Genomic DNA, 485,465 nt, shown 5'->3' with positions numbered 1-485,465 from the left:
CGCGAGGTCTTAATAGTGATGACTTTTTTGTAGTAGGAACCCACATAGAGATGTGTAAATTCTTTTTATCCATAGCGCGCGCTATTCTAGAAAATGCGCGTTTTGTCAGTTGTAATGTTTTTGCGTCTCGCGCCACTATTCTGATGTAAATAAGCTTGTAACGATTCACCTTCTTCAGTCTGCCCTGAAGAAGTCTTATTAAAGACGAAAATTTGGCAGAGTCGAATTCCAGTTTTTGGTGTATTAAATAATTATACAATGATATTTAAAATTTAATCATGGGCTGATTTGCGTTCAAGGGACCAGGCAATAGCTAGACATGATTTAGGGATAAGAGAGCTCTTCTTTCCTCCTTATTTTTATTTCTTGTTTGCCTGATTCGTTTTTACGCCCTGGGTTTCATGGGGAAGAGAAGAGGGGGAATTGAATTTGCTGGGCAAGTTAAAATGTATGTAAATATGAGGTGCTGAAAATTGAGTTATTTTGAATGCAATAAATCAACACGATTGAGATTATGTGTACAGACCCGGTACAAATTATCCTCTACCCCCATTAGGCCACCCAATATCAATATCTATTATTGAAATATGCTGTTGGCCTCTGGAATCAGGGAAAGACCATTGCATAATTAAATAACATCTTTGAAAATGGAAGAGGCTTTGTGGAAAACATAGCTGTCAACTCACCTGCACCAGGTGGGCACAGGAATTTAGACCATCGCAAGCCTAATTTTTGTGAGAATGTTTATGCATTTTCTGTATTCACCTGCATTGGCTCTCTTGGGTCTTTTCACATATTTGCTATATTTCGACCGATTTCACAAGATTCCTGTCCATAGTTGGGTTGACAGCTATATGGGAAAAGGCCCAATATATGTTTTAGGGCCTTTGTGGCAATGGCATTAATTTCCATGGACCATCTTTTATATTGAGGGTGCTCCCTAAATCCTAAAATGTTTCTATACCAAAACTCTCACTTTAAAAACTCGAGCTGAAATTTACGCAATATATGTAGGCCTTGAAAAGTAACTGCCTATTCGGCTTGCCGAGGTTTGATGGTGGAATTAGCAAGGTGCAGGCCTCCCGGTGCGCAAGGAACGCCGGTCTGGTGGCATGTTTGGAATGTGCATTGCTCCTCCGTGTTATCATGGCCGCCACTAGCCAGTCGGGACCGCTCGAGATTTTCATTAAAGACGGGTGGCGACGTGTTCTTGCTACACTAGACGATGATCTCCTAACGCTTAACCTTGAATCTCCACCGACAACAAACGGGGACATACAAACACCGCAGTCCCCCAAGTCTCCCGATGGAAATGAGCGAACAGAACCACCAGATTCGATAGGGAACCAGATTCGTACAATTCGCGTTATTAAACAAGAAGTTGGCGGTCTAGGAATTAGCATCAAAGGAGGCAAGGAAAATAGGATGCCTATATTGATATCGAAGATTTTTAAGGGTCTAGCAGCTGACCAGACTGAAAGTTTGTATATTGGAGACGCGATTCTTGCTGTAAATGGCGAAGACTTACGGCACGCTACTCACGATGAAGCGGTGCGAGCTCTGAAACGAGCCGGAAAAGAAGTGGATTTAACGGTCCGACATGTAAAAGAAGTGACTTCTTACTTCCATAGAAATGCAGAAATGGACAACGAACAGTCTACGGAAGGGCAAGGGGACAATAAACCGGAATGGGGCGAGGTGAAAAATATTCCTTTGAAACTGTGTTTTGTGACGAAGACTGTTTCATCCAAGGTTGAAGCGAGTCCCGGGAGAACGCTAGAGCTCTATACTCCCGATGGAAGATCTGGATGTATATTAAAAGCAAAAGATGCGACTTCATTGCAGGAGTGGTTTGATGCTATTCACACGAATATATCAAGATTGATAGTCCCAGGTTTGTGTAAACATTAGAGCCTAGAGCACAAACAAATTTTCTGTTTCTTTCGAATACATTACGCGAAGTGTACTACATATGACTGGGTTCTTTTAGGTCCATTTAAAAACCTGAAGATATCTTTAGTTTATGTTGTATAAACTGAATACTTTAATCGTTGAAACATCCCAGTGGAGTATTGAATTTGATGGCAGGGGTTATTTCATTTTACATTATTATGTTCTTGGATACGAGTTAGACACCCTTGCCAAATGGGATGGGAAGATACAACACCAGTGTAGTATTCTACTGAGGGTGATATCAGATAATGAAATAACCACCTTGAAATTCTGACTATGTTTCTAGCGGAAGTGAGCTAGCGGGAAACCTTTATCAATCTCCAATTACCCTTTATTTCGGAGATTTAGCGGTGTCTTGTTTACCAGACCTAGTTAATCTTTTAGTAAATTTCGGTTGTGTCTATTTTTCCGTGGCTTATAAACATATGTTTCATTCTATCAGCATACTTTACTGACATGTCATTAGAGTTTTCAACCGTAGCGCTTATTTTTGTATCATAAAGTAGCCTCCGTTGAAGCATAAAGCTTGTAAGGATGCAAAGAATATAACAATTTCCATATTATCAAACAAATGTTTATGCAAAGTAAATATGATTCTCTTAAAGGTCTACAAATGTTTTGACTGTCTGCTGTTTGAAATATGATTGGTGTAAATTTGTAAGCTCTGCCCAACTATAAATCATAATCCTTCTAAGATCCACTTTAACTCTTGAGGCGTACTCTTAATATTGTACACATATTTCACCAAGACCAAACTGGTGAAAGCATTCGTCCATAACATGTTTTATGTATAATACAAGACAGTAGGAACACAGCAAGTATTATCTGTTAATCTTGACACCTTCGTGACTACACCAGTTTGCTATGGCAATAAAAAGTCAGGTTTATTGTTTGACTCAGATACGACCCACTGTGAATGTTGTAATTGTTTATCATATGTTGTTTCTGACAGTGTATCTGTTGTGTTCCTAACTGTTTCTAGTTTTCTTTATAAAAGTGATTATATAATGATGTAAGGCTATAAATTGATTGAGGTCTATTGCCAGACATTCTGGCAGCTTATATCCTCCTTGTGTACTTTTAAAAGAAAACAGACATTGTATTCACTTTTTTCCTTATCATTTAAAAAAAACAATAATATTATTTTAGATTATTAAACATGTAGAATACTTATAGAATTTCATTTAGCACTTTATCATAGTGTTTGAAAAACATGAATAGCATGCTTTCGAAAAGTGTTAAAATTCTATATTTTTCAAGGGTGCTGAGTGCCACCTGCAAGCCTGTGGCAAGCAGAAGATAAAACAACCTCAAATTATTTACCAATTTACAGTTGTTCCTATCAACCAATGGTCTGTCGACTTTGAGGCAGATCACCTGCTTGTGTTATTGTGGTCGGACCGTTATTCCAGTGTGAATGCTGTGAATTACTTTTGTCTTATCATTATCACTTTCTAAATGCAAAGACACCTTAGAAAATAGAAACACTTTTATCAGTATATGATGACGTTTACTGTCAGTTGATTTAAAAGTTAAAGTTATGTATGCTTGATTTTCTAAATGATGTTTTGTTACTTGAACAGGTAATTTTGAGCATGTAGTGTTTCTTGCTAGTAACAGATGATATATTTGAGCATACGTATCTGCCATTATATAGCCTCACAATTGTAAGTATTCCATCAGACAAGACGACATGGTCTAGTGGTCCTATTATCTGTCTAGCTATCACAATTTATTTCCTCTTTAGTTGTTGGATTTGATTCTTAATATTATACTGTTGTATGCTTGGTTTTCTAAAGTATGCTTTTAATGCTTAAACCACAAACATACTTTATTGACCGATGGAATATTTGATAAAATATATAATCTATCACATTACTGAATGTCTCTTTAGCTATTGAATTTCTTGTTTATAGCATCAAGACCATGTTTTTGAGATTTAAACATACATTTGACATACTTTCTTGTTAAATGTGCTACTATTATTAGCATTGTAACCCTTATATAAAGGACAGTATCCTTGTTAATATTAATTTTTAAAATATAAGATAAATACCAGTTCCTGGCTTAATCTTGTAATTGCAAAATGGATACCAAACCCTTCCCTTTTCCGTTCCCCAAGCCTAATAATGGGATTTGGCTGTGAATAAATTTAAGTTATGATTTATTTTATAGTCCCCTTGTGTATGCCTAAATGCAAGACGAAAAATCTTCACATTTTTCATTAATATTTTTGTTTATTATTCCCATTTATTCTTTTTTCAGCAACTGAAGAAGTGAATGAAATGCTGAGTTCTAGTTCCGGTTATCGCGAGATCAGGACGATGGGATGGCTCAGTGAACAGGTTCACCTTGGTGGTGACAGTAGTTGCATGGATTGGAAACCTGTGTTTATGGCGTTGACGGAAAAGGACATGCTGCTCTATGAGGCAGCACCTTGGTCAAAAGAGGACTGGAGTGCTCCTTATCTGAGTCACCCATTACTAGCTACTAGGTAGTAACTTTACAACTCTACACCTCTATACAATGGCCACTTTTTAAGGACCCAAGGGTGTCTGTTATATGAACACCTCCCTACAATGGACACTTTTTTAGGACCCAAGGGGGTCACTTTCATATAACAGACATTTTGACCCAAGTTGTGAAGATGCAACAGCCTATAGAGACATTGATACATGGGGGGTGTCAAGTAGGGGGTCAGCACCTAATTTTACAAAACAAAGACATCACCCTTTAATTAAAGAGGGAAATGACTTTTTTTACACAAAGAGAACCATATAATGGACATCCGTTTAGTGGATAATCTTTTTATAACAGGCATTTTCAAAGTCCTTATTTTTATGACAGGCATTTTCAAAGTCCTTATTTAGAATCAATCTATTCTTGTTTCAAAGGCTTGTCCACCCTGGGCGTGGCAGTGGTCAAATCCAGAATGTTGAATTGTCCTTTGGTACAAGAACAGGCTCCAGGAAGGGAGTGGAGGCACATCTGTTCCGTGTAGAAACTCAGCGAGAACTTGCGCACTGGTCACGCTGTATCGTCCAGGGTGCACATGATGCTGCCCTGCTGATCAAGGAAATCAATTGTGGTAAGTTTTTTTGTACTTATCCTTTATGTTACGCATATGCTCCTGGCACATTGTAAAAAAAACTTTCTTCTATAATAAACTGATTTTGAAATCCTTCCTGCGCTATCCTGTATAAGCTCCAACCCAAATAAGCACTCCACCTGGAACATTACAAATTTAATTAGCTCTCATCACTTATAGTACAGTACCAATAACCCTGTTACTGATTGTAGTTTGTAGCTCATGCAGCCACCACCCTGAAAACCCATCATCTTTATTGTTGTTCTAGCACTAAGGCTATTCATCAAGACTTAGTACCGCAGTTTGACCTTGGTTTTTATGTAATTATTCATCAAGACTTAGTACTACAGTTTGACCTTGGTTTTTATGTAATTATTCATCAAGACTTAGTACGCAGTTTCACCTTGGTGTTTATGTAATTTTAGCGGTAACTTGGCAAGGTCAAGAGGCACGTCTAACCATCCATTTTGAGAATGGTTTCTCTCTCACTGATGCTCGTTCTGGCAGTGACACCATTAGCAAATCACAGGTTCTGTGGTACTTCCCGTTTGAGAGACTGAAGATGTCTGCAGATGATGGGCAACGACTTTTGTGGCTAGACTTTGGGGGTGAAGAAGGCGAACAAGTAAGTCAGACTTCCCCAATGGTTGTTCAAAGTTTAAAAAGTATACAACACCATCATTATCACCAGTTTACTTTTGAAGGGCCAACGGAAACCTCAACCATTAAGAGACAAAAGAATCTATTAGAATCAGCGCTATTTAACAACCCGTCCATTCTAACCATTAAAGAAAGTTCAAATAGACAGACTGCTTTTACAACTTTAAAATATTTTTCGTGTTTTCTGTTTAAAATCATCGGAAATGGTTACATAAACGACAGGATGTAATCTGGTGACAATGCGGATTTAATACCCTGTGTAAGGTATTTCTCAAGCTGCCAAAATACTGTAGATGGCTATTAGATTTTTGAATATCTGTATTGCCTCTCACAATTCCTAGTTGTCAAAAAAGTGTGCCAGGTAGTAGGCTTTTCTAATATTCCATGCCTCTTTGCAGTCCATCTTAACCATTCAAGTTTTGGGGTTCGTTTATCCAGCTAGTTATCTCTTCTACCTCATACTTGGCACAAGTTTTTTTTTGCCCTGCATGGTCCTCTTTTACTACTCTTCGCAAGCCTTCCATGTTTTGAAGATTCTTGGTGTGGGGAATGCAGTCCTGCACAATCACCTCCCAGTTCATGTTTATACAGGACAGCACTGCTACTGTAACCTGCATTAAAACTTACAGCTTCCTCCTTTATTTCTACAGGAGTTGGACCTTCATGGCTGTCCCAAGCCGGTTGTGTTTGTTCTTCACACATTCCTATCAGCTAAAACAACACGCCTGGGACTCTTTGCCTAATTAAATGACAGTTGCCATGGAGATTCCTTGGACAATAAGTATGCAAATAGACATGCATAGTATACTTAATAAATTTCTAGTGTATACAGCTATTTTTTTACCAAAAAGTATTCTGGAATGAAACCTCATTGTTGTCAACTTATGGCAGAGCCTAGTGGGCTGGACAAGGTCCTTTAATTACTGCTTTTAAAGGGGTTATGGAATTATATTTTTATCGCTGGATCTGATTGGAACTAAATATAAAAAGGGGCAGTATGGAATTTAGCAATCATATAAAGTCTGTTTTATTATTAAAATCAAGTGCAAGTAATAAAGGACAAGAAAGGAAACGTTTTAGTAGCAAAAGCTTGAAGGTTCTTGGCTTTTCCCCCCTGAATCCTGGTTAAGATTCCTTATCATTTAAAAAGACACCAGGAGGAACAGAGTTGTAACCAGCATCTACCACAATTTATTGAAACAGGAATATCAATATAACTATAATCTAGATAATTACTGTAGTAACTCCCAGCTACCAAACAGTAACATATGTATAGGAAGTGATTCAAAATTTAACAATTATTATATTCAGCAATGTTTTCCTTTACTATCATCAGACAAGGGCAGATGGAGCTTTTTGCTAAAGGGGGGGGGGGGGTTGGCTCAGTGACAAATGGGGAGGGGGTATTTTTCGTTATATATGGCTTTCTGGCAGCCCAAGGGGGGGTTAAACCCCATAAACACTCCTCACTACTGTCAGATATAGAGGTTCTGCTTAATTTTGTTTAGTTTTTGTTGCAGTGGTATTCTAGATCCCCCCTCCCTTAATTTACCTTATTTAAAAATGCTGTCTTTGTTCTGTGGGGACCAATAACTCTATTTTCCCAGGGATTGTTATATCTAGGTTTTAAAATGGACTTGCAAGTAAGCAAAATAATGATGATAATACGTTTTATACATAGAATGCATACATCATTTGTTATTCAAATTTGAATACAAAGACAGTCTAGTGTAATCTTTTCTAGTGTAATAATCTTTGTCTTTTTTTTTATCTCTAAGTTAATGGTATCAGCATTGCTGGCACTGTTTAGAAAGCATGTGAAGTAATTGCCGTCATTTTTTTGTGACTAACCTGACGGAGCAATGCTTGCGCTGTTTACACATCCTTCCTCTGCCTTTTATAATAGAGTATGTTTACACTTAGGTATGTTAAATTCAGTGTAGACAAGTGAAAGAGATGCCTCAATTAGTAAAAGATCGGTACCCCCCCCCCCCCCCCCCGATCTCCGCAACGCCCTGGGTTCCCGAGGATGCCAAAAAGTGAGCATTTCTATTTAAAAGTTCATGAAATACCATCCATTTGCCATACAGTTTACATTTTTTTACAGTTAGGATCTTGCAATCGTTATACCGTGTGTAACCTATGCCCTCCCCCCCTCCCCCTCAATAAATCCTAGGTATGAGCATGGAAAGTTTCTCAAGATACCCCTACTCCCCAAAATTTCACCCCTTCATGTTGAACGACATCTCTGTCTGGAGACAGTTATTTTTCACCCTGCTGTGTATCGGAACTGAAGACTGTAGCTCTGAAATTCCAAATTCTCCTGTGAGGGGGGGGGGGGGGTTACTGCAATCACGCAGTGTTAAGCAAATCCCCTCCTTGCTAAAGATTGGAGGAAAAGAAATTAATCATACCATTGATTCCTAAAAAACGCCTTTCTTTCCACAATTCAACCAGTGAATTGTTTTATGTTCATATCGAATATATATAATTTTATGTGAAGGCTTATTGAGGTTGTAATTCTACTCGTATAACGAGAACAAAGGAAGATGATAATGTAATACTGTTGTGTTTTTTATCTTCTCTGCAGAACGTATCAAGGCTCTTGCACAAATATCACACAAACAGAAAAATCGAAAAACGGTTTTCCCAAGAGCTTCCTACCCATAGTGGAGGGTCTAGAGATAATCCTGGGATTGGGGGAGAGGGGTGGGGCGGTGCCAAAAATCCTGGAATTGGGGTGGAGGGGTGCCAAAAATCCTGGAATTGGGGAAGAGGGGGTGGGGCGGTGCCAAAAATCCTGGAATTGGAGGAGAGGGGGTGGGGCTGTGCCAAAAATCCTGCAGTTCAAGAAAATAAATACAAAGTTTTATTAGGAATTCAGGAAACACGGGAAATTTTTCTCCTTACGTTTACATGGCTTGTAAGGATACGCAAAACGATGTATGTATACGAACTTGCGGTAGTTTCTCTGATTTCAATTTCAGTTCTCTGAAAGAGATAAAACCGATAATGTAGCTTTAAGATCGGTCTGAAATAGGCCAACAGCTTACAACAACAGACGCTCGCAACTTCCAATTTAAACTCCATAAGGCAGCTTGTTAAAACTCGAAAATGCTCAATAAGGGCGGATCCAGGATTTCCCGAAAGATGGGGGACCGACCCAAATGAAGGGGTACAAATATATTAAACAAAAAGCGGATTGAATTTTCTCACATACATTGATCTATCCTGGGTACCAGAGCCTCCAAACTTCGCTCGTCACGGCATTTTTGGCTGAGCGTCACTGGAAGAGAGAAGTCTGGAGACTCTGGTACCCAGTGTAACATTGATCTATTTACTGTTGAATCTGTTGTACCGCGACGCCGCATTTTCAAAACATCGATTTTTTTTTTTGGGGGGGGGGGGATTTTCTGTTTCGCCAGTCAAATTATTACAAGTCAATCAGATCCTTGCCATTTCGCCTGGTGCAGTTGACTGGCTTTCTGTCTCTGGTTTTCGTCCAGAGGATAGCCAGGGAAGTGCACAAAGCGAGACTCTGATTGTCTCAGAATCGTTTTACTGACGGAACAGAAAACCAAAACAAATCGTGTTTTGAAAACGTGGGTCGCGATTCAACGGGATTCGACAGTTACTTCCGTTCTCTACCGCTCTGGACTTGTCAATCAAGGGTACGCTTTGGGTCCCAGTAAAAGTCAAACAGCATCGAGGGAGACTATACCCACTCATCCGGTCGTTTCCCCCGCCACTGTAAATATTTCTGTTAAAACACAGTGAACTAAAGTTACGTTAACAATTCCTTCAACAAAACCACCCTATCAGATTCGACGGCAAACACCAGTAAATCTGAAGGAAGAAAGTATGACTCCAGATAACCCTCTGAATAGAGGGACGACGAATCACCCCGCAGTTCATGGAAATGTTCATTGAATGTCTGCGAAACCCTCAGGGGACCTTTTTTGGCGGAATTCCGTAAAAAAAAAACGAGATATAAATTTTGGTTAGTGTACAAACTGCAACACTTAATTTCAAGTTTAAAGGTGTCAGGTGCGTAGCCAGGGGGGTGGCCTAGGCCCCCCCCCCCCCCTTCTAGCAGCCAAAAATAAATTTGACTTGTTCTTTTTGTCATATTGTTTTGCGTCATACAATGCGAGGAGCGTACGAACTGAGCATTTTGCTGACTTGTCTACTTTGGGATTTTACTCTGACATATACTATATTACGTCTTGGTATAAATTAAAGTACCTATCTACTGAACATTGTAAGACATCTATATCCGTAGGTTCGACTCGGCGACAACGAAGCAGACGCCATCTTGGTTCGCTACCGAAGCAGTCGACGTGTAGTGGCCCTAGGAAAGACAAGAAAAGCCGTCACAAAATGAATAGAAAAGGCATACATGAAAGAAAAGCCATCATTAAATTAATAGAAGAGCAATACATAAAAGAAATACTCAGTATTGCTTTTAGCTCGTATAAGCGCCCCCGGAAATAACCGCCCCGCCTAAGATGACATGTATAAATAAGCGCTTTCCCCGAATAAACTTTAATTTTATCTTGAGATAAAACGTGTTCTCAAATAAGCGCAACCCTAAAATTCCCCCCCCCCCCCCCTGGCTCAACCACTGTTTCGCCTGCGCTTATCCGAGCAATCACCGTGAACATGCAAATAAATAGCCCCAACCAATCCCCCGGAAATGCATTATATCCCACGTGGTGGAAGTATCGACTTTTACTGGAAAGTTCAGTAAGTACCTTTGGGATATATTTGGGAAGTGAGAACGTCTCATAAACTCGCATTACTTGACCTGCAAATAGCAGAAAACAACAAAAATATTCAGGACCATTGCGCGTGTAACATTTTGTAACGGGTTTTCTTTGGGGAAATATCGACATCTACAACAGTGCAATTGCTTTAATATTTCTGCAAAAGTTGCCCGTTCATCGAGGAGGCGATACACAAACTAAAGAAGGGGAAATGTGCCCGCTTCGATCCAGGCGTCTCTCTGTAAAACAAAACTCTGTGCTATGCAACATGGGAAGGTTCAAACGTTTGTAAAGGACCATCGTGTCTTGCGTGCTATCACTCATACACCACGCCTGGTTAGGGAAAGGATTAAAAGAAAGGTCTCGCGTGAGTCAATGATCTTCCCGCCAAGGTTTTTCCGCCCTAAATTGGAATTCCCGGATAATCGCCCGCGCGCTATACGATCATATTGTGTTCGTTTCCTCTCACTATGAATATGATAGAGGGTAGGGTATTAAAGTAGACAGTACCTTTACTAAGTGGGCACTTAAAAGTGTCGACTTTCGCTTTGCAGAGCTTGAACTTCTGGTCGAACATGGTCCGACCATGGAACTTGGAAACAACATGAACTGTGCCTTTTTTGACGGAGACAGCTGAAAGAACAATTATGTAAGCTTGTGATGAATAAGAATACAAAAGTGTAGCAAATGGGTTGGTCGAAAAGTGCGTAGCAGACCTCAAAATATTAGGGGGGTGGGGCTGGCACAATACGGAAACATAAAGAAAATAAAAGGGGGCACGGCCACGCCCCTACTGGTCCTCTCCTTATAATTTTTGGAAATATTTAGGGGCAAGTTATAAGCACGTGCGTACCATACCATAGCAACACACTCCGATATTTTTCACATCTCAACGAGCTGTGCGTGGCGTAACCGTATAAAACAGGCCTGGGATCACGGTTATTGCCTCCCTATTAATGAGCGGGTACCTCAGGTTCCTTTGTATTGTACAGTTCACTAGATAGCGGTGCTTGGGCCGAAATCTCCAGTCTAACCGTAAAAGCTTTAGCTGCCATATGATGCTTCAGCACATGTCTGCGCTGAGCGACAAGTTCGATTCTTAGCCAATGCTCACAATTGTTTTTCCTTTTTTAAAATTTCATTAATATACGTTGTGCTTATCGAATGAAATGGTTGTCGAACGACAAATTATATACAAGTCTCGGTTATATCAAATATCGTCGTTTCAAGTTATTATCAAAATTGTCAGCGACGTTACTTTACTGTTCATTGCCGATGTAGTTTATCTGAGGCAAACCGGCTAATGAGTCCTTACAAGGGCAATGATGTCAATGGTTGTCGAACTACACGAGTAATAAACTGTGCTAGCGTCCTGTCACTGGCCCAACTGGTGCCGATGTGTTTATAGCTAGTGTCTTCTTTAAAGTTCCACTGTATTAAAGAAAACACACTATTCGGAGATTCCGGAGCATACCCCCCTCCCTACCCCCCCCCCCCCCCCACGTCCATTCGACCCCACCCCATTACGCCCTACGTAAGGATCAGCATACACACACCCCGCATAAACATCCTCTACGTATGGGTCAGCTTGCCCCTCCCTTTCTCATCGTTCCCTTACCAACACACAACCCATATATTCAATACTCACGCATTGTGAAGTTGCATGCATCTGTTGCCCCTCCCTTTTCCATCGTCCCCTTACCAACACACAACCCATATATTCAATACTCACGCATTGTGAAGTTGCATGCAACTGTTGCCCCTCCCTTTTCCATCGTTCCCTTACCAACACACAACCCATATATTCAATACTCACGCATTGTGAAGTTGCATGCAACTGTTGCCCCTCCCTTTCCCATCGTTCCCTTACCAACATACAACCCATATATTCAATACTCACGCATTGTGAAGTTGCATGCAACTGTTGCCCCTCCCTTTCCCATCGTTCCCTTACCAACATACAACCCATATATTCAATACTCACGCATTGTGAAGTTGCATGCAACTGTTGCCCCTCCCTTTCCCATCGTTCCTTTACCAACACACAACCCATATATTAAATACTCACGCATTGTGAAGTTGCATGCAACTGTTGCCCCTCCCTTTTCCATCGTTCCCTTACCAACACACAACCCATATATTCAATACTCACGCATTGTGAAGTTGCATGCAACTGTTGCCCCTCCCTTTTCCATCGTTCCCTTACCAACACACAACCCATATATTAAATACTCACGCATTGTGAAGTTGCATGCAACTGTTGCCACGACTGTACCATCGTTCCCTTACCAACACACAACCCATATATTAAATACTCACGCATTGTGAAGTTGCATGCAACTGTTGCCACGACTGTACCAAGTTTCCGATCAAAATGCACCATCACTTTCCCGACTTTTCGCCTATTTGGTTTCGGTTCTGAAAGACCAATAAGTGCAGGAACAGTTATTTCTCAATAACCAGACGATTAGGCCCCAATAGTATCACCACCCTCCCCTCCCCTGTACACTCCCAATTCATTTTTGCGCCTTTTAATCCCGCCCCTTATTGCAATGTTTTTTGTCAAGCGACCTGGGGTGAAGTATTTTAGGCTTTATAGACACGACATTTTTTGTGAGTCTTTACTGTCGAATCCGTTGTATCGCGACCCGCGTTTTCAAAACCCGATTTGTTTTGGTTTTCTTTTCCGTCAGTAAAATCATTCTGAGCCAATCAGAGTCTCGCTTTGTGCACTTCCCTGGCTATCCTCTGGACGAAAACCAGACAGTGTCGCGACAGAAAGCCAGGCAACTGCACTAGGCGAGAGATGAAAGAATCTGATTGGCCTAAAATAATTTGAAACAAAAACAAATCGATGTTTTGAAAATGCGGCGTCGCGATACAAAAATATATATTCCTAAGGGGAGTGGGGGTGTATTTGCGGTGCTGTACCAGCCGCAAATTTTATGGCTACAAACCTAAAGCCTCTAAAACTCACTAGGCATGTATCTAGGATTTGCTGGGGGATGGGGGAAAGGGTGCACAGATAAAGGTATCATATTGAAATTAAAAATTTATCCACTTATTAGCGGCCAAGTTTTAAGTGAATATTTGAAAGCTGGGGAGTAGCTATGTCTATTGATTGGCTTTTCCTGATAGCAAACACAAACCTGACCTCAGGTCACTGTTACTGCAGGTATGAGGACTTCCGCAGCGGCCTGTTCTCTAAAAAAGTACCGCTTAATCTTGCGTGAGTACAGCATCGACTGAATAGTCACGCTACTTGTGCATTTGCCAGTTCCTATTTCCAGTACAGCATTGAGCAATAGTTACCAATCATCAGATCATGACACTACATCATGCATTGCTTGATATTGTTGCTTGAGAGATTTCAATCAAAGAGACCGATTACTATAATTGAGTCACTGAACTCGATAAATTTGCGATAGAGTCACAAATGCTCTTGTTATATTATGCTGAACTGTCAAAATCGTAACAGCGTACTGATCTAGTTTGTAAAAGCATGTAAAGCATATTTTTTAGAGTAGATACAGAAGCATTGAAGTTATATAAAAATAAGAGAGTTTCTCTACGTACCACAGTAGTCAAAAGCGTCCCCAATCGAGCGGTAATCCTGCATCTCCATGCGCCTAGACCATATATCCCAGTCATCATTTCCTTCACCGCGGCTTCCCTCTTGGACCATCGTCATATCAGAAAGATTCGCGAGAAAATACGGCCTCAAGCAGGCTCCAATCACAACAACCGACACAAGCGCTAGGAAAGCGACGCGCTTTTTGTAACCAATACTAAAAAATCCCAGCCTCAGGCAGGCAACTAGACGGGAAAAGAACTCCAACATGGTGCTGTATCGAAGATCAACAGCGAAACAGCGCGGAGATCAGCAAAGTAGAAGACTTTTTTTAGCAGAGCGCATCTAGCAATAATTTTTTTTCATGAAATTGAAATGTGATAGTACTGTTGAAGGAAGACCGGAAATGGATGATACTCCAAATAAAAGCGCGTGACACAGTAGATACTAGTGGAGGGGGAGGGGGTAACCTAGCCTAATTACACTTTACACCAACATGCAAAGCGCATGCGTGACACAGGTCAGCGGATGGGCGGCTGCAATAGAGCAAGGGCGGACTCAGGGGGATTGATTAAGTGCCCCTCCCCCATTTTGATACATTTTGGTACATTCTTTGCATTGTCCATTATTCAGTGAAGCTAAGAAGAGTCGTCCTCGGGGACCCAGGGCGTCGCGGAGGTCAGCGGAGGCGAGCGCGGCGGAGGGGGAGGGGAGAAAGAAGAGGGGAGAAAAGACGTCTTTTCTTTCTTCCTTCCCCCCCCCCCCCCCCCCCCCTCCCCCTCCGCCACGCTCACCTCCGCTGACCTCCGCGACGCCCTGGATCCCCGAGGATGGCTCAGAGTCCGTTTTACCCACCCACAAAGCAGAAATAGACTTGTTTATTCGTTTCGCTCTTTAACTTTAACAGTGCATCTTTCTTTATCACAATTACACAATTACATGGTGACTAATGCATCAGTCAATTGAAACCACGGCACCCCGACCCCCGGGACATAGCGGGGAAATTAACCTTCATCTGGTGTGTGAAATGCGCGTTACTTTCCCGGCGGCCACCGGGGCCTGTGACGATGTTAAAACCCCCGATACATGGCCCCGGTGTTTTCCGATAACGTCCCATTACCGAAAGCCATACTTTTCTTTGAGCTGCCATGTTCAGTGAACTAAACTTCGGCGGTGCATCTCTAGAATTTTTAGCACAGGCTACCCCAAATTTAAAAATCAACAGACATCCATAGATAGCGAGTAAATTATACTTTTTCAGTCAATACTATCAGAGATTTAGATTTACAAGTATCTTTGTTGTAAGATCATAATTTTAATACTCCCCCCCCTTCCCGGCCTGTTGAGGGCTTCTGTTAATCGCCTGTGGTGGACTACAGGTGTTAAATAAGTCACTAGTATTAAATCCCCCGCATGACCGCGTTACCTCCTCGGTATGTCCCGGGGGTCGTGGTGCCGGGCTGACAATTGACTAGTGCATAAAAAGGGGGAGGATCGTCAGCAAAATCAATTTAAACAAAGGGATGGAACTTTGGGTGTGGTGGGCAGCAATTCGAACCCCTAGAAAATAGCACCTTTTTGTTTCCCGGTCTCACACAAACTACGCATGTATGTTAATACAAGCAGCAAAATCGTTCATTTTTGGTGGCAACATTTGCAAAAAAGGTTCGAAGGCGATTTTGCGCGTTTTACTACACCGGCGAACAAACTTTTGTCACAGCAAACGATAGACTGGTTCTATCTTGTGGTTGATCCGCCATCTTTTTTCTCCGCGACACTGATGTGCGACTTTCGTTCAACCAATCACAAACAATCAACCAAACCAATTAACTTCTCGCGTATGCCTGACGTCACTTTGCTACAAGACAAGTTTTATCAGGGGCTCATAAGTAGGGGCAATCATCTGTATTACATAAGTGTCACCGCGTTTCCTATCTTCAGGCTATTTTAAGACGCGCGAGCACGGACGGGCCAATCAGCTGCGTTGACGTTGGTCGCGCGCGCGAGTGATGTGAGACTGCACGCGCAAATTTTAGTTAGGAAGATTATTTTTTGTCCATCATCCGTCGATTTTGTTTGTCAGTACTAAAAGAATTGCAAGCTAGAATTTGAAGTGGTAGGTAGGGTTGGATTCATATTAAAGAAGAGAGCAACAAAAGTCAAAGTACCGAAGAGAGAACATATCATTTTGTCTGAGACTGCGCGTGTAGTTGAGCTCAGCCCAAAGAGCTTAGCCAAAACATCAACACAAAGGTCGAATCTGATTGGCTCATCCGCGCGTCTAAAAATAGCCTGTTCCTGGAAAACTCGCCGTGACACTAATGTGATACAAGAATGTGGGGAAGTTGATTGCCCCTACTTATGAGCCCCTAGTTTTATATTATGCAGTAACACGGGCTGCATCTCCGAGTTTTGCTGCAAAAAGTAGAACCATCTTCTACTTTCTGCAGCCACCTTTTTTAATTTGCAACAAAAAAAATTGCTGCGACAAAAGTCGTCACTTAAGAATTTTTCACAGCAATGCTGCCACAAGAATTGTACGATTTTCCTGTTCGTATTACCGTACATTTACTAACTACTCGCTTGAAAAAAATCCGTGCGTATCACGATAGAATGTGAATGGTTATGTCGCTTGCCATTATACGCAAGCGAATGCGAATGGAGTTTTACCATCCACAAAGTTTCGGTCTTTCAATTTTCAATTGTCTCATGTTTATCTTTTACAAATGCTGAGCTTGGTGGACACGGGCCAGTCCGTTATTTGTTTTATTCAAATTACCGTTCCAAATGATTGCGTGACCTGTGACTGCCTACGTCACGCCTTATTGCAAGTCTCCGGATGTGCAACAATCGCCTAATGGCGCCCTTAAAGGCCTGGTTCCTGTAAGCATAAACCACAGGGTTCCACAACGCGCAGAGATTGGCGAGAAAATACCCTATGTTGGTTAATCTCCGATAGGTTATCGAACTTAGCCGCATACGAAACAGCTGTAAAGATAAAATTACCACAAGTGGCAAAAATGAGAGTAGAAATAGCCCAATGATGATCGCCATCGTCTTTGCCGCTTTTAGGTCACGTGCCTGTCGCCTTGCGTGACTTATCATGTGACGTGTGCACACTTGTTTCCGCTGACGAAGTGAGACGCGCGCGATGTATACGTACGACACAACGACCAACCAGAAAGGGAACAGGTAGTGCAATACGCCCGTGAAGTAGTCCAGAGCCTGGAACGAGTATTCTGATTGGTTCTGCTTGCAGTAGGCAAGAATCCCGCGAAATTTGTCATCCACGAAGGCCGGGAGCGAGCTCATGACACACGTCACCCAGATAACACATAGCGCATTTCGAATGCGTGTCACAGTGACTACGCGATTGTAACGCAACGGGTGTCTTATAGCATATACGCGTTCTGCACTTATCAAAGTCAGGTGAAAGATAATAATTTTGATCACGGTGGAATTCAACATTGCCACCGCGCAGGCGAGAGTGTACTTAGAGCTTGCAATCATGATCGCAAAAGCTAGCAGTACTGGTGTTATTATCATGTCTGCCCACGTTATGCTAAGTAGGACGATGTTAGAGGGGGTGCGAAGTGACTGGAACTTGTACATTACTACCGATACCAAGCCATTCGCGAAGGCTATCACCATCCCTTCCAGGCTAAAAAAAATGGGTGCTACAATTACATATGCCCTACTTCTATTTTCACTGGTTGAATTTATACTATTTTCACTAGTTGAATTCATTTTATATTGCGCCCCACTTAATTGCCTTTAATTGATTTTGCTTTTTAGCATAGAGTTTCTTTTTACCAAGCAGCTGAGTAAAGATTAAACGGCGGAATGTTTGATGTTCCACGCTAGGAAAACCCCTCTTTTCGTAGTAATCGCCAGCTTCTTTTTAACAAGCAGCCGAGTAAAGATTAAAAGGCTGAATGTTTGATGTTCCCCGCTAGGAAAACACCTCTTTTCGTAATAATCGCCAGCTTCTCTTAAACAAGCAGCCGAGTAAAGAGTAAACGGCCCAATGTTTGATTTAAGACGCTAAATAACTCCTTTAGATATCGTTTCGCAAAACGTGAAGATGAAACGGTGCGGCATGTGACGCTAGCATCCAGTTGTTTCCTTGAAATCGCAGAGAAACTCAGAACTTTTGTTTTAACCAGCTAAATAAACAAAACTTTGTTGTCTTCTTTAAAAACCTCCTTTCAGTTGCTCAGCAAATTATATACCCTTAGCACGTCATTGTACTCTCGGCGCATAGCTTGCTGTTAAAAACGCTCTCTACAAACTGCTACGATTTTCGATCCTCCTTGCCAGGAATCTCCTCCTTTTAGAGTGTTCAACAAAGTTTTGGAGTGATTGGAGAATGCTTTTTTCAGTTTGGCTCAAACGATGACCGCTGCCTTCTTGAATCTGTTTTCAGGCTCTTTGTCGCTTTCTTTGGAACTCTTAGCTCTTTTTTCGCGAGAAACTTCTTTTGATCTTTGTTTTCCTGTGTTACGCATTTGCGTTATCACTTTTGGTTGATTTTGTCAGATTTTTTTGCCATATAGTTGTTTAAAAAGCCTTTCAACATTCATCTAATATACACAAAGCAAATAAACAAAAAGCACATTGTACTTCCTGAAAGTTGCGCTATAACCATAAGCAACTACTTTCACTCGCGTTGCCCGAAAAAGATATGCGAAATAAAAGCGAAAGCAGCCTGTTTAGTAATGTGCGTCATTGGGATTAAAAGTGATTGAAAAGCTGAATTTAACGATCCGAATTAAAGGTGGACGGACTTATAATTGCTTACTTCTAGCGACTGCTCCGAAAAGGTGATTTTCCATGGACAATTCATGCGCAATAATTTGCTACTCTTTTCATCTAGCTGTCTAGAAAAGCAAACATCACGATAATTATGGCTTTCGATAAAAGAAGCATCCTATACAGCAGTCATCGGCAAAAAAATGTATCACAGCTGAATGGACATTCTATGAGGGAGAAGTGTATGACTTCGTACACTTCCCTGTTGTAATAAACTCTGAATAGCAGGTCCTGTGTCGCATTTATGGAAGCCTTTATAAAATAACATTACACGATAGTTAGGTAGGTAGTTTTTTTTGTCGCCCTAGAACTGTGTACGTCGAGGATTTCCACATAAACTTGCAGGGAATCGTGTTTACTAAGGATTTTACCAGGCCCTAGCATTTTTAGTACAACACAGGTTTCCCGCGGGCTCGTCCCAGGCTTTTTTTGGACTATTCAGAAAAACGCCTGCCATTAATTGATCGTGTTTTCCTTCTGCTGTCAATCCACTAACATTATTTACTGCTCTTCTATTGCTAGGTTGTTTTATTTTGAGATTCTTCATATAATTTATGAATGGAAACACAATTATGTGGCTTATTATTGCTTTATAATGTCCGTCCTTTAAAAACGGATATTGCAATACTGACATACTCAATATCCTAGTCGATGATTGAGTCTTGACTTTGTATCCGTTTTTTTTTGGTGACTTCCTTCGACAGAAAAAGAAAGTGCGATGGCGTATTTTGGTGTCGGGGGTGGGGAGAATGGACAAATTTTTGACACTCTTTTCTATCTGCTTATTTCTCCGCATATAGTTTCTACTGTTGGCGACTTCTATGTACTCTGTTTCCTTCTGTAAGATGTAAGATGTAACATCTACATCAAACGTTCAACGATTCTATACAACTTAAACAAATACAATAATCCCATAACGCATTGCATAATGGAGAGTCAAGATAATGTCACTCAGAAAATCCATCAATCCATCGCTTTTCTTCACTTTGTGGCATCAATTATTCACGGAATCCAAATAATTGCTGTCATACTTTTTGGCGATTTTTCAGCCTCTCCTTGGAGACATCGTCTGTATGCAACTGGAATGATTTTACAGTCCTTTTCGGTATTTTGAAGCCTTCTTTACAGCATTACGAGTCCCCGTTATCATACTAGGATAACTCTACGTCGTGAATTCCGCTTAATTGGAGCATTCTCCTACAGAGGGAAAACACACCAAAAACGCGTTAAGTTTGACACTTTTCCTATAGTCTAACGAATAGCGTTGGCATGGCAGCCCTCATGCACACTTTGGCCCCAACTGATGCGAAGAAATTTTTAACTCCACTAACACCACTCCCTGTTTGTTAATTAATTAGTTAATCAATTTGTTATTAATTTATTGGTTCATTAATTTGTTTGTTTGTTTTTTGTTAGCTAATTATGATAAAAAGCTGTACATATCAGCTGCACACATGCCGCTGAAGAAGGAAGATTGTCCTGCCTAAATATCGTATACACCTATTTCAAAAAAGTTGCACTTTCGTTATTGCGGATGTGTGTGTCGTAACCTGCGGTGGATCACGGGATCTAGTTTCAGACAGGCAGGAGATTGAAGATATGGCACCCGTCAACTTTTGCCACAAAGTTCTTTCGGCTCCTAAAAAGTCTGAGATTGACAGCTATAGATTTATGGATGTGAAAAAGTTCGTGTTAGTGAGTGGAAAAAAATGCACTTTCACAACCCAGCGGATTATTGGCGGAAGAAAACTTGGAGATTGATTTTTACTGGGATCCTGGAAGACTGGAAAGACCGATGAAACTGTGGCGTAATTCCTTTTGATTCGTTTTGTCTTAGAAGATGAAAATAATATTAAAACACGTTTTTAAACGAAAGAACGACTGACTGTTCGTTAGCCTTTTTAAGCGATAACGAAAAGCAAAACAAAAATTTATCATTTTAGTGTTGTTTGTCGAGAGTAAAAACTAAAAACAAAACCAGATTCGTCCAAAAACATCAGCATATATGGGTCAAACATACTGGAAGACAAATCACGTGAAAAAAAATCTTGACATAACAATCTGAAAAGATAGTTCATATTTTATTAAACAAATTCGATCGAAAATATCGCGCTTCCTTCATCGTCACACCGGTTTGTCCTTTTTAGATTATGGCCCTGCATTTCCATCCCTCGGTCTCTATTTCCGTCGCAGAAATGCTTGCTATGCAGGTTATAATTTAACGTGATCCTGACTGGAATGAGAACCACACTACACTTGGTTTTTGTTATATTGTTATAGTTTAAAATGAACGCCCCTTTTGAATAAACGCCTCATATCTATTGAACGCCCCCTCGGACAATGAAATTTAATTAACAGCCCCGGCGTTTTTTAAATCATTTAACGTAGGTTGTCCCTCGTAAGATAAAGTGACGGCTGACAAACATTCTTTAGTATAATATCTTAGTATCTTAGAATAAAAAATCGTGCATAAGCGGATTAAAAACATGTTGCAAAAAGTAGAAAACTTACCAAAGTTGAGATAGTGATCGCTGGAAGAGCCTACTTTGTACAAATCGTGAGAACATGCAAGTTTTTAACTAAGGATGATGTTTCTGTCTAGTACTTCTCTGTGAATGTCAAGTACCTCGGTTGTGGGTTGCACACTCTGATAAAAGAGCACGGCGAAAACTTATTAGGAGCGACCAGTTCACCCTTTTAAGTTTCGATAGAAATTACTAGATTTGATGCGTCCATCATTAAGCAAGAGTTCAGACTCAATATTTTTACCGAGATATGCCCATTAATCACCCATCAAAACTGTCACTTAGGTCAATGTTATCAACACTAAGGGGAGTGTTGTGTAATCGAGTCTAAGAAGCTTGGCAAACGAGGTACACATATAAAGAGGGGCACTTGGATTCACGTTTGATACAGTAGATAAATCACTTTTCATATACGTTTTCATAAGTCATGAAAACGTACGGAGGTTGCCTTTGATCTAATCAATAGAATGCAAAGTTAAACGTTTTTTTAATAGTAGTGGTAAAATGCAAAGAAATTTATCTTTCTCGTAACCTGGGACGTGTGATCTTTTAAGATTTGACTTAGATCTAATCAAAACGTTGCAAAATATTTTTTAAGGGTAAAGGAGAAAGGTGGCTTTCTCGTACCCTGGGAGTTAAGACTAACATCGATGAGTATAATGATTCTTTTTTTTAAGCAGCGACGGCCCACATAGATTTTCGGGCTCCATCATGGGCATCGAATGGCTTCTTTGATAAGTCTTTGATGATTGGTTGGGACTTGTTGATTGACAATCGGATAGGCCACACACAACACTCGGATTCCACGCAACTCTCACGCAAATGTTTGTTAATAAGTAAATGTTCTTCTCCAACGATAATTGTTAGCTTTTTAAAAAAAAGCTTATCCTATGATAAAACATAGACACTTGAAAACTACGCAGTGTGAGCCGATATAAGGGATTTAAATCTGGATTGAAAAGAAAATTTCAAGTAAACTCAATTCGTTTCCGATATCGAAGGACGTGAACACAGTGGCAGTAGTAAGGGGAATAAAGATTTCAATATTGATGGCTTACGCAATATTTTTAATAGATACTTTTAAACCATTAGTAAAAATAATTATTACAAACAACTCGAAGAATAAGACTAAGTCCTGTATACACAATCATGAAAGACACGTATACATTGTTGATAATATGATGCCTTTTATCTTATATTCCACGATAAAGAAGAAGGGCTAAATAGCATGGCAGAGGCATTGACAAAACTTTGGGGGGAAAGCCACGCCCTTTCTGGACTCTTTATTCTTAAAAAAAAAAACTGGAACCCCTGTATAGGCGTAACGGCCCTGTAAAGATATTTCAAACGCTCATACCTGGATGAAATGTCGCCTTCTTCGGCTGAAATGACGGCGTTTCATGACTTTTCCAACTCCAATGTGAAAACTCTCGACATCTACAATGGCGACGCTAATAAAGAAGAGTAATACGATTACTAATGCAACTGTCCGCACCATGTTTGAACGCGTAAAGATCGCCCTTTATGCACGCTTGGATTAGTTTGCACTTCCCGCGAGAGAAGACAAGCGTGGAATGTCACTATGCGTAGCTGAATTTTAATCGAAAAGATAACGGTGTAGTTGATATCGTGCTAGTTTAGGGGTCATGCATAATAAGTCATAGCGCTTTTATCAAAAATTGTATCAACACCTATTCTGGGTCTATGATATAACCGACCACCGGGAAAGATGAATTTCGTAGTCGCAATAACACGATGAGCAGGTTGTAGCAAATAGGCACGTAGTGAACGAGCCCAGGAGTAAGCAGTAAACAATGTTCAGGGGCGGCGGAAGGGGAGGGGCAACCCCCCCCCCCCCCTCTACTCTACTATCCCCACTTTATTGAGCGGATCTTTCTTTAGATATATATAAACGTTTTTTTAAACCAACGTGTTTCAAGCGGTTTATGTGCAACCGACAACAAATTTGATGAACAGTTTAAAATCCCCGCGTTCTTATAAAATAGGATTTGGAACCCACCCCTTCCCCCTGAAACCACCAACCACTCCTCCCCCTGAAACCACTATTTTGTCTTAGGTAGCTTTCCCTACCTCGCTACTCAATCTTCCTTTATTAGAGCAGATCTTTCTCAATCTTTCAATAGAGTGGAGGGGTTCTTCCGAACCCCCCCCCCCCCTACGGGCCCGGCATGAGTTCTATAGAAATGGCCTTAGACACGTATAAGCAAAATACGGTGAAACATTTTGCCTGCAAGCAAACCGTTATCAAGTCAACCATTTGATATCTGGCGGGTTAGTAACGAAAATTTAAAAAAGATATATTATCCAGCAGGCTGATATCTCGGGAAAACAAAATCGAACAAGAAATCCTTGGCTAAAGGTGACAGCGACATTCTTGAGAAAAGAAATCGTGCAAGTCAACTTGCCGCTAAATAAATCCATCGGGAAAAAAATCGTAACCCGTAGGTCAGATATCTAATGGTTGGTCCCAAAGGTTTGGAAATGTGTGTGACGCTTGAGGGTTTGGATAGGTCTCCTCTTGTTCACTAGAAATATGCCATACTGTATATAGTGAGTGATGCTTGTCATAGCCTGCTTGCAGGCGGTACTCGGTTATCATCGCGGAAAATCGGTTCGGCGCTCGCCCCCAGGAACCGTGCGGCTTAGAATACAATATGGCGCCCGATCATCGATCGGAGAGGGTTTTCCGCGATGATAACCGAGCTTAGAATACAATATGGCGCCCGATCATCGAACGGAGAGGGTTTTCCGCGATGATAACCGAGTATCGCCTGCAAGCAGGCTATGCTTGTCATAGCATGTATATTGTCCTGATAACGAGAACTCGAGATATCAAACAGCTCTTTCAGAAAGGGCGGGCGGAAGGGTGGAATTCTTAAGCCCTTTACCATATAGCAATGTCTTTGTTTATAACAACCACAGTGCTTTAGGCATAACTTGTTTGCGTATACAAAAATCAAAACGAAGATCTTAAGAGGCAAGTTACAAGACTAACGATATGATAATCTTAGTACTTGAAGACTACTTGTGATAAAGTTGAAGGGGTTTTTTGAGTGCTGTGTTAGGCATTGTGTTCATATTTTGTTACTTCGAGTAGGTAAAAAACTTGATGTCCTAGAAACTGCTTGACTTTGAACCAAATATGTAAAGAATGATATTACACGTAGCTTATCATGGAGTCAAATATGGATATTTCCACTAGGTAACTTTCCTTTTTTCTTTCACGCTCTTTTTTGCGCAGTTTCAAAATGACAAATTCGTGTTGAAACCTGTTTGCTTTTCAAATATATTCAAGTCACTCTTTGACGTTGTATGATAACGACATAGATTGTTTACCCTTAGATTACACCGAATTCGCATCTTTTTTCCATCAGTCTACATGACACGTATTCACCAAGGACGGATACACTCTAGTGAGCATGCGCAAATTGGCATTCGAAATTGGCGGGAAATTTTCGTTGTTATGTGTTTCAGAGGTTTTACATCTTGAATATTTGGACGGGAGCTTTTGGGAAGCTTCGGTTATTTCCACTCTGGAGATTAAGACTCGAATAGCGCTAACACCCACTTACACTCGATTTATCGATCGTTTAAAAAATTTAACCCCATTCCCTTCATCACCTGTACTCCTCAGAATTAGAAATGCTTTTCGATTTGTTTTTGTTTGTTTGTTTTTTTGGGGGGGCATTTTTATTATTCTTGGGTAAGCTCTATCCGCGCACACTATAAAGATACTTTGTAACCAAGCGCGTAGCCAGGATTTGTTGACGGGGGGGGGGGGGGGGGGGGAGGGGACAGTTTATCCGTTTTAGGGGGGGGAGGTGCGCAGTAATATCCGTTGTAGGAAGGGGGTACCCTGGCTTGGGAATTTTGAAATGCGTCCAAGCATTCAATTCGCTTATCAAATCGAACCAATCCCCCGCGCAACGTATGAATTTGGAATAGGAAAACTTTGAGCAGCTAAAACATATATTTTCTTAATCGATAAGCTGAACCACGCTGACTCGACATGGTTTTTATTTTTCTTAAAAATTCGAGTTAGCGAGGTTCTATTTTGAAAAAAGTAGGAGAACTAATACTAGGGGACTAATACTGACAATTCGTCCCAAATGTACTGACTCTTAACGAGTGAAACCCTAACCCTAAAGCCGATTGACTAAAGCTGCTATTTGACAATATTATGGCATCACTTTCTGACAGCAGCAGGTGGTCCAGAATAACTCCCTCAAGTCCATTGGCGGATGGCTCCGTTTTGGAAATGTGTTCTAACTTCACTTCTTGATACACCACCTTGGGGTACCGCTTAGAGACAAACGCTTTGATGTCGTAACTATCTGTGGCCAGAAACCAGTTGACATCCGCGGATTTAAGACCAAGAGTAGATTTTAAAAACACCTTCTCTAGCTTTTTAGCGCATTCTAGAAATTTCTCTGCAACCCGTAAGGATTTTGGCTTTGCTTTTCTTCCAAGTAGAGCATAATCTCCTGTCCGAAAGTGGATCCCAATGGTTGGCTTTTTGTCGAAACCTAAAGAGGTTTTCGTCCTTGTGAGTAGTTGCTTGATGTAAGAAGTCCTAGAGAATAAATAATCAGAAGCGCATCCAACCAGAGAATACCGGTGTCCCCTTTCTTTTATCCCAAATTGCGCTTTATTCCTCCTTTTGAGAAATCTATTCATTCGCACGGACTGCGCAAAGTACCACTGAGATGTGACCATTTCTACGGGGTAACTCAAATAGGCGTTCAAATCCGTATCTTGAATCCAACGCTGGAAATCCTTCGCATTTAACCCAGGATCCTCTTGACTTTCACCGTTCACATCAACATGATTTCCCCTTCCCCAGAAATGCGCTCTTTTCTTAAAGTCCCGTAACTTTTCAATACTTAAATTCCACCTGATACTCCTTGGCAGAAAGTAATTCTCCAATGATACACTAGAGTGCCAGTGAATGATAAAAGCTCTTTCTGTAAGAACAGCAAGGTAGAGCAACGACGTGATTCCTCCGATGCGATTTCCGTATCCACCACATCCATGGTCCACACCTCCGCAATAAAACACAAGAAATCGCGGTGGTTTGCGTCCTTCTAGTATGTCTTTGTGAAGCTGTGCGTACTCTTCCTGCCATTCTGTTCCACAGAGTCTTTCTCTCAAAATTTTTCGTTTTATTTCTACAGAAGTTTTGTTGAATTTCGAGGCTATTTTTCGACGCAATATTTGGACGGCGCGGAGCTCTCGTTTTGGGTTAGATGGATCGCTTGTTCTCGTTGTCAGAGATGGCATAGAAACTGTAGTCCAACGTTTTGACTCTGGTAGGAGAATATTAAACTAGTTTTCAAACAATTGATATTCGACAACCTGAGAAGACGCACAGCTCTCCCTCATCCATTTTATATAAAATTATTTAAAGAGGCGTATCCAGAAAGAGAAGGGGGGGGGGGGGGGGGGGTTAGGAGTACTGATCCAAAAAAGGGGGCACGAATGCTAATTATTGCTAATAAGATGGCGAATTTATTAAATTTAGCTACCCACACACTACTTCTGAAAATTTCAACAGCGGCGGGGAAGGGGGGACCCCTGGAACCCTCTGGGTCCGCCCCCCCCTGAATGAAGTTTTTCCTTACCTGCCGTCACTTGCTTGAATGTGTTCCACTCGTAGACCGTGATGCATAGCGCGCACGCTGCCACTGCGAACACTACCAGTCTCACGCTCACTTTACACGAGGCGCGGTGCCCTAAGCGTCCGCTCGGGGGGAAAATCATCACACCTAGAAGTCGCGAGCACGAGATGTTGTGACATTCATTGTCCGTGAAATATCATTGAAAAATCTGTGCTACGTTTTCGCCCTTTTTCTATTTCATCTCATAGGTGGTAAAGAAATAAGGTATTTTTTTTTTGGAGGGGGGGGGGGGCACTTTGTCAAAAAAGGAACCGAAAATATTAATAGAGGCAATTAAAGGCATATAGTCTTAGTATAAGGTATTCATAAATGACAAAAATATTCGGACTGATGTAGGAGCCAGTGGTAAAAGTAACCAGCCAGCGGCCTGTATTGCAATAAAGTCTAAGCAATTTTATAACAAGATTCCCTACGTAGTCCTTGAGTCCTTCGAAAATGCCTAAGTCAACGCTTCCAATTGATAGGTCGCCGACGCGAAAACTTTCCGATAAGTTGTAAATTTGCGGTTGACAATACGCTTGCATCGCATCGAGTTCGGATGAAAACTGATTAGAACATTTTGCAAATGAATAATAGAGGGATTCCACCACCAACTGGTCAATTTCCGCTCAGAAGAGAGCCATCAATTACAATAGCACTCAAAGACAGAAAAATCAATTTTTTTCCACACAAGGTTCTTGAAGAATGAATCATAGTTTTTTTTCTAATGTCATGGGTACGGATTCAATCAATGAACTAAGTGTTTTTATTGAAACTTAAGTATTGGAAACAATTAGTGTAAGTGTATCACATACTTCACTTCCACCAAGTAGCTGTATTTCACACACAAATTTCAGGCATTTGAGAAGCAAGCAAACTATCAGCTGAACTGTTAGCTACAATCAGCCGACTTTAAAAGCTAGAATTAAAGAACTACTCTTTTATAGTCGTTGAATCAATTACGTTTCCTATTAGAGAAGAAGAGCTGTTTTGGAATTCAAAATTTGGCCAACTCGGAGATATCCCTGCAGAGAGTTTCCCGCATAACAAACAAAAACTGTGCGTCTTGAAATCACATGCTATGATTTAATCTGAGTACAATTTTTACCACAAGCCTAGAGTCCGGCATAATATTTTTGATAAAGAAGAGATGAAACGTGCCACTTATTTAGGTAGTGGTTAAAACCTTTGCATCTCTAAGGAGCTCTAAAGAAATGACGGTATATAGTCTAATTTCGGGAGCTTTTTGTTTCGTAGAGGGCTCCATATATGAAAAATTAAACCCAGAGAAAGTCAAAAGTTACAGTTATGAATTGAATTTAGATATGACTTACATATTACGGAGAAATCCGGGAACAAGCCGAAAAGCACACTCACAGATCTTCCCCAATCTTCTAATTCGAAATAAGAAACCGAAGCAGCAAGTAGCACGGCGAATAACAAGTAACTTTATATTTCAACACAGCAGGATGCTCTGAAGTAATGTGATGAGATGAAGCTCGGCGGATGATAGTGTGGTACAGAAACAGGACACGAACAAGACCGATGTTTGTTTTCACAAGCGAGTACTTAGCAGATAACATGATTATTGCCACTTCCCATTTAGTAACCCGGCAATGATAAGTGGTTCAAATTACTTTGCGCGCAGGAAAAAAAACACTACTCAGCGTCTGGTGGCCCTGTGTTTTTTTTGTTGAAAGAGTGGAATGCTGAATACTGTATGCGGGATTGGGAGAGTAAGAGAGGATAGGGAGGAATGTTATCAAAACACAGCGGAAACCTCAATAACTCAAACCTGAGGAGTTAGCAATCTCCGTTGATTAATCTCAGCTAACTCAAACTGATTTTAAATATTCACCATAAACAAACTCCAAATCATTCTACACGGCTTGCTTGACTTTCAGATTAACTCGAATTATTTTTTATCTTTCGGGCTTCACTTTATTTAAAGTTCATCAACGGCCAACGAAAATTAGTGACAATACCTCCCAACCCCCCCCCCTCCTAGAACAACCATTTGACCCCCCCACAACCGTGGCCTATAATGAATCGCGCACAGACGAAGATCTCAAACTGACTTTAAATATTCACCATAAACAAACTCCAAATCATTCTACAAGGCTTGCTTGACTTTCAGATTACCTCGAATTATTTTTTATCTTTCGGGCTTCACTTTATTTAAAGTTCATCAACGGCCAACGAAAACTAGTGACAATACCTCCCAATCCCCCCCTCCTAGAACAACCATTTGACCCCCCCACAACCGTGGCCTATAATGAATCGCGCACAGACGAAGATCTCGGGAAGTTTTTTTTAGACGAAAAAATGCTCACTTGTTGAGTTTGCGTTATGCAGTGATGTATAAATGGATATGCATCGCATCTTTTATTTACAACTTCATCGTTTTAACAATATCATAGATAGGCTCGAGTTTTGAGAAATGATAATGATTTGCGGCATATTCGTCTCAAGGTGGTCACGTGATCGGAAATGTGCTCTACTTATCTTGGTTTCCGTGCAAAATACGACCGTGAGATGCTTTCACAGTTCATAGAAACCCAGGAAACCTACTTTCGAGTAAATCGGCTTGCGAGCTCAAGTTCTAAGAACAGAAGATAATTCCAACAAGAAAACAAAACAAAACATGAAAATTGTGGAAAGTACGTTTGAAATTTACCGTTTTGCGCCCGTTTATCAAAAGGTCACGCAAAAACTCTAATCTTTGAGGAATGACAAGAAATCTCATTTGTTTTGCGGTTTGCATAATAGAATCCAAATTGGCTCAGACATAAACATTCAACGTGCCACTAACTGCGGTTTAATTGTTATGGTTCCATTTGCACTGAAAACCATTTGTAAGACGTGTGTCAAACAGGAGAAATTTTATTCTCGCGTGTTCTTTTTTTTTATGAGCTAATGGCACAATTCATACGGAAGTCTAAATGTCTTATGATTCATAATTTGAAGAATTATAAAATATCTCTGACTGTCTGTTCGAAAGATTGAAAAATGTTTTTTAACAACGAAACAGGTACTTTGCAAATAATTAACATCTAGTAAACTCTCTTGAGTGTATCTACATTTTGAAGCTAGTTTTTAGAAATTATATCGAACCAAAAATTGGAAATAGTCTGCTTTTAGAGAAAGAAAAATAAAGAGAATCGAGTAAACAATTCTAACCTGATGCCGACACATATAGGTGAAACTCGCATTTTCATATAGTTTACAGTTACTACAGTAAATCCAAAATATTTTCTTAGCTTTATCTGCAGTATTCCCTTTGCTTTCCCTAATCACATGATTATTCAGAAGCTTCAGCTAGCTTCCTATTGTATTTGAGATTTGTTAACTAGAAAATTTGTTTATATATACAACTTAATTGAGGGAAATAGGCCAATTATTGTGTTTTTCATTCTGTGACAGAAGTTTCTTACCTAGATATGATATGAATGATATACAATTTAACAGCTCATTAGTTTGCCTTTCGTGGGTTCGTTTTTGTGCAACTGAGTAATTAACTGTGAGATTCTATTCATATCTTGCCTTTTAAGTCAAGCTTATTTGACATAGAACCATGTACATTTGTTCAATCTACATCTTACCTTGAGTAAATAGTGTCTATGTTTTCCATACTAAAGCGTCGTTGTCTGAAAACTGTCCAGCATCCTGCTGTAGTGAGACCGATACGAATCTTATTTACTTCTGGGCGGGAAATGAGTGACAGTTTAGTGAAACCACTGCAAGCGTCCATCCATTGTACTATTGTAGCCCTTTCGGTAGTGAGATTATCTCATTTCCTGATTAGGATCTCGCGCATGCGCAACTGAGGTTCCTTGGTGACCCTGAGCTAGGAAGTATCCGAATTTGCTAACAAAAGCCGATTATGAAAGCTGGATTATCAGGACTTGTTATTACTAAAAGCTTATTAAAAATTTAGGATTGCTTAAGACATTTATCAGTGAGTCTCCGTGAACACTATTTCTGCCAAGCTCGCCTTTATCCCTTAGGGTGTAAAATTCGCCCAAGTGCTACCCTTAGGATCTTTCATAGGTCTACTAACACTAAGTGTGTTTCCAGCCGTTTGTGGACAAGAAATATATTGATTTGCTAACTGATTATCATTGACAACTAAGTCTAGAAAACCCCCAAAAATCTATATAGGGTTAACATTTTTATGATACGCTCTGGTGACCTTGGGGGTGAAATTTAAGTGAACCACACCTATTTTGCAATCCCTCAGGGTCATAAAATCTATTTTCTCGACGAGCATATGACTTTTTCAGGGAGTCCCCTACCCGTTTGTTGTTGTTTTACCCCTTCACAGCTGATCATTTTCTATAATGGAATAAAAAAAAAATGAATAACACGACTTATACGACACGACTATAACCCATAATGTGCACAATCCCATCAAGAAACACCCACGAACAATCGTATTAAAAAATACTAATATGTTTCGTATATTTTGTTTTATTCATGAAATAGAAACATACACTCAGCAAGTTGTTAAAACAACCTCTTGGTATGATTTGAAATTAAAATATTAAATATCCAGAAACACCTTTTGATATTATAAATCACAACAAGAAAACAACAAAATCACACCCTCTCCCACACGTTACAGTAACACCAACAGATAAAAGACAACTCGACAGTACAAAACAAACGAAAACGCGCTAACCGCACCGCTATAATCGTGGCATATCGTTAGCACACGATACACAGATGTCCCTTATTGTTTTTGCTCTTTGGCTTCTGCTCGTTAGAGGACTGGAAACTAAGGAAACAGCATCGAACCCCGGTCGTGGGCCTGGGGAGAGATGGAAGTCTCTGCCATTCTTGGGTCGTTATGTCGAAATTCTCCACGGAATTGAGGCTTATCCCATCCCACCCGGCCACTAAGTAAATCTTCTTGTTAAACACCGCGGCGCCCGCATTGGATCGAGGCACAAACATGGACGGCAACGGAGTCCACTGATTGGACGAGAAGTTATACATTTCCACGGAGCGCAACGTGTCGTTACCATCGTAACCACCCATGACGTACATGCTGTCATCACAGACCACCGCGCAAGGGAAGGAGCGACGGTCTCTCATTGGCTGGACGTCTGTCGAGCTCCAGACATCCCTCGTGGTGTCGTATCTCTCGACAGTGTTGAGGATGCTAGATCCATCATGGCCGCCAATGACGTAGATAAATTTCCCATGAGCAACTGCGCACACACATCTTCGCCTCGTCGGCATTGGCGCACGAACTTTCCATCTAGATACATGTAAAATGAAACTCGATTTGTAAAAGAGGGGATTTTAAGCCACCCTGGTTCTCTATTTCAATCCTCTCATACCCAACAGACCAAGGTATCCCATAGGATCCAGTGAGCTTAGCTGTTTGCTCGAATTTATTTTCATGAAATAAAAGAAACGGTATCTCGTCACCACTATTGACCCTCTTTCGTCCCCACTCCCCCTTATTCTCATCCATTTCTACCCTTCTACCTTGATAGAAATGGATGAGAATTGTGTAGTTCCAGAAAATATCCATACCCCCCGCCATGGAAGTGATTGGAATTCCGAGGGGTGGGGGGTCAAACGCAGGGGAGAGGGGGTGGGGGGGGGGGGGGGGTAAAAGGGGTAGGGGTATAGGATATTTTCTGGAACTACACAATTTTTCACGTCTCCCCCTCTCTCTCCCGCCCCCCACATTTTACCTATGAACTCCGTTCATACTTTCCCATACCATGCTCTACTTTGCTTTGCAGGCAGAGGGGGGCGTTGGCATGGGTGGGGACACCGTGCCCTCCTTTTTTAACCATTCTTTGCTTCCACTCACCTCCTGGTAATCAGGTAAACCACTTTTTCCGTCTCCTCTTCTCTCACATTTTCTGCTACCATCTCCTTATTCCCTATCCCTCTTACCTATTAGTCTGCACGCTGTAACTCTCGACTGTGTTGACTGTGGTCGTCCCGTCGAACCCCCCGATGACGTAGATGCTCCCGTCCACTTCCACCATCCCGTGTTTACTTCGCCTCGTGTTCATTGAAGGGACTGGGTGCCATTGTTTCTCCCGAACGTCGTAACGTATAACTAAAGAAACAGGACAAGGATTTTAAATGAAATGGTTTGTGTTCACCCCCGCAATATTTTGGTTTTGATACAAAACGTCTCAAAGCAGGACCCTTATCGAATGGTCATCTCAGCAAACAAGGTTAAAAAAAAAAACTATACCAATAGTATGAAGAGAGGGGCGTAAGGGTTTGCGGTGATGCAGTTTTCCTTAAATCTGGCGCGGTTTTTCGTTTTTTATTCCGCGGTATTGCTGTTTGTCTAGACTGCGCGGTTTACGGTTATAGACTTATTTTGACGGTTTTGCGTTTTTTTTTTGGCGTTTTTCTGTGCGTTTCTGTGCGGTTTTCGCAACCCCCTTACGCCCTCCCTCTATGAACTTCGATCAGAAGCAAAAGGTGAGGCTGCAGTAATATTTTTATTTTTTGCGCTACCTACGGCCATGTTTGCTTAATTTGACTGCAAACTCGCTGGTACTATTAATAAACTCGCCACGGGTGGGAGCGGAGGTGGCGAGTTTACTGGGGCTTGACCATATAAATAAATAATATATAAAGACTTTATTTAAAGAGGAAGCACTTAATAGCCAATTGGCTAATAACCTTGTGGCCCTCACCTAAAATGTCACACACTAAAAATTTACAATTACACTTACTAAAAATATATGATAAAAACGGCAGAGATGTATATATAAATATATATTTATATTAAGCTATATAAAACTAAATAAACATAAATCAAACACTATAAAAATTAAACAATTCAAGCTTGATTCCATTCAAGCTCTACGGAGCATCGATTTCCAAACTGCGAGTGTGGATTACAGGTACACGTTTAAAAATGCGCGAAAACTTAGTAATCATTTAGAAGCATATCAATTTCTTCTGTAGCTGGTCAATGGAAAGGTGGCTTATTCGGGGCTTAGTTTTATGAGCAAAAGTTACGTAAAAACAAATGGCTACTCTGCAAAAAAAAAAACATTTTCATACAATCAGTAATAAACCTACTGCGTTAAAAGTTTTAGCTTCTTCTTGACTTTGAGCTCACCTGAATCCAGCGTTTCCGAGTTGACAGTAGAGTACCCCCCAGCGACATACAATTGTCCCCCCAGACCTGTCACGCCATGGTAACCACGATCTTTGGGAAGTTTAGGAAGGTCACTCCACTGGCTAGTGATGACGTTGAAAGCGTATGCTAATTAAGAAAAGGTACATCTTGAGGTTAAACGTCCAATCGATATAAGAGCCCACATACATCTTTTTCCCCAAGAAAATCGATAGGTGTAATAATCTATTTCTGAAATAGTTTGCCTCAAGGCCCGCAACAATATAAACAAAATTTTGAGAAAACATTTCTCTCACTCGGATCTGACGTAACTTCAGATGGAAAAAAATTATAGAAACAATCACATACGTTGCCTCGGCATTAATATATCACAGGGGTTGATCCAAGATTTTCTAAAGACGGGGGGGGGGAGGGCGAAGGGCGGGGCCCACCCCTGGATCCTCCCCTGTATCTTACTTTATTAAGTCGGTGCCTTAGTGTTACCTTTCCCCAAACCACACCCTATTTTATCTTGAGCCATATTCCAAAGCCAAATCTAAAAAAAAAATAACTCAACCAAAACAACTTATATGGTCGGGGGTAAAATGTGCATTGTCGGTGTTTTGTAAGGTGCCTAACCTGTGGTGAAGTTAGTAAAATCCCCGTTGCCGCCGATGGCTATCAACATTTCGTGAAAGCGCTCATAGTTCCGGGGCTTGGTCCGGGCGTTATCTAATGAAGATCGACGGTCCGGGAGCATGTGAAAATGCTGTGCTTCCAGTAGGAGTTCTACACAACGAGGTGACACCGTCATCAGTTCTTCTTTTTCGACGACGTCTACTAAATAGTATGGCGATACAAGCGGGAGCCTGATAAGCTCTAAGAGCTCCGGGAACAAGTCTCGTCTTTGTGATAAATCGTGGTTTACCCACCGCACCAAGGCTTCGTAAACTTTTTCCTCGTTTTCCACGCTAATTTCGTCACTGGAAAACAAGATGGCGACGTTCTTTGGTGACATTGCAAGAAACTCGTCGCTTTCTGATACATGGACGAAGTTCTGGTAAACATAGCGGCTCGCTATATGCCAAAGCTCGTGGCAGGCGTACGTTTCAGAGAATGACTGAATTCCTAGGCAGTTTGATACGTTTAGCCGGCTTTCTAAAAACCTACAACAAGCGTCTTTGACAGATTGCACAAGCATCAGATTAGCGCCTTGCAATATTAATTCCACGTTATCCCAGTCAAGTACAATTTCGCCGGTATAGATGAAATTAAGAATTGATCTCATACTATCTGGGGTAACGCCCGTTATCGTAACGACATCCTGACTGCTTTCTTTCATGTTCCCATTGAACATTGCGAAAAAGTAATCTGAACTGGCAGACAGTATGTTCCTGTGAGCGAGAAACTCTGTATCTTCTGCCTTAATAACCACATCACACATGGCACCATGATGCCGAAGCTGGTTAATTCGGTGCAGTATGGCTTTCGAGTACTTGTCATCGTAGAAAGTGAAGCTGTCATCTACTTTCACATCCATTGTTTCAAACTCATTCCTGTTACCTCCAAATTTTAAAAGTTGATTGAATTTGGGCGTTATTTACTCGACACTGTGGTGACTAGTTTGGTGTTTATCTGGGCGCGCGCATGGTTCCCTTTGTGACGTCATTCCAGTTGAATGCTGAGCGCGCGAACTTAGCACCAGTCTCTCACCAACGGTTCTTCGCATTCTTGTAGAGACGCGCACGTGAGTGCTGCTTTTATGTAAACGACCCGAATCTTTTCATTTTGGCCCATCGACAAAAAACGTTTTAGCCCGCTTCCGTCAATCAAAAGGTTTGAACTGTTCTAATTGTCCTACACTTGAGTGGCTTCCAACCAAGCCATCCAACTGTAATTCGTTGACCAAGAAAAATGTACGAAAAAAACCCACTTACATTTCGTAGGTTGAACCACCCCTCCCCCCTACATGCACCGTTGTCCATCTCACAAGGACAGAGCACAGGACGCCTTTTGGATCAACTTCTCGTTTACATATAAAACAGGTAATTCAACAACCTCTAATGAAAATCCATAGCAATAAAGATCCCAGCTTTATTCACGCATCTTTGTTTAGTTTTGTTTACATCTTTGTTATTTCAGATAATTACATTTTTAAGTCCTTTACATCCTTTGCTTGCCATATTTGGGACGGTAGTCAACACGAGTCTTCTGTGAGGTGGCTCAATCTCTTTCAAGGAAAACGTTTAAGAGGTTTGTAGAACCGAGGTCAGAGCGGCTCGTGAGAAACTATCAACATGACAGCGTTATTTGCCACTGCGTCATTGGGACGGTAAAACCACCGTTCTTCAAAAACAGTCATAATCCGATGCAACTAATATTCGGTGGACACTGTTAGTCGAGTGAAATCACTCTTTGCATCTTGGAAATTCGTGCATGTGTTAACTCTCTTAGAGTCTGGCTATATTTTTAGGGCCGATAGAGACTTGACTTTTGAGCATGAAATAATTATACTGCGAGTGTTTCTAAATGTACCCAAAGAAAGGCATGCAAACTATCTCAACAGCTTACTTATGTTTGCATGACTATGAACTTCATCTTAACTTGGAGCTTAGTGAAAAATATTGCGATTCGGGTAGCCCTAGAATATGTGGAGATTGCAACCCTAATATTTCCCTTTTGTTATAAACAATCCATTTTCCCAGCTTCCAATGTTCGGTCAGATAAAAGAGTATAAATCCATATTAACTTTTGACCAGCAAACCACATCCACTAAATAATATCCGCATTCCAAGTAAGGGAAATTCCAATTGGATTCCACTTCCAAGAACCTCAAACTAGCTTTCACTCCCCAGAACTCTCAAAATTGCTTCCACTTCCAAGAAATTTAAACTGGCTTTCATTTCCAAGAACTCTCAAAATTTCTTCCACTTCCATGAAATTTAAACTAGCTTTCACTTCCAATAACTCTGATCTCTGTATCAAATGTCCACTTTCACTTCCTCCCGATTGGCCTATTGTTGTTTATTCTTGAGCTGCGCCCTCTTGCCTGTGATGGCCTGGAAACCGGACTTGATGCTTGCCACAGAGCACCGTGACCCACAAGTCTCGCACTGTAGAAAGAACAGACGGGTCTCCTTCTGTAGGATGGTGTCCGGCGATCTGCAGGTGTGACACGTGACGTATTCCTCTGCGAAGGTAAGGAGAAACTGGTCAGTGATCTCGCAATTAGATGCAGTTTTTACTTGAAGGGGCTCTGTCGCCGCCATTTTGTAATTCTAGTAGAGGTAAAGCTATTGGAAAAATACATTTGCATCGGCTTTTATATAAAATCCTAGGAATTTTTAATGATTGAAATTGGTCCACAATTATGAAGCTATGTTTTTTAAATGATGTAAGGTTAAACAATGGTAAGCAGCTATGTCTTTAAATAATGTAAGGTTAAACAATGACAAGGGAGAAACTGCTTGGGTCCCTTTGATGCAAAAATTGTCCTAGCGCCATAGACAAGTGGAATATTTTCTAGGTAATATGTGGATCACTTTACAAATCTACAGTATGATAAATCTGTTTAATTTATCATACTCCTGTGAACACAGGGTGTTCATACTTACTTATATATCGTCTCAAGACACTTTCTATCTGTTTCTGCTGGAAGCGACCTTTGATGATGAGTTGATTATTACCGTCTATGGAGCCACTAGAAAGAAAAGACGACAATAATTTTTCACCTTTTTATTCCTTATGTACATCATGATGGAGAATGTTACACCTAATGGTTATAAAAAGCTTGGACCAACAACCTGCTTCTTGTCAAACATTATTCTGCAATAAAAACCCTTTTACCTTGTGCCCAACTCAGCCAGAAGGAAGGCCAGTAAATGTTTGGGTTGTCGATGAAGTCTGCAAACAACAAATACAATTAGGGATTTACTATAACAATCTCAGATAGGAGTTGTATAAAAGGCATGCACAAACAAAAAGGGCCCAGACAACAAGATAATATACAGTAGTTCTCCGTTAGAATCGACCTTCGTGAACTTCTTCATAAAACATTGTTTTAACATTAGAAAAAGCAATGTTTGAAGACGGTAAATGTTCTAACACAATGAACAAAACAGTAAGTGCATATGTTTCATACTGTACAAATATAAAACCACAGACAAATACAGCCTATATGCCAGAGTAAAAAAAAAAAGGCATACTTTACATGGCTAAGTGTTAATAAAGTGTGGTTTGGCCTACATTCCTGGTCGAGACTTGGGTAGCATCTTTTCTTTTTTGGCCCTGATTTTGACTTGTTAAAACGCATGAGGACTTATTATAAGCTTGTGTTCCTCAGTCCAGACATACACATTTTTAATACACATCAGGATTTTAAATTAAGTGGTTTAAAACTGCTTGCAGGCGGTACTCCGTGTTACTATTGCAGAAAATCCTCTCTGTTCAGTGATCAGGCGCCATCTTGTATTTTAAGCCGCGTGGGTCCTGAGGGCAAGCGCAAAAACGGATGCAGGGCAGAAGGGGAAGGAGAGAGAAGAGTGAAAAACCACCTGCACTAATACCCGTGATTCTCAGGACAAACTTTTGTGGTTTGAATCTTTTGTGGTTTGTGATTGGTCGAAAAACAATGGCATGCTTTGATGAGAAGCAGAAACTCCTGAAAGGTCACACATTCCCCAAACAAACTTGAATTAGAAAATGCCCTAAGGTGAGCGCTGGAGATTTCGAGAGCAGAATCTCCAAAGTACTCTCTAAGTTCTGCGTTAACATTTTTCTGCCAAGAGATAAACAGTTCTGGTCGCAGATCCTTGTTTTTACTGTACGGAAAAATAATTGTTACTATCGCCTGGGTAGAGGGTTTGTCTAGGAGATCCTTGATATTTAGATGCTTGATGGTTGCTTCTACTCCAGAACCCAATGACATTATCACTGCAGTGGATTTCTTAGCTTTAAAGCTAGGGCGCCTCTCCAGAGAAGTTGTAGTGAGCAACTGTTTCTTGAATCTTGCGGGAGGAGAAATCTAATCCGATGTTTGCTTCAAATCGATCTCAAGGATAGTGCTAGCATGAGGAGCTTCTATATTCTTTCACTGAAGTTGGTTCTAGAAGCTTATAATTTTTATATGTCTTCTGAAAACTGTGGGTGCAAGGCTTATAAATTATGTCTTACAGTCTGGGAGACTAAAGCATGGAACTTTCAAACACCTCACAGCTGACTCGCAGGTTTTCCTTCGAATTCTGATTGTTTATCCATACAGAGAGATGTTTTTTCATTTGCCATAGTGGAGATAATTTTGATTTGCAGAATCTACACTCTTGGTTTGATTGATTTGCTTTTCTGTGACAATATAAATTCTCCATGTCCAAGCTCGCTCAAAACTCCTTGTGAACCTTGTGGTTTTGATCGAACGTTTGACAGTTCAAATCAAAGGAAAACATTTCTCCATTATGATTGGCCCGGGGGGAATATGTGACAAGACTACCAGAAGTCATTATTAGTTGGGGGCGGATTTGTGAATCATGGGTATTAGTGAAGGTGGTATTTCCCTCCTCTTTCCTTCCCCCTTGCCCTGCATCTGTTTTTGCACTTGCCCCTCAGGAACCTCACAGCTTTAAATACAAGATGGTGCCCAATCAACGAACTGATAGGGTTTTCCGTGATGATAACACCGAGTACCGCCTGCAAGCAGGCTTCTGTGTAAAAGGTGCTATAAATGCTTGTATTTTTACATATACCACTTACATTTTACAGATGTCAGTAAAGTTGGCAAAAGAAGTTTTCTTAGTTCCTATCCTCACAACTTGGGGTGGTTTCATTACGAATTTCCTTTTTTCTCCTGCCACCATGTCTGGGTTCTTTGCCCTCATAATGTCAAACACTCTTTCCAGTAGCTAGGCAACCATGGAAAGACATGATCAAATTTGTGATTTTAAAATTTTGTTACATATAAGTATTTGGATTGTTTATAGATAAATCAGGGCTGATGCAGGCCACGTATGATCGGGGGGCACAATACAAAAACATTATGAAAATATTTGGGGGGCACAGCCACGCCCCTACTGGTCATTTCCTTATAACTTTTTTTAAAAATATTGGGGGGGGGGGGGGACGTGCCCAGGGTTAGTTGGGCATGTTGCCTACTAACTGCCCACCAACCCTTTTTAGGGTAGTTTTATGCACTGACCTTAATCCCATAATATTCATAAAACTGTGTCAAAGACTAGGTACCTGTGTAAGGGCTGGGTGCATATGCGAGTGATTTTATTCATAAAACTGTGTCCAAGATGATTTGACTTATAAATTGCATGGCAAGTTTGTGTGATGTTCAGTTGACTGTACTGAAAAAACAACAAACTCACCTCCTCATATGAGTACTCTCTGTCATCCAGAGCCATTATATCGTCACCGTCATCACCCTGAACCTCATCGTCACCTGACTCTGTGCCATTCTCTATGGCTTTAGCTTCTGCCTCGACATCAATGGCGATCTATAATACAGATGTAGATGATGTAATGGAGAAATGAGACCTTGCCATTCTTTGTATAATTTATAAAAAAAAAAACAAAATCAAACATAAGAAATAAAAGTCTGCACTTTTGGTTGTGGGAGCTGAGAAAGTTTCCAGTAAAAAGAAGGCCTGTAGCCATTTTGAGCAGGGTTCGTTTACCCATTAAGCAGACTATTTTGTCCTAGGGAGCTCATCCTAGCTCATAGCTGTACTTAATTTTCCTGCATTAGAGTGGACCTTCGAGTCATCCAAACCCCCCCCCCCCCACCCCTAGCTACGAGCCTGAAAAGGAAAGTTTTCATAGTGAGAGATATTTTCGGAATTATAAATCACCTTCTTTTTCTTCTTTTTTTTCTTTGTAGGGAGACTGAAATCTAGCTCATCCATCTGCATATCAGCCATTTCATCATTCTCTTTTGCAAAGGACTCCTCTGTTTTGTCTCCTAGAGAATCCTAGAGGGATTAAAGGGCATCTTGGTTAGAATCACAGGGTTGTCCTTAAGGAATTTGTCTTCCTAGCACAAAATCAAGAAGTGTTCCAAAAGTCATATCAGCCAGTTTTAACCATTTTCCTGCTGGTGAATATGGCCAGCAGTGAAGAAAGTCCAAGGCGCACACAACATCTGGACTGTTTCATCCACAAAGTCAATTACCAAAGGAAAAGTTTCTAGACAAAAAAAAACATCAGGGTTTAAAGAATTGGCCACTTTTTAGCATGCCCACTGATCACTGTAATACTCCATGTTCTAGTCATAACTATTCCCATTGCATTGCCCTGTTTACTGAACACTAGCGAGGCTTCAACCAAACTACGACTTAAGCAATCTTGTGATTAGGTATGAATGCCTAATCAGCAGGTTCTTGCATTCGGACCAGTTGAGAGGTATGAGTAAAGGCCTTGCTAAACTAGGACACTTGTTTAGCCACCCAATAGACGTTGTAGCATGCAATATGTTTCCTTGGTTTCTAGTGTAGCCACACACACACACACACACAAAAGAAGTCTTATCAAAGACAAAATTTGGCAGAGTCAAATTCCAGTTTTTGGTGTATTGTATTCATTGTTCTGGTAAGAGATCACGACAGTTTGGGCTTTTTGATTCTATTCACACAAAAAAAATAGATTATGAGTGATATGTCTTGTAGTCATGGTAACACAAAAATATTTCTCTGATTGTTGAGAAACATTTTTCTGTCATTTGATGCATGGTACATGTTCTGATTAGTGGCTAAACTTGGAATTACGATTGATTGAAAGAAGAAAAGTGATTCTAGGCTTTTAATGTCCGACTTCTAATGCCTAGTGCACACTAGCAACATAACAACATAACCACATGGGCACGCACACTCTGTTTAGCCCGACATAACGACATGGACATAACGACATAAGAGAAAAAACATGTTTTTTCTTTTATGTCATTATGTCCATGTCGTTATGTCGAAGATAAGAGTACACGCGCCAATATCGTTATGTAGATATGTCGCTAGTGTGCACTAGGCATAAGAGACCGACCTGTATTGCTTCTTCCATGGCCTCCATATCAAATGGCTTTTTCTTTTTCTTCTTTTTCTTCTTCATTTCTGAGAAATCTTCAGAATCCATTGATATTTCTGAAAAAAAAAAAGATATCATTAATCAAAAGGCAGCAAATTTGTCAAAACTAGAATGGAGATTTTTAAATAAGATTTGAGTGGTTCTTTAATCAATTTAATAACACATGCCTACTACTGAAAAATATTTTGTGTGCGAGCTTTGTGTAGTTTTGTGATAGGGACTTTATTCAATGACGACAATGGTTATTGAATGTATTGAACATTAAGCTTTTAACTTGTTCAGCATCTGTAATGTCGTGTAATGTAATTGTACCTTTCTCCTCCTTATTATCAGTTGCTTGCTCTTCTGGGGCACTGTTACTAATAGTATCTTCAGCATCATCAGCATCTAAATCAAGCTCGACCTTCTTCTTCTTTTTCTTCTTTTTTGTCGGGTCAAACGACTGATAGTGAACGAGGGAAACTCACTTTTGGAACACTCATGCGGCCACAAAATCGAGGAATTTAACCCCGAAAAACAAAGGTAAATTGAAAAAAAAAACAGTTGCTTGGACTCACCATTCCATCATCTGCCATGATTGCGCGTCGTTATTATGAAAAAGTTCCTAATTCTTCAGTAATTTACGATGAAATTTCACTAATTTTGGATTTCTATCGATCAAATTTTCCACATGCGATAGCGATGTTGCATCAGCCAGAAAGCGCATGCGTAACAGTGTTCACCCCAGTCTCTATTGAAGGGATAAAATAAAGGATACCCACAAACGTCTCGAGAGAGGGGCACGTAGCCAAAACATGAATGAAAAAACCTGACAATGATCGATCAAGGCAAAGGGCATACAACGAGACCCCTTTTCCCGAAACACGTTAAAATGGCATATTTCCTCGTTTGAATATGTTCTGCCGTAAATATCCATTTTAAAAGTTGCTGGGGAAAAATTATCTGTTCCTCCGAGGAGGGATCATTCCTTTGGAATTTTTTTCCCAGGTAGCAGTGGTAAGGCATTTTAGCACATGAAAAATTGCTCGTATAACCAATCGGGATGATTTTTTCTCCAAGAATCCTCTACAGCGCCACCAAAAATATTCCCAGCACAACAAGTTCGACTCCTGCCAGCAGAACCATTTGGGACGGGTTTTTTTTTTTTTCAGCAACCGAGGGTTCTCACATCTTCTCAGCCAGCCAAAAAACGGGCTGTGGAACAAATCCGCCTCGTGATTACATAAAATTTGAACCCCCCCTAAATGGAACAAAATAAATACCGCCGTCGGTTTGAGTGTTGGTATGCGACATCCTCGGGCACCCTGGGCGACCTATCTCGTCCCCAGAGCCCTTCTTATTCCTGCGAACGAACGCCCTTCGTTTGGCCAAGCATGCGCAGAAATAAAAAAGGCTCTAGGGACGAGATTTCCAGGGCGACGCGGAGACCGGAGGCGAACGTACGCGGGAAGACGAAAAGAGGGGGGAAAGACGTCTTTTCCTCCTCATTCTTTCGCGCGCGTTTCCTGTGTCCCAGATCTCCTCGACGCCCTGGGTTCCCGGAGGATGGCATGCGACAGAAACGTCTGTTTTTTTTTTTAAATAAATCGAAACTAATGAGCAAATTATTGGGACATGCGAAGTGTATTAGATATTCGACATGATCTGCTCTATCTGTATCCTTCTATCAGGGCCGTGCCCCCCCCCCCCCCCCCCCCCCCTCACCAGTTCTTATCTAAAATCATAGGGATGTGGTCGTCAGCATTGTGGCTGCCCCTCCCGCCCTTGAGCTTTTTTATTCAAAGTATCCCTAGCCTTGTACGGCCTTTTTTGTATCAATTTATTCCATAGCGGTAAATGTAAAGCACCGCATCGCATGGGTGTGGCCATGGCTCTGGGTGTTAATAAACAACAACATATACGACAAATCAAACTGGGTGTAAGACAACATATACGACAAATCAAACTGGGTGTAAGACAACATATATGACAAATCAAACTGGGTGTAAGACAACATGTATGACAAATCAAACTGGGTGTTAGTCAAGACCTGGGACTCTCTTTGCGCTCGACATTTTGGCTCGCGTTAAAGAGGGTCCAGTATTTATTGCATGCGCATGCGCGAACATGTACGAATCAGCGATCTTCACGGCAAAAGTTGAAATACGAGCGCGCGCAATAACGGACGTGCCTAAGGAGGGTCGATTCCCGCTAGACCTTGTCGAGTGCAGAGCTCCAAAAATCGAATGTTTTGTACATGTGAAGGAATATCAGCGAACTGCTTGGGAAGTGTTTTCTATAAAAACGCGATAAAATGAGATTCAAAATCAAATTCCAAAAAAGCGCGCGCGTGAAAATAACGGAAACGGAAAAGCTCTTTGATTGATATATTTTCCAGACTCTAATTTTCATATGTCCTGTTCTCGGAAAAGACTGACAATCAAGTATTTACCCACGACCAAAATCAGCGTATTGTTTCTGAAATAAACCCTCGCTCGTCCCTTTCGCAGCCATCTTGAACTAAGCAACCAGGCCACACCGCATATATGCGGTGTATTTTCGCGCATGCGCATGCGATAAATACTGGACCCTCTTTGACGCGAGCCAGAATTGTCGAGCGCAAAGAGAGTCCCAGGTCTGGACTAACTGGGTGTAAGACAACATATACGACAAATCAAACTGGGTGTAAGACAACATATACGACAAATCCGGTTTTTATTAAACTCGTGTTAATTTTTAACACCAACACTGGATACACCCTTTCAGTGTTATAAATTGTGCAGAGATTGTAAAAAAAGAAAAAGAAATGTAAAAGAATAATACAAAATCATATTTTTAAATGCATGATTACTTTACGAAGTTATGACCCAGAAAAGTAAAAATGGTATAGATACGATCAAGTTAGTAATTACTATAATCACCAATTACTTAATGAATTTGTTACTACTTATTAGTGTGATTAATTATCTAAATTGATATTATTTAATGGTTATTTGCAAACTTATCTTTCACGAAGATAGACAAGCAAGCATGTCAAAGACATGACATCATCTATTCGGTATAGAATTGATTAAATCATTTACTTTCACAAAACTAATTATCCACGAACATCTCAAACTACAAAATTCTCCAGGTTAATTCATTTTTTTTCTATCTAATGTCTAGTAAACAAATCTCAGAAATAATACTCAAGGATTCTATATCAGAAATCCACAAGAACTGCAAAGCAGTGCAAAAGACTCGCAAGCAATCATCCCACTTGGTAACTGCTACCTTTCAATGCTCCCGTGATACCAGTAAATGATTACTGAATAAGTTAAATTGTGTGAAAGATTCAATTATTTACATTTTTTGCATTGTTCAAAAAAAATTTTTTACTGCTGTTGCTGGATTTCATCAAGCAGTAGAAATATGTACATGCGTAGCTTCTGTAACGCAACGCTTAGAATGGAAATGATCGATTAATGCAACTAGTTTGACTAATCTTTGTCATCTTTGATAATAAAAAAATTAAGAAAAATATGACTGTTTCAGAAAGAATAGAAAAGTAACAAAAATACAAAAACGAAACTTTTTTTAAATAGGTATAGACAAGGACCATATAAATACCTAAGCCCCAAAGCATCAATGTAAAATTATGAAGTTCTGAGAGCTTTTAACACTCTGTCTCATCACCTCGAAAGATATGATTGACAATACCAAGACCGCCCCCCATTCCAAAGCGGACAAAGTTATCCCCAACAAGAGGTCCCAATGCATACAACCCCGATTCATTAGTGCTCTCGTAAGTGAAAGGGTTGATGTCTATTGGATTAGCCTTGCTGTCGATGGGCCTGTCTCTTTCTAGACCCAGTCCACTTAGACCACGGAGATATGACAAGTCAGGAGATGCTCCAATAAGAATGAAGACATAGGAAACCTTTTGCTTGAAGTGAGTTCCATCGGGGTTTCTAAGGATGCACTCCTTGTCACGAATCTCTACAAGCTTTGTTTTCGGCAAAGATCTGTAGGCGGAGCTTGGCAGTGTTGTATCTCCCCGCATCATCATACTTACACTTGCGTACTCTGGGTACGCTCCTTCAGGCAGTTGATTCAGGATGATTTTGGGGTCTTTGGGTGCTCGGCGGAATGAATGAATGACAGGGATTCCTCTTGACTGAAGAGCAAGAATGGCATCAGCAGCAGAAAGACCAGCTCCTACCACAAGGCAAGGGTCCGCCTCTGATAAAGGCAGCTCGGATGTGTTCACAAGTTCATCAATGTCCGTCATCTTGTGATAGACAAAGGGCTGATCCTCTCCAGGGATGGCAAGAACTTTAGGGATGTTATTGCCTGTTGCTATGACAACATTATGCGCATGCACAATGAAAGGTTCCACCTTGTCAGGATATGACCCTTTAACTCCCTGAATCTCCCAAATGCTCGTTCTGTCATCGGAAAGAACATATGGGCCGAGAAAATCCTTAGTAAGACAGTGCAACCGTTTCACAGACAGTACCTTTGCGTTATTCCAGAAATTTTTTGCTAGTCCCATTTTGTTCACATAGTCACTATAATATTCGGCGATGTGACTTGTCGTAGCTCTATCATAGGTGTTCCCATCACTTTTGATGCCATTCTTGACAAGCATACATGGCTTCCTAACCGTCTCACATCTGTGTTCTCTCAGCCAGGTCTGGAACTCCCATCCTGGTAATTCGAGCCAGTTATTAAGGCTCAGGGTGAGTTGTGAACCTTGCATATTGTGCCAGCTCCCGCCAGCGGGACCTGTCCCCAGGACAAGGTGATTGACAGACTTGCTATTATGATGAAGCCATTTAAGGCAAGGGCCCTCGTCGTATCCAAAGTCAGTGTTAGGTCTTTGCAGTTGATCAAAAAGGAGCGCAACAGGATTGAATGATCGTCCCTCAAGTCCTTCGCTTAGGTAGTCTAAGTCCTAGAAAACAAAAACAAGTCAGCAATCCAACAATTGTAATTGTTGGCTTCTATATAATCTCCCTGACTGCGTAAAACATTGCCACGAGGTGTGAGGTTTGGCTCCCTCTCCCCAATCCTTTGAAATGAAACTTAAAAAGAAATACATGTGACATAATATCCACAATTTTGTCTTCTGTTGCATGTTTTAAATATTTGGGCCCCCTTTTGAATTATCATGGCAGTCAATAATGAATGATTAAATGCTTTTCAGAACTGAAAATTCTTACTCTGATTTCTATATTCATTCTCATATCAACCAAATAGTGTGCTGGCTATTGGGAATTTGCTTTATTGGAGAATTTATTTTATTTGCGAAGATATTGGCCTTACCATTTCAATTAGAGATTTTCCAGACTCTGAGCACAGTTTGTGGTCCAAAAGGGGGTCTGGGTGCTGGTGGGGCATGTAGTATGGCCAGTTTCCAGACAACATGTATGACAAAGCCAGTGCATTAGGTCCATTTCCTGGCAAAGGCATTATCGCAAGGTTTAAAAATTATATATATATATTTTTTTTGCTTTATTACAAAAAAGCTGTTTGTCTGGAATTAACAAGATATGAACTTGCTAAAACAGGGCCATATCCCCCAATGATTTAAAAAAAAACATATGTAATAAAATGACCAGTAAGGTGCCACACCTCTGTAAACTATTACATCATTCAATATATGCAAATTGCTCAAGCCTTCCCAAACTGCCAAACAAAATACATACCTATGACAACAACTTCATAGTCCTCTATGTCATTTACTTGGTAGAACGCCATATTGTTTGAAGCTGGTCTTTACTGAATCCGCTGCAGTTAGGGCTTGGACTCTTCAATGCTGTGATGTAAGCAGCACCTGCTTCAGCCTGCTAAAAAAAGAAAGGCATATGTACAGTAATACTGGTAGTCTTTAAAGTAAATGGAGTATGATGGAAAATATAGATAAAAATGTCAAAAATATCAAGTCATCATATGATGGTCAGACAATGTCATTCTTCCATTGGTTAATCAAAGCATAAAAGGACAGTTTTAATCAGTTATGACAGTTTTGATTGTTACAAATACTGTAAGTGGTCTAACTAATTAAATCTAAATTCTTCAATGCGACAGAGTAACTAGAAAAACTACAGACACTGTAGAACAACTAGGTGGTTTGTGCAGACATGGAGGAATTAGGAAAACAGATTAACACAAGGTTGAAATGGTTTATTTAACACCTGTTCTGTTGAAGAGATACAACTTGAAAATTCAGTAATATAAACAAATTGTACTGATTCAGGGTGATTACCAATAATGATATTCTCTTGTCTTATTGAACTACTTTTATTTGAATCTATATATTTGGCACTATTTATCTATGAGCATTACAACAGCTAATGAATAGCCATTGGAAAATTAAGAGAAACACACTTTAGAAAAGGGTGAAATATAGTGAGATATTAAGTATTGTCTACTTGTCCAATTAACACTTTTTCTCACTACAAAACCAATGTACACAATGTACAAAAAAAAATATTCAAGTCAAGCTTAGACATAAAACATAAAGGAGATAAAAAAATATTTTACATAAATAATTTCTATATGGATTGTGAGTGTGCAATCTTTATCTTACAAGAAATAACTAGATAGACATGAATCCATTTCAGACATTTTGAATCCTGAATTAAACCATGGAACTCAGCGATTGTCTCTGAATGACGAGCGAACATAGTGTGTGGTCCTGAGGATTCAGGCCTCCTATTATATAACACAGTGATTGTAATTCTCTAATAACATTTTTCTTTTAACCCCTGTGGTTTGAGAGACCAATCGATAGCTACAGTGGAACTTCAATTCTTGATTTAGAGATATTCGTAGTTTGGTGACATTGAATTCTAGATTAACTAACCATAAAACTTAAGGGAAATTAGCTTGATTTAGCGACATAAAAATGTGATTTTTTGGTCTCTTGCCATATCGAGATTCCACTCTATATGACAAGTTTATTCTTCGTGGAATATTACTTAGTGTAATCTACTCTCATTATGAACTGTGATATGCCTAATTAGCTTAGCAATAATTATTAAAATCGTGAAAAAATAATTCCTCCTGTAGTAAAAGTGAGGAAACAAATTATGAAAAGGCCTTGCCATTTTCAAATGGTATTTTAGGAAATTGCTTTGAGATGTTTAATGTTTGCACAAACTTTGCAAATTTGCAACTTTGCAAGGCTTTAATGTTTAATGTTTGCACAGGGGGCCTTGGCCCCTTATCAATATCAATTAAGCCTTTTAAGTTCTAATGTACATATGCCACAACAAGAAAAGTAAATACAAATATGATGCAGAATGGAGCTAAGAGAATACAAAAAGACCAAATAAAATAATGTTGACAAAAAATATATTTTTATGGATAACCATTTTGATTGACATGCTTACAACTATTTGAACTATTTCTCCGACAAGGTTCAGTTGAAGACCATAGAAACCTATAGATAACAGCATTGGATTATCTGCATACTCTTATTTCTAGTTTTCTGGGTAATAAAAATGTAAAACATTCTATAGAATATAATCATCACATCGAAATATAATATTTGATTAGATATGCTGTTTTGCTCAAGCTGTGCTATTTTATCAATGTTCTGACCACAAAAGAATTACTTAAAGGAAAATCATAGGGTGCCGTTCGTTGATCACTACTCGATTCATTTCTGTCCAATTGGATAGCAAAATATAGTTGGTAATCCCCTGAGAAAGAGCCTCTAAAAGTAGGTATTGAATAAAGCCGGTAATATTGACCAATAGCAGGCTTAAATATCCATTCTCAGCTTGCATCTACAAAATAAGGCTATAAATATTGCAGAAGTTTGATCTTGGCACATAGATTCTATTTTTTTATGTTTTTTTTTCTTTACAGAATCAGACGATATTGTAATTATTTTTCCAGACCCTTTTGTAAACTAAATGTGACAATTTTTTGAGTAATTAAGCCGGTTGGATCAAAGGAGTAAAATTTAAGTTAAAATCAGAGAACATTCGCTGCAAAATCCAAATATCTTGAAAAATATGACATAGCATTGCAAAGCCAGTATCGGGTTTAGTATTGCTTTTAAAAATAGAACATGACAACTAGACCGTGTTAATTAAACCATTAAAAGCGACATGGTTTGCATGTTCAAATTCATACGATACTCAAATGTTTCTCACAAATCTAGTGAACACATTGTCGAAGATACTGAAATCTCAAAGACATGATTTCAGTGCTTTACAAGTGCTACACAATTACGTAACTTAAGATTCTTCGATACAGACCACTGATCTCTGATACTGTCGAGTCACGTTGGCCGTACTTCCCATCCAACCCGAACTGTAAACACAAATCTTATCGTAGGCCGACTTCAAACAAACCAAAAACTCTTGATCTTGGAAACTTTGATCTATATGAATTACCAGTCTCACTTACATTTGAAAAAAACCCGACATCTCCAAGCGATGAGAGCGAGAGTTCGATCGACTCTTACTCCCAGGTGACACGGGCCGCTTGCGATGCAAAAAGGAGTTGTAAAGCCCAACGGAACCCTTACGTGACCACGTGACCAATCTTCGATTCGGCGGACCCAACCACGTGGTTAGCCTGTCGAAACTCAGTAATAACCGTATTGCCTTCTTTTGGTTGGGTCTTTAAACAAGAAGAACCGCGCCATGAAGCTAGAATTGAGGCGATTTTTACATGATATATTGGCAGTTGCGCTTGATTAAAAACAACAACAGGAAATAGCACCAACCCATCCATCAATAAAAATAGATTTGAAGTGGTTCGGATTTGACAGACCCAACCACTTGGTAAGCCGGCCTAAACTTATTGTCATCTTTTGGTTGGGTCTTTACAAGAAGAACCGCGCTATGAAGCTAGAATTGAGGCGATTTTTACATGATATATTGGCAGTTGCGCTTGATTAAAAACAACAACAGGAAATAGCATCAAACCATCCAACCATCCATCAATAAAAATAGATTTGAAGTGGTTTTGAAGTACGAACAAACAACGCGTATCAGTACCGTATTTTTCAAAAATATACTATTATTCTTTCATAAGATAACATATTGTGCTGGGATACCAGGTCACAAGAAAAGCATCTCTTCTTTTGCAAGATTCATCTTTGTTCACGTGACCATCAAGACATGATCACGTGCCTTATGTATACAGTATCAGTAAGTCACGTTGCACTAGTAAAGAAAAGCGTGCGTTCCAAATAAGTTACAAAAATTAATACAAGCTTTTTCCTGGGGAAGATATACCCTGTTTTTTTTTTTCGGAAGAAAACACCTGATATTCTAAAAAGTAGTGTAGATAAAGTGATATTCTTAGCATCAACAAAAATCAAAATGATTGCGGACCGGTAACTGACAAAAAGCGTACACGGGGAAAAAGATTAAGAGACAATATGTCTTTGTGTTAAAATAGTGCAACTCGTGTACGTCCCTGCAACCCCTATGTTAAGTTTGCTACAGTATTCTTAACTAAACTTAAATAAATTAAACCTAATTAATAATCCTTGAAATCAATTGAAAAGAGAGGTCGAATAAACCGAAATGGCACTGGCATCCATTTTGGAAATGGAGCCTAGTCTCTAACGTTTTAGAATATCACAGGTCTCCCGCGCGCTCGCCCCATGCTCTTTTAGACCATTTAGAAAAACGACAGCCACTGAATGATATGGATCTGTAGCAAGTAGACTACAAAAGAGGTGGACTACTGCGCATGAAACGCAACCCTTCGCTAACACTTTTACAAGCGAGCACAATTCTCAAAAGCCACACGATAACAAACATTGGAAGATTCTGCAAAGCGGATTAACGGACCCAAACACATACTGCTATTTCAAAAAACGTTGTCCATGGTAGTATGGTAATATATGTTGTTTTAGACTTTGCAATTCTTCACTACCGGGGCAAATTCGTTAAGCGCTGTCAGAACAGACAAAACAACAGTCTATTTAATAAAGGCCTGAAAATAAAATAAGAATTCTAAGCAACAAATTATCCATACCGCCTCACGGTATAGGTGAGTAAGACTAAGCGCTTTTCGACAACGTTTTTTTGAAATAGGTAGACAAGAGGTCGGTCAGTTTACCGGAAGAGGTATGTGCACGCGTCCCCAGTCCTCTGCGCACCCCTCTACTGAGCTCTGAGATATGTAAGATATGACCTAAGTATTGCGGTCGAGAAGTGCGCGCCCTAGTTACGCGCCTTATAAAAATATGAAAAACGCTTACAACAACAAACTGACAAACATGGCCACCATGCAGCTATCAACAAAAAGATTAATGAAATGGTGTAGTAGTGTACCGATGATGAAAATAATACTGTTGTGTACATTGTTGTGTAAATTACAAGGTGTAGCGATGGGTAGACCCGTGTTTTTCAGAATCCGAGCCCGAGACTTTTGTGGAATTTCGGTACCCGATCCCGAGATTTCTCGTTCTCTTGAAAACCGAGCCAGAGCTTTTCAGGCCTCTTGTAAACCGGATAAAAATCTGTGATATTAGTTCCTAAGCTGCATGCTCTCTGGAAACTCGTACAGGCAGCAAGCTTTTGTTTTTCGACATTTGTTGAGTATCAGCCGGTGACCACGAAAAACATCACTTTAAACATCACTTTAATAAGTAAAGTTAAAAAACAATCTTGCTACAGTAGCTAAAGTTCCTGTTTAGAGCGGAAAGGATAAAGACTCGAGACTCAAAAAAGAAGATGAAACCCGTAGCATGGTAACAACATAAAACAGATCGCGTTTAACAGAGTAGTAAGGGACTCCGAAATCGCGTTTAAAAATCAGAGACCCCAAGAAAATGGAAAAAAGAAGCGAGGCTCCGAGAACCCTAAAATTTGAAAAAGAAAAACCCGAGACTTCGAGACTTGCGTAGAAAAGGGCCGAGCTTACGAGACTTTGCGAAATTTTGCGAGACTTTCAAAATTTCGTGGTACTCCTAGTACACACGCGTACTCCTAGTACACACGCGTACTCCTAGTACACACGCGTACTCCTAGTACACACGCGTACCCCTAGTACACACGCGTACTCCTAGTACACACGCGTACTCCTAGTACACACGCGTACTCCTAGTACACACGCGTACTCCTAGTACACACGCGTACTCCTAGTACACACGCGTACTCCTAGTACACACGCGTACTCCTAGTACACACGCGTACTCCTAGTACACACGCGTACTCCTAATACACACGCGTACCCCTAGTACACACGCGTACCCCTAGTAGACACGCGTACCCCTAGTACACACGCGTACTCCTAGTACACACGCGTACTCCTAGTACACACGCGTACTCCTAGTACACACGCGTACTCCTAGTACACACGCGTACCCCTAGTACACACGCGTACTCCTAGTACACACGCGTACCCCTAGTACACACGCGTACTCCTAGTACACACGCGTACTCCTAGTACACACGCGTACTCCTAGTACACACGCGTACTCCTAGTACACACGCGTACTCCTAGTACACACGCGTACCCCTAGTGCACACGCGTACTCCTAGTACACACGCGTACCCCTAGTACACACGCGTACCCCTAGTACACACGCGTACTCCTAGTACACACGCGTACCCCTAGTGCACACGCGTATCCCTAGTACACACGCGTACTCCTAGTACACACGCGTACTCCTAGTACACACGCGTACCCCAAGTAAACACGCGTACTTCTAGTACACACGCGTACCCCTAGTACACACGCGTACCCCTAGTACACACGCGTACCCCTAGTAGACACGCGTACCCCTAGTACACACGCGTACCCCTAGTACACACGCGTACCCCTAGTACACACGCGTACCCCTAGTGCACACGCGTATCCCTAGTACACACGCGTACTCCTAGTACACACGCGTACTCCTAGTACACACGCGTACTCCTAGTACACACGCGTACCCCTAGTACACACGCGTATCCCTAGTACACACGCGTACTCCTAGTACACACGCGTACTCCTAGTACACACGCGTACTCCTAGTACACACGCGTACCCCTAGTGCACACGCGTACTCCTAGTACACACGCGTACTCCTAGTACACACGCGTACTCCTAGTACACACGCGTACTCCTAGTACACACGCGTACTCCTAATACACACGCGTACCCCTAGTACACACGCGTACCCCTAGTAGACACGCGTACCCCTAGTACACACGCGTACTCCTAGTACACACGCGTACTCCTAGTACACACGCGTACTCCTAGTACACACGCGTACTCCTAATACACACGCGTACTCCTAGTACACACGCGTACTCCTAGTACACACGCGTACTCCTAGTACACACGCGTACTCCTAATACACACGCGTACTCCTAGTACACACGCGTACTCCTAGTACACACGCGTACTCCTAGTACACACGCGTACTCCTAATACACACGCGTACCCCTAGTACACACGCGTACCCCTAGTACACACGCGTACCCCTAGTACACACGCGTACTCCTAGTACACACGCGTACTTCTTGTACACACGCGTACTCCTAGTACACACGCGTACTCCTTGTACACACGCGTACTCCTAGTACACACGCGTACCCCTAGTACACACGCGCTAGTAACCAAAGCTCTGTTATTCGTCTGTGGGAGCACCCATATCTTATATTTTCTACAAAATGCCTAAATATATTGTTGTATCCTTGTCAAATCTGGCGCAGCTTTTTTAAGATTTTATATTTTAAGTATATTGAGCATTTTAAGGGGCCGTGTCATGAGTTGCGCAGATCTATGCGCGCTTGGCCCCTCTTGTATTATATCTAAAAGTGATTAAATTTCATCGCAAACCTGTGATATTAGGTCCTACGCCGCATGTTCTCTTGAAACTCATACAGGCAGCAAGCTTTCTGTTTTTCGACATTTGTTGAGTATCAGCCGGTGACCACGAAAAAAAAACAGGCCACAGACACCTTAAAGTCGAGCCATTAAATTCTCAACGGCTCATGTCTGCCATTTCACTTATGCTAGTAGCTCTAATTCACGCCCCGAAACTTTAAACGTATATTTCTTTCTCATGATGACTAAGCAACTTATATTCAATATTTATATAAAAAAAAACAACGACTTGGCATTCAGTACGATACGTCATAAGGGAATCATGACTTCGCTACAAGAGGAGTATTGACAAATTGTGACATGCCACCAGCTGGAAGACCGAAATTGCACAGGGGCGCACGCCCGTTTCGTCAGCATGCGGCAAATCACGCAGCGAACCTCAAAACGAGACGAATGACAAAACGAGTAAAATGACATGAAAACGAGTGTTATAAACGGTATAATATTATCGTTGGGACATGGGAACGAGCCGAGTTGAGCTACAAAGGGTATGGTATTATACCTGTATGGCGTGACAAGCTATAAACCGCTCGACATGCCAGACTTCACGACACACTGCTTACTATAGCTCCTAACTGCATGTTACTCCGTATTACTGGCTTCGCAACGCTAGGGAAATATCTGAAGACTTATGACACAAGAAAAGTGACGGGAAACATGAATCTGCGCACGGGAGAGTTTCCACGACGCTACGCATGGTACAAACCACGCTGATCAATAAACTGTATTGACTGTACCGGAAAAGAAGAAGAAAAAAATCTAGAATATCACTAAGAAAAGACGAGCAAAATGACTAAATATCAGAATATGAAGATACTGTGTCGTTTTAAACCAACCTGTTTCTAGAAAGGGGACGTTTTCGCTTACGCGTTTTTTTGTTTATCAGTTTACAAAATACAATGTTTCTTGTTCCTGCAACTGTCTTGGTCTCATTACTCGTCTGTATGTCCAGTACAAACTCACCTGCTTATCTCTTCAGTTTTTTCTCACAATCCCATAGAAGCTAGGACTTTATGGGTATTATTTCTGATCCGAACTTTTGTTACCCCTGTAGAAAGAAGGAAGTAGTTTCCTTAGCAAGCCGCTGAGCAGACATCACCACACCCGACGCTCCCATCAATATTCGATTAGTGCGTGTTTTAATGATTCTCAGGTCACGCTCTTTAGAGTGAAAATGATCTAACGTTGTGGTGAGGCTTGCATCCCACGTGACCAGAGATTTGGAAAAACATATCGTAAATAATACCTCAGGATTCCTTCAACGTTTTGAAATAGCAAAACTTCGATTTTTCCTGATAAATTCACCACATTTCCCACTCTAGAGCTTTCCGTGTGGATCGAAGGAGGAGAGTTAAAAAATTATCCAGTGACGTTAATGTGCGGCAACTATACTTTTGCGAAAAAAGCGGGAAATGTAAAATTGGTTCTTTCATTACATAAAAATTAAAATTTTTAGACGTTACAGTGACGAACGCCATGAACAAAAAAGCGCAGCAGAACTTAGCCCAAGGCTATGATATATTTGCTAAACTGTGAACTCTTTTCCTGAATAGAGTACATCTTTGTGTCGATAGTTTGAGTAAATACAATTTGTCTTAAATATAAAATCCTTAACGAAGCTTTCCATCTGTCGTAGCTTGACATTACTATGACGGACCTGTGAGAAGTTACATAAAATTCCGTTTTGTTAGGGAACCTGTTGCTTTCTTTGCATAACTTATAAAAATAGAAACACGTGAAACGCCCCCAAGCGGAGTACAATATTAAATTATAGAAAGAGGGCTCGTCCATATTACAAATACAAGATATTCTCAGGTATTTCAAGCGATCTTGCATTTTTGCCATTTGCAAACGCAAAGAAGATAAGTCTTTAAACACACTTTTCGGTGAAGTGTATTATTATATTATTATTAGATAACCTATCCAGAGTAAACTATTTGGGACTATTTGTATATTTTACTATATTGTTAACCTCACAAAGAACGTTTATATGTAAGGTTTTTTTTGGATGTTTTTCACCGCGCAATCATCCGTCTTAAAATTACCACTGGTATTCAAGTTCAACTGACATACCCGCTATAGAATAGAAATCAGAAGTACAAAAAACAATATTTGCGATTTGGGAAACTCATGGAAAGAAGCTAGCTCACAATAAAAAAGAGAATATGATTAGATTTACCTTTGATATTAGAAGTCGTATCGTTGACAATATGCCAGTCACAGCAAAGAAAACAGTAGATTCGGCGATCAACAGTACAACCGGACTTCGGACTTCTTATGGCATTTCAACTTATTGTGACGCAACAAAAATAATTTGCTTTTTTTAAATCCTTTTTACATAGATGATACGACACCCGATATAATACGCTGAATCGATCGGGCAATTGGCCAGGAATATTGTTTATGAGTTATTTACTCGTGTTCAAGCAGGTACCCACAACAAGTAATGGGTATCCTGTGGTTGAACACACTTCTTAGGGGTTTCCCACAAAGTAACTTATACCATTTTTTATTTACATCTCTCTACTTCTTAAAAATGAGATGATGTCGTTATAAAAAGGTGCCTTTTTTATAAGGACATCATCCTTTTGTCCAAAAACTCTTCTGAATGAGAAATTACATGTACAGTTCCATTAGTTTGATAGTAATACAGGAACGAAATTGTACAGTTTTGTTAGTTTGGTGGTAATACAAGAGAGGCATTTATTTGATTTATATGAAGTATTCATTACCTAATGTAATAAGGCGAAGAGAGGGGTATACCGGAAATTTGGTCCGCTGAAATGGAAAAATGAACCATCCCGCTCAAAATCCTTGCTACAGGCCTGATATATTCTGCACAGAGGAGGACCTGTGGGTTTTAGGATGGTTGTGTGTGGTGAAACACAGTAGGAGATCTTGGTATAGACCAGAGGGATGTAAGCTGGTGGCAGTCTGGTGGTATTTCTAGAAAGCACAGAATCTTCAAAAAAATTAACATTTAATACAAGTGGATTTCTAGTGTTGTTTAGCACATGCAATATCATTTAAGAGTGTCAAACTCATAGCTAGTTTTTCTACTGTGGCTTACTGATTTTCACTCCATCTACCAAGGCTGTTGCCATTCTTTGACTAAATTCTCTCTCTCGTTCAAGGGACTCCCTCAGTTGGCGCTCAGTAGTTGGGAAGACCCCCTCTCTTATGACCTTCTCACAGATGAGTTTCCTCTCTCCGTCTTTTTGTATCCATTGCACGACATACTGCCAGTCTGGACCTTCAGTTGGGGTTATGGGGAAGTGTATGGGGCTGGCTTCAGTTACTGTGATCACTGCATTTGTTGTATGGAAGACATAAATCATTTCAAGCTGGTTAGGCCTCTCTGCATTGATGGCCAATGTCTTGGTGTCTTCGGCAGTCAAGGTGCTTACCTATAACAAAAAAATCAACATATTAGTTATCCATTGGCTTCTTATTTATGGTTGGTTCCATGGTTCTAGCAATACTACTGTTTTAAAGTAAAATAATGATTGTCCTTAGAACAGACAATTAATGGCTTGGAAGACTGATATATTACTATACTATAGTTTTTATAAATGAAACCATCCTTTGAAAAATCCTGAAACAGCCACTGCTATAACCAAAGACTAGGTTGCTTTCATCTGCTTGCCCCTCCAACTTTTCTGAGCAGATTTTCTTTACCTAAACATGGGGCTCAGGTGCGTTACACAACGGGGGTGCAGGGCCTTGTCGACCAAAAAGTGGGTCATTTCTTATTAAGGAATCTTCAAATAAAATCCTATTTCTATATGATACCTATGAATGTGCACCCCCCTTGGGTATGTACACGCCTGTGGCTTACATGCACAAAGATGTGTATCAAGAATTATATGTATGAATCGTTTCTTAATAAAAGATGATATTACTTGTACATCTTTAAAACTCACAAGTATATTAACCTCATTTTTATGGAGAGAATCAGAAGCGGCGGAAGGGGAGGGGCAGGGGAAGGGAGGCGCCAGCCCCCAACCACTTTTCTGATCAGATGCTTCTCTAGATATATATGAACGTTTTTTTTAACCAACGGTTTTCAAGCGGTATATATGCAACCGTTCTTATAAATAGGATTTGGAACCACCAACCACCCCTCCCCCCTGAAACCACTACCCACCCCTCCCCCACAACTTTTGCCCCCCCCCCCACTTATGGGACCACTCCTCCGAGAACGCAAGCACAACATTAAGTTTTAGTGATAAAGGATTTGCATATTTGCTGCTTGGGTAGTCTTCTGCTTAGCTGTCCTTAGTCTTGGGCTCAAATCACTCAAAGCGAACGGGAGTGGCTTTGAAGGAGACTACATAATTGGAAGACCATCCTCCAGCCCTCCCTCTTTCCCCCCATACACACTCACAGCCCCACCTCCGTGTTTCATGCTCCCATTTTGACGGCTATACAATAGTTTGATATGTTTTATTAGTTATCAATGCTATCGCTACAAATTCTCACCTTGCCGCCCTCCTGTAAGTTCAGAGTCATGTTCTCGCAACGTAGGAGCTCCATAGTTCCACTAAGCAGAGAATTTCGAATTTTAAAGACACAATTTTTGCAACTATCCACGAACACTTTGACGGCTTTCTGGTTAAGCGAAAAGTCGCAGTTTTTGCAGTTTTGGACGAATATCATAGCATTTGGCACGCCAGAAGTAAGCTCGATGCTCTCTCCATCTCGATCGGAGATGGTGTGTTTTGGTCGAGAAGCCAGGAGAAAAGAGCCCTGAATTTTGTTCGCCTGTTCTTGGCTCATGTTCGTAGTTCGTCTGTTACAAAAATCGACGAGCTTTCACCCCCAGAAATGATCACAAGCTCAACGTCAAAGCTGCTTTTATAGACAGATTGGGTTTGATTCGCCGATTTTGTTTTAAGAGCTGCTATGACTCCTCGGCATAAATAACAATTTGACGCAAGGGAATTTCACGAGGTTTTGAAAAAAAAATAAAATCAATCACTGCTATTTATAAACATGGGATGCCTGTGGGGTACCGAAGCATTTCAAACCCTTACGAAGATGTAACGAGCTATTATTGAAATTCTTCGGGGAAACACAGGCTACCCAAAATGTAATGGTTATTGTAAGATTTCGTAATTGTACTTGTTTGTCACAATAAAAATGTTTTTATAAAAGTTTTTTATATGCTGAGAGTTGCATCTATTTTCCATGAAATACATAATGAAACAAAGAGTGTTTTTTATTATTGGGTTGGCTGTGGATCTCCGAAACGTTATCGACCTCTAATTATATCGGACACCTAATATCATTCTGACATTTTGATATTTTAGGATTTTTTAGTTAAATTTCTTTCCTCTTTCGGAAAATTGACTCAAAATGGAAGTAGAGGAATCACCTTCTCCAAAGTAAGTTTTTCTTGGGTTAATTTGTGCCGCTTGGTTTGATGATGATGCTAGCTTTCCCCGTTATGTTAGCTTTTTCACACACAAAAATCATGGCTATCGGCTTTATACCTAACAGTTAACGCTGCTGGAACGCCAGACTAGAATAATGCCCTTCTATAAAAGGGAATGGTTGCTTTTAGATTTATGAACAGCCTTCGTCAGGGGTCAGGACAAAAATTGGTTCAGGAGTTTGGGGTGAGGCGAAATGGGACATACTTAAGTATATAATACTTAAAATGGGGACGATACGGGAACATTTAAGAACTTTCTTGTTAATAACAAATTATACTTATTTTCAGCATGATAAATGACAAGATGGATGGTTGTGATTGGCCCGGACGTTGGAACCATATTCAAAAGTTGCTTCTAAGACGAGGGCCTCTTGCGCACTTAGACTTTGAACCAGGACCTCAGGTAAGCAAGCATTTGTCAACTTTTAGTAGCCTCTACCTTAAATGTATCACCTATATTCTCAGAGATTCACTCTAAAGGTACCATAAATGATCTAATAAATGTCTGGTGCGTCCATTTAATTTTGGTGGTCCTAGGGGGGCGGCATTCAATAGATAAAAGGCATTTATTATAATGGGGCATTCTTTACAAATATGAAAATATTACAAACCCAAGTACAGTGGGGGTCTTGTCTAAGCCTGCGTAGCAAGCATTCTTTGACATTAAGCAAGTCTCACCCAGTAGAAGCGAAGCTCAGATTTAAGACTTTTGTTTTTTAAGCATGGGAAGGAGGGTGGGGAGGGGCGCGTTAGATAGAGGGGGCATTTATTAAAGAGCATTCAATATAAACTTGTAAGCTTAGGGGGGGGGTGTTCATTATATAGGAGGCATTTTTTAGATAGGGGGTGTTTATTAGATTATTTACGGTATATTAGAAAACCCAAAGAAGAAGAATGTTCCACTTTTCTTTTTTTAAATCCTCCCTCCAGCTTCCATTTTTTGGAACTTCTGGGTCAGACCCAGCATTCTGAGACTTGAATAAGTTGAATCTTAAGCAAACTAAATTTTGGAAGCAGGAATCTAGCTTTGGAAATGTGATGTGTCTATTCATGTGTTCTTTTGCTCATTTCCCCAAAAACTGATCAGTTATTTAGACCACAGATGTTGTCTGTGGCTAACAGTGAATAAGAAAGTATTTTACAGTTGGAAGCAATCTTCATTGGGCCACACAACTTCTTATTGCTTGGAATAGCTGGCTAGTTTCAATTATCTGACCATGCTTTTTGCAAACAGTTTAAAAAGCAGAATGTGGCTAGACTATTAAAATCAAATTTCCAAGCATATTTTAGGAGAGATTTTGTAAATCATAGTTTACTTAGTTTCTGTTGTTGTTTTACTTTTTCAAGGTCCTCCAGTTCATTCTGGAATCGGCCAAAGTGCTAGTGATTGGAGCTGGGGGGCTTGGCTGTGAACTATTAAAGGACCTGGTAAGTTGCCTAGCAACACACACGGCATGCTTAGATTCCCACCAATATTATGAAATAAGCCAGGAACTGAAAGGTATAACAAATAAATGTTGCAGGAATGCATCAGCCTTGGGTAAAAGGAGAGGTAATGTTAATTTCATTTCATATCCTGAAAGAGGCTTATAATCTCCTTGCCATTGCTTACTTTACAATTTGTGCATGCCTGAAGGATTGTGGTTGGGTCTACCCAGCATTGAAAGCTGTATTTTCCCTCCTTACAGGCTCTTTGTGGCTTTAGGGATATACATGTCATTGATATGGATACAATAGATATTTCCAATCTCAACAGACAGTTTTTATTCAGGTCAGTATTTCATTTTGCAGCTTGCAACTTTCTTTTGATATAGTTTTGTAGTTACTTACAATTGTGCGAAAATTCCAGATTCAGTTTTCCATATCACTCTTATTTATAATTGTCTTTGTGTGCTTGTCTGTGCTTTCAGACCAAAAGACATTGGCAGACCAAAAGCTGACGTGGCCGCAGAGTTTATCAACAGCAGAATAGCAGGTTGCAACGTCACACCGTATCTTTTTCAGCTTCAGTAATCAGTAGAAATCATTTGTACTTTGTTGTTTTTGATGGACAGATCACTTGAAATTCCCCCCTAAAATTTCTATTTTTTTATGTATTAATATTATATGTATATTACTGTATAATGTATTATTATTCTATGAATCCATAACCCAATCATGTTACAGACACTTTAGAAAAATACAAGACTATGACACTGGCTTCTATAAAAGTGAGTACAAGTTTGGTTGTTCTGTTGCACTGTTGTCTACCAACAGAGCGATGAGATGCCAAAGTTGAGGGAAGAGCTCGCTGGTTGTCTATGATCCTTCTACTATCCACTATGTAACTTGTACATTGTCAAGCCTGTAAATACTTAACATGTCCAGCATATTATTTTTTTACTCAGATTTCCATATTGTTGTCTGTGGTCTGGACTCTATTTTTGCAAGACGTTGGATAAATGGGATGTTGGTAAGAAAAATTTTTTCCACACTTTTATTAGTCTCCTTTGCAGCCGTCTGCGTTTGTCAGAGCGCTTTCATGACTGACAAACGCAGACAACTGGAAAGGAGACTAAACTTTTATTTGTAATAAAATATCAATAAAACCTCAAAAATCCCAAGTTTTCACCTCCAAAAATACAACAGGTAAAATCTTAAACTCCCTTTAATACTGAGTAAAAATCACTCTGACCCACTTCTTTCATGCTTTTATTTGCCAAAAGGGGTTGAATATCTAACCCACCTTTTGAGTAAGAAAAGTGAAAGACATCTCCCACCTGTATAAATTACCTTGCAAAGCGAATTTTGGGATCATTTTTTATTTCTTATTTGATTTCTTATGAATACCTGAACTAATGTTTTCTGTGATTATCTCGTGAGTATAAGCCACCCTCTTTTCAACAAAAGGTTAAAGCTAGAATTCAGGGGCAGATCTAGGGGCAGGCTGAGCAAGCACTGCCCCCCTATTTTTGTAAATTTGGCTTAAAAATAACAAGAAATATATAGGGAAATCCACGGAAGATCAATAAATCCGGCCTCCCTTTTTGTAAACCCTTGCTTTGCCCCCCTTGTTGGAACTTCTGGATCCGCCCTGGAAAGTCAAAACTACTCCGTTTTCCATAACAACCTTGTGTTGATTTATTTTCTGCAGATGAGTCTTTTGGAGTATGATGAGGATGGAAATCTGGACCAGTCCTCACTAATACCCATGGTAGATGGTGGCACAGAAGGTACACTGTACAGTACAATATATAATTGATTAATAAAGATTTAGAGATGTGGGGAGATGCCACACAATCTCCTGAACTATGAGAGCTCATAACTCATACTTAAAAACACTTTTTACATTCTCCTATTTCAAAAAAAGGTTGTTAATGCAAAAAGCAAATTACTGTTGGTGCATGGAAGTTCTACTGCCAAGGGTCTAATGGGTTCATTATATTTATCATTATATTAAAATCTATTAAAAGCCATCAGTGGATGGCTTTGGCATAACTGGAGTTCATTTATAAACTTTAAGTTTGTGATTAATTAGTACCCATACCTATTGGTCTTGTAACTGACATTTGCTGTTGCACCGACTGTCAACGTTTTTTTGAAATTGGGTGAATAAATTACGGTTAAATCTATTCTCCGACTGAGTGTTAGTAAAAGAAATTGCATGCAGTTACTGCATTGACAGCCATGAAGAATGTTACTTCGCATGAAACTCAGGTTGCAGCACTGTTTACTATGGGACTTTGATTCCTCTTTCCCCCCCCCCCCCCCTCTCCCCCGGCAAGTATTAAACAATTTATATTATCCCCCATAGGATTCAAGGGAATTGTCTGTTTTTCTAATTTTTGTTTCCCCCAATAGGATTCAAGGGTAATGCGCGTATAGTAGTTCCAGGGATAACGGCCTGCATCGAGTGTACATTGGACCTCTACCCACCACAGGTAACCCAAAACAGAGTATCACAGCTAGCCCATGAGTAGAAAACAGATCAATTTCTTTTAAAGAAAGAGCATGTAGCTAAATGCATTGTCCATATATTTCATTTGTTTATTTTTTAAAGTTTTTTTTTCACTGTACCCTTCACGTAAATGTGCCCCCCCCCCCTATATTCAGAAGTTTTGAGTGCAGCACCAAGCCAGGGCCGTAGCAGGCCTCGAAATATTGGGGGGGGGGGCACAATGCAAACATTTAGAAAGTATTGGGGGCACGGCCATGCCCCTACTGGTCATTCCTTATAATTTTCTAAATATTTGGGGGGGAGCACGTGCCCCCAGCTACGGCCCCCTGCTACCTGCCCCCTGCTACGGCCAGGTTTATCTTTAAAAGCCATGGCAATCTCTAAATAACAGTCACTCTAAGGAACAGACGATTGCACAGACACCTTATTTGACTCCAGGGGGTAAGATTTATCTGCGTATCAGGTTTATTGTTTAAACAGGTTTCATTCTATGTTGTAGGTTAATTTTCCGCTGTGTACCATAGCACACACACCTCGGCTTCCTGAACACTGCATTGAGTATGCTAAGGTGCTGTTATGGCCTCAAGAACATCCATTTGGCAGTGAGTTATGTAATTAAGTCTTGAACCTTATTATGATTAGACACAACAATGAGACGAGAATTTAGTTTAGGCTAGATTTATTCGGAATAGTTGTGTTGCAATCAAGCTAGACCAAGGGAGCTTGGCAGAATGATATTATTACGAAAATAAACCACTTTGTGTGTTTGGTTTGTAAAGGGGAATCATCGGTTGCGTTGTTGGGGGTGTGGGGCTCCCATTTCGAAGTGGATTATGTTTGTCAACAGGGTCTTTGTTCGTTTCATCGGTTACAGATCACCTTGGAAAGGATTCGGCATTATACGAACAAAGACACTGTTGACAAACATAATCCACTTCATAATCTGAGCCCTACACCCCGAACAGCACGACTGATATCTCCCCTTACAAAACAAACACACTACCCATTTATTTTCGTAATAATATCAATTGCGCGTTAAATAGGAATGCATACTGCCAAGCCCCCTTGGCTAGACTTTATAAAGTTATTGTATCTTATGACTGGATCATTGGGATAGTGTTACATTGTTCGTGCCAGCACATAGTGTTCAGACTGTCACGCATGGCACGGCATCTCGTTACAAGTTATATCCCCAAAGAGGTTGTGTGTGTTAGGTGGTGGGCAAGGGCGTTGAAATTGAGGTGTCCGGATAGAGCAGCTCTTGTACAATATCAACTAGCTAGACAATAGGGTATACCTGTCAAAAATTAATTATTTTCACCTCCTAGTTTGTCTCAGTGACACCAGGTGCATTTTAAGGTACATTGCGTTCCATCACTCCATTTTCAGATGGTGTCAGTGTGGATGGGGATGACCCGTCCCATATACAGTGGATATTGGACCGTGCCAAGGAAAGAGCTGATGAATACAATATAAGGGGAGTCACATACAGGCTTACACAAGGTAAAATGTGGGTCTAAGGGGATGACGTCAGGACCCTGAGATGAAGATGGTGGCCTAGGGGCATGTGCCTCTCAATATTTGTGCCACCCAATATTTTCTTAATGTTTCTGTACATATTGTGCCCCCCAATATATTGATCTTTAAAGCAGCATTGTCACCAGTTTACTTCTGGTCGATTACCTAACAATCTCCTATGATTTTTAAAGAAAAACGCGAAAAAATATTTCAAAATATTGAAAGCATTGTGTTTATTGAAAGTTTCTTTGAGGATGTGATTGATAATTTAGAGCGGATGGCCTGTTAAATATCTCGGATTATAATAGATTCTTTTGTCTTTTAGCGGTTGAGGTTTCCGTCAGACCTCCGGAAGTAAACTGGTGACAATGCTGCTTAAGGCTAAAGCTATACTATAGAAGTAGACTACAAGATTCTACCATGGCCTGTTTCAATTTTCCCCACTTATCAGGGAAATTAACATCTGTTTTTAAAGTTTTATTTTATTTCAAAGTCCCAAATCTTAAATGCATGTCATGTTAATCATGATCATGTTTTTTCTTTTGCAGGAGTCGTGAAGCACATCATACCAGCGGTAGCTTCTACAAACGCTGTTATTGCTGGTAAGCTCTGCTGAAGAGTTTTGGGAAAGGTTTATAAACATAATCACCCATTTACTTGCTTTCCAGCCAGTCAAGCTCAGCCAACATTTTGTCATCAGCAAAATAGCAATTGTGAGAAAGCATCCATTTTCATCGGCTGATTTGGGGAAGCAATTTTTTTTAAATTGGTAAATAAAGTATGGATGGATAAATTGAAAAAAAAAAAACATACACAAGCAAAATTTTGGTAGCTGGCTCAGTAATGTCCCAGTACCCATGGGAATTAACAATATTGCATTCCTCATTTACTTGTAGGTTCTAAAGTTTCATGCCTTTGATGTTTTAGTTCTTTCTTTACTTACATACAACAAATAGTTATATGATAGATATCATGGTTAAAATATCTATTATTTTATTGCACCTTTCAGCTGCTTGCGCCCTCGAGGTTTTCAAGATTGCAACAAGGTGAAAAAAGTGGCAGTTTGGTTTCTAGTCTTGATATTTATACAAAATTGTAATAGTTTGTAATCCCCCCTGGCTCTTTACAGTTGACGAAAATTAACATCAAACCAAAGGAAGGAATTGCTGATTTTGAAAAAAAACTGAATGTTTGTGATTTCAATTTGCAGTTGCTGCAACCCTATCAGTAATTATGTAGTATTCAATGATACGGATGGCTTATACACCTACCCATTTGAGGCAGAGAAAAAGGTGAGGGGGAGATTCTTTTATAAAAAAAATATATGTAAGATTAGAATATTGAAAAATCCATGCATGAAAAGCTGGTACTTTTTTTTCAAACCATGCTAAACAGCTCAACCCAGCATCTGTCATTTTTATTGGTAAAATGAAATTATATCTGTGTCCTCTAATTATGACCTGGAAAATATACCTTAGATACTCATCAAACTCAGCCAACCTCATAAAAAACATATACAAATGTCAATCATTTATCTAATGCTTAATGAAACATTGCTCCCATCCAAAAGTATCTAGTAGACTTTATCTATTATCTATAAATATAAAATCATTATTTTGCTGTGATCAGTAGACTTTATCTATTATCTATAAATAAAATCATCATTTTGCTGTGATTAGTAGACTTTATCTATTATCTATAAATATAAAATCATTATTTTGCTGTGATCAGTAGACTTTATCTATTATCTATAGATATAAAATCATTATTTTGCTGTGATTAGTAGACTTTATCTATTATCTATAAATATAAAATCATTATTTTGCTGTGATTAGTAGACTTTATCTATCTATTATCTATAAATATAAATCATTATTTTGCTGTGATTAGTAGACTTTATCTATCTATTATCTAAAAATATAAAATCATTATTTTGCTGTGATTAGTAGACTTTACCTATCTATCATCTATAAATATAATTAAATCATTATTTTGCTGTGATCGTACAGGAAGACTGCCCTGCTTGTAGCCAGCGACCTCAGTCCCTAACATTCCAAGAGGATGCTACGCTTAAGGATTTATTTACTTTTCTATGTGAAGACCCTAAATAGTAAGTAACAGATTGGAAAAAAAAACTTAGGGTGGGTTTGATCTGGTATCCTTTGTAGCAAAGATAGAGTTGCACATAAGGTTTTATTTTTTTATTTTTTACTTGGCAATGGAGTACAACAGCATTTCCAACCTAGACAATATGGCACACTGGGCCCACACACCACACAACAAATTGACCATTTTCACATCGCCTAGTTGTCTCCATGACATCAAGTGCATTTCTGTCACTGAGGTGTATTGCATGAATTTTCTTCAGCAAATGAGCCAAACGTCAATAGAGATACAGTGAATTTGTCTTTAAATTACATTTATCTCACCTCCTTGTAAACTGAACAAGATCTTGCGAGCAAGATTTTAGTCGGGCTATTGTCTGAACATAGACTAGTGAAGACAGCTTAATGTCTGACTTATTACTCTAAACACCAACTGTCATGACGTGTAATTAAAAACAAGACGCTTGGAAGGCGTTTAGTGGGGTGAAGTCTGTAAAAGATGGAGTGTTTAGAACCTAATAAATAATTTCCATGATAAACAAATGCATCTAGGGTTTATGAATTCCAGTAACAACAGAAAAGCAAATGGAATAAAAAGAAATGCACAGCAGCATCTTACAATACAAAAAAAATGTTTTCAAACCTCAAGATTTCAGCCCTTATTATCATTTTATTGATGACAGGAAACTCCATGACCATGCATTGATTGGTTAATATAATTAGTATTGGCAGATGCTTCAATTTGCATTACACCCTTTAGCTAAATATGTAGTATGAATTATTATAGAGAGCTCTGAAATAGTTTATAAAATCATTTAACGATGATATCTTTAAGAATACACAAGATCCAAGAGAACTGGCCATACCGATTAAATCTCTGGAATGAGAATCAAATGTTTTAAATCTTCCATCGGCAGTACAATAAATAGCCACAGTATTTGAACCAACAGTCAAAATGAAAGACCTGTATTTTTCTCTAATAATGTTTGTAAAACATTATCAAAAGACATAGAATAGTCAAAACCTTCTGTCACTGTTCCATGTAATACTGTCAGTATAGCTTGGACTATATTGAAGCTGATAGTTAATGTCAAACATTGTGATTGATTTCAGGCACTTCTGTCAACATCAAATATGATATTGTCTTGATAAAGCTGATAAACTTATATACAATTCATTACCAAAGTTCATGATATTGACCAAATACAGTGAGGTAGAATTGAGTATTATGATCTTATAAATGAGGGCACACAAAGACTTAGCCTATATCTGTCAACCTCGCTACCTAGATACAGTGAATGTATCAGAAGCATCAACATAGCTGAATACAGTAAAAGTATGGATATTTTTAAGAAAATTGGGCTTGAGAATAGGTTCAAAATCTTGAGACACCCGCCTAATGCGGGAGAGTTTACAGCTATGATAGCTACACACTGGCGACTACATTTGATTTAAATAATGCTACATTTCCTTCACTATATGATGCAATTGTTGTTTGTGGAATCAATAACAGGGCCAGGATAGTTTCTACAAAGATTAAACTTGCAACAATTCTCTCTGTGAGTGACATTTTAAAATAATATGGCTGCCGCTGAATTGATAATTACACCCACATGGGCTTCATCGACTTTTCCATTTTACTTTATTATTCTTACTCTGCCTCTGTTTATATAAATATACCTTAAGTTACTTTGAAATATGCTGACCAGACGTTGTGCTCACAAATCCTTCGTGATAGAATGAATATTTCTTCGTAATACCGGTAGTCATGAATTGGAGATGACTTTGGTAAATTTTTCACAATATTTTTTCGAACAAGTCTGCTTAATGTATCTGCTTTAATGAAAAGCATGTGCAAGCTGTTTCTTTGGAATCCCACTTGGTTCTCTGCTTCGTTTTCTTACAACGAGAGAGCGATGGTTACCAAACAAAACAAACTTTGCGTATCGAGATCTAGTTCCATGATCGTGAATTAAAGATAACTGTGCAGCTTTTTCAAATATATCACAGTCATTTGATGCATCCAAGAAAGCTGGAAAGTAGAGATAAAACAAAAACACCAAAACTAAAATACACGCTTGATAGATAATGGCGCATCTAGAAAGTTGGAAGCGTATGACGCACGCACGTGGCTTTGGCATATAAGGGTATTGTTGCGCAATGTTTCAATTTTGTGGCGGAGGAAAAAACGAAAAAAAACCTAAATCTCAAGCAGAATATGCATGAAAAACATTGACATTAGTGAAGTTGGTATCTTAAACAAATCAAGTTAGCAAATCCATCAAATAATGTTGGTTACGGTGCTTGTCCCCACAAGGTTAGATTCAGCTCTGTCACAAAGCTTCATGTATGATTTGTCTTCTGCCAAATATCCCAAAAAACCTTGTTGATAGAGTTACGCTTGATCTATCTTTGTATGACATTAACCATTCTCACATTCTTGTTATTCCCAACATATCAGTTGCATTGTGCATACTCTATATTTTTTTCAGCCAGATGAAACAGCCAGGCCTGACAACAATGTTCAATGGGAAGAACAAGACACTGTACATGCCTGTGAGTGTTGGGTTTACAAATCAGCAATGCAATTAGATTTAGCTTGCATTGAGGCATTTGGCTGCATTTTTTATTGTGGCCACCCTCTTGAATTTTCAGCTTTAATCCTTCTTGTTTTTTTTTTTTCGATAAAAACACCACCAGGCTCCTTCTTGCACGCTAAATTAAATTACTCACAAACTTTTCTTTTTTGCAGTCTGTAAAATCTATAGAAGAGAAAACAAGAGTAAATCTGGCAAAGCAACTAAAAGGTTACAAAGCTATTTGATGTGAAGTTAATTTTATCTCATAGTACGTCTTTAACATTTTCTTTCTTCAATCTTCTTTTCTCTTGTGCATATCAGATCTGGGGATCAGTGATGGGCATGAGATTGTTGTTGCTGATGTAACCACCCCTAAGTCTATCATATGCAGGATTTACTACTCATCTAGCATGGAGTAAATAAGTAGTGCAATTTCAGAAGAAGAATCCATAAAAGGGCTCACCCATACAACCTTAAACCTGTATACTATTTTTATGCTTTTCCTTGGATACACTAAGACTACCTCTGACAGAGACCCATACACCCCGGCATCTATGCTAGGGGTACAAGGCCCCCTTATGAAATCCCATGGCTGTTGTAGACTGGTTGTACATGTTAATAATGAATTATAGAACTGTCATTTGTGTTATTAAGACACAGACATTTATTGTGTTCATGGTTAGTAACAATTGTCAAACTTTTTTTGTACAAAGTTATTGTAGCTTATTGTTTCCTTGAATGTAATGTATCCTACTGTATATACATTGAATAAAATATAAAGTAATAACTAGTATATGAATTTGGTGTTTTCAGTATCTGCACCTTACTGTTTAATGAAGGGTTTTGCCCGTGCAAGATGAACTAGGATCTCTTCGCTCCTCTTATCTTATCTCTTATATATTTCCTTATTCAGAACAGACCCAAAAACATCATCTTCCTAGTTTTGCAAGGTTACTCAAATAGTTGAACTTCATAATTTTACTGACATTGTTCCAATAGTGATTGTCAAATTAATGCTGTAATTCATGACTCTTCATTTTTAGGGTCGGTTGTGTTCAGAAGTTTACCATCAGTTGGTACCAAGTTTGGTATCCCTTGTTCTATGGAGAATGCCACTCCAATCTCGTCACTGATAAGTTCATTTGTCTCTGCATTATACCTTGAAAAATTAAAACAAGAGGTCAGTTAATTGAATCTGTGAGGCAATCATACAGGCAAACAAGGGAACATGCGCTCCCTCCTTGGACCCTAAAAGTGGGTCATTTCTTATTGTAGGATAATTGAATACTATCATCTTGATAAATGACATCTATAACTGCAGCACACTTCACACAGCAAATCTTCGGTAACAATGTGCTATGAACTTACGGGTCGTCCACACCAACACGGATTCAAAAGTATCTGGATTCGTTTTACCGAAAACGCATCACTTGATTCGTGTCAACATTATCGTTTTCGCAGCCTGTTCGCCTGGATCCAGCCATCCACACTAACACAGATTCAAACGTTTGAAAATGCTCAACCGTACGGGGTGACGTAATTTTTATGATATGCGCATGCTCAAAGCAGCATGCCCCTGCGATATGGCGCCATCGTTTTTATTTTGGTACGGATTTGACCGTCCACACTATGGACCAAAGTACACAGATTCACTTTGTTCACTTTCAACTGCGTTTTCCAAAGTATCTGGGTTCGCTGGATCAAGCGCGCGTGTTAGTGTGGACGGAAGGCCTAAATGTATCAAAAAGTATACAGATTCAAACGAATGTGTTAGTGTGGATAGCCCCTTAAACTCCTAGCTACAGCCATAACATGAAGACAGCACGCCTTGTTTCAGGGGAAGGCAGGGGTCACAGAGGTGGGAAGGTAACAAGGTCTATGGCTAGAAGCGGGTATTCGTACCATGGCACCTGGGGAGAAGGGGGACATAAAAGGGGGATAATGTTTGTGATACGGGTAGTGGTAGGTGGCAGGGGTGAGGGCGGGAGGGTTTTTGGTTAAAAGCTGGTATTCGTACCATGGCACCTGGGGAGAAGGGGGACATAAAAGGGGGGTAATGGTTGTGATATGGGTAGAGGTTGGTGGCAGGGGTGAGGGCGGGAGGGTAATTGTGGGGATAATGCTACAGTGAGTGGAGTTGGACTATAAGGAGTGTCCTGAATAGTGATGCAGTTGTTCTTACCATGGCGTATAGGGTGAATGGGAAGATTAGGAAAGAGGTAGTGGGTAGGGAGGTATAAACTGGAAAACAAAAAGGCTGATAAGGGGTAATGTGTACATGCTGGTGGAGAAAGAAGTGAGTTAAAATATAATGAAAACAACAAAAGTTCATAAACATGCACATAAATGTATAATAAATTACGTTAAATAAGGAATAGAATATTTCATAGAGCTCTTTGAAAGGTTAAGCAGCCTCACGTTTGTTCTAGGGGTTTATCATCAGGAGGTAAGACCAAGTACTAGTCAAATGCGACGGGGAGAATGGAAACTGGGAGCCGGGGGATGCTAGGGGAGGAGGAGATGGAGATACCTAGTAAGGCCTGTGAAGGGTATGAGACAATGAAAGTAGTATGAAGTATCAGCCTTGGGTAGAAAGAGAGAATGATGCGAGAATGGTATCCCCTCCGCCAACCACACTTAACGCATTGTTGTTAACCCAACTTGGACATAAATCTTGTGAAATCAGGTGAAATACAGTAAATATTTGCACCCCTGAATATACCAGTTATAGCTGTAAACCCAAATTTAAAACAGTAAATATGTGAAAAAGAAAACAAGAGAATGTATGAACATTCTCACAAAAATTAGGCTTGTGATAAGGTACAAGATCTTGTGACACCCGCCTAATTATCAAACTTCAACAATTGTCTCTAAGATAATTATTTACCAACAAATGGTGGGTTTTGGATTCTCGCGTTGTTTCTTGTCTTTTCCTGAAAATTCCCCCACAAAATATCGAGAACTCAATGTAACAAATCTAAACGAGATTTTTAAGTCCTTATAAGCTTACCTGAGAGGTTTTTTTGATAGAGGACACACCAAAATGTCTAGCAACTTGACATCAAACTTTTGTTTTTCCTGGCTCGATCTGTTATTGCAAAAGCCTTTGAATAATACCACTTGCCCAGCATATTGAAGGGAGATCAATGAGCTTGCTTGGCGAAACCTTTGCATCAATGCCGCCATATTTGATTCTACCTTTCAAAAAATAACTGTCCCTACCCCTCAGACATATCAAGAAATTATCTTCAGCACAATATATTTTCCTCCCCACCACTCTGTTTCCTAGGTACGGTCGGATAAAACTACAATTCCTACATCTTTAAATAAAAAGTAAAAATAGAATGAAATTTGAAATTATCTTGAAGTTTTTATTTCTGTGGGAGGGTGGTAGAGTAGATGTAGTTGCCCTCACTGGGCCTCCTGTGGTAGTGCAGAGCATGTGGTTTGATTCAAAATGGAGGATCTTGGAAGACTTTCTTGCGGCCGCGACTTAACGTCTATTCCGGACCTTGTGGTCGCTCTCGGATCTGCTTCTCAAAGCGGGTGAGTTGTATAGATGCTTATGACTTTTGTATTCGTGTAGAACTGTCGGCGATCCAAAATCCCCGAGCTGGCGATCTGTATGTGTTTGACAGCTGAAGCTTTCCCGAGCTTTAGAGCTTTAGAGCTCATGGCGGATTCAAGAAAAAGATCACTTATAACCTATCTCATGTTTTAGCGTTTACTGTTCTTAAAGAAGTTAAAAAGTATAAACATGCATGCTACTAATTTAAACAGATTTATAGGGATAAAATCTGGAAATTGATGGATCCAGGGGGGCTTCTCTCCCCCTTTGGACAGTAACTTAGATGGGGGGGGGGGGGTGAATAGGTTCGCGGATCGGGGATTCAGCCACGAAATGCTCACGGATTACGGATTTTGATGATTATTTCAGCGGATTGGCGGTTTCTGGAAATACGGCGGATCACGGATCTGTTGACAATTTGGCCACAGATTTCGGATTTTGACTGCTTTGACGGTCGAATTTCGGATTTTAAATGAATTTCAATCGATGCTATTGTTTATCTGTGAAACCATGCGGACCTAAAAATATCTGCGGATCCACGGATTTGCCCCGAAAATGTTGCGGATCGGCGGATTTACATACCCCTATTCACCCCCCCCCCCCCCTTTAGAGGAGACCATCATATGATTAATTTAAGAATTCCAAATCTCAAAAAATGGGTTCCCTCTTTGACAAATCCTTGGTCCTTTGTTATTCCATCATTATCAAGTTGTTTGAGTTAATCAATTTGAGATCAGATCATTGTCTATGATTTAAATTTATTATTTTAATTATTTTAATTATTTAGGAGTAAAAGATTTTTCTGGGAGCCTCATATTTGACGAATGCAGGCTCCTTTTCCCCACCACAATTATTTGGAACCACAAAGCCAGCCAAATCTAGTAAATTAAAAAAAAAAAATTATTTGGAACCCTGTGTTCAGCCAGAACTGAAATATTGTTATGACAGTATCATTATATTAAGGTTCCAATGTTATGGGAAATGTATGGCTTTAATACAGTCAGCTGTTTTGTAACCCGATAGACATCACATTAGACTATTTCATACAAGAGAGTTAACTGTGTATTATTTTTTTTCCAGGTTTGATTTTATCTGTGCTCCAATTTGCCATCCTCGTTACAAGCGTGAGTTTTTAGAGGAGATTCCAGATCGAAGCAAATCTTTTACTCGGGCAGATTTGGTCTTGTCTAGTCAAGGTCTGTCTGATTTTGTTGTTTTTGTAATTTGTTTCTTGGAGTTGAGATGTACAGTATTGTTCTGAGAGATAGTTTGTATGCACATTTGTATAAAATAATAAAAAATATAGAGGCTTTTGTTGATTCACAGGAAGGAAACCACTCTTTCATGTCCTACCTAAAGTTGAAAAGGTTTTTCCTTTTCCTATGGCTTCTTCAGAGGCCCAGCCAAACTAGCACATCCATTCTTCAAAATCGATCATTTTAGCGATGTAATGCAATTGCAATAAATATCAGAATGTCACTGTTTGTGAGTTTTAGAGTTTTCATATAACTCAGTTCCCTGAATGGAAAATAAGAAATGGTGTTTAATTGTTTCTTTAGACTGGAGCAGTTTAATTGTTGGTAAAATCTCACCTTGGATAAATGTGGGCTCTCTCAATGAAGTTGTCAGGAAAAACTCTGAAAAGGTAGAAAATTGGACTATATTTTTTATCCTCAAATGGCCTTCATTTTAAGGAGTAGCAGCATAGCAAGTTGCTATGGTTACCATATTGCAGTTTTTTTTAAAGTAATCCCTAATAACTATGCTAGCAATATTCTTTCTGATATACACCAACTTTGTTAGCCTACCAGGGAGGCAAAGAAATAAAAAAAATACTTCAGTGCATATCAAAACGTGATGGGGACCTTACTTGTAAAATGTGTATCAATCAAAGTTGTGATTATATGCTATATATCGGTCGAAGGAGGGGGTGTAGACTCCTAGTGGTTTTTAATGCAGAAGGTTTTATAAGAAGGGTTTCACGAGGAGGGTTTATAAGGAAAGTTCTTGGCTGCCCCCCCCCCCCCCCCCCCCCAGTTTTCTTAATGTCTTCTGTTTTTTGCCCCAAGTATTTCAAGGCCCGCTACGGTAGTGATTATTACTGTATGTTTGAGATTAGCTCCTTTTTCATACAACAGGCTTTGATGCAAGAGGTGAACTATGCCATCCATCTCGGCTTGCCGTCAGTCATGTTGGAGCTGGGGAACTACAACATTATCAACTTGGCGCATTACGTCAATGACATCCTGATCAACTCTCATGTGCAGCAGGTATAGCATGGATACATAGTACTACTAGTACAAAAACAGTATTTCTGCACCCCCTTATATGCTGATCTTCCTTGCCACTATATCAAGGAACACAGTGATCCCGCTGCAGGACCTGTTTTTATGAAAATTCTTTCTCTATTTTCTAGCTGTGGATCAAGGTGCCCATGCGATGCTCTGAGGACATGTGCGATAAAAGCTTGTTTGATGAAGAGGATTCTATGGTAACACATAGCTTGAGACCTACTGTAATTTGATTTGGTTAGATCCCTGAATAGGTGGCACACCGAAATAGACACTGCACACGAGAAAGGAAACATGAATAGATGCTGCATCTATGTAGATTCTATGTAGTTTAGTCGAAACTATATTTCAAGTTACGGCAGTTAACAGAAATAAATTTATCAAGCTGATCACTCTCATAAAATACAAAAAGAAAGAGATTCTTGGTTGGGTTGGCAAAGAAAGGGGCCTCAAAGGGCCGACGTACAATTTATGTCTCACCACGAAACACACTTCAGATTTTATTTTTTAGTGAAGAGTCTAAAATAGCCCATGTCCATCTCAAGCTAATTACTTGCATGTGCAACATGTGGTTTAAGAACTAAGGCTACCTTACCACTCCTCTAAAATTATAGTAAAAAGATTATGGAAAATTCCATAAACCAAGCAGTTTCTACACAGGAAAATTATGTTAACTACTCATCATACCATTACTTTTGGTTAACAAATTGTGCATGCTACATTTCTAGGCTGAGGTGACAGAGAAAGAAAAATTGGAAAAAGACCCATGGCAGTGGTGTGTTAAATATTTGTAATTTTAGGATATAGTCATATGCATTGCACTGTGTTGCCAAGACCCTTAAGGGGAATTTTATATTCAGGATATATTGTAATACTGCCCACAGAGAGGTGCATTTACAGGAATTGCTGTGGGGGGCTTGGCAGTCATACATAGGTATTGCATGGAAAATGAATAGTATTTGAAGATTCTTAAATAAAATACTTTTTGGCAGCCAAGGGTGGGGTGGGGGGATTGGCCTGTTGTGCCTCCCCCCTTAGGAACACTCCTGAAGAGATGTCAAAGGCGGATACAGGGGGGGTCGATTGGGAGGATATCCACCCCCCTTTTCGAGTAAAAAATGCTTGTTTGAAGAAAATAAATGCCTTCACCTGCTTGACTTTGCTGAAGCGAAAAATCCAATTCAGCGGGAAGTATTTTGAGATCTATGTAGTGACCTACAAAGAACAGAAGAGCCACTGGATCAGTTGTAAGCCGCTTATCCGGCCATCATCCACCCCCCATTTTGAAATCCTGGATCCGCCCCTGGATGTACCCCTCTTTCAATCCTAAAGGGTTTCTGTAGAAAGAGAGTTCACCAGAAATTGTTGTCCTTTACCCCTAGGTGGAATCTGTTCAGGACAGTTTGCGGCAATAACAGAAAGGCAGGCATCGGTAGGCTTTTATTCCTCATAGACTGAAAACGAAGATATGCCGCCCAACAAAACAAAATTGGATGCAGTAGTATCATTAGAATTGTTTCTTCTTGCCAATGAAATGACTTTGAGATACAAATTGATCCAAACAGGTTTGATGCATGTTAAACTTGGCAATATACAATCCATTTGGCCAATAATACCTTTCGATTGGATGTTCATCATCTTTTCATTATACTGGAGTTTTTTGTACTTTATGTTTAAAACTGTTGTAAATTCTTTACAACCAAAAACTGGTATTTGGCTCTGCCAAATTTTCATCTTTAATAAGACTTCTTCACGAACACAACAATTAGAGCTTTTTGTTTTCGTTCATTCATAATCTGACGTCGTGTTTTTATGCCTCATGTGACCCCCCAATTAGCAAACATGCTATTGTTAGCCACCATCATCTTGTTCAGCCTTGTTTTCATTCTTAGTTCCTAACATGATCATGGTGGTATTTTAGCGTTAGAGATACCTGCTGAGCTGCCCCCTGACGTGGAGCTAGAGCGGTGGATTGGAGAGCCAATTAAGGCATGCATCTTACCAACTGACGTGTTTCTTACTAACAGAAAAGGTACTGAAGCATGACATTGTTATTGTTATTATTATTGTTATTTCTCGAGAAATCAATCTCTAATGCCAGTGAACTTGCATTTTTAGCTCACATTAATGTCCTCATCATGACATTTTTTCATAGGATTTCCAGTTCTGCCCAAATCTCATCAAGCGTTCCTAAAACAGCTCTTTAAGGTATTCTATCACCCTACATTTTGATATCATATTAATGGCTACTCCTTCCTCTCGCAGCGCACATAATTTCCGATTCTCACTGGAATGCAAGCGCAAGAGGAAGTGCAAGAGAATGCTACTGCTCGATTTTCTTGCGCTTGTGTTTGACCGATTCTCACTGGTGTTGGACCGCTTGCATCTTAGTGAGAACCAACCTTTAGTTTCACCTCCACCTCAATTCCCAGACTGCAGCCTGTCCTATTCCTTTTTTTTCTCTCCCCCTTTTTCCTCTTACTCCTTTTGGAGTGCATTCAGCCTTCTACTGACAGGCACTTCAACAGATTTTCGAAATGTGTAACAATATTGTTATGTTCAGTTAGTGATTTGTTATTAGTGATATTTTGTTTTGCAATCAGTCACTGCCCTCCCACGTGCTGCGGATATCACAGTAGTGCACCGGGGTCAGTTTGTAAATAGCCAGAGCATTAATAACACACACTAATCGACCACGAATCCTGAATAAAGCCCATAGAAACTTTTACTAGCTTTTCGTTACAAAATGTGTTGCATTCATATCACTATTGGTAAGTATTTGTTGGTGTTTTATTTTATTTTCTGTATCTTTGCAGCTGAACGTCCAATTAATCCTCTCTGGTTGCTGTAAACACAAGGGAAAGGTATTTTTTCATGTTCACTGACTTGGGTTTGGGCATGGGAGGACATGATGATTTTGTAGAATTTTAAATTCTCAATCCCCAATCAGAAATTATGCCATACTGGGGCTATGCCAAAACTGAAGATTGACTGTGAAAAAATCTAAGAGCCTCTCTAAAATATGTTCATTGCAATGTTTACCAAAGAACATTTTGTGTTCGTTGAACACAACAACTGGACTGCTTAACCTCCATGATGGCTGCACACAAGGCCAAATAAGGCTTACAGTCCATTCAACATACTACATTTTACTTCAATGCTGTCATCTCAATAACAATCATCTTTGTTTATAGAGGGTTAAATTTTAACCTTTGCAAGTTTTCTAACTAATAGCCATCATCTCCTTTTTTCAGGGAGTTCAGTTCTACTATCAATACTTGGAACACCTGTACCAGACACAGGCACCACTAGATCCACTGGGTCGCTTTGCTAAGGGTTATGAAGACTACCTCCAGTGTCCCTTGCAGGTATGGAATATGATATAGAGAAAGATAAAATACCCCCTAGTGGAGATATATTTACCCATTCAAGGCACTTTTTCCCCCTAAATAACTTTTACAATCAAGGTGCATTTTATTCACAAACATGTGTTTTTTTTGCAATTGGTAGATAACAAAAAAAGAAATACTAAACAGTTCTTGTAAAATTTCATTTTTTTGGCAATTATTAAAACTTGTTTAAAATCTCATTTTCTTTCAAGGCTCTTTAAGGAGCCTTGAAAATTCAGATGCAAGTTACACATGATTGTTAGCATCTTTTATACAAGAGCGTCTTATGCATAGGTTAGGGTTAAAACCTGGTTTGCTATCAACTTTGTTCACAGCCCCTGTCAGATAATCTGGAGTCTCAGACGTATGAGATATTTGAGCGGGATCCTGTCAAGTATGCAGAATACCAAAAGGTAAATTATGGCTAGAATCTTGAACTGTAACCCACTCGATTGCCTGATAAGGAGAGGGGGAGTACACTAATATGAAAAAAATGAGGACACCTTTTACAGCAAAAGTGAAATATGGCAGAGCATTTGTAGAAAAATGGGTCATTCAAAAACATATATTGGCCAAGCATTCAGCAAAAAAAATACAGCCCACTCAATCAAATATCTAGTGGCCAATCTTTAAATCAAGTCTTGGTTTAGTATTGTCAATTTTTCAGTATATTAACTTTACCCACTTACCCAGGCATACACAGCGAGATACCTTAAAATATATTAGGTTGGTATAATTTGATATTCCTCTTCCTAGGCTATCTATGAAGCGCTGATTGACCGTGTCCCTGAGGCAAGCAAAGATGCAATTGTAACGTAAGTCAAAACTAAGGACTAAATAAAACTTTATGTTATTGCCAAACTGATAACCCTTTTTGCCAGGCTCTAGCCTTAGCATCTTGGTTATAATTAGTGGCAACTAGAAAATAAAAGAAGCTATAGTTCGGGGGCTTTGTTTAATTTGAAGATCAGTGCCTGAGGGAATAAGTAAGGAACAAATCTGTCATTTATTATGATGTTTGGGGGACTGCATTTTGGTAATTTTTTTAATGAACCTGAATCATATGTCACTAATGGTTTTAGGCAATGGGTGTGGCTCACTGATCGTGCCAAAGGGGGTAAAGGGGTGCAATAGATATTTGAACTACATCCTGTTTCTTCATTTCTTGTAGAGTCATCATGGTAGTTGGTGCAGGACGTGGCCCACTTGTAAGGGCGTCTCTGACGGCAGCAGAAAACGCTGGTCGCAGAGTAAGGTTGTATGCTGTGGAGAAGAACCCAAATGCTGTAGTCACGTAAGGAGTTTGCTGCTACCGTAGATAAGTGAACTGCGTACTTACAATAATAGGTAACTTGTTTTTCTCAGACTTGAAACATTGAAGACAGAAGAGTGGGGCGACAAAGTGACAGTGGTGTCGTCAGACATGCGTGAATGGGATGCTCCTGAAAAGGTAATGCAGGGTATGTAGAGCCATAGCAAGGGGTGGGGCACTTGAGACACCCCCATCCCCCCCTCAGGTATGTTTAGAAATTATTAGCGAATGACCAGAAGGGGTATGGTATACCCCAGAATTTGTCTCAATGTTTTTGTATCTTCCCCACCCCCTACTAACCAGGCATGACATACAGTACATCCGTGAAACATGCACCCCTGAAATGGTAAAGTGACACATGACACAAAATGACTCGGATTGTATTACAGTCATGGAAGGGTTATCAAACTTGTGCATGTTCAATGCCCCTGAAAAGTAAACATAACGTGATTATAATGAAGTGGCCCAACTTAGTCAGTGCCAGATCTTGGAGAGGGAGGGGGGGGGGGAGGGGGGAGCTGTCTCCAATAGAGCCTGAATTTTCCAATCAATGAATCAATCAAGTTTATTTCATCAACTAATGGTGCGTTTTTTTCCTATCACTCTGGAATGGGAATGGTTGGAAAAGAATGTTCAGAATGGCATTCGAGTCATTCTGCTTCAGGTAGCAGAATGGGTGGAATGGCCTTTATTCCATTCCGGAATGGGAACACGGGATAAATGAACAGGTGCTTTCTCTATTCTAATTATTCTCATTCCCGAATCACAAGTAAAAAATTCATCCTAATAGTGACGTTTACATTGGTACTTTATTATATTGTTGATGAGGAGTCTACTTAAAACCAAAAATGCTAATATTCGGTAGACCCAAATAACATATGGATGGAAAATTGAAAGATGGTCTCTTTTCCAGGCTGATATTCTTGTCAGTGAGTTGCTGGGCTCTTTTGGGGACAACGAACTATCACCTGAATGCCTGGATGGTGCACAGAATTTCCTCAAAGGTTGGGATACAGGATAACAATATCTAAGTTGCCATGAGGATTTTGTTATGCTTTAATAAACAGAAAATAGATTTTGAACTCCTAAAATGCACAACATTCGAGACATGCTTGCGATTTCAAAGATACAAGACGTTCTCGACATGCATGCATAATTTTAGCCTTGAGTAATTCTAGACGCCCATTTAACTCTAGTCAATTTCTTGTCACTCTAGTCACTGTCCAGTCGAATTATTGTATCAACATACCACTGATTAATGATCATACCATATTACCGTTCTGTTATGTGGCACCCTAAACTTACTTGAGATTCTTTCCCTTTAGATGGTGGTATAAGTATACCCTGTGATTACACGTCTTACTTATCACCACTCTGCTCACCCAAACTTCATCAAGAAGTCTCTCAAGGATCCAAGACCGACAGCAAAGGGCCACAAGCGGTAGGTAGCCTGCCATGGAATGAAGTGGTGCTTCATTAATCGGTTAAGTTGACTCAGTTGTTAGCAAACTAGTAATTCTCATAATTTTTCACTCAATGAAATTGACTCCCAGATCTGAGCCAGATTTAAGCTTTTTGTCCTTTTTTACTGTACAGTAGTGTTAGCATAAATCAACCAATCGCAAAGGATGCTTTCCATAACTTGGTATTTTCTATAATGCACAATGGGCTGTCAGATTAAGTTTATTTCTCATGATAATGAGATGATAATGAATGTTAACATATTCGCTACTGCACCGGCCTGAACACTCTGGGTTTCAAGGAACCACTGATAAAATGCTTTGAGTCTAGATTGAAGGCATCAAAAGCCCGTGGTAGTTATGTCCTGGTAGTGAAGTGATGTTCTTCTTCTCAGCCCTTTGAAACCCCGTATGTGGTGCGTCTTCACAACATATTCGAACTTGCCAAGCCGCAACCCTGCTTCACGTTTTACCATCCCAACAGAGGTAAATATTGTAGTTGACTCAACTTTAGTTTATTATTTTACGCTTCCACTCTTCTTATTTTGATACAAATATTACGAACAAACATTTCGAAGTCTTTGATAAGTCTCACACATGGGCATTTTTTCTATTCTCTACAGACTGCTTGTGTTGGATAAGGGCGAGAAATTGCGTACGCATGTCTGAAAAATCTCTTTTGTTGCACCGTTTGTTTTAAGCGGGTAAAAATTTAATGATGATTAATAAAATTTCTTTCAATTGAACGCCCTTTTTGAACTCTTATAGTACAATTCCATTGTTTATCATATTCCTTATTGTGAACAATAACAAACAAGCAGAGACTCAAGTTGTTCCCTCAATACGTTTCTTTTTGGTTACCGTACAAATAAAATTGAGATAATGTTATGTGCTTCAAATTCTAATATATTTGTTGTTTCTTTCAGGGAAAATTGATAATTCTCGTTTTATCTCTCTGGAATTCTCGGTCAAGGCAAGCGCCATGCTGCATGGCTTTGGTGGTTACTTTGACGCTACCTTATATGGCAATACTAAAATAAGTAAGTTACATGTATCACCTTACAGGCAATACTAAAATAAGTAAGTTACATGTATTACCTTATATGGCAATACTAAAATAAGTAAGTTACATGTATAACCTTGTATGGCAATATCAATATAAAGAAGTCACTCGTATTACCTTATATGGTAATACCAAAAATAAGTAAGTTACATGTATTACCTTATATGGCAATATCAATATAAAGAAGTCACTCGTATTACCTTATATGGTAATACCAAAAATAAGTAAGTTATGTATTACCTTATATGGTATAATCAATATAAAGAAGTCACTCGTATCACCTTATATGGTAATACTAAAAATAAGTTAGTTACATGTATTACCTTATATGGCAATAGTGTGGTTTTCAAAAACCCGTGAAATACTATTTAGTTTATTTAGTACTAATACACTGTAATGTCTTTGTTCTCTTTTGTTCTGGCTTGACTATTACACTTTAACAATTACATTTTGTTGCACGGGATTTTGAAAACTACTCTATCCAAATAAAGGAGACACTCGTATTACCTTATATGGTAACACACATACAGCCGTCTTACATTTGTTTATTTCTTCTTCGATAAAGCTTAAATATCGAGGTTTGAGATGCAGAAATTTAGTAAAAAAAGTTGTTAGGAGGCTGTAAACAAAATCCGACTTAACAAGGTCCTCGCTTTCACGCTAAAATTCCATCATCTGGAAAACGGCTCATTAAACATGACATGGCATCTTTGCATAGGATTTCATATCATCTTTGTTATGATCACATGTATATCTGGTATTCTCCGTAGGCATTCACCCAGACACCCATTCACCGGGAATGTTCAGCTGGTTTCCATTCTACTTCCCAATACAGGTAATAGCCAGTCAAACTGGTTTCCATTCGACTTCCCAATACATGTAATAACCAGTCAAACTGGTTTCCATTCGATTTCCCAATACAAGTAACAACTAGTTAAACTGGATTTATTATATGGAATAAATAATGGTTATCGTCACCCGTTATTTGTTAGAAGAACACTACATTCTTTTCACCTGACCTTTCATCTTACTTGACACGTCACGCATTCACTGATGAAAGTCGTTTCACGCGATTATCTAATCCCCCTCCTTCCCCCTCAGGACCCGTTTGACGTGACACGCAATCACTGATGACATTCGTTATACGCGATTATCTAATCCCCTCCTCTCCCCTCTCAGGACCCCTTGTACGTGGAAGGGGGCAAGACCGTTGCGTTGCACATGTGGCGCAAGTGTACTGGTAAAAAGGTCTGGTATGAGTGGAGCGTCTCCAGGCCCGCTCCAGTCCCCATACACAATCCCGGTGGACGGTCCTACGTTATCGGGTTATGACGTCATGTTTTAAAATTAACCTCGGATGTCGATCGATGCTAGTTTGGGGATACTGACGTCTGCATTAGGGAATAATGGTATTACACCCTGTAGCACCCTAAATGATAAAGTACGATATGTTAATAAATTTACGTAATGCGTGTTACGAATGATGAATGGTTAGATCAAGGTCGTATCTTGTCTCTTTGATAATTAAATGTATTATTTTTACTTTCCCCTAACACATACACACACAGAAATACAACCCAGAAAGGCTCGATAAATCCCTCCCCACCCACCCATACACCGATAGCCACAGGTGGCCCAGTATGCTTGTTAGCGTATGGGGCATCTCGCCACAGGTGGCCCAGTAGGCTTGTTAGCGTATGGGGCATCTCACCACAGGTGGCCCAGTAGGCTTGTTAGCGTATGGGGCATCTCACCACAGGTTGCCCAGTAGGATTGTTAGAGTATGGGGCATCTAACCACAGGTGGCCCAGTAGGCTTGTTAGAGTATGGGGCATCTCACCTTTACCAGTTTACTGAACTTCAGTACTGGTACGGCTCCCGGTCGAGACATGGATAATGTCTTTCTGTTTCTCGGCTTACTAGAAGCTTGTGCTCCTCAGCTCCTGGATGGGCCATTCTTAATGCGTATTAGGATTTTAAATTTGAAGCGCTTTTACTCTAAGCGCTATATAAAATACTTTAAAGAAAAATAATATTTTTTTTGCTTGTGTGGTGAACCGAGGCAAACTATTTTGGATGGTGATTGATGTGTTCTTTTTGTGCTGTTTGGGTCAATAATACTATGTTGTTTTCTCTGCCTTTTTGAATGCGTAGATCTTACGTCATGCTTTTGGCATGTGGAAAATGTTCCGCCTCACGTGCGTACGTCGTTTCCCGCGAAATGTAATGTTTGCTTTCCTTGATCTCTGGGGAACACTACAAAGTTACTCATTCCGATAACTGATAACTCAAAAGCACAAGCTAAACCAGGATAGAGATATCTATCTTCTTTGTTTTTCGCGAACCTTGATTCGTATCAAGATGTTGTGCAGGGTGCATTTTCCACAAGCTCCAGATGGAATCATGGTGTCCGTTTCTCTCTCGAAAAACGCAACAGGACGCTGTCTTTTGGAGGAGGTGAGAGTTTTAGTCCAGACCTGGGACTCTCTTTGCGCTCAACGCTCTGGCTCGCCAGAATGCCGATCGCAGAGTCCCAAGTCTGGACTAGTGAACGCATGAATCGTATGTAGTCTAAGCTTTCACTGCACGATGCTAGACTATTTATTTTGGTTTAGATTTTGAGAGAGAATAAGATGCTAATACAAAGATGAAGTTTTCAGTAAGGATGCAAGGGATTATCTGGATACGGAGATATTAAACTCTGGATAACAAACAAAGTATAATACAAAGTACGGAATATTCAGGTGGAAATCAATCTGTGCTGGAATTGTTTTGTGTAGATTGATTAAATAGAAAATTCTTCTAAGGTTAAGCAAAGTTTTATATGAGCTTTAAACCCAAGAGGGGGGCTTTTCAATTTTAAGCAGAATTTTCTCATGGTAACTGGCGTGCAGATTTTTTCTTATATGTATTTGTTCTTTGGACCCAGCGTTGTAGGGAGGCTTATGAAAAAGTACGACTATCTCTGTTCGTTTATGCAGGTGTGTCGCAAGCATGATTTAAGTGCCGAGGTCGACTATTTTGGTCTGCGGTATGTTCAAGCTGGGGATGCGCGTTGGATAAACCTGCGCAACTCACTCCGTGAACAGCTGAGCCCGGGTGTATTAGGGTCAGCGTTGGAGCTCAGAGTGAAATACTTCGTAAACTACAGCCAGTTGCTGCTGGAGGAAACTAGGTAAGTGGTGTTTAACCCATTGACTCCTGGCTATTTTTAGCTGAATTTACAAAAAAAAAAACAGACTGAAGACAGATACCTCCCTTCCCCCCCTATTCTGAGTTCTATACAGCCCGTCAAGATCAAACACAGCTGCACCTAGTCAGCGGTATCCAAGCTTTCCAACAGTGCTTTGCGGTCCCCACTTTTAATCCCTCGTCGTTGTGCTGAAGCCAGCACAAGTTGATGGTTGCTTGTATTTTTCATCAGAAATACAGCTATGAGCATATTAGGAGAGTGTCTCAGGACATCATGAAGTCTATTGGGGCATAATTGAGTGCTTTGCTTATGGATATTTGCAAGCAAAGGTGGATTCATGATGATTTTTCTTGTTTGGCTTTGCCTGGATGAGAAAATAATTTTCTAATGAATCACCACAGCTCTCCTAAATGCTGTCTTTTCTGAAACCAAATTGATTCTAAAATTGTTTACACTGCTATTCTGGGTCTGTATGACCTGGAATTGATTTGTTTGGCTTCGGGGTGAAAATACTTTGGGGAGAGGACTGGGGGTGATGACTGGCCCTCCCCTCGTGAATTTTTCCCTGGATCTCCCAGAATGCTTTGCAATCCGTAAAAGCATCTTCGTGGTTTTACAAGCCTTCAATTTCGTTCGATTTCTTTATTTTCTTGGAGGAAAAATCACATTTTTTTTTATTCAAAAGCAAAATAAATTGTAAAACAAAAATAATTCAAAAGCGAAATCGATGTTAAATGCAAACTTAATTGTAAAACCAAAACAATTTCAAAGCGAAATCAAAGTTAAAACCAAAATGAATTGTTAAACAAAGTATTCTGAAAGTGAAATCAAATCAAAAAGCAAACTTAATTGTAAACAAAAACAATTTGAAAGCGAAATCAAAATTAAAACAAACTAGATTGTAAAACAAAAACAATTTGAAAACGAAATCAATGTCAAAGCAAAATGATTGTAAAATCTCGTCGGCCTATCGCTGCCATAGTATCCCATGGTGCACATCGGCCCTAAGCATAATAAAAAGCGAGGAGTACAGACTATATTCTTCTAAACACTTATTCGAGAGACCCCTTTCTTAGAGATCTGTCCCATTGGGCCTTGTTTTTGTCCCTAGAGAAACATTGCAAGGGAGCACGACAACGAAAACCCCTCACGTGTGTTTGTTTTGTAAGGGAAGTTAGCTGACTTGCGGTGTTGGGGGCGCGGGTCTCGAATTATGAAGTGGGTTGTGTCTGTCAACAGGCACAATCGGCAAGTGTCGGTTGAAGACCGCCCGATGATGTCGGATAGGCGAAGTATGTCTAAACATGGCGTCCAGTGGAGGATACTTTCGTAACGATTCGTGGAAGGAAGATACACACCTCAAAGATGATCTAAAGAAATATGTTAATCAACTTTTGAAAAGAAACGAGATATTGAGTTATATGCAGAGGGATTATCCTCATTACACATGGAGTATTCGCTCCCTGGATCGCCGGCTTCGTCACTTCAGTATTTATTATACCGACACTACCGTGACCCTTGAAGAAGTAAAGGATGCAGTAAAAGAAGAACTGGACGGGCCAGGGAAACTGCTTGGTTATCGCGCCATGCATAAGAAGATAAGACAGCAGCATGATTTAAACGTCACGAGGGATTTAGTACATGACGTAATGTTAGAGTTAGACCCAGAAGGTCTTCAAAATCGTTCCGTTGTTCAGAAGAAGAAAAAACCAAAGGGGTATTCACCACCAAGGGTACCGATTTCGTGCACTCTGTTGATGGTCATGATAAACTCATGGGTTATCAAAACAACACTTTTCCCCTGGCTGTTTATGGGTGCTTATATACATGTAGCAGAAAACTGCTTCGGAAGGTGGTATTTAGAACATATTTACGAAACCATGTGTATCCCAGCCTATTTGCGCATGGACAAAGGTACCAAAACGGGAGTCAGGGCTACCATGCATGCCTTCCTCAGGCGCCATCATAGTGATCTTGACGATCCCATTGACTCTGTCATCTATGGTCCATCAACATCCAATCAGGTAACATATTCTGATTTCATTTATTTACATTATTTTGGTCTACATGAGGCAGAATCTTTCCCACAGGACATATAATTTGTTTTTAAGCTTTTGCTAATTGAGGGCGATATTATTTGCAATTGGTAAAGCTTTGGAAGTGAATATGATTTTATTCCCTCAATATACTATAGATTGTAAGATGGTGGAGAGAGCTCCATGAGCGCCTAGAAAAATATTTCAAGGAATACCTAAGCTGGCTGAAGGGGCAAAGATACTATGATCCGCATAATGATACTGATAGGTACAGCTGGTGGTAATTGACATGAACGTTAATTAATTACGGGGCAATCATAAGTTATCCTTTCAAGTATTTACAGTCCATACAGTCAAGTAGTTGATATTATGTAGTTGTCTATTGGATCTTTTCCCAGAAAGATTTCTTCCAAGGACAGGAGACTGATACCACTGTATGAAATTCTTTTACTTCTTTTAGTTGATATTATGTAGTTGTCTATTGGATCTTTTCCCAGAATGATTTCTTCTAAGGACAGAAGACTGATGCCACTGTATGAACTTCTTTTACTTCTTTTAGTTGATATTATGTAGTTGTCTATTGGATCTTTTCCCAGAATGATTTCTTCCAAGGACAGAAGACTGATACCACTGTATGAACTTCTTTTACTTCTTTTAGTTGATATTATGTAGTTGTCTATTGGATCTTTTTCCAGAATGTTTCTCCCAAGGACAGGAGACTGATGCCACTGTATGAACTTCTTTTAGTTCTTTTAGTTGATATTATGTAGTTGTCTATTGGATCTTTTTCCAGAATGATTTCTCCCAAGGACAGGAGACTGATACCACTGTATGAACTTCTTTTAGTTCTTTTAGTTGATATTATGTAGTTGTCTATTGGATCTTTTTCCAGAATGATTTCTCCCAAGGACAGGAGACTGATACCACTGTATGAACTTCTTTTAGTTCTTTTAGTTGATATTATGTAGTTGTCTATTGGATCTTTTTCCAGAATGATTTCTCCCAAGGACAGGAGACTGATGCCACTGTATGAACTTCTTTTAGTTCTTTTAGTTGATATTATGTAGTTGTCTATTGGATCTTTTTCCAGAATGATTTCTCCCAAGGACAGGAGACTGATACCACTGTATGAACTTCTTTTAGTTCTTTTAGTTGATATTATGTAGTTGTCTATTGGATCTTTTTCCAGAATGTTTCTCCCAAGGACAGGAGACTGATGCCACTGTATGAACTTCTTTTACTTCTTTTAGTTGATATTATGTAGTTGTCTATTGGATCTTTTTCCAGAATGATTTCTTCCAAGGACAGAAGACTGATACCACTGTATGAACTTCTTTTAGTTCTTTTAGTTGATATTATGTAGTTGTCTATTGGATCTTTTTCCAGAATGATTTCTTCCAAGGACAGAAGACTGATACCACTGTATGAACTTCTTTTAGTTCTTTTAGTTGATATTATGTAGTTGTCTATTGGATCTTTTTCCAGAATGATTTCTTCCAAAGACAGAAGACTGATACCACTGTATGAACTTCTATTACTTCTTTTAGTTGATATTATGTAGTTGTCTATTGGATCTTTTTCCAGAATGATTTCTTCCAAAGACAGAAGACTGATACCACTGTATGAACTTCTTTTACTTCTTTTAGTTGATATTATGTAGTTGTCTATTGGATCTTTTTCCAGAATGATTTCTTCCAAGGACAGGAGACTGATGCCACTGTATGAACTTCTTTTACTTCTTTTAGTTGATATTATGTAGTTGTCTATTGGATCTTTTCCCAGAATGATTTCTTCCAAGGACAGAAGACTGATGCCACTGTATGAACTTCTTTTACCCCAGTCAGCATAGGCTGTTATTTTGCAATTTCAAAAATATTTCATATCCTCACCCAAAAAAAAAAATGGTTGAGATTTGACCTCTCCAACCTCTGGTATTTCCATTAGAAGACAGTAAATATAATAAGAGTTGTATTTGCCCCTTCCCCCCAACTAATCTTTTGTTAAATTTCTTTACTCACACGGTTTGTATTATTTGATTTATTGCAGAATTCTTCTTTCATACATAATAATGCCTCTTTTCCAAAAAGAAGTTGATGTCTTTAAAGACAGTATCTGGAACAGCCATAGAATAAGACACCAAAAAGAAACAGCGTTGCCTGCTGGTGTTCCCAATCACATATACAGTTTTCCAGAGGAGCTAGAACAGTGCGGTAAGCTCTTTTGTTTATTTTCTTTTTCTTTTTTGTTTATTTTCTTTTTCTTTAGAGAATGACTGTAATTATATATAGATAAATTCTACAGGGTTCAAGATATCAGAGGAGCAACTTCAAGAAGCTGCTGAAAAGTCAGAATTTAGGCACAATTGTGAGAGCCTTATCCCAGATGTTGATGATATAAAGGCAAAGGATTGCAAGGAAGCATATCTTTTTCTAAAACAAAACTTCAACATTTAAATAAAATATATGCCAATCAAAATGATGAGGAGTCACTACACTTCAGCTTTATCTTTATCCGTTTTAGTAGGGTGTGCGTGTGTGTGTGTGTGTGTGTGTGGGGGGGGGGGCTAGCGTTTTCCTCGAATCAACTCTATCCTATATTTGTTCTATATTCTCAGCATCGATTCAAGATTTAATTCGAACAAATAAGGCATATATTTTAACGCATCGATTTTTTATGTGTTATACAAAAAAACAGTAAAAAATATATAACATTTGTCATCTTCTGTAACGATTAATATTATTACCAAGCGCAAAAATCAATTATGAATGCTTACTCTTGGAATTATTATGATTGTCTTGGTTTTTTCCTTTCTCAAATTAAATTTATTAAGCACGATTAACTTGCAAAACATGTTACAATAATTTTGTACAATTGTGCAAAAATCAATTATGAATGTTTTACTCTCGGTATTATTGATTGTCTTAGTCTTTTTCCTTTCTCAAATTTTTTAGCCCGAGTAACTTGCAGTACATGTTACACTCTCGATGCTGAGCTAGGAAGTTATCATGACAGTCTGCGATAGATTTCCAGCGGCAAACAAAAATTTACCGTCTTTTGTGTGATCTCGTGAGGCAATCTCTGGATCGTACAGCGTGTGACCACTCCCCTGCAGGTCTACTATCAATAGCAACCCCAGAGAATGTTCAATAGAAAAGTGGGCCAGGCTTGCACACTTCTGCTCGATCTCCATGTCTCCATCCTCTGAATCGCAGCTCGTTCCGTCATTGGTAATGTACTTGACAAAGTCTCCCTTCACATACTCCTCTATGGTTACCCACTTGTGCTGTCCAAGCTCATTTGTCATCCGCCCCATGTATACGGTATTGTAAGACAAAGTCTTGCAATACTCTTCAAGGCAGTCTCCCTTGACTAGTTCATCGCGCAGCTTTTCAGCGATGTTTTTAGCAAGCATATGCATTTGCACAACTTGCCGCGTGTGCTGTTCAGCTGTCAGATTCAACTTTTGCACGTCCTCCAAGGTTTTAGAGAGGAATTTTTTGACAACCCACGTCTTTCCAGCGAAGCCTTTGTCGTGGGACTTGGCTTTAAAGGCGAGCCGAAACCCGCCACTCGCAAACGGCTCCTTTTCGATACTGAAGTCCACCTCCCGTGGACGACTGCAGTATTTCATTTCGTTGATATCAAATTCATGTATTTGTTCTAGTTTGTCATTGATGGCTGTCCCCAAACGCACCATTTCAATAATAGACAAACTTTTGGGGTATTTCTTCACGCTTGCATTGGCGTTCCTTGAAGATTTAACGGGGCTTGAGTTTGGTGCAATTCCGGAGGCGGCGGCTTTCCTCTTTCTCGTCCCAGCACCGAGGATAAAAACAAACGTTGCCTTTGTTTACAAGCATGACGCCTGACTTCGATTTCATTCGCGCGTCGCAAAGAGCTGTGGGAAGGTGGGAGGAAGGTGAATTAATTCATATTGTAAGGAGAATTTCCGTATTTAGTCACATGTTCCCTCCCCAGGAGGCAATTTTTGCTGAATGTAAAGTCCCACCTCGCAGAGGGGAAGTACCACGAGACTATACCTAACACACCACGTGTCATGGCTTTACTGCTGCGCTGTGAGTATGGCGAGAATGCTCTGACGTCATCCAAGCAGCACGTGCTGAACACGTGGGCACAGGCGAATGACGCCAGAGCCCTGGAAAGACTGCGCATGGAGGATGCGCTGATGAAAGGTGAGACTGCATCGCAGGCGCGTTTGTAAAGTCACAAAACCACCATGATCATTTTAATACAGTCACCCGCCATTTTGTCATCCAAAACACTCATTTCCATTTGCTCATTTGAGAAGCTATTGTGAAATTTTCGATTATGCTTAAAACGCAGTAAAAAAAGTTTGTTTTATATAATTTTGTCGATATATCTTGCAGTGTTTTCTTTCGTTTTAAAAAGGACACGCCTTTTTCAATGCATCAAAACACATAAACGGCGCTTATGCTTTCATCCTTGCCACTCCAACTCCAAAATTTCCCATCATCTCATTTTCGCGACACTCATTTCTCATGTCACTTTATTTTAGGATCACAATATTATATTTGTTAAAGAAAATAATTCAATTGGTTGATGGTTGTGTCTGTTGTCCGAGCTATAATTACCTGTTTAAGCCTGTACCAAGGGGGGAGGGGAGGGGTGCAGGGGGCGCGAACGCACCCCCCACAACGGCCGAAGGTACACTTTCGGTTCTAAATAGACGTGCTTTTTGTAGACAAAACTATAAAGCATAAGCTAGATCACTCTAGTATGTAGTCAAATCCGACAATTAACGTCCCATAGAGATACTGCAAATGCATTAAGAAATCCTTTTTTTTTCGGGGGTGGTCAGAGAACTCACTATCCCCACCCCCTCCCCTTCCCCCCCCTTCCCCCCCCCCCACCACCGCACTCCCGGAAAAGTAAGGTCCACTTTTTTGTGTTGGTTCCCTCCTAGGGGTGTCCTCGCGTGAGGCGGAGCGTCTCTTGATGCAGCTCGTAGAGGAATCACCATTACACGGCGCCGCGACCTTTCCCGCCATCAGCAGCATCGGTGAGGAGGTGGTAGTGGCGGTGTGTCGAGACGGGGTCAGGATGTATGGACAAGGAATGGCGATGATAGACGAGTAAGTAATATGGTATGGGGGGTGTGATAATGGCGGTGTGTCGAGACAGGGTCAGGATGTATGGAAACGGAATGGCGACTATAGACAAGTAAGTATGGTATTGGGGGTGTGGTAGTTGCGGTGTGTCGAGTAGGGTCAGGATGTATGCACAAGGAATGGCGACGATAGATGAGTAAGTATGGGGGGGTGATGTGGGGGATGTGATAGATGGGGTCAGGATGTATGGACACGGAATGGCAAAGAAAGACGAGTAATTATGGGAGGGGTGTGTGGCGGTGTGTCGAGTGGGGTCAGAGTGTATATTAATGGGGTGACAATAGGGGAGGTGGTAATGGTGGCGTATTGAGATGAGGTCAGAGTGGATGAACTTGGCGTTATAATGATAGATGAGTATGTCATACCCTCAGACGTCACTGTCTTGCATTGATCCTTTGTAAAATTCCCATTGTAATGAAGGCGGGAGATGGCCACGTCTTTGTGGATTTAATCAATAAGTGTAAATGTAAAACATGTGAAGGATTTTGAGTGACGGAAGTCAAGTTAACTGTTGAAAATCGACGGGAGAGTTCGCAGAATATTGAAAGCCCCAGTAAACTTTTCTGGGCCAATCACTGTGCGCGATTTACATGTTTTCTATGAAATATGATGATTATTTCTTTCCGCAGACATCTGTTCTCTGACGCATTCTGCGCGTCGCTGAAGGGCAAGCAGTACACTCTAGAGATCGGCGAGAGTTTCCATGGCTACAAAGTGACGTTCAAGCTCCCCACCAATGAGAGCGCAAGAAATATCTATCATGCGACTGTCGAGATGTACTCGTTCTTTTACCTAGATAGCGTTGGAGACTGGGTCCTACATGCCACGAGGAAGCGAAGCCGCCTCGACAGCCTCTCTAACCTGATACAGTCGCCCAAGGCCTCCCCGGCCAACCCTCGGTATGTGTTTGACGTGGAGAGGACAGAAAACGAAGTTTACGAGCTAGCCTGGCGGGCCATCGCGGAGCAGAAAGCTGCTCAATTACAGAGCGAATTAAGACCATCTCTGCCGCCTGCCTTACCAAAAACCCCGCGAGCGCTTGGACAAGTTTTCCAGTTCAGCTCGCCCTCCACGCCGCTGACCGCAAAGAACCGGCTCCTCGAGGCGACGCGCATGCGCCTGGCGAGCGGGTACTTAACACGTGACCGGCTCATGACCAATCAGACATTCAATGGCTTCTTCTCGACAGTCTCCTGCATGAACCCGAAGCAAGACCTGTCGCTTTCCGCCAACTCGGAACAGTCGGAATCGAACAAGAACGTGTTCTCGGGCTTACAGGAGTTTTCAAGAACTGCAAGTGAGTTAAGGGAGATGTACTCAGTTAAAAAGCAAAAGCAGACGCTGAAAAGCGCGATGTGTTGTAAAGTGTGCGAGAAGCGGTGGAAGAACTCTACTTACTTACCCTGTTTGCACACGGAAGCGTGTATAGAGTGCGCGCTGAAGAGCATGACGTGTGGAGTATGTGACACCGTGGTCACCCGTGTCACGCGTAACAGCTTCCCGTGATCATGTTATTGTAGGAGTAGCATCTACGAAGTGTGTGACACCTAGGTCACGCCCGTCAGGCGTAACAGCTTTCCGTGATCATGGTACACATTGTAGGAGTGGCATCTATGTAGTGTAAGACGTCACGCACGTACTTTAACTGTCACACAAGTCACGTAGTATGTGAAAGCTCTCGCTGTGTTTGCATTTGACTCGTTAAGGGATTATTCATCTGAAGTTCTTACCAAGAAAAGCAAGAATCATTCTATAATCTACAAAATTAGTCAGGACTGGCCTCGAGAGCTTGTCGGTATGAAATATGATCTTGACTGACTGGACAGACATCGAGACATTTGTTCGTCCCGCTATTCTAACTCCGCCCTCTCTTTTAAGCCTCTAGAAACCAGGCCTCCACTCGTTTCACAATTTGCAAATAATATTACAAGTAGCATAACCCAAACGATAATAATCAAAGTACAAGTTTATTTATTTAGCTCACATTTTACTGTTATTCAAACATATACTTAGTATTAATTTAAGATTCTATTTAGCTTTTAAAATATCAGTAGGAAATAAAGTTCTATGCAAGGATTACTTTGACTGTTTTATTGATAGAAAAGTGAATGATGGGATTTGCATTTTATAATGAATAGATAACACCAGATTAGTTCCTGGCGATCGTGAGGTAAAAGAGGCTGGGGCTAGCAATGATTCCTGTGACGTCATAGCTCTTATATTACAAACCGCAGGAAACCCTTTCAGAATCTGTACAAGACGGCAGGGACGAGAATAAAGAGTTTTTAATTACTTTTTTGCTGAAAAGCATATTTCTTAGACTTTCACGAGTTTCAGTGCGTGTATGATCTTCTCCTTGATGGCGCTGTTGGTAGTCTGTCGCTCTGTACGGCCTCTGATTCTCACTACTGGGTTCCGGATTTGATTCCCGGTCCCAGCGTGAGTTGAGTTTGTTTGTTCTCGCCTCTGCTCCGAGAGCTTTAATCTGTGTAATGTGAATTCGCTCACTCGCAAAAGCCAGGCTGCACCTTATTCCTTTTTTGCCTCCGGTTCTACCTCAACAATTTTTAATTTGACAATATTTTCGTTTTTCAACATAGCTTTTAGTGGCGCCATTTTTCTCGTGATCACATTAACAAATGAGTATATCAAATTATCATTGATTATATAATCCTTTTTTATTCAAGTGTTTCAAAGCTTGTGACAAAATCAAAATAAGAAACAAATCTAGAAGAATAACCAATGACTTTCTGTCACATGGCGCGTCTTTACGCACACAAAAATACGCTGGTTCAGGTAGAAAGCTATAGAAAAAACACTCTGCCTCTAATATCCGGCTCGCAGGACCAAATGTCAGGGGTGGGGGTCTTTGCACACAAAAATATGTTGGCCCGGAGAGAAAAATATAGGAAAAACACCCCGTATCTAATTTCCGGCTCGAAGGAGCAAATGGGGAACCACGGGGCACGACTTTACACAAACAACAATACACTGGTTAGGAAAGAAAACTACAGAGAACTTTCTCTGGAACTTTAAGATACGAGTAGGTTACGAGTACGGCGACAATAGAAAACAACGGAATGTATTTGAAAATTGAAAGGCTACCCGTAAAAATGCATTCTGTCTGATGGATTTCCAACCGTTCTCCGCCGAAACACGACGTGAAATTCCAAGTTTTACGGTCTGACGAGTACGTGGTCGGTTTGAGTATAAGTTCGCCTTTCTCCGTTTGCTAATGTAGGAATGAAGTTTGCGGTTAATTTTGTTTGTTACTGAATATAAAGTCTAAGTTATTCCCTTGAAACTATTCTGGAATTTGTCGCCAAGCGTTTAAGTGTTTTCTCGGTCACTGTAGCCGTTTTCGCATCTTTAGCCCCGTGCAAACTGCGCCGGCACCTGCCAACATTGCTGGCGAATTTTCGCTTGACTGACTATAGTACAAGGGAAATGTCAAAATGGGAAATGGACTTTCTGACATTTCCTTTGTCTTGTGGTCAGTCGAGCAAGAATTCGCCAGTAATGCTGGCAGGTGCTGGCGCAGTTTGCACAGGGCTTTAAAGTCCTTACTGAAAACACAACAACCTCGTGGTCGCACTCTACTGTCAATCAAAGCGACTGTCATCCAACGTGACTGTCAATCAGCGCGACTGTCAATCAACGTGACTGTCAATCAATGTGACTGTCGATTAAACTTGAACGTGAGCAGAAGCAATCTAGCATGGACCCAGAAGTGACGTGCTCAAACCAAGACCACATTTATTTTCACTTTTTGCTTTTGTCGCTATTGTCGCTATACTAGTTGTCGTCTCGCTAGTGTACATGACATTTTTCTCTTAAAAACATCGTATACACGAAACAGAATTACGGCGAAGCCTACAAATGTATACAACAAACCATTTCCATTTATCTCGATATTACCACAGGGCTCAATTGTTTTAGCATATTCTATTCTTAAACGGTTCCGTCTGCGCTTTTAATCGCTTGAAGCTTACTTTTTGTTGAACAATGTCTGCCTTTTTTACTTAAACAGACGATTTGACACAGAGCTTAAGACTTGGTTTGCATACACAATATAGTTTTTCCTATTCAGCTGTTTCAATTATAGGGCTGTTTTTATTTCAAATTACCACGGAAGTAATTCATTTGTAAGTCGCGGTAAAAAAGCTTTTCATCTACGTTTCATATCGATTATTGTTTTTCTCGCAATAATTTTCGCAGAAATTATACTAAATGACTCACATTTTCAGATTTGACTCTTAAAAATATGGTACTATTTTAAAATTCGTCTTCCCGTGAATAGGAAACGGAAGCGAGAGCGCCAAGGAATCGTATATTTTTTATTCCTCAAAAGGACTTATGGAGCCCGTAATATAAAAAGGCGCGCAAATAGATTAACAATATGAAATCAGTAATCTATTTCTGTTAAAAAGTGAGAGGTGTTAAAATTTCCAAATGATGTTCACGATAAAGTACTTCCTCTCAAGACGAACGAAGCCTGCCTTATTGTAGCATTTTCCATCCGTTTTTGGGTCTTGGTTAATTCATATCTCTCTCAAAAACGTTTTTGCTTTCAAAAACTACTTTTTTATAAACTTTTTGTTTGTGTTTAAAAGGTGAGGAGGTTTTTTATAAGACTGACAATTTTACCTCTTCAAAAGATGTAGTGCCATTAAAAGACGGGCAGTTTCGTGTCTACTTAAAAGTTCCGGAACGAAACAGCATTAATTATAGCTGTGGGGTGTTCCGGGAAAAGGCAGATTTTGCCATTGATGTTGTGTTAGAAAAGATGTAATAGTCATCATTACAAGAACTTGTGAAAGAGAAATATTTCAGCGAGGAGCTACACTTGTAGTTCCTAATACGTGACTCGGATGCGCATATGTATAGATCAGGAGAATGAAAACAAAAAAAGATACCCAAAATATGCCAACGCTTCGGACATTTTCTGATAAAATTTGCTTTTTTCCCTTGAGGCTTATTACCTTGTATTTTATTTTGGCAACACCTAATCGTGCATAAATGTTTGCTAACTCGAACTCCGCGCTAACTCGAACTCCGCGCTAACTCGAACTTGAATAACTCGAGCTTCGCGCCAACTCGAACTTGAATAACCGAGCGCTCCCCTAACTCGAACTGTCTCCAAGTTCTCTTGATGGATAATTCTTAGTCATTTTTTCTTGGATGTATTTTACACGCTCACTAAGAATGTTTTTTTTTGTCTTCCTTCAGGATTCGAGTTAACGTGTGGTTCCAAAATAGTCTAAAAGAGATGGATAACTAGTGAACTACCTAATCAAGTTATGTCATGTTACAGAGATTATTATACAGCTCACTTTGTTGGTTTCCCCTTTTCTGTCTGACTGGTTTGACTGGATTGACGAGTCTGGTTGTCGAAACTCACTTGAGTGATGTTCGGGGCTCGGTGAATACAATGACTGTCGGTGTGGTCTCCTGCTCTTTTCCCCCTTGAGTCTGTCCCGATCGTCCGCTCGTCGGAACTCACTCGAGTGATGTTCGGGGCTCGGTAAATACAGTGACCGTCGGTGTGGTCTCCTGCTCTCTTCCACCCTCGCGTCTGTCCCGATCTTGATTGTAGAAAAAGCTGAAGTTGGACACTATGACCGGAACCGGAAGTGCAAGAGTTAGGACACCAGCAATAGCACACATGGAGCCCACAAGTTTGCCCCACGTGGAAAGCGGTGCCTTGTCGCCGTATCCCACCGTTGTCATAGTAACGACGGAAAACCAGAATGCTTCGGGAATGCTGGAAAAATGCGTGCTTTCGGCGTAATAGACTCCACTCGAAAAAACTATGACCCCCATAAGGAGGAAAAAGGTGAGGAGAAGCAACTCGCGCAAGCTTGCCTTCAGGGTGAGCCCAAGGACTTTCAGCCCGCGATAATGGCGGGAAAGTTTGAAGATCCGAAACACTCGAACTAAGCGAAGAATCCGCAAGAATGCAAGCGTGCTTGTGTCTTTCGTATCGCCCAACCCCAACATGATGTAATAAGGCAAAATAGCGAGGACATCGATGATATTTAGAAAGGAGATGATGAAGTGAGGTTTGTTTGGACACGTGAGAAAGCGCAGTAGCAATTCCAACGTGAACCATGCCACGCAAAGGATCTCGATGCTGTATAACGCGGAGGATTTCTCGGTTCGTGTTTCGCGTAGCCCTGGTAACGTCTCGATACAAAATACGACGATAGACAAAAGTATTACCCCAACAGACCACACGGCTACGACTTGAGCAGTAAATGACGAATGTGGCAGCTCTAACACTTCCCAAATCTTCCGCTGAATTGCATTATCCGGCATTTTAGAAACTAAAGAAGTGTCCGATCCGTACGCTTCTATGAACTGATGCGAAACGAGATCTTCCAGTTCGAAAAAGTAGACCTCATTCACGAATGTTTTCATGTCTAGATCGACCGGTCTTAGGAGTTTGCCATTTGATTGATAGAAATAAAGAATAGAATCAAAAGCCACGCGATTTCGATCAAAAAAATATTCCTTTTTCATTGAATCAAAGTAGACACTGCGTTTCTCCCGGCATCCTAGCAGAGATGTCGGGAAACGATCTAAAGTGCTTTCGAGTGTTTCATAAACCATCCCACTAACATTTATCTTAACTCTTTTTTCCTTTTTTTTCGGCAGTGTTATGATTTCTGGTTCGGGCTTGTAGATGTTGATCGGGCAAGCGCTTCGTATGCCCAACTCAACGCTGTGGTTCTCGCGGTTCTCTTCCTTAAGTCTTGTTGGCGAGAAAGTAGAAAATCGTCTTTCCGATGAAGTTCGCTGTTTCCATGCGCCGTCATAGCATCCATCGGCAAGTCCATAGTTGTCATTCTGAATCGCCTGTGCGCCCGACACAAGTACAGCCTCCATTGTAGGCGTATTAAATGCGACGAGCAATGGCTCGCTGAATGTGTGGTAGGAGCAGCTTTGCGTTGCGTCCTTTTATGTGGCTCCAAGTTGTGGGTTCCGCGAGCGGGATAGAAACCGCCACTGTTCTGACAAACAATTTTCCAACAGTTAAGTGCAGAGCAGATGCTCTACTCCCCAAAGGCAAACTGAATATTCAAATATAAAAAAAGATAACGCTATTACAAATATTCAACTTAGACGTCCTTAAATTGGTCAGTGTGCTTTCCCTTTGACAAGCGAGGGACAAAAACTTATGTTATAGGTATAGATTGGGTTTGCTCTCAGTAAACCCGCAAGCACATTGATTGTTGCACTCTTTGCTATTATGCATGTAGAATCAGTATCTGTCAAGCCACGTGACTTGTCAAATGTCCACAATGGCGCCAGCTGGAAAATTCGTTGTTATATCATATCAATCTAGCGTGTAGGACTCTCAACTGTAGGAAATTTTAAAGCGGAAAGACCCAAATATCTTATACTATCTGTAAAAACGAAACTGGGTTTCATTTCAATTGGGCACATGAAAGGGCACCATTTTTTTTTTTTTACTTTGGTTAAAAATAACAATTAGAATCACAATAAGAGATGGGTCGATGGTGTTTTTTAAAATAAATTTTGTTGAGTGAGAACATTTAAGGCTCTTGGAACGCAAGCTGATTTCTGCTTGAATATATTTTTGATTCCCTGCGCGGTCAGAGATGATTGGTTTGGGCAAACCGCAGTTAAAAAATTCAACCGCTTTTTGCTGACTATATATAAAAAGCATAACAATCTGAGGAAAGGTTCAACGGTTCTAGAAAAGTAAACTCAGTTTTATTTGTTTAAATCCAGATTATTACAAATCTGAAGTGGCGTGATCTGTTATTTTTAGAAGAGCATTCCCCCCGGCTTGAAGCAATAAGAGAATAAATCATTTACCAGAAGTACGCGTTTCTTTAGTGAAAGTGTACACAAAGTAGGCAGTTTGGTAATTCGGGAATAAAATGTCATGGTTATCAGCTTATCAGTATGGATTGGGCAGCTTGTCTTAAAAGGTTTTGAAGCCTTTCTTTAGTTTGATATTCACGTCGAATAAATAATGAGAAATGCCTCGGTCATCTCCGAAAGTGACAGTCTTTTTTCATTTAAATAATTAAAAGGAAAAGGAAAAGATTAAAAGGAAAAGATGGCGAAGAACAGATAAATACAGAAAGAATAGCGTAGTAGGGAAATAATTGGAAAGACTTGAAAATTTAATTTTCTGATTTCTCGGGTCGTCAGCTAAGCAAAAGAAGTCACTTTTAAGTAAAAATTAGAAGTGGAATATAGTTATTTCACACGTTTTCCAGCGCTCATCTAATTTGCGTATCTTCATTTTCCGTCATTACTGAGCTCGCAGCTTGCGGGACGGTAATTGCTGGCTCGCGCTATGCAAACAAATGAATTAGAAGAAGTATACAAAAGGTTATAGCAAATTAAGCTGGAAATACAGAAAAGTCAAGCAATTATAGGGAGCCCTCGAAGATGAAGTTAAAGGGAGAGTCTATTTATCATTAGCAAGAGAGCATAATATCTAATGCTCTCTTGTCATTAGGAAGACGGCGGGCTTTATTAGTTCTGGTGACATTATTTAGTTTGTCAAATAAAAGGGAAGAACAATAATTTACGCATCTTTTTCTTGACTCCGAGTCGTATCATGATAACTAGCATAGTCAATAATGATATAGATTGTAGTTGGGCCTGATTCACCAAAGATGGAATTTCCCGTAAATGTAAAGAGTGCTGAACGCATTTGAAATAGATTGATTTAGAGCCTGTAGACTTATTGGTGATTTATTTAGCTATCACTCTTTGTTGCCTTCTCTTTTTGTTTCCTGTAGTTCTATGGTGTGGGTGGTGGTGGTGTGTGTTTATGTGTGTGTTTGTGGGGGGGAGGGGGGTCGAGGTCATTGGGCGTGGCGAAGTCATCTGGTGTTTGCGCACAGTATTAGTAGATGCGCACCTCTGGTTGCGCACAAAGCAAAATCGCAGACCACACATGTGGGGAGGTGTGGGGGTGTTATGTTGAACACCATGTGGGGAGGTGTGGGGGTGTTATGTTGAACACCATTTGGGGAGGTGTGGGGGTGTTATGTTGAACACCATGTGGGGAGGTGTGGGGAGGTTATGTTGAACACCATGTGGGGAGGTGTGGGGGTGTTATGTTGAACACCATGTGGGGAGGTGTCATGAAGCAGTGTGCAAACACTTTTCAGTACCAGCAATGTTGGCGCTTTTTGTACAGTGCTGAAGAAATATCTTTGTTTTTGCTTGTACTCCACCTACAGATTTCTGCATTGGTTTGCCCGTACATTTTATTTTTTCATACTCACTTAGCGTAATTGCTTTTGTTCCATGCGAGGCGCTAATTCGATTTCTTATTTTCCAGAAGAGGCGCCACTTCAATCTCCTATTTTCCAGGCGAGGCGCTATTATTCAATCTCTTATTTTCCAGGCGAGGCCTTAATTCGGGGTAGGCCCTCCAACGGGGCAGGCTCTTATTTCAAGACACGTTTACTGTAATGATTCGAATAAGCGCCCTCCTTTAAAGCAACCCCCAACGACCTCGAATTTTGAAATAATCCCCCCCCCCCAATAAGCGCCCCCTTCCCAAAGAGTAAAAATCCTTCCCGAACCATGACAAAACAACCTTCCAAGGAGGGTACAGTTCTCGGCACCGGACTTCAAATGTGCAGCAGGCTCACAACTCGATCGCAACAGGGGGTGCGCGCGCACCCCCTTGGCTGCCAAAAGGCGGTCATTTCTTATTAACGGATCTTCAAATATCAATACTTTTTCCATGTTAACTATGACTGCGCGCCCCCCTCAGCCAATCCTGGGTACGCGCCTTCCCTCGTCATTGGAGCCTTAAGTACAATACGTTTAGATGAGACGATAAGGGGGGGGGGGGGGGGGCGCTTATATCCATAATTTTCATCTTAGGTTAGGCGCTTATTCGGGAGGCGAATGCTCACCGCCGTGCCACTTTTCCACGGTTATTTTTTTGGATTTTTAAACACATTTTTCACCATGTTTATAAGACTCTTGCGCATTTCTGAAAAGTGCTCTTTTACGATTTTCGATCACAAGACAGTCGCGCCACAAGTCTAACTCTGGTAGCAACCATGTACTTCATGTAAAATAGCCCCCTACAGTGCTTACAGACCATAGGATGAAGGAATTTATTTGCGTTTAATTAACCGAACTAAGTTAAAAGAACTCCAATACAATATATAATACAATAATAAACTTTATTAAAAATGCTACAAATCTGTATATCTATAGAAATAATATAATTGCTCTCCCTATGTACTATTCCTCTCTCCCTGTTAAAACACCTACCAAGCGTGCGTATTGAAGTGTTTTTCGGTGTTAAATGCGAAGTTCTGGTTGCTTGCTGGAATTTTGTTGGCCTGCCACAATCATCCATTGATATGGAACTTGGAAATTTCTTATCAAAACCTTTACTTTTACACCTCAAAACCTATCTGTAAACCAATTTCTATATCTTTCTGTCAAGAGTCATCAATAGTCCATAGTTATATTATATACCTCGGCCGAGAGTAGCTATGGTGCAACGTATTTGTGTAGCATACCAAGTGCCAAGTCACTTAATTATAAATGGTTTAAACTGGAAAAGCTGGGTTGCGACCTAGTTGGTGTATCACTAACATATCACTTATCATATCATTATTTGCTTGTACTAAACATAATCAAAACAGAATGACGACTGCAGTTTTTTGTTTGTTTTTTCTATACTATACACTTTAATGATTCAATGCCTAAACTTCAACAATGATAGTTTTCATTGCTGGAAATAAAACTTTGTACCGTTTTTATTTTATTCATTTTTTCTCTAGAAGTACGTACCGATATAAAGAGAAGACTTAAATATTACAGAAATAAGTCAGAACATCCTTTAAAAAAAAAATCATAGTTTTATAAATTGAGGAATTCTTTATATTGATCCATTGGCAAATGCCACTTATTTCCGTGCAAGTTTTTCTTGCTGACTGTGAATAAATAAAAATAACCTTTGCTGATGTTTACCTATAAATAAAAGAGTTGCTACCTTGTTTACAGGCGTCAGAAAAAAAACCCTATGATGATCATGCATGTTGAGTTTTCTCTGATACATCATCAGCAATCGTCTGCATGTGGACTAAAGAACTGAGAGTTCATCTATTGTTGCAGGTGTACAGCCAGGAATTGACCTTATCAACCCAATAAACAAGTATTTTCATCTAGAGGAGTTGTCTAATGTTAGACTTCACAGATTATTTATATGAATGCGTACCCATATTTTAGAAAACCATGGCTACACGGCTTTCATTGTTTATCATATTAATATGGATTTGACATACTGTAGAACTGGATAGACCCTATTGACTTATTTGTATAACTTGGAAAAAAGGATTGAATGCTTACTCTAATGAAAAAATAAATGGTATTAGCCATGGGTTATCAAAACTTTCTTCACCTGCACTACATGAGTTAAAACATACTAACTAATTTTTGCCCCTTTTTCTCATACATATCACTGGATGGCAACTGGAAGAAAAGCTTTCTGTACATGATCAATGGCTCCCCGACAGACTGGACATGCTTCCAAATTCATTGCGCACTGTTCACAACAAACCATGTGACCACAAGGAATCAGTACAGCGTTGATCTGTTCATCCATGCAAACCTTACATCGTAGTCCATCCTCTAGTTTACTCAGCTTTTCTTGCAGGCTGTAATCACTTGAGGCGTTTAGGTCATGTGTGGGTGGCTCAGCCTCCCGGACATTGTTAGTGACTCCATTGATGGGGTCGCACCCCTGGTTGTAGAGCACTCTCCGATAATAATCATAAACCTCTTTACAAGTCCTTTTTACATCAAAAATGTACTTTTTGTCCGATTCCTCCTCATTGAACAGAGAAAAGAAGGTCTCTCTAAAGTCTCTTGTGAACTGACTCTTGACAGAGTTCCGCACAGTCTCGCAGCGATAAAACGCATGATATTCTGTAATGGATCGATATAGCCCACACGCGGCTCCTTGAGTAATGAGTTTAAACTCCACAACATTATCTTCCCCATCTGTAGTCATGATTGTCAAGAACAAACTCTTGGCGATGTGTGTTGCCATCTTTAGAACATTGTAGGAGATTCTGAGGAACAAAATAGCAATGGTAGTAAGAAATAAACAGTTTTTCCTCCCAAAAAGACATTTCTGAAGTTGAAAACTTCATCATAAATGACTGATATATCTATTTAGGGAAGAAAATGTCTGAACCTACAGTGCTTCGCAAGCAGTATATAACAGAACAGTCTGTAACAGATATTCTACATGCATCGAAAGTAAATATATAAAGGCAACTGGCTTGGGCTTGCTACATAAAGCTGATATTGGGCTGCATCATTAAAGAACCAATGCAAACAAACAACCACATTTATATTAGGGGTCTTTATATTCTTGTTCACTCTGGTGCAATTATTTTTTTTGCTTTGTAATGCAGGCCCTTATTAAGCCTGTTTAAGCTCACATTGTCTTTGGGTTTCTAGGTAAGAGTTACTGTAATGCCTGCAGTGGCTCCTTTTTTGAACTAGTTTTTCTTGATCTCATACTAGAGTAATAATTTGACAGTTAGGCAAAGTGAGGTAAAGTGTAAGCAGAGGTGACATAAGGCAAGAAAAGTTGGGGTAACCAAATATGTCACGATTACCACATCAAGCAAAAGGAAACCACACCAATAAACAACACCGCAAACTGCTCTGTATAATAGGAATTGGGGGCATAAGTGGAAAAAATCTAATAAAAATGATTTTACGTCTTATTTATGCTTTTTAGTAGTGGTTTTTTGGTAATTATCAATATGCTATGCTGAGAGGCTAAAATAAGGAATAAAGCCCCATCTACAATAACAATTTTTAGTTGACAACTTTTATTTGTAGTGTAGATGGGTCAAAGTCAGAAATTTTATGTGGCAACTAAAGTTGCTCAAAAGCTAGCAGGTTCGCTTTTTCTTGGCAATTAAAAATTGTCACACATGCAAATTACTAGTGTAGATGCCAACAAATTTAGTTGTCAACTAAAAATTGTCAACAAAAAATTGTTGGTGTAGATGGGGCTTTAGCCTATGAAGCAGAAAGAAATTCAAATTAATCTTATTGTTTATGGCTTCAGCACAAGTCATTAAAAAACATAGTAAATCAGCAACTTTTGGTAGACATGCGCAGGCATGAAAACGGCAAAATGAAAGCAAAACAACCTAACCTAACACTTGATAAGTATTTAGTTATTATTTTAGATGACGAATATGTAAATAGTACATTGTTTGCTTGTTCACAACATGGCTGGAAGCTTGCCTGACCACTGGGAACACCGAGGGGTTCCTATATACTTTAACCATTATTCTCTACAATATTCTCATTAAAAGGTCTTCTCTCTAAAGGTTCTTTTAAGATTATTCAGCACTCAGTAATATAACATACATGAGCATTTTAAGTAAAAAATATTTATGTTGATATTCTAAAGCTTCCAAGGGTTACATGAGAAAATAGAATTTGCATTTTAACAATACCCACCCGTCCCAAAATGACATACAATAACAACAAAGCAACAGCACTTTATTGCCTCAGAAATTATCAATAAACGTCCCACAGATTAATCTGAAGACTAATTTGAGACCAAATGTTATGAGGGCAATTTGTTCTTAACATTAGAGAGTGGTCAAAATTAGTATGTACGTCACGAATTGAAAATGGCCAGCACAATGTCAACAGAAACCAATTTGGAAAATGATATAAGCACGTTCATCAAATACGTTGCCTTTTTATCATATGTTTTTTTCTACATAAACCTCCATAGGGAATGGAGAGTTACACAAAAATGAGAGATATCGGTCCTGAAATCTGCAGGATAAGACGCGAGTTTGAGGGTATTAGTGAACAATACCCGTGAAATAATGGGTCATTTTTCTCAAATGCAAAATAAAACCTGCTTGTCAAGTAGGTTGTTCGTGAACTAAAGGGAAAGCTGAACAACATACGATAAAATTCATGTAGAAAGACCAATGCGATCAGTAAATGTCAAAATCCCATAATGGATTTCGGTGCAATAAAAGCTTTGGATATAATAATGATGTTATGCACAGTCAAAATACACCATACATGCTCGGAAGGATTTAGATCTGATGATCGATTAGAGGATTCAATAGGGCACTACTTTCAAAGCCAAGGTTAGAGCAAAATCTGATACAGAGATAAAAAAAAAATAAGCAGAAAAAATAATAAAGTAAAATAAAAAAATCTAACTATGTAATTTCTACTGTAAAACTGTGCCGTAATATCTAAAGAAACCCATTTAACTGCTTGTTATTGTTTTCGACATCAAATCCGATGCTACTCAAATTCCAAATGACCTCGTCTCTCGTGCAAAGCTAAAGCACATGGAGTCAAGGTTAATTGTTTTGTTTCTCTGTAGGACAGCTTTATATTTCGACATATTCCGCGGCCAAAGCCAATGAAGCAAATAGCAGAACAATACAGAAAGTCACAAGACACGCATGGGAATAAATATAGACGATCATACTGTACCTTTCGATGAAGTTAAACTCAGTATCGAAAATGCGCAATTCTTCGCTTCCAACTCCTATGTGTAGCTGTTGTCCAATGTTATTTCTTGCAGTGTGAAACTCTATTCCGAAGTCCTCAAGTTCAGCGATTTCTTTTAGAAAATGATACTCTGCAGTGGAGGGCTTTACCCCGTTGAGTTTTTCGTGTTCTTGTGTTATATTTGTCCGAAGGTCCGAAGTCCACTCGAAACTGTTGTTCTCAGTGTTTTGGCAAAATTTGCAAACAAAGTGCGAATTGCAGTGATCTCCAATAGTCGCTTGAGCCAATAGTGCATACATTCGTGCTGATTTTACAGGATTTGTGACTACTTTTCTGCCTTCAAAATCTTTTCTCAGGTGAAGAAAATGTTGATGCCTAAAACGGAAATGAGAACAAGTCAGATTTGACAGCTATATGGCCCATTAGGGGTAAGTTGAAAACAGAGATTTCGCTAGTACTACACAGCTAGAATGTTAAAAAAGTAAGTTTTGATAGCATACCTAGATGCCTCCTGGAGAAGCAAATGAGGTTGGACAAAAAATTTTACTCGGAACTGCAGGCGAAGTGGCGGGCCACCGGAAACTTGCCGATTGATTCGATTCCTTGTGTTCAACCACAACGTTTCCCCCTTCGTCCCCGCGTACTGTAAGCCAAAATAGTCCACTTCTATGATCCCCAGTCGCTTGCAAACCTGACAAGGAAAAGTTATAAATACATAAGATACAACATGAACTGTTACATTTCACGTTTAAAATTTATCCGCACGCTTATACCGCGCTTGATCGCACAAAAACATACCGCATCGAGTAACTCCTGTCCCCTTGCCCTCTCTGGAAGATCGAATTCACTGACTGTAGAGTCTGGTAAAGACACAAAACACCACATGTTTGGGCAGAGCTAGGAATCTGACATTTCAAACGGGCAACACAAGTTTGCTTTCCCGCTTGATTTCTGTTGCAGAGCACAACAATAATTTTTTCGAGCTCAATTTCGGATCGAAGTCCACTTGTAGGTCACGTGCATGACGTAAGCAATAACCAATCAATTGCGCGAATTTTGTCTTCATTAGCCAATCGTAGTGCTCGCTGGACTTAGGGGTTTTCAGGGCGGTAATTTTTGGAAAAAATGTGCAAGTTTGCGAATAATAGCATGTCAGGAGACCATATCCCCCACATTGCATCATCGCTTCCTCGTGCTAAATTACTACGCCCAATTCAAGTTCTACGCACTACGCCCAATTTGTATATATTTTCTCGTAGGTTCTATATATTTTACGCATCGGGAAGTTAATTTTAGACTCAATTATCCTCACAAGCCTTTCCTCTTCCATATTTTATCTTTTATCAGTTCTGTTAAGATTATCTTTTCCACTGTAAGTTAATAATCTTTATAAAAAAGTAGAAAGAACAAAAGAAAGCTAAAGAAAATCAACCATGCACCGTAAAGTCAGGGAATGCATCCTGGTATGGACACTAAAGTAGCGTGAATTAGAGATCTTGTTTTAAATATTTACATTCAAGGTGACACTTTTTCAGCTGGTCTTGGCGAAATTTTTCAAATACAACCAAATACTACCCCAAGTCATGGGATCCCTGTTCCACCACCACAGGCATCCCAACGTAGCCTCGCTTTTGTGTAGCATCATGGTGTATGCGCATGAGAGCAGACTCCCAATATCTTTCGCCTTCGCTTAGAACACGTCCTGTATTTCTCTCTCTAAACTTTTTTTAACAGCAAAGAACAATCCATAGACTACTAGAAACGCCACCATGTCGACCGCTATCCCAACCTTTGTTAATGTTGATCCAGATGAGATGTTTGTCTGTCCATACGACCCAGTTCACCGCATTTCGGCCAAGAGGTTTACTTACCATTTGATGAAGTGTCGTCGGGTAAGCACCCTGTAAAATACCCTAGAATCTTTCTTTAGTTTTGCAAAGCATGCAGAAACTTCTTTTTAAACTGCAAGCTTTCTTTTCCGTCTCAATTATTGACACTTGTGGCCCTGAAGTAGCCAATTTCTGCCTGGATAGATGGACGCATTCTACACGCGAAGTCATTCAAGAAACGGAGCAACTGCAGAATACCCGTCCACAAAGAGTTAACAATGAGACTTCACACCTCGATTTCTAAAGAACGAGGCAGTAAATACAAGGGAAATGCAAATAAGTGGACGGGTATACTTAAAGTTAACTTATTGATGATTTTTTTCTAATCTTCTTGAAAAGAAAAATGGGCAGACGTTTTAGTATAAAGGTTATAACTCTCTTCCTAACTAACCTTCTCGGAGATTAGTATTTTCAAATATATTAAAACCCATGAAATGACATCCTGTCAGTTATCAGGGCTCATTGGCAGAAATGGGACACAACCTGCAGACTCTTTTTCAAACCCCTATTTGACACCTTATTGATCCTGGGTTTCAGTCGTTTAAGAATGCAGATGACCAACATCTTTTTGACAAATTGAAAACCATGATCCGTGATTGCTGTCATCAGCATTATTTAGTGAGGTGAAGTACCAAGTGTTCACCCAGTCAGTTATTATACCTCTTTCCCAACTGGCGTTCTCTGATGGCCAACAAGCTAATATATTTTACTGCACACTTTGAAATGTTCTACTTGCACACGAATGAACACTTATCTCGCTTTCTTGCTTGTCTTGTTTACTATAAACAAGGTTTTTTTTTGTTTTCTATAGAATTATAGCTCTATGGAGTTTGTAAGATGCCCATTCAACGCTCGGCATGAAATGCCAAAAGAGGAATTAGACTTTCATGTTGCAAGATGCCCAGACAAGGTGAGTTTTGATCAGCTTTTTTTGTTTAGTAAGGTGCACAATAATTCACCATGAAATTGTGAATTTTTTTTAGAACGTCATTAGACAAGACATAGAACGAGGTATGTACAAATACCCTTCGTTCTTGCTTTGATTTTCTGAGGATTATTTATTGATAGTGAGACCTCAAATCATGTCTGAGACCAGGGGGTTCCTTTGATCCCACTATACTAGATCCACTGGCATTGTTACAGCGAGAGTGAGATAACTAGAGAGAAATGGTCTGAACACTTCCCAGGCCCCTAGGCAGGATTTTGAGCAGGGGGATTCATTTTCCCATTTAGGGGACCAATAGGTACAGCTCCTGTTAGCTTGCGATGGTGCTTTATTTTCCTTCATGACAGTCAAGTGGGGGGAGGATTAAGGCATGTTTTCTCTCAAAACCTTGGCTACAGCCGTGAAAAAAAATACTACTAGAAATTTGAATTACATGGCAACAGTAACACCTCTACATTTAGAAATCAAATTTGTAAGAAGATTAATGATGATAATGTAAAAGGTCTGATGCTGCACATCCCACAATACACCCAGCACCCAGGATAAAGCCCTCTCCTGCCAGTGTGTAATCATCAAGCATATAGAGCACCAGGTGCCACTACTCGCACCACACCTTGCTTCCAGAGATTGGTATGTAGGGTGTCAAGTATAAGGCGCCGGTGTTGAGGCGTGGCTGGACCAGGCGTCATGTCTTTAAGCTGCTTGTTGAGTGTGATTGGGTGTGTGGCGCTCACAGTGATAATAGCGCAGATATCTGAAATCATCTTACAAATGACAGTGACACATGGTTGATTTTCTATGAATGAAATACTATGTTTTGAAACTGTGCTTACACTTTTCATAGAAACTGCGGAACCTCAAGTTTTCCGAACATCCAACAGGCCTGTAACTCCTCCACCTACCAACCGTGAGTTTGGTGGCGATGACTGGGATTTAGGTAACACCTGATTTATCAGATAATTGTTTTGACTTATTACACATTGGTTTGGTTAGAAGACTAAGTGTTTTGGGTAAAATCAGTAACAAAGGTCTGGCTGACAAGGGCTCTTTAATTCTTTCCTCGTAGAGGCAGACAACCAGCCGTTTGTAGCACCTATTGCAGTTGGTCTCACTGAGGAGAGGGGTGACAGCATCAGTGTCATTCAAAACCTTCAGCAAGTTCAGCAGCAGCTTCATGGCAGCGGTGAGCCAGTCCCTGTGAACTTAGCCGAGTAAGTAAATACACTCTGCACCCCCTCATCTCAGCGGTGAACCTGTTCCTGTGAACTTAGCAAAGTATGTTACACATTTTGCACTTTGAAACTAATCCCTACCATTTCTATGCAATTCTAGCATGACACCAGCCCAAAGAAAGAACTACAAGCGAGCACAGAAGAGACAACAGAAAAGGCAAGCAGAGACAGGGTATGTGCACTTGCATTTTCTTCTCTACGGCTTGCCAATCAGTGTGGATTTTCATCAATCATTCACACTTTATGCTTGTTTCAAAGACCTTCAACAAGGCTGCCTTGATCTCAATTATTTGTAAAGCACGGTGTCACCCTTAGAGTTTATATGCATGCTTACCAAACATATGAGCCAATGAAATGAAATGTTTAGAATTTGTATAGTGCAGATTAACATCGTGTGGCATGATAAAAAGCACTTCACATGTGAAGTATCTTCACATCATCAGTACTGTATGTATTGCTCCACAGAGTTTACAATTCATGAGTGTTGGTTGTTGTGTAAGCATTGCCCTTGAAGATGGTACCACAGGCGAGTTTCCCCAGTTGTTTGGGAAGGGACAGGATGTCATTGCAGTACCTAAGAAGATGAGGAACTTACGGTCCCCAATGTAGGGATCCAAGTTCTTACACCTCTGAGAAAAAAAATTCCATGTTGACTTGACCTGGGGTCGTACCCTGGTCCTCTTGCTTGAGAAGCGAAGCCCGAACCACTGAGCTATAGAGCCATGATTATAGTCAGCCTGAGCTTTAGCTATAGCATTTGAGTTACATACAATCCCAATTGGAAGCCCTGAGTATGTTATTTGCTCGTCTAGTGATCCAAGTTGTACACAGGTAGCTATGTGTGCGATAACTGATACTGATACTTCCTTTTAGGGATGAGATGGGAGAAGCTGTGGCTTCTGAAGCGGAAAGACGGCAAGAGCTGATGCAGCAGTATAGCATCCTAATGAATGAAGGTATCCTATTCATTCACAATCGGTTTGGGAGGTTCGGACATAAACCCCTCGCCCGGCTTGAAGGTCCGCTCAGAGCAAGCAAAAAATATATACTGTAACGTTTGGCAAGATTACCGTGTACACCAACATGTCTTTAAAATGACTATAAAAATCTTTTTTTTTATATTTATTTTCATTATTATCGCTATATTTTAAAAAGCATGCTATTAATAGGGAGCTTTAAAATATATTTTAAATACAAGATTGAATTTATTTGAAGTATTGATTGCCTAATGTAATAAGGCGAGGGAAGGGGTATACCGGAAATTTGGTCCGCTGAAATGGAAAAACGAACCACCCTGCTCAAAATCCTGGCTACGACCTGTATATGGCACACCAAGATTATCAGATGGGTTTGTGATAAGAAAAGTAGCCTCCAAGATGAATTGGGTCTGGTTGGGACAAGCATTTTAAGTCCATGCAGGAGCGTACATAGGGGGGCTGCACAGGGTTTGGGCGCACCCTCTTTAGCGGCCAAAAAGTGGGTCATTTCTTATTTAGGAATCTTCAAACACTTTTCTTTTTCCATGATACATACATGACTGAACCACCTGCCTCAGTCAATCCTGAGTACCTATGTAAGGGCCCAACATGCAAAAGTTTATACAGTAAAATATGGCTGTTTATGTAATGAAGCTGTATGTTCAGGGCAGACTTTCAAGTCCCCCTAAAGAATTTCTTACATGACAAATGGAAACAGCCCAAACTTGTGTTGTTTAGGGCCGCAGTTTTTTTGTTATCCCCATGCTATATGTTTTCCATTTGCAGGAGGTTTTGTAGACTTTGTAAGTATACTGAACCAATGGTGTCAGAAAAACAAAGTAAATCCTCCCAAGTACACTGAGGGGCCTGGTGTTGCTGGAGGCTTTGGTTCCAAAGTGGTCATTCGAACCGATGTATTCAGCACCAACAAGTACTGCAAAACAAAGAAAGACGCCAAGCAAAATGCTGCTATGGTCGCTGTTGTTGCCTTGAATGTACCTATCGGTAAGATGACTGGCGCATACACAGGGGATGCTTGTGCACTTCTCCTTGGTGGCCAAAAAGCGGGTCATTTCATATTAAGGAATCTTAAAATACTATTCTGTTTCCATATGATACTTATGACTGCGCACCCTGCCTAAGCCAATTCTGTGTACATGCCTGTCAAACTTGAAAAGAAAATAAATACTGCAAATAACATGCATGAACACTAACTCAACTTTGAGCTTGTGCTGGAGTTTTACCTGTTGGACATTGCAGGCACGAAAATCCTCTCCTTCGCCCCCTCCCCCTTTGTTTCGTACAACAATAAAGTGATTTTGTTTTTTTGTTCACAATGAACTGTAATCACCAACTTTTCCAACAAATTGGAGCTCACATTTTACTAAGAAGCAATGTTACTGTTTCAATTCAGCTTTTTTTTTAAATTGTTCAGGAGAGGAGGGTCACGATAAGCTGCTTGGTCTTCGTGCAAGGTCAACAGCAGAGAAAGATCGCTTGCGGCAGGTTCACGAAGAAAAGCTGTTGATGCAAGCTGGCTACAACAATCCTGCCCCTGTACTTCATCCCCCAAGCTCTTTTGCAGCTCGCTCCCAACCAATCGCCACTGCACCCCCGGCATATAGTGAGCCGGCCACGGCATACACAGAGATGGACAGGCAAATGGGTGATATGTCTCTTGGCCAACAGGTAACCTGTTCTTCTTAGTCACCTCAATGATAATAGAAATTATAGTAATAGTTTTGAATAAGAATGATGACTACAAGGTTCAAACCTTTGTTTTATGTGCCATACCCAAATACATATGCATATGGACATAATGCATATGGACTAAGTTGTTTGTTTGTGTCATCTTCATTTACATGCATTCGCATTGAATACAGCTCATGGATAATTCAATGTTTGAACTAAGCTTGAGTGTCGGGTTAATAGAGCTGAAATATGAACAGATCAAATTCAGTGACTCAGTTAAGTTTAAAACCACATAAAAATTAATGCTGTCATAAAAACATATTCAAGTTTCGACACAATACAGTTTGTATAATGGTAAGTCATGTTCTGTTTAGCTTTATAGTACATGTATGGTGCAACGGCCGACTTTTCCACCATTGATTTTATTCAAACTGTATGATGGATTAGTTTAACTCTGCAAATTGTTACAGTAAAAGTTGAATCATTACTCAAAGTACAAAACCACATAAACAAGCACAGACGATTCTAAGTGGCGATTCAATGTAGTAAAGTCACAACTTTCTGAATATTTATGTTTATTTTAAGCAGTCAGTGGATGACGAGGGCTGGAGCACAGTCGCAAAGAAAAACCCAACAGGTATCGCCTTGACAACACTTTAAATTACAAATTATAACATTGAATTTTTATTTGCCCATTTTGTACAGAATCAAAGCTCTTTGGCTGGATTTTAAATTATAAGGAAATCCACAAACAAACAATGAATCCTTACCCCTCTTTTTTAAAACTCTTGCTTTGCCCCCCCCCCCCCCCCCCGCCATCTTTTTGGAACTTCTGGATCTGCCCCTCTAGTTCACACTTAAATAACAATTTACAACATGTGAGTGTGTGCTTAATACTCATTTCCAGGGGTCAAGAATCCTGTATATAACACCGCAATGAAAGTCGCTGGCCGAGGTAGAGGAGCACGGAGATGAGACACTACCTCAGGAGTTTTGTTATTTCTCCACATCGAGGACTTCAACCTTCCCCCCCCCCCCCCCCCTGTCTGCCAAACCAATATGGCGTTGAGCAGTTAATGGGAGGGTGGTTGGGTATGCTGAGCTTTTTACCATGCCCCATGCTGAAGTGCAAAGAAGAGTGAAAGAAGTAAGGACATTAATGGCTGACTACATAGCTTTTCAGAGTCACTATATCTTCAGTCTTACTGAAGATATAGTGTGATTCCAGAAAAAAAAATCAATAGATTAAAGGTTGTTGGGGAAGCCTGCTCAAAATTCTTTATACTTTGGTGCATTTTTTTTTCTGGAATGACACAGCTGAAAGAGATCTCATTTGCTATGTGTATATTTGAAAGTATTGTAATTTTATATTTTTAATTTTATGAAATGATCTTGCATGCAAAATTCAACAAGATCCTTGCAAAAGCTGATTCAGAATAAAAGATTTTATGAATTGAGGAGAAATGTTTAGATATTTTGATTTACGCTATTAGGCCGCACAAATATTTCCCTTGATCTGTATTATATTTTTAACATTTCTGTTGCAGTTCATTTGTTAAAATAGTTAGTTTGTATAAAGCATATGGGTTTGCAGAAAATTGAGACCTAAAAGACATTTTAGAAAATAATGAGGTCCAAAAAGGAAAACAAAAAATGTCTATCAGGGTTCTAAAATATAGGGGAGGGGATTTCAGATATGTAAAAACAATTGGCTTTGTAAAACATGTCAATTTGGCTTTGTTTGATGCTAAGGCTTCATTCTTTGGTTTTCCATCTCTGTTTTCTGCACACCCAGAGATATAGAACTTTAATAGGAAAAGGGCTTTAATAAAAAGAAGAATCAATAAATATTAAATGATTGACTACAAGTGTCCTATTCATCTCTGTGAGTGTATTAGTAGTAGCAAGTTCGAAACTTAAAAGCAAGAAGGGAAGCTTTACCAGGCACCATTTTTACTACTACTTTTAGGGGGACTTTTGATAACGTTCCATTATCATTTCAAGGGAATAAATAGAATTCAATACACAAAAAAAGAAAAAAAACTTACTTTTATTTGGTTGAACCTTCATCTATTTATAATAATTAAAATAATTTTAATATTCACTCAACTCTAGATGTTTGGATATCCATGTGTAAAAACATTGCTTGCAATGTTATTCGATCAAAGAAGTCACATGACCTGGTATACTTGGTCATAGGGCCCCTTGCTCTCTAAGTCACATGACCTACAGGTCACATGATCATACAGGTCACATAACTAAACAAGTCACATGACCAGGGATACTTGGTACTAGGGCAGCTGTCTGCATCATAACATGATCGTTCAGGTCACATGACGAAACAGGTCACATGACCAGGCATAGTTCCAGGGTCCACTATTGACCAGGTCACATGGTTAAACAACATGGTTATACCAGGTCACATGGTTATACCAGGTCACATGGTTATACCAGGTCACAGGTTATACCAGTTCAAAGGTTATACCAATCAACCTTTTATAAACACACAGCCTCTGTAGTGTTTAGGTGGTATAGCTCATCTGAATCATAAGTCACATATCAGCTTTTATGAACACAGCCTTTGTAGTGTTTAGGTGGTATAAATCCTCCATCACGTCAGCTTTTGTGAACACACAGCCAGGAATCATCAGCATTAGATGGGAAATGCCAAGAATCTGCTGCCCTCTGAATCACATGATCATAGGCAGGATGTCTCTGTAAAGATTCAAAATATTCTCTATTTTAGGACTACAAAACAAAAACATCTTTAAATAATGTAATTGAATTAGCCTAGTTCTTGGTACTGTGCTTTTCCATGAGACAGGGGCTGGGCAGAAAGGTCTCATCAACACATTTACCACAGGGAACCTGAAACACAACAGGGAGCCCACAAAGAACACATGGCAGGGACTAGTTTGGTACTGAACATTTCTTCTCACTCTCTATTCTACTTCAAGCATTCTTGTGAAAAAATATAATTGGTTTACAGTTGTGGGTATGGTTCTGGGGCTCAAGAACCAAAACCTTGGCCAACACTCTAAAAATAAAAGCCAACTCAATTGCCAAATGTTTTACTCCACTGTATCCTGTTAGGCACCATCGGGTGAACTGTTTGCAAATTACCAACAAAATCATGAAGAATTAACAATTTTGTGTATATCGTAAATGATCTAATAAATGCCCGGGGCATTTAATGAACTTTAATGGTCCGAGGGGGCGGGGGGGGGGGTGGGGCGGCGTTCATTTTAGATAGTAGGCATTTATTGAGAGGGGCGTTCTTTGCAAACATTGAAAATATAACAAATCCAAGTGCAGTCGGGTTCTAGTCTCAGCCAGGATCATGTTAAATTAAAGCCTGTGTATTTCTTGACATTAAGCAAGTCTCACACAGTAGAAGCCAAACTCAGATTGATTAAATTTGATTTATATTACTGAAATCACCATGACGCTTGTTTTTTATGCTGGGAGGGAGGGAAGGGGGTTATTAAATATAAGGGGGTGTTTATATAAAGAGAGGGGCGTTCATTGCCCTCCCATTGGGAGGGCGATTATTAGATAAGAGGTTCTTTAGATAAGGGGCATTTATTAGATCATTTACAGTTATAGTCTACGCTCCAAGGGGTCTTGCCTGGTATGCACATGAAATTTGTCCCAACCTGAGGCTTGCAAATGTCTTTATGCATCTTTAGCAGGGGCGTAGCCAGGGTGTGGCCAAGGCCCCCCTTCTAGCAGCCAAATATACAGTATGAATGTATGAGACATTATCTAAAATACAGGGGGAAATGCCTACCTGTCATCTCTCACGCATTAGGCGGGAGTCTCAAGATTTTGGACCCCTTCTCCCGCTCTCCCGCATTGAGCAAAAAAACTCCTGCTATTTAGCTATTTTTTATCACTTCCGAAAAATTATTTATTAGAAAATCATCATTTTGCCTATTTTCTATTAACATATTTAAAACAATAATTCCCTTGTGTAGCGCAATTTATCTAACACCCTCGTGAGATCTACTGGATTTGTTTGTGAGAACTTTCTATACGGCAAACGCCTCCAAGGTTAAACCCACCCCCCTCCTCCCAAAAATTCTCAAGCCTTGAGAATTTCGGAGGTTGACAGGTATGAAAAATTCCTTGAGATTTTGGGCCCCCTCCTGGCTATGCGGCTTTTTAGTCCATCTGTCCAGCAGAAATAGTAGGATTTGAAACAAACAAATTCAGAGCATAGATTCAGGATGGGGGAATCCCTGAAATAGCTCCCATATATCCACTTTATCACCTCTATCTGAAGGGGGGGGGGGGGGGTAGGTAGGGCTAGGCTATTCCTGTATGTGATTTGATACAAAGGTCTTCTGCGACCCCATCTGGATTTCAATAGATATAGCACTCCGTACCTTATAAGTAGGCTTCACTCCTTTTGTTGCAGACACTATCACCTGACGGCAGCGCAGCCATCGGCTGAAGAGTGAGCGGATCTCTACTGGGAGACTGTGCATGTGATCATGAAACATGTCATTAGAGACTAGTAGGGTGTCAATCCCACAATGCATTGCCGCAAGGAGCATGTACATGTCATCTGGTATACTGCAAGGGAAACAAAATATTTATTTAATCAAAGAAAGCCTTCAAGACCTTTCTGAAAAGCATTTAATGTGAGAGTGTTTGCTAATAAAAGATTAGAACAACTACTTCCTAATTGCAAAGCTAATTCAAACAGTAACAATTCCAATAAACAAAAAACAAATAAAAGTCATGTCTCTGTTTTGTAAAAAAAATAACAGAATATCAAACTTATGTCTGGACCTTTAATCAACCGCCTTTTATGAAAGTCTGATATGTTTATTTAACACTTCTCTACCAAAGCAAGGCCAATGATAATAAATCCGTTTAAAAAGTGAATATTCATCACTTTCCTACGTGTTATCCTATGATATTTTATACTTCACATTAAAGTTTGAAGAAGCCAACCCTCAAGAGTCAAGTATGGCTTTTAGGCCCAGTCACTTTGACAAGCAATTTATGACCACTGTAAATCTGACGGGACCTGGGGTTTATCCTTTTTGAGCCAAAAAATCTTACTTCTTACTGTGGTTTGTACAACAATGATTATGAAAAACAATAAATGAGAGTGTTGTTTATCATCGTATGCTGGCATTCCAGCTCTAATAATGAAACAAAAGTATGAGAAGTTAGATACTGAAACTACACAGTCTAAAAACTAGACACTAAACTCAAACAGTAACAATTCCAATGGTTACCCAGATTTGCGCCTCTTCTTGACAGCACTGGAAAGGAAGTAATCAAACACATGTCAGTCATCAGAGAGGTAGTGAGAAGGGAAATTCTTTCCTATATGCTTTGAACTTTATACAAACAACATGAAATCAAAGCAGGTAAAGTAAAACATAAGGGAGTGGCAAAGGGGGGCATATTTTATTGATAATTCCTTAATATATTTTTCAACTGAAAGGGGTAAATACAACCTTACTCCCCCTGGGACACACCCATAAAACTAAAATATAAAAAGAAAACTCTAAAACATCTTCTTAATCTAAAAAAATCAATTGAGAACAATGATCAGTAGCACAGTCACCTATCCATTTTGTGTTACACTAGGTTAAAAAACCAAAATGCTTTAATTTCCTTATTCAAAGGTTCTACAGGCTAATTATGAAGTATGTTTTGACAAACAGTTGAAATTATTTCATATTTTACATTACTTCATGATTTTTGCGATTTTTTGTGTTTTACCCACAATGCTTTGCGGGTGTGGCTCCCACTACAATGTCACACAGAATACAGTATAAGTAACACTAAATACTTTAAAATGTCACTTTTCTCAAAGAATGGCAAGGATGGCTTCATTTTCCTTCAATGGAAGCTTGTAAATAAGTTTCTTGCCTCTTTTCTTAGTGGGGAGGTCACCACAAATATGGCGGACAGTGGCCGCATAAACAACTGCAATCCGTTTTTCGTTTAAGGTGAAAGTCATGTCATGAATATTATCACGGAGATAAAAATGCCCTTTCAAGACAGACTCTCCTCTCAGTGCAGTGTTGTGGTAATCATCAGTGTAGTCATGTTCTAGCTCCTCAACACCTGCTGACGTGACTTTGAGGAGATAGAAATCGTACATTCTATCACCTTCAGCCTCAATGGCAACAGTGCTGCCGCACGCAGCCAGATCTGCCATGTGTGATGCTGTATCATGTTCAAGAGCAGGCTGCTCTGTGGCTTGACGAGTGATAGCAACTGAACCATCTCTAGGGATAGTCACTTCTTTCCACTCATCAAGCCATGCCTTATTGGTACATGAATCTTCATCTTTCACAATGCAGCTCACACAGTAGCATGTCCGATGCCGTACTAGGACCTTCTCTTGCTGGGGAAGTGTCTTGACACAGTGCCATTTTCTTATGCCCTTTGCTTCCTTGAACTTTCGCCCATCACGGTTCCTGGAGACTGCACCCTCTCCTTTTGCCGGAACATAAAAGAAAACACGGCGCGTCAGCTGGGTAGCCGTTCTACGAGCAGCATAGCTAGTTGCTGCTGGCTCTGTAAAGTTTGCAACCAGATAAGCATACATGTCCTTTGCAGAATTGATTTTAGCTTTTCTGCGTAGGACGGCTTGGCTGGTTTTCTGCTTTACATGAGAGCCAGCAGCATCTTGCTCTCCTTTAGCATGGGAGGTTTCGAAAAAGCTTCTTTGGATGGGATATCCAAAATCTGCCAGAGAACATGACAAATCTCCAATGCAGTGTCGTGACTTATATTGTGCTGCGCACCCATCTGTAAATTCATGCAAGAGCTCAATGCTATAGCCCACATCGTTGACCAGGTAATCATGAATAAGCTCTTGGGCTTTGTGCACACTGTCATGGTCTTGCGTCGGATCATCGGAAACCACAAACAAGTGCTCTTTGATCAAGTGTGGCTCAGCCTCTGTGCTTGTGATCCCGTCTTTACTTTCAACAGCATGGCGATGTAAGATGGTAACATGTAGAGAAGCCTTGGCTACGTCAAAGAACTCTGATTGGATCTCATCTTGCTGGCGACACGCATACCCCTCAGAATAGTCGTGAATGCACACGACATGGCCAAGTGGCAAGTGTTCCAAAAGATTATCAAGTTGCTCACGTTGCCATTTAGCCATGAATGAATGCAGGGGATAGGCTTCCAAAAGCTTTTTGAAATATTTAAACATTTCTGAGGGTGGTGTTTCTTTGGGGACCAAGGCTATCTTCTTTTTCTCTTGACCATTGGCAAGGAATTTTCCAGTGGGTAGGTACTCGTACCTAGACCAACAAACACTTCCTTCATTGCTAGACTCCTCTGGAAGTAGTTTTATTTTCTCCACAGAGCATCTGTTGCAATCTCGCTCCAAGCACTTGATTTTATGGTGCTCTATCCCATCTTCCTTTGAGCATAAGGTTGCATCAGCCGCTTCTGTCAACGTTTTGAAAATGGGCGACTCTTCGCTCTCGTTTCCCGTCGTCTTGACCACACCCTTTCGAAACTTCATACATGCGTCGAAAAGAATTTTCGTTTCGACATGTTTTCTGCAAAGGCAAGATTTTCTGTCCCTTTCTCTTGCTTGTTTTACAAAGTAAGGTTTTAACATCTCGAATTTGCGTTGCGCTACTTTTACTTCAGGGTGAAGCTTCGCAAATTCCTGGAAAGCCTCCGTTTAGCTCGTTTCGAGAACATGCTTGGGGTGGGTTAAATACTGTTTTTTGCCAACTCTGTTTTTCACAAAGTCACTTTTGTCTCCTGTAGGACGACTAGCCGAACTGGCCCAGAAGCAGTAAATTTTTTCAACGTCTTCTTCTGGGAGCGCATCTCGTCGTGTTTTTCTTTTTACATAAAGCCAACTTTCTCCTTCTCCCTTTAAAATCTCCTCCCTTGTTTTGATGGCTTTACTGATGCTCTTTTCGTTAAGGCCGACTAACTTTCCTAGGGACTTTTTTGCTCTCGACTTTTTTATATTATCTCCAAAGGCAAGTGATTTAAGTGCTTTGTAGGCAGCGCGTTTTTCGTTCGATCCCGAACGTTTGACGTGTTTCAAACCTTCAGAGATGTCCGACGCGAGGGCTTTCAACGTGTTACTTTCTTTTTCTTCTTCTGGAGTTTTCACTACCCCTTGCCTGGAAAGTATTTTTCTTGTTCTCGGGCTGTTTATCAAAGTTTCTAGTACTTCGGCTTTTTTTCTCGGGAGTTTGCGGAAGTTTATCTTTGACCTTGTCAGTAACACGTTTTTTGGACGTGCGGTTCTTGAATCTCTCCCCAGTGTTCTGCAAATTTTTTTTCTCCTGTCCTTGTTCTTCCTTATTTTTCTGGCGGTATCTACGGACCCTTTCCCTTGTCTTTTCTCTTGCTATTTGTCTTTTTCTTTCAAGTTCTTCTCTGGCGGTAGCTCGTTGTTCTTTGCGTCTCTTCTTTGACGCAGCTTTCTTTATTTCCGTTCTTGTTCGTGACTTGCCTTTTGTCTCCTCTCGTCTCGCTTTTCGCCGCTCGATTACTTGAGCTATTTTCTTGTTGCGATTTTTCTCGTAGTAATCTTTGTCTTTTGTCCTTTTTATTTCTTTTTTCTTGAGTGCTGCAGCTTGCTTACGTGAAACAGGATTTTCCATATGAATATTCAAAGGTTAGCTTGTGTATTGTGTTGCCGAATGACCGACTACACGTGCTACGCACTCTCTGTGCAATACCCGCGGGCGTTTATTTTTAACTTATGACGCACAAAACCCCTGCATTTTGTGCTGGGACCCCCATAAATCTATTGTTCTAGGCATGTGATCTCGTGGAAGTCTTCGAGGACGAGGAAAGAAGCAAGCAGAGACAATATTTTGAAACATTTTAGCAGTTTTTCTTCGCGTTTTCTTCCAGCTGTAACGCTCGTTACGCTTTGTGAGCACTGTAATAATGCACAAAAGTGTTTCCGAATCATTGGAATTTGATTTTCTCGCTCAAAACTATTGCAATTCGGCTGAAATCTTTAGGGATGTCGGCTAAACACAAGCCCAAAGCGGGGATGTCGTAGTGAGTACCGTTTGATAAAAGTACTATTACTAAATTTTGTGTTTTGTGATTGCGATGGTGTAAAATTAAACTCATTTTCAATGTAACAGAAAGTGTTTCCGAATTATTGGTTGTCTTTTTTTCGCAAAAACTATTTGGTGGATTGTCTGAAAACTTCGCTTACAAGGAGTTTATTTGTTGCCCATCATAAAATTAAAATTTAGTTTATCACATTTGTTTTAATAGTACCTAAAATCGGTCATTATTTGTGGAGCAGGTTTGTTAATAACACGAGCGTTACATGCTGTTTAGACGCATCATCGATATTTTGTAAATCTTAATATCTGCAAATACAATAAATGAATTTGTTTAAAATTACTTGTATATGTTTGTTATATTATTATCCTTATTTATGTCGGTTCAATTTAGCAGATTTTTTAAAAGCCTTTAAGAAAATTTAACTAAAATGTTATTTTGTGATGCGGTGTTAGACCGGAAATGTAACGCGTTACATTCTAAATTTGCTGTGTTTATTAAATTTCTAGATTTTTGTCAAGAAATGTCTACTCAGAAATATAATATTTTTTCCTTGGTCTTGTAAATTGGTTATTGGACTACAATTATAAAAAGTTTCATGTGAAAAGCATAAGAACTGAGAGAGATGTATACTATTTTGTGCGACAGTTTGTTGTTTTTGCTAAAATGGTGTCATGATTGTGCTACTGATCATTGTCAAGTATCAGCCAGGAGAATTCAGTTCAATGAATAAAATAAATGGCAGGAGGAAACTTTTTTTTATGTTAGCTGCTATTTTGTCATCCTAGCAAAATACCAATTGTGATAAAGTATTCATTTTTGTTGGCTGATTAGTGGAAACTATTGCGACGTTTTAGATTGAGAATACAACATTGTTTTAGATATTAATTTCAAGATTTCTTTTATTAATCTGTCTTCTAATAGTGAATGAAAACAATAACTTACAAGGCTATTTTTTAAAATTATTATATAATTTCATTCTAAAGTTTGTGTCCCTGAATGGAGCCAGGGCTTTGGATCAGCAAGAAACTCCTAATGCAGATTCCTATAACATACCTGTCAACCTCCGAAAATCTCAAGGCTTGAGAATTTTTTTGGGGGAGGGGTGGGGTATATTCTTTTTTGGGGGGAGGGGTGGGTTTAACCTTGCAGGCATTTGCTGTATAGAAATGTTGTGGTTTGAAATGCTTCCTCGGTTTGAAATTGTTAAAACTGGTTTGAATTTTTCAAACAGGTTTGAAAAATTTCATACTAGTTTGAAAAATTCATAGTACCTTAGGGCTAGGTTTAGGGACAAGGTTGGGTACGGCTTTATATTCATAGTACCTTGGGGTTAGGTTTAGGGACAAGGTTGGGTACGGCTTTATATTCATAGTACCTTGGAGTTAGGTTTAGGGAGAAGGTCGGGTACGGCTTTATATTCATAGTACCTTAGGGTTAGGTTTAGGGACAAGGTTGGATACGGCTTTATATTCATAGTACCTTGGGGTTAGGTTTAGGGACAAGGTTGGGTACGGCTTTATATTCATAGTACCTTGGGGTTAGGTTTAGGGACAAGGTTGGGTACGGCTTTATATTCATAGTACCTTAGGGTTAGGTTTAGGGACAAGGTCGGGTACGGCTTTATATTCATAGTACCTTGGGGTTAGGTTTAGGGACAAGGTCGGGTACGGCTTTATATTCATAGTACCTTGGGGTTAGGTTTAGGGACAAGGTTGGGTACGGCTTTATATTCATAGTACCTTGGGGTTAGGTTTAGGGACAAGGTTGGGTACGGCTTTATATTCTAACTACAGTATATAGTTAGGTAGTTGGTTAAAAAAGTGATGAGTGTTTTAACCAGAAGGCAGTTCATTGACAGTTATGATTGACATTGTTTACATGCATATGTGAATGATACCTTGTGATCATAATCAAATGCAACATTTGTTGCAGTACAAGCATTTAGTCTGGTTGGGGCAATAAGCCCTTTAATGATACCAAACTGTGTTACCACTTTTACATAATTACTTGTGGAATCAATCTCTGTAATTTCGCCAACGAGAATATTAGGATGTAATTTACTGACTTTGTCAGACTTATGTATTTGAATAGCAACAATGTCATATACATTAAATTTGAATTTCTTTGCTTTCTGTGTTTGTTTTTTCATTTTTTCATTATATGTTTTCTGTGATTCACAGATTTTTTTGACGCTTACATTTCTTTCCCTCATTGTCAATATGTTCTTCAAGTGGTACTGTTGGGTTGTCTTCTAGTTGTTCTTCTTGTTCAAGTGGTACTGTTGGGTTGTCTTCTAGTTGTTCTTCTTGTTCAAGTGGTACTGTTGGGTTGTCTTCTAGTTGTTCTTCTTGTTCAAGTGGTACTGTTGGGTTGTCTTCTAGTTGTTCTTCTTGTTCAAGTGGTACTGTTGGGTTGTCTTCTAGTTGTTCTTCCTGTTCAAGTGGTACTGTTGGGTTGTCTTCTAGTTGTTGTTCTTGTTCAAGTGGTACTGTTGGGTTGTCTTCTAGTTGTTCTTCCTGTTCAAGTGGTACTGTTGGGTTGTCTTCTAGTTGTTCTTCTTGTCCAAGTGGTACTGTTGGGTTGTCTTCTAGTTGTTCTTCTTGAACCTCTTGTCCATCTTGTTCAATTCTGTTGACCTCACGGTGGGCTTTAAACCTAAAGACAGCTTCGTACGGTGAACATTTAATAGCTCAATGGTACGTTATGTTCATATTATATGAGGCTTCCATTGTTGCTTTGAACCATTCTCCAACACTTTTTTGCTTTGAGATTAGTATTGCTCGCATGTCCTCTTTCCATGTGCGGTTGCTTCTTTCTACAAGGCCTTGAGTAGTTGGTGTCCTTGGAGATCCATGGCAAATTTCTATGTTGTTTTCTTCACAAAAGGAATTCAGCATGGCATTCCAAAACTCAGTACCGTTGTCACAAACTATTTTCTTTGGAAAACCAAATGAGTAGCAGTAGTTTTTAAGACCTTGTAAGACTTCAACTGCATTCTTTCCCTTCAATGGCCAACAAGTTACGTACTTTGAATGGTGATCGATAATGTTGTTTAGCACCCATTGATGGCGCTTACTGCATTTGCACGGCATGTTACGGAAATCCATTAGATCTAACCCGATTAAAGAGAGAAATGTTGGCGCTTGAAATGGTTTAGTAACCTCTTTAACACGACTTGTTATGGGTTTTTGTTTGGCGTGATATTTGCACAACTGTACGAACACATTGATCACTTTCTGTGTGACTTCTGCAAAGTTATCTTGGATCCATTTTTCAGTTTTTTGTCGTCCTCTGTGAGCCACTCTTTGGTGTGCAAATGACAGATGTTGATGTAGTTGGCTTCGACATAGAACTGGCTTTCCTCCACTTGAAACTACTTCGTTTTTGGCATTTAGGGTCCATTTCTTTCTTTTTATAGCTTCGATTTCGGTCTTCGTCATTTGGTTGCTTATTCTACATTCGTTGCCTTTTGCTTTTTCTTTAAGATAGTCTTGAGCTTTAGAATAGAACTCGTCAGTGATGAAAACATTGATGCCAGATTTCTGAGTCTTTGCTTGCTCTTTTATAGTATCTATTTGCTTCAAGAATTCCTGGCTGTTTACACAGTTGGCCATATTGCTAAGTACCGTATCATGTACGATGCGCATGCGTGAATTTTAATGTCATTTGCGCATAAATTATAATACATTGCCGACATAAAAATGATATGCAAACAATTTCACCAACGATTGGAGTTTCAATCTAAAGATCAGTGGTTCAAATCCTTGTGGAGGTATGGTTTATTTAGAAAAAAATAAAATAAATATAAAGTTGTAGGGGGTATGGATAGCGATTAGGGAGGGGTAGGGATAGCGATTAGGAAGGGGTAGGGATAAGGAGGGGGTAAGGATAGGGTGGTGTGGAGTAAGCAAATAGAAAGGATGGAAGAAAGTGGGATTTGGAAGAAAAGGGTATCTTTTATTTCTTTTAGTTACCCCTCCCCCCAAAAAAAATCCAAGCCCCTGTTTTATTAATGACTCCCCAAAAATAAAATCCCTTTTAAAATGCTAGGTATCCAAAAACGAGCTAGTTTGAAAAATTCCAACAAGTTTGAAAAAAATTCAAACCATGCCACATTTGTAACCACGACAGAAAGCTCTGACGAACAAATCCACTTATAGACCTCATGAGGTTGTTAGGTAAATTGCCCTATGCAAGGGAATTATTGTTCAAATATTTTAATAGAAAATAGGCAAAAAGACGATTTTCTATAGAATAATTTTCGGAAGCAATAAAAATCGCTAAAAAGCGGGAGATTTTGTACTCAACGCGGGAGAGCAGGAGAAGGGGTCCAAAATCTTGAGACTCCCGCCTAATGCGGGAGAGTTGACAGGTATGCTATAATGCCCTACCTTGTATCCCGCAAGAGAAACAGGCCGCAGTGCTTGGACAGGAACTTGACAAGCCTGCTGATGTCTCCCTTGCTCTTTGGTGCATTGAATCGAATTGGTGCTGCACCAATCACGAGGACCCTTTTGCCTTCTTCCAGAAACAGAGAACAAATTTCATGGACCTGGCGAAAATCAAACTTTGAGTTATACATGAGTAAAATTTAACATTCAAAAGTCAACCAGGTGTATCATATCTTCAATATCATTCAAGAAAGCCCATTGCTACAGAACTGTATAGTGTTGAGGACATTTTATATATTTTGATCACTAAAACAAAATGTCACCATTTTAGGCGATGAGGACTACAAAGAGTACCTGTCAGCCAATCTGTTTGTCTGTAAGAATGAAAATCTTGAAAAAAAAAGTTTTTGCAGTCGGCAACTAAAAAAAAGTGCCATTTTCTTTTTGCCATTTGCAATTTTTTTTAGGTGTATCTACTAGTAAAGTTAAGGTGTATCTCTACTAGTAAAGATGATACAATAATGCCATTCAATAGATCAAGGTCTTACCATTTGTGCAAGGAAATTGTTTTTACCAAATTGATACCCAACATTCAATGCATCCACCACCACATCATAGGGGCCTGTCTGTCCTATAAACGTATCTAGACTCTTTGGTACTGAGTCCACACTCTGATGAGTTAGATTATCAGTGAAATTACCCAAAGGGGTGAAACACTTCATTGTCTGATGAGGAAGTTGTGAGATGACATGCCAGAGTTGGTGCAGTAAATGGGTTTTTAGTGCCAAGTATTCATTGCCAGAAAGCTGTCCAGTTTCAAGTGGTTCATTGCATGATTGACATAATCCACTGAAACAACAATAGAAAAGAGAAAAAGATTGGTATTCATTCATGATGGTAATGATGATGACAGTGGTATAATACAGGTGATAGACATCACACTAGTTAGTGATATTGACATTAAGTGGATGATGAAAGTCATGAAAACAATAAAAAAGGTGAGAGGATATCCATTCATGATGATGACGTTGATGGTGATGATATTAAAGTGCCACTAGCAACAAATTCCAGAAACTTGTTTTTAATATTTACGTATCCTGAGATGAAGAATAAGTAAAGAGTTTTCATATGATATCAGAAAAAATCTCGAAATTTGACCACAGGCAAAGATACATGTGTTTAAAAACAGCTCTTCCTTTTCACAAGTTGACCCCATAAAACAAGCCCGCAGGTGCTTGCATGAAGCTAAAATGTGCAAGAAATTTTCTAAATAAATGCTTTGCAGGGGGTGTTAGCAATTAAAACTTATTAGAACAACCCTTCGTTGTGAAAGAAAAGGACTAGAAAAGGAAAAGGAAAAAGAAAATAAAGAAAACGAAAAAAATGTAAAACATGCGGGTGATACTCAAACCACGGATCGAGGGATTCGTATTCCTGCACGATACACGTTGGGCCATCGAGGCAAACGGGAAACTTTGACGAAAAAAATGAGGTATTTATCTGGTACCTGTTGTAATCAGAGCATTGTGTTGAAACTCATTAAAAAAATTAGAGACCTTAGAATGATTCAATGAATTTACAATTTTGACAACAGTACTAAGTTCTTGATAAGCTTTTTCTCAAATAACTATAAAAAAATTCTATTGAAAAATTTTTCCTCTAGCGATAAAAGTATTTGATTCAACGAGGACAAAATAGATTGCTCATTTTTGGAAAGGGGTCATTTTTACAGCGTTGAGCAAAGGATCTCTTAATTTCAAATTAGATAGATTAATGATTGCGGTTGATTACAGTTAAGAATTGGTAATGTAAAACTTAAAAGATTTAGAATTTTCAGGCTTTTTTCTGATCATATGATAATTGTTACCCCGATTTGAAGAAATTGGTTCAAGGCCTCATAATGATTCAATCAAATTAGATCTGCATCCCTGCTTTTGTTAACTCAAAAACTGATGAAAACTAATGTAAGCACATTTTTCCTTAGAAATAAGGGGTAATGCAGTAATTAAAAAAACACACAATTTGACACCTATCTCAGAAATATTTTATTTATTATTATACAGGTGATCATATTGAATAAGAAAAATAATGATATTGCTCTGGTAGCAGGGTAAAACAAGGCCCTTAAAAAATAGAAAATGTGCCCTTCAGGATTCCTGAATCAACGAGGAACGCTTTCGAAAAGTGGGGTCACTTTTCGCTTGAGAGTGCAATATTATTTACATTTAAAAGCCGGCAAAACCCCACGAAAACCCATCCTATGGCAATAAAACTTGGTATGGCTTGTTTTCTAGTCCTACACTACTGATATATTAGTATAAACCCGGAAATTAAGAGTTTGATGCTACTGGCACTTTAACATGTGATCCTCACTCACCTATCACTGATTTGTGACCATTCTGCTTTCCACTTTTCATCTGATTGGCTATGCAATGCAAACATGCAAAATAAGAAAATATTTGTTTTCAATTTATTAGATTTAACAGTCCCATTAGTTAATCTTTTACATTGCATCTTTAAAAATTTGTACAAACTATAGTGAACAAATTTAAAATGCCAATCTCAAATTTTAATTCTAAACAGATTATCATCCTCTACTCCTTGTTTCTTCAATTCTTCATGATAAGGAAAGGTTTGTTCGGAAGTCTGAGGGTTGTGCAATAATAAGAGCTTCAAGATTTCTGAATGACCGAATGAGCTACTTACTCTCATGTCAACTTATTTGTTTTTTTTTCCTTAAATGAGTATCATAAAAAAATACTCCAAAAAAGATGACTCAAGCAAAGACGAATGCAACTTTGAAAATATCCTTTGCAGCTAAATGAAAACACAGCTGATATTGACTACAGAATATGTTTTGATTTTTATTTGGGTGCCTTAAAAAATGCATCCCCCACTTCTATGGCCTAGGGGCATGTATGCAAGTTATTGAATTTCTTTGCAGAAATTTTCACCACTGAGGTTATCTCACCTGCTAAACCAATTTTGCAAAGCACTTAACATCTCAGGATCCAATTTTTCGCGATCTGTTCTAAAGCGTTCTAGTAACCGGTAAACCTCATTCCTCCACGCCATTGAACCATTGTTCCTCGTAACGCCGTCAATCAAGGCTGTATAACAACGGTAGCTTGGTCTCCTCTCTATATCACGCATCTCGTTGCACAGTTTAAATGCTACCTGGAGGCTTTGTTGTTGGACAGCAGATAGGATTAAAGGATGGTAGTTCCGTGCATGCGTCTGTAAACCTTCTGCTTGCATTTCCCGCAATGATTGAAGCCCCTGCCAAAGCAGGCCATGGGCTGTGAAATATTGCGCCAACATGTAATATGTGGCACCGTCTTTTTTAATACTATGCAGGCTCATTTTACCAAGAACATATTCTACGGTTTTGTGATCTTGAAATTCTACAGCATGGTGTAGTAAACAGTTAAACGCGCTAGTAACGTAAAGTGTGTCGTCAGATAGTATGCCATCTAGTAGCTCCCGTGCTGCATCGAGGTCCCGGTTTTCGCACAGGTATCGCAATCGCGCGAAGTTCGGTGAGTCTTTTGAAGAAGGTTCTTGTAAATGACCATTTTTCGCTGTACATGTGCTTGAACTACGATGTTTTACCCCTGCCAACAAACACCGGTAATAATACAAAAAATCAGCTGATCTTGTCCTGTATCCATGGGTGAGGATGGAGCATGTCGAAGTTTGTAGAGGTATTACGCTTGGATTTCCTGACAATATCCCGAAATGTGTGAAATATCGTAAAACAGCTCTGCGAACCGCCATCTTGAAGTGACGTCGATCATTTGGGTCTGCGGTTGCAAAAAATGCGCGGGTAGGTACTTCACACATGATCGGTAAAGTGTGTTCAAGATACAATATAAGTGAACTGCACCCCGGCAACCTTAGAAGGCGTCCTATGGTGTCGAGTGTCCCTGGCCGTTCTTAGATGTACTTGATTGGCCTTAGGTTCCCTTGGCCGTCCTTAGGTGTACCTGACCGTCCCTAGGTTTACAGTGCCGTCCTTAGGTGTCCTTGGCCGTCCTTAGATGTACCTAACCGTCATTTGGTGTTCTTTGGCTATCCTTTGCCGTCCTTGGCCGTCCTAGTGTGTCCTTGGCCGTCCTTAGGTGTACCTGGCCGTCCTTAGGTGTCCTTGGCCGTCCTTAGGTGTACCTTGCCGTCCTTAGGTGTCCTTGGCCGTCCTTAGGTGTCCTTAGGTGTACCTAGCCGTCCTTAGGTGTACCTAGCCGTCCTTAGGTGTCCTTGGCCGTCCTTAGGTGTCCTTAGGTGTACCTGGCCATCCTTAGGTGTACCTTGCCGTCCTTAGGTGTACCTTGCCGTCCTTAGGTGTCATTGGCCGACCTTAGGTGTACTTGGGCATCATTTGGAGTGCTTGACCGTCCTTAGGTGTACCTAGCCGTCCTTAGATGTACTTGGCTATGTAAAATAAAGAGTCCAATGGCTATTTGCCCGAACCTCTCAAATCACAGCTCCCCAGCAAGGTTCATCTAAGGACGGCCAAGGACACCTAAGGACGGCAAGGTACTCCTAAGGACGGCTATGTACACCTAAGGACGGCTAGGTACACCTAAGGACGACCAGGTACCCCCCAAGGACGGCCAATGACACCTAAGGACGGCCAAGGACACCTAAGGACGGCCAAGGACACCTAAGGACGGCCAAGGACACCTAAGGACGGCCAAGGACATCTAAGGACGGCTAGGTACACCTAAGGACGGCTAGGTACACCTAAGGACGTCAAGGTACACCTAAGGACGGCCAGGTACACCTAAGGACGGCCAAGGACACCTAAGGACGGCCAAGGACACCTAAGGACGGCCAAGGACACCTAAGGACGGCCAGGTACACCTAAGGACGGCCAAGGACACCTAAGGACGGCAAGGTACACCTAAGGACGGCCAAGGACACCTAAGGACGGCCAGGTACACCTAAGGACGGCCAAGGACACCTAAGGACGGCTAGGTACACCTAAGGACGTCAAGGTACACCTAAGGACGGCCAGGTACACCTAAGGACGGCCTGGTACACCTAAGAACGGCCAAGGACACCTAAGGACGGCCTAGGTACACCTAAGAACGGCCAAGGACATCTAAGGACGGCTAGGTACACCTAAGGACGTCAAGGTACACCTAAGGACGGCCAGGTACACCTAAGGACGGCTAGGTACACCTAAGAACGTCAAGGTACACCTAAGAACGGCCAAGGACACCTAATCAATCAAGTTTATTTCACCAAATAATACTATAATGATAATAATGCAAAAAATAGTGATGATGAGGAGTCTACTTAAAGCACAATGCTTATGAGGTGTAGACCCCTGTCGTAGCGTCTCTACTCTAATATATATGAGTGTTCTTGATTTGACTAAGGAATCCTTATTATTAAATTTACATGTGGCTGATTTGATGAAATAAAGTAGAATCATATCTGTTAATCAATAACTGCTTTTTGAGAGAGAATATTGTCCTTTACAATCTTTTTGAACATATCTATTGATCTGCATTGTTTTGCTTCAAGTGAGGTTGCTCCAGATTTTTGGACCCCTGTACGAAATTGAAAATTGGCCCCGTCTTGTTTTTCTAAGAGTTGTGCGATAGTCGCATGAATTTCTCATGTTATAGCTGTGGATTGTATTATTTCTTTTAATAAAGTTATCAAAAGTCCCCGGTAATTGATTATTGTCGAATTTATACATGAATAATGCAGTTTCAAGGGTGTTAATGTCATAGACCGTAAGAAGACTTTCTTGTCTGAATAAGGGCTCAGTGTGAATGAGGTAATGAGAAAATGTTATTATTCTAACACACCTTTTTTGCAAAAGGAATATTCGTTTTAAATTTGTGTCATAATTACTTGCCCAGTTGATGTTTCCATAGTGTATGTACGGATGAACTAATGTAAAATATAAAGTTTTTAGGCTAAATTTAGGCAAATAAAAGCGAAGTTTTTTCATTATTCCAACATTTTTAGTGATTTTAGTTCTGACATGGTTGATATGCGACTTCCAATTTAATTGACTATCAATGATGAGTCCTAAGAATTTAGTTTCATTTACCATCTGGATTGGTTCGTTGTTTATCTCTATTTTGGTTGTATGTTTCGTTTTTCTTTTGCTGTTTCTGAATATAATATAGTTTTTTTTTTAGTGTTAAGTGATAATTTATTTGTCTTAAACCATTCTGTCAGTTTAAATAGCTCGAAGTTAAAATTTCATCCATGTCCTCAGCAGATTTCGATTTGAAAATTAAGTTTGTGTCATCAGCAAAAAGAGTAAATGAAAACAGTTCCGTGGCATTAGGGAAATCATTAATGTATATTAGAAATAGTAAGGACCCAAGAATTGAACTCTGGGGAACACCACAGGTTATATCATATTCTTCTGACTTTGTATCTTTATAATTAACGAATTGTTTTCGGTTTGAAAGATAATTTTGGAACCAAAGCAGTGGAATTCTTTTCATACCATAAAATTGCAGTTTTTGAAGAAGGATATTGTGGTTTATGGTGTCGAATGCCTTTGACAAGTCTAAAAAAATGCCTATAGTATTGTAGCCTTTATCGATAGAAGAGGATATCTTTTCTATAAAGTCACAAACTGCCATAACTGTTGAATGTTTGTCTCTAAATCCATACTGGTTATTATTTAGAATGTTATATTTGTTAATGAAGGAGATAAGTTGATTGTATATTGCTCTTTCATAAATTTTTGAGAAGCATATGGAAGTATAGAAATTGGTCTATAGTTACTGAATAACTCTTTTTCTCCTGATTTAAATAACGGTATGACTTTGGCTATTTTGAGTTTATCTGGCACTATACCGGCCATAATAGATTGGTTGATTAAGGTACTGAGAGGATTTGATAGTATTGAAATTGCTGCTTTGATAACCCTTATATTAATCTCATCAAATCCACAACTGTTTTTATTTTTTAGAGAAAGTGTTATTTCTTTTATTTCATCAGGCGTGGTAAGACGGAAGAGCAAACTATTGCTATAGTTACCTTTAAGTATGATTTTATATCAATGTTCGTATTTTCAATATTTTTAAAGAGGTTTGGCCCTATATTTGTAAAATAATCGGCAAAATTCTCAGCAATATCCTTTGGATTTTAAATTTCTTGGTTGTTATTTTTCAAATATATCTGGATAGTTCGATTTTTTAATGTTTTTTTTCAATAGGGAATTTAGCATCTTCCATGTGTTTTTAGCATCCATTTTTGATTTTTCAAGACTATCAGTGAAGTGATCTCGTTTTGCTATTCTAAGTTGGCTATTTAGTTTATTTCTGTACTGTTTGAATTTGTTGAAATTCGATTCTGAAGGTAATTCTTGTGATTTCTTGTACAATTTGTGTTTTTTGTTAATTGATTTTAGGAGACCATTAGTTATCCATGGTTTAGAATTTATTTTTTTTATTACGAAATTTCTTTAGAGGGAAACAAGTTTCATATATATATGTGATATTTTGTAAGAAACTATTGTATGAGTCATTTACATTTTCCTTGAATACTACATTATCCCAGTTTATTTGATCTATTTCGCCTAGAAAGTTATCTATGCATGAGTCATTCATAATTCTTTTCTAGGTATACATATTGCGTTTTTCCTTGTTTTGTTTTGTTATCCCAATTTTTGTTATATGGAATATAGGAATGTGGTTAGATATGTCTGCACATAATAATCCACTGAATGAATCTTGCATGTTTATATTGTTAGTAAAAATATTGTAAATAAGTGTTGGACTATGACTTTTTATTCTGGTAGGTTTGCTTATAGTAGGAATCATCAAAGAAGAGTACATAATATCAAGAAATTGCCTTGTTAATTCATGATATTCAATATTTATAAGGTTCAAATTAAAATCACCAAGAATATAGCATTTTTTGTTTTCAGTGTTTAGTTTTGTTGTTAAAAGTTCCATTTCGTTTAGAAAATCATTTACATTTGAGTGTGGTTGTCTGTAGATAACTCCAATTAATGTGTTTTTAGATTTTAATTGATGATTTCTATGAAGAGGGATTCCATAGATGTAGATTCAGAGTTTATGTATTATTAAATTCTTTATCAAGTAAATATCTATCATCAGTATCATTATATTTATTGCTCGGAGCGAGCGCAGCGAGCGGAGAGCAAGTCTAATTTTTTTAGTGGATCGTCTTTTTTGTGTGGGTTCCCTGTGTTACATTACTGCGCATGCGCACCAGTTTAGTAGAGTCGATGCTCCAAAAATCACTTTTGGTTGTTCGGACTCCGCGTCACGTGGTCTTCTCATTCTTGGCGAGGCAAGTTCAAGCTTATTCAAGCTATAAATTGTCTAAATTACCTTTGTATAAGTTCCCGCGGCTTTCAAAGCGATTTTTCACTGGTGTGGGATCATTTTCACTGCAGTTTTCAAGAGTTACAGAGCGAATTTAGCATGGATAATATTCATCGATGGGGACTGGTGATGCTGTCAACAAAAACACGAGACTTTTGGCGTTGCCAAATATTCCCAGAAATTTGTGGCTGCCTGTGGTCAAGTCTCCTCCGATCTGGAGTTTTTATTTGCCCGAGTGAGTGATTGTCAAACTAACCCAACGCCTATCAAGGCGGGTATACAAATCAACCCAATACCTATTTACGGCGGGTAGTAAAATCAACCCAATGCTTAAGGACTGGTGGCGTATGGGATTTAATTATTAGTCCAAACCCCAATGCCTGATGGTTGTATGGCTTTGGGTAAAGAAAAAGCCTACAAAATTATACAATGCTATAAAAATGCTGTTCAATGCTACTTAAATGCCATTCAATGCTATACAAACCTGAAAATCAGCTGACCCAATGCCTGACATGGCGGGAATATAATATTGAGCCCAAAATGGGTGGAGATTTGTTACAAAGAGCCAGTGAGCCTCATTACAAATTGCCAATTATTGACACCAGTGAAATCACAACTTTGAAAGCTGCTGTGACCTCAGACTCATGTATTTGTCTGCTTAATTGTTATGTTCAGGATGCTCAAATAAATACTTGCATGCAAAATTACTAAAGGAGTTCTGTCAGAAAACTTTTGACAGAACTGAAACTAATGCAGAATGAAACTAATGCAATCTTTAAGAAAAAAAAGTTGAGAAAAAGACTGAAAGTGCTACTGACGAGAGCTGCTCTCAATTCATCGAAATTGAATGATCTTGCAAACAACTACAAAAATCATTTTGTTATTTTTGAAAATATAAATGGTAGTTTTTTCAACCAATTTTGCTGTCTGGCTAAAACAATAAATTCATGTATTCGTAGAACAAACTTTTAATACTCTTACGGAAGTAATGTACCCGTAATGGCGATCGATCCAGCTTTAATGCTAGAAAAACTGGCTCTGAATTTCCAAATAGAAGAAGGCATGGATTGCAAAAGCTGTAGCAAGGAATGTATTTTACCCTTTTCGACGATACGCTATATAATAAAATAATTGGGAAGCGGGGATGGGAAAAAACGTACCGCTGGTGGTCGACTCGTTTGTCGTAACAAACACATAGGGACAGCTCGCTGGAGGAGCCAAAACAATTCAAACACAACCAGTAGAGGAAAGAAATGCGTAGTTTATTAAACACTAACAAGGAATTATTCCATACTTTGGAGTAAAATTATCCTAGAGCCCGTGATCTCACAATCCAATCTCCGAGCACTTCACTATCTTGAAGATACTTCTAGTCATAGAGAGTAAAGAGATTAACATGTAATTCGTCTAGATGGATTTAAAAATCTATCCTAGTTCGCTCATGAAGAAATTCATTGTTATTTTGGTTCGAAAAGGGCATTAAATTTAGGTGATCAGTGTTTTGTTCATTACGATTTTCAGGGTCCAAAACTCTGGAGCAATTCCCAGCTTGTTGATTATTATGGCAGCAAGAAATCGATCCGCTTTCATTACTAACATCATTTAAACAACTTTAACAATTTTGCCTGATGTCATCTATAGACAGAGCTAGCTTGGTATAAGCCCAACACTTCTACGTCTTACGGAAATACCGGTATATGAATTATTTTAGTGAATTATTAAATCATTTAAAATAAAGAGCATATTTAAAATGAGGTAAAAAAATCTGCAATGTCAAGTTCCTCGCTAAATTCTTATTAGATTCATCCTGGATTAATCTGTTATAGTCGCCGTGAAAACAAATGTAGAAGATCTTACTTTCACTGGGATGGTTTACACTAACTTTTCAATGAACTGTTGTAGGTCTTTCAACTGGCGAAGAGAATGTATTATTTCTTTGGCTTTGTCTTTGTCTTTGTTTAGTCGTACGTGGATTGTTCCGTCGATTGTCCATAACTTGTAGATGTCCAACTTTGAGTTGATGGCTTTTATGGCATCTAACCGGCCTTTAGTTAGATCCTCGTTCACTCGTAATTTGTCTTTTTTTTCTCTTAAAGATTTCTTTTCTTTCAGAATTTTAGCCTTGATGTTGTGCCTGACAAATTTGCAGATTATTTGCCGGGGGGTAGAACCTTTCAAATGTCCCACGCGGTGTGATCGCCATATGTCCGCTGGTGCGATCACTATGCCGATTTTAGCTTTGATCGTTTCTATTATCAGCCTATCTGTATCTTCTTTTTCTTCGGTCTGGGGGATGCCGTCTATTCTTATGTTGTTACGTCTAGAATACTGTTCCAAGCCATCTAGCTTACCGTCCACTTCCACGGCTATCTTCCCTCGCTCTTCTGTCTTCTTACGTAATATTTGGATTTCGTCTGCTGATTCTGCTAGATCAAACCCAACGGTCTCACTAAGTGATTCTTTAAACTCTTTTGACGTGACATACTTGTTGATTGCCTCAGTGGCCAATACCTCGACCTTTCTCGAAAGGGAGGACTCGATCCAGCGATCTAATTTGGCCTCAAGCAAAGGCCACAGGCTATTGACAAAACTGCTGGCCGCCTCAGGGGTGATCTTGATTCTTCATCTTCTTCGTCGATTGTATTAAAATCCAGCTTCATATTTATACTTTGGTCCAGGCCTTTATTTTTAGGGGTAGATCTTGTGTCCAGCCGTTTCGAAGCTTTACCCGTTTCGAAGCTATCATCGTCATCTATTCCGTGCTTGCCGGGCTTGCTCATTTTCGAATAATGCACGTGGTCTTGGCAAATTCTGTTTAGTGATCTTGGTTATAACTGGTACAAAATTGGATAAATCCTGACGAATTTGAGATAAGGTTGTTATAAAATTGTTCTTGAATTAAATACTTGATTCACAGGTCACATTCGTGAGGATTGTGGATGGTTTCCAAAAAAACTTTTCCAAAAAAATTTTGTTTCCAAAAAATACTGAGGAGCTCAAAGATTAGCTGACATCTTGTAACCCGAGCTTTGCGAAATTATTAAGGACGGCTAGGTATACCTAAGGACGGCCAAGGACACCCAAGGACGGCTAGGTACATCTAAGGACGGCTAGGTACACCTTAGGACGGCAAAATACACCTAAGGACGGCTAGGTACACCTAAGGACGGCCAAGGACACCTAAGGACGGCCATGGACACCCAAGGACGGCCAAGGACACCTAAGGACGGCTAGACACAGCTAAGGACGGCCAAGGACACTAAGAACGGCTAAGTACACTCCAAGGACACCTAAGGACGGCAAGGTACACCTAAGGACGGCCAAGGACACCTAAGGATTGCCAAGGACACCTCAGGACGGCTAAGGACACCTAAGGACGGCTAAGGACGGCCAGGTACACCTAAGGACGTCAAGGTACACCTAAGGACGGCCAAGGACACCCAAGGACGGCCAAGGACACCTAAGGACGGCTAAGGACACCTAAGGACGGCTAGGGACACCTAAGGACGGCCAGGTACACCTAAAGACACCTAAGGACGGCCAGGTACACCTAAGGACGGCCAGGTACACCTAAGGACGGCAAGGTACACCTTAGGACGGCCAGGTACACCTAAGGACGGTCAAGGACACCCAAGGACGGCCAAGGACACCAAAGGACGGCCAAGGACGGCTAAGGACGGCCAGGTACACCTAAGGACGGCAAGGTACACCTAAGGACGGCAAAGGACACCTAAGGACGGCCAAGGACACCTAAAGACGGCTAGGTACACCTAAGGACGGCCAAGGTACACCTAAGGACGGCAAGGTACACCTAAGGACGGTCAAGGACACCTAAGGACGGCTAGGTACACCTAAGGACGGCCAATGACACCTAAGGACGGCTAAGGACACCTAAGGACGGCCAGGTACACCTAAGGACGGCAAGGTACAACTTAGGACGGCCAGGTACACCTAAGGACGGTCCTAAGGACGGTCAAGGACACCCAAGGACACCAAAGGACGGCTAAGGACACCTAAGGATGGCCAAGGACACCTAAGGACGGCAAGGTACGTCTAAGGACATTCAGACACACCTAAGGACGGCTAAGGACACCTTAGGACGGACAAGAACACCTAAGGACGGCCATGGACACCCAAGGACGGCCAAGGACACCTAAGGACGGCAAGGTACACCTAAGGACGGCCAAGGACACCTAAGAACGGCAAGGTACACCTTTGGACGGCCAAGGACACCTAAGGATTGCTAAGGACACCTCAGGACGGCTAGGTACATCTAAGGACGGCCTAGGTACACCTTAGGACGGCCAAGGACACCTAAGGACGTCAAGGTACACCTAAGGACGTCAAGGACACCTAAGGACGGTCAAGGACACCTAAGGACGGCTAGGTACACCTAAGAACGGCCAGGTACACCTAAGGACGTCAAGGACACCTAAGGACGGCCAGGTACACCTAAGAACGGCCAGGTACACCTAAGGACGTCAAGGTACACCTAAGGACGGCCAAGGACACCTAAAGACGGCTAGTTACACCAAAGGACGGCCAAGGACACCTAAGGACGGCCAAGGACACCTTAGGACGGCAAGGTACACCTAAGGACGGCCAGGTACACCTAAGGACGGCCAAGGACACCTAAGGACGGCCAAGGACACCTAAGGACGGCTAAGGACACCTAAGGACGGCCAGGTACACCTAAAGACACCTAAGGACGGCAAGGTACACCTTAGGACGGCAAGGTACACCTAAGGACGTCAAGGTACACCTAAGGACGGCCAAGGACACCTAAGGACGGCCAAGGACACCTAAGGACGGCTAAGGACACCTAAGGACGGCCAGGTACACCTAAAAACACCTAAGGACGGCCAGGTACACCTAAGGACGGCAAGGTACACCTTAGGACGGCTAGGTACACCTAAGGACACCTAAGGACGGCCAGGTACACCTAAAGACACCTAAGGACGGCCAGGTACACCTAAAGACACCTAAGGACGGCCAGGTACACCTAAGGACGGCAAGGTACACCTTAGGACGGCTAGGTACACCTAAGGACGGCTAGGTACACCTAAGGACGGCTAGGTACACCTTAGGACGGCTAGGTACACCTAAGGACGGCTAGGTACACCTTAGGACGGCTAGGTACACCTAAGGACGGCCAGGTACACCTAAGGACGGCAAGGTACACCTTAGGACGGCTAGGTACACCTAAGGACGGCTAGGTACACCTAAGGACGGCTAGGTACACCTTAGGACGGCTAGGTACACCTAAGGACGGCTAGGTACACCTTAGGACGGCTAGGTACACCTAAGGACGGCCAGGTACACCTAAGGACGGCAAGGTACACCTTAGGACGGCTAGGTACACCTAAGGACGGCCAGGTACACCTAAGGACGGCTAGGTACACCTAAGGACGGCTAGGTACACCTAAGGACGGCCAGGTACACCTAAGGACGGCAAGGTACACCTTAGGACGGCTAGGTACACCTAAGGACACCTAAGGACGGCAAGGTACACCTAAGGACGGCCAGGTACACCTAAAGACACCTAAGGACGGCCAGGTACACCTAAAGACACCTAAGGACGGCAAGGTACACCTTAGGACCGCTAGGTACACCTAAGGACGGCTAGGTACACCTAAGGACGGCTAGGTACACCTTAGGACGGCTAGGTACACCTAAGGACGGCTAGGTACACCTTAGGACGGCTAGGTACACCTAAGGACGGTGAAGGACACCTAAGGACGTCCAAGGACATCTAAGGACGGCCAGGTACACCTAAAAACACCTAAGGACGGCCAGGTACACCTAAGGACGGCAAGGTACACCTTAGGACGGCTAGGTACACCTAAGGACACCTAAGGACGGCCAGGTACACCTAAAGACACCTAAGGACGGCCAGGTACACCTAAAGACACCTAAGGACGGCCAGGTACACCTAAGGACGGCAAGGTACACCTTAGAACGGCTAGGTACACCTAAGGACGGCTAGGTACACCTAAGGACGGCTAGGTACACCTTAGGACGGCTAGGTACACCTAAGGACGGCTAGGTACACCTTAGGACGGCTAGGTACACCTAAGGACGGCCAGGTACACCTAAGGACGGCAAGGTACACCTTAGGACGGCTAGGTACACCTAAGGACGGCTAGGTACACCTAAGGACGGCTAGGTACACCTTAGGACGGCTAGGTACACCTAAGGACGGCTAGGTACACCTTAGGACGGCTAGGTACACCTAAGGACGGCCAGGTACACCTAAGGACGGCAAGGTACACCTTAGGACGGCTAGGTACACCTAAGGACGGCCAGGTACACCTAAGGACGGCTAGGTACACCTAAGGACGGCTAGGTACACCTAAGGACGGCCAGGTACACCTAAGGACGGCAAGGTACACCTTAGGACGGCTAGGTACACCTAAGGACGGCCAAGGACACCTAAGGACGGCTAGGTACACCTAAGGACTGCTAGGTACACCTAAGGACGGCAAGGTACACCTTAGGACGGCTAGGTACACCTAAGGACTGCCAGGTACACCTAAGGACGGCAAGGTACACCTTAGGACGGCTAGGTACACCTAAGGACGGCCAAGGACACCTAAGGACGGCTAGGTACACCTAAGGACGGCCAGGTACACCTAAGGACGGCAAGGTACACCTTAGGACGGCTAGGTACACCTAAGGACGGCTAGGTACACCTAAGGACGGCAAGGTACACCTAAGGACGGCTAGGTACACCTAAGGACGGCCAGGTACACCTAAGGACGGCAAGGTACACCTTAGGACGGCTAGGTACACCTAAGGACACCTAAGGACGGCAAGGTACACCTAAGGACGGCCAGGTACACCTAAAGACACCTAAGGACGGCCAGGTACACCTAAAGACACCTAAGGACGGCCAGGTACACCTAAGGACGGCAAGGTACACCTTAGGACCGCTAGGTACACCTAAGGACGGCTAGGTACACCTAAGGACGGCTAGGTACACCTTAGGACGGCTAGGTACACCTAAGGACGGCTAGGTACACCTTAGGACGGCTAGGTACACCTAAGGACGGTGAAGGACACCTAAGGACGTCCAAGGACATCTAAGGACGGCCAGGTACACCTAAGGACGGCAAGGTACACCTAAGGACGGCTAGGTACACCTAAGGCCGGCCAGGTACACCTAAGGACGGTCAAGGACACCTAAGGACGGCCAAGGACACCTAAGGACGGCTAGGTACACCTAAGGACGGTGAAGGACACCTAAGGACGGTCAAGGACACCTAAGGACGGCCAAGGACACCTAAGGACGGCCAAGGACACCTAAGGACGGCTAGGTACACCTAAGGACGGCCAGGTACACCTAAGGACGGCTAGGTACACCTTAGGACGGCTAGGTACACCTAAGGACGGTGAAGGACACCTAAGGACGGTGAAGGACACCTAAGGATGGCCAATGGCCAATACTGTATGGACAGATGAATTCAAATAATAGCTATCAGGGTTCTTCTCGAACCACCATCTAAAAGGCTTGTTTTTTTTTTATTGAACCATAATTTGGCAAGGAAGCCTAATTTGGCAAATGCTGTTATGGACGCACCATTAGATATTACAGAGGGGGGGTCCCATTTTCTTGGATGCACGTTTTTTTCCACTGAGCAGCTGTGTTCATTTTTTTTTTTGCTGATTTGTTTTTTTTTCTTTTCAGGTATTTCAGTTGCTCGATTCTCGCTTTTAGAGTCTACTCGTTTTTTTTTGTTTAATTTTTATCTTTTAGAGGATTTCTGTTGCTCGATTTTTGTCTCGCTTTTAGAGCCAACTTGATTTTTTGGGCCCTAAAATATAAATGGCCGCACGCGAGATGGTATTTCTTTTTTTTAATAGTTTTTATTGGAGATTTTCTATGATTGTTTTTACATTTTTGTTACACATTTAATCCATTATTGCAAGGTTTTCCATTCATTATTTCCTTTACATTAATCGATTATAGACTTTTTTTTTTGTAAATTACATTTCAATTTAAATCTTTATTCTCCTTTTTTTCCAGTTCTAACCTCCCATCCCTCCCCCGAGATGGTATGCTATTTTGTCGATTAGTGGAAGGTCGAGGAAAAAATTCATTTTTCTAGAAACAAATTATCGGTCTCCTAGTGAGCACAGAGCGTTCCGACAAACCCCATATATCACGTAACCACGTTTGCCGGGCTAATAGTATCTATAAATAGCTCTTTTATTGACAGTGATGAGCGTGCATATTAATGATCCCCACTTTCGGTAAAACCACCTGCTATATCCGTGGAAACACAGGAAATTTATCGCTTTCCTTTCGTCTATTAATCTGTCTTTTCGCACGAAAACGATAAAATAAAAAAAAATTAACCTCTTGTCTCTATACTTACCACTTCTACCGCCATAACCCACTTCAAGAAAGTCACAATTTGCGGAAAAAGCTTTTTTCGTGCGATTCCGCTCATGTGAACATTTTTTTTCTTTTAAGACCGCAAAGAAAGAAACAAAATATATTTTGATGGGAGAATTCTCAAATAATGCATTAAAACTCTTGAAATGTTTCGCATACAGGAAAGCTTCCCTAAGCCACAAGAGAATTAAATATAATATACCGGATCCCTGCCAAGGGTTTTCGTAATGATTTAGATGGCTGTAAATAGATGCGTCGTAACCACATTAATTATGCATTCCAATCGTCTTATTCATCCCACATTACGTATAGTCAACACAATGCCACATCCTCTATCCACAGTCAGCTGGTTGCAGCAGTCTAGGGGGAAAACCGTGTAAAAAAACCGTCAGTCTCAGTGGAACTTTAAACTGGTTTCTGAAGAAAAGGTGGAACAGATTCAGATATTACAAGAGATTATTGGAGGCGCTAACAAGGCTGTTATGGGATTTAAAAAGCCATAATACGATTAAGGGAACAATAGACATTCCTACCTGAGAAATTCTGTCACGGATCCAAAGGTTTTATTTGCTTCATTCATCAAGATATCGCAATCAAGGAATTCCCAATTTATTGGAAAAACGTCAAAGAAACCAAGAATTTTTAAGCAGCTTAGGCCTGGTCGTAGAATAAGAGTTTCTTAGACTTTCCTTTAAAAAGGAAAAATTTGCCTGCTTCAAATTTTTCGTTATTTTTGCGAGATGAGCCACGTGAAGAGGGACTCCGGTCTGACAAAGCGATGGAAAACCTTGGAAAGTTTATCAGTAGAGGATTATTTTGACGACATAACACAAATACAACGATGGTCTTCAACGGGGAAGCTTAACGACATTTCTGCCGCCGAGAAACGCGCCAATAAACTTTCAAAAGACCCCGCTTTGATATGTCGCGTTTGCAACCAACGCTTTAACAAACCCAAACTGCTTCACTGTCTTCACAGTTTTTGCCAGAGCTGTATCGAGGGTTTGGCGAGGAAGACGGAAGACGATTGTTTAGAATTGATTTGCCCGGTGTGCGATTCTCTTGGCGCTATTCCACGAAGTGTAGAAAGTCTGCCAACAAATTTCGCGTTATGGGATACCGTGCGAAAACATGCGAATACCACGAGCGAGGAACACTTTATTGTGATTTGCGCAAATTGTAAGGACGAGTCGAATGCAACAGGGGTTTGCGTACAATGTGCGGAGTTCTTGTGTGACAAGTGTACAAGCGCACATCGCCGAGTAAGAGTCACGCGGACACATTGCGTGACTCCCCTGGCAAGCCAGACTGGCCCGGACAGGGAGGAAGAGCAGTCCACCGGACAGCCGCCGGACTTGAGCAGATGTAGCACACACACTAATGAGGAATTTGCATTTTATTGTCACACTTGCAGCACGTTGGTATGTAGAGAATGTGCAGTCGAGCACGAGAAACCGTCTCATGATTTTGAGCCCTTAGCGGAGGCGACCAATGATTTTCGTCAAGAGTTATCCGAGCTCCTTGCCTCGGCGCGCGAGCGTCTTCCCTTTATGCGCAGAAGTCTACTAGAAATAGAAGCTACTGCGCAGGAAATACCGACTCATGTGGACGCCATTGCCGACAAGATTCGCAGCTCCACAGAGCGTTATATCCGGGCTCTCCGAGAGCGTGAGATCCAACTTCTAGACGATCTGGAAGCGATGCGTGAGTTTAAGACCACAGTGCTTATGCAACAGCGTGAGCGGTTGCTAAGAAACGTGGAAGACATCGAGAGCGCATGCGGATTCACTCAGCGCGTGTTGGGCGAAGCGGATGCGCTGACGGTCGCTGCTGTCAGCAGTGTGGCTGCGGAAAGAATGCGCACTCTGACAGAGGCAGAGCTAGAGATTCAGGCGGTGGAGGGACCGGAAATAGATTATGTCAGTCAAGAAGATGCGTTATTCGAGTCTTTATGCAACGCGGGGCGCATCGAGAATGGCACTACAGCTTGCTTTGCGAGGGCCCTCGGGGAAGGGCTCTTTGAGGCTACCGTCGGGAAAGCGTCCATGTTAACCATAGCAACCAGAAATGACGTCACCAGAGATGAATTAGACGTTAGAATCGAGACACCAGATGGCGTGATACTCATGTGTAACGTCACGCAATCACCTGTCACGTGTCACACACCGGAGTGCGAAGAGAGTGACGCGCAGGAGGAAACACACATTTTGACAGTGAGCTACACTCCCAGAATTCACGGCGAGCACGAGATCACCATTCTCGCACGTGGACAGCACGTGGACGAGAGCCCTTATCACGTGCATGTAAAGAAAGGTCACATGAACTTCGCGACTAAAAATACTCCTGTCTGTCTGCGTATCAGCAGTAAAGGGAGCGGTCTCGGCGAAGCTGAAGGCCCTTTTGACGTCGCAGTCAGGAGTAACGGCTCTATTGTCGTCACAGACACCGGGAATCACAGAATTCAAATTTTCGACGGCAGAGGGAGAGTTCTCCACCACTTTGGTACCCATGGCAACATGCCCGGTCACTTCCAGTCTCCCGCGGGCGTCTGTATCAGTCACGAAGGTAGCATCGTTGTGACGGACCAACTCACTAGCAACGTGCAGGTGTTCACTGAGGAAGGAGTATTGGTAAGGCATTTTGGGCCTAAGATCGGCAGGGGTGGGGAGCTCAAAGGCCCATTGGGTGTCACTGTGGACGAGGAGGGGCAGATTCTGACAGCAGACCAATCAAATCACAGAATTGTGGTCCTCAGTTCGACAGGATCTTTTGTGTCCCAGTTTGGAAGCTTAGGGACTAAAGATGGCGAATTCAACAATCCGTCTTTCGTAGCTGTCAATCAAGATGGCGACATTTTCGTCACAGACACGTGTAATCACCGAGTGCAAATCTTTGACATGGACGGGAGATTTATTGGAAAGTTTGGGAGGCCTGGGACGGGTAACGGTGAGTTTCAATACCCATCGGGCATTGCGATCGACTCATCCGGGTACGTGTTTGTCTCGGATCGGACCAATCGGGTGCAAGTATTCAACTATCACTTCCGCTATGTGTGCCGTTTTGGCGGGAAACAAAGCGGAGATGGGCAGCTTAATTCTCCAGCAGGAATAGACTATACCCCAGAGGGTAGGGTTGCAGTAGCGGACACTGCTAACAACTGTGTCAAGGTGTTTTATTTCCCGAAGGACAAACTGTAACAAAGGATTTTCGTATGTATAGGTCAAGTTCATATATGGAAGTCTCGTAAAGCATGTACTTGCTTTGTCTTATAAGCCGTTTGTGTGGTGTTCCAATCAGAAAAAAAAAATAGTTTTTACTCGTCTTTTCACACTGGATTCGTCTAATATAAGCTATGAAATAACTTATGAATTTGTATCAAATACCAGTAACAAAAACGTTTCCCATACCGTACTTGTCTTTTATAAGCTATTAAATTAATGAATTTGTATCAAATATTATTAACAAAGTCTTATTTTTCAAGACATTCTCTAACACCCTACTACCGTTCTACAGAGTTTAAAGTAGTCTGAATTGAGTCTCACGAATTCTTTCAAACATAGCCGTATCAGGCCACATAAGATTGGGGGCACAATACAGAAACATTAATAAAATATTGAGGGGCACAGCCACGCCCCTACTGGTCATTTCCATTCCTTATAACTTTTCAAAATATTGGGGGGGGGGGGCATGTACCCCCAGGGCCCCACCCCCTGCTACGGCCCTGTTAAATCAGAGACCAAAATGACGTAAAGCTGATGATAGTGAGGCCTCTGGAGCTATTGCTTGTTGAGTTAAAGTCGTTGATTTGTAAAGAAATGATAATATTTCCTAGAAAAATATTTTTAGTAAGTACAGCGTGATATTACAATAAAATATGAATAAAGCAAATTAGACAAAAACTCAAGTTATAAAGTTATTATTAAGAAAAAAACTGTGTTGCCGTTTTCTGCATGTGTAGACCCGTCAACCACCCCCTACATTCACGCCTAGGAGGGGTGGGGTTGGTTTGCCTGATTGTGTAAATTGAGCGACACTTATTTAGAGACGTGGGCTTTAAAGTCGTTGCCCAACAGCTGTCATCGGTTTGACCGCTCGAAATGCCGACGAGATATGCACGAAGTGCCGAGCGAGCATCGGGATATCTTTGGGCGTTCTGCAACCCATGACAGGCCATTAAACGTTTCTAGGGCTAAAAGGCTAAGGGCTACCTAAATCACATAAAAAGGGGAACACATTACAAATACCATAAATTATTTGCTAGACCGATCCAGCTTTTTGCTAAGGAGGGATTGGCTTTATAATTTTCATTATTTTGAAACTTCGGGACGTTAACACATTGCAAACCACAGCAAACATTTGCGTGTTTTGATCAAAAAATACTTTAAAACGACCCGCGTAAATTTTCAATCTGTTTCTGCGACAGGCAAGATGTGCACTTTTGAAACCTCACCAAATATAAATAAAAGGGTAGTAAAAAAATATTCGCGATACAAAAAAGTACCCCCTCCGGTAGATCCGCTTTTGGGATGTATACTAAGCAAGGAGGGAGATCAGGGGGGTGCAGGTACAAGTACTAGGCACAAAATAACCCCCCCTGTAGATCCGCTACAGGAAAGAAGGGAGATCAGGGGGGTGCAGGGACAGGGGCTACGCACTAGAAACTCCCGGCTGTGGTGAACTTAGTGACAACTGAGAAGAAGCAGCGGTCGCCACTTCTAAGGGGGGTCCCCCAATGTCATCAAAACGTATTTTTGGATTCGCAACAGGCTTGTTATTCTTCATCTGTATAAGTCCAGGGGTTATCTGCCACCTTAGAAGACAGAGCACCTTACACGCCAGCGCTAGCTCATCGCCCCGCATACCACGTGACGAACCATAAATATTTAACAACCGCTGACCATGCTTGATGTCACTTCCGGAAATACTAACATACACGTTGTGCTCCCCAGGGGTACGGGGACAGTAAAACACTGTGTACGTTCCATCCTTGTTGTCTAGCACATGCGCAGATATTACACTACCATCCGGGGACTCGAGCTGAATTTGGACGTCTTTCCGCTGACCTTTGTGGTCAGCGGTGGTTAAGGTGAATTTAGTCCTTGTCGCCTTCCCAACAGGCTGTGCGGGTTTCTTACCCATGAACATCGGCAGGCTTAAGCGCCGCGAGCGTGACTTTTCCGGTTTTGCAGCAGTTGAACTTTTTAAATCTTCGTCCATAAGGTGCAATATAGGCTCACTAAATGAGACATGCTTAGCGCTCTCACCAAGCCTTCTCGGCTCCGCAACGTCGTCAAGAGACTGGGTACTACCACGTATGTCACCCTCCGTACCGGAAGCAACCGGTCTGTCTGGCTCATCAATACCTGTAGTGACTTCACTTCCGGTAGCAGGTGGCGCGTTGAGTACAAGTATCCTACCAAAGCCTTGTTTGATGGCGCGAAATATTGGTTCCTCTTCCGGTTCGAAAGTCAACTTGACTTTATCTAGCTGGCACTCCGTATCCTCACATTGCAACATCTCTAGGCGCTCTGTACAAACTTTTTTCACGAGCAAAACTTCCCCTTCTTTGCCCTCTTTAAGAACCGAGTCCGTAAAATCACAGCCGTCTATTGTACGGACAAGTTTTCTCTCCATCGTTTCCTTTTCTTTGACAAGCCCGTTGCTCCGGCGTTCTCTCAGCGCGCATAACTCTCGTAATAGTTGGTGCTCTCGCTCCTTAACTGCTTGAATCAAATGGCGCGAGGTCTGACGAATTTTCCACGTGATCTCCTCAGCCTTCGTTTGAACGCGGCCGTACCTTTTTATAATCTCATAAACACTTTTTTGAAGAACAGGGATTTTTTTACGCGTGCTGCTAAGTGTTTCGCGTAGTTCCACCTTTGCTGTGTCGAAAGCATCCTTAGTGTTGATAATAGTATGGCTTTTTACTGATGTATGAGATTCCTTAATACACGAACTACACACAGCTAAGTCACACTCAACACAAAATCTATTCAATGGGTTACTCTCGTGTATATGGCAGCAAATCTCATCTGTTTGTTTTCTCTTGGAAGGGTTCTCCCGTTCCGACAATTCTTGAAGTGAAAGAATAGTATGGTCTTTAGTAAATTTTACTCGTTTGTGTGCTTGTATACACTCGTAACACAGAAACTCCTCACACTCTATGCACCGACTTGTCGCCATGTTGTGTTTCGCCTCACATCCACCGCAAGGTTCCGCACGCTTTGCAAGCTCTCTGTTTTCCCTCTCCTTGAGTTTACTTCGCGCCAGGACGTTTGGCAACAACTCTTCAAGATGACATTCTACATCCGTTAAGCACACTGGACAAGCAATAGCCCCCTCTTGGGCCTGTTCAATATCTTTTAAGCATTTTTTACACAAGGAATGCAAGCACGGGAGTAATCTAGGGTCCTCAAAGATTCCATTGCAATAGCGACACCAAATTTCTTCCGGGAGATCCTCCAGTTTCTTGTCACCCTGTATTCTGTGAGACGCCATCTTGGATTTTTGGCTGCCGGCGAACGACAACGAAAATTTGTTTTTAAAAAGTCTCTGAGCTCATTTGTGTTGTGGTTTTGTTGGGACTAGACTTTTTGCTGTTCGTGATGGATTTTCGGGCAAAAAATGAAACCATAAAAAACAGCACCTTCTTTTTCATGTTAATAAATAAGATTCAATAATTAGCATTGAAGTGTATTCTTTGTTTTGGATAATTTTCAGTCAGCCGTTTTCATTCCTGTGTTGTGCTGTCATAAACGATTTTGAATTATTCATGTTTGATAGTTGTTCGTAGCAGGTAACTACGATTTTCATAAAATTGCAGAATTGTATGATGAAATCTAGAAAACAAACAAACGAACGATTATTTGTCTAAATACAACTTTTTCGCACCAAATCGAACGAAAAATCACCTTGGACAAAACAGGTTTAGTGTCATATTCACAAAATAAGGTAAAAAAGGTGACATTTTTTTTCACTCTTCGCTCTTAACCCTTGAATAATAAGAAGCACCCTATATTTCCGCAAATATTACAATTTTAAAGTGAAAAGAGAGAAGGATGAAATTATTGCGCTTGTGCGAGCGTGACGCGATCTTCCGTGTAATGTAATCCCGCGAAGGCCTGGATCTGGTCACGCAACGTCACGCATGTGTTACTGCTTACAAAAGACAAAAGAATCATCGAGTCACCAGTACATAGCTAACGGCGTAAATAACACGAAATTCAAACGTACGGTAATTCTAGTGTCCAACTTACACAAAAAGGGAGACCTATAACATAACAATGGCTCATTTACAGCGGGATGAACGGAATTTTACAGGGTCTCTTCCGGATTTGAAAGCTTCGCTAAAAGCCACCGAGCATCAGACAAAAGTTGTCGATCAAAACATAGCCACAGTCGAAGGCCACTTCCCCAAGATCGTTAGCTCGCTTCAACGCTACGCATACGGTACGGCGAAGCTTAGAGACAAGGGCGATGAACTCTACAAGAGTATTGCAGCATATGCAGAGAACGAAGCCCCATCGATGAAAGAAGGTTTGCATGTTTTAGCGGAGTGTTTGGCCGCGGTACAAGACTATAGAGACGCCGAAGTACACAGAATCGAGGAAAATATGGTACAGAAGTTGAGTATTTATGATACTAAATGCAAGCAGGCAAGAAACGACGTTAAAAATAGCTCGAGTCTTTGCTCTAAGGAAGTGAAGTCGTTTAATTCACTGGAAAAGATCCAAACGAAATCAAGCGACCGAAGTCGTATCGCACGAGCACAAGCCGAGTTCCAAAAAGCGTCTGGCGAAGCAAATCGATCACTCCGAGTTCTTCGCGAACAAATGAACGAATTCGAGATGCAGAAAATGAAAGATATAAAGACTATTTTTACCGATTTTATTCGTTGTGAAATGGAAGTTAGTGCAAGATCGTTGGAGCTATATACGCGCGCGTTTCGCAGCATTAACGGTATAAGCGTAGACGAGGATATAAATAGCTTCAACCAATCATTGCTAGTAAAACCTCCGACTTGGGGCTCGGCTCCGGCGCTATCGTCAGTAGGTCGCTATCCAAGCACACCAAACATGGAGAATGTACTCGAAGAAGAAGACCCTGATCTAAACCGGACAATGTAACAAAGAAAGCCTCGCAACTTTTTACGCAAACCTTAACTCATGTTGTTTTAGCTATTTAAACGGTGATTCCATGCTATAAAAGAGTACATTTTTAATAGCGTAATATCGTAAAAAAACGGTGTATATCCCCCCGTAGTTTGTTGAGCTACGAAGCCATTAGCTGAGTATACGTGTCTAAAACGGTATTGTCTTGGCTCCAAGGGTTGCTAACTTAACACGACGGAAGCAGCTAGCCTCTTTATACACAAAAGGGTTCTAGAACAAAACAAAAACATTGATTTTTCAATTGGTGCTGCTTCATATATAGTTACAGTTTTACAAGCCTATGATGAAATAATATTTTAAAAAGTAGAGTATAAGTCTAAAGAGAAACAATTAAAAGATGATTAATTATTAACAGTAAAATATTTTGATAATTTATAAAGGGATTAAAAAGTGATATGTAGGGTTGACATAACTAATTCTACACTCTGTTACTCGGTAAACTAGGGGAGCTTATAATAATTAACATTAACAAGTGGTTATGCAAATAAGACGAGTAATATATGTTCTTTATGTCCTTTTTTAGTCCGAAAACTTATCAAGATTTATCAGGTGCATATTTCTAAACGTGGAAAACAAAATAAAACATAGTTTTATTCAAAACAAATAAACTAACCTTTTCTGTGTGTGTATTTTGCATAAGATGAAAATAAATTAAACTGTTTCAAAAGAGTCATAATTGTGTGCAGGGCCTACGGTGCCACCAATAGCCTAAAACAGGGTCCTGGGGGGGGTCCAAATCCCGTTTCCTGGCCTTTTTTTCCCGCCAGATCCCAGTGGCGGTACTGTATACAGTCATTTGACAAAAGGTTGCCATCAACCGGCTTTGCGACTACACGACAAGCCCGCATGTAAGCATGGGTAAAAACCACTCAATCGCTTAGCTGCATATATTAGCCACCGCTACACCGTCTAAGTCGAAAGTTATGCAGTGGTATTGTACAGGGGAGGGGGGCTGAAGAAAGGGTTAGGAGTCTTAGGAAGTGGAGTCCTCTGAGCAGCAAGGTGTGAAGTTTGATGCTATTAAAAAGCCTTTAAAATGCAAAAAAACTTGTATAGATTTACAACGTTTTTAGCATAAAAAAGCAGAAATTTGAAAAACCCTGTTGAAGCATGTTGATTCCCGTTCCCGGTAACCCTAATCCTGTTTTCCCGGCCCAAAATAAGGCGAATTCCGGCTCCCGTTTTACCCCTTCAGAACTCTCTTGAAAACTGGACTGCTAACAAACCATTCAAGGTCGAGGGATGGGGGAGGGGGGCATCCTCGTGCACCAGGGTCCCCCCCTGTCATACATCAGGGGCAATGAGAGGAAGAGACCCTAATCATTGTTGGTCACGTGGGGTGAAAGAGGAGGGGGTATACTCGCGCAACAAGGGTCCACCCCTGTCATACATCAGGGGCAATGAGAGGAAGAGACCCTAATCATTGTTGGTCACGTGGGGTGAAAGAGGGGGGTATACTCGCGCAACAAGGGTCCCCCCCCTGTCATACATCAGGGGCAATGAGAGGAAGAGACCCTAATCATTGTTGGTCACGTGGGGTGAAAGAGGAGGGGGGTATACTCGCTCAACAAGGGTCCACCCCTGTCATATCACAGGGGCAAGGTGAGGAAGAGACCCTAATCATTGTTGGTCATGTGGGGTGAAATAGGAGGGGGGTATACTCGCAAAACAAGGGTCCACCCCTGTCATATCACAGGGGCAAGGTGAGGAAGAGACCCTAATCATTGTTGGTCACGTGGGGTGAAATAGGTGGAACCCTAGCGTGATAGGGTGGGGGGAGGGGAAGGGGGACATTCGGATATTATACAAATAGGGCAGAGTGTGAATTGAAAACTTTGCCTGGAAAAGTTTTTGGGGTTTGGGAATGTTGTGGGTATTTTTAAAGTTCTTAAAACCTTTTACTTATATCAATCTAGCCAAAATAAAGCAAAGATAAACTTTCAAATTCTGAAAAGACAATTGAATTTGATTGAAATTTTAATTTTCTACAGATCTTTAAAAATTTTCCTGGCCGCGCGAAAGGAGATTGAATCGGGTGAATAATTTCAAGTTTTGGCGGGAAAATCTAAGATTCAGAGACGGCAATACCACAAAATATTGGTGAATTGTTTTCTATTCCAATGCTACCCACAATGAAGCGAAGAATAATTTAAAGTCGAGAATTGTATGCGAAAAAAATAAAATATCGTTTTGTTGTAGGTTTCAAAAACAGCGTCGCAATTCTTGATTGCGAATGCAGCGCGCGCGCAATGCAAAAACAATTCATAGACTAAAAAATATCTGCTAAATTTTGCAGATTTGTTTCCTGAAGTTAAATAATCATTTGACTACCAGGTTGAGATATAAAGATCACGGTAAACTTTGTAACCACATAACGTTCTTCAGCAATAACTAAGAAGACATGAAGACGGGAACCGGTTTAGCGCGAGCATATGTTTTCTTGTGTAATTTGGTTGATCTACGTCACAAATGACTGGACCCGGGCCTTTCAGTTCAGTTTTCCAAAGGTTGACCAAAATACCTCAATATTACAGATTTGAGTTATTCGCGCGAACGCGTTTTTTATATGGTCCATACGAACCACATACCATTTGGAAGATGAAAATATAAAGAATTGACAAAGTTTATCAACTCTGAAAGGTTATATGGACTTTAAGGTTCAGCATTATACCTGACGTTTAGCCCACGTGGCGTTTGATGGTGTTTTTATTGGTGGAAAAAGAAAAAAAAAAAGAAAAGAAAAGAAAAGCGAAATACCAGCCTTGATCGATCGCAACCGCCATCTTGGATTTTGACCAAAATAAAAAATGTAGGGAAATAAAGATGGCAGACACGAATGATGGTGTATCGGGAGAAAAGATGTGCAGCAGCGTCTTCGTAAATTTGGTATTTGGGAAACAGCGTCATTAAATTCAGGGTGATGGTATATAATATATGGGTATAGAATTGTGGGCTTCGTCAGACCTCGTTATTTTATTATTCGTTATCTATAATGACCTTCCATCAATGCCTTGGAACAAAAGCTGGTGAATAATTAAGTTGTGGTCACGGCCCCTACGCCAATGGTTTTGCACGGGCTAATATCGACGACTAGCTACTGTGTTATTACCGTTTAAGATAAACAAGAGTTAGTACAGCGCTTGGCAACGGTTTACAGTACACGGTAAAAAAAATTTAACGTATTCCTTCGTAGTAGAACTGCCAAGTTTACAAGTTCTAAAAAGATGACTTGAAGTAGGGCATTTCGAATAGTGGGAAAACTTTGGACTTCTGAAAAGAGAGGAAAGGTGAGCGATATTGCTTGATTGGTGATTTGACGATAGAATGTACAAGTACTGTAATGCTTTTTAAAATAAATGTATATATATTTTTTGGATTAGAAAAGGGAAGCATTAAATCAAAACAACCTCATAAATGAGATAAATAAAGGCAGTTGCTTTTAGGGTCTGCATCCCTTTGGATATTAGAAATACTTATAAATAGCTTCCTTTATACAAATGTAATTTTCAATGGAGATTTTAGTTCTAAAAGAAAATATATATGGACGAGAAAGACAAGACGTTTTTGTTTCCTTAGCTTAAAACAAATGCATTTCCGATGCATTAGGGAAAAGTTAACTCGTTTCCACCAAATTACAGAGTAAGAAAAACAAGGAAATAAGATATATTTTCAATTAGTTATTACGCTTTGTATTAATGGTCAATGAAACGAGAAAAAGGTTTTGGACCTAAGCGGCGAAGCTAATAATCATTCGAACACGTACTTAAAAATGCGTCTCTGGAAATGTAGTCTCTCTTAAACCTCTAATGTTTTTTTTAATTTTGATAAGCTGAGTAATGATAGAGCGCCTTGAGCAAACTTACAACATGCCTAACCTTTCGACTTTTGTCGAGCCGTGATAAAAACAAACGTTAAAAAAAAACTCAAAAAGACTTATTGCAAATATTGTTTCCTACAAGCGGTTTTAAGGGCGGCTTCAAAATAGCGAAGTAGATATGTTTGCTCCCTTCGCTAATGGAAAAAAGTCGGAGAAGGAAAAACAAACATGAATGTACTGTTCTTATTTAAATTTTCAAGATGAACGCAAACGAAGAACAAGCTGTCAAAGCAGCACTAAACCAAATCGAGGGCCTCATACGGGAACTTGACTGGAGAGTCCCGGATGGTTACGTCATGGGGTACGAGCTGGGCTACATGAAAGGAGTACTGGAGCATGTACTGCGGGCTCATCCCGACTTACAAACAAGAGAAGCTTACATGCAGGGTTATGTCAGCGGTTATGGCCAAGGGCTGCTCTACGCAGTCAGGAACAGGTCGCTCAGTTCTCAGCGGGGAGGGGCGGGGAGGAGCATTACACACACCGGGTGGGGAGGGGAGCGCCGTTGAAAGATTGTAGTGCATGAATTGTAACGATAAAGTTATTGGACTTATTTAGTTTAAAACTTGAACAAAAAAGAGGATTTGTCACCACATGATTTGCTTTTTTTAGAGAAAAAATATCTATATGTCAACAAAAGAAAAACATCTTGTGGAATGATAGTGTAAAATACCGAGATACTTTCGCCTTGTTCCGTCGGTAAAAAGCAAATTATCTCACCTAGGGAATAACTTATGATTATTACACGATGCGGGGAAACAATCATTCTTTTAGCACCGATGGGTTTGGGGGTGGCTACCGTAATCGGAAATTACCATACTCGTACCCAGGCGCTAAATGTTGAAATTGATGCGCAAAGATGGGGGATTGAAAAAAAAAACGTCCTTCCCATAAAGCACTGCGCCCCCGCCTCGTAAATTTCTGGGAAGTGATTGCGCGCGCACAAACACGAGCTTGTGAACCGCAGTTAGCCGCCAGTGCTGAAAAACGCAAGACTAGTTCCACGCGGTTAATCCAGCCATTTTGTTTTAAAATGACGGCGTTTTAACGGCCAACTGTCTCACCTTGGCAAATGCAAAGAAAACTAGACGAAACTTAAGGCCATAATTAAAAATTTTCTTTATGACTCCCTCATTATCAAACAAATCTGTCATCTTTTGTACAGTATGGTTTTAATGCTGTACAGTAAGTCAAAACAGCGACTGAAGTCAGCCTTTCGTTCTTTACTCGAACGATTCAACACTGAGATTGTGTTTGTTTTCGCCAGAACACGCGCATGCGCATACGTTATTCAGAACTGTACATTTAGCCTTGTCCAGACCTGGGACTCTCTTTGCGATCGGCATTCTGGCTCGCGTGAAAGAGCCAGAATGTCGAGCGCAAAGAAAGTCCCAGGCCTGGACTACAGTTAGCCATGCGCGCGCACAAACAAGGGCTTGTGAACCGCAGTTTTCCCGCCATAGCCATATATAGTAACAGTGTGTTTTGGGCAATGACGTCAAACTGTAACATTTAAACATATACGGTACGCAAGCCCAACATGACGATGACAAAAAAAATATTTGTATAGAAATATTTTTTTGAAAAAAGAAATACAACCCTATTACCACACTGAACGCTACTTTCGTCCCTACTTTCTATCAGTAAAACTTTAAATTTAGAACTTTCTTATTTCTTGATTCCGAGCTGCGTTTTATTTACACAAAAAAATGTCTGTCCGACTTTTTCTAGGGAGATGCATCGGGTACAATGAAAAATAGTTGGAAATGGATGCCTTCAGTGACTTGGTATTGTGAGGGTGCGTAAAATGGCGGAGTATGTTGACCTTCTATAATATCTGTCAATTTACCTCGACATCCCCTTTGATATCCGCCTTATCTTTTTTACGTTATCACTACGTGACAGTCCTATCAGAGACGTCATTGGATGGATGAGGTGGCGTAAGCACTCATCACGTGACAGTTCTGAGCCAATAAGGCCGCGTTTAGTTGAAGACTACATTAGCAGGCTCACCGTCCATGACTTTAGGGTAGATACCGCTGACAAGGTCATACTCACGGCGCAGATAGGCGAACAGGACGTCAGATGATAGAAGAATCTGGAAGAACATAATAGAAAGTAAATTCAGAAGCCTTGTCGGCCACACCATTGTTTTTTTTATTTAATTATTACTCGAAAACAAATTATAAGATGAAGTCTCAAAATAACGGCCTAAGAATAAAGTATAATGTTTTATTTACTATATTCAATCGAAAATATTGCAACAGCTCCCTAAAATTAGCCGATGGGAATGAATGCTTTCTCTAACTTGGTAATTAGAAATAAAAATCACTCTATTAGCAAGCAGATGCGTCCTCCATCGGGAAGTTCTTTATGGCTCTATAGCGCCCAAACCTACGTTGCCGTCCTAGTTGCAACGGTTCCTAAGTAAAAGAGCTGCGCATGGCTAAATGGTGGTTGACACAAGGGACTGCAGGCTCACCTGAGCGGTCGAGTACACCAGGGTGATGGCGAAGAAGAAGTTGGCGTTGGCACTTCCCGCGTAAATCCACAGATACCAGAAGATTGGGGCGAGAAACGTAGCGAAGAGCAGCAAACACGTGATCAAAAACGCATTGCGCATGTCTGGGGAATAACACATATAGGCTCATGGATGCGAAAAATAATAAATATTTACATTTAGAATTTCTTCTAAAAAATCAGGGTTGAACTATACTTGAGAGCAAGAACTTTTTAAATTGTACATTTGCACACAAGGTGTGACTAGTCATGCATGCTTACATGGGAAGGGGTGACTAGTCGCGTGTGGTTACATGGGAAGGGGTGACTTGTCGCGTGTGGTTCAGGGGAAGGTGTGACTAGTCGGGCATGCTTACATGGGAAGGTGTGACTGGTCATGCGTACTTACATGGGAAGGTGTGACTGGTCACGTGTGCTTACATGGTGAGGTGTGACTAGTCTTGCATGCTTACATCGGAAGGTGTGACTAGTCACGCGTGCTTACGAGGAAAGGTGTGACTAGTCACGTGTGCTCACATGGGAAGGTGTTACTAGTCACGCATGCTTACATGGGAAGGTGTGACTAGTCACACATACTTCCATGGGAAGGGGTGACTAGTCACGTGTGGTTACATGGGAAGGTGTGACTAGTCACGTGTGCTTACACAGGAAGGTGTGACTAGTCACGAATGCTGGGAAGGTGTGACTAGTCACACATACTTACACGGGAAGGTGTGACTAGTCAAGTGTGCTTACACGGGAAGGTGTGACTAGTCACGTGTGTTTACATGGAAAGGTGTGACTAGTTGCGCATACTTCCATGGGAAGGTGTGACTAGCACGCATGCTGGGAAGGTGTGACTAGTCACACATGTGTACATGAAAAGGTGTGACTATTCGCACGTGCTCACATGGGAAGGTGTGACTAGTCACGTGTGCTCACATGGGAAGGTGTGACTATTTGCACATGCTTACATGACTTGTTACGCATGCTGGCAAGGTGTGACTAGTTACGCATGCTGGGAAGGTGTGACTGGTCACGTGTGCTCACATGGGAAGGTGTGACTATTTGCACATGCTTACATGACTTGTTACGCATGCTGGTAAGGTGTGATGTCACGCATGCTGGGAAGGTGTGACTGGTCATGCATGCTTACGTGGGAAGGTATGACTACTTGTGCGTGCTTACATGGGAAGGTGTGTTTCCAGATTACAAGGAGGGCCATGGAAAGACCTGCGTCACCGAATGCCGGATAAGACTTCATAATCGCTATCACGGACACCAGCATACAGGCCAGGAAGCCTGGATTCTGCCTGGATAATCAGAAGAACAAAACAAAGTGAATAAATAGGATGATTCGACAGAATGTGCATAGTATACATAAAGAGGACAATGAGAATGGGTGTGCGGGAAACAAATGGAATTTAGTGATTGCACAAATAAGACCTATCCCGTGCATCCATGCTTGTTTGGCCTTATGATAATGCCTAGTGCACACTAGCGACATATTGACATAACGACATGGGCGCACGCACTCTTATCTTCGACATAACGACATGGACATAATGACATAAGAGAAAAAACAGTTACCTGAGCTTAATGGTCAGTGGTAGACAGTAAAAGAAGGCATTCAACTGGAAGACCCACAGGAAAAAGGGCCGGAAGTGTTCGAACATCTCGGTGAAGAAATACCAGAACAGACCAATGTTTGGCGTCAGGTCGGGCACGGATAATCTAAGGAAGATTAGAAATACAATGTATGAATGGTGCTTAGGGGTAAAGATTGGAATGTTTGGTTGTCAAAAATGTCTGGGCATCCAAATCTAGTTCGGTTTATATTGTGTCAAGAATGATAGCGGGTTGAACAGTGTTCGTCACCACCCGATTACCTTTAATAAGGTTATAACCCCTTTCTTCCTTAACCAAAACCCCACTGCATTCCCAGAAATTTGATAAATTGTGATGTCTCCCCACATTTTCTTATAGTAAATGGCAGCCATTTTGACATTGTATGTGCACTATTACGCATGCGTGGCGGCCATGTTGTCTCTTATTTCTGGGAATGGGATAGACTTGTGCACTGAAATGTGTGAAATACAAAGAGGATTAAGTGCCGTTCGACAGAAGAGGATAAAAATTGTTGCAAATATGAGATCAGAAAGCGTACGATCGCCTTTTGAAGGTCCGAAAAATAAAGAGTTCGTTCCCTTATCGCGCCGCCGTCAGAGCTCCGAAGATGCTTTTTCACGGTTAGCAAAACGAATTTTCTAATCGCGCCGACAGAGCAAAAAAAAATGGCAAGTTTTTTTATTTTTTTTTATTATTTATTCCAAAAATAAGGTCTGGTTAACTTCGGTGAGCTTAAATTTTTGCATAGAGGTTTCTTATGTAAACCAACATATCAAAAAGTGTTTTTTTCTTAGGGATTCGTCTTCGAGATATGAGACTTGAAGTGCAATTTCAAATGTTCAAAGTATGAATTCTCTTCGTTTTTAGGTAGAAGTCGGGCTCTGATCAGAAATTAAGCCAACTTTGCTCGCTAATGTCTAAATTTCATATCTTCTAAATTTCTTTAAAACTTGGAATAAAGCTTTTGGTCAGAGGAACTCCTTGTATGCGGAATCTTGAGCTTATATATTGAGTTGCAAAATTTCATGCCATTTTTTGGCTCTGTCAATCGCGCCGCAAGAGCGCCAAAGAAGCGGCGACGGCAGAAATACTTCCCGCGTCTAGCCGAAGGAGCGCCGAAAAAGCAGCGATGGTACAGCGAGTTTCTTTTTCGCACCGTATACACCTCGCAACACTTTGTTGACCAAACAAATACAGTCTGTTCGACAATCAAACTAGAATAAATCTACAAATTTATTAGGATATATCTTAAGGCAAATTTTATGTACAGATTATTTACAGATTATAAACTAAATAACGAATTAGATCATTTGTATAACTTGTAATACAAAAAAAATTGCAAACGTTTTACACTATTTCATATTTTCTACCTATTTGAAATCAAAACTCTTGAACAAAACTATCAAATCCGGGATAAAAACTAACACACACGGAAGAAAAAGATACAAAATTATATTAGAAATATGTTGAACACGCTGTCATTTTGTCGTAGAGGATTCTTAAAACAAACAGAATTCACATATTCATATTTCTTTAAAGAAAGCCTATTTTTATTTCAAGAAACATAAAAATAGATGACGAGAGGGGGGCTAGAGACGTGCCTTTTCAAGAATTTTCTAAAATCTTGTCTAGAATGGAAGTCAACGTACACTACGGCACTATCTGCAGGGTACGACATCAAGGAAATGGTTCAAATCAGACTTTTGTGAGCCTTCTGTCCAGGTTAAATGTTCAGCTACCACTACATGGCAATCATATCCATAAGAAACGTTCTTAGATAAGAGTTTGCTAACCAATATTCTAAAGTCACTTTTCCAGGTTCTTTGTTCATAACACCACTACCTTGAAATTATTTACAGGATAAGTTTCAAGATAAGACTTCGTTCATTGTTCATTGTCGATTGTTCATATACCATTAAATCTGGTAATACCAGGTTAAAATAATTTATTAATCAACATTTTGAAGTCATTTGTCAGGTTTATTTGTTCAGGTACCATTGCCTGGTATTTTTTTCTATGTAAAATTTTAAGGGTTGAGTTTATCGAACAGCATGTTCACCTCGCTTCTTGTTTTCGCGAATACGGACACGTCCGCTTGGCATCCTTTCACCACATCAGTCGCCGAGAGCACAATAACCCGGCCGGGGTCCTTAGTATCGATAATTCTCCCAGTGTTATTTATTTCATTCGCCTTGTCAATCAATTCTTCACTGGAGCATTTAAATGTTTTCATGAGCGACAGACTGGATTTTGTGAATCCAAACTGAGCCATGTAGGGGACAAGCAGAAGATGGGTGGTGTCGCCGCCGACTCTGGGGTTGAGATCGCATAGGTAACGCCCACCGTCCTCTGTGAAGATTACCTCGATGGTGACGATACCGAAGTAACCGTGCTCGTGCAGATAATCTTTCACCGGGATGACAATGTCGTCGTAGACCATGTCCTTAAGGCGATCTCGTTCTTCCCAGTCGACAGTACAGTCAGTCCACTTGAACCCGGCGAATCCTCCGACTGTTGTACCGATCCATGTCACTTCTCCGCTCTTCGATACGTAGAACTGGTAGCTTGGTACGTCCACGATACCCCTGAGGTATTCTTGTAAAACGAACCCGTCCCTCCACTCGGCGTTGTCGATGACGTCCGAAAGCATCGCTTTGAGGTGTTCGAGGTCTTTAGCGATTTGCGTGCCGCGCCCAGACCACGACTGATCAATCTTCATCAAGCACGGAAACGACAAGTTCGAGACGTCCATCTGTGAGGGGGAGCGCACCTTTATCTTAGGGATTGTACTCTTCAGCTGTAGTCTATAATGAGTGTCGGGATCAACACAGTGCTTGTCCGCGGGCATTCCCTGCATCGCGCCAGTCGTTACAACCGGGACATCATCGCTTAAGCCCTCTTCAATCGTCTTGATCGTCGCCGGCGCAAACGCGGGCAGCCATTTCTTCCAGTGCGCGGTGAGGTTTTTGTCCGGCTGCCGGTCCATCAGTATCGGGACATCACTTCCAGCGGTCGCGAGATTTCTCAATGGAAACTGAAACTCGAGAAACGTCTGCGAAGGCGGAGGGTAGTCGAAAACTCGGTATTTTTTATCGTTGAGAAACCTGTAGTCTTTAGAGTACGTGGACGGCCAAGCGGGAAGGAAGTACGCCTTGTCTAAATCCTTTTTAATAAGGCTGCTCAAAGTCACGACTTCGTTCGAGTCCATGTTTGTTACAAAACATCGACACGCAATCGACTCGGACTTTATGCAATCTCCCTATCTACTCTCGGGCTCGAATACTTATACACTAGCCCTGAATCAGTCTAACTGGTAGACTAAACCGGTTTGACCGGTAACGCGTATCGAATTTTTGAACCTCGGCCAAGTGCAGACGAAATGGACGATAGACCTCTGGTAGGCAGACAGACCGTCTATCTACGCACCTCACAAAATACTTACAACGAGTGGAGGTACCAAAAATATTTCACGTTTATCTTTCCTTTCTGCTCTCTTTTTGGCCCTGTGCTATTCTATGAGCAGTGGAGATTATTTTTTATCAAACTGTTTTTCCTGTTTATGAAGTAGAATAAATGAGGCTGTATCTTGTTTCGTGAATTCAAGGAGAGAAGGAGATACGAGAGACAGCCCAGCTAAGATTGAATTTCAAAACCAAAGACAGTCTAGTAGTCTAGGTCTATTAATAAAAACAAAAACGAACTTTAAATCCTTGAAAAAAAACCTCATTGGATGGATATCCGTTTTTATTAAGCTCCGTTTATTGCTACCAAAGGATGGCTGCTTTTGGTGGCGGAGCATTAAAAAAAAAAAAGGAAGCATTCTATCACCAATCAAATATGCATCGCTTTTCGGGTTCTAAATTTTTGTAATCTTCAAAAACAAAACAAGCCAAAATATAGAAAGTACAAAGAAAAAAGCAAATAATCAATTTGTATGTGTTTTTCCATCAAATAAAATCAAGACGCAAGTTCACAATGTATTGTGTTTCGCTACAAGAGATAATGCATTCCATAGCTGGTCAAACTGGTTTGGACCAGGTTTCGCTAAGGAGAAAGGGAAGTCACAAGATTACAGAGGTGCACAGAGTAAAAATAACACTGGGTACATAACAATAGCTATGTGTCATCAGATATAAAGAAAATCCTGAATCTAGGAGCTGTTGATGCGATATGGCTTCTTAATTTGACTAAAACGGTTGCCTGTGTATTATTCTAACATGCTATTCCAAAATAATAAGCAGATTCATGAGGTCTATTTTTACTTTAACACAAAGTTCAAAGAAAAGGTCTTATTGAAGAAACAAGAATGATTACCGCTTGGAATTATAAGTAAAATGGTTCAAAAAGATCTAACGGTGTTAAATATGACATTCCATTCATCTGATTTTAATAACACATCTATCGTAACTGAATTTTTGAACGCGAAAGCCTTCTTTCTCGATTGACCAGTTTTTTCCTCGTTTCTGCTTCTCGCCCAATCAGGAGCTTCCCCTTTCGCTCCGTTTGTGAGTAGGGGGTGACGGACAAACGCGGCAGCGTGACAATGTCACGTCTGTTTTGCGCGTGATTTCGCCTTGCGTGACAGGGAATAAGAAACGGACATTTCAAGACACGTACTTCATCGCTGTAGCTGTATACAAGGTCACTATTAGGGAATTAAAGCAAGGACGCCGGCAACGCAAGCGACAACGGTACAAACTAAAAATTAAAAGCGCCAAACGTGAAATAGTTATCTGATACATTCTTTTTTTTATATATAAAAGCGTCTAATTTTCAGTTAAGGCTGGGCCGTTTTATTTATGGAACATTTTAAGGCAGAAAATGTTCTTAACGATGTTCTAAAATTTTAATAAAAACTATAATACCCATAGAGAATCACACAAATGATCAATAGCAATATAATATTTAAGGTTCTTCTTATCAACACAATTCGATTCTGCATTTTAGAACGAATCAGACTGACAAAGCAATATTTTTTTAATACTTCGATGCCTCAGCATGTTCTTAGCATGTTCTTAAAATCTGGTGAAATCTCAGGCTGGACGTTCTTATAAAAACAAGATTGTACACCCGTTTTCCTCTGAGTTTCACGGTTTGTCTAATACTTTTCTACTGTTATTGAAACTAGTTTAGGATTAAGCGCTATGCTAGACGCCTTTTTGGGTGTCTTTCCCGTTCTACTTGCTTTCTCTTTGTCGTAGTTTCTCTGTTAGAAGTGCAAGGCAAAAAATTTGAAAATCTTAAAAAGATAAAAAGCTACCTAAAAGGCCGAACATTATATAAGTTATAAAGCATCTCAAAGCTCTCTAACACAAGAAGCTCACACATAAAAGTAACGCAGCAAATTATGTGGTGACAAAATTATAGTATTTTTAGGGGCGGATAAAGGGGGGATGGGTGGATATCCACCCCCTTTTTAAGTAAAAAAATACTTATTCAAAAGTCACTTTTTCTGAAGAAAATAAATGCCTTGGTGATCCGCCCCTGATTTTACGGATTCATCTTCCTTGGTTGGCTGGAAATAAAGGAGGTGTAGGAAGGGGTGGATGTAGACGCCCATTCACCCTCCCGAACTTGTTGATATTCACCCCACTCATCATGGTTACACAACAAGAATGTTTTATTCTTTTACAATGCAAATAAAAGAGAAAAAATACTTTACTCACATGAACCCGTATGTTGCCTTCATGAAATCCAAAGAGTTGAAGAGCTGATAAGAGAGAGACAGCAGCCCACCAAGCCACAAGATAAACAGCAGGACAATCTTCATGCAGCCCTGCCATTTCCTACAGTCTGGCTTGGACTAGAATCAAAGATACACAGATAAAGTACATCATTATATACAACAACCCTGCCAAACACTACAGCTTGGCTTGAACTAGGATCAGAGATACTCAGATAAAGTACATCATTATATACTAGAATCAAAGATACTCAGATAAAATACATCATTATATACAACAATCCGGCCAAACACTACAGCTTGGCTTGGACTAGAATCAAAGATACACAGATAAAGTACATCATTATATACAACAACCCTGCCAAACACTACAGCTTGGCTTGGACTAGAATCAAAGATACTATACAACAACCCTGCCAAATACTACAGCTTGGCTTGGACTAGAATCAGAGATACTCAGATAAAGTACATCATTATATACTAGAATCAAAGATACTCAGATAAAATACATCATTATATACAACAATCCGGCCAAACACTACAGCTTGGCTTGGACTAGAATCAAAGATACACAGATAAAGTACATCATTATATACAACAACCCTGCCAAACACTACAGCTTAGCTTGGACTAGAAGCAGAGACACACAGATAAAGTACATCATTATATACAACAACCCCTCCAAACACTACAGCTTAGAATAGAATAAGAGATATACAAGTACCAGCGGTGTACCCAGGATTTTTAACAGGAGGGGACCCAAAAGGGACTTTCAAGGCATTTTCTCCTGTATTTTAAATAATGTCTCATAAATTTACTGTATGCCCCAGCCCAAATCAAGCCTAGGGGCTATGATCCTTTAAAAAGAAATAACTCACTTGACCACCCCTCCCCCCCCAACTGAGGTAGATGCAAGATTTACAATCATTTAGGCCAACCTTAATAACAAGCAGTGTCACAGGTGAGAGAAGGACCATGGGATATAAGGACTGATATGTTGCCATGGCAACACCAAATGATGCTAGAGCTGCATTACCTAGAAACAGGATTAGTTGGTGAGTCAGTATAGAAATCAGAGAATATGTATTTTCAATATCCACTAATGACAGTGTGTCTTTCCAACAAATTTTTATTCTTGAAAGAAAAAAATGGAATAAAAGTATAGATACCTAATAGCACTTTCCTTCGATATCACTCTTTATTATAAGCAACAATGCCATACCAGCATTTTACACTCACCTCTCATAGCAGTATATATACTCAAAACAATGCTAAAATTGGTGAAGATTACAGTTGACTGGGCAACACAACTTCCTATGGCATAAGGGCTGAGTAAATATCTGTAAGCAAAAAGTCACAGGGCACGGTAAAAGAAGTGTCATTCTTTAGTGAGCCAAAACAAACAGATTCTGAAGCAAATAACAGTACAAAAAATATGGTAAATTTGTGTCATCAGTGTCATCACAGGCTGTTTTTAGCAACTTGCTTAAAATAATCACACTTTGTTTTCCAATTTTGCAACAGAGCTTCTATCCAAAAAAGGTGAATGAAATGATGAGTAAGGGGCCAAAAAAGCCTTCAAAATGTCAATTCATGTAGTATTACAATGCTCAGCACTTACTGTCATACATTGAGAAACAGTAGTTTGTGAAGTATAGCAAATTTGAAAAGTGTTCTATGACTGATATCAATATAACTTGCAAATCAGAATAACATAGGAATGTTTCAATCAGTAAACATCACATCGCAATGAAATGGTCCTAGATATTAGATATCATATTTTGTCTCAATAAAAACTGTTATTATTACATTTAATTGTAATTGGTTAAACTTACTTAAATCACTGTTTATGTATCAACAGCACCATGTGCCACACTTTAATCCAATAAGAAGTTGCTTACAGTAGCTTAATAATAAAATCACTCCAAAATATTTGAATTACTATGTGAAATTTCATTTATTATCCCGAGGGGGGGAGGGCGTGAGGATTTAGATAGAAGTAAGGGATAAATGAGCTGACCCCCGCTTCAGGAGGAACAAAATTTTCCATACCCCCCCCCCCCCTTACGCTCCCTCAATATTTTCAGTGCCCCCCCTCCCGAAAATCGAAGAAAGAAGGAGCAAAGGAAGGAATGGCAATGACAATGTCAAAGGAATGCAATCAATAGATTAGCTGCAAGCTGGTCAGAAAGTGGAGGGGAATGAATTGGCTGAAAACATTAATTCAGAAAAAGTGAAGGCATTCAATTTCTCAAAAGATGCAACTACATGTAACTTTAGGTTGCAACCTGATTATGGTTGATGCTATACAGTAGATGGCGTAAAAAATCATAAAGGCTTTTTGATCTTCTCCTTGCAAGAAAAGCGCATCATGAGATAAGAGAAAAGAAAGAGAGCAAAAAAGACAGCGAATCAGATATGAGCAAGAATTTTGATGATGGAGAATAAGCGCTTATAGTATTAAAACGTTTTGTTTATATTTTAGATATGGAACATGAGCACTTTATAATAATATATAGCGGAAACCATAAAAAGATGTATTCAGGGTGTATACAGGTTTGCATTGCATAGATAAAATGTGGCTTAACACATTGACCCCTCAACCGGCCTGTACCGGCTTTGGGAAGTACCCACAACCCAAAAAATTCATAAATGCAAAATAAACACAACAAGATCAAGATACTCAGGCATCAGTCTAAGGGATAAATGGTCTTGCAGATATGCATCCAACCAAGGTGTTGGCATCTACTCTTAAGCCAAATAATAGCACAGGTTCTTTGACAAATCTCAAATCAAACAAGGAGAGAAAAGCAGAAACACCCCTCTCAAAAACCAGCTCAACACACAAATATATACCTTTATTCTGATCCTCCAGGTACATTTCCATGGCCTCAAAACACAATGTCCACTCCTTGAAGGCTTGTACAACCACAAAGATGTCTTTACGGATTGCAAAGCATTCTGGGAGATCCAGGGGAAAATTCACGAGGGGAGGGCCAGTCAACACTCCTCTCCCCAAAGTCAGATGGTTTTTTATAAGTCTTTTCACCCCAAAGCCAAACAAATCAATTCCAGGTCATACAGACCCAGAATAGCAGTGTAAACAATTTTGGAATCAATTTGGTTTCAGAAAAGACAGCTTTTAGGAGAGCTGTGGCGATTCATTAGAAAATTATTTTCTCATCCAGGCAAAGCCAAACAAGAAAAAAACATCATGAATCCACCTTTGCTTGCAAATATCCATAAGCGAAGCACTCAATTATGCCCCAAAAGACTTCATGATGTCCTGAGACACTCTCCTAATATGCTCATAGCTGTATTTTTTATGAAAAATACAAGCAACCATCAACTTGTGCTGGCTTCAGCACAACGACGAGGGATTAAAAGTGGGGGACCGCAAAGCACTGTTGGAAAGCTTGGATACCGCTGACTAGGTGCAGCTGTGTTTGACTTTGACGGGCTGTATAAAACTCAGAATAGGGGGGGAGGTATCTGTTTTCAGTCTGTTTTTTGTAAATTCAGCTCCAAAAAAGCCAGGAGTCAATGGGTTAATACGTATCCTGGACTCCTGGATTGTGCAAATAACTGCCCCCAAACTGAGACAAGTAAAACCAAGAGGTCTGATTTGACACTTCATTAAATTATATAGTAGAGACAACACCCAAAGGAATCAGTGACCCCCTTTTAAAATCCACACAATTTGGACCCCCCCATTTAGACCTCAGAAAAATTTCTTGAGGCCCCTCCACAGTATCTTCAGCCCCCCCCCCCCCCCCCCCTCAGGATAATAAATGAACTTTCCCTAAAAAGCACAGCTTAAAAGTCAAACTACTCACACAGCAGCTGTAAGCAATGGAACTTCTGACAAAGCTTCCCCTTTCAAAAATATAACATCAGCATTTTTTGCAAATGTTTCTTGTCTTGCCTTTTGATCTGATAACTGAAGATTTATGATATTTAGAAATTTTAGCATCAACATACAACCAACAAATGCAAAGAATTTGTACATTTGAAATTTGCATTATTCTACACACCTCAGAATTAAGGATCCGCCTGCTAAGTTTGTAAATCAAAAGCCCGGTTACCAAATCTAAAACCTGGGACATTAAGGATGGGAAAAATTTTAATGGGATTTGCAAGACTGAACACCGACTTTGTTTAGAACATAATACAATGGACAAACTGACAAATACAGATACGTACATAAAGGGGTGCACAGGGGTTACGCAGTGCCAAAAAGTGGGTCAGTTCTTATTAAGGAATATTCAAACACTATACTTTTAACATATGACATCTCTGACTGCAAATTCCCCCCGCCCCCTCTGCCAATCCTGGGAAAGTGCCTGAAATATACTTTGTTTAGAAAAATGCCCTTCACATGACTGACTTAAACACGAATGCGCGCTATAAAAGGGATAGCTCTGCCCCCTTTTTTGCAAGCTCTCGTGCAAGATAACATAGCAAAAGTATAGCTGTACACTAGGACAACTTTAAACTACGACACCTTTAAAGTACAAGAGATTGTTAAAGAACTATCAGGCATATTCGGGAAAGTGTTTGGAATCAATTCTCTACAAAAACAAGAGCAAAAATTGTCCTTGAGAAATTAAACACAAAATAAAATTCAAAAACAGTGTGCATGTGCTCATTTGAAATGGCGTCATTCAGGTGCGCGAGCAAACAAACAACAAATTATCAAAATTCATCACTTTAAAACATATCAATCCCCCCTTGTTTTTCGTTTTGTTATAACAAAAGGCTAATAAATAGACCGTGTTTACTTCAATGATGTGTTTTCGACCAGTCTTGAGCTCTACTATAGCATTCTTGTCACTCCACAGAGCTCTGCACTGAGCGAAGTCAAATGACGAATGACAGCTTGCCTATAGTGCGTGTCCGTGTTTAACTCCTCAGTGGCATAGCGCACTTTAACATACGAAATGATCAAATGCGCTTCACATGTGACTGACTTTACTCGTCAGTGTGTAGATATGGACTGCTCCACTCAATTTACAATCATGAGTGTTGGTTAGTGTGTAAGCATTGTCACTGAAGATGGTACCACGGGCCAGCATCCCAGCGGTTCATTTATGTTGCCCAATACAGGTTAATAATTTTGCCAAAAATGCTTGCTACTGTACAGTTGTTTGACATCAATTTCTATTGTGTGTATTTTTGTAAAACATTTTTCCATTTTTTTTTTCAATTACTAGGAAAATTGCAGCCTGGGGAAAGACTCTGATGCGGAAGGCACACATCATCATGGCTCAAGAGAACAAGAAAAGCCTAAATGATTTTTTTGTAACTCACTGTTGATGATTACAGAGGAGTCAAAAAAAATTGTAACACTTTGCCAAATCTAATATCAGTCTATCTACAGTTTCATTATCATTGTATAATTGAAGTCTCCTCTCCAATTGAAGTCTCCTCCTCATGAAGGAATGGTATGAGTTTTGTTGTAAAATTTATGCTTACCACAAACATCAGTGGTATAAGACTCCCAGACAGAGAACGCACAGCGTGAAACAGCAACAACACAAGAGGTGATTCATGCACAACATCACCGGAGTAAGGTGACACACCATGACTCAGCAACGACAATCCTTCCTCAACTGGAAAATGGCAGAAAATTTATGTTAAGCCTCATCAAATGGACATAAGAGTTTATTAGAGTTTTTCTGGGCTCCAACTCTCACCCACTCTCAAAGTGAATGACAGAGGTCATTCATTTTAAACATGTCCAAATTCTACATGAGATTTGATAAAGTTTGTCACTGTATGACCGTGTAAATAAAAGTTACTGAGAGTATATTGGTCCATTCTTGGGCCCTTACTATTTCTAATATACATTAATGATGTCCCTAATGCCACGGAACTGTTTTCGTTTACTCTTTTTGCTGATGACACAAACTTAATTTTCAAATCAAAATCTGCTGAGGACATGGATGAAATTTTAAACTCCGAGCTATTTAAACTAACAGAATGGTTTAAGACAAATAAATTATCACTTAACACTAAAAAAAAAAAACTATATTATATTCAGAAACAGCAAAAGAAAAACGAAACATACAACCAAAATAGAGATAAACAACGAACCAATCAAGATGGTAAATGAAACTAAATTCTTAGGACTCATCATTGATAGTCAATTAAATTGGAAGTCGCATATCAACCATGTCAGAACTAAAATCACTAAAAATGTTGGAATAATGAATAAACTTCGCTTTTATTTGCCTAAATTTAGCCTAAAAACTTTATATTTTACATAAGTTCATCTGTACATACACTACGGAAACATCAACTGGGCAAGTAATTATGACACAAGTTTAAAATGAATATTCCTTTTGCAAAAAAGGTGTGTTAGAATAATAACAAATTCTCATTACCTCAGTCACACTGAGCCCTTATTCAAACCAGAAAGGCTTCTTACGGTCTATGACATTAACACCCTTGAAACTGCATTATTCATATATAAATTCGACAATAATCAATAACCGGGGACTTTTCATAACTTTTTTAAAAGAAATAATACAATCCACAGCTATAACATGAGAAATTCATGCGACTATCGCACAACTCTTAGAAAAAAACAAGACGGGCCAATTTTCAATTTCGTACAGGGGTCCAAAAATCTGGAGCAACCTCACTTGTCAAGCAAAACAATGCAGATCAATAACTATGTTCAAAAAGATTGTAAAGGACAATATTCTCTCTCAAAAAGCAGCTATTGATTTATAGATATGATTCTACTTTATTTCATCAAATCAGCCACATGTAAATTTAATAATAAGGATTCCCTAGTCAAATCAAGAACATTCATATATGTTTTAGTAGAGACGCTACTTATTCTGCGACAGGGGTCTACACCTCATAAGCATTGTGCTTTTAGTAGACTCCTCATCATCACTATTTTTTGCATTATTGATTATACTATTATTTGTTGAAATAAACTTGACTTGACTTGACTTGACTGGCATGTGCAATCGATAAATCAATTGTAAACATATACGTGACCAATTTCAAAGACATTTTGATCGCAATCCTGTGAGAAGAAGAAAGAGAGAAACACTCATAGACTCTTATTAACTGTCATCTTCGTTGAATCGAGACAGTGACAAGATCTCTCGAAAAAGATTTGACCAACATTTACTCTCTGTAAATAAAGATCGACATACCTCGCTTCCAATCAGTTAGTGGTGTACTGAGCTCAATTCTATCTCTAAACCATTCCCTCGCTGGGGAGTACATAAAAATTAACCTTACGGCAGTGGATGCGAGAAACACCAAACAGCAATTCGCTGCTGAGTAGGCCGCCATCTTGAACGGACGGCCCTTTCAGTAACACAGGGCTCCCAAGTCATTGACCATCAACTACTTTTCTGTGAAAAATTTTCTACGAATAATTCAAATAATAACAACGACTTAAGATTTTGTTAGAAATTACATTTGCTTTTTTTTAGTAGTATTTCCTATTAGGGTAGTATAATCTAGGTTTGCTCTTTTGAAAAGATGGTGTGGTGGGTTGCCTGTGCTGGAGTGGGTTACCTGTGCTGTGTCTTTCGCAGCTTTCATCCATTTCAAGATGGCGCCCTGGGAAGATAACCTTCCGATCTTCGGCGTCATGTATCTTTGAGTATCGCATCAATTTGTCCAACAACAACTGCTTCTCGCTGATTCAAAGCGTACCCCTACTGTGACAGATCTTTATGATTTATTCTGATAAGGATTTTTTTCTAGGAATTGGCTACTAAACCGGCCAAGGATCGCACATCATCAATTTCGGATCGCTTCGGTTTGATTTACTACCATGTTGCCGTCTGTGGGGGTCGTAGATACGGGCGAATCGTGCGGAGAGCTGATCAGTGCGTTAAAAGCAGCAGGTTTTACCGTGAGCAGTCTTTGGGGTTGTACACAACATCAAGCAAAAACAATGGCTCATCGTTACGACATCGGTTACTCCACGTCAAAAATCGACGAGTTGTTGCTAAGAGAGGATGTAGATTTGGTAGTTATATTGTGCCCACCGCACCAGCGAGCAGAGGTAGCTGTCAAAGCACTGTCGATTGGTAAACATGTGTTATGCGAGGCACCATCAGGACTGAGTCGAGAGGAAGCTGATAGAATGGTGTCTGCGGCACAGTACTATCCCCGCCTCTTGTCAATCATGAAGCATGAGTTAAGATTTGTGCCGACTTTCATAAAAATGAAGCAGTTGATAGAAGATGGCTATTGTGGCCGGTTGCTTGTCTGTGATTGTCATCTCGATATGGGGTCCTTACTTGGTATTTCTTACGACTGGACATGCGATCAAGCTATGGGTGGTGGCATCCTCACAAAGTATGGCTGCCATATTATTGATATTGTATCATTTATGACCAATCAGAGAGCAGTATCAGTGAACGGAACCCTCAAGACATTTATCACCCAGACAGACACAATCTCAAGTTTTCGTCATATCACGAGTGATGACTTTTGCACCTTTCAAATGGTGCTCAGTGATGGTGCTTTTGTGACTGTTACCTTGAATAGTCACTCCTCCTCTAGCTCACAGACGATAACAGTCAATGGAACAAATGGGCAATTAGTGTCTACTAACGAGCGTCTTGTTGGAACTCGTGATGGGGAAGAAGAGGAGTTTGTAATTGATCGGACTGCTAACATCAAGGAAATGCCACTCAATACTTTTCACTTTGGCTTGGAGGCACTCGTGAAGGAGATCAAGCGAGCATTTGAGGAGTCAGTGGATAAAGAAGACAGACGTAATGCTGACCTGCAGGCGATAGCAAGCGCTGCATCCTTTGAAGATGGTAAAGTGCTTCAACATTCTTATTACTCACATAAGTATTTAGAATTGTTAATTTTGTATTGTAAACAAAAGAGGCTTTTTTAGCATATTGCATGCAATTGAGATTGTCTAGATGTAGGTTATCTATTGGGATGAAAATATAACTTTATACATATTTTAGATCAGCTGGTAAATGGGTAGTGATTGTGTATATTCAGTTCTTACAGTACATCCTTATCCAGCTATATACTTAAACATTTTTTGACATGAAAATGATGGTTAACTGCTACCACTATTTGTGAAAAGAAAAATCCCTCAAAACTTGGATCTGATTACAATTATGGTTTGCTTTTCAACTAAAAATGTAATGCATCCATCAATATCCATAAGTTTATTTTTCATGTAATACAATAACAATACATAATTTATTTAATGTCAATAACAGGGGAATGGTTTCCTAATCTCCAGAGCTTGGAGGGCTCATAATACATGCACTCAACAATAAGTAATGATCTCTTTACAGGTTTATACACCAGGTCAGTGATGGATGCCATTATTACATCAAGCCGTAAGGGATGCTGGGTGAACATCCCTCCGTTATCTAAGTCCTCAAGCGGTCAAGCCCCTAAACGCTCCTCCTCAGATGCTTACAGTACGTTGCCTGGAAACATCAACAGCGAGAAGAGTGAAGGAAAGGAGAAGTCAGTCACTCATCATATTAGGCATATAACGATACAGAAGTCATTTTAGTTTGTCATGTACAGTGGAATCAAGATGACTTGGTTAACTAGAATTCCTAATTGACTTATCAAACTCCTTAGGGAGTAAATTTTGAGTCATTTCTACTTACATATAACTGTCCTTTGTCTCCTAAGAGCATTCCAGTTAAAGCTGCATTGTCACCAATTTACTTCACTATTTTTAATGGAAAACACGAAAAATATTTCAAAATGTTGAAAGAAATGTGTCTATTGAAAGTTTCTTTGAGGATGTGATTGATAATTTAGAGCGGATGGACCTCTGTCGGACCTCTGGAAGTAAACTGGAGACAATGTGGCTCTAACAGAGTTCCACTGTATTGCAAACGGTCCTGTATTTCAAACAAAAAACAAGAGAAAATTAAACACCTTTCATTTTACTGAATCTATTATCCTACTATTTCTGCACCTCATATAAGCGGGGAATCATATAATTGTTAGAGTATTTTACAGAATTAAATGTTGTTTGCCTTCCTGTCAAATACAAGGGATGAATGAGGCTTGCCAACCCCCCCCCCCCCCCTCCTCAAATCCCCCAATACAGAATTGTCTAGCTATGGCCATGATTATGACTTACTTGAAGTAATATTTAAAGAAAATACCTAATAATACCCTTACTTACACTTAACCATTCTATTGTTTTTAGTAAAAAGAAAACAAATTATTTAAATATATAATAAATACTTATATTATAACCATCATCACCATCATCAGCAGAGGTGGTCAGAATGTTTATAGTGTGAAATCTCGATACTCTATTTAACATATTCAGTACAGTAAAAGTACCATAACAAAATAATAGCAGTGTGAGAAGTTGTTTGTGTAACACTTGTATTATTTGAACAGTAAAACTGTCATTACACAGTACTGTAAGTCTATAGAATAAAGAATGGTGAAGTACAGTTGTCTCTATTGATATACGTAATGCTGGCCCATAGCCAGGGGTTTGAAAGAAGGAGTTTGTTTACCTATTTAGTAGACCACTCTCTTTAAGGTAGTAGCTCATCCTATTTGATCCTAGCTCACTGTGGCACTCTCATTTATTTGAGCATACCTTCCAGTGAAGTGCTCAAGTATTTTTAAGGCTTGTAACATAAGCTAAAAACAGTTGAAATTTTGAAAGTTGCCTTAAAGTTAGTTCACATTGCCTTAAATGCACCATTTTTGATCAAAACATCAAACTCGGCAATGTTAGCTATTTGGTAATATTTTATTTTGAGTGATGACGTCATCCAGCCGATCATGTGAATTTTGCAAATCAATATTTTAAAAATTTCTCTGCTGGTGGATACGCTATGAAAAAGAAAACATCACTCGTTTTTATGTTCCTTTGAAACACTTCTGCACACTGATGTCTTGACCGGCAAGAAAAGTTTAGCCCTTTGGTCACAAATCAACATTTCAATTCACAGCAGGCCATGTGACTTAACAAAATATTGACTATCTTTTTAACGGCAGAGAAAATTCTGGGTGCTAAAACGCTATCATATGACACACATAAATGCAAATAAGAGCAAACTACCAAGGCCTTAATATGCTTGAGGGGGGCGATCCTTCTGAACTCCCCAGGGCTATGGGTCTGTAATGGTACTACTAGTAGCCTTGCTTGTGGTCACTCAATAGAGGGCGCGTGGCGAATTAAGTGGCTACCCCTGGGAACAATGAAAAGTGTTCACTTTATAGAGGTTGTATGCTGCTTAAGTGGCCGCCCTGGGAACAATAAAAGTGTTCTCTTTATAGAGGTTGTATGCTGCTTAAGTGGCTACCCTGGGGACAGTGAAAGTGGTCACTTTATTGAGGTAACCACCCCATGGGACAGTGAAAAGTGGTCACTCAATAGAGGTTTGCTGCTTAAGTATGTAATACCTAATGCATGTAGGTCATAGGATTCTGTAATTAAAATTATTTTTCTGTAATATTCTAGGGCATTTGATCAAGTGCTTGTGCAATGTCTTGCTTGAGGTCTTCAACGTGCTCAAGGCCAACACTAAAATAAAATTAAAAATAATTATTTCTCGACAAAAAAACAAGCCTCTATTGTAAGGTCTTGAAAATAAGGAAAAGGTTAAGTTGAAAAATATACAACCAGCCTCAAGCTAGTTAGTCTAGTTCCATGGAAACAGATGTATTTTTAAACCAGAAAATAAAAAAAGATCATGGTAATTGACAAATAGTCTGCCCTAAAAAAGTATTGAATATTCAATAAGATTTCTTCGTAACATTTGGCAGAGTTATGACTACCATGCATTGTTTAGAAATGCAAAAAAAAACCTTCATAAGCTTTCACATAAAACAAATCCCTGCTGTAGTAATTCTGTTTATGTAGAATAAAAAAATGTAAAAAATGTTTGGTGCAAAAAATATTGTGCATTATCCCCCCTGCTCCACCCTTGTGGTCCACTCCTAGCTCTTACCTTATTCTGATAAGAGAATCACTGACTCCTGCTTCAGCCTTCATCTCAGGCGTCACATACTTGTCCGGATGTGTCATGCAGCTTACGACCTCCACTAGGCTATCAGTGCCACCCAACGACACAGCTAGTTTGACCAACTTTAGGCTCTGAATAGAAATAAACTGAATAATATTTCTATTAAACATACAAAACAGCAGGTGTACAAGCACCCGGGGAGGGGGTGTTTGGGGACCCAGGGCATTTGAAGACAACCAAAAAGAGGTGGGTAAAAGAAAGGAAAGGGAAATGACATCTTCCCCCCCCCCCCCCCACACTAAATATAAAATAACAAAATTTAGAGAATTCCTAAAGGTGGTTCTTAGGAAGGAGACCCTCCATAGCATCCCTTCTCTATTAAATGCACCCCAACTGATGATTGGCATATATACCTCTGCAAATTTGACAGCCTCTTGCAAACCTCCCTTAACCTCAAATGACACCATGCCACTGAAACCTCTCATTTGTTTCTTTGCAATTAGGTGACCAGGGTTGGAAGGAAGTCCAGGATAATTCACTACTGAAACCTGGACATCAGAAAATTAATCAGCAGAATAGCAGAATTTATTTGATTATCACTGGCTAGTCATGGCAGTCCATGGTAGTCACTGGCTAGTCATGGCAGTCCATGGTAGTCAATGGCAAGTCATGGCAGTCCATGGTAGTCCATGGCAAGTAATGGCAGTCATGGTAGTCAATGGCAAGTTATGGCAGTCCATGGTAGTCAATGGCAAGTTATGGCAGTCCATGGTAGTCAATGGCAAGTCATGGCAGTCCATGGTAGTCACTGGCAAGTCATGGCAGCCCATGGTAGTCAATGGCAAGTCATGGCAGTCCATGGTAGTCAATGGCAAGTCATGGCAGTCCATGGTAGTCAATGGCAAGTCATGGTAGTCCATGGCAAGTCATGGCAGTCCATGGTAGTCAATGGCAAGTCATGGCGCAGTCCATGGTAGTCAATGGCAAGTCATGGCAGTCCATGGTAGTCAATGGCAAGTCATGGTAGTCCATGGTAGTCAATGGCAAGTTATGGCAGTCCATGGTAGTCAATGGCAAGTCATGGCGCAGTCCATGGTAGTCAATGGCAAGTCATGGCAGCCCATGGTAGTCAATGGCAAGTCATGGCAGTCCATGGTAGTCAATGGCAAGTTATGGCAGCCCATGGTAGTCAATGGCAAGTCATGGCAGTCCATGGTAGTAGACTGCCTTTGACTACCATGGCTTGCCATTGAATTATATGGCAGTCCATGGTAGTCATGGAAGTCAATGGCAAGTCATGGCAGTCCGTGGTAGTCAATGGCTAGTCATGGCCGTCCATGGTAGTCAATGGCAAGTCATGGCAGTCCATGGTAGTCAATAGCAAGTCATGGCAGTCCATGGTAGTAGACTGCCTTTGACTACCATGGCTTGCCATTGAATTATATGGCAGTCCATGGTAGTCCATGGCGAGTCATGGCAGTCCATGGTAGTCAATGGCAAGTCATGGCAGTCCATGGTAGTCAATGGCAAGTCATGGCAGTCCATGGTAGTCAATGGCAAGTTATGGCAGTCCATGGTAGTCCATGGCAAGTTATGGCAGCCCATGGTAGTCAATGGCAAGTCATGGCAGTCATGGAAGTCAATGGCAAGTCAAGGCAGCCCATGGTAGTCCATGGCAAGTCATGGCAGTCCATGGTTGTCCATGGCAAGTCATGGCCGTCCATGGTAGTCAATGGCAAGTCATGGCAGTCCATGGTAGTCAATGGCAAGTCATGGCAGTCCATGGTAGTCAATGGCAAATCATGGCCGTCCATGGTAGTCAATGGCAAGTCATGGCAGCCAAAGGTAGTCAATGGCAAGTCATGGCCTTCCATGGTAGACAATGACTGCCATGACTTTCCATTGACTGCCATGACTTGCCATTGTCTACCATGGACTGCCATGACTTGCCATTGACTACCATGGACTGCCATGACTTGCCATTGACTACCATGGACTGCCATGACTTGCCATGGACTACCGTAGCACGCTTGATGTTGCAATCTTTTTCATTTCACGACTGTATTTATTGGCGCTTTAACCCATATTAGTGACACAAGGATGCGACCCCTATATTCGTGAGGGTTATCATTGACGGTTAACCAAGGGTAAGGTGAGAAAATGGGCAAATCAAGGATCACCCCAAAGCGAGGAATAGGAGGGGGGCAGTATATCAAACATATATCTTGGGGGGAGGGGGCACTGGTACTCACGAGGTAGGTGAAGCACTGGTTATACAGTGAACATTCATTGAGTTAAACTGACAGTCTTTTGATTCTGCCCTTCCCTCTTCATGGTTGGCTAAACCCAAATTATATATGCAAAACTATCACCTTTTCATGATTTTCTAGGAACTTGGCAATCTCCAAAGCATTTGAGTTGTGTCGTTCCATTCGCACATGTAAAGTTTTGATCCCTCGTAGAAGAAGATAGCCATCAAATGGGGACTATCAAAAAACAAACCTTTTCATGAAAACACTATGGGATAGAACTTTGTGCACAATCCCCCTCTACCCACAATATTATTTGATCCCCCCTACCCATTATTGATTGCTCCTTTACCCATACTATGTATTGCTTCCCCTGCCAATACTATTCTGCCCCCCCCCCCTGTAGCGGATCTAGGGGGAGGGGTTAGGGGGTTTAAACCCCCTCTTGGGCTGCCAGAAGCCATATGTAACAAAAAAATACCCTCTCCCCCCTTTGTCACTGAGCCAAACCCCCCCCCCCCTTAGCAAAAGGCTAGATCCATCCCTGCCCCCCAACCATACTATTATTTTATCACTCTCACCCTATTGTCCCCCCAGCCCCACCCATATTTTTCTTTGTCCCCCCTACCAATATTAATCTTTGTCCCCCCCTATCAATGCTAATCTTTGTCCCCCCTACCAATATTAATCTTTGTCCCCCCTTATCAATGCTAATCTTTGTCCCCCCTCTATCAATGCTAATCTTTGTCCCCCCATCAATGCTAATCTTTGTCCCCCCCTACCAATATTAATCTTTGTCCCCCCCTATCAATGCTAATCTTTGTCCCCCCTATCAATGCTAATCTTTGCCCCCCCTATCAATGCTAATCTTTGTCCCCCCCTATCAATGCTAATCTTTGCCCCCCCCTATCAATGCTAATCTTTGTCCCCCCCATCAATGCTAATCTTTGTCCTCCCCATCAATGCTAATCTTTGTCCTCCCCTATCAATGCTAATCTTTGTCCTCCCCTATCAATGCTAATCTTTGTCCCCCCACCAATATTAATCTTTGTCCCCCCCATCAATGCTAATCTTTGTCCCCCCCTATCAATGCTAATCTTTGTCCTCCCCTATCAATGCTAATCTTTGTCCCCCCACCAATATTAATCTTTGTCCCCCCCATCAATGCTAATCTTTGTCCCCCCCCTATCAATGCTAATTTTTGTCCCCCCCTACCAATATTAATCTTTGTCCTCCCCTATCAATGCTAATCTTTGTCCCCCCCTATCAATGCCAATCTTTGTCCCCCCCCTATCAATGCTAATCTTTGCCCCCCCCCCATCCATTCTATTGTTTATAGTTTTTTTTACCAAGCATCCACCAAAGAATTTCTGATATTCATGGAATTTCTTGAGGAGGTGTGTTGATGAGACTGACAACGAGCCAGCAACCAGATCACTGTGGCCACCCAGATACTTGGTGCTGGATTAAGTAAATATAGTAAATATCATTTTATCAGTCTTTCATTTATATATACATAAGCAATATCAGTAAACTGGTGCATTGTTTGGTATTGGGAAGTATGTTTGTGCTGAGTACAACTGAAATAATCTAAAACAGTTTTTTTGCAGTTATATTTAAAACAAAGTGATCTTGCAACTTTGTATCTTAAAATAGATATGCTTACCAGCTGTGAATGCTAACATCAATACCATGTCGCAGTGGAGCCTGGTTGAATGGAGACCCAAAAGTACTATCCACCATGGTGGCCACACCCTCACCTAAGCTCATTCCAAGCTGTGCAAATGCCTCCAGATCAAGAACAGCCATGGTCGGATTACATGGGGTTTCACCATAAATCACCTAAATGCATAACAAAGAAGGTTAGGAAAGGGGAGGTAGGACCAGCGGGGGTGGGGTTTTCTTCAAGCATGACAGGTGGGGGTAAGGGGGGTAGTGGGAAGGGGGTACAAAAATCATTAAATCTTTTGAATGTGATCACGACCTTTGTGCTTGGTTTGACAGCTTCTTGGTAGGACTCCATAGAGTCACCAGTGACCAGGGTTACTTCTATTCCATACCGAGGCAAGACAGTCTGAAGTAAGGCAAGCGTTCCACTGTACACAATTTTAGGTGCAACCTGACATAGGAAGAAAGTGAAAAGAGAGAGATTAGGGGGATTTTGGCCATCTCTGTGCTATGTAGCGTAATCTTCAAAACATCACTTGACCACCAACATGATCACAACCCAAACATAAAATCAATCATCATCATCTAACACTACAAACCATTATTATCACCATAATATCAACATTATTAATGGACCATTTTCTTACCACATGATCCCCAGCTTTAAGCAGTGACAGTAGAGCAGTTGATATTGCCGCCATCCCAGAGGAGAACAACAGAGTTCCCACCCCGCCCTCTAGAGCATTGAGTGTTTGTGCGGCAGCATCTACAGTTGGGTTATTCCACCTACTGTAGAGGTAGCCGTCTGCCTAGAATTAAGGAGTAATCTTCACAAAGACTAGAGTAGGCAAGCCTTAGTCATTTCTTGAATTTGGCAGAGGGCAGTTACGGACACCTGGATTTGCTTTGAAGTGATGAGCTGATCACAATAAATCCTTTATGATACCTTATCAGCCCTTGATAGGGAAGATTAAGAGATCTGTTTATCCAAACAGGGTATACATTTAAAACCTCTGTCCTGAATAGGGTCTTGATTTTATTATTTTGCTTCCACATGGATTGCCAGTAGAATGGGGGGTATTCAGGATTTTACGCGCAATCTTTTGTCCTGTCCTAAACAGGACATGAAAACTGTTTTTTTTTCCTAAACAGGGTTTGTTTTTCAGATATTTTATCCAAAACAAGGTCAGGGTTACAGACATTTGGTGGCACTCTATACCCAAATAGGGGCTGAGTACCCTCCTCCGGACACCCACACCTGTTACAAAAGTTCCACACACTCTAGTGTATTAAAGACTTGGAACATAAGCTAAGACAGTTGAAATTTTGAAAGTGGCCTTAAAGTGAGTTAACATTGCCTAAAATGCACCATTTTTGGTCAAAACATCAAACTAGGCAATGTTAGCTATTTGGTAATATTTTATTTCGAGTGATGAAATCATCCAGCCGATCATGTGAATTTTGCAAATCACTATTTCAAAAAATCATCCACTGTTAGATACGCTATGAAAAAGAAAACATCGCATATTTTTATGTCTCTTTGAAACACGTCTGCACACTGATGTCTAAACCCGCAAGAAACGCTTAGCCCTTCGGTCATAAATCATCATTTTAATTCGCAGCAGGTCACATGACTTAACAAAAAATTTAATATCTTTGTTAACGGCAGAGAAAATTCCTGATGCTAAAAAGCTATCATATGGCACACATAAAGTCAACACTTATTTAGTAAACACCTTTGTCCAAGCTGGTTTCCCAACTGGCAAAAATGCAAAAAACTGTTTTTTCACAAGATCTATGATGTGATGTCATCTCCAGCAAGAAAACATTTCGAAAATGTTAAGGCTGTTGACTTTAATCATCTTGCCAAAAAGAATAAATTTAAGGCGACGTTAACAAAGTTTAAGGCAAAAAGCCTTAAGCCCAGTCCTTAATAAACTTGAGCATCCCTCCCCCCATGACCATTGTCTTAAGCCTACAAGTTTTATTGCTTTCAAAAATGATTGAGTAAGCATGTCCTGTCAACTCTCCTGCATTATGTGGGAGTCTCATGGTTTTGGACATTTTCTCAAGCTCTCCCACATGGAGTACCAAATTGCCCGCTTTTTAGCGATTTTTATTGCTTCTGAAATCGCCCACTTTTTAGCGATTTTTATTGCTTCTGAAAAATTATTCCATAGAAAATCGACATTTTGCGTATTTTCTATTAAAATAATAAAACATTAATTTCCTTACGTAGTGCAATTTTTCTAACACCCTTGTGAGATCTATAAATGGATTCTGCACAAGAACTTTTTATTTGACAAATGCCTCGGATGGTTTGCCCACCCCTTTCCCAAAAATTTATAACCCCACCCCTCCCAAAAAATTTCTCAAGCCTTAAGATTTCCCAAGGTCAGGGGGGGCGGAGTGGTCCCATGGTAAGTGGGAGGGGGGGCGTAGGTAGTGGTTCCGGGCTGATTGGTGGTTTCAAAGGGGAGGGGTGGGTGGTGGTTCCAAATCCTATTTATAAGAACGCGGGGATTTTAAACTGTTGAACAACTTTGTTGTTGGTTGCATATATACCGCTTGAGACCTGTTGGAAAAAAAATGTTAATACATATAAAGAAACATCTTTCGCTCAGAAAAGTGGGGGCTGGCGCTCCCCCTGCCCCTCCCCTCCCCCGCCCCTGGGAGTTTGACCGGTATGAGTAAGGGTAAGTGCGATTCTCACACTTACTGTATTTCAACAGATTTCACAAGAATTCTGTCCAAGTTGGGTTGACAGCTATGATGTTTCAAGTCCCCCTCCCCCCCCCCCCCCCCCCCCCATCGCAAGCCCTACGACTACCAAGTTCCATTGGCTTTCTTTAGGAGATGAGTGAGTATGGATAAGTGCGATTCTCACTCTAACGTCATACCTTTCCCTCCGACAAGTCCGCCCCATGCTTGACGGTACCTACTCCAAATGTCGATGACGCGTAAATTGGTATATTGACTGGCTGAGGCACCTCAGAAAGTTGACACGTGTGTGCCGTCGCTGATGTCTCGAATCGGTAGTTTTCGCTCATCGCCGGCAGGCAGCTTAGTCCCTGTAACACAATAAGAGACCAGTTATGAACGATAGCAGGGTAGCTGCGTAAAAAAAGCGCTGCCCGCGGGAGGAAGGTGATACAATATTGAATAGGGGTCAATTATTAGACTACGATAATGATTGACAAGTTCAATAAGAACTTGCATTATATCACTGCACACTTCACATTCTAATAGTGGCTGTTATACTTCTACCTCTTTTCTATGTAAAGATGTGATACAACTAGAAGATTTTGGATGACCTTCGCGAAAAAAAAAAAAAATCAAGCTCTGATCGAGCGTGAACTAAAACCACAGGAGAACCAACACAGCTGTTTAAAGCCTGATCCTTATTTGGTTTTGCTAGCCATATTTGGAACCATTCCCAGACCGCTCGCGGCTATCCCGCCAAAATCCCGATTCCCGGGAGGAAGAGATTGTTTGTTTACTTTGAGTATAGAAAAAATGTTTTGCTTCCCCTTTCGTTAATTGTTCAAGGCCTTAGCTTAGATTAAGAGGTTGGAGATATGAGTTCAAAGCCTAAACCCAGGGTTATTCTACGGCAGAAGTCGCTAATAGTTCCCGAAGTTCATAACCCATTCACCTACCGTCTTCGCCTCTCTACTTGGGACAAAATTAAGGTCAGTTTATTTCACGAGTTTTTCTTTCAGTTTCGTAAATATCGAAGCAGTATGGAGCAGATTTATCTAATTGAAAGTGTGACAGCTGCTTAGAAAAAAGTTAAGACCACTTTAAAAAGTGATCACAGCTATCCGTATAACTATAGTGAGTGCGATTTTCGTTGAAATCCTTGTTTTGAACCTGCAACGTTTTTTTACGCAATAACATGTAACTTAATTAAGTTTTGTTTTCTTTGTTTTGCATTTTATTTAAGATAATATACTTATAATAATATTATAATTGATAGGAGCTTTTAATTTGCACTTTACAAATATTGATTTTTCTTAAACACATTGACCCCTCAACCGGCCTGTACCGGCTTTGGGAAGTACCCACAACCCAAAAAATTCATAAATGCAAAATAAACACAACAAGATGAAGATACTCAGGCATCAGTCTAAGGGATAAATGGTCTTGCAGATATGCATCCAACCAAGGTGTTGGCATCTACTCTTAAGCCAAATAATAGCACAGGTTCTTTGACAAATCTCAAATCGAACAAGGAGAGAAAAGCAGAATCACCCCTCTCAATAAAACGCTCAAAATACCACACAAGGGAGAGAGATCAGCAAACACAGCTCAAGACACAAATAGATACCTTTATTCTGATCCTCCAGGTACATTTCCATGGCCTCAAAACACAATGTCCATTCCTTGAAGGATTGTACAACCACGAAAATATCTTTACGTATTGCAAAGCATTCTGGGAGATCCAGGGGAAAATTCACAAGGGGAGGGCCAGTCAACACTCCTCTCCCCATAGTCAGATGGTTTTTTATAAGTCTTTTCACCCCGAAGCCAAACGAATCAGTTCCAGGCCATACAGACCCAGAATAGCAGTGTAAACAATTTTGGAATCAATTTGGTTTCAGAAAAGACAGCATTTAGGAGAGCTGTGGTGATTCATTAGAAAATTATTTTCACATCCAGGCAAAGCCAAACAAGAAAAAATCATCATGAATCCACCTTTGCTTGCAAATATCCATAAGCAAAGCACTCAATTATGCCCCAAAAGACTTCATGATGTCCTGAGACACTCTCCTAATATGCTCATAGCTGTATTTTTGCTGAAAAATACAAGCAACCATCAACTTGTGCTCGCTTCAGCACATCGACGAGGGATTAAAAGTGGGGACCGCAAAGCACTGTTGGAAAGCTTGGATACCGCTGACTAGGTGCAGCTGTCTTTGACTTTGACGGGCTGTATAAAACTCAGAATAGGGGGGGAGGTATCTGTTTTCAGTCTGTTTTTTGTAAATTCAGCTCAAAAAAAGCCAGGAGTCAATGGGTTAAAATCTTTGAATGATTTGATTGCCTCTAGCAAAATAATCCGACAAAGGGGACATGCGCATAGAGATCACGTGCCACCTTTTTGGGTGGCAAATTCAAAACAAAATTATCACAGAAATAACTGCCCCCATATAACCAGAGAATGATCAAAAAAATAAAATCTTTAAATGAACTAAACCTTTTTTGAAAAAAAATATTTTGGCTTTTTTCGTAAACGCTGAGTAAGATGCTTTTTGTTGTTGTTATTTTGCGCTAAAAACCTGAATGTGTGCTAGTTTATCACCCAAACTGTCATGTGATCTTCCCTTATTGGGTGGCCAGCGGCCGGTGGTACAGGAACAGTATTTATATAGGTAATAACATAATATTTTATATCTGTTGAAAGTGATGAAATAGGGTGTGGCGAGAGGAGTTGTTTTTTCTGTCCTGAAATTCTTTGTCAACCACCAACGTTTGTCTTTACTAGGTTGCCATATGTACAATCACCTTGTTTCCCCTGCGGCTCATTTGTGCAGTGCTTCTGCTGCTGTTTGCTACTCTGTTTGCTTCCCTGGCCACTATTTGTATGAAAGAGCAGGACCTGGCAGAGCCCCTCGTTGGCTTTCGAAGGTAGGGCCACGTCTTTTCAGAATGTGAAGGGGCAGACCATTTGAATTTTGAGGGGCGGGAGTGGATGATTTAAAAATATATATATATCCTGCACGACCCGAAGGGGCAAAAAAATATCCTACACCAATTGGTGGACGAAAAAATATCCTGCATCGGTAAAAAAATGTCTTGCACGCCAAATGCTTCAAAAATATATATATATCCTGCGTACCAAAAACGACCACCCCCCCTCAAAAGTTGAATTGCCCCTAATAACAGATTGGTAGTTCAGTGCCGAAATGCCTATAAGGACCAAGGGTGGGTCCCCCACCCTTAAATGACCAGTAGGGGCGTGGCTGTGTCCCCCCAGTTTTCTTAATGTCCCTGTATGTGACCCTTAGTATTTCAAGGCCCTTTTGCTACATATTATTGGCATTGTCAAGGTTTGTAGGTGGCGACTGTAGCTGACCTGGAGCCTAAAAAATGCAGGTGCCTTCCTCAGACCATTTTTTTTTAATAAGCATGTGAACTAGGCCTTATTCAAGCCAGTTCATGCTCTACAAACATGTGAACTAGGCCTTATTCAAGCCATTCATGCTCTACAAACATGTGAACTAGGCCTTATTTAAGCCAGTTCATGCTCTAAAAACATGTGAACTAGGCCTTATTTAAGCCATCCATGCTCTACAAGCATTTGAACTAGGCCTTATTCAAGCCAGTTCATGCTCTACAAACATGTGAACTAGGCCTTATTCAAGCCAGTTCATGCTCTACAAACATGTGAACTAGGCCTTATTTAAGCCATCCATGCTCTACAAACATTTGAACTAGGCCTTATTCAAGCCATTCATGCTTTACAAACATGTGAATTAGGCCTTATTCAAGCCAGTTCATGCTCTACAAACATGTGAACTAGGCCTTATTCAAGCCATTCATGCTCTACAAACATGTGAACTAGGCCTTTTTCAAGCCAGTTCATGCTCTACAAAGATGTGAACTAGGCCTTATTCAAGCCAGTTCATGCTCTACAAACATGTGAACTAGGCCAAAATTTGAGGAAAATTTTGATGTTTGTTTTCCACACGGCTTTTTTTAGAGTCTGGCTCAGCCATTGACAATTATACTATTCAATTTGCATTTCTCCTGCATTCTAATTTATAGATCCGACATGTCAATCACTAGCGAACGAATAGCCAATCAAGAAAGAGATGGTGCAATAACAACCATGTGGTCCCACAAATGTCCCACAAAAGGGCGGCAATCAACGTCGAAAAAGATTGGTTTGAGATATTTTTCTGCAAATCTGGACAAGCAAATAAGCATTTTCCGGTCAGCGTAGAAAGTGCTAGCCCTGTTTTCTTTGACCGACCACTTTTAGTGTAGAGTTGGGACTCAAATTGTAGAAAAACATGTAAAATTTACTACGAAGAAACGAGAAACAAAAAGCAAACAAACCACTTACAAGGGCAATGTAAGTAAATCCTACCATTAAACTTGTGTTTGATATTACCTAGGTTAAGAATGAGACTGTCGTTTGTATTTTTGCTGTAAATTTTGACGTTTGCCGATAAAACTTGTAGTTAGAAGTCAGACGTAAACTGCGAATTTGGCTTTCTCTTCTATTTTCCCCGCACTTAAATCACTGCAAGTTGACAAAAATAGCTACCTACTGAAGAGAGCACCACTTTATCTAATATCCAAGTTTTCTTATTTTGAGCTGGATTTGTGCCGTTTCCATTCCTTAACTAAACTCGTAATCATCTTTTTCTATGCTTCTCTACAAGATTTTCACCAAACTTAGACAACAAGACAAGTTTCCATCATGTTAGGTTTCTGTGTTTTATTTCCCAAGTCGCAGAAAGACCGCTATAAACGTCTGTATTTTCAATAAATCCGAGCAGGAGTCACTGACCAACCTCATCTGACATGTTGTACAATTGTGGGACATTTGAGTTGCACTTCGCTGGCTTCTATTTCCTGCTTTCTGATTGGATATTCGTGGATCTATAAATATAGTATGTCGCCTAAGAAATTAAAGGGCAGTGACACTACTGCTATTTCCAAAAGTTTCCAAAGCCCTCAGCGCCACTCCATTGGTATGCCACTGTCTACTCCATATTACTATATTCCAGGATATTAAAAGCCTACCCTCTGAGATGGTGTGTAAGAGGAATACTCTTCTGCTTGGGATTTCACTGGGTTAAAGTGCGAGGGACGCTGAAGCCGCCTGAGGAAGCACCGATCTTGGCTGTTGCCCCACACTCCACTTTTATTGACGCCCTGGCCCTGGCTGTTATCGGAACACCCTCTGGTGTTTCAAGGAAAGAGAATGACAAGATTCCTATCATAGGATGTAAGTGAAAGTAGGGCATAAGACTGTTGATAAATTCTAGTAATGTGTCAAAGGAAAAGGATGTGTCTCAGGAAGTAGACATTGCTGAAGTAGTGAACTTATTTAGAGTCGAAATCATTAGTCACATAAGTAGGGTGGGGCCCGACCCCTTAAACCCCTTCTGGACACGTGCTGCTCTTATAACTATGTATGCTTTAAAAGCTTTTTTAAACAATCTATGGGCCCATAAGCCTTATCATTCCCCTTTTTCTCCCTAGCCGTTATCGGCACTCTCCAACCTATTTATGTTGCAAGGACTGATCCAAATTCAAGGCAAAACACAATCAGCGAAATCAAGAAGCGGGCATTATCTCATGGCAAATGGCCACATCTTTGCATCTTCCCAGAAGGTTAGAGAAATTTGTATCAGTTCTATTTTGAAACTAAATAAAAGTAAAAAAAATGTCTCTTTTTTTTATAGGAACCTGTACCAATAGACAATGTCTGATCACCTTCAAGCCTGGTGAGTGGTACCATGTGTGCATAGAAATATATACTTTTTTCTCTGGACAGAAATTTTTCAGATTTTCTTTGATGAATGTTTTCTGGAGGTAAAATAAGTTTGTGAATACTCTCCTGACTTTCCATGAATGGGTTTTTAGGGTTTTTTGTTAAAAGTCTGCCGCTTTTCCTGGTCAAAGGAGTTGGCAGTTTTTTTTTTAATACACATGGATAGGTTTGCATATTTTTCTAGGTATAAAGGACACAGACTCCTACTTAGCTACCCACTACAGAAAGCCTGCTAAGCAGCCTAAAAATGACTTCTTAGCAGGCTGAAAGGACACACAAGCTACCAGATTGTTTTTGTTCTGGACAGATAGCCAATTAAACCACCATGACCAATCAATGCCCTTGCTTTGTGCAGTCAAATAAGTTAATTGGACGGTTAATTGACTACGAGCTGCTCACAAACGAGACAAAGATTTTTGATTTGCTCAGGCTACAATGCAATTTGTTATGTTTTATTTTTATTCAACTCTAGGTGCTTTTTATGCTGGTTCCCCAGTTCAGCCAATCATTTTAAAGTATCCAAATCATCTGGTAAGCTGCCAAATGTGGTGTAAGATCTCTTCCTTTTTGATACAATTGTAGTAATTGTCAACGCTGACCACGCTCTTATATAGGGGTCTATCCTGAATAATCCTTATCACCTTGCAGGATACTGTGACCTGGACTTGGTCCGGACCAGGAGCGTAAGTAATGCAGTGTACTCATCATTATTGCCACATCTTCCCAATCAATTTTTCCCTTTAAGGGGCCACCCTCAGTAACATGACAGTTGTCCACTTTACAAATGTTGGCTGCTTTATGGAAGCTAGTTAAATGCACAAATCAAGTAAGAAAATTATAGCTGCTTAATAGCTAGCCTATTAATGGGGTACCACTGTATATAGGATCTGAGAATTCACAAGGTGGGTGTGATTCATTGAGTGCAGTCCTTCACAAGTAAGCGGAATACATTTTTCGACATTTTTTATGTACAAATGGTAAAATAATGTTCAGCCTCATTCTATTCTGATTGAATCTTGTGTGGACCTTTATCCTAGAACCCTGACAGAACTTCTTTGTTTGGGTGGTTAATATTGGGTGTGTCCTCGCACATGAAAATAATAAATCGTAACTTGTCTGACATGTTGCTTTTTTCACAGTTTGAAGTTGTTATGGCTTACAATGTGCCAGTTTCATAACTTCTTAGAGATTGAGGTGATTTGATACACATATTCCCACCATTACTCTAGTTCACTACAATAACTTACCATAGCAACTACGCAGAGCCCTTCTCTAAGACTAACAACACATTATCCTGGCTCAACCTTGCCTTAGCAACCACTTTTTTTCTGGCTTAACTCTGCCTTAGCAACATCATTATCTTGCAGGCTAAGCTCTGCCTTAGCAACAACATTATTGTACTGGCTAAACTCTGCCTTAGCAACAACATTATTGTACTGCCTAAACTCTGCCTTAGTAACAACACTATTGTACTGCCTAAACTCCGCCCAAGCAACGACATTATTGTACAACCTAAACTATGCCTTAGCAAAACATTATTGTACTGCCTAAAGTCTGCCTTAGCAACAACATTATTGACCTGGCTAAACTCTGCCTTAGAAATAACATTATTGTCCTGGCTCAACTCTGCCTAAGCAACATCATTATTGTATGGGCTAAACTCTGCCAACATCATTATTGTATGGGATAAACTCTGCCTTAGTAACAAATCCTTCTTATCCATCCGAAAATTTAATTGACTGACCAACCTTGCCTTAACAACGTTGAGCTGTTCACCCATATTAACAATGTACTGTCCACCGCTGCCTCTTAGCGACTATGCAGTGGCCAATCTTGCCTCAGCAGACTACATTATGGGACCTTGCCATTAGCAACAATACCCCACTTAGCAACCATTGGTAGCACAGCAGCCTCTGTACCAGTAATGTTGCCATTATTTCAAATGCTAATTCCCAGTAAACATCAGCCAGGTCTGCTCTTCGAATAACCCAACAGAATATTTATATTATCTTAGATCTTGCCAGTGTATTACCCGTGTACGGAAGAGATCAATGATGCTAAGCTGTTCGCCCGTAATGTCAGGATGCAGATGTCGAGGTACACTGTTGGATTGGGGAGCCGTAAAAAAAAAAAAAAAAAAAAAACACCCCTGCACCAAAAATGCAACAAGTCCAGTATACAGGGCTGAGAATACTAGCCAAACCAGCGTAGCATAGAAATGCCTCATTGCACAACAAAGCACGAGGGAACCCTCCTTGGTGTCAAGCGGAACTGTGACTTACCTATATTGATCAGGGGGGGGGGGGGGAGATCTAGGGAAGGCCGAGCGGGCCGCGGACCCCTTTTTAAAGATATTTCACTTGGAAATGAGAAGAAAGGTAAGAAAATTAATGGAAGAACAATTAATCCTGTCCCCCTTTTTGGAACCCTTGCTCCCCCCCCCCCCCCCGTTTTTGATCCGCTCCTGTTGATTGCCTCTTATGACTTTGTTTTGGTGGTCTGGTGGTGCCATGGTAACACGTGCTGCAAAACATTCTTTTTTTATAAGAACTTCTAATTTTCAGTTGAGGCTGGGCGGTTCTTATTTTTGGGACATTTTAAGGCTAGTGTATATACCGTAAGAATATAATACCCAATGAATTATTAGGAGTAGAATTACACCAATCATCAATAGCAATAATAAGGTTGTTGCTATGAGTACAACTTGATTCTGCATTTTAAAACGCATCAGGACTAAAAAAGAATTTTTTTCTGCTATCTGAGCCTCCGCATGTTCTTATCATGTTCATAAAATTTGGTGAAATCTCAGGCTGGATGTTCTTATAAAAAAGTTCTTGTAAAAAAAAAAGAGTGTATATGAATACCTTTTTCATGGATATTTCAGCGCGTTGGGTGTGCCTATGACCGAGCACACGTTTGAGGACACAAGACTAATGCTTGAGGCCACGCACAAGAAGCTGCCGGCTTCTACAGGACTCGTGGAGTATCAAAAGCTCAGCAGCAAACTGAGGTTTGTCCAATTTTTCATGGATCTAATCCAGCGTCAGGCCCGTACCCAGGATTTTTCTTGGGGGAGGGGGCAAAATCCGAACCTATTTTTTCCTGGGGGGGGGGGGGGGGGGAGGGAGTTCCCTAAACACCCCGACAAAAACACAAAAAAAAAGGATTTTTTTATGCCTTTGCAGTATTGCCACGGGATGTTTATTGTCGGATTTGGCTACATACCACACTGATCTAGCTTATGCTTTATAAGTTTGTCTACAAATAGCGCGTCTATTGAGAACCGAAATTGGACCTTCGCCGTTGTGGGAGGGGGGGGGATGCGTTCGCACCCCCCCTGGGTACGGGCCGGAGTGTTGGCCATGTCTGGACTTATTTTTTTCTCGGAATTCCACAATGGCTTCCAGTGGCTAAAACTATGGCTAAATATACTGCCATACGCCTCCCTGCGTCCATGCGTCTCTAACAGGGTGTTGTAGGCTTTTTTTTCTTTTTTTTTTTCAATATTTGGTTCTTGTGGCGAATCTTAGAGACTAGGGGGAAGGGGGAGACCTAGAAGAGAAAAGAGACTTTTTTCACCCTTCCCCATTTCTATTAGATTTATTCGTGTAGTGACGCTTTGTCACTCAGGCCACAGGGATCCCAAGGTTCTTTTGAATATAACAGGGGCGTATCTAGCTTTTCGCTTAAAGGGGGGGGTTGGCTCAGTGACAAAGGGGGGAGGGGGTAATTTTGTTACATATGACTATGGCAGCCCAAAGGGGGGGTTAAACCCTCCCCCTAGATCCGCTACTGATATAAGAGAAACTTGCGGTAGAGGTTACGTAATTCAGTTTTATGAATAAGGGCAATATTTTTCCATTCGGGAAATTTAGGGCGGTTCTGGCTTTAAATTGATCATTTGATAAGTTGACCCCCAATAGCTTGATGCAAATGGTGGCAACATATCCACGATCAGCTGTAATTGAGGTACTAAAACGGTCAAAAACGGTATAAAACGGTTTTCACAAACATGCCAACAATTAAGGTTTTAAGAGCCCTAGTCAACCCCACTTTTGTTATTGTTTTCATTTGAATTGAAATACACAAATAATTTGAAGAAATTTCCAAATAGCCATCTAATGCTAAGTACATACGTCATATTGTCCATAAGGCGTATTCAATGCAAATGCATTCTAATGAATCGAGTCGATTGTTTTAAAATGAAGGGGAGTCCTCTTCATTTGCTTTAAACACAGTTTACTTAGATCGAAAATATCCATTTGCTTTCCCAAATCAGCCGATGAAATGGCTGCTTCCTCGCACTGTTTTGCCATGTTGACTAAATGCCGTTTGACAGAGAATTGCATTTCGTTGCAGTGTACGCGTGGATAGTATGAAGCAACTCCTTCATCGATTCGCCAAGATCGACACAAATGCTGATGGTTTAGTAGACATACAAGAGTTCGCGGCTTTCCTCAATCTACCTATCACAGCTGAAGTCGAAGAACTCTTCAACCTATACGACAGGGTATAAAGTTTCGTTTACATCATCCGCCAATTCAGTGCACTGTCATGGCAACTATATATCACAACTGAGTTAATCCCTTCACAGCTTTATCAGAGCAGTTGTAATACACTGCAAATGTTCGCTCATATGTAATAGTAAAAGGGTTTATTTTAAATCGCACGAAAACATTACGCAAATGGCAAATCACATACATTATAGGAAAGCGAAGCTCGGTTCTCATGTAGTAAAAAAAAAAGTAGCAAAAAAAAAAAGAGTTGACAGTGGAGACAAGGTAAATTTCTTCTCATGAAGGCACGATAGCTTTTTAAGAATACTCACAAAACTCACAAAACCATCATCACCACGGCAGATTTAGGTTTGTTGTTGAGATGCGTCATCTGTGTTGTTTTTTTCGCCAGGACGAGTCTGGATTCATTGATTTTCGCGAGTACCTTATCGGCATGGCATTGATTGCCAAACCCGCGAATAACGACGAGGCCATCAAACTGGCATTTGAGGTATAGTGCTGCTGCTGCTGCCGCTGTTTATATCGTGATCACTTTAATGATGATTATGATAACTTAGGTTATTACGTGAAGAACTAATGATAAACTTAATAAATGTGTATTTAGTGTGATAGCATATTGTGGACTCAGGACCTCCGGCTTCACTTCCTTATCCTAAATTACGAGGAATTCACAGTGCCAAATGTAGAATAAAAAAATGACCTGACCTGAGTTTGTACTCTAGTCCTATTAGTTGGGAGACGAAGCCTGTATCACTGAGTTACGTAATGGTGCTGATAATAATGATTATGATAAGATGATGAAGATGGTGATGTTTTTCTAGGTGTTTGACGTTAACAAAGATGGTCATGTGACCTGCTTGGAATTGACCCACATTCTGCAGAGTGCCTATCCGAGTATGAGGGAGTTGGACATCAATTGCTTGTTCAAGCGAGTGGATACCAGTAACAAGGGCTATGTAACTTATGGTAAGCCTGGCGATGGTGATGGTGGTGGTGGTGATGGTGATGGTGATGGTGATGGTGATGGTGATGGTGATGGTGATGGTGATGGTGATGGTGATGGTGATGGTGGTGGTGGTGGTGGTGGTGGTGGTGGTGGTGGTGGTGATGATGGTGATGGTGATGGTGATGGTGATGGTGATGGTGGTGGTGATGGTGATGGTGATGGTGATGGTGATGGTGATGGTGATGGTGATGGTGATGGTGATGGTGATGATGGTGGTGATGGTGATGGTGATGGTGATGGTGATGGTGATGATGGTGGTGATGGTGATGGTGATGGTGATGGTGATGGTGATGGTGATGGTGATGGTGATGGTGGTGGTGGTGGTGGTGGTGGTGATGGTGATGGTAATGGTGATGAGTGGTGGTGGTGGTGATGACGATGATGATGATGACGATGATGATGATGATGATGGTGATGGTGATGATGGTGATGATGATGGTGATGATAGTGATGACAATAGTGATGACAATGGTAGTGATGGTAATGGTTAGGGTGATGGTGATGATGATAGTGATGACGATGGTGATGTGCGGCTTGACGTTTGTGACAATAACGATTACTCTGATAATGCCTTTGTCTAATCCTATTTAACTTCTCAAATCCATCTGTGTAATTTGTGCCCCCTCTCCAATATAGAGGAGTTTCGTCAATTCGCGCATGCGCATCCTGAATACGCACCCATCTTCACCAACTACAAGAAGGCCAGCGAGCCGAGCGAGGAGCCTGGAACGAGTGATGGTGATGGTGATGGTGATGGTGATGGTGATGGTGATGGTGATGGTGATGGTGATGGTGATGGTGATGGTGATGGTGATGGTGATGGTGATGGTGATGGTGATGGTGATGGTGATGGTGATGGTGATGGTGGTGGTGATGGTGATGGTGGTGGTGGTGGTGGTGGTGCTGGTGGTGATGGTCCTATTTAACTTCTCAAATCCATCTGTGTAATTTGTGCCCCCTCTCCAATATAGAGGAGTTTCGTCAATTCGCGCATGCGCATCCTGAATACGCACCCATCTTCACCAACTACAAGAAGGCCAGCGAGCCGAGCGAGGAGCCTGGAACGAGTGATGACGTCACAGAGGGCGCTACTGTGGAGACGGTTGCTTGATTCTAAGTATTTCCATACAACGCATCTAAAGGATGGAGCCGTTTTTCCTGTAGGGTGCATTGGATAAATTTCATATTGATACAAGGGGATTTATTTCGCTTCTGAAATGTGCTTATCTTATTAATCTTATTTGGATTGATTTTTTGCGGCATTAAGTCTTTACACAGTTCGTCACACGTGCGTTCAAAGGAAAATCAGAACTGTGCTGTACTTCCCTCTTAGTAAGAACAAACCTTGATAACGAACGGGAAATGGTGGTCATGAATAGGCCTAATTCAGTCTAATTCAGGCTGAACCAGTCGAATTACTCAACCATTGTCATGGGACAAAGGTCACGTGAGGTTACCTGTCGTATTTATCTATAGACAAGGGTCACGTGTCATATTGTCACGGCAATGGTTACTTGAGGCCACGTGTTGTATTGTCACGGGCAAAGGTCATACGAGGCCACGCGTTGTTTATCGATGAACAAAGGTCACGTCTCGTATTAGCGATGGACAAAGGTCACGTGTCGTATTGTCGATGAACAAAGGTCACGTGTCGTATTAGCATTGGACAAAGGTCACGTGTCGTATTGTCGATGAACAAAGGTCACGTGTCGTATTGTCACGTGCAAAGATCACTTTTTGTATTGTAGATGGACAAAGGTCACTTGTTGTATTGTCACGGGTTGAGGTACGTTATGTCATGCGATAAAAGTGTCGTAACCTAGCTTAGCTCATTTTCTGGGACCCAGGACTTCACGGTCATTTGCGGCCGTGTGATAATGGGCTGTACACTGAACCTGGGTTCCCCATAAGTCTAGCTTGTCCGTACGAAATTGGTTTTCTGTTTCGCTGTAATATCGCTGAAACATCGATCACCATAGTTAGAATTATTATTTTATTTAAGCAAATATGTGAATTTTATTATTTTGGTTGACTACCCACTAAATAATGACGATCAGCCGTGTCGAGATCTTTTTACATGTTGTTATCATTGCTATATTTAAATTGTACTGACTGTATGTATTTAATCAAAAGGTGTTTGAAAGAAACACATAGCATTGCTTCCAATGTGTTATCAATCAATCATTTATTTTCCGATACCTCCGGTAACCTCGGGGTTTGTTTTATTAATGGTAAAAACTATAACTCAAATATCTAAACGTTCTACCTATTTCCTGCAGGATTAGTCAACTTCATATTAAGCGGTTTCTATTTCCCTAGCCCTAATAATTTATCAACCGTTTTAATTGGGTAAAATGCTATTCGGTCTTGATCTGTTTGGCGTCTTTCCAACATATGCTCTCGAATGTGTCCTGTCCCTTAACCCCTAACTCGCCCCCCCCCCCCCCCCCCCCCCCGTCGACCCTTCCCCCTCAACCCCTACACCGCCCCCCTCCTCTCCTGGCCCGCCTTGCTTCTGATCGCTCAAGTCTACAAACCCCATCATCGTCTACCTCGGATCGACCCCTCCCACGCCTTGCCCCTGATCGCCAAAGTCTAAAAAACCCATAACCTTCTGCCTCAGGTCGCACTCTATTCGGACTTGCTCGCCGTATAGCTCGTGTTGCAGGGACTTGCGCTTAAATCTCGACATCTTGCGCTTTTTTGGCGCGACCCTGTGCTTATGGTTATGAGTGTGTCTGCGGCACTCTCCTCTAGGCTCCAGTGGTCTTATCTCGTTTGGTATCGAGTGCCTTCTCGTTGGATCTACGACAATGATGGTACCCCGTCGAGGAAACCGACTTGTTTTCACTTCGGAAAACACACCATGCGACGTCTCGTTCTTAGATTTCCCTCGCTTGGTCTCTAAAGATTCCTCGGTATCGCCTACCCATCTTTCCTCTTGGGGTCCAAACTCAGTTTTCTCTTGAGTGTTACCCACACAGTTTATTACTTTACCGACACTAACACCCCTGTCGTTGTCGAATCCATCATTTCCTATCTGTTTTGAATCCGAATTCTCGACATAATCAAGTATTCTAACCCTTTTCTCGTCCACACTTGTTCTCCCATTATCCCGGGCATCCATATTTGTCGATTCAGCTTCGCTATCTTTTCTTGTGATCTCCTTTCCATTCTCGAGAATGAAGCTCTTGCTGACTTGTCTATGGGTATCAGAGAAAAGACGGCTATACTGAGTTTCTTCCTCTTTTTGCTCCCCCTGGCCGTCGGATCGCACATTTTTGTCCTTGGATCTTACAGGAGAAAAGGTACAACCTGTATTAATTCCACTCCTGGCGTCATTTCCTTTACGATCTTCATAATCCCCTCGACTATTGCGCTCTCCCATCGCAGATTTCGCGCGAGCTTTTTGATGACCATACTTATTTCGCCTTGCATGTTCATTCTCAATCGCAGAAGATGCCCGCCTCGTTTTCTTGTCCCTTGAAACCCCTTGTTTAGCCATCACGTGCCGTTCCTTTACTGGCGATCCAATAAGAACATGGTCATTGCCTTTTGCCCAGCTATCGCTCTGTTTTGTCTGCCCAAGGGCTTCATCTTCTTTGTCGGAGTTCCAGGCCTCCTCCACGATTCTCTTACCAAAGCTGCGATGAGGAGCTGTGAGTGGAGCAATAGTTTCCTTAGCTTTAAACCTCTCTTTCATGTTTTCAAATTTCTTTGTCTGGGGAATATCAGGACTCAAGTGTACATCGATTTGAACATCATTCCTAGAAGCTTCGCTTATGAGGTGATTTTGCGCTTCCAATGCGGCTTGTTGACGACGTAATTGCGTTGGCGGCGCCGACTTGATGCGATTCCCCTTCTGCGGATCCAAACAGTAATGACTTTGCAAATTTTGCGATGTCTTGGAAAAATCCTCGCTACTCTTGGAGTCGAATGAGCCGCCTCCGATGTGCCTCAGGTGCCTTCTTCTCCTTCTCACTCTAGCGTCCTCCTCAGACGGCATGGCACGGAGAAGATCCAGCAGATACTGGAGCCTTCTCCTGGGGATCCTCGCCTTAGTGGGAGGGGGTCCAGGAGGAATGTGCCGCTTAAAGGAGTCGCTGACCGAGAGGAGGGTGTCATCCGAGAACACCCTCTGCAAGTTGAAGTATTCTTCTTCTTGTCGGTGAAGCTCGTTTTCGAGTTTGGTTTTCTCGCGCTTGAGCTCGCGTAGAGCGACCTTGGGGAGGATATAAGAATGCGTAATTAAAATATACTCAAATTTCAAATAAGGTTACACTTGTTGAATCCATGTGTCGTAACCCGCAGTGCTTCATGGGTATCAAATAAAACAAATAGATAAAAATAAACACTGGTTTAGAAAGAAAGTTTTAGCATTCTCGTTTATGTACCTCTTAACATTTTACACGGCGTTTAGAGACCAGGATTCAACCATTTATACGTTACAAAAATGTAACAAAATGTAACAAAAACTTTTCGCAATACATTGTATCGGATCCATTCTGACATGTTGACAGTCAAATGTTACACGGAATAACTTTCCAGATATTCTTTATTCTGTGTTAAACACGCAACATGTCGAGTGAAATGATGCGCGGAAAGTTGTGTCGCGCGACATATTACACGGTCAAAAACTTTCCATGATACAAATGTATCGTGAAAAGTTTTAGTTGCTTGTTATCCAAGAAAATACCACCTTTTGTGAACTTCTCCAACCTTAAGTTAGGGATTATTTTTGAGATGATACCCACAGGGAAATTTTTCACGGAAATAATAAGATAATGTAACGTACCCTCTCTTCTTTCTCAATGGCTTTAAGTCGTATCTGAAGCAACCCTTCCTCCGCCACGTTGGCGTGTTTCGCCATATGCGCCGCAACGAAATCCACTGGGAGTACCCTCTCATCCCCCCTACGACGGCCTGGACTAACACGCATCATACTCTATAGCTATGGCGAGCTTATGGTGAGTACATGGTGCGAATGAGGTGGGTACATGTCATCGGACTTTATGAGCGCCAAGAGGCTCATTCGATGTCCCTGTAAAGTTCCATGCTCAAATCAATCGCTCGTTGCCATTTCTAAAACGAATCCCAAATTGCAAGTCAAGATACTCCTCTTTCACTTCTTGCACCGCCTCGCAACCTTGTGGATTATCGTGGTAATTATTGTGACGTAGGGCGCGCGCATGCGGACTGCGTAAACTACGAGTTCCACGTTGCGTTAGAATGCGTCATGAAACGCGTGCATTGAGAAAAAAAGGTTCACGGCGAATTTCACATATTTCGATATTTACATTTGCAGAAATCTAGCGGTAAAGACGATTCGCTCAATGCACAGGGAGGCCATACTCACAGTTAAGTGTTAAGTTTTGGAGTTTTTTCAATCTCTCTTCCCCAGAGCCCTTTTTATTTCTGCGCATGCGCCAAACGGCTTGCGCAGAAATAAGAAGGGCTCTGGGTGCGAGATAGGTTTTTTTGTGAGATAATAATAAAATATATTATATATTATGTAGAGTGAAGAAAGGGCTGACCGAATTTTACGAAACTTCACAGAAGTAATTAAATTGATCACTTCTGTCCGCTCCGTGAGTTTTCGTGTGTTTTTGTTAAGAATTTCTCACAAAACCCAAAAACCACTAACTTTGAGCTTGGGCTCCACAAATAATGTATTTTATGTGCATTGAGCGAATCGTCTTTACCGCTAGTTTTCTGCAAATGTAAATATACGAATATCTGAAACTCGCCGTGAACCTTTTTTCTCGTTCGTATTTGTTTTAAACATGCACGCTTTGAAGAGAATTGACGCAAAATGGTAGAATCCCTTTTAATAGCTATTTATTATCTTCCCTGATGAAGACATTATTTTAGTCATTATATTATAATTTGAAGACATTATTTTCAACTTTGATTATATATTCTTGCTTTTTCAAACCATTTCACACAAAAAAAAAAAAAACAAATTCGCTAGCTTCGTGCAAAACACGAGAAACCTGTCAAACCCAGGTGTAATTTTCTGCTTGCGTAATCATGGCAGGCAGAGGATGTGTACGCGCCTACAGAGTTTTCACAACAGGAGCGTGTAGCCAGGGGGTGGCCTAGGCCCCCCCTCTTTTAGCAGCCAAAATACAGTAAATGTACGAGACATTATCTAAATACAGAATAAAATGGCTTGAAAAACCCTTTTGGGCCCCCTCCTGTTAGAAATGGCTGCACCGCTGCACAACCCGGGAAATGGACCATTATTTTTTCGCGTATTGCGTAAAACTGAGAAGACAAGTTTGAAAAGATCTTTCGAGTGCCGTGAAATGCGTAAATTTTGACTAGTATAATAACATAACTGTGCGAATAGCAGTAACAGGGTTTAGAAATAAAGTGTTTACCTTGATAATATATCTGCAAAAATACTTTATTCCCTCTATCAACAGTTGTACAATAGTAGGTATAAAAATAAATAGCGTTTTATCGGTTAGTCGCTGACTTAATGAAATCCAAGTGCTCTCCTAGTCTGCATACATTACACTTATCTTGTTAACTTGCCTGAGCCTCTAGACTAGATCCATTTTTGCGCGTTTCCTTGACAAATACAAAAGACAAACCTCAGCATAATCGTTAAGACTAGTCCTATGAAGTCTCAGTCAAAATAAACAACTAACAGTTTTTATAACAAATTTATAGGGGCTTTTCTCTTATGTTTCTTGTACTTGAGCAGTTTTTACATGTTTTTGATGTTTTAAGGGAAACTTGGCATGAGAGTTGAGTTAAAAATAATTAATTTTTTTTTTTTTAAATTGAACTCTCCAGAATGACTCATGTTTTTTTTAGTTTAACTTCTCTCAGTGGTTTCAAAAAAGCTTGCAGGAACGCGAACAGCAATCATTGTCAGTTGGGCTTCTGTCAATCGAAGTTACTTGCTTTCTAAACCAAGAATTTAAACAGGCAATTTTGGATGACAGAAGCCAAATACTCCCTATTTTATGCTAACGTTTTCAATTTACCAAAATTGTTTTTGTATTCAAGGTTTTTCATATTCTGCTAACAGCTCTCATTTGGAGTAATTCAATGTTTGGTTTTTGAATGTGCTGGTTTAGGTGCACTTTGGGCCAAGGATATAGTTGATTCAGTGCACCTTGTCTCTGTGTACCATAGGATTCCCAACAATAAAAAAACATTTCTGAATAACCCAAATGAAAGTCACCTAGCCGACTAGGTCTGATATTCACTTGTTCCCCTCTTTTACAACACATGCTTAAAAAGATGGAGCAATAGTCTTAAGTCAAAATAAATACTGACAACCTAAATACCACTTACCAAAACTTCTCAAATTTGCAACAAATCCAAAATATTCTAGGAGATGTTTTAGATAATTTGTAAAACAAAAATATTGAAATTTATTACAGTGGTAATCCACTGGCAAGTTTTTGGTTAACCTTAAATTTTATACAATATTGACCAAATACAATGCTAATAATTTATGCACAAATTTAACAAATTTAATGCCAATTCGCTAACCAAATTAAACAATTATGAGTAAGTATTGGACTATAAAATCTAACCTTAGCAGCTCTAATACCACTAAACTACAAATTGTTAAATTAGTTTAAACTTTACATCTCTGATGTATCATTGACAAGATGTGCCATAAAATGATGATCACATATCACTTAGGATGTAACCACTGTTAAAGTCTCAGCACTGTTCCATACAATATCAATGCAAGGCAAGACTTGCCTTTGATAACTTGTGTCAAACATCCAACACTAAATGATGTAGCAAGCAGCCGAATATGGGCAAAGGCACCAAAACGTGCACCAGGATTATACCTGTCATCACTAGCATCCAAATTCTTTATGTTTTTACAAACTCCATTCCAGAAATGTGAACAGCTTGCATAAGCTCCCTTGCACGGCGCTTTGCAATGACTGTAGATTGTCTTGCATTTTCCGCAGCAGCTGCAGCTTCTAAAGCTCGGTCCCTTGCTGCAGTAGCCCTTGATAGAGCCATATGCGATTTCTGCACAGCCAAGTCCGATGCTTGCTGTGCAGCCTCGCATGCAACTTGAAGTCGCTGGCGAAACCGGGTCACAAGTGTCTTAATTGGACCTTTCTTTTTAATATCAACCACTAAGTTATCATTCTCAAACTCGCCTTCGTATTTAGAAGAGTCAGGGTAGCAAGCGACGCCAAGCCCATGCCGCATATTCTCATGCCATTGCCCTATATACTTATAACCATCAGATGCTTCTAAAATTCCATAACCATGACGTTTATCATTTTTCCAGTCACCTTTGTAAAGCTCCCGCACTGGTTTCACTGGCTCTGCCTCTGGCTCTGTTTGTGTTACAGCAACGGTGCTATCCAGACTTCCATCTGCAAGTTGTGTTGACCCGCTCCCTACAGTGCTATTAACAGAGCCTGTATTGCTAGCATTGTCACTTTCACTGCCAGATTTGGGAGAATGTGGCTCAGCTGGAGGAAGTTCACCCCCTTGCCTTTTTTGTTTTGTTGGTATTACACCATTTGATTCAGCATTTGACTGTCTAGAAATTGATCGAGCATAATTTGTTATAGTGACTTTGGGGTCTCGCTTTGCACTGCGGATTCCATAACCTGACCGCATCCCAGTTTTCCACTGGCCATAATAGTATCCTGAAAAAAAAAAGATTTCAACCTTAATTAAACAACATATACTTAATATAAACCTTACATGAAGAACGACAAATATCTTTTTTGATTAAGCAGAGACAAAACCATGAAAAAACCATGAAACTTGAATCTATTTCTAAAACTCATCACTTATTATTGTTATTTTTAGCATTGCTAGTGAGAGGTAGGGGCAGAAATGCTTAATAATATCATATTTAAACCTTGGTGGTACAATGTTTCACAAAATAAACAATCACCATAGACTGTAAAACCTACTTTATTGATGGATTTTCTATTATTATCACCCAGGCAACGAAGAGCCACAAATATCAACAAGAAATCGGTTACAACATTTTTGAAAAATATTTATGGAAATACAAAAACATTATCACCATCCTATTATGCATTGAAAAGATACATTTCTCGGTAATCATAATAAATCAGCATTCAGCCATGTAATTGGCTTTTATTTTATAGGGTAATACTGAAGCTGTAACACACAAAGCACGTTTGTCTAAATTTATTCTTCGTCAGAGGGGAGCTTTCACCTTTTTTGTCCCAAGGAATGTAAAAGAAGAATAGCATTTCGCATTAGCACTAATTAAATAAAAGCCACATTTTTGTAAAAGACCGAAAGTTGGTATTCAAATTTCTGGATTTGTCTTATAAGGGTAGTCCAAGCATAAAAACGGATCAAAATTACGCGAAGCCTTTTATTTTTCACATTTCCCTTTTAAAGTTGCATTAAATAAATACAGAATCATAGCTGTTAAATTCACATGCATAAGGTGTGTGTCACAAGATTTTGGACTTTATCACAAGCCTAATTTTTGTGAGAATGTTTATACATTTTCTGTATTCACCCGCATTGGCTCTCTTGGGGTTTTCACAGATTTACTGTATTTCACCCGATTCCACAAGATTTCTGTCCAAGTGGGATGGACAGCTATGCTGAATGATGTTTTTGTGTTGGGGTATTTTTTTTTGTATTTTCATTATCGAAACATTTCTATAGATGTTAAAATTTCAACAGGATAAAAATAAGATAATTAAACGGCGGATAATATATCCCCTACGAACGTTACAGATTGACAGCGTTGTACGATTCGGGAAGTGAGAATAACCTAGGAACAGCGAGTCATTCGTAACAATTTAATTGGGTTATTTCTAAGCCATAAACAAATTTGATTTGAGGTCAACAACGATATAATATATTGCTTACGCTGAATTAAACATTTGTACTGTTTATTCATAAGACAAATCATCAAAATTGCTAAAAATAAGATACTCTGGGATACCGCAGCGAGGCAATCCTTTAACTTTGTAATAGATGATTCGATCAACATGTAAAAAACCTTTAATTAGAAAAAAATAATTTTCAACCCAAAATAGAAACACTCTATGTGCGACATCCAAAAAAATATACACGAAAAACGGTATGTAAAATAAATAGCATACTTTATGTTTCGCACATCTGTGTCGATTTCGAACCAAAACATCAAACCCGAATACAACCGATCTTAAAATATTCAAAGCGAATGAGGAAAAAAAGCCCAGCACACTTTCTATTTGTACAATGGCGGGAAAAGACTTTAGATTTAGTGACCAACGGTATACGAGCAATTGTTCACATTGGCGATCAAATCTTCGAAATCTAAAGTTTACATTCCTTTGAGAGGCCAGGCTGATGTAGGCACGTTGTTCTTCTTGCTCTGTCGATGGGAAAAGAGCGATTCGCTAGCGCACGCAGCAAATTAATTATAGGCACGACATAACAGAGCATTTTTTCTTTGCATTGCAGATGCCAATATGAAATCGTGCCCGATTTCTGATAAAAATCCGTGAAATACAAAGTGCGGCCGGCCAAACGATTTCAACTTTGATTTCGTCCATAAAGCGATACCTGAAATACGCGACGCTAAATAGCCGGGAGAGAAAAAACGGAAACACAGCATTTTAGATTCGAAATCCGAATTCTAATGTCAATTAAGTCGGTCCTTGCGTCAGCGGGCTATTTCAGGAGTCTAATCTTTCCTACGGTACGCCAGTCTATGGAGAGTGTTTTCGCGATCGAAAACGCTAATAAGCGCATGTACCGGCCTTCTAATATCCCATGCGACTAACATTGGCGCGAAAGAACTTCCAGCAAACTCCTGACATTACAGTATGCAAGACAGCCTTAAAATCAAGGGGCAGATATAATATTGAGGGAGAATTAAATATTTTCCTGGGGGGCTCTACCACGACCGTGCACTGTGTGTACAATCTAACAAAGAATTCTAAACAAACGTGCAAGCGCTTGAATGGATATGAAACTGGTATATATAACCAGGACGTTACGTCCTACATACGGACCAATCAAACAGTTGACTGTTCTAAGACATAAATTGCTCATACCTCCATTGGCGTAAACCTCGATCCCATAACCTTCTTGCAGTCCCGACGTCCAACTTCCCTCATACCGCGCGCCACTTTGAGATCGCTGCACTCCGTACCTCGCCTTAAATCCGTCTTCCCACTCTCCCTGATAAATCCATTTCCCGCGATATTCTACGCCTAAACCGTGTCTTTTCCCGCAATACCATTCACCTTCGTATCTATGACCATTTGGCCAAACGTAAACTCCACTGAGTTCAAATCCATTATGCCATGAGCCCTCGTAGCGGGCCTGTCCTTTAGGACCCGTGCAAATTCCATAGCCATGCGCTTTGCCGTTTCGCCATTCCCCACAGTAAGTGCCACCATCTTCAAAGTCAAATCGACCGCCGGACATTTTGCCCTAATCAAGCATAGCTTGAACGCAGGCTTCTTATGATTCGTGGTAGCATACTCCGCTTGTTGCTGTGTCTGAACACTTCATCAATATGCAAGCTTTGACAAGACCGCCGCGATCAGGGAAGAGCGTCCATGACGCATGCTCAGTAACACGACCGCTGACGGAATATTATCATTTTATCTGAAACCCATCCTCGAGCGACATATCCCCGTAATCTTTAGCAGCCGGAAAAAGACTTTATTTGTAGTCTGATCTTTGTTCCGATGATGCTTTTAGAGAGACTCGTCTGAAAGAGTTCTTTTTTAGGTGATGCTTTAGTTATTAGAGAGTCATTGTTTATATGTGTTGCCCCCATACTAATTGGGTGTTGTCTTCACAGCCGAACACGAGAAATAACGCAAAGTGATACCATCTATTGTTCCAAACTCGATCACGGCTAGCTCTTTCCTGTTAGTAGAAATGCGGAAAGGCGAACATCAATTTAGGGAAAAGCCATCGTGTTTACTTTCCTAAAGGGTTAGCTCGAACTACAATGGAAATTTACTTATAACCTAGGCGTCAAAAATACGCTCTTAGGCCACAGATAGCGATGTTTTAAAAGCTTGATCTTCGGCAAGCGAGCTTATATGACGTTAACTCCTAGACATAAGGTTATTGTCTGTGCAAAAAAAGTAGATAACAGAAAGCGTGCCAATGATTGACGCATTTTTTTGCTGACGAAACCTTCAAAGTAGTCACGAATCTTTACGCTTTTTAGGTACTCAAAAGCTCAAATGAATCAAACTAATTACGACAAAGTCCCATCATTTGCAACTCTTTCGTGTTGTCATTACTTAAGTAGAGTTTATCCTTATTTCTTGGGGGGAGCTATCTTCTAAGAAAAAAAGTCCTGCAATCTTAAACGTGAAGAAATCTAACGAAAAATTTGTACATCACGCGCGAATATAAATAGCATCACACTAGCAATATGGCTATAAAGAATGGCACTGCTTATAATAAAAATATGTTATTTCTTCCCTATGCGACGGGTTAACAGCGCTGTTTTATTTGTGTTTTTTTTGGAAGCGAATGTAAAAACATCAGTCGAATGCGTTTACGCTTCTTTTTGCTAATTTTGCGGAAGCCTTCTCTCCGTTAAACATTCTGTCTAACCCAAGGTTATCATTAAAATATATAATCTGAGAATCAAAATAACATCGATTTATTATTTAGTACAAACATGGCCTTCCGAAATATGTGTTTGGGTTGAATATGCTGCAAAATATCATATTCTAACCTTGGTGTACCTAAACTGGTATCATTGAAACGAGATAGAAATACGCGGTATAAGTTTGCGTTGGTTTCGTGGACTTAATCTAATAGGTCTTTCTGAAATAAAAATCCACCAGAATTAACCCTATCTGGCGCGTCAAAGATAAACCTACCAATAAACCACCGAGATAAACTTGCAGCTTTATCACAGTTGACAAGGGCTATACGACACAGGGGGGGACGTTGAGGGGTCTAATTATCGCAATACCGCACAAAATTTTGGAAAATATCGCATACCGCACAGAAGGACGACGTTTTTAAGAGCATGCGCGACATTCCGTTAACACCGCAATATTCTATTTTTTTAACGCAATACCGCAGTTTAAAAAGCAAAATCTCGCATCTCGCAGTGTATTGAAATACCGCATTCGCATAGTTTTTTTGCTCTTTTACCGCAATCTTGTACAAAAAAGGGCCAATACCGCAGTCCCGAAAACCCGACGTCCCCCCACAAACAGCTTGCATGAGCTCGTGTGAGTAGCAGTCATTTTCCCCACATCTAGCAAAGGATTTATTCATATACGCATCACGCAACGCTGAATACTTAATGATATTATAGAGAAAGATTCTAATTCACGTCGATGGGAAACTCAGGGAAGTCCATCAGGTACGGTGACCCATCCCCACTCCTCCCCTTTGAAATCTATAGGGCTTAAAATTACATAAATTTGCACCCCTCTGTGTATTTTATCGGGTCGGCCCATATTTGGTTAAGCCCAAGGTCCTTTATCTCCTTCGATGGGCGATGATAGCGTGTCATGGTAATACCGCTCACCCCACCTCACCCCTCAGATCATCATGGACACGCTACTACCGGCATGTCGTGATCCTAAACATCGCGTGATTTTTGGATGGCAAACTCCGCCCATCGGCTTTTGGCGACAGGATAACAACAAACAAAAAGCACTTCTTATTCAACATTTTGCGAATCAGCCAGAGAGTTTCTTTGTCAAAGTGGCTTTTAGAAGATCGGAAGAGAGGAACCCGACCACGTACCGGCTCCCTATTTTCAGGGATTTTGCTTAAATTGAACCCCCCCCCCCCTGTATTTTGTTTTGTTTTCCTGGATTCTGCAATTTATACACCTTCTATTTGATATGCTATGTATAATCCTGATCCTTCGAAGTATTCTGAGTAATTACTGAAAACACCCTGCGGCTACTTGATTTTTGATTGCTACTAGGGTCCAGTCCCCAACCGTGGGTTACGGAAGTGTTCCAACATGGCGGACGTAAACCTGGTCTTTTCCGTCCCTAAAACCACATCGGATCCTAAAGAGCGAGGATGCCTTATCATCGGCAACCCTGCTAGCCTTTCTCAGGTCAGCTTCGACAACTTTTCGGAAAAATTACAGCCGCGTGTGGATAGTGCAGTAAGTATCTACTTTTTATAGAATAACATTTGCTACTAAAAGTTTTTCTCCACGCGACATTGTAGAATTCTCCTACCTTTTTGCCCTTACGTCTAAGTTACCGGGTAGTTTTAAGGAAATGATACAAAAAGAAGAGAGATATTGATATGATACAGCACTTCACACTTGAGTATGATATAAATAATGATTCCATCCCTTTGAATTTTCTCCAAAAGTATTATTAAAAGATCCATCCAATTTGAGATTCTGTGTGGGCTCTGACATGCAAAATAATTGTTGGAGTGGGAGTAAAGGTCAGGCAGCTGGGGACCCTTGGTTAGTATCCCATCCACTCCTCTTCCTCAATCACACAAGCACCCTACCCCCTACCCAGGTGCGTACACAGGCGCGTACACAGGGGAGTACACACTTACCCACCCTTGGTGGCCAAAAGGCTGGTCATTTCTTTAAATACTATGCTTTTTCCATAAAATACCTATGACTGCGCACCCCTCCACAGACAACCCAGGATACTCGCCTGCACACCTACTGACCCAGGAAACTCTTCTCTCTTCTCTTAGTGACTTCGCAAACTGTAGTGATAAAGTACAAAGAAATAATTTCCCTGATTTTAGGAATGGTATGATTAATTTAGACATGTTATTTATTTCAGACATTCAATGCTGTAATAAAGAGTTTAACACCATCTGATTTCTGCCCAGTTTGGCTTGGTCAAGTTGTGCTATGCGCTTTGCCGTCAAACTCAAGTCGACACAACTCACCACACCAAACCCATGTCCTCACAAGCCTTGTGTTGTCAAACCTGCCCTATGGAGATTCCTGCATTGTGGTAAGATACAAAGGAATAAAAAGAAATGATTTTTTGATTGGAGAAAAATATCAAATATTCACTTTTGTCATTTGTCATCCTGTCAATTTAGGACAATGTTGTCTAAATATTCAAGAATCTTGTAGCACAAATGGTGATATTTTGACCTCATATGTAAAACAATTCTATGATTATAATAAATTTATAATGGATTTTGTCTTGGAGCCCAAATGTTTATAAACATTGCCTGAGTATATAATCACTATGTAAACCACAGATTTTTTGTTAGATATGAGCATAAAAATTTCCCAGTTTTAATTAAGAGAAATTCTATTGATTTCTCCATCTGACTAATAATTTACATGCACATTGATACTACTCCTCTTATTCTCATGGGGGCAAGAAAAAAAAAGAATAATTATCAGGGGCGTAGCCAGGGAGTGGCCTTGCCCCCCCCCTTTTAGCAGACAAAAATACAGTAAATGTATTAGACATTATCTACAATACAGGAGAAAATGCCTTGAAAGTCCCTTTTGGGCCCCCTCCTGTTAAAAATCCTGGCTACGTCGCTGATAATGATTGTCTACTCCTCTTAATTGCTAAGGCTGATCATGCCCCCATTGTAAAAAGAAGCACCTGTCGTCTTTTTCCAGGTTGTTTGTGAGCGTTCAGCAGTGTTTGCATCTGCTTGTGCAGTTGCCCGTTGCTTCCCACTGTTCTCACTGAAAACAAACAACAAGACAAAGAGGACCGTTACTGTTGAGTTCCTAGTCGTTGGCAAGGATGCCACGCCCCTAACGGAAGATGATGTGAGCTGTTTGACAGCTGCTGCAGAGAGTGTCAGATTGGCGGCCAAGATAGTGGACATTCCTTGCAATGATATGAACACTGATCACTTTCTTGAGGTTAGTTTTTAAAGGTTAGGCCAAGTGGGAGGGGACTCCCATAAAAACAGACGGGGTGGTCGTTGGCAAAATCTTTCCACTATTTATACGGTAAAAAGCACCATTTTGAAGTATTTTTATGGCTTTTAAGAGAAAATAAACAAACTTCTACAAGCCAACTTTATTTCTTCTTCCAGTATATCATCTTTCCATATATTTAGCTATTTGAGCAAATAAAAAATGGGGGTAACCGAATTGGTTTTTCTGTTAAAGAAATTTAACCCATTGACTCCTGGCTATTTTTGAGCTGAATTTACAAAAAAAAACAGACTGAAAACAGATACCTCCCCCCTATTCTGAGTTTTATACAGCCCGTCAAAGTCAAACACAGCTGCACCTAGTCAGTGGTATCCAAGCTTTCCAACAGTGCTTTGCGGTCCCCACTTTTAATCCCTCGTCGTTGTGCTGAAGCCAGCACAAGTTGATGGTTGCTTGTATTTTTCATCAAAAATACAGCTATGAGCATATTAGGAGAGTGTCTCAGGACATCATGAAGTCTTTTGGGGCATAATTGAGTGCTTTGCTTATGGATATTTGCAAGCAAAGGTGGATTCATGATGATTTTTTCTTGTTTGGCTTTGCCCAGATGAGAAAATAATTTTCTAATGAATCACCACAGCTCTCCTAAATGCTGTCTTTTCTGAAACCAAATTGATTGCAAAATTGCTTACACTGCTATTCTGGGTCTGTATGACCTGGAATTGATTCGTTTGGCTTCGGGGTGAAAAGACTAAAAAAAACATCTGACTTTGGGGAGAGGAGTGTTGACTGGCCCTCCCCTCGTGAATTTTCCCCTGGATCTCCCAGAATGCTTTGCAATACGTAAAGATATTTTCGTGGTTGTACAATCCTTCAAGGAATGGACATTGTGTTTTGAGGCCAAGGAAATGTACCTGGAGGATCAGAATAAAGGTATCTATTTGTGTCTTGAGCTGTGTTTGCTGATCTCTCTCCCTTGTGTGGTATTTTGAGCGTTTTATTCAGAGGGGTGATTCTGCTTTTCTCTCCTTGTTCGATTTGAGATTTGTCAAAGAACCTGTGCTATTATTCGGCTTAAGAGTTGATGCCAACACCTTGGTTGGATGCATTTCTGCAAGACCATTTATCCCTTAGACTGATGCCTGAGTATCTTCATCTTGTTGTGTTTATTTTTAATTTATGAATTTTTTGGGTTGTGGGTACTTCCCAAAGCCGGTACAGGCCGGTGGTTGAGGGGTCAATGTGTTAAAGTGAAAAAAAAGCGCCTTTTGCTACAAACACAAACACAGCCACTATGCGCAAAAGGGGTGCGCAGTGCAATTCAAGGGAATCACCTTAATAAGAAATGACCCACTTTTTAGCTGCCAGGGAGGGGGGTGCACAGCATACTAATGATCAAAGATTTTCAATAAAGTAGGACTTCGATTGTGGCTGGTTTCATTGCAAATCAATAGGTAGTATTTTCAGTTAGGCCAGGTCAAGAGGTAAACTTTACTATACAACATCTTTGTTGTAGGAAATTAAAGCTGTTGGAAAGGAGCTTGGTATTACCCCAGTTATAATCCGTGGAGAAGAGTTGAAGGAAAGAGGATTTGGAGGTATAAACAAGTTTTGCATATTGTGATACAGCAATTATTCTACTCTGTTAACCCATTATTGCTTTTTAGATTCCACGTTGCCACCCAAACTCATAACCAATAACAATTCAGAATCATGACTGTTGAATACTTTGAATACTTTTATATGTTGTGACTTGTGTGAAGGTATTTATGGTGTCGGCAAGGCGGCAGCCAATCCTCCTGCCCTTGCAGTTTTAAGCCACACCCCAGCAGGTGCCACCCGTTCGATAGCCTGGTGCGGAAAAGGGATTGTTTACGACACTGGGGGTCTATCAATCAAAACTAAGGTTGGTACTTGAGTTCTAGCTATTATTGGTACTAAAACTAAAGAGAGTTTGACTGTAGCTGTAGTATGTTACCTCTTGTACTAAAGAGAGTTTGACTGTAGCTGTAGGATGTTACCTCTTGTACTAGAGAGAGTTTGACTGTAGCTGTAGGATGTTACCTCTTGTACTAAAGAGAGTTTGACTGTAGCTATATGATGTTACCTCTTGTACTAAAGAGAGTTTGACTGTAGCTGTAGTATGTTACCTCTTGTACTAAAGAGAGTTTGACTGTAGCTATAGGATGTTACCTCTTGTACTAAAGAGAGTTTGACTGTAGCTGTAAGATGTTACTTCTTGTACTAAAGAGAGTTTGACTGTAGCTGTAGTATGTTACTCTTGTACTAAAGAGAGTTTGACTGTAGCTATAGGATGTTACCTCTTGTACTAAAGAGAGTTTGACTGTAGCTGTAGGATGTTACCTCTTGTACTAAAGAGAGTTTGACTGTAGCTGTAGTATGTTTCTCTTGTACTAAAGAGAGTTTGACTGTAGCTGTAGGATGTTACCTCTTGTACTAAAGAGAGTTTGACTGTAGCTGTAGGATGTTACCTCTTGTACTAAAGAGAGTTTGACTGTAGCTGTAGGATGTTACCTCTTGTACTAAAGAGAGTTTGACTGTAGCTGTAGGATGTTACCTCTTGTACTAAAGAGAGTTTGACTGTAGCTATAGTATGTTACCTCTTGTACTAAAGAGAGTTTGACTGTAGCTGTAGGATGTTACCTCTTGTACTAAAGAGAGTTTGACTGTAGCTATAGGATGTTACCTCTTGTACTAAAGAGAGTTTGACTGTAGCTGTAGGATGTTACCTCTTTTTATAAAGAGAGTTTGACTGTAGCTGTAGGATGTTACCTCTTGTACTAAAGAGAGTTTGACTGTAGCTATAGGATGTTACCTGTTGTACTAAAGAGAGTTTGACTGTAGCTGTAGGATGTTACCTCTTGTACTAAAGAGAGTTTGACTGTAGCTGTAGGATGTTACCTCTTGTACTTAAGAGAGTTTGACTGTAGCTGTAGGATGTTACCTCTTGTACTAAAGAGAGTTTGACTGTAGCTGTAGGATGTTACCTCTTGTACTAAAGAGAGTTTGACTGTAGCTGTAGGATGTTACCTCTTGTACTAAAGAGAGTTTGACTGTAGCTATAGGATGTTACTTCTTGTACTAAAGAGAGTTTGACTGTAGCTATAGTATGTTACCTCTTGTACTAAAGAGAGTTTGCCTGTAGCTGTAGGATGTTACTCTTGTACTAAAGAGAGTTTGACTGTAGCTGTAGGATGTTACCTCTTGTACTAAAGAGAGTTTGACTGTAGCTGTAGGATGTTACCTCTTGTACTTAAGAGAGTTTGACTGTAGCTGTATGATGTTACCTCTTTTTATAAAGAGAGTTTGACTGTAGCTGTAGGATGTTACCTCTTGTACTAAAGAGAGTTTGACTGTAGCTATAGGATGTTACCTGTTGTACTAAAGAGAGTTTGACTGTAGCTGTAGGATGTTACCTCTTGTACTAAAGAGAGTTTGACTGTAGCTGTAGGATGTTACCTCTTGTACTAAAGAGAGTTTGACTGTAGCTGTAGGATGTTACCTCTTGTACTAAAGAGAGTTTGACTGTAGCTGTAGGATGTTACCTCTTGTACTAAAGAGAGTTTGACTGTAGCTGTAGGATGTTACTTCTTGTACTAAAGAGAGTTTGACTGTAGCTATAGTATGTTACCTCTTGTACTAAAGAGAGTTTGACTGTAGCTATAGGATGTTACCTCTTGTACTAAAGAGAGTTTGACTGTAGAGGATGTTACCTCTTGTACTAAAGAGAGTCTGACTGTAGCTATAGGATGTTACCTCTTGTACTAAAGAGAGTTTGACCGAGCTGTAGGATGTTACCTCTTGTACTAAAGAAAGTTTGACTGTAGCTGTAGGATGTTACTCTTGTACTTAAGAGAGTTTGACTGTAGCTGTAGGATGTTACCTCTTGTACTAAAGAGAGTTTGACCGAGCTGTAGGATGTTACCTCTTGTACAAAAGAAAGTTTGACTGTAGCTGTAGGATGTTACTCTTGTACTTAAAGAGAGTTTGACTGTAGCTGTAGGATGTTACCTCTTGTACTAAAGAGAGTTTGACTGTAGCTGTAGGATGTTACTCTTGTACTAAAGAGAGTTTGACTGTAGCTGTAGGATGTTACCTCTTGTACTAAAGAGAGTTTGACTGTAGCTGTAGGATGTTACTTCTTGTACTGAAGAGAGTTTGAATGTAGCTATAGGATGTTACCTCTTGTACTAAAGAGAGTTTGACTGTAGCTATAGGATGTTACTTCTTGTACTAAAGAGAGTTTGACTGTAGCTATAGTATGTTACCTCTTGTACTAAAGAGAGTTTGACTGTAGCTATAGGATGTTACCTCTTGTACTAAAGAGAGTTTGACTGTAGCTATAGGATGTTACCTCTTGTACTAAAGAGAGTTTGACTGTAGCTGTAGGATGTTACCTCTTGTACTAAAGAGAGTTTGACTGTAACTGTAGGATGTAACCTCTTGTACTAAAGAGAGTTAGACTGTAGCTGTAGGATGTTACCTCTTGTACTAAAGAGAGTTTGACTGTAGCTGTAGGATGTTACCTTTTGTACTAAAGAGAGTTTGACTGTAGCTATAGGATGTTACCTCTTGTACTAAAGAGAGTTTGACTGTAGCTGTAGGATGTTACCTCTTGTACTAAAGAGAGTTTGACTTGTAGAGGATGTTACCTCTTGTACTAAAGAGAGTTTGACTGTAGCTATAGGATGTTACTTCTTGTACTAAAGAGAGTTTGACTGTAGCTGTAGGATGTTACCTCTTGTACTTAAGAGAGTTTGACTGTAGCTGTAGGATGTTACCTCTTGTACTAAAGAGAGTTTGACTGTAGCTGTAGGATGTTACCTCTTGTACTAAAGAGAGTTTGACTGTAGCTGTAGGATGTTACCTCTTGTACTAAAGAGAGTTTGACTGTAGCTATAGGATGTTACCTGTTGTACTAAAGAGAGTTTGACTGTAGCTGTAGGATGTTACCTCTTGTACTAAAGAGAGTTTGACTGTAGCTGTAGGATGTTACCTCTTGTACTAAAGAGAGTTTGACTGTAGCTATAGTATGTTACCTCTTGTACTAAAGAGAGTTTGACTGTAGCTATAGGATGTTACCTCTTTTACTAAAGAGAGTTTGACTGTAGCTATAGGATGTTACCTTTTGTACTAAAGAGAGTTTGACTGTAGCTATAGGATGTTACCTCTTGTACTAAAGAGAGTTTGACTGTAGCTGTATGATGTTACCTCTTGTACTAAAGAGAGTTTGACTGTAGCTGTAGGATGTTACCTCTTGTACTAAAGAGAGTTTGACTGTAGCTGTAGGATGCTACCTCTTGTACTAAAGAGAGTTTGACTGTAGCTGTAGGATGTTACCTCTTGTACTAAAGAGAGTTTGACTGTAGCTGTAGGATGTTACTTCTTGTACTAAAGAGAGTTTGACTGTAGCTATAGTATGTTACCTCTTGTACTAAAGAGAGTTTGACTGTAGCTATAGGATGTTACCTCTTGTACTAAAGAGAGTTTGACTGTAGCTGTAGGATGTTACCTCTTGTACTAAAGAGAGTTTGACCGAGCTGTAGGATGTTACCTCTTGTACTAAAGAGAGTCTGACTGTAGCTATAGGATGTTACCTCTTGTACTAAAGAGAGTTTGACCGAGCTGTAGGATGTTACCTCTTGTACTAAAGAAAGTTTGACTGTAGCTGTAGGATGTTACTCTTGTACTTAAGAGAGTTTGACTGTAGCTGTAGGATGTTACCTCTTGTACTAAAGAGAGTTTGCCTGTAGCTGTAGGATGTTACTCTTGTACTAAAGAGAGTTTGACTGTAGCTGTAGGATGTTACCTCTTGTACTAAAGAGAGTTTGACTGTAGCTGTAGGATGTTACCTCTTGTACTTAAGAGAGTTTGACTGTAGCTGTAGGATGTTACCTCTTGTACTAAAGAGAGTTTGACTGTAGCTGTAGGATGTTACCTCTTGTACTAAAGAGAGTTTGACTGTAGCTATAGGATGTTACCTGTTGTACTAAAGAGAGTTTGATTGTAGCTGTAGGATGTTACCTCTTGTACTAAAGAGAGTTTGACTGTAGCTGTAGGATGTTACCTCTTGTACTAAAGAGAGTTTGACTGTAGCTGTAGGATGTTACCTCTTGTACTAAAGAGAGTTTGACTGTAGCTGTAGGATGTTACCTCTTGTACTAAAGAGAGTTTGACTGTAGCTGTAGGATGTTACTTCTTGTACTAAAGAGAGTTTGACTGTAGCTATAGTATGTTACCTCTTGTACTAAAGAGAGTTTGACTGTAGCTATAGGATGTTACCTCTTGTACTAAAGAGAAATTGACTGTAGAGGATGTTACCTCTTGTACTAAAGAGAGTCTGACTGTAGCTATAGGATGTTACCTCTTGTACTAAAGAGAGTTTGACCGAGCTGTAGGATGTTACCTCTTGTACTAAAGAAAGTTTGACTGTAGCTGTAGGATGTTACTCTTGTACTTAAGAGAGTTTGACTGTAGCTGTAGGATGTTACCTCTTGTACTAAAGAGAGTTTGACTGTAGCTGTAGGATGTTACCTCTTGTACTTAAGAGAGTTTGACTGTAGCTGTAGGATGTTACTTCTTGTACTAAAGAGAGTTTGACTGTAGCTGTAGGATGTTACCTCTTGTACTTAAGAGAGTTTGACTGTAGCTGTAGGATGTTACTCTTGTACTAAAGAGAGTTTGACTGTAGCTGTAGGATGTTACCTCTTGTACTTAAGAGAGTTTGACTGTAGCTGTAGGATGTTACTTCTTGTACTAAAGAGAGTTTGAATGTAGCTATAGGATGTTACCTCTTGTACTAAAGAGAGTTTGACTGTAGCTATAGGATGTTACTTCTTGTACTAAAGAGAGTTTGACTGTAGCTATAGTATGTTACCTCTTGTACTAAAGAGAGTTTGACTGTAGCTATAGGATGTTACCTCTTGTACTAAAGAGAGTTTGACTGTAGCTGTAGGATGTTACTTCTTGTACTAAAGAGAGTTTGAATGTAGCTATAGGATGTTACCTCTTGTACTAAAGAGAGTTTGACTGTAGCTGTAGGATGTTACCTCTTGTACTAAAGAGAGTTTGACTGTAACTGTAGGATGTTACCTCTTGTACTAAAGAGAGTTTGACCGAGCTGTAGGATGTTACCTCTTGTACTAAAGAGAGTCTGACTGTAGCTATAGGATGTTACCTCTTGTACTAAAGAGAGTTTGACCGAGCTGTAGGATGTTACCTCTTGTACTAAAGAAAGTTTGACTGTAGCTGTAGGATGTTACTCTTGTACTTAAGAGAGTTTGACTGTAGCTGTAGGATGTTACCTCTTGTACTAAAGAGAGTTTGCCTGTAGCTGTAGGATGTTACTCTTGTACTAAAGAGAGTTTGACTGTAGCTGTAGGATGTTACCTCTTGTACTAAAGAGAGTTTGACTGTAGCTGTAGGATGTTACCTCTTGTACTTAAGAGAGTTTGACTGTAGCTGTAGGATGTTACCTCTTGTACTAAAGAGAGTTTGACTGTAGCTGTAGGATGTTACCTCTTGTACTAAAGAGAGTTTGACTGTAGAGGATGTTACCTCTTGTACTAAAGAGAGTCTGACTGTAGCTATAGGATGTTACCTCTTGTACTAAAGAGAGTTTGACCGAGCTGTAGGATGTTACCTCTTGTACTAAAGAAAGTTTGACTGTAGCTGTAGGATGTTACTCTTGTACTTAAGAGAGTTTGACTGTAGCTGTAGGATGTTACCTCTTGTACTAAAGAGAGTTTGACTGTAGCTGTAGGATGTTACCTCTTGTACTTAAGAGAGTTTGACTGTAGCTGTAGGATGTTACTTCTTGTACTAAAGAGAGTTTGACTGTAGCTGTAGGATGTTACCTCTTGTACTTAAGAGAGTTTGACTGTAGCTGTAGGATGTTACTCTTGTACTAAAGAGAGTTTGACTGTAGCTGTAGGATGTTACCTCTTGTACTTAAGAGAGTTTGACTGTAGCTGTAGGATGTTACTTCTTGTACTAAAGAGAGTTTGAATGTAGCTATAGGATGTTACCTCTTGTACTAAAGAGAGTTTGACTGTAGCTATAGGATGTTACTTCTTGTACTAAAGAGAGTTTGACTGTAGCTATAGTATGTTACCTCTTGTACTAAAGAGAGTTTGACTGTAGCTATAGGATGTTACCTCTTGTACTAAAGAGAGTTTGACTGTAGCTATAGGATGTTACCTCTTGTACTAAAGAGAGTTTGACTGTAGGTGTAGGATGTTACCTCTTGTACTAAAGAGAGTTTGACTGTAACTGTAGGATGTAACCTCTTGTACTAAAGAGAGTTAGACTGTAGCTGTAGGATGTTACCTCTTGTACTAAAGAGAGTTTGACTGTAGCTGTAGGATGTTACCTTTTGTACTAAAGAGAGTTTGACTGTAGCTATAGGATGTTACCTCTTGTACTAAAGAGAGTTTGACTGTAGCTGTAGGATGTTACCTCTTGTACTAAAGAGAGTTTGACTGTAGCTATAGGATGTTACCTCTTGTACTAAAGAGAGTTTGACTGTAGCTATAGGATGTTACTCTTGTACTAAAGAGAGTTTGACTGTAGCTGTAGGATGTTACCTCTTGTACTAAAGAGAGTTTGACTGTAGCTGTAGGATGTTACCTCTTGTACTAAAGAGAGTTTGACTGTTTCTGACAGACTGGGATGCCCGGCATGAAGCGAGACTGCGGTGGTGCAGCTGGTGTGCTTGGTGGGTTTAGAGGAGCCGTCAAACAGGTCAGTCTTGTTTTGTCTCAAGTTTCTCCCTCTAGAATGTTCCCCTGTGAGAATATAGTATACATGTCACTGCGTTTAAAAGATCACTCGTGATAAACTGTTTACTATTCTGTTTTCGACAGGGGTTTAAGGAGAATCTCCATGCAGTGTTCTGTCTTGCTGAGAATGCGGTTGGGCCGCTGGCTACCAGGCCTGACGATATCCACACTCTCTACTCTAAAAAGTGAGTGGAAGATGTGATGCTGACAATGGTGCTGGTAGCGATGATGGTAGTGATGGTGCTGATGTGGTGATGGTGATAATGATTATGATGGTGATGATAGTATTGATGATGACGATGGTGCTGGTAGCGATGATGGTAGTGATGGTGCTGATGTGGTGATGGTGATAATGATTATGATGGTGATGATAGTGATGATGACGATGGTGCTGATAGTGATGATTGTGATAAGGATGGTGAATGTAATAATGATCGTGATGGTGGTCAAAGTAACGATGATAATGATGGCGTTGATAGCAATGATTGTGATGATGGTGATGATAGTGATGATGATGATGGTGCTGATAGTGATGATTGTGATAAGGATGGTGAATGCAATAATGATCGTGATGGTTGAAACAATTTGTCTACTCAATTTGTTCTCTTTGTCTCCCTAAACAGAACTGTAGAAATCAATAATCCTGACGCAGAGGGAAGACTGGTACTAGGTGATGGGGTAAGGTAGCATATAGCTAAAATAATCTGGAGTATTATACATATAATTTACTAGATTATTTGGATGCAAATTTCTCATGTACTGTACAATCAATGAAAATAAACTTAATCACGAACGTGCACTATAAAAAGGAGGTTACTTAGGCAAGCTGTCATTCGTCATTTGATGTCACTCAGTGCAGAGCTCCGTAGAGAGAGGCCAGAAAGCAACAATAGAGTTCATAATTGTCCGAAAAACCCCGATTGAAGTAAAAACATTCTATCTATTAGCGTTTTCTTATAACAAAACAAAAAAGAAGAAGGATTAGATAGGTTTTGAAGTGATGAATTTTGCGAATTTGTTGTTTGTCCATGTGCGCACATGAAAGGAAGGTACAGACTCTGTTTTTGAATTTTTTTTTTTTAATTCAAATGAGCGTGTACTGTGTTTGATTTCTCAATGACTATTTTTCTCCCCGTTGTATTAGAAAATGGATCCCAAATACTTCACCACATATGCCTAATAGTTAACATTCTTTAGTACTTAAAAGTTATCATAGTTAATCGCACGAAGGATTTATATTTTGCTATGTTTTCCTCCTGCATTTGGGAGGTCTACACTCAATAAAGTCTAGTTGTGAATGACGACGACTTGCGCGAGAGCTCGCAAAAAAGTAGGCGGAGCTATCCCTTTTATAGTGCGCGTTCGTGTTTAATAGTGCAAAGCGTTCTAGGAGTTAGGCCCCCTTGAAAAGCCTAGTCAATCACACCGTTTTCATAAGAATTTTTGAAATAACTTTCTTAAAAACAAAGATTCATACATCATTTACTAAATTCAATAAATAGTATTGTTTCCCCAAATCGAGGTGCCCAATTCAGCTGATGGTGATGGGTGCTCTCTCGCACTTCTCGTATTTTGATGACAAAATGGTGGCTGACAGGAACACTTTAATGTATCTATTGTAGGTAGTATTTTTGTCCTATTTATGTCACTCACAGAAAATATTACACCTCCCACTTATTATACTTCTCGCTCACAGATCAACAAAGATATTCCATGTTTTTTTCTGGACAGGTCTACTATGCCAGGAAAGACCTCAAAGCCGACATTGTCCTGGACATGGCTACGCTAACTGGTGCCCAGAGCATCGCCACTGGACGCTACCACGGCGGACTGCTCACAAATAACGAGGACTGGGAACAAGTGTGTGTAAGAGCAGGCCGGAGCAGTGGTGATCTTCTGGTGAGCATGTACTTACTTGCTTTGATACTGTTTCTTTTTCTGTAGTCTTGTAGTTTTGCATAGGCATCGTTTACTTGTGCACTCCTGTTTTTTTTTTATATATAAACCTTTTTATGATAATGTTCAGTCTGGGATTTTCAGTCTGGGAAATTCTAAGAACATGCTAACATATGCTTAAAACGATTGTTTTCTTTTTTTAGGTTTTAGCTGGTGTGTTTTTTTTATAATTGATTCGAGAATCATCCTTCTCAATAATCTAAGAACGTTATCAGCCTTGAAATGATCCAAAAATAAGAACGGCCCAGCTTCAACTGAAAATTAAGCGTTTCTTAACGTAAATCACATCATTCAATTACTATATATTTACTGCTAATTTATTTATTATTTAAGCACCCATTGCCATACTGCCCTGAGCTTCATTTCTCCGAATTTTCGAGTGCTATGGCTGACATGAAGAATTCAGTAAAAGTGAGTATCGGTCAAACGACTAAACCACAATTCTTGAATCAATTTCATAACTCACTCTGGCTCGTCTCTTTTGGGTTGAGCGGGCACTTAGCTGGCAAGGCAGTCCTCGTGGCCTCGTGGTCTATCTAACGATCATGCCTCCGACTGACTGGAGCATCAGATTGGTGCAGGCCCCTAGCCAGGGGGGGTTCGGACGAACCCCCCCCCCCCTCACTCGGCTTGAAGGTCCGCTCAGAGCAAACAAAAAAAATTTAACGTTTGGCTGGATTACCGTACACATCAATATGTCTTTAAAATGACTAAAAAAATCTTTTTTAATAATCATCTTGATTATTATCGCTACTGTATATGTTAAAAAGCACCCTGTTAATAGGGTGCTTTATAATACATTGTAAATACAAGATTGAATTTATTTGAAGTATTGATTGCCTTATGTAATAAGGCGAGGGGAGGGGTATACCGGAAATTTGGTCCGCTAAAATGAAAAAAACGAACCACCCCGCTCAAAATCCTGGCTACGGGCCTGTGGTGACGGGATTTATACATATCGTAATCGTGTTCCTTAAATATGTTTTTGTCTCGATTTAGAATCGCGATAATGCGCAAAGTTCTTGTGCGGGTCTGTTCATTGGTGAGTATTTAATTCACATCTCTTACCATATTCTGCTTACTTTTCGCGCGTACTTAAATTCGCGTTTTTCGCGATTTTATAAAATTCGCTAAGGTAAAGACTCGCGAAATGTGCCGAGAAAAGTTTCGCGATATTAAAGGTGTACATAAAATTAAAATGGATAAGGTAATTTATTAAAAGATCCATAGGGATGACTCGCAGAAACTTTTTCCTATCATATACTTCTTTGACGTAATTTCTTCAAGTTTCCTCTCCATCTCTATCACTTTTGGGTCCCCCCTACCCCAACTCTAATTTTCGGTGTATAATAATTTTCAAGATTCAAGTCCCTTTTGGCTAAACATAGCCCTTCTTTTCCTCCTTTGATATAATCGATCCCTGACAACATTAAAGCAGATAGTGATGTGATGTCCGGCATGCGACTTTGGCTAAAGAAAACTTTCCAGAGCCTTTCTGTTCCTCCTTTAATATAATCGATCACTAACAACGTTGAAGCAGTTGGTAGGAACTCAGTCCTTTCACAGCCACGTGTCTGGCGTGCGACCTTGTATACAACTCGTGTAATGTATATTTTTGAGCACGAAATCACGATGATCTTTCATTCCTATTTTTGATTATCCATATTTGTAATCATTCTTGTTATGTAAACAGGAAGTCACCTTGGGTTCGACTACCCCGGGGCGTGGATTCACATTGACATGGCCGCCCCTGTCCACTCGGTTAGTAACACAACACACCACTTAGTCACGCAAGCTTACTCATGTATTATGTATTAGCATATATGAATTGTCACGTCACTCTGTCACGCAAGCTCACCCTGTCACACGTATGATATATGGTACTATTTTGACTCTAGGGTGAATGTGCAGTAGCGGATCTAGGGGGAGGGTTTAGGGGATTTAAACCCCCGTTTGGGCTGCCAGAAAGCCATATGTAATAAAAAAAATTACCCCCTCCCCCCTTTGTCACTGAACTAAACCCCCCTTTTGGACAAAAGCGAGATCCGCCCCTGAATGTGGTTCGTGCTTTGACAGTCACGTGTCAATGTCTTGCAGTCACATGACCATATTACGTTACATTTTGTAACGCACTACTATTTTGACTTTAGGCTGAACGTGCTACAGGTTATGGCGTAGTCACATGTCCATGTCACTGAGTCACATGACCATGTCACTGAGTCACATGACCATGTCACGGAGTCACATGACCATGTCACGGAGTCACGCCATTTGTACTTTTTGTAACGCACTACTATTTTGACTCTAGGGTGAACGGGCTACAGGTTATGGCGTGGCTCTACTGATGACGTTGTTTGGGGAGTGTTCATCTAGCCCTCTACTCCAAGCCATAGCGCCCACAATGCCAGCGAGGACATGCTAGTCTAGCGACCCAACTCCATAGCTTGCACACGGTAGACAGACTAATATAGAGACCTCAAACAAGCCCACATTGGCGCGCACCAATAAAGAAATGGTGAAATTGTTATCCTTGAAATAAAAGCATCATCTATTGTCTTTCATTGGCAGGATTATTTTGGGATGGGATTAGTATAGGAAAAGGCGCGTAATATATAAATGGTACTACAAAGATTAATTTACTGGATTATTTTGGGCTGGACTTCGTTTTATATTCTTATAATATCCTACTAGATACGACGTGACTGCTATAGAATAGGTACTTCTATCTTTAGTTATTTACATTTTCCTGCTTTCAGTAAAATATGAGAAATATATGAGCCCCTTGGTAATTTCGGATGGTAACACTGCCTTTGGCAATTGTCATCAACCTCGTTCCCAGGGTCTTCTGGGTAATTTTTAATATGGCGTCTAGCTGAAGAAGACGCCATATTGAAAATTACCCAGAAGACCCTGGGAACGAGGTTGAATTGTCATTTGCGCTGACAACGTATCTTGAAATAGTTGTATCTCTCGTGTGGTTACAGGTTTTGATATAAGTGTCCTAATCTAAGCTTACGTGTGCAAAACTGCGCAATTATATGATTTCAAAGCCATATGTATGTTTTGATACAAACGGTGAGCAGTCCTCGTGATGAAATAAGAAATTGACGTCATATCAAGAGATTTACGTCATATCCGTTTTGATGACCGTCCGCGCGTCCATTCCACAAAGAACCTCGAACAGCCCTCTGGGACGGGGGACTGAAACAGGAAGGAAAAGTAAAAAAAATATATTCATTCACTGTCTACGTGTGACAGCGTGAAATGGACTTTACTTTGTCTTGTGCGTGTGTATGTTGTAAAGAGTGTGCGTCTTTTAATTTCTCTTATTTTGGGTAGCCTTTGTTTAATTTCCTTATTTAGATGTCATGACCTTATTTGTAAAGTGTCTACACGTGTGTGATTTCTGCATGTTTTGGAATAAATTTAGTTCTGTCCCAGCGCTCGCGTCGTGAAGCTGACAATTTGTTTGTCTCCGTAAACTTTCGAGCCATCCGCCGAACCGACTTATTCTACTCTGTCACATACGCAAAGATGGAGTGGCTAGCAGAACGGATATATTTATTCACTGTGAAAAGATGGTTTCGGAGTGGCTAGGAGAAGGGATGTCTTGAACCCGAGTTTCCAGCGACTCGCATAAACCTACCAGGTTTCCTGTCCTTCAGACAACGATAGAGACTGGAGACATAAGTCATTATGGAAATTTCATCCGGGTCTTTGGTGTTTACTACGTCACACGGGTCCAGTAGCCTTGGAACACCGAAATGCTGCTCGGCCACGCGGAACGCCTGCTCATAAAGAATTGGAAGTAGCTATTGCGATTTTATGATATTCAGTTTTTATTCGATCGTTAAATAAAACTTACGAGCTCGTTGTTTTCTAGTGCGTTATCCTTTGACAAGCTTTCAAAGTCACTGCAAAAATTCAGAACAATATAATTAAACACACCTGTCACTGCCTCAGCAAGAAATTTTTTCTTGTTTTTCTCTATTTAAAAAAATCTAGAAGGCTAAGCAAATGACGAATTTAACCTGCTTATGTGAGATCAAATCTCATGCTCTAAAACACAAAGAAGGTTGCATTATTAATGAGATCAAGATTCTCCTTATTTTTCTTTAGCTATATAAGTTTTTGTTTTAATCAAATTGGGAAGAAAATCCTCCATTACCACCCGTGTTACCTCGCTTTTTTGTTTCCTTCACACTCTTAGAAGCTTGTTTACTTAAAAAGAAGTTAAAACTCTAGTTCTTTCTTCCATTTTTAAATCAAGTGAAAGCTATTTAAATTACCATGAAAACGTCCCAATAGAATTTACGTTTGATAAAAGCCCTACAATACACTTACATAAGTTCAGGCCGAAATCGATGGAGCAAAGCACAGACAGCTAGTCCATCTTGCCAGCTATAGGTCATGTCCCGTATGTATACATTCTTGTACCCAAACGTGTGCCTGCGACACCATTCAAGCAGCGCTTCTCTGCCGCGAAGTCGACCATTCTTGCGACCTGTTGCATTCATCCTAAACTTGCCGCCTATTTCACTTTAATGGCTCGAGAAAAATACAGTAGTCACAGCAATGCTTTCTCGGGAGATGAAGTTTTCGTGAAATCTTAAGAATATCAAATTATGTACTATCTTATCGCTGTAGAAAGTAGAGCGTATTGTGTTTTCGCGTTTTGATAAGACGATTTTAAAGCCGAGTTTCGCGGCGTCGTCCACGAGGGAAATAAAGCAACAGCTGAAATTGTAACAGCTGTCCCCTTAGCACTAAACTCTTTCCACTTCCGTCTGCTTTATGCTTGAGAGAAAAACTGTTTGTACGCTATACATCCCCGAGATCCGTCTGGTTTCAGGAAGATACAGGAAGTTATCTGTTATCTTTAAGAAGATAACATCTTGAGTACTTTTTCACGGTATTGATAGATTGTTCCGGGGCTCTTTTTGCTTTTTAAAGATATGTTCTTGATGTGTGCGAAAATGTTCGCTCTTTTATTTGTATCTTTTTGTTCAGTATATCCACACGATTACAATCTAGCATTTAAAAATACAATTTTGTTATACCTAATTTAGCCCTTGAGCAACTAGCTATGAAAGATTTTCTGGCAATCCCATTTATGTCGACCAACCACCCTCTGTTGCTGTTTACCTGATAAAATACAGCGGTCTCAGGGAAGAATCTAGCTTTTTGCCAAGGGGGGGGGGGGGGGGTGGTTGGGTTGGGGGGCTGACCCAAAAAGGCTCGACATTATTTTACCTTCGTAACGATTTTGGGATGAACAGACGAAAACTATAAAAAAAGGCATCAGCCCCAAGGGGGGGGGGGGGGGGGGGGGGGACCGTAAATCCGCTACTGGGTCTATTTGCTATAAACCTTAGGTGCTTTGTGTGACTCGGTAATGAGCGAGAGTTAAAGTAGTGGCGTGGTTGGCCAGTATTTCTGGTCAGATCGACCTACTACTGGCCGAGGTTAGCGCTGTCTGTACGGGGCCTTACACGCGTTGTGAAAGTTCGCCAAAATGGTTACGGGTAAAAGGAGCGGGTAAGAAAGGTTTTGAAAAAAAGTACGACCAAGTGTTTTTTAGTTTGAGTCGCTTTTTCATTAACAATATTAAAGCTTTTTTACAGAAATAATTCAATAATCCTCTCTTTGCCCTTCGTGCCAGGTCTCGAGATAGCGTATCGAGCTCAGAGGGCGAAAATCCCGCTAGATTCACCTCTGATAATTTGGTATTAGATTAAACACAGATTGCATAGAGAGCAAAATACTCAGATAGCGAATGACCTAATAATTCAAACATTTCTCTTTAGTCTAAATGGCAAAACCTATTGAAAGCTTAGCGTCAACCTTGGATTTTCTAGAATCCCCGGTGCAAGTTTTGGAGCCAGTAGCAAGGGATCAGACGAGTGTCCTTATATTCAGTTTTCCTACCAATACATCTTTTTTAATTTCTTTCTACTAATAATTATGCGACATTATAGACATTCTTACCGGGTTTGCTGTGCTCTGAGATGAACCGTGAGGCAGCGTGGGGTCTGGGACACTCAACCGCAGAACGGGGAGATGGTTTTCTGTGACGTCACAAATCTTACTTACCACAGGGTACCCGATCAGAAACCCGGTAGAAACACCTGGGATTAGCTTGATTACCCTTTAAATATAATTCGTACCGTGCCCATGTACCCAGCTTTTACATATCCTTCCTTGAAAACCTGAGCACAACCCATGGTGCCCGAGACCACCCACGCCCGGCTTTCTGTAAAAAGTCCGAGAGGTAAGCACAGCATCGTCGGGCCTTCGGGTGCTCGGGCCTTCGGGTGCTTGGGAAAGCGAAAACCTACACATGTCTACTACACATACGACTTTTAGTGCTATGACGTCATAGATACGATACTAAGTGCTTTGACGTAATACAAAGTGCTTTGACGTAATAGAAAGTGCTATGACGTCAAACTAAGTGCTATGACGTCAGACTAAGTGCTTGACGTCATTCCTACCACTAGGGTTGTAAAGTTTACCTAAGCAATTGTTCAGCGGACTCTTGTCCACATCTACAATTTAAAATTTCCCTCACATACAGTGGTAACAATATTTTAGCATTCGAGTGTAGCCACCTACTAGGGCCATAAGTTCCCACTTGATTGAGGTTCGGTGCTTATTTTAAGTGGCTACGTTTTACTATTGGTATCGCAGTGCTCCATGGGACACTTGATTGGCCTTCCTCCTGCATTTTGATTGGCAAGTTCCTATGGCGTAGTTGCTTGATACAGTTCTCTACAGTTCACGCAGACTGGGCGGGGCATCGTGTTGCTGGTCAGCGGATGCCCCTTGCAGCAAGTTCCTGTTTGACGCGGTTGAGGTACCCGGGGTCGGGGTATCCAAACCTGTGGAACACATTGGAACATATTACGCCAATAAGTTATTATGCCTAGTGCACACTAGCGACATATCGACATAACGACATGGGCGCGCGCACTCTTATCTCCGACATAACGACAGAAAAAAAAACATGTTTTTTTCTTTTATGTCATTATGTCCATGTCGTTATGTCGGGCTAAACATAGTGCGTGCGCCCATGTCATTATGTTGTTATGTTGCTAGTGTGCACTAGGCATTCGCAAACATTCATGTCATGTGTCACTCGAAAACTCGCACTCTTGAAATAAGGCCTTGCTTTGGGATGCTCTTATATCTGTATTTCTACTTCTACTCCACCTACTACAGAGGGCACTTTATTCCACTGTGCACTTTATTCCACTGTACTACAATCCTTACTTAACTATTTGGGGCAAACCAAATAGTGAACGGGTGAGCTGATCCGAAATAATCCGAATTTTAAACAGACTTTGCAATAACTACATAACAGGTAAGCGGTCCAAATATATCGATTCTCAGCTCTTTACCCCCCAACCCACTCACGTTGTAACCCCCAACCCCCACCCCCCACCCCCCCGAAAAAATTTAAATCAATACAATAAAAAAGCACGTCTTGAGATGAATATGGCATACCTACCCTATCCCTAAACCCTATCCTCATCGCTGACATTAGTTGAACAGGAGGTTCCGCTATAAAAGGCAAAGCTCCTCCCACCCCCTGGCTCAAGATGCAATATTAGATGCTGCCCGCTAGCCCCTCCACTCAGCTCCCTTCACACACGCTGTAGGACCTCTATACATATCCGTCTTGTGACGAATGTCGCCTATCCACTACCCTACCCCTATCCCCTATCACTAAATGATGGACGTTACTCGCTGAACCTGCCTTAAAGCCCTCGGTACTCACGCTGTGGGACCGCCATGAACGTTCGTCTTATGATGGATGTCGTTCCATGTTACAGTATCGGTCAGCCCTGTAGTCACAGAAGTACCAATAGTGAACGTCAGACGCGCAGCGAAAGCTTTTTCCAAAAGCCCCAATACCTCGCGACCCTCTGCATTGTCTGGTAAGTAGGCCGTCCGGCTTGTGCCAGTGTAAAAGCGTCCGGGATGAGGGTGCCCTTGGTCCTGGGTCCCACCAGGAAAATAGTAAAAAATAACAATGGTGCCCCATCTTTCATAACCGGGTAGATGTTTGTAATGGTCTATTTTCCAGTTCATTGTTCCCCATGGCATATTTCCCTGTTGTACACCAAAGGGGTCACGGCAGGTTGGGCAGAGTTTGCTTGACTTGGACGCCTCAGTGATGCACGGCCTGCAGAAAGTGTGCCCGCATCCCTGAAGTGTTTCCGGATAAGTGATGGTTTCCAGGCAGATCGGGCACTCGGCAGAATCACCCGCACCGTCTGAGAACAGATAGATGAAGGGCGATTAGATTTACATATTAGGCTTCACGCTTGGTCAAGATGGGGGGTAGGGGCAGACCAAGGGGCAAAATGAAGGAAATAACCTGAGTAGAACTTAGGAGAGTACAAGTCCAGAATATAGGGTCGTTAGTAAGAGGCGTTATCCAACTTCATCTTTCTATATATTTGTAAACAAGACTGTTAGTTTGTTTGGATGGTTTGTATTCTCGAGTAGCCTCATTTTTATTACGGTCACTCTCGAGGGAGGGGAAGGGGGCAGGTCGGAAAGCAAGGGGACGCTGTGGGGCCTACGCTTTGCGCCTTTGACCCCATTTTTATTGGAAAATGTTTGCGCTTTTATTAGTTCTACTCAGCTCTACTCATTCGGTTTCAAAATGGCGGACGCTCTTCGAAGAGGTGGCCGCGCAGCCAGGAGAAGCCAAGGGGCATCCAAAATGCCGCAGACTGGCGGGCCACAGCTAATCTTAAATGGCGTACGAAGTAGACTTCACAGATGAAGCTATGGAAAATGCTGTCAGAGTGCTTTTTACGGATTTTTGTAGTCAGTTTCCCTTTCGTTGCATTTTGGATCAGCTGTAGCCCACCAGTTTGCGGCATTTTGAATGCGCGCGCAACATCGTGAAAACGGTCTATTCCATATTAAGAAAGCTTACCTTCTGTCATATCTACGTCAAGAGTGCTGTCACCCAATGAAGATGTGAGTGGGGCAGCACTTCCTCCATTAGGACCCAGGTCTCGAGGTCTACCGGAGTACCCTTCACTAAGTCGACCAGCTGCTGATTCATCTGGGGGTGCATAATCAGGGTGTGGTCCCAGGGGTGCAGGATCAACACCAGACAAGGATGGCTGTGCAGGAGATACTACCATTGAACTAGCGTAGCGTTTTTTTAACTCTTCCTTAAAGGCATCGACGGCGTCTGGATTCAGGTCAACAAACCGGACGTCCTGAAGTTTGCCTCTTTTCATGTACTCCTCCAGTCCGCTGATCATCCCACAAGCGCAGAGGTCTAGAGGAATATTATGAATGACAGTGCCGATGGCGGGAAATGCGAGGGAGTTGCAGGAGGCTTTTTGAGCTTCATGTAAACAGCGTGAGGCGATTTTTGACAACAGCTTCTTTTTCTTTTCGTTGCTGGTTTCACTCGTGACAATAGCATGGAATATCTTTTTGCATTTCATATTACCACTGTCAGTGGGCACGACTTCGCCCCCTGATGGTTTAAACCACTTTTTCCTGGAGTATTGAAAAAGCTGATCCTCAACCTGTCTGCCACCTTTTGTCGCAACAACTCCAGACAATCCTTTGGATGTACATACTAGAGCTTCCCCAATAGGGCTCACGATAGCGTCCACTGTCTCCTCCGTGATGTCACCTTTATAGACAGAGATTGTGAATCCCTTTTTGGTTTTAAAGGTGGTTTTATCCTCGCTACCCAATTTCTGAGATGGCAACGTTGTTTGATCAAACTCTGCGTTTTGAGACCCAATGTCAGCCTTTCCCGTCTTGGTGCGGACGTTTTCTGGGATCTGGAATGAGTCCTTTTCATCGGTATGTCTCCCTGTGAATGAGCTCCCCTTTCTTGCTTGCTTATTGTGATCCCCGCTTCGCACCACATCAGAAAAGGATTGTGGTGCCTGGTATTGTCCGAAGGACGCAGAACTAGCTCCAGATGATGACGACAGAGACACTACCGTGGAGCTGCTCGTATTTATCTGGGCCATCTTCTCGATCATCGCCTTTGCATCCGCCACAGCTCCATCTTCGCCATAAAGAACGATTTTTTCGGGTCGCGAACCAGGCATCGACAATACCGGGAACTTCATCATTACTTCTTGGCAACAGTACTGCACTAAACCTTGATCCCCAGCATCGAGCTCATGTCTTGTAAAATTGGCTGCCCTTTGGAAAAGCCTAATGAATTCTTCGCATGCTTGACTAAATCTATCCTCTGTACAAGAAACACCAGGGACTACTGCCATCTCAACTCCGCCCGCGACTGGGATTGAGGTAATATTAACACTGTATTGTCTCTTCAGCCCATCTAGGGTGTCTTTGTACTGTTGAACTCGAGTGATGAACTCAAAAGCAATAGCACTTCCACTATACTTTTCCGGCTGCAATTTCGCCCGCTGAAAAGGCTTTGTGGCGTCTTCGTTCCCCTCGCGCCTTTCGTCCTGTGCATTGTGATAACGGGTCGTCGAAGTGCTCGTCTCGGGTGGGCTGTCGTCTCTGCAATCTTCAAAATGATCGTCTCTACTATCTGTACCGTTCGAATTCTGCCGATGTAAAACACAAGCGTTTTGTCCTCCGCCTGATCCTATCCCCTCGCGATGACTCTCGGGATGTCCACCTGCGCTGGCTTGCAGTCGACTGTCTTGCGACTTAGAACGTCCCCGTCCAATCACTCCTACGGAGTCTTGACGTTGGGTTTTGCCAGCTTGGGATCCCTTGGGAGATTTTGCGCGCCCCCGCCCCCTCCCCTCATGGGATAACAGTCGACGTTGATCTTCATCTTTATCCTTTACATGGTGTAGACTTGTAGGCGACGGCTGGGACGTATCAGCAGATTTCCCGCGTGTGTTCCTGCCTGATGACCCAGTCTGTTGTTCAACGGCAGCTTCATTCTGTGGGGCGGTCCCGTTTGTCAGGGATCCTCGAGAGTGTGGCACAGGAGCAAGCCCTTTGCAATTTACATAATCGCTGAGGAATGTCTGTGCTTGGACGATATCGGCAAAGACACCTTTTAGGACGACTCTGTTGTCGCTATCTATCGTCCATCTTACGCCTGGGGCATCACTGCGCAGACAAGCAAGAAGCTCGTGTAGGTCTTGAGTGGAGACATCAAAGTACTCTATATTCAATGTGGCCTTGATGGAAGAGAAAACCTGCAATATTACCAACAAACACTTTTATGATTAACATTAAATCATAGCATCCTACTATTATAATGAGCACCATATATAAGGCAAGTTACAAAAACTAAAAAAACCTAGCAAACTTCGGGAGGGGTATATGGAGATTTGGAAAATCAAAAAAGGAAAACGAGGTTTGTTTTCTTTTTAAACTTCACAGGATCCCTGCAAGGTAATTGGATTTTTTTTACCTAGAACCACGGCAACAGCTGTGAAAATACAAACAAAAATAAGCTTTCAATTCTATAATTCATACTTACCAACAAGGAATAGGGTTGGTAGACTGTACATAAAAAAAGTATGGGGAACAAGGGGATAGTGGTTGGTAGTCTTAACATAAAAAGTAAGGGGAGCAAAAGTATAAAATATCAAAAATGAATTATAACTCACTTCTCTAAATATCCTATAATCAATGTTGTCATCATCATTTTCACTATTACATTCTATACCACCAACATTATTATTATTATTATCGTTATCATCACCACACTTGCCCTAATCATTATAGGTTCAATACGAACCACATACCATTTAGAAGATAAAAATATAAAGAATCGACCATATCTATCACTTCTTAAAAGTAATATGGACTTTAAAGGCTGGTTCTCACTAGAACGCAAGCATAAGCGTAAACGGAAGCACAGCACAATACGATATCAAGATACAAGCACGATACAAGTGAGCAACGGTCAAACACAAGCACAACACAAGTGAGAATCAGTCAAACACAAGCACAGCACAAGTGAGAATCGGTCAAACACAAGCACAGCACAAGTGAGAACCGGTCAAACACAAGCGCAACACAAGTGAGAATCAGTCAAACACAAGTGAGAATCGGTCAAACACAAGCACGATACAAGTGAAAATCGGTCAAACACAAGCACGATACAAGTGAGAATCGGTCAAACACAAGCACGATACAAGTGAAAATCGGTCAAACACAAGCACGATACAAGTGAGAATCGGTCAAACACAAGCACAGCACAAGTGAGAATCGGTCAAACACAAGCACAACACAAGTGAGAATCGGTCAAACACAAGCGCAACACAAGTGAGAATCAGTCAAACACAAGCACAGCACAAGTGAGAATCAGTCAGACACAAGCACAACACAAGTGAGAATCAGTCAAACACAAGCACAGCACAAGTGAGAATCAGTCAAACACAAGCACAACACAAGTGAGAATCAGTCAAACACAAGCACAGCACAAGTGAGAATCAGTCAGACACAAGCACAGCACAAGTGAGAATCGGTCAAACACAAGCACAACACAAGTGAGAATCGGTCAAACACAAGCACAGCACAAGTGAAAATCGGTCAAACACAAATGGCAAGCCCAAGAAAATCAAGAAGATGCATACTTTTGCACTTGCGTTCCAGTGCTCGCTTGCGCTTATATCCAAGTGAGAACCAGGATTTGGCTGGGGGCCACATTTATAGACACTTTGGTGTGTACAATCAGTAGCGGATCTAGAGGGAGAGTTTAGGGGGCTTTAACCCCCCCCCCCCCCCTTTTGGCTGCCAGAGAGCCATATGTACCAAAAAACTACCCCTCCCCCCATTGTCACTGAGCCAAACCCCCCCTTTAGCGAAAATCTAGATCCCCCACTGACAATCTACTTTAAGAAAAGACCGCTTTTTTGGCATCAGAGAGGAGGGCTAACGACTAAAGGAAGGAAGGGAAAGAAAGAGACAAGATTTCCTGGGGGGAGTGGTAAGTGCCTCTGTTGACAACAGTATATGTTTGGAGTTTTAAAGGGGAGCCTTACAAAACAAAATCTAGCCTATGTACCTGTGACTCACCTCTGTAGTTTGATGAGCCACTGAACATCGCTGTACAGTCATTAATACTCCTTTAAAAATCTGTTCTTTAGCTAAGACACTTTCTACCGCTGTGGAATACATATGTTTCCAGTTAAGAACCCCTAATTTTCAGTTGAGGCTGGGCCGTTCTTATTTTCGGGACATTTTAAGGCTGAGTATGTTCCTAACGATTTTCTCAGTTTATATAAGATGATTTCGGTGTATATAAGAATAATATCAGGCCCGTACCCAGGGGGGGGGGGGGGTGCAGGGGGTGCGAATGCACCCCCAACAAGGGCCAAAAGTCCACTTTTGGTTCTCAAAAGATGTGCTATTTGTAGACAAAAGTAAGAATCATAAGCTAGATCCCTCTGGTTTGCAGTATCTTCACGTCCCGTGGAGACACTGCAAAGGCATGCTTCAAAGGCAGCCTTGGTGGTCAGATTTTTATCCCTCCCCCTCCCCCCCCCCCCCCCCTCAAAAAAAAATTAGATCCACTTTTTAGGATTTCGCACACCCCCCCCCCCCCCCCCAAGAAAAATCGTGGGTACGGGCCTGAATATCTCATGAATTATTAGGAAGAGAATTACACTAATGATCAATAGCAACAGCAATAAATAAGGTTGCTACTATGAGCAAAATTTGATTCTGCATTTTAGAACGCTTCAGGACTAAAAAAAATTTCTGCTATCTGAGCCTCGGCATGTTCTTAAAATTTGGCAAAATCTCAGGCTGGACGTTCTTTTAAAAAAGGTTCTTATAAAAAAATTGTATTACCAAAAGATACTAAATCTTGATACAATATTTCATCAGTTCATGTAATAATGCATAATTGGTTGAGGGGGTGCACGGTCTTAGGTGTTATACAGAAAAAGGATAGTGTTTGCGAGATCCTTTATAAGTATTGACCCACTTTTCGGCGGCCAAGGGGTGTACTTTGTGTGTATTTTTTGAGAGTTTGAATAATAAAACTTATTCGAACCCTACATCACATATGTTAAAAAAATATTTTGTTTACTTTATTAGAGCGTAGACGGTATAATATTTCTTAAGAGCTGATGACGATAATGGAACAGAAACTCTGCACAAAAAGTGTTGTAGCCGTCCTGTTTTTATATTTTACTAAAGTTAATGGATTTTAAAGATAGTTATATAATCTTTCATGTTTATATCAAATCTACCTCAGGTTAGACGCTTAGACTTACTATTTGGGTCGTCAAATGTAACAATAGCGGTCGTAGGGTTGTGCTCAGGGACCAAGCGAACTTCATCCACATCGTCCCCGCCATTTGAAGACTTCTGAAAGTGTATGCACAAATCTTTGTCGGTAACTTGCACAGGAAAATCCTTTACTATAACACTTCTAGCCGCCATTTCCTCGTCCAATTCCTTGAGGTCGAAGGGAGAGAGTTTCATTTTAGCCATGTTTAAGCTTCGTTTGTATTATTGTGCAACCGAATCTGGTCAGACAAATTTCGGGGGCTTTTTTTCCCGGAATAACAGGAAGTAATTAGATATGCACATACGTAATTACTTTCACTTTTCATTGGGAAACCCCCTTCTATCTAGACGAACCAAACTAATTTTACCCTTACTGTGCCGCTTAGATACAGAGATCAATCAAAATTTTTCTCAGAGAAATTTGGTAAAAGAAGTCTTAAATTTGAGGTCTAGTGACTCTGCGGGTTAATTTATTCATTTCTGAATGTAAACATTTCCCCGAAGCTGCGAGAGGGAAATTCCCTGAAACTTGATAATAAGAAAAGCACATTCGTCGCTTCCTACTAAAACCCGAACACCACCGCATCTTGTCTAGTTTTGGTCGTAAACTGTAACTTGTTTGGTAGCAAATAAGACATCATGGATTCCTCTCATATCGGAGAAACTTTAGCTTTGCGAACTGTGAAGGTTACTGACTTTCCCGAAGGACTGAGCAAGAATGATCTCTGGATTCACTTCCAAAAGCGAAGGAATGGTGGCGGTGATGTTGAAGATGTGATTCTAGAGCAAGATGGTAGCGTGGCTCTGGTAATTTTTGAGAATGAGGAAGGTAAAGTTTAATGTTGTTAACGATTATAAGTATCGTAAACTTTGAAGGACATAAAAATATTTAAAGTTATAAGGAACTTGTTGTCTAGTCTTTGAAGTTTCTCATAATTAAATTCGAGCTAATTCACACTTTGAATCTGTATTTTCAAATTTTATGAGATGGCCATCAGTAATGCCGTACAAACGAGAAATCTAGCCAATTCTCCATCATATAAATGCTAGGTTTTTAACATGTAGTAGGAGGGACCTCTTTAACTCGTAGCTTCCATTGAGACAATTCATTCATTCATTCATTTTTTTATTTTGCACTATTTTGAATAAGATAAAGAATATTTGGATACAGGTAGAAAAAAGGGGAAGTTAACTATTTACGGTACTTAAGAAGAAAAAAAAATTTAAGGTGCGCAGTGACCATAGAAGCATAAGCTTTCGAGATGGTCACTGCCACAGTCAGATTTCGAGGGTCTTACAGGATATTATTATAATATTATTATAATATTATTATTATTATTATTATTTTTTTTTTTTTTACAATATATAATATATACATAAACAAAATATAATATTTTAGAGTGAGGAAAAGTAAATCTGGCCAGGGTGGATCAATATTAATTCTGATTATTTAATAAATGCAATTTCAGTTGTTCTATGAAGGAATTGTAAGGTAAGGACTTAATGCAATTTGGTATTTTTTCCCAAAATCTAGAAGACATGGCTGTAAATTTAGTTAATCCATAATTGGTTTTGGAAGCTGGCCTAAAGAGATTGCCTTTGGAAGCATATCTGGTATTATGTGAGTGAACTTGAGTGGCAGGCAGGATTAGATTACATAATGGCTTAGGCATAGTATCAGGAAAGTGTTGGAGCTTATAAACAAGAGATGATATCCTTAGATTATGTATGTTATCAAGATTCAGGATCCTAAGCAGTTGGTAATAATTCGATGGACTTTCCCTTTGGGGAGCAAAGAAAATAGAGCGAATGCATTTATTCTGCTTCGTTTTGATAGGGCGAAGCCGTGTTTGGCTTGCCGAGCCCCAGCTCATTATACCATAAGAAATATATGGGTAAATTAAATTATAGTATAGTTGTGTTAAAGTAGTCAGGGGAAGAAAATAACGTAACTTGGAAATGATTCCAAGATTTTTTGCGAGGCATTTATTAACATGATTTAGTTGTGAATTCCATTTGAGATGTTCATCAATAAAGACACCTAAGTATTTTATGTTGTTAGTATTCTTTATACCATATGCTGTTAAGTCAATAGAAACACTTTTTCTGGGGGAGGTGACAGTGATATGATGTGTTTTCTTAAAATTAATGGACAACTTGTTAGCGTTACAGTATTTGATGACATTGTCTAATTCACTATTAACAGTGGTTTCTAAATCTTTGGGGTTTTTTGAAGTATAAAATAGATTTGTATCATCTGCAAATATTCTAAATTTCAGTTTCTTAGAAGAGTTGGGGAGATCATTAATATATAAGAGGAATAATAAGGGACCAAGGGTAGATCCTTGAGGAACTCCGCAAGAGATTGGTAGCATAGATGATTCCGCATTGCCAATTTTGACAAACTGATGACGATTAGAGAGATAACTAGAAAACCATTTTGCGGGGGTTCCCCTGACTCCATATTTGTACATTTTAGCTAATAAGATGTCGTGGTTAATAGTATCAAATGCCTTTGAAAAATCTAAGAAAATAGCACATGTAGTCATACCTTGGTCAATAGAAGACTTGAGGGTCTCAACAGTTTCTAATATGGCATGTTCGGTTGAATGGCCTTTCCGAAATCCAAATTGAAATTCAAATAAAATTTTATGTTTTTCAAGAAAAAAAATCAGCTGGTTGTAGATAAGCTTCTCAAGAATCTTGCTAAATGAACAGATTATTGATATTGGTCTATAATTCCCTGGTTCAGTGGCATCCCCACTTTTATATATAGGAGTAACCCTTGAGATTTTGAAAATATCAGGGACTTCACCACTTGCTATAGATTCATTATAAATGGCAGTAAAGGGAGAGGCTAGGATGGATGCTGACAATTTTATAAATTTATTAGGAATAGTAATATATGATTTATTTTCATTAAGAGATGCAAAAAGTAAAAAAACCTGTGCTTCTGAAACTGGAGACATAACAAAAGAAGAAGTTGTAGATTGTTTAATATAGGATGTAGGAGATATGGATTTGTCATCTTTAATTTGGGAAGCTAGATTGGTTCCTACATTTGTAAAAAATTTGTTCAACTGATCAGCAATATCAGAAGGATTGGTAAACGACCTATTTCCTGAAGTAATGCGACTAGGAGCACTTTGCCCCTTTGTTTTCCTTTGTATCAGCTTGCCGATTAATTTCCAGGTAGCTTTGAGGTTGTTTTTACAGCTAATAAATTGAGAATGGAAATATTCCTTTTTACTTTTGTTGAGAAGATGTGATAAAGTATTAGAATATTGCTTGTATGCTATTACTTTTTCTTGGTTTTTGCTAAAAAAGTGACTTCGGTACATTTTTTGCTTGTGCTTTATTGATTTTAAGATGCCATTGGTAATCCATGGTTTACTAAGTTGTCTTTTTTTTGCACGAGAGGCAATTTTCATTGGTGCATGTTTATCGATAACAGAATGGATGGCATGAATTGTGTCTTCAGTTTTTTCATTTAATGTTTTAGTTGATTGGTGAAGGGAATTCCAATCAAGCTGGTTCATATCATACAAGAAATTTTCACTATTAAATTTAGAAAAATCTCTAAAACTTTGCTGTTCACAAGTTTTCTTGAGATGGGACTTAAAGGTGCAGAAAATGGGCAGATGGTCAGAGATATCAACTGTGAGAATACCAGGAGTGACATGGGAAATGGGACAATTAGTGTAGATATGATCAATCAGTGTGGCAGAAAAACAAAACAAAACAAAACAAAACAGCAAAACAAAACAAAACAAAACAAAACAAAACAAAAACAAAACAAAACAAAACAAAACAAAACAAAACAAAACAAAACAAAACAAAACAAAACAAAACAAAACAAAACAAAACAAAACAAAACAAAACAAAACAAAACAAAACAGCTCAAGTTAGCGAGGAGATCGAGTTATCCGAGTTGAAATGACTATGGTTCCTACTCGAGTAGGTTCGAATTAGCGGAGAGCTATATAGCACAAGTAATCAGAGTTATATACAGCATTTTTGTAATTTAATCCCTCAAATGCCATTTCAGTCATGAATAATTTTTTTTTTTTTTTTTTAATAAGATATTTTATTTCAGTTGCTTCGTCTGTCTTGTCTACACCACAAGTGTCGAAGGGAGCCACATTCAATGTAGAGAAATACCAACTAACCAGCTATGAACCAGAGGTAGGACTTACACTTCTAATGCAATGGTACTACCTTGTCTAGTCAGGGGGGGGGGGGTATTACTACAGAGAATAAAATCCCCCCCCCTCCTCAGAAGAAATGAGAATAACTGATCACAGCAAGACCCTGCAGATGCCCCCCCCCCCTTGCCTCACTGTGATACATTTACATTATCACATACATACAGAATAGAATATCTGTTTGAGTCCAAATTTATTAAAGAATGTTGATCAATATAATAATAATAATAATCTTTATTGAGGAGAGCTTTTTCATTTAAAATGATTTTCAAAAAGGACCTCGACTTATAAATAATAACAGTAATCTATAAAAAATAAATGGAAAAAAAAATTAAGAAAAAAAATATATTGTTGATATATCGTTACATTAAAAAAAAAATACTATGATAAAAATACCTAGGTTAAAATTTGAGAAATACTACGTTTAAAAGTACAAATATTTGTGCATCTCTTAATGTCCTGGCTAAGTGAGTTAAAATCCTTGACTGCATGGTACTCAGTTCTTTGTTTGCCCCAGTTTCTTTTCACGCTAGGGAGCCTAATATTACATTTGTTTCTGGTATTATAATTATGTTGATCTTCGAGTTTTAACAGATCCATTTCATGCTCTACGAGACCATTTAAACATTTAAAGACATATACACATCTTCTAAGAAAACGCCTCTTTTCTAGAGGTAACCACTTAAGTTTGGCTAAAGCGTCTGTTGCCGACGAGTACAGTGGTCTATCAAGTATTATTTTTGCAGCCTTGTTCTGGAGGATTTGTAAATTTGACATGATAGTGACATTATGCTTATCGCCCCAAACTAAATCAGCATATTCGAAAAGGGGCAGAACTAGACTATTATAATAAAGAAGTCTAGCTCTAAAAGGCAATAAATGCTTAATGCGCCTTAGAAGACCGAGTCTTTGGTTGATTTTGCCAGATAAATATTCAACATGCTCTGACCATGTCAAGTCGGAAGATATGAATACTCCAAGATATTTGAAATTACTCACATTAGATACATTGTAATTTGAAATCGACACAGAAAGTTTGATTTTACTCTCTAGTTTCCTGTTGCTGCCTAAGAGCATACATTTCGTCTTTTCCAAATTTAGTGTTAGCTTGTGATCGTCCATCCATTTAGCAACGGCCAAAAGATCTTGATTGAGGTTATCGCTCAACTGTTTAGAGGTTGAACCATAACAGTAGATCACAGTATCATCCGCATAAAGAGAGGCACAGCAGGACTCCAAAACATCGGGCAAGCTGTTTATGTAGATGACAAACAGCAACGGGCCCAAGATGCTTCCTTGGGGCACCCCGTGAGTGACTGGAAGTTCCTCGGACAATGAATTACCGCAACATGTGCGCTGTGTTCTGTTGGCCAGATAAGAACGGAACCATGCCAGGGGGTTTCCAGATAGACCGATCTCAGTTAATTTCTGCAACATGATTTCATGGTCCACTGTGTCAAAGGCCTTTGTTAGATCGATAAACACGGCCCCACACAGCTTACCCTGTTCCATATTCAACAGAACCTCGTCAACAAATGATGACAGCGCAGATACCGTAGATAGACCCTTTCTGAAACCAAACTGCTTGCTCGAGAGTAAACCATTGGAGACCAAAAATTGATACAATTGTGAGTGTATTGCTCTTTCTAGGATCTTGCTAAGTGTAGGTAGAATAGAAATCGGTCTGTAGTTGGATGCATTTGTCCGTTCGCCTGACTTAAACAATGCTGTAATTTTTGAACACTTCCACAGCTTCGGGAATTTACCTGAGCGAATCGATAAATTTAACATGTTGGTAATAGAAGGAGCGATTGTGCGAGCAGAGTTCTTTAACAATCTAGCACTGATTTTATCCAGCCCAATGGCTTTGTTAACTTTCAGTGATAAAAGCTGCTCGAGCACAAAAGATTCGATTAGTTCAATCAGTTGGAATTGGCACGTTTGATTTAAAACCGAGCTCTGATTTGATTTGCATGTGGTGAACTTGTCAGCCAGGCGTTGTCCAATGGAAGCAAAAAAGCAGTTCATTGCAGTCGCAATAGAACTAGGCGTTATGTGTTGAATATTATCAGTAATGATGCATTGAATAGATTCCGAAGTTGATTTACGATTACAAGCTTCATTTACTGCTTTCCAGATTTTACCGGAGTCCCCTTTCGATTCCTCGATCATATCGCAATAATACTTCGACTTTGAAGATTTCACCAGTTTGTTAACCTTGTTCCGCAAATTTCTGTATGTTTTCCAATGGCGCTCTGTGTTTAATTTCCGCGCTATCCGGTGAGCGATGTCGCGTTCTTTCATTGATTCACTGATTTGATTATTCATCCAAGGAATTGGTGTTCCCTTGACACGCTGCCGTTTGATTGGTGCGTGGTCATCCGCAACTTCCAAAAACAATTGATTCCAAGTCAACAAGGCGTCATCAATATCATCCATACTATTAACTATGTGCCAGGGGACATTCCTTAGATCATCATTAAATGAATCAGCGTCAAAATTCTTATAAGAACGATATTCAAGCATTCTTGGTTTAGCTTTAGTAAAAACGCCTGCCTTGATGACGCAAAAAACCAAGTAGTGATCGCTGAGGGGAACCGGTACAACGCCCGAATTTGCGATACGATGCTCTTTATTGACAAAGATCAAGTCAATAAGGGTCCGGGAGGTGTCAGTTATACGCGTCGGCTCCTTCACCAACTGAGTGAAATGGAATGTGCGTGCAAAATTAAGCAGTTTTTGCTTATCACTTTTCTGTAATTTTGAATTTGGCATCAGATTTGCATTTAGGTCTCCTAAAATGACGACGTCCGATTTATCTAGGTCAATAGCTGGCATACTATCTTGGAGAGATGAAATGAACGATGTTAAGTCAGCATCTGGTGCTCTATATGCGCTGCAAATGAGTGTTGGCTTGCATTTTTCACGGATCAATTCAATCCATAAACATTCCTGACCACCAGTGTTGATATCATTTCGCAATCGAAAAGCCAAATCATCCCTCACAAAAGTAGCAACTCCACCATATCCCTCTTTAGTTCCAGATCGATCTCGCCTAGCACAAACAAAACCAGGAAGATTAATTTCTGCATCGGCTGTTTGGCTATCCAACCATGTCTCGGATAAAGTTAGAACGTCTATTGTTCTGCTGTCAATTCCTTCAAGGCGCAGAGAGTCCGTCTTGTTAATGAGACTCCGAATATTCAAGTGAGCAATCTTGAGACCTCGGGTGTTTTTTATATCATTTAAAGCCAGGTAGCCAGGATTTGACTCAATATCACCAGACAGGGCAATAAGGGCCAGGGCAAAGCAGGCACGATGAAAGAGCTTACAAAACATTACGCATTTAAGCGGTCCATTGAGCTCTTTAACTTTGGTCGAGGTCTTCTGATGGAATGAAGTACTTGCAATTACAGCCCTGCAACTTGTCTGTGATATAAAATAAATGTCTCTGTCGTTGAGAAGAGTGTTCTCCCTTACATAAGAAGGCTTGTCACTATTGAAAACCATATATATACAGAGAAACAGACACAAATTTGTAGAGAGCCTAAAATTGCGTCCGACCGCCATGCCTTTATTGCATGAACTCTCCTTTGTTGTTGTTTACAATTGAGAATACAGCGGTTCATCATTTGCAAGAAATTTTCAAAATAAACAACCCACGATTGATGTCGTATACTTTATTGATGATATTTGATTGAATGTTTCTCAGTTACTTGCTTGAATTGGCTGATAATGGATTCTTTGAGTTACTTAGTATTGTCAAGGATCATAGCATGGCGTGATTGGCCTTCTTTAATAAGTGCATTAAGAAAAGGTATAAACATTTCAAATAAGGTTGCACTATGTGAGGATCAATGTTTAAAAAAAGCATAACTAAAGATTTTATAAAAATTCCAGGTTTTCAGTTCAGTGAGTGCAGTGATAAATCAAGATGTGTTTCAGCAGTACGTTGACAGAATGATGGGGTTTCTCAACAAACTCAAGGCGGACACCAACATCACATGGGAGAAATGCAGTAAAGGCTACTTGTTAACCGGCTCATTCAACCAGATTAGTGTCTGTCATCAGATGCTAGAGGAGATTTCTGAAAAACCAATACATGAGAATGGTGGAGTGACAAGTTTGTACATCAAAGGAGAGACTGCTGGTCACCAGCAGACTTGCATTGCTGGCTCATCACAAGAAGGAATTCCTGCTTTGAATGGGACTGCAGGCTCAAATGCCGTCTCAAAGAGTCTTTCAGCTTTACATCAAGTTGATGCAGCTGACTTGAACATGTCAGTACCACCCAAAACAGGTACCACTGACAAAAAGTTGCAAGAATCACAGAGGAAGGATGCCACTGATAGAAATGTGCCGGAGCCGCAAGGAAATGATACCGCTGAAACAGTTGTGCAGGCTCCACAAAAAAAGGATGCAGATGATAGAAATGTGCCGGTGCCACAAGGAAAGGATACCGCTGAAACAGTTGTGCAGGCTCCACAAAAAAAGGATGCAGATGATAGAAATGTGCCGGTGCACCAAGGAAATGATACCGCTGAAACAGTTGTGCAGGCTCCACAAAAAAAGGATGCAGATGATAGAAATGTGCCGGTGCACCAAGGAAATGATACCGCTGAAACAGTTGTGCAGGCTCCACAAAAAAAGGATGCAGATGATAGAAATGTGCCGGTGCACCAAGGAAATGATACCGCTGAAACAGTTGTGCAGGCTCCACAAAAAAAGGATGCAGATGATAGAAATGTGCCGGTGCCACAAGGAAAGGATACCGCTGAAACAGTTGTGCAGGCTCCACAAAAAAAGGATGCAGATGATAGAAATGTGCCGGTGCCACAAGGAAAGGATACCGCTGAAACAGTTGTGCAGGCTCCACAAAAAAAGGATGCAGATGATAGAAATGTGCCGGTGCCACAAGGAAAGGATACTGCTGAAACAGTTGTGCAGGCTCCACAAAAAAAGGATGCAGATGATAGAAATGTGCCGGTGCCACAAGGAAAGGATACCGCTGAAACAGTTGTGCAGGCTCCACAAAAAAAGGATGCCGTTGATAGAAATGTGCCGGTGCTACAAGGAAAGGATACCGCTGAAACAGTTGTGCAGGCTCCACAAAAAAAGGATGCCGCTGATAGAAATGTGCCGGTGCTACAAGGAAAGGATACCGCTGAAACAGTTGTGCAGGCTCCACAAAAAAAGGATGCCGCTGATAGAAATGTGCCGGTGCTACAAGGAAATAATACCGCTGAAACAGTTGTGCAGGCTCCACAAAAAAAGGATGCAGATGATAGAAATGTGCCGGTGCCACAAGGAAAGGATACCGCTGAAACAGTTGTGCAGGCTCCACAAAAAAAGGATGCAGATGATAGAAATGTGCCGGTGCCACAAGGAAAGGATACCGCTGAAACAGTTGTGCAGGCTCCACAAAAAAAGGATGCCGCTGATAGAAATGTGCCGGTGCTACAAGGAAAGGATACCGCTGAAACAGTTGTGCAGGCTCCACAAAAAAAGGATGCCGCTGATAGAAATGTGCCGGTGCCACAAGGAAATGATACCGCTGAGAAAGTTGTGCAGGCGCCAAAGCAGAAGTATACTGCTGAAACAAATACGCAGGAACCACAACTAAATGATTTCGTTGGTGCAAAATTAGGTGCATCACAACAAAAAGAAACTGCTAAAAATAGCTCGTTGGTTCTTGCCCAGGACAACACTGCTGATGGATTCCCAGCACTGCAAAATAACACCACGATCAATTCCACTAGGGGTGTGAAAAAATCTTCTGAAAATGTGGGACAAAGGCAAGGCGATAAAAATCAAGAGGCAGGCACAAAAATAGCTGCAAAAAGACATCCACTTTCTACAAACGCGAAAGCACAACGAGTGACGCGCTTAGCTGGTGAAATTGCTGCCTCTAACTACTCAGGAAATGGAAAAGCTGTTGAAAAACCACGTGAAGAAAGCATCCCACAGCAGACCACAAGTAAAAGAGACGAGAGTAAAACACCATCCCAACACAGAAAGCAGCAGGAGAAGAAGGAACAGATTAAAGAAATGGTGGCTGAGACAAAGTGCAAACCAAGACAGCTAGAGATCACATCTGTTCAGACCTGGAAAGCTTTTCAGGCAGCTTATAAGAAAGAACTCGTGACGGTTGAGAGACTCTCAAGTGTTAAGGTCAGCATACGTGATGATAAAGTGCTGTTGGATGCAATAGCAGGCTGTGACCCTGACATGTTGGATAAAGCTTTTTCAGAGATTACGGAGCTGTACCGAGCGAAGCTGCCGGATTTTCTGACGGTGCGATTTTCCGCAAAAAGCGACATTGAGAGTAACAGCCTTCGCAATATTTTGATGAAAAAGGTTGGTAAATTAAGGGACAAAAGTAAGTCATAAAACGCTGAAATTACGTACTGCTAGTGAGCGAGAAGTCATGGCAAGTGCACGTGAAGTGCGCTAGTAATGCAAGATTATAATTCAGTTATTGTGCTAGTAACGTGCGGTGAAAGTATGCAAGTATTGCAAAGTAACTGAACTCTGCTTAAAAGCGCTGTAAATGCGAAAGTAATATGCGGTAATTACGCAGTTTCCTTGCAGTAGTTGTACGAGTAGTGTAAGCGAATCAGCATGCGGATATATTATTTATCTTGAAGTTTTTGCGTGATTTTCAGCGCCGAGATTTCCACGTCGCCCTCGAGATATCAAAAGACCGAAAAACGTGGGAGCTGATTGGCGAGAAGGAAACGGTCCAAAAGATGTTAACAGAAGTGGAAAGCAAAGTTAAAATAAGGTATGCATCTGAAAAGAACGAGGATGAAAATCATGAAGACAAAGGTGTAGTCGCGGCGGTCACAGACAGCGGTGAAGGAAATGTGAGAGGTGGCAAGAATGGGAAAGGCAGAGCAGGAGAAGGACTAACCAATGATGATGATAGTATACCTCCACAAGTTCTCAAGCAAGTGCTAGGTAATGTACAATTGTGTTATAGAGAGAACAATGTCGAAGTGTGCTTCAACTAAGCATGGGTACTCAAAAAGCATTATTAGTTTACTAGCAGTGTTTCTTTTTTATTGACAGAGAGAGAGGGAGAGAGAGAGAGAGAGAGACAGAGACAGAGAGAGAGAGAGAGAGAGAGAGAGAGAATTCGAATGTCGAGAATTCAGCATTTTTTCCCCTAGCTTTCCTTTTCTTGCGGTTGATGATATCACCAAAAGCCCAGGCTCTTACTTTCACACACAGTAAACCCAATAAGCGGTCAGTGTCTTAAGCATGTCGACTTGAAATACCCGTGGTCCAGTTTTCGTTACACGTGGTCATGTTCCCAATGCAGTGATGTAACGCCATGACATGGTCACGGAGCATTCGTGGTCACGTTCACAATGCAGTGATGTGACGCCATGACATGGTCACGGAGAATTCGTGGTCACGTTGATAATGCAGTGATGTAGCGCCACTACATGGTCATGGAGCATTCGTGATCACAGTCGCAATGCAGTAATGTAACGCTATGACATGGTGACGGGACATGTCAAAAATGCTGAATTCTCGACATTCGAATTCTCTTTCTAATAAAAAAGAAACACTGCTAGTTAACTATTTCCAAGATGGCTGCCAGCAAAATCGTAGTAAACACGAATTCCTGCAAGTTTACGTGAAAATTCTCGACTTACAAAGCTCTAGAGCGATAAAAAAGCGAAAAAATGATTGAAGCGGACTCCCAAATATGGTATGTAATGCCTTATAAGGAAATGACCGAGCGAGCTACAAAAACAGTGCTATACAATAAATAATGCCAGTACACTACGCTTAGGATCAGCGAAAAAAAAAAATAACGAACACAGCGTGAGAAAAAAGTTTATCCCCCGAAAAAAATCTAATGTCGTACAGGGCCCCAATCCTACAAAAGAGCAAACGTATAAGTCATAGACGTCATCGTAAACGATCATATTCCACAGGCCCCGTCACGGTGACCGTTTACCAGGGTGACATTACCAATGAGCGAGCAGATGCGGTAGTGAATGCGGCCAACTGCGACCTCATCCACGGAGGGGGTGTGGCGGGGGCCATACTCGCCAAGGGGGGCTGGTCCATACAAGAAGAGTGCTACCAGATCGTTGGGCGTTTCGGCCGTCTTGAAGTTGGCGATGCTGTGCAAACAAACGCTGGAAAGCTTCTTTGTAAAGGTATGTCTTAGAAATGGCCTTAATTGTAGCTCTTATACGTCTCGCAATCTCTTCACGTAAATCATCTCAAATGACTTCTCAAAGTCGCATATTTAAGCAACGTCTCCCCATCCTTGACAAATGGTTGCCAGTCCCTTGATTATACTTAAATAACCGTGCCCTTTTGATGGCGTTATCATCACTGCATTGTGATCGCGAATTTCCCTGACAATGTCATGGCGTTAATTACCTCATTATGACCGTGACAACGAATGTCCCGTCACCATGTCATGGCGTTACATTACTGCATTGTGACTGTGACCACGAATGCTCCATGACCATGTAGTGGCGCTACATCACTGCATAATCAACGTGACCACGAATGCTCCGTGACCATATCCTGGCGTTACATCACTGCATTGTGAACGTGACCACGAATGCTCCGTGACCATTTAGTGGCGTTACATCACTGCATTGTGAACGTGACCACGAATGCTCCGTGACCATTTAGTGGCGTTACATCACTGCATTGTGAACGTGACAACGAATGCTCCGCGACCATGTAGTGGCGTTACATAACTGCATTGTGAACGTGACCACGAATGCTCCGTGACCATTTAGTGGCGTTACATCACTGCATTGTATACGTGACAACAAATGCTCCGTGACCATGTAGTGGCGTTACATCACTGCATTGTGAACGTTACCACGAATACTCCGTGACCATGTAGTGGCGTTACATCACTGCATTGTATACGTGACAACAAATGCTCGGTGACCATGTAGTGGCGTTACTTCACTGCATTGTGAACGTAACCACGAATGCTCCGTGACCATGTAGTGGCGTTACATCACTGCATTGTGAACGTGACCACGAATGCTCCGCGACCATGTAGTGGCGTTACATCACTGCATTGTGAACGTGACAACAAATGCTCCGTGACCATGTAGTGGCGTTACATCACTGCATTGTATACGTGACAACAAATGCTCGGTGACCATGTAGTGGCGTTACATCACTGCATTGTGAACGTGACAACAAATGCTCCGTGACCATGTAGTGGCGTTACATCACTGCATTGTATACGTGACAACAAATGCTCGGTGACCATTTAGTGGCGTTACATCACTGTATTGTGAACGTGACCACGAATGCTCCGCGACCATGTAGTGGCGTTACATCACTGCATTGTGAACGTGACCACAAATGCTCGGTGACCATGTAGTGGCGTTACTTCACTGCATTGTGAACGTGACCACGAATGCTCCGTGACCATGTAGTGGCGTTACATCACTGCATTGTGAACGTTACCACGAATACTCCGTGACCATGTAGTGGCGTTACATCACTGCATTGTATACGTGACAACAAATGCTCGGTGACCATGTAGTGGCGTTACATCACTGCATTGTGAACGTGACCACGAATGCTCCGTGACCATGTAGTGGCGTTACATCACTCCATTATAACCATTTTGAAAGTTTGCGATCATGTCATGAAGGTCGTATTGTAACCATGACAATGGTGTGAAAGTTGTTTTGTAACCGTGACAATGGCGTGACGGTTGTAGGGCAACCATGACAATTTGGGTTTCAGTTGTAGTGTAACCATGGCATTAATGTGACGGTTGTAGTATAACCATGAAAACGCCGTTATAGTTGTAGTGTAACCATGACAACGGCGTGACGGTTGTAGCGTAGTCATGACAATGGCTTGACAGTTGTAGTATAACCATGACAATGGCGTGACAAATTTGTGGTTATGATTTGTTTTAGACTTTATCTCGCGTTTCCATTCAAACCGTTCTTCCATTTTCTCTAGCTGTGATTCATGCCGTGGGTCCCACATGGGGGGGCGCGACGCCAGAACAAGTAAAAAACCAGCTTTTCCGCGCATGCCTAGAGAGCCTGTACACCGCTGACAACATCAACTTATGCTCTATCGCTTTCCCTGCCATCAGCTCAGGAATCTACGGAGTTCCCAAGGAGATTTGCGCACAGGTGATGTTAGATGCTGTGGAGCATTATGCAGAGAAAAGGAATGAATCTGGGATGCCCGGGGTCTCAGACATCCGCCTTGTCAATATTGATGAACCAACTGTCAGGGCATTCATGGCGGAGTTTAGGAGAAGGTATGGGGAAGGGACTGGTGAAAAGTCAGGGAGTCCGGTACCCACTTCGTTGCCGAGTGGTGGAAAGTCCGGTAGCCCAGTAACCGGTTCTTTGCCAAGTGGTGGAAAGTCCGGGAGTACGGTACCCACTTCGTTGCCGAGTGGTGAAAAGTCCGGTAGCCCAGTACCCAGTTCCGTGTCAAATGGTGGAAATTCCGGTAGCCCGGTACCCGGTTCTGTGCCGAGTGGTGGAAAGTCCGGGCGCCCGGTATCCGGTTCCTCGCCGAATGAAAGAAGTTTGTCCAAGAAAGATAAAGGACCGTCATCTTCCGACAAGAAAACAGAGAAAAAGAATAGTGATGAGATGGTTACGGGGATCGGTTATTCTGAAACTAGCCGCATAAAGAAGATAATATCTTCGTGGAATAAACCAGATTCGAATGGTCAAGATAAAGGCAAAGCTATTGATCAAAATAAGTTTACAGCCAGCAAATCAGACATAAAACATCCACCTGTCAATCAAAGGCCGGAAACGGGCTACGGGCGATGGAGAGGTCAAAAAAGGGAATGGAATGAGACAGCTAGGAGACCTGGTCAGGGACAACAAGCTAAACCAGCCGCTGAATCAAATGCGCAAACTGACCGCAACGCCCGCCCTCCGACAAAGCCAACCGCTGACTTAAGCCAACGCACGCAATCAACCCAAGCTGCCGATACAAGATCTCGGGCGCAAGCAAAGCCTGCCACTGGGCCTAGCCCCACTGCAGATAAGAAAGTCGCTGACCCCCCTTCCCGGTTGCTCGGCGGCGCCCGACCGAAAGAGTTCCGCGGGCATCGAAAGGATGAGGGTCTCCTCAGTATTCCCTCCAAAAGCAGTGATGATCTGGAAGGTAATGCACGTGCATTACCCACTATGCCTTTTGTTGTATTTTTTTTATTCCTCAGGGTCATAGATTTATGATATAACCAGGCCCGTACCCAGGATTTTTCTTACCTAATTTTTCTAAGGGAGTGAGTTTTCTGATAAAAATCTGACCACCCCCGAAAGAACATTTTTTATGGCTTTGCAGTATCTCCGCGAGACGTTTATTGACGGATTTGGCTAGAATACAAGTCTGACTTATGGATTAATGACATAACAGAGTGATCTAGCTTATGCTTTATAGTTTTGTCTACAAATAGCACGTGTATTGAGACCCGAAAATGGACCTTCGGCTGTTGTGGGGGGGGGGGGGGGGGGGGGGGGGTGGGTGCATCCCCTAGGTACGGGCCTAATAACTCATTAAAGCCGCATTGTCACCAGTTTACTTCCGGAGGTCCGACGGAAACCTCAACCGTTAAAGGACAAAAGAATCTATTAGAATCCGAAATATTTAACAGGCCATCCGCTCTAAATTATCAATCACATCCTCAAAGAAACTTCCAATAGACACACTGCTTTCACTATTTTGAAATATTTTTCGCGTTTTCCGAGTTCTAGAGTGGCCGATAACACACTATTTAAGCAAACCTAGCCTTTTCATTTGCTGTTTCTTAAAACAGGACGAAAAATAGCGAGGAATAGATAGGTTTTGAAGCGATGAATATTTCAAATTCGTTGTTCGCACGCGCGCGCGTAGTTTGTCGTACGGCTTTACTTTTAGCATGTTTTCTTCCGGCGGTTACAGAGGTCCACACCCAATGAAGTCTAGTTGTGAATGACGACGATTTGCGCGAGAGCTTACGAAAAAGGGGGCTGAGCCATCCCTTTTATAGCGCGCGTTCGTGTTTAAAGAAGGTTGAACGATAACATTTCGATACAGCAGAATGTGTCTTGGTCGTCTATAAAATCATCTCGCAAGTTCATTGTTCTTAGAAAAGATGACAAATATGTTTGCGTTTCCGTGAAAATTGAGCTTATATTACGCAGGTTTATTTTCTGGGGGGATATACACGAGGCTAATGTACGAGGGTCAGTTTTTTCGTTCAATTATAGTCTATGGATCCGACTTTCGTGACAATATTGTTTTGTTTTTGTTTTGAATATTCAAAACTCTAATCATTTTTCAAGATAAAAATTTCTTTGTATTATATGATACTTAAGAAATAGAATTGAGTCTGTTTAGTTGTAGGATGGATTGAAATTTACCGTGACTCAAGCGGATTAAATTTACTACTCAGATGAGTATCTCATATTCATAGGGTTTCATAGCCTACGAAACCACGCTTCACGCGGTCAAGTGGGATCGACGGGCTTTAAGTTTTTGGTGTATATTTAGAATATGTATGTTTATCTATCTTGTAGGCAAGTGTCCGATCTGCTATAAACGTCTTCGCCAGCCAGAGACGCTGCCCTGTCAGCACAAATTCTGCGCGAGTTGTCTGACGCAAGCAACGAAACAATTCCCTCATTGTCCCGTATGTAGAGCTCCACAGGAAACCCAACAAGTCATCGTACAGGGAAACCAACCAGATGGGTAAGTCGTCAACAGGTATCCGGTCAACTTCCTTCGACTCGCTACCCCTACGGGTTAATTAACTCGCTACCCCTACGATGGCGAGTTAACCGTTGTTGGTGCCGAGTTTGCATGTCTCCTTATACGATGAAATAAAACAAGTTCTTGTTAAAGATTAATTAATGAAATAACCGATAATCATCATTATCATTTCTCATTGCACCCTTTCTTGTTCCTGATATAAGGCCCTCAATGCTTTTGCTCACCACTCCCATGTCTCACATGTTGTCCTTTGTCTTATGGAGCGACCACGCGTAAAAGCCGCCTGTGGTAGTGCAAAACGGTATCCCTGGGGCCTAGGTCAGCAAAGTCAAGCAGGCAAAGAATCAATGGCTCTGTGAGCCAACTCGTGAATGCAAATGTATTTTCCTAGGTATTTTCTTGTGTGCATAAAAGATATACAGGACACTGAACAAAGCATGAACACATCCAAGATGCTGAGAGTACATAAAAATGTCCTTATACCTTTTTTCTTTTCGATGTAAGGACACACCAAGAACAGTAATTAATTATTATTAGAAAAAGTAAAATGTAAAGTAACAAAAAACAATTAGTGCCTTCAGTGGGATTCGAACCTGGGACGCTGTGGTCATAGATGCTTTGCAAGCATTCACGAGTTAAAAATGGACAGTATCTCCCATCCCTCAGACATTTATTTTCTTCAAAAAATCCACCCAGTCCACCCCCCCCCCCCTGTATCCGCCTCTGTGTTTGCTATTCTATCCAGGCATTTTGTTTACCCAGAAATGACGTCATATCTTATGTTGACCAGGTCAATGTTGCACCGCACACAGCCGCATATTCTTCCTGGCTACGAGACGGCTGGCTCAATTGTCATACAATACGCGTTTCCGTCCGGAATCCAGTACCCCCACCATCCCAATCCTGGACAACCATACGACGGAACTGTCCGGAAAGCCTACCTACCGGACACCCCTGAGGGGCGTGAGGTGCTCAGGTTACTAAGGAAAGCCTTTGACGCGAGACTTGTGTTTAAAGTTGGCCGATCGTTGTCTTCCGGTTTGGATAACCAGATTGTGTGGAATGTCCTCCACAAGACTAGCGTGCATGGAGGACCAGAGAAGTGAGTGTTAGTATGTATAAGGAATGTTGAAGTAAGTGTTCAGGCCCGTACCCATGGGGGGGGGGGGGTGCAGCGGCCGAAAGTCCACTTTTGGTTCTCAATAGACGTGCTATATGTAGACAAAACTAAAAATCATCAGCTAGATCACTCCGGTATGTAGCCAAAGCCGACAATAATCGTCACGTGGAGATACTGAAAAGGCATAAAAGAATCCCTTTTTGTTCTTTCTTTTGCTCCTCCCTCCCCTCCCCCCTGAAAAAAATAAGGTCACTTTTTCGGATTTCGCACACCCCCCCCCCCAAGAAAAATCCTGGGTACGGGCCTGGTGTTAATATGTTTATGGAATATTGAAGTGAGTGTTGAAGTGAGAATTAAACAGCGCGATTTAGTCGTATACGACTTGCCCGCGACACCTCTACAACTCGAGTCGTAGAGTGTAAATCAGGCTACGACTTCGCTACGATGCTCGACAAGGAAAGTCGAAGTATGTAATTCAGGGCTAAGACATGTCGTAGGCAGGTCGCATACGACTAAATCGTGCTGTCTAAATCAGCCTAAAGGACTGTTGATCAAGCTTAGAGTTGGCGTTATTGAAAACCATTTTAGTGTCGGCTAATGAAAACTCGTCAAGGATTTTAAATGACGGAAACCAGAAGGCGATTTAGCTTTTGGAAATCGTCGACTAGAGTTCACAGGCATTGAAAACAAGTGATTGACAAAATTTCATTGAAAGTATCTCACTTACTCGCTCGAGTAAGCTGATGAATACGGATTCTTCGTTTGACCCGGTGTTGTGCGAGAGCTTAAATAGAGGTGTGATGGTCTTTTTAAATGTCCTTATAAGTTAGTGTAGGAACCTCGCTGAAAAGAACACAATATTGGGACGTACTGTCCTTATAAACGGGATGTCCAGAAATCGAATAGAACCTTTTTTTTTCGTTTATATTTTGGAATCTGCTCTTATCAACGAGGTAGCCGCAATAACAAGGTTTTCTTTTTTTTAAACAAAGTTGCCTTAAAAGAACTTTTATCTTCATCACCATCAGGACGTCAGGAAGGCTAATGCAGTCAAACCTCAATTCAACTCGTTGATTGATGTCTTTTGTTTGTTTTATCTTTAGTTATGGCTATCCAGATCCATTTTATCTCAGCGACGTGAAGGAAGAGCTAGCTGATTTAGGAATTAAATAGGACAAAGGATCAACAACCTCCTCTTCATTTTGGGTAAATCGGAGATATTTTGTTTTCGAACTTCGAAAGCCCTGTGGGGCTAAATGATTGAGGAGCACTGGAACCTTGGGTCCAGTAAGGGCCTTCGCGCGTTCGGAAACAAGACATGTTAGCAGGCCAGGTGGTACTTTACGCAATTTAGAACACATTAATGACAATGACCCAATCGGGTGTTGCTGTATTTCTTAACAAACGTAGAACGTGATAGCAGCACCCTAAAAAAGTTGAGTAAACGAGCTTAGTTAATGGCGTTCTTTTCGGATTTTATGGTTGATGGTGTGACGTCATCCGGAGCATTCTGCCTCATGGCCAACCACAGGGTCGCCGAATAGAACAGCAGAATTTATGCTGAGGGAACACTTCTCTAAGAAAGTAGCTCTTTTTTTTGAAACTCAGTGAATGCGAGGAAACACAACTATAATTCTGACACATGGTAATTTATTGGGGTTGAGAATTGTTTCTATTAAATATCAATTATTCAATATAAGGGGTATTAGTCGGTCACACAGTTGTTATAATTTCATTAAGCATTGGGAGGCAAATTGCGAAGAAATACTCGTTTCAGCAAATCAACCGATAAAAATGGATGCTTTCTCGGTAATTTGCTAGAATGACAAAATGGCGGTTGACAAAAGCTGAAAAAACAACAACACCACTTAACACTTTCCACATCACAATACGAATAATCAAAAGCAAAACAAATGTTGTAGAAATGCACACAAGTCATCAACAAGGCTATGCTAATGTCAGTGACAATTAAAAGAACACAAAACCATGTAGAGTGCCATGCACATACATTTTCATTTATAAACGCATAATAAAATTCAATAAAAAATTCTCGATAAATAGAGTGTTTTGTAATCTATAAACGTAAGGGCCTGTAAGCAAACAATCCACAAATTTGAAAGAATCAACATTTAATCGAAATTTCATTAAAATTCTTCTTAAATAAAATGAGTGATTCCAAATCTAAAACAATCTAAGAGTTTGACAAATGTTTACCATCTCCCGCCGATTCTCTCACACTCGCTGTGGTGTTAAAAGATTCGGACCAGTCCCTAGCAGATGAAGTACGTCCTCTTAGAAAGGTGCATACTTTATGTAAGGACCAGCCGGTAGTTCCTCGGCCTTGCTGTACACAGCGCACTTCTTGAAATCACATGGATCCGTCCTCCACGCATACCGTACGGCCGTGACGTCACCAGGACCCGCTGGACATACGCCTTGCAGGCTCACGGTATAGAAAGCACTTTCAGTGATTTTGGCGGGAAGCCATTTGGAGGAAGACTTGCAGAAGAGCTAAAAGTGAAACAAAGCTTTGTGCAATAAGGAACAAAAGAGGATTTCATAGAAAACTTGCTATGCACGGCTTACTCCACCATTACAAGGAAAAATAAACACACCTCAAATCCTCCAGCTTGTCGGACTTCCAACCCTTCTACGCCGACGTTTGTATAAGCAAGCTCAACTCCCCAGCCGTCTTTTGAGGAAGCATGTGACTTCACCTCCACAATCAAAGGTCCCGTATGATAGACACCAGGCTCCCCATAAGCGATTGCGCGCCCGGCTAGACCCAGTCTGAACCCAACGTCTCGTTTGTCGGTAGGGTGAATGCTTCCGTAGGGCGAAGTCGCGTTCCCAAGATCCATGGCAACCGCCATGAAAACATTACGCATGCTCGAATTGGGGACGTAGCCTTGGTCAGCAGTTTGTGCCCAACGAATGGCAGGAAAACCATCGATCAATGTTGGGTCGGATGTGTAGCTGGAAAGCTGAGGTTAAATATGATTGATCGCTGAGTATGACTGGTATAAAGATGTCCAATAAAGATGGGTTCACTTGTACAGACGCTTCAGGGCACGAGGACGTATTGGGTGGCGAGGAAACTTGGCGATACGTTTAATTTTTACGTTCGCCAAAAGACGGGCTGCAAGCAGTATTCAGGCCCGTACCCAGGGAGGGAGGGGGGGTGCAGGTCCGAAGGTCCACTCTCGGTTACCAATGGATGTGCTTTTTGTAGACATAACTATTAATCATAAGCTACATCACTCTGGTAAGTCTAATACTCTTTCCCTCCCCACCCCCCCACCCCCGAAGAAAAATCCTGGGTAAGGCCCTGATATTTCAATTGCTTTGCTTTGAATTTGTGAAAGATAGAGGAGATTACTTAAAATTGTGGCTTGAAAGAAAGTAGGGGTCATCTATATATTTTATAGTAAATCCTCTGCCTCGTACCCAGGCGTCTAAAGTCAGTAAAAACAAGAGAAAATATCACTGTCGCTAAAAGCAATTCGAGACTAGTGAGCGCAATGAACCATGGGAAGGTTTAGCGATGGCGCAAAGGACCAAGGGAAGGGTCGACGGGAGAAACGAATTCTTCGTTCTACCCACGCACCCCTGCGCGCTTAGTCCGGTCACGCTAGAAAGCGCCTGGTTACGAGGCAGGTAATCCTGAAATACCTGAACAAACCCGAAAGGGAACTCGGGATCTGTGTCATGTGAAGTACCGCTGAACCACTTGCGCCTCCAGTCCTCGATCATGGCTGGGAATGTACAGTTATACGTCTGCGGGGCTCCGCTATTCGACTCGCCCTGGTACCAGATAACACCATATATGGAGATGTTGAGAAAGGGGTGGACCATGCCGTTGTACAGGCCGGAGCCGCCGTTAGGGAACGGACCTAGAGTCTTCTCCTCAGCGGCGTGGAATCTAGGAAGATTTCGAGAGATAAAATATTTATACTGGTATACATCAGGTATAACTAAGCCTTTTTGTGAGCATGTAATACTTGCTCCGGTTTTTAGGGGTGTGCGATCTTGTGCAGTCGAGTGCGATCATATGGAAACCAGCATTTTTTATCGCAGACCCATCTACGGAATATTCGAGTTTCAAATCCCTTGGAAAAACCCAGGGTCCTTGGCCGTATGGGCACGAGGTAGACTTGCCCCAGGCCTCTAGAACGCTATCGTGACCAGTCTTGCACTGCCAGTGCTGAAAAACGCAAGACTAGTTCCAGTACTGCGCTGTTAAACTAGCCTTTTGGTAGCTAAGACTATAATTTTCTTTGTGACTCCCTCATTATCAAACAAATCTGTCATCTTTTGTACAGTATGGTTTTAATGCTGAACATCTAGTCAAAACAGCGACTGAAGTCATCCTTTCGTACCTTCACCCGAACGATAGATTCAACGGGGATTCAACACTTTCTTTCGCCAGAGCACGCGCATGCGCATACGTTATTCAGCACTTACACTTTACTGGAGTCGAAGGATTGGATCCCACACTTGGCGAGGGAGTCCGGGGATGACCATTCCTCGATAGCCGTCCCTCCCCACGTGGTCGATATGAGTCCAATGGGATACTGTAACCGGTCAAACAGGTTTTTCCCATAGAACCAGCACACGGCGGAAAAGTACTTCCACGCTCCGCCATTTATGCTAGCTGAAGTGATCAACAAGAAGGGGGAGTGTCATTACGTGGGTGTAACAAGCGTGCGGTAGAGAGTGGGAGACGGTGAGGGAACAATATACTTCATCACAAAGAAGAAAAGCTTCGATCAAACGGAGTTGAGAGCCGATAAGAGTTGATGAGAGTTAATGAGAGTTCAGCTCTTTCTAGCCCTCTCAGGGTTCCGACCAAACGGCCTTTGAGAGTTAGTGAGAGTGGTCAAACAACCAGCCCGTGCTACTCTCATGTAAACAAGCGCGCGCTACTCACGTAGCAGGCTTTGAAATATTGAGGGGGGGGGGGGGATACGATACAAAAACATTAAGAAATAATTGGGGGCCACAGCCACGCTCTAATCGTCATTTTCTTATAATTATTGGAAATATTGGGGGGGGGCACGCGCCCCACACCCTGCTACGGCCCTGCTTTCAAGGAAAAACGCGTTCAATTTTTTTTTTCTGGGGGGGATGAACATAAGGTTTTGAAATAATGATTTGAGTTCAGGATTAAAAACTGAATCGGAAATTACACGTTAAATTCCACTTTGAATGAAAACTGCTGACCGAAATACTCTCATCAGCTTATTCATTCATTCGAGCGATCAACCAACACTCAATAAGTCGAATTTGAACATGTTCAACGTAAATAAGAGCCAGTGAGAGTGTGTGAGATTGCACAGTCAAACGGACGTGAAAGCTGGTACTGTCATCATCGACTCTCATCAACTCTCATCTCCGTTTGATCGAGGCTGAAGTGTATGAACCTGTAGGAAACAAATAAGCAATTAAGCTAAGAGATTAAATAGATCTACATCTATTTATTTGACTTGCGACATCAAAGCATGGCACTATGCAAGATAACAGAAATAATTAAAAAACAAATAAAGAAAAATGTAGATAATTAAATGCTTTTTGGGAGGTAGAATGTTATTGCATTCATCATATGAGAGTGTCATAAAAGTTGGTGGGAGATTTTTACAATCTGAAATTGTCCTCACGTAAAGATTGTAGAGGAATAGACTTCATAGGATGCGATTGATGGGAAAGTAGAGGCAAAAAAATAGAAGTATACTACGTACAGCCATTCTGACAAATGTTTTCTTAAAATGTGAAAAATAAGGTTGTCCGCCTCTTTTCAAAGGACTGGTTTCCCAAAAAAATCATGCACATTTTTAAAGCGCTCCCCATCAAATAGTTATTTACCCGATTTCTCTAATTGTTACAAATTGTTATGAAACTATTTAAACATCTTGAGATTTCTGGTGGACTCGAGGGTCACCAACCTGTGAATCGAGGCTAATCCATAACAACCGAAGCTCTGCGGTTTCTGGGAGTTTGGAAGAGAAACCGATACAGCAAAATTGCCTATTGCGTCGTTACGCATATAGACATTCAACTCTAATCTGTTGCAGCTGCTTTTTCATAACCTAGCTTAGATCATGTTCAAGAGGTAAGTGTTTAAACAGTCTACAAAAAGCTAAAAGCGATCAAAATCAATACATTTGAATCACGATAATAGCGAAAATGTGCTGCTTTCTCAGCCAAGCGCAAAACTAAAAAAACACGTTATCCAAATGTTAATGTTTGCAAATTTTTATAAGGGGAATACCAAATCGAACATTCAGAGGATAGTTTTCTTTCCGTGAACGATTTGATTGGCAGTATGTTCATCTATCTCAAGATGTTCAGATTGTTATAGTCAATTTTGAGGAAGATCGGCCCAACGGAATATCGTTATATTTCACAGGCGTGACCCTTGAAACCCGATTTATTTATTAGATAAAGCATATTTTAGAGGGTTCTCGCATTTTGTTTTCGTACTGCAGTCGTTTTTTTCCAAACTTCGACATTCGAATAACATCAATTATTCAGCAATCGGTTGTTGTAACAAACCCTAATAATCTCAATATTTTTCAAAGACTGTGTTTTTTGGCGTATGCTGTATTCTGATGATCGCAAAAGTAACTATTATTACTCAAACATGTCTGCCGAAAAAGATAAAATTTCAAAAAATGTAACACTATAAAGATTAATTATAAGGAGGAGGCGGTACACAAACAAACAAGATGCTTTTTAGACCTCGGAATGTATTTTGAAACGGCACGAAAAGTGACATTTGTTTTACTGTCGAATCCGTTGTATCGCGACGCCGCATTTTCAAAACATCGATTTGTTTTTGTCTTTTGGGATTTTCTGTTCCGCCAGTCAAATTAATCTAAGGCAATCAGATTCTTGCCATCTCTCGCCTAGTGCAGTTGCATGGCTTTCTGTCGCGACACTGTCTGGTTTTCGTCCAGAGGATAGCCAGGAAGTGCACAAAGCGAGACTCTGATTGGCTCAGAATGGTTTTACTGACGGAACAGGAAACCAAAACAAATCGTGTTTTGAAAACGCGGGTCGCGACACAACGGATTCGACAGTAATAATGGATGTCCAAAACAGAATTAAGATGCATTCAGAAAACGCGTTCAGAAAAACAGTCGCGATGGCGACAAAACTCATTTTGTAGTGTACACTATGAAGAGCTGACAAATGGTCAGAACAACAAACCGGTAACAACATAGAATCTCTTTTATCTCAAATCAAAAAGTGCTTGTCTTTTGGGGAAGTAATTTTCACGGCTTCTCCGTGCAATTATTAACCAAAAGGGTATTTATTTCTCATGGAATAAAGCTCTCCGACAACCAACTCCTCCGTTAAAAACCTGAGCACTCAAAGAAGAAAATCACGTTGGATTGTCTTGACGAAATGAACAGTTCTACCCAGACAGGCTTCATCGAATGCGCTCTCTCAAACTTTGTCACTTGGAATCCGACCTTCACGGATACAGCAACGAGATTCTCCTCCATCACAGCAATTATCACCTGTATCCTAACTCAACCGATTGCTGTGGTGTTCAATGCATTAGTCATTATCACTATCGCAAGCGAGTCTACGCTTCGAGAAATAAATTCCAACGTCGCACTAAGTTTTCTAGCCGCGACGGACTTCTTTAGTGGTCTCCTTTCACAGTCTTTGTTCGTAGCGCGCGAAATAACTCATTTGACCCAGACTGGTCCGTTCTGCACACTGGAAAACGCCATTCACTTTTGTGTCTACATTTTCTCGGGCGTATCTCTGTACCAGCTATCACTTGTCACGTTTGATCGATATGTCGCCGTAACACAGCCCTATAAATACCAAGACTACATCACTACTACAAGGTTAACCTGCGCTGGCGTTATATTCTGGCTCATCAACGCATCATTCGCCATCGTCCGATATTCGCGACCCTATTCCCCTATTATGTTTTTCATTTGCAACATGTTTTCACTGAGTAAAACCGTCATATTTATGTTTTTAATTGTTTTCTGGTATGGTGGTATTCTGATGGAGGTCAACAAGCAAAGGAGAGCCATCAAACAACAAGCAATATCTTTGGATGTTATTGCGAAGAGGCAAAAAGATAACAAGGCAGTAAAGACTGTATTAATTCTTATCGGGGCGCTCACGATCACATACATCCCCGTTCTAATACTGCTCATACTTGGCACTTTCCAGCCCTCAATGATGCAAGACCCATTCGCCTTTTCCTTTGTACCTTGGATGGAAACAATACTGTTCTTAAATTCATCACTGAATCCCATTATTTACTGCGTCAGATCAGGCGAACTGAGGGGCGCTTTGCTGAAAAGGTCGCCTTTCCGCCGTAGATTGGATGCTATCAACTCCGAGAAAAGCAAAGCTTCGCAAGGCATCACCACTATACCAAGCAGGTTAACATATAGAGGGGAAGATAACACAAGAGCATCTTCGCAATGCAGTGCACATCCTCCGACCTCTTCTTTTGGCCGAATGAGCCAAGATATGCTTAGTCCAGCCGGAGCGAAGCAAGCGCAGCGAAGCAAGCGTCTCTCAACCAGCTGTCTTAGCCAAGTAAAGCAAGTAGAAAGTACGTGTAAAGCCAGTCCAACAGGAATCGAAAACAAAGCCTTTAAACAAGAAACCCATAGTAATGCCAGTCAAGCAGGAATCGAAAACAGAGCTTGTAAAGCAGTATCCCCTAGTCAAGCCGGCCAAACAGGAATTCCAGGCCAAACTGACCTTATTGTGTCTGACGGAGATCGCACGCCAGGAGCTGAACCAGAAAACTTTCGATTTCCAAAGCAGTAAACAGTTTCAATGCAGAGATAATTTTGACGATGCGCGACGTTCGGAATCTTTCATTCTTGTTTCCCGTTATTTGCCCCTTTGGAACGTGCGATCGATCTGATCTGTAACCAATGTAGTTTCAGCGGCGTAGCCAGGATTTTTAACAGCAGGGGACCAAAAAGGGACTTTCAAGGCATTTTCTCCTGTATTTTAGATAATGTCTCATACATTTACTGTATATTTGGCTACTAGAAGGGGAGGGGGGGTCCAAGGCCACCCCCTTGGCTACGCCCCTGAGTTTGTAAATTCATAAATAACCAATGTAGTTTGTAAACTCACAAATAACATATTAGGTATTAATAATCGGCAAGGCGCGATGCACGTGCAAATTATTCGCAAATAAGAAGGTTTGGTACGCTATTTTAAAAAAACTGTAACTGCAAACCGCTCTATTTAGCGTATAGTATCAGCCACATTTGATGTCTTATATGACAAGCGGACCACCGAATGGATTCCTTGGAAATATCGAAAAAAATCGAGTTCCAATTTCAAACATACTCTGATATTTCCAAGGAATCGATTCGGTAGCCCGCTCGTCATATAAACAATCAACCACGAGAGAGAAGGGCCAAAAAAGCAAACTAACAAATGATGACATGAGAACATAGAACAACCTTAGACCAGTATTGCAGGCGTTTACCCAGTGTCTATATCGCGAAAAACCAGCCTCGAGCGCTTTTTTGTAGCCGCCCTCTGATTTTGAACAAAAAAGAAAAAAAGGGTGGGGAATGGGGGAGTGTACAGGAGAGAAAAAGGTACCGGGTAGACGCCTGCATTACATGTGACGGTCAGGCAAAAACATGCGGGCCGTTGGGTAGTGTCGATTGCTTATTATATTTCCTGGTTAGCATTTACTCGGTATATAATAATACCTGACATGTTATCAGCTTGTGTCAGGGTTGAAATAGCTGTGCCGACCTGCTTGGTTTCTATTGCATTAAAATTCGTAATAAATCGATAAAAATCATTCACTACTTTATCAATCGATAAAAATCGTTAACTTTTTTAAATCGGTCGATTTTAAACGTTTTTTTTTTATTCAATCGATAAAAATCAAACAGCTCTAATCAATTTTTTTCGATTTATCGATTGCCAAATCGGTATCGATTTTTAACGATTGACTAGACCGGGATTAATAGGCCATTCCAGCTATAAGCATTCGCGCGCACTCACCATGGAAACCTACCTCAACTACCGTCATGCAGCGCACGCTTCGTTTGGTGCAAGCTTAAGAATGCGCGCACTGCATTCTGGTAGTTGAGGTAGGTTTCTATGGTAATGCGCGCGCAAATGGCGTTGCGAAGAAAGAAGCGCGCATGACAGCCTTGCCTAAATTGTCCCTTTTTCCAATTACTCAAGATTGCAAAACGTCATTGATAATACTATTCTGTAAATAGATAAAATATATATCATAACCCTGTAAATATGCAGGGGGTGGGGCACCGGGGGCACGTTCACCCTTCCCCTCTGTACTGGGTACATCTCATAGTCATTTCCTTATAATTTGTGAAGTACCATGGCTAAGGCTTTGCATCTAAAATCTCTAATCAGTCTCAATTGTTTGTTACATTCAAGTCCACTCTAACATTGATAGAAAAGTCAAAGAAATATGTCACTTTTAGGTATTTTGTTTATTCCCTACCCCCGAAAAGTGGACCTTTTTATTTTGAGAGGATGTACCCCACCTATAAATGCATTTATAGTAAATTACAAGGGCAGGTCTAGGGGTAGACAGAGCGGGCCATGCCCCCCTATTTTAAGATATAAAATTGGATTAAAAATAACAAGAAATATAAGGAAATCTTTGAAAGAACAATGAATCCAGCCCGCCTTTTCTTGAAACCCTTGCTGCCCCCCTTTTTGGAATTCCTGGATCCGCCCCTGAATTATGTTAATATTTTAGATGAAACAGGAACAACATTATTTGATCTAAGCATAGTTCTCACCTGATGAGGCAACAGACCACAGCTGACGGATTGCCTTTAGCTCATAGAGGGGTGAAGTGGAGTTAAACCTCTCTGCAGTGAAGAGCCTGATGTGCGGATAGTGGTTGGCCTCAGCTGCTGCTTCTTTGGGGTTGTTAGTCTAGTCATTAAGAAACATAGTTAAATAAAACTATTCATTAAAAACGAATAACTGGAGTCTCTTTTTAGAGTGGGATATACTATATACTGATTTTCTTTATTTATTCTTCTATTTTGCTTCCTCTCCTTCTTATGTCTCATTTTCTAACCTTTAACCAATTCAATTCCTGCTTCTTGACAGAAAAAAAGATAGAGCAAAAAAAAAAAAAAAAAACTCAATTCATTTCCCCTCCCCCTTCAAAAGGTACAACACCACTACTTATGGAAAGCACTCTTTAAGGTACCTTGGGCCAAAGCTTTGGGGGAAACTGTCGGTCACCATAAGATCGTCACCGAGTTTAAATACTTTTAAACTCAAATAAGAGAAATCGACATTTCCATCCTAACTGATGATGGGACAAAATGCTGCTCTTTGTGCAAAAATTAATAACTATTTATAAATTCTACATTTATTTTTTATTTATTTTATTTATTATTATTATTATTTTTTTTTATTCTATCTCATATTAATTAAATCAGTTATAAAGCAGTAGTAGTATCAATACAAAGTATCAGTATATCAATTTTAGTATTTACAGATACATTTTTTTTCCTCTCATTTTGATGTTTTGGTTGTGGCCCCATATTAGTCCGGTCTTCGTTTCTTGAGCTAGACGGTCTTCGACACTTTAATAAAGTTTGTCATCATCATCATCAATACAAATCATGGCAATGGCTTTATTTTGATAGGATATTTGAGTAGGATTGACAGCAAGGCTCAAGCAAAGGGAATACAGCTTGATAACCAGATGCACCTTGATACCCCCCCCCCCCCCCTCCCTCAGCCAATCCTAAGTAAATGCCTTTGTAAGGCATGTATGTACCCAGGATTTACAAAGAGAGTGTGTGTAGTCAGGATATCATATGAAGAAACTTCCTTGGGAACCCAGAGCATTAAGGTCAGTGTAACAAGGCACAAAGAGGGGATGGCTCCTTTTTTTTTTCTTTCCCACCCCATACCCCCTCCCCCCTCCATCAGCCTTGTTCTACCTCATACTCATGCCTTGTTAAGCTGACCTCAATGCCCTTGGTTCCTGAGGATGATGAATAGAGTATGTTATTTGGCAATAAGAACACACTTTTTGGTGGATGCACAGGCCCGTAGCCAGGGGGGTCACAAGAACCGCCCCACTCGACTGGACGGTCTGCTCTAATGAAGGAAAATTGAGTACCACTGCAAGCTACCTAAGAGAAAAGAGTCCGCTCATGGTCCCCTAACGAACCCTACTGCTCAAAATCCTGGCTACAGGCCTGGTGCACATTTATTTTGCAGCTATAGCATCAACAGACAGTATGAAAGGTGGATAGACACAAATAAAAGCACTGACAGACAGACAGTGTGACAGACAAAAAGACTGAAGGGAAAATTTGCACACACACTACCTGTGTGATAGAAAAGTCCATGTTACTTTGTCCACTGCACACCCAGACATCTCCAAATAGCACGTCTGAAAGTAGACTTTCCACAGCAGACCCATTAACCACAGATGAGGCATGAACTGTATATGGACCTCCAGCCTTTTGTGGGTCTAATGCCACTTTCCACACACCAGCATCACCTGAGCCATCTAGTGTTACCAGTAAAAAGAAATGAGCAAAATTACCAGAAAATACAGACTTAGCTCTATTCAAGCACTTCATTAGTCTTTGTGTCGGTCATGCAACAGGAAGGAAGTGTTGCGTGACCAACACAAAGGACGGCTGCGCGGGAGACTAGCACTTCATACCATCAAAAATATTACTAAAAAAAAACAACTAGAGAAGAAGCGCACAAGGGGTGCTTCATAAACAGAGCTGCGCAGAGGCCAAAGCCCCGCCCCTACTGGTCATTTCCTTATATTTTTTTTTAAATATTGGGGGGCACATAGTCCCAGTGCCCCACCCCCTGCTACAGCCCTGGTAAAAAAGATAGCCATGCATCAATAGCCCTAAGAACCCCGCTAACTCGAACTCTGAGGGGAAGCAAAAATCAGTTCGAGTTAGCGGGGAGTTCGAGTTAGCGGGGAATTTGAGTTAGCAGAGTAAAAATGACTCAAAATTAACTTCAAGGGAAATCGAACTTAGTTCGAGTTAGGGGGGAGTTAGCCGAGTTCTAGTTAGCGGGGTTCTACTGTATTGAGCCCTACCCTTTATTGGCTATATCCCAGCCTGGGAAATAATGCATCAGCAATCAGGGTTTTTCAGCCAAATATATACTGGTGAAACCAAGATGTCTTGACTTTATCTATTTTAGATAACCAAGTGATCGCTTATAACAGGTGGTACTCACACGCCTTGGAAACGGAAGTTTTGTAAATAGTCTTCGAGTTCATCATGTGTTCCGGAGCAAGCGTAATTTTCACGATCTGGCCAGGTTCCCCGTAGCCCCAGACGGTCGCACGATGAGGAGCTTGCTGTAAAACCATGTGATTACCGTAAAGATTGGCGAAACGGAAAACTTTCTCATCGCTTTGGGCTTCAAAGGGTTTTGATAGAACCACACTTTGCGCGATCCAAATTGTTGTTAAAAAGATGGCGAGAAGTTTTGCCGTGAACAGGAAAGTCATCGCTTGCTTAAAATGTTCTTTTAAGATGTGATTCCGTTCTCCAAATACGGCGATTTAGGTTTAAAAGATGGAGAATGAAATAAATTTAGAACAATGAACAACAATAAACAGTTATAAACAGATAAAGTCATGTGAATGTCACAAATTTTGAGTGCTATTATTATTCATGGGATACCTGTGGAATTCCACCGACACATTTATTTTTTTTCTTTCCTTTTTTTATCCATGGCGAATCAAAATTCTTAGCTCTGTTTTACTACCGCATTGTAGTAATGTTTAGCTTAAAAATGAAATCGTAGGCCTTCTAAAATGTATTTTTATTCTTCATCCGGGAATCGTTGCATCCGGGCGTTCGCAGGTTTCTGCTTTCCTTTGTTGCCTTAGCAACTAGTCGTTAGGTCGGCCATATTTACTGCGAAGCCGAGATCGAATTTGGGTCTGAAACTTTTATAAGAGATCGCCAATTGTTTGTTACTACGTTAGGGGAGACATAGAAAAGCGACAAAATGGTGAGTTTAGTACCGTGTTTGCATAAATTTTCAGTGTTTCTCAACAAATTTTATGCTATTTTGCCGATAAGCTGGTGATGCACTCTTCTTTACAAGCGTTTTGAAAAAGGTTTTCTACTATGAAATCTACCTAATATTGTGGTAAACCTTCGTATTCTATGTATTTATAGGTTTCATATTATCATATGTTTAACTAAATTTCTTACAGTTGAATGAAAAATTGTTGGCGATGCTAGTAGGAAACCCAAAATCTAAAAAAAGGCAACTATTTTGATGGCTATTCAGTTGTAACTTTTGAAATTGTAGTTATTTTAACTTTCCTTTCCAAATCCCAGCCTCCTAAAAAGAAAAGTGGTAAAAAGAAGGGGAAGGGAAAAAAGAAGTCAGCAAAGTCTAAGACTCCTACCATTGTTGATGGCATAAGCACAGAGGAAATGACCAAGGAACAGGTAAAATAATATTTGTGCTTTTCTTCCCTGATTATCTTCAATTTTTCACCTTTTTGTAATAACTGTTGACCAACATACTCTAATCAACTCTCATTCACGTGACCAAACAGCATTAACTCTCACCAACTCATGCTGAATTCGAAAATGTTCAAAGTGAATAAGAGCTGAGAAGGGGTTAGCGATGGGTAAATAAGTAGAGTTTGCATTACAATGTTGCCACAAGGGGAAACCCGTAGCATGGTAACAACTTAAAACAAATAGCATTTAACAAAATCAGAGACTTTGAGGTCGCATTTGAAAATTAGAGACTCCAAGACTGAGGTACTGTAGATAAAAAATGAGACTTCAATACCCTATGTTAAAAAAAAACGAGACTTTGAGACGCGTAAAAAATGCTGAGATTCTGAGACTTTGCGGAATTTTTGTAAGGCTTTCGAAATTTTAATGTACCCATCGCTACACCTACTGTATGAGAGTGCTCTGTCAAATGGCCATGAGATGTGGAACTCTCATTGACTCTCATCTTTGTATGATAGAGGTTTTAGGTCAGGGCCTTTTTCAGACAATTCACAATGAAAACGCATCATGCTCATGTAACATAAGAGAAGCATTTGCGATATCAGTAAAGCCCTTATCAGCTATCATTGTTTGTCGTGGTGACAGTTAATGATTGTGCTACCTAATCTCTAATAAAAATATAAAAGCTAGCATTTACAAAGTGCAACAGGAGCCAAAGAAAAACAAATTTTGGTATGAGGTGATCCTAGGCTGACTGTTGCATTTTTATTCACATGCTGATGATGATGAAAAGATCATGCTTCTGTTACCATGTTTTTTTAATGATGCATAACAAAAATAATGATTTTCTTGAATTTTTAGCATACCATGTAGTCCAAAGCAATTCTGAAAAATAACTTTAAAATTGCTGAGCCTGGGTCCTTCCCCTTTTAGCCCTCTAGTCCTACCGGAATAATTTGTTTTCTAATCTAACATCATTATCTTCTCAGCTTGAAGAACACATTGTCAGACTAAGAGAAGAACTTGACAGAGAGAGAGAAGAGAGGAATTACTTCCAACTAGAGAGAGATAAGGTCAACACCTTTTGGGAGATTACAAAAAGACAATTTGAGGAAAAGAAAGCCGAGCTGAGAAATAAAGACAGAGAAATGGAAGAAGCAGAAGAGAGCCACCAAGTGGAGATAAAAGTTTACAAACAGAAAGTGAAACATCTACTTTATGAACATCAAAATAATATTGCTGAGCTCAAGGCTGAGAGTGAGTATAGAGGACATTGTGCTTTTTTTGTATCCTTACTCCACATTATCAGCAATATATCATATCCATACCTGAAAATAATGCTTGACAGAACATAAAATGGTGCAGGGGAACATATTTTCTACCCCTATTGTGCTATGTCTTTCTTGTTATGGCTATATGTTGTAATTGTTATTTAAATCTCCTTATGTAAAGGTGTACCAGACTCATGTTGTTATATACAGAAGCGCTCACGTGAGAGCATCCCCTCTGCTTGTTCAAAACTATTGTGAATGCATCTTCTAATCGAACATAGGACTTTGCTTTCAGAGAGGCATCTGTCATATGTAACACTTCAACCCAGTGTTGATTTATTTATTTCTCTATGGTAGCAACTCCCCTCTTCGTCTACTTGCGTAAGACTTCTGTGAATGCACCCTTTAGTCCAACATAGGATTATTACTTTAAAGTCCACATAACCTTTTAGAGTTGATAGACTTTGTCAATTCTATATATTTTCATCGTTCGTATGGACCCTATAAAACACGCATTCACGCGAATATCTAAAATCTGTAATACTGAGGTATTTTGGTCAACCTTCGGAAAAAAGGCTGTGAACTGAAAGGCCCGGGTCCAGTCATTTGTGACCTAGATCGAGATGTCAACCAAATTACATGAGAAAACATGTGCACGCTGACCAGTTCCCATCTTCATGTCTTCTTAGTTATTGCTGAAGAACGTTGTGTGGTTACAACTTTTACCATCATCTATGTCTCAACCTGGTTGTCAAATGATTATTTAACTTCAGGAAACAAATCTGAAAAATGTAGTAGATATTTTTTAGTCTTTGAATTGTTTTTGCATTGTGCTGGCGTGCTGCATTCGCAATCAAGAATGGCGACATTCTCACGAGCTCGCACTGTTTTTGAAACCTACAACAAAACGACATTTTCTTTTTTGCATACAATTCTTGACTTTAAATTATTCTTCGCTTCATTGTGGGTAGCATTGCAATAGAAAACAATTCGCCAATGTTTTTGTGGTATTGCCGTCTCTTAATTTTAAAGAATTTGTTTCAGATTTCCCCTCCAAAACTTGGAATTATTCACTCGATTCAATCTCCTTTCGCTCGGCCAGGAAAATTTTCAAAGATCTGCACAATATTCAAATTTTAATCAAATTCAATTCCCTTTTCAGAATTTGAAAGTTAATCTATGCTTTGTTTTGGCTAGATTGATATAAGTGAAAGGTTTTAAGAACTTTAACCCTTTGTTAAGTTAGTTCACTGTAAACACTATCATTTTATGGGGATCCTAAAAATCGGGTTTCATAGAACATCAGCATGATGTATTTTTAACTGCCAATGTCGCCTGCCTTTAAACTTAGCTGCAGGATGATATGGCTTGTGTCTTGCAGGAAGAAAAATGGGTCTCTTGCAACTAAAGACATGCTCACCATCTCTATTATTAGATACATCCTTCTGTAGCATACCCTGTTTGTACATTATAGCCATACTCCTATAGGGAACAGATGCACACACCTATATGTATGGCCATCTATTTATTTATCTCTTTTTTTTCTACTTTCAGGTTCTGTTGCTCTTAGTCTAGCTCAAGATGAGCATAGAACATCTGAGCAAGACCTTAGAAAAGACAAGAGGTCGCTAAAGGTAATGCACTTGGTTTTCACCCACTGCTTGATGCTTTCAATTCTATTCTTATAATAATAGCAAGAATATTTTACCAAATCCAAGTGTTCTATTCAGGTTGAGCTGAAAGAACAAGAGTTGTCGCATGAAGATGTGGTAAAGAATCTAAAGCGAGTAAGTACTGAATAGAATATGCTATTCATTGCAGTTACTGTATTTCTTTGCCTCACAAACTACTTGGATTCAGATCACCCCATTTCAAGTGTTATATCATGAGGCATTAAAAGGAAGACTGAAAAGGTTCATCTTATTCATCAGCCCTGACCATATATATTTTATCTTAAATATTAAATACAAAAAGCCCATTGTCGTTTTCATGAACAAAAAGAATAAAATATATAATACACCAAAAACTGGTATTACGACTCTGCCAGACAAAAATTTGGCAGAGTCGAATACCAGTTTTTGGTGTATTATATTATCTTAAATTGATGTACTGTAATTGCTTGAACAAGGACCTCCCTCAAACAAGCCCCTTACCTGCTTGCTTTACTTCATACTGTAACTCATCTTTGTAGAACCATGACGAACATGTAACCAGACTGAGGCAAGATTTTGAAAGACAAGTGAAAGGTATAGCTTGCTACATTCTTTGCCTATCAATTCACCCTTTCGGCACTAAAAAGTCATGTGCGTTTTACGGGGTCAAAGTCCAACAAATCGTAAACAATCCGTGCAAGTTCGGACAACTGAAGAAGTGTATACTTCGTTCATGTTTGCACCGTGTTTGCACTGCTTCTTTCTACCTTTCTGTTTTCTTTTCTCTCCTGGAGAAATGGAAGACTAGTACAGGGTCCCAATTTCCATTTGTCCTTCACAACTGCAGGAAACTAGAATAATTTCTACAGGTGCCATGAGACAATGCTTTGTTGTCCCCATTTTGTTCGTACGAAGCATACGCTTCTTCACTTGTCCGAACTTTCGCGGGTTGTTTACAATTTGTTGGACTTTGACCCTGTAAAACACATGCGCCGAAAGGGTGAATTCTATCCAAACATTTCAGATTAAATCATTCTTTAATGGAAACTAGATATAACAATACTCAATAAAACAATAGTCTTTATTTGACCGCAGGGAGCTCACCTATTAGTAGTTTCAAGTTGTTGAAAAACTCTTCCCAAGCTTTTCAGTTTAGTTTCTGTATGTGTCTTTAATCTGTATTTTGAAGTATGACACTGTGGGTGCTCTGTGATTGGTTCTCTAACCAATGATAACATGATAATGAGCCTAATTTAAGTGAGAAAGGATATGTATAAAGAGTTCTTGTCTGACACACCTTTTTATCTGTTTTCATTCAAAATTGGCAAACATCATTTGAGGAGATTCTAAAATAAACACCTTTAGATCAAACTTAGGAAATCTTAGGAAATTCCTAGGAATTTCTAAAAACCTAGGAATCCATCTCGCACGGGTAATAACACAGGTTATAATCATTGTTAAATATAAGCAATAAGGTGTTGTATAAAGTAGCTAATAGTCCTTAGAAAGTGATCACTGCCACTCGACCAATCAGCACCCTCCATTTGAACCCCATAAATCTCATAGTAATTAAGGTGTCAAGCGGCAAGGGCATTGAGCAATAGGGGAATAGTAGAGAATGTAGTTAGTAATTAGTGGTTAGTGATTTGTATTCCCTAAGTTGCAACTTAGGCAATAATTATTACTGTAAGTAGATGACTACTAACTACAAACTTCACTGAGAAATGTTCCTGTTATTCAAAATCCTCAACAGCTTCACATCCTAGAGAAAAAAAAAGAAGGCAAAAATGCAATTTTAATTGTGTTTACTAATATTAAAGTTATTCACAAATATTTCTATCAACATAGCTCAGGGATGGAAGCAAAGAGATAACACCCGAAGACATCGGTTTATCGTTTTCTTATCATTTTCTTATTTTGTCTTTTTCTTCTTTTGTCTGCATACCATACTTCTTCATGTTTTTTATGGGGGATTCGTTCCCACTTTCTCTTTGCTTCCTTTTTTTGCCAAATGGTTTTTAAAACCACACGCTTCTGCTTCAAGTCTTGCAGTGATGACTAGAATTCCAACAGAGCGAGAAATCTAGTTTTATTTCGCACACAATTGACCTGTCAGTATTGCCTAATGATGTTGAAAATTAGTTGACAACCATACAATAGCCTTCAACAGTTAGATATTATTTTAATTGTTTTACATTTAATGATGCTGTTTTGCCACTGACATATAGTATGAAAGCATTTCGAAATGTCTCGTGGCAGTGTTAATTTTCGCATGTTCTATGAAATTTTGGACACTCATTAACAAAAATCTCTTTGTTAATTCCTACCCTAAATCCCATAGAACACTCGTGACCATTATCTAACCCTTACTTGTTACAGGATTTAGTTATTATAGGAGAAGTGTGATTATAGATTTGAGTAGTGCTAGAAAGGATATATATTAACAGACGTTTTGAGGCTACAGCCTCACTGTCTAGTGACGATTTTTTTCTCTTCATCTATACATATTATATTCCAATTTCAATTGGAAATATTGTAGTGGCTTTCCCATATCCTTCCTGCACCTGGTAATTTGCAGGAAAATCTGTAAGAGACAGAGCAAAAAAATGGCATGAAATTTTCAAATTCTCTATAATTAAGCTCAAGATTCCGCTTACAAGGAGTTTTTCTGACCAAAAGCTTAATTCCAAATTTTAAAGAGATTTAGAAGATATGAAATTTAGATATTAGCGAGCAAAGTTGGCTTAATTTCTGATCAGAGCCCGACTTCTCCCAAAAAACGAGGAGAATTCATGCTTTGAACATTTGAAAATTGCACTTTTTGATATGTTAGTTTGCATAACATAAGGAACCTCTATGCAAAAATTCAAGCTTACCGAAGTTAAGCTTACTTTGGGAAAACTTGCCATTTCTTTTTCCCTGTCTCTGTAAGACCTAAGCCAGGGTAGATGTTTGCCACAGGTTTATATTTTATGTGTGGGGGGAGGGGGGAGTACTGATGGATAAACAAAAAACAATAATCTGATTTTGGTCTGACCTCTGCAGAAATTGAAGCAAAATATGACAAGAAGATGAAAGCTTTGAGAGAGGAACTGGAGCTTAGAAGAAAAACAGAAATTCATGAGATTGAAGAGGTATGTAAGGTCCCAAAAAAATGTTTACTACCGATATACTGTACAGTATTGATTTAAGCAAGCATGGAAGCGCGACCAAGACAACCGTGAACACAAACTTGAACATCGACCCAGACCTTTGGTAGCGCGAACACAACGCGATGAGGAACTTGCGCGTTTAGTGGCACCGAACCGACTGGAAAAAGAACCTGTACGTCTGCTGGCACGAAGACGAGTCGAAAACGGAACCAAGAGTTTATCAGAACGACGACAAGGCGACGAGAATGTCAACCGACAGCGAGCCGAGGGTGGACCCGAGCATTTGTCAGTACGAAGACAAGTCGAGGAGATTTTTAATGACCAGGGAACCGAGCATTTCGAGGCGCGGCGACGAGCCGAGGGTGGACCCGAGCATTTGTCAGTGCGAAGACAAGTCGAGGAGATTTTCAGTGACCATGGAACCGAGCATTTTGAGGCGCGGCGACGAGCCGACAGTGGACCCGAGCGTTTCCAAGCACGGCGTCGAGCAACGGTGGAGCTCGAGCGGTTGGTCGCCAGATTAGAGACGATGAGAGTTCGCCAGTTACAGCCAGTAAAGATGTTTAAGCAGCGTAACGCCCCACCCACCCTCCGACGGGCCGGCAAGTGCGACGCGACCGACCCGGTAGAGGAAGATCGCGTCCATAGATAGGCCATAGATATCAGATAAATGAAATCCCAAAGATTAAGAATTGTTAATTGTTAATAGTAGATTATATAGTTTTAAAAAAATGATTAATCTGGATAATAGACAAGTTGTGGAATCCCGCAGTTGTTTTATTTTGATCTTTCACTGGAGAAATATGCAACTTGCACTGAGAAATAACGTGACAATTTTGGTTGGAAATTAACGCCAAAACACAGAAACTGCTTCGGCCGTCACGCCTGACAGCGAAGAAAAAAAATATGAGATTTTAATGAAAATAAGCAAGTTTCTTAAACTTTCTGGCTGGTTCGTCAGAGCTGAATAAGTTACTTTTGTTGTCGTCATTTTACCGCCTAACCTGAGGCGCGCGAGTTTGGCACCCAAACAGTCACGTGATTTCTTAGTCGCTTTAGGGAGCAAGGAGCGACTACTCGCTTGCGACATTTATGGTTTCTTCTTCTCTGAATTGCTGACCATCACATAGCCACTCAGCCATTTGGCTGAGCGTCACTGGACGAGAGAAGTCTGGTGGCTCTGGTACTCAGGGTACACATCACATGGATCACCCATCAGTCTAATGCATGTCTAATAACTGTTTTCGTTTTCACTCATAGCGCAAGAATGGCCAGATAAACACTCTGATGAAAAACCACGAAAAAGCGTTCAGCGACATTAAGAACTATTACAACGACATCACTCTTAACAACCTGGCCCTTATCAATTCTCTAAAGGTGGGTTTGGCTTGTCGAGAGATGGCGTCTTCATCAGGACGTCACAGACCGTAGAAATAAACGCTTGGTTGAAGTTTGCTCAATGGTGTTCTTTTCCTTGTTCCTTTCTCTTGGGAAAGCAGTTTCAATCATTTGTGAAACGTGTTTATGGGCTGGTTTGTGCGTGTTCACGCTTATTTTCAAGTGTGCATGTGCCTTTGTGTGTTCTTGTCTGCTTATTTCCACGTGCTCATGTGTTAATTTGTGCGTGTTCTTGTGCCGATTTATGCGCTGATTACCACGTGTTCATTTTCAAGTCGTGTTGTGTTAATTTACATGTGTTCGTGCGTTGAATTTCATGTGTTCTTATGTTGATAATCATGTGTTCTTGTGTTGATTTTCACGTGTTCTTGTGTTGATTTTCACGTGTTCTTGTGTTGATTTTCACGTGTTCTTGTGTTGATTTACACGTGTTCTTGTGTTGATTTTCACGTGTTCTTGTGTTGATTTTCACGTCGTCTTGTGTTGATTTTCACGTGTTCTTGTGTTGATTTTCACGTGTTCTTGTGTTGATTTTCACGCGTTCTTGTGTTGATTTTCACGTGTTCTTGTGTTGATTTTCACGTGTTCTTGTGTTGATTTTCACGTGTTCTTGTGTTGATTTTCACGTGTTCTTGTGTTGATTTTCACGTCGTCTTGTGTTGATTTTCACGTGTTATTGTGTTGATTTTCACGTGTTCTTGTGTTGATTTTCACGTGTTCTTGTGTTGATTTTCACGTGTTCTTGTGTTGATTTTCACGTGTTCTTGTGTTGATTTTCACGTCGTCTTGTGTTGATTTTCACGTGTTCTTGTGTTGATTTTCACGTGTTCTTGTGTTGATTTTCACGTCGTCTTGTGTTGATTTTCACGTGTTCTTGTGTTGATTTTCACGTGTTCTTGTGTTGATTTTCACGTGTTCTTGTGTTGATTTTCACGTCGTCTTGTGTTGATTTTCACGTCGTCTTGTGTTGATTTTCACGTGTTATTGTGTTGATTTTCACGTGTTCTTGTGTTGATTTTCACGTCGTCTTGTGTTGATTTTCACGTGTTCTTGTGTTGATTTTCACGTGTTCTTGTGTTGATTTTCACGTGTTCTTGTGTTGATTTTCACGTGTTCTTGTGTTGATTTTCACGTGTTCTTGTGTTGATTTTCACGTGTTCTTGTGTTGATTTTCACGTCGTCTTGTGTTGATTTTCACGTGTTATTGTGTTGATTTTCACGTGTTCTTGTGTTGATTTTCACGTCGTCTTGTGTTGATTTTCACGTGTTCTTGTGTTGATTTTCACGTCGTCTTGTGTTGATTTTCACGTGTTCTTGTGTTGATTTTCACGTGTTCTTGTGTTGATTTTCACGTGTTCTTGTGTTGATTTTCACGTCGTCTCGTGTTGATTTTCACGTGTTCTTGTGTTGATTTTCACGTGTTATTGTGTTGATTTTCACGTGTTCTTGTGTTGATTTTCACGTCGTCTTGTGTTGATTTTCACGTGTTCTTGTGTTGATTTTCACATGTTCTTGTGTTGATTTTCACGTGTTCTTGTGTTGATTTTCACGTGTTCTTGTGTTGATTTTCACGTGTTCTTGTGTTGATTTTCACGTGTTCTTGTGTTGATTTTCACGTGTTCTTGTGTTGATTTTCACGTGTTCTTGTGTTGATTTTCACGTGTTCTTGTGTTGATTTTCACGTGTTCTTGTGTTGATTTTCACGTGTTATTGTGTTGATTTTCACGTGTTCTTGTGTTGATTTTCACGTGTTCTTGTGTTGATTTTCACGTGTTCTTGTGTTGATTTTCACGTCGTCTTGTGTTGATTTTCACGTGTTATTGTGTTGATTTTCACGTGTTCTTGTGTTGATTTTCACGTCGTCTTGTGTTGATTTTCACGTGTTCTTGTGTTGATTTTCACGTGTTCTTGTGTTGATTTTCACGTCGTCTTGTGTTGATTTTCACGTGTTCTTGTGTTGATTTTCACATGTTCTTGTGTTGATTTTCATGTGTTCTTGTGTTGATTTTCACGTGTTCTTGTGTTGATTTTCACGTGTTCTTGTGTTGATTTTCACGTGTTCTTGTGTTGATTTTCACGTGTTCTTGTGTTGATTTTCACGTGTTCTTGTGTTGATTTTCACGTGTTCTTGTGTTGATTTTCACGTGTTCTTGTGTTGATTTTCACGTCGTCTTGTGTTGATTTTCACGTGTTATTGTGTTGATTTTCACGTCGTCTTGTGTTGATTTTCACGTCGTCTTGTGTTGATTTTCACGTGTTCTTGTGTTGATTTTCACGTCGTCTTGTGTTGATTTTCACGTGTTATTGTGTTGATTTTCACGTGTTCTTGTGTTGATTTTCACGTCGTCTTGTGTTGATTTTCACGTGTTCTTGTGTTGATTTTCACGTCGTCTTGTGTTGATTTTCACGTGTTCTTGTGTTGATTTTCACGTGTTCTTGTGTTGATTTTCACGTGTTCTTGTGTTGATTTTCACGTGTTATTGTGTTGATTTTCACGTGTTCTTGTGTTGATTTTCACGTGTTCTTGTGTTGATTTTCACGTGTTCTTGTGTTGATTTTCACGTGTTCTTGTGTTGATTTTCACGTGTTCTTGTGTTGATTTTCACGTGTTCTTGTGTTGATTTTCACGTCGTCTTGTGTTGATTTTCACGTGTTATTGTGTTGATTTTCACGTGTTCTTGTGTTGATTTTCACGTCGTCTTGTGTTGATTTTCACGTGTTCTTGTGTTGATTTTCACGTCGTCTTGTGTTGATTTTCACGTGTTCTTGTGTTGATTTTCACGTGTTCTTGTGTTGATTTTCACGTGTTCTTGTGTTGATTTTCACGTCGTCTTGTGTTGATTTTCACGTGTTCTTGTGTTGATTTTCACGTGTTCTTGTGTTGATTTTCACGTGTTCTTGTGTTGATTTTCACGTCGTCTTGTGTTGATTTTCACGTGTTCTTGTGTTGATTTTCACGTGTTCTTGTGTTGATTTTCACGTGTTCTTGTGTTGATTTTCACGTCGTCTTGTGTTGATTTTCACGTGTTCTTGTGTTGATTTTCACGTGTTCTTGTGTTGATTTTCACGTGTTCTTGTGTTGATTTTCACGTGTTCTTGTGTTGATTTTCACGTGTTCTTGTGTTGATTTTCACGTGTTCTTGTGTTGATTTTCACGTCGTCTTGTGTTGATTTTCACGTGTTATTGTGTTGATTTTCACGTGTTCTTGTGTTGATTTTCACGTCGTCTTGTGTTGATTTTCACGTGTTCTTGTGTTGATTTTCACGTCGTCTTGTGTTGATTTTCACGTGTTCTTGTGTTGATTTTCACGTGTTCTTGTGTTGATTTTCACGTGTTCTTGTGTTGATTTTCACGTCGTCTCGTGTTGATTTTCACGTGTTCTTGTGTTGATTTTCACGTGTTATTGTGTTGATTTTCACGTGTTCTTGTGTTGATTTTCACGTCGTCTTGTGTTGATTTTCACGTGTTCTTGTGTTGATTTTCACATGTTCTTGTGTTGATTTTCACGTGTTCTTGTGTTGATTTTCACGTGTTCTTGTGTTGATTTTCACGTGTTCTTGTGTTGATTTTCACGTGTTCTTGTGTTGATTTTCACGTGTTCTTGTGTTGATTTTCACGTGTTCTTGTGTTGATTTTCACGTGTTCTTGTGTTGATTTTCACGTGTTCTTGTGTTGATTTTCACGTGTTATTGTGTTGATTTTCACGTGTTCTTGTGTTGATTTTCACGTGTTCTTGTGTTGATTTTCACGTCGTCTTGTGTTGATTTTCACGTGTTATTGTGTTGATTTTCACGTGTTCTTGTGTTGATTTTCACGTCGTCTTGTGTTGATTTTCACGTGTTCTTGTGTTGATTTTCACGTGTTCTTGTGTTGATTTTCACGTCGTCTTGTGTTGATTTTCACGTGTTCTTGTGTTGATTTTCACATGTTCTTGTGTTGATTTTCATGTGTTCTTGTGTTGATTTTCACGTGTTCTTGTGTTGATTTTCACGTGTTCTTGTGTTGATTTTCACGTGTTCTTGTGTTGATTTTCACGTGTTCTTGTGTTGATTTTCACGTGTTCTTGTGTTGATTTTCACGTGTTCTTGTGTTGATTTTCACGTGTTCTTGTGTTGATTTTCACGTGTTCTTGTGTTGATTTTCACGTCGTCTTGTGTTGATTTTCACGTGTTATTGTGTTGATTTTCACGTCGTCTTGTGTTGATTTTCACGTCGTCTTGTGTTGATTTTCACGTGTTCTTGTGTTGATTTTCACGTCGTCTTGTGTTGATTTTCACGTGTTATTGTGTTGATTTTCACGTGTTCTTGTGTTGATTTTCACGTCGTCTTGTGTTGATTTTCACGTGTTCTTGTGTTGATTTTCACGTCGTCTTGTGTTGATTTTCACGTGTTCTTGTGTTGATTTTCACGTGTTCTTGTGTTGATTTTCACGTGTTCTTGTGTTGATTTTCACGTCGTCTTGTGTTGATTTTCACGTCGTCTTGTGTTGATTTTCACGTGTTATTGTGTTGATTTTCACGTGTTCTTGTGTTGATTTTCACGTCGTCTTGTGTTGATTTTCACGTGTTCTTGTGTTGATTTTCACGTGTTCTTGTGTTGATTTTCACGTGTTCTTGTGTTGATTTTCACGTGTTCTTGTGTTGATTTTCACGTGTTCTTGTGTTGATTTTCACGTGTTCTTGTGTTGATTTTCACGTCGTCTTGTGTTGATTTTCACGTGTTATTGTGTTGATTTTCACGTGTTCTTGTGTTGATTTTCACGTCGTCTTGTGTTGATTTTCACGTGTTCTTGTGTTGATTTTCACGTCGTCTTGTGTTGATTTTCACGTGTTCTTGTGTTGATTTTCACGTGTTCTTGTGTTGATTTTCACGTGTTCTTGTGTTGATTTTCACGTCGTCTCGTGTTGATTTTCACGTGTTCTTGTGTTGATTTTCACGTGTTATTGTGTTGATTTTCACGTGTTCTTGTGTTGATTTTCACGTCGTCTTGTGTTGATTTTCACGTGTTCTTGTGTTTATTTTTACATGTTCTTGTGTTGATTTTCACGTGTTCTTGTGTTGATTTTCACGTGTTCTTGTGTTGATTTTCACATGTTCTTGTGTTGATTTTCATGTGTTCTTGTGTTGATTTTCACGTGTTCTTGTGTTGATTTTCACGTGTTCTTGTGTTGATTTTCACGTCGTCTTGTGTTGATTTTCACGTGTTCTTGTGTTGATTTTCACGTGTTATTGTGTTGATTTTCACGTGTTCTTGTGTTGATTTTCACGTCGTCTCGTGTTGATTTTCACGTGTTCTTGTGTTGATTTTCACGTGTTATTGTGTTGATTTTCACGTGTTCTTGTGTTGATTTTCACGTCGTCTTGTGTTGATTTTCACGTGTTCTTGTGTTGATTTTCACATGTTCTTGTGTTGATTTTCATGTGTTCTTGTGTTGATTTTCACGTGTTCTTGTGTTGATTTTCACGTGTTCTTGTGTTGATTTTCACGTGTTCTTGTGTTGATTTTCACGTGTTCTTGTGTTGATTTTCACGTGTTCTTGTGTTGATTTTCACGTCGTCTTGTGTTGATTTTCACGTGTTCTTGTGTTGATTTTCACGTGTTCTTGTGTTGATTTTCACGTGTTCTTGTGTTGATTTTCACGTGTTCTTGTGTTGATTTTCACGTGTTCTTGTGTTGATTTTCACGTGTTCTTGTGTTGATTTTCACGTGTTCTTGTGTTGATTTTCACGTGTTCTTGTGTTGATTTTCACGTGTTCTTGTGTTGATTTTCACGTGTTCTTGTGTTGATTTTCACGTCGTCTTGTGTTGATTTTCACGTGTTATTGTGTTGATTTTCACGTGTTCTTGTGTTGATTTTCACGTCGTCTTGTGTTGATTTTCACGTGTTATTGTGTTGATTTTCACGTCGTCTTGTGTTGATTTTCACGTGTTATTGTGTTGATTTTCACGTGTTCTTGTGTTGATTTTCACGTCGTCTTGTGTTGATTTTCACGTGTTCTTGTGTTGATTTTCACGCGTTCTTGTGTTGATTTTCACGTGTTCTTGTGTTGATTTTCACGTGTTCTTGTGTTGATTTTCACGTGTTCTTGTGTTGATTTTCACGTGTTCTTGTGTTGATTTTCACGTGTTCTTGTGTTGATTTTCACGTGTTCTTGTGTTGATTTTCACGTCGTCTTGTGTTGATTTTCACGTGTTCTTGTGTTGATTTTCACGCGTTCTTGTGTTGATTTTCACGTGTTCTTGTGTTGATTTTCACGTCGTCTTGTGCTGATTTTCACGTGTTCTTGTGTTGATTTTCACGTGTTATTGTGTTGATTTTCACGTGTTCTTGTGTTGATTTTCACGTCGTCTTGTGTTGATTTTCACGTGTTCTTGTGTTGATTTTCACGTCGTCTTGTGTTGATTTTCACGTGTTCTTGTGTTGATTTTCACGTCGTCTTGTGTTGATTTTCACGTGTTCTTGTGTTGATTTTCACGTGTTCTTGTGTTGATTTTCACGTGTTCTTGTGTTGATTTTCACGCGTTCTTGTGTTGATTTTCACGTGTTCTTGTGTTGATTTTCACGTCGTCTTGTGTTGATTTTCACGTGTTCTTGTGTTGATTTTCACGTGTTCTTGTGATACAGGAACAAGTTGAGGAGATGAAGAAGAAGGAGGAGCGAATGGAGAAGCAGATGAACGAGATAATGGCGGAGAACAAGCGACTGACAGAACCCCTGCAGAAGGCGCGCGAAGAAGTCGAGGAGCTTAGGAAACAGGTGCATATCCCCCCCCCCTCCTACATGGTGCTATCTACCGTTCACGATTTCCACTTTAACGTTGCCTTTTTCTGAATTTCGAAGTACGAATACAACGAGACATGGGTCGTTCTTGTGTCCGGCCCATTCACATTTACTTCGTTCACGTTAGCCTTGCCTTATTCTAAATTTCGCAGTACGAATACAATGATATCATAGTTCGTTCTTGTCTCACATTCACTTCGTACTCGTTTGCCTTGCCTTATTCTAAATTTCGCAGTACGAATACAATGAGAAAAGATTAACGTTAACGTTTACCAAGTTAGACTAGACTTGTTTTGATTGTCGCAGTAAGAATAGATATAGAGAAAACAGATCGTTCTTGGAAGACTGTTTCGGTCCCTTGGCTCTCAATACGATTTTGCTCAATTATCAAAATAAACTTATATAAATTGCACCCACAAGATTTTGCAAACATCTCTTAACTCTTCTAAATATTGCCAAAAAATTGACAAAATTATTTCTTTGTTTAGCTTGCCAACTACGAGAAAGACAAGGCATCATTAGCGGTAAGAACTACAACAACAGAGAAAGGGTATCTTTGAATCCCTCTATCATATCACTTGGCTTGTCTACCCTGTGTTCATGTTTGATCCCTGTATATTAATTCCCTTGGCTTGTCAACCCTTGAAGTACTCTTAGTTTTTATTCGATCTCTCCATTATTTCCTTCTTTCTACCCTTGAAGTACCCTGTGTTTGTATTCGATCCTCTATCATTTCCTTGTGTCTACCCTTGAAGTACCCTGTGTTTGTATTCGATCTCTCTATAATTTCCTTGTTTCTACCCTTGAAGTACCCTGTGTTTGTATTCGATCCTCTATCATTTCCTTGTGTCTACCCTTGAAGTACCCTGTGTTTGTATTCGATCTCTCTATTATTTCCTTGTGTCTACTCTTGAAGTACCATGTGTTTGTATTCGATCTCTCTATTGTTTCCTTGTGTCTACTCTTGAAGTACCCTGTGTTTGTATTCGATCTCTCTTTTATTTCCTTGTGTCTACCCTTGAAGTACCCTGTGTTTGTATCGATCTCTCTTTTATTTCCTTGTGTCTACTCTTGAAGTACCCTGTGTTTGTATTCGATCCCTTATTTCCCTATGGTGTTGTCTTCAGAGCGCTAAGGCACGGCTAAAGGTCCAAGAGGACGAACTACACAGTTTGCACTGGGAACACGAGGTTCTACAACAGCGCTTTGCTCAGGTACAAAACGTTAGGTCTGCCATCATTGGTCTCTCTACTTCCAAACTTTCTGCTCTGTATGGACAAAGTCAGGCTGGTTGCACGAAGACATGAATGCCAGCCTGATTGCAGCCACCTATTACACACCCCTAACTAGATTCCCAAAGAAACCTCTTTAGAAGTAGGCTACATTACCCACTAAGATTAGACAGAACAGTAAAAAAAATTAGAATGTGTTAAATGGGTTCTGCAGGATTAAAAGATAACTAGATATAAGTGGGACCCTCATACAACGGTTCTCCATTTACTGGACAGCCTTTTTATTAAGGGTCCACTGCATTCTTGTAATGGCCTCTAGTGTCAGCGTGGGAGAACATGATTGCATGACTGAAAGTATGTGTTTAATGTTAGACTCAGAGCGAGCGGGACGAGCTCTATGGCAAGTTTGTGAAGGCGATCCACGAGGTCCAACAGAAGAGTAACTTCAAGAACCTGCTTCTTGAGAAAAAATTGACTGCACTTGCCGACACCCTGGAGAAAAAGGTACGTTATCTGCTGACCCCACCCTTGTTCCTGCTTTCTTCTCTACACCCACCTTTCATCTTATCCGCTGTCTCATCATAACGTGTCTCTTTTTATTTTTTTTTTTTACTTCCTTATGCTGCCTCATTCTTTATCCTCCATCGTCTGTATCTAAACGTTACCATCTTCTCCCCCCTTCTCAGGCTGACCGCTCCGCCTGATCCTCTTTCTCAAACATCCACCGCTTTTTCCCTATCAAGCCTCATTTCTTCCTCCTTCGACCACATCTGCACCGGGTTCCTCCTCCAAGCTCCAGTTTCTCCACCTATTTCTCCTCCAATAACAGTTCCGCCTCCACCCCATCCTCCTCTTTCGACCTTTGCTCGTGTTCCTCCTCTTCCTTACGCCGATCGCTCTACCACATTCCCTCCCCCTATATCGACATCTATCGACCTTTGCTCGTGTTCCTCCTCTTCCTTACGCCGATCGCTCTACCACATTCCCTCCCCCTATATCGACATCTATCGACCTTTGCTCGTGTTTCTCCTCTTCCTTACGCCGATCGCTCTACCTCATCCCATCCCCCTATATCGACATCTATCGACCTTTGCTCCTTTTCTACCCCTCAAGCCGATCGCTCGACCTATTTCTTCTACTCCTCCAATAACAGTTCCACCTCATCCCACATTCTCCTTCTCTTTCGGCATCTTCTCCTCTTTTTGAGTCTTTCGCTCCTTCTCTTCCTCCTACCTTTGTTCCATCCATCTGTCTACTCCACCCCTCTTTGATCCTCCTCCATCCTCTACTCCACATAGAGGGAGTAGGCCACCGCTCCAGTATCAGCCAAGTATATTTTTTACTGTTTCTATAGTTTGGGACCATGTCTTTATTGTGTTTTTTCCCGCCTCTTTCAGGAAGCACAGCTGAACGAAGTTCTTTCCGCTTCAAACCTTGACCCTACGGCATTAACGGTGGTCACCAGAAAACTCGAGGTTCGTTTATCCGCTTATTTATCTAAATGTCTTTCCTTTTCCTTTACAAACCTACAGCAATGTCCACATTTTCATACAAAAAAAGGAACCTCTACTTAACCGCATCGTTTGTTTACAGGATGTGCTTGATTCCAAGAACAGTGCAATCAAAGATTTACAATACGAATTGGCACGCGTTTGTAAGGTAAGCAATGTAAAAGTAATACAAAAATATTATTAATATTATAACCTATGGTTCCCAGATAAGGCGCGCGCCTGACAACCGAATAGGGTGTTCACGGGCTGGCTCCGCGAGTTGGCCTAGCGAGTTGTTCACAAATTTGTTACGTTGTCTTACTTTTAATTACCTGTGCTTTTGAGGTCTCCCTTAAATTGTTTTTAACCACAACCCTCTATTCACAGGCGCACAACGATTTAATCCGCACATACGAAGCTAAGCTCACATCGTTCGGTGTCCCGACGGAAGAATTGGGTTTCAAGCCACTCGAGAGTAATGTCGGAGGACAGCAGCTAGGGAAAGGGCCGGCTGGACTTGTGGCTGCTCCGACCTGACACATCCATGTCCGCTTTAGTTTATAGCTCAATATTTTATTTCTCTCGCCCAATCTTGTACTGTACATAGGTTTTAACAAAACGATATACAAATGTTGTTTTTTCCAGTGCTGTTAAACAATTGACAAGATTCTATTTTAAATGTTTTTTTTTTGTTCTCATTAAACATTATTTTATGTAGGGTATTCTGTATTTGAATTTTTGCGATAAACTACAGATTATGTATTCTGTTTTTATTTTGTAAATAAATTTGTTTATAAATGTGAGCTATTGGTAAGCTTTATGGAGAAAAAGTGAAAAGCAGACATTACATAAAGACTTTAGGAGCTGGAACTTGTGAAACGAATCTTTTACACCACAAAAATACAAAAATTAATGCTAATAATTCAGTAACGAACTGAATCTACTTGAATCCCTGAAATTTTAAATCAATACGACGCATTATATTCCTGAAGCATCAATATGGATAATAATATTTTAGAAAGTGAAATTGTCAAATAAAACCAAAACGACGTCACACAAGACCTCTCTTTTGTAGGTTGCACGAAAAGTGGAAATAAAATGCGCCTCTGAGTTCTTCAATTTTGGCAGCGAAAATCTTCATAGTGTTTAATCGCGAATGACAGGGATAACTTACCCTATTTCTCCGTTTAGTTTCTCGGTAAATATTTTTTGTAGTAGAATTTCATTTGCAACCCTGTTTGCCTATTTTGTCCCTATGACAACCATTGTGACGCACGCACAACATCTCTCTAATCTTGCGCGCGCCCAAAGAACTATGGTAAAAACGTATCAATAGCCGAGGTTCATTTTCATCAGTGAGCTGGGGCGAGCAGCCGGCAAAAGGCCTCGACTTCAAAGCTTTTTGCGCGCAAAAGTCGTCAAATAAGAGAAAGCTGAGCTCGCTACTCGTTTCGCTATGGCGAATTGACAAAATTGCCCTACCATTGAACTGAGGGCCGCTGTCACATATCGCTGTCATACTCTATTGCATATTCCCTCCCTTTGCCTTCGTAGATTGTCATGGAGAAAAACATATCGAGCTCTGTCAGGAGAATGAGTTAGCTAACTCCAAAAGCGCAAGGAACAGCATTTTTTAGTTAACGTCAAATGCGTCCTGAGACTGACTGAGCGTACTACTGATGTCTTGATACCATAGAGAAGGACTGAATGGGACGCAAACGTACCTTGCGCCTGCTCAAAATGCGCAAGAACGCTGACCTGAATTCCGAACTGCGCCAGCAATATATCAGCGGATTCCAAAACGAGCCCGCAAAAGTCATCAGTTTTGCTAACGAGTTAAAGATCCCTTCCAAGGGCGCAAAGGATGGTGGGTAACAGGCGTCGCAGACTTCTTTCAGGAAATAGTACACACAAGATGGGAACCAGGAGATGACGAAAAGTCCGATGACAATTGATATAGTTCTGGTTCCCGATCGTTGTCGCTTGTCTTGCGAGGATTGCCGACTGTGCGTATTATGGGTCTGTATTCTCCGCAGATGGCCACGAGCCGTGCAGTACATATCGGTATAACACAGCATTATAATCACAAAAGGCACCACCACATTCGTCACAATAACCATTATGCTCCACCAACCAGCGGGGCTGTAATGACAAGGCAGACCTTGGGGGACCCCGGTAGGGAGAAACGGTAACACGGATATCCCGATAGCATCGATCCACGCAACCACTAGCGTGACAGTCACGCGGTATTGCGTGACCAGAGTGTGGTAAGTCAGCGGGTTCCGTATGGTGAGCATGCGATCTATGCTGATGATGCATAGACTCAAGATGGACGCGTATCCCGACAGAAAGTACGAGAACCTGAACACGTCACACACGAAGCCTTCCCAGAATTCACCGAGGACGAGAGGGGATTTTTTGATGACATAAGCGGGCATGGCAAAGACGCCTACAAGTAGGTCTGCCATCGCTAGACTGCCTATGGCCATGAAGTTGGGCAGCTGTAGCGAAGGCTGGGTCCATATGGAGATGAGCACAAGTAGGTTGCCACATATGGTCCCTAGGGACATCGGAGATAGGATAGCCACGAGAGCGGGGAACGGGACTTGATGGTCCTCGGTGTCTTCGGGAGAAAACGTACTGTTTCCCATCCTGAAAGAGATTGACCTTTTTAGGTTTAAACATGTTCGATTTACACCTGATTTTAACCAATTTGCACCCGGAGAATGTGTCTTTCCAGCAGTGCTACATGGGTATTACACAAATAGGCAAATAATCGTAAATAGAAACAAACACTCAGATTTGTAAAGCTGAAGCATTCTTGTTTATTTTCCTGTTTATGTTCCATGAACCATCTTAAATTTGGAAATTCAGAGCCAGTTTTTCTAACATTGGAACTGAATCGATAGCCATTACTTCTGTAAGAGTATTGTTGTTCTATGAATACACATGACTTCATTGTTTTAGCCAGGCGATAAAATTGGCTGATAAAACTACCAATTCAATTTTCAAGACAACAAAATGATTTTTTTCGTTGTTTGCAAGATCATTTAACTTGAATGAATTGGGGGCACAGGGCCGTAGCCAGGGGGATGGCCCAGGGGGGCCGGGTCCCCTTCTATCAGCCAAAAATACAGTAAATGTATGAGACAGTATCTAAAATACATGCCTTTAAAGGGTATTTTGGTACCCCCCCCCCCCCCCTTGTTAAAAATCCTGGCTAGGCAGACAAATACATCAGTCTGAGGTCACAGCAGCTTTCAAAGTTGTGATTTGAATGCTGTCAATAATTGGCAATTTGTAATTAGACTCACTGGCATTTTGTAACAAATTTCTACCCATCTTAATATTATATTCCCGCCATGTTAGGCATTGGGCCAGCTGATTTTTAGATTAGTATTATGTGTAGCATTTGTATAGTATTAAATAGCATTTGTATAGCATTGAATGGCATTTGAATAGCATTGAATTGCATTTGTATAGCATTGTATAATTTTGTAGGCTCTGTTTCTTTACACAAAGCCATACAGCCATCAGTCATTGGGGTTTGGACTGCGATCATTTGAACCAATACGCCACCAGTCCATAGGCATTGGGTTGATTTTACTACCCGCCGTAATAGGCATTAGGTTGCTTTTTTTACCCGCCTGGATAACGGCAGTGAAAATGATCTCACACCAGTGAAAATTACACTTTGAAATCCGCGAGAACTCATACGAAGGTAATTTAGACAATTCATAGCTTGACCTTAGTAAAAATAACTCCAAGGTAATTCGCCAAGAATGAGAAGACCACGTGACGCGGCGCTGCGCTGCGCTCGCTCCGAGCAAATATTGAAGATTTTAACAAATTGCGCAACTATTACCTGGCAAGGAGATGTATCAAGCGTTTTGGCTTACATTTAAAATCCCGCGTTATTTCATCAAGCCCCAAGAACTGAGCGCGCTCGTTAAAGATTACCAAAACACGTACTAGATTAAGATCTCCTGACCGCTATCACTGCCAGACAACTCCGTGAGGTTCGACAAGCATGGGCAGCTGTTTCGTCCTTGTTATCACTCATCAGTATATATATATCTGGCATAGCCGGTTTGTCACGGATAAACTTCATCGGCAACAAACTGCAGAGTGACTTCCGAAAAACTCGAAGTGGTCTGAACCAGAGTTTAGATCCATGTGGGTGTGTGTTCCGCAATCGGGTTAGACAGAGTATAGGATGCCAAAGCGAAACGACACACTCAGAGATATTAGATTTACTTTAACAAGAAACTTTACCCTTAATGGAACAGCTTCAACCTCACCAACTTAAATGAAAAATGATATTGCGTCATACAGTTTTTTTGTTAATATCCATTTCCTTCTTTGTATAGAGTTTCTGAACCATCTGTTTCCGTTTGATCATAAAAACATGTAAAGCAAAAAATACAAACTGAGCAATTTCTTCTTTTGTTTGCACTCCTTTTCACGTTCCCACTTCACCAGGTGTAAACATGTCTTGCGGTCTGATATGAAGTGTCTGTCAGGTTTGTTACATATTATTGCGATAAGAATAACGACACATTTCAAAGAGTGTCAAATAAAGTATCTTATAAGAATAATAAATTACCGAGAAAAGACTCCTGCAAAGGTTGTGGCATTTCAAAACAAATAGTCTTCTTTCTCCCCCCCCCCCCTTTTTTTCAATTGGTATTTACTGTTTAAACAGCGGGTTTAAAGGATAAGGTCATAGATCACTAGGCGTAATTTAAAATTGAATTTACGCAAATGTTAATTAGTTTTGTTAGATAACCTGGTTATCTAATTGTCAAAATTCATTCATCGATTTTTTGTTCAAATCGAAATCGGGTAATACAGATATATATTTTACGCGTCCCACCTCAGATGGGGGGGGGGATCCAGGATTTTTCAAAGGACGGTCGACAACGGCCAATTTAACATATCATGGCTGGAGATAAATTTGAGGAACTCAAAGGAACTCAAAACTTGTATTTCCCGGAACCCCTTGGTCCGCAACTACTACCTACTAAGGCTACGTTATTTTCTATGCGAATTTTTCTTACGTGATTTCGTTCGAATTACTAACAATTCCAGAAAGGAAGAATATTTCCCCCGAAAGAAACTGAATAATTGTAGTCTGTTTGAAAAATGGTGGATTTATCCCGAAATATTAACCTTTTGCATTTGAATCCAGATAGCTCGAACGTCGAACAAAAACTGGTCGGAGTTTCGGGATTCTTGATATAGACACGATTTTATTTGCTTTGAAAAAGTCAAAGGCTTTTATAGTTATAATAAGAATAGATCAAAGTTTGCGAGAATAAGATAGAATAAAAGAGTGTATAAAAATTAAAAAACAAAGCTGAAATCATAATAAGGTTATAAGTTCGCGGCTGATCATGTTATCTAAAGAGTTAGGGATGTTTGTGGTAAGGATTCGGTTGAAGCCTCTCAGAAAAAAAAGTGAACTGCTCGAATGCTGTTTTTCCTTTGCGAGTCAATTTACTTCTACTGAAGTCATATGTTTTTATTTAAAACAAGCAACTCACTGTCAGCTTAACATACCGCGGCCTCAACTCAATACCTAAGATCTTCTATTTAAATTAGGAATTATAACTGTTTTTTTAGTTAGTTGTTCTTGTTGCTCGCTCTGATGACAAAAACTCAAAGTGCTCGTGCAAGCAAGAAATATGGCCGAGCTTGCATGTTCGCTGAGACCACCACTAGTAGTCGGGTAGCGCCGACTGAAAGACCATAATAATATGTCTAGTGGTAAAAAAATAGCTACTCCTCTTGTAAGAACATACTTGATAATGACTTATTGATGACACGCTGGGATTAAAAGGATGTTTTTAAAAATGTTTTTTGTCTCCTAGAGAGAGAGAGAGAGCGCGTGAGAATAGTCTCTCTCTAACTTACTTACATCCACCTGCTTTCAAATTTCCTCTATTATCAGTCAGTTCGTACCGCAAAAAAGATAATAGCTGGGTTATTGTTGATAGCAGCAGTAGCTTTTAACAATAGCAAGGTAAAAGAAGTAACTATATAACACCAAGAAAGCTTTTGCAATGACCATTGTTTTGCGCAACAGTTTTTTGATTGACTGTCTAATGAAGGGTTTGGGAACTACCCTTCCCCCTCCCTACCCACCCCCCCTTGGTTTGTGGTGGAAGGATTCACAGGTAATTCCTTTCGTTTTGTACGTTAAGGTCAAGCCTTAGATCTAATACGAACATTTTTATCAATTCCCCAAGAAATTCTATACATAAAATACAAGCTCCCTTTTAAAAAGCAATGTTTTCAACAAGATAACGAACAAAAAAGGCTGGCAAACCTTCTTTGAATGATACTTACTCCCTCGGGCGATTTTAAGCATGTGCTATTTTTGTTGTGATTGGAAACATTAGCGAACAATGGAAGAAAAATGATTTTCCAAAAGAGCTTGATTGAATTTCATTATCTAATTCAAGATCACAATATTTTAAAAAATCTCGAGGTAGCAAGTAACGTGGTGGATTACCAGCTCAGTGTGAGGGGAGAGTATCCACATTGAGAAAAAAAAAATATTTACAATTCATTTAACATTTCTTTTCATTCTTCCTTTTTCAAACACCCAAGAAACACTTAGTGTAAGAGGAAAACAGCACAATTGTATTTTTATTTATAAACTCATACTCAAGTTTCTTGTCCAAAGATAACATTTTGCGAACGCATTTCCTCTCACATTTAGAAACAACTAAGAAAACCCTGAAAACAAGTCCTTTAAAAAGCATATTTTTAAAAACACAGCAGATGGGTTTGATTCACCCCGGAAAAGCATAAAAAATAGCACAGCAAAAGAGGCTACCACGACATGGACGGACAACATACTTAGAGCAATAGCGTTGTTGTCAGTTGACTCACACGGCGCGGATCGCGGAACGTTTAATGTTACATAGTTTAAAATCATCCAAAAAATAGTTTGCGTATTTTGCAGACATCGCTCCATTTGCTCTAGAGTAAGTTTTGATTGTCTATAAAATCCGCTTGTGTTCGTCAACTTATATTTTCTTACAACGCAACTGAAAAATTTGAGAACGAAATGATGAATCCTAAGAACTTTGCACCTCTTTGCAAAAAATACATTTAACCAAGACAAACATTTAAAATTTCTTAAATTTTAAACTATTCGACCTTTTAAACAGAGACAGAATCAATGGTAGTAATCCTACAAGAAAGAGAGATCCCCACAAATCTCCCAATGTTCAAGTAAAGATGAAGCGAAAAAAAAGGAGTCATTTTATCACCAACCTGTGTTTTTTATGTCGTCGGCTTTTCTTTCTTTCTTTCTTATCCTGCTATGTGATATTGATCTTCAAATTCATAAGGGCATGTACGACAGCTCTACACGATTACGCAGACTAATATATAAAATGACTCTAAGCGATATATTCTGCGAATATATACCGACGATGGGTACTGACTAGATGGAAGTGCTGACGGTCAGACCCTAAGCCAATCAGCCGGCAGCACAGTAATAATTGACGTGAGCGGAAGTTGGAAGCAAGCCGTGTGTTTAAGGTCGATGTATCTCTGATTCACGTACTTATACAGTAGCTCAACTCTCCTTAACAGTTCTTAGCGTCATCTGCGAATGTAAATGCCGAACTGAGACCGTTCAAGCGAGGCGAAAACTGATTAATTACTGTTCAGGACGCGTCAAATAAGAAATATTTAACAATGCATATCTAACGACCGTCTTGCTTTCAAACGAGGAGTTGTTTGAAGTTGTTCAAAGACTTCGCATAGAGAGCTTAACATGAAACCATTCATTCCCTGATTTCTCCGACTAGAAACTAGTCTTGCCTTATTGTTTGAGTAGCGTTACCAGAGCGTTAACAGTACCTTCTACCCGCCAAATCTATTTTTAGAACATTAATGATAAAAAAAACTAAAGAAATTAAAAATAATAATGGCCACTCTGTCTTAAGGTAGATGTGAGCCATTTATTCTGGATCTCTTAGAATATGCGCTTTCTGAAGTCATATGGTATGTGCGTACCCAGGATTGGCTGAGAGGGATACACAGTCATAGGTATCATATGGAAAAAGCATTATATTTGAAGATTCATAAATAAAAGTGACATACCTTTTGGCTGCCAAGGGGATGGGGGGGGAGCGTATTCTGCGCGCCCCCTGTGTACGCGCATGTATAGGAAGATTGTAATGAAGGATAAAGATTAAAGAAATGCTTTTTTGACCTTACACATTTCGATTTTGAAAGATGATAAAGACCAGAACATAATCATTGGAGTACCTGTGATTTTTCGCTTGCCTTTTACGTAAATGAAAACTTAACATTAGTTTAAATGTTATTAAACTTTCTCTTGGATGTGTGGGTCGTTTAATAAAATCTCGTGAAAATTATGAATTTAAAGGAGCGAACGCTTGAATCACCTTGGTTTTCTTTACCTTGAGAAGTATAAAAAAAAGTTTTAACCTCGATGAATGTTTTACATTCATTTAATAGAAAAAGAAAAAGCAGTTTTCTGAGAGATAAGCATTGATAACAACGTCCCAGGGATATTTAGTTTTTTTCTTATAAAAACGTCCATTATCACCTCCACAAGTTTCTATGGTTGTCTCGTCAAAGTAGCTACCACTTCACACCAATTCACTAATGAGTCGTTATAAAAGCAACTGGATAAAAAAAAATTGGGTAGATGGGAAGTAAGAAATGTTTTTAAACATTTCTTACTTCCCATCTACCCAATTTTTTTTTATCCAGTGATTCAAATTAAAATTTGAATCAATAAATTCTAAAAAGACAGTTTAGTACCACCAGTGAGAACGGGACCAACGTAGGGCAATGATATAACATAGAGAAAAAAAACACAATAAAGCATTTAAAAGGAATATTGGACCTCAAAGAAGCCGGCAGGCAATATGAATTATTCATATCGGTTATCCTTTTCTTTGTTAAAGAAAGGGAAAACCGAAATGAGATTAAGAGATGATAAAAATCAAAAGCGACAAACACTAAGAGAAGTTGACGCTCTATTCCAGACCCGGGTTTTATTGCGCACGGCATTCTGGGTAGCGGAAAAGAGACCCAGAATACCGTGCGCAAAGAAAGCCAGTCTCCCCAGTCTAGTCCCCTGACGTTCTTTTTGGGATTCCTGTGGTTGACTGTAGGGCAAGAGGGCCTGGAGGAGATATTTTTAAGTGACGTCAGAGTTTTTTTTTGTTTACAACCACAGGACACCCAATTAGAAGCCTGGTTAAGAACACCTGGGACTAGGCTGGCGTCGACCCATCGAAAACCGAAAAAAAAGGGAGAGCGTCAGACTGGATACGAGAGGAAAGTATGTTGATCGCCCAGGTCCCCACGGACTCGCAAAACAAAAGTCGAACGCAAGATACTACTTCCTGATCTCTGCTCCATTCACACGGCAGGAAACATGCCTCGAAATATGTTTTGGTTTATATAAAAAATTCATACATTTTGATAAAGTGAGAGATGCATTTTCTGATTATATCTCTATGTCCTCTTGGCAAACCATTTCCAAGGAAATCCCCCAGAACGTTCCCCCAGAGGTCAATATTGTCCTCTTGGCAAACCATTTCCAAGGAAATCCCCCAGAACGTTCCCCCAGAGGTCAATATTGGGCCCTTTATTTTTTTAACATATTTATGAACGATACCACGTTCTCCACCTACGCGGACGATACCCAGATATTTCTACGCGGGAAACACAATCCACCAAGTGGAACACCAAGTGGGTCTGGAACAGGCTATAAATTCCGACCTCAGCAAGATTGATGCATGGCATGAGGAAAACGACATGAGGAGAAATCATGAAAAATATGAAGCTATGGTTATTGGCAAGACAACAGACAACCCCGTATTTAAACGCGAGGGCAATGCTATCCCCACTGGAAAGAAACTACAGCTGCTTGGAATAACGATTGATAATCAGTTAAAATTGGAAGGCCAAGTTGCAAAAATCTGTCGGAAGGACAGCCAACAAACTGCAGTTCTACGACGAATGAAAAAGATGCTCCCACTGGACATACGTGTCAAACTTTACCAAGCTTTTATCGCCCCCCATTTGAACTATTGCTCCGGTACGTGGCATTTCTGCAGCAAGCGCCTGTCCGACAAATTAGAAAAAGTAAACGAAAGGGTGTTTCGCTTCGTATACTGTGACCACTTATTTTTTTTACATATTGGTCTTCTATTAATTTTTATATATTTTATGTTCGTGTAAGTATCTATCTATCAACATCGATTTTTTTAAATATTCTTGCTTGAATTCTTTCATATATAATCATAAATAATTTTAAAACAAGCTGGTCGTGCTTTGCCTATATTATGATGAACGCAGCTGTACACCTGTGAAATCAGGAATGTTTAGATATGAAGAATCAGAGCCAACATTAACTATTGCAAATAAAGATAAACGTTTATTAATTATTTCCGTAATGATACAGTAATTTGTTCCTGAAAACTATTTTACAAAAATACCACAAAAGAATTATTTTACAAGAAATATTGATACGTTTCTTATAAACCAAGGGAGCCGGTAATCGTCATATTTTTAAGTGAAAACCACAGGTATCTCGAATAATATGTCATTGGTACATAATAGCCGTAGACCGTAGAGTGATCATAAATGTTCTTGCTAATAAACACAGGGTACCCGTATCATTCACAGGAGGACCGGTCCGGTATACTTTAAATAAAATTGGTTACACGATGTTGTTCTGTAAAACTAAGGACAAAACAAGACAATGACGACACCACAGAAAACCCGAATGTCGTCGAGATAAAATAGTCAAGCAATCATGCACCCGGTGTAATCATACACAGGTAACCCATTTAAAAAAAGCCACCACAGGTAGCCCATGTTGTTTGAATATGCCACCGCAGGTAGCCCATGTTATCAAAGCATGTCACCACAAGTCTCCCGGTCTTCTCATCGTAGACGTGGATGCATAAAAGCCTGAACGTCAGCCACCTTCACGAGTTTTCCGTTCTTCGAGTGATACTTGAAGTAGCGTTTGCCGTTGGGCGTACAATTATTATTATCAACTAGGGAAAATGATAAAAAAAGCCATCAGATCGATAGTGAAGTGGACAGGCCGGACAGGCAAGCCCCCTTTCGGGATCAGAGATTTTTTTTTTTTTTACTGTCGAATCCGTTGTATCGCGAGGCCGCATTTTCAAAAGGATGTTACTAAAGCAAGTAGTTACCTGATTGGTCGAGCTTTAGTCCCACGTAAACGCTGCTTGTGGCGGTTTTTTTGCCCACTTTTCCCACGTACTTGACAACTCCAGACACATTCACCATTCCGTCGCCTGGAAACAGATCGTGATGATGAATAATGCCAACAACATTTGAGAACAAAACCCTTGAGAAGAACAGTTTCTATTGGCATGATGGGGGAGGAACACAGCGCAGACAGATCAAAGATCATTTTATGAACTATTCGAATACCCCTCGAATATTGCGATTCACTTTCATATCAAACTAACATACTTCAATACTTAACCCTATATCACTCTGATTTGATCATGACTTGCTCGTGACTCGATCTTCCATATATATACATGCTTTGCAAAATGCTATTGACTGCACCGTCCCCTCCCCTCTCTACATACATACACCCCTTACATACCTTCTATACTACTCTGATTTATGACACTGTCCCCTTTATGCATTTTGCAAACTCTTCACTGCACCCTCCCCTCCCCTCTCTACATACATGCACCCCTTACATACCTCCTATATCACTCTGAATCATGACTCTGTCCCCTTTATGCATCACATGCTTTGCAAACTCTTCACTGCACCCTCCCCTCCCCTCTCTACATACATGCACCTCTTACATACCTCCTATATCACTCTGAATCATGACTCTGTCCCCTTTATGCATTTTGCAAACTCTTCACTGCACCCTCCCCTCCCCTCTCTACATACATACACCCCTTACATACCTTCTATACTACTCTGATTTATGACACTGTCCCCTTTATGCATTTTGCAAACTCTTCACTGCACCCTCCCCTCCCCTCTCTACATACATGCACCCCTTACATACCTCCTATATCACTCTGAATCACGACTCTGCCCCTTTATGCATCACATGCTTTGCAAACTCTTCACTGCACCCTCCCCTCCCCTCTCTACATACATGCACCTCTTACATTCCTCCTATATCACTCTGAATCATGACTCTGTCCCCTTGATGCACCACATGCTTTGCAAACTCTTCACTGCACCCCCCCCCCCCCCCCTTCTCTACATACATGCACCCCTTACGTACCTCCTATATCACTCTGAATCATGACTCTGTCCCCTTTATGCACCACATGCTTTGCAAACTGCTCCTCGCTGTCTCCGCTGGCCAGGCTTCCACTTTCCATCCATAAATCCTCAGGCTCTCGATCACTATAGTAGCCCCGCCCAACATCCACTGTACCCCCTGCCGGTGGGTATGTCCGCATTCCATATGAAGACATCGGTCGTAGTGGTTTTGTAGTGCTGTGGGCTGTTTCAGGAGGGCGTGGTGAGAGGCGAGGGGGGCTTTCTTTCTGTGCATCCTTGATTGGGACCAGGCTTGTGTCTTTATTTGTAGCTTCGGTCTTAGTAGGCTCATCGGTTTGAGTTTGAGACTCGTTTTCAGGCTGCGGTGATGGAGTCTTACGTGGGATATTCTGGTAAAAAAATACTTATTATTTCTTGTTACTATAATTTTCTTGTCATTGGCTAGACAGAACAATGTCCTGTAGTTTATAAAGTTTTCTGATGTTTTTTTTTTTTGGCTTTAAAGCGTGCACTTTTATTACCGGTCGGTTCTCGCTAGGACACAAGCGCAAACAAAAGCGCAACACAATTTAGAATCGCTCAAACAAAAGCGCAAGCAAAGAAAATCAAGCAGTCGCTTTCTCTTGCACTTGTGTTCCAGCAAGAATCGGGAAATTACGTGCGCTGCGCTTGCGCTTACGTCCAAGTGAGACCAACATTACCTTGTGCTGGGTCTGGATGTAGCTCGGGTTGATAAGGGACACGCCCAGCTTGTTAACGATCCGTCTGTGGGATATACTGTGACTGGCGGGGTGTGTAGACGGCTCAGGAGGGGAGTTCACTTTGTTGAAGCGTTTTGGAGGCGCACTTTTTGGTCTCCTTCTGCTATAAGAAGTGCCAGTTAGCCATCAGGGGCCGGTTCCTAGAAAGCAGGTTAGCGCTAACCCAGGGATAAATATGGCTATATTGACATTTGATTGGATAAAAATGGCATTTATCCCTGGGTTAGCGTAAACCTGCATTCTAGGAACCTGACCCTGTTGACTCAAGCACACAAGATAAAACAAGATAAACATGCAACAAGGGAAATAAGTTTCTACACAGTGGAAAGATTTGAGGGATGCTAATTTAACCGATTGATGAATGCTAAAAGAAGATGAGGCAGGTCGTAGGGTTTATGAATGCAAGTGAAGAAACCAAGACCAGAAGTCATAGGCGTGGCTATCTTCATGCTAGACACCTTAAGTCAGCCGTATAATAATACAATCGCTACAGTAGCCTTTTGCAAATATACCTCTTGCCTACAAACACACTTCCAGCAAAGACAGACTAGGCATCTATACCTTGTAAATGAACGATCAGCCTTGTTTCTCCAATAAGCCTTATCAGCCGTGTACGAGGCCCAGATCTCCGTCAACTGGCGGTTCAACTCGTCTATCTGATCTCGCAGATGAATCAGCTCCATGACTTGTTCCTCAATGTCACTCTCTTTGTCCTCGATTATTTGCCTCAGCTGACGGATCTCATCCTCACGATCTTCACAGCGCTTTTGAAGTTTCTTTTGCTCTTTTTGTAGACTGTCCATCGCGAGGTCTTGTTCCTTGGTAGTCAGTGTATAGGAAATGTGTTATGCAACTTTAAACAAGGTCATTTCCGCGTGCAGTCATATTAGCGCAACCTCCCCCTTCACCCTCACGTTTCGCCTTTTTGTGTACTTTACTGCAGAAGTCTGCCCTAAAGAAGTCTTATTTAAGACGAAAATTTGGCAGAGTTGACCGTTTCTTCAGGTTCACGAACACGACAATTTGGGCTTTTTGTATTTACTGCAGGTTTAAATATACTTAAAACTGTCGCAAACGATTTCCAACAGATCAAAAACCTTCTGACATCCGTAATCCGAAATCTCTCAAGTGCCTCCATTGGCTAGCACCACGATGGTTTCAATGATAACCTCTCCGAAAGGTACCAACAAATCAAAAAGTACCAAATTTGATTCCGTTAGTTTGAATCACATAAACCAGAAAAAGGTTGGCAGTTTGAAATTGCAATAATTTATTGTAGTTTTTTTGTTCCCCTTTTTACCAAAAGGATCGAAAAAAAGATAGCACATATATATAGAGAATATTACATGGAAAGTGCGCACATACGGTTTTTATTCACGAGTTGTGCAGTATCAAAAAACGAACGAATGAGCGCAGCGAGGGAGTTTTTTTATACAAAACAACGAGTGAATTAAAACTGTACAAAGCACTTTCCATGCTGTATTTTGTTTATTATATACTTACTGAGAAATTAATAATAAGCTTATTACATAACATTTTATTAGACTTGGCTGCAAAGTCTCCGAGGTTTGTGCTGTTCGGTTCAGTTGAAGACAGACAGAAACTTACATTGAAATGAATCTGTCTCGCTAATGTCACGCACGAGACTGTAGCAGCGCACTAAAATCTCGACATCTATGAATAAAATAAATTACTAAATCCAATCTTCACGGTGAAGAAACATCGTTCGCGCCTCTGATTTGCTGAGACCAGTGAACGAACGAAAATTTACTGAATATGTTTTCAGTGAGTATTTCTCAGTACAATACTACTCACTCCCACTCCTTGATCTTATCAGAATAAGGAGGATCTTAGGGAAAAGACAAAAAAACAACAATGAACCAAATTCTTCCTACGCATCATAGAAGATCGACTGCAATCTTGCAATAAACCCCACATACCTTTTTCTTGTTGATAAGATTGTTAAGTCGCTCCTTTGAGTCTTTCAAATCCTGTTCTTTTTGCTTAAGTTTGCTTTCAACTCGTGCCTTCTCTTCCTCTGTGTAATTAAGTTTTTTCTTCACAAACGATAACTCGTCTATCTCCTGTTAAAGCAAAGCATTTAGCTTGTTTATTTTGGGAAAATTAGGTAGCCAAAAAAAGTGTTCAACCAAATAATGTTTTCTCAAGTTGATGATTTGTAAGGTGATGATGATCCTCAAAACTCTGAGTTGCGTTTGGCGATACGAGTTTGTCAATCAACCGTCCAAAACGGTTCAATCATCTTTGCATAATGTTGAGTACTATAGGAAAAAGTACCCATTCCCATAAGCTGATAGAGGGAAGTTATTGCAATATGTTCAATTGATTTTAGTAAAAAACATATTTGTTTTTAGATGTTTATTTCGAAATTTCTTCACATAGTTTCCTTCAATCGGGCATTTAACAACGTTGAGGCTGCCTTTGGCCTTTGGCCTGCTGACTGTTCAGATAAGATACATATTTTAAAATTGGACAAGTACCCATCCACAGCCTCAAATCTTTAAAACTAATTATGCAGTATTTCAACAGAGTAAAGATGTTTGGGAAAGAAGCGGCCTAAAGGGACAATTCAAAAAAGAATCTATGTAGTAGATAACCCTAAACGAGATTAGACCAATCGAGGGGCTAGGGGGTTATGGGACCGCCTCCTTCTGGGCAGCCTAAGGAATATGTCTTAAAAATTATGAATACTTGCAATTGAGTTTACGGTTAGCTATACCTGCTCCAGTTTCTTGACTTTGTTCCTCTCCGCCTCTAGAGATGCTTTTATACTGGACATGTTCTTCTCCTTCTCTTCAAGAACGCTCTTTGAGATCTAAGTGTAAATCAGAAACAGCCTTTACATTACTCAATCCATTGCCCATGTCATTTTTACTTTCCACTTTTTTTACTTGTCCATTTTTACTTTCTAAACGCAAGATATCAGGAATTTTTCCAGAGGCCTGTCAATGGTTTCCACATACCAACAGAGTATCTTTCACTTCCCGTATCTCCAGCTCCATAATTTGAATCTTCTTTCCACGTTCTCTTGCCCGTGATCTATAACAAAAAAGAACTGTTATAACCACAAACTTTGTAACTCACTTGAAATTCTTGTTTTATGTCTGCAAGTTTACATTTTTTATTGTATACAAATGCAAATAAAGTGTGAAAGATGTACTGAAAAATTTGCCATACATAGCACATTCGTGATGGTTTCACTTGAAGATTTAAAGCCTTTGAGATTTTGGATAGAGTTTGGTGTACATACTGGGCAATGTTGAGAGTTTGGATAGAGTTTGGTGTACATACTGGGCAATGTTGAGAGTTTGGATAGAGTTTGGTGTACATACTGGGCAAGGTTGAGAGTTTGGATAGAGTTTGGTGTACATACTGGGCAATGTTGAGAGTTTGGATAGAGTTTGGTGTACATACTGGGCAATGTTGAGAGTTTGGATAGAGTTTGGTGTACATACTGGGCAATGTTGAGAGTTTGGATAGAGTTTGGTGTACATACTGGGCAAGGTTGAGAGTTTGGATAGAGTTTGGTGTACATACTGGGCAAGGTTGAGAGTTTGGATAGAGTTTGGTGTACATAATGGGCAAGGTTGAGGGTTTGGATAGAGTTTGGTGTACATACTGGGCAATGTTGAGATTTTGGATAGAGTTTGGTGTACATACTGGGCAAGGTTGAGAGTTTGGATAGAGTTTGGTGTACATAATGGGCAAGGTTGAGGGTTTGGATAGAGTTTGGTGTACATTCTGGGCAAGGTTGAGAGTTTGGATAGAGTTTGGTGTACATACTGGGCAAGGTTGAGAGTTTGGATAGAGTTTGGTGTACATACTGGGCAATGTTGAGAGTTTGGATAGAGTTTGGTGTACATACTGGGCAAGGTTGAGAGTTTGGATAGAGTTTGGTGTACATACTGGGCAATGTTGAGAGTTTGGATAGAGTTTGGTGTACATACTGGGCAATGTTGAGAGTTTGGATAGAGTTTGGTGTACATACTGGGCAATGTTGAGAGTTTGGATAGAGTTTGGTGTACATACTGGGCAAGGTTGAGAGTTTGGATAGAGTTTGGTGTACATACTGGGCAAGGTTGAGAGTTTGGATAGAGTTTGGTGTACATAATGGGCAAGGTTGAGGGTTTGGATAGAGTTTGGTGTACATACTGGGCAATGTTGAGATTTTGGATAGAGTTTGGTGTACATACTGGGCAAGGTTGAGAGTTTGGATAGAGTTTGGTGTACATAATGGGCAAGGTTGAGGGTTTGGATAGAGTTTGGTATACATTCTGGGCAAGGTTGAGAGTTTGGATAGAGTTTGGTGTACATACTGGGCAAGGTTGAGAGTTTGGATAGAGTTTGGTGTACATACTGGGCAAGGTTGACCTCATGCACTTGGTCGCTAAGGTCCTTTCGCACAGTTTCCAGCTCATCTTTGTACAGCGCCGATGCCTCGCGTGCACGTGCAATCTGCTGCCTCAATTCCTCTCGCTCTGCTTTGCTTTCCTCGGCCCGACATAAGTCTCCCTTTAACTGGGCAATCTCCTGCTTAAGGAGCTCAATCTCAGATGCATCTGGAAACACCAGATAAAATTATGAACTCTTAGGACACCCTTGGGAATACTCTCTATAAAAATAGACATTTTTTTTAGGTAAGGTAAGGACAGTTTCATAAGGACATTTTTAACAGGCTTTCCCCTTTAAAATGTTCACAGAATTACCCTGATGTGGTATTTTTGTTTGAAGGTGAATCAGTTAGCATGTTACCTCAAAATCACCTGTTCTTATATTACATAGCCTGACATATAGGTAGACTAATGGATGTCTTCACAATATTGATTCTTTAAAACAAAAAGACTACTTTTAGGGGGCATGTTGATGGGGGATCCTGATGCACGGGAGAGGAGTTGGGTTGTGCATCAGATTCATTTATGCAAGTACAGTACAAGATTCTTTAATAAGAAAAGATCACTTTTCTGGCTACTGAAGACGGGTACACATCCCCTGTCCCCATCCCTAGTTAGTGTATCTGCTAATTGCCTGATGAAGCCATAATGAGTTTACCTTTCTTTAAAAGTTGGTTAGCCTCCTCAAGTTCTGCCTTGTATTTCTGCAATGCCATCTCACGGACACTATACTGAGAGATGAAAAACATGATAAAGCTATATGTGACAATAATAACTATATGGTCTTACACTTGCACTTTGAGATTTTAAGGGTAGATGCTGTCAATTACAGTAAACACAATTTATCAAAGGTAATTATTATTAGTAGTAGTAGGTGACACCCTTTTGTATTAAGACACCTTAATTTAACTGGGAGAGCCAAAATTTAGCACTTATAATCAAAAACATAGAATTCATAATGCCAATGATAGTGACTCTTATTGTACAGTAAGTACTGTAAAAACTCAGGAGAATCCACAAATTTGTAGCTTGTGCGTGCCCCTAACATATCCATTTTACAAAAAAAGGCTCTTTTGATATTTTTGTTCCAAATCAGTTAGTTAGCAAAAATGTTAAAAGCAAGCAATCTAAAGACTGCTAATCAAAATCATGTCTTACCACTTTGTCCACAGCTTCCAAAGCTTTGACGGCCTCGTCATAGTCCCCCTTTATCTTTTGCTTCTCACAGTTGACCTGGATAACTTTCTGTTGTAATTCCTGGATGCGCTCTTGGCTCCGCCTTTGAGCCTCAAGTGACAAGTGCTTGTCAATCTGGTCAGAGCTAGAGCGTGATGGTGACTGTGAGTCTGATCGTGGAGTGGATCCTGGACTTCTCTCCTTTTCTGAAGCTCGCTTTTTTTCTAGATATCTTATTTTGTCCTTTAAAGATTTGATTTCCTCTTTAAGTTTCAGGCCTTCAGTCTCTGATTTGTCAAAAAGAGTTTGTGAGTTGCTGAGGCGACCTTCTAGTTTTGAAATCTCCTGATTTTTCAACCTGATTTCTGCCTTCGTCTTGTCCAAATCTGATTGCAATTGACTCTCTGTAACACTCTTAACTTGCCCCACTCGACCAAGTTCAGAATTAGCAGATTCAAGGTCATCCTTTAGCTTAGAAATCTCTTGCTCTTTTTCGCCATTTTCTTCTTCTAATGCATGCACTTTCTCTTTTAACTCTCTGAGGGTGTGTTCCTGACTTTCCAATTCTCCTTTGACACCATCAAGCTCATTCCTTGTATCCTCTAAAGTAGACGACAGCATATTTTTGTTTTCTTGGAAGGTTGCAAGTTCTGACCTTAGTTCAGCAATCATTGAATCACGCTCTGTCAACATCGGTCTCAACTTTCCTATCTCTTCATTTTTGCTGTTCAACTCATCTTGGAGAGTTTTGTTCAGGTTTTGCAGATTTTCCTCACTACTTGCTAAATCCTGATAGGCAAACAATAACAAACTCATATTTTTTTTTACCAACTACACACTATAAATAGAATAGGGTACCAATATCCATTTGAGTTACAGTAATAGATACGTAAGTAAAACATTAATGGCATGAGATAATTAAGTAAAAACATTTTGCTTGATAAATAGCTGTTGTTTAAGTAAAACAACCTCCCATCCTTGATATGTTGCATTAGGGCTGGCAAAAACTCTCCAATAATCTTCATTGTATTTTCCTCCTTTTCTATAATCCATTTTATCATTAATATGTCCCTCAAAAAAGATACCACAATCAAACTCTTCCAAAACATTTCATAAAATACTCCACAAAGCTTTTAGACTGCCTAAGGCAATCAGATAGGCAAAAACAGACAAACGCTAACCCTAAACTCTGTAGCCATAGAAACCTTTAATAAATGCCTGTCTATTTACTAAAAGGCTTTAGGGTATGCATGAGTTAGCACTATGTTTTGTCAATATAATTGACACCTCATAAATGCATTTGTAAGAATAATGCCAACCTTGCTTTTCTGCTTTTCTTGTAATAGCATTTCTTCAAACATTTCCTTCTCCTGTTTGATAGTGATCAGTTCCTGTTCTATCCTCTCAAGTAAATTGTCATTGTTCTCTGTTGTTATCTTGTCTTCCTTGACTGTACTGCTTTTATCCTTATTATCATTGACAATACTTTCATCTTCAGATGGTGAGGCTGACAATGAGGGTGACACCCCATTAGCAATCGCAAAGTCTTTATCTTCACTTGAAGGGTCCTCATTCTGTGGTTCTGAGCTGTTTGCTGGTTCCTGAATCAGATTCCTTTCATGTTCTGTATCATCATTATTTGCTTCTTCTTCTTGGCCATTGATATCACCATTCAACTTTTCATCATCATTGTTTTTTTCATTTTCATCTCTTGATTGCTCACCAGACATTTCTGAAGTTGCAGAGTCCTGAAACAATAGAGTTGAGAGATGAATAAATAACTATGGATTAAAAAAGTTTACACAGTGAAATATGTAGATTAAGGCAACAAAAAAACCCAAAGAAAGAAAATGTTTGGTTTTTACATTCTCTATATTCAAAACCCACTCAATTATCCAAGCTTCTAAGCGATGGAAGCTAATGATGACTTTAAAAAAAACACAATGGCTAATATAGTATAACTTTTGATTTTAATTATATTAAAGTTCTTGTACTTTCTTTGTGTACAGGAAATATACAGAAAGTGACAAGCGATGACAGCTTTTTATTCAGGATTAGCATTGTAAATGTTGTAAGTTGAAAGTGAATCTGATAATAAGAAAACTGATGTAATATACAATTTAAAAATATCTTCAATATTTTGTTTATTAATCTAGCAGGTCTTATATCTCATACTCTTGTATCTCCTTCTTTATTAATTTTCTAAAGACTCTCTGTGAAGTCCAATGACTTGTAACATGTTACCATAGCAACAATCACAGGTCGCAGGGCATCAACAAACTTTATTCTATAATGGATATCAATCAGAATTAGAATGTAGAGCTTTAGTAGATTTTGACATATAAAACCAGACATGACTTAAATATTATAACCATGTGCAAGCAATTGACGTTTCATTTATGATTAAAGTATAAATAATAACAATAATAATATACACAGTAGATAAGCTCTATGTCCTATTGCTTATCTAGAATATACTGTATCTACTCATATAGAACTACTTGAGATGAGAAACATTTTTTTCTGATAATGGGGCTTGAAGTATTCTGAATTGTTTTTTTCGAGAATAGAATTGTTTAGTTGCAAAAAAATTTTAACAAAAAGAATAAAGTAACATAAAGTATTGTAGTTCTTAAGTTAAACCAATAATCCTCCCTTAAAATACTGTGAGAGAACTAAAGCAATCAACCGACATAACTAAACATAAAACCCAAAGATTCCAAAGGATATTGAGTCAATGAATTTGTGTAAACATTTGAAGTATCCATTATAACAGAGTGTTCACAGTAAGTGTAGGTATTTGAAGTCAATGGAGGCTTAAGAAACATAAACAATTCGAACAATTGCTGACATACAAGGGTCATTTTGTAAGCTGCAATCCAAGAGCTTTCAGGACGAGCGAATGATCGCTATCCTGGGGGTGATCAGAGAAACAATTTTTAAAGTGTTTTATAAATCTGTTCGACTCAGTAAAGGAATCTATTCAGTTTCATGACAATAGAAGACAATCTAAATAGTAAAAAAGCTCAGCATTTCATGGAAGGAAATAACGTATTCTAATATAACTTCTGGAACAGATAGGGACCTTTTATAGAGCTACAAACACTCTTTTATCATTACCTCGTGCTGACACGAACGACCTGAACGAGTGTTGAATGAACTTTCACAACACAGCAAAATAATTATGTTGTAGGAAAGGATAATTGTATATCCATAGCAGCAAATCAATCATGGCACCCTACCTGTTGGCTTTGTAATTCCGCCATGGTTTCGTCTAATGCCGACTTTGCAATCTTTTCCGAGAGTTCCAGAACTTGCACGAGCTCACCGTAAACAATTCGTCCTTCTTGTTCGACAGCCGTAGAATTCAATTTTCCTGAATCCCCAGAGTGGTCCATTTACCTTAGATTTCATTCTATGGCTCGATAGGCTACAAGACGAGAAATCGGCATATTCATCGCCGGGAATTAGTGAGATATTTAGAGTTTTATTGCCTTCGAACCAGTCACGAACCAGCACGCAGCCATGTTGAATCTTTGGCGCCTCGGGTTACCATAGCAACAAATGATTTTCGTGGCACCCTAGTGGAACAATAAAAGCGAGTCTCGCGGGCGGTTATTCGTGTTTAGTAAACACTTCACGTCAAGTCTGAAATCTTTATGAATAAAAGTGGGCTTGTCAACTAGAGTGTGGCCATGTGGAAATATAGAAATCTACTCAGAAAAGACCTGCAAATTTGTCACGAATTCTTGGGTGTGAGGGGGGGGGGGGGCATCAAATCCATCAAATGTCGCACTAAATAGATGCTATATTGGTGTTTCGACGGTTTCATAACTCAGGCGATTTAATTTGGGATGCGCATCCGGAGTTTTCGCCGTTCGATTGACGCGCTTTCACACCGTACAACCCGCATCATTTTAGGCCAGCAAAAAAAAAGTAATTTGTCCACTTCTGGTTTCGGTTCGTCGGGGAGCACTAACCGACCCGTGTAAACCACAGATTCGTTTGGAACCGACTCCATTTTTTTATCATTTCCACTGTTGGGCCCCAAATCCTAAAATTCAATCCTTTGCATTTAGAGGAGCCCCTCTTCCTTTCAAATATATATATATATTTTTCGTGTTTTCAAGAACTATCAGTCTGAATTTTGTCGGTAATCTGGTGTTTTTAAACCAAAAGGCTCTTCACATGCCGAGATTGTTGGGCCTTGATCCTAAATTTCAATTATTTTAATATTCATAAAAGGAAAAAGGTAGCTGTGTAGCCTGTGTACAGACGTCCCCTATTACACAGGCTAATCGCCATGTAGCAGGTGTTTAGAAAATAGATCAACATTACAGGTTTCACCCCTGCACTCGTCTAATCACTATATGTATTTGCTCATTTATAAGAATAGCTGTCTAAATGCGAACCTTATTTAAGCAGGTGCACAGATTAATCCCAAAATTTGTAATTCGCTGGTGGTTTGAAAGGAAAAGCATTTAACGGTAAAACCGGCCTGCGTTAACAAGTGAAGGGGAATGATGAAGAAGGGAGAGGAAGTAGGAAACGAGAGACTAACAAGCAGACCACGGGCTTTTAAAATGAAAACTGATAATAAATAAAAATAATATAAAGATTAAGAAAATCCCGTCCACACACCAGGACATATTTTTCTGGTATTTTGAAGAAGCACTTCTTACTTTCAAAGAACTTTCTTATTTTGTGTTCTTACATGCCGGGATCGCTGACTGCGTGTAATCCTTTGACGGCTTTTGTATTTATTAATTGTTTTTGATAATCGTAATTCAAAATAAGACTCTAAATCCCTGTTTTTGGGCGTTTTGAAATGTCGCTCCGAATTTTCTCAAAAGTAGGAAAAATTTGACAAGAAATCTACATTTCCAGGCAAAAAGTGGCTTGTATTGTTTAATTAACTTCGGCCCCCCATTGACAACACCTATCATAGGGAAAGGAAGTATGACCCACTTTTGTCATTTAGTTACTAAAGGCATCCATGGTGACACATTGGCGAATACTTCGAGCCATGGCTGTTAGAATGACTGGATTTCTTTTTATTTTCGGGATTTCATCTCTGTTTGGATGCTCTCTGGCAGGTATGCAATGATTGGCATTCCACATAGTCATTTCCACAAGAATCCCTTTTCTTATTTTCTTAAACGCAAAAACAAACATCAGAAACGCCTGACTGTATTCTAGAAATGACGGACGGTGATGGAATTGGATTAGTATAATATTTATTTTAAGACGTAGCAACAGATTTCCAAAAATTATGTGGGAAAAAAAAGTTTATCAAAAACCACCTGAAAATGTGAGCTATCATGGGGATTTCTTTAAGCAAGAAAATGTTTACAAAGTACTCGGTAATCGAGTTAAAAATTAGATGTACCTGCGTGTATTTGTACACTTTACTGGTGATTATGATTGTGAACTGAAATTTCAGTAAAACTCCAGTAAAAAGCGAGAAACCGATGTCCCAACGACTTTTAAGTCGTTTTTAAAAAAATAGTTTGAATGCGTCTGTCGCTGCTCATTAATATTAGATAACTTTTTTCATTCAAATTTGCTGTTCCTCTTTATCCTTTGAAAACAAATTGTTTTGATATTACTTGAAGATTTCTTTATATTAATATTACGAATTTTTAGTTCACGAATTTAAAGTGACGAATTTAAAGTGACTCAATTTAGAGTTGCAGCGCGCACGTAGAATTTCGCGCGACAGATTTGACAAAATTGCATCAAATATCGCAAGTATAAACTGGCGTTTGACCAAGATTTTGCAAAAACGTTATCAATAATTGTTTTAATTGTTACCTTGGATAAAAATCATCAAGTAAAAGTAATGTTTTTAAAGCAAACATTTAAAAAGTCGAGTGTTATCAGTATAGGAATTCCTAAAAATAAAGTGACTCTATAGACGACGTCACGTGATTGATTCAAGAGTCACTTTATTTTTAGGAATTAGGAATGTTTGCTTTAAAAACATTACTTTTACTTGATGATTTTTATCCAAGGTAACAATTAAAACAATTATTGATAACGTTTTTGCAAAATCTTGGTCAAACGCCAGTTTATACTTGCGATATTTGATGCAATTTTGTCAAATCTGTCGCGCGAAATTCTACGTGCGCGCTGCAACTCTAAATTGCCAATGCAAGCGCGATTTTTGTCAAAGCGATATCGCAAAGGTTTCAAACTATTCCAGACCTGGGGCTCGTTTCTCAAAACACCCGAGAACTCTCGGGCCCGAAAACGATTTATTTCTTAAATTTGAAAAGCTGGCTAATTTCTATAAAATTTATGGTATCTAAATGTGTTAAAATATCGTTAAACATCGTATTTTACCACAAAGATTCATGTAAAGGATGATTCCCTTTATAGATTTTGATCCTTCCCGAACTTCTCGGGCCGAAATTCACATGGCTTAAATATTAAGAAAGTTCTCGGGACCTCGCAGTCACCCGAGACTTTTCGGGTAACTTTCTGGCTTCAGCGAAACTTCGAAATTAGCCCTATTGAGCAAAATCATTTGGAATATGAACCAAGAGGAAGTTCAAACTGTTCTAAAACGTGAAAGCGGTTCTCAAAAAGTAAAATATGCGAAATTTTGGGCAAAAATGCAAAATAAAGTTTTCGGGCCCGATAATTTTTGGGTGTTTCGAGAAACGGGCGCCTGGGACTATCTTTGCGCTCGACACTCTTTCACGCGAGCCAGAATGTCGAGCGCAAAGAGAGTCCCAAGGTCTGGACTGTTTCAAACATGTTCAAAATTTAATGCAGCGCGCGCAACAAAAATAGCCGGGACAGGTGCATCAAAAACTTCATTAAGAATCGTTAAGTGTAAACCGACCTTAACAGAGCATAAAATGCCCTTGTAACAGGGTATAGGGGGGTACGGATCAGGCGCGTACCCAGGATTGGCTGAGGGGGGGGGGGGGTGCGCAGTCATAGTTAACATATGAAAGAAGTATTAGTATTTGAAGATCCGTTAATAAGAAATGACCGCCTTTTGGCAACCGAGGGGGGTTGCGCGCGCACCCTGCACACCCCCTGTGTACGCGCCTGCGGATCACGTTTTATTGACCGAAAAATGTGCCTTTCACGTTTTCGAAAACCGTAATATCGCGTCCAAAACTCGCAAATACAGTAGTACTGCGTCCAAAATCGAAAATACTTGTAATACTGTAACGACAATACATATTCTTCTATTTCGGGAAGGTCACATGATCTCCGTTCTCGTAAATGGTAGACGAATTCAATTGACGAATTCAATGTTAAACTCTCATAGATAACAACTGCCGGACTATCCAATTCGAGCCCGAGGTCGACGGAGCACTTTTACGACATCAGCTCGTGAACGTAACAGTGGACACCGATACTCAGTGTATCCCGAAATGCTTCAACCACCAAGAATGCGTCTCGTACAACGTCGGCCCCTCGCCTGACAACTCTGACAAGTTCGTTTGCCAGTTAAACAAGTTTGACCGGCTCCAGAAACCAGACGACTTCAAACCTGATATGGAAGGCTTTCGATATGCAGACTTGAAAGAGGTATGTTATGGCGCATAGAGGAATGTTATGGCGTCATAGAGGAATGTTATGGCGTCATAGAGGAATGTTATGGCGTCATAGAGGAATGTTATGGCGTCATAGAGGAATGTTATGGCGTCATAGAGGAATGTTATGGCGTCATAGAGGAATGTTATGGCGTCATAGAGGAATGTTATGGCGTCATAGAGGAATGTTATGGCGTCATAGAGGAATGTTATGGCGTCATAGAGGAATGTTATGGCGTCATAGAGGAATGTTATGGCGTCATAGAGGAATGTTATGGCGTCATAGAGGAATGTCATAGAGGAATGTTATGGCGTCATAGAGGAATGTTATGGCGTCATAGAGGAATGTTATGGCGTCATAGAGTAATGTTATGGCGTCATAGAGGAATGTTATGGCGTCATAGAGGAATGTTATGGCGTCATAGAGGAATGTTATGGCGTCATAGAGGAATGTTATGGCGTCATAGAGGAATGTTATGGCGTCATAGAGGAATCCGCCGTAATTGGCCTAGCTGTGGCGGATACCCTGCCCTTTCGTTATTGTATGTATTCATGTTCTGTTTCTCATGTATAACGTATTATGTATGTGTATTTTTTTTTCTCCGTGGGCAAAGTCAATAAATTAAATAAATTAAATTAAATTAAATTATGGCGTCATAGAGGAATGTTATGGCGTCATAGAGGAATGTTATAGGAATCGCAATGGCATTTCAGGGGGGTGCATTAACATCTTTTGCTGACAAACAACTGCCCATTTGCTGCTCGGTTTGCACGGATTAAGAGTGGTTTTAGCATTTACTAGGAAAGCCCGAAGACGGCTCAGTGGCGGACCTAGGATTTAGAAAGGGGGGGGGGGTGACTTCTTTTATAGGCTGTCTCGATTTTTTTTAGATTTTAAGGAATATATATTTTATGTTACAAAATCTTCTACAAAATTTCGAGAATACATTTATTTTCCCTGTTTGTGAAAATCACGTTACTTATTTAAGTTTTGATTTAGTAGAGAACCAAAAGCATAACAGCTCCTCTTACTACGGACTTTACTGGAGGAACACTTAGAAAAGAAGATAACGTCATCCGCCATGGTTGCGCTGCAATAAAATGCCTACAGACTTCCATTCTGTCGATCGACACTATTACATATCCTATCGTGCAACCCAGCAAATTTTGCAAAAATCTTCCAGTTTGCGCTTTCTATTTTCGGGTGCAAGTTCATCAATCAAACACAATTTTAAAGGAATTATGCCGGCGAGTTGTAAAAAAAACAACAAAAAAAAGCTCATGGTAAGAACCCAAAAAATTGCGAACGACTATATTCAGCGAATGAAGGTAGCATCCTTGATAATCGGCGTGTGGTGCTGACTTAGCTATTCCCACACAACCTCCTTCGAGCTCATTTATGAACTCATATGCCTATGCCCGCGGCAGTTGGTTAAAATCTCATTTTTTGCCAGAAATTCTTGTATCGCTGTTGCTAAAGCTTTGCCAGTGGGGCATGTTGATAAGTTCCTCGCAGCTTCCGTTTGCTTATCCAATCTACTATGTGCTGGCATGAATTTCCCGGTTGCGCTCCGTCTAGCAAGTGGTAGGGGGAGGGCTCTCCATAAAACTAGATGATAGGGTGATCGCCCTGTCTTTTAGGGCATTCAATTCAACCAACTGCTATAAAATGCTTACGCTTTTGCCATCCATTAGGGGGTCACACCGGTCTCAGTGGTTTTAGAGCTTAGGATTAGAAATTGCTTCGACCACACATAATGTGCTATCTTTTAGGGTTAAAAAAATGTTGTTGAAAAGTGCTTTTTTGTTCCACCGTCAGAACATTCTGATTCAAAATGCATGCCTTGTTTCGCCATTGCAGTGGCCTGGCTTTCTGTCACGAACTTTGTTTGATTTCCGTCCAGTGAATAGCATCGCGATACATCCAATTCGGCTATAACAATTTGCAACGATTTATCTTTTTATGTTTTTTTTTTTTGCCCAAAAGGGGAGTGACATGATGACTATCCAGGTGTATATTATTTTGCCTTGTCCGATATCTTGCAGAAAGACGCTAGTCCTTCGTCTTATGTATGTGTGTGTAGGGGGGGGGTCGTCTTAGGTGTGTGGGGGGGAAGGAGGGGGGGAGTGGGGGGGATGGGATTTTGACTGCGCGCGTGCATCTTAATTGAACTAAACAAAGTCGTGTTACTAACGAACGGTCCGCAAATTTGATTATGAAATTTCTACTAGACACAGTAAACTAGAAGTAATTCAATAAAGTATTTATGTTTCTTTTGGTGTAGAATCGATGTCGCGAGAATCCGTGCAACTTCACGTGCCTGGCTGGGTTTGGTGACAAGAAGTATAAGTGCGCATGTCCGGCAGGGATGACAGGAGAAGATTGCATGACAGGTATAAAACACTTCGCTCCTATTTCCAGAGATTGTGCTTAAAATATGAAAAATACATGACGAAATCGACAAAAGAACAAGAAATCCATACCCTTGGCACCCTGCTATTGGTACTCCTAGACCCCTGCGGATGACTGCATGACACAGTCTTAGCTAGTCAACCATTTATTGGAGGATTATTTGTCAAAAGCAAGTGCAAGGTTCAGATGTGCTGTCCTGGGGGTAGCAATTTTGAATAGTTCACTAGCAAAAATGGACGGTATCCTAGTCTTACAAGCTCACTACTAGCGTACTACTAGCAAAGAGGGCCTAACAGATAAAACAGACTAGCAAATAGGGTATTCTAGTCTTACCTAGCTTAATAGTTAATAGGTATTCTATTCGTGATGGCGTATCTCTTAGAACATTTTTTGCGGCTTTTTTGTCACTTTTTACAGACATCGACGAATGCCAGACCGGGCAAATTACGTGTCCAGCGCTGAAAACGTGCGAGAACACAATGGGTTCCTATTGGTGCGCTTGTCAACCTGGTTACCAAGCGGATGGCGATGGCTGCAAAGGTATGCATATCAAACAATTTTATTTTGAAAACTGTCGTTTTTCATGCTCGCTCGGCCATTTCCTTATTTTAAAATTACAAAACATACAATATTTTTTTTTCTTTAGAACTGTGTAAGTCGAAAAATTTCCCGTAAACTTGCAGGAATTCGTGTTTACTGTTTACTTCGATTTTGCTGATCGCCATCTTGAAATTCGCCCCAGACCCTAACGTTTTAGATTATCACAGATTTCCCGGGCACTCGCCCAAGGCGCTTTTTACGATAACAAATCCTAGGTTAACTCAACAGTTCAAAAAACAAATGGGGCAGTAGGTCCAATGAGGTGGGGAAAGAATTCGGATAGTGTTCGGCGGGAGGGGGGGGGGGGGGGGTGAGCAGGCGCCATTTTCCATGGCATGACATGCAATACCATGCCAATTTTAGTTCAAGTACCGAAGGGTTAAACAACCCTCGTGACCCAGCCTAACATGGCTCCCTGTTCAGCAAGCGAATCTGATAGTTTTCGTACACTATGGCTTAACTTTGCGAGAATGGGGACTGAGGTCAGCATTTCAGGAACGAATCAGTACTACAGGCCGCGTTTCAGCGTTTACCAAACGTTTTGCAACTAACGGTTTAAGTTTCAGTAAATTAACCATTTGTTGAAGTCGAAATTCTACGGACTTACTTAATTGTTTAAGGGGTTGCGAGCGTATGTGCGTCCCCTAATTATTGTCTCCGATAATCTCCGAAATCACGTGAATTTTTTTAGGTGACGGACTCGCGCACGCTCCGGCTTTTTGCGGCAAAATAACAACTTATTCAGCGCTTGCGAAGCAGAAAGGGGTTATTACAGACAGAAAGGGGTTCTTTTCAGGGAAATATTTTCTTCGTAGCTCTCTGGCGTGAAGGCCGCAGATCGTATGTTTTGCCTGATCTTGCAAAGTGATTTCTTAGTCGCCAATTCACCTAATTGTTTAATGTATCCAATGCTTCATGCTTAATTGCCAAACCATGACCAATTGTTGCTCAGAATTACCGAATAGCTGCTCAATTGCCAAAATATATTTATTAGATTTTGACGAGTGCGCGGAGAATAAGCACAACTGTGATGCAGTAGCGGGAACGTGCGCGAATACCATCGGGAACTTCACGTGCTCCTGCAAGAATGGATTCGTTGGAGACGGCGTAACTTGCACAGGTAAGGGTTCTATTAAAACACAACGAGAATATCATCATCATCATCATTATCGCCATTATCATCATCATCATCATCACCATCATCATTGTTATCGTCGTCGTCGAGTGATCACCTGTCATCATATTCGTCGTCTCGCTATTGTCACCAGAATTATCATCTGCATCAATACCATAATTATATCATCATGAATATTAGAACCCTATCGACATCTTAATTATTAATATCATCATTATCATCATCTTCCAAAACCTCTACACAAAGATAACTAAGCTCCAACTGTCTGTTGTATTACCAGGGTCCGGGGCTACAAGTGACCAACCAGGTAGATCGTGCAAAGCCATCATAGATGCATTCAGTGCAGTGACATCCGGCAATTTCTACATTAAGCCTGATTGGTCGGGTGCAACGCCAGCATTCCAAGCCTACTGCGACATGGAGACGGACGGGGGGGGCTGGACGCTAGTGTGGAGCTATTCGTTCACGCACCCTAACGCCTTCACTCAGATCCATAACACGATAACGGTACACCCCACCAGCATGCGAGGGGCCAATCCCTCCACGACCACACCCTCCTCTGAGGCTGTTGACGGAGCAATGGACCCTTCCTTTTGGGATGCGATAGGGACCGAGTTTCTTCTCAAGTCGAATATCAACAACTGGATCGCGTGCATCCCCCGTAACGCTGCCGTCGGTGCGACCTGGAGCGCAGGAGACGTAAGTTGCAGGGTCGTCGAAGCAAAAAGTACCACATGTCCGAGTGTAGTGCCAGATACGTTATTTAAAGACAAGTATTGCGGGTTTGGGTTGAGTAAGACTGGAAGTAAAACATGTGTGTACTGGAATCTTTGTGATTCTTCGGGAGTCCCTGTTCACGATCCTTGTTGCCTCGATCAACCAGCGGTAGCCATGATTACCAGCATTCTTGCGGCTTCGAAAACCCCGAGAGGCAATTTTTACTTGCGCTAAGCAGTGTTAAGATACGCGTGATAAGGCTACACTCCGAGAATGGATGTGGCGTAACCCACGGCGGATACCAAGCGAATGAGAGCAGGGGCGGATCTAGCCTTACGCTAAAGGGGGGTTTGGCTCAGTGACAAAGGGGGGAGGGGGTATTTTTTTTGTTACATGTGGCTTTCTGGCAGCCCAAGGGGGGGGGGGGGGTTAAACCCCCTAAACCCTCCCTCTAGATCCGCTGCTGGAGAGATGAGCGTTAACAAAACTGTGTCCAGTCTTAGGGGTGTATTCTTGTTACGTGCCTCTAATCATTCTCATGGCTCTCAGAGACCAGAATGAGATATTTATACATTACTCAAGAACCACTGTGGATTAGGACGCATGTATTATCGAGTATGACTTACTTGAAATAAGTCTAGAAGCAAAATGAAGTTTCGTTATGCACGCCATGGGCAACAAGCTATTCTTGGTATCGCTTTAAAAGTAGGCCCTGCACTATCCTACTCCACTTTGGTCGAACTGGTCGAACAAAGTGTCCAAAGCCCATGGTATGCTAGCGTAAATCACCCATACTGCTTCACGTGAGGGCATTAAAGTTCAGCAAAGCAGATTCTCTCCTTTTAAACAACAAAGCTTGCCCCCCCCCCCCTGGAGTGTGGCATAATAAATAAACGGCACTTAATGTTTTTACTGCTGAACTAATTTGATCTTTTCTAGTTATAATGTTTGAATTCAGGATCTTCTTTTAACCACATTTTTTTAGAAATTCCTATTCGCCATTTCTAAAGCCGTTAATTGATAGACACCGCGTTATTTGTAGTCGGTCTGCTCTTTTACGAGTTGAATTTACGTTATCTATCTAGAATTTGGGTTAGAACCGTCTTCTCATAGGACCACGTGCGGCGCCTGATTGAGATAACGCCGTTTCATTATTAAAGCGCAAAATTATTTATTGACAATAAAATTAATTATGTGAATTAATTGAGCTTAATTGGGCTTAAAGTGCTCAGGTTCGTGATTTTTGTAATTAATGCTATCGGGTCAGTGTGTTAATACTCCCGGTAGAAATATTATTTTCTTTTTTTCTATTTAGGCTATGTTCAAACGTCGTATTATCCATGAGCCGTAGTCAATGCTCATGGATAATACGACGTTTGAACTAGTCTTAGACGCAAAGACGTTTATGTACATATGTAATCAGTCTAAACATCCTGTGGTAGATCCCGGTTACTCCGGGCTGCCTGTGGTGAAATCCAGCTATTTGGGCTGTCTGTTTCGTTTTACATCATTTTCACGACAAAATTCAAAAGACAAACAGTCTTGTGTTTTTCCAAGAGAGCGTAAGATAAGAGACTCTTTAGTATTACCGCGCGCAATGTCGATTCCCGACCACGTTGGGACATAGAGGAATTAAAGTCCTGGCTAAACCAGGCGACATGTAGAGCGCGACATGTAGCGTGTGTCATGTCGCCTGCATGTCTCCTAGTTTAGAGACATTGTCGAGCGCGACAAATCAACGCAAGAGCGTTGACAAGCAACGCAAGAATGCGACAAGGAACGAAAAAGAAATGTTTTTGGTAGTGGCTAAACTAGGAAAAATTCAGGAGACATGTCGCACACTACATGCCTAGTTTAGTCAGGCCTCAAAGAATGTCAATCAACTTCTCCTTTGTTACTGTTTACAATTGAAAATACAACCGTCTATTTGCAAGAAAACTTCCGCATTTAGCGGTGGCCTGATTGGCCTTCTTTAAGATTCACGACGGCGAAGGGAGGTCGATGGCGCACACGGAATAGGGTAGTTTCGTTGTGGCTTTGCTTTAGTTATTGCAGCTTTACGCTGACTGTTTAAAGACAGTTGCGAGCGATGCAACTGTATGCGTCTCTTTGAAACTGGTTATGCTACGTCTAGGTTAAGCTTTTATGCCGCTTTTGGTTTTTTTCCGGCGCGTACACAGAGAGTTGTGTAGGGTGCGCGGATATCTCCTTGCCCGCCAAAAAGAGGGTCGTTTCTTTCTCAGGTGTCGTCAAACATTATCCTTTTTTCAGACACCTATGGCTGTGCGCCGCCCTCATCCAATCATTAGCACGCGCTGTTTTATGTATAACTAACAATGCACAAACCACCAATCAACCAATCCTATTGCCCGTGAGCAAAGCCGTTGTAAATACACTAATGCACTGAATCTGGATAAATCGAAACAAAGGTTACTCTAACCTCGTGCACGTTTTCTGTAATATACGACTGGTAATAACGTGACTTTTTGAGAGGTAAACGCGCGACAAAATTAACACAGATGTAAATGCGGTCTTCACGCCAGAAAGCGACGAAAACATGAAATTTTTCAATAAAAAAGCCCTTTTTGGCGTTGAGGCTTTCTGGCTGGTTGGCATTAATAATGTTGCTTTTTGTTATTGTTATTTTGCCGCCAAAACCCGGAGCGCACGCAAGCTTTCCACCCAAAAAGTCACGTGATAGCTCTTGTCCTTACTGGTTGTTATTATTTAAAATGATTATGGTTTTCTTACTTTAAAGTGATTATAATTTTCTTATGTTTTAGTTTTTTAAATCAAGGAACGAGTCAGGCCGAGAGAAAGGGTGCGATAATGTTATACAGTCGTTTCAAACGACTGTATAACATTAGTCGCAAAGCCGGTTGATGAAAACTTTCAGTGAAAGTTGTGTCATCAACCGGCTTTGCGACTACGCGACAAACGACGGTTTAAAACCCCCGGCCAAAGTAGGCTGTTGATGGCTGGCATGGCGTGATGATAATTTCGCTGTTTAATAATGCCTCACAGATTAATCGCTTAAAAAAAATTTGCTCGAGACTTCTCAGGGTCATCATTGACCCTGCCTCCAGTCATCATTGCGTGGGGTTATTTGAGTTTATTTATTTCATCTGTTTCAAAAAAAAAATTTTTCTCATGTGGTTTACGTACTACCTTATTCTGCTAAATTTTCTCGTGTATACAAATAAATAAATTCTCGATTTAAAAGATATTGCGAACTTAAATACTAGCGAAATTTAATGGATAAAGAACAATTGATGGCAGAAATTTACAGAAATTAAGACACGCGAAAATATAGAATAATATAAGGTAGTTACATGAGAAACCCAAGCACCTGATTAGGAAGAAAGTTTCAAAGTATGTGCATTCGACCGCGTTCCTTGTTGATATAAAATGTAAATAGACTATAAGCATTTGATACTCTCTTGCTATGACTCATATTTGACTACACGAAAATCGCTAATATTTGAATGTTGTAAGGAAATTCTCAATGTATAATTAATGAGGGTCACCCACCTGGGGTGTGGCTAGACGGGGTCCGCTTATCCCCAGCCAACGGCAGCCTAGAGGCGGTAATTTTACCACCTTAAAGCCGCATTGTCACCAGTTTACTTCCGGAGGTCCGACGGAAACCTCAACCGTTAAAAGACAAAAGAATCTATTCGAATCCGAAATATTTAACAGGCCATCCGCTCTAAATTATCAATCACATCCTCAAAGAAACTTCCAATAGACACACTACTTTCAATATTTTGAAATATTTTTCGCGTTTTCCGTTAAAAATCATCGGATATTGTTAGGTAATCGACCGGAAGTAAACTGGTGACAATTGAAAACCTGGCTACTAAACGAACCTCTGCATGTCGCATGTGTAGTGCATGAGTTTTTTTGTATTTTAAAATGTCATACTTAAAATGAAATAATAAAGCATTTTCTTGCTGAACATGGCCGCGTTGGTTAGCAACTGGCAATTAAAGCTCACCGCCCAAACCCTATTTCTAACCGAACCATCAATCTTCCATCGATCCTTTGACTTCAAATTCAAGCTATGGACTTTTAGAAGTGTTAGACTTTTAGGCTAGTTCCGAAGGGTGGTCAATTAAAAGGAGGTTGATATACCAGTTAAGGGGCCTTTTGTTAAATGAGCTTGAAACCTTTAGAAGATACTTTAACGCATCCGAGGGAAAAACAGGGTAATTTCAAGTAAGACATCTCTTTTTATTCATCACATGTCTGTAACAATTTAGCAAGCTTTTCAATGCCTTCACAGTTCATTAAAGAATCCCCATGAACTTTCTCTACAAATATTATATGAGTGTTATTTGTATCACTTTTTGCGAATTGTCAGATTGTAATGATCTTGTTACTTTTGTTTTTGAGAGGTCGTTTTTAGCAAAATCACGTTGGTTAATTTGGTTATGTGCCATAGAAATATATTTTATTTGCAGTAGTATTCATTTTTTTGTTTATAAATGCAGATTTGTCATACAAGGAAAAATCGAGTTTTAAGTCCTCTAAATGTTTTCTGGTTTAGCCAGTCCTTAGGCACCCAAAGCCCGGAACTATACACAAAGTTGACAATAATATCTTGTTAAGAATCCGATATCTATCTATTAATAGCTGTCTTGATACAAAATTTGCTAATAATCTAATATAAGGCTTCTTGCTATCTATTTTTTATATGCCATTTTCTTGATTTCTTGAAAATATAAAAAATAGTGCATTAAAAGAAATGGATGCGTTTTTGCAAGGAAGATAGCGGATGGTTGATTGATTGATTGATGTGAGAGGGATCAAATATTTAGTTCGTTTTCGCATTATTATACGTGCTCATCGAGTTTTCCCGATTGATATGGAATGCCAAGTACCAAAGAATTATGTCGAATCTTAGTGCTCTAGTATTTTCGTAGCCATTTTTTCGTGGTTTATTCATTTCGTGCGCTAAGTATAGTAATGATGTTTTATTGATGACCATTGTCAAAGATGAGAGATCTCCTGGCTTGATATCATTTGCCTGAATGTGTATCTGTGACAATTTCGAGAGTTATTAATCAAAAAGTAGTGTATCGAATACATCTTTATCTTGTTAAATATTACACATCAATTCTTTGTGAGCATAAAATTACCTTCCATTTCCGATTTAGGACAGAATTCTACAGTTTATGTCAAGCATTCATTTTTTGTTAAACTTGTCAATTTTGACTATTATCCCATTTGTCGAGCATTTCCTTACCAACCGGATATTTTGTAACTAACATTGCAAACATAAACTAGAGAATTTTGAGAATCACTTTATCAGCTAAGGACATGTAATTCCCTTTGATAGAAACAGATTTTCAATTGACGACTTAATTTTTATTCAAGTTTCCAATTGTGTTCAACACAAACAGTTTGCGTTGTCAACCCATCTCTTGTAAAATTCAGTTCAGGGGAAAAACAACCATTTACTGCAGTTAAATGTTGGTATTGAGTTAGAATCTCCAAGTGAAGTTCGCTTATAAAAAATCCTTTGTTTCCTGGACTTCGCGATATTTTCAAAATGCCAGGACTACCACTTAACAAATACCAGGTGCTATGCATGTCAACCTAAGTTAAAACCCTTAAATTGGAAAAAAAAAAGACAAATCCCACAAGTCCTCTAAACTAAGTAGAAAAATAATAAAAGTACATATCGCGGGAACTGTAATGAAATTCCAGAGACAGTGTTTTTGCTAAGACACTTTAAACTAAAATAAGACGTCTTTTTGTAACTTGCCCTCCCTCCGCCCCTTCGCTTCCAGTTTATTTTCACCCAAACGCTTCCAGGGCATTTCCAATTTCAGCAAAGCGGGTTTAGCACGAATCCTGCAAGTTAATCTTGAGTGTGTTTTGAAAGGGTTTCCCTGTCACATATCGTGTGTTTCAAACGTCTATCAGAAGTGGAATTAATTTTGTCACGTATGAATTACAAATGAAAAAAATCATACTATTATTTTTGATAACTCGTGTTTTCTAACGCTCGTTACGTTAGTTTTATTGTTTACTGGGGAAACCAACCCTTTAATTAGGGGGGAAAAAGGGTTGTTTCCCACACAGTACTTTATATATTTGGTCGCTCCTTTCATTTCCTCTCACATCTTAGATGCTCGTTGTAGAAAAAGGGTATTGCTTTATTAGGATGACATAATGCTTGCTTATAAACAGAACACTCCAATCAATAACACAATCTTTTATTTTGACACCAGAAACATTGAAAAGCCAGGAAATCCACCGACGAAAGAAATGCGCTATACTTTAGAGCATTTCTTGTACGTTGAAAGCAGCTCCACTTGAAATTTTGGTTTCTTCAACTTGCAAGAGATAGAACTCTCTTTTAAAAACTAATTTTCTTTTCAATTTCTTATGCACTCGACTCCTAGGGGGAAAGCAGAAGAATTGTTTTTTACCATTTTGCCCCGTGCAGGGTTTTGAGATAATAGCAAACATAAATACAAAGCATTTGTAAAAGAAAAGATTTTGTTGTTTTCTGATTGTAAGTTATAGATCATAAATCGGAGATCGGAAAAGCACCAAATATAACCCAAATTTCTGCTTTGCAGATAAGGTGCAATTATTGAAAAATATAAACATATATCTAGAACAACAGAGTTTAAAAGAAATATTGCTACGAAAAGTGTAATTTGTCGAATATCTTTGAAAATATAAGCAATATGATAGCGCTTTGTTTCATTTGAGCATTTTTTTTTCACAAGAATGAGCTTAGGTAAGCTGATAAGAATGGGCTTACCTTAAAATATAAACTAAGAATAAAAGGGGTGACCTCAGGTAACGCAATTACAATTGCTCGCTTCTAATCGATGTACATCGCCATTACTTCCCCCCCTAAGGCACAATTCAAATTCATGCTTTTTTATTATAGATCTTAGCGGGGACACTTCTCTGACGTCGGTATTTACAAAGGAAACAGCGAAATACCAAAACAACGCGCAAAATCGAACAAATTAAAGCACGCGCACGGAATAGCGCACCACAATATATATCGAGATCTTACGGATAACAAGTCATTCGACAAATAGTAGAGTTGCGAAGAACAATGTTCTGAAGCTTAAGGTGCGGGAAACAGGCCTAATTATGCTCTTTACACTGCCATATCAACGTGCACGTCATCGATGTAGTCCAGGAAATAAGAAATGAATTCATTAAGAATTGATAAATGCGATCCGATAACTTGTAACCGCCAACTCACGTTTGACCGTCATCCAGGGTGGTATAGAGGCTCACATCGATACAATACTTCATTCTCAAGGGCAACGAATTGGTCTATGAAATTCGTCCCATTTTTTAACGTTTTTTTTAAACGTGACAAATTAAGAGGATCATATAATGGTGTAAAGCAAAACGCTGGTGTAATATTAGAAAGTGTGCAAGATGGGTCAGCATTACAGGCTGGGAAATCAAACTTTCAAGATCTCTTTTGAAGTAGCCGATTTTACTCAAGGCGATTCGTAGCGTTTATTAAATTTTGTGACGTTGTATTAAAGGAGGACCATTTGTCAAAAAGGAGGTTCACCAAGTAAGAAATTGAGTAAAAGGTGTTAGCTACATTGTGAAAACACAACGAGATAATGACGCCTACTCTCGACAAGGCCGAATACATACCTCTCCTCGTCATCTCGGTTCTAGTAATCGTCGCAAACGCTCTAATCTGTGTGGTGGTGTTTACCAAGAAAACCATGCAGACTTACACTAACGGCTTTGTATGCTCTCTTGCCGTATCGGATGGGTTAATAGGCGCAGTTCTACTCCCCATGCGTCTCGCCGATGTCAAAGGAGATATACAAGGTTACATTGTGTGTATTTGTTTACTCGCTGGTGTAGCGAACGTTGGGATTGTGACTTTGGATCGCTACATTGCGGTGTTTAAGCCCTTTCGGTACGAAACAATAATGCAGAAGTACTTCGTAACTATTCTCCTGGTTGCCTGGTTGACAGTGATTACAGTTTCTCTACTACCTGTCTTCTGGTCCGCGCATTCAGCTATCCATACCATTTACGTCCTCTGCGTCCAGGGGACCTTCGTAATCTTCCCCTATTTTCTCGTCTTCGTCTCCTATTTCCTTATCTTCAGACAGGTTCGGAAGGCTGTCAAAACGGAGAAGCAGCTGAGTCTTTCAGTGGTTCTTAACTCGCAAGGAAAATGCTCAGTTAAAGCTAAACATAGTATGCGCGTGTCGAATGTTTCTGAGCGAAAAATTGCGCGCTTATCGATAATTATCGCTGCGACTTTCTTCCTGACATGGCTTCCAGTAGAGTGGTTGACATTCATGTTCTACACAAAGCAATTCTGGTTGATTCCCGATCATCTTTCGCTTATTTCTTTGTACACTATAGCGCTTGGGGCCCTCGTCGACCCTATGGTTTACTCCTTTATGAAGCCAGATTTCAGGAGTGCCATAAAGAGCATAATTCGACGTAAAATCGCAGGTGTCTGTGGACTTCGCGCGGAAGCTAGGGAACTAAATGTCTGTTAATAAAGGGCACCACGAAAAAAATCCAGAATACCAAGACTTGACATAAAATCCTAGGTGTATGTGGAGTTATAGCGAACATTCTGGGGAATTGAAACATGGAACATCTATTTATAATAGCTACAATAAGTGGGGGGGGGGGGGGGTGAATAGGTTTGCGGATCGGCGGATTCGGCCCCGAAATGCTCACGGATTACGGATTTTGAAGATTATTTCAGCGGATTGGCGGATTTTGGAAGTACGGCGGATCACGGATTTGTTGACAATTCGGGCGCGGATTTCGGATTTTGACTGCTTTGACGGTCGAATTTCGGATTTTAAATGAATTTCAATCGATGCTATTGTTTATCTGTCAAACCATGCGGATCTAAAAAATTCTGTGGATCCACGGATTTGCTCCGAAAATATTGCGGATCGGCGGATTTACATACCCCTATTCACCCCCCCCCCCCCCCCCAATAAGTGAGGACCTATGATAATCGTTAACCTGACTTAATATCGCAACTGCGTAGGCAAATGTGCGAGGAGTTTAGAAATTTGTACAAAATCGCAGAAATCTACGGAATACTGAATGTACGAAATGCAAGCGCCTCTGGCGTGTTGACAACAGGAGGTGAATCAAATCAAGAATCATAGATACACTATAGGAATCGAAGGCTAGCGCGCAAATAATGTTTGTAAATGATACTTCGGAAGAGAAACCAGGATGAATGCATGTGATATTCAGTTTTTGAGGAAAAATACCGATTGAGTTTAAAAGGCTTGATCGCGCCTTAAGGTCTAGTTCGAAATGGCAAAACGGAAGATAAAAGATCGAATGATCTAGAGTCGCCGCAATTTTTGGCGTTTTTTTTATGCCAATAATAAACTTCATTGGTTTAAATTATAAATACAATTGATCTAGACTTTCTATTCAAAGATAAAGACGGTAAAATTCTGTGTTAGAATGTGCTATGAAATGCATTTTTTTGATTGCCTGTGTTGCTAATGCTTAAATATTGTGCAACAGCAGAAAGGCCCAAAGGGCTACTCAGCTTCAAACATGAACATTCAAGATCTGTTTGCGTACGTGTGTGGGGAGAGGGGGGGGGGGTCAGTGGCGTAGCCAGGGGGTAGCATATTAATATTTGGGTGACCTTCAAACCCGCTCGGTCAATCTCTTGGAGAACTGGGTCTAGGGGCTTTTCAAGATTAGTGAGATACAGATTTGACCAAGCGAGCAAGTTCTTCTTGACAATTTTTTGCCGTGAGTCTCAAATTGACAGGAATCAGCATTTTACGCCATGTTTTCTAGAGATCAGCGAGTGGGAAAATTTTAGCTCTTCTAAATATGAGGCAATACAAACGAGGGACACTTTCCATGGGGAATATGTTTGATATGGAGCCCCCCCCCCTTTAAGCAGCCAAAATACAGTAAATGTATGAGACATTATCTAAAATACAGGAGAAAATGCCTTGAAAGTCCCTTTTGGGCCCCTCCTGTTAGAAATCCTGGCTACGTAAAGGGGAATCAGTGAGGGGGTGGGGCTGAAAAGGAATCAGTGAGGGGGGAGGACAGACAGACAGATTTCTTTAAGTGCCGTAACAATGATGTATATAGGCCATTATTCTCTTATATTTATAAGTAAGATTATCTAATAAAAAAGCAGTCATAAATGTATTTAGCTACAATGCTGTGGTGTTTTTTGGGGGGCTATTAAATCTGTAAAGTTTGGGAAATGTCTATTTAGTTGTAGGGAAAGAGTATTTATAAGTTCTTTGGTGAAGAGGACGGGCAAAGAGGAATCAGTTATCAGTAGATATGCAGCAAAACATGCCTATTGAGCATAAAATAAATCATTTATCCAAAAATAAAATGTTACACTTCCATGGCAACTCCTAGCAACTCGTTTCATCCTCTTGTCAAGGGACGCTTCACGTCACATGAGTCTCTGCGATCAACTAATACTAGATGCACAATTGTACCTAAGACAGACTAAGACACTTTGTAACATTGGAGTTTGGCTTTATTAATTGTATAAGTTGACACTTGTAATTCAGTCCATTGGCTGCAATAACTGCTAATAAACTATTTTATTATGTTACTGTTATTATTCCCACATTTATCCCGGACAATCCATGATATCCAGGACAATCCATGATGCTACACGGGAAGGGGTGGGGGAATTCTAATAACGTTGAGAGGAAATTCATTTGATGTATCCCACTAAATACTTTCTCCCTTGCTATTTGTAATAAACTCTGCAACGTCTCCTTATTACGCAATGAAAATATAACGCATCCGCATGGCGTGAGCGCTAATAGAAACATGGGCGGTAAGCCCGAGGACTTCTCGGTCACAAAGGCAAAGGCAGCCCAAACCAAGAAAAGGAATCACAACGCAAGAAGCAGCCCAAGAAAACTTTTCTTGATGAACCCGAATCACTAGTTACCAGTCCTCCTGAAACCTAAAAACCCGACGACGATTTCATGAATGATGCCGGACTCTCGACCTGCTTTCAATATTTTGAAAAAATTTTTCGACTTTTCCGTTAAAATTCATCGGAGATTGCTTCCCGTAATCGACCGGAAGGAAACTGTTGAAAATGCGGCTTTAACACATTGACCCCTCAACCGGCCTGTACCGGCTTTGGGAAGTACCCACAACCCAAAAAATTCATAAATGCAAACTAAACACAACAAGATGAAGATACTCAGGCATCAGTCTAAGGGATAAATGTTCTTGAAGATATGCATCCAACCAAGGTGTTAGCAACTACTTTTAAGCCAAATAATAGCACAGGTTCTTTGACAAATCTCAAATCGAACAAGGAAAGAAAAGCAGAATCACCCCTCTCAATAAAACGCTCAAAATACAACACAAGGGAGAAATATCAGCAAACACAGCTCAAGACAAAAATAGATACCTTTATTCTGATCCTCCAGGTTCATTTCCATGGCCTCAAAACACAATGTCCACTCCTTGAAGGCTTCTAAAACCACGCCTTTACGGATTGAAAAGCATTCTGGGAGATCCAGGGAAAAATTTACGAGGGGAGGGCCAGTCAACTTCTCTCCCCAAAGCCAAACAAATCAATTCCAGGTCATACAGACCCAGAATAGCAGTGTAAACAATTATGGAATCAATTTGGTTTCAGAAAAGACAGCATTTAGGAGAGCTGTGGTGATTCATTAGAAAATTATTTTCTCATCCAGGCAAAGCCAAACAAGAAAAAATCATTATGAATCCACTTTTGCTTGCAAATATCCATAAGCAAAGCACTCAATTATGCCCCAAAAGACTTCATGATGTCCTGAGACACTCTCCTAATATGCTCATAGCTGTATTTTTGATGAAAAATACAAGCAACCATCAAATTGTGCTGGCTTCAGCACAACGACGAGGGATTAAAAGTTGGGACTGCAAAGCACTGTTGGAAAGCTTGGATACCGCTGACTAGGTGCAGCTGTGTTCGACTTTGACGGGCTGTATAAAGCTCAGAATAGGAGGGGAGGTATCTGTTTTCAGTCTGTTTTTTGTAAATTCAGCTCAAAAATAGCCAGGAGTCAATGGGTTAAGTTCCCTGCTAGCAGAGGCCTCTTTTCTCTGTATTTCGCTGGGCTGGCGTTCGCAAGGAAAAGATACCTCTGCCATGGGTCGCAAGTTCGTTTGATCAAACCGCCGTCCACGATCGTGGACGGGAGATCCAGAGCGCATGCTCCGTTCATTAATTACTGGCCACTATTTGAGCCCACAATGACTAGCGCATGCGTGAAGCGTATATCCGCTGTGGGATAATAAGCCCGCATTCGAAACGGCGTCCTCCGTAAAAATATCACGCGACGAATTATAAAAGAAGCCATTCAATGCCTTGTCTTCATTCAGAATTTTCTCTCGTTTGACTAACGAGTCAATCTACCGTTTACAGCTTTTGTATATTCTTCTAGAATTAGCTGATCTAAGTTTACCAAAAAGTTTTGTAACATTTTCTTCGAATCCAACTGTGCGATATTTACATTGAAGAAAATCGCCTGCCCAGATGTCTTGGAATTTATCCCACAAACAAGACAAAACTCGTCTTTGCTGTGTTTGCTGTTCGAATTTTTTAGTGACGTTTTAGGTGATTGAAATTGAACAGTTTTTTTTTTTTTTTTGAAGAGGAGAACTAACCGGAGTTTGATTCATAATTTGCGACAAAAATTAGAAAAATTAGTATATTGACGGCTTTGGCGAGATGGTACGGGTTTTGGCACGTCATGCGATCGCTTAGAAACGCTCACGCATGCGCAACGAAAACAGTTTCGGCCCATGGCAGAGGTCTCTTTTCCTTGCGAACTCCAGCCCAGCGAAGTACAAAGAAAAGAGGCCTCTGCTAGCAGGGAATGGGTTAAGGAGGCTCATTAGTAATTCTTTAGAGTATTTTTTATTTATTTTACTCGTAATAAAACTGACGTCTAGTCTCAAATCTTGTCTGATTTCATTCATGTTTTCGAATGATAATGATAATATTTAATCATCCGTATTTGATGGGCTACTGTTTTATTTTATTTATCTGTAACAGATTATAAGTTTTTTGACATATAAACAAACCAGTTGTTTATGAACCTATCGATATATTTCCAAAAATTAACCGATAATTTTCTTTAAGTTTGCGGAGAGACTGTCACGGAGGAAAATAACGAAATATAGATCAACGTCATCTTTGACAACTAAATATCTTACTTTAATTAAACACCGACCTTCCTGAAGTTAAGAACCGTTATAAGTACGTTTTGTTTATTCAACTGAAAGGCGTCTGTTTGTTTAAGCAAGTTATATCGACAAAGTAACTTTAGCCGTTCCTATGAAATAGGATAGCGAAAAGTAAAAAGTTGACCCTTCACCCAGTGGAAAAGTAGGAGTGGCGCGTCCTTTTCCAGGGGTATTTGACAATCGGAATTTGGCCACCAATTCTCGGTTCGCGCTTCTTAACGAAGGAAGAAAAGTTAGATCTGAGTTCACACAGGGTTTGCCCTGTGTAGGATTCGGACCTGGCCGTCGACAAAATTAGGATTTAGTACGGTTTAAGATTTTGAGTGCAAAAATGATTGGAATCTTGTCAATCATTATATTCATGTGTGTATCTTGCCATGCGCACTAGCAGTGTAAGAAGTTAGTGTGTGACAACCGTAGTCAGTAGCAACATGTAAACATTACGTGAGTCACGGTAGCCCAAGGGTAACAAACCGACACACCCATGGGGGGGTAGTTCGTTCCTCGGACGCCCATTGGCTGAAACCTTATCTAAACAGAGCTAAAAGCTTTCCATGGCTGTCAGTGTCGGATTACCTAAGGGACGCCGTGGTAGGACCATATAAAAAGGAGTGCGGTAGAAGCCGCAGGAATTATCTGGTAAACCTTGAGTTTGTAACAGCGAAGTAAAGCCCGGTACCTGTACCGCCCCCCAACTACAGTCTACTCTCGTTGTTACACTTATACTTAGGCATGATGGGGATCATAGTGGCAAGTCTAAACTGACCATGTTTTTTTTTGTCTGCATTCTCCATTTTCTGCCTTTGCTTCGGGCAACATTGCGTTATCCTTCAATTTGTTTTAGAGAAAGCAGACGAAATTTAGGCTGGTGTTTGTCAGATCAGGGGACGTTAATTAGTTACGGTAACCTAAACAATAACTCAGGTCGCAATGGAAGAGGCCGCCCGATATTTCCAGCTGTTAAGCAAGAGCCAATCAGAACAATCCTATCATTTTAACCAAGCAGCGATCAGCGTAGGCGCCATCAATAATGTAGCTCCTTTGGTCATTTTAGCCTAGAAACACACTTGCAATTTATAAGTTTCTAAATTTTGTCTTTTGCGAACAAAGTTCCCTGTAAGGTTTGTAAATTATTATTTTGTCATGAAAGTGGCCGAACACATCATCAGCTTGGTGGCTATTTTCTTGAATATAGCTCTTGCAGGTAAATACGTTTATGGCTTATTGGATTTCTTATCTGTTTTATGTATTTGTCGCTTATGGGTTAATGTGTAAAATTAGTGATTTCTAAAAAATATATCCTCCATCTAATCATTCACGTATTTAATCAGCTTTATTCTACAAAATACAAAATGCAGAAATAAGCAGTTTGGTAATTATATCTAGCATGATATTAAATAAAGTATAATTAGCTGAAACACAATATAAAATTGAGTGCGCAAAGAAATCAAAGTATTTTTATCCATTTTAACACTTTCCCAGTACAAATAACGAATGATAAAAAATGCATTTAAAAGACTGAACGCTGCTTATTGTAATGATTGTTTGTAGGAATAAAGATGATAAGTAAACCTAATTGCATATGATTTATCCACTTTCACATATTTCTGCAGAAATAAGACGAAATTCAATGTATTTCTTTAAAAGTAGAACTGTCATTTCCCATTTACCATTACTGTTGCACTGGTAATGTTTTTTATAATAGGTATAGGTCTCTCTGATCAGTCGCAGTACTGGTTTGAGACCCGTCCCCACGTATCGGTTTTCGTTTGAAAACGCAACCTTTTTGTTATGGATACGGGTATCGTCCACACGTAAACGCGAAAACGCACTAGCACTAGCATGTAGTGTGTTACGAAGTCAATAATAACCGTGTAATCATTCCGAATTGTCACCAGTTTACTTCCGGAGGTCCGACGGAAACCTCAACCGTTAAAAGACAAAAGAATCTATTAAAATCCGAGATATTAAACAGGCCATCCGCTCTAAATTATCAATCACATCCTCAAAGAAACTTCCAATAAACACACTGCTTTCAATAATTTGAAATATTTTTCGCGTTTTCCGTTAAAAATCATCGGAGATTGTTACGTTATCGACCGGAAGTAAACTGGTGACAATGCGGCTTTAAGTAGGTCACGGCAGGTCCAAGGTTAAGTCACTGACACACCCACGTAGGAAGTTCGCCCTTGACAGGAGCAAAAAATGGCAAAATTAAAATAGTAAGGTTGTGTTAGCTTACATTTTGTATAAATTTTGCCTCCCCTAGAGGTTCCTTGCAAAAAATAAAACAAAATAAGCTTTAGTATTCTTTGGTAGATGATCCGTTTTTGAGATACGATTGAGCAAAGTTGTCATAGATCATGAAAAAATTAGCAATTTCGACTAAATGGGAAATTTCAAACAAATCAAGAGTCTTACAATTTGCAATATCTCAAGAACGGACTATCAACCAAAAAATACCAAAGCTTATTTTATTATATATTACACAAGGAAGATTTGTGCAAAAAATCAAGCAAATATAAGCTAACACGACCTTACAATTTGAATTTTTCCTGTCGTCGCCCTTCGAACACCCATTGGCTAAAATCCTTATCCAAACAAAATTAAACGCTTTTTGGGGTATCAGTGAAGGTTTCTCGTTTGGACTTGCCGTCTTAGAGAGCATACAAAAGGGATGCGGTACGTTAACCTAAGTTCATCTTTTAATCTACTTTGTAAAACTGTCTTGTACACTCTGGGTAAAGCAGTTTTGTAACAGCAATCAAGAAACCCGGTACCGTCCCCACAACGTCTCTGTAGTTCTTACAGAACGCCATTATTATTATTTGCGATTTCCAACTCTAAATGCACTTTTTATAAGATCTCTAATTTTCAGTCGAGGCTGCGCCGTTCTTATTTTTGGAGAGCATTTTAAGGCTGAAAATGTTTTTAAATTGGTGTATATAAAATATGATACCCAATGAATTATTAGGAAGAGTGTTTTTCAAATTATCAATAGCAATAATATTAAAGGTTGTTATTATGAAAAAAAAAAAAACCGACAGTGTTTACGTCCCTGGGCGCCCCGCGCAATTTACACCGCAGGTCCATTTTCAAAATAAACAGGACATAAATATCCGAATTATCGGAACTCTGCTTTAGTTTTGTCTGCATTTTTTTTCTGTATCCCACTGATTCGAGTTAACAAACAAATGTGACTGCTCTCACAGATAACAACTGCCGGACTATCCAATTCAAGCCCGAGGTCGACGGAGCACGTCATCAGCTCGTGAACGTAACAGTGGACACCGATACTCAATGTATCCCGAAATGCTTCAACCACCAAGAATGCGTCTCGTACAACGTCGGCCCCTCGCCTGACAACTCTGACAAGTTCGTTTGCCAGTTGAACAGGTTTGACCGGGTCCAGAAACCAGACGACTTCAAAGCAGAGATGCAAGGTTTTCGATATGCAGACTTGAAAGAGGTACTTGCTTTGAACAGATTTTAGAGTTACTGAGAGACTGCTTGGCGGACGTCATTAAAAACAAACAAACAAGCAAATAACAGCAACAAAACAGATTTAAGGAGGTCCTCGCTTGACTGCTTGGCGGACGTCTTTTAAAAACAAACAAACAAATAAGAACAACAAAACAAGAGAAATATATGCCCGTTTTGCGCGCGGTTTTTATTCGAAGGGAGGCATATGGACTCTTTCCCTAATTCCTAGTTATTTTTTTGAAGACTGGAGCTAAAATCTGCTAATTCTATTCAGCTTAGTTCTTAGTTGCTGAGGTGATGTTTCTCGATTTTTCGATTGAAATTTCTTTTTTAAGTAGTTTTGGAGGAGCAGGTATCTTCACCTGTTTTCTGGTATAACACAATATGCAATTTTCTCGAAAATGTCATAACTATGTGTGTTTTTTTTTTCTACAGAATCATTGTAGCACAAGCCCATGCCTTAATAACGGTACATGTCAAACGGGATTTGGGGACAAGAAATACAGATGCATCTGCCTCACGGGAGTCACTGGAGAAAATTGCGAAACTGGTAAATGCATACATCCTAAAATCAATATTATCAATGCTATCGCAAATCCTTATATTAGGGGCGGCGTAGGGGGGAGGGTATATGGGTGTGTGGGAGGTACCAGAGGCCGGTTCCTAGAAAGCAGGTTAGCACTAATCCAGGGATAAATACAGCTATCTTGACATTTGATTGGATATAAAGGGTATTTATCCCTGGGTTATTTCTAGGAACCCGGCCCAGGAGTTCACATAGAGTAACCGCTAGAATGACTAGAAACACGCTAGAAAAATATATAGTATAGCCTTTAAAATTCTTTAAACCTCTCACTTATATCAATCTAGCAAAAAGAAAGCATAAATAAACTTTCAACTTTCCGAAAAGGGAATTGAATTTGATTAAAATTTGAATTTTCTACAGAGCTTGGAACATTTTCCTGGTCCCGCGAAAGGAGATTTAATGAATAATTCCAAGTTTTGGCGGAAAAATCTCAAAACAACGTATTTTCCTTAAGCTTGGTCGTGAAATGGAGTCTAATTTCATATTATCTCTAAACGCACAAAGATTGGAATTCTAACCAATTGCTGGTCCTAGAATGCTTATTTTTGTGCTTTTGGTTTAACCATCTACAAGCCGTTTTTGTTTGCTAAATTACTGACAGATATATTTCGTTGTGCGTTTTCTTTAGTTACTGACAAATGCAATGGGAACCCATGTGATCCAATCGGAGGAGAATGTACCCGCCAAATAGAAGGCTTCACTTGCAAGTGTAAACCTTGCTTTATCGGGAATGGCTCTACTTGCCATGGTAAGATGAAGATGATGAAAAGGATTGTGATGATGGTGATTATGGTGCTGATGATAGAATGATAAAAGTAATAATGATGATAAAGATAATTGTCCTAAACAACAAGATGTTAAAGATGCTAATCGGATGATGATGCTGAAAATAAAGATGATGATAAAGATAATGATGTTATTAAATCAAGTAGTGATTGACTTGTAGATTTATGTAATAATTTATTACAACCCTCTTTTAAGGTCCCGGAACAGCCGCTGACCTACCAGGTAAAACGTGCAAGGACATACAGATCAACTTTAACACCAGCACAACTGGCAACTACTTTATCGATTCTGATTGGTCAAAAGCTACACAAGCATTCCAAGTCTACTGCGACATGGAGACAGACGGGGGGGGGCTGGACACTAGTGTGGAGTTACAATTTTTTTGCACCGCTTGCATTCACGAGTAAGGAAAATAAAGTAATACTTAGACCAAGCAACATGGCTAAGTGGGGTTCTAAGTCAACCACCACTCCGACCAGCGAGACTAACTATGGTGCTATGAATGATATCCTGTTGGGGGACATTGGCAAGGAGTTCCTTGTTAAGTCTAACATCAATAACTGGATTTCCTGTATTCCACAAGGCGGTACACTCGGTCCAAGCTGGGATCACGGCCCTATAAGTTGTAGAATAGTGAAGGTGATTCCAGGAGCGAAATGTTCGAATGTGGTACCAGACAACACAAATGGAGACGACTGTGGCTTCATGTTAAAACGCGGTAGCAACAAATGCATCTACTGGGAAGGCTGTTCTCTGCATTACTGGCCTATTCACGACCCGTGTTGCAACGAACAGTTTAACCAAGACCTGTTGGATGCTGTTAGCGAACCCCGTGGTGGTATATTTCTCCGCTAATCGATATACATCCGTAACACCCGTTGCAACGGAGAGTTTAACCAACACCTGTGGGGTGCCGTTAGCGAGCCTCGTGGTAGTAAATTTCTTCGCTTATCGATTTTTATTCGTCACACCCGCTGCAACGAACAGTTAAACCAAATACCTGTTGGATGCCGTTAGCGAGCTTCGTGGTACACTTCTTCGCTAATCGATATTCATTCGTCACAGTGACAAATAGTCCAAACAGATCAAAAGTCCAGCGTCTAGCCCTGCTGAGGATTTTGGTACTCCTTTTGGTACTTTGGTGTTCCTGTAAATAGTAGTCAGCTTCGATTTTTGCCAAACTAGAAAAACACTAGACTCTTTGGGGGCTAGTGTTCAGGATAGAGATTTTGCTCGTAACATTACAGTTAGATATCCAAGGTGGTTTCTATATTATCCAAATATTATGTAAAGGTAAAATGATTCTAATATTGATGCGCTGCATGAACTTTTCCAATTAATAAAATTAAACTACATCACTTTCTTGTGTTAGACTTCAGTAATATTTTGGGTAGCTAATGAGACACTACATCATAACCACGAGCCTCAAAGGCAACGATATATAAGAGAAGAGGGTATCTTCAAAGTCTTCAATAAACTAAACCATTTAAAATCTGGTGGTTTTTTGGTAGAAATAGTTGTGTTTTTCAAACCCACCCCGATAAGATCATTGAGGTTTTCAAACCCACTCCGATAAGATCATTGAGGTGAGGTGTGGGGATTTTAGAACAAGGGTCTGTTTGCGAATGCCCAGTCATCTAATTCAAGCTAATGTGTGAACAGGGAACCTTTCGTAGGAATGGCCCAGCCGAAGGTAGACACCCTTCTCATGTCCGACCACACATGACGGGAAAACATGACTTAACGCTTCAAATAAGCTCATTTCACATCTAATAAGGCGGAAAATTTCTCTAAGTACTTAGTGAGTAATAGCAAACAAAATATCCAATGCGACTTTTTGTAAATTGTCATTGAAATTTGAGCTTTTCGTCCCTGAGCCCATACATAGCACAAGGATGAGATTAAGGAAAAAAATATCTTAAAAAGCCAAAATCTGGGTATTTGCATTTCGGCCTTACGTTATTTGTGTTTTGAAAATCATTCCGGAATACAAGGAACCGATGGCCGTTTTGAGAAATTGTGTCTTTCTATTTCGAATTTCGCATTTTCCAGGTTTATCCGTCATGTCGTCCGACTACGTAACACAGCAATTTTCATGAGCTCCCTGTGGATAAAATTTTTCGATTACAGTCACGTGCTTACATAGTGACGTATCGTTTGTGTTAGCAGCAAAATGGCGGAGCGTCTATAGCTACGAGACAACAATCAACAAAGTCGTAAAATATTTATTAATACAAAGCATCGATATATCATTCCAGCTAGAAAAAAGACTTCTATCATGCCGGTTAAAAAGAAGGGAGGCAAAAAGTAAGTGAAGTAAATGTTCTCAAAGTTTTTTCGCCAGTGTAATTAGAAGACCCAAAAACCTGTGTTTCTTGTTGGTGGGTTTAAAATTATTCGGGGTCAATTTCAAGACACGATTTGATATCGTTATGTTTGTTTATTGAATTGTCAAGATCTTATTGAAATTTGAAATTTTAGGTCTGGAAAGAAAAAAAGTACAAAAGTTAAGAAGTCGAAGGAGGAAGTCGCAAAGGTGCTTTAACTACTTAACTTTTTAACTTATTAACGTTATTGATTGTTAATACAGTGGCCCACAACTGTCACGGCTAAATACAAACGCTCACTGCTAAACACAAACGCTCACGGCTAAACACAAACCCTCACGGCTAAACAAACCCTCACGGCTAAACACAAACCCTCACGGCTAAACACAAACCCTCACGGCTAAACACAAACACTCACGGCTGAACACAAACCCTCATGGCTAAACACAAACACTCACGGCTAAACACAAACGCTCACGGCTAAACACAAACTCTCACGGCTAAACACAAACCCTCACGGCTAAACACAAACACTCACAGCTAAACACAAACACTCACGGCTGAACACAAACTCTCACGGCTAGACACAAACCCTCACGGCTAAACACAAACCCTCACAGCTAAACACAAAAGCTCACGGCTAAACACAAACCCTCACGGCTAAACACAAACCCTCACGGCTAAACACAAACACTCACGGCTAAACACAAACACCCGCGGCTAAACACAAACCCTCACGGCTAAACACAAACACTCACGGCTAAACACAAACACTCACGGCTAAACACAAACACTCATGGCTAAACACAAACACTTGCGGCTAAACACAAACCCTCACGGCTAAACACAAACACTCACGGCTAAAGACAAACGCTTGAGGCTAAACACAAACGCTTGAGGCTTAACACAAACCCTCACTGCTAAACACAAACACTCACGGCTAAACAGAAACCCTCACATCTACAAACCCTCACAGCTAAACACAAATGCTCACAGCTAAACAAAACCACTCACTGTTAAACACAAACCCTCACGGCTAAACACAAACACTCATGGCTAAACACAAACACTTGAGGCTAAACACAAACCCTCACAGCTAAACACAAACACTCACGGCTAAAGACAAACCCTCACAGCTAAACACAAACACTCACGGCTAAACACAAACTCTCATATGGTGCACAATTTAGGGGACGAAATTCTCGTGGCTTCATGTGTCAGGTCCTGACACCCTGACAATGTCAAGGCGCACGTGCAAGCATTTAGAAATGGCCGCCCCATAATCGGATCAAGTGTTACGAACAGGCGGAAACTTGCCATCGATTACTAGACTGAGTATAATTTGAAGCAAAGGTATGTTTTCCTCTCCAGGAGCTCTATTCGCTAAGTAATTTTTATTATGAACTTAGCATCAACGTCAACATCCTTTTTCAAACACGTAACTTTGTCACTTCTTTGACTTCTGTCATAGTATCTATGCTTCTGTATTAAAAAAATATGATCCGTATTATTTTTTTAGGATTCTGTAATTTTAGACCTTTGATTGTACTGTATTTGTTTGGTGTCAGGACCTCTACAGACAAACAAGGTAGATTTTACTTATCCCTGTTGTCAGGAGTGTCAGGGGTGTCAGGACCTCTACAGACAAACTAGGTAGATTTTATTGAGCCTCGTTGTCAGGGGTGTCAGGACCTCTACAGATAAACTAGGTCATGGTAGATTTTACTCATCCCTAGTTGTCAGGAGTCTCAGGAGCTCTACAGACAAACTAGGTCATGGTAGTTTTTACCCATCCCTAGTTGTCAGGAGTGTCAGGGATGTCAGGACCTCTACAGACAAACTAGGTAGATTTTATTGAGCCTAGTTGTCAGGAGTGTCAGGGATGTCAGGACCTCTACAGACAAAGTAGGTAGATTTTATTGAGCCTAGTTGTCAGGGGTGTTGGGACCTCTACAGACAAACTAGGTAGATTTTACTCATCCCTAGTTGTCAGGAGTGTCAGGGGTGTCAGGACCTCTACAGACAAACTAGGTCATTGTATATTTTACTTATCCCTAGTTGTCAGGAGTGTCAGGGATGTCAGGACCTCTACAGACAAACTTGGTAGATTTTATTGAGCCTCGTTGTCAGGGGTGTCAGGACCTCTACAGACGAACATGGTAGTTTTTACTCATCCCTAGTTGTCAGGAGTGTCAGGGATGTCAGGACCTCTACAGACAAACTTGGTAGATTTTATTGAGCCTCGTTGTCAGGGGTGTCAGGACCTCTACAGATAAACAAGGTAATGGTAGATTTTACTCATCCCTAGTTGTCAGGAGTGTCAGGGATGTCAGGACCTCTACAGACGAACATGGTAGATTTTATTGAGCCTAGTTGTCAGGGGTGTCAGGACCTCTACAGACAAACTTGGTAGATTTTATTGAGCCTCGTTGTCAGGGGTGTCAGGACCTCTACAGATAAACTAGGTAATGGTATATTTTACTCATCCCTAGTTGTCAGGAGTGTCAGGGATGTCAGGACTTCTACAGACAAACAAGGTATATTTTACTCATCCCTAGTTGTCAGGAGTGTCAGGGGTGTCAGGACCTCTACAGACAAACTAGGTAGATTTTATTGAGCCTAGTTGTCAGGGGTGTCAGGACCTCTACAGACAAACTAGGTAGAGTTTATTGAGCCTAGTTGTCAGGAGTGTCAGGGGTGTCAGGACTTCAACAGACAAACTAGGTAGATTTTATTGAGCCTAGTTGTCAGGGGTGTCAGGACCTCTACAGACAAACTAGGTAGATTTTATTGAGCCTAGTTGTCAGGGGTGTCAGGACCTCTACAGACAAACTAGGTAGATTTTATTGAGCCTAGTTGTCAGGGGTGTCAGGACCTCTACAGACAAACTAGGTAGATTTTACTCATCCCTAGTTGTCAGGGGTGTCAGCATCTCTACAAAAAAACCCTATTAGATTTCACTCAGCATTATATAAAAAAAAACTTAAGCAAACTCATATGCCTATTTTATTATGGCAAATTGATTACAAAATGTTTTAGGTTGCATAGAGTTCATGTTAACTGTATACCTTAATAACATTATCGTACCTCCAAGTGATATCCGGAATTTGATACAAGTTTCTGATAGCAAAAGCTAGTAGACTTCCTTGACGTTCTTACGGGTTTCCTGTGGTGTTAAGGGTTCCCTGTGAAAGATCGCCTCAAAAAAGCTTCTGTTCACCAACCAACCCCAACCATTTTTTTAAAGAAAATTACTGAAATGAAGGTGTCAGGGTGTCAGGACTGACAAACAAGAATAGGGAGAAAATCGTTTCCTAAATCTTGCATGGTATCTTAGGAAAAACTTGAAAAGGCTGCTGAAGCTTTTGAAGCAACTGAAGATCTCCATGAAGCGTTTGTAGCTCGTATGAACAAATGGATGATAGACAATTACTCCAGGGCCATTGACTTGTTTAGAAGATTTGACGTTGATGGTGATGGGGAGCTCTCTTATGAGGAGTTTTATGCTGGAATGAGAGACCTAAATGCACCAGCTAACAGCCTTGAACTCTATGTCCTTGCTAAAAAACTGGACAGAGATGGTAATGGTCTACTGGATTACCTGGAATTCTCCAAAGGTTTACGGTATTACAAGAAAGAAGAGTGCGTACCAGATGATGGTCTGCCGCCTCTGACGTTTGAGCGGGAGAAGCTTGAAGGTTGTCCGTGTTGTAAGTTGGGATTGTGGAGACCAGTAGTGGAAAAGTTTCCAAGGTAAAATTGATCTATGTCTGTTGATTATTTTATCAAAATATAGCATTGTACCATGTATTTTCTCTCCTTTGCCACAAGTTATTTTGTAATGCAAAGGCTTTGAAACAATTTAACCCATGATACAGGCTGGTAAGGGGGTATGGATCTTGTTTCACAGACCAGGCAAAATGACTTTTCACGTTTCACAGACATTGAAATGGACGATTTCATGTTTCTCGTAGGGTGAAAAATGGCCAAATCTCATTTCACAAAAATACCCTTTACCACCCTGATGAAATAACTAATAATTCCAAATTCAGATTGTGTGACTGCCATTACTTCTGATCTTGTGTCATTTATTCATTTTTTCCTCACAAAGAAATAAAGGCCCAAAAAACAAGTTTATTTCCAACATTACAATTTCTAGAATTTCTACAATTGCTCCTTCTTATTCTCCAGCCTATTTCTTGCCCCCTTTAAGATTTTTGAATAACATATCATTATTGAAATACTAGTTTAAACACTTAGATTCAATTTTAATTCATTTCCAGGTTTTTAAGTCTTGAGCTGAAGCTTATAACATTTGCAAATCTACCACAAATGAAGAACTATCCAGGTCATTTCCAGCTTTACGTGCATGCGCATGTTTCAGTGCATTCTATTGCCGAACTGATATCACAACGCTTTGGTGGCACGCCAAGGAACATATCAATATTCTGTGAGACAAAGGACAAGGAAAGAGTTCTTCTTGACCATCATAAGAAATTGAACGAGTGTGGTTTCAAGGGAGGTCCAAGGCCTGAGCCACAGCTTGTTGAGTTGCTATACGATTATGAGACAGAGTTCAGAGACTGTCCATTACTTATGTGTGATCATTATTTTATGTAAATTTAGGTTATTTATATGATCAAGAGTTTTGATTTTTTTAAATAAGGGACACAGGCACAGTTTTAAAGCACATGCATGTTTATTGAAAAAATAGGTTCAACGAACCTAACATAAAGTCAGGGTACATTGATTTAAACCAAGATGCTCCCGGAACAAGGTTTGAAGTGAGAATGTGTTGTACTAAAACAACAACAAACACTAAAAAAGAGAACCTTTTTTTGTGTGGGTTGGTTTTTGTGTTTACATTTTTAAGGCATGTTACCAAGATTTCATATGTGATAAATGTAATATTTTATCAGGGGCAGATCTGATTTTTGCCAAGGGGGTTTTTGACCCAAAATTTTTCATAATTATTTGACCTTCGTAACCATTTTGGAATGAACAGACACAATGAAAACAATAAAAAAGATAGCCCAATGGGGGGGGGGGGGGGGTTTAAACCCTGTAGATCTGCTACTGTTTATAACCCTTCAATAAGAATGACCCACATTGTGATGTCAGTGGTGGTGGTGGGGTTGGGGAGCTTGTGTAACTAACCACCTTAGCTGTCCACAGTACCAAAATAATTGTGTAATACTTTTTCTGACTAGACTACATCTTGTTAATGAATGAAAATATACACTTTTTTATATCAATGCTTCTAAGGAATAAACCACATATTTGTGTGAATCTTATGTTGCATCTCCCAAGCCAGATTTCACCATATTTGGCTGTCGAAATGACCAGATAGAATAAACGGTACATGGTACTGGCAATGGTTTTACTGTTAAGAATGTGCCATACTTGAAGAGCTAGGAGACCATGCATCTACTACTTATGAGTTGTCTAATGCTATGTCAACAAAGAAATCAATTCAATAAAAAAGTCCTTTGTTAATGACCTCTTTTGTTGTTGGGGAGGGTATTTTTTATTTTTGGTTGCCATTTTGTGGGAGAGTGAAAAATGCTCCCCAATCACAAAGAGATTCTTTAAAACCACCATGGCACCAAGAAGATATTTATATGGCATTCAAAAGTAATTCAAAGAGATGTTATCATAACCTTTTATTACCTTAGTATTTTGAAAGTGAATCCATCGATATATGTATTTTTACAATACAAACATGAACAATTCTAGGGGGCCTTGGACGGATTTACGAAAACTGACATATACCTATTCTTCTAGGGAAACTAGAGTGGTTTTCAAAATCCTGCAGACATTCCCAGCTTCCGCCACACACCCCTGTGTAAGCCGCGCATCCTGTTCAACAAAAGTAATTGTTTAAGTGTAATAGCCAACCCAGAACCAACAATGACATTACAGTGTATTAGTACTAATGAACTAAATAGTATTTCACAGGTTTTTGAAAACCACTAGATCAAACTAACAGCAAGAGAATTGTTTAGAAAGATAACCCCCTACCACTCAGAAGGAGATTAAACCTATTGCAATTATGTAGTTCAATGAAAACCATTGCATACCTTTTAACCCCAGAAAATCTCAAGGCTTAAAGGGGCAGTGTCACTGTAAGAGCTTTGCAATAGCTCTCCTTTGATAGCTTAAAGTTCAGCTGTTTGTAGACAAATAAAAGCCTACAATAAACACTGACTCCAGACATGTGCAGTACCATGACGCTGCCCCTTAAAGATTTTTTTGGGAGAGGGGTATATTTCCTTTGGGGGGCTGTTGGACACAAATTCACTTATAATCTCACGAGGGTGTTAGACTTAATGTGGTATGCAAGGGAATTATTGTTTTAAATATTTTAATAGAAAATAGGCAAAATGTCGATTTTTTTTCTGGGAGTTATAAAAATCGCTAAAATGCGAGAGATCTAGTGCTCAACACGGGAGAAGAGCTGTCCAAAATCTTGAGATTCCCGCCAAATGTGGGAGAGTTGACAGGTGTGTCATTGTTTCCATGAGCAATATCTTCAACACACAGCTAAAATAAAATATTGTATGGCTTGTGTCCATCAGGGAAAAAAACAGGACATTTTCTTACAACCCTCTTTGAACTATTATAACCAGTGTGAGGTCAAGTATGGTCATTGGGCCCCAGAGTTTTCTAAAATATGTAGATCTGTTATTAGAACCTGCCAATCCAGCCCCCTACCCCCTCCCCGCATATGGCTACAAGAGTTAGGCACACACCCCCCCTTTAGCTCTAAAGCTCGTCATCAACTAGCCTTTGGTATTTTTCCTCCTCAGGCCTGGAACATACTACACTATAGCCTGTCTCCCCTACATCTGGGTGTGTTCATGGGTCCCCCCTTTTTCTATAGCTATTCAAGCTTTGTTTACTGTTCCTTCTAAGGAGGAAATTATCCTACACAGGAGTGGTAGGAGTGATATCCAATATTCTTGCAACCCAATATCTCTCTATAGCTATTCAATCTCTGTTTACTGTTCCTGTGGTAATTTTCTACTAAGGAGTGATATCCAATATTATTGCAACCGAATATCCCTCTCCCTCTCTATAGCTATTCATGCTCTGTTTATTGTTCCTTTTAAGGAGGTAATTTTCCTACACTATAGCTTATCAAGCTCTGTCTTAAGTTCCTCAACTGCTCGCCTTAGGCGCCTCTCCTCATCAGGCGTGACACATTGCCTCAACCAATCAGCACACTGCTGAAGGATGTCGTCCTTCTGGAGCAAGAAGTGGCTCATGATAATGTTCCCTAGGCCTGTAAGCGAGGAATAATTAAAAATAATTAAACCCTGGTTAATTAAATACAATGTTAAAGAAATTTTTTTACATATACATGCTTCTGCTGTGGGAAGGACAGTTGTGTGACATGACAAAACTCACCTGCTGGAGGACTTCGCAATTGACCAGTCATTGCGTGACGCACAGTAGCCAATCGGATGGCGGCATTGTACTCACGTGACAAAATCTAAGAAAACCAAAATATTTATTTGTATATACAAAATCTATACAAAATAAATCTATACACAAATAAATCTATATATTTTTGTGTATAAATATTCATACACAAAAAATATATATATTATTATATAATATCATAATATTACATAATATTATACACAAAAAGCAAATGCTTAATGCTCAGACTGTTTTTCCTAATTGCTTTTCCATGCTTGAACCTTTCTAAAGTTGGAAAATAAGATAAGAAATAAGATTTCTTTTGTATTTTGGTCTGGCTAAATGAATTTATTTTCGGTATTGAGATTGTTGTTGTTTCTGTTGTGTCTTTTTGGTCACATGACTTTAGTATGTCCTTATTATGCAGTTTTTGGCGTCATGTTATTCACTTGACGCCTTCCAGCTCACTGAACTAGTTGTGTCCTTAGATCGATGATAAATTAAGGCGGTTCAATTTATGGCTACTAAAGAAGATCTAGGAAACTTTTAATCCTTATATCGATGATATACTTTCACCAATTATATATATTGTATATTAACTGCCTATACTGTTATTACTCAATAAACTCAACCAGCTGGATGGCTATCCTCCTACATGTTGTCTCTCTTATTTCATAACATAGACAATAAATTTTTCTATTCGGCTGAATGCATTGAAAAAGAAGAAATAGAACAGCTATTTCACCTCTCCCTCATCAGTGTTCCGGATTCCCTCATAACCTGGTTCGTTAAAACACGGATCCGGAATAAGGATCATGCCTTGGATGGAAAGCAGAACCTGTGTACAACAACAAGAAACATATAACACATATAGTAACAATAGCAACGTAAAAACAACAACAACAACATAATCTGACATGTGAGTCACAACTTCATACAGCATTTTCATGAAAAGGAAATCATTAGAAATAGGTATGCAACTCACTGGTTGGCCTCTTACTGCAATTTTTAATCATTCAGTCAGAACTCTAGTCAATAATTTTCAACAGCTAAACAACTAAAGGCTAAACTGTTCTCTGGCTTCCGTCATTCTTAGTATTTATAGTCACATTTGGTGCCTTGAGGAGAAGTAGTGTTATTGGGACCATTTCAGTGTTGGCCTACAGGCACGTACCCAGGACTTTTATTGGGGGGGGGGGCGAAATCGGAAAGTGGACCTAATTTTTCCAGGGGGGAGGGGGAGGTAGGGAGTTCTCTGATAAAAATCTGACCACCCCCCAAAAACAAGAAGGGTTTTTTTATGCCTTTGCAGTATCTCCACGTGACGTTTATTGCCGGATTTGGCTCATACCAGAGTGATCTATCTCAAGCTTTATAGTTCTCTATTGAGGACTGAAAGTGGACCTTCGGCCGTTGTGGGGGCATTCGCACCCCTTGCACCCCCCCCTGGGTACAGGCCTGGCCTATGTATATGCTTCTAAGATTTTGAATGATTGATGACAGGTGCTGGCCAGTGAGAGTTATTAGCATATGGACAACCCAAGTAAAATAGATAGGTAACACTATAGAATCCTAGGATAACCATGGCAACATCTGTATTGTAACAATATACAACCACAACAACATAAGTACAGTATAGCAACAGTAGCAACAAAGTGACAATCACAATAAGTCACCAGTTAAAATCACTTAACCAATTACCTGGTAAAGGGAGGACTTTTTCGGGTCCCATTTCTCGCTAGCAACACCACCATACCATGTACCAAGCAGGCTCAAACACACCTAAGGACATTAGCCATAGAACACAGTGAACGAACAACACATTTAAAAGACAGGTTAGATTGAAAATACAGTCATCTATCTTAACTCTCATTACTGGCACCTTATCATGGGAAACTAGCACTCTATTATGGACACCTTTTTTTATTGAGGAAATCTCATTAATGAGGTTTTTTGAGATTTTTATTAAGGGTAACATATTATTGTAGACATCTTATTATTACGGACACCCTCTCCTATTATGGACACTTACCATAACAGACACCTCACTATTATGGACACCTCATTTTTAACAAAGCAAGATAATTCACTTATCTGTGGCTATTATGAACAACTTGATATCAAGGACACCCTGCTATTAAGGCCACCTCGATATTACTGACAGCCCCTTATTATGGACACCTCGTTATCACTGACATATCCCCTTATTACAGAGACCCCCTTATTAGAGACACTTCATTATTACTGCCAGATTCCCCTTTTACAGACTACCCTAAATGCCCGGAGCGTTTATTAAATTTCGATGGTCCAAGGAGGGGCGTTCATTAGATGGGAGGGGTTCATTAGAAAGGGGTGTTCTTTACAACCTATGAAAATACAACAAATCCAACAGGCCTGTAACCAGAATCAAAATTTTACAGAGGCAAAGTTAGCCACTGGATGATAAATCCATACTTTTCAATTGTATGTGAAACACTAAAGTGAGTGCCATACTTGCCCCATACTAGCTACAGCCCTGCCCAAGTGCAGTGGGGTTCTTGTCAGGATCATTTTAAATTATAGCCCGTGTGGCAAGCGTTTACCATGCAACAAATGCAATGATTTAACAAGTATGCGGAAACGAGAAGTAGGCCTTGTTATTCCTGAATATTTCACGGCGAGGACAAAACGAAAGAACATTGCTGACATCCTAAGCATCCTAAGATCAGGAACGTTAGAGAGCGGTACCCTCACTTTGGACTTGACATTGGACAAGACGCTATCACCTTATTACGAACTACTTGTTATTTCTACTTGTTATTACAGACACCAACTTATTAGGAACACCTCGTTATTATGGACCATTTGTTATTACAGAAAAAATACAATTCACTGACCTATTGTAATTGGACATCTCATTAAACGACATCTCATTAACCACCTTTTTTAAGGAAGGAACATCACACCCAAGAGTGCCCGTAATAGCAAGTGATGATGGGGTTGGTAATGGTTGTCATGAAAATAATACAGGGATGGAAAAAATGATAAAGATATTTCAAAAATACAGATGAGGAATAATACTGTAAAGTTATCACCAAGTCACACACCTTTCCATCAGCATATAAGTTTGGATTAAATCTGAAAAGAAAAACACATTTTCATCTCAAGTGGCAAAAGACTGTATTACCAAACAGTGAATATTCTCTTTTGTAAATCAAATCATTCATACCGGACTGTCCCGTTGCCTGTAGTGATAAGCTTGACCAACGGAGGTACGTTTGGGTATGTCCCTGGGAAAAAGATGTCGAAGACAAAGCAGCCTCGACTGTATGGGGTGTCAACAGGACCCGTGACTAACGCACGTGCAAAATCCATGCGGTTTTCATCCTGCAAAAAATAATATGCAAATTAACATATTCCCTTCAATTTAGTTCAAAATAAAAATGTGGTTGAATATATTCTTATATTCAAGCTTATTTCAACATTTTATTTTAACAGAGTCTATGCGTGCTCCGAATAAATGTCAATCAGCCTCTTTGGATTGTGCCCCCCTCCCCTCTCCCCCCATGCTTGCTTGAAGGGGGGTTCTCAAGGAAAAAGTGATAGGGATGCTCGTCGGAAAATTCGGAAAATACCCCTAAAAAATACCTGCACGACCAAAAATTGCTACCCTAAACAATACCTCAGGAGCCTCAAAAATACCATTTCTAAGAGAAAAACCAATTTTTTTTCTCGGATACCCCCTAAAAATACCTGAGGCCTGATGTTGACCCCTACAAAATATGAAGAGCATCCCTATCAGGTCGACACGGGAAAACCCCCTCCAGGCTCCCGAACAGCTTTTTTCTCTGGGATCTGGAATTCGCATCAGGCAGCTGGGAACAAATGCACACTAAACACTACCAGTGCTGGATACTCAAGGATCTATCTAGGGTATATCAAAATGGCATCCAAGCAGCGTGACAGCTACAGGACGGTAAAAAATGTATCCAAATAATATAGATGAGAATATGAATATATCAGACTTGCCTGTCGCACGAAGACGGATGAGTTTGGATGGATGGGAAGACTGCATCGCAACTGGGTGACTTCGTGCATGAGTGCCTTGATGGTCCCGGACCTGGACAAAAAACAAAAACAAAAGAAACAAGAGAAAAATGATAGTTTTTTTTAAATAAAGCTATGATTCCAAGAGCGCGATGATTGGTTGGTTAGTGGGCTGTAAATCCCTGTTCGACCTAATCACAAACAACACAACCCTTTGCGACGTTTAATTGCAAATCTGCAAACAAGTCTGTTTGCTTCTTCTTATTGCATAACTTCCCCCTTTGAGCCGGTTATTAAGGTCGTTATTCAAAATTTTATTTGATTATTTGCTGAAAAGTTTCCATATAGAAAAAGTTTTCGAGTTTTCAAAGCAAAGCTTGATAATAAACAGTGAAACATTCCGACAATAAGACCATCCATACAAAACATTATAGTGGGACCTCGATTTAAGGAACCTCTATATAACAAAGCCCTCAGTATAATAATTTTCTTCCTTTAGCCTGGCCAAAATACACTAAAACTTTTGAAACAGGACCTCGACCAGGGGCAGATCTAGCTTTTTGCTGAAGTGGGGGTTTGGCTCAGTGAAAAAGGGGGGAGGGGGTATATATTTTGTTACATATGGCTTTCTGGCAGCCAAAGGGGGGGGGGGGTTAAACTCCCTAAACCCTTCCCCCAGATCAGCTTCTGTGGATATAACAAACCCTCAATATTACGAAAAGAGGTTCTACTGCATCACAAGACGGGTGCATTTTTTTGTATTATTGATTTAAGGTGACTTTTTCCCATCTATTTGGTCGCTCTTTTTCCTCACCCAAAACAACTCGAAACCTCAGTGGTGTAAGAGAGCAATGTGACCATGTACAAAACCGTGTGGACTGGGTGTGATTCCCAGCTGAGTTGTTGTTTAAAGCCGCATTGTCACCAGTTTACTTCCGGTCGATTACCTAACAATATCCAATGTTTTTTTAACGGAAAACGCGAAAAATATTTCAAAATATTGAAAGCAGTGTGTCTTTTGGAAGTTTCTTTGAGGATGTGATTGATAATTTAGAGCGGATGGCCTGTTTAATATCTCGGATTTTAATAGATTCTTTTGTCTTTTAACGGTTATGGTTTCCGTCGGGCCTCCAGAATAAACTGGTGACGATGCGGCTTTAAGGGCCCACTATTTCAGAACTTTCTCACAAATTTCAGAACCAATCAAGCCAACACAACAGAACATGCTTGAAATAATATTCAATTCTAAGTGGATAATTTTAAAGGCAAGTGGATAAAAATGTACCCTTTTCTATTTTGTGTCTGGAAAAAAGGGAAATTGTCAGAATGTTCCATAAAATCAAATACAGTAGTCATTTTTGAAAAAAAAGTTAAACCTAGTAGTATTTTAGTACAGAATTTGAACATAGTATCTAGAATATAGAACAGTCAAACATACAAAAGTAATTGAAGCAGTAACATTAAAAATAGTTATTTTTATAAAAAAGTAACCTTCTGCAATCTTTCAGTTGCTTGTCTAAAAAACAGTGGTTGGAATCTTTGGACCTTGGAACACCTTAGGGTTATTCAAAGATTCTTAGAAATTACTTTTTTTTGTTGCTGACCACACCTAAAGTGCTACCCTAAGGTTTAAAATGGATTTTGCTGACGATAAGAAAGCTGCTTAATGTTTGTTATATACTGACCTTTGGCACGGAGGCTGGGCTCGGCATGACTGGAACGCCGTGTAGTCCTGGGGATGATGTATAAATCTCAACATAAGGACGTAATAAAAACGCTGGCGAAAAAAATCCCACAAATTTGATGTCTATGTGTTGAAAATGCCGAGTCTGGGTGCTTTTCGTTCGATTCAATGTGGTCCTAGAAAACTTGTATGTCAAAAAGCGCCAACCGTGTGCACCTCGGATGTCAGCAGTTCACAGTATAACAGTCTTCCGGCTGCGCCCTCAGGCTGTTATACTGCAAACTTAATTTTCGCGTCACTTTATTTTCGCTAATTTTATAAATCGCGAAATTCGCGAAATTTAAGTGGCACGAAAATTATAGCCAAATTCGTTGTTGCACGACCTCAGCGAATTCGAACTCCTTGTCTCGTTTGGGAATAGCACGTAGCCAATCAGCCGCTTAAACCAATCGATGGCGTCATAAGCAATTTGACTGCACACAGTTAGAGAATTGATTGGTCATGGTGGTATGATTGACTACGAGCTATTTCCAGTTGAGAAATGGGTTAAGAATTTCTCGCCGTTGCGCAACAAAGAATTCGGCTATAAGTGTAATAAGGTACGATCCCTATTTGTTGGGCCAAAGATGGATGATTATAAAGGGGATATCTTACCAGCAGGTCCATGGTATCGTAGCGTGCATCCTGAAGAGCAACAATGTAAATCTCCTCTCTCCCCTCCTGAGTGACAGTAGTGGCACCCTCCTGGGCGCTGCCCCCATTCTCCTCCTCATCCCTTGAACTCGCAGCTGTCTCATCCACAGGAGTACCACTTGCTTCTGAGGGGTAATTAGCAGAATGTGTGACTTGCCCGTCCCCTGTGGAGGGGGTTTGCTCTGGGCTCTCTGCGCTGCTATCCGCTGACCTGCTGATCGGGCCAGCAGTCTCCGCTTCTTGTATTTCATCGCACTTTAAATAAAGGTCGGCAAAGCATACTCAGTATACCGATGAACTTATTAGGGAGCAAGCATCGAGATTTTTATAATGGTATATTAAATTATTATTATTATAGCGATTACGAATATGCAAATACCAAATACATAAACAAATTGAACCAAGCAAAATATATAAACAGAGATAAAAACAGAAAAAAGTCTAGTTTAAAGGACTGGTGTGGAAAGAGCGATAGTGAGACAAACGAAACCTTCGAAGAGTTAATGTAAGAGACAGTAAAAATATGATTATTTACCTTAACCACGAAGCTTCTAAGACTGACAAGCGTATCCTCGGCTACCAGTCCCTCTCTTTTCAGGATTCTAAGAGCCCTTTGGAGGTTGTCCCTGATGTAGTCTGGGTCAGCGGTGATACACCGGGCGAATAACGGCTCCCCCTCAGCAGCAGCGGAATTTGAAATGTGCAATAGGATTGAGATCAACTTGACTAGCAGATCGCGAGGGTTAAATGAGTACCTTAAAGAATGTCAAACAGCCAATACTTTATTATTGTTCACAGTTTTTTGGCAAGAAACCTTTAAAATAGCAGCCCAAAATTGATGTCTGATATTTTATCAATGACACCTGACCTCAGCTACTTGCTTATGAATTAAGCGGAGGGTAAACTTGGCAGAGTGATTAAGCCTTCTTTAAAGCAGATGTAAGAGCTTAGGAAATCGCTAAAGCTGATATATGAAATCACGGGCCGGCGTCCCAAGGGGTTCACCCTTATACAATAAACCTAAAACCTCAGAGATATAAGAAGCTTATGCTATGATAACAACCTGAGTGTATGTGAGATAAAATAAATTTCCACTCACTTCTCCATGTTCTTGACCTTGAGATCAAGTGACTTTGGCCCGACTAGTGAGTCCAAGAAGCCAATGATCTGGAAAAAAAAGTTTGGAACCGTTAACTGACAAAGAACCCCCCTTCAATTCAACATAAATTTACAAATAAGAGTTTTATGACTATGTATACGAGGTTAGATATTAGGCCCGTACCCAGGGGGGTGCAGGGGGCGCGAACGCACCCCCCACAACGGCCGAATGTCCACTTTCGGTTCCTACTAGACATGCTATTTGTAGACAAAACTATTAAGCATAAGCTCTCACTTGAGATACCAAGCCAGGAATCGAACCAGCCCCGTACACAGTGGTGCTAACACAACTAGCCACCCACGCTTCCAGACATAGACTCTAGACTAATTAGTCTATTAATCATCCGTGGGGGAAGGACCTAATAATAAACAGTGAAAGGTTTGCTTTTCCTTTCAACAAAATACGCAAAATATTTCGACCCAAAAAAAACAAATGTACACTTTTTTGTTTAACAAACAGTGTTAAATCATGTTTTCGCTTTGTTTCGTTGAAACCTTCCAACTCAAATACCTTGCATATGTGTGCATGCACTGTCATTACCCGGCACATAACACTGACGTATGCAGTACCATGTGACTCACCGCAGAGGCTGTTCTCTGTGTTATTGGGGATCGCAGGAAACACCGGGCCACATTTTCTTCTTCTGTGATTATAGCGAGGAAATCAAGAGTAGCAGTCGCCTGAGAACAAATTCAAACAATGAATAACGGTCTAAATCGGTCTAAAATGAATAAAACGGTCTTCAATAACTGGGTGTTCGTAAAAACAAGGTTTCTTCAATAACAGGGTGTTCTAATAACGAGGTGTCTTCAATAACAGGGTGTTCGTAATAACGAGGTGTCTTCAATAACAGGGTGTCTGTAATAACGAGGTGTCTTCAATAACAGGGTGTTTGTAATAACGAGGTGTCTTCAATAACAGGGTGTTTGTAATAACGAGGTGTCTTCAATAACAGGGTGTTTGTAATAACGAGGTGTCTTCAATAACAGGGTGTTTGTAATAACGAGGTGTCTTCAATAACAGGGTGTTTGTAATAACGAGGTGTCTTCAATAACAGGGTGTTTGTAATAACGAGGTGTCTTCAATAACAGGGTGTTTGTAATAACGAGGTGTCTTCAATAACAGGGTGTTCGAAATAACGAGGTGTCTTCAATAACAGGGTGTTTGTAATAACGAGGTGTCTTCAAAAACAGGGTGTTCATAAAAACAAGGTTTCTTCAATAACAGGGTGTTCTAATAACGAGGTGTCTTCAATAAAAGGGTGTTCGTAATAACGAGGTGTCTTCAATAACAGGGTGTTCTAATAACGATGTGTCTTCAATAACAGGGTGTTCGAAATAACGAGGTGTCTTCAATAACAGGGTGTTTGTAATAACGAGGTGTCTTCAATAACAGGGTGTTCGTAATAACGAGGTGTCTTCAATAACAGGGTGTTTGTAATAACGAGGTGTCTTCAATAACAGGGTGTCTGTAATAACGAGGTGTCTTCAATAACAGGTTGTTCGAAATAACGAGGTGTCTTCAATAACAGGTTGTCTGTAATAACGAGGTGTCTTCAATAACAGGGTGTTCGTAATAACGAGGTGTCTTCAATAACAGGGTGTTCGTAATAACGAGGTGTCTTCAATAGCAGGGTGTTCGTAATAACGAGGTGTCTTCAATAACAGGGTGTTCGTAATAATCAGGTGTCTTCAATAACAGGGTGTTCGTAATAACGAGGTGTCTTCAATAACAGGGTGTTCTAATAACGAGGTGTCTTCAATAACAGGTTGTCTGTAATAACGAGGTGTCTTCAATAACAGGGTGTCCGTAATAACGAGGTGTCTTCAATAACAGGGTGTTCTAATAACGAGGTGTCTTCAATAACAGGTTGTCTGTAATAACGAGGTGTCTTCAATAACAGGGTGTTCGTAATAAAGAGGTGTCTTCAATAACAGGGTGTTCGAAATAACGAGATGTTGCAATAACAGGGTGTCCGTAATAACGAGGTGTCTTCAATAACAGGGTGTTCTAATAACGAGGTGTCTTCAATAACAGGTTGTCTGTAATAACGAGGTGTCTTCAATAGCAGGGTGTTCGTAATAACGAGGTGTCTTCAATAACAGGGTGTCTGTAATAACGAGGTGTCTTCAATAACAGGTTGTTCGAAATAACGAGGTGTCTTCAATAACAGGGTGTCTGTAATAACGAGGTGTCTTCAATAACAGGGTGTTCGTAATAACGAGGTGTCTTCAATAACAGGGTGTTCGTAATAACGAGGTGTCTTCAATAGCAGGGTGTTCGTAATAACGAGGTGTCTTCAATAACAGGGTGTTCGTAATAATCAGGTGTCTTCAATAACAGGGTGTTCGTAATAACGAGGTGTCTTCAATAACAGGGTGTTCTAATAACGAGGTGTCTTCAATAACAGGTTGTTCGTAATAAAGAGGTGTCTTCAATAACAGGGTGTCCAAATAAGGAGGTATCTTCAATAGCAGGGTGTCTGTAATAACAAGGTGTCTTCAATAACAGGGTGTTCGTTGTAACGAAGTGTCTTCAATAACAGGGTGTTCTAATAACGAGGTGTCTTCAATAACAGGGTGTTCGTAATAAAGAGGTGTCTTCAATAACAGGGTGTCCAAATAAGGAGGTATCTTCAATAGCAGGGTGTCTGTAATAACAAGGTGTCTTCAATAACAGGGTGTTTGTAATAACGAGGTGTCTTCAATAACAGGGTGTTCTAATAACGAGGTGTCTTCAATAACAGGGTGTTTGTAATAACGAGGTGTCTTCAATAACAGGTTGTTCGAAATAACGAGGTGTCTTCAATAACAGGGTGTTCGTAATAAAGAGGTGTCTTCAATAACAGGGTGTTCGTAATAACGAGGTGTCTTCAATAACAGGGTGTCCAAATAAGGAGGTATCTTCAATAGCAGGGTGTTCGTAATAAAGAGGTGTCTTCAATAACAGGGTGTTCGTAATAACGAGGTGTCTTCAATAACAGGGTTTCCAAATAAGGAGGTATCTTCAATAGCAGGGTGTTCGTAATAACGAGGTGTCTTCAAGAGCAGCGTGTCCGTATGCAAGAAAATACCCTATTCTACTGTACGAAGCAAACAAACTTCGATTCAAAATGATGAATCCGTCTCGTAGGGTTTCACTCACCGCATGCATGAATGACTTGGATACGTGTTCCTCGTTTCTTAGAAACTGAGCTTTTTCTTGATCTTGCAGATCCAAGCTGTCAGGATTTTCCTCTAAAAAAAGTTATTAACAAAGCCAGCTTTTTGCATACGTGTTGTGAAATTCCATAGGTGCTGCTTCGGGAAAAGACCTCTTTCTTAGTGCTATTGGGCTATCTATTGAAAAAACTATACCTGTTTGAGAGCATTTGCTGGTTATCTCATCTCGTTACAGTTCAAGACGATGCGCACATTTAACATATTGTCTCTTTGCACTGGTAATTTTGATAAGGCTGTCTACATAAAAAGACATTCCGGATGTTTCTATTATCACTTGACTCGTGGCTCACTTACTATACACGCTGTCACGCACAGTCACGCTCTACACCAAGATACACACTGTTACGCATAGTCACGCTCTACACCTGGATACACACTGTCACCCACAGTCACGCTATACCTAGATACACACTGTCACCCACAGTCACACTCTACACCAAGATACACACTGTCACCCACAGTCACGCTCTACACCAAGATACACAATGTCACCCACAGTCACGCTCTACACCTTGATACATACTGTCACACAGTCACGCTTTACACCAAGATACACAATGTCACCCACAGTCACACTCTACACCAAGATACACACTGTCACCCACAGTCACGCTCTACACCAAGATACACACTGTCACCCACAGTCACGCTCTACACCTTGATACATACTGTCACCCACAGTCACGCTCTACACCTTGATACACACTGTCACCCACAGTCACGCTCTACACCTTGATACATACTGTCACACAGTCACGCTCTACACCAAGATACACAATGTCACCCACAGTCACGCTCTACACCTTGATACATACTGTCACACAGTCACGCTCTACACCTTGATACATACTGTCACGCACAGTCACGCTATACACCAAGTTACACACTGTCACCCACAGTCACGCTCTACACCTTGATACACACTGTCACCCACAGTCACGCTCTACACCTTGATACATACTGTCACACAGTCACGCTCTACACCAAGATACACAATGTCACCCACAGTCACGCTCTACACCTTGATACATACTGTCACACAGTCACGCTCTACACCTTGATACATACTGTCACGCACAGTCACGCTATACACCAAGATTCACACTGTCACGCACAGTCACGCTCTACACCTAGATAGACGCTGTCACGCACAGTCACGCTCTACACCTAGATAGACGCTGTCACGCACAGTCACGCTTTACACCTCGATAGACACGGTCACGCAGAGTCACGCTCTATACATAGATACACGCTGTCACGCACAGTCACGTTCTACACCTAAATACACCCTGTCACGCACAGTCACGCTCTACATCTGGATACACACTGTCACGCACAGTCACGCTCTACATCTGGATACACACTGTCACGCACAGTCACGCTCTACATCTGGATACACACTGTCACGCACAGTCACGCTCTACATCTGGATAGGAAAATTCGGCGGTACCTTCCTTGTGACTTCTCTGTAGTTTAGCGACATGTGCGACTCGGGAGAGACCGTCACTCAAGAGATACATTAGGCTGTCGAGAATGGCGTTCAGAAAGCCCTAAAAGTGTTAACGAGTCAATCAAATCAGTAACCATAGTAACATGGGAAAGACCGTCACTCAAACGGTCTAGAATGGCGTCCAGAAAGCCCTAAAAGTGTCAAATGCATCAGTAACCATAGTAACACTCTCGCCTTGAACTTACAACTGCTATAAGCTACACCTAGCAACACTATCGGTCATCAACATCAGTGCAAAATAGCTACCGCTAAAGCGTTGTACAGTAAATGTCGGAAAATTCGAGGTCAGGTCTTGGACCCCGAGGTTTTTTTACCCCCCAAAATATTACTAATTTACCAATATATATACAAAATAACTACAAAATACAGGCTGACGGTTTAAATCGCGGATTTAACCCTCGATTTCGAATTTTCCAACATTTACTGTACCATTTAATGCGTGTTTTGCACAAGCAGTGACTTATATGGTCGTAATATTTTGAAGTAGATGATAAAGTTTTATTCAATCTCCTCCTTACCTGAAATGATTCTTTTCCACACTCAGACTTGAGTGAATCTCGACCATGTTCCGGGTCTGTCCACAGAAACTGAAGCAACCGAACCACCTCAACTCTGTGAAGGAAAAACACATTAGCACACTATTGTAGCCGGGCCCATTTGTCTTATCGATTTGGTGCACGTTTACTTTTTAACAGCTTGTAAATGCTAATACGGCCGGCAATATTCCAGAGGATTGAAAAAGGCCTAGTCAGAGCTTATCCCAATAAAGCATAGGCGCGTACATAGGGAAAAGCACGGGTTGCGCACCCCCCCCCCCCCCCCCCCCGGCCCCCAGGCTGCAAAAAAGTAGGTCATTTCTTACAGAAGGATCGTCAAGTACAATTTTTCTATATGATCCATATAACCGCGCACCACCAGGCCCGTACCCAAGGGGGGGGGTGTAGGGGGTGCAAACGCAACGGCCAAAAGTCCACTTTCGGTACCAATAGACGTGCTATTTTAGACAAAACTATAAAGCATGAGCTAGATCACTCTGGTTTGTCAATAATCTATAAGTCAGACTGTTTTGTAGCCAAATCCGACAATAAACGTCCCGTGGAGATACTGCAAAGGCATAAAAATCCCTTTTTATTCATTCGGCGGTAGTCCGATTTTTACCCCCTCCTTCCCACGGAAAAATTAGGTCTCCTTTTTCGGATTTCGCACCCCCCCCCCCAAGAAAAATCCTATGTACGGGCCTGATCACCATCACCAAATCCTGGGTCTATGCCAATCAGTGAAGGCCGCGTAAGTTTACAGGTCTTCTTACCTGGTGCCAAACTTATCAAACTCTTCTTTGTCGACGTCCAGTCCCTCGACAACGTCCACGGACGTGTAGGTGTGAGTGAGGGCTGGGATGAGTTTAGCTTTGATCGCTTGGCACGTGACCACACAAGCTGTCAGGTCTCCCTCGACACCGCTAAGCAAATGACACAAGAATGTTAAAGAACAAGGGCGGTAGTGGAAAGTAACGGTAAAGGGTTCAATCCTAATAAGGCGCTGTAACGATTATTAGATGATGATGATGATGATGATAATGATGGTATGAGCTGATGGTGATTTCGATTATGATGTCTATAATAATAAGATGATGATGATAATGAAAATGTTAGTGTGAAGTGTTGTATCGATGATGATGATGATAATGATGACGGTGATGATATTGGTGATGATGATAATGATGTTAGTGTGGGGGGATGTTACGATAATGGTGATAATGTTAAAATGATGATGTGGTGGTGATGATGATGATGATGATGATGATGATGATGATGATGATGATGTTGACGATGATAATGTAAGTGTGGTTGCCATTTTACACGAACACGTTACCCACCTTCCCCAAGAAGCTGTTTCTAAAAGATGCTCCTTCCTAAAATAACAGAAAAAAAAAGGTCAGCCATCAACAATCAAATTTTAAGAAGACTACCTATTCCAAGAAAAAAAGCCAAGGCGTCTTACTCTCTCTTGGAAGAGCAGCATTCGGCGAATGCAAGAAGAGCAGAGACAATCTTACTGGCGACCATAGGACCGGGAACACAAACCCTGTTATTCATCAGGATAGCTACGCAGTTCACAAACACGTATACCTACGAAGGAACACGCCAAAAGATTATTACCAATTATTATTGCCAATCTCAACAGCCTTATCCCCAGGGTCTTCTCGGTCGATTAATTCAAAATGGCGGCCAAAGGAAAATGCTGAACCACGTGACATCACGTGACCACCTAGAGAGGACCACAGATATGCACACATCTTTAGGGAACTTTCCAAGGTTATGTCAGAGTTGAAGGATAGTTCATAGATAGTTTGTAGCGCGAAGACGTACGCGAACGTGGGTTCCACAGAAAGCCCACACAGCCTTGGTGTATGTGTGATAATAACAGAGAAAGAACAAATTGACTAAAATCTCACGTTGAGTCCTTTGAGCGCCTGTGAGTTATGCATGGCCATGAACTTGAACCACAAACACATGTCCTTGATGTAGAATTCGGGCAGACTCGAGAGGAACTCTCGACACCTTGCGTCGGCAGCTATCTGATCCTCCGGATTCTATGAGTTTTTCATCAAAATCAAAAACAGCACAATCATAATTGTCATCATCAACATCATACTAAAATTATCATACTCATCAACATCGCATCATACTCATCAATATCATCGTTATCATTAATGCATCCTCATCATCATCAGCATTACCACCACCACATCATCATCATAATTATCATCATCATCATTATCAGCATTACCACCACCATCATCATAATTATCATCATCATTATCAGCATTACCACCACAATCATCATCATAATTATCATCATCATCATTATCAGCATTACCACCACCATCATCATAATTATCATCATCATCATCATCATCATTATCCTCATTACCATCACCATCATCATCATAATTATCATTATCATCATCATCATCATTATCAGCATTACCACCACCATCATCATCATCATAATTATCATCATCACCAGCATTACCACCACCACCATCATCATAATTATCATCATCATCATTATCATCATTACCACCACAATCATCTTCATAATTATCATCATCATCATTATCAGCATTACCACCACCATCATCATCATCATAATTATCATCATCACCAGCATTACCATCACCATCATCATCATAATTATCATCATCATCATCATCATCATCAGCATCATCACCATCACCATCATCACCGTCACCGTCACCGTCATTGTTGTTGTCGTCGTCGTCATCATCATCATCATGTCATAACGCGTCAGCGTTGGGCCTCTCACCTCTGCTCAAACGGGTTTGATTCATAGTCAAGACATGGCAAGTTTCTCTTTTTTTTTCTTTTTTTATCGGAAGCCGGGCAGCTAGCCACAGCGAAAAAAAAACAATTCCTCACCTTGGTGTCCACCTCCTCCACGTGTCTAGTAATCCACGCTGCAGTGGTGATATAGAACTCAGAGCACATGTGCACAAACAAGAGATCTTCGATCACTGTGTTCCACTGACACACAAAAAGCTGCAAACAAGAAACAAACGTCAGAGAAAACAATAGAAAAAATAAACAAACAGAAAATAGGTGTTGATTCGTGATCCCTCAGAGAAGGTAGGTCCTTCATATATGGTTCACTATAGTGTCCCTAACCCTAAGCCTAATGAACCACACAGGAAGGATCTACGTAAAGAAGTGATCTTACTACCACCAAATCTCTTTTCATCCTGCCTGTTGCTCTTCCAACTTAATGCATTACATCATGTTAAACAAGGATCCGCACTAAAAAAGGGCCTGGACCAGGTCCATTAAAGTAGCTAATCATTCCATTGCAGCTGGGAAGCTGAATTACGAGAGCGCAGATTCAGACGTGGTCGAGTTGAAGGCGTGAAAGGCGCCTCAGGCAGCCGCCATACAACTCATGTCTGACAACGGATCACAGCTAAGATCGAAATTGTTGGTTTTGTGGAGGGAGGAAAACCGGAGAACCCGGAGAAAAACCCTCGGAGCAAAGGCGAGACCAACTAACTCGACTCACGTCGGAACCGGGAATCGAACCCGGAACCCAGTGGTGAGAGGCACAGGCGCTACAGAGCGACCGGGAAACCTGTGGTGAGAAGCACAGGCACTACAGAGCGACCGGGAAACCTGTGGTGAGAGGCACAGGCACTACAGAGCGACCGGGAAACCTGTGGTGAGAGGCACAGGCACTACAGAGCGACCGGGAAACCTGTGGTGAGAGGCACAGGCACTACAGAGCGATCGGAAAACCTGTGGTGAGAGGCACAGGCACTACAGAGCGACCGGGAAACCTGTGGTGAGAGGCACAGGCACTACAGAGCGACCGGGAAACCTGTGGTGAGAGGCACAGGCGCTACAGAGCGACCGGGAAACCTGTGGTGAGAAGCACAGGCACTACAGAGCGACCGGGAAACCTGTGGTGAGAAGCACAGGCACTACAGAGCAACGCTCTGCCAACTGCGCCACCAAGGATCCCATAGTTGTCAGTAAACTGCCACGTGGTGCGGAGCTCCGGAGTTCAGTCAAGCGTGTCTTGTTTGCCCACAAAGAGCGAAACCCAAAAGTAAAAATTAGTTTAAATTATTAGCGTGTTGTCATGTTGAAGTTTGAATTTTATTCATCTGAAAGAGGGCGGAGCTAAGCCCTTTTATAGTGCAGGTCCTCGTTGAAGTAAAAAAATCTAATGTCAAAGGAAAAGAGCATTAAGGATTCTGTTATTTAAAGGCAATTGCGAATTTCTATCAGACGTTCTCCGATCGACAAGACGGGATTTTGGTTGCAGGTCGTGCTGAGGTCCCTTCCACAGATCGACACAGAAATGACGATGCTAGAAGGCGGCTTTTGGTGGATATCGTTGAGCGCTTACCGTGAGCAGCGCCTCCACGTGAGAGGAGTTTTCTTTGCCCTGAACTACATCTTTTAAGGACGCATACTTTCTGTGGCAATAAAAATGAATTAGGTAACAACACAGGCGCGTACACTGGGGGTGTGCTCCCCCCTTGGCTGCCAAAATTGGGTCTTTTCTTATTAAGGAATCTTCAAATACTATGCTTTTTCCATATGATTTCTATGACTGCGCCCCCCCCCCCCCCCCCCCCAACAGCTAATCCCAGGTAAGATACTCGTCTGTAATATGTGCTAAATTAGTTCCTGATAGAAGTGTAAATGTCTGAAGGTAAAGCATTGTTCAACCTAGGCTTCCTTGAGCTTGAGGACATAGAACATTGACAAGTGGGGAGAGGGAGGGGGAGGGGAGGGGAGGGGAGGGTGGGGAGGGGATACTCTTGATTTCGTCATGGAAAGTAAACATGTCGACTGGCGATAATGGACATCTCCATAGACATCTTTATGTCGGGCTTCCTGTGTTTAGAAAAGAAAACAGGGAGCGTGCCCCCGCTCTACATATCCCTAGTTCCCCTCTTCCTCTTATTCCCACAGGAATCCCAAAAATGAGAAAAAGCAGAAGCGCGTGGAGGAGGCTATAGTGATAGTATGAGAAAGTGTTCTAATAGTCGTGATTACAGGTTTTGTCGTATATTGTCGTATACAAACGCACCTGAGTAGCCTGCTGTAGTGCTGCAAGGTGTTGGTCAAGCCGATATGGAGGGCGCGGTGTGTCAAGTGGAACATTTCGCTTTTGAGGTTGAACTGACCTGAGAAATAATATCCGAATATTACCGTTATTGCTCGAATAAGAGCCCACCCCAAATAAGCGCCTCGCCTAAGAGAAAGTAGTATAAATCCACTCACATACTATCTTGAATCTCGCAATTTGATTGGCTCCCGTACTCACTATCTATTGAGCCATAGATAGTGAGTAGAGAAAAAGCCGGCGAAAGAGACGAAAAACCTTGATTCAAATTCGAGAAATTTGGTTCACAATCTTTTTTAGTTAATGCATTTTCTATCCTTACAAAAGGACACAAAAGTAACAAAGTAACGAAGACTGCAAGGTTTTGAAGCTTAAGTTTTCAATTTTCAATCTGCGCGCGCTGCAAACACCGGTTGCATGCGCTCGCGAAAGCACTAGAAAACACGCCATTTCAAACGAGCGCGCGCTGTTTTGATTTTGTAAAATACTTTTTTCGTTGTGTTATATTATTTATTACCGAGAATTATTAAAATCGTCAGTTATTTGAAGGTAGTGTGTGAGTGGATTTATACTAAAACAATTAGACTACTCGTTCTCGTTTTCTATTAGGCGCTACGCGCCTCGTTGACTATCTATTGACTCATAGAAAACTCGAACTTGTCTAATTGTTAAATATAATGAAGTGCCTCGCTTAATAAACAGTAATGACAGCATCCCAGTCCATGGCGTTTTTGTTGGGTTTCCTGTGATATTCTATATGTGATGTCACTTGGATTCCTTTACTCTGGGTTTGCTCTCCCCAGTCTCTCTTACCACAGGGTCAACCGCAGGAAACCCGAACAGAACACCGTGGATTACGGCTGGAATTACAATACCTCGAAGGTCTTCACTCAGCTTGTACTTCTGCTGCTGTCTCTCTTCGCCTTCTTCACCTGAAATAAAACACACACACAGATACTATAAAGGTAAGCATTTACGACTAGAGCTGCTTAGAACCTAGGCTCGCCTAGTGTCCGTTGAACGAGCGAAGAGAGCAGAGACCGGAGCTATAGATAGATGCGCGAATACCTAAAGGGTGGGCTTGGCTCTGAGGGCAGCCAAGAAACTATAAGTTCACCGAACGTGTCTCAACAAACACGTCAGGTGCTGCTTGTAAATGTAAATATGCTTAAGTATCTCAGCGCTTTACATGCAGGGTAGAATCCCAAGTGGTTCTTTTATGTCCCCAAATATAGGTACGTTAGGTGCGACGAGAGATGGAACCTCCGGCCCATGTCACTGAGTTTACACATTTATCTTAAAGCCGCATTGTCAACAGTTTAGTTCCAGAGGTCCAACGGAAACCTTAACCGTTAAAAGACAAAAGAATCTATTAAAATTCGAGATATTTAACAGGCCATCCGCTCTAAATAATCAATCACATCCTCAAAAAAACTTCCAATAGACACACTGCTTTCAATATGTTTTATATATTTTTCGCGTTTTCCGTTAAAAATCATCGGATATTGTTACGTAATCGACCGGAAGTAAACTGGTGCGGCTTCAGCATCTTCTAATGCTGCTTCTGATAATGATGATGATGATAATAGATATGATGTTGATGATGGTGATTTACATAAATGTCTGTAGCCTGGGTAGCGGCTCAATGGAGACTGGGACGGGGGGAGAGAGAAGAGAGAAGAAAAAGCAAGAGCGCGGCCTCTCGGCCTCTATGCTCAGCTTTATTCGAGAAAACGAAGGTTAAAGTGATAGAGCCAGACAATATCAGTGTAGATAACAACAAAATTAATATGCTGGTGGCAACAAAGGCAACAACAATGGCAACAACAATGTAACAGCGACCACAACGCAACAACGACAAAAACTACGACAACAACGACCACAACGACAAAAAAAAACAATGACCACAACGACAATAACGACGAAAAAGACCACCACATCCAAACTCACCCAAGTGTAGGCCTGTCATTGTCCGTTCCTCCGAATAATCTAATCGGCACGCCTTTGACACAGGGTACCCGCTCTGGATATCTACAATTTTGTTGGTTCCCTTGACGACGAAGAAAGGCTCGCAAAATTGAAGGAGTACTGAGCACAAGTTCATCATATACCCTAAAGGAATGGAGGAAACATTCAAGTAAGAACAGCCACGTTGTACATTATGTGTGATTCAACAGGAAAACTTTTTCTGATGGATGATCCATAACCCCTCCCTCCCCACCCACACGGAGAGAATTTTATCAAAAAGCCCGTAGAATCCCAAATAAATCTGTATGGTTCAATGGTCATCAGCTTATTATATTGTAGGAAAATTTGTTTCCATCCTCACCTTGACCCCCATTTGACCTTGGCCTTGATTTTATGCGTTATTGCCATTTTTTTTCCACATAGAGTTTTAAGTTTTCCTGTGCGCGACGCTTACTAATGCCTAGTGCACACTAGCGACATATCGACATAACGACATGGGCGCGCGCACTCTTATCTTCGCAATAACGCATAAAATCAAGGCCAAGGTCAAATGGGGGTCAAGTTCAGGGTCAAGGTCAAGATGCTCACCATCTGTAGCCACTACAGCTTCGTCCTGACCTAGAGTTAGTACAGTACGCATGTCCATATAGGTGATAACTGCTGACAACCAAGACATAGCACTAAAAGGCAAATAAAGGGTAAAGTCATCGCCGTTGAGGGATTGCACAACATTTGGGTTGCAAAAGCAGGATTATAAAAATGCTCCCATATATGGCTGTCAAGCGCGCGCGATTATCCGGGAACAAACGATTTACGCGTGCAATATGTTTCCGTTGCCTTTTTTCAAACGAGCATTGATTCCGATATGTTTAGTTCGAACGGCTTTCTACCTTGTTCGTAAACTGCACCTCTCATTTGTCAAACTCCCTATGTTTCTGGTACCTTACACTCAATTTTCGCGTCACTTTAATTTCACGAAGTGTCGCGAAAATTAGGATGCGCGAAAATTAAGTGATTACACAGGAAGGGGAGGTTTATGGAAAAACCTCGTCTATTTAGTCATCCAATGTATATTGTATATCCATATAGTACGGGTTGAGTTGGACTTGTATTTATAGATTTTTATGAAACTAAATTCAGCCCACGCATCTTTTTGTTACAAATTGTTTCAGTTTTGATGATGACAGCACCTTTTAATTCCACTTGTTTTGCTTAATTTTATTATCCCAAAATCGCGAAAAAAAGTGATCTGGTTTTTACGAGAATAAAAAAAATCGCGAAAATAAAGTGTCGAGAAATACCGCCATCTCAAAATCGCGAAATTTTGACGTCGCGAAAATTCAGTGTTATAAGGTATTACAGCAAAATTCGTTGTTGCGCGACCTCGGTGAATATCCGAAATCCATGTCTCGTTTGGGAATAGCGCGTAGTCAGACACAAGCTTTGGGGTGGTTTGTCTGGTTTTGATTGTTTTGTTCGATTGACTACGCGCTATTTCTAAACGAAGAAAGGAATTTTTGATTTCGTGAGGTCGCGCAACAACGAATTTGGCTATAACTGTAAATTTACCTTTCGTGGTGTTTTGTCAGCACAGCTCGCAAAGCTTTGTATACGATATTCTGACAGGAATGCAAAGCATCCAATATTTGGCTCTAGAAAGACAATAACATCCATGTTATAACTGAGTATATACCTATTTCAATAAAGGTTGTCAGTGCAAATGGAAGATGGCTGTTCTACGACCGAAAGTAACAATGCGTATCGAAAAATAAGGATAAATCAAAACAATTATCCATTAAAGGTAACCGATGCTTGGCTCTGACATTGATTGACTTTATTTAGCACCTTTAACTTTACAAATAATTAGTAACCATAAGCAGTTTACCATTTGCACTGACAACCTTTTCTGAAATAGGTGAATGTAACTGAGTATTATACAGTATTGTGTCTTCAACGACAATAACTCTTTACCCCGTTACAACTGCACTTTTCAAGCGATCACTGAAATTACGGGAAAATTAAGTCAATATCAAACAAGCTCCTAAATTACAGTCAAAAAGAAATTTAAATCTGTTTGTTCCAGGTACTGGCTGTCTTGAAAGGAGTTGTTGGCTGATCATCAATGGGTGATGTTTTACCTGGACTCTATCACTATCTGTCTTGAAAGGTCTCGTTGGCTGATTATCAATCGGTGATGTTCTACCTGGACTCTATCACTATCTGTCTTGAAAGGTCTCGTTGGCTGATTATCAATGGGTGATGTTCTACCTGGACTCTATCACTATCTGTATTGAAAGGTCTTGTTGGCTGATTATCAGTGGCTGTGGTCTTACCTGGACTCTATCACTATCTGTCTTGAAAGGTCGAGGGAAGTGTGGCAGCTCCTTGAATGGTAACGAGGCGCGGGACTTTCCGTTAATCCTCATCTCTAGGGAGGTGAGCGAGAGGAACAGTGCAAAGATCGAGCTTTTCTGGAAATACTCGGTCTAGAAAACACGGTTAGTAGCATTTTAATTAATTATAGGACAAAATCACAGTACAAAAGAATTCTGAAGTTATTTCGTTGATAATCTCTTACCGGTTCCTTCCGGTCAGTCTCCTCTTCTAGCCATTTCGCAATGAACTGCACCATTTGTGGCTGAAAGAGTAATACGATTGCCAATCTCCTTTTACCATTGCAGATGACTAGATTACTATGATAATGAACTACCTCAAAGACAAACCTGCTTTAACAGAGCTTCAACCCCCTTTAACACACTGCTACACTGGATCGCGACCTCGTCCAATCTGTGGTTACCAAAGAGAGAAACTGTTGTCAGGCTTGATCTCAGCAAAATGAGGCTCAAAGTAAGGCTCGCCGATTACTTGTGCCGTTTGTGGGACGGTGGATCGTGTGATAGCAGCACCCAATGCCTTCTGGGAAATTGCTTACACACTACCTCACACAAGTTTGTCAACTGCGTGGAGCAGTCCGTAACACTACTGGCAGGTTGTTAGTTTTTTTTAAAGGTACTGATGAGTATCAACAGTACACAAATACTTGCGCTATAGAAATACAACACATACGTACATTTTTATCGACATTTAATAGATATTACTGGAAAACATTACGTACCTTTCGATGCTGTTGACATACCTCCCAGCGCATATTATCTAAAAGACGTGCAGACTGGTTAAATATGGGCCTTTTTTCTGAATACTACCCAAGACCAATCTGGAATCTTTAAACAGGGGACTATAAATCAAGTGTCTTATTGTGCATTAAGGAAATACTCGAACAAAACTGACCATTTCACGAAAAGTCTCCCGGGTGCTTTTATTGTTGTGCCCCTCTTCGAGAAGACGAGAGAGTAGCTCTGGAGACACCGACACGCCATCGGGAGACCAACCAGACAGGCAACCCAGAAAGCACAGAGACACATCCTGAACAATAAGAGCAATGATTACTATTGTGTGTCGCTTTTAAAGTCTTCCTCGAAAACGTGATAAAAAGTCTGATGATGATGTCACGATATACCACGTGAAAAGACACAACGGATGAAAATGACTTTAGTTCCGTTGTTGTTTCATAGATTCATCACTTGTCTCTTTTTACTAGGTATGCGATGACATACCAGGAAACTATTTGGAACAGAAAAGATACCGCCCACAACGCAAAAAAAAAAAAAAAAACGAAAACCACATACGAACTGAACCAAACAACTTAACAACAGCTGTGCGATTTCTGATAATGATGAATGCACCTTGCATGTATGTAAAACATGCAAAAGTTGTTCGGTGAGGGATAAAACAGCTAGAAAATGACAGACATAAAATCCGCTCCTGCATGGGCGAGGATACCATGCGGTGCCTTAATTACCCTAACAAAATATTAGAAACACATGTCATCATGTGGAAAAATATGACGCCTATATCACACGGATGACCAAGTGTGTGTGTCAGTGTATGGGGGCTCCAATCTCTGCGTGACCGGTTCGATTTCCGGTCGGGACGTGAATAGTATCTCCTGAATTTGACTTTCTTAATACATACGTAGTAAGATTTTAAATATGAAGCACTTAGAACATGGTTTGTACTGTTTTAAGTGCTATACAACTGCTATATTTTTTATGAATAGTTTGTAGGCCTTTCGTAGGCAATAACTTGACATGTCACCTTAATAGGGAGTTGAGCTTTCTAATACCTGTTGTGGGTGAAGCGAAGTCTTCTTGAATCCTTCCCAGAGGTCGTCCTCCACATCCTCTGGAAAATAATTAAATACTTTCTTTGAATGTACCTATAGCCTTATTTATCAGATGGCACGTGATCGTTCGTTTCAGGAGAGGAAGTGAAACACCATCGTCAGGTCCAGTCCGCTATTACCATTACAGTTAAACAGAGTTTGCCTCAGGCACTCAAATCAATTTTGTGGGCTATTTTTTTCATTCACCGATATTAACATATGAGAAAGAGATTTAAACGCAGCTCACAAGCACAGAAACTCAAAATGTAATATGATGAGCAACAAAGCTAGATGTACAACCGACGACTCAGACAAGGTAGAATTAAAGGAAATCCTCAAGCCCATCTCTTACCATGTATAAGCTGCTTCTTTACGGTGTGGAAACAGGTGTTTTTTGCCACCGCAGTTACCGAGCCCCAAACATGTTCTTGGCTTGCTTTGCCTTTGAAGTCTGGTGGCAGGCATTGGCAAGCATCGTAACATTTTAGAGCGCTCCGTAAAGGATCCTTTGTTAAAAAAAGAAGAACTTGGGCGTTTTTAACTTGAAAGGAAATGTAAGTATGAGTGCCACCCTTATCCAGGGCTGAATTACCCCGAATTTACAATTGTATGGGTTCTTATACGACTGCTTTATAAGACGCACTGTGCCACCATGCAGTTTTAGAGGTTAAATGATTGGGATGTTAGCATATCGACTACAGACACTAAGGATTGCCTCCACTTTCTATTGAATGGTGGTGTCTCTTAAACATCCCACAATAACATAATAGTTTTATCACATACTAAGTAGCTTGGCTCTTGGAACACACCATGGTAACATCCAAATTGGCAGAGGGAGTTTTAAGGGTTGCCTCCACTTTCTATTGAATGGTGGTGTCTCTTAAACATCCCACAATAACATAATAGTTTTATCACATACTAAGTAGCTTGGCTCTTGGAACACACCATGGTAACATCCAAATTGGCAGAGGGAGTTTTAAGGATTGCCTCCACTTTCTATTGAATGGTGGTGTCTCTTAAACATCCCACAATAACATAATAGTTTTATCACATACTAAGTAGCTTGGCTCTTGGAACACACCATGGTAACACCCAAATTGGCAGAGGGAGTTTTATCACATTTTTAGTAGCTTGGCTCATGGTACAACATGGTTGGTAACATCCAAATTGGCAGGGGTAGTTTTATCATATTTTAAGTAGCTTGGCTCATGGTACAACATGGTTGGTAACATCCAAATTGGCAGAAGGAGTTTTATCACATTTTAAGTAGCTTGGCTCATGGTACAACATGGTTGGTAACATTCAAATTGGCAGGGGTAGTTTTATCATATTTTAAGTAGCTTGGCTCATGGTACAACATGGTTGGTAACATCTAAATTGGCAGGGGTAGTTTTATCGCATATTATGTAGCTTGGCTCATGGTACAACATGGTTGGTAACATCTAAATTGGCAGAGGGAGTTTTATCACATTTTAAGTAGCTTGGCTCATGGTACAACATGGTTGGTAACATCTAAATTGGCAGAAGGAGTTTTATCACATTTTAAGTAGCTTGGCTCATGGTACAACATGGTTGGTAACATTCAAATTGGCAGGGGTAGTTTTATCATATTTTAAGTAGCTTGGCTCATGGTACAACATGGTTGGTAACATCTAAATTGGCAGGGGTAGTTTTATCGCATATTATGTAGCTTGGCTCATGGTACAACATGGTTGGTAACATCCAAATTGGCAGGGGTAGTTTTATCGCATATTATGTAGCTTGGCTCATGGTACAACATGGTTGGTAACATCTAAATTGGCAGAAGGAGTTTTATCACATTTTAAGTAGCTTGGCTCATGGTACAACATGGTTGGTAACATTCAAATTGGCAGGGGTAGTTTTATCATATTTTAAGTAGCTTGGCTCATGGTACAACATGGTTGGTAACATCCAAATTGGCAGAAGGAGTTTTATCACATTTTAAGTAGCTTGGCTCATGGTACAACATGGTTGGTAACATTCAAATTGGCAGGGGTAGTTTTATCATATTTTAAGTAGCTTGGCTCATGGTACAACATGGTTGGTAACATCCAAATTGGCAGGGGTAGTTTTATCACATATCAAGTAGCTTGGCTCATGGTACAACATGGTTGGTAACATCCAAATTGGCAGGGGTAGTTTTATCGCATATTATGTAGCTTGGCTCATGGTACAACATGGTTGGTAACATCCAAATTGGCAGGGGTAGTTTTATCGCATATCAAGTAGCTTGGCTCATGGTACAACATGGTTGGTAACATCCAAATTGGCAGGGGTAGTTTTATCGCATATTATGTAGCTTGGCTCATGGTACAACATGGTTGGTAACATCTAAATTGGCAGGGGTAGTTTTATCATATTTTAAGTAGCTTGGCTCATGGTACAACATGGTTGGTAACATCCAAATTGGCAGGGGTAGTTTTATCATATTTTAAGTAGCTTGGCTCATGGTACAACATGGTTGGTAACATCTAAATTGGCAAAGGGAGTTTTATCACATTTTAGTAGCTTGGCTCATGGTACAACATGGTTGGTAACATCTAAATTGGCAGGGGTAGTTTTATCATATTTTAAGTAGCTTGGCTCATGGTACAACATGGTTGGTAACATCCAAATTGGCAGGGGTAGTTTTATCGCATATCAAGTAGCTTGGCTCATTGTACAACATGGTTGGTAACATTCAAATTGGCAGGGGTAGTTTTATCATATTTTAAGTAGCTTGGCTCATGGTACAACATGGTTGGTAACATCCAAATTGGCAGGGGTAGTTTTATCGCATATCAAGTAGCTTGGCTCATTGTACAACATGGTTGGTAACATTCAAATTGGCAGGGGTAGTTTTATCATATTTTAAGTAGCTTGGCTCATGGTACAACATGGTTGGTAACATCTAAATTGGCAGAAGGAGTTTTATCACATTTTTAGTAGCTTGGCTCATGGTACAACATGGTTGGTAACATCTAAATTGGCAGAGGGAGTTTTATCACATTTTAAGTAGCTTGGCTCATGGTACAACATGGTTGGTAACATCTAAATTGGCAGAAGGAGTTTTATCACATTTTTAGTAGCTTGGCTCATGGTACAACATGGTTGGTAACATCCAAATTGGCAGGGGTAGTTTTATCACATATCAAGTAGCTTGGCTCATGGTACAACATGGTTGGTAACATCTAAATTGGCAGAGGGAGTTTTATCACATTTTAAGTAGCTTGGCTCATGGTACAACATGGTTGGTAACATCCAAATTGGCAGGGGTAGTTTTATCACATATCAAGTAGCTTGGCTCATGGTACAACATGGTTGGTAACATCCAAATTGGCAGAGGGAGTTTTATCACATTTTAAGTAGCTTGGCTCATGGTACAACATGGTTGGTAACATCTAAATTGGCAGAGGGAGTTTTATCACATTTTAAGTAGCTTGGCTCATGGTACAACATGGTTGGTAACATCCAAATTGGCAGGGGGAGTTTTATCACATTTTAAGTAGCTTGGCTCATGGTACAACATGGTTGGTAACATCCAAATTGGCAGAAGGAGTTTTATCACATTTTTAGTAGCTTGGCTCATGGTACAACATGGTTGGTAACATCTAAATTGGCAGAAGGAGTTTTATCACATTTTTAGTAGCTTGGCTCATGGTACAACATGGTTGGTAACATCTAAATTGGCAGGGGTAGTTTTATCACATTTTAAGTAGCTTGGCTCATGGTACAACATGGTTGGTAACATCTAAATTGGCAGGGGTAGTTTTATCACATTTTTAGTAGCTTGGCTCGTGGTACAATATGGTTGGTAACATCTAAATTGGCAGAGGGAGTTTTATCACATTTTTAGTAGCTTGGCTCATGGTACAACATGGTTGGTAACATCTAAATTGGCAGAGGGAGTTTTATCACATTTTAAGTAGCTTGGCTCATGGTACAACATGGTTGGTAACATTCAAATTGGCAGGGGTAGTTTTATCACATATTAAGTAGCTTGGCTCATGGTACAACATGGTTGGTAACATCTAAATTGGCAGAGGGAGTTTTATCACATTTTTAGTAGCTTGGCTCATGGTACAACATGGTTGGTAACATCTAAATTGGCAGGGGTAGTTTTATCACATTTTAAGTAGCTTGGCTCATGGTACAACATGGTTGGTAACATCTAAATTGGAAGAGGGAGTTTTATCACATTTTTAGTAGCTTGGCTCATGGTACAACATGGTTGGTAACATCCAAATTGGCAGGGGTAGTTTTATCACATATCAAGTAGCTTGGTTCATGGTACACAACACCGTTGGTAACATCCAAATTGGCAGGTGCACTGTCTATCGGGAGGTCCAACGGCAACCTCAACCGTTGAAATATGTACAAAAGAACCTTAGAATTAGAATCCGCGCTATTAAACAAGCCATCTGCTCTATATTTTCAATCACATCCTCAAAGAAACTTCCAATAGACACGTAATGCTTTCACAGTTTTGAAATAGAGTTTGGTACGTTATCGATCAGAAGTAAACAGTTATGACAGACTGTGGCTTTAAAATAAATAAATACTTACCAATTCTAGGTGGAGTGCTTTTGAGAGAAGTTTCTCAACCTTCTGTGGAAAGTAACACAGTTGAAAAAGTTTCTTGTATACTGACTTTCTTGTATTTTCTAAAACTTAGGGTCTGATTCCTGGGGGGGGGGTACTCTGATATCAAACGGATCATTGGAATTTTTTTAAAACAACCCTAAAAGATACTAAAGTGGGCGTGGTCTGGTTATATTTTAACCCTAATAGGTACTTAAGTGGGCGTGGTCTGGTTATATTTTAACCCTAATAGGTACTTAAGTGGGCGTGGTCTGGTTATACATTAACCCTAATAGGTACTTATTGGGCATGGTCTGGTTATATTTTAACCCTAATAGGTACATATTGGGCGTGGTCTGGTTATATTTTAACCCTAATAGGTACTTAAGTGGGCGTGGTCTGGTTATATTTTAACCCTAATAGGTACTTAAGTGGGCGTGGTCTGGTTATATTTTAACCCTAATAGGTACTTAAGTGGGCGTGGTCTGGTTATATTTTAACCCTAATAGGTACAGTGGGCGTGGTCGGGTTATATTTTAACCCTAATAGGTACTTAAGTGGGCGTGGTCTGGTTATATTTTAACCCTAATAGGTACTTAATTGGGCGTGGTCTGGTTATATTTTAACCCTAATAGGTACTTAAATGGGCGTGGTCTGGTTATATTTTAACCCTAATAGGTACTTATTGGGCGTGGTCTGGTTATATTTTAACCCTAATAGGTACTTAAGTGGGTGTGGTCTGGTTATATTTTAACCCTAATAGGTACTTATTGGGCGTGGTAAGGCATGCATTAACCCCCTAAAAGATACCTCAAACAAACTTCAATAATTTGGAATAACAACGTTTATCTAAAACTGACTCTAATGGAAGATTGACACATTTTAATGCTCTTTCATGAGCTACAAGTTAGATGAGCGAGGGCTATAATAGCATCCTAAAAGATACCAAGGTAAAAAAAACTCTTAGTATTCTCATTTTCACCCTTAAAAGATACCCAAGGCTCCAAATTAACACCCTAAAAGATACGACGAGGATCTCCGTCCGATGGATAAAGGGAGTACCCCCCCCTGAGGGGGTTGATAACTCACATAGATCCGCCACTGGTAAATGAGACAGTTCTAAAGTTACCTTTGGTATTTCTGCCTGGTTTTCGGGAAGTTCATTTCGTTTGATGACCATTGAAGATGACTGTGCAGCCAATGAAAAGAGCTAGGTGTAACACAAGCGATTTTTCAAAATATTTTATTGTTTCACCATATTTTATGGTTTCACCATCAGTACTTAATTCAATGAAATCTAGGATTTTTAATACCTTAGGTGATGACCCTGAACTGTCCACATTCTGAAAAAAAAATGGAAGATTTATGAATCATGTAGGGATTTCTATTTTCTGTCACAGACTATAATAAAACATTACATATGAGTTCATATCTTACCACTGAAATTTGCAGTATTTTGTTCAAGGTAAGCTGGACTGTCTCCTCAAGGGTGAGTTCAGCCTTTAAACAACAAATTGGTGAACCACATAACACATCAGTTTTAAGATTCCCTTTGGAGCAAAAACTGAAGGATGCATACTATTACCTTTTCAATTCCAGTTGATTGTTTTTCTGTAACAAAACAGAAAACAAAAGAAAAAATATGTCTGCATCAAATTACAAATAAAGACAAGCACATTTCAAACAAAAGAAACGTTTAAAAAGGGTTCTATACTGTACATTTGAAAAAGGATGGAAATTAAAAATTCCTTATTAATCATTTTATATGAATTAAATATTTGATTAACTGTTTTGTCATAATGTGTTATAACAGAATGGATGCATGTAATAAATTTCAATCAACAATTGCATAGCTGTCAACTCTCAAGAGATCAAGAATTGAGAAAGTGGAGGGGAATGAATTGGCTGAAAACATTAATTCAGAAAAAGTGAAGGCACTCAATTTCTCAAAGATGCGACTAACTACAGGTTGCAACCTGATAATGGTTGAGGCTATAGATGACAAAAAAGAAGCAAAAAGGCTTTTCTATCTTCTCCTTGCAAGAAAAGCGCAGCATGAGAAAAGAGAAAAGAGAGAGAGCGAGGAAGATAGTGAATCAGATATGAGCAAGGATTTTTATGATGGAGAATGAGCATTTTTTATGCATTAAAACGTTTTGTTTATATTTTAGATATGGAACATAAGCACTTTTTAATATTATATAGCGGAAACCATAAAAAGATGTATTAAGGGTGTATACAGGTTTGCATTGCATAGATAAAACGTGGCTTAATACGTATTTCCGACTCCTGGATTGTGCCAAATAACTGCCCCCAAACCGAGATAAGTTAAACCAAGAAGTCTGATTTGAAACTTTGTCAAATTATATTGTAGAGACAACACCCAGAGGAATCAGTGACCCCCCTTTTAAAATTCAAACACTTTCGATGCCCCCCCCCTTAGACCTAAGAAATTTCTCAAGGCCCCCCCACAGTATCCTCACACCCCCCTAGGGATCTCACGCCCCCTCTAGGGATAATAAATGAACTTTCCCTTAGCTATCTTCATACTTCTGATACATTCACTGTATTTTCTCAAGATTTTTCTTAAAGCGGGGTTGACAGCTATGCAATTGTTGCCAAGTTGGTTACTTTTTCTTGTTCAATTTTATTTACAGAAAAAAAGGTTATATCTTTGAACATACCAGATGTTTGGCTACTGGCAACTTTGGTGTTACTAGCAGCTGGTTTTTCAAGAACACTGTCAGCCTTTGATTGAGATACTGTTCTTTTGGCTGCAACTGTTTCATAATTGGGTTCCTTTCTCATTGCAAAACTTTCAACACTTCTCTGCACAACTTTTGGGTTAATAACTCTCTTCCTTAATTCAGTCTTTTCCTTAGACTTGCTCTCTTCACTTCTGCTGTCAGTGATGGCTTGGGTGACCCGGGTTGAGGGGGATTGAGGAGAGGTAGGTGTGCTTTGGGTGGCTCTTTGAGAGTTGTTAAGACTGGTGTCACTGTTGCTATGGTAACCCAAACTTCTGAGACGAGCAGCTCTAATATCCTCCGCTGAAGGTTCTGTGGCAAACAACCATAAACAGCATTAATCAGAATGAAAACTACAAACTCTTGTAATTTACAATTATACCATTTCCATTGAGGTATAAAGCCACTATCCACCGAAATGGAAATGGTATAATTGTTTTAGTATTTAAAACAACCTTTAGAGCAATTTTCTTTTTGGAAACACTTGCAAATCGGCTGTTACACCTGCCGTTTTGCTTGATTTCGGGGCGCAGGAAAATATTCATCTCCAAGGAGGTGTATATTGCATTTTATCCCGAGTTTCTCAACCAATCAAATCGCTTGTTCTTGCGAGGTTCCCGAGTTTTATATACTAATGCCAGTTTTCCGTAGCACATGCACCTTGTGGTTTCTATTTCTGATTCCCAATGGTTTTCAGTGATGCCATTTTGCAGTTTTGATGGCCTCAAAACGTAAATAAGAAGGCACCAAAAACCACCAGGCGTAAAAAAGTGTCAAGACATATTGTTCATTTAATACAAGTTCAGAAAAAATTCAAACTTTAATTCAATTGCTGACTTTGTAGGGGCTTGTCAGAGAAAAATTTAGGTCAAATCAACACCCTTGGCTCTGTTTTTTTTTCTATCCAAATACACACGTAAAATTAACCATTCCTTAGCTATCAAGAAAGCGGTGAACCGGAATCGAACTCATGGTTGGGGTCCACACCACTGGGACACCATCTCTGGACATGCACCTTCTATTTTATTATAATTTTATTGGTGACAGTAAGGGACTCAGGCAATATAATAATAAGAAAACTCAGTAGTATACCTTTTCGATCAACATCCCTCGCATGGGCCCTCTTCAGGATTGCAGTAGCAATGATAGTGATGGTAGCTCCAGTGAGGATAAGCACTATACAAAGGTGGAGACTGTTCAGTCTAGGTATGTTCTTATCTTGAGTTGCTTCCACTTGCTTAACTTTTCTTTTAGCAATTTCCTATGCAACAAAATACAAGCATATCAAATGAACAAAGAAAACCAACCATAAAATGCTATCCTGTGAAACAATGTTTTACAGTTGAATCAGACATCTTAAGGTGGGGTACAAGGAATGGTTTAATTATTGTCTGTATATAAACATTGATGTACTTATTTGAACGGCAGACTTTGCACCTATATACTATATACCGTAAATGCTTGTTTTGACACACTCAAAATTCTAACATATTTACAATATCTTACCAAAGCATCTTTCAAATATTTGGCCATCTCTTTGTGGTCCAGCTTGCCATTACCATTTTCGTCATACAGTTCAAAATCCTGAGAGTGAGTGAACTGGGAGTCACATAACCATGATCTGGAAGTCCCCTTACCAAGAGGAGCAAGTCCCTTTTACCAAGAGGAGAGAGTCCCCTTACCAAGAGGAGGGAGTCCCCTTTACCAAGAGGAGGGAGTCCCCTTACCAAGAGGAGGGAGTCCCCTTACCAAGAGAAGGGAGTCCCTTTACCAAGAGAAGGGGGTCCCATTACCAACAGGAGGGAGTCCCATTACCAAGAGGAGGGAGTCCCATTACCAACAGGAGGGGGTCCCCTTACCAAGAGGAGCAAGTCCCTTTTACCAAGAGGAGAGAGTCCCCTTACCAAGAGGAGGGAGTCCCCTTTACCAAGAGGAGGGAGTCCCCTTACCAAGAGGAGGGAGTCCCTTTACCAAGAGAAGGGGGTCCCATTACCAACAGGAGGGAGTCCCCTTTACCAAGAGGAGGGAGTCCCATTACCAAGAGGAGGGAGTCCCCTTTACCAAGAGGAGGGGGTCCCCTTACCAAGAGGAGGGAGTCCCCTTTACCAAGAGGAGGGAGTCCCATTACCAAGAGGAGGGAGTCCCCTTTACCAAGAGGAGGGGGTCCCCTTACCAAGAGGAGGGAGTCCCATTACCAAGAGGAGGGAGTCCCATTACCAACAGGAGGGAGTCCCCTTACCAAGAGGAGAGAGTCCCATTACCAAGAGGAGGGAGTCCCATTACCAAGAGGAGAGAGTCCCATTACCAAGAGGAGGGAGTCCCATTACCAAGAGGAGGGAGTCCCTTTACCAAGAGGAGGGAGTCCCTTTACCAAGAGGAGGGAGTCCCCTTTACCAAGAGGAGGGAGTCCCTTTACCAAGAGGAGGGAGTCCCCTTTACCAAGAGGAGGGAGTCCCCTTACCAAGAGGAGGGAGTCCCATTACCAAGAGGAGCAAGTCCCTTTTACCAAGAGGAGGGAGTCCCCTTACCAAGAGAAGGGAGTCCCTTTACCAAGAGAAGGGGGTCCCCTTTACCAAGAGGAGGGAGTCCCTTTACCAAGAGGAGGGAGTCCCCTTACCAAGAGAAGGGAGTCCCTTTACCAAGAGAAGGGGGTCCCATTACCAACAGGAGGGAGTCCCCTTTACCAAGAGGAGGGAGTCCCATTACCAAGAGGAGGGAGTCCCCTTTACCAAGAGGAGGGGGTCCCCTTACCAAGAGGAGGGAGTCCCATTACCAAGAGGAGGGAGTCCCATTACCAACAGGAGGGAGTCCCCTTACCAAGAGGAGAGAGTCCCATTACCAAGAGGAGGGAGTCCCATTACCAAGAGGAGAGAGTCCCATTACCAAGAGGAGGGAGTCCCATTACCAAGAGGAGGGAGTCCCTTTACCAAGAGGAGGGAGTCCCATTACCAAGAGGAGGGAGTCCCCTTTACCAAGAGGAGGGGGTCCCCTTACCAAGAGGAGGGAGTCCCATTACCAAGAGGAGGGAGTCCCCTTTACCAAGAGGAGGGGGTCCCCTTACCAAGAGGAGGGAGTCCCCTTACCAAGAGAAGGGAGTCCCTTTACCAAGAGAAGGGAGTCCCATTACCAACAGGAGGGAGTCCCCTTACCAAGAGGAGAGAGTCCCATTACCAAGAGGAGGGAGTCCCATTACCAAGAGGAGAGAGTCCCATTACCAAGAGGAGGGAGTCCCATTACCAAGAGGAGGGAGTCCCATTACCAAGAGGAGGGAGTCCCATTACCAACAGGAGGGAGTCCCCTTACCAAGAGGAGAGAGTCCCATTACCAAGAGGAGGGAGTCCCATTACCAAGAAAAGAGAGTCCCATTACCAAGAGGAGGGAGTCCCATTACCAAGAGGAGGGAGTCCCATTACCAAGAGGAGGGAGTCCCCTTACCAAGAGGAGGGGGTCCCCTTACCAAGAAGAGGGGGTCCCCTTACCAAGAGAAGGGAGTCCCTTTACCAAGAGAAGGGAGTCCCATTACCAAGAGGAGGGAGTCCCCTTACCAAGAGGAGGGAGTCCCATTACCAAGAAGAGGGAGTCCCCTTACCAAGAGAAGGGAGCCCCATTACCAAGAGGAGGGAGTCCCCTTACCAAGAGAAGGGAGTCCCATTACCAAGAGGAGGGAGTCCCATTACCAACAGGAGGGAGTCCCCTTACCAAGAGGAGGGAGTCCCATTACCAACAGGAGGGAGTCCCCTTACCAAGAGGAGAGAGTCCCATTACCAAGAGGAGGGAGTCCCATTACCAAGAGGAGGGAGTCCCATTACCAAGAGGAGGGAGTCCCCTTACCAAGAGGAGGGGGTCCCCTTACCAAGAAGAGGGAGTCCCCTTACCAAGAGAAGGGAGTCCCCTTACCAACAGGAGGGAGTCCCCTTACCAAGAGGAGAGAGTCCCATTACCAAGAGGAGGGAGTCCCATTACCAAGAGAAGGGAGTCCCTTTACCAAGAGAAGGGAGTCCCATTACCAACAGGAGGGAGTCCCCTTACCAAGAGGAGAGAGTCCCATTACCAAGAAGAGGGGGTCCCCTTACCAAGAGAAGGGAGTCCCTTTACCAAGAGAAGGGAGTCCCATTACCAAGAGGAGGGAGTCCCATTACCAAGAGAAGGGAGTCCCATTACCAAGAGGAGGGAGTCCCATTACCAAGAGGAGGGAGTCCCCTTACCAAGAGGAGGGAGTCCCCTTACCAAGAGGAGGGAGTCCCATTACCAAGAGGAGGGAGTCCCATTACCAAGAGGAGAGAGTCCCATTACCAAGAGGAGGGAGTCCCATTACCAAGAGGAGGGAGTCCCATTACCAAGAGGAGGGAGTCCCCTTACCAAGAGGAGGGGGTCCCCTTACCAAGAAGAGGGAGTCCCCTTACCAAGAGAAGGGAGTCCCCTTACCAACAGGAGGGAGTCCCCTTACCAAGAGGAGAGAGTCCCATTACCAAGAGGAGGGAGTCCCATTACCAAGAGAAGGAAGTCCCTTTACCAAGAGAAGGGAGTCCCATTACCAACAGGAGGGAGTCCCCTTACCAAGAGGAGAGAGTCCCATTACCAAGAGGAGGGAGTCCCATTACCAAGAAAAGAGAGTCCCATTACCAAGAGGAGGGAGTCCCATTACCAAGAGGAGGGAGTCCCATTACCAAGAGGAGGGAGTCCCCTTACCAAGAGGAGGGGGTCCCCTTACCAAGAAGAGGGGGTCCCCTTACCAAGAGAAGGGAGTCCCTTTACCAAGAGAAGGGAGTCCCATTACCAACAGGAGGGAGTCCCATTACCAAGAGGAGGGAGTCCCCTTACCAAGAGGAGGGAGACCCATTACCAACAGGAGGGAGTCCCCTTACCAAGAGGAGAGAGTCCCATTACCAAGAGGAGGGAGTCCCATTACTAAGAGGAGGGAGTCCCCTTACCAAGAGGAGGGAGTCCCCTTACCAAGAGGAGGGAGTCCCCTTACCAAGAGGAGGGAGTCCCCTTACCAAGAGGAGGGAGTCCCATTACCAAGAGGAGGGAGTCCCATTACCAAGAGGAGGGAGTCCCCCTTACCAAGAGAAGGGAGTCCCCTTACCAAGAGGAGGGAGTCCCATTACCAAGAGGAGGGAGTCCCCCTTACCAAGAGGAGGGAGTCCCCTTACCAAGAGGAGGGAGTCCCCTTACCAAGAGGAGAGAGTCCCATTACCAAGAGGAGGGAGTCCCATTACCAAGAGGAGGGAGTCCCATTACCAAGAGGAGGGAGTCCCCTTACCAAGAGGAGGGAGTCCCATTACCAAGAGGAGGGAGTCCCCTTACCAAGAGGAGGGAGTCCCATTACCAAGAGGAGGGAGTCCCATTACCAAGAGAAGGGAGTCCCCTTACCAAGAGAAGGGAGTCCCCTTACCAAGAGGAGGGAGTCCCCTTACCAAGAGGAGGGAGTCCCCTTACCAAGAGGAGGGAGTCCCCTTACCAAGAGGAGGGAGTCCCCTTACCAAGAGGAGGGAGTCCCCTTACCAAGAGAAGGGAATCCCTTTACCAAGAAGAGGGAGTCCCCTTACCAAGAGGAGGGAGTCCCCTTACCAAGAGGAGGGAGTCCCCTTACCAAGAGGGAGTCCCCTTACCAAGAGGAGGGAGTCCCCTTACCAAGAGGAGGGAGTCCCTTTACCAAGAGGGAGTCCCCTTACCAAGAGGAGGGAGTCCCATTACCAAGAGGAGGGAGTCCCCTTTACCAAGAGGAGGGGGTCCCCTTACCAAGAGGAGGGAGTCCCCTTACCAAGAGGAGGGAGTCCCCTTACCAAGAGGAGGGAGCCCCATTACCAAGAGGAAGGAGTCCCCTTTCCAAGGGAAGGGAGTCCCCTTACCAAGAGGAGGGAGTCCCCTTACCAAGAGGAGGGAGTCCCCTTTCCAAGGGAAGGGAGTCCCCTTACCAAGAGGAGGGAGTCGCCTTACCAAGAGGAGGGAGTCCCCTCCTAACCAAGAGGAGGGAGTCCCCTTACCAAGAGGAGGGAGTCCCATTACCAAGAGGAGGGAGTCCCCTTACCAAGAGGAGGGAGTCCCATTACCAAGATGAGGGAGTCCCATTACCAAGATGAGGGAGTCCCATTACCAAAAGGAGGGAGTCCCCTTACCAAGAGGAGGGAGTCGCCTTACCAAGAGGAGGGAGTCCCCTCCTAACCAAGAGGAGGGAGTCCCATTACCAAGAGGAGGGAGTCCCATTACCAAAAGAAGGGAGTCCCCTTACCAAGAGGAGGGAGTCCCCTTACCAAGAGGAGGGAGCCCCATTACCAAGAGGAGGGAATCCCCTTACCAAGAGAAGGGAGTCCCATTACCAAGAGGAGGGAGTCCCCTTACCAAGAGGAGGGAGTCCCCTTACCAAGAGGAGGGAGTCCCCTTACCAAGAGAAGGAAGTCCCCCTTACCAAGAGGAGGGAGTCCCCTTACCAAGAGGAGGGAGTCCCCTTACCAAGAGGAGGGAGCCCCCTTACCAAGAGGAGGGAGTCCCCTTACCAAGAGGAGGGAGTCCCCTTACCAAGAGGAGGGAGTCCCCTTACCAACAGGAGGGAGTCCCCTTACCAAGAGAAGGGAGTCCCCTTACCAAGAGAAGGGGGTCCCCTTACCAAGAGAAGGAAGTCCCCTTACCAAGAGGAGGGAGTCCCCTTACCAAGAGAAGGGAGTCCCCTTACCAAGAGGAGGGAATCCCCTTACCAAGAGAAGGGAGTCCCCTTACCAAGAGGAGGGAATCCCCTTACCAAGAGGAGGGAGTCCCCTTACCAAGAGGAGGGGGTTTCTTTTACTAGTTGTACATATTATTTATATTACAATGATTATATTAGTTATACAAGCTATCACACAGTGAACACTAATACTTTAGAACATTTCAACCAATTTCCGCTATTGAACAGTAACAGGAGCCATAGGATTTTAATGCGATAGGAAATTGACAATGAAAATGAATGAGTACTGACCTTATCGGTCAATATTTTGTTATCTGATGGGTCCTTCACCGCATCCTCAAGGTCATCCATAAAGTCATCATATGCAGCACTATCACTACGAAAGGGACAAGATACACATGAACCCAGCATCAAATGAAGATTGTGTATAACAATGCAGAAGTAAAGAAGACTGTCAATTGGTAATCTCATGGTAACAGCTTGTGATTATCTGCTTTTGTTTCTTCAACCTCCTCCCTCAGAATTGTTTTACATATCAGATTTGGGTTCTATTTTTTGCATTGATTTTCGTTTTTTTTTTGTGTGTGTGTCAATTTGGGGGAGGGCGTCAAATTTTGATACAGGATTTATGGGAGGGCTTTATTTTTTTGAACAGGTATTCTGATCAATTTCCAACCTACTACAATTCTGGAATTTCTAAATTTTTCTGGGGAGAACGCCAGACCCCCTACAAAATAGATAAATGAATGTGATGCGCCTTTTGCTTGCACTTTCATGACTTTTATTTGGCTGGCATTGAAAATCATGGCTTCTACTATTTTCATCTTTTTCAGTTTTGGTTTTATTAACTTCCATTACTGAATTTACGAATTTCAATTCATGTCAAGATCCCCCCCCCCCTACTAACTTTTCAGATTGATGGTACAGTATGAAAAGATATGCAAATAAATTTTCAGTTACGTAGGGGAGTTAATGATGCTGTTTTGTATTAAGGTTTTACAAGTTTTACCATGGGTTTAACAATAATTTAGCATTTCATGTATTTGAAAATGCAAAATTGCCCCTGACAATATTATTTACACCCCTGAAAATGGGCTCAAAATCAACTCCTGGCTTGGTGGTGTTTAAAGACAGCTCTGACGCTCCTTTATGGGCATGTCTTAATAAGTGCCATCCCCCATAGACACAATAATTTGGTGTGCAGGGGGAGGTGTCTGTCTCCTCGCTCGCCGAAATTTGCATTTGCAACAGCGACATTCAGGCCATATGGGGTTAATGTTGTGGTTTGAAATGCTTCTTGGTTTGAAATTGTTAAAACCAGTTTGAAAAAAATTCAAACCATGCCACATTTGTTGTGGTTTGAAATGCTTCTTGGTTTGAATTTTTTTCAAACTGGTTTTAACAATTTCAAACCAAGAAGCATTTCAAACCACAACATTAACAAAATATAAAGCATATAAAATGCCCAATCCCCTTTGTTTGTACAGCATGACACCATTAAAAGCGCCCGTTATTACAATTGTGGGTTTCCTACATTTGTGGGCAACTTCTTATTACATATATGTGGGTATATACTACATTTGTGGGCTTGACGCTTATACGGTTATAGAATTTGCTGGTGCACCTGGAAGAAAGTGTCAAGACTAGAGTATAGTTTCAATAAAGTAACCGCTTTTTTTAGCTTTTATACTGGCACATATATTCTCAGCAGCAATATGATATAATTCTTCTTGTGTCATTGTTAGCGCACGCCGCACGACAGGCCTTATGCTGAATCAATCAATAAACCATGTTGGATTTCTATGGCCACCTTAATTGCCGTTTAATAACTCATCAATCAATAAACCATCTGAAATTACATTTGTCAATTTTAAGCCTAATAAACCAACTTGCTAATTGTACTGATTCATAACGACTAGGAGGGGGCAAATTTAGCCGCCACGTGCATAATATTACCAAAAGAGATGGCGGTGTTGAGGGTGGAGGAAGGATGACTAAAGGAACGATTCAGTGACTTTAACCACGACGTTCTTGCTACTGTGTCTCACAAAAAAGGGGCGAGTTACCACAACCCAAGCTTTTCATGTGAGTTTATCCTGTCATCAATATTCTGGTGCAGTTAACGAACATGAACCCACTGTTCTGACCACAGGCTTTGCTCTCTGATAACATTCCCGTGTGATAAGATACACGCTAAATTTACAATAACACAAATTTCTACGTCCAGCATAAATGCTATTATGTCTTCGTACATAATTGTGTATTTTTGTCCTGGGGGAGGGCCTTAATTTTTGCTTGCCTTTTTGGGGGATGGTCACCAGTTTTGTGCTTTAGATTGGGTAAGGGTCGAAATTTTTTTAACCAGAAAAACCAAAAGAAAAAAACAGAAGAACCAACAAATTTAACTTAACAGCCCCCCCCCCCCCACCCCTCCGACAACTAATGACTTCTCCGTAAAAGTTAACAGTAAATGAGTGCCTTTTGCACAATGCAGTACTCAGCCTAAAAAGTGGGGAACCGTGAGATGAGTTGAGTGACAAGCAATTCTAATTCTTACTTTTGATTTCTTTTCCCCAGTGTGAATTACGCACTTCGAAAGGACGTGCACGTCGTATCAATATCTGAAAAACTTACTGGCTTTGCAGAATCGTTATGGACGCAAGCAAAGTTGCGAATACCAAGGTCTTGGTGTGGACAGGCATTATGGATTAACATCGAAGCTGGTCCCGAGGTTTCACTTAGAGTACATTGTTGTAAAGCTGACTCATTCTTTCCTTTACATGTTTTGGTCTCCGTTCGACGAGTTCTTAGAAACTGAGAGAGACTGGGGATAGCTGATTACGTAGGCGCACTAGTAGATACCACAGGTATCTATTGAAATGAATTTTAAAGTAAGATAGCAAAAAAAAGTTTAAAATTGCAGCATCTGACAGAAGCATTAAAACAAAATACCACCCATTTCGATTACGATAAGAGGTATTTTCACTGAAGAGGTTTGTTTTACTGCTTGTGGGAACACGGGTTACCTGTGGAACAAAATTCGAGCTTTGAAAGGACTGGTTACTAGTTTGAATTCAACATGGCTGCAAGACCGAAGATTCTTCAACTCTATCGACAGCTCCTACGGGAAGGACAGAAATTCACAAATTATAACTATAGGTAGGTACATTTAATTAAAAGCCAATCTTCCTTTGATGAAATCCTAAATTATTTCCATTTTGATCGCTGCATCGATGCTTAGATTTGAATCATTTTTCGGTTTTTAGAGGGTTATGTAAGAAACTCGTTGCCTTGTTTATCCCCGTAACTTTTACTAGATGTCGAAGAAATACTTTTGCAAAGGAATTCTAAATATACAAGGGTTTTTTAGATGTTATTCTGAATAGCTAGCGTGGTATTCCAGACCACTATTATGCGAATACATTTGTGTTTTTATCTCAAACATATGACACGTGCACTTTGGTTTGTGATTGAGAAAGAAGTAAGGCGAGTCTTTTCGAAGAATGTAAAAGAGGAAAGAAGAGATTTTTAGATTTTCACGATTCCACAACTTTATTTATCTTTTATATAGATAATTGCTAATTTGTATTTACAGGTTTGCGAATTTCCTGGGGGAGGGGGGTGGCAAGTTCGGAATTCCAAAAGCACGGGGGTGGGAGGGGTAGGGAAGTTTGGAATCCCAAAAGCATGGGGGGCTGGCAAGTTTGAAATTCCAAAAAACACGGGGATTTGGCCAGTTCGAAATTTCGATAGCACATGGGGGCTGGCGAGCTCATAATTCTAAAATCATGGAGGGTTGGAGAGTTCGGAATTCCGAAAGCACGGGGGGCTGCAAAGTAAAGAATTCCTGGGGTGGGAATTCGAATGCAATTTGTATCTTACCGAGTCTTGAACTTTCTAGTTCAAAGTCGCAGGAAGAAACTAATTAGCATGCAAGTGTAATAAAGTGGTTTTGAATCTCTCTTGTTTCTATCTGCCTTATTACACTTAATTTTCGCAACTTCAATGTTTCACAATTTTGAGATGGCAATCTTTCCCGACACTTTATTTTCGCGATTTTCCTATTTTTGTAAAAAAAACAGTTACTTTATTTTTGCAATTTCGCGATTTTGGGGTAATAAAATCAAGCAAAACAAGTGGAAATAATATGTGCTGTAATCATCAAAACTGAAACAATTTGTAACAAAAAGATGCGTGGGCTAAATTTAGTTTCATAAAAATCTATAAATACGCGTCCAACTCAACCCCTTACCGTACTATATGTACATTAGATGACTAAATAGACAAGGTGTTTCCAAGCTTATTTAATATTCCCCTAAAGGGTTCTTGTGCACTCACTTAATTTTTTTTCCTAATTGTCGTGGCACATAATTTTCACATTATTTTCACAAATCTTTTAAAATCTTTTAAAAATTACAGTGACGCAAAAATTAAAGGAGGAGCGTCAAACCTTCTCTAGCCTTTTGAAATGGATAGCCCGGATCGATCGCTGAGGAGGAGGAAAAGTGCTGTTGATAAATCTTCAAAATTCTCTATGTTTCACTGCCCATCTGAAAGCTGAATCCAAGTTTCTGTTACGAACAATGTATTTTTCTTATTAGCTAGCATTTTATTTTCAAGGATAATCGTTTTCTGATTAAAAAAATCAGTGAGATGAAATTTGGATCGTTTGTGAGGTTTAGAAAGCGAGTGGAGGTCCAGCAATCACTATTGGAAGTCAAATGAGGCACGAATTTGGATCGAAGCGAGTACTCAGTATCTTTATTTGAAGGGAAATCGAATATTTAATGCTTACAAGAATAATATGATTGGTAAGACTTTTAGTGCAATGCTTATTTATTGCGTATGTAATTACAACTTTTGCTATCTCTCTCTTTTTCTTCTTTATCTCGGATATTTTTGCTACTGGTGGTCTTTGCGTATTCCTAGTCACAGCCACATTCATCACCTTGGAAGAATAACCGGCAAGGTTAGAATATTTTGTTTGTACAAGGAAGTGTCATTTATTTGTTCAGCCACGCAAAGCTCCGAAGCGTAACTCCGGAATCTATAAAAGCCAGGCGTTTGTCATGTAGCGCTTTGAATAACAACGTGAATAGAGAGAAAGATTTTGACTTTATCCTGCTTGAATTATTTCAAATTACAACAATTCATAGCATTAACTCTACTGGGAATCTTCAATAGGGTTTCACATACCGGAGAATGACAATAAACACCGGTATATGTTGAATTACACACACTGTTATGTGATCTCAGTCTCACAATCTCACACTTAGCAGCTAAAATATCTGCATTTTAGCCTAGAAACTACCCCTGAAGAATTCCTCCTTTGTAAGTAAACCTATAATATAACAAAACTTTTGGAAAAAGGTTGTTTTAACCACTTAATAAAAGGATGAGAGAATCGCACAGTGCAAGCCGCGATTGATAAATATACTTCCGTTGCGCAAGTCACGTTGCAGATTCTAAATTGTAAACAGACAATTCAAAAGTGAAATAATTTTAAAATCTTCAGCAGAATTGCTATACTGTAGGACATAATTTCCATTGCTATTCTTGCTGTAAACAGCTAAAGATTGTCAGTAGAGGCTTTGTAACTCGACAACTCGCCTCTCGTGTAGCGCATTCCATATATAGGTCAGCTGTTATGTTTCAGTAAATCAATGAATAACGTCCCAAAATTCTTCAATAGCTCAACCCGTATCCCGAGGGACTTTTGCATGCATGTTCTATACTTTGTAGTGGCTTTAAAGATATTGTGGGCTGGAAAACATGGCGGTGACAAGGACGACTTGTGAATGGCCTGGGGAAGTCGGCACGTAATTCAAATTCAACTCAAATCTTGGTCAAATTCTTGCGAGAATCAGCTCCTCTTATGCTTTTAGATTTGATATGTGTTGTATAAGTCTACATTTAATTTCTAAATATGAATTATTTTTTTCTCTGAATTGTACGATATATAAGCAAATCGAAGACATTTATTTTCCCACTTCGAGTTCCGCTACAACCAGCCATCTTTACTTCGGATTTTAATTCATAAGGTGTCAATTGTGGGCGGTCCTTACCCTTTTATAGTGCGGTTTCGTGTTTAAAGTCAGTCTTAAATACTATAGCTTGTAAGCCAGTGGTTGCATGTTGAGGAAAACTTCTTTCTGCCAACTTTGTGTCAGTATAATATTTTGACAGTGACATAGCAGACCTCTAAAATCGGAGGGGCACAATACAGAAACATTAAGAAAATTTTTGTGGGCACAGCCACGCCCCTACTGGTCATTTCCTTATAATTTTTGAAAATATTGGGGGGGGCACGTGCCCCAGTTTTCCACTCCCTGCTATGGCCCTGTTTGGAGTATGTGTTCCAAATGCAAGTGGGATACAAAATAATTACAAAATGGTGTTTTTCTAAGACTTGTTAAAGAGGAATTTATTTTTTTCAGATTGCATGCTATAAGAAGAACTAGGGATGCCTTCAAATCAAATAAGAATATCACCGATGAAGCATCAATTAACAAATTCATAGCTGAAGCAGAGTGGAATTTAGAAGTTATTAAAAGACAAGTAAGTTATATTTTGCTGCAGTTAATTTCTTTACTTGATCAGGCACAAGCTTTTTGCTAAGGGTTCTACCTATGGTAAGGTTTATTTTGCTATTTTTATGCATATCACATATTTCTTGACAGCCAGATCACCCTTGATCTACTAATGCACTTTTAATGCTTTCTCTTAGTAATCTCAAAACTATTGGCAGAGGTGGCAATTGAAAAAATACCCAATTTTCAAAAAACACTATTTATATCTATTTTTTTCTGACTTTGTCTTCTCTCTAGCTTTAAAGTTAAAAAATGGTATTCACTGTGAACTCTTGTTCTGGTCATAGAAAGACATATGCTATATAGGTAATTATCAGTGGCAGTTCCAGTGGTTCTGTGGGTTCAACAGGGCTTTCATTAACTTTCAGAGTAGGCATAGGGGATTTATAAGTAGGGGGTGGAAGTTATTTTATCTTTTTAGTTCAAGACTTTTTTTAATAGAAGTAGCCGGCTCTCGGTGGGAAACAGCCTGCGCTTCTGCCGGCCGCCGGGGCCTAATTTAACCCCTGTTCAATAGAAACAATCTTTTCAAGAAAAAAGATCTTTGTCCTTAGGGGAGGACAATTTACTGCTTGGAGAACTTGGGTATAGTTTTCATAAATTGAACTACCCTTTGAAAAATCATGGATCTGCCATTGATTATGATGTCTGCTAAGGATGTACTCACATAGTTAAAGTTTCATTTTTTCTATATTTCTCATTTTCTCCTTTTTTTCTAGGCTGCTTTAAGTCAAATGTATGGGCATGACAAACTTGTGATTGAGCCAAGGAATTGACGAAAATTATGCGCCATTTTCAGGGGAAAACATTGCAGATTCTTGCAGATCCTTGTCATCATAAATATGCATAATTAGGCATTTTTCTTTGACAATATCATAACTATATTTATTACTTGTCATGTACTAGGGCTTTATACAGTTTAGTATAAATATTGTATGGTTTATCTTTGTACAATATATTTTATAAATATAGCGCCATACAAGTTGCTTTGTAAATATGAGATGAATAATATGATTATCCCTAAACAAAGTTGTGGGAAAGAAATCAGTATATGACTGCTCAACAAATTAAAGATTCTTGCTACATAGTGTTAAAGAATTTGATTTTCTTCACACTTATACTGTAATATACCCTCCTGCCAAATTTCGAGGATGCCTGGTTACTTGAAAAGCAAAGTAATTCACTGCAGTCCTTTCTTTTGCTTTTCATATTGTTTTTTTTATAAAGTTGTTATAGGATTGTGAGTCTTGCGTATTACATTGCTTTATTCAGAATATTTACTAGCTTCTGCTCCAGACATCAGTGTAAAAAGGAAAAGGTGTTTTTTTAGATTGCTCCTGTTCAGCTTCTCACTTCTGCTCTTCCAAACATTTCTTGGTTAACTACTTTCTTCTTAAGATTTGTCTTGCTCGTTATTTTGTTTGCAGAGTTGTTTCTTGAAAAACATAAAAAAATGTCACCTTAGCAAAAAAAAAAAATGGAGACCCTCCTGAATACAGTGTCCATTGTTAATAGCGTTTATTGTTTCACTTATAAGACAGACTCACAGATGGGGACTTTAGTTGCTGTCAACCGCAATTCTTACCCCAGATAAAGTAATTTCTTAATTTAAGCACTAAAAACAAAAAATTCAGACTCAACAATCGAGAACATCTACCCTGGGTACCAGAGCCTCCACACTTCTCTCGTCCAGTAACGCTCAGCCAAAATGCCGTGACGATCGCGACATTTTGGCTGAGCGTCACTGGGCGAGAGAAGGCTCTGGTACCCAGGGTAGAAAACATAGCTCTGATTAAATTCATGCCTAATTGTTACTAGGTGATGATCCAATAGTGTGAGACCCCCTAAGGGATAGTAGGAGCGAAAACATTCTGAAATGAAAGTGGATTTTCGGTCGTTGTCGGGGGGTGTGAACGCACCCCCTGGGTATCGGGCTGAAACGGGGCACGGAAATCAAAGCGAACCGAGAACGTGCCAGGCTAAGTAACCATTGTTTCTTCGTCCCCCACGTTGCCCTCTTGTGTTACTGTAATGTACATTGTGTAGTTCCAGAAAATATCCACCCCGTTTGACCGGGGGGTCAAACGCCCAGGAATTTCCAGGGGGTTGGAAATTTAGAAGGGTGGTCGGGGGTCATACCTTCGACCCACCCCATCCATGGGGGGGGGGGGGGGGTGGATATTTTCTGGAACTACACATTCAATAAATTTCCTGTCTGAGCTAGCCATTTTTTTTTTTGCGAAATATCCTCGAGCTCATGATTACCATAAGTACCTAACAATAAGTACATGGAGATACTGAGTATTTTTCGATTAGAGAAGAAAATGGCGAGCGCATCTGCAAATGACGATGATTCTCGAATCGGCTACTAGCCAAGGGCTTCGCTAAGTCTACCGGTTGATATTGAATCGTAAGCTGGTAAGTGCGTGTTTTTCTTGAATTGACGGGAACGTTTCAGCAATACATCCGCCATAAGCCCGTCTCAATAACAGAATCGAGTTCCTGTCATTTGTGACAAGACTTCGGATGACACCAGGTCATCAATGACCTATTCTATTGGCTGATCGTAAGACCAATAAATGCGGAAGTGATTCTCTATCGTTGATTGTAAAATAAGCATGACATAACAGAACCGCCAAACATATGGCAAAGAAAGTGTCTGATCGCAATGGAGAACTACTCAACTATCGAGAAAATAGCTATGGAGCGATTTGCTAAAACGAAAGACTTCCGGGCTTGAATTGCAAAGATCTGTGTTTTGTGCTCTTACGACTTCCTGTCCGAAGACCCTCACAAAAACACTATCTGATGCACGGAAATTTTTCTCGAATCAAAAGCTCGACGAAATGCCAACATCGACTTTACTGCTGATATTTTCAGTATCTATCAACGTCAGCGTTGGGTTATTCTTTTTTCTTGTGCCTGTGTTTAGACGATTCTTTACTTCCCGGTGGATTCTTTGCCAGCGCGTCTCCAAGCTTTTGCAAGAAAACCCAAGTCTTGTTCGTAAATTGTAAGTACTTGTTGAGTGGAGTACTCATTTCAAAATTTTTACTTTATTTTCACATTCAGGGGTGTTGTATTATTCAGCCCAGAACAGTTATTTCCTTATAGTTGTCTTAATTTGCTTCGCGATTACATAAAACAGGGGGTCAAATATCCGTGTAGTTACATAAAATGTTACACACCACTAAACCTTACAGCATCGGTAAACTAACAGTACTGGTAAAAAAGAATAGAACCAATTTTTATCGAGCGATCATTATTTTTTAGAAAAAGATTTTCTTTTCTGGATGAATTTACGGCAGTCTTCAGGTCTCTCTTTATGATATGGTTTCCTGTCAATCTTAGTTGAAGAATGTGAACTAGCCGTAACACTCCTGTATAATATAAACAGGGAAAAAATCGAAAAGAAAAAAAAAGGATTAGTTTAGCGTTAAGCTGAAACAAATATTGATTTATTTATTGAAAAATAGTAATTTCCATACTCTTGTCACTTCAGTTATTCATATTTATGTTAAGAAACTTCCTGTTTCAATAAAATATTTATGCAAATCGTAATTCTAAGTGGAAATAGATCAAGACGATTATTGTTTTGTAAGATAAGCATCAGCTATACGGGAAGCCAAACATGTTAAAATTGAATGCGCTGTTATTTCCCGACATCCTCCAGGATCTAAAACAAGCCATGCCGAGTCACCAGTTTACTTCCGGAGGTTCGACTCTCCTTCTTTCAGAGCGCGTGCTTTTTGTTGCGGCGCGTGAGTAATGAAACTTGGAGCCTCTGGAACCAGGGTATTTAATGCCAGGATCAGTCGAAATTTTGGTTAAAAAAGAAAAAAAACGGTGTCTCCATTATTTCTGAGGCAAACTATTTCAAACTTCCAAGTATGATCACATGTTTATAAACCTATTTCAAATAAGATTGTACTCGAGAATCCTAGCCTGCTTGCAGGCGTTTACCCGGTGTTTTTTTTTTTTTTTTGCTATGTTTTCTCGGTGTTTTCGCTATGCGCCGAGTCGTGGCCGCCATCTTGTTTTGTTCTGGCCGCGAAAGCTGGAACGAGCGCAAAGCGCGAGGGGGAGAGGGCGGGGGAAAAGAGGGAAAGGTTCTTTCCCTCCCTCCCCCAAGCCTCCTTAGTCAAGTTTTGTCACTCGCGCTAAGCTAGCGCGGCCAAAAACAACATGGCTACCAAAAACATCGGGTAAACGCCTGCAAGCAGGCTACGAGAATCCATGTGTCGTAGCCCGCAGTGGTTCTTGGGTAACGTGTAAACGGCTGACTCCTTGTATCTGAAAGCAGTATGAATGTTCATAACAGCATGAACAAGCATTCTATAACTTTAAAAACCTTGTATTTATGCTTATTTTCTCATTTACTTGATACCCATGAAGTACCGCGGGCTACGATACACAGACTCTCCGAGTGCAACCTTATTTGAAATAGATGTATAAGATTTTCACTCGAGAGAAAATCTTAGCCATGGTCATGTGAACTTAAGCATGCAAAAAGTTATCTGAAAATGGGGTGGACAGGATACATTTAAAAATGTTTTCGCCTCTTTAGGCTAATTATCCATGAGCCGTATTCAATGCAAATGCATGCAAATGAAGATGAAACAATCGACTTGATTCATTTGCATACATTTGCATTGTATACGGCTCATGTATGTTTGAACTTAGCCTTATGCTGTTTTCAAAGTAATGCAATATATTTCACTTGGGATGGTTGTTTTCTATTTGCCACTTAGGCGTTGAATAAGCATTTTATCTGCAAAATCAAGGTCAAGTGATATATTTTGCTAATCATCTCCTTGAAATTAAAAGATAGCCTACCATTCCAACTGGATTTCATCAAGAAGAGGTTTTGTGTTACTTTTCTTTCTGCGATCTAATTAAGCCCACCCAGTTTTAAAGATTTAAAAATCCATTTGGCCGGCAAAGAGCAAGTTTTATTGAACTAGTCCAAAATTCCAATTATCCCAAGCATTGAAAATTAATTCAAATTTGGTTACATGTAAGTAATACATGAGATATCGTCATTTGTTACATTTTTTCTGATTTTTTCTTTTTGACCCAGACCTTAACACACTTTAGATACCCTGGGTGCCATAGGTAGGTTGAAGCTCTCAGGCTTTAAAAAACAAGGAAGAAGCCTTTCCCGTTGGCACCGTTCGTCACGTTTTCGAGTTCATGTCCGCACCCTTACGTCGCGCTTTCGGGTTTCGGCGTTCGGAAACCCCTTGAGCCTAGGTCGAAATATCTTTCTACCATCTATTTCATCTCAACGGGTCTTCTGATTCTTCGCGTTAATGTAAAAGTTTACCGATTTTTATTTATTTGTAGGCTTTTCATTATTGATGATACTTATGAGAAAGTAATATAGTTTAATTCGACGACCCCGATATTTTACTCGAATCCTTCCGAAACCTTCGGGCCCATAAAAACACTTGGCGTTAAATGCCAGTTCCCTTCCATAATAAGGGTGAAAGGAGGGAAAGGGTAGTACACCGTTTCCTAGATAACTGTACGGGACGGTCCGATGTTCCGATGATTACTATGTCAAATCCGTCGTATCGCGAAGCCGCATTTTCAAAACATCGATTTGTTTTTCTCTTTTGGGATTTTCTGTTCCGCCAGTCAAGTTATTCTAAGCCAATCAGATTCTTGCCTAGTGCAGTTGCCTGGCTTTCTGTCGCGACACTGTCTGGTTTTCGTCCAGAGGATAGCCAAGGAAGTGCACAAAGCGAGACTTTAATTGGCTCAGAATAGTTTTACTGACGGAACAGAAAACCAAAACAAATCCAAACGCGGGTCGCGATACAACGGATTCCCTCAAAACGACAACGTTTTCTTCATATGAATACACCCCACTCCCCTTAGGAATATATAGTTTTGTATCGCGACGCCGCATTTTCAAAACATCGATTTGTCCTTGTCTTTTGGGATTTTCTGTTCCGCCAGTCAAGTTATTCTAAGCCAATCAGATTCTTGCCCTCTCTCGCCTAGTGCAGTTGCCTGGCTTTCTGTCGCGACACTGTCGGGTTTTCGTCCAGAGGATAGCCAAGGAAGTGCACAAAGCGAGACTTTGATTGACTCAGAATAGTTTTACTTACGGAACAGAAAACCAAAACAAATCCAAACGCGGGTCGCGATACAACGGATTCCCTCAAAACGATAACGTTTTCTTCATATGAATACACCCCACTCCCCTTAGGAATATATAGTTTTTTATCGTGACGCCGCATTTTCAAAACATCGATTTGTCCTTGTCTTTTGGGATTTTCTGTTCCGCCAGTCAAGTTTTTCTAAGCCAATCAGATTCTTGCCATCTCTCGCCTAGTGCAGTTGCCTGGCTTTCTGTCGCGACACTGTCGGGTTTTCGTCCAGAGGATAGCCAAGGAAGTGCACAAAGCGAGACTTTGATTGGCTCAGAATAGTTTTACTGACGGAACAGAAAACCAAAACAAATCCAAACGTGGGTCGCGATACAACGGATTCCCTCAAAACGACAACGTTTTCTTCATATGAATACACCCCACTCCCCTTAGGAATATATAGTTTTGTATCGTGACGCCGCATTTTCAAAACATCGATTTGTCCTTGTCTTTTGGGAATTTCTGTTCCGCCAGTCAAGTTTTTCTAAGCCAATCAGATTTTTTCCATCTCTCGCCTAGTGCAGTTCTGTCGCGACACTGTCTGGTTTTCGTCCAGAGGATAGCCAGGGAAGTGCATAAAGCGAGACTCCGATTGGCTCAGAATGGTTTTACTGACGGAAACAACGGATTCGACAGTAAACCAGCGTACAGATAGCAAGAGACAGAGGTGAACTTGCCCTGGCCTAATCATTCTTTTGGACAAATCTAAATAATGTTTTGATTTCTGTTTCAGTTTCCGTGATGAGATCTTCACGATCTTTCTCTTTCTGTGTGGCATCGTTCTCTTGATATCCGGTCATACTCTCAACGACCCGTTCCTATCAACTGAGCCAACGGTACTCTACATCTTTGCCATCTACCTAGGTCACTATGTGTACAAAGTCCTGCAAGATTTCCTTCTCAGAGACAAGATCCCGCCATTTAAAATTAACCTTCTTCACCATCTTGTGACGATATCGACTTATATGGTATTTTTGTATTATCAGCAAAATGGTATTTCTGGTTTGAATGGACTGCTGTTTGAAGGGAGTGTGATATTTGTGGATTTGGCTACGTTTTTACGCCGGCTTGGTATTCGCAAAAATGACTATTTACACATTAGCTGTGTTCTTTTTGGTTTCATTTTCGCTGTGGTATTCCGAGCGTTTTCTCCGTTACTGATTTTGACAATTTCATTGTTGAAACACAACCCCTTAAAGATGGACTATTTACCACTGGGATTTTTCTTTATGAATATAGTATTTTTTTCGATGACGAATGGCTGGCTTGTCAAAAGCTCATTCGAGAGCTTCAGACGGCGGATTGTAACTAGGAGAATTATCAATGAGCTCGCCCGAGCCCGCGACATGAGCTCATTTTCACCTGACCGTGAAGCAAGAGTTGGGGGACTGGTACTGAACAATTCTGCCCCTTCGACCCAGTCCACCCGACAGCCTCTGAGTATTGTTATTCCATCCAATGAGAGCTTCAGACTCGCTCCGCCTGTATCTAATGTTAATATGAATGGTGGCGGGGACAGCCTGGTATCTAACCTCACCACTTGTCGACACGAAAGAACAATACCGAGATTCGATGTTATCGTTAACAACACACCGTCGACGACTACATCAACAACTTTGACAAGTTTCGTGTGACTCGCGAAGTCACTTCAAAAACTTAAATCAAAACAACTCTACCTTTAATGGTTTTTGAAATAATCAAAGACGACCGGAGCAAATCAGCTCAAAAAAGAAGAAAAGAATTATGCTTTATTGATTATACGAGACTGCCTAGGGAAATTGATATGCGCGCAATGAGTCAGCGCAAGTGACGAGGAAGAATACGCTTAGTGCTCGTCAAGGCGTTAAAGGGGAAGGGTCATTATCTGCATTCTTCTTCGCAGCTTATCTTACACCATGGTGAACCTAAATCAACCGCAAAATTGTTAGCAATAAATAAGATAATTTAAAGAAGTGATAAAAAGCCTGACAAACATCCTCGGAAACTCAGGGCGACAAGAGTATGCGCGAAGACGGAAGACAGGAAAAGAGGCCTTTTTTCCCCTCTTTCTTTCGTCTACGATCGTTCTCCAGCTTCCGGTTTCCACGCCGCCCTGGCTCCCCGAGGATGTCCGACAAGAGCATTTCTTTGAAGTGTTGAATAGCCGAGGTTTGATATATAGCGACTGGGAAGGAGACTCGTAGGTAGGGAGTCCCTTCAAGTGGAAAAAGGTTTTTTTTTTTTCAATCCCCTCTAGAGGTCGGAGGTCCGTCCACTGGAGCCAACACAACGTAGAATTGTTCCCTTAAATGGACCACAGATATTCTATCTTATTTGCCATTTGTAATAAGATTCGACGTAAATAAAAATGGAAGGGGCAGTTTAAGCAGAGTTGTGTTGCCCGAGGCATTTATAAGGAAAACACCAATATCCCCTATGTAGGTCTTCTTTCTTGTAACCAAAGTAACCACCCAAAGGGATCATCACGTGATTTGAATTGGGTGGCAACAAGCTGTAAACACCATTAGCCGATGGGTTCTTTGGTACCTTTAGGGTGGCAAAATACCATTCGCTAGTATTTGTACGCTGGTACCGATTCAGTCTGGAGATCAACATGCTAGGTTAGTTTGTTCACAACTAACAGTATATCCTAGCACCCCGTTACACGTTACACCCGAATATTTCAGACTCTGATTTGTCTTCCTGTAGTTTATTAGCAGTTTTGCCCTTACACTTGACAATGCCCAACCCTTGGATCCAGTCATCTTCTATGATAACCTGGCTCTGAATACTGACTTAACAAGGAAGAAAAACGTTCAAGAATGTGTTTGATTGTCAATATTTTATTGATGAGATGTTTAATGTAAATATACATCATGAATAATGTGAACTTGCATCTTCTGGGATCAAGAGCGTAGAGCGTGAGAAGAGATCACCGCATTTGAGAATAAAACATTTTTTTACATCATCCCAGCTCGTTTCATTTTTCTTTCCATTTTTCTTTGCTTCTTGGGGTCCATGTCAGATTCTGGAGGCTCAGCAAAGATCCAAGGCCCAAGTATGTTGACCCAAAGTATGTAAACGGCCCGAAGAGGAGCCTGGAAAGGTATGTAAAACTGAATGAGTATAGCACAATAAAGCTGTGGTGGTGTTAGGACTGAATTATGATAATGCGCTGTGCACTTAACAATAAAGCTATCAGAAAATATTACTCACCAGTAACCAGAAGAACCAGAAATAGTCTGTAAAAATGGCCAGTCCTTGGACTATCACTGTCAGTAATATTAAATCTTTAATATGCCTAGACAAAAAAATCCATACCATTACCATAGATTTACAGAATGCCATATATTTTTATTTTAGTCAATTAGTTAAAGGGGGAGGGCATCCAAAAAACCCGATACTACAAACTAAAAAAGGCCAGAAAGACCAGAAGTATAACTAATATCACAATAAGCACTAACAGATCACATGATGTCTTGGGTGGCAAATTTGTGTGCGCTCAGGCTTTAAGCGAAAAAAAGCAACTTATTTAGCGCTTTCATATAATCCAGAAAGTTTTGATTCATTTGTATAATTTTTTTAAGAAATGTCGTGTCCAACTGTGGCTACTTACTCTGAGGTTCCAGAATCTGCGTTAAGGTCCATGCCTTCACGAGCCAAGTAATGCATGAACTTGTAACAGCCCAGGTACAGAAGGGATGTCAATATAAAAACCAACTAGAAACAAGGAACAGTTATTTTTAGTGCTTCATTCTATTCAAACTATCGAGCCATGAGTGGAAAGAAGAAAAAGTTGTAAAGTGTCATTTCCATTGACTGATTTTTATGGGAAGCTACTGCAACAATTTCTACTGAGGTAAATGAAGTTAGTGTAAAGCTTCGTTTTTAGATGATCATCTCCAGATTTTATCACAAAATCTGGAAGATCTGGGAGTCATGTTGATGATTCAGACAGTTTGGATAATGTTTTTATGTCTGAACTAAAGTATGCTAGAATAATGTGCAAAGGAAAACTTAAATGATCTAATCAACCCTTTCTAAATCTTGTTTTCTTTAGGATTCTGAATCCTAGGCCCGGTATTCTGGTAAACTTCCAGCAACACATGAAAGTCCAAATCCAAATGCCCCTGATTCTATCTGATCCTGCGTTTTTTTTATCACCTGTTTGAATAACAGGTTTTTATACCCATTAAAATACAATACTCACCCATGTTAACCAGGAAACGGAGAAGGCGAAAAATGAGAATCTGAACACTAAATGGGTGACCTGCAATCAGACAATAAAAGAACATCACCTTAGATATATACACAATACTGAAAATACAGAAACATTATATACCGGTAAACTTGCTCCTGCTGATCATTTCCTTATAATTTTCAATACAACAACTCACATGAAAGCAAAACAGATAATTAAGATAGGGAAGAAGGATGCACAGTCCCCAATCTAGAAAATAACAAGTATGGCCTGATGGAGAACCTTGTATTTGTGTTAATGTATGCACAGGAATAGCATTCTATATGCCAGTGCCCGCGTACTTTTCAGTGCAATAAAGACATTAGGCCCTTTAGATACAACCGGCGTATGCATGGTTAAGCCACAAAAAGCATCTGATTATTTTGACTTTGATATATGGTGTATCAAATGCTCAGGAACTTCACAAGAAAATGGTTGTGCCTTTAGATGGCAATGAAACTAAAAAACTAAGTAAGTTGGTACAGAGACACCAACTCTCCAGCACTTTGCGGGAGATATACACATTTTAGCCTAATCTCCCACTCTCCTGCATTTTATGGAAAAACTTTCTTATTTTCACTGTTTGGATGTTTTAAAATATTATTTTCTTGTATTCCAAAACGAAAAAGGCTAGACCACAGAATACCTCTCCATGTTAGTACTGACCTAGAATGCGCTACTATTTGTACATTTTCAGACAAATTAAAAGATATATGTTGATCTGTACACTGGTTGTCGCGTTTCTGTAAAGATAGTAGATGTACAAAAAGGGGACAATTCTATAAAACTCCACTCTCCCAAAATTCTCCAGCATTTTGAACTTCGGGGTTGGCATCTCTGTTGGTAGCTAATATTGATTGATTGGGAAATATACTACCCTCCTTTTACTGTAAAGAAGTACCTTTAAAAGATAACATATATCAACGGTCATCAAGAAAACTCTAGATTACTCACATGGATACTAATCATCAATTTGGAATAGAAGTCAACTGTTTTATCATTCTCTTCTTTGATTTGTTTTTGTCCTTTTGTGGCTTGTTTTCCTTTCGTAGGCTAGAAAAATAAAGTAAGTACTTAAATCCCGATTACGATTTCTGATATTAAGTACAGTAAATAAACAGATATCGATATAAGGTTAAATGTAACTCAAAGGAAACTACACAATGTTTTCTACCTTTCAGCGAAATCACGTGACCCAATGAACAAAATAAAAAGGATTTCCTATCATAACAACGTCAATAACGTTTTAATAAAAACCTGTGCAAGGAGATGAGATCTAACATCACATACAATGTAGGGAATAGTTCAGGAAAATAAAACACACAGAGTTTTTATCTAATAAAAGAGCCCTCTAAAAAAACACAACCTACCGGAGCCATCTTGTTTTTTTTGGATACCAGTCCGAAATCATCCTCGGTCCAAGGTACACAGGAAGCCCAAAATACAAAAAAACCTTATCCTTCTCAGAACTTGTCGAGGGGTTCGGACCCAACCATGCTCACGTGACGAGATGGGTTCGACACCGGTTGCTTAATTTATTGTTTGTATTTGGATAGAAATAGAAAATTGGTCCCTGGTCAGTAAATTACTCATACTTATTACTCATAAGTAGGGGCAATCATCTGTATTATATAAATGTCACAGCGTTTCCTAGGATCAGGCTATTTTTAGACGCGCGCGCACGAACGGGCCAATCAGCTACTTTGACGTTGGTCGCTCGCGCGAGTGACGTGCAATGCAGTGACGAGTTACGTGCAGTAATTGCAGTTAGGAAGAATATATTTTTATCTATCATCCGTCGGTTTTGTTTGTTTACCAAAAGAATTGAAAGCTAAAATTCAAAGTCATAGGTAGGGTTGGATTCATATTAAAGAAGAGAGCAACAAAAAGTCAAAGTACCGAAGAGAGAACATAGCTTTTTGTCTGAGACTGCGCGTGCAGTTGAGCTCAGCCAAAACGTCAACACAAAGGTTTAATCTGATTGGCTCATCTGCGCATCTAAAAATAGCCTGATCCTAGGAAACGCCGTGACACCTATATAGTACCAGAACATGGGGAAGTTGATTGCCCCTACTTATAAGCCCCTGTCTTGACCCCATATACGTTTTTCTCTAGACATGTCCCTTTTTTCAACGACGTTGTGGGGGGGGGGGGGGGGGGGTGGGGGTGCTTGTGGAGAAAAGAGGATATGAGACACTTGCAGTTTCAATTTTTTTTTGGAAACATTGTGAACTGAATAAAACTTTCATTTCAACAATGACTCTCTTGCTCAGTATTATATTAACCAGACATAAATTCGACGCCCAAAAAATGTTACACCCTCTTTAATGGCAGACCAAAAAAATGTGACCCCCCTAAATATGTGCCCGTAGACCACCCTACACATTTTCCACACCCCCCCCCAGTAATTAATGGTCGCTCCCTTACTATGAATGCATAATGTTTAAGGCAGACTGCAGGCCACCAATATATCCACATGCTGGCTTCAAATAATGGTCCAAGCATTAACATCTAACTATTTTTTTAAAGGTCGATCCAATTGGCTGTTACTTATAAGGACCAACATTATTTTGCACAAAGATGGTTGCACTTAGCTCGCAGAGCCACCCCCTGCCACTGGGTAAGACATGAAGGGAGGGGGGGGGGTGAATAGGGGTACGTAAATCCGCCGATCCGCAACATTTTCGGGGCAAATCCGTGGATCCGCAGATATTTTTAGGTCCGCATGGTTTGACAGATAAACAATAGCATCGATTGAAATTCATTTAAAATCCGAAATTGGACTGTCAAAGCAGTCAAAATCCGAAATCTGTGCCCAAATTGTCAACAGATCCGTGATCTGCCGTATTTCCAAAATCTGCAACAACAACAACTTATTTGTCAGCCTTTTATTGGCACCCAAAGAAACATTTAGTGCATCTTAAGGATCTTTGTATGCAAAATTTTACCTACACCAATGTCAAACTAAAATAGGGTTATACTTGCTAATGATGTAAAGATCGATCAAGTTCAGATAATACAGTTTATAACCTTTGTGGACATACGTCAGGATTGGAATTGCATTCTTATGGAAGTATCTGTTATATAAAAAAAAATAACAGCATAAAATCCTATACCCACCAGTGATAGTAGTGGACAGAGGGAAGTTAGGACAAGGGAAAAGACCCTATAATTACAGAAGAAAATGGTTAAAAACCATTAGTGCATCATTTTAAGCAGCGATAAAAAAAACATTTTGCAACCATGTTTGAAATACCTACTGTGAAATATTACTTTTGAATTTATGATTGCTATTTTGGAAAAATAAAATCCCAGTTATTACTCTCTATTCAAAACTTACACAATACCCTATTTCATGATCTGAACAGTGGTAAGAAAAAAATGACAGGTACTATGTATTGTACCCAGCTCAAAAACATTTTCTAAGTAGGCTTTGACCAGTGCTTGGTTTGCAATGACTGTGTGCTCATTTGCAATAGCTGAACACTGACTATTTTGATAAAAAAACATGGCAATAGAGGAACTATGGAGTTTCTTACCATCCAATGTGATTTGCTACTATATACAATTAGTATTTACATTTTCTAGGGTGTAGCTGATTGAAAAGTATTTTTTTTATGTTAACCCATGTTATAGCCAATTTCGATGTATCGCGATGCCTCATTTTCAAAACATCTATTTGTTTTTGTCTTTTGGGATTTTCTGTTCGGCCAGTCAGATTCTTGGCATCTCTTGCCTAGTGCAGTGGACTGGCTTTCTGTTTCAACACTTATGGTTTTTATCCAGAGGGAAGCCAGGAAAGTGCACAAAATGAGACTCTGATTGGCTCAGAATGGTTTTACTGACAGAACAGAAAATCCCAAAAGCCAAAAAAAAATTGTGATACATCAAAATCGGCTATAACTTGAGTTAACTATTCAGCCGTTAGCAGCCACAGTAGGCAGTTTTGTCCCTAATAGTAACACTCAACAGAGTTAAAAAAAAATTTGAAACAGCCAAGGCCATCTCAGGAAAATAACTATCTATTTTAATATCTTGAAGACACCTTGATGGTGTCTGTGGTCACAAATAGACTATGATGATGTCTATTTCCAGTTGAAGAGACTATGGGAACACATTTTAATGCTGTCCAACATGCTGTGTAATGTGTGTTTTCCATCCAATAAAAACCACTCCCATACAGCTATACCCAGCACCTGGATCAATTCTCTTGATTATCCACAAGCCTTTCGGTGTCACTGACATCAATGTGTGTGGACGGCTCTACAGTTATTGTGTCCATATATGGGGGAGGGGGCTGGTCAATCTTTATTGGATCTTCCACAGTGTACTCTGGTGGGATCTGGAATGTCGCCGGCATATCTGGTCCAAAGGGGTATTGGGTAAACATGTATGCTGGCTGAGGAACTGCTGGATGCTCTTCGTATTGCCGTGTTCCATCCGGAACCTGGAAAACATGATCAGAAAAGTTAATTAAAAAACCATAACATAATACTTGACTTTTACAATACTGAAACAGATGATCATGTTAGAAATGCTTCATGGTAGGAATGCACAGCACAACTCAACTGTTAGGGCAATAATAACAGTTTTGTCGGTACTCCTTCTGAAAGTTTCAAAACCCTAGAACCAAAGTAAACCCCATATGGAAGCTGCTAAGAGCTCACAGAGTTTTTGCAGAGTAGAACTTGTGGAATGCATCAACCATACCTGCTCAACACCATTTCTAAGCAGCAACATCTGTTGTCGTCTTCTGTTTCTTGCATAAAAATAAAATATCCAAAACACAATCTTCAAAACTATCACCACAATAAGGATCCTGAAGAAAAAAATGAATTATAATTAGGTATGCATAAAGCATTAAAGAGCAATCAAGGATATTTCTGCCTTCAAAAACTTGTACAACAGCTTTTTAATATCAAACGAATATAAAAACCCATAAACAGCACTTATAATCTATGCAAACAAAAATACAGTATAAAATTCTTCATTGAAGAAAAATAGATCTGAATATATATTTAGGCAATAAAGATTATATTTTTGCATCTATGTACATAGGGGATAGTGATGACAGACTTGCCCATGGTGTTGATATAAGTAGTATTTGCATTGGAACTCATTTGAATGCCTTATAGTTTATACTTTTTTTATGATTCAAGGAAAGCACATTTGTACACTCTCCTACACTGAGTACACAATACTAGTGACATCACAACCTATCGTATGACAAGTGTTTGCGAAAAACATTATTACATAACCTACAACATTTTCAACTATACTTCAGCCAAACAGCCATGCAGTACTCAATAAATGTATTTTTTCTACTATAAACCTTCCTACTACTTTTTTCTTGGACACTATCATTTGTGGTATCCATAGGAGTATTGACTTAAAAATAATGTAAGGGCATATAGAGTAGTTAACGAACTAGAAGCAGTCTATTATAATTGATTTCCATTTTAACTTAAAAGAGAATAGCTCCGCTTTTGGAAGAATAGACTGAAAAACAACAATGGCAAAATAGAAGGAATGAAATGATATAACAAAATAAATATTGATGCTTCAATCATTCTCTAGTATTGTAAATCGATAAAATACTTACACATAAAATAGAAGATCCATGTTTTCCGGTTTATCGTGAATTTTAAGTTATCAGGTTATAAGTGTACAGGATGTTGTAAACACGATCTTATTCGTGGCCATGTCGGCATCATGAATCTACACTCCACTGTTACATATTACAATCTGCAAGACAATAAAACCCCCAAAAAGTCAGAATCGCCTCATCGAAGTGAACTTTGTTTCTACTTTACGCTATGAAGTTTGTTCGTTTTCGTCGTTTGCGCCATCATGAAAGAAATTCATAGTTGTACATACCGATTAGAAAACAGACGATTGCCATAGTTTTTCAGTGATTGTAAAGTATAAATATTAAGTGTCAATAGAGACGGATAAAAGGAAACCGATTTTTATTTGTGACAATTCGCACAGACTTCCACATTTGTTTAGGATCGTTCGACGAGAAACAACCAACCAAAATGGCGCTTTCAAAACATACCTTCTCTGCTATAAATATACTATTCTAACATATGTTTAAATCAAATTTTATAAAGTGAGTTTTCCTTACCGTATTAACTTACGTTGTAATGGTCCTCTAGTTGGTATAACGCAGCAAATTTGGTCTAAAGTCGTTATTTTGTTCGACAATATGTTGTCTTTGGTTCAGCACCTGCGATATTAGTGGGTAGCAATCTCTCACGTCCCTACCCTGGAGAGGTCAGTTTGTACTCGGGCCTAGGCCTCCTCTAGAAGTAAGCCAGCCCCAGTGGGATGCTGTCCCAGTGAGGCTGGTTTACTCTCGGCGCTTACGAAAAAAAAAACGAATTCTTTTTTTTCAGAAAAGTTTTAGTTTCATTTAAAGATTTTATTTTACCGTCGTTCTCTGGCATAGATGCAGCAGTCATTTCTGTTTTTTAGTATGATTATTTTGTTTTGAATCGCCACCCAGAGGGTCGCGTGATCTCTTAGCGCAAGTCATCTATTGACACGATTTTGATAGTTACCCAGAAGGCCCTGGAAACGAGGTTGGTGGTCAATTTAATTGTATTATATAGCTCAATAGTTCCTTGTTTCAAATGGAAAAAAAAAAAGAATTCGAGTCCTTCAAAAAGGAATGACCCTCTTTTCAGTGGCAGAGGTGTGCACAAGTACGCATTCTAAACACTTGAGTTTCTTATTGAAGAATTGTTATACTGTTTCCATACAATATACAGTCGATTGACAAAAGGTTGTTGTCAACCGGCTTCACGACTATGCAACAAGCCCGCATGCAAGGTGAATGCAAATTTGTTTCTCTAGTTATTTTCTTGTGAGCAAAAAAAAAAAAAAAACATATACAGGATGAATTTTGAACAAAGGATGAACACATCCAAGATGCTGGGAGTATCTTTAATCTTTAATCTTTAATAGTTATACTCCTAAAAAACAGTTAAGACTATACTAGGAGTTGAAAAAGAAAATACAATATGTAAATACAAAAGAAAAATATAATAATAATAATTATCGGCCATCGGAGAAATAATTTAGGTTAAATTTAAAATGAAGCATAAATATATATTACTTGAAAATTATTGAAATTAGATATTTGATAAAATTAAATAATTAATTATATATACATGAAATTAAAATTATCATCGATAGAGTGAATGCCATAAATGCATGAAACAGCCAACCAACAAGAATCAACCCAGGCGCGAAACAAAGAATCTTTGCCTCACCCCTGAGCCAACTCCCGCTAGTTTGGCAGCCGCTCCATGCATCCATGGCATGCACCCTAAAGATCAGAAACTAGTAAAAAATATGTTAATTGTTAATGTAAATGTTAAATAAAAATAAATATATCTTTTCATGCATATATATATCAATAGGTATTATTAATTGGTTTGGACTTTTAATAATAAACTGTCCTTGAACTTAGCTAACGAATCTGGGATTGTAGATAAATTTATACTGTTCCAAGTTCTTATAGTTCTTGGGTAAAATGAATATTTATAAGTGTCATTCAATGTTACAAGTTGATGGAAGGGCGCGCAGTTGGGTTGTCTTGAGACTCTTGTGATAGGTGTTACTTCGGGTGGAAAAGATATACCAACAAGGCCATTGTAGATTTTATAGAACATATGTGCTTGATTTAATTGCCTACGTTGTTCCAAGGATTCCCATCCTAGTGAGTTGATCATAGGAGAAACACTACTATAGCGTGAGTAATCATTGAAAACAAATCTTACTGCACGTCGTTGAATCATCTCAATCTTGTTTATATTACATTGTGTATATGGATTCCATGCACTGGTGGCATATTCTAATTTAGGACGAACAAGTGTTCTATAGGCAGAGTCCTTTACTTCAGGAGAACAACCAGATAGAATGCGTTTCAAAAGGCCAAGGGTAGAATTTGCCTTTTTGCAGATGTTATCACAGTGTTCGTTCCATGATAAATTATCAGCGATGGTTACTCCTAAGTAGGGGGTAGAAGATGCTTGGGTTATACATTTTCCATCCATGGAGTAAGTAAACTTAACAGGTATTTTCTTTCGAGTAATTCCTAAATGATAACATTTAGAAACATTGAATTTAAGTTGCCAAGTTTTTGACCACACAGATAAACGATCGAGGTCTTGTTGTAAAGCTTGACAGTCCTGTAATGAAGCTACCTCTCTATATAATACACAGTCGTCTGCGAATAGACGAAGGTTAGATTGTATAGATGTTGAAATGTCATTAATAAACAATAGGAATAACACTGGGCCCAAAACAGAGCCCTGAGGCACGCCAGACACTACAGACTTGGATGAAGAAACAGTACCATTGACTGAAACACTTTGTTTGCGGTTTGATACAAATGCTTTGATCCAATTGAGCATATTACCTCTGATTCCATAAAAATCAAGTTTAATGAGCAGTCGTTGGTGCGGGACGGAATCAAAGGCCTTTGAGAAGTCTAATAATAAAACATCAGTTTGGCCACGAAAATTAATAGTTTTTGCCCAGTCATGAATTGCAGAGATTAGTTGAGTTTCACAGGAAAATTTTTCCCTAAATCCATGTTGTTGGTTGATAAGGATATTATGAGATGACAAGTGTTTGGCCATATGGCTGAGAATGATGTGTTCCATTATTTTACAGCAAATAGAAGTTAATGAAATGGGTCGATAATTGGCTGGCTCAGATTTCAAACCCTTCTTGTGAATCGCTGTGATTAAAGCATTTGACCAATCAGATGGAATCTTGTTGCAGTCGAAAGATTGTTGAAAAATGAATGCTAGCCAATGTGATATTGATTGGGAAACTTCTTTCAGAACATTTGCAGGAATTTCGTCGGGCCCGCATGCCTTCTTGGGATTTAATTCAGATAATTGCTTACAGACTCCTTCAGCAGAAATGTGAAGATCTGGAATTGATGAATATGGTGAATTTCCAAGAACAGGTGTTGGTAGTTGTTCTTGTGTAAATACTGAATGGAAAAAAGTATTAAGAGTTTCAGCTTTATGTGCGTCTGTCACAGAAACAGAGGAATCATTGTTCTTTAAAGGCGGGATGCCAATAGACTCTGATTTGCTACTCCTTACATAAGACCAAAACTTTTTGGGATTATCTTTTAAGCTATTGCCTATGATGTTATTAAGATAATCATTATGGGAGTCTTTGATGAGCTTTGAAACCAGATTACGCTGACGCTTGAAAGCCTCCCAGTGTTGTTGATTTTTGGACTTAATGGCTTTTTTATGCATACGATCTTTCTTGCGCATTTCTCTTTTGATGTTGGTATTAATCCATGGTAATTTATATTTTGGGCGTGAAGATTTTTGTGGAATAAACTGAGATATCCCAGTAGACAATGAGGTTTTAAACAGGACCCAGTTTTCTTCAACTGTTCTCTTTTCTGGATTTGTCGAGAAGAATGTAGTTGATGAGTCTGACATAAATTTACACAGATCAGGAAAGTTGGCTTTCTTGTATTGATAAACCTTGTGAGGAGGTTTTAGTGATCTAGAAGGCTTTAAGTTAACCTCAAAGATGACAGCAAGATGATCACTTAAGCCAGAAGCAGTAGAGGTATTAACAATAACATTCGGGTAGGTAGTTAATAACAGGTCCAAAGTCTTACCAGATGATGGTCTTGTGGTAGTTTTGACATGTTGCGAGAGAGAAAAATCATCAATGGTTTGAAGGAACTTTTGATGTAAGGAAGCTGTAGCTGGATTTGTTGGAGTTGGGGCACTTGAGTTCCATTCAATGTCTCCAAGATTAAAATCTCCTCCAATTATGATGTTTGGGAAATTTTTAACTTTGTTGAAGACTCGTCTTATAGATTCATTCAGATTATCGATAGCATCAGAAGGTTGGTTTGGTGGCCTATAATAAGATGACATATATATTGATTTACGGTTTGCTAGCTTGAGGGAGGTCCAAATGATTTCACAGTTATCAACTTCAAAATCTGGCTCTTCGGTACAAACTAGATCTGATTTTATGGCTTGAAAGACACCGCCTCCAAATTTATTTCTGTCCCTTCGAAAAACTGAATAGTTCTGAGAGAAGATGGAGTAAGTTGAAATATCAGGGCACAGCTTCGATTCATAACAATGTCCTTTCTTTTCGATGTGATGAAACACTATAAGAACAGTTTGATTATTCATTATTATCATAAAAAGTAAAGAAAAAAAATTAGACGTCACAAGTGAGGATCGGACCTCCGGTCTCTGACGTCTTAGACGAGCGACAGAACCACCATACCACGGAGGCATTGCCGAAGTAACCTCTGAGTAAAATTAGTTTTTATCCTAATTGGTATCTCACCGTTCGAACCGCTTTTGCTAGCATGTCAAATATCGCCCTATTTTCTTCGGAAACAGAAGTTAAATACCCGACATAATTAATCAAGCTGCAGTCATATGTATTTTAAGCATGTCAACATTCTAGAAATTCGCAAAATCGTTATTGATCGTTTCTTGATGAATAAGCGTGTTTGAACGAGTTTTGTTTGATATTTAGCACTTAATTTATAAAAAAGAATTATGGAAAAAACAACTTATGAAAGTCCATACTATTTTTCTTGACCTGCAAACAGAGGCTTTCTTTTATTACCCTGCAAAGAAAGGCCCTGCTAACAGAGGCTTTTCCCTTGTGTTTCTCTGACTTTAAAAGTTCGCTCTTTCAGCACAAAATCAGTCTTTCAGCAAAAATTTAAACAAATAATGCGTAAAGCCAGAGACGCGAATCTTCAAGTACTAAAAGAAGGATAATTAAAAGCTTTGCTAGCATTTTACTTGTTTTGTAAACTAACAACTTGAATTGGACTGAACCGTAGAAGATCGATTGACGTCATGACGAAGGCGCATGCGCGCGCTCAAACCACATCGAAGACTTTTCTGTCAAAACTAGCTTATATATACTTTATGGCTATATCACGTAATGACCGTGGTGGTCTTTTATAGTACTAAGCTTTAACCGGAAGTTGGTCACCGGAAGTTTACAGGAAGATCTAAAAATTGCTGTGTTGCGAAAGCACAGAAAGACCACAAAAAGTTTACGGATGATCGATCTGTCGATCGAGTGACACAGAAGTCCCTCCAATAACTCGTAAATGCTTTGCATGCATTTACAAGCGCCTAGCTGCATATAAGGCACCGTGTCTAAGCCTAAGTTATGTGGTGGCTAATAAATGCAGCTAGGCGCCTCAGTGGTTTTCCCCATCCTTACATGCGGGCTTGTCGCTTAGTCGTAAAGCCGGTTGACTACAACCATTTGTCAATCAACTGTATATAATACGGTCCCCCCCCCCCTTAGCAAACCCTGGCAACACACGTGATGTACCCTGAATATGAATGGCACTTTGTTGCAGGTAAATCACACCATACTCACAGCAAATAAGGGTTGATTTGCTAGTTTGATAAAAAAAAAAGTACTTAAGCTACACTTTATGGTATGGTGTAGGAAAGAATAATATGGATTATTTGTAAAAACAGACTTTGATGTTCTTGAAAATTCACTTGCATGGTAACACTGGTGGATTGGTTTATATATACCCAGGCAAGTGTCGTAAATGAAAATAAGCATGGGGAAATGGGATAGATAAATTGACAAAATATTCATGAGTACTACTACACCAGAAAAATGCATTTCATAACAGTTCCTTTAATATTTTCTGTGTAAGAGCCTGGGGCTAGTCTACTCATGGACAAGGCTCAATAATAATAGTAATAATAATAAAATGCAGGAGACAATTACTTTAGACCTGTCTACACCAATATACACAAGGCATTCTAACAAAGGCAGGCAATAAACATTGAAAGGCAATTAGCTGCATTCGGCTTTTTCTCCAAATAAAAGTAATTACAGTATTTCTCTTACAACTTCTGTGTAATGATTTCCTTGTATAAATTGTATGTTAAAAAAACTAATACATAAAGCAATCTCATGCAATTACTACAAGAAACACCCCTTAACACAAATACAATTTTCCTTAAAAAAAAACATGATCAACATTGTTGTGTTTTTCTGCTGGAGAGTAATGGTGTAGACAAACCTAGAGCAAACACTTTTATGGAAAAAAGGTGAATTCCCATGATGCGTACACCTTTCGTGGCCAACTATTGAAAAAGAAGATGCCCTTGTTTGAAATACCCAGAGTCCTGCTAAGGACGACACTGGAATCTTTGATGCTTACCAAATAATACTAGAGGTGGTCAAGTAAAGGTTTAAGCCAGGATTACAGAACAGAGGATATAATACAGTGCATTTACAAGAATGTCCATCACTGATAAATTACATGGCTTTATATATGTCTTTGAACATTGCTATAGTGCTTAGAGAGTTGCCTCTGGTAATGCTATATCTTGGACAACACTACAGTAAGATTTCCCCCTAAAATATGGCTGTCCATAACACTAGAGTATGAGAAATACCATTGGAAACGGCATTTGGAGGATGCAAAGATACCAGCACAAATCCAAATATAAAGTCTGCCTCTATAGTTCCTCTTTATCAAGGCCCCAATGAAACACCTCATTTTGGCCATTGCCAGGGCTACAAGTCCAACTGTATTCTTGCAATAAGCCATTTCTAAATAACATTCTGTGTATTCTACAACAGTAAGAGCTTTTAGAGACACAAAATAACACCAAGTAAAGCTAATAATCTGAATTCATTTTGTAGGAAGCAAAATCCCTGTTCGCTTTCAGAGTTTATCACTTGCAGAAACCACAAAAAGCATTACAAAAATACAGTACTTAACACTGCCGACCTGACCGAATGGGTGATTGTTAATGTCAAACCCAATACTCAATTCAGGATTAGAATTATTTCCAGTCAGTAATTGTGCTTCCTGGCACTGTACCATCCAGTGACTCACTCCCGATTTCCTTGCCCTTGTAATACCAGACATGCAGGTGGTTAAGTTGGTGTTGAGTTTGGCATCGGCGAGATTGAGGGTGGTAGGGGAGAGCCAATCGGTTGCATGGATGAGTTGTTGATTGACTGCATCTGAGGACTCATCGGATTCTGCGCTTGACCTTGTTGCTTGACTACTGGATCTGAAATAATTTAAAGTACATAAATCTATAATTTCTCAGCACACTCAGCTAGCAACACCAAAAATTTGGCCAGCACTGTTGGTAGTGCAACAACACAATATTTCTGTGCCAAACAATGTTGCATGCTTTTCCTAAACAATGCTGGAACTGATTGTAACAATCTGGCAAGAATAACAACTTACAAAAGTAGGGATGATCCATGGCCTCCTTTGCTGAAACTCGTTCCTGTAAAAGATGTGTCATACAGTACATGACTGAATTGAGAAAAGCATCACTTATCCAGAGGAACATAAACACCAACAGCATGCATGTCAGTTTGTGAAGAAGAGTAAAGAAGGGTGAAAAACCCTTTTATACCACAACACAACACACGTGTACCACACAGTGGACAGCACACAAGTAGACACAACAGTACAAAGGTGGGGGTGGACAGTAATATGACAACAGTGGAAACTCAATGTAACGGTATGACAAGGTACTGAGAAATTGCATCAGTATATTGAGAAAATCATTAAATCAAGCTGATTTCCGGTACATTTTATGGTTGGTGAGATTATTGATTATCATCATTATTGATTCGATTATTGAGAATCGCCATATTGAGTTCCAATTTTAAGTAAAGAATACACACAAGCGGAGTGGCCAACCCTTCAAGTCTAATCAGGATTATCCAAATCTGGATTCCTGGTACACTTGAGACCAGAATATGAAAAATCCTGATTTAACAGTGTTTTATTTTGCTAATTGTAACTGAAACAATATTTTCTCTCTGTTATAAAACATTGGTCCCTTGATAGCTTCCTCGTACTCTTTCAATAACTTTCCACCCTCGAGAATAGCATAGGATTATTCCAAGAATGTCTTTGTTTTGTAGGTAATCGTTAGAGGGTGGAAAAGCCTCATAACCTAGTTCTCACTAGGACACAAGGGCAAGTACAAACACAAGCAGTTGCATTCTAATGCTTAGGTGCTTCTGTGTTAATGAGAAAATAATGTGTATTGCACTTGCGTCCTAGTGAGAACAAACCTTAAAGGTTTGACACTCCGCAAAGGGAGGCCACAATACACATTCAAAAGTACATACGGTAAGAGTACCTGGATGTCATATCTTAGAAGTAGCTCAAGCAAGTCAATGCTTTCTGGACTGACCAGATGACTGGTTTCACTACTAACAAATTTCTCCCATTTCTTTTTCGAATGTCTGTAAAAAAGAGCACACCAGCTCCTGTCACAGTACCTGGATATCATATTTGAGTAGGCGGTCCAACAAATCAAGCGCTTCTGGACTGACAAGATGTTGGTTTTCTGAGTGGACAAATCTTTCCCAGCGTTTTTTTGAATGCCTGAAAAAGCAGCAAATATTTTTTCCCCACAATATGTTGTATTTGTGGTAGCTTCTTTGCCCAGTTGCCTGCTAGTGATGCCTTTCTGCCTTCATTTTGCTCTGGGAAATCACATATTTTCTATCTAGACTGCAAAATACCAACCTCTTGCCCTATTTACAGTATTACATAAAACTCATACTCTAAAGTCCAGCGTTTGTAAAACTATTGTTTGATTTATGTCTAAACTTTGATAATTATATTATGTACATAGCTAGTGTTGCAATTTCTAAATAAGCAGAAACAGGAGTTAGCAACTCAATGCTCATTTCAGTCTAAAAACCTCTAGAACATTTTATGAGAAATAGATACATAGTAATACACAAACACCACATCTTACCTTCCTAAGATGTCATTGAATCTTGGATCTAGCTCTATGTGATATTTCTCAATATAGTCAAAAAGATCTTCTGTTCCTAAGACTTTCGCAATCCTGACCAGCTGGGGAATAAAGAAATATTGTTCTGCTGAGCAACAACCTGCAACTCTATGTTATACCAAAATCGAAACAAAATCCAATTGCAATTATAAAAGAATACAGCAGGAATGTACCTGGTCATAGTTGTCATGTCCATGGAAGAAGGGTTCTTTACGAAAAATCTATAGGAAAGAGAAAAACTGTCAAACTTTCACAGTATTTCTTTTTGATCTGAAATATAAATTACCAGATTTACTGCTCTCATTACTGCAGGATATTAACTATAACTTGGCCGTCTAACCCCCATAGTATAAGACAAATGATCACTGGTATTATGATCAGGATCAGTGTATTCAAGTGAGGAAATCTATTGCATTAGGTCATGAATTATTCCACTCCAGTGCACCAGCCAAACTGCAGAGATCTATAAAAACCACCCTTTATGACTGTGACTGTTTCTCACCTACAATGGGATTGCAGCATTATTGATTTCCACTTTTTATCATACTGGGAACAATGCGTTCTGTGTACAGTGATGACTTCAACTATCGGTAAAAAAACCCCACGGTAACCGCGGTCACAGCTCTGTGGTCGGACACTTTAACATCAGCAAAAAGTGCAGTAATTAGCTGCTGTTTTCAACCGCAGTACAAAACCCCGGTTTTACCACGGTTAGGATGTGCACCAACGCAACTACGAAAAGTACACACAATCCCCGTCACATTGCTCTATAATTGAAATTCACTTAGTCTAATTTAAACTTAGTTTAAATTAGAACGACGTTCTAATTGACATGCAAACAATTGCTAATCTTAAAGGTTCTTTGTGAATGTTTCTAGGATAAATCGTTTGTCGATCTGAATAAAGAGGAATAATCGGACAACTAGCTCAGCTAGCAAGTTGCGTATTTCAGTTTCTGTGAATAAACATAGGATATTTTTTGTATCGGTTAATTCACGGATAGCATGTAAGTAGAAGGTCAGTTGCTTCACACTTTTTGATGATTTATACGACAAGATTAATTCATGAGGTTTTGATCGCTTCTAGTTTAGCATGATGCAGTGCAGGCATGCAAAATAGGCTAAACATGGTGACTCGCTTCTAATGGAGGTTCTAGCATTGATTTTTTGACTGACTGCTGTAAAATTCAAAGGTATCTATTTGTGACTTGATCTGTGTTTGCTTGTCACTATTTGTAGTTCGGAATTTTGTGTCTGTTTTGGTAAGAAATTTTTCTGAGTTTAAGCATTTGTTTATAAATTGGTCAGAAATTAAAGTTGATATTTTGACAAAAGAGTCAATTCTATTACATTGCTTAGATGCGCTTTTGAAGGTCATCTATGCCTTGGAGGAATCTATGAGTATCGGGTCTGGTGATGTTTAGTTTGCATTTCTGACGTTTTGGAGTTGGGCCTATATTTTACAGGCGTCTCAACGCGTAATGGTAATGACAAGTGTAAAAAAAAAAAATTAAAATTGTGTGAAAATTTTATTATTTGGAAGAATCGAAAACGCATAGGTAACTTTGTGGGCACTCTCCTGAATAATGTTATAAAGCTACATTTATCATTGCAGATACTTCAAAAGCTAAAATTATAGAATATTTGTTATGACGTCATGTGATGACGTCATAGCCTGATGACGTCATCAAAATTAAGAGAATCATGAACAATGATGGCATGCCTAAATTCATTCCATCACAAATTTTTTGGCAGATTTATATCGTCTTGAAGTTTTCCTAGCAACGGCCCTCAGAGAAATGTCCCAACACCCTTAAGACCTAGAATATCACAATTTTCTACCAGCATGAACTTGCAACAATAATATAATACTTTGTTAGTAATAACCCAAATAAAGTAATAAAAGCATAATCTTTGCTAAGACTTCTATACATTTATATGGAATTTGAGAAAACAAAGACTTTCCATTGTCAAACATTTCTAGCAATGTCTAACCATTTTAAGGCCTTAAAAACATAAAAGACTTTAAAGGGCCCACAGGGACCATGCAGTGGACATAAAAAAAAAGTAGCCATACCATACTGGCGAGCATGCAGCCAAAGCTCCACATGTCGAGAGAGTAGTCATACTCTTGATGGTCCACAAGAAGCTCAGGGCCCTTGAAGTACCGGGATGCCACACGGACATTGTATTCTTGGCCTGGATGATAGAACTCTGCCAGGCCCCAGTCGATAAGTCTCAACTAAGGAGAGCAACAGGGAGTATTATAAGATGGCACATATATTGTATAGAGGAATTTAAATAGTCAATTGAGCAAGTAAAAATAAATGCATGACCCTATAATTTATTTCAATCACATTTTCAAGGCTGTATATAAAGTACAGGTCTGGAGTAACATAAACTCCACTCGAGACTCATGCATGTTCTACTTGATAGTGGCTTGAGAGTATCGACTCGCCGAATATCACTGTACTGTAATAATAATGATTTCATCCTTAGGTGTATGTATGTTTCGCATTGAAAATATCTGCAAAAATGATAGTTGATTTCTTTTTTGATCTCAAATTATTCTCCAACAGCACTGTTGTGGATACTGACCGTTCTGTTGTCATGGTCAATCATCACATTGTGCGGTTTGACATCTCTGTGCATGATTCCTCTGCTATGACAGAAATCCAGTGCCTAGAAGTATTAATGGGATTTACTGTAAACACCTACAGTATTGCAGATCAGGATCCTTTGGAGTATGGTTTTGTTTCTAAACTTGGTGCAAGAAAAAAATGATTCAGAGACCTTACTACAGTTGAACGTAGCTGACTTGATCTTGGACTCTTCAAACTTACTGCTAATTCAAGGTACTGTAGCTTCAAACTCACTAGAGACCAATTTTCAGTCATTTCTACTTTGAAAACTCCCTTGAGGGTTTCAGTTACAATATCTGTGTTCCACTCTATTCTATACATCAGGGGGTAAAAACTTCATGGTGTTGTATAGCGTGTATACAAATAACATCTTTAATAGGTGTTTTAATAGATGTTATGTAGTGTACATATTTCGTGTCAATAGATAACAGGAATTTCAAAATATTAACCAAGGGAGTATTACCTTTAGAAGCTCGAACAAATAAAATCTGATGTCAAAGTCTGTAAATGTTTGGTACAATTGCTGTGGAAGAAAACACATGGCTTAGTTTAGAGACACAAACAGGGGAAAGGAAGAAAAACACACCCTAGTCAGGTACGCCTTTGTTGATGTTTTGATTCAACATTAGGTATTTTAAACAACCATCTAAAAAAGTTTTTTAGTTTTTAACTTCATTTCCCAAATTCAGTCGAAAATATCACAATAACTTTTCTAAATTAGCTGATATAAATAAATTGATGCTTTTTCACACTTGGTATTTTGCTAGGTTGAAAAATTGTGGTTGGCATGACCTCACCTTGAAATCCGTGTTGTTCACATATTCAAATATCAAAGCAGGTGTTCTGGACTGCAGAGAGGAAAAACACACTCAGTTAGCAACCTTTTTTTACTTGACTCAACTTGACTCCATCAGTCATATGGTAAATTCTTGATCAAATTAAATCCAATTAAGTATTGGCCAAAGAAATAAATTGAAGGCTTTTGATTTGTGAAGGCTGTAATGTACTTGGTCATGAAAATGATTTAATGTGTGTGACCAGAATACTCAAAGTTGCAATAATGAGAAATCCACTGTTACATCAGTTCTGATGTTTTAACAACAGCTTCATAAACATGTAAATAGACAGAGAACTTGATGAGCCACAGCAATGATGATGGCTGATTTCAAAGATATAAAAACATTCTGAGAAGTATAACCATATTTCAATAATTATCTCTTACCACTGGGTCCTTGACTACATCCAGCAGATCTATAATATTGACACCACCTCTCAAGTTTTGTAGAATTTTAATTTCCCTTTTAATCTTTTTCTTTTTTACTGGCTAGAAACAATAAAAACAATCAACAAATGTTTTATCATTAATATAGCATTTCCTTATCACCAAGATATACTATAAACAAATCTATGACAACACTGAATCAAAAAATTATGTGAAAGCCAAGTTAAGATGGATCACATACTGAACAGTATTTTTCATGATTGTGCACAAAGCAGCAAAAAAGGAATAAATATTCATAGAAATGTTTAAGAAAACATAGGATTCATTGCTTTTTAAACAAGTACATAAAGAAGACAATTAAAATCTGGACAACAGAGATATACTTTTAAGAGACTACTGTGTAATGCATAGGTAGTTTATTTTCTGATCTAATGGCTTACCTTTAATATTTTGACTACTACTTTTTCATCATTTGTTATATTAATTGCTTCAAACACTTCACTGTATTTGCCTCTTCCGAGCTTTCGGACCAGTTCGTAATTATCTTGCTGCCTGCAGAGTAAAAAATCAACATTTAAAATGAATGACTGTATATGCACCTATCATAAACTAGTTGTAAGTGTTAAACATTTTAAATTTGGTACACACATGTTTCAACTTTTGTGGTACATCCAGTTATGTTTTAATTTTGTCCTACAACACAATCATTATCAATAGCCAGAGTACTTGATTGAGGATTATTATGCTAATGAGCATCTGATTCAAAATATTTCAACCATGGTATTAGCTGTTCTATGCAAGACCTTTACAAGTGTACATTTTAAGAAAATTACACTATACAATTCCATCTCACACACTTGCGATTCAGTTGAATCGTTTAATGATCTCACATGCATTGTTACAGTATCTTTGACTAGAATGCAAATGTCTGAAGGGTTTTTGTAGTCAAAGCAACAAATGACATTGATACGAATATTTAAATGGCATGTAAGAGAACTGTGAAAAGTTTCATCCTAGAAACAAGAAAGGTTTATCAATTTTACCAAGTTTCTACCAAATTTAACCTAATTTTAAGCAAGGTTCTGGGTATGTTGGCATAAGAACTATAATGAAAGGCCAAATGTGAGTATTGATACACCTAGAGTATCAAAGATACATGCAAATAAGAGTTGGAAAGAGTCAAGAGCCTGGCTCTGTCTGGCAAGAAACTGATACCCTTAAAAATAATATAAATGACATTGCAAAAAAAAATATTTGAATTGTATTCTAAATAAAATGGTTAGGAAGTCATAAGTATAAATAAAGCTGAACAGGGAAAAGATTTCCAGGTGATGATTGAAGAAAGTTATTGTAATGCAGTAAATTTATGGCATGAAATATTGATAATACAAGAGTCGTGGTAAAAGACTGGCTAAACAGTCATAATGAGGACCACTTTGTTTTCTGTGGCTAAATAAACTGGTAAGAAAAAATTCTAAATAAACTACAGGGCAAATGCTTCATAAAAATATAAAAAATAGGACTGGTTTCTAACAACAAACATCATTTAGGTCCTGTTTATTATGTAAATCATACATACAGGGGTTTGTCATTTTGTTGTTATGAGCACATTTACAATTTGTTTGCTAGCAACAGAATAGAATCAGAAAGGGGATTTTCATCATATATTCTGAATGAAAATTCTCTAATTAGTATTTTTTTCTAAAATGAAGAATACTAAACAGTAATTTTGCATTCTAAACTCCAGAAAATTTAAAAAAATGTAATCAGATATGAATTCCCCTGTGTATTTGTAAGATTTACAGAATATTTTTCATAAGAATTAATACATATGCAAAACCATATGCAATACCATATAGCTGGTGAATAAGTGATAAAAAAATACTCAAACACGCAATTCTAATTTCCAACACTAGCCAATATTTAGCAATTTTTTCACCATAACACAACTTTTGCATAAAGTACAAAAGCTAAGTACTCCATACATGAGAAAGTTATAAGTGGGTACCACAATAACTCCTGTATATTCTGGGATTCAACTTTTCCTTCTTAGTTAAAAAAAACATTCTTCAGAACGGTACAAATATGCAGTTTCATATCATGAGATTTAGAAATGGTTTCTTGTCAAACATAAAGTACAACATTGTATGAATATGACACGCTTCCTCAACAATTATTCCCTCTCTGTCCTCGTAATGTCAGCTTAAAACTCCGAGTATAGAGAAAGGAGAATAATCTCTTCGAAGTGAATGGTTTGTTATACTCACCCCCATTCTATTACATGGGATTCGTAATCCCAATATTCCCGGGGTCGATGAACGTTCACATCTGCATACACTCGCGCTCGGGAGCTCGCCGTGGCTGACGACATGGTCCGACTAGTCAACCTTGGCAGGAATTTAACAACGTTATACTGAACCCCTCTGGAATACCTATTCCTTAAACCTAGAGCAAATAAACCATGGAGGATTAATTAGGTTAACTATAACGAAAAAGGAGGAAGAAAGCAGCGTTCGGTTAGGTTGAGTGTAACGAGAAGTCTTGCCTCAGTCAATAAGAACAAGGCAGCCACTCAGCAACTTTCAAGAACGCAAAAATGCTTTAAAAATACGAGAACGATGCATTAGCTGCTACAGACACACACCTGTGTTATTGAATGTTAAGAATTGTTTGGTGGGGCACCTAAAATTTAGGATTATTCCCCGAAAAACGGTTCCAAAGCGCCACCAAATCTTGACATAAAATGGCGGCCTCGCGCATCGGAGGGAGAGAAGGAGACCGGCGTGGCATGGAACCGAGGCTGGACGCGTCACTGCCCCGCAGATTAGGACTGGGACTTGGAATTCCAACACAATTTAGCATGAACATGAACACACATGAACTTTCCCGCGTCCTCAAACATGATTTAATTCTGGATCTAACAATGAGAAATCAATACAATACTGAGATTAACCTTGCAATACATATATGGATGTGAAAGTACCAGGTTTGTGTTCTTATTTTCCTTGTAAATTTCCTACAATGTATTTGTTTCTTTGTGCATCATTTCATGGCATCTTGGAGTGGACTTTTTAACGGATGGCCAACGAATAATGGCAAATCTGCGGTCAAAGAACAGATATTATATCAAGGATTCCATAGTCCCGTTTGAGGAAGACTCAAGATGTGAATTCAAAGGTCATCGTAATTTTTGCGCTGAGGAGATACCAGACTGGTGTTGGATTCCAGGAACTGATCGAAGGTCCAGGAAAGCTGTATCCAGGTTTGTAACCAAAAACAAAGGCTAAACTGTAGAATCCAACGCCACATCCAAACTTATTTGAATCTCCATTGTATTTATTTGCATTTTTATTGTATTTATTGCGCTATTCTATAGAAATCAATCATGGAATTGGATTATGCACTTGTACCAAACCAAATTCAAGGATTATTTTTGTGATCCAGATTTCAGAAGTCTACAAGTCGAACCTGTCCTGTTTGGGGAGCACCATCAGAATGCTCCACAGCGTTTGTGAACTTGTTCAAACCCTGATTTATAAAGAACAAGACATAAATATAATGAAACAAATTGAAGTAGCAGGGTATTTTAAATTTTCTCTATATGCTAGAAAAAAGACATGATATACAGAACAAAAAATATGTGGCCTAAATTTTTTTTTCCCTTTTAGAAATATCAATGCATTTCTAAATAATGGTAAAGGTGGATCAATCTATATAGGATTGACAGATGAAGGCAATGTAAAAGGGATCTCACTAAGCCAGTATCAGGTAATCATTTAAGTAAAAGCAGAGGTGTTTAATGTATATTTCATTAGTTTCTGTTAAAAAGTAAAGCAGCATTATCACCAGTTTTCTTACGGATGTCCAACAGAAACCTCAACCGTTTAAAGACAATAGTATCTATTAGAATCCACGCTCAGGCCATCCACTCACGCACTCTCACATCCTTAAAGAAACTTCCAATAGACACACTGCTTTCACAATTTTGAAATTTTCACTTTTTCTGTTTAAAACCGTCTGAGATTGTTAGTTTTATGTAATTGACCGGAAGTAAACTCTGGTGACAATATGGCTTTAAAATAGCCTGTTTGCAGGAAATGGATTATGTTTCACTGAAAAAATGATCATCTATCCATAATCAATTTCCTTGGATAAGGGATTTGACCAGGCATGTACCCAGGATTTTTAAAGGAGGAAGGGGTATGCATTATAGTTGTCATTTGTTGAAAGTATGTAGTTAAAAGTGCTTTGCTACTAGGCAGTCCAGGAGCATGCCCCAATAAAAATTTTGAGATTTTAGAGTAAGATATTTCCACACATTTATTGTATCTCTAAGCATAAAATCCCCCCCCCTCATGGTCATTATTACCCCCCCCCCTGCCCTCATGATCATCATTAGATTAATTTGAACTGTTGCATCAGAAGCTAGACTAAGAAAGGGATGTTCTTTTAGTTATTTGACCCTCCCAACCAATCAAAGTAAAAGTTATTTTTCTATAGAGAGACCACATTGTTGTATCCATGAGAGATCTAATGAGTAGATACACACCGCAAGTACCTGATGATAGCTTCAAGGTATTGTACTGGGCATGGGGGAGACAATTCACTATAGGTTGTAGTCAATACAAGCAGCACTATCCTATTTATATTTGAGTTTTTATCAAGATAAAACGACCAAACCTATCTTCCTATAAAAGATGCCCTAGTTTGCTAGTCCCAAAGAGAAGTAAATTTTGAGTAAGTCTAATAACAATGTTCCCCTTAACAGTACTTCAGTGACAAAAATTTAGCTTTACTGATCCACTAGCAATGTCATTTTATTCTGCTGTTCTCCCTCATGAATTTTGTTCGTTTTAACAATTTCATTCACCAGGTAGAGTTTGTCCCTATTATCCAAAAGTCAGAGGTTTGGAACAGTGACTCAAGCCAGTTTACTGTTGAAAAGTAGGTTTTGTTATTTTCTATACCATGTAGATGTACCAGTTAATTTTTAAGGTCATCTGGGTTCTTTTTACATGTCAAGGCCCATTGGAAGACCTCATATTGTTTTAATTTTTACTCCGTTTTTATTCAATGGTACAATAGACAACTCTTTATGCCTTTGCTCCTATAAAATTTTCAGAGGTGATCAGTTGGATCCTGACCGACTCAAACCTCACCTGCTGCGCACCCCACACTACTGCTGGTGTGACAAGATGGCGTTAGCCCAGTATGCCGAGGTATAGATTGTGCATTTAAACTTAAACAAAAAAATTGTTTCTCTCAGCAAGGGGATTGAACCCCACTTGTTGCGTTAATGCAATATAAAATGGGGAAAATCAACTAGTAGGATGGGGAAAGAAAGGGAGCTGCCTTTGGTTTGAAACTACATGTTCTCCTGTTTCAGGGTATTTTGTCCCGAGAGTATGTCATTGAGATCACCATCTTTCCCTATACTGAGAAGCCTCTTAGTCTTGTTGATGGGAAGTTTTGTTTGAATTTGCACCCAGTCTATGAGGACGAGGAGGGGAATTGTTTCTTCAGAAGACAGGCTAGTGTTGTAAAGGTAACTGAAACTGTAGTCTTCTTGTTGTTGTCTTATTACTGAAACTTGTTCCCTTAGCAAAGTTGCCACCATACTTGATAAGTCTCTACATGTGACACATATACAGTAATACCGTCACAGGCACGCAGCAAGAGAGTTTTTAAAAGGAGGTGTTTCCTGAATGTCCGGATTGTTTCCTAGCCTAGCCACCAGCCAAAACATAACATTTTTGCTCATGCCAAAATTTACAGACAGCTTTGAGATTAGGTGATTTGGTACTCTCTACAGTGTTTGGTATGTTTTTGGGGTAGGAAGTCTTCTCCCCCCCATGTTCATAGCTTAGCACTCCCCTCCCTCTCCCCCAGGTGTTGTGTATATGCTCCAGGCATGTACCCAGGATTGGCTGAGGGGGGGGGGGGGGGGCGTAGTCATAGGCATCTTATGGAAAAAGCATAGGACCAACTTTTTGGCCACCAAGGGGGGGGTGCATGCACCCTCTGCACCCCCCTGTGTACGTGGTCCTAGCAAGATTCCATTCACCTTAAACTAGCTCACTGCATTGTTATTTTAGTACACTAAGGCAGAGATTGTTGAGTTAACAGTTCATGATGTCCAGCACTTTTTCATGCCTGTACTTCAAAAGTAAGTAAACTTTATCATAAAGTTTTTATTAACTTAGAGATGGCGCAATGGGTAGTGAAGGGGATTTGGACATTTTTTGTATACATATTCTTGTCAAATCAGACAAAATAAGAATGAATAAATAAAATATTAAAGCAAGTATTCATATAGCATATTGAACTGAGGCAAAACATATTGAGAGAGTTGAAAATACTTTGCTGTTCCCTTGTTTTCTCTGGTTTAAAACGAACTTTCCCATTCTTTTCTGTCATTTTATATCGCAGTGCAAGATTTCTTACAGTTTCTAACTCTTCTTTACTAAACATTTAGAGCATAAGTAATAGATATTCTTTTCAAATTTACCTCATATGCCTTGCACATGTAAGTTTTTTTTTAAATAATTTTTAGGCTGAGAAAAGAAGTGGAAAGTCTAAGGGAAGATATGGACAGCAAATCCTGGACAGTCACTCCTGATAACCAGAACAACCCTTAGTAACACCTTGATGCTGACTCAGTTTTCCTTGGATTTCCTTCATTTGTAAACTTTTTTTATTGCTCGAGCTCCCGTTTAATCTCAAAGGGCTTTCCCCCTTCTTCTTTTTAATTTCCTATAATGTATATTTTACCCTGATGACTAAAGGCGAAATAAATCCTTAGAGATATTTTATAAGAATGTTACCTGGAGTCAGCCTAGTATTATCAGAATCTCAATCTAATACTCAGAAGGATTAAAAAATATTTTTTTTATGGAAGCTCGCGGCTCGTTAACGGAAAGCTCGGGTTCGCGTCGCGAAATGCTCGCGGCTCGTAAACGGAAAAGCTCGGGCCCGCGTCGCGGAATGCTCGCGGCTCGTAAACGGAAAACTCGGGCTCGCGTCGCGGAATGCTCGCGGCTCGTAAACGGCAAAGCTCGAACCCGCGTCGCGGAATGCTCACGTCTCGTAAACGGAAAAGCTCGGGCCCGCGTCGCGAAATGCTCGCGGCTCGTAAACGGAAAAGCTCGGGCCCGCGTCGCGGAATGCTCGCGGCTCGTAAACGGAAAAGCTCGGGCTCGCGTCGCGGAATGCTCGCGGCTCGTAAACGGAAAAGCTCGAACCCGCGTCGCGGAATGCTCGCGGCTCGTAAACGGAAAAGCTCGGGCCCGCGCCGCGAAATGCTCGCGGCTCGTAAAGGGAAAAGCTCGGGCCCGCGTCGCGGAATGCTCGCGGCTCGTAAACGGAAAAGCTCGGGCCCGCGTCGCGGAATGTTCGCGGCTCGTAAACGGAAAGGCTCGGGCCGCGTCGCGGAATGCTCGCGGCTCGTAAACGGAAAAACTCGGGCCCGCGTCGCGGAATGCTCGCGGCTCGTAAACGGAAAGCTCGGGCCCGCATCGCGGAATGCTCGGGCTCGCGTCGGAACGAAACGGCTCTGGCGCCCGTTTCTCGAAACTCCCGAGAATTCTCGGGCCCGAAAAAATTATTATCTTTGTGGTAAAATACGATTTTTCAACACATTTAGATACCATAAATTTTATAGGATTAGCCACCTTTTCAAATTTAAGAAATAAAACGTTTTCGGGCCCGAGAATTCTCGGGTGTTTTGAGAAACGAGCCCCTGGTCTGGTCAGCAGCTGGAAGTCCTTCTTACTTGATTGTTTGACTTATTCAAAAAAAGAAAACTTCAAAGCTTCACTATATATTTCTGATTTATTTCATCCCAACAAAATTGATGCACACTTGGGCAACGTAATTTAAGAATGCACGTTTCTGTTACGAAAGAAAATAGCTACTGGTATTTTACAAGAGTTTTAGTTTAATATTTTTCTGTCTGCTAAAGCCTCGCTTTTGCGCTCAAATTTTGTCATATGAAGAACGTTCCTAGTTTTCTAGTTAAACCAAATCAAGACAATCAATAAGGGTAATGTCCTCTTTTAAATTTCACATTTAATATTTATAATCCCATTTTTTATTGCCTTTAATTATATTTCTGTATTTCCGTATACACATACGTTCAAAGCCATATGTTAAAATCACGAAAATAAGTGAAGTAAGCGGACAGGGAGAAGGTGGAAATATGACGGTCTCTTTTCTTTCTCCGCTTGCGTCTTAATTTAAACCCTAGTCTGCTTAGCAGCCGCTTTTAGTGTCACGCACGCCTTTTTCACCCCAGATCAATTCCAGGTCATACAGACCCAGAATAGCAGTGTAAACACCACATCCGACCCTGGTGTCTCGTACAACCAGTGGCTGTTGCCAGGGATGTGAAGACTGATCGCTCCTGGTGGGCTATATATGATGCGTCTGGGTCGGAAGGCGACTTCCTTGCGCAAGGTCCAAAGGCTGTGACGGTCCATGTTCGATGGAGTACGCATGAAGCGAGTTCTGTGGAAACGAAATCATTGATTGGTTATCAGCTGTTTCAAATGAGCTCGCACTTAAAGCCGCATTGTCACTAGTTTTCTTCCGGAGGTCCGACGGAAACCTCAACCGTTAAAAGACAAAAGAATCTATTAAAATCCGAGATATTAAGCAGGCCATCCGCTCTAAATTATCAATCACATCCTCAAAGAAACTTCCACTAAACACACTGCTTTGAATATTTTGAAATATTTTTCGCGTTTTCCGTTAAAAATCATCGGAGATTGTTACGTAATCGACCGGAAGTAAACTGGTGACAATGCGGCTTTAAAATCTATCGCAACTATCGTTGGTAACAACGTATAATTGAGAAACTATGTATCTCTATGTCCCAGGCCCTGACAGCCGCCATTTTGTCATCCTATGCAAGTTCAAAGTGAAAAAAGCATCCATTTTCATCGGCTGATTTGGATAGCCAATGCGATTTTTAAACTAGAGTACTAATCGTTTGTTTTCAGATGGTTATTTCGTGATTTTATCACATTATGTGCCTTACAACATCAAATAAGAAAATAACAACGGTGGCTGACCATGGCTCTTTAAAGGCATATAGGTGTTAGTTTGTAGACATGGATGAGGAAAACAAGAAGAATCGAGGTTCCCAGAATTCACTTGACAAAAGGAGGATCAGACCTGTTGGCAGGATCTTGGGCAAAACATTTTTCTTTTAGGTAGCCCCTCTAATTATTTGTGAGTGGCGAATTCCCCGACCAGAGGCAGGCGCATACCAATATTTGGTTTAAAGGGAGGGGGGTGGGGGTGTCTGGACATTTGTATCATATGGGAGAAAAATAGTATTTGAAGATCCATCAATAAGAAATTACCCACTGGCGACCAAGGTGTGTGAGCTTGCACCCCGCGCTTGTACTTACGCTTAAGCTTGTACTCGCTCACTCTAAGCCATAAGGCTTGGAGCATAATTCTGGCGCTGGCTGCGGGGAACGCAATTAGACAAAGACGATACGATCTCTTCTGGCGCGTACCCAGGATTGGCCGAGGGGGGGGGGGGATGAGCAGTCGGGTATCATATAGAAAAAGCATAGTTTTTGAAGATTTCTTTATGCGAAATGACCCACTTTCCAGTCGCCAGGGGGGGTGGGGTGGGGGCTGTGTACGCGCCAGTTTTTTTCCCCTTCAGTAAAATGAGACCTGCCTTCCAACTGGTAGTCGATGGGCAGTCGCCCCTTCCCATCAGCTCCGGAATATTGTCGCTAAACCATCGATAGATATCCTTGATGGTCATCGCTTTACACGGAGAGGACTCGATCGCCTCCGCTATCAGGTCGGAATATGACTTGTCGCCCCAGGCCCTTCGATTGATCGGGGAGTGCCGTCTTCTTGGGGACACGTCGCGTAAGCCTGGGGAGGAGTCTTCCCGATCCGACTCATCCGACTGAAGGTTGTTTAAGTACAAAAAAGGCACGGTTGTTAATTATTCGCTATCAAAGCTTTTATGCGTATGATTGGAACAAGAAAGGACTATAACTTTTTTTTAGTCCCCAGGCCCTTCGGTTGATCGGGGAGTGCCGTCTTCTTGGGGACACGTCGCGTAAGCCTGGGGAGGAGTCTTCCCGATCCGGCGTTTATATATATTTATATATATTTTTATAAATATTATTGCCGCCTTATAGTAACAACATTCGGGGAAAATCTTGCCTTTTCTGTCTTAAGATCAATGTCAAGCAACACTTACCTCCTTCCAATTTTATTTGTGAACTTGAATTTTCGATCAGAAGAGACGAGGAGCCTTGGGGGCTGGACAGAAAGTCTTGATCTGGAACATTGGTAATATTCCTGTTATCATTCCCGTCAGGGTACTCCACTTTTATTGAAACAATCGAGCGACGACTCTCCATTCTCCTCCCTTTCGAAATTTAAAATGCAATCTTTCTTGATATTCAACTAAATTGTACTACTATTTCTACATAGGACGACATTTATAGTTTATCACATTAACGTATATTGCTCCCATGGAAACCTCTATCAGGCCGTCAGCGCCAAAGATGGACGTCATATCCAGTTGTCTACCAAGTTAGTTCAGTTCCGTAATCAGGATATTTCCAAAAGGGCAAGAGGGAGCACAATTATGCATGAGGTTAATTAGTTAAAATGACGTTGATGCCGGTTACCAGCCAATAGGATGCATATAATGTTAGTTGCTAGGGTATAGTTGCGACGTCATTAATTAGGGACGGGACCACACCAAGAACGGCCCACAAATAGCCGGCGTCAGTAATAAAAAAGATCTCTTTACTGACTCTTTTCTATAAATTTGAAAATTCAGCAGCTACTTTTCTACGCAACCCTAAAAACAGAAAAATCCTGAACCCTTCCAAAACCGATTTATAGAGTTTCATTTTAATCAAGTACGACCTGATTTTAATCAAGTTATTGTAGTTATTGTGAAATTTTATCGTCCTCTTTTGTTCCTTTTTTTTTTTTGTATTGTATCGAATTGTAACGTCGACAGTCCCGCGCTAACAGCGGTTACCAAACACAGAAAATGGTCCCCAAATTTCGAACTCAAGTGTATTAAGGCTTGGATCTTAAGCTAAAACAGTTGAAATTTTGAAAGTTGCCTTAAAGTGAGTTAACATTGCCTTAAATGCACCATTTTTGGCCAAAACATCAAACTAGGCAATGTTAGCTGATTGGTAATATTTGATTTTGAGTGATGACGTCATCCAGCCGATCACGTGACTTTTGCAAATCAATATTTCAAAAAATTATCCGCTGGTGGATACGCTATGAAAAAGAAAACATCGCATGTTTTAATGTTCCTTTTAAACACATCTGCACACTGATGTCTTAACCGGCAAGAAAAGTATAACCTTTTGGTCACAATCAACATTTTAATTCGCAGCAGGTCACGTGACTTAGCAAAATAATTAATATCTTGTTAACGGCAGAGAAAATTTTGGATGCTAAAACGCATAATCATATGACACACATAAAGTCAACACTTATTTAGTAAACATCTTTGTCCAAGCTGTTTTCCCCACCGGCGGAAAGGCAAAAAACTATTTTGTCACGTGATCTATTATGTGACGTCATCACCAGCAAGAAAACATTACGAAAAGGTTAAGGCCGTCGACTTTAATCATCTTGCCAAAAAGAACGAATTTAAGGCGATGTTAACAAAGTTTATGGCAAAAAGTTATATCCGATGCTAAAAGCAATCTACCCAGGCCTTAATATACTTGAGAAACGCTCGAAAAACGATTGTGAGGCTTGCTTGAACTATGCTTGCAAACTTTTTTCAATGGAATAAATTAATTGAAAAAATTGTTACCAATCTGAGGCAATATGTTGAGATAGCTCAACCAAATAAGTGAGCTCTTAACTAATATTACCTGGGCACGTCTTGGCTAAGCTCGATTTCCAGAAAAGAAATTTAAACGTTTTTGGTTTTAGAATAACCTCTTAATAACATATCAAAAGTCCAAGAAAATCCCAGCACGGCAACATTACAAAAACCAGGATTTATTTGAGGCCGTCATGAAAGCGATTTCTAACCGCATGAAAACGAGGCTGTTAAAATTATTCAACGTTGCGGCTCGAAAAACAGTGTAAAATGCGCAGAATTAACTATTTAACATCAAAATTATTTTTGATTACAAACTCTGACAGAACAAAGAAGAAAAAAAATTGTATAATTTACATTACTACGTTGGGTTCAATAATCTAAAAAGCAATTCGGCTCTAGCCTAGCGATTTCAATAAGAAACGTTTGAAAATTGTCAAATATTTTTTAATTGCAAGGAAAATAAGTTAAAAGTTCTCTGGTTGGACTACTAAACAAAAATACAAGGGAGAATAAAAGGAAAATAAAAAGTATTTTGTAATTAAAAAGATGAAAATGCTGACGGAGTTTATTTGTTTAGGGATAGGTCATTATTTATCGGGGGGACTGCAAAGTTAAATTTTTTTCTGGTTCAAAAATTGCGACCCCCCCCCCCCCATCTAAAGCAGAAAAATGGTGACCCTCCCCAAAAAATTTTTACAACGATATTTTTGGCATGCCAATAACCTTCTGCAGGTTATAAATGAATTGCATTGGCATGTTACAGCTAGTATATGTACAAAGTTCATTGATGATTAACTAACAAAAAATGTATTTTTCGTATGCTGGTAATCAACAAGTTATTTTGGTCGAATCAATTATGATGTCATAAATACGATTTTTAGCTATTCTTTCAAATAATGCCTAAATTATCAGATATCACGTTGAAATCATTTTGCATCATTCAGATATGTCAGAATCAACCTTCGTACGGCTTTTCAATGCAAAAAGGCCATAAAAACGTTTACAATCCATTTTTTGTAAGAATTTCGGCCATCTTGGGTTTGGGTCCGCCATCTTGGATCCGCCATCTTGAATTATTATGATTTTTGCAAAAAAAAAAAAATCTGGAATTATTACAGAAAAAAGTATTTGCATGCATGTATTAATGCTCATAGTAATGATAAATGCATAATATTAGCTTTCAAAGTATCATCTAGTAAATCTAGTGACATTTTTAACAACAGCTTTGAGAGAGGAAAATTTTCCCACCCCTCCCTCCAAACGTCCGAGGTAAAAAAATTCTAGCGCTGTTGTGAAACCAACCTGTCACCTAAACAATCTTCAAAACAGGCATTTAAATCTGAGAAACAGGCCCAAGATATAAAAAATTCACTACTTTTTAGTTTTGGGGAAACTTATGCGTGAAAGCGTCTCCTTGACATGTCAATGGCATCAAAACGTCCACAGATAGATTTTAGGAAAAGTCACCAAGTTTTAGCAATTTTCCCGGAGGGGGAGCTTAAAGAGCCCCCCCCCCCCCCTGATGAGGGTTGATGATGGTTGATGATGGCTGATGAGGGCTGATGATGGCTGATGATGGCTGATGATGGCTGATTATGGTTGAGGAGTGTAGATGACGGCTGATGAGAGTGGATGAGGGTTGATGATGGCTGATTAGGGTAGATGAGGGTTGATAAGGGTTGATGAGGGTTGATGATGGAAAGATGAGGGTAGGTAAGCTTGGCTAAGAACAAGATATTGACTTGGGAGTAGGTTACATGAAATAGTAACCCAATTTACTACATTTTAATCGCGGGCTCAATGAGATAACTTCGTGTGTAACTTTTAGGATTTTCCCCATTTTTCTTTGTGTTTTCTTTGTATCAATTTCAGCCATGCTCCCAGCTTCTTTCTCACGATTTATCGGCACACAGAGTACGTGTCGCACCCAGACAACAGTCCTCAGACTCACTGCTGTACGCTGGTATTCTGCAAAGAAAGGTTTGTTATCAATTACCGCACACACTTTACTTTCCCCTCTTGACGTAACCTGTGTAAACTTTAATAAACATTCGTGTGTTTTTACTGAATATTTAAAGTGATCAGTGCTGGCTGTAAAGTGTTGCCTTAATTGGAAGTATTTCTTTATGGGAACTTATCCTCGAAGACAGCAGGTTATCAAGGACGTGCCGATGTGCCATGAAATACGTTCCAAAGGATGCAAATATCCCACCTTCCCTAGATTCCAGTTTGTCCGGGCTTTGAACTGGCTTTAAACAAAGATCCTGTATTCGTTGATAAAATCACAATCTCCTGCTTATAGTACTCTTGAGTTTGGTTATTAATTACATTGATTTTCTGTTTGTTATGGTTTACGCAGGAAAAAAGAAAAAGGCAGGGGGAACTTTGATGTTCGATCCCGAGTTGGCTGAAGGACTTGTGGACTTTTCAAAGATCAAGGCTAATATGGAGTCCACTATTGATAAACTAAAGCAAGACTATACTTCAAAAATAACTGTTCAAATTTTACCTGGTGAGAAAAAAAGTGTGAAGATTTTTCTGGTGCTTAACAAGGGTGACTTGTGCTATTTTTACCTATTGTATTTATTAAGGCTAGTTCTCACTGGGATGCAATCATAAGTGAGAATTGTTCAAATGTAAGCACAAGCGCAAAAAATCAAGTGGTTGGTTTCTCTCGCAATTGCTCTTGTGCTTGCGTTCCAGTGAGAATCTGAAAATTATGTGTGCTGGGCTTGTACTTATGTCCAAGTGAGAACCAACCTTTAGCAATAAAATAGATTCTTGAGTATCCCTGACACAAGTAAATAGTAGCAAAATAATCAAACCTGCTTTTCTTAACTAACATATGTAGGGTGACAGGGGAAAAGGTATAGTAAAACCCTGACCTTTTGATAAGTTATTTTGTCCATAGACCAGTTTGTCTATAGCAATAGTTGTTTAGTAAATTTAAAGAACACTGAAAGATAATGATAATAATAATGATATATAATGCTTTTGTAGCGCTCTTCAAGTTTGTTCTAGGGAGGAGGGTGATCATCTTTTTAAGGGATGTAAACTCTATAGGGGTTTCCAGCGTAGTTTAACTCATGGCTGACATTTTTATTTGTATTAGATGCTCTTGATAACATAAGGGTCACCACCAGAAGTGGGAAATCCACTCTTGCCGAGTTGGCTGAGATAAGAATGAAAGGAGACAACATGTTTGTGATTGACATGTCTAGTTCCCCTAAGGTGTGTTATGTATTTGATAACAGTAATTAGTAAACTGCTACATCCTATATATGATACAGTATTGAAAGAAAGTAATGCAAACGAAATTGGTTGAAGTTCGCTAAATTACCCTAAGCCCATCCGAAAACATCCAAAATTTGGAAAATTTCATCACAGCTGAAATTCTTTTGTTTTACACGCTCCTGATCTTCAGCAATTTTCGCCTAAGCAGAGATTTTAGGGCAAATGTTTAGTAAAAATTGCACTCCATATGATGTTTTCTTTAGGTAGCTTCTTTTCATGTTTAAGTCACATTAGTAGTGCACATAAGCAAGGGAACTATTTTCCCAGGGGTTAAAACAACATAATCATATGATGAATTCTTGTTGTTTAGGATACAAAGGCAGCAGCCCAAGCAATAAAAGAATCAAGAATAAACTTTGAACCAGTAGTTGATAACACCACCATCACTATCTCTATTCCAAAGTAAGTTTTATCTTACTGTCTTACTTTTTTTATACTTGCTTTTATCTTACTGGCTCTTATTGACAAATTCTGATGCATCATAACTACAAAGGAAATGATCCAAATGTTTTCAGACAATGCCACCCCACTCCCCCTCCTGTGATTTTCTTTGATTGTTTAAACCTTTGTCTGTTTTTATTTTTGTTAATTCAGCTAGAAAAAAGTCAGGGGGGAGTGGGTTAAAGAAGGTCAATCACACAAAGCATCCATTTCCATCAGCTAATAAAAGCAAGTCACTGATTTAATCTTAATAGAATGTTATAACAAGTATTTGACCTCAATTGTGCATCCTTATTTTGAAGAGATCTTGCAAATAGACTGTTGAATATAAACAAAAGGACTGGCCAATCAAAATTCTTAAAAACAATTTTCTCTTTCAAGAGTTACGCAAGAATATAGACAAGACTTGGTGAAACTAGCTCGCCAAGCTTGTGAGCAATCCAAACAAAACCTGAGAAGAGTGAGACAAAAGGGCATGGCTGATGTGAGGAAAAACAAGCAGGGAAGATCAGAAGATGAGGTGAAACAAGTGGAAAAAATGGTAAGGAAACCTTTAACCTACAACAAGCCCACAGTTTGTTGTAATGAGTATTATAAAAAAAACCCTACAAAACAGGTCTTTGTTGCTGAGTAGTAACACACAGCTTCTATTGACTAAAATATATATTTTTTTAATGTGCAGCCTACCACTTACCCTTTTGGAAGTATTAGGTACAGCGACACATGATTCCCAACAAGAGGTCAAAGCACAGATTTAGATAATTTTATCTCTTCATCTTTTGAAGTGAAATTTCTAAGGTTTACCAATTAACTGGATTCAGGAGATAATTGTAAATTTTATACTATGTTTTACTCCCTCCTTTCAGATTCAGCAACTTACGGACGAGTATTCCAGTGACACAGACCTTCTCGTTGAAGAAAAGACTAAAGAACTGTTGAGGAAATAGCATGTTATTAATTCCTGTGGTGATATGTGAGTAGAAAACAAAAACTTTTACTGCCAGGAGTATTGCCAGATTGGCTTGGAATGACTAAAACTGAAATTTGCCTTAGAATACAAAGCACTCTCTTGGAGGTATTGTAGGTGTAGATAGAGATGAAGTGCTCATGGTACCACTTGTGTTGCCAAGCCAGTTTAAAGCTGCATTGTCGCCAGTTTACTTCCGGAGGCCCGACGGAAACCTCAACCATTAAAAGACAAAAGAATCTATTAAAATCCGAGATAATAAACAGGCCATCCGCTCTTAATTATCAATCACATCCTCAAAGAAACACTGCTTTCAATATTTTGAAATATTTTTCGCGTTTTGTGTTAAAAATCACCGGATATTGTTACGTAATCGACCGGACGTAAACTGGTGACAATGCGGCTTTAAACACCAACTCAGCTGGGAATCACACCCAGTCCACACGGTTTTGTACATGGTCACATTGCTCTCTTACGCCACTGAGGTTTCGAGTTGTTTTGGGTGAGGAAAAAAATCTCTAGGACCCAACTAGAGATACCACCAGAAAACCTCAATTTTGTTCCAGTTCGAGTTTTTAACAGGCCATCCGCTCTAAATTATCGATCACATCCTCAAAGAAACTTCCAATAGACACATTGCTTTCAATATTTTGAAATATTTTTCGCGTTTTCTGTTAAAAATCGGAGATTGTTCTGTAATCGACCGAAAGTAAACTGGTGACAATGCGGCCCTAATATAACTCAGTGTCACAATGTGTTGTTGAGGAGAGTAACAATCATGAAAGCCCTGGTAGCAGTGGCTCCAAGATACACTAATTACTCTGAACTTTTGGCTAGGATACCAGGGGCGGATCTAGGGGTGGGACGAGGATACCAGGGGCGGTTCTAGGGGTGGGACGAGGATACCAGGGGCGGTTCTAGGGGTGGGACGAGGATACCAGGGGCGGATCTAGGGGTGGGACGAGGATACCAGAGGCGGATCTAGGGGTGGGACGAGGATACCAGGGGTGGTTCTAGGGGTGGGACGAGGATAGCAGGGGCGGATCTAGGGGTGGGACGAGGATACCAGGGGCGGATCTAGGGGTGGAACGAGGATACCAGGGGCAGATCTAGGGGTGGGACGAGGATACCAGGGGCGGATCTAGGGGTGGGACCAGGATACCAGGGGCGGATCTAGGGGTGGGATGAGGATACCAGGGGCGGATCTAGGGGTGGGACGAGGATACCAGGGGTGGTTCTAGGGGTGGGACGAGGATACCAGGGGCGGTTCTAGGGGTGGGACGAGAATACCAGGGGTGGATCTAGGGGTGGGACCAGGATACCAGGGGCGGATCTAGGGGTGGGATGAGGATACCAGGGGCGGATCTAGGGGTGGGATGAGGATACCAGGGGCGGATCTAGGGGTGGGATGAGCAGGCCCCCCCCCCCCCCCCCATTATCATATATTTGCCTTACAAATAACAAGAAATATAAGGAAATCCACGGAAGAACAATGAATCCACCCCCCTTTTTTGAAACCCTGCTTCGGCCCCCCCCTTTTTGGAGCTGCTGGATTCGTCCCTGGATACAATCATACTGTCAACAAGGTGTTCTCATCAAGTCATTAGGGTGTTCTCATCAAGTCATTAGGGTGTTCTCATCAAGTCATTAGGGTGTTCTAATCAAGTCATTAGGGTGTTCTCATCAAGTCATTAGGGTGTTCTCATCAAGTCATCAGGGTGTTCTCATCAAGTCATTAGTGTGTTCTCATCAAGTCATTAGGGTGTTCTCATCAAGTCATCAGGGTGTTCTCATCAAGTCATCAGGGTGTTCTCATCAAGTCATTGGGGTGTTCTAATCAAGTCATTAGTGTGTTCTCATCAAGTCATTAGGGTGTTCTCATCAAGTCATTAGGGTGTTCTCATCAAGTCATCAGGGTGTTCTAATCAAGTCATCAGGGTGTTCTCATCAAGTCATTAGGGTGTAATAATGAAGTGTGTGACATACATATTTTCAAATAATTTTCAATCTTATTTACTGTACATTGTCTATAAACGTTTACAAGTTAGAAAGCCATTTTTAAGTGCTCAAAAATGTTCAATCTCCTAGTGTGAGACTTTCTTTGATAACATAGAAAAACACTTTTAGCCATCATTCCGTCATCCTAGCAAGTTTCCAAGTTTGAGAAAGTTAAAAACAATAACAGGGTGCGGCTTACGAGCTCTGGTATATAACACTAGTAATGAAAACATGTATTTAAGAGTCTAAGTGTAGATAAGCAATTGAATCATTGCGCGCACTTGGTAACTGAACCTTTGCGCACAATGAGAAATTGAGCCTTAACTTGCCGTTAGCAAGTAAAGAATATGCGCGCACTGTCTTTACGCACCATGACTAATTGCGTATTAGAGAGCCGTGAGCCTTTGCGCGCCGTGAGCAATTGAACCTTTTTGTGCGCCATAAACCGTTGCGCGCTGTAGACCTAAACTGGATCAAAGTCCTTTATCGTAACCATCAAGTTCATAGTGAAGTTAGTTTTAGTCTCTGAATTGGTAGCTAATTAAAGCATGTAAAATCGTGCCATCTGTTCATTGTTTGTTTTGCACTTCGACCTTTTAAAATCTTTCGCCTTTCATTGTCTATTCAAACAGCGTAAAACGATTTACCATTTCTTGAATGGGAGATAGAAATAGTTTCGAATGAATGTTCCTGTTGACAAAGTGGTATTGATACATAATTTTTTTTCATGGTATTTGTGCAGTTTTATTTTGACCGTCAAGTCGACAAAATGTGTCTATGTATTTTCAACCCAATCTATTTAAGTTGTCAAACATATTCAATCACCTCGCTAATAGTTAAAACAGTTAAAACTGTTGGTTTGTTCGTCACGTCCGAAGTTTTGTCGCGTACCTCAGAAGCTTAACAAGTTACTGTCTCAAATTTGTCACACCTTTGAACTTTTATGATCTAGTTGAATGCAAATCGCTTTTCACGTACGCGAGCATGCTTTGAATTACAGGTCATACCAGGCTCCAACAATGGAATTGAACTAAGTAGAGGGAAGATCTTTTCAGCGTTTTTGTTTTTCAAAACATTGGAGATTTTTTTAGTAAGCGATTAGAAACGTATTTTAAAATGAATGTGGGCAAAAACATCTACTTCGCATTTCGTTTCGTTTGAAATTAAGATGTGTTGGCCTTTTGTTTAGTACTGGTGTTGTGGAATTGCTCCTGGCGTTTATAAACTGTACAAGAAGATTTTCCTGAGGGCGATTATAACGCCTCTAGCAACGCTGTCACTTATACCCATCACATCTCGATTCAACCCAAGCTATTAAGATGCTATTAGCTGCAAAAAATCCGTAATCTCTTTTACAATCCCCTTGTTTGCCAAGTCTGCAAAACCTCAAGGGTTTTTCAGGAAAATGTGTTATGATGTTGTCATCGACTTTTTATTGCGCTGGATCTAGAAAGATCTTTCAGTGATGGAAATCCATGGGAGGACAATACTGCGGCGAGCGACCTGATTTTAATGGGAAACACAGGTTTTCTTCAAAGTCACGCGTCTCAATCGACAACTCTTATTCTCTTCACCAAAAATTCTTTACAAAGCTGGATTAGAGTTGAATTTCACACTCAAATTAAGCAGATAGACGACAAAAGGAGTCTACATCCAACCTGGGATGAACTTGTTTAAATAGTATTTGTCATAAGCTTGCAGCAGATGGTTGACAATTCTCTTTGACCTCTGCGTGAAGATGGTCCTCTCCGTTTAGCCCCGGGCTAAGCATTGTTGCCCATACGTTAACTTTAAATTCCTTCGCGAGAACAAGTCGGCTCAGACTTCAAAGGAATCTTGAAGACGCTGCAACAAATAATTGTAATCTTGTCGGATCTTCGCTGTATCATGTGTTCTGCTTGGTGTTTCTTGTTGGTTGTCCTTCTCGCACATACAGAAGCCAGGCGTCTGGAGAAGCGAGCGGTCCGAAATATAGGTAAGTCAAAACACGTTTAGATTTTTTCAAAAGGTTTTTCTTTTCATGATAGGCTCTGAAGTAGAGACGCAGTTGTTCTGTGATCTATCTTTAGACTATTTTTGTTTAAAGACTTCCTTATCAAGTCCATTTTACCTAAACTCCACAATTAACACGCCTTCGTTTAAAATTTCTATGTAAACCGAGACAAAAAATGCTCAAATGACAGCTCTACGGCATCTGCAGCAAGCATTTAAGTCTAGCGTATTCTGCTTGGGTAACTTTAAACAACACATAAAGAGATTGCTTCTATAATAGAGGACTACGCAATCACTAGGGTACTATGTTATGGGGGAGAAAACTTCCAAGAGCGCATTTTTTAGAGTGACTTTATTGTTCTTTATTTCTGAAGAGATTTTTATAATACAATCAGCACCCAGCGCTCGTGTTGGTGCTAATCACCGTCCACGCAGACGTCACGCTAGCCATCGAAGGAATTGCATAAGCTCATTGTACCTTGTATTGCAGGTAGATTTTATATTATAATACTTTGAAGAGTTAACCAGGAATATACGATGAACAAAAAAGCTTGAAAATCTGTAATAATGCAACCCCGAAAGCTAGCATAGAAAACTTTTTCTTATTTCTTAGACAATTTTTGTTTTCGTTTTTGAGGATGATTTAAACTTTAAAACAATAATTTAAAGTAAAATGTCCATTTTTTCTTTGTTTGATTCATTTATCTGCGGAAATGATGACTGGAAATTTGGCCAAGACCATCTTGGCTCATGGCCATATCGTCTACCTTTTCATCTACTGCGCCGCACTCACGTCTTGTGGTTTGGCGAGTCCCCGCGACGGATAGAGGTTGAGGGTGAAATAATAAATGCGCTTGCGCGTCAACAGGCCATCCGCTAATGAAAGATTCGCGGGCATTCTTGAAGTATCAAAGTAACCACGCGTGCGCGGGTGGAATATCCGCTGATATAAGATTTGCGGGATTTTCTGGAAGTCTACATGGCGCGTGCGCAGCTAGAGGTTATCCGCTGACGAAAAGATTCTCGGAATTTCTTGAAGTGTACAGGCCACAGTGGTGCGTCCGCGAAGACCGAGCCGTTTTGAAGTATTGATACAAAAGTACAGAAGTTTGCACATGCGTACACGCTTGCGCGGGACCAGGCTATCCGCTGATAATAAGTCACGCGGGCTGTGCTGAAGTCTTGCTCGGTTCGCGTCCTACCATCCCCATGTAGTACTTATGCTTAGTTGCTTGTTTTGATTGAATTGTAGGTGACGGCAGACAAGCACAGAATATCACAGTTGGGTAGGTCAATGTAGCTCAAAACTGCGTTTACACAATTCGCGCCATTTCAAACAAACACTGTGTAAGCGTAGTATCAGTTTCTCATTTTTCCTGTTTCAGGGATCCAGGTTGCTTGTTCTGCCTTACGTGATTTTCGCACGCGGTACTTGATCTTAAACACTTGGTTCCGCTATAAAAGGGAAAGCTCCTCCCACCCTCGGGCTCAAGAACAATCAGCTATCAATCAGCCGCCAATGAGTCAACATGTCAGGACAATATTGCTCTGATCGCTCAATTCAAATATTATATTCTAAACCTTATTAAATGTCACTCCCAGACTTGTCCACCTAAAATGGTTCTGTTTATAGTAAAATAATGCTATACCAAGCTGTGTGCGCTCTAAAGTACGAACATTTTCATCACAGCGCGATAATAATGTATGCAGATGCGTTAGATTATGGATAGCGAAAAAATTAAAATTTTGCACCGAAAACGTGAGTGGAGGGCAAATCACTAATTTATCAATCTTTAAACACAACTGCCTTGTTACCTGTGCAAAAGTAGTTTTATTCCAGCCGACTGAGGCTCTGAGATAAGCAGTTTTACAAGAGACATATTATTTGTGATTGCTAGCTTGGCAGTGTTATGATTATAATTGCAAATTCGAGCCCGGGGGTGGGAGGAGCTTTCCCATTTATAGCGGAACCTCGTGTTTAAGGCTTTTTTTGTCATTTGACCTTATAAGGCTTGTGTTGCCATACTTGCTGTGTCCTTATATGGTACTTAACCTTATAAGGCTTTTTATTCTTAAATGATCTTATAAGGCCTATGTTGTCATACGGTGTCCTAATAAGTCGAATGTATAGTCTTCATATGAAGAAAACGTTGTCTTTTAAGGGACTGGTACCGAGGAATCTTAGTTTTTTTTCAGATACTTTCTCCATTGACCAAGGATGGTCACATTCACTGTTTTTCTCTTCTGATTACAATTCATAAGGTTTACGAAGCACCTGCGGTACGGCAACCTTAAAAATGACAAGAAGCATGCAGTTTTTCCAAATAAGGATTATATTAGTTTCCTTATATGGAAGTGACCGCGTTTATCAAAAACGACAATTTTTGGCTAATTTTCTTGATATGCTTGCGTCTGTCTTATAAGACCTGTGACATTTGTGTTTCTCTGCGTACAGGTGCTTCTATCCAATTGAAAGTAACGCGAATTTGAATGGACGCCGAGAAACACGTACTTGCATGAGGTATGTCAGAGGTGAAGACGGCATCTGCAAGAATACTGTCCCGCCAGAAACCCTCGTGTACTCTGCGGGCCGGGACGAGCAGTTAGAGCGAGAGACTACTCTCATGACAGTGACTTTCCGTGGTCCACCGGTCAACAACAGCAACTCAAGGTTCATTCAGCGTACAGTGGAGATCATGAACAGCTATTGTTTTCAGCTCATCCGGGACATCTATTGTCAGCACTACTTTCCGCTATGCGACCACACCACAGACCCCCCACAGCGCAGGGGAATATGCAAGTAAGTCTTCTTATTTGGTGCTCATATAAGTAGATGAATGTCATTATTTAGAATGAGAAGTAAGCTTGGGCTCCCGACAGATAACTTTAAATTGGGGTAGTTGGCGAGGCGTTAAATGTAAGGCAAATTCGTTCGTGCTTAAGCTTTGGTTGGTTAAATAACAACAACAAAAACACTTACGAACCAGCTTACGCAGTTGGTGAATATGAAGTTGGTGAAAGATTGTTCCACTTGTTCCCAGTTCGCTTGACTGAAATGATATATAGGAGTTTCATGGCCTTTTTTTTTAGGAAAACTTGCGAAGACATGAACAGCAAGTGCCGTGGAAACTGGACAAACTGGATGAACGAGTTTAACGGCGTCACGTGGAACGCGCAGGCGCGGATTGGTAGCGAAATCGACAACACCGTGCTGATGGATTGCAGTAATCTGCCGGAAATGGTACAACCGATCCTTCACGCTTGGACGCCAAGCGAGACAGGTAAAAAAAAAAAAAAAAGTAAACAGAGGTTGGAGCTTAGGTGCGCGTTTGAAAATAGATAAAATGTATGGGAAGTTAGCAGACAAGAAACGAAACGAGTCCATTTTCGTTCCTTCCTTTTTTGTTCCCTTCTCCGCTTGCGTGTCTCTCGCGCTGAATTTCACACGCGTGTTAAGCATCGCAGTTCTCCGCTTACGTGTCTCGCGTGATTTTCACACGCGCGGTAAGCATCGCAGGTCTCGGCTTGCGTGTCTCGCGTGATTTTCACACGCGCGGTAAGCATCGCAGGTCTCGGCTTGCGTGTCTCGCGTGATTTTCACACGCGCGGTAAGCATCGCAGGTCTCCCCTGCTTGTCTCTCGCGATGATTTTCACACGCGTGTTTAGCATTACATCCCTAAATCCAAAACAAACTGTTTGCTATTCGGTAATGCCCACCTTTACCCTGCTAGTAGATTTTTATTCCTGTTTGTGCGGACACAAACAAACGAGAACACGAAAGAACAGTGACACGTGACACGGATAGGTGTGCTGATATAAAGAAACAGGAAGAAAGCTATGCTAGCAAGGTAGCCTACCTTTTGAATAAGAAAGGAATTTGATATTGTTTCTCCAAATCCAAAGCCATTACCGACTTCCATTCGATATCTACTAGGGGTCGTCAGTCGAAGCAAGCACGTTAAACGAGATAAGAAATCGAAGCATCGACCTGTCTCCCCAATAAAAACCAAGAAGCGGCGAACGCGAAGGACTGGGCGTAAGCAGTCACGACGGAACAAGAGTCGCAGACCACAGGGGGCCCGAAACACTGGGGGAAATCAGTGAGGGATTAGATTAGATCTCATTTTTAGGAAGTCTTTCCCGCCTTTTTAATGCAGGTACTCTGAGTGACCGCACTCGACAATGACAACAGGGGAAAATGAAAAAAAATAAAATTCTCCTATTCGTTTCCCTTTTGCTACTATCTTAATGATACAAATTCAGATTAAAATGTCTGGTAAACGTTAAAGATAATTTTCCATATTGTATTCTCAGATGTAGGTAGTTATTTGCAAAACGACGAAAATCACCAGTTGATTTTAAGCAGTTATCCAAGGGCTACGGTTGACTTAACAAAACCACCGAAAACAAAAGACGGAAGCTATCAAAACGAAACTCATGTCCAAGCGTTGTATTTTTTTTCTCTGTTATATTGAACAAAAATCGTGGCCCATGGTAAACTAATTTCTTGTTATAAACATATTCGCAACTGATGCTTTAAGAATCGAATTTTCTTTTAAAATATCATAGAATAACTTTGTATGTGTTTGCGTATTTCTAATAACATCGAGTAAAGGGGCCTTTTTGTAGCTGGGTGGTACTTCTCATGTTCAAAGTGTAAAAAAAATACAAAAGATTTCAATTAAAATATTTTTTTTGTGTGAAAAGGAACGAATACCTATAACGGCTTTGTTTCGCACGTAGCCGTCAAGTATTTTCGCTAGTCAAGGGAATGTAGACGTTTGTTATTATTACATTGACGTCGTAACAGCAAAAGCCTTGTATAAATAAAGCCTTCATCAGCCAATGTTCAAACAGCTGTAGCATTGCTGGGCTAGCTTTTCACCTGCAATGCTCGAATGCTATCGTGGTTATAAAGGCTAATCAGATAAGTGTGTGACATCACAGGAAACTATTTCTCTGTGCTCGTCCCAGTCCCCTTATCTTATCCCCTAGCACAGGAGCCTCAAAAAGAACGGCGGGGACTAGACTAAACTCAATTAATTGACCTAATAAAACAATGTGAAACCAAATAGATCCTGAATTTGTATTTTATTTTCTTGTCTATCACATTTACTGCTCGTTTAAAAAGCTGCAACTAAGTTTGCTCGCTTACATAGGGGTTTCTAGGCTGCTTAAAGCCGCATTATCACAAGTTTACTTCCGGTCTAATACGTAACAATCTTCGATGATTTTATCACGGAAAACGCGAAAAATATTTCAAAATATTGAAAGCAGTGTGTTTATTGGAAGTTTCTTTGAGGATGTGATTGATAATTTAGAGCGGATGGCCTGTTTAATATCTCGGATTTTAATAGATTCTTTTGTCTTTTAACGGTTGAGGTTTCCGTCGGACCTAAGGAAGCAAACTGGTGACAATGCGGCTTTAACTCTAGGCTTCTATATTCGCAAGGTCGGTTGCTCATTTCCTGACTAGTACCGTATTAGGGTCACCGTATGTCTCGGCGCAAGCGAACTGGCACCAGCTAGGAGAGACTGTCATGAAGTTCGAATGACCGAACAGACTGACGGAAGTGTAGTAGAAGTCGGCAACTCCTTGGCATCGGGTCTTAGCGTCTGTGACGAAGCTCTTGACCCATTCCCAGACTTTGCTGATAAACCGACGTTTTCGTGCACTCTTCGCAGGTCGTGTACATGTCTTTGTTGAAGGCTTTGTCACAAGCATCGCGAGACCAGCCATACATCTGGCCCTACATAACAAACAAACCAAAAAGCCTTACCACTCAGCCACATCTTACCCCCTGGTCAACCACCTTTCAGAATTTTTGGTGCCATAGTATGGTAACCTGGTCTATGAGTTTATCCCCTCTGCCCTCGCTGTGGACTTTAATGCAAAAATTAAACCCGAGCATGTGCATTACTCACGCAGCTATAACAGACGTCGTGCTTGTTGTAGGCACGTGTGAACTGGACTTTGTACACGAATGGTAAACTACAAGGGATGCTTCAGCCATTAATATGTACAGGACAGCCTGGCGGCGCGGCGGTCTGGGAAGAGACCGCTTGCCACAATGAGCCCATAAACAGTAGGGTAACTAAAAGACGTGACGTCATCTGGGAACACAGCGAGCGGTCAAGAAGTAAGAGAAACTTAATAGAAAATGAAAGAAACATAAAAATAATTCCCTGCTACGACTAAAATCTCTTGTGAATGGGAATGGATTACAAATTTTGCGCATGTTTTTTAAAGCCAAACGCTTTTGTGATAATGTAAAGGTAAACTACCGAGACACCCACTGCCTGCTGGTGTACCACAGTTAAAGACAGTTAAAGACGCATTGTCACCAGTTTACTTACGATCGGTTACGTAACAATATCCGATGATTTTTAACCGAAAACGCGAAAAATATTTCAATATTTCAAAATATCAGTCATTTGTGCCAAAAAAATTATAGGACAATTTCGTGAAGGTTGACTAATATATGGAGGCGGAGGGATGAGAGCGTTAAAATAATTTTAATTATAATTACATTAAAATATTCTTCAGGCGTGTACACAGGGGGTATACTTGGCGGCCAAAAAATGGGTAATATTTTATTAAGTCGAACCCTCAATTACTATGCTTTTCCCATAGTTATACCTATGACTGCGCTTCCCCCTCGGTCAATTCTGGGTACGCGACTGCTCTTTATTTTAATTGTCAAACTGTTCATTGATCATGTGATATGAAAAGACTACAGGCAAGGTGTAGAAAACCTGATGGTCGCGTAGGCGTTGTTTAGAACAAAAAAAAGCTTCGGCGAAGTGCTAACGCTCGAAACGCCATCGCAATTCGAGCCGCTGCTCTAGTACCCAGGGCACTGTTCCACAGAGGCGTTCAACATATTTTCCCAACCTTGTTCTTGATTTGAAGCTCGTTTATTGACCAGTTCTTGGTGGTTTTACTACCTTGTGTCAGTACAATTATTGTTAGTCTGTGAATACAAGTATTGGTAGTGCCAGCTGGTCGGAGCACAGCGTCTGATTGCTCTCGCGTTTGTTGCAAATTGAGTCATTGAAGAGCGTGTGAAAATAACTCAAAGCCTTAACAAATATTTGGAGGCGCATTACCAAGGACATGGCGAGGTGGAGAAGATTTAATCTCCGTGTGAAGAAAGTGACCACAACGTGTCTTATCGTGACGTTTAACGAAAATGAGGTCACAGTTAACACCCTGAACGGAAGTTTTTTTTTTTAGTATCCTAAGATCATTTTTTATGCTTTTTTTTACCAATCTTTGCTATTGATTTGAATTCTCATTATACTCCAATTTATATTTAGTTTGGACATGTACAAAGTATACTCTTCAAATAATTTTTCTTTTCTCTATTGCTAGCAGCACCAGCTTTTCCATTGCCTGCGAAACAGGCTCTCTTTAAGCACCTCAGAAAAGCTCCCGAAAAAGCCAAAAATGGCTCCGAAATCCGCTCGCTATCGCCTCCGTTTCCTCGCGCGACAAAGCTCGGCTTTTCCGTCTTTTACGCAACTAGCGCCTGTTTAGCATGTTAGCTAAAAGCTAACATGCTAAACATTTTCCTTCGCTCTGTTTCTCAAAGTTTTTTTGACCGGCTAATGTTAGCATGTTAGCTTTTAGTGTATTCAATACAGGAAAAGAAACCCAATGGAAATACTGAGACCATAGCTCAGACCATCCTAAGGGATCCCAGTCTGTGTATCACCAATAACCACCCTTACATTTTAGCGGCATAATCATAACCCCAGGAAAAACGCGTTAATTACTGGGTCTCATCCGTTATAAGTCTGAGTTTCCGGAATCCGTATTCAAAAAGAACGCGGGAACGAGGATTCTCCGCTGCCCTAACAACAACCGAAGGCTCATCTAGTTGACCGGCCATCTTGCGAGTCAAACTGCATCCATTACCCGGGCATTTGATGGGCCTGTGATTTGGGGAAGTCCCCACATCATCCTTGACTAGATCGCTACGAAACCCTCCCAGTTCACCCAATGGCAACCGAGTCAAGTCATTTGAGAAACAGAGCGAAGGAAAATGGAACAGACAACAAAGGAAACTCGGGCAAGTCCGTTGGTGCGAAAACAATCCTCGCAAGTGGATACACAAAAGGTGCGAACTCCATGAAAATCACGATTTCTAATCATGTTCTACTTTTTTTTCTGATATTAGTAGCTTTAATCCATGTTTCAGCTTGAATTCATTGTAAACATTGTCATTAACAATGCTCACAAGCTAAACGACCCCCATAATGCTCGCAAGTTGCATAATACTTAATTCGTAAGATTTCTTCGTTCCCCTGAGCTTATTTTCTGTAGGTTTAGAATCTTTGAGACTTAATTGAGTAGTGTTTCGTAGGGTATTTTTAATCTTTGGTTTTAAAGAAACAAATGGTTTTATTTAGTCCAACCGGTCATATATTTCAAGTTGTTGTGAGAAAACGCACGTCTCGTACGTATCATAATAAAAAAAGATAGCGAGCGCTGCCTTGTTAACTTCTATCGAAAAGCTAGGCATTTTTGTACGTAGTTTTTGATTAAACTATTGAACAATAAGAGAATTGCGAGCGAATTGTTAATAGTGATATAATGTTTTTTAATGATTTTCGTGTTTGTTATGAAATGTTTCTGTGGACTTTGACATAATGACATGCGTTCGATATGGTATGATGTTACCACAGGTAGTCCATCCGAATATTATTACCACAGGTAGTCCACCCGAATATTTCTATTTTTGTTTCTTAGGGACTGCATACAATCTCGTCCCCAGAGCCCTTCTTATTTATGTGCATGCGTCGCCAAACGAAGGGCTCTGGGAAACTCCACATTGCTGCTGCTAAAATCTTGAAGCGAGGTGATCACAGTGCATGCTCAAAAATGGCGGCCTCGCCGGCCTCTGTCAGTCTCGCTGAAGCTATTAGCTCTTCTATAAAATTCTTAAAACCTTTCACTTATATCAATCTAGCCAAAAAAAAGCATAGATAATCTTTCAAATTCTGAAAAAAAAGAATTAAATTTGATTGAAATTTAAATTTTCTGCAGATCTTTGAAAATTTTCCTGGCCACGCAAAAGGACAGTGAATTATTCCAAGTATTGGCAGGAAAATCTAAAACAACGTAAAATTCAGAGATGGCAATATCTATACCACAAAATATTGGCGAAGTGTTTTCTGTTGCAATGCTACCCACAATGAAGGGAAGAATAATTTATAGCAGAGAATTATATGCAAAAAAAGAAAATACTGTTTTGTTGTTAGTTGCAAAAAAAGTGGCGCTCGTGAGAATGTCACCATTCTTGATTGCAAGTGCACAATTCAAAAACAACAATTATCTGCTAAATTTTGCAGATTTGTTCCCTGAAGTATACAGATTTGAGTTATTCGTAATAACATGCATTTTATAGGGTCCATACGAACCACATACCAATTTCTTGTATTTTTTTCAAGTCGACATCGAAAAATTTAAATTACTAACTTTTTTTATCGGGATCTGGTAGCCCCATTTATTATATGTTTTAGAAATTTGGATGTGTTCTTGTTTCTATTATTCCTGGATATGTGTAAGACTCACACTGGTATTTGGTTGATAAACTTTTTAGCATGGAATACACATGTGTGGATGTGTGCGTGGGTGGGTGTGTGCATGTGTGTGTTAGTGTGCTGAAATTGTTAAGTCCTATCATATGTTACATTCTTTGCTGACCAAGCCTTATAAGCATCTGGCTTCAGCTTTCCCCTTATTGTATAAACAATAAAATTCAATAAAGAATGATAGATTGATTGATCTATTGATTGATTGACACACATCAATGAATACGATATTTTTTTATCTCACTAGTTTTTGTTCTTTTTTTTATAGAAAAGCGGATGCTGGAAACGTTCAGTGTTGTTTCTTATGCTATTATCTCCTCAACTCTAATAATCTTTCTCTGCATCAATTTTAAAATTTCTCACATCAAAGCTGTGATATTGGGAATAGGTATGTATTGTTTTATTTATGCACAGTTGTCTTAGGTTTTAGTTATTGGAATTACAACCTGTTTCTGCCTTTACCCTTAAAAAGTTATTTGTAATTTGTAGAGTTGGTAGTCCTTTTTAATCCTCATTTATAAATGTATAAGAATACCCAGTTTCGGCCCCCTCTCTGCCCCCTAGGTGGCTGATAATGTCATGTCATTGATCCATTGTAGTTGGCGGGATGGTTGTTGCTGACTTCATGTCTGGATTGGTCCACTGGGCGGCGGACACATGGGGCTCTGTGGATATTCCCATTTTTGGCAAGGTAATAATTCCCTTTCACTTTAACAGTATTAGATGGTGGCAGAACTAGGGCAATGTAGTTGATCAATCAAACAATAACCTTATTAAGGACATCAATGTATGTTCTTTCATCACTGAAGTTTATCGCTTTTATAATTAGCACGTTTTGGTCTTGGAGTTGCCATTTACCATTCTTGTCTTCTTACTGACCACATGTATCGAATTAGGTGTAGCCCCATAATATAACATGGATAGAAGCAGGCTGTAGCTAAGATATGGACCAGAGACCTTCATAGATTTGCTTTAGGGCTCTTTAAAATATTTCAAGGAGTTGTTGTTCCCATCAAGTCTGACTCCATTTCCTCATTTTTTTTACAGGCATTTATCAGGCCTTTCCGTGAACACCATGTTGACCCAACAGCTATCACCCGGCATGACCTCATCGAGACAAATGGCGACAACTGCCTGTTGACTCTTCCAGTCCTGTCAGTAGTGACAGCCAAATACTTCATCTGTGATCAAAACACCATCAGCTCCTGGTATGCCTTGGACTGTTTCCTGTTTTCCCTGGGCTTCTTTGTCATGCTAACCAATCAAATCCACAAGTGGTCACACACATATTTTGGGCTCCCATGGTGGGTGGAGAAACTCCAAAGCTGGCATATCATCCTGCCAAAGCTTCACCATCGGATTCACCACGTTGCGCCCCATGAGACATATTTCTGTATTACCACAGGATGGCTAGACTACCCCTTAGAGCTTATTAGGTTTTGGCCAGCCCTTGAGTATCTCATTGAAAAGATTACAGGTCATAAGCCAAGGGCGGATGACATGACCTGGGCCTCCAAACCGAAGTAGCTGTTTTGTGACAGTAAAGTTTAAACTTGGTTTCATTATGCATGAATTTTCTTTGGTTTGTTTACAGTTCCATTGCAAGTGGTCAATGATATTTATTATTATGTAATTATTTAGTTTATAACCATTTTTTTAACACTTAAAAGGACATTCTATCTAACTTGAGCAATGGCTACTTAATCAGTATCAGTCACCTTAAATAACTTTGATAAGTCTGTTACAGTAATTAGACTTATCACAGTATGAAAAGTCAGGGAATTTGACGTTCTTAGATAAAAGTCATTATTTTGATATTTGAATAAGTATATAAGAGATTTTAAAAAGCATGAACTATCATGAAGAGACAAAGAGAAAAGCATGGACAGTAAATGTGCCAGCAAGAAACTGGTTCTCAAATAATGCTAGAAAATATTTTTCATGAGAGGTCTGCTTATAAAATATAAAATGAATATTTTTTCTAGGTTAAATTATCTTACCAGATTACAATACTACAAAAAGTGTAGGGGGTCTGGACAGTTTTTACATTACAGACTATGTTTAAAGGGGTTATGTCTTGAGTTTTCCTTGGGCCAATTTTTTTTACTGAATAATCCACCGTTGGAAGCTATCCAGAATTCTACTTGAGTTTTTGTGGTTTGTTGGGGAAATATAGGCTAAGCTCAAACGTATTATCCATGAGCCGTATTCAACGAAATAAATAATGTAAATGAATCGAGTTGATTGTTTTATCTTCATTTGCTTGTATTGCATTGATACGGCCATGGATAATATTAATACGACGCTTGAACTTAGACGTAATAGACAAAATAGACCCTTTAGGTTAATATCATAGACAAAATACACCCTTTAGTTTAATATCAGCGTTGTGTTTATTTATATCCACGAGATGAAAATAATGTAACATGTGCTGTGAAATAAACTCTAAAGTGCCCTATATAACGTTGTTGTCTGCTTTATTGGGGGCTGTGGGGCTTTTTTATCTTCTTTTTAACACGTTAACAATAAGAAATGCTCTAAGGCCTAATTAAAAAAAAAGGTCTCCAAAGGCTGAGCAGAGAAGATAGCACACTTTCAAACTACTGTTTTTACAAACTCTATGATAGACCTTCTACACTTGCCGTGAGCTTGGGCCAATGACTTATGTAGGCTTTTCTGACAGTAGATGTTTTTGGGTTCGCTCCGGTCGAAAGCGTAAACACAAACAAAGAAACAGGTGTGTTAAAAATAATCAAAACAAAAACAAGTCTAAAAAATTATCATAAATTTATATGAGTTATCTAAGCTATTGAATTCAGTCAGGGGCAACTGGTGACCATTACCAGTTATCCGATTAACCCAGCCGTTTCCTTCATAAACCGGCTCTTCCATGTTCGTCCATAATTTCACCATTACTTATATTACGAATTCCAACGAATCTTACATCAAATCGATTTCTGAAATGTATAGATAATGTTTCAAATAACTTTTTATTTTCAATTTCAGTAGCTCGGGTACGATACAGTTTGACACCGATCTCTGTTACACAATGACACGCTGGTGGTAGAAAACCCCACCGAGATATTGCCAAGTTGCTGGAACAATTTTGTGCATATATATATATATATATATATATAAAATGATGGTTGAAGGCTTTCATAGAAAGTGCTCAATACTCGAAAGTAGAGCGGTGTATAGTGTTGGTTTGAGAAAAAAAATACAAACTACATAGGTTTCCCTACAGGTCTGTTTCGTGGTTGCCCACTCATCAGGGGATTTAATGAGAATATTCCTACCATCGTATATATACTATTAACATTGAAATTTACATAATAATAGACTGATAGTTTTAGCTAAGGCGGCAAGAGGAACAATAGCGAGTTACATAAATATGCAGGGCGGAACGTGTGAAAAATTGATAGCGCGAAAATTTAACGGTGATGGGATTAACAGTTCTAATTGTTTCGTAGCAGGGCTTTGTTTCTGTGGCGGCACGAGGACACGAGTTCATTGCGTTTATTTAGAGTTGATAGTTCGGGTTGGCAGATGATCGTCAGCTTTTCCTTGAGGCAGAGGTTGCAACGCTTAGTGGTACTGTTGTAGGCGGAGTGGGAAGAAAGAATGCGCCATGAAATAAAATACTCAGTCATGTTGTCCTTGAGAGTCCAGACGTGTTTGCTGAGTTCGGTGGAGTTTCTGTGTTTGGCGTGTCGGAATGATGCGGTGTGGTTTCTGTACCTGGTCTTGAAGCTGTTTTCAGTGAGCCCGACGTATGTTTCCGAGGTGTTGTTGTCTTTTCGAGTTACGGTAGCTTGGTAGATAACAGATGTCTGTAGGCAGTTTCCGTCTAGAGGGCAGGTGTCTTTCTGTCGGCAGTTGCATGTCTTGTTGTTGGTAGTGGTAGGGGCGGAGTTGGCGATCTCGGTGGCCGACGATGCGGTGATGATGCGCTTGTTGTGGTTGTCGATGATCTGTTTGGTGTTGTTCATGCAGCTGTAACTGATTTTGATGGTGTTTCTGTTGAAGATTTTACGGAGGTGGTTGTCTTTCGGGAAGTGCTTGTCTATCAGGGTGAGGAATCTGTGGCCGATGTTGGTGCTGGTGTTCTTGCTGAAGGGCGGGTTGTACCATAGGATGTTGTTGCGTTTGCGGGTTTTTCGGTTGGTTACGGTGTTGGGATCGTAGCGTAGCGTGTAGTTGTATCCGCTATCGTCGAGTGCTTTCTGGTAAGGCGGCGCGGTCTGGTCAAAGGAGGCTTGGTCTGAAGATAGGGCAGATAGGCGTCTGTTGATACCAGCAGGGATGTTCTTGGTGATGGAGGGCGGGTGGTTGCTCTCACGGTGGACATATTGTAGCGAGGAGTTCGGCTTTGTATAAGGCTGGTGTGCATTACGTTTTAGGTCAAGGGTGACGTCTAGGAAATTGACAACTTGTTTGTTTGCCTCAATGGTGATTCGGAGTCCGTTGTTGTTGAAGATGCGGCATAGTTCCTTTTTTAGGTTTTCGGTGGCTCTGGGTGTGGCGTTGGTGATGGCTAGTCCGTCGTCGCGGTAGAGTCCTACGTTCATATTGAGGTCCTGAAGTTGGGAGAGAAGGAAGTTGCCTACAAGTTCACAGGTTTCTGCGCCATCGAAGCTCCCCATCGTAACATCAAATATCGTGTTGCTTTTCTTCTGCCAGGGTGTTTGGTTGTGGACCAGGAAGGAGCTCTTGGAGTGGGTTATGATCTCTTTTTCATCAGGGGTGATTTCGTCATAGTTGGAGGCGAAGTCGAGTGCTCTTGATAGTAGGTCTTGGCTGATAGATGGGTAGAATTCTACAATGTCAAAACAGATGAAGTTGAGTTGGTGTTTGTTTTCGGCAGCCTTGAACCAGTCAATGACGGCTTTAGTGCTTTTCCATTGGTTGAAGTTTCGTTTCTTTGCAATTACGCTATTGATACGGTCGAGGATCTTTTTGCTGATTTTTCCGATTTCGGGTTTCGTGGGGTTGATGAGTCTGCAGGTAGGTTTGTTAGCGAAGTTCGGCTTATGGTCTTTGAGAGTTATGAAGGCTTGCTTGTTGGCTGTGGTGTCCATTCTATCGTCTAAATCCAGTTTTGTAGCGATCTCTTTGTTTTTCTCGTGGACAGATTGCGTTGTTTCGGAGGGTGCTTTTTTGTAGGACTTGTTTATTTCTTTTTCTAGGAGATTCTTGTAGGTAGCTGGCTCTAGTTTGTAGAAGTTTGTGGTTTTATCTGCGGGGATCAGTAGTTTAGGTTCTTTTTTAATGATGTCGGTGTCTTCTTTTAGCTTGCCCAGGAAAGGAGTGTTCAGGTTCTTGAATTTTACTGACTGGATCATTTTTAACATGTCTTCTTCGAACTCTTTCAGTTCTTCTACAGGAGGCGGATTTTTGGTTGAGCGGAATCCATAGGTTTCTTTGGAGGTCGAGGCGGTGTCTGTGTTTAGGAAGAAGTGTGCTTTCCAGCGCATTCGGCGTAAAAAGTGTTCGGTTTTTTCAATAAGGCGTTGGAGGTAATCACTGCGAGATGGTAGGGGAATATTCTTCGTTGAGTAGTTGATGTGGAATTTTTCCATAATGAGTAGCCGTAGAGTGCTCAACAAGAAAAACTTGGAGTCTGGATAAAATGATGGTTGAAGGCTTTCATAGAAAGTGCTCAATACTCGAAAGTAGAGCGGTGTATAGTGTTGGTTTGAGAAAAAAAATACAAACTACATAGGTTTCCCTACAGGTCTGTTTCGTGGTTGCCCACTCATCAGGGGATTTAATGAGAATATTCCTACCATCGTATATATACTATTAACATTGAAATTTACATAATAATAGACTGATAGTTTTAGCTAAGGCGGCAGTTAAAAACTCATATTAAATCTATGGACGAAACGGCTATGCTTATGGACGAACCGGTTTTGCTATGGACGAACTGATCAATGGACGAACCGGTTTTATGGAGGAACAACTAGCTACCGGTTATCGTTATCCGCAGCAGTTGACAAAACCGCTTCCGGTCTTAAAACACGTGACTGGCGAATGAGAAAAAATAAAAAAAGTCTATCGAAGTCGCATGGTAAAGGAAAGTGTTTTGTAGTTGACGATGCTTAGCATATTTTACCACGGTGATTCTAATATTGATGCCGCCGAAGCTATTGAGCTTCAGTGATGACCATTGAATCAGCGACGCGGTAAAACAAAGAGAGCGTTTTCAGTTTGGCTCGATCATGGCACGTATATGGCGATATTCTCTGCTTTCGTCGCGAAGTTCAATCCTCGTGGCTTGTCGACGATTGATGTGAGTACGATATCCATAAAGATATACTTCTGATTTATTTGTTTAACCGTTTTGATGCCCTTTCCATCTTTAATAAATCGCTGACGCGGTGTTGACAATTTATATTGTTAGAAATTTGTTTTTAACTCGCTTAATCTTTCGAACTCAACTCGCTAGATATAGTATTTTAAGTGTTTTGAAAAGTGCGCTGTTACACCTCGAATATGCCTTGTTTTGTGTATGCTTGTTTTATGATCTGATGATATAAATTCTCTTACAAAGTTTTCTAGCCTCTTTTTTTTATTGTTATGACGTGCTTCGTGCTTCGGTCACGCAACTTGTAATAATGTTCACGTCGCGAACTCTATCGATCGCTTTTCTACTTTGGTTTCGATGTACACAGGATTTATTTTACAATCAGATGAAGGATTTGTCCCAGTCTAGCGCTTATTATCAAAGTCCAATGCTGTTGGCTTTGATTTTTATGAATTCATTACTGAAGGAAACGCATTGATTAAAGGAAAAACAATAAATAATAAATAGAGGTTCACTCTTTTTTTTCTCTCGCTGTGTCTACTTGCACGGCTTCCGGTAAGAGAGGAAAAAAACTAGCTGCACGGCTGTCTCCAGTTTTCTCAAAATTTACAGTGGCGAGTGTCTTACTTGCCTCATGGCTATGGCCCTGCATTCGCATATAAGCTCGAAGCCATCGTTTGACGGAATTCCACGCTTCATTCATTGTGCCAAGCATTTGCGTGTCACTTGCGTTGTTGCACAGCTTTTCAAACTAAAAATCATTGCTTGGCTGTTCTAAATAATCGTGGAAGGGTTTCAAAGACAGAAACTTGTTATTAAGGCTAAAAATCGAGAAAATTGGAGACTGGAGACATGTGTACAGGACCCGAAATGATCCAGGACCCGAAACGATCCCAGGACTCGAAATGATCCCCAAAAGTACCCCAAGTGATCCCGGGACCCGAAAGGTTACCGAGGAGTCCCCTAAATCAACCCCAAGGAATTGCGGCAATGGACAAAAGGGAAAGCAGGAGAAATAACTTGCAATTCTTAAAGCATAATTAAGGGTTTTGCCCTGGCGATAAACCCATAAACAGAGTCCAAAACAAATACACAATTTTTAACTGCTGCTGAAACTGAATACAACATCAAAGATAGCACAGCCTTGCTCAGAACAACCAAACTGTTGACCTTCCATCACTATACCTTTGCAGTTTCGACACATGACTCTGACACTATTAATCTTGTTTCCGGTAAACATCACCCCTAAAAATCCATATTCATTTGACAACCAAACGTGTATTTCACCACGAAATCCATGTTCACATGAGCGAATATTTACCGACACATTTTAGGCAGCCGGTTTGGCCGAGAAGATGGAATGACAAAAGCACACTGAGTGATACACTCGAACAACCCTTTTACTAACGTAGCAAGATGTGGCTTTTGTTGAAAGCAATGTTTATGTGAGTTTTGAATACTTTGAATTTCCCTCATGTAGTCGGCCGTACAACCCTGCATGATCTCACAATAGGTCTTTCATTCACCGAATACAAACAAACATGCAAAAAATAACCTTAAGAATAACCTTATGTTTTATCTGTGGATCGATGTGGAGACTTATGATTTATTCACGCCTGGATCTTCAAATTACTATCACGGGAATTGTCATTTGACCCCAATTTTTTACTCAACCACTGTATTTCCCGCGCAGTCGTATATTAAAATCTTAATACAATGGACATGGTTTTAGTCAATGTAAATTTCCTGATAGTAACACAAATAACGCTAAAATGTTTCATATGTTTTTAAAACTGAAGGCCAATCCTTCCACTTTTTTTTTGTTTGTCCATTACTGCAATTCCTTGGGGCTCATTTCGGGGACTCCTGGGGATCGTTTCGGGTCTCGGGATCAGTTGATGAACTTTTGGGGAGCGTTTCGGGTCCTCTACAGACAACCGTGCAGCTAGTTTTTTCGCCTCCTTTACCGGAAGCCGTGCAAGTAGACACAGCGGTTATTTTTTTTTTTAATATAAGAACCTTTTTTTTTATAAGAACGTCCAGCCTGAGATTCCATCAAATTTCAAAAACATGATAAGAACATGCCGAGGCTCCAGCTAGCAGAAAAGCATTATTTTTTTAGCCCTGATGCGTTGTAAAATATAGAATCAAATTTTGCTCAAAGTAACATACAACCTTATTATTGCTATTGATCAATTTAAAATTTAAAAATTAAAGAATTGAGAACATCGTTAGGAACATATTCAGCCTTAAAATGTCCCAAAAATAAGAACGGCCCAGCCTCAACTGAAAACTAGAAGTTCTTATAAAAAAAGAGTGTATCTTCTGCATACGTAGCAAGAAGCAGTTATATATAAGTGGCGCATTTTTGTATTGCTGTTTCTTTGGCAACGGAAAGGTGAACCCGTTAAATTAACTTCGATACAAGGACATTTTCAACAAATAAGCTATAGGCTATTGTACATAGACCTTGTCAGCTTGTTGGACACTTAGAGTAAGTTTTATTAGAATTCTGAGATATTGGCGCATTTTTATTTTCAGTCACTCTGTTATTTACCTACTTTGAAATTTAGCCCCTGATATAGATCCATACGCGGGCAAGGATGTTTTTATTATTGTTATTTAGCTACCTCTTATTTCTAATAGCAAACCAAAGATGAAAGCAATTGGTTTTGTTGATCGTAAGTTTTAGGGGCCATTCTAGGGACTATATGATACTTTCAAAATGAAGAAAATGACCTTTTTTTCCTTTTTTTGTCCGCCAAATAAAATTGAGCCGATTTTCGCATATCAAGAACATGTAGCAAAAAATTGTCGTTTTGCTTAACACGTTAACTTCCATATAAGGAAACTAATATATTCCTTATTTGGAAAAACTGCATGATTCTTGACATTCTAAAGGTTGCCGTACCGCAGGTGCTTCGTAAACTTTTTTTGGTAATCAGAAGAGAAAAACAGTGAATGTGACTATCCTTGGTCAATGGAGAAAGTATCTGAAGAGAAACTAAGATTCATCGGTACCAGTCCCTTTTCCGACAACGTTTTCTTCATATGTAGAATAACATTAATAGATTGATAAACATTCGGGTTAACTTTGAGCTCCATTAGAGGTTTGTAAGTAAGCGATTAGATTTTTTGAAAATGGGCATTTCAAGCGCCGACTTAGGATAGATACAATTCGTATCCCCCCCCCCTCGTAGTAGACCCGATTAGAACTCCTACGACTAGGCTAAAATTTGTCGTATTTCGCTTCTTGCAGACACTCCCGTTGTCTATCGCGGGCTCAGCATTTGAATGACCACAGAAAGTCCAAGCTTCAAAGTCGCGGTATTCACACAGAGTCGCGCCTTCCACAATCAGCGAAAGTTGTTATCTGTGGTGGTGGAATAATCGGTTGTTCAGTCGCGTATCACTTGTCTAAACTCGGCTGGAAGGATGTCGTGTTATTGGAACAGGGCAGGTAAGTACGCGATCCTCGCAGGGCCATGTCCAAGGATCCAGTCCTTTCTCGTGCGGCCGCGCGAGGTAGTGACAATCACGCCGCCATTTTACGCTCCCGCACAATGCTGACTCAAAAAATCTCTTTCCATCGGCTTATTCAAGCAAGTAACTAAGAAACTTTCATTAAAATAACATTAGTAAAGTAACAGCCTTCATTCGCGGATGGTTATTTTGATTTTTTTTTTGTTGCAAATGAACAGTATTTTCAATTGTAAACACTAACAAGGGAATATATGATCAACATTCTTTAAGACCCCTGGTAATCCGAGCATGTTTCAGGGCTTCAATATCCCCCCAACCCCTCACCCCCGCCCCTTTATGATTGGCGTTCCTTCATCCTCCTATATTCTCGACCGAATTTACAATATTTTCGATCGATTTCAAACTAAATTACACCCACAATAACAACAGAAATAAATACAAAAAACCCAAATAGTCATGTTCGTGAACCAGAAAAATAAATACAATACACCAAAAACTGGAATTCGACTCTGCCTAATATTCGTCTTTATAAGATTTCTTCAGGGCAGACTGAAGAGGTGAATTGTTATAAACTTATTTACATCAGAATAGTGGCGCGATAACCCCGACACCCTTTCGTCACTAAGCCAAACCCCCCTCCCCTCCCACGTTAGCGAAAAGCTAGATTCGCCCCTGATCTACATATTCAATATTTAATTAAAAACAAATGGCTGACTAGAACTCTTTAACCTGCGGGCGTATTTTCAGTCTGTCTGGGGGGACCACGTGGCACGCTGTCGGTCTGATCGGGAAAATGCGCTCCACGATGGCCGAGACGCAGCTGTCGAATTACGGCACCGACCTCTATAGTCGACTGGAGGAAGAAACGGGACTTGGAACAGGTTTGTTGCTATGGTAACGATACGCTGTTAATCGCACAATATCTGTTCCGCAGTCCGTTTTTAGCTTGCTGGGAAGATGTTAGCCCCTCGGTTTCTAGGAAAAAATCGTCCCGAATGGTTCTGCTGGTAAATTTTGTGGAGTCGAGGTGGGGGGGGGGGGGGGTTAGAGCGGATGCTTGGGTAAAAAATCTTACCGATCGGTTATAAGGGCATTTATTACATGATTGACACGGTTTCCATTGTTTTCTGTAGGGCTTTATTTCACGTACAAACCTCATTAATATGCAAGTAGCTAAGAGCCCGGGGAGGGTTTTGATATTCAGCAGGGAAGAGCGGGGCTGATGAATTGAATTGAATAGCTCATTATAAATGCAAGGGATGTATATAGATACATCCTGGGGAAGCTCGTATACATCCCTTGCATTTATAATGAGCAATTAAATCAATCCACTACCTGCACTCTTCCATGCTGAATATCAAAACTCAACCATTTGGCACTCAACTTTGCAATTTTCCAAAGTCTATTGGACCATAAAAATGACAAACTTCAACTATTAATTTCTTACATCTGCGGGTCTTTTTAGGGGTTTTATTGCCACTTTCGCCCTGGCTCTTTATGACTTTATCAATCTTACAAACATCTTCTATCATTACTTCATTAACACTACAATCGAACACCTTTGGTTCTAATTTCTCTCTTCTGCCCACTCTTGCCAAGCACGAACAGCCCACACCGTGTTGGTTTTCGTGTTCTCCGGAATCCTGTCGTCCTTTCTCTTCTCAACTTATTCTTCACTTAGAATCGTAAAATTACGGCTTGTTGTCCCAAGGATCGTTCCGACAAGATCAAAATCCGGGAGAAATTATTCGGCTTGCGAGAACGTCTTCTGTGTCAGTTCGGACATGTCTTCGTCGCTCTCCATCTCTTTTAAAATGGATATTTTCGGCATCAGAACATATTTAAACGACGAAATATGCCATTTTATCGTATTTTTGGAAGGGGGGCCCGTTGTATGCCTTTGAATGCTAAACTACGGTATAGTGCTACGGTCTAGTGAGAGTGTTGCTGATATGTGGTATAATTCTCTCGCTGTTTTCAGGTTTTAAGACACTTGGTGGTGTCTACCTTGCCCGCACCAAGGAGAGAATGACCCTATACAAGAGGAACTTGGCGAAATGCCAGTGAGTACCCGGCGTTCTGACCTTGCGCACACAGGGGCGATTTAAATGGACGCAATTCAAGAATTGGAGTTGAATTCCGTTCCTAAAATCGTCCCAAGATGCTGTTCGCTCATCAACTTGACAAGAATGGCGAATTTGAGCGCTATATCCTGACGTGGGGTTGATTATTTTCTACTGTTGTACCTACCACGACTCAACGACTAACTAACCACGAGGCAAATAACACGCTTTAAATTATACCCTTTTATCTCGACTCTTTCACTTTGCAGGGCGTACGACATCAAGGCAGAACTGATTTCACCGCAGAGATGTCAAGAGCTTTGGCCAGTGGAGCTGAATTTGGATGATATCCAGGTGAGTACCAAGACACGTGATCAAACATTTGAGACTGGCGAAGGGGGTTGTGGGATCGCTTAGTTTGATTTCTTTATGTATGAAACGGACGCAAGAAGGAAGAAAGTCAAGCAGTTGCGTTGTTTTGCACTTACTGAAAGCTATAATCATATTCGGAGTGAATGCGGTTGACCTTTATAAAATCGCGATAATACTTTTCGCTTCAACCCATAGGGTGGTCTTTGGGTACCGGAAGAGGGCGTGGCTAATCCGAGTGATATCTGCCAATCATTAGCAAGAGGTGCTATTATGAACGGTGAGTCATACGAAGACATATATTTTGCTCAAGGGTGTAGCCAGGGGGGTGGCCAAGGGGGCCCGGGCCCCCCCTTCTAGCAGCCAAAAATACAGTAAATGAATGAGACATTATCTAAAATATAGGAGAAAATATCTTGAGGGCCTTTATTTATATTGTGTGTGTTTATATTAAACACCGAATGTAAAATTACAACCAGTGACGAATGTGCATGTCCTTGTCTTTTGAAGGTGTTCGCATCTATGAGAAAGTCAAGAGACAGTGATGAATGTGCATTGTGTCCTTGTCTTTTGAACGTGTTCGCATCTATGAGAAAGTCAAGAGACAGTGATGAATGTGCATTGTGTCTTTTGAAGGTGTTCGCATCTATGAGAAAGTCAAGAAACAGTGATGAATGTGCATTGTGTCTTTTGAAGGTGTTCGCATCTATGAGAAAGTCAAGAGACAGTGATGAATGTGCATTGTGTCTTTTGAAGGTGTTCGCATCTACGAGAAAGTCCAGTTACAGTCGGTGACGACAGACGGTCAATACGTGGATGGCGTCAAGACTGATAAGGGCGACATCAAGTGTGACATCTTCATCAACTGCGCAGGGCAATGGGCACGAGAAGTAGGACAGGTGGGCGGGGTTTTTGTCAATATCATCAACATCGTCATCAGATCTTTTTTATTATCTTCCATAGCATAAACCGGATTTTCTATAGTACGAGGTTACCGACTAATTAACATCATAGTTATCAACATCCTCCTTTTCGTTATTGTTATTACTATCATCATCTCAATCATGGCCACCACAATGATACAATCATCACTCTCATCATATACCATGATCTTCATCATCATCATCATCATCACCATGGTAATAATAATAATACAATACAATAAACTTTATTTAACGTGGGTAATATGATAACTTTTGACAGTATTTAACCCATCCGAAACTATACTGGATTAGTTAAACAATATTTACATAATTCAGCGTATTACAATCGAAGGCAACTCTATAAAAACTATACAAAAATATTGCTAGACCAAAGAACTGTGACAAGATACTTTAAAAATAACAACTTAAACTGTGCTGCAAAGACAGCCACAAACGTAACAAAATGTACAAGCATTACAGATTACAGATAAATGATGAAGCAAGCTTCACGTGAAGCTCAAGAAAAAAAGACATCGAAGGTCAAATAAAAGCGGCAAGAATAGCCTCACCACTCCATCATCGTCATCATCGTCATCACCATCATCCCATAATAATCACCATTAATTCATCATCATCCTCACCATTTCCATCATCACAATCGTTTGCCATCACCATCATAATAATCATCAATGCTTCTCACCATTCCATTATCATAATCACCATTAAGTTCAATCCTGCTCTTCCACAGAAATCCAGCCCCGCTGTGTCCGTACCCATCCACGCATGCGAGCACTTCTACATCGTGACCAAGACAGTAGAGGGCGTGCACTCCACGCTTCCCAATATGCGCGACCCCGACGGCCACATCTACTTTAGGGAGTGGTCAGGGGGGCTCATGGCAGGGGGGTTCGAGCCCGTGTCCAAGCCATGCTTCCACGAGAGCGTCCCGGACAAGTTCGAGTTCCAGCTGTTGCCTGAAGACTGGGATCACTTTGGTAGGATGATATATTGGAATCGTTAGAAAAACATCCCCCATTACAGCGCGACGAGTAATACCGTGAACACCAGAAATATGTATGGCATGTTTGTTTTGACCAATCACATGCGAGTTTTGCAAACAGTCAAATAGGAACGTTGTTCATCAGAATACAATAAACATTCCACATATATATTTGGTGTTCACGGTTTTATTTCTCGGCCATCCTTAACGTCTCGGCGTAGTTCTTTTGCCATCTGGGCGTTGTTGTCGCGTGCTCTAAGCTGAGTTAAAGAATGTCGATCAACTTTGTTATTGTTTATAATCGAAAATACAACGGTTTACTTGCAAGTAAAATTCAAAATAACTATCCATGATTGGAGTCTGATACTTCATTAATGATATTTGATTAAAAGTTTCTCAGTCACTTGCTAATATTAGCCGATATGCCGATATGCCGATATGGATTCTTTGTATGACTCGGCATTGAGCGGGAGCATCAAATGGCGGTGTGATTGGCCTTCTTTAATTTACTTGGATGACTTTGATCTTTTGTTGATCTGCAGAGGTCCTCATGGAGCAGATGTTGCACCGAGTACCAGCGCTTCATAATGCCGAGATCCGACAGCTTGTAAATGGCCCCGAGAGCTTCACACCAGATGGGCAATACATATTAGGAGAGGCCCCAGAGGTACATTCCTTATTCTCGCCCTTGCTTCCCCCAACTTCATCTGTTCCTGTGGCTGTCACTTTTTATCCTCAGAAGCGGATCCAGAAAAAGAAAATAACTCCAGAATAAGAAGATGGAAATGGGTGGATAATGTGAAAAAAGGAACCAGAATCCATCCCTCCTAGACCCGCCCTTGGCCTTTCTCTGCACTATTAAAGCTGCATTTTCACCAGTTTACTTCCGGAGGTCCGACGGAAACCTCAACCGTTAAAAGACAAAAGAATCTAGCAGAATCCGAGATATTTAACAGGCCATCCGCTCTAAATTATTAATCACATCCTCAAAGAAACTTACACACTGCTTTCAATATTTTGAAATATTTTTCGCGTTTTCCGTTAAAAATCATCGGAGATTGTTACATAATCGACCGAAAGTAAACTAGTGACAACGCGACTTTAAGCGTCTCTTTCATTCCATTCACCAGGGGTGGCGGGTCGGGGAGGGGCTTTGGAAAGTGAAAGGGAGGGAGGAGGGGGGAGGGAGACGGCTTCGCCTCCCACTTTTAGGATCGCTCCGCCGGCCCTGTTCTCTCATCAAATTTATTCCCCTTCGTCACCCATTTAAGAGCTTTCTCTCTGCTAAGCTCCCTTTCCCAAACGTGTTTGTTACTCTGTGTCCATCCCTTCATAAATTTTGTCTCGTCCAATTCATACGAGGCAATGAAAGACCAGGCAATCCTACAGGCGACTACTTTGTTACTTGTAATATTGACGCTAAGATACATTTATTAGGGTGAACATTCCACAACCCTGTGCATGCTTTTAGATTTTTATCGTCTTTTCCCAGCGATAAGCATACTATTGTCTATTTTCTGTATTTTTAGGTGCGGAACTATTTTGTCGCCGCCGGTATGTGTTCCAGCGGTATCGCCAGTGCGGCAGGCGTGGGCAAAGCCCTGTCTGAATGGATAACCGAGGGCCACCCCACCATGGATCTGTGGCCTGTGGATATACGTCGCTTTGGCAACCACTTCAACAACAAGCAGTTTCTACGTGATCGCGTGAGAGAAACACTCGGGTGGCATTACGTCATGCGATATCCTTATTCGGAAAAGCAAACGGCGCGAGGAGTCAAATGCTCACCCCTGTACGCGCAGCTCGATTCAGCCGGGGCGGTCTGGGGCGAGCGGATGGGCTGGGAAAGGCCAAGGTGGTTTCAGTTGGATGAAGAAGGTAAGACAGAACTCCAAGGTCTTTTTTAGACAGTTATCAATCACTCTGTTATTCTTCTCCCTTCTTATAAAGACGAAGTACCCTATATTGAACACCAGTAAACAATTGAAGAGACCCAATCACAAAATCCTAAATGAAAAGTAATAAAAATATATTGCTGTGACAAAACTACAGGATAGTGTATCCCACACTAGCCCAAATAGTCGTGATCGAAAATTTGGCAGATTCGAATTCCAGTTTCTGTTGCATTGTATACCCCACTAGCAGTACAGCTGCCTATTTTTATGTTAACCAACAAAGGTTGATCCATGTATTTTCTTCATTTCACAGATCTCGAATGGAACAGTACAAGTATGTGAAATATTCGATTACCCTTCGCTGTGACCCTTACGTTACGTGTACATTACTGAGATTTTGTCGTTACTGTCCTCTTATTCCGTGCTGTTATGTCGTTATGTTGCGTGTTTTAATGCACTGATTATTCGCCATAACATTTCACTTTTCGATATTCATTCCACCTTTTTTGTTACTAACGATTAACAACAACATTGACTGTGTAACGGCCTTCGTAACCGTAGCTAAAAGTGGCTTCCGTCACCAAAACCAGTAGGGTGATTTTGATCCACGACGCCGGCAAGAAGACACTGCCTCGCGCACGTTCGATTGCGCGCGCACGCTTTTCTTGCCGGCGTCGCTTCCTGTTCAGGACGGCATTTCATGCTTTTTCACGTCCTCTTCAGGGCGGGACGCCGGCAAAAATTAGCGTGCGCGCGCAAACGAACGTGGGCGAGGCGGCGTCCTCTTGCCGGCGTCGTGGATCTAAATCACCCTAAACTAACACATAACGCCGTCACCATTCATTATGCGTTGTATACAGAGCGAGTATGATTTATCACTTTGTTGCCCCTTTCTTCTGATACGTGGTATTGATTTTGAGGATTTCTCTTGCCTTGTTTAGTTGTGCCGAGTACTAACGCGTTCGGAAAGCCCGCGTTTTTCCGTAATGTACAAGTGGAGTACGCGGCCTGTCACAACTCCGTCGCACTTGTCGACATGACGTCAGTTGGGCTCTTTGAGATTTCGGTAAGAATAGCTTTTATGATAAGATTATCACTTCTTAGCAGGCGTGTAGCGAGAATAGCTTTTCTTGCAGGCGTGTAGCCAGGATATGATTTATTGTAAGATCATTTACTTAGCCGGTGTGTAGCAAGAATAGAGTTTATGGTAAGATCATCACTTAAAGAACGTCGATCACCCACTCCTTTGTTAGTGTTTATCATCGAAAATACAACGGTTTATTTGCGAGGAAACTTTGAAATAACAATCTGCGAATGAAGTCTGATGCTATTGACGATATTTGATTGAAACTATCTTGGTTACTTGCTTGAATTAGCCGATGGAAATGGATGCTTTGTGTTACTCGCCATCGAGTGGGAGCAAAAAATGGCGGCGTGATTGGCCTTCTTTAAGATCACTTCGTATAGCCACGATAGCTTTCATAGTAAGATCATTTACTTTGCAGGCTTGTAGTAAAAATAGCTTTTACGGTCCCGAGGGGGAGGGGGGTGGTTGCGCGTGCCCCCTGTCTTGTTGTTGATTTCAATCCCTTGATCTGCCTCCTTACAGTCCGCCGACCCTGCGTCCTGTGAGCAATTCATGCAGACATTGTGCGCCCGCGATGTGGGCGTTCCCATCGGCCATATCGTGCAGACAGCATTGCTGAACAAGCGCGGAGGCTACGAACTGGAATGTACTGTGGCAAGGACTGCGGAAAATAGGTACCATGGACTGTAAAAAAATAACATAAATTAATACAGTCTCTTTGTTTTTTACCTAGTGTCTTTACGTCAATTTGCAGATATATCATCATGGTCCCCACCGCACATACTGTGTTAGCGCAGAACTGGATCTCTCGACATATTCCCAACAGGAGCTCAATCACTCTCCGAGACATTCAGTCGGGCTTCGTGGTTCTCGGAGTTCTTGGGCCAATGTCTGCTGAGTTACTTCAAGGCTTTACGACCACAGATCTCACATCTGACTACCCTATCGACACCTTCAAGGTACCCTAGACTTGTTCAACCAGTACCCTTGACTTGTTCAACCGGTACCCTAGACTTGTTCAACCAGTACCCTAGACTTGTTCAACCAGTACCCTAGACTTGTTCAAGCGGTACCCTAGACTTGTTCAACCGGTACCCTAGACTTGTTCAACCGGTACCCTAGACTTGTTCAACCGGTACCCTAGACTTGTTCAACCGGTCCCATAGACTTGTTCAACCGGTACCCTGAATTGTTCAAGCGGTACCCTAGACTTGTTCAACCAGTACCCTAGACTTGTTCAACCGGTACCCTAGACTTGTTCAACCGGTACCCTAGACTTGTTCAACCAGTACCCTAGACTTGTTCAACCAGTACCCTAGACTTGTTCAACCGGTACCCTAGACTTGTTCAACCAGTACCCTAGACTTATTCAAACAGTACCCTAGACTTGTTCAACCCATACCCTAGACTTGTTCAACCGATACCCTAGATTTGTTGAAACACACAGTACCCTACACTTATTCAACCAGTACCCTAGACTTGTTCAACCAGTACCCTATACTTGTTCAACCAGTACCCTAGACTTGTTCAACCGATACCCTAGACTTGTTCAACCGATACCCTAGATTTGTTGAAACACACAGTACCCTACACTTATTCAACCAGTACCCTAGACTTGTTCAACCAGTACCCTAGACTTGTTCAACCGATACCCTAGATTTGTTGAAACACACAGTACCAAGCATCTAACCAGTACTTGAAACTTGTTTAACTAGTACTCGGACCTGGCTCAATAGTTGCTAATAAACCAGAACCAGCGATTGGTTTAACCAGTACTTCTGGATGCTTTAACTTTTAAATATTAATTCTTGATCTACTACTGTGTTACCTGTTCTAGGAGCTGAGTCTCGGCTTTGCTTCTGACGTAAAGGCCTTCAAGCGCACGAATGTAGGTGATCTTGAGCAAGGATGGCAGTTAATCATTCCCACAGAGGTAAGTATCCATCAAGATCTTGTTATGGCCTTGACACTGTTGTTTGCCTCTCAATATCTGTTTCCCTTACTCCTCAGTCCATCCTTTTCGATATTTCCACTTCCTCTCCAGTTCGCTAGCGGCTGTACACCGAACTGACCAAGCTTTCATGCCTCACTCCTCAATCCAGTCCATCCATTCTAAATTTCCCCTTTTTCAGTACGCTAGCGGGCTGTACAGCCAACTGACCAAGGCCGGTAAAGCCATGGACATAAGGAATGTAGGATGTTATGCTGTGGACGCCCTTAGAGTGGAGAAGGGGTACCCGCGTCTAGGCATCGAGCTGACACCCTTCGTAAACCCTTTCCAGGCAGGACTGGAGAGCAGAATATGCATGTTTAAGGTATGCGATTTTATTTAGATCGTAATTATTTGGATAGTTGCGTTTGCCGAGGGGGGTAGGAACAGAGTTCGCTCTAACTTGGCTGAAATGTGCCTTGTTGGCGACGCGCTCTCTGTGTTTGACTAGAAAACCTAGGGTACGTTTCCGCGAGCAACCCGGGGCAGTTCGCGCGTCACGTGGTGGTAGCGCAGATTGCGCAACGTAACTTGACCGGGTTTTCTAATCAAACACGAAGATAAACGTAAACACGGTATATTTCAGCCAAACGGTTTGCTTTTTGTTTTTTTAAAAACAATCCCGCATATCCTTACGCTTCTCAAAGTGTAGAACAGTTTTTGCAATTAAGATTTATTTCTTTATTTCTATCCTTTCCTACGCACGTGCGTAGTGTCATTCTGAAATTCTAGACTGCACCAAAAGGCGGCTGCGCAGGATAAAATCAATTATCATCAAGAAAATAAAAACATTTTTTATTCTGTCTGTTTCGTAGAATGAGGAATTCATCGGTAGAAGTGCCCTTCTGAGCCTACAAGATCAGCCAATCACAAAGCGCCTTCTATTCATGGCCATGGAGGAGCACGACGACACAAACATCCCGTGGGGGGGAGAGCCAATTCTGCGTAACGGAGAGATCGTCGGCACAACGTCTTCAGCTTCGTTTAGTTTTACATTGAATGCGCCGGTTTGCATGGGTTACGTGTCCAACGCTGGGCACCCTGTGTCAGATGAGTACATCAGGGACGGCAAATTTGAGATTGATGTCGCTGGCCAGCGGTATCCACTAAGAGCCGCGATTCACAAATTCACTGAACAGCCCACTGGGAAGTTTTTTACGAAGGTGTTCGTTTGAATTTGTCCGAGATCCAACAAACAAGTCCACCCCAGAGAAAGCCTCCGAGCTCGAACTGCAAAACACTCAGAAATATCTGCTCGCAGCCTGCTAATTTTCAAGCCAGCCTATAAATTAATTTAAAAATTTCATAAATACTTTCTGTTTTAAGGGAGTAAAATCGTTTATTTATTAATAAATTGCAGGGGCGGATCCAGGAGCTCCAAAAAAGGGGTGCGAAGCAAGAGTTTCAAGAAAAGGGGGGGGGGGGGGGCGAAGCAAGGGTTTCAAGAAAAGGGGTGCGAAGCAAGGGTTTCAAGAAAAGGGGGGGGGGGGCGAAGCAAGGGTTTCAAGAAAGGGGAGGTGCGAAGCAAGGGTTTCAAGAAAAGGGGGGGGGGCGAAGCAAGGGTTTCAAGAAAAGGGGGGGGGGCGAAGCAAGGGTTTCAAGAAAAGGGGTGCGAAGCAAGGGTTTCAAGAAAAGGGGGGGGCGAAGCAAGGGTTTCAAGAAAGGGGGGGCGAAGCAAGGATTTCAAGAAAGGGGGGGCGAAGCCAGGGTTTCAAGAAAGAGGGGGCGAAGCAAGGGTTTCAAGAAAAGGGGGGGCGAAGCAAGGGTTTCAAGAAAGGGGGGGCGAAGCCAGGGTTTCAAGAAAGAGGGGGCGAAGCAAGGGTTTCAAGAAAAGGGGGGGCGAAGCAAGGGTTTCAAGAAAAGGGGGGGCGAAGCAAGGGTTTCAAGAAAAGGGGGGGGCGAAGCAAGGGTTTCAAGAAAGGGGGGCGAAGCAAGGGTTTCAAGAAAGGGGGGTGCGAAGCGAGGGTTTCAAGAAAAGGGGGGGCGAAGCAAGGGTTTCAAGAAAGGGGAGGTGCGAAGCAAGGGTTTCAAGAAAAGGGGGGGGCGAAGCAAGGGTTTCAAGAAAGGGGGGGCGAAGCAAGGGTTTCAAGAAAGGGGGGGCGAAGCCAGGGTTTCAAGAAAGAGGGGGCGAAGCAAGGGTTTCAAGAAAAGGGGGGGCGAAGCAAGGGTTTCAAGAAAGGGGGGGCGAAGCCAGGGTTTCAAGAAAAAGGGGGCGAAGCAAGGGTTTCAAGAAAAGGGGGGGCGAAGCAAGGGTTTCAAGAAAAGGGGGGGCGAAGCAAGGGTTTCAAGAAAAGGGGGGGGCGAAGCAAGGGTTTCAAGAAAGGGGGGCGAAGCAAGGGTTTCAAGAAAGGGGGGTGCGAAGCGAGGGTTTCAAGAAAAGGGGGGGGCGAAGCAAGGGTTTCAAGAAAGGGGAGGTGCGAAGCAAGGGTTTCAAGAAAAGGGGGGGCGAAGCAAGGGTTTCAAGAAAAGGGGGGGCGAAGCAAGGGTTTCAAGAAAGGGGGGGCGAAGCCAGGGTTTCAAGAAAGAGGGGGCGAAGCAAGGGTTTCAAGAAAAGGGGGGGCGAAGCAAGGGTTTCAAGAAAAGGGGGGGCGAAGCAAGGGTTTCAAGAAAAGGGGGGGGCGAAGCAAGGGTTTCAAGAAAGGGGGGCGAAGCAAGGGTTTCAAGAAAGGGGGGTGCGAAGCGAGGGTTTCAAGAAAAGGGGGGGGCGAAGCAAGGGTTTCAAGAAAGGGGAGGTGCGAAGCAAGGGTTTCAAGAAAAGGGGGGGCGAAGCAAGGGTTTCAAGAAGGGGGGGTTGACTCAATGTTCTTCCGTGTATTTCTTATATCTGAAAATAGGAGGGTGGGGCCTACCCGCCCCTAAATCCGCCTCTGAATTGCTGTCTGCTGTTTTGCTTGCTGTCGGGATTTATTAATGACAATCAAATGGGTGATTTTGAAATTTAGGTGATTTATTTACCCTATATAACGGGGGTCTAATTAATTTTTAGGAATTGATATGAGTTCTAGAGTATATATTAATATGTAGTTATTAATTTAGTTACTCTTTTTCAACGACATGTAGCTGATTTTATTTTTCAACAAAGGGGACGATAAAAGGCCCTGTGACTGGCTGCGGCCGAATCTAGTGTGCTTGTGTAAAAATGAAATAAAGAGTGTTTTTTCTATTTCCTGTGAAAGTTCTACAAGCTCTTAAAGGATGTCAATCACCAACTCCTTTGTTATTGAAAAACAGGGATTTATTCGCAAGGAACTTTCAAAATAACAGTGTAAGAACGAAGTCTGATATGTTATTGAGGATATATGATTGAAAATACCTTGGCTTCTCGCGTGTATTAGCCGATGGAAATGGATGCTTTGTGTGACTTGCCATTGAGCAGGAGCATACAATGGCGCGGCGTGATTGGCGTGCTTTAAGCGCAGATGCAACGCGGCCGAATTGACAGTCTGGTTAACTTCGGTAAGCTTGAATTTTTGCATAGAGGTTCCTTATGTTATGTAAACCAACATATCAAAAAGTGTTTTTTTCTAATGGATTCGTCTTCGAGATATGAGGCTTGAAGTGCAATTTTCAAATGTTCAAAGTATGAATTCTCCTCGTTTTTATGGTGAAGTCGGGCTCTGATCAGAAATTAAGGCAAATTTGCTCCCTAATAATTAATTTCTTTAAAATTTGGAATTAAGCTTTTAGTCAGAGGAACTCCTTGTATGCAGAATCTTGAGCTAATATATCGAGAATTGGAAACTTTCATGCCATTTTTTCGCTCTTTCGGTCGAATTGAAAGCTTCACGCAGGTTTCTATATAATCGGACTCGGTTGCAGACGATCGCGTGCGATCATATGGAAACCAGTTTGCGATCGGCTATCGGAATGCGATCGTACGGTCAAATTAGCTGCGTTCGGGATGCGATCGTACGGTCAAATTATCTGCGATCGGATTGCGATCTACGGTCAAACTAGCTGCGATCGGAATGCTATTGTACGGTCAAATTAGCTGAGCTCGAAATGCGATCGGACGGCCAAATTAGCTGCGATCGGAATGAGATCGTACGGTCAAATTAGCTGCGATCGGAATGCGATCGTACGGTCAAATTATCTGCGATCGGATTACGATCTACGGTCAAACTAGCTGCGATCGGAATGCTATCGTACGGTCAAATTAGCTGAGCTCGGAATGCGATCGGACGGCCAAATTAGTTGCGATCGGAATGCGGACGGTCAAATTAGCTGCAACCGGAATGCGATCGTACGGTCAAATTAGTTTCGATCGGAATGCGATCATACGCTCAAATTTGCTGCGATGGGGATGCGATCGTACAGTCAAAATAGCTGCGATCGGAATGCGATCGTAAGAAATTAGCTGCGATCGTGAGCGATCATATGAAAACAAGCCTTCAGTTAGACGCCTCTTGTAGAGGTCATACGACTCTTGTCTGACATTTTTTTGTTGTTGTTTATTTAAGTTTAGGAAAACCGGAGCCGGATTCTTCTATTGCTTGACTTTTCAAGCGGCCTCTGTCATTGGTCCCGAGGGTGGACCGAATACCGGTGGGTTCCAGAAATTCTCGAACCGCCGAAAACGCGACGACGAACGCCGACGGGAGAGCGAGTGTCTGACTCACTCGGCCTGTTATTTGAAGGGAGATTCCCCTGTCCCTGAGAATACTACTGATGGTGAACAATAGTGATTACAAGGCGGCCTTACGAGCAAGAACGCTGCTAAAAGGAAAATTATAACAAGCATTGTGGTGCACCCATTTGTCCTTTATTGAGCGTTTCGCAAGAAGGGATCACTGTTTTGGCCTTTGATTTGATTGTTCTTGAGGCCTCTGGGCATTCAACCGTCTTCAAGTGGTAGGACGTCATTGAAGAAGATTAATCACGAAAAAGGAATTTAAAATCATTGATACGTCATTTAGCTTATACTAACTCACGCTACGCGGTAAGGCAGTACGACGCGCTACAGCAACTTACAAGAATAATCTATACAGATAAGAAAAAAGAGAAGACTCAAGAAGAACAAGTGTTTAAGGAAAAAGCGATGGAATTGGTCGTTGATGTCGACGGTTTGGAAGAAACGTTCGAGAAGCAATTAAAGCTGTGTCCCGAAGTCAGGGAGCTCAAGGTTTTGCGACCAACACAGAGACAAGTACCTCGAGGGAGAGTTAAAAGTATGGAAGGACAAAAAAGAAAGATACCTTGCGAAGTCGTTAAGTGCACATTCAACGGCGAGGAACAGAGCTTTACACAAATGGCATCATCAGGGGCTAAACCTAAAGCGAACTCGTTACCGGCTAGATTTCGACACAAAAACAAAGCTTTGCAAAAGCCCAGAGAACTTAAAACGTTAAGTGAGAGTGAGGTGTGTGAATGCTTGCAGGATTTTGGTCTCGGAGGCTACGTGGAGAAATTTGCGAAGGAGAGAATTGATGGAAGTTTATTCGCGTGCTTAGATAAGGACAGCCTCAATGAGCTGGATGTTGCGAATTCATTCCACCAGGATTTAATCATGAGAATTGTCGAACAGGGTTACTGGAGCCCTAGCATGGAAACACGGAATATGGACCAGGATCACTGACTTATTAGAAATGAATGTCTGCTGACTATATAGACATTACTGAGCATTGCGTTTTATAATGAGCGGATGTCTGACAGGAATAAGAAGAGAGTAGAATAACGAGTCTCTACCCGGGCATGTATACCCCATGATCCACTTCTAAAATGCTTCTTACACGCAAAAATACGCATTTATATCAATGTATAAAGTCCTAAGGTACCTCAATCAAAACAATGTTTCATTAAGCCTAGAGGTATGTCTGTCTCAAGAAATTAACATATCACATTCAAGAAGAACATGCCAGTTGGCGGAGCGTGATGCATCAACAACACGAAGCACAGCTCATCCACAGGGTCTGGATGGGGTTAAAACGGCTTAAAAAGTAGCTGACTACCGACAAAACGTGAAAAAAAAAACTAGTGACTAGCGACAAAAAAATATTTGCCGACTACCGACATTTTATTATTGGTATTTTTACTCTTTACTTCCATCGGCACTTAAATTCGGCCATTTCAGAATCTGAGCTATGTATTTCCTGTTGCATCAACTTTTCAGTCAATTATCAATCCATAATTAATTTATTATCAATAAGTTATTAATTACTAATCAATCCTAAATAATGTTTAATCTTGAATGTTTATACATGAAATCTAGTACAAAAGCGAATACTAGCGAAGACCAAAAATTCTTACCGACTACCGACAAATTATGGAAATTTTAACTGACTACCGAGATGCAGACCCCTATCCAGATCCTGTATCCACAAGTATAATATGACAAGTTAAGATTAAATTAATATCTAGATGTCCCTACGATGACCACGTTACATTACTATATTAGTTACATTACTATATTAGTCTCTCGAGAGAAAATTTTCTAGCTTTCTAGTAACTAGCTTTATTGAGAAAACAGTCAAGCCACAACTTCAAATTATATTTTATTTTCCTGAAGGATCACGAGGGACTGATTCTAATCCTGGTCCGCCTGTGGTAATACAATCTCTTGCTGGGTAATCGCTGCACTTACAAACGGTATTTTGTCATTTCTCTCAGCTTCGTTCTTAAATACCATATATTTATCTACTCTCGTATCTACTATCAAGTCGAGGGTTGAGTGAGGAGACGCTACAATAGCAGCTTATTTAGTAAATAATCCAAGGATTTTGTTGGGCGGAAACTTTAGCCAAGGAAGTACATAGCGAGAGTTTTAAAAAATCTATTTAAAAGACAAATAAACATTTCTGAAGTATACCCCAAATAATCATATAGTAGCAAGATTTGGGTGACGGGCTGAAAACGGCTTAACAGCTTAAGCCAAATAGCTTCCGCTTATTTTGAACCAATTTATCAATAGCAAGATTTCCAGAATTTTCCTCATTCAAGGAGGGCTGCCTTAAGTGACGCAATGCAAAAATAACAAATAGAATATTCACCCAATATCAACTTTTCTTGTTTTGCTTCTTTCACACTGATACTCTTCTGTGACCTTGACAAAATAGTTCCCAATATCAGGGGACAAGTCGTTAAGAAATATTTATTCAGAGAAATAAAACACAGGGCCGTAGCAGGCCAGTGGTGGGGGGAGGGCCCAACACAGAAACATTAAGAAAATATTGGGGGGACACGGCCACGTCCCTACTGATCATTTCCCTATAATTTTTGAAAATATTGGCACGTCCCCCCAGTGCCCCACCCCCTGCTACGGCCCTGCGAGGTATTAAATAAAATGGAATTAGAATGGAGTAAAATTATCCTGAAGCCCGTGGTCTAAGCCTCGGTCTCAGCTAATCCATGGTAAAAGCCCCACAACCCTCTCGATCAGATCTAGATGACTGGGGACGAGGAAGCTTTCTGATATGGTGAGCATGAAACAGAGCATGAAACAGTCATGAAAAAGACATAGCGCGTCGCGGAAGGACGCAAATAGGACGAAATATACCGGATTGTCTGCTTTTACGCTTCACTGTTGATGTGTCTGTTTCTGCGGATACGTCCTATTCTCAGGTTCGTGGCTTTTTTATGGTGGAGGACATTAAGGAAATGAAAATCTCTCGTCGGACAGATTTTCTGTTAGCAGCGAATCAGATTAAAGTTTCAATAAGTAGTTCCAGAAAATATCCATACCACCCCCCCCCCCCCCCCCCCCCCCCATTGAGGGGGTCGGGGGTATGACCCCACCCCTCTGGAATTTCCAACCCGCTGGAAAAAATTACAGTAACTGCCAAGGAAAAAGGGCATTTACCCCCCCCCCCCCTCCTCCCCTCTGGAAATTCCTGGGCGTTTGAACCCCCCCCCCCCCTCCCTCCGGAATGTCCAATCCCCTTAATGGGGGTGGGAGGGGGGATGGAAATTTTCTGGAACTACACAATATTTCCTCGGATTCTTTTTCGATTTTGAGAGCTGGCTTATCCTTGATACAACTAAATAAAATAACTAGCCTACAGAAAAGCTGAAGAAAGATCAGACAAGCTGTAGAAAGACCAGACAAGCTGTAGAAAGACCACAGACAAGCTGTAGAAAGACCAGACAAGCTGTAGAAAGACCACAGACAAGCTGTAGAAAGACCACAGACAAGCTGTAGAAAGACCACAGACAAGCTGTAGAAAGACCACAGACAAGCTGTAGAAAGACCAGACAAGCTGTAGAAAGACCAGACAAGCTGTAGAAAGAAGACCACAGATGTGACCGGGTGGATTTAAGGTCGGTTCTTAGGATGGTTTGGAGGGAGGGAGAGCGAACTCAGAACGTCTTCTCACAATGAATGCGGACAGAACTCATTTATTACAACACAACAACTATGACATACACAGTGCGTGGCTCTCCAAATAAGGACACGATGCCTTTAAAAAGAATGTAACAGGCAAACAGTAATTGTTAAACTGTTGACAAATAAATGCCAGATATTACACACAGATATTACACAAATATGAAACTTGCAATGCGAAGGCTAACCTCTGCCCTCTTTCTGTTTACAACTAGGTATAAGGTGTACCAATCTCATCATTACATTTCATGCCACATGGTCTTAAACACAAGTACACTAACTAAAAGACAAACAATTGCACAGCTAAAGAATTAAAAAAATTCACTTGGTGATATAGAAAATAATCAAATTGTCGCAATCAATCATCATCATCACAATTCATCACTGTCAATCACAATCATGTCATCACCATCAAATATCATCAGCATCAATCATAACATCATAAGTATCAACCATAATACCATAATATCATCACCATTAAACATCATCTTCAGTTTTAGCCATCATCACCATCATCAAATATCGTTAGCAACTTTATCGTCATCACCAACCAACAGTAGTCATCATCATCAATGTCACTGATTATAGGTTGTCAACATCTTAAACATTGTTATAATTATCACCAATGATCACAATTAATAATCATTATCAACATAGTGATCATCTTCATCAGAATTCCTTTAGAGGAATAAAGGAATTCTAACAGCACTCACAAAACCATGCTCATAGATATAGTTGATCTTGTAAACTCATATCTGCATAGCAAAGATAATCAACATTATAGGCTAGATCTAAAAGATAATTCGAACATTTGCACTGGATATTACCTCCAAAGTATGAGAAGGAGGGGTAGATAAGTGTTTTTTTTTTTAATCTTTCAGGCTGCGCCCCAGGAAATTTTAAGTCCACTCTGAGTAACACAGTCTGTCAGTTCTGTCCTGACCGATCGGAACCCAACACCCTTAAAACGCAATGTGTCTGCAATAATGGCTACGTCCGTCTTTCCAGTTGTAATATAACATTACCTTGTAGAGGTAAGTACAGTATTCATATGTGAATTCATAGGAAGTTCAGCAAGGTGGTAAACACTTGGTTAACAGAATGTACAAGAAGACACCAAAAAGAGATACTTCCCCTTCAGCGGCGGGATTTCCATCAGATTATAACGTCTTTAGAAAATACCGATCTGGAAGTGATGGAGAAGGACTTTTTATTGCTGTAAAACGCGACATTCCATCATACGAGCTACCAACCATAGCCACAAACCCAGAGGATGAATCTTTGTGGGCGGTTATACGCTGCTCCAATACAAAAACTGTTTACATTTGCGCGTTCTATAAGCCCCCGGAAGCTCCTAGTAGCCGCTTGGACCACCTGCAAGAGTCTATTTTTAAGGTTTTCTCGCAAAACAACAAGTCTTATCCGAATATCGTGATAAGTGGTGAATTTAACTGTGGCGACATAGACTGGCAAAGTGATCCACCATCTCCTACAAATCATGTAACAGCAGCTATGATGCAGAAACTTTTAGATCTGATTTCAAACAATGTATTTACTCAATTTGTAACAAAACCAACACGTCCAGCTTCTCTAAAGACCTTGGATCTTGTGTTATCATCCTCACCAGCTCTTGTATCTGATATTACTATCCACCAAAGGATGAGTGACCATAATATCGTCAAGTTAACACCAGAGCAAAACGTATCAAGAGTCCTCCTCATAAAGTTTACCTCTACAAGAAAATGGACATTGAGGCTCTCCAACAGGAAATGGCTAGAGCTGCTGAAGAATTCTCCCGCCATTGCACAGAAAGATCCTTAGAAGAAAATTGGTCCTTCTTTGAAGACAGGTTGAAATCCACAGTAGAGACACATATTCCACACAAGTTTACAAAGTCAAAAAAGTCCCTCCCATGGATAACCAAATCAGTAAAAAGACAAATGCGTAAGCGGGACCGCCTCTTGTCCAAAGCACTGAAAACCAACAACAAAAATTCCAAAGCCTGGTGTGCCTATCGCTGCCAGAGAAACTTTGTGGTGAAATTACTTAAATCATCTTATAACTACTACCTAAATACTGTGATTGGTGGAAGTTTGGAATCAAACCCTAAAAAATTCTGGAGCTATGTCAAACACGCTAAAGCTGCAGTATACCTACTTTGCGTCAAGGTGACTCAATGTATATTTCGGATAAGGACAAAGCTGAGGCATTAAATAAGTATTTTGAGAGTGTTTTCACACAGGACAATGGTGCTTCTCCTGACCTTGGTCCTACCACATGTACTTCAATCCAAGATATCATATTTACTCAGGCTGGTGTCCACAAACAACTTGCTGGACTAAATGTATCCAAGAGCAGTGGCCCTGATGGTATCTCTCCCTGTGTGTTACGAGATCTGGCAAAGGAACTTTCCGGGATGCTGTGCTTTATTTTCAACCAAAGCTACAATGAGGGAACCTTACCAGCTATTTGGCTAAATGTGATGGTCGTCCCAATACATAAAAAATCAGCTAAAGATCTACCTATCGCCCTATCTCTCTTACCTGTATCAGCTGCAAGATGATGGAACACATTGTTCTCAGCCATCTGAACAAACACATATCATCTAACAACATACTATCAATATTTCAACATGGCTTTCGTGCGGGTTTGTCTTGTGAGACCCAACTAGTCCTTACATTTCATGACTGGGCAACCGTGCTCTGCTCCTAGACTACAGTAAAGCTTTTGACAAAGTGTCACACCCAAAGCTTTTGAAAAAGCTCTCTTATTATGGCATCAGGGGAAAAACATTTGCTTGGATATCTGGTTTCTTAAATCTTAGAGGTCCCAGTATGTGGCAGTCAATGGCACCCACTCTGATAAAGTACAAGTAACATCAGGAGTACCACAAGGTTCCGTACTGGGACCGACCCTCTTTTTGTTGTATATCAACAATATCTGTAAAGCATCAAATTCTCAAATCAGGCTATTTGCAGATGACACCATCATATACCGCCCAATCACATCCATGGATGACCATACTGCACTTCAAGATGATCTGGATAATGTACTTGACTGATCAGCAGCTTGGCAGATGGAGTTTAATGTAACCAAGTGTTACTTGTTGTCAGTCACCAAGAAGCGGAGACCGTCATGTTATCGGTATACAGCAAGTACGGAGTCCTTTGCCCAAGTATAAGATCAAGATTACCTAGGAGTACAGTGTAATGAGCAACTGCGCTGGGGCCCTCTCTGTGCCAAAATAGCTACAAAGGCCAACAGAACACTGGGTGCGATCAGAAGAACTTTAAAACCCTGTGCCCCTGCAGTTGAGGAACGTGCGTACCTCTCCCTAGTTAGACCGATGCTTGAGTATGCGTCAACATCTTGGAGTCCCTGAGTCACTGACACAGATGTTTTGCGGTTGGAGCAAGTTCAGAAGAACGCTGCTCGTTTTGTCTGCAACAATTATGACTACCAAGCAAGATCATCTGAACTGGTTAACCAGCTAAACTGGGACACATTGGAAATAAGGCGACTTTACCATCAAATAGTACTACTGTATAAATTTTATAATAATCTTGTGGCTTGTCCTCTCCCTAGCTGTGCCATTCCGACAAATCGATCTACTCGGAGGCACTCACTTAGCTTTCAACAATTGCACTCGAATATTCTTTCCTTTAATTATTCTTATTTTCCTAGAGCAATTAGAGCATGGAATTTACTTCCTGATAATATTTTAAACCTAAGTAATCTGGAGTCCTTTAAAACAGCAGCTTTATTTTAAGTTAAATTTGGTCAATTTCTATTCTCTTTTATAGCACTGCCTAAAGGGCCCTACTATGTAAATGCAACAGCACTGAACTCTACAGCCGTGCTGTTAACCTGGGCAAATCTTACCAAAATGAAGATAACATTTACGATAGGTTGCTTTGTATGCACTGATGGCGATGACAACAGAAGTGTAATTCAATGTGGAGAGAAAATCAAGTATGACCCTGTAAAAAGTGGTTTGGCTTAAACAAAAGCTACAGTAGCTGGGCTTTCACCAGAAACGAAATATATGTTTAGGGTTTACACAGTGGCTGATTTAAACAAAGTGACAGACAGGGGGATGTGGAAGTATGTACAAGTCTATGTGATAACTGAGAAAGCTAGGATTATGCTTATGTAGCCTTGATAAGGTGAGATGACAGAATATTTCAAGTTTACCCTGTAAACTCCTACTAATTCGAACTGACTTTTATCCTCCCTCCCCCAATCTTTTGAGTAAGCAAGGCTCTGTAGTATTTTGGTATTAAGAGTGAGCTTTTTCACTTAATGCCATTATGTAAAAGGCATTTTTTTAAGAAAAGATGTTGAGCCAATCAAAATTAGGTACATGTCTTGTAAATTACCTGTCGTAAGGAACATTAAAACAAGCTTTCGGGAACAGTCTCAGTCCGCTAATACACGCACAATAACTGTTATGCCTTGTGCACACTAGTGACATAACGGCATGGGCGCGCGAACTCTGTTTAGGTTTATGTCAAAATGTCCAACCACTCACACTTGAAAATACGAAGATAAGAGTGCAGGGCATTACTGCAAACAATTTCATTTTATTTCTTTTCTTTTCCAAGTCTTTTAAACTAAGGGCTTTCCACAATAAAAAAAAGCTGACTGTGGTTAAAATCATATCTGTTGATTGTCATAGGAATGCAAATGCCAAATGACCAAGACAACTCGCGTCAGCAACAAATAACAGGGAGGGATGCAGGCCTAAAGTTGACTGATTCCAAATAATAGTCGAAAATCTTCCCAAATAAAACACACGGCAAACAAAAATGCCATTAATATACTAAGAATACACTGTCCGGGGGTTTTGCTAAAAACATTATGTATTCACTTACGAGGGCGACCACTTTCCATTGCCATAACTTCATAGAGAATTCGAAAGAGCTATCGTCCGGTCGCCACACTTTCATCATTAATTCCAACTTCTCGGGATCTGAATTCGATCAAATTCTACACCATAATCAAAAGGATAACACTCCTCTTTTCGGCAGACAGGCTCTCCACGAGAAACGTCTGCATTTTGTGAAGCAATGCTTCGCTTGCTTCCCCTCCCCCAAACTAGATTTATCACTCACCATCAGGAACAATATTTCCCGTGGGGGGACCGGAAATGCTGTCCAAGTGCTAAAGGAAATAACAGCGAAACAACCCACAAAGCAGGTCTAGTAGTGTTTAAATTACAGACAACAGATGGGTGTTTATTTCTATTGAACGTTCTAAAATTCACATCTACAAAAAAACATTTTTCTGGGATTTTGAGTGATTCATTGGAATCAGTTGAATCAGTCTGGATCCACCCCTGAATAGAATTAACAACAGGGCGAAGAGGGAATGTACGAGACCATTGATTACAACAGTGAGGAGACTGAGCGTAGAAATAACAGCGGGCACGGGTTGCCAGAAAAAGCCATGGACGGTAGTGAATCAATGAGAAATGGAGGTTACGATTATACGCAAGTGGATGGTGAAAACGAAATCGCTGAAGGGTTCTTAGCCATAATACAAGCACCACATAATGAAATGGGTGGAGAACCCGATCATCTTTCGCTGGATCAGGGGGGCGAAACGAGCTCCCAGAACAGCGCTTACTATGAAAACTCACAAGCTCCACGCAACGATTTAACCGACGAATTTAACACTATGGGCGCGCCAGGTACTGCCGCCACATTGCATGAGGTCGCTGCGCCCAGACGAGGCAGCAGTCACTTTCCAAAGGATGCCCCCTACAAAAAGATATACCCGTCGACAAACACTTTATACACGAGTTTGAGCCCCTTGTCACGAAAACCGCTGACAAACGAATGCCGTGATTATAGCAAGCCTGGCGAGTATCAAGATTTAGAGTTATCGAAAGTAAACGCCGAATACGCTATATAGCACAGAATGGAAATATAAATGATTTTGTTTTATTTTCCGTACAGAGCCTAATTACAAATGGAAAGACCCAGTCTTTGAATGAGCTTATGCAAGAGAGAACAATGTAGACATGATAACACTAAGCCTCTGTTCACGCGATGGACACCACTTTTTGCTATGTCGACCTTTCATTGGCTAAATCTGCATGAAATATTATTATTGTCTAGCTCCAACATTGAAAATATGACAGGTATAAGAATATCTGTTTAAAACGTCTCTCAGCTGCGCTCTTGTCATCCTAGCACAGGAGTGTGAGATAACACACACTTAAATCGGCTATTTTGGGAAAGCTTTTGCGATATTTAAGATTGGATTTGGTAAATAGGGTATAGATCCTTACTTTCAGATGTCTTTTTCGAGATTTCTTCACATTGTTTGTCTTTCAACGTGGAATAAAAATAACAAATGTGTGGTTGACTAGTGTAGGTCTTATCTGGGGTCGAGCTGGGCTGGTCTTCATGTTTAGTTCATAAGGACCTATATCTGGTGTTTAAGGTCTTATCTGGCGTCGAGCTGGGCTGGTCTTCATGTTTAGTTCATAAGGACCTCCATCTGGTGTTTAAGGTCTTATCTGGCGTCGAGCTGGGCTGGTCTTCATGTTTAGTTCATAAGGACCTCCATCTGGTGTTTAAGGTCTTATCTGGGGTCGAGCTTGGCTGGTCTTCATGTTTAGTTCATAAGGACCTCCATCTGGACAAGACGCGCGTTAGTGTCCCCTGGCATGCGGTATGGGATGAGGCCCGCGAAGGTGAGAAGGGAGCGAGCTTGTCGACGTAAGATCATACGCAACTAGAAGTAGCAAACAAAATACAGTTCAATGAGGCAGGGAGGGGTGGGTAATACAGGCACCTGAGGGGGATACCCTCAAGGTGGGGTGGTGTGGGGTGGACGGTTGCGGTTGAAGCGCAAAATACGCACGCTTTGAGATAGTTACTGCGTGGAAATTGACAATACGGCAGTGCCGTAAATGATTTAATAAACGCCCCCTTTCTAACAAAACACAAGACATCAGAGGTGTATTAAATGGAGACACAAGAAATTAGAAGAGTATTACATGAAAACAAAAGACATCAGAAGGGTATTACACTATAAACAAGTTTCTGGAAGGGTGTAAACTTACCTGCTCCATCCCACCGTCATCTCTCCTTCGGTCCAAAAGAGGACTTTGACCGCTCGACCTGTAAGCACACAATTACAAGGGGGTAATCTTCTTTGTTTGTTTTGTTCAAACAATACCCTCTCACGTAACTTACTTTTTGTCTTGTTTATTCATTTAACATAGACATGTACCTTTTTAGATAGCTTTAATAGCGTAATATGTTTTATGGTACTCGACAATACAAAAATCACTGAGGTATATGTATCTAATCGGTCAGTGGACTTACTTGGTGCCACGGTACTTAGTGTAAAGAATATTCATTGTCGCTAGCAACACATCAGGGAGAACTCGTCGAATCTAAAACAAATATTGAGTAAACATATTTGGTGAAACGACTTAC

General features: G+C 40.5%; 51 protein-coding genes, 5 long non-coding RNA genes and 2 pseudogenes across 76 annotated transcripts in view; 28 read left to right on the top strand and 30 right to left on the bottom strand.

Moving 5' to 3' along the window:
• The first annotated feature begins 1,106 nt into the window (after positions 1 to 1,106).
• LOC116618793 (beta-1-syntrophin) lies at positions 1,107 to 8,262 on the top strand. The gene is made up of 5 exons (XM_032382897.2): positions 1,107 to 1,894; positions 4,219 to 4,447; positions 4,848 to 5,041; positions 5,467 to 5,666; positions 6,352 to 8,262. Exons 1-5 carry the CDS (start codon positions 1,147 to 1,149, stop codon positions 6,442 to 6,444), a joined length of 1,464 nt encoding a protein of 487 aa, XP_032238788.1. The 5' UTR covers positions 1,107 to 1,146; the 3' UTR covers positions 6,445 to 8,262.
• Positions 8,263 to 9,839: 1,577 nt separating this feature from the next.
• Positions 9,840 to 14,422, bottom strand: LOC116618794. The gene is made up of 5 exons (XM_032382898.2): positions 14,044 to 14,422; positions 12,787 to 12,885; positions 10,978 to 11,100; positions 10,456 to 10,508; positions 9,840 to 10,052 (listed from the first exon to the last, which is right to left on the bottom strand). Exons 1-5 carry the CDS (start codon positions 14,306 to 14,308, stop codon positions 9,972 to 9,974), a joined length of 621 nt encoding a protein of 206 aa, XP_032238789.2. The 5' UTR covers positions 14,309 to 14,422; the 3' UTR covers positions 9,840 to 9,971.
• A 2,200-nt stretch (positions 14,423 to 16,622) lies between these two features.
• On the bottom strand, positions 16,623 to 18,974 carry LOC5513375 (adenosine receptor A2b). Its single transcript, XM_032382909.2, has one exon. It carries the CDS (start codon positions 17,783 to 17,785, stop codon positions 16,814 to 16,816), a length of 972 nt encoding a protein of 323 aa, XP_032238800.2. The 5' UTR covers positions 17,786 to 18,974; the 3' UTR covers positions 16,623 to 16,813.
• A 389-nt stretch (positions 18,975 to 19,363) lies between these two features.
• LOC116618796 lies at positions 19,364 to 31,240 on the bottom strand. 3 transcript variants are annotated; one of them, XM_048720804.1, is made up of 3 exons: positions 30,656 to 31,240; positions 22,733 to 22,826; positions 19,364 to 20,047 (listed from the first exon to the last, which is right to left on the bottom strand). In XM_048720804.1, the coding sequence occupies exons 1-3, from the start codon at positions 30,802 to 30,804 to the stop codon at positions 19,997 to 19,999; spliced, it is 294 nt and encodes a 97-aa protein (XP_048576761.1). In that variant the 5' UTR covers positions 30,805 to 31,240; the 3' UTR covers positions 19,364 to 19,996. The 3 variants fall into 3 exon arrangements, with proteins under 3 accessions (XP_048576761.1, XP_032238799.2, XP_032238798.2); XM_032382908.2 differs by lacking the exons at positions 19,364 to 20,047; positions 22,733 to 22,826 and adding exons at positions 25,348 to 26,702; positions 27,018 to 27,161 and having other exon boundaries at positions 30,656 to 30,833; XM_032382907.2 differs by lacking the exons at positions 19,364 to 20,047; positions 22,733 to 22,826; positions 30,656 to 31,240 and adding exons at positions 25,348 to 26,702; positions 27,018 to 27,161; positions 28,388 to 29,007.
• A 267-nt stretch (positions 31,241 to 31,507) lies between these two features.
• On the bottom strand, positions 31,508 to 36,114 carry LOC5513415 (kelch-like protein 12). Its single transcript, XM_032382906.2, has 4 exons — positions 34,801 to 36,114; positions 34,165 to 34,311; positions 32,970 to 33,138; positions 31,508 to 32,316 (listed from the first exon to the last, which is right to left on the bottom strand). The coding sequence occupies exons 1-4, from the start codon at positions 35,699 to 35,701 to the stop codon at positions 31,761 to 31,763; spliced, it is 1,773 nt and encodes a 590-aa protein (XP_032238797.1). The 5' UTR covers positions 35,702 to 36,114; the 3' UTR covers positions 31,508 to 31,760.
• A 127-nt stretch (positions 36,115 to 36,241) lies between these two features.
• LOC5513374 (eukaryotic translation initiation factor 2 subunit 2) lies at positions 36,242 to 42,961 on the bottom strand. Its single transcript, XM_001633588.3, has 9 exons — positions 42,786 to 42,961; positions 42,541 to 42,670; positions 42,187 to 42,284; positions 41,007 to 41,126; positions 40,524 to 40,652; positions 39,907 to 40,055; positions 38,008 to 38,064; positions 37,776 to 37,861; positions 36,242 to 37,351 (listed from the first exon to the last, which is right to left on the bottom strand). The coding sequence occupies exons 1-9, from the start codon at positions 42,801 to 42,803 to the stop codon at positions 37,176 to 37,178; spliced, it is 963 nt and encodes a 320-aa protein (XP_001633638.3). The 5' UTR covers positions 42,804 to 42,961; the 3' UTR covers positions 36,242 to 37,175.
• Positions 42,962 to 44,905: 1,944 nt separating this feature from the next.
• LOC5513414 (oxidative stress-induced growth inhibitor 1) lies at positions 44,906 to 56,095 on the bottom strand. 3 transcript variants are annotated; one of them, XM_048720779.1, is made up of 4 exons: positions 56,008 to 56,095; positions 47,898 to 48,038; positions 47,515 to 47,648; positions 44,906 to 47,143 (listed from the first exon to the last, which is right to left on the bottom strand). In XM_048720779.1, exons 2-4 carry the CDS (start codon positions 47,947 to 47,949, stop codon positions 45,863 to 45,865), a joined length of 1,467 nt encoding a protein of 488 aa, XP_048576736.1. In that variant the 5' UTR covers positions 47,950 to 48,038; positions 56,008 to 56,095; the 3' UTR covers positions 44,906 to 45,862. The 3 variants fall into 3 exon arrangements, with proteins under 3 accessions (XP_048576736.1, XP_032238790.2, XP_032238791.2); XM_032382899.2 differs by lacking the exon at positions 56,008 to 56,095 and adding an exon at positions 50,614 to 50,756; XM_032382900.2 differs by lacking the exon at positions 56,008 to 56,095 and adding an exon at positions 50,614 to 50,744 and having other exon boundaries at positions 47,898 to 48,035.
• Positions 56,096 to 58,007: 1,912 nt separating this feature from the next.
• On the bottom strand, positions 58,008 to 60,016 carry LOC5513413. The gene is made up of 2 exons (XM_001633585.3): positions 59,527 to 60,016; positions 58,008 to 58,451 (listed from the first exon to the last, which is right to left on the bottom strand). The coding sequence occupies exons 1-2, from the start codon at positions 59,821 to 59,823 to the stop codon at positions 58,101 to 58,103; spliced, it is 648 nt and encodes a 215-aa protein (XP_001633635.2). The 5' UTR covers positions 59,824 to 60,016; the 3' UTR covers positions 58,008 to 58,100.
• Positions 60,017 to 60,300: 284 nt separating this feature from the next.
• LOC5513412 (NEDD8-activating enzyme E1 catalytic subunit) lies at positions 60,301 to 71,413 on the top strand. 2 transcript variants are annotated; one of them, XM_048721125.1, is made up of 18 exons: positions 60,301 to 60,431; positions 60,770 to 60,884; positions 61,829 to 61,909; positions 62,170 to 62,252; positions 62,392 to 62,472; positions 62,648 to 62,691; positions 62,869 to 62,933; positions 63,615 to 63,693; positions 64,322 to 64,401; positions 64,918 to 65,029; positions 65,808 to 65,921; positions 66,485 to 66,538; positions 66,946 to 66,982; positions 67,147 to 67,228; positions 67,946 to 68,046; positions 70,534 to 70,597; positions 70,794 to 70,848; positions 70,942 to 71,413. In XM_048721125.1, exons 1-18 carry the CDS (start codon positions 60,403 to 60,405, stop codon positions 71,037 to 71,039), a joined length of 1,374 nt encoding a protein of 457 aa, XP_048577082.1. In that variant the 5' UTR covers positions 60,301 to 60,402; the 3' UTR covers positions 71,040 to 71,413. The 2 variants fall into 2 exon arrangements, with proteins under 2 accessions (XP_048577082.1, XP_001633684.2); XM_001633634.3 differs by having other exon boundaries at positions 60,315 to 60,431; positions 64,918 to 65,020.
• LOC5513372 (UPF0434 protein ERGA_CDS_01260) lies at positions 71,261 to 73,957 on the bottom strand. The gene is made up of 2 exons (XM_001633584.3): positions 73,631 to 73,957; positions 71,261 to 71,779 (listed from the first exon to the last, which is right to left on the bottom strand). Exons 1-2 carry the CDS (start codon positions 73,804 to 73,806, stop codon positions 71,644 to 71,646), a joined length of 312 nt encoding a protein of 103 aa, XP_001633634.2. The 5' UTR covers positions 73,807 to 73,957; the 3' UTR covers positions 71,261 to 71,643.
• Positions 73,958 to 74,010: 53 nt separating this feature from the next.
• On the top strand, positions 74,011 to 85,180 carry LOC5513411 (protein arginine N-methyltransferase 5). The gene is made up of 21 exons (XM_032382877.2): positions 74,011 to 74,166; positions 75,269 to 75,384; positions 75,748 to 75,833; positions 76,327 to 76,458; positions 76,605 to 76,679; positions 77,208 to 77,254; positions 77,862 to 77,911; positions 78,401 to 78,511; positions 78,635 to 78,687; positions 79,296 to 79,343; positions 79,734 to 79,847; positions 80,204 to 80,281; positions 80,625 to 80,683; positions 81,040 to 81,162; positions 81,234 to 81,318; positions 82,094 to 82,184; positions 82,506 to 82,621; positions 83,036 to 83,126; positions 83,567 to 83,680; positions 84,474 to 84,538; positions 84,883 to 85,180. Exons 1-21 carry the CDS (start codon positions 74,078 to 74,080, stop codon positions 85,033 to 85,035), a joined length of 1,896 nt encoding a protein of 631 aa, XP_032238768.2. The 5' UTR covers positions 74,011 to 74,077; the 3' UTR covers positions 85,036 to 85,180.
• A 674-nt stretch (positions 85,181 to 85,854) lies between these two features.
• Positions 85,855 to 96,158, top strand: LOC5513410 (E3 ubiquitin-protein ligase MYLIP). Its single transcript, XM_001633632.3, has 5 exons — positions 85,855 to 86,160; positions 86,685 to 86,878; positions 92,911 to 93,125; positions 93,878 to 94,046; positions 94,712 to 96,158. Exons 1-5 carry the CDS (start codon positions 86,065 to 86,067, stop codon positions 95,586 to 95,588), a joined length of 1,551 nt encoding a protein of 516 aa, XP_001633682.3. The 5' UTR covers positions 85,855 to 86,064; the 3' UTR covers positions 95,589 to 96,158.
• LOC116618789 lies at positions 87,549 to 91,407 on the top strand (annotated as a pseudogene).
• Positions 96,159 to 96,625: 467 nt separating the features above from the next.
• LOC5513370 (shaker-related potassium channel tsha2) lies at positions 96,626 to 101,398 on the bottom strand. The gene has a single exon (XM_032382879.2). It carries the CDS (start codon positions 100,968 to 100,970, stop codon positions 99,582 to 99,584), a length of 1,389 nt encoding a protein of 462 aa, XP_032238770.1. The 5' UTR covers positions 100,971 to 101,398; the 3' UTR covers positions 96,626 to 99,581.
• A 2,863-nt stretch (positions 101,399 to 104,261) lies between these two features.
• LOC5513369 (E3 ubiquitin-protein ligase MYLIP) lies at positions 104,262 to 109,622 on the bottom strand. The gene is made up of 4 exons (XM_001633581.3): positions 109,425 to 109,622; positions 109,127 to 109,317; positions 108,609 to 109,001; positions 104,262 to 106,180 (listed from the first exon to the last, which is right to left on the bottom strand). Exons 1-4 carry the CDS (start codon positions 109,509 to 109,511, stop codon positions 105,565 to 105,567), a joined length of 1,287 nt encoding a protein of 428 aa, XP_001633631.1. The 5' UTR covers positions 109,512 to 109,622; the 3' UTR covers positions 104,262 to 105,564.
• A 648-nt stretch (positions 109,623 to 110,270) lies between these two features.
• LOC5513409 (protein D7) lies at positions 110,271 to 117,225 on the top strand. 2 transcript variants are annotated; one of them, XM_032382883.2, is made up of 11 exons: positions 110,271 to 110,518; positions 111,327 to 111,425; positions 111,499 to 111,526; positions 112,306 to 112,398; positions 112,528 to 112,672; positions 112,794 to 112,865; positions 113,567 to 113,649; positions 114,457 to 114,675; positions 115,106 to 115,359; positions 115,948 to 115,999; positions 116,270 to 117,225. In XM_032382883.2, the coding sequence occupies exons 1-11, from the start codon at positions 110,396 to 110,398 to the stop codon at positions 116,335 to 116,337; spliced, it is 1,236 nt and encodes a 411-aa protein (XP_032238774.2). In that variant the 5' UTR covers positions 110,271 to 110,395; the 3' UTR covers positions 116,338 to 117,225. The 2 variants fall into 2 exon arrangements, with proteins under 2 accessions (XP_032238774.2, XP_032238775.2); XM_032382884.2 differs by having other exon boundaries at positions 110,272 to 110,518; positions 115,951 to 115,999.
• Positions 117,226 to 117,396: 171 nt separating this feature from the next.
• On the bottom strand, positions 117,397 to 132,901 carry LOC116618790 (mitochondrial ribonuclease P catalytic subunit). Of its 3 annotated transcripts, none has more exons than XM_032382880.2 (7): positions 131,776 to 132,895; positions 131,182 to 131,229; positions 129,353 to 129,653; positions 128,805 to 128,965; positions 120,615 to 120,641; positions 119,751 to 119,940; positions 117,397 to 118,077 (listed from the first exon to the last, which is right to left on the bottom strand). In XM_032382880.2, the coding sequence occupies exons 1-7, from the start codon at positions 132,645 to 132,647 to the stop codon at positions 117,979 to 117,981; spliced, it is 1,698 nt and encodes a 565-aa protein (XP_032238771.2). In that variant the 5' UTR covers positions 132,648 to 132,895; the 3' UTR covers positions 117,397 to 117,978. The 3 variants fall into 3 exon arrangements, with proteins under 3 accessions (XP_032238771.2, XP_048577081.1, XP_032238773.1); XM_048721124.1 differs by lacking the exon at positions 117,397 to 118,077 and adding an exon at positions 118,635 to 119,087 and having other exon boundaries at positions 131,776 to 132,901; XM_032382882.2 differs by lacking the exon at positions 117,397 to 118,077 and having other exon boundaries at positions 119,819 to 119,940; positions 120,588 to 120,641; positions 131,776 to 132,898.
• LOC5496521 lies at positions 120,974 to 123,533 on the bottom strand. The gene has a single exon (XM_032369396.2). The coding sequence runs from the start codon at positions 122,975 to 122,977 to the stop codon at positions 121,196 to 121,198; it is 1,782 nt and encodes a 593-aa protein (XP_032225287.2). The 5' UTR covers positions 122,978 to 123,533; the 3' UTR covers positions 120,974 to 121,195.
• A 5,477-nt stretch (positions 132,902 to 138,378) lies between the features above and the next one.
• LOC5513368 lies at positions 138,379 to 145,530 on the bottom strand. The gene is made up of 3 exons (XM_032382915.2): positions 145,516 to 145,530; positions 144,887 to 144,951; positions 138,379 to 139,757 (listed from the first exon to the last, which is right to left on the bottom strand). Exons 1-3 carry the CDS (start codon positions 145,528 to 145,530, stop codon positions 139,010 to 139,012), a joined length of 828 nt encoding a protein of 275 aa, XP_032238806.2. The 3' UTR covers positions 138,379 to 139,009.
• Positions 145,531 to 145,665: 135 nt separating this feature from the next.
• LOC5513408 (E3 ubiquitin-protein ligase TRIM71-like) lies at positions 145,666 to 148,831 on the top strand. The gene has a single exon (XM_032382923.2). The coding sequence runs from the start codon at positions 146,276 to 146,278 to the stop codon at positions 148,730 to 148,732; it is 2,457 nt and encodes an 818-aa protein (XP_032238814.1). The 5' UTR covers positions 145,666 to 146,275; the 3' UTR covers positions 148,733 to 148,831.
• Positions 148,691 to 152,549, bottom strand: LOC5513407 (tripartite motif-containing protein 45). Its single transcript, XM_001633579.3, has one exon. The coding sequence runs from the start codon at positions 152,031 to 152,033 to the stop codon at positions 150,183 to 150,185; it is 1,851 nt and encodes a 616-aa protein (XP_001633629.1). The 5' UTR covers positions 152,034 to 152,549; the 3' UTR covers positions 148,691 to 150,182.
• A 250-nt stretch (positions 152,550 to 152,799) lies between these two features.
• On the top strand, positions 152,800 to 154,373 carry LOC5513367 (CBY1-interacting BAR domain-containing protein 1). The gene has a single exon (XM_001633630.3). It carries the CDS (start codon positions 152,819 to 152,821, stop codon positions 153,659 to 153,661), a length of 843 nt encoding a protein of 280 aa, XP_001633680.2. The 5' UTR covers positions 152,800 to 152,818; the 3' UTR covers positions 153,662 to 154,373.
• Positions 154,374 to 156,305: 1,932 nt separating this feature from the next.
• Positions 156,306 to 158,662, top strand: LOC116618813. Its single transcript, XR_004296349.2, has 2 exons — positions 156,306 to 156,993; positions 157,784 to 158,662. It is a non-coding gene; the product is annotated as an uncharacterized LOC116618813 (long non-coding RNA).
• Positions 158,663 to 159,142: 480 nt separating this feature from the next.
• On the bottom strand, positions 159,143 to 174,751 carry LOC5513366 (phosphatidylinositol glycan anchor biosynthesis class U protein). The gene is made up of 11 exons (XM_032382928.2): positions 174,570 to 174,751; positions 172,870 to 173,006; positions 171,429 to 171,491; positions 171,231 to 171,334; positions 168,634 to 168,734; positions 168,333 to 168,430; positions 167,378 to 167,514; positions 161,673 to 161,816; positions 161,271 to 161,395; positions 160,066 to 160,208; positions 159,143 to 159,681 (listed from the first exon to the last, which is right to left on the bottom strand). Exons 1-11 carry the CDS (start codon positions 174,709 to 174,711, stop codon positions 159,568 to 159,570), a joined length of 1,308 nt encoding a protein of 435 aa, XP_032238819.1. The 5' UTR covers positions 174,712 to 174,751; the 3' UTR covers positions 159,143 to 159,567.
• A 198-nt stretch (positions 174,752 to 174,949) lies between these two features.
• On the top strand, positions 174,950 to 177,839 carry LOC5513365 (glucose-fructose oxidoreductase domain-containing protein 1). Its single transcript, XM_001633629.3, has 2 exons — positions 174,950 to 176,201; positions 176,703 to 177,839. Exons 1-2 carry the CDS (start codon positions 175,202 to 175,204, stop codon positions 176,927 to 176,929), a joined length of 1,227 nt encoding a protein of 408 aa, XP_001633679.2. The 5' UTR covers positions 174,950 to 175,201; the 3' UTR covers positions 176,930 to 177,839.
• Positions 176,556 to 186,757, bottom strand: LOC5513364 (cystathionine gamma-synthase). 3 transcript variants are annotated; one of them, XR_007306234.1, is made up of 11 exons: positions 186,551 to 186,757; positions 186,184 to 186,354; positions 183,931 to 184,092; positions 183,600 to 183,734; positions 183,282 to 183,457; positions 182,965 to 183,076; positions 181,739 to 181,852; positions 179,780 to 179,914; positions 179,352 to 179,497; positions 177,030 to 178,924; positions 176,556 to 176,840 (listed from the first exon to the last, which is right to left on the bottom strand). XR_007306234.1 is itself a non-coding variant. In XM_048720666.1 (10 exons), exons 2-10 carry the CDS (start codon positions 186,331 to 186,333, stop codon positions 178,858 to 178,860), a joined length of 1,197 nt encoding a protein of 398 aa, XP_048576623.1. In that variant the 5' UTR covers positions 186,334 to 186,354; positions 186,551 to 186,757; the 3' UTR covers positions 176,556 to 178,857. The 3 variants fall into 3 exon arrangements, 2 of the variants coding, with proteins under 2 accessions (XP_048576623.1, XP_048576624.1); XM_048720666.1 differs by having other exon boundaries at positions 176,556 to 178,924; XM_048720667.1 differs by lacking the exon at positions 186,551 to 186,757 and adding an exon at positions 185,849 to 185,858 and having other exon boundaries at positions 176,556 to 178,924; positions 186,184 to 186,348.
• LOC5513406 (lysophosphatidylcholine acyltransferase 2) lies at positions 186,747 to 199,484 on the top strand. 2 transcript variants are annotated; one of them, XR_007306233.1, is made up of 16 exons: positions 186,747 to 186,975; positions 188,772 to 188,914; positions 191,026 to 191,246; positions 191,504 to 191,635; positions 191,707 to 191,748; positions 192,268 to 192,326; positions 192,444 to 192,478; positions 192,935 to 192,989; positions 193,810 to 193,892; positions 194,680 to 194,805; positions 196,155 to 196,305; positions 196,704 to 196,802; positions 197,134 to 197,278; positions 197,955 to 198,056; positions 198,392 to 198,961; positions 199,020 to 199,484. XR_007306233.1 is itself a non-coding variant. In XM_048720665.1 (15 exons), exons 1-15 carry the CDS (start codon positions 186,862 to 186,864, stop codon positions 198,427 to 198,429), a joined length of 1,545 nt encoding a protein of 514 aa, XP_048576622.1. In that variant the 5' UTR covers positions 186,747 to 186,861; the 3' UTR covers positions 198,430 to 199,484. The 2 variants fall into 2 exon arrangements, 1 of the variants encoding a protein (XP_048576622.1); XM_048720665.1 differs by having other exon boundaries at positions 198,392 to 199,484.
• Positions 199,485 to 199,836: 352 nt separating this feature from the next.
• On the bottom strand, positions 199,837 to 202,500 carry LOC116618809. The gene is made up of 2 exons (XM_048720992.1): positions 202,114 to 202,500; positions 199,837 to 201,540 (listed from the first exon to the last, which is right to left on the bottom strand). Exons 1-2 carry the CDS (start codon positions 202,258 to 202,260, stop codon positions 199,867 to 199,869), a joined length of 1,821 nt encoding a protein of 606 aa, XP_048576949.1. The 5' UTR covers positions 202,261 to 202,500; the 3' UTR covers positions 199,837 to 199,866.
• Positions 202,501 to 203,711: 1,211 nt separating this feature from the next.
• On the bottom strand, positions 203,712 to 208,956 carry LOC5513404 (junctophilin-1). The gene is made up of 2 exons (XM_001633575.3): positions 208,361 to 208,956; positions 203,712 to 205,966 (listed from the first exon to the last, which is right to left on the bottom strand). Exons 1-2 carry the CDS (start codon positions 208,734 to 208,736, stop codon positions 205,167 to 205,169), a joined length of 1,176 nt encoding a protein of 391 aa, XP_001633625.1. The 5' UTR covers positions 208,737 to 208,956; the 3' UTR covers positions 203,712 to 205,166.
• A 2,277-nt stretch (positions 208,957 to 211,233) lies between these two features.
• LOC5513403 (probable aminopeptidase NPEPL1) lies at positions 211,234 to 226,466 on the top strand. The gene is made up of 13 exons (XM_048720528.1): positions 211,234 to 211,422; positions 212,075 to 212,251; positions 212,884 to 213,135; positions 214,670 to 214,751; positions 214,917 to 215,059; positions 221,839 to 221,916; positions 222,039 to 222,139; positions 222,578 to 222,632; positions 223,686 to 223,853; positions 224,244 to 224,321; positions 224,910 to 224,952; positions 225,604 to 225,671; positions 226,219 to 226,466. Exons 1-13 carry the CDS (start codon positions 211,273 to 211,275, stop codon positions 226,330 to 226,332), a joined length of 1,509 nt encoding a protein of 502 aa, XP_048576485.1. The 5' UTR covers positions 211,234 to 211,272; the 3' UTR covers positions 226,333 to 226,466.
• On the bottom strand, positions 221,714 to 223,739 carry LOC125558956. The gene is made up of 2 exons (XR_007306196.1): positions 223,608 to 223,739; positions 221,714 to 221,960 (listed from the first exon to the last, which is right to left on the bottom strand). It is a non-coding gene; the product is annotated as an uncharacterized LOC125558956 (long non-coding RNA).
• A 91-nt stretch (positions 226,467 to 226,557) lies between the features above and the next one.
• LOC5513402 (MICAL-like protein 1) lies at positions 226,558 to 229,226 on the bottom strand. The gene is made up of 4 exons (XM_032382934.2): positions 228,255 to 229,226; positions 227,776 to 227,824; positions 227,557 to 227,698; positions 226,558 to 227,111 (listed from the first exon to the last, which is right to left on the bottom strand). The coding sequence occupies exons 1-4, from the start codon at positions 228,425 to 228,427 to the stop codon at positions 227,035 to 227,037; spliced, it is 441 nt and encodes a 146-aa protein (XP_032238825.2). The 5' UTR covers positions 228,428 to 229,226; the 3' UTR covers positions 226,558 to 227,034.
• Positions 229,227 to 229,805: 579 nt separating this feature from the next.
• On the bottom strand, positions 229,806 to 238,417 carry LOC5513401. The gene is made up of 5 exons (XM_001633573.3): positions 238,133 to 238,417; positions 236,928 to 237,016; positions 232,864 to 235,096; positions 231,691 to 232,189; positions 229,806 to 230,791 (listed from the first exon to the last, which is right to left on the bottom strand). Exons 1-5 carry the CDS (start codon positions 238,350 to 238,352, stop codon positions 230,722 to 230,724), a joined length of 3,111 nt encoding a protein of 1,036 aa, XP_001633623.3. The 5' UTR covers positions 238,353 to 238,417; the 3' UTR covers positions 229,806 to 230,721.
• A 262-nt stretch (positions 238,418 to 238,679) lies between these two features.
• LOC5513363 lies at positions 238,680 to 257,916 on the top strand. 2 transcript variants are annotated; one of them, XM_048720525.1, is made up of 9 exons: positions 238,681 to 238,977; positions 242,245 to 242,333; positions 246,254 to 248,710; positions 249,019 to 249,313; positions 250,303 to 250,530; positions 252,332 to 253,510; positions 254,905 to 255,076; positions 255,888 to 256,199; positions 257,321 to 257,916. In XM_048720525.1, exons 1-9 carry the CDS (start codon positions 238,788 to 238,790, stop codon positions 257,388 to 257,390), a joined length of 4,992 nt encoding a protein of 1,663 aa, XP_048576482.1. In that variant the 5' UTR covers positions 238,681 to 238,787; the 3' UTR covers positions 257,391 to 257,916. The 2 variants fall into 2 exon arrangements, with proteins under 2 accessions (XP_048576483.1, XP_048576482.1); XM_048720526.1 differs by lacking the exon at positions 250,303 to 250,530 and having other exon boundaries at positions 238,680 to 238,977.
• LOC5513398 (sialate O-acetylesterase) lies at positions 257,851 to 269,876 on the bottom strand. Its single transcript, XM_032382924.2, has 7 exons — positions 269,460 to 269,876; positions 268,574 to 268,758; positions 267,014 to 267,152; positions 260,682 to 260,871; positions 259,890 to 260,139; positions 258,833 to 259,201; positions 257,851 to 258,728 (listed from the first exon to the last, which is right to left on the bottom strand). The coding sequence occupies exons 1-7, from the start codon at positions 269,734 to 269,736 to the stop codon at positions 258,510 to 258,512; spliced, it is 1,629 nt and encodes a 542-aa protein (XP_032238815.2). The 5' UTR covers positions 269,737 to 269,876; the 3' UTR covers positions 257,851 to 258,509.
• Positions 269,877 to 270,087: 211 nt separating this feature from the next.
• On the top strand, positions 270,088 to 288,493 carry LOC5513362 (dynein regulatory complex subunit 4). Its single transcript, XM_001633623.3, has 15 exons — positions 270,088 to 270,245; positions 270,581 to 270,694; positions 271,702 to 271,969; positions 273,538 to 273,617; positions 273,714 to 273,770; positions 274,175 to 274,229; positions 276,681 to 276,769; positions 278,048 to 278,164; positions 284,813 to 284,944; positions 285,457 to 285,492; positions 286,096 to 286,182; positions 286,573 to 286,704; positions 287,598 to 287,675; positions 287,794 to 287,859; positions 288,078 to 288,493. The coding sequence occupies exons 1-15, from the start codon at positions 270,243 to 270,245 to the stop codon at positions 288,225 to 288,227; spliced, it is 1,464 nt and encodes a 487-aa protein (XP_001633673.2). The 5' UTR covers positions 270,088 to 270,242; the 3' UTR covers positions 288,228 to 288,493.
• LOC5513361 (D(2)-like dopamine receptor) lies at positions 288,248 to 295,483 on the bottom strand. The gene is made up of 2 exons (XM_032382931.2): positions 294,978 to 295,483; positions 288,248 to 290,342 (listed from the first exon to the last, which is right to left on the bottom strand). The coding sequence occupies exon 2, from the start codon at positions 290,339 to 290,341 to the stop codon at positions 289,364 to 289,366; it is 978 nt and encodes a 325-aa protein (XP_032238822.2). The 5' UTR covers position 290,342; positions 294,978 to 295,483; the 3' UTR covers positions 288,248 to 289,363.
• A 1,875-nt stretch (positions 295,484 to 297,358) lies between these two features.
• Positions 297,359 to 297,973, top strand: LOC116618801 (annotated as a pseudogene).
• A 138-nt stretch (positions 297,974 to 298,111) lies between these two features.
• Positions 298,112 to 309,914, bottom strand: LOC116618806 (golgin subfamily A member 6-like protein 22). Of its 3 annotated transcripts, none has more exons than XM_032382920.2 (13): positions 309,588 to 309,914; positions 307,665 to 308,093; positions 306,328 to 307,134; positions 305,828 to 305,900; positions 305,136 to 305,337; positions 303,742 to 303,817; positions 303,498 to 303,593; positions 302,698 to 302,841; positions 301,319 to 301,575; positions 300,698 to 300,860; positions 299,995 to 300,385; positions 298,922 to 299,026; positions 298,112 to 298,759 (listed from the first exon to the last, which is right to left on the bottom strand). In XM_032382920.2, the coding sequence occupies exons 1-13, from the start codon at positions 309,741 to 309,743 to the stop codon at positions 298,644 to 298,646; spliced, it is 3,015 nt and encodes a 1,004-aa protein (XP_032238811.2). In that variant the 5' UTR covers positions 309,744 to 309,914; the 3' UTR covers positions 298,112 to 298,643. The 3 variants fall into 3 exon arrangements, with proteins under 3 accessions (XP_032238811.2, XP_032238812.2, XP_032238813.2); XM_032382921.2 differs by having other exon boundaries at positions 300,698 to 300,857; XM_032382922.2 differs by lacking the exons at positions 307,665 to 308,093; positions 309,588 to 309,914 and adding an exon at positions 307,315 to 307,547.
• Positions 309,915 to 311,292: 1,378 nt separating this feature from the next.
• On the top strand, positions 311,293 to 319,109 carry LOC5513360 (fibrillin-2). The gene is made up of 6 exons (XM_032382953.2): positions 311,293 to 311,441; positions 313,634 to 313,896; positions 316,187 to 316,295; positions 316,732 to 316,854; positions 317,909 to 318,034; positions 318,330 to 319,109. Exons 1-6 carry the CDS (start codon positions 311,342 to 311,344, stop codon positions 318,998 to 319,000), a joined length of 1,392 nt encoding a protein of 463 aa, XP_032238844.2. The 5' UTR covers positions 311,293 to 311,341; the 3' UTR covers positions 319,001 to 319,109.
• A 6,559-nt stretch (positions 319,110 to 325,668) lies between these two features.
• Positions 325,669 to 327,443, top strand: LOC116618825 (beta-1 adrenergic receptor-like). Its single transcript, XM_032382954.2, has one exon. It carries the CDS (start codon positions 326,386 to 326,388, stop codon positions 327,289 to 327,291), a length of 906 nt encoding a protein of 301 aa, XP_032238845.1. The 5' UTR covers positions 325,669 to 326,385; the 3' UTR covers positions 327,292 to 327,443.
• Positions 327,444 to 335,229: 7,786 nt separating this feature from the next.
• LOC116618824 (neurogenic locus notch homolog protein 1) lies at positions 335,230 to 338,233 on the top strand. The gene is given in 5 exon segments (XM_048720906.1): positions 335,230 to 335,489; positions 335,939 to 336,053; positions 336,718 to 336,837; positions 337,071 to 337,219; positions 337,221 to 338,233. Coding segments are annotated over 5 exon segments (927 nt in total). The 5' UTR covers positions 335,230 to 335,456; the 3' UTR covers positions 337,731 to 338,233.
• Positions 338,234 to 339,009: 776 nt separating this feature from the next.
• On the top strand, positions 339,010 to 344,698 carry LOC5513395. Of its 2 annotated transcripts, none has more exons than XM_032382863.2 (4): positions 339,010 to 339,182; positions 339,357 to 339,411; positions 342,540 to 342,955; positions 343,486 to 344,698. In XM_032382863.2, exons 1-4 carry the CDS (start codon positions 339,154 to 339,156, stop codon positions 343,820 to 343,822), a joined length of 837 nt encoding a protein of 278 aa, XP_032238754.2. In that variant the 5' UTR covers positions 339,010 to 339,153; the 3' UTR covers positions 343,823 to 344,698. The 2 variants fall into 2 exon arrangements, with proteins under 2 accessions (XP_032238754.2, XP_048576492.1); XM_048720535.1 differs by lacking the exon at positions 339,010 to 339,182 and adding an exon at positions 340,393 to 340,555.
• Positions 340,562 to 342,495, top strand: LOC125558959. The gene is made up of 2 exons (XR_007306199.1): positions 340,562 to 340,790; positions 341,168 to 342,495. It is a non-coding gene; the product is annotated as an uncharacterized LOC125558959 (long non-coding RNA).
• Positions 344,699 to 344,850: 152 nt separating the features above from the next.
• LOC5513359 lies at positions 344,851 to 387,574 on the bottom strand. Of its 3 annotated transcripts, none has more exons than XM_048720532.1 (43): positions 387,386 to 387,574; positions 385,043 to 385,127; positions 379,594 to 379,671; positions 379,180 to 379,348; positions 378,025 to 378,399; positions 376,926 to 376,951; positions 376,778 to 376,840; positions 376,654 to 376,683; positions 376,470 to 376,550; positions 375,326 to 375,367; positions 371,112 to 371,265; positions 370,721 to 370,779; positions 369,826 to 369,960; positions 369,653 to 369,690; positions 369,261 to 369,324; positions 369,116 to 369,175; positions 368,871 to 369,023; positions 368,107 to 368,189; positions 367,126 to 367,217; positions 366,520 to 366,681; positions 365,445 to 365,501; positions 364,534 to 364,630; positions 363,844 to 363,913; positions 362,364 to 362,483; positions 361,376 to 361,513; positions 360,922 to 361,049; positions 360,797 to 360,832; positions 360,230 to 360,379; positions 359,439 to 359,532; positions 358,861 to 358,960; positions 357,334 to 357,425; positions 354,771 to 354,869; positions 354,130 to 354,197; positions 353,566 to 353,785; positions 352,992 to 353,285; positions 352,339 to 352,385; positions 350,636 to 350,726; positions 349,836 to 349,993; positions 349,714 to 349,744; positions 348,329 to 348,409; positions 347,373 to 347,465; positions 346,613 to 346,697; positions 344,851 to 346,487 (listed from the first exon to the last, which is right to left on the bottom strand). In XM_048720532.1, exons 1-43 carry the CDS (start codon positions 387,451 to 387,453, stop codon positions 346,333 to 346,335), a joined length of 4,521 nt encoding a protein of 1,506 aa, XP_048576489.1. In that variant the 5' UTR covers positions 387,454 to 387,574; the 3' UTR covers positions 344,851 to 346,332. The 3 variants fall into 3 exon arrangements, with proteins under 3 accessions (XP_048576489.1, XP_048576490.1, XP_048576491.1); XM_048720533.1 differs by having other exon boundaries at positions 376,470 to 376,529; XM_048720534.1 differs by lacking the exon at positions 379,594 to 379,671.
• Positions 366,581 to 371,113, top strand: LOC125558960. Its single transcript, XR_007306200.1, has 3 exons — positions 366,581 to 366,706; positions 368,621 to 369,035; positions 369,219 to 371,113. It is a non-coding gene; the product is annotated as an uncharacterized LOC125558960 (long non-coding RNA).
• A 192-nt stretch (positions 387,575 to 387,766) lies between the features above and the next one.
• Positions 387,767 to 392,426, top strand: LOC5513358 (LYR motif-containing protein 4). Its single transcript, XM_032382947.2, has 3 exons — positions 387,767 to 387,910; positions 391,189 to 391,309; positions 392,061 to 392,426. Exons 1-3 carry the CDS (start codon positions 387,831 to 387,833, stop codon positions 392,115 to 392,117), a joined length of 258 nt encoding a protein of 85 aa, XP_032238838.2. The 5' UTR covers positions 387,767 to 387,830; the 3' UTR covers positions 392,118 to 392,426.
• On the bottom strand, positions 392,199 to 393,892 carry LOC125558961. Its single transcript, XR_007306201.1, has 2 exons — positions 393,616 to 393,892; positions 392,199 to 392,776 (listed from the first exon to the last, which is right to left on the bottom strand). It is a non-coding gene; the product is annotated as an uncharacterized LOC125558961 (long non-coding RNA).
• A 91-nt stretch (positions 393,893 to 393,983) lies between these two features.
• On the top strand, positions 393,984 to 399,864 carry LOC5499133. 2 transcript variants are annotated; one of them, XM_001620722.3, is made up of 2 exons: positions 393,984 to 394,354; positions 398,233 to 399,864. In XM_001620722.3, the coding sequence occupies exons 1-2, from the start codon at positions 394,188 to 394,190 to the stop codon at positions 399,131 to 399,133; spliced, it is 1,068 nt and encodes a 355-aa protein (XP_001620772.2). In that variant the 5' UTR covers positions 393,984 to 394,187; the 3' UTR covers positions 399,134 to 399,864. The 2 variants fall into 2 exon arrangements, with proteins under 2 accessions (XP_001620772.2, XP_032223769.2); XM_032367878.2 differs by lacking the exon at positions 393,984 to 394,354 and adding an exon at positions 398,011 to 398,166.
• A 441-nt stretch (positions 399,865 to 400,305) lies between these two features.
• LOC5513393 (transmembrane protein 208) lies at positions 400,306 to 403,159 on the bottom strand. The gene is made up of 6 exons (XM_048720536.1): positions 403,089 to 403,159; positions 402,673 to 402,771; positions 401,689 to 401,748; positions 401,095 to 401,198; positions 400,695 to 400,779; positions 400,306 to 400,576 (listed from the first exon to the last, which is right to left on the bottom strand). Exons 1-6 carry the CDS (start codon positions 403,095 to 403,097, stop codon positions 400,439 to 400,441), a joined length of 495 nt encoding a protein of 164 aa, XP_048576493.1. The 5' UTR covers positions 403,098 to 403,159; the 3' UTR covers positions 400,306 to 400,438.
• A 1,432-nt stretch (positions 403,160 to 404,591) lies between these two features.
• Positions 404,592 to 407,998, bottom strand: LOC5513392. 2 transcript variants are annotated; one of them, XM_001633567.3, is made up of 4 exons: positions 407,846 to 407,998; positions 407,321 to 407,463; positions 406,429 to 406,537; positions 404,592 to 406,165 (listed from the first exon to the last, which is right to left on the bottom strand). In XM_001633567.3, the coding sequence occupies exons 2-4, from the start codon at positions 407,338 to 407,340 to the stop codon at positions 405,920 to 405,922; spliced, it is 375 nt and encodes a 124-aa protein (XP_001633617.1). In that variant the 5' UTR covers positions 407,341 to 407,463; positions 407,846 to 407,998; the 3' UTR covers positions 404,592 to 405,919. The 2 variants fall into 2 exon arrangements, with proteins under 2 accessions (XP_001633617.1, XP_032238842.1); XM_032382951.2 differs by having other exon boundaries at positions 407,859 to 407,995.
• Positions 407,999 to 413,395: 5,397 nt separating this feature from the next.
• On the bottom strand, positions 413,396 to 423,291 carry LOC5513344 (casein kinase II subunit alpha). 2 transcript variants are annotated; one of them, XM_032382893.2, is made up of 13 exons: positions 423,081 to 423,291; positions 422,704 to 422,881; positions 420,877 to 420,988; positions 420,437 to 420,538; positions 420,012 to 420,062; positions 419,678 to 419,737; positions 419,171 to 419,254; positions 418,650 to 418,814; positions 416,747 to 416,794; positions 416,535 to 416,635; positions 416,050 to 416,155; positions 414,995 to 415,037; positions 413,396 to 414,812 (listed from the first exon to the last, which is right to left on the bottom strand). In XM_032382893.2, exons 2-13 carry the CDS (start codon positions 422,805 to 422,807, stop codon positions 414,673 to 414,675), a joined length of 1,116 nt encoding a protein of 371 aa, XP_032238784.1. In that variant the 5' UTR covers positions 422,808 to 422,881; positions 423,081 to 423,291; the 3' UTR covers positions 413,396 to 414,672. The 2 variants fall into 2 exon arrangements, with proteins under 2 accessions (XP_032238784.1, XP_032238787.1); XM_032382896.2 differs by lacking the exon at positions 416,050 to 416,155 and adding an exon at positions 415,908 to 416,013 and having other exon boundaries at positions 423,081 to 423,236.
• Positions 423,292 to 423,306: 15 nt separating this feature from the next.
• Positions 423,307 to 427,333, top strand: LOC5513353. The gene is made up of 8 exons (XM_001633618.3): positions 423,307 to 423,698; positions 424,105 to 424,204; positions 424,937 to 425,011; positions 425,310 to 425,380; positions 425,559 to 425,655; positions 425,823 to 425,981; positions 426,532 to 426,602; positions 426,990 to 427,333. The coding sequence occupies exons 1-8, from the start codon at positions 423,529 to 423,531 to the stop codon at positions 427,072 to 427,074; spliced, it is 828 nt and encodes a 275-aa protein (XP_001633668.2). The 5' UTR covers positions 423,307 to 423,528; the 3' UTR covers positions 427,075 to 427,333.
• A 6,723-nt stretch (positions 427,334 to 434,056) lies between these two features.
• On the top strand, positions 434,057 to 437,802 carry LOC5513352 (ribosome-recycling factor, mitochondrial). The gene is made up of 6 exons (XM_001633617.3): positions 434,057 to 434,264; positions 434,644 to 434,796; positions 435,397 to 435,515; positions 435,889 to 435,980; positions 436,401 to 436,560; positions 436,886 to 437,802. The coding sequence occupies exons 1-6, from the start codon at positions 434,159 to 434,161 to the stop codon at positions 436,964 to 436,966; spliced, it is 711 nt and encodes a 236-aa protein (XP_001633667.2). The 5' UTR covers positions 434,057 to 434,158; the 3' UTR covers positions 436,967 to 437,802.
• A 644-nt stretch (positions 437,803 to 438,446) lies between these two features.
• LOC5513355 lies at positions 438,447 to 446,049 on the top strand. The gene is made up of 5 exons (XM_032382911.2): positions 438,447 to 440,959; positions 442,229 to 442,262; positions 443,432 to 443,776; positions 444,067 to 444,257; positions 444,912 to 446,049. Exons 1-5 carry the CDS (start codon positions 440,872 to 440,874, stop codon positions 445,079 to 445,081), a joined length of 828 nt encoding a protein of 275 aa, XP_032238802.2. The 5' UTR covers positions 438,447 to 440,871; the 3' UTR covers positions 445,082 to 446,049.
• A 2,779-nt stretch (positions 446,050 to 448,828) lies between these two features.
• Positions 448,829 to 453,037, top strand: LOC5513341 (plasmanylethanolamine desaturase). The gene is made up of 4 exons (XM_001633615.3): positions 448,829 to 449,100; positions 450,846 to 450,965; positions 451,177 to 451,268; positions 451,625 to 453,037. Exons 1-4 carry the CDS (start codon positions 448,983 to 448,985, stop codon positions 452,102 to 452,104), a joined length of 810 nt encoding a protein of 269 aa, XP_001633665.3. The 5' UTR covers positions 448,829 to 448,982; the 3' UTR covers positions 452,105 to 453,037.
• A 3,486-nt stretch (positions 453,038 to 456,523) lies between these two features.
• Positions 456,524 to 471,019, top strand: LOC5513349 (pyruvate dehydrogenase phosphatase regulatory subunit, mitochondrial). The gene is made up of 17 exons (XM_032382919.2): positions 456,524 to 456,869; positions 460,144 to 460,344; positions 461,115 to 461,248; positions 462,349 to 462,430; positions 462,700 to 462,784; positions 462,998 to 463,079; positions 463,556 to 463,698; positions 464,471 to 464,717; positions 465,265 to 465,389; positions 466,252 to 466,600; positions 466,931 to 466,951; positions 467,559 to 467,683; positions 468,227 to 468,378; positions 468,459 to 468,663; positions 469,542 to 469,637; positions 469,837 to 470,019; positions 470,510 to 471,019. Exons 1-17 carry the CDS (start codon positions 456,799 to 456,801, stop codon positions 470,867 to 470,869), a joined length of 2,661 nt encoding a protein of 886 aa, XP_032238810.1. The 5' UTR covers positions 456,524 to 456,798; the 3' UTR covers positions 470,870 to 471,019.
• Positions 471,020 to 483,934: 12,915 nt separating this feature from the next.
• The window catches only part of LOC5513350 (nuclear pore complex protein Nup93), a 15,654-nt gene continuing 14,123 nt past the window's right edge, over positions 483,935 to 485,465 (bottom strand). Inside the window, exons 25-27 of the mRNA XM_001633564.3 lie at positions 485,352 to 485,422; positions 485,087 to 485,144; positions 483,935 to 484,755 (exon numbers count right to left, since the gene is read on the bottom strand). Coding sequence (XP_001633614.1) covers positions 484,636 to 484,755; positions 485,087 to 485,144; positions 485,352 to 485,422 — 249 coding nt within the window. The 3' untranslated portion in view covers positions 483,935 to 484,635. The remainder of the gene's footprint in view (positions 484,756 to 485,086; positions 485,145 to 485,351; positions 485,423 to 485,465) is intronic.

The sequence above is a fragment of the Nematostella vectensis genome, chromosome 13 (assembly GCF_932526225.1).
Source record: "Nematostella vectensis chromosome 13, jaNemVect1.1, whole genome shotgun sequence".
NCBI classification, from domain to species: Eukaryota; Metazoa; Cnidaria; class Anthozoa; order Actiniaria; family Edwardsiidae; genus Nematostella; species Nematostella vectensis.
This window is presented reverse-complemented; position numbering and strand designations above follow the sequence as displayed.

Bases quoted from the DNA above. Each gene is read 5' to 3' on its own strand.
- LOC116618793 (XM_032382897.2), top strand. From the start codon at position 1,147: ATGGCCGCCACTAGCCAGTCGGGACCGCTCGAGATTTTCATTAAAGAC. The intron at 5,042-5,466 runs GTAAGTTTTTTT...ATGTAATTTTAG, and splicing joins GATCAAGGAAATCAATTGTG to CGGTAACTTGGCAAGGTCAA. The intron at 5,667-6,351 runs GTAAGTCAGACT...TTATTTCTACAG, and splicing joins GGGGTGAAGAAGGCGAACAA to GAGTTGGACCTTCATGGCTG.
- LOC116618794 (XM_032382898.2), bottom strand. From the start codon at position 14,308: ATGTTGGAGTTCTTTTCCCGTCTAGTTGCCTGCCTGAGGCTGGGATTT. The intron at 12,886-14,043 runs GTACGTAGAGAA...TTGGTCTTTCAG, and splicing joins GGACGCTTTTGACTACTGTG to AACCGAAACCAAATAGGCGA. The intron at 11,101-12,786 runs GTGAGTATTTAA...TTGTTCTTTCAG, and splicing joins TGCATGCAACTTCACAATGC to CTGTCTCCGTCAAAAAAGGC.
- LOC5513375 (XM_032382909.2), bottom strand. From the start codon at position 17,785: ATGAATTCAACTAGTGAAAATAGTATAAATTCAACCAGTGAAAATAGA.
- LOC116618796 (XM_032382908.2), bottom strand. From the start codon at position 27,156: ATGATTTTCCCCCCGAGCGGACGCTTAGGGCACCGCGCCTCGTGTAAA. The intron at 26,703-27,017 runs GTAAGGAAAAAC...TTCTCCTACCAG, and splicing joins ATTCAAGCAAGTGACGGCAG to AGTCAAAACGTTGGACTACA.
- LOC5513415 (XM_032382906.2), bottom strand. From the start codon at position 35,701: ATGGATGTGAAAGTAGATGACAGCTTCACTTTCTACGATGACAAGTAC. The intron at 33,139-34,164 runs GTGAGCTCAAAG...CTGTTTCTTTAG, and splicing joins CTCGGAAACGCTGGATTCAG to TTATACGTTACGACGTTCGG. The intron at 32,317-32,969 runs GTAAGAGGGATA...ACATGTATCTAG, and splicing joins TACAGCGTGCAGACTAATAG to ATGGAAAGTTCGTGCGCCAA.
- LOC5513374 (XM_001633588.3), bottom strand. The intron at 40,653-41,006 runs GTGATTTATAAT...TCTGTATTATAG, and splicing joins AAAAAAAGAAGAAAAAGAAG to ATCGCCATTGATGTCGAGGC. The intron at 37,862-38,007 runs GTAAAAGGGTTT...TTTTCTTTCTAG, and splicing joins CTGGCTGAGTTGGGCACAAG to TGGCTCCATAGACGGTAATA.
- LOC5513414 (XM_048720779.1), bottom strand. From the start codon at position 47,949: ATGGCGTTCTACCAAGTAAATGACATAGAGGACTATGAAGTTGTTGTC. The intron at 47,649-47,897 runs GTATGTATTTTG...TGCCTTTGCCAG, and splicing joins CTATGAAGTTGTTGTCATAG to GAAATGGACCTAATGCACTG. The intron at 47,144-47,514 runs GTAAGGCCAATA...TTTGTTTTCTAG, and splicing joins GAAAATCTCTAATTGAAATG to GACTTAGACTACCTAAGCGA.
- LOC5513413 (XM_001633585.3), bottom strand. From the start codon at position 59,823: ATGAGCCAAGAACAGGCGAACAAAATTCAGGGCTCTTTTCTCCTGGCT. The intron at 58,452-59,526 runs GTGAGAATTTGT...TTTTTGTTATAG, and splicing joins ACTTACAGGAGGGCGGCAAG to GTAAGCACCTTGACTGCCGA.
- LOC5513412 (XM_048721125.1), top strand. From the start codon at position 60,403: ATGGAAGTAGAGGAATCACCTTCTCCAAA. The intron at 65,922-66,484 runs GTAAAATGTGGG...TTTCTTTTGCAG, and splicing joins CACATACAGGCTTACACAAG to GAGTCGTGAAGCACATCATA. The intron at 67,229-67,945 runs GTGAGGGGGAGA...GTGATCGTACAG, and splicing joins CATTTGAGGCAGAGAAAAAG to GAAGACTGCCCTGCTTGTAG.
- LOC5513372 (XM_001633584.3), bottom strand. From the start codon at position 73,806: ATGGCGGCATTGATGCAAAGGTTTCGCCAAGCAAGCTCATTGATCTCC. The intron at 71,780-73,630 runs GTAAGCTTATAA...TAATTTTTCAAG, and splicing joins CTATCAAAAAAACCTCTCAG to GTATAATGCAGAGACAAATG.
- LOC5513411 (XM_032382877.2), top strand. From the start codon at position 74,078: ATGGAGGATCTTGGAAGACTTTCTTGCGGCCGCGACTTAACGTCTATT. The intron at 78,512-78,634 runs GTACTGAAGCAT...ATTTTTTCATAG, and splicing joins GTTTCTTACTAACAGAAAAG to GATTTCCAGTTCTGCCCAAA. The intron at 83,681-84,473 runs GTAAGTTACATG...TATTCTCCGTAG, and splicing joins ATATGGCAATACTAAAATAA to GCATTCACCCAGACACCCAT.
- LOC5513410 (XM_001633632.3), top strand. From the start codon at position 86,065: ATGTTGTGCAGGGTGCATTTTCCACAAGCTCCAGATGGAATCATGGTG. The intron at 86,161-86,684 runs GTGAGAGTTTTA...TCGTTTATGCAG, and splicing joins GACGCTGTCTTTTGGAGGAG to GTGTGTCGCAAGCATGATTT. The intron at 86,879-92,910 runs GTAAGTGGTGTT...TTCCCTCCCCAG, and splicing joins TTGCTGCTGGAGGAAACTAG to GAGGCAATTTTTGCTGAATG.
- LOC5513370 (XM_032382879.2), bottom strand. From the start codon at position 100,970: ATGGAGGCTGTACTTGTGTCGGGCGCACAGGCGATTCAGAATGACAAC.
- LOC5513369 (XM_001633581.3), bottom strand. From the start codon at position 109,511: ATGTGGTGTTTTGTGTCTTTACCAGACTCTACAGTCAGTGAATTCGAT. The intron at 109,002-109,126 runs GTATGCTATCAA...TTTCCGTTTTAG, and splicing joins CTTCTCCAGGAGGCATCTAG to GCATCAACATTTTCTTCACC. The intron at 106,181-108,608 runs GTACAGTATGAT...TTTGTTCCTCAG, and splicing joins GAGTTTAACTTCATCGAAAG to AATCTCCTACAATGTTCTAA.
- LOC5513409 (XM_032382883.2), top strand. From the start codon at position 110,396: ATGTCGACCGCTATCCCAACCTTTGTTAATGTTGATCCAGATGAGATG. The intron at 111,527-112,305 runs GTATGTACAAAT...CACTTTTCATAG, and splicing joins TAGACAAGACATAGAACGAG to AAACTGCGGAACCTCAAGTT. The intron at 112,673-112,793 runs GTAAGTAAATAC...ATGCAATTCTAG, and splicing joins GTCCCTGTGAACTTAGCCGA to CATGACACCAGCCCAAAGAA.
- LOC5496521 (XM_032369396.2), bottom strand. From the start codon at position 122,977: ATGTTAAAACCTTACTTTGTAAAACAAGCAAGAGAAAGGGACAGAAAA.
- LOC116618790 (XM_048721124.1), bottom strand. From the start codon at position 132,647: ATGTGTGAAGTACCTACCCGCGCATTTTTTGCAACCGCAGACCCAAAT. The intron at 131,230-131,775 runs GTGAGATAACCT...TGCATTGCATAG, and splicing joins TTGCAAAATTGGTTTAGCAG to CCAATCAGATGAAAAGTGGA. The intron at 129,654-131,181 runs GTGAGTGAGGAT...TTGTTGTTTCAG, and splicing joins TGGTCACAAATCAGTGATAG to TGGATTATGTCAATCATGCA.
- LOC5513368 (XM_032382915.2), bottom strand. The intron at 139,758-144,886 runs ATAAAAATTAAA...AAGAAGATGAAG, and splicing joins CAACAGAAATCCTCTAAAAG to AATCAAGATCACCCCTGAGG.
- LOC5513408 (XM_032382923.2), top strand. From the start codon at position 146,276: ATGAGCCACGTGAAGAGGGACTCCGGTCTGACAAAGCGATGGAAAACC.
- LOC5513407 (XM_001633579.3), bottom strand. From the start codon at position 152,033: ATGGCGTCTCACAGAATACAGGGTGACAAGAAACTGGAGGATCTCCCG.
- LOC5513367 (XM_001633630.3), top strand. From the start codon at position 152,819: ATGGCTCATTTACAGCGGGATGAACGGAATTTTACAGGGTCTCTTCCG.
- LOC5513366 (XM_032382928.2), bottom strand. From the start codon at position 174,711: ATGGCGGCCTACTCAGCAGCGAATTGCTGTTTGGTGTTTCTCGCATCC. The intron at 168,735-171,230 runs GTGAGTAGTTTG...TTTTGCTTACAG, and splicing joins CCATTGCTTACAGCTGCTGT to ATATTTACTCAGCCCTTATG. The intron at 168,431-168,633 runs GTGAGTGTAAAA...TCCTGTTTCTAG, and splicing joins TATATATACTGCTATGAGAG to GTAATGCAGCTCTAGCATCA.
- LOC5513365 (XM_001633629.3), top strand. From the start codon at position 175,202: ATGTTGCCGTCTGTGGGGGTCGTAGATACGGGCGAATCGTGCGGAGAG. The intron at 176,202-176,702 runs GTAAAGTGCTTC...ATCTCTTTACAG, and splicing joins CGCTGCATCCTTTGAAGATG to GTTTATACACCAGGTCAGTG.
- LOC5513364 (XM_048720666.1), bottom strand. From the start codon at position 186,333: ATGAGCGAAAACTACCGATTCGAGACATCAGCGACGGCACACACGTGT. The intron at 184,093-186,183 runs GTATGACGTTAG...CCTTAATTCTAG, and splicing joins CGGACTTGTCGGAGGGAAAG to GCAGACGGCTACCTCTACAG. The intron at 181,853-182,964 runs GTAAAAAAAACT...GTTTTTTGATAG, and splicing joins AATTCTTTGGTGGATGCTTG to TCCCCATTTGATGGCTATCT.
- LOC5513406 (XM_048720665.1), top strand. From the start codon at position 186,862: ATGAGTTCAAAGCCTAAACCCAGGGTTATTCTACGGCAGAAGTCGCTA. The intron at 191,749-192,267 runs GTGAGTGGTACC...ATTCAACTCTAG, and splicing joins TCTGATCACCTTCAAGCCTG to GTGCTTTTTATGCTGGTTCC. The intron at 196,306-196,703 runs GTATAAAGTTTC...TTTTTTCGCCAG, and splicing joins TCTTCAACCTATACGACAGG to GACGAGTCTGGATTCATTGA.
- LOC116618809 (XM_048720992.1), bottom strand. From the start codon at position 202,260: ATGATGCGTGTTAGTCCAGGCCGTCGTAGGGGGGATGAGAGGGTACTC. The intron at 201,541-202,113 runs GTACGTTACATT...ATCCTCCCCAAG, and splicing joins CCATTGAGAAAGAAGAGAGG to GTCGCTCTACGCGAGCTCAA.
- LOC5513404 (XM_001633575.3), bottom strand. From the start codon at position 208,736: ATGTCCGGCGGTCGATTTGACTTTGAAGATGGTGGCACTTACTGTGGG. The intron at 205,967-208,360 runs GTATGAGCAATT...TTTTTTTTTCAG, and splicing joins CGAGGTTTACGCCAATGGAG to GATACTATTATGGCCAGTGG.
- LOC5513403 (XM_048720528.1), top strand. From the start codon at position 211,273: ATGGCGGACGTAAACCTGGTCTTTTCCGTCCCTAAAACCACATCGGAT. The intron at 212,252-212,883 runs GTAAGATACAAA...GTCTTTTTCCAG, and splicing joins ATGGAGATTCCTGCATTGTG to GTTGTTTGTGAGCGTTCAGC. The intron at 221,917-222,038 runs GTCAGTCTTGTT...TGTTTTCGACAG, and splicing joins TTAGAGGAGCCGTCAAACAG to GGGTTTAAGGAGAATCTCCA.
- LOC5513402 (XM_032382934.2), bottom strand. From the start codon at position 228,427: ATGAATGCAACAGGTCGCAAGAATGGTCGACTTCGCGGCAGAGAAGCG. The intron at 227,825-228,254 runs GTAAGTGTATTG...GAATTTTTGCAG, and splicing joins CGATTTCGGCCTGAACTTAT to TGACTTTGAAAGCTTGTCAA. The intron at 227,699-227,775 runs GTAAGTTTTATT...CTTTATGAGCAG, and splicing joins CACTAGAAAACAACGAGCTC to GCGTTCCGCGTGGCCGAGCA.
- LOC5513401 (XM_001633573.3), bottom strand. From the start codon at position 238,352: ATGGCTAAAATGAAACTCTCTCCCTTCGACCTCAAGGAATTGGACGAG. The intron at 235,097-236,927 runs GTGAGTCACAGG...GTAATATTGCAG, and splicing joins TGGCTCATCAAACTACAGAG to GTTTTCTCTTCCATCAAGGC. The intron at 230,792-231,690 runs GTGAGTACCGAG...TGTGTTCCACAG, and splicing joins GTTCATGGCGGTCCCACAGC to GTTTGGATACCCCGACCCCG.
- LOC5513363 (XM_048720525.1), top strand. From the start codon at position 238,788: ATGGATTCCTCTCATATCGGAGAAACTTTAGCTTTGCGAACTGTGAAG. The intron at 253,511-254,904 runs GTAATGCACGTG...TCTATCTTGTAG, and splicing joins AAGCAGTGATGATCTGGAAG to GCAAGTGTCCGATCTGCTAT. The intron at 256,200-257,320 runs GTGAGTGTTAGT...TTTTATCTTTAG, and splicing joins GTGCATGGAGGACCAGAGAA to TTATGGCTATCCAGATCCAT.
- LOC5513398 (XM_032382924.2), bottom strand. From the start codon at position 269,736: ATGACTTTCCTGTTCACGGCAAAACTTCTCGCCATCTTTTTAACAACA. The intron at 267,153-268,573 runs GTAGTGTGTGTG...CTTAATGACTAG, and splicing joins TGGACTTTTCTATCACACAG to ACTAACAACCCCAAAGAAGC. The intron at 258,729-258,832 runs GTGTGTTTATTT...TTTCACTTTTAG, and splicing joins GACAAGCTGGAGGATTTGAG to CTCTTCTGCAAGTCTTCCTC.
- LOC5513362 (XM_001633623.3), top strand. The intron at 273,771-274,174 runs GTAAGTACTGAA...TCATCTTTGTAG, and splicing joins TGGTAAAGAATCTAAAGCGA to AACCATGACGAACATGTAAC. The intron at 286,183-286,572 runs GTACAAAACGTT...GTTTAATGTTAG, and splicing joins TACAACAGCGCTTTGCTCAG to ACTCAGAGCGAGCGGGACGA.
- LOC5513361 (XM_032382931.2), bottom strand. From the start codon at position 290,341: ATGGGAAACAGTACGTTTTCTCCCGAAGACACCGAGGACCATCAAGTC.
- LOC116618806 (XM_032382920.2), bottom strand. From the start codon at position 309,743: ATGGACCACTCTGGGGATTCAGGAAAATTGAATTCTACGGCTGTCGAA. The intron at 305,901-306,327 runs GTAAGACATGAT...TTCATCTCTCAG, and splicing joins TGGAAGCTGTGGACAAAGTG to TATAGTGTCCGTGAGATGGC. The intron at 298,760-298,921 runs GTAACTACTTGC...CATTTTCCCTAG, and splicing joins ACTAAAGCTCGACCAATCAG to TTGATAATAATAATTGTACG.
- LOC5513360 (XM_032382953.2), top strand. From the start codon at position 311,342: ATGGTGACACATTGGCGAATACTTCGAGCCATGGCTGTTAGAATGACT. The intron at 313,897-316,186 runs GTATGTTATGGC...CTTTTGGTGTAG, and splicing joins GATATGCAGACTTGAAAGAG to AATCGATGTCGCGAGAATCC. The intron at 316,855-317,908 runs GTATGCATATCA...TATATTTATTAG, and splicing joins GGATGGCGATGGCTGCAAAG to ATTTTGACGAGTGCGCGGAG.
- LOC116618825 (XM_032382954.2), top strand. From the start codon at position 326,386: ATGACGCCTACTCTCGACAAGGCCGAATACATACCTCTCCTCGTCATC.
- LOC5513395 (XM_032382863.2), top strand. From the start codon at position 339,154: ATGCCGGTTAAAAAGAAGGGAGGCAAAAA. The intron at 339,183-339,356 runs GTAAGTGAAGTA...TTGAAATTTTAG, and splicing joins AAAAAGAAGGGAGGCAAAAA to GTCTGGAAAGAAAAAAAGTA. The intron at 339,412-342,539 runs GTGCTTTAACTA...ATGGTATCTTAG, and splicing joins CGAAGGAGGAAGTCGCAAAG to GAAAAACTTGAAAAGGCTGC.
- LOC5513359 (XM_048720532.1), bottom strand. From the start codon at position 387,453: ATGCCTGTCCACACCAAGACCTTGGTATTCGCAACTTTGCTTGCGTCC. The intron at 354,198-354,770 runs GTGAGTCACATG...TTTTTTTTCCAG, and splicing joins CACAGAGAACAGCCTCTGCG to ATCATTGGCTTCTTGGACTC. The intron at 349,994-350,635 runs GCAAGTCTGATA...TATTTTTTGCAG, and splicing joins CATCCGTCTTCGTGCGACAG to GATGAAAACCGCATGGATTT.
- LOC5513358 (XM_032382947.2), top strand. From the start codon at position 387,831: ATGGCTGCAAGACCGAAGATTCTTCAACTCTATCGACAGCTCCTACGG. The intron at 387,911-391,188 runs GTAGGTACATTT...TATTTTTTTCAG, and splicing joins TTCACAAATTATAACTATAG to ATTGCATGCTATAAGAAGAA. The intron at 391,310-392,060 runs GTAAGTTATATT...CTTTTTTTCTAG, and splicing joins TAGAAGTTATTAAAAGACAA to GCTGCTTTAAGTCAAATGTA.
- LOC5499133 (XM_001620722.3), top strand. From the start codon at position 394,188: ATGCCAACATCGACTTTACTGCTGATATTTTCAGTATCTATCAACGTC. The intron at 394,355-398,232 runs GTAAGTACTTGT...TTTCTGTTTCAG, and splicing joins CCAAGTCTTGTTCGTAAATT to TTTCCGTGATGAGATCTTCA.
- LOC5513393 (XM_048720536.1), bottom strand. The intron at 400,780-401,094 runs GTAAGTAGCCAC...TTTTTTGTCTAG, and splicing joins GCAGATTCTGGAACCTCAGA to GCATATTAAAGATTTAATAT. The intron at 400,577-400,694 runs GTGAGTAATATT...ATACCTTTCCAG, and splicing joins TCTGGTTCTTCTGGTTACTG to GCTCCTCTTCGGGCCGTTTA.
- LOC5513392 (XM_001633567.3), bottom strand. From the start codon at position 407,340: ATGGATCTTCTATTTTATGT. The intron at 406,538-407,320 runs GTAAGTATTTTA...TTTTTTCTTCAG, and splicing joins ATGGATCTTCTATTTTATGT to GATCCTTATTGTGGTGATAG. The intron at 406,166-406,428 runs GTATGGTTGATG...CATGTTTTCCAG, and splicing joins TTAGAAATGGTGTTGAGCAG to GTTCCGGATGGAACACGGCA.
- LOC5513344 (XM_032382893.2), bottom strand. From the start codon at position 422,807: ATGTCGTCAGCCACGGCGAGCTCCCGAGCGCGAGTGTATGCAGATGTG. The intron at 419,255-419,677 runs GTAATACTCCCT...TAATACTTCTAG, and splicing joins ATTTGTTCGAGCTTCTAAAG to GCACTGGATTTCTGTCATAG. The intron at 418,815-419,170 runs GTCAGTATCCAC...TGCTCTCCTTAG, and splicing joins TTGACCATGACAACAGAACG to TTGAGACTTATCGACTGGGG.
- LOC5513353 (XM_001633618.3), top strand. From the start codon at position 423,529: ATGGCAAATCTGCGGTCAAAGAACAGATATTATATCAAGGATTCCATA. The intron at 425,381-425,558 runs GTAGGTTTTGTT...TAAAATTTTCAG, and splicing joins AGCCAGTTTACTGTTGAAAA to AGGTGATCAGTTGGATCCTG. The intron at 425,982-426,531 runs GTAACTGAAACT...TTGTTATTTTAG, and splicing joins GACAGGCTAGTGTTGTAAAG to TACACTAAGGCAGAGATTGT.
- LOC5513352 (XM_001633617.3), top strand. From the start codon at position 434,159: ATGCTCCCAGCTTCTTTCTCACGATTTATCGGCACACAGAGTACGTGT. The intron at 434,265-434,643 runs GTTTGTTATCAA...TGGTTTACGCAG, and splicing joins CTGGTATTCTGCAAAGAAAG to GAAAAAAGAAAAAGGCAGGG. The intron at 435,981-436,400 runs GTAAGTTTTATC...TTCTCTTTCAAG, and splicing joins ATCACTATCTCTATTCCAAA to AGTTACGCAAGAATATAGAC.
- LOC5513355 (XM_032382911.2), top strand. From the start codon at position 440,872: ATGTGTTCTGCTTGGTGTTTCTTGTTGGTTGTCCTTCTCGCACATACA. The intron at 443,777-444,066 runs GTAAGTCTTCTT...CTTTTTTTTTAG, and splicing joins CAGCGCAGGGGAATATGCAA to GAAAACTTGCGAAGACATGA. The intron at 444,258-444,911 runs GTAAAAAAAAAA...GATATCTACTAG, and splicing joins TTGGACGCCAAGCGAGACAG to GGGTCGTCAGTCGAAGCAAG.
- LOC5513341 (XM_001633615.3), top strand. From the start codon at position 448,983: ATGGCAACCGAGTCAAGTCATTTGAGAAACAGAGCGAAGGAAAATGGA. The intron at 449,101-450,845 runs GTGCGAACTCCA...TTTTTTTTATAG, and splicing joins CGCAAGTGGATACACAAAAG to AAAAGCGGATGCTGGAAACG. The intron at 451,269-451,624 runs GTAATAATTCCC...TTTTTTTTACAG, and splicing joins ATATTCCCATTTTTGGCAAG to GCATTTATCAGGCCTTTCCG.
- LOC5513349 (XM_032382919.2), top strand. From the start codon at position 456,799: ATGGCACGTATATGGCGATATTCTCTGCTTTCGTCGCGAAGTTCAATC. The intron at 467,684-468,226 runs GTAAGAATAGCT...GCCTCCTTACAG, and splicing joins TTGGGCTCTTTGAGATTTCG to TCCGCCGACCCTGCGTCCTG. The intron at 468,664-469,541 runs GTACCCTAGACT...TACCTGTTCTAG, and splicing joins ACCCTATCGACACCTTCAAG to GAGCTGAGTCTCGGCTTTGC.